Source organism: Rhinolophus hipposideros (assembly GCF_964194185.1).
Source record: "Rhinolophus hipposideros genome assembly, chromosome: 1".
In the NCBI taxonomy this organism is placed as follows: domain Eukaryota; kingdom Metazoa; phylum Chordata; class Mammalia; order Chiroptera; family Rhinolophidae; genus Rhinolophus; species Rhinolophus hipposideros.
The window spans coordinates 4,242,672-4,793,442 of record NC_138047.1 but is presented as its reverse complement, the minus strand read 5'-3'; the positions used below and the strand labels follow the sequence as shown (position 1 = coordinate 4,793,442).

Below are 550,771 nucleotides of genomic sequence, written 5' to 3'. Positions count from 1 at the left end.
TGTCTCTATAGAGAAATGCTTTCACATTTTTTGGGTAGATACCCAGGAGAGCAATTGCTGGGTCATATGGTAATTCTATTCGTAATTTCTTGAGAAACCTCCACACTGCTTTCCATAACGGCTGCACCAGTCTGCATTCCCACCAACAGTGTATGAGGGTTCCGTTTTCTCCACAGCCTCTCCAACACTTGTTACTATTTGTCTTATTGATGAAAGCCATTCTGACTGGGGTGAGGTGATATCTCATTGTGGTTTTCATTTGCATTTCTCTGATGATTAGTGATGTTGAACATTTTTTCATATGTCTATTTGCCATTTGTATGTCCTCTTTGGAGAAATGTCTCTTCAGGTCCTCTGTCCATTTTTCAATTGGGTTGTTTGTTTTTTTGTTGTTGAGTTTCATGAGTTCCTTGTATATTTTGGATATTAGCTCCTTATCAGAGGCACTGTTTGCAAAAATCTTCTCCCATTCAGTTGGTTGCCTCATTATTTTGTCAATAGTTTCTTTTGCTGTGCAGAAGCTTTTCAGTTTCATATAATCCCATTTGTTTATTTTAGTTTTTACTTCCATTGCCTTTGGAGTCAAATTCATACAATGCTCTTTGAACCCAAGGTCCATAAGTTTAGTACCTATGTTTTCTTCAATGCAGTTTATTGTGTCAGGTCTTATGCTTAAGTCTTTGATCCATTTTGAATTAATTTTGGTACATGGTGACAGATAGCAATCCAGTTTCATTCTTTTGCACGTAGCTATCCAATTCTGCCAGCACCATTTATTGAAGAGGCTGTCTTTCCTCCATTGTATGTTTTTAGCTTCTTTGTCAAAAATTATCTGTCCATATTTATGTGGTTTTATTTCTGGGTTCTCAATTCTATTCCATTGGTCTATGTGTCTGTTTTTCCGCCAATACCAAGCTGTTTTGATTATTGTAGCCCTGTAGTACAAGCAAAAATCAGGGAGTGTGATACCTCCACTATTGTTCTTTTTTTTTAATATTGCTTTGGCTATTCTGGGTCTTTTGTGGTTCCAGACAAATCTAATGATTTTTTGTTCTATTTCTTTAAAAAATGCCATTGGGATTTTAATGGGGATTGCATTAAATCTGTATATGGCTTTGAGTAATATGGCCATTTTAAGTATGTTGATTCTTCCAATCCATGAGCACGGAATGTCTTTCCATTTCTTTGTATCTTCTTCAATTTCTTTCAAAAATGTCTTATAGTTTTCAGCATATAAATCCTTCACGTCCTTGGTTAAGTTTATTCCTACGTATTTTATTCTTTTTGCTGCAATTGCAAAAGGAATTGTTTTTTCTATCTCTTTTTCTGAGATTTCATTGTTGGTATATAGGAAAGCAATGGACTTTTGTACGTTGATTTTGTAGCCAGCAACTTTACTGTATTCATTGATTGTTTCTAATAGCTTTTTGGTGGAGTCTTTAGGGTTTTCTATATATAGCATCATGTCATCTGCAAAGAGTGACAATTTAACTTCTTCATTCCCAATTTGGATGCCTTTTATTTCTTTCTCTTGCCTAATATCTCTGGCGAGGACTTCCAACACTATGTTGAAAAGCAGAGGTGATAGGGGACAACCTTGTCGTGTTCCTGAACGTAGAGCAAAGGGCTTCAGCTTTTCACCATTAATTATGAGATTAGCTGAGGGTTTGTCGTATATGGCCTTTATTATGTTGAGGTATTTTCCTTCTATACCAATTTTAGTAAGTGTTTTAATCATAAATGGATGTTGTATCTTATCAAATGCTTTTTCTGCATCAATTGATAGAATCATATGATTTTTGTCCTTTATTTTGTTTATGTGATGTATCACATTCATGGATTTGCGAATGTTGAACCATCCTTGTGCCCCGGGGATGAACCCCACTTGGTCGTGATGAATAATCTTTTTAATGCATTGTTGTATTCGATTTGCTAGAATTTTGTTTAGGATTTTAGCATCTGTATTCATCAGAGATATAGGTCTGTAGTTTCTTTTTTTGTGTTGTCCTTACCAGGTTTTGGTATCAGGGTAATGTTGGCCTCATAAAATGAGTTAGGGAGTACTGACTCTTCTTCAATTTTTTGGAAGAGTTTGAGCAGGATTGGTATTAGATCCTCTTTGAAGGTTTGGTAGAATTCACTGGTGGAGCCATCTGGTCCAGGACTTTTGATTTTGGGAAGGTTTTTGATGACTGATTCAATTTCGTTACTGGTGATCGGCCTGTTAAGATTTTCCAGTTCTTTATGATTCAGCCTTGGAAGGCTATATGTTTCTAAGAACTTGTCCATTTCTTCTAAGTTATTAAATTTGGTGGCATATAGTCCTTCATAGTATTCTTGGATAATCCTTTGTATTTCTGTGGTGTCCGTGATAACTTCCCCTTTTTCATTTCTGATTTTGTTAATTAGTGTCTTCTCTCTTTTTATCTTAGTGAGTCTAGCCAAGGGTTTGTCAGTTTTGTTAATCTTTTCAAAGAACCAGCTCTTTGTCACATTAATTTTTTCTATTGTCTTTTTGTTCTCTATTTCATTTAGTTCTGCTCTGATTTTTGTTATTTCCTTTCTTCTGCTGACCTTGGGTTTCGCTTGTTCTTCTTTTTCTAGTTTTTTAAGGTGTAACATGAGGTTATTTGTTTGGGATTTTTCTTGTTTCTTGAGATAGGCCTGTAATGATATAAATTTCCCTCTTAAAACTGCTTTCGCGGCATCCCAAAAATTTTGGTAGGATGTATTTTCATTGTCATTTGTTTCTATGTATCTTTTGAGCTCTCCTCTAATTTCTTCTTTGACCCAGTCGTTCTTTAAAAGTATGTTGTTTAATCTCCATGTATTTGTGTTTTGTCCTGCTTTCTTTTTGCAGTTGATATCCAATTTCAAAGCTTTGTGATCAGAGAATATGCTTGGTATGATTTCAATCTTCTTAAATTTGCTGAGGCTGATTTTGTGTCCCAATATATGGTCTATCCTTGAGAATGTTCCATGTACACTAGAAAAGAATGTATAGTCCACGAAATGTGGGACCACGAAAGAATTTCTAGTCTAATGCTTTTCTCTAAGGGTTTTTAGCTTCATTTTTAAATAGATAAGTTTCAACCAGAGGAAATTATTATTTTAATAAAAGAATTTTCAAAAAAAGTTGTTTTTTAAATAAAAGTAAGTATACATTCATCTCACACATTTGCATGTAAATAAAGCGATATTAAATACAGATAAATTAAATGAAGAAGTAACTGTCTTTGAAAGATTAATTTCATGTTTGTATTAACCAGGCTGATCTAGAGACATGACTTAGCCATTTTCAGACGTTTTAAGGACAGAATTTCTACTTAAATGTGATTTGTTTAGTCACACATTGGGTTAGCGCATGGGAAACAGTTTCAGTAAATACTCTGAGAAAATAATGGTGAACTCCCCACTTACACATAGTGTAGGTACATGATGTTTGCACATCAGCAAGAGGCTTGAGGAACAGGAATGCAGGACTAGTAACCACTAAGCAGCTAAAAGCGCCATGTTCCAGGCTTGGTCGGTGAGTCTGGCATTTATTACCTGGACAGAACGCATTCAAGTGTGTCTTTTTTTTTTTAATCAAAATAAAACAACACTTCTAAATACATATAAACTGTATGAAAAGTAACAGAAGTGGAACATTAAGGTAAGGATGTTGCCACAGTAACTCATTTATTCATCAAATATTTATTGGATGTAGGACAGCGTTAGGTGCTGAATGTCCGTGCCTTCACAGACCAACGATACAGCGCACCAGGATAAACAGTAAATGAAGAAATAGGAATTGTGATGAGTGGGTACAATAAAGACGAATGCAGTATGGATACAGACATCTTTGGTGAGAGAAGGAATTTCTGAGGAGGCGATATTTAAGCTGAGACCTGAGGATGAGGAGAAACCCGCCATGTGAAGAGGGGCAGGTGAGCCACACAGGAACAGGCACTTAAGACTGGCCTGAGGCGGGAAAAGCCGTGAATGGAGTTACAGCAAGTGGAAGATCATAATGGGTGAGGGGAGATGGGCAGGCTTGGACTACGCAGGGCCTTTTGCCCATGGTAAGGTGTTGGGATTTCATTCTCAGGTGAGGTGGGAAGCCATCGTGAGGTTTAAGCAAAGAAGAGAGACGTAATCTAATTCAGGGTTTGGAAGTGTTACTCTGGTTTCTCTGGAAAACAGATCAGTTAGGAGAACAGTGCTCGTCATGAGAATGGTGGCTTCCACCACAGGGCGACACTGAGATGAGATGAGGTGGAAGATTGGAGATGCAGTTGAGAGGAAGCAGTGACAGGATGGAGGATGTGAGGGAAAAGGAGGAAGGGGGACTGATGCCGGGCCGAACGTGATGCCGTTTTTCTCAGAATGGGAAAGACTACAAGAGGAACCAGTTAGGGAGGGAAATCAAGATTTTTGTCTTGGACATGAGGAATTTGAGGTTCCAGTGATGATGTCAAGAGACTGCATGGAGTTCTTTCAGAAGGTCGTTTGGGCTGGAAATGAAAACTGGGCACGTTAGCGTGTGTTAGTATTTAGTATCATTAGAATGGATGAGGAGAGGCCCAAGGCTTTTCTGGGGGGATCCAACCATTCGGACTTGTGTACAATGGTAGGAGCAGAACAGGGAGGCAAACGCGGAAGAAAACTAGGAGATGGTTCTGTGTCTAACTGGGATTACTGCTAAGAAGTTGTAATTACTGCTAATAAGGTAACATAAAAACTGTTCGTACATATGTTCATACATATTAGGAGTAGCAATCTTTTTAATTTGTTAAAAGACCTAATGTAGGTGTTCAATGTGAATTTAGATTGTTCTTATTGAGTTTTATTTATGAATTATAAATCTTTCCACACAATAGAAGTTAATAATATTGAGCAATATAATTATTTTGAGATTCTCTAATTCATCATTATTTAATTTTGTTAAAGCCTCAGTATGAACTAAAGATGACAAATTGTATTTCCTGTATCACTGGTTTTCATGAATTCTACGTTTAATGTGTAGAATTCTTAGGTGGATTATCACAGTATGCATTTATGGACTTTTAATCAAGTAAAGACTTAAACCGAGTTTCTCCCACTAATTAGTAGTGGCCTGACCCTCTTCTCAAAAACAAAAAATGAACACAAAGCCATCTATATAACGTCAGCAGTCATTTTGGAAGACAACGAGGGAGTCAACTGCCCAGTCACCGCGTATGTGCAATCAGTCGTTTGAGTATAAATAGCATAGTCATCTTCAAAATTCGCTACAGTGATTCTTAATGATTTGAGGAGAAATGGATTTCTTTGAGAATCTGGGGAAAGCTATGGGCTCTTCTCAGAAAAATGTTAAACAATTTCAGATTAAGAACACCCCCCACACACACCACCCCCAGGCTAAGGCCTCATAGGATCAGATCAGAAGCCAAGTCTTCTGCAGTTGTAAGAATGGAGCAATTTTATAGTTTATCCAAGAAGAGTAAAGGACACAGATTGAGTTTTACCTAAAATAGAATTCCTAGCAATGGTATTTGTGTAATTAATACATTTGTAGTACATCTCCCTCAGAATAATTTGTCAGCTCTCATAAACAGAGTAAATTGCGCATTATAATTCAGCCAGAGAAGGAGAACAAGTTTGAGATATATATGTATATACATATATATAAAGACACATATAAAATTTTAATATATATGCATACATGTAAGTGTGTGTTGTGTGTGTGTGTGTGTAAATATAGGGTTGATATATAATTGAAAGGTCTGGCTATGTAAGTTCAAAGTCTGGGGGGCAAGCTGGAACTGCATGGGCATGGGCCTGGAGGTCTTGTCCACAGGGAATTTCAGCTGGCAGGAATGCCTCAGCCCTGCTTTTAAAGCCTCCCAACTGATTAAGTCAGTCCCACCAGGATAATCTGCCTTAAAGCTAATCGACAGGGACTTTAATTACATCTGCAAAAATCCCTTCTCAGCAGGACCTAGGTGAGTGTGTGAATGACTGCGGACTGTATCCTAGCCAAGCGGACACATCGAAACCCTTCACAGATAAGGTCACATCGTATTTGTAGAAGCTAGTTTTGGTGATGGATTGTCACAGATGTATTTCAGGAGTATACTGTGTGATGGAAGTAATAATTCTGATGGCTTTAAAAGGAGCAAGCAGTTCACAGGAACGGGCGTTATCCTTGAAAGCCTGTGTTTTAGGACTATATACACTTACTTCTGTGATGCTGCCACCACTCCAAAACCTTCCCTTGAATCTTTTTGGAAGTTTCATTAGATCCAATTTATAAGCCACAGAAGAAAATTTATCTTAATACTTTATTCAATACCTTGTTTTTTTGACCAAAAGTGATATACGGTTCTGTATCACACGTCTTATTCATCAGACTTAGTTCAGAGTTTTTGCAAAATTCGGATGTCAGCTTCAAGGAGCCTTAATGCATTTGATGTACCGCTAAGATTTAATCCTTCTGACACCATTCCAGTCTCCCTAATGCTTAAAGCCTCACAGACGTTTCCCACTTGTCAAGTACAGTACAGACTCCTCAGATGGGCACTTAGAGCCCTGAGCAGGGTTGCCCCACCTGCCTCCGTGGCCTCCTTCCTTCTCACCAGCACATACTGTTCTCCAGCCAGCTCAGACAGCCCGAGAGCTGGCGGGGCCTCCCCCCTCCCACCCCCACTCACCCCCAGCCCAGTCCTCGGCTTATTATAAGCCAGCTTTCAAGGCCTGGCTCAAGTGGCATGTTCCTCAGGAAATGATCCAAAGAATCTGTGCCAGGATATCACACTTGGATATGACTGTCCCTTTACAACCCAGAAGCCGATCCAGTACTATGGGCCATAGGTGTCAACCCAGTAATACCAGTTGTGAAATCAGAGGGTGAGAATGGTGTCCGTGCTTTGTTTTCTCGCGGTGCTCGATGTTGCTCTGTCTTGGCCACATGGAATATGATGGGGCATCGTTGAAGCCATTCAGAATGAGTCCTCTAGACACTTTCCCCAACAGGAGGCTCACCAAAACGATGCATCACTCTCACGTTGAGTAGTGCCAGACTCAGTTCTGTGTGCTAATCTGCCTTCTGTAGTTATGTTATGGAACCACGACTCCAGAAGCTCGTTAACAAGCTCGGTCTTCCCTTAACTGACCCAGACCATCAAAACCCTATTGCTGATCTCCCATCTCACAGCACTCATGATGGAACATGTCCTGGCCTTGAACCTGTGAATAAATTCCAGGCTGGTAACTACTTCTGCCTGCTTGTTCTGAAAAAAAAGAAAATAGAATTCCAGTATGTTCTGTGACTGCTTTCCGTCCACCTTTTTAGACATTCCGCCTCTCCCACCCCCACTCCCAGCACTAAGTAGCCGTGTCTCAGCACGGGGCATGCGGACAACCGCAGCCACGGCCTGGGTATCTTGCCTTCCATAATGGAAAAATCCCGAATGATAGCCTCTGAGGAGGTAGTTCTGTCTGTGCTTTGTTTGTTGTGCATTTAAGTGGGAAGTTACGTTTCCGTGTGGTTGCTGCATGTCAGCACAGCCCAAGGATCCTCACGTGGATTCGAGAGCCTCACTGCCTGGGTTAAAACTGGCTCTGTCACCTGCTGACAGCACAATCCTGGGCAAGGTGCTGGATCTCCTGTGCCCTCCGTTTCCGAGTCTATGAAGTAGAGGTGGCAGGAGCAACTCCTCACAGGATTGTTGCCAGAAGTCAGTGGAGGAGAGTTCCTGGCATCACAGGAAGCACTCAGTAAACAGAAGCTCTTCTTTACTGCACCATATCATGATTGCTTGTGATTTCAGTGAGCTGTCCACCTCTGTACTAGAGTCCAATAAGATTCTCTGCTTTCTGCCTTCCTCTCTGTTTGTGGGAAGGCTTCTCATGGGAGATTGCTCTCTCTTTTCTCCATCCTACCTGCATACCCAGCCTTTTCCCTACAATAGCTTTGCCTGCCATGGAACCAACATTCACACAACTTCTCTAGACTCTCACTTCCTACATGAGGTACAGTGTGTGCATTTCCTCTTCACTTGACCTAGGTTGAGGAGGGAGTGGTATGGGGGAAACGTTTAGTTAAAAACAGAACAAATACATCAGGAATGCTTCAGATTCAATTATATTAAAGCAATGGATTGGGGACTGAAAAAGAATGCATCCATTCAGAAAACACAAGAAATGACCAACCTGGTAATAAAAAAGTCTAGGACAGAATGCCAAATACATCATGTACATTACCTACAGCTGTGTGAATTAATAATTTCCCCCCATTTTATAGAAGGTGAGTCTGCTCAGATAATCTGCTTTAGATAGAATTTACAGACAGGATTCAAACCCAGGTATGTGAAACTGCAAAGCTTACGCTCCTCAGCCAATATCATGCCACTTTGAAAACCAGAATAACCTGAAGTCTGCAGCTTTATACAGATTGTATGCAATCGATCTGTGGCCCTTTTAATTTTTCCCTACAAGCTTTCTCCAGAAATTCTAGTGGCCACTGACACAAGTGGTTCCTACTTTCATGAACCAGATACCAAGCACAGGAACAAATTTGGAAGCATACAAGATAAGACTTGGGATCTCCTTGCTCCTCTAAAACAGACTAATTTCATTTTTCTATTTTAAGAGTTGATTTTCTCACCATTCAAGTCACCAGCCACTTAAATCAGTCAATTCCTGTGGAATTGGAAGTGGAATTCCAAGAAGCCATCCTTTCCTCCCTCCTGCCAAGGAGATGGCCCTGCCCGAGAGCGTGTGCACTCTGCTCTGGCCTTCTAAAGCAGTCCAGTGACAATTCTCATGGTTTCACATGTGTATTTTTATCGTGTACTCTCAGGCTTTTGGCTCAGTGGGGTTCCTTCTTCTAAAGCAGCCATGGAACCACATGACTGGGCATCATGCCCTTGTGTTCTGGTCGAAGTGGATTCTCATCGAATAGATCACTCAACTTTCATTACATTGAGGAAAACACTGCAAACCTGGTGTGTGTGGGGGGAAACCCTGAGAAACTGAAAGCTCATGTGAATACTAGGCAGGTACACTTTTCCTGTCCTTCTCCACTACGGTGCGACCATAATGCATCTGTGTGTTTGCACCAGGAACAGCACACTACAGCATTTTCACTTGTTTCTGATTCTTAGGTTGCTATAGTTATTTTGTGTGATTTCTCTTTCTGCTTTCGTTTGGGTGTTTGAAAGCCCTGGACTGGTAGGAAGCAACAGTCCCTGACCTTGAGATTTATAGTCCAGTGGTGAAACAGGGACACCTGCAGATACAGAATGTCTAAGGAAAGATGTGAGTACGTATGTGTTAACAGCCAAATAGCAGTAAAGGAAGACGTGTCTTGATTTATAGTTGGTTTTATAAGGTGTAGAAAATGAAGTTTTATAAATTAAAAGGCTAGTTTAATTTATTGAGTTTATGAGAACAGGACTTCGTAGTAAAAAACTCCTCCCATTGTGTCCCATTATGCGAATACCTATCCACCAAATGATCAGTCCTAAGTATGGTTTGCTGCATGTCTGTTTTCTTCAATGCCACACAGCTCCATATGAGTATATACCAGTGTGACATTTGAGAAGTGAGAGAAGGGCTTGTTGAAAGGATTGCATTTTTTCTGTGGGATTTCCCTGACTGGGACATCAGTGACCATTGGTTGTGGTTGGCAGAAGGGACACAGAAGGATGCTTTGTGGATGAGTAAACCTTGAAACACAGGGTTCTGTAAAGAAGATACGTGTGTGTAAAGCCGTTGCCAGGCTCTGGCTTCTGCCTTCACACCGGCATTGATTTGCAGTTCCCAGGGTATATGACTCTTCAGAAGTCCAGCCAGCGATTTTCTCTGAGCAGGTGGAGGCTCGTCTCCTTTTTGATGGAATGATTTCTTCCGAAGGGGTAAGCCTGTCCTTAATCTCACTGAACTCTTTCCAGTCACATCACATCATTGCACAAGCCTGGGCTAATAGGAATGGCTCACTCATTATTTACCTCCCTCCCCAGCCCCCAGCCCCAGATAAAGGAGAGGGGAGCAATGGGGGCAGAAAGAGTCCAGATGTTAAGTGTGCATGTGTACGTATATACACACAATTTTTCATTTAAAATTGGTTTGCTTTGGTATGCCAGGCAACACCTGAATTTGGAACAAGGAAGTGGCCCAGTCACACAAAGGAGGAGTCATCGAAAGGCATACTGCCACAGCTTGAGGGACGTCTGGGAAGGATCTGATCTCTGGAAACTTCTCAGTATGTCATCATGTAGGATAAATGGAAGCAGGGCCAGGCCAGAAGACTGAAGGGTTTTTCTCCAAACTCATCCCAGACTCACAGTATTCACTAGATAAATGGTAGGTTTTTTCTTCTTTCTGACTCTTTATTCCACCACTTTCCCCCCTTTTTTCCTCATAAGACGTCATCTTGTTCAGCTGCAGTTTTACACAGGACCCATTGTTTAGGCCTGAGGAAGGAGACAGGATTATATCCAGCATTATACATTTATTCTTGCGGGAAGAACTGATGGCTTATTCTTTATTTAAGTCTACAAATTGCCTTGTAGATGAAAAGTGTTGCATAAATGGCAAGTAACAACATCTCTTTTAGGGGTTTGTGTCCAGTCTGGAAAAGGCGTTTATTTCTAAGGTCCCATGGAAGCCCATACTCCCACAGTCAGAGTTTATATGTTCCTCTCACAGATGAGAAGCAGAGCCTCCTGTATGCATATTGGGGACACTGCGAGCATTGTAATTCATAGTTATTTTTTAAAAAGTCACCCACAGAAAGGTGACACTGGGAAGGGACAGGAAGGAGGGGACGGAAGAGGCATGTCCTCAAATACTCTATAAAGGCATGTGACACTGATGGCAAGGGAATCGAGAACTGGAGAAACAAACGAAGTAGGAAGAGATGCAGCATTTTAAACGGACAAGTTAAAACAGTCCAGAGCGAAGGATTCCAGATACCCCTTTCCCTAAATGAGTGGGTATGAGAAGTGAAAGGCTCTCAGATGCTGCCTCCCATCACCATGGTCTTGAAGGTGTCTTCTTTGAAATCAAAACGAGAATTCCTGGAATAAACCTTAGAAGAGGAGAGATGAAAATTCCAGGATGTGATACTCCTGGACCTTGAATGCAAAATAAACCTGTGGCAAAATTTGAATAATGGGAAGAAATGTAGTGCGTGTGCTACGCAGCTTTAGTTGCAAGTGACAGAAACTAACTCTGGTTCACTGTAGAAAAGGGGGTGTATAGAAAGGGTATGAGATGCCTCAGAATTAACAACAAAGCAGAATAAGTGGGCCACGGAGAGAACAGGGACCCAAACAGTTTCAGAGATCCCGTGGGTAGTGAGTGCCGTCAGGATTCAGCCACCAAAGAGATTCTGGCTTGTGTGCTGCTGTCACTCTGCTCAAGAACTCAGAATCCCAGGAGATTGGGTGATTGGCACCCAGCTTAGGTCAGGGGGCAGTTATTGCTCATTGGGAAACGTGAACCATAGTTCTCTAGAAATTCAAAGGAAGAGGATGGAAAGTCCAGTGGTCCAGTAACGCCTTGGGAAGAGGAAAGGTTTAATTAACGCACACAGGAAGGGCTACAGTTTAAGTAGTGGTTCGAAACCCCAGCCAGAGAGAGGCAGGGCACTTTGAATGACAGTCCCAACAAGACTGCATGCACTGGGAGAGGGGAAGTTCTCCAAAGGAAAGGTGAGTCACCAGCAAAGGGAGTGGGGTGCAGGGTGAGGAAACAACAGATGTCCATTACCCCCAGGCAGGCAGTGGAGAAAAGATGCTGGATGGAGAGCATTGCACAGAGACTCTTACCAGTTACTATCTATCTTGTCCTTCGTAGAACATCACCCTGAGGGCTCTGCCATGCTCAAGGCCTCAATGCCCACTTATCTCTTAAATGTTAATTTTTCTGTCGTGTACACTTTCATACCTGGGCGTCCACTTAGGAGTTCCAGTTGTACCTCACCCAACTTTAGTCAATGAAAGTGTATTGAGCAGTTGATACATACAAGATGTCATGCTAGGTATGAATAAGTAAGTGTTATCCCTGACTTAAGAAGGTTAAAATCTCATGCAGAAGCTCACGATCTAGCCACATTCATGCTCTTTACTCCACACCAACAATTTATGTTACTTTAGTATATTCCCAGACCACCTAGCCTCGAAACTTTGCAATTATTTACAACTCAACTTTTTTCTTTTAGTATTATTTTTTAACAACTTTTTTCATAATCTCCCATATTTGTATCACTTATCAACTCACCCACGTAGCACGTCCCACGGAGTCTTCTTTCCTTATACCCATTCCTGCGTGTCTGTACCAGTGCCACCACTGGTCAAAGCCCTCACCATCCCCCCCCCCCCCATGTTCTGTAATAACCACTAGCTGTGCTTGCTAACTTGGTTTCTACCTTCCTCCTGTCTTTCCCATCTGTGCACAGGTGTCAGAAAACTTGCAGGAACTTCATTCCGACCTATGTAAACTTAGTTCCCACCACTAAATATATCCACAGCCCCAGGCCGCTCAAGTGTCTTACTGTCCTGTAAATACAACATGTTAGTCTTGCTTTCCTGCCCCTACTCATATTGTCCTTCCTGCTTCCCTGGAATGTATTCCTTTCTGTCATCCAACTATTTAAACTAGTAGTTCTCAGCCCTGGTTATACATTCTCACCACCTAGAGAGGGTCTTTCTTTTCTTCCTCCCTCCCTTCCTTCCTACCCCCTTTCCTTCCTAATGGGAAGGTCCCAGGTAGATCAATTAAGCTGAAATTTCTTGGGCCTCAGTATTTTATTGTTTTTAAACTTTTTTATTTTAAGTGTGTTTTTCCAGGACGCATCAGCTCCAAGTCAAGTAGTTGTTTCACTTTAATTGTGGAGGGTGCAGCTCACAGTGGCCCATTTGGGGATTGAACTGGTAACCTTGTTGTTCCTAAGAGCATCACTCTCTAACCAACTGAGCTAACCGTCCACCCCGGGCCTCAGCATTTTTGAAGCCTTTCCCGGGTAACTAAACTACCGCTGGAGTTTAGAATGACCATTTAAACATTAGGCCTCATACTTGTGTCCAGGTACCCACTCTGTTCCTGGGGGCCTCCTGGGCCACCACAGCCACGGCGCCTTCCACCCTGCCTTCTCAGAACTTTTAGAAGTTTATGTTCTGCTTTGTCCAAACCAGCAGCTAATTCCCCCCTTTACTGTATTATTTCTTAGTTGTCTCTGGTGTTTAGTTTATATTACAAGCTCCTTGAGGGCGGGAACAAAAGGCTTAAATGATTAGTAAGCTCCTCCAGATAACGAAATATAAAATAGATAGAGATAAATTGAAGAATGGTTCAAACGACTGTGAGTGGGCAATGAAGTGTTACGGGCTGAATTGTGTCCCCTCAAAATTCATTTGAGAATGGGGCCAAATTTGCAGAGCGTGCCTTGAAAGAGGTGATCAAGTTATTAAAAGGCCACTAGGGCGAGCCCTAACCCAATCTATCCGATCTCCTTAAGAGAAGGACATTTGGACACACAGGAAAGACCACGTGAAGACACATGGGAAGAACATGGGAAGCCAAGGAAAGAGGCCTCAGAAGAAACCAGATCCGCTGACACCTTGATCTTGGACTTCAGCCACCAGAACTCTGAGAAAAGTAATGTCCGGTTGTTTAAGCCCCTCAGGCTGTGACACTTTGTTATGGCAGCCCAGGCAGACTACAACAGGAAGCAAAGGTGTGGGCAAATTCAATTCATGAATTTAGGGATGATAATCTAATGATAAGCTCCGAGCAGTCAGACACCTAGTTAACAAAATCAGATACCACGGTAGGTTGAGCTCCCATGCAATAGCCTGATGGATTCGTTCCTAAATGCTGGGCCATCCTCACAAAGCATATTAGAAACACACGCACACACCCACACGTGAAGCAGAGAAAGGACTGCACCTGGGAGGCTATGCGTGCAGTCAGGTGAGCCCTTTAAAAGAAGGTGCCGGCCGTTCCTGATGTGCGAGACTCGAAGCAGCAGGACGTGTGTCCAATGCTGGCTTGGAGGACACAAGCCTCCGTGAGTTCCGGAGCCACAGCAACCACTTGGAAGCTTCCAGGTGAGAGCCCAGCCGAGCCGACACCTGGATTTCAGCCTCCCAAACCCTGAACGGAGAAGGCAGGTAGGCCCGCACTCTGACTTTCAGAAACGAAGCTACAACTGTGTGGTGTTTAAGCCATTCATTTGTGGCAGGTTTTTGCATAGCAATAGAAAACTAATAAAGAACTTACTAAATCCTGGAAGTTATAGCTCAAAGGAAATTAGTTTTCGAACTCCAAAAAGTTACCATGTCTTCATACACCAGAGAGCAAATTTAGGAACCTGTTATCCAAAGAACCAATGGAGTTTTTAAAACAAAAAAGGTTTTAGAAGAATTTCTGTGAAATCATGAATGATCTTTTTAGAAAATTAGGGCATTGTTTCCCAAAATGATTTGAGGTGACTTATAAGGTATGTTTGATGAGAAAGACAAATAGAAAATAATAAACTATGGAGAATGAGGAATGAACAATATCAAATGTTTTGGCTAAGCATTTCAGGAAGTTAGCTTTGAATTCCTTAGAAGTCAAGATATTATTGAAAGGGTGAAATGATAAAGTGTAGCAGGAGTACACAGTTCTAGGTGTACATCGGAATCCCCTAAAGAACTTTTAAAAAATCGTCAGTGTCTGAGTCCCATTCCCCAGGGTTCTGACTGCACTGGTACAGGGTAAGGCCTGAGCACAGGTATTAAAGCTGCCCAGGTTATTCTAATGGGCACTCTTGCCTGAGAACCACTGAACTATAACTTTTATTATCAAACAATAGTGCCCATACTAATTTATCAGGAAAGATATATTGTCTTTTGGGATTTATATTGTAAAATCGGTATAATGGAGAACGTCTTTATAGTTTAGCAGCTTTGCAGAAAGTGCAAAGCTATTCTTCATATGGCCATTTTTTATATCAATCTTTGACTATAAGGACATAGTGTCAATTTTTGAAGCGCTTTCTATGGAAGGCTTAAGTAAGTGAGTTTCTCATGATACAGTTAGATAGAGGAATTGGAATTTAAATTTTCTAGAAATGTGAATGGACAAATATGTCTTTTCAAATCAACTTTAAAACAACCATCTTGAAAAAGATCATGAAAGGACTGGTAACAAAAAGTTTAGATTGAGCTCTTCAGTGAGAACCTGTGATAAAAAATATTCTGTTTAGCTCAACGCAGGGACATAATTAAGCTTTAGGTGTCACACTTGCCACCTTGATATTCATTTGCAAAATCCTATATGTCAACTTACATTCTGTGGTACACCATTTACAACTGAGGTTTGATTTATTTAGAGAACATTCTTTTTTTTTTTTTTAATTTTTTTTAAATTTATTTATTGGGGTGACAATTGTTAATGAAATTGCATAATTTCAGGTGTACAATTCCGTATTACATCATCAATAAATCCCATTGTGTGTTCACCACCCAGAGTCAGTTCTCCTTCCATCACCATATATTTGATCCCCCTTACCCTCATCTCCCACCCCCACACCCCTTACCCTCTGGTAACCACTAAACTATTGTCTGTGTCTATGAGTTCTTGTTTCTCATTTGTTTGTCTTGTTTTTGGTTTATATACCACATATCAGTGAAATCATAGGGTTCTCTGCTTTTTCTGTCTGACTTATTTCGCTTAGCATTATATTCTCAAGATCCATCCATGTTGTCACAAATGTTCCTATATCATCTTTCCTTAACGCTGAATAGTATTCCATTGTGTATATATACCACAACTTCTTTATCCATTCATCTATTGAAGGACATTTTGGTTGTTTCCATGTCTTGGCCACCGTAAACAAAGCTGCAATGAACATTGGAGTACACGTGTCTCTATAGAGAAATGCTTTTATATTTTTGGGGTAGATACCCAGGAGAGCGATTGCTGGGTCATATGGTAATTCTATTCGTAATTTTTTGAGGAACCGCCACACTGCCTTCCATAGCGGCTGCACCAGTCTGCATTCCCACCAACAGTGTATGAGGGTTCCTTTTTCTCCACAGCCTCTCCAACACTTGTTGCTATTTGTCTTGTTGATGATAGCCATTCTGACTGGGGTGAGGTGATATCTCATTGTGGTTTTTATTTGCATTTCTCTGATGATTAGTGATGTTGAGCATTTTTTCATATGTCTATTTGCCATTTGTATGTCCTCTTTGGAGAAATGTCTCTTCAGGTACTCTGTCCATTTTTCAATTGGGTTGTTTGTTTTTTTGTTGTTGAGTTTCATGAGTTCTTTGTATATTTTGGATATTAGACCCTTATCGGAGGCACTGTTTGCAAAAATCTTCTCCCATTCAGTCGGTTGCCTCTTTATTTTGTCGATGGTTTCTTTTGCTGTGCAGAAACTTTTAAGTTTCATATAGTCCCATTTGTTTATTTTAGCTTTTACTTCCATTGCCTTTGGAGTCAAATTCATAAAATGCTCTTTGAACCCAAGGTCCATAAGTTTAGTACCTATGTTTTCTTCTATGCAGTTTATTGTGTCAGGTCTTATGCTTAAGTCTTTGATCCATTTTGAATTAATTTTGGTACATGGTGACAGATAACAGTCCAGTTTCATTCTTTTGCACATGGCTATCCAATTCTCCCAGCATCATTTGTTGAAGAGGCTGTCTTTTCTCCATTGTATGTTTTTAGCTTCTTTGTCAAAAATTATCTGTCCATATTTATGTGGTTTTATTTCTGGGTTCTCAATTCTATTCCATTGGTCCATGTGTCTGTTTTTCCTCCAATACCATGCTGTTTTGATTATTGTAGCCCTGTAGTACAAGCTAAAGTCAGGCAGTGTGATACCTCCAGCACTGTTCTTTTTTCTTAAGATTGCTTTGGTTATTCGGGGTCTTTTGTGGTTCCAAACAAATCTGATGATTTTTTGTTCTATTTCTTTAAAAAATGCCATTGGGATTTTGATAGGGATTGCATTAAATCTGTATATTGCTTTGGGTAATATGGCCATTTTAACTATGTTGATTCTTCCAAGCCATGAGCACGGAATGTCTTTCCATTTCTTTGTGTCATCTTCAATTTCTTTCAAAAATGTCTTATAGTTTTCAGCATATAAATCCTTCACATCCTTGGTTAAATTTATTCCTAGGTATTTTATTCTTTTTGCTGCGATTGCAAAGGGAATTGTTTTTTGTATTTCTTTTTGTGAGATTTCATTGTTAGTATATAGGAATGCAATGGACTTTTGTATGTTGATTTTGTAGCCAGCAACTTTACTGTATTCGTTGATTGTTTCTAACAGCTTTTAGGTGGAGTCTTTAGGGTTTTCTATATATAGTATAGAGAACATTCTTGATCACTCAGATTTTCAAAATATTTTGGGATGGATTCTGCAAAAACAGAAGTGTCACAGGATTTAATTTGAGATTACCCTAGTCCTCAGGTAATTGTTGGGTATGAAATCGAAGGCTGATGGGGCATATCAGCTAGTGCTGGAAAATTACTTCGGAATTTTTGAGCATTTCCAATAGTTCTTAACACACATAGTACTTACTACATGCTCAGCCCTGTTCTAATCACTCTCTATAGTAACTAATTTAATCTTCATGGCAATATGGAAGGTAAACACATTATCATCCCATTTCATGCATAAGAACACTGAAGCTCAAATTGGTTAAGTGACTGGCTCAAAGACACCCTGTTAGTAAGTGGCAGTTGCAGGATCTGAGTCAAGGCATTGTGGTTCCTGAGCTTTTGAACCCACCCATTGGGTCACACACACATTAGCAGGTACTGCAGGTGAATAAGAGAGTAATCAGTAAAACGTACTCTGACCTTGGAGAAATGCATCGCAGTGGAGAAACAGACATGCGCATGTACCTGGGAGAGAGAGGAACACTTGTGTGGATTGCACATGGGATCACCAACGTGAATTACGGTGACTCGGAGCCAGCCTTCTCTGTAGCTCTGCATTCATTCTTGAGGGGCTGAGTTTCCCTCTGGCACAATTTCCCTTTAGCCCAAAGAACTTCCTTAAATAGTTCTTTTAGAGCAGGTCTGCTTGTGGCGAATTCTCTAAGTTTTCTTATGTCTGAGGATGTTTTTATTTTGCCTTCATTCCTTAAGAATCTTTTCATGGGATACACAATTCTGGATTGAAAGTTCTTTTCTTCGAGAACTTTTCAGATGTTGTTCCACTGTCTTCTGTCCTCTATGGTTGCTGACCTGAACTCTGCCCTAATTTTAATTATGGTTCTCTGACAGGAAAGGCGTTCTTTACTAGCTGCTTTGGGAATTGTTTTTTAGCTGCTTTGGGGGTTGTTTTCTTTTTCTTGGCTTTCCACAGTTTGACTTTCATGTGTCTGTGCATGGCTTTATTTTGTTTGTTTGGGTTCTGCTGAGCTTCTTGAATCTACATGTTTATATTTTTCACCAAATTTGGGGAGTTTGGGGTCATTATTTTTTCAAACATATTTTCTGTACCAATCTCTCCTCTTCCTCTGGGATTCCAATAACATGAATATTAAATCTTCTGATATTATTCTACAGCTCCAATATTATTCTATAGCTTCATTTTAAAAAAAATATTTTTTCTCTATTCAGATTATCTATCTTTAATTCATTGACTCTTTACATTGTCATCTCCATTCTTAATCTTTCTCAAACATCTTTCTTTCATATCTGTGGACATTTGCATGAAAGGCATCTATAGATAGACCACTTTCATTGCCTATGCTCTCTCTTTGTAGTCCCATCTGCAACAGGACGTGTATTTCTATCAGGGTAGAGTTGGAGGGTGCAGGATAGGAAGTAGGGAGGCCAGAGAGGAGTAACTTCTCAAAGGATGCCCAGACCCAGTGCCTTGACTTCAAGATGGAGGGCGCCAGCCCTCCATCCCAAGAGGCTTTCTTGCCACCAGACCAGCAAGAAATGTTATACAAAGTGGGATGTGGGCAGCAGAGAAAGGAGCAACTGTCATCTCATGGAAAATTCTGTTCTTAGGAAACCCTTTGCATTGCTTCCGTTTTCCCTTTCTCATTCCTCTAAATTTGTTATTCAAAATGGCCCCATGATAATAAGCATTCTCTTTGGAGGGATGGAGGTGGAAGAGTAGGGAGCAGAATACTTATATTTTTCCTCATATGGAGTGTCATCTGTTCTACCTGCAGTTAACTCTACCTGGCACTGAGTTTGTGACAATCACGGACCTGAGGAAGAGGTCAGTGGCAGGGGTATTTGGAGATGGGACTCCTTAAAGCAGTGGGATTCACTCAAGGGTGTGGTGGTAGGCTCCCACCAGGAGCTCCGTGCCTGTCTGTTCTCGCCCACACTTTCTCACCGGGTTCCGGCTGTCATCCTCCTCTTCCAGGATGGTTTTGTAAGTTCTACTTTCAAGTCTTCCTTAGGGCCTTGCAACTATTTCTACTGCTTCTCCAAAGTCTGTTTTCCCTTCTCCAACTTGTCTCCCACTGCTTAATTATGCCTTGCATTTTTCCTTTTATCTTCTCTCCCCTTCATTCCAGGGCGGTATATCACAAACATGCCCCCAGAGTATTTTGGTAATGGAACAAGAAGGAAATGGACAACCAAAATCCACACTTTGTCACCACTGTACCCTCACTACTTTTAGTCATTTGTGTTAATTTTCTTTTCCTTCTAACATTTTCTGTTGGCTGCTAACACCAACAAAAATGAATGTTTCTCATTTTAGACCCATAATCTTACCCCTCCATAAAATGTTAGTGAGCAGAATCTGTGGGCAGGGTAGGAAGGGAGCTACAAAATCCTCAAACTCATTTATCTAGTTGATTTTTTACCAACATACTTTCCTCCTTTGTTCCACTTTAAGGTTCTCACCAAAAGAATTTCTGCTCTTGGGCTGCCTGTGGCTTCCTTGGTAGTCTGCTCTCCTTCAGAAGCTAATGGCTAACTTACAACCACATTGCTTTTGATGCCTCATTTTTTCCCCAACCACCTCCTTCCCAATCTCTCACCTGACCGATGGCATTGTCTAGGGCTCCCTGTCCCACCTTTTGAGCTCTGCCCAGTACCTCTTTTCCAGAGAGCCGAAGTCAATGCTCTCCTGGCCCTCAAACTCATTTCCAGGAACTTCCAAACCTACCCCCCAATTCCCTGAAAGCTAATTGTGATAGTTCTCGCCCCTCAGTGCTTATTGCTTTCAGTGGAGTGACTTCCCGTACAGAAGGATGGCGTCCATCAGCCAGACTGGCTGTACAAATTTAGCCACAAGTAAGAATATATGTGTGCCTGGAACATACCAGTGGCATTTAATAAATTAAGGTTGTTTAATCTTAATCTGATCAAAAGAACTCAGAGTTTGGGCAAGCAACAATTCCAATTGAAATTTTTTTAAAAAAGAATACAGTCAACCAGCTATTTATTTAATGTCCATTATGCCCATTGGGTTCTTCTGTGGTTCATTGTGATGAGATAATGTCATGAGTCAGCCAGTCAAGGACATTCACTGAGCACCTTCTGTCAACTTGATATTGTGGTATCACCTTTTGCAAGCTGGGGTACTTTACTGGTTGTTGGATCTGGAGGTCTGCTATAAGGCTAGGTTGGCAATACAAAATCCTGAGAGAAGCCTGGAACTTCTGTAGTCCCCAGCTGGATAGGGCTGGGCATCTAGCTCGGATGTCGTCCCATGAGCACCCAGCTGCAGATCCGCAGCTCTGATTTCATAGCCACACAAAACGCACAGCTTCATCCCCCTCCTAGCCAGCGTGGGTTCACTATCTAAGCTGAGCACTAGGCTCTACGGCAAAGACTGTGGGACGAGGAATTAGGAAACCTTCGTTTCAGTTCTCATTTTGCAGGTACCCAAACCAGTGTGTGAAGGTTTCATAAGTGAAAGGGATGCCCAACATCCTTTACGTGTAAGTTTCAGAGAGACCCCACTGGGAGACCCTTTCTCGAGGTAAGAAAAGAAAACAGACCCAGAGTCCATGTGCTCAGACCTTAAGCTCCTTCCAGGTGGTTTGAAATCCACCTATCAATGACTATCCCTTACCTTTTAAAACATTCAGACACGAGTACAACATAGTACAACATAGTCTACAGCCTGAACCTCTGACTGAAGTTCTCAAAGATAGGTAATTGTCATTGAAAAAAATTTTTTTCTCTGAAACAATCAAATTCCTTCCTCAGATTTTCTTCCTGGATTCTATGATTGCTAACTTCAGGATGGGGAAATCTCAATTGATATTTATCAACTCTTAGATCAATGGAAAATGTATCATAGACTCTATTTTGTTTTGTTTTAAATTAGGAAGTGGAAGCTCAAGCTGTTCTTTTTTTGCGGGGAGGAGGGGAACAGGAGTTCCCCTTTATTGGGGAACAGTGGGTACTTCCGGGACTTTTTCCAAGTCAAGTTGTTGTCCTTTCAGTCTTAGTTGTGGAGGGTGCAGCTCAGCTCCAGGGCCAGTTGCTGTTGTTAGTTGCAGGGGGCGCAGCCCACCATCCCTTGTGGGAGTCAAACCAGCAACCTTGTGTTTGAGAGGACGCGCTCCAACCAACTGAGCCATCTGGCATTGACCCATGTGGGAATCGAACTGGCAGCCTTCGGTGTTAGGAGCAGGGAGCTCCAACCACCTGAGCCACGGGGCCAGACCTCAAGCTGTTCTTAAACTGGTCAACAATAGTCTAAATACTGCACTACAGAAAATTTATAAAGTGGAACAAATTGGCCTTCTGTTTCTTTCAAATTGCTAAAGCATTCACCACAAGATGGCACTATGCAAGTGGTAGTTAATGAAAAGGCTTCGTAATGTGTATCTTACATTAGGCCTTTAAATCTAAGAGCATGACATATGGCACATCTGATAATGGTGTTTATATGGAGACAAACGTGTGTCTTGTTACATGGGTTTTCAGTGACTGATATCTTCCTCTTGTGTTCTTTATGTGTGCTTTACCTTTCAACCAAGCCTTTCTAGTAACACATTATCCACACCACACCAAGCCCATAGCTACTTACATGTTTTGACGTGAAGGTGGCTTAGCTAGGTTTGTCTCTGAAGGCATTTGCTAACTTTTCCCCTGAACTGCAGATGGAAAGTGCAGGAGGCTTACGTTCTGGGCCCTCCATGGTGTCCATCGTGATCTGTTGTTGTGGGTTTGTTTAAGTGTCCAACGCTTGGTTTCTTGAATTTATCTGTGGAAGGTCAGCAGCAGAACTAGAAACGTGTGGTGCTGGTGAGTCTCATTTATGAAAATGGAAGGATGAGTCCGAACTCCAAAGCCAAGCGACACCATTCACCTCACACATGAAAGCAAATCTTCAATATTTATTTTCTCCATTGGATGTGCAAATCCTGGAGAACTGGATGAATGAGAAATTAAAGGGGTCCAACATTCATATGGTTTAACACTTGGAAAGCTAGCCACAGGAAAGGATGTAGCCTTTTTTTCTGTGTGTGAAGAGATGAAGTGCAAGGCGTGTATCTTTGAAGTTAAATAGAACTTTAACTAGTACTGCCCTGTTGCCATGTAGCTAGGTAAATATTTGCCAAGTGCCTCCGGCTTCTCTGTATTTGGGGCACATGTCTACTGGGTATGAAACAATCTCTGGGGAAGTGAGCCTACCCAGTTCTTATCTCCTCCCTCTTGCGCAGAGTTCACTGACTATGACACAACCTTCAGAGGGAAGAGAGGCTTACCAGTTCCTTTCTTCCTCTCTCATCTAGAGTTGGGGTATTCTGATGGCCAAAACCAATGGGCTCACTTGCAGAAGCCCTGGAGATAAGAGTTATGCCCAGAGGTTCATCTTCTGAAGTTACATAACATTCTTGTATTGTCGTATTTCCTAAGAGCTCACGATCAAAAGTCACTGAGGGGTAGACTAGTTAGCTCTGGGGTCATTAGGCTCATCGATGTGTAAGGAGCATTAAAATAGCATGGACATGTAGCAAGATGGGAAAATCATATTTTTCAGAACTCTTCTGAGGTAGGATATTCTAAGGGGTAGGAAGAAATACTTTGATAAGTGGCTTAAGGTGAAAGTAAGTTTCCCTAACCTCCACCCTGCTCTACTCCTGAAGATGTGCTGGAGTCATAACAACAAGCTGCTCAATTGCCTTCCCACTGAAGAACTTTTTGCTAAGAGGGTTTCACAATGTGGGGCCTGGGCCAAAATTTTAGGGACAAAAGAACAGAGGCTGAGTTATCAGACACTGTCCTCTTCTCGGTCTCCCCGCCACACACACCCGCCCACCACAACAGTCTCTCATCTACATAATCATCAAACAAATCCCTAAAGACGCTGGATTTAAAGGAGTGCCCCGTTCTGAGCCTGTTAGAGCACCAGATGTCTTCACCCTCCCCTGGTGAGGCAGAGTCACCAGGAGGACTCCTCAAACAGAAGCACAACAAGAAGAGTTCATGTGAAAGGATTAGTATTCCAGTGCCCACTGGGCCAGGACCTCAGTGTTTCAAGCTGCCTTGTTGTTTCTCTCCCTCAGGCATCTTCGGACAATAATGGTAGCCAAATTTTCAAGAACTCTTTGGTTTTAAGTATTTTATCCATTTTGTTCAGATAAACCTATTCTAACTTGATGGTCAGTTATGTCCTGACTTTGGGGTCAGAAAATGAGTCACCACAGACTCAAGGACTTTGAATTCAAGCAGTTGTCTTTTTGTGGTGGGAAACCTCCTACACGATGATCAGAGATGGAGCCCTTGGAAACTGCCAGGCCAGGGGTGGAAATTGCTTTATCAACCCCAAAGGAACATTACTGTTGATGCTTATGTGAACAAGTCACTGTGGAAGAAGATGAGCTGGATCAAAGACTAGGCTCAGTGGAGATAAATATTTTTAGCAAGCTTGGAGTTTTTCAAGAAGAGCCCTTTCAAGTGTGAATGGACCTATCGAAACAAATTCAGTCTTCTGGCTCTAGAATTTGGCTGCTTGACAGAGAGCTCTCCAGATTGCCCAGCTTAATGGCACGTCTTCTGGGTCATATTTACCAGTCCTTCTTTCTTTTATCCCATTTCCTTCCCTTTCTTAAATTCCTCTTATGTTTTGCCAAAGTAGTTTCTCAAGTAATCTTTCCATGGTGGGTATATGGCAGTAAACCTTTGAGTTCTTGCATTCATGTCCATTTTTGTCCCTTTGCATTTGATTAATACTTCGAGTGGGTAGAGAACTTTACATTTGATTAATATTTTGAGTGGGCAGAGAACTCTAAAGTCAAAGCCATTTCCCATAAAAATTTTGACGACATTGCTTCATTGTCATCTAGCATAATTACTTTAAATTTAACAAACTTAAATAAGTGTTTTCTTTCCAGCCATTTCTTTCAGCCATCAAGGTTCTCCACCCCTATTTACTTCTGCTTCTTAGGCAAAGCATTTCCTCCTAAGAAGGGTGGGGTAGTAACTTTTGGTCAGAACTCCCTCTGAGAGTGTGTCTGCCTCAAGAAGATCAAACATTTATAGTCAAGATGAAAAGCCATGAATCTTCAGTGCCAGGGCCTGGAAGTTGGACCTTTGATGGAATTTGTGACTCATCGTCTAAGAACCTAAAAAATCAATTTTCTCCTGTTGGGCTCCTCAGTGCATGCGCTGAACATCAGCCAGCTGTCTAAAGTCTAGCACGCAGACACCATTTTAACTAACCCAGGAACTCCATCTATCTGGCTGGGTGCCAGAGTCCAGAACACCTGTTTGGGGAACTGTCAACTTCCACATCTAAAAACGTCTGCAACTTTTGTTGAGTCACTGGTAAGAGACAACTAGGACACCTGTGTGCCAGTACAAGGGGCAAGAATAATTTGCGTTCTTAACAAGAGATGATAGCTGATGATGGTTCCCTGAGCATAACTGATGAGTGGGAATTGTGAATTAACCCAAGAGAGAACTAGCTAACAGTCAGAGCCAACCCAAAGTGGAACCTGTGAGTTCCTTCTTAGAAGAGTTCTTCTTGATGGAGATATTGTAAATCAGATCCAAGAACCCATTGGGTGGTTAGAATACATGATTTTTAAGTTTTTTTCCCAACCATGAGAACTTGTTTGCAGTACTTAGCATAATGCCTGGTACACAGACATTACATATTCTAAATAAATGGTCTGGTGACTGCATTATGCCTCAGCTCCAAGATGAGTGGTGTGACTTTTTATTTGCTCTGATTCAAGTTTATACTAAAGCAGATTTGGATCACAACCGCCACTATCTACATATATTGAAAAATTAGAATCTTCTCTTCCTCAAGCAGTGGCTTGAATCGGGAAATCAAATTTGGTCCCAAGCACTTTACTGCTTCAAGTCATCTATCGGCACGACCACAAACTTGGGATTGTATAGACATAGCCAGCACACAGAGGGCACGAAGCAGTTAAACAGTAAAGTCCTACTTAATCAGCTGGCTTAGGCACAGATGGAAGGGCTTTTGAATAGGAAGGAGGCTTTCAGGCAACACTTGGCCTGGAAAATACAGCTTTTCTTGTCTGGGAGAATTGAAGAAGGTGGCTCCTTTGTGTACCTGCTTGTGCCCCGCTATTAGGGGACAGAATTAGGGTGGAGACAATAGAGACACAATCCATGTGCCCCTGAATTCAGTTAGAAAGCTTGAAAAGATGGAGCCTTTAGTCATCACTAAGAGGTGAGCGGCCTGCTGGCCCAACTGACGGTCAAGGGCGACAAGAAAGGAAGGCAACTGGGGGCCCAGGCACCCTGCCCCCACCTCTCCTGGCTTCTGAATCAAAAATGGGAACCCATTTTGCTGATAGAGGATGGTTCCTGCTTTGTGAATATATTTTTGTGTATGAAAATAATATAACAAGTTTATAGGAAGAAGCAAAAGAAAATAATTTATCCATAATCTTAATCGCCCTCACATACCTGTGTCAAGCTCATTGAATACCTCCAGGCTTCCTGCAAGTGACACCTAGTCTATTAGAGACAAATGCTTTATTACAATTGTAGCGCCAATACAATGTCTGTAATTGGAAATCTTTTCCTACTTAATATTTCATATGCATTTTGGTAACTATTTTCTCCCAACTTTTGTCTCATGCTTTTAGCTTCTCGTGGCTAAATGATACCTTGTCCAGCTGAGGAATAATAATCTTGAACATGCACGATGTTTCTCATATGTTAAGCTGATTACCGTGTGCTTTCCCGTGTTTATGTCATTTATGTCCCACAACTTCAGGATGGCAGGTGGCATTATTGACGTCCTTTATTTCAGATGAGGAATTTTGGAGAGCGTTAGTAGCACAGTCCCCAAGTAGCAGAGCTCGGTTCTGCCCGGGTTGATTCCAGGCTGAGCTTTTAACCAGGATGCCTAATCATTATTCCCTTTCTATCTGGACATTTCCAATGCCTCCTTTCTCCCTCCTTTTGTTATTGTAACTAACCCTACACCAAACATCTTTTTTCATAGGCCATCTGCAATGCATTGTTGTTGATTGTGAACAACAGTCAAAGAGTGTGAACATTTTGATGACTGTTGATACCTCATGCCAATGACTTTGAAAAGAATTATGCCAATTAGTAATATATAAGTGATGCATAATGATGTATCATCTCTTTTGCCATCTTTCTATAAACTACCTCTTTAGCATGTTATGGAAGTTTACAATTTTGTTTTGCTAATTTAGCAGCAAAATGAAAATTTAGTGTTTTAACTTCTTTTACTATTGGAACAATTGAACATTATTCCATATAATTGTCCACTGGCTGTAGTGCTTTGAATATTAGGTTTATGTCCTTTTCCCATTTATCCATTGGAGACATTTTAAAAAATCAGTTAATAAGGACTTTTTTCAGAGTGATAAAGAAATTATCCCCTTTTAAAGATTTGGTGCAAATATTTTTCCTGGTCTGTTTGCATTTTATTCATATTTCTCATTTTGACATATTTTCAGAAGTTCATGTAGTCAGAGATAACCATTTCTAACTTTTTAACTTAATCTGCTGTTTTAATAGACAAAGCTATTTCCTCCAAACTCTTCTCCAGATCGAAATTTCAAAATTATTTTAATTTATTTTCATGTAGGCTTTCAATACAATTTGAAATTTATAGAGTTTTTGGGTGTGATATATATGTATATATATGTGCCTAACATGCTCAAGGCTGTTTCATAACAAAAACAAAATCTATACCCCACACCCACTCTAGCTACTGCTCTTTCTCCATTTCTTCACCTCCCACTCACACCTCCACCCACTCAAACTTGGATTCCATCCCAATTACACCTACAAGACACCTCTGTCTCTCAGCTCGCCAGTGACCTATATTTTCACTTCTGTGGGGTAAATCCCTGGGAGTAGAATTTGTGGGTCATACGACAGGTGTACGTTTGACCTTATTACAAAACTCCTAAGCTGTTATCCAAAGTAGTTGTATCATTTTAAACTCCCACGAACACTGTAAGAAAATTCCAGTTGCTTCACTTTCTTTGCCAACATTTAATATTGTCAATTTTGTTAATTTTAATTGTTAATGGTTGTGAAATGGCACATCACTCTGGTTCTAATTTGCATTTCCCTAATGACTAATGATTTTGAGCTCCTTTCTATGTGCTTATTGTGATTTTTCTGTGTGATTTTTATATTGTCTCTTGTGAAATGCCTGTTAAAGTCTCTGTCCACTTAAAAATTGGGTGGTCTTTTTACATTTGACTTGTAGAAATACTTTAAATATTTTGGATAAGACCTCTGTCAGGTAAATGGATTACATATGTCTCCCAGCCTGTGGCTTGCCTTTTCAGTTTTCTCAATGTGTTCTTTGAACAGAATTGTTTTAAATGTGATTATTTCCAATTTATCAATCTTTTCTTTCATGGTTAGTACTTTTTTTGTCCTGCCTAAGAAATTGTTGCCTACCTCAAGGTTGTCAATATATTCCCCGATGTTTTGTTCTAAGAGCCTTATAGTTTTAGCTTTTATTTTTAGGTCTAAGATCCATTTAAAGTTTTTGCATGTGGTAGGAGATGTAGTGGTCAAGGTACATTCTTTTCCATATAGATAGTTAATAGTTCTAGCAGGACTTGTTAAAATGAATTTCCCCATTGAATTACCTGGGAACCTTTGTTGAAAAGCAACTGATTGTATTTTATGTGTGCACGCATGCGTGTGTGCACAATTTCTATACTGTCTATTCTGTCCCATTGATCTATTTGTCTATATTTGCACCAATACCACACTGTCCTGTAACTTAATAGTATGTCTTGAAGTCAGGTAGTATAACCCTTCCAAACTGGTACTTCCTTCAAGATCATTTTGACTTTTCTGAGTCTTCATATTTTAGAATCAACTTGCAAAATTCTGCAAAAAAGTCTGGAGGGATTTTGATTGGGATCATGTTGAATCTATGGATCACTTTGGGGAGAATTGACATCTTAACAAATTGAGTCTTCCTATTAATGAATACATAACATAGCTCTCCATTTATTTAGGCCTTGTAAAATTCTTCTCAACTGTGTCTTGAACTTTTTAAAGTAGAAATTTTGCACTTTTATGTATTTCTAAGTATTCCATAGTTTTGATGCTATTATAATAGTATTGTTTTTAAATTTTACTTATTGCTAGCATATAGAAATAGAAATGTAATTGATTTTTGTATACATGCATTGTATGATGTGGTCTTGCTAAATTCATTTATTCGCTGTTTTAGTGGGTTTTTTTTTGTCTCCCCACCCCCAGATTCCTTAGAATTTTCTCCATAGACAATTATGCCATGAACAAATAATGAGTTTTGCTTCTTCCTTTTCAAGTTCTTTACAATTCATTCATTCATTTATTCATTCATTCATTCATTCCTTTTTGCCTTATTGCATAAGCTAAGAACTCCAGTACAATGTTGAAGTATTCAAAGCAGACATCCTTGCCTTGTTCTCAATCTTAGAGAAAAATCTTAAGAAAAAAGAACAATACTGGAGGTATCGCACTCCCTGACTTTAGCTTGTACTACAGGGCTACAAAAATCAAAACAACATGGTATTGGCAGAAAAACAGACACATAGACCAATGGAATGGAATTGAGAACCCAGAAATAAAACCACATAAATATGGACAGATAGTTTTTGACAAAGAAGCTAAAAACATACAGTGGCAGAAAGACAGCCTCTTCAATAAATGGTGCTGGCAGAATTGGATAGCCACGCGCAGAAGAATGAAACTAGACTGCTATCTGTCACCATGTACCAAAATTAATTCAAAATGGATCAAAGACTTAAGCATAAGACCTGACACAATAAACTACATAGAAGAAAACATAGGTACCTTGGGTTCAAAAAGCATTTTATGAATTTGACTCCAAAGGCAATGAAGTAAAAGCTAAAATAAACGAATGGGACTATATGAAACTTAAAAGCTTCTGCACAGCAAAAGAAACCATCGACAAAATGAAGAGGCAACTGACCGAATGGGAGAAGATTTTTGCAAACAGTGCCTCCGATAAGGGGCTCACATCCAAAATATACAAGGAACTCATGAAGCTAAACAACAAAAAAACAAACAACCCAATTGAAAAATGGGCAGAGGATCTAAAGAGACATTTCTCCAAAGAGGACATACAAATGGCAAATAGACATATGAAAAAATGCTCAACATCACTAATCATCAGAGAAATGCAAATGAAAACCACAATGAGATATCACCTCACCCCAGTCAGAATGGCTATCATCAACAAAACAAATAGTAACAAGTGTTAGAGAGGCTGTGGAGAGAAAGGAACCCTCATACACTGTTGGTGGGAATGCAGACTGGTGCAGCCGTTATGGAAGGCAGTGTGCAGGTTCCTCAAAAAATTACGAACAGAATTACCATATGACCCAGCAATCCCTCTCCTGGGTATCTACCCCAAAAGTTTGAAAACATTTGTACATAAAGACACGTGTGCTCCAATGTTCATTGCAGCTTTGTTTACGGTGCCCAAGACATAGAAATAACCAAAATGTCCTTCGATAGATGAATGGATAAAGAAGTTGTGGTATATATACACAATGGAGTACTATTCGGCGGTAAGGAAAGATGACATAGGAACATTTGTGACAACATGGATGGATCTTGAGAGTATAATGCTAAGTGAAATAAGTCAGACAGAAAAAGCAGAGAACCCTATGTTTTCACTGATATGTGGTATATAAACCGAAAACAACAAAAGAACAAGACAAACAAATGAGAAACAAAAACTCATAGACACAGACAATAGTTTTTTGGTTAACAGAGGGTAAAGGGGGTGGGGGGAGGGAGATGAGGGTAAGGGGGATCAAATATATGGTGATGGAAGGAGAACTGACTCTGGGTGGTGAACACACAATGGGATTTATAGATGATGTAATACAGAATTGTACACCTGAAATTATGTAATTTCACTAACAATTGTCACCCCAATAAATAAATTAAAACTTTTTTAAAAATAAAAAAAAATAAGATAATACACTGAGAAAGAAAAGTGACCTTTAAATATACTATAAAGATACAGTGAGGCATTTAAAGGAGGACCTGTAAAGCTTGCACACAAAAATTCTTATTTAAATTAACAACAAATAAAAGAACTGCATTTCCTAATAAAAAAAATGCAGACAGCAAAAAAAGAAGCATTCAACTTGAAATCACATCATCCAGACATAACCAGTCTTAACATTTTACCAAATGCATTCTAATCTCTTCATCTATGATTGTATATATGAATATATATAAATTGGTAAACTTTTAAGAGTGGTGTCACAATAAACATTGCTACGAAGTTTTTCACTCATCAATATATTCTAATTAAATTTTCTCATAATTTATTTTTTACATCATTATTTTTAATGGTTAATAATAATTACTTTGGAGTTACCATAATGTTTTAACCATTTTTTCATTAATTGATATTTATAATTTTAAAAATTCTATAAATAAGGCTTCAACGAACATGCTTTACAGACGTCTTTGGATACTAGTCTGATGCTCTTACGATAAATCCTTATGAGAACACTTACTAGGTCAGAGTATGCATTCTTTTGATACTTTTCCTATACGTTGCCAAATGCTTTCCGTAAGTGTCCATTCTTCAGATTCTTGCCCACATTAGGCACTAGTCCTGTCTCTATTATTATACACACTCTTACTGACTTGATATAAACTAGAGTTTTTATAGCAGTAACAGCTAGGCCCAGTGTACAGAAGAGTCCACAATTCATTTGCAGTCCCAACCGAGAAAGCTGTGTCAGGGCCTTACCCCTGGTGGTTTAGGGTAAATGTCACAGAGCTGTGGGTCAATTAGTGCCTGATTTCTGCTTTTGAGCCCTAAAGACAAGCTCCCTGATAGGATAGGTTGTGGACATATTGAAGCTGGCAGCTACAGCCCAGCCTCCCAACTGTGCAGCTATTTTATTTCCTACAGTCCTTTCTTCTCCTCACTTTCTTCAGGTCCCAAACTCTTCTGCTGTCTACATCCTTTCCCTCCTATGCAAACCTGCACCCAGGAAAAGATCTGGTATCAGTCATTCCCACCTTGGTATGAATTTAAATCAATGAGCTTATTCTTCTAGCTGTTTTCATTTAAAATTTATCCCTAATACTGTGTTTCCCCGAAAATAAGACCTAGGTGGACAATCAGCTCTAATGCATCTTTTGGAGCAAAAATTAATATAATATAGTATAATATAATATATATAATATAATATAATATAAAATAATATAATACTGGGTCTCATCTGATATAATACAATATCATATCATATCATATCATATCATATCATATCATATCATATCATATCATATCACATCATATAATACAGGGTCTAATATAATATGTCATATATATCATCATCATATCATACTGGGTATAATATGATATAATATTATACCAGGTCATATTAATTTTTGTTCTAAAAGACGCATTAGAGCTGATTGTCTGGCTAGGTCTTATTTTTGGGGAAACACGGTAGTACAAAAAAGCATAGTTCTTAATGAAAGAAAGAGATTAGCTAAAGGGTTAAGATTATTTCTGTTTTTGTTTGTTTGTTTAGCAACCCTTACAAGTCAGCTACATGGAGCCTGTCTAAATAGTATTAAGATGCACTTGCCTACCTAGAGAGCCACGACCTTCCCCATAGACCCTACCCAAGCTAATGCTGGGCAAGGGACAAGAAAAAGTGTCCACGTGGGAAGGATGAGTGAGTGTCCTTGTCATGGTTTTCAGGAAGGTGACTGCTGTCTATGTTTTAGATCTGTTCCTCTATCTGCACCAGTGGTAAACCAGCTCTCCAAGGGGAAATACAAGCCCTGATTTGTAGCATTTGGTGATTTCCATGGTGTAAATACTCACACAGGGCAGATTTCAGGCCATTAACCATTTAACTGGCTCACTATATTTCTGATTAGTTCATGATCAGCTCTTTGGTCAAGACAGTAGTTGCTTTTACAATAGGAACTTCTTTTAAAGCTGGTGTCCAGAGACCACACCTGTCTTACCTGTTTAGTGTGAGGGCACACTGGAGGAATTACTTCTTAGTACTACACATATGTATTTTAGGCACCACATGCCATCATTTTGTAATCACGGCAGTGAACAACACCAATCTTTGAAATTATTGCTTCTGTACTTCATGGCACAGGACATGAGCTGTCAATACATGCTCATGAGAGGTTTTGGGGAGACACGTAGTTGTTTGTCAAGAAAAATTTGGTTCCTGCTTGGGAACGGGACCTTCCTTTGAGAAAGAGAGTATATATCAGACCCCTTAATTTTCACAACAGTTTGTCGATTCTGGTAGCTGGTGTCAGGTAACTAAAGAATAGGGAACTCTTTGTATTTAGCAATGCAGACAATAGGAAAGAATGTGTATGAGGCCCCACACACCTATCATTTTCTAGATGATGGTGTCTCAAGTTTAGTGGGCATCAGAATCACTGAGGGAGTTTCAAAAATGTAGGTTTCCAGCCCGTTCCTCCCAATATGCTGGTTCAGTAGGTCTGGGTTTACCCAAGAATCTACATTCTATCAGTAGTTAGGCTGAATGTGGTACAGCTTCTGGGGACATGGAGGGGGGACAGAATTGGAGAGGCCCGTGTTTCTCCTCTGACTCTCACCCTTGTATTAAACTTGGACATCAGATGTAAATATGTAAAGACCAGTAGGATCATCCTTGCTTGGACACAGATCAATATTCTATACCCTTGACTTTTATCAAAGGCCAGTACAAGAACAGCCACATGAAGTAAACGTACGTTTTCATTTTTGTTTAGATTTAATAATAAATTCCTTTTAGAATTTCATTTTGGTGTTAAAAAATAACTCTTATTATCTGAATAAGGAGTCATCCCTTTTTTTTTTCAGTCCTAAGGTGCTCAGAATAAACTTAATTTAGTGTTCAATAATAAATAATACTTGCCTAACTCTGGTTCCTGGTATACCTATGACTGCCTTTTTCTCCACAGTTTCTGATGTCTCAGCCTTTATTTTAAGGTGTCTTAAATTCTTTTTGAAAGTACACAATGTGTAACAAAGCAAAAAACAGATGAAACAGAGAAATCTATTAGATATCATTAGGTTAACAAAAGACGTAATTCACCTCTTGGTACATTCAAAGCTGTGGACTAGTAAAGGACTTCACAGTTTTCCCATACCACCTCGTCTGTCTTTTAATATCCAGTTCTCTTTCTTCCTTAGCATAGGGCTGACTGGATCTTCCATAAAGCCATCAGCGCAACTGTGGACGAAATGTTCACATTCCCCCAAATTCATACGTTGAACCCTCAATATGATAGTATTTGGAGAAGAAACCTTTGGGAGGTAATTAGACTAGGTCATGAAAGTGGGATAGTTTGGGTTAGAAGGAGGGTTAGAATTAGGCCATGAAAGTGGAGCCCTCATGATGCAATTAGTAGCCTTATAAGGAAGAAGAGTGAGAGAGGGAGAGAGAGAAGGAGAGAAGGAGAGATCTCCATGTGCACACACTGAGGAGAGGTCATATGAGGACATAGCAAGAAGGTAGCCATCTGCCAACGAGGAAGAGAGCTTGCAACCAGAATCTAAGTGACCCACACCTTGATGTTGTACTTCTCAGCCTCTAGAGATAAATCTCTGTTGTTTAAGCCACCCAGTCCATGGTATTTTGTTATGTCAGCCCGAGCTAAGACAACCAGCATTTATGGGCACCTGCTTTATATCCAGTGCTCTGTTTCAGCCACTTTTTTTTTTTTTTTTTTTTTTTTTATTAATTAATTTATTTATTAGTTTCAGGTGTACAAAACAAGGTAATACTTAGGCGTTCATCATTTATATCCCTCATACTGTGAACCCCTCTCCCCCCATCCACTATCCCTCCGACCTCACACTGAACCATCACATTATATATATAAAATTATAGTTGGCATTCATTAATGTTTAGCTTCTGATGTACAATGCCATGATCAGGTATCCACAGTATCCCTGAGGTGGTCTCCCAAATAGGACGCATGTCCATCGGATACCCAACAAAATCTTTACAACATTATAGAATACCTTCCCCAAATTAATTTTCAAAGAAAAACCCTGAGGCCATCTTGTGGTTACCAGCTGCTTCCAAATCCCTTCACCTTTCCCCTTATCCCCAACCCCCTCCCACACACCCATCTAACCACTCTCGGTTTTTTCTCTGCGTCCCCAAAACTGACTCTGATTAGTTCATTCACATAGTCTTTTCTTTAGATTCCATATATAAGTGAGATCATATGGTACTTGTCTTTCTCTTTCTGACTTATTTCACTTAACATAATGTTCTCTAGATCCATCCATGTTGCTGCAAATGATAAGATTTCTTTCTTCTTTATGGCTGCGTAATACTCCATTGTATAAATGTACCACAGCTTCTTAATCCAGTCATCTACCGATGGGCATTTTGGTTGTTTCCATATCTTGTCAGCCACTCTTTAAAACGGGACAAGCCTAACTGTTACATTCCCTACACACAGACGGACTGGTCTCTGTGGCTTTTCCTGACCAATGCAGCTTCTGGGAGAACGCTGTTCCAGCAGAAAGGGTGACCCTACCTTACACAAGAGGAGTTGAGCCACTAAATCCTGCCCATCTTCTGAGCTCTGCAGGCCCCTCTCCTCGCTCTCTCACGGTTGGAGATGAGCGCCTGTGTAGATCCCTAGCAAGATGACATGGCATGTCTGAGGTCCTCTGTGCAATGCTGCTCGCCTCACTGGCATTGACAAGGCTCTGAGCTTTCGTGCACTTAAGAGTTCTTTTTAACTTTGAGTCATCCAAGGTTTCTCAAACAATTTGACCATAGGAGCACTTCCTTTTCATTTTTGCTTTTGGGATAATGCCTATTAGTTAGCGGCAATCAAAGGACTGTGCTCAAGGCCTGGCTCTACCGTGCAGCAGCAAATGCCCTCTCCTCTCTGAGGTGGCTGGCTCAGCCTACACGCCAATGCCGGCATAACTGCCCTCAGTTTGCCCTGAAAGAGCGCTTTACCGCTGAAAGAAATGCTTGGGTGTTGTTTTTTAAAAGCAGAACAGAGATTATTTTAGAACTATAAGGCAGTTCTAATGAGGCCAATTATAATATCTAAAACAGGCTGAGTGGTTTACTGGTGGGAGATACTGTAAAGAACAAAATAGCTGGAAGGAAAGAATCGAGATTTAAAAGTCTGTGAAAGGGAGGAGTTGTTTAGTGGGTATAGGGTTTCAGTTGTGCAAGATGAAAAAGTTCTGGAGATCTGTACAACTGTGTGAAGATATCAAACACTACTCAACTGCACACTTAAAAATGGTTAAAATGGTAAATTTTGTGGTGTGCTTTATTTTTTATACCACAGTTTTAAAAAAAAAAGTCTGAGAAAGGTAATGGAGGAAAAACAGGGGAAGGAGTGCACACATGTCTGGAAAGCAAATGCTTAAAGGTATTGTAATGGAGATACCTGAATCCAGCATATAATCCACAACAAGAGCATAGTTCTCTCTCATTTGTATTTTCTCTTTCTGTCCCTTTTTTCTCCTATCATTTTGGTCTGCAGAATGTGTTGGAAGACTAGACAAAACTAAAGGGGCCAAATAGCAGTGAGGCCACAGGTCATTTTGGCCCCTCCTTTTTGAAGAGAGTGAGAGCTGCCTGTTTTATCTGCTGGTCCTCAAGGCATCTCTCAGAGCTTAAGAGTTCCTGATTCCTCCAGCGTAAGTCATTGCTTCAGGAACAAGGTCAATGGATGGGGGAAGGATTAATTCATTGATTAGTATGTTGGGTCAAAGCCAGGCCTTTGTTTATGCTGAATTGCATTTTGGACTTAGAAGTTCTGCCAAAAACCCCAAAACAGAACTGTGACAGTGCCATCCAGTGTGAGACTGGGACCATTAACTGGAAACAAGAGAAGCTGTAGATAATGTTTCTGGATGTTACCAGTGATCATGAGAGTGGCTCCTTCTCTTCATACGAAACTGAAAACACTGGGTGTCTGATGAGATTTGAGCCACGGGTATAGTAACCCACATTTTATGTCATGTGACATTTTACAAGCCGTTTTATCTAAATTGTCTCGTGGGGTCCTGACCAAAACTCCTGGAGATGGGTCTTAGCTTCCCCCCGTAAAGTTCAGAAAAAAGAAGTACTTGCGTAGAACACGTAGCTAGTATTTTGTCTGCAGTGGTAGCAGCAGCGATGGAGTTAGGATTTGAACACTGTGCTCTCGGCAACCTAAGACAGGAGGTGGCGTGGCCATCACAAATGCTGTAGAGATGTGTTGATAAGACCAAGAAGAATTTTGCCGATGGGAGGGACCTACAGATGAAACCCCACTTGAGTTCTGATGACTAAGCCATGATGCTCGTTCTCAAGGAACTTCCAAGGCCATGCGGACCACTAAATACAACGCAGTTGGTAGCATGGTTGGGGCCCTAAGGATTGGGGGATAAGTGCTGTAATTCTGATAAGCCTTCAGTCATTTTCCCAGCGTGAGGGCCAGCACAGCGCGAGTGGTTCTTTTTGGGCACAGCATAGTCATGCAGTGCATGCTGCCAGCTGCCCACTGAGAGGACCTCCCAGGTGCCAAGGTGGCAGACCAATGGTTAGACCATGTGGATGGGCTTTAATCTGTGAACTAACCTGTTACATGGGGGTCATGGCGAGAAGCAGCTGCATTTCCAGGCCATTGTGGTGGTGGAGCTGGGGTGTGTGTGAAGAAGGTTGTCCCAGGGGTCGTTCTGCTCTCTTTCTGCTGTGTCGGTCCAGCCGCAGGGACCAGGGGCAGTGATACGGCTGGTCACTAAAGACGTCACCTCTGAGGATTTACTCTTTCTTCATTCCTGCCCTAAGAGGAAGGAGAAAGGCAGGTTTCTTCTTCAAATCCTGTTCTTGTGAGAATGACCTTAGATGACGAGTATAATGACTGTGAACCTCAGTTTCCCCATTTGTTGTAGACATGTAATCCTTCCTAACACAGAGCCTTTCTGTCACCATCTTCTTTTTTGCTCTCATCTCCTGCAGCATCCCTAGTGCACATTATACATGGTCACAGTAAGCTGTATGTCTGTGTCTCCCACAAAATCTACGCGTTGAAACCCTAACCCCCAGTATGATGGTATGTGGAGCTGGGACCTTTGAGAGGTGATGAGGTCCTGAGGGTGGAGCCCTCATTGTGAGATTACTGCCCTTACGAAAGGGACCCAGAGAGCTCCCTCGTCCCTCCCTCCATGTGAGAGCACAGCAAGAAGATTGCCATCGAGGAACCAGGAAGAAGGCCCTTGCCAGACACCAAAACTGGCGTTGCCTTGATGTTGGACGTCCAGCTTCCAGGAACGTAAGAGGTAAATTTCTGTTAAGACATCCAGTCTATGGTATTCTGTTATAACAACAGATGTTTGAGGTTCCCCCCAATATCGTGCTCATTCTCATCTTTGTTTTTGTTCTTGATGTTCCTCTGCCTGAAATGTTGCACCCCCACCCCCACCCCCACCTATGGAATTTTTACTTCCCTTTTAAGGCCCCTTCAGAAGGTAATCACTCACTCCCTTGCCCTCCCACAGAACTTGTCATGTACTCATATTACAGAACTTATAAAAATGTCACCTGATGATTTTCCCGTCAGTCTCCCCCACTCTTAATCGGGGGCTTTGTATCTGCCAAATGCCTAGCACACTTCCTGCACACACTAGGTGCTCAATATTATCAGCGGCAGGGACTTGATAATATGCTGCTCAGAGCTTCAGATGGACGCTCCAGTGGGTGAATGGAACTGGAGAGGCCTCAGGGATGCACTGTAACCTAACTCATTCTCCAAGCAGGACCCACCTTTCACTGCCCTTGAAGAATAGTAAGTAGTCAACTTACTTTTAAGGGAGGGGATCCTCATAAGTACAATGTGTTCTGAAATGTTCCTTTGCTAACATTCAGTGACAGAGGACCGGGCACTGGGAAATGGAAAGCACTGGGCTGAACAGGGGCAGCTAGCCATCTCCATGAACAGGTCCAGGATAATTTTTTTTTTTTTTTAATTAAGGAGAGCGCAGCTCACAGTGGCCCATATGGGGATCGAACTGGCAATGTATTATTAGCACCACGCTCTAACCAGCTGAGCTAACCTGCTGCCCCTCCTGGTCCTTCAGGATATTTTTGCCTTCCAAAGGAACAACATGAATTTCCTCTTTGAAAAGTCACAAACTGCAGAATCTTAAACTTGGTCTGCATCAGACTTCATCACGTGGCGTTGGGTCTTCAGAGAAGGATTTCATTGAGTGGAAACACCAGCGGGAAAGTTGGAACTTTTAAAGGTAGAAATAGGACCAGCTCCTTTACGTAGGAAGAGGTTCTGTCAGAGAAAGCTGGAGAAAGCTGATAAGAAAGGAAATGGTCTCATTTCTGTCTCATCTCAGACACCGCGGCATCTTTCAGAGCCATGGTTGACTCTAAGGTGGGTAGAAGACAGACTGTCCTAACGTTATTCTATGTACTCCTGTTTCTACCCCCATTCTCATTACAAAGAAGGCTGCAACCCACCCATGGGAACAGGCCAGAGGATTACGTTTGCTGATAAGTTTTCACCACTCACTGTGGTGCCTGGCCTACAATAAATACTCAGTGAATGTGGAGTAGATGAATGGATGAATTGTCTACTCAATAATTCAACCAAACAAGATGCCCAGTGGGTCTATGTGGGCATCTGCTTGAAGGATCAAATCAAATATAATTTTTTAGCCAAAGAAGCCTCCTGTTTGTTTTATTTTTTATTTTTTTATTTTTATTTTTTTTTAAGATTTCTTATTGGGGAAGGGAAACAGGACTTTATTGGGGAACAGTGTGTACTTCCAGGACTTTTTTTTCCCCAAGTCTAGTTGTTGTCCTTTCAATGTTAGTTATAGAGGGTGCTGTTCAGCTTCAAGTTGTCCTTTCAGTCTTAGATGTGGAGGGCGCAGCTCAGCTCCAGGTCCAGTTGCCGTTTCTAGTTGCAGGGGGTGCAGCCCACCATCCCTTATGGGACTGGTAACCTTGTGGTGAGAGCCGGCGCTCCAACCAACTGAGCCATCCAGAAGGCAGCTCAGCTCAAGGTGCAGTGTTCAATGTTAGTTGCCCACCATCCCTTGCGGGACTCGAGGAGTTGAACCCGCAACCTTGTGGTTGAGAGCCCACTGGCCCATGTGGGAATCGAACCTGCAGCTTTCGGAGTTAGGAGCACGGAGCTCCAACTGCCTGAGCCAGTGGGCCGGAGCCACCGGTCCAGCCCCTTGTTTTATTAATAAGACTAATCCTAGGAAGTTTTTTATGAAGGTATATATTATTTTACTGTGTTCATTAGAATACTTTGGATCCCAAGTACAGAATGTAGACCCTTCAGGGCAAGGATGACACTTTTTTTTGTCCCCTCTTCACCTAAATGCCACGTGATGATGCTATGAGGAGATTTGATAGAGTAATCTTGATGTGTTAAATATTTAAATACAAATTTTCTTTAATAAAAGTTTTTTTCCATTTATTATATTACTGTTAATGTAGCTCACCAACAAAAATGCTAGGTACATGAACTGGGTACATATATGATCTGCTCTTTCTACTGAAAAGGAAAAGAATAAAAACTTTTGTTAGTATAATGCATAGAACTTCTGGTGCACTTATCCTGCAAAACTGGTTGCAGTTTTTGTAAAGTGTATCGAAGAATGGGAATTTCTTACTTAAAAAAAAAGAAACAGCCTTGCAAGAGGTAGAGATTTCATTGTAAAACATATGGTACTCTGCCTCCAGTTTATGAGGGGGTTCTGACTGGGTGCTTCCCTGACAACTGTTCTTATATTAGATAGGAAAAAGTTTCTTGACTGTAATTTGATTTGTAAAGATTTAAAGATGTTTTCTTTGCAACCATGGCAATGCACAAAACTGGAAACTGTTAAAAGGCAAATTAAACCCACGAGAAGGGTAATAATATATCCATTTGTCAACGTTTGAATTCCCTCAGAATCTTGAGACTTCAATCTCCACAGCAGAGGCTTTGACTTCTGAGAAACTGACTGGAGAGGAGAAGAACTTGAGTTGAACCAAGATGAGTTATTCTGGCCAGTGAACAAGATGTTTCAGTGAACAGCAGTGTTTACAGCTAATAAATTCTTGCACACACCCAGAGGGCTATTTTGCTAACTCAGGTAAACCAGGTGTCCTGTGTGACACCAGAAAGCTAGGATTTTTCACTTTCTTGACTTTTTGGATTCCAACCAACATTTTAGTCCTCAATGGATCTGCTTCTCCTCTGTCTTTATCTTCTTTCTCTGCTTTCTTTTCCCTTTCTTCCTTCCTTCCTTCCTTCCTTCCTTCCTTCCTTCCTTCCTTCCTTCCTTCCTTCCTTCCTTCCTTCCATCCATCTATCGATCCATCCATCTGTCTATTACAGTTGACATTCCATATTATTTTATATTAGTTTCAGGTGATTAGTGTCATAGTGATTAGACTTTTATACAATTTACAAAGTGATCCCCCTGATTAGTCTAGTACCCATCTGGCACTATACACAGTTATTACAATATTATTGACTATATATTCCCTATGCTTTGCTTTACATCCCCATGACTATTTTGTAACTACCAATTTGTACTTGTTAATCCCTTCACCCTTTTCACCTAGCTCCTTAGCTCCCTCCCACCTGGCAACTATCAATTTGTTCTCTGTATCTATAAGTCTATTTCTGTTTTGTTTAGTCATTTATTTTGTTCTTTAGATTCCATATGTAAGTGAAATCATAGGGTATTTGTCATTCTCTGTCTGACTTATTTCACTTTGCATAATACCCTCTAGGTCCATCTATGTTGTCGCAAATGGCAAGGTTTCATTTCTTTTTATGGTGGAATAATACTCCATTGTATAAATGTACCTCCTCTTCTTTGTGCAATCATCTATTGATGGGCACTTAAGTTGCTCTATATTTGGCTATTGTAAATCACACTGCCGTTTACATAGGGTTGCATATAGGTTTTCAAATTAATGTTTTGGATTTCCTCGGACAAATACCCAGAAGTGGAATTGCCGGTAGTTCTATTTTTAATTTTTTGAGGAACCTCCAGAGTTTGTTTTCTGTAGTGATAGCAACAATTTGTTTTCCACAGTGACTGCAACCCACCAACAGTGTATGACGGTTCCCTTTCTTCCACATCCTCACCAACACTTGTTGTTTGATGATTTATTGATGTCATTCTGACAGGTGTGAGGTGGTATCTCATTGTGGTTTTTATTTGCATTTCTCTGATGATTAGCGATGTTGAGCATCTTTTCATATGTCTATTTGCCATTTGTATGTCCTCTTTGGAGAAATGTCTATTCAGGTCCTCTGTCCATTTTTTAATTGGGTTGTTTTTTTTTGTTTGTTTGTTTTTTGTTTTTGTTTTTTGTGTGTGTTTGTGTGTGTGTGTGTTAAGTTGTACAACTTTTTCATAAATTTTGGATATTAACCTCTTATTGTATCATTTACAAATATCTTCTCCCATTCAGTAGGCTGTCTTTTCGTTTTGTTGATGGTTTCCTTTGCTATGCAAAAACTTTTTAGTTTGATGTAATCCTATTAGTTTATTTTTTCTCTTTTTTGCCTTGCCCAAGGAGATAGATCAGAAAAAAATATTACTAAGAACAATGCCAGAAGGCTTACTGCCTATGTTCTGTTCTAGGAGTTTTGTGGTTTCAGGTCTTACATTTAAGTCTTTAATCCATTTTGAGTTTATTCTTGTATATGGTGTAAGAAAGTGGTCTGGTTTCTCTCTCTCTCTCTCTCTCTCTCTTTTTCTTTTGCATGTATCTGTCTGGTTTTCCCAACACTGTTTATCGAAGAGACTGTCTTTACCCCATTGTGCATTCTTTTCTTTTTCTTTCTGTTTGATCAGTGAGATTCTTGCTGACACTAAACCCCCAAGGAGAGAGCTGAGGCTGCTCCTTCTACAGATGATGTGGCTGTCCCTTCACACTCAGATGGTCTTGCCCATCTCTCCACCCCGACTCCACTCAACTTTTTTTGGCTGAACTTCGCAACTCTTTTCTGTATAAAATCGTGGAGAACATCTACAGGTACCCCTTCCTTCTCTCTTCCCCTGGTGGTTCAGCACTTACCAGGCATATTTCTTGTTTCTTAGCATAGCAATGATTGATGACTATTCTCCTGAAAGCTTCTGTGCAATGACAGCTTCTTCCTTTCTGAATGGTCTTCAGAAGGAGAAGCCGACCCAATCTTTTACAGCTATTGGAAGTATTAGTGCCAATTCCCGTCAACACCACAGTGGTGACTCTACCTGTACTCCTGGCATAGTTGCCACAGCTTTTGCTCCTAGATATGGATCTGGGAACTATGGGATAGAGTAGCAGTGCACAGGGAATGTTCTAGAGAGCAGGTGGTGAAATAGACCCCTTTCCAGGAGGTGTTACCTAAATGCTCTGAGGAATAAACACTTCTTGGAGCGTGAGAGTGAGGGAAGGATTATCACTGGGGCTCTTTTCAAACTTTTTCTCTTGTGGTGTGAAGGTTTTTGGAATTTTTCTTGACATGTAAGTTACTGAGAAACATTCTGCTCATTGGGGCAACTCATATTATCGAGGCACAGACCCGAAGGGAGGCAACTGAAGAAATGTAATGGCAGAAAAAGGGAATGCAACCAGTGGTGTCAAATGAGTTCCTTTGCCTTTCTGAGTCCCAGTTAGTTTCCTCATGAACAAACTAGAGGAGATAGTTATTGCAATCGTAATTCCCTTAAAGCTTTGTTGAGAGGAGCAAGAGATGATGTATGTAAAGCTTTCAGCACTGTGCCTGGAACATACAAAGTGCTCAGTGTGAAGCCCCCTTCAGAGTCTGGTTCCCCCAAATGCTTCCTCTTTGCCACAGGGTTCCTGCGCAATTCCTTACTCTCCTTGGAGGCTACAAATCCTCGCCTGGGAATCCTGCTCTGTGACCTCATAGCCTTCATGATAAAGGTAACGACAGCTAATGTTTCTTGAGCACCTACCACATGCTAGACTCTATCTAAATGCTTTATATTCATTAACTCACTTAATCTTTGCTACTATGCAATGAGAAAGAAGTATTATTATGTCCAATTTAGACAGGAGGAATCTGACGCACAGGAACACTTTATTTTGCTGCCTAGCTGCTGCCACTAAAAGAGCAAGCCACTGGTCTCAGGGGTCAGACTCTGGGGTCAGACTCTGGGCTGCCCTTTGTCCACACCATTAACAATGGAGTCTTTTGTGGTCCTGAGCAGGAAAAAAAAAAATCTAACAACTGTTTGTAACATCTTTTTGAGGAAAGTGTGTTCTGAGTCTCCAAAGCCATCATGTCTGTGATCAGTGTTCCTCTGTCTGGGCTGCTGGTAATAGGGCGGGTAGAGGGGTTCCTGACTGTCTCTCGCCGAGCAGTGTCCTAAGGGAGTGAAGCCACTCCCACCCCACACAGAGCTGTAGCTGCAATGCTCGTCTTCCCTATGTCTGGGTGTCGTTCTTCCAAGTCAGTGGGCTGGCAGGTTCCAGAAATTACTTTATGCATTTGGACAATCCACGTGGACTGGCCTAGTTTCCAATGGCTTCCTACACATAATTCTCTGGAGAGAGCCGTGCTGTTTCAAGCGCTGGCTGCCATGTGGGAGGAGTAATTCATGGAATGGATGTTTGGGTTATCAAATACGGCTTTAACTATTACTTGTCCCTGGCTTGAAAGCATCTTCCAAGCTCTTTTCACATGTCAGCATCAGGGAAATGGAAAGGCAATTTCACCTTTTCTGTCCCTCCTTAATACAAAGGAAGCACTTAGGGCCTGCTTATAAGGAATTCTTTATTGCTGATGATTGTAATAACTCTTATTTAGTGAGTCTGTTCTGTGTCCTGGGCAGTGGCCCAAGGTCTTTATATACATTCTTACCAATTGCACAGATGAGGAAACTGAGGCACAGAAGAGTTCAACCATAGTTAGAGCTAAGATTGAAACCCAGTTCTGTGTAGTGTCAAAGCCTGATTTCCTAACCACGAGGCTCTCCTGCCTATAGCTGCCTTGTGATCTTCTACAGCGATAACGTGGGGGGTCTGTGGGGCTAGTCCAAACCACAGAAAAGTTAAAAAAAAAATCCTGTTTTGTTTTTCTTTGGAATCCGTTATTTATGGGACTTAATTATTTTCTTTTGTCTAATATTGAAATTAATTTGCCTTTTGTGAGTGTACAGCAGCTCAAGGTGTGGGGCGATAAAAGCTCAGCCTGGGAGCCTGGGAGTCAAAGGAAAAATCAGATTGAGGTTAAAAATTAGTCTCATAGAACCAACAAAATGATGGCTGCAGAAGCGGGTAACCAAGGTTAGCTACGTGACCACGTTTTATGGGAAATTATAAAATGATGAATTTCAGTCTTCAATACAGTTTTGTTAAGTTCAGACACTTCTAATTTTGGATTCACGGTGACCGAGTTGAAGCTTTTCTGTGTTTGCTTTGCAAAACAATTTCTTTCAAGATTGTACAAATGAATAACAGATAAGGACCTCGGCTGTGAAAGGTAAACTGATTTTGGTGAATTTTCAGTACTTTACATGATTGTCTTCCCAGATGAAAATAACTATCAGGTACCTATCTTACTCCCTGTTATCAAAGTTGCCCCACAGATTCCCTCTGTTAGGGAATATGACTCCCTTTTGAGGCAGCCTTCTGTTACCCGAGGTTGTCATCCTTTTCTAAAACATTCTGGGATTAAGATGGAATCAGATTGTGAACAGTCTTCCTTTTGATTTAATGAGGTTTGACTTGTGTCTGACATTTTCCATTTCTGTACCCAGAATACTTTGGTAATGGTCAATGTCTGGTGCACAGTGATATCATGTACATATTTACCGTTTATGTAGGGCAGTGAGGAAATCGCCACGAGTAGAGGAAAACCAACTAATCACAACAGAAACGAGTCCTGCTCACCACTCAGGACTGCCTTTTTCTCATGGCCATTTTTAGAAAACACGGGCTGTCCCGGATTCATACTAATTTGGGGCTAGAAGGGAGCTTAGATGTAGCCAATTCCCTCATTTGCAGACATTCCTCAGGAACATCCATTTCCTTGAAAACACAACCCAAAGAAAATGCAAGGAAATCAGATGCCCCATGGGTCTGTCTCCCCAGACCAGTGTTCATTTTTTTTTATTAAATTTATTGGGGTGACAATTGTTAGTAAATTTACATAGATTTCAGGTGTACAATTCTGTATTACATCGTCTATAAATCCCATTGTGTGTTCACCACCCAGAGTCAGTTCTCCTTCCATCACCATATATTTGATCCCCTTTACCCTCATCACCCACCCCCCACCCCCTTACCCTCTGGTAACCACTAAATTATTGTCTGTGTCTATGAGTTTTTGTTTCTCATTTGTTTGTCTTGTTCTTTTTGGTTTATATACCACATATCAGTGACAGTGTTCATTTTTAATAGCAGCATCTGCATAGCCGCTGCCACACGCAGACCCCTCTCTCCCCCTCATCCCATTCTTGTTTACTCACCTACAAAAAAAAAAAAGCCTCCTTCTCTAGCTCCAAGAAGATGAGGAAGTGATGCTGTTCACCACATATATCTTTTTTTAAATTAGTTTCAGGTGCACAAAACAACATAATGAATAGCTGTTTACACCCCTCACACAGTTACAACCCCGCCAAGTCTCCTACGCCTCTGACACTACAGAGCTGTTACAATACCATTGACTATATTCCCTGTGCTGTACTTTAGTTCCAGTGACTATATATATATATATATATATATATATATATATATACTCTTTCTCTCTCTATATATATATATATATTTTATATATATACACACACACCACATATATTTATACCATACATATATATATATATATATATATATATACACTAACCTCATGTATATAATATACATGAAGTTATAACAGTTAAGTTCATGAACTCATCCTAGAAAACGTGCTACATACCTTATTGCTGAATATCACTATGGTTGTCTTCAAAGTACTCCCCTTGGGAAGCTATGCACTGATGCCAGTGCCTAGTCCACCCTTCAAAGCAATTTTGGAACTCTTTTTCTACAATAGCCATCAGAGCTGTCATCGTATTACCCTTGATGTGCTGAATGTCATCAAAATGTCTTCTCTTCAATAATTCCTTTATCTTTGGGTAAAGAAAGAAGTCATTGGGGGCCAGGACAGGTGAGTAGGGAGGGTGTTCCAATACAGTTATTTGTGTACTGGCCAAAAACTCCCTCACAGACAGTGCCGTGTGAGCTTGTGCATTGTCGTGATGCAAGAGCTGTGAGTTATTGAAAATTTCAGGTCGTCTAACTTTTTCTTTTGTTTTTTTCTTTTTGTTTTCATTTTTATGTATTTTAATTCTTTGAGTTATTTTAGAGATTTATATTTTTCTATAAAATCATTCACTTAATCCACATATTCAGTTTATTAGCACAGTATTATCTATAGTAATATAAACTTAATATTTTCAAAATCTATGCTTCTAGTGCTTCGTTTCTTTTTTTTTAATTAAAGTTTATTGGGGAGACAATTGTTTGTAAAGTTACATAGATTTCAGGTGTACAATTCTGTATTACATCATCTATAAATCCCATTGTGTGTTCACCAACCAGAGTCAGTTCTCCTTTCATCACCATATATTTGATCCCCTTTACCCTCATCTACTACCTCTCTCCCCCTTTAACCTCTGGTAACCACTAAACGTCTAACTTTTTCATGCAACCTTTTCAGCACTTCCAAATAGTAAACTTGGTTAACTGTTTGTTCAGTTAGTACAAATTTATAATGAATAATCCTTCTGATATCAGAAAAGGTTTGCAACATCGTTGCAACAAATTTGCGAAATTAATTATCCAACCACATATATATTTAATTATAGTTGACATTCAGTGTTATTTTATATTAGTTTCAGATGTACAGCACAGTGGTTAGGCATTTATATTATCTATGAAGTGATCCCCCGATGAGTCCAGTACCCATCTGACACCCTACATAATTTTTACAAAATTATTGATTATATTCCCCATACTGTATTTCACATCCCCATGACTATTTTGTGACTAACAATTTGTACGTTCTAATACCATTACTTCTCCCCTATTGCCCAACCCACTCCCATCTAGCAACCATCAGTTTTTTTCTCTGTATCTCTGAGTCTATTTCTGTTTTGTTTGCTATTTTATTCTGTTCTTTAGATTTCACATGGAAGTGAGATCATATGGTATTTGTCTTTCTCAGTCTGACTTATTTCAGTTAACATAATATTCTCTATGTCCATCCAGTTGTTGCAAATGGTAAGATTTCATTCTTTTCTATGGCACAGTAATACTGCATTGTATAAATGTACCACAATTTCTGTATCCAATCATCTATTGATGGAGATTTCAGTTGTTTCCATGTCTTGGCTATTGTGAATAGTGCTTCAGTAAACATAAGGGTGCATATATATTTTTGAATTAGTTTTTTGGATTTTTTTTTTTTTTTTTTTTTAGAAATACCAGGGAATGGAACTGCTGGGTCATAAGGTAGTTCTATTTTTTATTTTTTGAGGACCCTCCATACTGTTGTCCATAGTGGCTGCACCAATTTGCAATCCCACCAACAGTGCATGCACCAACAGGGTCCCCTTTTCACCACATCCTCACCAACAATTGTTGTTTGGTGATTTATTGATGATACCCATTCTGACAGAAGTGAGGTGGTAGCTGATGGTGGTTTTTATTTGCATTTGTCTGATGATCAGTGACATTGAGCATCTTTTTATGTCTATTGGCCATTTGTATGGCCTTTTGGAGAAATGTTTCTTCAGGCCCATTTTTCAATTGGATTGTTTGGTTTTTGGTGTTGGGTTGTATGAGGTTTGTTTTTTTTTGTTGTTTTTTTTTACAAATTTTGGTTGTTAACTGCTTATCAGATATATTATTGGCAAATATCTTCTCCCATTCAGTTTTTTGTTTGGTTGATGGTTTTTGCTGTGCAAAAACTTTTTGTTTGGATGTAGTCCTATTTGTTTATTTTTTCTTTTGTTTATTTTGCTTGAGAGGATATGTCAGTAAACCTGTCACTAAGGGTAATGTCTGAGAGTTTACTTCCTATATTTTCTTCTAGGAGTTTTATGGTTTTGGGTCTTACATTTAAGTCTTCAATCCAATTTGAGTTTATTCTTATATATGGTGTAAGAAGGTGGTCCAGTTTCATTATTTTGCATGTATCTGTCCATTTTTCCAAACACCATTTATTAAATGGACTGTCTTTACCCCCAATGTAATTCTGCTTCCTTTGTCATAGATTAAATGACCATATAGGTATGGATTTATTTCTGGGCTCTCTATTCTGTTCCATTGATCTATATGTCTGTTTTTATGCCAATACCATGCTGTTTTGATCACTATAGACTTGTAGCATAATTTGATACCAGGAAGCATGATGCCTCCAGCTTTGTTCTTTTTTCTCAGGATTGAAGTCGCTATTTGGGGTCTTTTATGGTTTCATGTATATTTTAGGATTATTTGTTCTAGTTCCACAAAAAATGTCATTGGTATTTTGATAGGAATTGCATTGAATCCATATATTGCTTTGGGTAGTATGGACATTTTTACTATATTGATTCTTCCTATCCATGAGCATGGTATATGTTTCCATTTATTTGTATCTTCTTTAATTTCTCTCTTCAATGTCTTATAATTTTTTGAGTATGAGTCTTTTACACCCTTGGTTAAATTTATTCCTAAGTATATTTTTTTATGCACTTGTAAATGGGATTGTTTTCTTAGTTTCTCTTTCTGATAGTTTGTTATTTGTGTATAAAAATGCAACCAATTTCTGAATATTAATTTTGTATCCTGCTACTTTACTAAATTCATTTATCAGTTCTAATAGTTTTTTGGTGGAGTCTTTGGGGTTCTCTATATATAGTATCATGTCATCTGCAAATAAGGAGAACTTTACTTCCTTTTTTCCAATTTGGATGCCTTTTATTTCTTTTTCTTCTCTGATTGCTGTGGCTAGAATTTCCAGTACTGTGTTGAATGAAAATGGTGAAAGTGGGCATCCTTGTCTTGTTCCTGATGTTAAGGGGAAAATGCTTTTAGCTTTTCCCCATTGAGTAAGATGTTAGCTGTGGGTTTGTCATATATAGCCTTTATTAAGTTCAGATATGTTCCATCTATTCCCACTTTGCTGAGTTTTTTAAATCATAACTGGATGTTGGATTTTGTTAAATGCTTTTTCTGCATCATTAATATGGCCATATGATTTTTATTTTTCATTTTGTTATGTGGTGTATCACGTTAATTGATTTGCAGGTATTGAACCAACCTTGCATACCTGCAATGAATCCCGCTTGATCATGGTGTATGATCTTTTTAACGTATTGCTGAATTCGGTTTGCTAATATTTTGTTGAGGATTTTTGCATTGATGTTTATTAGGGATACCTGCCTATAATTTTGTTTATTTATTGTTTTGTAATGTCTTTGTTTGGTTTTGGGATCAGGGTAATGATGCCCTTGTAAAATGAGCTTGGGAGACTTCCCTCCTCCTGGATTTTTTGGAATAGTTTGAGGAGAATATGTGTTAATTCTTTTTTGCATGTTTTGTAAAATTCACCTGTGACGCCATCTGGTCCAGGATTTTTGTTTGTTGGGAGCTTGTTGATTACTGATTCAATTTCATCCATAGTAATCAGTCTATTCAGTTTCTATTTTTTCTTGATTCAGCCTTGAAAGATTGTATGCTTCTAGGAATTTATCCATTTCTTCAAGATTGTCTAATTTATTGGCATATAGTTACTCATAATATTTTCTTAAATTTTTTGTATTTAAGTGATGTCTGTTGTCATTTCTCTTTCATTTCTGATTTTATTATTTGGGTTCTCTCTTTTTTTTACTTGATGAGTCTGGTTAAAGGTTTGTCAATTTTGTTTATCTTTTAAAAAATCCCAGCTCTTGGCTTCATTGATCTTTTATATATTTTTTTGTCTCTATTTCATTTATTTCCACTCTGATCTTTATTATCTCCTTCCTTGTACTCCCTTTGGGCTTATTTTGCTGTTCTTTTTCCAGTTCCCTTAGGTGTAAAGATAGACTGTTGATTTGCGATATTTATTATTTCTTTAGGTAGACCTGCCTTATTATGAATTTTTCTCTCAGGACTGCTGAGAGAAAAATTGTTCCATAGATTTGGGGTCATTGTGTTTTCATTTTTGTTTGACTCAAGGTATCTTTTGATTTCTTCCTTGATCTCATTGTTGACCCATTCATTAATTAGTAGCATGTTATTTAGCTTCCATGTGTTTGTGTGTTTTTGTTTTTTTCTTGTAATTGATTTCTAGCTTCATACCACTATGGTCAGAGAAGATGCCTGATATTATTTCAATCTTCTTAAATGTACTGACATTTGTTTTGTGGCCTAACATGTGTCTATCTTGGAAAATGTTCCATGTGCGCTTGGAAAGAATATATATTCTGCTGCTTTTGGGTGAAATGCTCTAAAAATATCAAGTAAATCTATTTGATCTAATATGTCAGTTAAGGCCACTGTTTCCGTGTTGATTTTCTGTCTGGAGGATCTGTCCATTGGTGTCAGTGGGGTGTTAAAGTCCCCTACTATGATTGTGTTACTGTTGATTTCTGACTTTATATCTGTCAGTACCTGTTTTATATATTTAGGTGCACCTATGTTGGGTGCATAGATGTTTACTAGGGTTATATCCTCTTGTTGGATTGATTCCTTTATTATTAGGTTATGTCCTTCTTTGTCTTTTATTATAGTCTTTGTTTTAAAATCTATTTTTTCTGATATTGGTATTGCTATCCCAGCTTTTTTCTTGTTTTCATTTGCATGAAATATCTTTTTCCATCCTTTTACTTTGAGTCTGTGTGTGTCTTTTGATCTGAGGTCTGTCTCTTGTAGACTGCGTATGCTTGGGTCTAGTTTTTTTACCCACTCAGCTACCCTGTGTTTTTTGATTGGAGCATTTAATCCATTTACACTTAAAGTGATTATTTTTTGATAGGTACATAGTTATTTGCATTTTATTATTTATAGTTTTGATCTTCCTTAGTTTGTTTGTTTGTTTTTTCCTTTCTCCTGTGTAAAGAAGTCCTTTTAACATTTCCTGTAACACTAGCTTGGTGGTAATGAATTCCTTTAGCTTTTTCTTATATGGGAAGCTCTTTATCTCTCCTATATTAAATGATAGCCTCACTGGGCAAAGTAGTCTTGTTTGTAGGCCCTTGTTTTATTTTATTTTATAAGTTTGAATATTTTCTGCCACTCTCTTCTGGCCTCAAAGTTTCTGTTGAGAAATCAGCTGGTAGTCTTATGGGAGCTCCCTTGTGAGTAACTAGTTGTCTTTCTCTTGCTGCTTTTAGGATTCTCTCTTAGTCTTTAACCTTTGCCATTTTAACTATGATGTGTCTTGATGTGGGCCTGTTTGGACTCATCTTGTTTGGAACCCTCTGCACTTTCTGGGCTTGTATGTCTATTTCCTTCACCTGGTTAGGTAAGTTTTTGGTCATTATTTCTTTAAATAGGTTCTCAGTCCCTTGCTCCCTCTCTTCTCCTTCTGGTACTCCTAAATGTGAATGTTTTTATGCTTGATGTTGTTCCACAGGTCACTTAAACTATCTTCATTGTTTTTTATTCTTTTTTCTTTTTGTTGTTCTGAGTGGGTGTGTTCTGCTACTTTGTCTTCTGTATCACTGATTTGATCCTCTGCTTCATCGAATCTACTGTTGACTCCTTCTAGTATATTTTTCATTTCAGGTATTCTTTATTTCTGACTGGTTCTTTTTTATGGTTTCTATGTCCTGCTTTATGCTTTCTATCTCTTTGTTGAAATCCTCACTAAGTTTCTTAAGCATTCTTATAATCAGTGTTTTAAACTTTGTCTCTGGTAGGTTGGTCGCCTCCATTTCATTTAGTTTCATTTCTGGAGGTTGCTCCTGTTCTTTTATTTGGGACATGTTTCTTTGTTTCCTCACTCTGGCTGCCTCTCTGTATTTGCTTTTATGTGTTAGGTATATCTCCTATGTCTCTCAGTCTTTGCTGGGGAGCCTTAGGTATTATGTGTTCTGTGTGGTCCAATGGCTCGGTCTCCCTGATCTCCTGTGTGTGTGTTCCAGCAGTGTCCTTTGTGTGTTATGTGTGTTCTCCTGTTGTAGTTGAGCCTTGATTGCTTTTGGCATGTCACTGGGTGGGATTGACTCCCAGGCTGACTAACTGTGATGATTGGCTACACAAACAGTGTATGAGTTGCTGTGTGGGGGCTGACCCCTCAGAGGAGGCTTCACCCCTGTGGGCTCTTGTGCCTGATAAGACCCCCCTTTGGGCATGCTGCTTGTAAAGTGAACCAAGTAGTGCTCTGGTGTGGTCTGAAGCTGGCCTCTGGGTGTATTGTTTCTGGTGTCTCTTGGGAGGGGCTCCTGTGTAGGGTAATTTCAGCCTCGCTTGTGACCAGCCTGCAGCTACCCAGTAGGAGCCTCAAAGCTATATATGGTTGGATGCTGCCTGTGCTGGACCTGGAGTCATGTGAAGGTGGCCTTGCTGTGAACTGAGGCTGGCTGCCACCAATAGTGGGCCTGAGGCAGCTTAGCAAAAGGCCCAGGGCCCCCTAGGCCTATTGCCAACTGCAAGCTGTCCATAAGGCCCAGATATTGAAAGAGGCTCTTGGGTGCATGTGCCGGGCTGGTTGACCCAATGTTGAGAGTGCCCTCGGCGATGCAGCACTAGCTTGGCAGAACAGTCAACTCTATGGTAAATCTGCAGGAAAACAAGCCTCTTTATATACTCCTGATGAATGTGTAAATTGGTAAGATCTTTTTTTTTAAAGAAATTTTTAAAATATAAATTATGAGTCCTGAAAATACGTATACTCTTTACTCTAATAATATCACAAAGTAATCAGAGAGGGGCAGACCTATCTTTAGAGACTTGGGATGTTCATTGCAGTACTATTTATAATAATGGAAAATTGGAGGCAACTTAAATGTTCAACAGACAATAATCATTAATAGCATTATGGCACACCAAGAAAATGGAATATTGTTCAGCTAGGAAACATCATGTTTTAAAAAAATGTTTAATGATATGGGTGAAGTCTCATGATATGGTGTTTAGTGAAAATAGATACACTCATCCCATTTTTGAAAAAAAAATGTTGAGGAGTAAAACGGGAAGGAAATATGTCAAAATGTTAATAGTGGTTATTGCTGGTTGATAGAATTATAATTTTTATGTTTTGCTATCTTTCGGATTTTCAACAGTAAACCTGTATTGTATAATGCAGAGCATACGAAGTTGGACAATGAAGTTCACGAACTCATCCTAGAAAAAGTGCTACATACCTCACTGCTGAATATCACTACGGTCACCTTCCAAGTACTCCCCTTGGGAAGCTATGCACTGACGCCAGTGCCTAGTCCACCCTTCAAAGCAGTTTTGGAACTCTTTTTCTGGAATGGCCATCAGAGCTTTCATCATATTACCCTTGATGTTCTGAATGTCATCAAAATGTCTTCCTTTCAATATTTCCTTTATCTTCAGGTAAAGAAAGAAGTCTTTGGGGCCGAGATCAGGGGAGTAGGGAGGGTGTTCCAATACAGTTATTTGTTTCCTGGCTAAAACCTCCCTCACAGACAGTGCCGTGTGAGCTGGTGCATTGTCGTGATGCAAGAGCCATGAATTGTTGGCGAAAAGTTCAGGTCGTCTAACTTTTTCATGCAGCCTTTTCAGCACTTCCAAATAGTCAACTTGGTTAACTGTTTGTCCAGTTGGTACAAATTCATAATGAAGAATCCCTCTGATATCAAAAAAGCTTAACAACACCGTTGCAAAAAGTTCACAAACTTAAATGGTGGACCTCATAAGAATTAAATGGGACTAAGTCACAATGTTTGTTTTCAGTAAGCTAAAAAGCACTGCCTACACACAATTTTATGATATGTGTTGTCCTCTATCACTGAGTCAGACAATCCAGAGATTACCTAGAATTCAGGTTCCCCACCTACTTTTCTTGTTATTTCTCTTTGCTCCCTGTTCATCTTGTGGACCTGAAGACTCAGGCCTCCTGCTCCCCCAAACCCTCCTGCCCATCTGGAATTTCTTCAGTGCTGCTCCCTGCACATTCAGGACCCATAGGGTCACCTCTTTTCCGGAAATATTTTCCTAGTCCAGCTTATGAATTACTAAAGCCTTTTTGATACTTCCCTGCCATCTAACTGTCTCTGAGGTACCTGTTTCTGCAACTAGACTGCAAGTTCCCACAGGGCAGCCACTGTGCGCTGTGTGGTAAATATTGGGTGTATGGGAGGTAATATGAGTACACAGTAGGTGCTCAATAAGTACTGCTGACCAGACTTATGAGATATCATCCCTAATCTAATTGTAGCAATACCGTCCATCACCATTTGGAAAATATTTTCTTTGGCATGTGTCTCCTCTACCCAACCCCCTGGACAAAGGTCATTTGGAGACGATGGGCAATCTCAGTGAGCCAGTGAGCATCCCAGATGAAATAGAAGTTAGGCTGTAGACCTAGCAGACATTTAGTGTCCTCCCTGCCTTCTTTATGTGCTGTTCATAGATGTCTGCGCTGGTAAGGAATCACTTTCTGTATTAACTCCAGGCAGATGCTTGGACTCTCCTCTCCTTTTAACCTTGCAAAGGAGAGGGGATTGTAAAGCATAAAGACTTCTTTTCACTTCTCTTTTAAATAAATGAAGTCACCCTTCGTTTTAGTCACTGGAGTTTTAGGGCCAAGGCCCAGCTGTATTTATGCTGGAAATCAGGGCTGGAATGAAGAGGAATGGTGGCAGGGAACTGGTGGCCACAAGGTTAGACTAGAGGTCGCAGAGTCAGAGGCCTCCAAGGGCTGAGTGAGAGGGCAGCGCATGCAGGCACTGGGCTGGGATCAAGCCAGAGGCCAGAGGGGGGACTTGAGATGGATTGACTATGGCAGCTCATGACATAGAAGCTTCGAAACCCATCACTTGCTCAAGGGCCTTGGAGGAACCCTAACAATTTTATATTTATAATTGTGATTTATTTTTCTTGGAGAGATCGCCCCCAAGTTATGTAAGCTTCAGGTCCCACAAAGCTGGTTTTGCATCTGGTAGAACTCTGGAGCTCGGAGTGCCCTGTCCCAACAAGTAGGACTAGTCAGCTCCAAGTGATGACAGCTCATTAGAAATGTTGCTAGCGCTTCTGATTTTTCAAGAGCAGCAAGGAGTCCAGATGTTTGTATGAAATTGCCTACATTTAAATGTTGGCAACTTAAAACAAAAACAAAAACAAATCTCTCTGGCCAAAATAAGTCTTATCTGTAGGTTCAACTGAGCCCATAGGCTGTCGGACTGTGATTTCTGGTTATTTGAGCCTGTAGGAATTACAGAATTGCCAAATGTAAGCATGTCTCTGTGGAAGGTACAGCTGCCTTTCTTGTCCTTTGCCCATTAAAAACAGGTTTGGCCAGGTCTAAACCAGTGAGCCTTGCTCTTTTACATGGCTGCAGCCAACAGCCAGACATTCTCAAAGTGCCTGCCACTGGTCACAGGGAGGGAGCAGACCAAAGGTGTGAATGAATGAATTGGTGTAAATTCATCCTCACAATTGGTAAAGGCAACTGAAGCATGTGTGCCATGACCAGTGATGGAGCAGCAAAGCCACCCTGTCAGCATCTGAGGACAATGAGGGTGGCTACTGGGCTTCTCTGAAACACATTAGTCTTGAAGGGGGTAAGTGTTTTGTGCTCCCATGTAGGGCTGCAGCTAATGATTTCAGGAAATATTTATATAATTGCTTAAAGGGACAGCAAGTCACTTGTCTGTAACACCCAAATCCTCCAGAGGCCATGCAACCCACCATTTCATAACTGAGGCTTTCCACATATGAACACTCTTGAAAGACTATAGAGGGCCCCCAAAATGAAGGGAATTAGTTCTGGATACCATTTCACATGCAGAACATAAGCACGCTAATAAAAAGCTCCTGGTGTGACAGGGGACATCAGATGGGGCCACAGGCTGGAATTTGAGGCAGAACATGGCAATAAGGCCATGGGGGTGGGGAGAAAGAGAGAGAGAGAGAGAGAGAGAGAGAGAGAGAGAGAGAGAGAGAGGCTGTTGGGAACGAGGGATGGCTAGTGACAGCCCTGTGGGTGTCCCTCTGCTGTCAGCTCAGATTGATGATGAAGCCGCTTTGAGTGGCTGCGTTTTGATTGCTTATTAGCTTGCTGTGGGATCTGCTTTCCCACAGAGTGGCTTTGAGGGCTTTCAAATGTGGAGCCAGAGCCAGGGGGTCCTGTTGCCCAAACTTTGCTTCTCCAGTTCTGACAGAGGCAGAAACAGAAGTGGGGGAGAGGGGCATACGGAGGGTGTAAGGGACATCACAGAACATTTCGTTCTCCTGGGGACATTAGGGAACCATGCTCTTGTGCATGGGCTGCTTCTGGAAAAGGACTTGTCAGAATTTCCGGGGCTGTTTTGAATGGTACACCTGACTGCTGCCTAGAGATTTGACAGAACACGCCCACCCCCACTCACCCCCTCGCACCTCTCCACAGTGTACTCTCTTCTCAGCTCTTTATTTTGACCCTGAGGCACTGGGCCCGAGGGAGGGAGTGACCTGCTACAATGCCTGGGTGAAAGGAGGCAGGGCTGCACCTGGGCCATCTTGTCTAAACCTCGTCTCCTGACTTCTGGTCTAGTGCCCTTTCAATTATATCTTGCCCTTCCCGGGGGCAGGATGGTAGGGTTTCTATAGTTGGTTGGGGACAAGTGCCAGGGACCCCAGGAAGGCTGTTTTGGAGAAGAAAGGAGAGATGAGCCATTTCAGGGTCTGTGAATAGTCACAAATACTGTGACTATTTCAGGGTCAGGGTCATCTTTTTCGTGCCCCACAGGGCTGGCGCTTAGTACCAAGCACAAGACTGTACTTCTTGAGAGGACTCAGTACACTGCAATTACATATAAGTCCATTCCTACTCTCAATTAGAAAATCTTTATATTTTTAGAAATTGCAGTAGATAATGTGTGATGAGAGAAGATTAAATGTGAGGAAGACTTTTTCTTTTCCCTAGTGAGTTAGACAGTCTGTCTGTATGAAACCTTCCTGCTACTCAATATTCCTGATATGTACTTGGTAGAGTTTCTTCACTTTGTCTATGAATTCGCTCACTCACAAATTAATGTATAACTTTCCGTTGTCATTTATATTGTCCTAATCTTGTTTTCCTTTGATGCTTGTTGACTCGTTTGCTCTTCTGTGAGCTAAAACTCACTCTTCTTGGTCCACTAGTTTAAATAGTGTGTTTCATTCTTCTGATTACTACTAACTAGTTGTAGCATGTAGAAATGTTCTCAAAACCAGTGTTTCTGCTTATGTAAAAAGAGGGCCACGTAAAACTTGATGTTTGTTGTCACTCACCCAGGGAGAGCGAGGCAAGTGGCAGAATAATGAGGCAGTGCTCAGCCCTTGATGAAGTGGGAGGAGAGCGAAACTCAGCCTCATATGAGCTAGGCTCAAGGTTTCACTTTGTTTTTAGTATTCCTAGTTTCTTTACATTGGATCTAAGTGTGGATTTTTAAAAAAGTTCATGTTGTTTGGAATTTGTTGAGCTCTTGAAATTGTGAGCTGATGTCAGCCATCAGTTCTAGAATATTCTTGGTTATTATTTCATCAGATATTGCCTTTCTTTCAATATTTCTTTCCTCTCTGGATACCAATGAAATGTGTGTTAGACCTTTTCAATGTATTCTGTATTTTCTATTCTTTTGTTTTGTTTTATTTTGTTTTAAAGCTGAATTCTGGGTAGTTTTTTTCTGATCTGTCTTCCAGTTCACTAATTCTCACTTCAGTTGTGATAATCTGTTGTTAACCTAGTCACTGGGGTTTTTCTGTTTGTTTGTTTTTGTTTTTTAACTTCAATGATTGTATTTCCCCGTTTGAGAATTTCCATTTGGCTCTTTTAAAAATCGTTTACGTCATTTTCTGTAGTTTCCAGTTCCCTCTCAAATTTCCAAATGTAGTATTTTTCTGAATGTAGTAAGTAGAGTTGTTTTGTAGTCTGCACCTAAGAATTCCCATTTCTAAAGTCTTTGTGGGCCTGTTTCCACTCTCTGCTCTTTCTGCTATTCTTGCTCATAAGGTCCTGTTTTCTGGGGTGCTTCAATTCTCTTAGTAGGGATTAAACATTAAAAAATACACACACACATTAAGCATTAATATTTATAAACATACACATATGCACAGAGTCGTGTACTGCGTAACAACAGTTTGGTCAACAAGAGACCATGAATACATGACAGTGGTCCCATAAGATTATAATGGAGCTGAAAAATTCCTATTGCCTCCTGACGTAGCAGCCATCGTGCTCTCATAGCGTCATGCATTACTCACGTGTTTGTGTTGACGCTGGGGTAAACAAACCTACTGCCAATCATATAAAAGTGTAGCACATACAATTACATACAGTACATAATACTTGATGATATTAATTGACTATGTTACTGGTTTACATACTATACTTTTTATTGTTATTTTAGAGTATACGCTATAAAAAAAGTTTGCTGTAGAAGAGTATGCCATGTTATGCTGGCAGCAGTCTCATAAAGGTCATGTTTACTGCGTGCCTTGACTGCATCCTTTTCTCTTGTGCTTGATTTAATCTTGTGTTGCTTTGTATAGTAGCGTGCTACACAGACTTGTAGCCTGGGAGCAATAGACTATGCCATACGGCCTAGGTGAGCAGTAGGCTAGACCATCTAGGTTTGTGTAAGTACACTTGGTGATGTTCACATAACAATGAAATCGCCTAAGGATGCATTTCTCAGAACACATCTCATCATTAAGCAACTCATGACATGTATATATGTCTACATGTATGTGTATATGAATAATGGTAGAATCTTCTTTTGAGAGGCTTTTCACTTGTGTCTGCCAGGCGTTGAGGGTACTTCCCATCTAAAGCCACCTGAATCCAAGTTCAATGTGTAAGATTCCCTGAACTCAATGATGATGTGAACCTGTCTACAAGTCTGGGGGCTGCATATTTCCCTTCTCCCCTACCCTGGGGAACCCAGCTTAAAAAGGTGACTGGTTTATCTGGATCCCTCACTTTGGCAGGCTCTGAGCTTTAGTCTTGTGAGACTATCAAAACATGTTTTCAAAATTATTTGTTTCCCAGATTGACAAAGCCCTTTGCATAAAACCTTTATGGGTTGGCTAACCTCTCCAGGGTTTGTCCTCTCCTAGATGTTGGCTGGTGTTTCTTCACTACCTTATTATTACTTTGAGGGTTTTAAGAAAATTAAAAAATATATATTTAGTCCAGTTTTTTAAGTTGTCTTTGGTAGGAGGGTTGATCTAAATTTCTTAGCCTTCCATTGCCAGAAGTGGAAGTACCAGATGACCTAGGTTCAAATCCTGGGTCTGTCACTTACTAACTAGCTGATGTTGGCCAAGTTCATTCCCTTGTCTACCAGATGTGTTCATTAAACCCTAGTGCTTGATAGCATTGCTGTCAAATTTAAACATGAGAGTTTTTTGTAAGGTGATACAATAACATTTTTGTTTAATACCTCTTTCCCACACTAGAACACAAGTTCCATGAGGATGGCAGATTTATTTATTTTTCACTGTTATTTCCCCAACAATGCCCGGCTCATGGCAGACACTCAGTAAAAATTGACTAGGAGAAAGGGTTACTTTGTAAAGAAAACCAAGCACTTAATCTAAATGCATATATTCTCAAATAAAAACATTGGAAAAGTGTACTCTTGGGGGTCAAACTCAAATCTTCATGACAGCCTCCACTATTTAGAAGATCCTATTCCCTTTTATTATGTTATAACCTGGCTGTTAGATCAATACAATCATTGTTATTTTGTTTTAATTTCTCACTTGATATTATTTTGACCAGAATCTTCACCTTAAGTGTAAGTACTGTATTTCATTGCTTTGTGAAAACAAGGGCCAGACTTGTTGGATACTTGGGTTGGTTCCACTTTGCAGCTATTATAGATAATGCTGGCTTCTTTGTTTGCTGATGACAGTGGAAATTAAAAATGTATCTATTGTGAAGCCTTGTTCAGTCTCATTTCAGAAGGAGCAGGTCTGTTAGTCCTTGAAGTCTAGCATCTTCTATATATAAATAAAACAAACAAAAATGGATCCCTGAGTCTCCCAGAGTAAAACTCAAGCTGCTTCCAAAGCAGATCAAGGAAAGAGGTTGTGTGATGTGGGATTCAGGGTCATGTTGAATCCTAATCATTAACTTTCATATTTCCTTGGGTAAAAATTATTTTAATAAATGTTCTATCAGTCATTGTTGCCACAGATCCTTTTTTTTTTTTTTCAAACCAGGGGTGATTCAAAGATGGTAATGTAGTTTACCTTAAGCCATAGCAGCTGGGGTGCTTGATGACCTTATTTCATATTTTTCTGCAGCTTTTTAGAGAGACAACTAAAATAATTTTGTATTCAGAACAACTGAGTAGCCCAAGTATGCTTCTACTGAATGATCAAATGATTGGCTGAAAAAGTCATGGCAACCATAAGACCTACCATTTATTGACGGCCTTTGTATTAGATGCTTTACAGTTACTTTTAATTTTCTTAGAACAATCCAGCAAAATAAACACTACTATATTCCATGTTCCAGATAAGGAAGACAGGTCAGGCTGAGACTGAGACAAGTCAGGCAACTTGCTCAAGGCTAGACAGCTAGAGTGGCTGAGGCAGACCAGAGGTGCCAATTCCAGAGCCCAAGCTCTTTTCCCCGCTCACCGCCATCTGACCTCTCACTCCCGTTAGAAGATCTCCCCTACTGATGAGAGCTCTTCAAGCTGTCTTGCTTGAACCTACTCCGGCCCATGAGGTTTGGGTGTTCATTAAATCCAATAAGTGTTCCTTTCAGACCTGGTATTACTTGTCCCTAGGGCTGTGGGTTAGGTGACTTGGAAGGTGACAAGAGCTATAAGACATGACATCTGCCTTTTGGGGCTCAGTGAAGAGGTTAAATGTCTGTGAGCATAGAAATAAGCCACTTGAGTGGCTGATGAGGGGTATGACGAATAATTAGGATGGACATCCAAGGGTAGGAGGCGTGGGCATGCTGGCTAAGGGAGAGCAGCCCTGACCAAGCCATCTCTCAGGAGAGCAGAGTAGGATTTAAAAGCTCCATTTTATAGATCTGGAAGTGGAGCTAAAGCCTCCCCTGTCCACGAGGACATCAATTTGAATTGGCATCCGAAGCCAAATTTGATGCATTTAGTCTTTCCTGAGTGTACCGGGATAGCATAAACCTGGGAAGCAGGGTCAGAAAGCAAAAGATGTGAAACTCTCTTGGCTAGCACCCATCTGCCCCCTTCCCCTCCTACTTTCCATTTGTCATTTGCAGGGAAGGTTGTGGTGGGGGGAGAAGGTGATGGCAGATGGAGGAAATGAGCGCCCTGAAACCCTTCTTCCTCCTGATTCACTGCTGAATTGCACTTGAGCTCCTGCCCACTGAGTATCTATGACTATCCTCATTTCTGGTGGAAAAGCTGCCTACAGGGGTCAAATTAAAATTTTGGGCTTTCTGTGGGCACAGCAACAAGAAAGTTCCAGTGTCTTGTCCGAGGACACATGTCAAACCAGAAATAGAAGTCAGATCTCTGGCCTGCCAGTCTGGGCTGCTCTCATCTAATGTTCTGCATGAGTTACAGATTCATCCAGCACAGGGAGGCAGCTGAGGGGTTCAGCATCTCTTCATAAACCTCAGTAGCTGGGTTGAAGGAAAGAGCGAAGTTTTTGTTCATGAGCTCATTCCAATCAGAATGTGTCCAGACGCCCAAATATTTGATTTGAGCCTGGTTGCTAAGAGACCTCCCACTGGGACCCAGCTGCCTGCGGGCAGGAGGGTGGTGTTGGCATCGCTTCAGATTTCTACCGATTTATTTTGAAACCCGAAAACCTGGAACCCTGGCCTCCTCAAGGCAGCCATGGAAAGAGGAGATCTGAGTCAGCCAAGCACCAGGGGAAAGAAACCCCACTGACCTCCGGCCAGGGATCTGGAGGAGGGTTGGGGATAGAATTCTTACACAGAGATTGTTTACTTGGTGTCGGTATGGTAATGAAGTAGAAATTGGAGCTTTGTGTTTGGTCATGCAGGGGACATGTCAGACCCACCTCTGGGACTCTAGAACAGTGCCGAATTTCATAGTTTTAACTGGGCATCCGGAAGGCTGTCTTGATTCATTCATCAGAGTCACACACCCAGCTTCCAGGGTTTTAATTGCCTGGTGATTTAAACCTCCAAGGGGAGTGACAAGAGCAGAAGCGTCCCCGATAAGTGTGTGAGGGGTCAGCGCACAGGGGAGAGTTCTGGAAACTGTACTTTCTCAACAAAAGACAGACAGCTAAAGGGAACAGGCTTCCCTTCGTGACTGTCCCCAGGGAATAGCTGTTTCTGCTTCTCCATACTCGGTGGCAGAACAGAAACTCCTTGGCGGGACTCTGGTCCCAGTGCCATTCTCAGGACCAGGCAGGGGTCCATACAGGCCTTACACTTTTCCTCTGGGCATTTTGTTTCTGAATAGGGCTTTAGTACTTATTTATAAACAATTGTTTTTATGCGAGAAACATAGGTTTTACTGTCAGGAGTTTAGGATGAGTGTTGTCACTGAAATGTAAAGGTCATGATAGGCACCCTTGGCTTTGTATCCAAAGCCCTCCTTTCTATTAATTATTTGCCCAGAGGTGGTATTGCCTAGTGGGTTTTGCTTCTGGCTAAAGGGTACCGTGGGCTCCATTCTCTCCTGTGTAGACATATGCCCTTAGGCAAGTTCTGAGGCCTCCCGTTTCCTCATCTGTCCAAGCCATCCAGAAGGAAGTGTGTGTCAGGTTTGAGAAGAGAGGAAGTATTTTGGTGCTTGGGAGAAATCAATGGGGAAGAGAGGGAGCTTGAAATGAAATATGGAAACAGTGAAGGGATGGGGTTGGGCTAGCACCACGTTGGGGATGTGGAGACCAGTTTCTGTGTCATTCCTGTAGCCTCTGAGAGGCTGCAATCAGGTCTGCTTGCCTAAAAACAAAGATGAGAAAGGAGATGTGTGCCCAGTTCCATGCACAGAGGACCGGAATGAATAGTTTGGATGTAACGTAGAAGATAAAGGGGAGTCACAAATACATCACACAGCTGGGTCTCGTGGTTTGGGAAGGCATTAAATCATCAGAAGGCACCAGAACTTCCATCTTGCAGACCAGGGAAAAGACCCTCTGGAAATGGAATATAACTGAGTCCAGAGAGAAAGCCCTTCAGTAAAGCCAGGTTTTGCTGTTAAGTCTGTGTGCGGAAGAAATCTGCAAGAGGTGTTTGAATGTGTTCTCCCTGCCCCTACGGTAAATGTACCATGTCATCCGAGATACCAATGATTTGTTTCCATGAAACAAGCCCTGATGTCACCAGGACTGCATTATGATGTCATCACAGGATCCTTAGGCACTTGACCAAGCATCTCATTTTGAATACAGATATCCTTGCTAATCAGGGACATTGGCAGGGAGGAGGAGAAGGCCACTCCAAGAAAGACAAATGTGGCTGACGGAGGGCCAAATCACTCTGCTTGGAGATCTTGAATGTTCCACGGGGTAGTCAGCCAAAAGCTGTCTCTCAGTTTTTAAGTAATAATAAATGACAAAGCCTGGGGTAAAAATAAACCCACTTCCAGTGTTGATTCTGGCTGGTTCAGCGGGAAACAGCCTCGTTAACCTTGAGGGGGGCTGTGGAGCTGTCTGAGATTTGGAAGCTGGAAGGAGTGTTCCTGGGGAGGGAGAATGGCTCTTCTCGGGGCTCATTGTTTAAACATCTTTCCTCATGTGTCAGCTTAAGGCTAGTGGTTGCATTATGTAGAGGGTGTACATTTTGTCACGGGTGTAGTCAACACCCCAATAATCCCGCAGACTGGTTTCTGTCCATCTGGGGTGCAAACTCCACAGGTGCCTCCATTTGTGAACCCTGGAAAAAGCAGTTGGGAGGCACTTAACCTGATTTTTTTTTTTTTTTGCCCTGGTAACTTCTGTGTTGGTATTTTCCCCTCACCTTTCCTCTATTTTCAGAAACACTTGGAGAAACAGAACAACTATGGCGGCCCCCATAGTTGGCCATAGCATCCACCATAGTGGACAGGGATACCTTGTCCACTTGAAGGAGCACATCCTTTTGAAAAATTAAGCTACAGGGTATTTGCTTTTATGAAAACATCGGTTTCTCCTTGTAGGGCTATAGTTTAAATATATAGTTTAAATATAAACACTGCTGTATGTTTCTGGTTACAGATTTGTAAAGTGTAGTTTTGGAAGAGTTAATGCTCACAGTGCCAAGATACTCTGGGGGGGGGGGTCACATGTTAGCAGGATCTGCCTAATTGATAGGTTTGCTTTAGGCAGAAACCCCCTACCGGAAACAAGAGTCTTGTGACAGTCCAAGATTACTTACATCTCATATAAAATGAGACAATCTAGAGCAGGGGTGTCCCAGCTGCGGCCCGCAATCCATTGTTAATTGGCCCGCAGCAAATTCCAAAAATATATTTAGTTTACTTAAATAAACCAGGTGAGGCAATACGTACTTCACCTCGAGTGAGTGGCCCGGCTGTTTGTGTATTTTGCCGCACATGGCCCTTGGTGAAAAACGTTGAAAAAAGTTTGGAAACCCCTGATCTAGAGGAAGTCTTGTGGGTGGATGTGTTTTCGGTAGGATATTTTTCCTTTTTAAACCTTTCATTTTATAATCCAGGCAACCCCCAAAACAAAAAACAAACAAACAAAAAACAAAGAACCAGAGGTGGCAGCTGTTAAAAAAAAAGAAGCATACTATTAATACCTTACGTCTATTGACTGCTTTTCTTCTGAGAAGTCCATAGTGCTTTGCTGATGTTACCCATCCCAATATGTTATTCTCATTTGAAGAAAAGACTGGAAAATGCCTGAAGTTAAGGGAGTGTGTGAGATATCACACGAGAGCTGGGTTCTTGCATTTTGCACAAACCCTTGTCTTGTTTCTACTCTGTATTCAGTGCACCAGTACGAGAACTCGGAGAGATGCCTTTCAGCAAGCTGTGTTTTAAAAAGACCCCTCTATTGCACCTACTTATCATTGTTTTGCTGTTGCCCTAAGGCAAAAGCCTGAACAGGCAAACAGCTCTCACTAGACCTCCTGACAAACCCAGTTACTTGTTGGCTGTTTCCAGCGTCAGGCTGTTTGGAATGTCACTTTTGCATGGTGTACCCACCTGCTCACCAATAATGTGGTTCCAGGGCCACCGCTCTACTGGACTGGAGCTAACATTCAAGGAACTGCCCCTGACCATCTTGAGACGCCCCGGGAGCAGAGTGCATTTCAGAATCCTGGTTAACCCATCTGTCTTTGGCTTCACCCCAGACTTCCTTATGACTAGAAATTGAAACCTATTACTAACCATCAAAATAAGGAATGTCTAAAGTGATACCACAATTTTCTCTGGAGCTGCTGGTCTGAATTCCTTCACAGGTGTACAATATTCTCTTGAGGCCATGCTTGACCAGGATTAGAAAAGCAACCAGGAGCCCATACACTTTCTATGGGTAACAGAGCCATTTTGGACATTCTGGGGGGTGGGTTCAGGGTGGCAGGGGTGGGTTGCTATGTCTTTAACCCTTATTGTCACACTTGTTGAAACACTTAAATTTTTTATTTTGGGGCTCAAAGGAAGGACATTGAGGCCTTTCACAAACAGATCCTTCCGGCTTCCTCCAGCCTCATCTGTGTTCCCCTCTCTGCTCACTGCACTCCCACCCACATGCACAGCACCACTTTCTGAACACATCACCCTCTGTGGTACCTCCGGGTGGGTGGTCACCAGTGCTCTTGGCCAGATAGTTCTGGCTTTCCACCTTCCAGGCACATGATACCATTGCACTTCCTGGCCCCCTTGTGGTTGGCTGAGGCTGTAACTCACTGGCCAATAACTAGCAGTGAAAGTGATGTGTGTCAGTTCCAGGACAGAGCAATTAACTCCTGGCACAAGACCTGGCTTCATTTCCCTCTGCGGTAACGAGCAGTGAAGCTCAAAATGGCAGCTGCTCTGCCAGCAGGAAACAAACCTTTGTTATTACAAGCCCCTGAAATTTGGGGACTGTCACTGGACTATTCGGTGGATACACCTTTCTTTAACTTTTGTGCCTTGACCTGTGCTTTTCCTTCTGCTTGAAACATGCACCCTTCCTTCTCTGCTTGGCAAATTCTTCCAGATCCTTCCAGAACAAGCTGGAAAGTCCTCTTTTCTGTGAAGCCTCTCTGACACCTCCAGGAAGTTGGACCCCCTCTAATCTGTGCTTCCCTGTCACCCTCTGTGCAGAACTCCACCATAGCCTTGATCACATCTTATTCCTGCCATCTGTTTACATGTCTGTCTTCATCTCTCACACTTTGAACAGTGAGGGCAGGAAATGTGTTTCGTTCATACTTCCATCCTAAGTGTCTGTTTCAAAATAAAAGCTCAACAGTGTAATGAAGGCACTCAGGATGGTTCATGGGTATAATTAAGGTCAGCCCACTAGTGTTATAATTCATTATCCCCTTATCCTCACATGTACTAGAACTGCTAACTTACCAAATATTGGAAGACATTTCTTAAGACTGATTTCTCTCCTTGCTTCAACATTATTTAAGTAGCTGTTATATTTAAAAAATGTTTGTGGTTCAATTAGCTAAGAAGGAAAAAAGAACATCTTACAATCAGGCTCCCATCTTCTGATAATTACCCAGCTTTACAGGAAAATGTTTTTTTTTTTTTTTTAAAGATAAGAGGGTTTGGAGAAAATTAAACCTTCATGGACAATTTTTTTTTTTTTTTTGAGGCCATTGTGGTTTATTGCTTAGGCCTGCCTCTGCTTATATGAAACAGCATATTTGTTGATTCAATGCCCTCACTTTTCATAAATGCCTTTATGTACATCATCAAATATACCTCCCTCAGTCGTTTGGAATGTACCGCTAAGTTTAAATATAAGTTGATGAGATTTAATTTCAATATTTGTTGTAGATCCTCTCCTGGGTACAAAATCAGGGGAGACCCCAGTTTTACTTAGGTCTTGTTCTGCACAGGAGAGGCAGCATATTTACTGTGTTTAGCGTCTTTAATTTTATAAATGCACCTGTGCATGCTGCCAAATGTGCTTCCTTGAGTTAAGAATAGACTTTTCATTCTAACATGAACTGACAAGACTGTGTTTCAATGTTAGTTGTAGAAGCAGAAAATCTTGGTCTGAGAGAATGGCAGGAAAGGTCCCAATCCTGTTTCAGGTCTCAGGCAGAAAGATAAAGGTTAACGCCCACTAGGTAAAGATCCAAGGGGGGCATGTTTACTTGAAGTTTGAAAACATAAAACTCAAACAAACAAAAAGAACTCCAGGGAGATATATTTGTGAATTTGGCAGTCATTTGATTCTCCTATTTTGGTTTTGAACAACGATCAGTTCTCCTCTTTTCCTTTATTAAAAAGATGATTTATACATCATGGTGGACGTCTATCAAGTTTGCCAGCTGCAGGTCCATTCTCCCCCCTTCTAGTAACAGCTTCTCAGTGTTCATCAGTCGCCTATATTTGGGTAGCACTCTGACAAAGGATGACAGTGCAGTAGGTGCGAGCAGGGCTCTGGAGTCAGGCTGCTTGGCTCTGTTCACTCATGCTGTGTGACAAGGGGTGTGGGACTTACCCTTTCCAAATCTTGGTCTACTCCTCTATACAATGGGAATAATAATATTACCTACTTTATAGAATTGATGTGAGGATTAATAAATAAATACTGTAAAGCACTTAGAACAAGGCCTGATGCATAATACGAACTCAGTAAGTGTTAGCTATTATTTTAAAGTTCTTATATGAAAATTTAACTTCCTTAGGGAATTTGTAAGCATATCTTCTATCATTGACTAGGGCTATAGAAGTCTGTAACAGCCTGATCTATTTTTTTGTCCTAATACATGTGACTTGATTTTTCTTTTTCTCCTGAGAAAATCCAAGGACTGTTTCTTTGCAGATAAATTTTTACTAGGATGTGTCTTCATCACGATCATCTATATATTTTCTGGTACATGATGTGCCCCTTCAGTCAGTAGATTTAAGTCTTCATTTCTGGAATGTTTTCTTGTGTGACATCTTCAAATATTTTTTGTTCCATTATTTCAGTCTCTTCAGAAGGGATTTATGAATATAGGTAACCCCCGCGTAACACAGTTGTTCGGTTCCTTAAAAATGCCGTGTTATGCGAATCAGTGTTATACGAAACAAAGAACTAGTACAAAAAAGGGGGTTAGGTTCCAAAATTAAAAAAAAATACTATTACATTTTTATAATTAAGAGAAATATCTTTATTAAAGCAATTTTCACCAAAAGTATAACATATTAATGTGTATTAAATAATGTTTTCTTCATCATCACTACTAAGCACCATTAAATGAGGACATTTTCTTTTTGACAAGGTGTCTTCATCTTCTGAACTTAATACTCCATGAACAAAATGGATTTAAAATTCTAATAAATTTAAAAATTTTGCAGTCAAATCTGATACGACATCCACACGCAAATGAAAAATTTCAAATGATGTATCTTTTGCTCTTAAAAGCTTTTATTACGTTCTGTGTTATTCGGGGATTTCCCTAATTTCAAAAGAGATATCTTTTGCTCTTAAAAGCTCTTACTATGCTCCGTGTTGTTTGGGGATTTCTCCAATTCTCAAACCGTGTTAGAGTGAAACTGTCCTAGGATGTCGTGATGTACAAGGGTTTTCCCCAATTCTTGAACCGTTTTAGAGTGAAACCGTGTTATAGAAGTGCCGTGTTATACAGGGGTTACCTGTATATTAAACATCCTTTGTGTTTCATATACTTTTCTAGCAAATCTTTGTTCCATTTTATTTTCCCATTACAGTTGTCCCTTGGTATTCACAGGGGACACAAGGGATTGGTTCCAGGCCCTCCCGCGGATACCAATATCCGCAGATGCTCAAGTCCCCTATATGAAATGGTGTTGTACGTACACAATCCTCCTGTGTATTTTAAATCATCTCTAGATTACTTATAATACCTAATAGAGTGCAAACGCTATGTAAATAGTTGTTACATGGTACTGTTTAGGGAATAATGACAAGAAAAAATCCTCTGTACATGTTTAGTTCAGACGCACCATCACAGGCCTAACTAGGTAGTACATGTCAGCAATAGCATATAATTTTTTTTCAAATATTTTCCGTAGGAGGTTGGTTGAATCTGAGAATGCGGAATCCATGGAAACGAGGGCCAAGTGTACTTTTGATTTGTCCTCTGTATCCCTTAAAAGGGTTTCAGCTTATTTCCTTGTGCCATTTCTCTGTAGTCTTTATACCTGTGGTTGTTCTGTTTCCTGCTTCTTTCCTGAGCTCCCCCAGATCATGTTTTAATACCTTTTGTGGTCTTGCCCTGTGTTTCCTGAGCAAATGCGTCTTTGCAAGTTCTTGCTTTATACAAGTTTTTGTTTTTGTTTTGGAAATTATATATTTGAACATGAATTTTACCCATTCTGTAGCGAATTTTTTTCTTGTGTTGATTCTCCACTGCCATTTGCTTTTCCTATTTCTTCACACCTTTTATTTTAATTGTTGGAATTTTGGAAAGGTTTTGTGCTTGTTCCACCTTGACTTTTCATCATGTGAATTAGATGAGTTCTTCCATGAAGAGCTATTAGAGAGTGGGCCTTAGACACTTTTCCAGGTTAACTGGAATGTTCCTTGGATCATGGTCAGGTTCTTTATGACATAGGTTTGTGACTGAAGGTTCTTTTAGTCTTTATCTCTTCGAATAGAGATCTGACACAGCAATGTTGAGTGCCTCTTCTAAACCTTGCCTCCCCCACACCTGCGTTTTACAAAGGTGGTAGTTCTGTGTGATTCCTCATTCGGCTATGTTTTTCTTGTTGTAATGTACACTGTCAGTTACTTACGTTAATCATCAGTATGTGGGGAATATGATCAAGTAACTCTATTTTAACTCTTTCTAAGAACTAAGCACACAATTTAAGATGCCTGAAATTTTGTAGCCTTTGCATGAAGAGGCTTCGAACATTAAAGTGTTTCAAACAATCCATTTGATGGGGGACGTGATGCCCAACTTTTAATAAGGAAATGTTTTTCCCTGTAATATTTCTTACTGAATTTTAAACAATTTGTCATGTAGGATGTATCTATTTGAGGTCATTTAAAGTATTTTTGATTAATATATTTTTGGACCAAAGCATTCTTAAACTTTTCTGGAAAAGTTTCTCATCACATGAAAAACCCCCGCAATGATTTGTAAGTTCTAAAAATCATCAAGTTTACATATCATTCTTCTTCCTACGATCTGTGTTTTACAGGCTCAGGTAGGTAGAGTGTCCTATATGTAAACTTGGTGACAAACCTGGGACTCGAGTCTAGTTTTTCAGATTTCTAGTTCTTCCTACTACCCCAGCTTGCTTTCCTAACTTGTCACTTTAGGTATTAAAGGCGGAATAGAGTAATTTAGAAATTTTCAAATTTAATCACTACATTTGCTTTAGATAGTATTAATTTCCCCCACACCATCTGCTCAGTTCTGAACCTGGACCACACCAACCTGATCTTTGGCAGGAGGGCTGGTTGGTGAAGAGCTTGATGGGCATAGAATTAGTAATGCTTTCATGATGAGCTGTTAAAGGCATGCCTTCTTTGGGGCCTTTAATGACAATTTTAAGGGCTTTAAGGAAATAGAAATAGAAAGATTTAGGACTTAACCTTTAGTCATCCAGCATACCTACCAGAGCTTTCTGGGATGGAATTGTTGGCTGATGATAATAACTGATTGACAGTGAAGTTGGAGTGGAACGAAGGAACCTGTTTGCAGCCATCATCTGATCCCCTAGAAAAACATGCCAGGCTGAAGGAAATGGTCAGTTACTGGAGAAGAGTCCAAGCCAGGGCCCCGAAGTAAACAGAATTAGGTACTTTACAGGCTAAGGTTGAACCATTCTCAGGGAACGGTGCGTTTTGTTTTCTATTGCAATTTCCAGGGTCAAGATCTCTTATTTTACATGCCGTCTCTTGAGGGAGAAATGACCATATAAAGGCACACTAAATCTGTCTTTGGCCTTCTCACTTCCTTCTTTGGGCCACAGGACCCATTCTTCTCAACTCCCCATTAAACATTCGAGTCTTTTCTTCAGGACTTAGTCCAGCTGAGGACAATTTGATAATGCTGAATGAACATCATTACTTTGGAAAAGAAAGAAAACTTCCTACCATAGCATTTCCACCAGTACAACAAATACCGAATAGCTGTCCTAAGTCAATTTCATTTTTATCCATTCAACACACATTCATCGATCAGCTATTACGTTTAAGTCACCCTGCTGGTGCTGGAAATACAGTGGAAATACAAAAGTCAACATGTCTCTTGCCCTCATGGACCTTACTGCTTGCTAGGTGAAGTCGTGGCCACAGAGCCATATGCTTTGTCTTCCCTTGTGCTGCTCCTGCAAAACTGCCTCTCTTTGCTAGGGAGGAAGAAGAGATAGAGCATCAGCACGTCTTTAGTTCCGGGGACAAAATTGTTTTCATGAGCTCTGGAGGCTGATCCTTAGGCAAGGAGCAAAGAGGAAATAGGGAAGAAAGAACTGAATAAAAAGGAGAATGAGTGGGGAGAAGGGAAGGAGAAAAACACACAATATGCTTGTGGTGGGGCATGGGAGGATGCTGACTGGGATCTCAGTTGCGCCTGGTCCCTACTTTTCCTACCTACCCTTTGACCCAAACAAAAGATATAGTTCTCCAAATATATTTTGTATTGAGGGGAATGTTGTATACCTTGGATTTAGGTGATGTGTCCCAACTTTGAGAGAGGTTCCTTAGTAATCCATCTTGGAATTTGGGTTCGTCAATTCAGTGTGTGTTTTTAACAGCCAAGTAATCCCCTATTTGCTTTCCTCAGCGGGGAGAGCCTTAAGCTAAAAGCCTCTGAAAGACAAACCAGCAGGGGGTTATGGAGGGATGGGGCTGCCAGGTTACCTTCTGACCTCCTGAGGCTGGTGAGGAGGATGAGGGACCAGTGCGGGGTCCAGACTGCTTCAGGGGGAGACCAGTCAGCCTGCATCCAGGCTGTAAGAACCAGGCAGAAGGTGCTGGATGAAGTTTCCCTTTCAGGGAGATTTTTTTTTTTTCCTTTTACAGTGAAATTGGAACAGTCCTGGGAAAATGGGACAGGTGTCTCTAATCAAGAGTCAGGGCTGTTTACCCAGCTCAGCCTAGGAGCTGTAAGAGAGTGATAATCTTGATCCAGGGAAAACTATAATTTTCCGGAACAAGAGATAGTCCTTGCAGGTTGGGGCCGGGGATCCGCACGCACGTGGGTCGCCCTCTGACAGATGGACACGGAGGAGGGTAAGCAGTCAAAGTACACCTCTGAGAATGAGGTCAGAGGGGACTCTGGGTTCCTTTCCCCAGACTGTAGCAAACGATGTTTGAAGGCACATGCCCTGCCACCTGGGTACCCTACTAAGCCGGGTGGGGCTAAGGAGGGTGTGGATGAGGCAGATGTTCACTTTCCACTAAGTCTCTGGGTTTGCGAGGCCAGAGTGGCCAGAGGAGGGGGCGGAGGAAGAGAGAGGGAGAGGGGGAGGGGGGAAGGGGAAAGGGGAGAGGGAGGGGAGGGGGAAAGGGAGGGGAGGAGAGAGGGGAGAGAGGGGGAGAGGGGGAGAGGGAGGGAGAGAGAGAGAGAGAGAGAGAGAGAGAGAGAGAGAGGGACAGAGAGAGAGAGAGACCAGGAGGGGCCAAGCAGGAGCGAAGGCCGGCCCAGATTCGCTGACCGCTCCAGCCCCGGGCCGGGGCAATCCCAGGGGCGCGCGGAACCCGCGCCTGGCCAACCCCGAATCCACCCACCGCCCCACAGCCAAATAACCCTGGGCGTTTTGCTTCTAACGAGAAAACGAGGCAGCGCCCGGCGCGTCCTGCGCGTCCCCGGCCTGAGGCTCCCAGGCTTTCTCGTCGCCACGAGGCCCCCTCCCTTCGGCCACAATAGGGCGCCAGCGCCGGTTTGGTGCAATGCGAATCAGCTCCCGCGGCTGAGTCGGGAGGACTGGCAGGTTCGGGGAGCGCCGGCCACCGCACGGAGTCGACGCCCACCTCCGCCGGTATCCCGGTCCCCGCCTCCGGTCGCCATAACAACCGGCCCCCGCCCTCCGGGCCGAGCCGCGCGGCTTCGCCCGGGCTGGTGCCGGGGGTGCTCCCGGAGGGCGCCCCGCATCCCGGCGGCCAGGCGCCGCCGCCCCCACTCCGCCCGTGGCCGCCGGGAGCGACGCAGAGGCGCCCCCTCCCGCCGCCGCGCGGGAAAGCCCTCGCGCCGCGGAGACTTGACTTTGCAGAATTAATAAAGCACTTGGGGCTGGGCTCCTCCCGCGCGTGCCCAGCGCCCCGCACCTGCCCGGGTCCCCACACCTGCCCTCTCTCGGGCTCCAGGGCGCGAGCGGCGGCCAGGAGCCTGGCTGGGCGGTTGACGCCGCCGCCTCCGAGCCGGGGGCGCAGGACATCCCCGAAGGCGGCAGCGCCCGGGAGGCGGGAGGCGGGGCGGGCGGGGAGCCTGCGGGAGGAGGGGGAGGGGGAGGGGGAGGGGGAGGGCACAGGCGGGCGGCGGGGAGGCGCAGAAGGGAGGCAAGAAAGTAGCAGAAAGTGAGGCTGGCAGCCGGCTGCGAAGGAGCCGGGCGAGCAGCAGCGGCGGCAGGAAGTCTGTGCCCGAGAAGAGCAGAAATAAGAGCCAGGGAGGGACCGCGGCGGCGGCGAGAGTGAAAGAGGAAACTGCAGAAGAGGAAGCTGCGCCGCAGCACCGCGTCCCCGCGCCTCCCGCCGAGCATCCCCACGCCGCCCGCCCCCGCCCTCCGAGACCCTCAGCGCCCCTGCCACGGGGCGCCCCCTCCTCAGCGCGCCCGCCCCTGCCCCACGCGCGCGGCCACGCCGCCTCGCCGCCCTCGTCTGCCATGGCCCGGGAGAACGGCGAGAGCAGCTCCTCCTGGAAAAAGCAGGCGGAGGACATCAAGAAAATTTTCGAGTTCAAGGAGACCCTTGGCACGTAAGTGGGGATCGGGGAGAAGAGGGTGGAAGGGGCTGCGCCGCGGTGCTTGGGCGGTCCCGCTGCCAACGACGCCGCCTCGGCAGGAGCCGGCTGGTCGCCGCGTCCTCACGGTGGGTTCTCTGCTCTGCGGAACCCCCGCGCGCCCAAACGCGTGGGTGTGCGCCCCTGGGCGCGGGTGGGTACCGCTCCCGGGCGGGTGGGATCTGGGCTTTGGGAGGACAGTCCCCGCCGGCGAGAGACTTTCCACTTCCCCTGACACCGCCGCCCTCTCGACTTCTGTCTCCCTGCGCGTGACCCGGGGCCGAGATGGTGGATTTTCTGCCTACTGGCTGTGCGCGTTACTCACCGTGTGTAGGGGCGCACCGCGTGGACGAGAGATGTGGTCACGAGAAAATCGAGCTTCGGTCATTCCCATTTTTGCCCTTCCATCACCTATTCTCACGGAATTAACATCTGCACGTCCTAGGTGTAGGCAAGACTTTGGATGGCCGCGCGATTGTGGAAGGGAAGAATTTCGCAGTGTGCAGGGTCACGTGGGGATAGAGCCTCACCTGAACGTCTGTCCATTTCACGGAGCCTCAGCCGCACACGCCAGAGTGCGTGTCTCCCGGGGAGGGTCTGTGAGTGTCGCCGTCCCGGCGGCTTCTCTCCAGCGCTGTGTTTAGTCCGATGCTGACAGCTGCGTCTCAGGAAACCAGAAATAATCGGAAGGCGATGGCATAGATGCTGCAAGCGTGCGCCACTCCGCTCAGCGGCGGTTCCCTTTCTGTCCCTGAGTTGCTTTTGTTTGTTTTGTTTTGGGGCGCCTGAGAATAGGTGGGGAGGCTGATAGTGAAAGAGAAGCAGGCACTGCTGAATGAATCTGAAGTTCAAGTTATTTTCTCCCCCCATGTGATCAATGTCAGTTGTTGATCAGTATCTGTCAGTATATATATATTCACGCACCTGCTACAGGAACTGGACGTTTCGCAGGGGTTCATGGAGGTGTTGATTAGGCTGAGGAGAGAGAGGAGGTGTATCCTAGGTTAAAAGAGTATGTTCTTCTTTCCTTCCTCTTTTCCCTTTTACTTGTTTTTCTGGTTGGTTTGCTTTACCAGAACCATATTTTTAAACCCAGATTGTCTTCTGCACCACACTCAGGGTCCACTGCAGTTCTTTGGGTCGTTTTTCCTCACCCCCACTCCCATGTCTGCAGCAGCTTTCCTTCCCAGAGTGAATCTGTGAAGGTAGCCTTCCCAGCTTTGCTTCTCATGCACAGGAAAGCACACTTGCAGAGGTGGAGAATAGGGTCTCCCAGCTGTGGTGCGTTGCTTCACGGTGGGCACCTGTGGGTCTACGCTTTTTATCTCTATTGCAATGAAAACAGAAAAGACTTAGCCTTTTCATAAAGAGGGCTTGGGGGCTGCCTCTCAGCATGGCTAGTGAAGGGGTGAATTTTAGTGAAAAGTTTCGAAAATTGCCATTGAGGTATGTTCGGGTTTGGGATTGTGGCTGATGCAGCACCTAGCAGTGTGCCCTTGCCTGTGGTCCCTACACTGAAGATGTGGCTGTGGGTGAGGGGACGGAGTAAGTCCCATCTTGCTTGGCGGTGTGTCCCCACTGGGCCCCTCTACTTGTCCCTCTGCCTGCAGCCTCCAGGCAGACCGATGCAGTGGCCCCTTACGGTGTCCTGCTCCTGGGGAGAGCCCCACAGCCGCACCTCTGCAGTGGCAGCCTGCTGAGGCTCAGTGAGCTGTGGCTTCACTGAGTAGCTCCTGCTGTCGCAGGCGCTGCGTGGGGATGACTGCGGTGCTTTCCACCTCTGGGAAAGATGGGATTTGCCTCCTGGAGCCAGAGAGACTGTGGAGCTCTTTGCAGAACAACCTTGGACTCTAGCCACGTTCTTTGTGAACTTGGGTAGAGGTCTCTGTTGGGGGCCCAATGCTCTGCCCTAGAAAGAATTCTTTGCAAAGAAGCTTCCCGCCGTGGTCCTGTAGTGCTGGCAGGTGTTCTAGAAGAATGAAACACAAGCAATAAAATGATCAAAATGTTTTTACTCAATGACATAATGATAATAGTAATTGTAGGTGACTTTATTAAATGAATACTAAGTAGCAGGCATCATTCTAAGTGCTTACATGTATTTACTCACTTTACTTTCATAATAACCTCATGAGGTAGGTACTTACCATTCTCCCCAATTGGTAGATGGGAAAACTGAGGCAACAGAGAGTAAGTGACCTGCCAAACATGAGCTAGTTCTTAAGTGGTGGAGCCGATATTGCATTTAGGCAGAACAACTCGTGATTATCTGTATGGGGTTGAGCCACTTTGTGGATTATGTCATGACATATTTAATAACAATGTGACTTAGCTTTAGACTTGCAAAGCTAATCTGAATATTAATGTAAAGAGAACATAATTATGGAGTAACCTGTTATCTAAATCTGTAACATTTCAAAGCTTTAGGGTCATCAACATTCTTTTGTCTCCTGGGACTTTCCAGAGGTGGTCTGAAATTCAGGATGCCTGTTCACCCTGGGCCATGCCCAGCAGCCTTGGCCTGAGTCTCAATAGAGGAGGTGTCTTCCGGTCTTACCAGTATGGATATTGAGTGTGGGTTCTTGTTTGTAATGAAAACTGGTGTAAGTCAAAGTCATCAACGATTATGATTGGTATTCACTTCCAACGTGCTCTGCAGATCACTTTGTCACACCTTCACTATATGTCTTTAACATCCTAAGGCAAGAAAGCCCAGCCAGGAGCCAGACCATCAGCTTGCAGTGCTAAAACGTAAAAAAAAAAAAAAAAAAAAAAAAAAAAAAAAAAAAAAGAGAGAAAAAAAGAAAAAAGAAAACAAAGTATCGGAAAGGCCTGATGAACCCCGGGCCAAACTTTGTCATTTGATACTTGGCTGCCTGACCCAGGTGCCTTTCCTTGCAGAGCAGAACACTTACTGTTGAAGCTAAAGGGTCTGGCCATTTAGTCTGTGCGATCAAAGGGACCTTGCTGGAGGGTGGGGCCAGGAGAGTGAAGGCTGGCCTCAGAGGGTGGGAAAGAGGCTGAGGAAGCAAAGGACAGCTAGGGAAAGGAAGACTCTGTAGTTTGGGCCTGGGTGAGCTGACAATCTAAGTCAGCCCTCAGGACCAGCCTCTCCCCCTGGGGCCTGCAGTGGGGCTCCTTTGACAGGGAAACCTGGAGCCTAACCTTACTTTCCACTAAGGTAGTAAGACTTAATTGCTGTTTATTAATCAGTGACATGTTTTCAGATCCTTGGCACACTGTGAGAGCAGATAAATATTGTGTAACAGCAGATTAGGAGCAGTAAACATTTTTGTCCACGTATTTGCCGAGGCTTCTCAGGCAGTCTCTACTGTAGGTATCTTTCAATGACTTCTGAAACATGAAAATGAAAATATGCCATTTGGAGACATGTGTGGATGGGCAGAAAGCTTTGGCGTGGCGTCCAGGTGTACCCCAGACTCATGGAAGTTGCTTCTGTAATTTCCATGCCATGAAAGGCATCTAAATGGAGAAGGCCTTCATGCTTACTACACGATGCAGACGGATTCTCCCAGTAGCAGTCATTTCCCCTGGAGTATAAGAACCGGCATGTCCTAGAAAACAGACCTTCCTCTCTGCAGGGTATGAACACACGCTTTTCTTACAGACTGAACATTGTATGTGGAAGTAATTGCTGTCTGTAAGGGGCTGGAGGATACGAGCCTGGCTTCCAGGTCTGGTTCGGCCATGAATCGGGTCTGTGGCCTATAGGTTGATTGGTCATTGGTCCGGCTTCCTTATCTCTAAAATCACGGGTACCGGGAAGACGAGATCGTTTTCAAGTGCCCTGACAATGGTGAGATTTTATGGCTCGCCTTTCCCTGTGTCGACAGGTGCAGCTGACTGCTGTCTGGAGGGACAGTTTTATGCCCAGCTCGTGGCAAAGGAAAACAGCTCAGGACAGGATGTCAGCTTAATGTCAACAGCACAGTCCGCTCTCTTTTTCATTAAATGAGTGTCTATTGGGTGTTGCTTTAGGAAGGAGAGAAATACAAGTTTCTGTGGGGCAAACACTGACTTTTCCCCCTGGTATCACGCTTATGTTCCTTATGCTGACATTGTTCATTCTGTACACCTGTTGAGGATACAGAAGATTGATGTATCTGAAGGCCCAGGTGGAAAACAGGTTCAGTTGTTCTTTTCTTGTGGGTGTTTATGGAGCGGGGAGAAGGGCACTGCAAAGCTACTTGAGTTGGTTTGTGTATTTGACTGGCTGATTCAATAGTATTCACCTTGGGACTACTCAGAATTTTAGAGTCTGGGAGAAGCATTTGAAAGAATATCACCGAGAGGGTAATAGGGGTGGGAAGTCCTCACGTTTCTAGCCAGGAGTACCCCAGCTGCAATACTTGTCAGAAGCTTGCATTTCTCAGTCTTCTTTATTTGAAGCAATATCAATTCAGCCTCTGATACATTTAGAAATATCTATTGCATACCTGTTATATTCTAGGCACTGGATGGCTGGTGGGGGATAGATTGTGAGCAAACAGATAAAAATGCCTATTCTCCTGAAGCTTACATTCTGCTGAGATGCCCGAAAAAAAAAATGAAAAAGTAAAATGTGGAGTGTGTTATATTGTGTATGTGATAGGGAGAAAAATAAAGCAGGGAAATAAGTTTTTTTGGAGTGGGAGTGATTGTAGCTCGAGGCAGGCTAGCCAGGGATGGCCTCACTGAGAAGCTGATAATTTGAATAAAGATATGGTGGATCCATGGGGTTAGCTGAAGGAAGAATGTTTTAGTCCGAGGGGACAGCAGGGGCTGAGGGCCTGAGGGTTTCCATCATGGCTTTGGTTGCTGTGTTGAGGGACTGGCGGGCTCAAGGGCAGAAGCAGGGAGAGATGATGATGGGTTCGAGCTGGTGAGTTAGATCCAGTTGGATTTTGGATCTACAGTGGTACTTCGGTTTTTGAACATAATCCATTCCAGAAGCTGTTCGAGTTCTGAAACGTTCAAAAACCGAGGTGTGGTTTCCCCATAGAAAGTAATGCAAAATGGATTAATCTGTTTTAGATCTTTAAAATCAACCCCTAAAACTGCAAATTTAGCATGAATTTTACTATTTAATGATACCATACATCCATAAAATTTATGATGTTCGTAAACTGAAATGTTCGTCAACAGAGATGTTCGAAAACCGAGGTACCATTGTATTTGGAATGAGAGCCGATGGGAATTTCTGGTGGATTGGATATGGACTGTGAGATTCTCCAAGGGTTTGGGGTCGCAGGAACAGTGCCATTGGTGGTTTGGGTCAGTTTTTCCAAGGATTTTCTGAGCACCTATCCCTGGGAAGCTTTTTGGAACAACTTAGAGGGTAAGTTCACACCCTTTGAGCTTCTGGGCTCCCCTCGTGAGGGACTCCCATATTCTAAGGTGTATTTCCTTCCTTCCAAGGGCTTGTATCTGGAAAAGGCTTTTGAAATATTTCCTCTTCTGTCACGGAGGGAAAGTTGTGATAGGCTGGATATTTTTCAGCAGCTGGAGAAACTGCTTCACTTTCCATGAAAATGCTTGGTTTTGCCTTTAGAATTACCCATTTAGGTCACTTTGTGGGTGGGCCCAGACCTATAATTCTCCCACTTGCTTGGGGAACTTACAGCCCAAAAATACTGTGAAAAATAATAAACACGAGAACATTTGCTACTCCTTTCTTTGACAGCGTGTTTTGTATTGGAGAGGAAAAGCCAAAAGTTCTCATTGACTGAAAGATAACAAAATCTAGTTATACATTAGTGGGGTGGGATTTGGGAAATCTTTGGCTAGAGCTTGTCCCCAGAAGGTCTGATGAGGACTGTGTCTAACATAGAAATTTCTGGTTCAAATTTGGTAACTGAATGGACAGTAATCAGGTTTGGCAGGTGGACCTGTGTGTTCTCTCAGGGCAAGATTTTAGGGGTTAACTTGTTGAGTTTTTCTTTGGCTGGGTCTCCATAAATCCCTTAAATCTTTCCTTTCCCCAGATAAATCTTCTTAAATCCCCTCCAATCTTTCTCCTCCTCTCTTCTCTGGGAGATCTTAGGTTTTCGTCTAGCAGGGGATTGTCACATCATTGGTCAACTTGCACCCACAGTGGCACACCCCAGGACCCCAACCCTCCAATCCTTACCAGATTCCACAGGAGTCATCAGGGAGCAAACAGCCCCTAGGGTACACATTTCTTTAACTGAAGAAGGAATTGCTGATGGGTGGCCAGCATGAAGCCTGCTGCCTTAGTTAGTTGACCCATGTTTCTTTTCTGATTCAAGATGGTCAATCTAGTGCATACTGTATGTGGTGAAAACAGGAGGACATGTGGACTCTGGAGCGATGTCACCATGATCTTCTTTCTCAGTTCGTGTTGGTTACGCCCCCTTGGCTTACTATGGTGCAGGAGATCAGTCACTTTCTCCTTGGGCTAATGTTCTATTAGATCCCATTGGACTTTAAAAAAAATGTTCATTATGCAGTGTATGGGTTATTCAGGCTCCAACAAGACCCAGGGTAATCTTCAAATGGACGCCACAGGCCAAGTTCATTCTGTGGCAGACCAAGTTTGTTCCCATCCCCAGTGATCAGCTGTGTGTCTTATGCTGTTTTTCTGAGTATTTCAGCAGGATTCAGAAACAGAGAGATTCTGTGTTGAATAAACCAAATCTTGAGGAGAAGGCTTTAAGACAGCATATTGACTGAGGCTAGGTTAGGGAGGCATTGAGAGGCAATGAATAGAAATCACAGAAAGTGGGCCGGCCCGGTGGCTCAGGCGGTTAGAGCTCCATGCTCCTAATGTCAAAGGCTTCTGGCTCGATTCCCACATGGGGCAGTGGGCTCTCAATCACAAGGTTGATGGTTCGACTCCTCGACTCCTGCAAGGGATGGTGGGCTCCGCTCCCTGCAACTAGCAACGGCAACTGGACCTGGAGCTGAGCTGCGCCCTCCACAACTACGATTGAAAGCACAACAACTTGACTTGGAAAAAATCCTGGAAGAACACACTGTTTCCCTTCCCTAATAATCTTAAAAAAAAAAAAAAAATTCACAGAAAGGTAATTCCAGCATGGCCATTCATACAGGTTCCTTAATCTTTCTGAGTTAAAGTTGAGGTGGAAGTGCTGTCTTACGGGCTTCTTGTAAGGATGCAGTGATGTATATGAGGTGCCTGGGACATAATTGGGATTGAGCAAACAGTGACCGTCATCAGCTCTGGTTGCCCTCAGCCGCTGTGTTTGAAGCTGACTACCGACGGGTAGTCAGGCCCAGTACTGTGGGGAAGAACACGTCAGTATCTGTTGGAAATTGATTTTGGAAGCTCTTGTTGCAAGTATGCAGAATGATGCATATTTAACCTCTCCAAAACCTGAGGTGCAAAACCATCCCAGATCATCAGTCGGCCAGGGAGGGACAATTGCTGGGCATTCCCTGTAGCATAGTGGCGAGCAGCTGAGAATGTAGGCTCCAAGGCCAAGAGGATGTGGGTGCAAATCCTCGGTCCCCTGCTTCCTAGCTATATGGTTTGAGGCAAGTTATTTGGCCATTCTCAGCGTCACGTCCTCATCTGTAAGACAGGCTAAGACTGGTAGCTTACCTGAGGGTTGCAGTGAAAATGAAATGAGGGTGCATGGAAATGAGGGCGCGTGGAAGTGCAGTGCATGGCCCATGGATACGTCCTCCATAAATGCTAGTTCTCGCTCATTAGTCCCTGCGGTGCTGCAACACTGCTCCTCAGAGGCCATTTGCACAGATTTGGATGGTCCATTGAGCCACTCAACATTTGCTCCCTGCAGGAGGCTGTCCGGTTCATACAGTGCCAGCAGTAACCAAGGGACTCAGCCTGAGACATCCTCCAGGCCAGCTCGTGTGGTGGAGTAACTTAGTTTGCTATGTATCCCAGGCTCATTCTTTCCTCCAGTTATCCATCAGCTTTGTCTTCTGCACCCCGAGCTGGTGTGTGTGTGTGTGTGTGTGTGTGTGTGTGTGTTTTAACCTGTCCCTACCTACATCAGCCTGTGCAACACTCTTTTCTAACTGCATTTTCTGTCTTCTCAAATGGCACATAGGTCTTGGTACAACTGTGGCCTTCCTTCTGCTTCAGCATGCTTTTTCTCACACAAGCAATTCCCGGAGGATTGCTCCAGAGTTTCTGCTTTGTTTCTTACTGAAAACAGTGTTTTGATTTGAGAACTTAGGCAACTTTTTTTTAAACAATATCTTTACATCGTGGAGTTTTGTAGTTTACAATCTAGATGTACTGAATGTCTTTTAATATTAGAGGATTTAAAAATGGCAGTGTGTCACCTGAAACTAATATAATAAGAAATAAATACAAAAACAAAAATGGCCACAGGTGTATGCATATACCATATGAACACATGTAACTGTTTATTTGTCAACATCTTTATAGGGGATGGTGGATGGGGTGTCAGAAAAGATCTCAAAAGGTTAATTTCCCAGGTCCCAGGATGAACTGCTGTCCAAGTTGGGAGCTTTCCCTCATCTTGACCTGTCTATTCATTTTAGGCCTTTTGGTGGGCAAGCAAGGTCAGGGGTCACAACTTATTGGGACCTCTATGATGGGGTGAGCCGGGTACGAAGAGGCTTCCGAAATGAAAGTTGTCGACATTACACTGCTGGTTGAGAGGACCTCTCTGTCTTTCATGACCACAATATACATCCCTGAAATTGCTTTTCCACCGGCTGGATTTGGTGGTGTAAGTGGAACCCTAAAAGTATCATATTAAATCAAATCTCAGACAGTCCCTGATTTTCAGGTGACACTCCTTCCTGTCTCCTACACAATTCTGTCCTCTCCCACTAAGACCCACAGTGTTTTGAAGACAAAACAAAAGCTTTGCAGCTTTAGAAAATTTGTGGGTGGAGGGAAGAGAAGCTGAGCCGCGGGGAGGTCTGGTGGAGTGATGGAGGTGGCAGATACCCTAGGCAGGGCCAGTGTCCCCTTACCCCGGGTGTCTTCCCATTATGGGCTGATACTTCTTTAACCTTGATAAAACTGACTGCTTGAAATATACCTTACAACATTGGAAGATAGAAATAACTTGAAATAGGTTGAAGGAATAGTTATTTACAATGTAAGGGATTTTAAAGAAAAGTACATTGTCTCCAGCATGTAGCTGAAAAGAATTAGCATTTGAATGATAGACAGGAGGGAAAATAGGTAATTCTGGCCTTGCGACTTCCGGGAATCAAGGAGGCTTAAAGGGGTTGCAAACTGGAAGCTGAGGGTCGAGTGAGGCAGGCTGGGGAGAGGACCTCAGGCATCACAAAACTGGGTCCTGCTGGCCTGGGCCCTGGAAATGGAGGACATTGTGGTGCTGTCTCTGCGATCGCTCCCTCCTCTGCCTCCTCCCTAGCACAGGCCCTGCTCCCAGGACCAGCCCGGGATGTTAACACTGGCATTCAGCCATAGCCAGATTTCAAGGCCTGAGTAGGGTCTTGGCTACCATGAAAACTTTCACTTCTCTAAGAAAATATGCCTCTAACACCACCACCACCACCAACATGCTTGAAATGAACTTACAGCAGACCTTGTGTCAACGTTGGGGACAGCCTGTTTCTGGCAATAACGTACAAGAATGATACTCCTTGGTCAGTGAAACTGGAGTTTGTGGTTCTAGTAATGATTAAAAAACAATGTTGGCTTTTAGTGGTGCTTTTTTGGCTCCTTTGACAACTGGGATATAATAATAAGACCTCATTTGTGTGTGTGTCTGTGTGTGTTTAAATCGTGGTAAAAAATACATAACATAAAACTTACTATTGTAACCATTTTTCCGTTTTTAAGTGTACAGTTTCGTGGTTATTAACTACATTGTTGTGTAAGCATCACCTCCATCTGTCTCCAGAACTTTCCATCTTCCGACTGAAACTCCATACCCATTAAACACTAACTCCCCATTCTCCCTACCCCCAACCACAGGCACCCACCAACCCACTTTCTGCCTCTAGGAATTTGACTTATCCAGGAACCCCTCGTATGTAGACTCCTACAGTATTTGCCTTTTTGTGTCTGGCTTATTTGACCTCGCATAGTGTCCTCAAGGTTTATCCACAAAGTAGCAGGTGGCAGCATTGCCTTCCATTGTATGGATGGACCACAAGGTGTTTACCCATCATCTGTCCGTGGATACTGGGTCGCTTCCACCTTTTGGCTCTTGTGAATACTGCTGCCACACACACGGGTGTACACAATCTCATCGAGTCTCTGCTTCTGCTTTCAGTTCTTTTGGGTTATACGCAGAAGTGGAATTTCTGGATCATAGGTAATTCTAGGCTTATTTTATGCGGTGCCACCATACTATTTTCCACAACTGTGTGGTGTTTTGCAGCTTGTGAAATGTTTTTATATACGTGCATGATTCCTTCTGAGTCTGAGAACAGCTCTGTGAGTGGGCAGCTATCATTGTCCTTATTTTACAGATAAGAAAATGGGGGTTCAGGGAGGTTAAATGACTCAGGTGAAAGATTGCTAAGTGGCAGGTGGAGATGGAAGAGTCTTCGGGCTCCTAATTTGGTGCTCCTTCTGCCACGCCATCCTGCTACATGCTGGTTAATGGAGTCACTGGAAATAGAGAATACTGATGGATTAAAAAACCCTAAAAACCCATCTGTGAATGTGTTATGGTGTGGTAAGGAGACCAGCTCTATAAATCCTCCTGCCTGCAAGAATTTCAAGCAGCCTATGGTTTAACAACCTACTGCAAAATTCTTGAGTGAAGCTTTGAGTGGGTATAAGGTGACACGTGCACACCTGTGGAGGAAGCAGAGTCAGGCGAGCTGAGTTTAGTCCCAGCTCTGTCATTTAGAAACTGTGGAATCTTGGTCTTATCTTCTTTACCTCTTAATTACCTTGTTTGTTCAATGGGCATAATTATACCTGCTTACATTACAGACCTGTTTTAAGTCTTAAATGAGATAACTATGTGTAGTAAGGTCCTATACAAATCGAAGGTATTATTGTGTTATGAAGATTATAGCTTTAAAGGCATTCCTTTCTCATAAATGTTAGTATCATGCACTCTTTGAAACCTGGCTCTCATCCTTGGGGCAGGGTTCCCGTAGAAGCATCAACGCAAACCCCAACATTTCATAGTATATTATTCTGGCTCTATGCAGGTGTGTTGTTTTCCTTCTCGGTGTTTAAGTGATTGGTACCTGAAGAAACCCTTTTATAAAAGCAATGTGTCTTCTTACTGGAGGATTTGAAAAATGTGGAATTGTATAAGGAAGACAATAAGAATCGCTTAGCTGGCTGGCTGGCTGCTGGGTAACAGCCCCTCTAGGGGGACAGGGAAAATCTCAGGAGAGGTCCCAGAGGTCACCTGAGGGGACCTGTGAGAGTAGGGTGGGGCTGTAGTTATGAACTAATTGGTGTGAAGGTATTTCAGTACTTTACCACCTGATTTCATTGAACAGCTGTGTGTGGGTTGTAGACGTAGGGCTAGTGGCCTCTGTGGAGGGCCCTATCTGACTTTCTCCAGGGTGTCAGTATTTTACCTTACCTTGGTGGTGGTGACGATGGCATTGCTGGGATAATTGTCACGCTCACCATCTCTCCTGTCATTACCACCTCTAAACATGCACACTCAGCAGTGGGACAGAACCTGGTGCCAACAGGAGACGCTGCTCAGCTGATTTCCAGTGGGCTAATTATACATGTGGGAAGAAGGAGGTAAAAAATATTGATATCCAGATGGGGCTGATTCTCCTGATTGGGGCAAGACATAGGAACTTAGCTTCTCAGTCACTTCATGACATAATGTAAATATTGTTTCCCATGGACTGAATGTTTGTGTGTCCCCAAAATTCATATGCTGAAGCCCTAACCCCCAAGGTGATGGTAATTGGAGATAGGGCCTCTGGGAGGTGATGAGGTCCTGAGGGTGGAGCCCTCATGAGGATGAAGCCCTTATAAAAGGGACCCCACAGAGCTCCCTTGCCTCTTCCACCCTGTGAGACACAGTGAGAAGATGGCCCTCTACGAAGCAGGAGGGGATCCTTACCAGACACTAAATCTGCCAGGACCTTGACCTTGGACTTCCCAGCCTCTAGAACTACTGTGTTTCCCCGAAAATAAGACCTAGCCGGACAATTAACTCTAATGCATCTTTTGGAGCAAAAATTAATATAAGACCCAGTATTATATTATATTTATATATTATATATTATATTATATTATATTTATTATATTATATTATAATATATAAGACCCGGTCTTATAGTAAAATAAGACTAGGTCTTACATTAATTTTTGCTCCAAAAGATGCATTAGAGCTGATGGTTCGGCTAGGTCTTATTGTTGGGGAAACACAGTATGAGAGATATCTGTTGTTTAAAAGCCACCCAGTCTATAGTACTCGGTTATGGCAGCTGGAACAGGCTAAACACGTATAGGCGCAGTCCTATCTTCTGCCAGACTGCTCACCTGAAACCTTCAAGCTAATCTCTCTTCAGAACACAGTGTTCACAATCAACTAACTCATTCTTGGGATTAGGAGGTGAAGTCTTTCTACCTCACGAGGAGATTGGATGGCCAGCTCCCTCATCTTGTGGGCCATTAAACCGAGGTGCTTTGAGATTAAGTACTGTCATGGGGGAGACCCTGCTCGCTGTGCCATTTGTCTTGCAAGGCGTCCGGTGGGGTCTCTGGTCCTGCTCGCCACATAAGAACGCAGGATATGGCTAGGTCAAAATGGAACACCCACGGAGCCATAGGGAGGGGAGTCATACCACTATAGTCTCACTGGAGGCAGGAGCCACACGACCTACAACCTGCTGTCCGCTTCTCTACCTGCCAACCAACTGACTGACCAACCCACGCAGCCACGGCAGTTATACCAGTGGCTAATTGGCTAATTGGTTACAGCTGACGGTCAATTAGCTGCAGCTGATGGCCATCGACTACCCAAGTCAGCACCTTTCCACGTGAGGCCGAGAGCCTGGAAACTGCTCTCTGGGACTCTGTCCCCACAACTGGCCTGCCCGAGGTTCCACAGTTGCCCTTGGCTGGCTCAGCTCCCAGGCTGGGTCCTACTGAGGGCATGGACGTGGCAGCCTCGAATCTTCCGGACCAGTAACTAGTGGCCACTGCTTGCTTACCCTGTCCGAGGCTATTCCTGGTGGCCTCCTGTCTTGCAGAAATTCTTGGATGTCTGTCTCCTAGGTGTAACCTCATCCTGGGGTTGTGGGAATGGGGTTGTGGGCCATGAAGATTCAGGGACCTCCCGAAGGCTTGTTTAACTCTGAAGGTTATAAGCTGGGTGTCCTTCAGAAACTCTCCAGGAAGTTGGAGTTTTGGGGCTGCTGTGTAGGCTCCCAGCATGGCTGGGGGGCTATTGTCTATACAGACCCCACCCCTGTGGAAAATTCCTGGGTTCACTGAGCATGAGTAAACGGGGCCCCTCTTGACAAGACTGGAATGCCCCACAGGAATGAGGAACTTGAACTGCTCCCAGTGCTAGAAATCTTGAGTGGGTTTGTCTGGTCACAGCCGTCTGGAGGTGTGCCTTCATTTATTCCCCTCAGGCAGGCTTCAGATTAGACTTCTGAGAATTGTGAAACAGAATCCACGTTTTGTTTCCTTTTCTATAAAAAATTGAAAGGATTGTATAGATTGAGAATCTCCTCTGCGCCAGGCACTAAGGAAACGTTGGTTTAAAAAAAAAAAAAAAGAGGGGTTCCTGTCCCTAGGGAACATTCTGGGCAGAGAGACAAATAAATATGTAATTACAATTCAGTGTGATAGTGCTGCCATCAGGGTACATGATATGGAAGCTGAGAAGAGGGGCTCCTCACCAGAATTGGTCCAGGGACTGTGAACTGGGCTGCTGCGTAAGAAAGTCCTAGAAGTCAGAAATGAAACAGGGCATTCCTCAGTATTTAATGAGCTCTCCCTGTGTGCCACAGAGAACGCTGGCTTCTAAAAGACCAAGGAATATATAGTTTTAATAATAATAATAGCAAATATTTATTGAGCATTTACCAGGTACTAGACACTGTGCCAAGTACAGTATTTTACATGCATTTTTGTATTAAATCCACACAGTAGCCCGATAAAATAGATACAATGTTATCACTATTTTAGAGATAAGGAACCTGAGGCCCAGAGAGGTTAAGTAACTTGGCCAAGGTCACACAGGATTGGGATTTGACCTTAGGGTACCTGTCTGTGGCCAAAGCCAATGTCCTTAACCATCACCTTAAAGGGTCTTCCCTGCTCAGGTTGTTAAGTTTTGTCCCCTAAACATTTAGAGAAAATTGGATGTGTACCCATATACACACATGGTGATATAGACATAGTGCAAAGTGTTTTAGGGGTTCTCTGAGAAGGAAATAATTTTTAATAGAAATAATAGATGGAGATGAGTCATAAGAGCTGGTAATTGAGTTTTTTTTTTTCCCTAGGGTAGCTTGTCTAGTGACCCAGTGGTGGTCACATATTCATTTAAGACTGGTTGTTAGACTATATGTGGCTGATGCTCTACCAGCTGGGAATTCATGGCAAATGAGAGATGGGGTCCCCCCCCCACATCCTGCAGACACACTAAGACTCATTCCAGGCCCTGTGTCCTGCTTACGTATTATCTCCTGCTTCTGTTGCCTACCCAGCCATTCTCCAGGACTCCATTTAAGTCTGGTCTCCTCCACCACGTCTCCCAGACATACACAGCCCACTCAGGGTTCCTCTGCCTCTGTTCTTCCAGTGTCAGAATCACATACTGAGTCAGTTGTCCCAAGTTTTTTCCTTCATGACAGTTTATCTGATGCAACTGAAAGCTCCTTGAGCGTTGGAGGGCATTCTTGCAGAATACCTCCCATGCCAAGTAATAGGTGGAGAGTTTGTCTGGTTCAGTTTTAAAAACCCTGACTAATGAAATCGTCTCCATGGTCCTTAGGGAGCTAGCTTTTCTGAATGTTTTTATTACTGATAAGCTCTTCAGAATGTCCTGCCCATATTTTTTTGGTCTGGATTTTGTTGCTGTAAATTGTTACTGCTCTTCCATGTGTGGATTGCTCATTCCATGGATAAGCTGGGGTGAATTCGTAATGTGTGGGGCTTTACCGTACTTTCTCCCTCAGCTTGTTGGCAGTCTCTTTCTTTTGGCCACCATTGGGACTGTGCTCAGAAAGCAAAGCAGGTGTCAGTCTCCACAAAAGAGTCTCCCTCTGCAGGATGGCCCAACACCAAATGTAAACAACATTGGATTCTTACACCCTCTCTTAGTTGGGTAGCCACCGTTGGCCTGTGGTATCCTGCAAATACTAAAATTTTTCTCTTGTTTCCCTCCTTGAGATTTTGCCCCTCCAACATGGCTTGAGATTACTTTTGGAAGCAGTGTGTAGTCGGCTTTTTTCATCTTTTTCCTTGAAAATCAGGCCTTCCATGGTTTTATGATTTTTTTCTGCATGTCAGTATGTCTAAAACCCAAAGATGGTCACTGGGCTCTATTAATTTTCTTCAGAAGATGTGATCTGCACAATATACTGAAGACGGGAAAAGAAATTCCTGGCATGTCCAGTAGTATTTCCTGATGTTCTTTCCCTCAGAATTTCACAAACTTTGTCCCAGATTCATCGACTCTCAGGTAAAAGTTTTCCTTGCTGTCGGCACCTGGGCCAGAACTTATGAGGGAAAAAATATATAGTTTCCCCTTTGCCAGCGCTTACTTTCTGAAAGTCCTGGAATTTCCGAGGAGGCTGCCAGGCCTGACTTCAGTGGGAGGGTGGGAGGTGGTTTGAAAAGGAATAATAATGGCTACCAATATTTGAACTTCTGCCCTGCACTAGACGCTGGACCACTTGAAAGGTCATTTAATCTATCAACAACCCTGTGAATTAAGTACCATTTGACAGTTGTGGAGAACTGACTGGCCCCAGGGCACTTAAGTCACCGGACAGTGGTTTGATCCTAGATCTGTCTGAAGAAGCTTCTGGAAGGCTGTACCCAGCTCACAACAGTGTGGTCTGAGGTGCAGCAGGCTTCTCCAGGATGTGACCGGGCATCTGCACTCTGGCCTGGGGACGCAGGCAGAGAGATGTGTGTACTTGTGTGTTATGGCCGTTGTTACTGAGGCTCTAGAGCTTCACCCCTGCCAGTCTTCTCCTTAGGTGCCTCCGAGGTCTTGCGCTTGAGCCCGGAGCTGGAAAGTTGTGTTACACTCAGTCTGCGGGGGAGGACGCTGGAGCTTGGAGCCTATAACCTGGCTCACCTCTGTGCTGAGAGAGGAATGGGCCTAATAATTACTTTATAGGTCAAGGATACGTCTTGTTATTGAGTTGCTATTTTTCTCCTGGCAAAATGAAGAAAATCATTTAAAAAAAACCAACATCTGGAGAACCCTGAGATTTCGAATCAAACTATTAGTAAAAGCCAACAAAAAAAACAACAAAAAAACCCAGAGTGCTCACCCCAGGGACCTGGGAAACACAATGTCTGTTCTCTGGAACTTAATAAAAATACACATCATTTATAGCTTAGGTATCCATTAGCAAAAGGTCATGGAAAATGCAGGCGGATATCTATAAATTCAGACAAAGTCTGGTTTATTTCCTCAAATGGCCAAAATGTGTACAGGAGAATGGTTTCTGTCCCTGTTCCTCTTGTACGAGCTGCTGTCAGGGTGGTTATTTGCCTAGTGGCAGTTGAGCGACTAGGGGACAGATAGTCTCTGACTCTTATCTCAGTCTTCTCACTGAAGTGTTTTTTTAATTCCTGTTGTTCTGTTCACACTCCAATAATTTTCTCGTTACAATTGTGTTTTTCAAAAGTTTGTTAGATCACATGGATGGATCTTGAGAATATAATGCTAAGCGAAAAGTTTGTTAGATCAGATTTACTTTTTCTCAGGGTTTGATAATTAAAAACAATCATTATTAGTTGTGCAATAATCATATATTATTGGCTCATCATATATTATGTATCTCATGTGCTTTCTTTATATTTTCATTCATTGGAAAGCACCAGGAGTTAGCCAATAGGAATATTAAAAATTTTGAACACACACTCTATTAAGAAAGATATACTAGCATAATATGTAACATTACTCATTGTTTCTCTTTAGGGTATGTTTTGAAATCTCTTTTGCTAATGATATCTATGCAAGACGACCTTTCCCTGCTGTCACAGGCAACTTCTTAGCCTAAGAAGCAGTTGCAACTGTATCTCGTATTGAGTTCACATCCAGAGGTATCAGGAGCCAAACTGTTTAACATTCCAGTTTGAGATTCCAATTTGGCATGTGGTTAATTCTGGAGAAAGCCTCCGACACGTGCCGCTGAGCTCACGGGCCATTTCACAGCCTGGCAGGCCTCTGGAGTCCAGAGTGCCCTTGGGGGTCCTGGACTCATCCCTGCTGGGGCCAGCTTCCTGGGCGTGCCTTAGAACTTGCACAGAGACCCCTGCTCAAAGGTCACCTTGTTCATTTAATACACTTCTCCCTCTGTCTCAAGATTCTTAATATTTTTTGACTGAGAAGCCCCCACCCCATTTTTATTTTTCTGGGTTCTGTAAGTTATATAGTTGGTTGATCCCTTAAAGTTTTAAGCATGAAACTGTCTACTCCTTTCAGCCTGATATCAAAGGCATGTTACTAATTGATTCCACTTTTCTTAGGGTTAGTGGTTAAAAAAGGTTGTTGAGTACTAAAGTTTATGGCATACTTAGAAAAAAATCATTTTATATTGTGATATCTTGGGTGGCAAACACTACCCAGGTGTGGGCATACATTTTTTTGGTATATAAAAAAAGCCTCTGAGGCACTATTTTGCAAAAATTTGAGATGTTCCTAGAATGTGGTGGCCTGCAGACTTTCTCGGCATTACAGTGGATCTTATGAGTAGGGTGTGGTTTGTGGAGGGGGGTATAGTACTCCCCAGGCCTGAGTCCCAGTTGTCCTCACCAGCTCCATGTCTGTGTAATGCTGGGCCTCGATGTATAATTCATAAAATGGGGGTAATAATGGTAGACATGGTATAGATTTCTATGAGTTGTGTAAGTTATTGTTTTTGCATAATGTCTGGTATATATATTAAGCTCAATAAATGTTAGCTGAAATCACACTTGAGCCAATTTTTGCCACTCTGATTCATGGCCAAATGTGATACTTCTAACACCCAGGTAGGTATCTTTCAAAAATGTGTCATAAAGTGGATCGGTCAGTATAAATCCTTTAAGAGAACTTAAAAAAAAAAAAAGGAAGAGTTCATTTAGAGATATTATCCTTGGATATGAAAGGGGCAGGAATTGCCAAGTGTCCTGGTAACTGACAAGTCAAAGGGTAGCCAGAAATAATATCTGGTGTGTCAGAGTGGAAAGAGGGAAGAATATAGTCACACACACACACACACACACACACACACGCAGTGGTGCTATGTCATAGGCCCTATGGATACCAAAATGAAAGTCACAGCCTCTCCTCTCAAGGAGCAAACAGAAAGGACCCTTTCATGGTATTGACTACACGTCGGGCAGAGCTGGAGAAAAGGAGGCATTTGCTCATGTGCTTTCTTCTCTGATGTCACAGTTTCTGGGTCATGTACCTGCAGTGTCTTAGGGCTCTGGTTGCAGGGAATGCTGGGAGGAGGGGATAAGTGAGCAGAATGATGGATAATGATAAGTGGGGGTTGGATGGGAACAGCCAGAAGAGGAGGCAGCTCTGATGTCGTATCCCCTGAAGCTCTTTCTCTCTCAGGCCCGACTCCAGCAGAGCTCGTATTGTGACACTGTCTCAGCTTCCAATTAAGCAGACACATGATTTCAAATATGAGATAAAGGTTTGGAATGTAGCAAGGGCTCAGTCACACTTGTAGCCTATTTCATGTAGTAACTGCAGTTTGACAACAGAAAGGGGGCCAAAAAACTCCTTCCTTTTGTGAAGCAGATAACATAGTGGCACTTCTGTTTGCATGTGATTGTTGCCCTTATCAAACGGATTGATTTTTATCATGTGCCCCCAAATCAACACATTTTTAAAGAATACCCACAAATTTAAGGCTCGCATATTCAGTAATGATATAAGAGCTAGGTGGTCATTTATCCATCTCTTTTGGGTTAAAATGAATGGTTTCAGGTTCACATGAAAACAAAAGTATATACCTGTGTGAAGTAGGTAATGCGTTTTATGAATTTCTTCCATTTTGACTGAGTGGAAAGCCTTCCTCTTTCCTGTCGACTTAAAGAAATAGAAAAGAGGCGGGAGTGAAAAGATCTGCTGTGCCTTCTGAGCAGTTGTACAAGGAGGTCAGTTTTGAACATACATTGGGCACTAACAATGGGCGAGTCACCTTATAGAAAATTATAGGTAGAATTCAAGCACCTCCCTTCCTGGTGTGTGTACAGCGTGGTTTGGGCAAACGTGCTGAAAATCGGACTCCTTCCAAGAGAAAAGCGTAAAGGGGAGGGAAGAAGAACTACTAGAAAAATGCAGTGTTTTATTGGGAGATGTGTCATCTGTTGAGTTCCTCTGGTGACCAGGTCAGGCATGGGCTTGTGTCACACGGGCCTCACGTGGCCTTGAGCAGACGTGGGACGTTCAGATTTCCAAGCTTTAGAATGTTGACTCTGGAGAGGGGCCTTGTGAACTTCTTGTTCTTTGATCAGGTTGAGAAAACAGAGGTTTGGGGTGGCTGGGGACCTTCCCCAGGGCCACACCGCCCAAAGGGGCAGGTTCAGTGCAAACTCCCAGAGCTGTGGGGTGCAGAGCTCTCTCCTGATTGCACTGGTGCTGAAGATGCTAAATTTCTTTAGGGGATAGAAATACGCAGAGCTTCTCCTTTGAAAATGAGTAAAAATTACTTCCTTCTTCCTGTTCTTTTTTTTGGTCCTTTATAAAAATCTTAGGGTTGCCCAGGAGTGTAGTAGTCGGGTCCCCCGTCTCAGGCTATTGTGATAATTAAATGAACTAACGTGTGTAAAGTTCTTACTTAGCACAGCATCTGCCTCTGAGTAAGTGCTCAGTCGGTGTCTGCTCATACTGTCACCTGTCATAAGCTGCGTGACCTGAATACACAGTGCTGGCTGTGGGTTGGGCATTGTTTTCTGTGCTGTATTACCTGGTGGCCTTAGGTTGGCCTTAGCCTCTCGGTGCCAGGGGCCTGTCTTTCCTGCGTGAGGGGACTGCTTTCATTTCAGGAGACCATGTGTAGGAGGAGCCCCTATCTGCCATATTATTGTGGGATTTTTTTTTTCTGTTGTGGTTTGATGATTTTTTGTTGTTGATGAATAGCTTTCTGTGGCTGACATTGCTAGGTATGAACTGTATGTGTGCTATGTGCATATAATAGGCATTTGATGCTGGCTCAGTTAAGGTTTGCGATGTCTTCTGGAAAGTCTGGTTCAGCTGACTCCAGCCCTTGAACCGTGGGAGGCGTCCAGGCTGTGACTGTGGAATGAGTAGAAGTTAAGGAACCTAGCTCAGTTGTCTCAGTAACTGCTGCAATGTGGGCAGAACCCGCTCCCTTGGTTTTCCTCTGGCTTGCCAACGTGGTGCTAACCCCTGTTGAGACAGGAGCCCCTCTGTACAGTTTTCACAGTGAGGGAAATACACCATCTTGAGTCTCATTCTCAAGCCTTCCTAGGTAGACAGAGGAAACCTCTGAGAGTGGGTGAGCAGCATAGTCAGAGTTTTCTGAGGGCTGTGATGTGCTGCACAGAAGCCTCCAGAGTCACCGTGATGGTCAGTCTTCATTAGTTTGTTATTCAGACAATTTCAGATGTGCCAATTAGCCTGTGACAGGAGAATGCTAAAATGGGAGAAAGGAGTTTGGCAGTGCCATTGATAATTAATTTCAGTGTAGACATGGCTTCTCAGGAAACATGGGAATGTAAGATAAGACTCAGATTTTCAGTTCATTGGTTTTTCCCCCACCCCTTTGCTGCCCTTTCAAGGGAAACAGGCAAACAACAGTTGCACAAGCTCACATTTGGAATTTATTAATGAAGAGCATGTTTTAGAATGTGTGCCCAGTCACTCGTACCATGAGCCCCGTTTCCCGCACCTTCCACCTCCACAATATGTAAAATCCTTGTGGTACGTGTTATGCTCACTGGTAGCAGAAGCTCGTGCATGAGCCAAACTCGCCTTTTGGTAATTTGCATAGGATCTTGCACGTGAAATACTTAGAAAAGAAATGGAAGGTGTATCTGTCCACCAGAAGACAGAGACCCCCAAATAACTAAGATTATTTAGAAGGATTTTCAGCCACAAAAGTTTGAAAACCAGAATTATAATAGACCAGACTACTCCATTTTCTGAACAGTTTAGTTAAATCCTACTAGTAGTATTATGAGCACCTACAGTGCTCCGGGCACTTTATGAATAATATGTCATGTGATCTTCACAACATCCCAGCAAGGTTTGTTTGTTTGTTTGTTTTAAAACAATAGGCACAGAGAGGATAAGTAACTTGCCCAAAGAAGCACAGCTAGGAACGGAAAGGTCTGGGATTCGAAGCCAGGCCTTATAAAGTCCAGATGGTTTCCCCTGTCCCTCAGCAGATGTGTCTCACCTAACCAAGATGTTACTCTAATGTGATTTGCTTAGGGGTCAAACCGCTAATCCAGGTTTCAGGGTGTAGGTTTTAATGTGAAATATCTGGAGTGACTAAATAATCAGATTAAGTAACTGTCAAGTCCCTCTTTGTTCCAGGATTTACAGATTTAAATACAATTAGACTAGATCCCCCCAAATGTTTTTCTTTCTTTCTTTTTTTTTTTTTTAGGTATCGTAGACCCTTTAGAGCTAATTCTGGTGAGCATTAGTGGAGTGAGAGCCCAGCGAGCAGTCAAGCAGGAAAATCGACACAGAATTTCAGAACATGCTCAGAATAAAGTCTTCCTTTTCGCAGTGAATTGAGTAGTTGGATTCAGTGAACTCAGGGAAATGTCAGATTGACTTTAGCTTTAATGCCACCTGTTTGGGCTTTATTTGAGCAGGTGTTTATGTCGCCAGACTCAGGCATTTGATTTCATGAAATCTATTCATTTCAAGTCTTGTTGAACTTCAGAATTAGATCAGATTTGTTTTTTAATGTGTCACTATTTCTTTCCTACCTATTACAAATACAAAGAATGCTGAAATTGGGTTAGAGACATAATTTTTAAGGGAGTTGCACAATGGGAAATGGACGTATTTAGGATCCCCACTGAATGGGTATAATACTGAAATAACCTTTCTATCTCCCCACCACGAATACTTTTAAGAATTCTATTCCCAGAGCTAACATCATACTTAATGGTGAAAGAATGAACACTTTCCCCTCAGATCAGAAACAAGACAAGGATGTCTGCTCTTGCCACTTCTGTTCAACATAGTGCTAGAGGTTCCAGTGAGGACGGCTAGGCAAGAAAAACAAATAAAAGGAATTCAGATAGTAAAGGAAAAAGTAAAACTGTCTCTATTTGCAGGTGACATGATTTTGAAGAGAGAAAATCCTAAGGAAGCCGTTAAAAAATCTAGCAGCACTAATACTGGGGGTGCCAAAAAAATGTCTACAAGTGGACACTGTGGTCAACGTTGCTCAAGCAGTAGTTGGCTGTAATCAGAAGTGTCTGGACGCTGAGGGTAACCACTTTGAGCACCTCTTGTCATTGCAGAAGTCACACGTGACTTGTATTCATCTTTTGTTATCGGTATATATTAGTATTACAGTTTTAGTAGTTTTCCTTTCTTAAAACGTGTATACATCTTTGGGGCACCCTCTGTATATGGGTTTATCAAGGCTGTAGGATGCGACATCAATATACAAAAATCAGTTGCGTATCTAAACCCTTTTGTGCTGAGGCTATCATCGAGACAGTGAAAAGACAACCCACAGGATGGGAGGATTTTTGTTTGCAAAGTTGATAAGGGACTTATGTCTAAAATATGTTTAAAAATGCTTACAACTCAATAATTAAAAAGATAACCCAGTTAAAAATGGGTAAGGGATCTGAATAGACATTTCTCCAAAGAAGACATGCACCTGTAAGCATGTGAAAAGCCATCGGAGAAATGCTAATCAAAATCACAATGAGATATTACTTCATACCTACAAAATGAACCTAAACGTTCATCAACTGATGAATGGATGAACAAAATGTCATATATCCATAACATGGTCATAAAAGGAATGAAGTACTGATATATGCTACAATAAGGTTGAATCTTGAAAACAGTAGTCTAAATGAAAGAAACCAGGTACACAAAACTACATATTGTATGATCCCATTTATGTGCAATGTCCAGAATAGACAAATCCATAGATGCAGAAAGCAGGTAAGTGGTTGCTCAGAACTGGGGGTGTGCGGGCAGGAGGTAAAATGGAGAATGACTGCTAAAGGGTACAAGGTATTTTAGGGGGTATGATAAAAATGTTCTAAATTGATGGTGCTGATAATTGCACAGTTCTGTGAATATACGAAAACCATTGAATTGCACAATTTAAATGGCTGAATTGTGATTTACGTCTCAGTAATGCTTTTACAGAAAAGAAATGTGTTTATCTATCTATGCACTAGTATTTCCTATAGTAATTGATGGTTGGAAACAACTCATTTAATAATACAAATTTGATAAAATAAACTATGGCACGTCAATAGAATGTGACATTTTGCAGACTTTAACTCCTGATGAGGAATATTATTTAAGGGCATGGGTGAACCATATACTGTTTAATGTGAAAAACAAGGTATCAAATAACACGGTCCCAATTTGGGGAAGAACACTTGTAATTATAGCAATAGGGAGAGGGCCGGAAATACGGGAATCAATTATAATGATAGTCATCTCTGGGTGCTGAAAATGACAGATAACTTTAATTTTCTCCTCCCTGCCTTGCTGTATTTCCTAGACTTTCTATGCTAATCGTGTATAAGTTATCAGGAAAAGAAATGTTATGTACAACTTATATATAATAATAGACTGGTTTAATACTTTATAGAATAATAAGGAACTAAGGATAACTTTACCTTCACATATTTAATTTTCCAATGATTACTTACTCAGAATAATGACACACACAAACACACACTATGTACATAATATATAACAGCTAACTTTTATTGAGAGCTTGAAGTAAATATAATATATATAGACATTATAATTAAACGTTATATGTATGAATCTTACCATGTCATAATAAATGCTACCTTTATCTATTGGAATGTAAGTTCTGAGATATTTTCTTCATTTTTAAAAATTGGGCCATAAAACCAGCTTGCTACAAACCTGCCTCTCCCCTTTAGTAGCACATTGCTTTTGAGACAGGTTAGTTAACCTGTTGTTAGGTAGACAGAAAGGTCCCTGGTAGAATAAACAAAAAAGCAGCCATATCCTGAAACTCTAGGTTCTGAAGTAACTCATTCACTCCAGGACAAAAATGTAACAGTGCCTTGAAGTTAATAAATTATCTCATAAATCCCTTTTGTCCAGACAAACGGAACATATTTGATAGATTGGAATGGATTATTTCGTTAATCCCTTCAGGATGGGCAAAGAGAACAAACATGATAGACAAATTCCATTAGAAGGAATTTTTTGCCTTCTCCAAGTAGGCAAGGGAAGATATAAAAATAAGAGCTTTTGCCTAAGTCACGGGGCACCCCAGATGGGACCCCGCTCCCGCTTGGGAGATGTAACCCTTTGCTTTAATAAACTATCCTCTTTCACAATTCCACGCTTCTGCTTGGTCCGTGCTTCCATTTTTCGGTTTCATGAGACACGATCCCAGCACTCACAGAAATTTCCTACACCACTTTTACGAGTGAGAAGAAATGGAGCCTCTCGTGGGAGAGAGGAAACCTCAGTCTCCCTCCTGTCTGTAGGCACCAGCCACTTGGCATCTCACGTGTAGCTCACGGCAATTCCTGAAGCAGGCATTCCCAGGAGGTGTCCATTCCCCAGTGATGCCTGGCTCAGTGGCTCCTCCACCGATACCCTGGGAGACTGGGGCATTGGCTTGTTTTCTTACCCTCTGCTTTGGGGAGAAGGAGACCTCAAAGCCCTTGTCACTGTAGAATTTTTACCTGAGTCAGCCTGGAGCATTAAGAGTTTTCTCACTTTCAGCTTTCCCCCTAGTGTCTAGCTTCTAGGTCCTCTGCAAATAAATGGTGTCAAGTGAAGCTGGTTAAAAGCAAACCCCGGGATAGGCTGGTGTGCCTTCTTTATCCAGGAAATGTTTTGAGCAGTCTCCATATTTGTGTCTCTGTTGTGTGCTGCTCAGAGGCACAGGGAGAGTTACTGACCTGCCTATTGCAGAGGTTTTAGATGCGTCTTATCTAACGTGCCTCTTAAATTAATAGATTGTGGAAAATGCACAGTTGTGAAGTGTCTGAGGGCTCATAAGCAGCTCTGTGATTGCCTAGGGCTAGAGGTCCCAACAATTTTTTAGAAAACCTCTACCAGCACGGAGGTTTGTCTGCTATGAAAAGAACAACCTCACACCCTGAGGAGTCGAGCTGCGGCGTGCACGCGAGTGTGTTACCATGCTCCCGAGTCATGTTAGCGCTCTGTTTGGAAGCTCTGTTGTTGGAGGAAAATGCTTTAGGAGCCTTTGATCAAGGCAAAGCTTGCAATTTCAGTTGTGAGGAACCTTTTCATTAGGTCTGCATAATTTATGTCCCAGAGAGCAGCTTGGAGACACAAGCGCACTTCCCACGAGGTGCTTCTACTCTATAGGGCTTTATTCTGCAGGACCTGGAAGAGGTGGCAAATCATCTGCTTCAAGAAGGGGCTGATTATTCACCACATTAGCTTCTGTGTGAAGGATTGTGTCACACAATGGCTGGTGGTTTGGGTGGTTTGTGTGGGTGTCAGATAGCGAGGGGTTTGGGTGGGGGTCGTTGGCTGTCGCATGTGCTGGAGTGTGTGTGTGTGTGTGTGTGTGTGTGTGTGTATGTGAGATACCTGTGTCTTTCATGCTGTGTAAGCCCTGGGTGTGTGCTTAGAACTAGTGCTGTGTTCTGCCCAGTGCTCTTGGGGCACACTCTAGGACATCAAGGACTCTGGATGTGTCCCGACACTGCTCCCTTGGAGGGGTGGGGCCAGAGGTGCTTTCCTCGGGCCTCAGGGAATGAAGCTGACCACCCAGATGCTGGCCTGGAGCAGCTGAGTGGCTTTATCCAGGCCTAAGTGGGAATGTGACCCAATTATTGTATCTGCCAGGACATTGGCACAATAACCGGACCTTCCTCCTCTCCTCACAGCATGAATAATTCTCCCGAGTGACTTGGAGGCTGGAGGTCCAGTTTTAGTAACATGCCCTTTCCTGGCTGGCTCTCGTCCAGTCATTTCCAGTGAGTGTTAATGGTTGTAAGTTTGAAAGTTTTATTTAGAAGGAAACTGTCTGTCTTGACCCTGGTGTCCTTGTCAACTCTCATCTTTCTGAAGCTTTTTCCTTCTTGGGAAAGAGGCTGAGAGCAAAGTGGTCACCAAATCCATGGTTTTGGATTGCCACCTGTGATCTTCTGATTTTTTTTGATGCCTTCTGTGTGGTTTTAGACTGAGGGAGGGGGCAAAATAGCACAGCCTCTTGGAGTAGGTCTCCTGGAACCCCCCTGAGAGAAAGCCACTTTTCTTGTGCATCATTTTAGTACTAGCCATGGCACCCACCACCCCGTGGTGCGAGGTGGCTTTAACTTTGAGAGGTGACATCTCAGTCTTTTGACTGTAAGGGGAATAAAAGCAAGATTTTACTTTTGTTTTAAGTCAGACTTCTGTCTGGTATTCTCATTATAGAATCAACTCCTTTAATTTAAAGTAGTTGGGGCCCTGGGGACACGTTGTTGGTGCGTTTCCCTCTCATTAGATGGGAATCACTAGTATGTAAATGAGCTTCCCTGAGGATTGTCTCTGGGAATTCCTACGGCATCTTAGGGTTGGTGTGGCACATAAAGAAAACAGCAAGCAGTCAAGCTTAGACGCTTCTCTTCTATTCAAGGTTTCTGCAAGGCGGTGTCACCCCAGCTGGGATTACCGGATGCTCTGCACATTCAGAATTCTTTTGCCAATTTTCCAGATGCCTTTGGAAATTCATGCTGACTGTTTTTTTCTTTTTCATTCCATTTTGAATGCTGAATATTTTCCTGTCATTACTTAAACTGGCATGAATAAAGTATTCCTTTTCAGGATGATGATTTTCAAGCGTTTTTTAAAGAAAAACAAAACACCCAGTTGGTTAAATTTATGGGCCCGTTAAAACATCAGTGGGCGAATTTGGGAACAGGAACCTGACTTTCTGTAGTAAGTCACAGTGTCGATCACAGGGATTTCTGATAGAGGGAAACATAAAGGAACCAGCAGGAAATAAATAAATTTGAATGGATAAAACCATATCATTCAAGACTCAAAATAGAGTTTTTCCCTCAACCACCTGGATAGCTGTACTAAATTTGTGGGATAGCTACTTTCATTAACAACAATATAGGTTAACATGGGGAATGATTAAAAACAATATAAAGACTGAGTATAAAATATTCCATCCACCTAGTCATACATTTAATAAATTTTCTTTTAGCTCTTACAAAATGTAAGGCGTTGTGCTGGCTCCTTAGAGAAAAAGTGCTGCACTCAAAAACCTGAGTAGGAAGGTTTGGTAGGAAGAAAACTTTTATAGGCTTAAATCACCATGTTCAAATTTGAGAAGCGATACATTCTACAAGAGAGGAAAGGTGAAGAGAAGCTAAACCAGGCATTTTCCATATATCGTCGCCACTTATTCTCATAACCTCAGTGAGACAGGTTCAGAGATTTTCATTTTCCCACTCCAGGACCCTCAGCTAGTGAGTGGCAAAGTTGGGATTCAAAGTAGGCTCTGACAAGACATTTATTTCACTGCCTTCCCTAAGCAGAGGGAAATGCTACGTGAGTTTAGAAATAGAGACATGAAATTCCACCTGTGGGAGATGTGGTGGATGTGTTAGAACTTGAGCCAAACTTTGAAGCATGGGGGTGTGTGTCCACCTGTGGAGGTGGGAACAACAGGCAGGAAGCAGATGTTGGACTGGAAGCACCACCATGGGAGACGGGAGGGTTGCCATGAAGGGTGGGAGGTGGCTCACTTAGCTGGGTGTGAAGAACACATGAAGGAACCAGTAGGAAGTAGTAGGGTTAGGAAGGTAGGGGAGGTGTTACATCATGATGAGTTTGGGTTCTGGGTTAACATGTTTATAATTTTAGCAGGTGATACAAGCTATTAGAATATCCAGGTGATAAAGCTATTAGAATATAATAGTAGAATATTAGAAACCAATCTCAATGTTACGGGTAGGGGGCATTGGAGCTGGGAGGACCTGCAGACAGAGTTGCAAGGATGGCACAGTGGTCCCAGTGAGGGGGACCTGAACTAGCTTGGTCGGGGAGCACAGGAGAGGGGACGGTTGTGAGAGCTGCTGTGAGACCTCATTGGGACCTAGGGCTGGTTCACCCTGAAGAAGGGAGGAGCAGGGCTGGGTTTGGGGGCTGCCTCGGGTGAGTGTCCCATCACAACATGGTGCCCCTCCACTCTGATTGGGGTGTAATTTGTAGCTTGCTTTTGATGGTAGGTGAAACCGTTACATACTTAAACACACAGTGCTTTGTGTCAGATTTTGTTCTACGTGCTTTACAAGTACTCACCCTTTCACTCTTTGTGACGATCCTGTAAAGTAGGCTTTTGTTATTATTATTCCCATTTTACAGGTGAGAAAGTGAAGACTGGCTCTACAATCTATACTCTTAACCATTAAGCCCACCCCTCACTTTGGTGTTAATCATACATTTGAGATTCAACTTTTAAGGCATGTCCTTGAATTCCAACTCTCTTCTCTTCCACAAATAAAATGCTGTAGGGTCTGTCAAATACATAATGCACACAGTGGAAACATCCAAAATGAGATTCATCGTGGGGGTTTTACATGAAATTGGACTGAAATTACCAAAGCGGGAGAATGAGAGGATATTGGAGTGAGACGGACCACAGAGCATATTTAGTATACTAAATATACTAAAAGGAGAATGTAAACTTTACTTGGAAAGACATCCATTGAATTGGGGGCTTCTGACATTTCTCCATTGAGCAATGTTCTATTTTGTTGGGGGAAAACTTACTGAAGAACCATTGGGTTTTGAGTATTTGGTAGCCCACGTGCAGGGCTCCTTAAACTGGATTCCACAGTGTGCTGTTGTTGGGAAGGGGGGTGCTGGAGGCCAGTACCAGAGCCCAGGGGCTGTGTGACCTGGCAGGGGGACCCTTTCCTCCTCACACTGCTACTACCCTTTCTTCACTCTATGTCATTGTCTTCCTTCATTTCTCTTACGGAATTAAGAACTTTGGGAACTGTTGCCAAAATTGTTACTTTTCTGGTGAGTGCTGTCAAGGATTTTTCAATATCAGGGATTATGTCCACTGACAATGTGTTTAAATTCTGGGTTCCCCAAACCAGAATTTCCACGAGGGTCTCCTGCTTAATCTCCTTTTCGCTGTCGGTGAAAAACCAGCAGCACTCCATCGGAGAAAACCCCCTTTTGTTAGAGGTCCTCTGTGGAGTAGGGGCTACGCGGACAGTGTTTTCTCTCTTTTTCTGGTTTCTTTGTAATTTCTTCTTCTGCCCTAGGCCTGAGCTGGGCAGATCCTTGAAATCGTCTCAAACAGGCTCTGAAAGTCGCGCTGGAGTTCAGAGCAACAGTTACGTTCTTTGCTGCCTTTACTGGCTCCTCTGGGGGAAACCTGTCCTTTTTCTTCTGCAGCTGTTGCTGGCTTGGCTCAGTGATTCAGGGCCACACAGGATCCCTGCTGCACTGTCCACTGCCGGCCACAAGCTGTCCCTGAGGTTCAGGCGTTTAACTCAAGTGTCATCCGGAGGAATGGAATTGTGGGCCTAGGAGGAAGCAGATTGTATGCACCATCTCTGCGTTTTGGCCCGCAGCTGTGTTTTTGTGATCTTAAAACAATTTCTGTCTCATCTTAACTGCTGCTCCCTGGCTGGCCCCCTTATCTGCCGCCATCGGTAATCTCAATTTTAATTAATCTTTCGGAGAAACAGATTAAGATGATTGCTTCCAAGCTGAGTTTTGCAGTACGTACCTTTCAGCTGCCTTCCGGAAGTGATTAAAAGAAGAATTTTGAGAGGAGCTTTTATACCCAGTTAAGATTATTTTTGGATTTTGTCTCAATGGTTTATTTCCATCATGAGCCTGTTTTTAACACAAGAACTGAAGATGAGGAGCGGGGCTGAGCTGTGTCTCCCTATGGGTGTCCTTTGCTTCTGGACTGCCTTGCTGGCCCATCTCCCAAGGTGCCTTCCCTGGGGAGCCACCCCGAGTCACCAGCAATGGGTCACAGCTTGTGTTAGTTCTCAGGATGCTTCTAGTCCTGCCTTCTCTTCTGTCCCAAGATTTCACACGAAAACCATCTATCCCTGACCTACCCAAAGTCCTGTGGCCACCGCACCCAGGATGTGACTGTAGCACTGAATTTAATAGATGGTCTTGGAAAAGGTTGTCTGCTGGGTGGGGGCCTCCAAGGCTGTCCTCCCTGAGGGCAGCTGTTGTGCGTCCGCCACCTCTGTCCCCAGGGCCCAGGATATTGCCTGGCACACCAGGAGGTGTTCCGTGAGGGTTCTCCTTTCAGTGTAGGGAACAATTGACAGAGGGTGGTAAGTGTTGCTCAGAGTCAAGGCAGAAAAAATGTTGGCTCGTAGATGTGTTTTGCTTGGCCTGAATGCTGTGTAAAAAATTTCTGAACCAGCATATCAAAGAAAGGTAAATTATACATAGAAAATACAGATTTGCAGCTTCTCTTGCAAAATATGAAGGCCTGAACTATGCTGGAACTGAAGGGTGCGCCTCCCTTTGAGGGGCCTACACTCTGCCCTTTGCTCACCGATCCCTAAAATAATTTGGGAAAGCCATCTACCCCCCACACACTTGGAGTGGATAGCTAAAACTTTTTGTCATAATTTGAGTTGCAAAGGATGTGATTTCCAGTTTATTATAAATGTTGACATCTTTAAATAAAACTGTTATATCATTCTTTTAGCTATAACCAGTGGAACCTAAATACCACAGAGACCCGATACCCACGATTTAAAGAGTACTTAAATAAACTCTTCTTTAATCACTGGCATTTCTACCTCATTCTCTTTTTTTCTGTGTATTCGTATTTTATTCCCTCAGAATGTTATCCTAGGATATTATATTTGTTCTTGCAAAAACATATGTCTATACATTTAAATTAAATGTCCTGTGGCTTTAAGGGTCTAAATATTAAAAAGTTCCTGTATTTAGTCATTATGATTGATTACCATTAAACATTTGATCAATATATATATGACACATATATATGACATATATATAATTACAATGTTTGATAAATATACTAAAAGGAGAATGTAAACTTTACTTGGAAAGACATCTCCAATGAAACACATGGAGCTCTTTGTTTTGCAATTGTTTTCTGTATCCATGGATGAGTATTACTCATCGCTGGGATAAAAAGGTCCAGCATTAATTAGCCCATTCCAGTTTTTGTGTTTCAATAGATGGCAGCACAGAGAAACCGTATACAACTAAGTAACTAAGTAACTAACTAGCTAACATAGGTGGGTATAGGAGTTATGTCATAGGGGTCCTGCATTTTCTGTGAAGTCTTTCCGAGTTACACGCCCAGTGTTTATCCTACCTGCATCCTTAGTTAGTTGCTACCACTTGTTTCTTCCTCTGCAGCAGGCAGTTCTTGAGGGAGAAAGCACGCCCCCTGGGTGGTGCATTGGAACTGCCTGGGTCTGGGTGGGGCGCTGTCCAGCCGCGCCCGTGTCTCTTGGAGGCTTACCAGTTCATACTAGCAAGAGGGCAGTATGTGTGTGTCCCCAGGTACATTCAGGAGGACAAAAGATGAGGGTCGCGCTGGGCTGTAGCTCCCTCAGTCAGAAACCACACTGAGGCTTAGTTCCATGGGGCCCTCCCACAGCACCCGACCCAGTCTCAGTAACTTTACAAATGTAATCACCTGCTCACGGAAAGGTACTTGTCACCCCTAAGCAATACTGTCCACGCTTTTGCAGACATGAGCGAAAAATCTGAGTCTTCCCACGAGCAAATTCCCAGTTCAGGTTGAACAAAGCAGTGTGCCCTTCTCCTCATTTCAGCTCCCGCAGTGAACAAGTGTCCTTTGCATGCTCTATTTCATACAGTGTTTTTTGAGCCCTCCCCCCCTTTTATTGGTGATTTCGCTGTTTAAAGCGGCCCCGAGTGTGGTACGCAGTTCACTGTTAATGAATCAGCAACATAATGAGGTGTATTTAAACAGAAACACACGGAAGGCCAGGTGCTGTACCCTGTTTTCTGCAAAATAAGACCTAGTCGGACAATCAGCTCGAATGCGTCTTCTGCAGCAAAAATTAATATAAGACCCGGTCTTATATTATATTATGTAAGACCGGGTCTTATTTTTACTATACGTAAGTAAATTTACTAAAATTTTACTGATAGTAAAATAAGACCAGGTCTTATATTAATTTTTGCTCCAAAAGAGGCATTCGAGCTGATGGTCCGGCTGGGCCTTATTTTCGGGGAAACATGGTATCGGTCAGGTGATGAACTGCTGAGACAGGAGACTCGCAGGCACCTGGCCCTTATTTTCTCTGGGAGCAGTGGCTCAGGATGTGCTCCTGCGGTGTTTACGGTGACATTATGGGATGTAACTGCTGGGAACAATGAGAACCGGCCCTATGTAAGTTGCATGTGGATGTTGTGACTTTGGAAATTTAAGAAGAAATTTCAGGATAATGTCTGGTAGGCAGGGTTTTCACTCAGAATATGAAGGGAGTAACAAATGTTTGATTTCTACAAGATAGTCACTGAAAGGGGTTCCCTAACAGGTGTGCCATTCGTTAGTGAGCTTTGGAGTCCATCCAAAGGAGTAATGGTGGGACATGCCTTTGCTATTTAAACTTGACTGTGAACTTACTTCTCGCTGCGTACCTTAATTCTGAGAGTTGCACAGAGGACTGAGTAAGCAGAATAGCATCTGAGTTGCTCTTTTATTATTTGACCAAAGCTTCAGTCACCGGAAGATAAAAGACCTCAGAAAAGAAGCCTGGAGTTAGGAAACTGTGCCAACCTCCTAATTTACATTCATAATCTTTATTTATTTTGTGATCTCGCTTGGCTTATATGACACTTCACCCTTAACACAGGTTTGAACTGGGCGGGTCCACGTATATATGGATTTTTTTCAATAAATACTATAAATATATTTTCTCTGCTTTATGATTTTCTTAATAACATTTTCTTTTCTCTAGCTTACTTTATTGTCAGAATGCAGTATGTAATACATATAATGTATAAAATATGAGTTAATCGACTGTTTATGTTATTGGTGAGGCTTCGGGTCAACAGTAGTTATGTAAGGTTTCGGGGAGTCAAAAGTTGTAAGTGGATTTTCAAATGCATGGGGGTGGGGTCAGTGCCCCTAACCCCCATATTGTTCAAGGGTCAACTGTATTTTGTTTTTAATAGCTGCTAGTCCCACAACCACAATCTCTACTAAATAGTACATAAAATATAATTGTTATGGCTTTGAGAAATTTATATTCTGAGGCACAGAGTGTATTTTAAGATGTGACTTGATCCTTCTGGAATCCTTACTTGAGTGAGGGCTTCACGTTTCAGTGGACACAGACTCTCAGCCTTTGCCCAGAGATGACGTAGGCATTCAGGAAGGACGTGCTGCTTGCTTATTCTTCGCCTCCTTCTGGATAAATCTCTGCTCTAAGAATACCTTGCCTCTCCTCAACACTCTCTTTATAGAATGTTTTATAAGTTCAAATCAGATTCCAAGTCTGGTTCTCCCTCAATAAATTATAAAGCCAATGGTTTTCTTTCCTTTCCCTGTATGTTGTCGTTATTCATATTTATTTAATCAGTTGATGTTACTGAGCCCCTACTTTGTGCCGGGACGTGTGCTGGGTGGTGGGGGTACAGAGATGCCAGCCCCCGGCCCTGGGGGAAGGAGCCCACTTTCTGTGGGGGAGAACTCCTGTCACAGTGTGGAGAGGCTGGAGGGGACATTCCTGAGCCGAGTCTCAGAAGGATATGCTCAGGACATATCAGAGTTTGCCTGAGCATCAGGGAAGGCTTCACAGAAGAGGTGGTGCTAGGCCTGAGGCTTGAGGGCTGGGTAGGAGTTTACCAGATAAGCAAGGGAGAGAGGGCTTCCAGGCCGATGGCCCTGCTCTGGTCCTAAGACCCAAAGGATGGAAGAGCAGGAGTCTGTTTTGGGGCTCAGGCAAGAATAGGGGAGTGATGAGAGAGGAAGCTGGAAAGGGAGTGAGGGGCCATGGTTTCAGGGACTTTTTATGCCCCACTTAGTAGTTAGGAATTTATCCTGAAAGTGGGAGAATTGAAGAGGAGACATGATTAGCATTTTTGTGCCTTTGAAAGACCACGTTGGAACTATAGTTGGGACGTTCAAGACAGGTGTCAGGGAAACTGATTAAATTGATCTTGGATTCACGGAAGGGGGATGAGGGAAGAGATGAGTGACCAACTGGCAGTGGCCACGGAGACGTTGAATGGACAGAAGGTGTGCTGAGGTAGTCAAGTCCAGTTCTTTGGTATCATTTTGGATTTGGGGATATCAAAGAGAGAAGGACTAAGTTTCCATGCTTGGGCAATTGGGTAAAAGACGAGTCACTGTACTGGATACAGGAGCAGGTGTGAGTTCTGTATGCGCAGGATTGCATGGACCCAGGCGACTGCAGAATGGAGATGTCCGGTACCCAGATGAATAGATTCATCATTAGGGCGTAAATACAGCTGCAGGATCATATCCCGGAAGCAAGGTTTTGGTGTTTTTGGTCCTGTTTGTGCCGGCATTGTCTACTTGAGTAATTTATGTTGGTCTGTTGGTTGGCAGAAAAAGAATATGGAGCAAAATGTGTGAAAGTATCTGGGAGGAAAGAAAAATCTCTAATGATGTGGTTTGAAGACCCCTATGGGCACACAAAACCAGATGCAATGAAAAGCTGTGGGCTGTTTTTCCAAAGCGATTTAGGACAAGCCGTCAGCTGCTGGCCATCCTGTGTTCACAGCTGCCCTGTGGAAACCGCTTGGTGGTTAAGGACGCCGGTTCCGGTTTAAGGTGGACCTACTTCATCCCTTGGCTGGTGGGTCCATCCCTTGGGCAAGTCCTAACTCTGTGCCTAAACATCTTTCTTCCATAGTGGTGGTAATAGAACCTACTTTATTTGCGAGGCTTAAACGAGATAATTGATGGTGTTTCTTCGCCCAGTTCCTGGCATAATAAGCACACCAAAAATTTTGTATCTTGACATAATTACATGAATAGATCTCAGAAAGTGACTCTAAACTCATAACCAAATATAAAGCTGGGATTCAGGATTGGTTTTCTGAGAGAGATATATATTTTTTTTTATGTAGGAAAGGATGCACTTTAGAATTCTTTCCTATTAGTGCATTTAAAAATACTCGATTTCTAAAAATTTCGCATATTTTACAATCGCAGCCTATTATCAATCATCTAAATTATACTCACCTACATTAAATAATGCATTGAAGTTGTAATGTTTTCCCTCCTGCATTATCTCAATTGCTCCTGTATCACAGACCTCACTGTGGGGCCGACCTGGTGGTCCCGATTTTAACTGTTGGGGACACAGGCCAGGAAGCTTCAGGAATCCACTCAAGTGACAGCATTGGGGCCAATTGCAACCTTTCCTGTTGCTTTTGAAAGAAAAGGATAAAGAGAAAAAGAAAGAGCATCTAGCTTTTTGAGTTTTTTGAAGAGCAAGAAATTGCTAATTGAGCAAATCCAGACTTTTCCTTAATAGCTTCACAGCGTACACAGATGCATCTAATTCTAATTCTGTTTTGGAATTATGATACCCCTCCTAAATAAATACACTCTTAATTATTTGGAAAGACAGAAACAAGTGTAGGGAAGCTAAGAGAGAAAGCTATTAACAGTAGTTAATTACGTATTAGGGCTACACTAAGAATGGGTTACTCTTAGTATGAATAACTTCCTGTGAAAGTTAGAATCATAGAATTGTAGAGAAGAAGGGATCTTAAAGATCAACTTTTAACCACAAGGAAACTATTTTTGAAGCCCTAATTCATTTCCTTTGTATTTTTATTAATAAGAGACAGACCTAGCTGCCAGCAAGGGCTTCTGCTCCCGGTGCTGTCACCATGGCCACTGCACCTTGAGTTGACATAATTCTGGTCCAAAGAAAATATATTTTAGCCTGTGCCATCATATCGTGGGTAAATGTGTGGTTTCTGTTGGGTCTTTTGCAATACTGAAAACAGTCCTAGTGGTCCCATTACTCTCGTTGGGGACATCCACAGCTGTCTCCAGTGTAGCCAGCCCATTTCGCGACCTCAAGAGTTGCAGTCACTTGCCCATGGTCAGAAACAGAGGGACTTTGTAGGGTAATACATTGTATCTAGTGCAGACATGGTGCCCAGAAAACTGTGGGGCCAATCACTGATGTTCTTTGTAGAAAACACGATGATAGAGTCATAATGCACACCATTTTTATGTTTGGTGAGACGGCAGTCAGTGAACTGGCAGCACACCTTTATTGTTTGCTTTGAATGTCTGTGTATTGACTCACCTGCCCACAGTCCTGGGCAGCTATCTTAAAAAATTAGTCACAGTCTGTCAAATAGAAATTAACACCTGTAATTGTCTTGTTCTAGAAGTACCGCATACCAAAACCCCAGTGACACCTCACTTGTTGAGACCCCCATACATTTGGAATGCCAAGTGATAACCCACAGGGCTAAGCTGGAGCTTGAGCCATTATCGATGAAAAAGGAGTGAAGTTTGCTAAGCAAACATATGGGATCAACGGGAAGGTAGCCATGTTGTTTAACCACTTAGCATTAATATTTGCACATGTAGGTGAGTTTTATTACAAGCAGTTCTTACCAAGACCAACAAGACTCCTGCTTAGCAGTACTTTGCCAGGCCTTTAAAGTTGTTTATGAATTTCAAAGCATTTAAATTGCATTTCTCTTCGAACGTTTGAAGATCTTTGGGGGAAAGGCAGGTGAGAGTGTCTGACCTGTTTGCACCAGTGCTGACAAGAGTACCTGGCACAGAGGAGACGCTCAGAGCTGATTTGTTGAAAGTATAACCAAATGTGCAAATAAAGACAGTGACACTGGGATTGTGGGTTAACTCGTTGGAAAAAAATAACATGTTGTTTTTCAATGGGAATCTATTGGCACCGTGGCCCAGTTTGTTCTCTTTGCTGACACTGCCCAGGCATCTCTGGAAGCTCATGTCCCTGACATCGTCCACTAAACAGGACTGGCCACCCGACTGGGGACCAACCCCAATGCCCCGCTTGCTTCCACACAGCCCCCCAAGGATGGGGAGCAGTGCCATCCTTGTTAGGGACTACTCCTTCTCCCCAAACACCAAAATCAAGTCCAGACATTAGAAAGTTAACTGTAAAAAAGAAATATTAAAATAAGTAGAAAATAGCGGCTAATATCTGACACAAGAGTTCTGAAGAAAAAAGAAAATGAAGCCATTGGGTTCTCTGCACAGTCCTGCTTTCTCACTGCACCTGGGCCACTTCTGCTGCTCGATAAGTCGTTATCTGTGATTGTCTGTGAAATTTTCTCCTAGGCTCTTCCAGCCCTTTCCACAGTTCTTGTTCGATTTTTCTCTGCCTCTTTACAGAGGAGATGGAGGCCAGCCAGAGTGACGTGTTACAACTCCACTTCTCCTGACCTCAGCTTCCCTCCTTTCTTTCTAAGGAAGAATCCTTCTGCTGGGGCCTCACTGCCCTGCTTGCTGTTTCTTTAGCTACCCCCTCTCTCTAGCATTTCCCATTTTGCCTTCTCCTTTGTCTCTTTCCGTGCTACCTATAAACCTTTTTAGATGTCCTGGAATTCTAAAATAGATCTGGAGCATCTGTATTCAGGCACCAGCATTTACTAGTCTCTCTTGGTCCTCGTGCTCAGGATGGGTCCTGCCATCGGCAGCCCAGGGCAGAATCCAGCCTGTTGACTTGTCAGAGCCTGATGAGTAAAATGAGGATGGTGCTGCCTACCATGGAAGGACAGGCCACCGAGTGACAGCTCTGAAATGTAGGTGGGGTCATGTCACGCCCCAGATTAGAATCCTTTAGCAGCTTGTGGGACAGAACCTCAGCAAACCACAAAAGGCCCTGCTTCTTGTGCACATTTGTTTTGCTCACCACTCCCTCCCTCCAGCTTCAAATTTCAGTCCCACTAAGCTGTTTATGGAACCATCCCAGCCCGCGCTCCAGCCCCCAAGCCTGTCTGCTTTGCTTTCTCCTGTCTGGATCTTTTCTGACTAGCGCTCTGCTCTCCATTTCCCTTCTTCCCCATCATGGTTGACTCCTCCTCATTAGTTTCAAGTAACCCCTTCTTCTGGAAGTTTCCTGGAGACCCTTCCCCCCACTCTATCACTGTACAAGCTCATTCTATTATTATAATGTCTGTGGTGGTTCCAGGCTCTTCCCACCCCCGCCCGCCACCCCCAGCCTCCCTGTGAACTGCCTGAGGGCAGGGAGAAATGTGTTAGAGGATTGAGGAAGGAATGGCTGGTTGAATGGACATCCAGTCTGGGAGGGATTTGATCTCCCAGGTCCAGCTGTGATAAAAGTTGACAGACATCATCCTAACAGGTGATTGATTTGCTTGAGCATTTTGCAGCAGTTAACGGTTTACACGTCTTTCCCCAAACAAGTCTTCTGGGGAAAATAAAAACAGAATTCTCTCCTCAGGGACATAGGGACACTCTAATTTTCTCGTGCCCCGTTTGAAACACTCCACACAGAATTCCAGGTATGCTTATGGCACAGTCCATTTCCTTTGTGCATGAAGGTGTTCGAACCGAAGATAAGTGCCTTCTTAGATCTTTTTCCTGAGAATGGTTCCCACCCAAAGCAGACTGGCTTCACGTCCATGTGGGGATGTGGGAAAGCTTTGGTGATGCAGGAGCTCGGAAATGTAAACAGCTGTCCTTTCTCCACCTAAACATCACACTCAACATGGTCCACATGTTTGCCCATTCAATGGTCTTTTCCTGTACTCATCCTTTTTAAGTAGTATAGGTCCTTTTTCTTGTTTATGATGTTTGTCCCTTTCTTGCCTTTTCCATTACTCGTTTACTTCATTGACTCATTCTATCAGTGGTCCTCAGCACCGTCCCTGAGTAGGCACCAAGGTAGGAGCGGGAGTGTCAAATGCATAAAACACCCACGGTCCTGTGTTGGTGTATTTGGTGCCTATGCTCATGTGTTGGAGTGGAAGTGGAATGTAGACTGACTGTGTGCACCACTAAATAAAACAGCTCCACCTTATGATGAATGCTGTGGTAGAGAATAAGGGGAAAGAAGAGGGGTGCTATTGTACAGAAGCTTTCTTGTACTACTTGAAATCTTTTTTTTTTTAAATAACAGCTTTACTGGTGTATAAATTCAGAGACCATGCAACTCACATTTAAAGTGAACCATTCAGTGGTTTTTGATGTATTATTTCTTCTTTTTAAATTGTAAAAAGATAATATATATCATAGATTTGCCATTTTAACCATTTTTAAGTATACAATGCAGTGGCATTAAGTACATTTACATTGTTGTATAACTATCACCACTATGTATTTTCAAAACTTTTTCATGATCCCACACAGAAACTCTGTAGCCGTTAAGCAATAACTTCCATTGCCCCTGGTAACCTTCTGTCTCTATGAAGTTGCCTATTCTATGTACTTCTTAAAAGTGGAATCACACAACATGTGTCCTTTTGTGTCTAGATTAGCATAATGTCTTCCAGTTCATCCATGTTGCAGCATGTGTCCACATTTTTCTTCCTTTTCATGGCTGCATAATATTCCATTGTATGGACAGACCACATTTTATTTATCTATGTCACTTGAAATCTTGATATATTCTTTTTGTTTTCTTAGGGCATCCCCATAACCATAATTCTCATTGGATTACCTTGCCTGCCATATTACTAATAAATATATCCTCATCGATTGAATTTACCAACAATTTGAAACAAGATGATGGTAGTGAGAAGCCAGAAATGCCATTTCCTGGTGGGAGTGTTGTAACTTTGTGCATTTTCTTGAGTGTGTATATTTCTGTGTCTCTTATAAGTGAGGTCATCCAATTGGTAAACATGTCTGGAGAAGGTAATATGGGGGCAGGGGTGAAATTTCAAGGACTTGGGCAGTTCACCCTACCTCCAAGCTCCAAAGGTGTTTAAAGGAAAAGCCAGTTTTTTTTGAAGCTTAATATTGACCTGATTTATTGTGATAGTCTGCTCAAAACGTCCTTGTAATAAATGTGTCTTGCAGGGCTTAAGATGCATAGATAAAAAATAAGCATTTCTCTGGAGGGTTGCTCCCCAGGGAAAGCGAAATGATAAATCTTTTTGTTGTTGGTTCCACAAATTAAAGAAGACACATCAAGTATGATAAGGCAGTAGGGCAAATATGTAATGTGTTTGACAACAGAAATTTGTTCTCGCTAGCTGGAATGACACACATTTAATAGGCAGTGAGAGGCAGTGCAATTCTAGACTTTAGAGACAGCCTGGGGTCTAGCCTTTATTGAATCTCGGGTTTATCTGCAAAGATGGTCTTTCCTCGGCTTTCTTTTATTGATTATTTTCAACCCATTTCTGCAGATCGACTCAGTCCTTTCGCTTTTCTTGGGTTTGTCCTACTTGCCACCAGCTTCAGAACATAATGATTGGCTGTAGTGGTGAGTGTCTGTGACATTTCTGGAATGCTCATGGTGAACCTGTGTCCTCCCCTTCCTTATACACGCCGTCTCACATTGAAACATGTGCTCAGATAGCTAGCGTGTTCATTCATTTACTAAGCTTTGAGCCCCCCTCCTGGGCTCCCTTGGCACCCCCGCACTCAGCACTGACTCATGGACTTTTTATGTGGGCCGGTCTGGGTGCTGAGTAACCATCTCTGGGACGAGATGACCTGGGCTAGTCCTCCGTCTCCTGTTTTTCTTAATCCCATGGGTGTATCTAAGCCTTGGCAGTTTCTTTTTTGGTGGGGGGGCGGTGGGTGCATGTGGGGAGAATGCCAAGAACCTGAGAATTTCAACTTTACCTTCAAATTTTAGGCTTCCACGATGTGAATTTGTGTTGAAGTTCCCATCTTGTGCCATCTTGTAAAAGTAGCCCCCTGGTTGCTGTGCAGATTTGTGCAGCCAATGCCGTCACAGATGCCTCTCCGTGAGGGGCGAGGTGACATGGCTGCAGGAGATGCAGCCACACTCACCCTTCATTCTCCCTGTGCTTCTACACAGCGTTTTAGTAGAAGTATATGGTAAGCGCATTTTAGTTTATAGTGATATTCTACCTGGCTTCTTATGCCCATTGTTATGATAATTATAAAGCCAGGAACCAAAATCATGACTCCAAAACAAAGTCTAGAAGATCTGCTGATGTCTTTTGATCGGCCTTGTTTGAGGATTGAGTGTCCCCGAGTGGTCTGGTACCTCAGGTGACATCTGGAGAGAGAAGCAGAGTGGGAGACTGAAGGCTAGGGCTCTAGAAATCCAGATATGACCCCACCCCTCCTGTTTACAGCAAAAGGGACTTTTCTTTCATCATGACCCTCACCTCCTGGTGTGTCCTGGGACCCTACTGTGGAATGAGTGTGGCATTTGTGGCGCCAGCATGTTCACTGCGCCTCTTCATAGCCACTGAAGAAAGAAATGTGGAACGGTTGTCTATTAAAAGTGAAACCGATTGTGAGTTGTAGCAATTGGTTGCCTGGATTAAGTGTAATAGAAACAGGGCGGGGAATGGTGGGGGTGGTGGTAAAGTGGGGGTGTTCGGCACTGAATTTTCCAGCCACTTTTTTTAAATCTTTTTGGTCTTTCCCTTAGGTGAATCACTTGCTCATCTGTGTTTGGCCCTCTGGGGTTCTGTCTGTCCCTGGAAAGAATTCACGAACATCTTCCTACTGTCCTTTTCTACTTGACTCACCACAGGCCTCGCCTGCTCTGGGAGTCTGTAGAGGTGGTGCTCAGCCATATTCCCTGAGTGCAGCTTCTTAGAAGGCAGGCCCCCGTCCTTCCTCTGAGGGGCCTGGAATAATGCCCGCCTCTCTTGGCAGGTGGGGAGGCTTATCCAGGGTTTGGGGAGAAAGGGCCCATCTGCTTTGGCTGAGGTGAAGGCCGGCCTTGCTGAGGTATAGAGGAACCCAGGGAAATCTGAGGAAGTACACGATGGTCCCCAGGGATCCTAAGGGCAGGCCCTCAGGGGTCAGATAGCAGGTCACCTGGCCAGAGGCTCTGAGTGGAACGCCTCGCCCACCTGTGCTGGGCTAAGCTGAGACTGCTCGGGAGGCCTCCTGGGGAAGTGCTGAGAACCCTACAGCATTCTGTGTGCTGTATATCGGCACACAGACTGTCAGCATGCTTAGGAGCTTGTAAATGTGGGGAGTGCACCAGGGGAAGGAACCTTGTTCTGGATTCCAAGGGACAGAATGCAGGATCACTACTCTAAAAACAAAAACCTCCTGATGACAGCACATATTACAAGCTCAAGGTAGCTTTCTTGCCCTCACCAAGCCTCAACCTCTGCACCTGCCAAATGTGATGATAGTATCTGTTACTGCACCTACTTCACAGGGTCGCTGGGTTGATCAAAATACAAATGAAATTACAAGTTTGTCTTTCACGTATCATGTAGTATACGTGTTGTATGTGATGTGATTGTGATGGGGATGGTGGTGATGATGGTGGTGGTGGGGATGGTGGTGATGATGATAGCGATGGTGGTGAAATGGTGATGATGGTGGTGGTGATGGTGATGGTGATGAGTCCCAATGCAGAAGGACATGGAACTATGTGCTTGAAGGAGAAGTAGCTGGTCATTGGCTGGTATTTATGAATCTTGAATCCCTAAATATAGGATAGTTCTGATTTCAAATAATCTGTCCCATTTTGAAGCCATACATTTCAGGCTAAAATTGTGCCATTGTTTGTTTGAAAAAAAAAGTTATTTTCACAGAGTTTGCAGATGAGGAACCTGAGCCTGCTAGAGTTTAATCAGACTCTCTGGACTTCTTTCCTGGTTCTGAAATCCATATGCTCTATTCGAGTGGCCTTCAAACTTTTGCCTGCACCAGAATCACCTGGAGGGCTTGTTAAAACAAATTCTAGGGTTTAGCCCTCGAGTTGCTTGGAGCCTGAGAATCTTCGTTTCTGACAAGTTCCCAGGTGATTGCTGCTCGTCTGAGACCTACACTTTGAGAAGCGTGATGCTGTACCCTTTAGACCTCTTTTTCTTGTCGCTGGTTCATGAGAAAGTTTTTACTGGCATGCAAGAAAATGAGGAAAATAACGTACTAGGGTTTTTAGAAATCCAAATGTATGAAATAGAGAAAGGATTATCCTCTTTGTCTTTTGTCTTTCCTATTTTCTGATGAAAATGCCCTTTTTTTCATGAAATGATGGTAACAGTATCATAGTTTGAATATACTGATCTTGCTTGAAAAATTAAAAGTTGGCAACTCTAATCTAGTTCTTGATTTCTGGGAGAATCTTATAGTTCTCTGAAACTCAAAAGTCTGATGAATAGCATCTAATAAATGTGTAGTGTAGTTCCTTAATTTTAAAATTTTCTTTTTTTTATATATATATAGGTAGTAGGGGGAATGGGGTGGTGAAATGAGAGGCATATGTTTATTTGTTTGGCTAAGTTTTGGCGGTTTCATTTTTTGATAATTGAGGTAAACTTTTTTTGTTTTGCAAAGCCCCCGTCTCTTGCAAGAAACTCACTGTACAAAGAAGACAGTGGTCTGTGTCAAGGAGTATACGTTAGTTATAACATGTTTTATCTTTGAAATCATCTTTTCCATCTGGGGAGAGTGGTCAGCCATGAGGATGCTGGCTAGAGTTTTTGATCTGACGACTCATTTATTGTGCCTCATTATCTCATATTAGGTGGGAGATTAAGTTTTATACAGACATCTTGCGTTTTTCGAACTTTTTACAACTTTCTCAACCCTGGCTATTCAAATACATCTAACACTAATGCCTACTTGTAAGCCTTTTTCTGGAAGTGTTCTGATAAGCTTTCACCATTGTTTTGCAATATTTTAGGCAAAGTGTTGAAGAAAATTTCACAACTATTCCCCATTAATTTGAATTTGGATAGTTGCCTTGAAAAATCCTCTTTCTTAGTCAGTGTCCCAGCTTTTTGCCTCATACTGTTGGGTGATTGATGACCTTAATTCTCCATTTGGCTGTGCTGTGTAGATGTAGTCTTAGTTGAGGTTTTTCAGATCTTGCCTGATGGCCAAATTCTATTCAAATTCAGGAGGTAAATTATGGAGAGTCTGTTTCTCTTCTGTGCTCAAAAGGTTCCATTTAACATTCATTTTGAATTTCTACTAAAAAAAGAAATCTAGTTAATCCTCTTTGATTTTCCTTTGTAAATCTGCCTTGTTTCCCTGTCTGATCCTATAACCTTCCCACCTTTATAGATTTCTTCTGCCATTTTCATGTGCCCTATTTTTACAGTTAGGACCACCTTTCTTTTATGAACTTTCCCAAACTTTTCTAATTTATTCATATCACTTGAAATGTGTGTGATTTTATTTTTTAAAAAATGTAGTTACTTACTAAGTTACCTAGCCATTTCTTTTTGTATTCTAGAGTGTATGTTGGTACTATGCATTTATTCTGTCAGTATATATATTTTTAAAGAACTATTTCTTTCACGTGTTGTATGTCCATGAATATTTTTCAGGGTCTTTTACACATTTTGCTTCATTATTCTAAACTCAGTGCTAAGAAATCACTTCTTTGTTTGAAATAGATTGAAATCAGGGTTATTTTGTCTTCTTTAAAAAAAATAGGCATTTAATTGTGGGGCAAAAGTGCTTGTAAATATATGATTGTAGCTAAGACTTGTGCAATATAACAGAATAAAAGACAATATTTACAATTCATTTCTAAAATATTATCTTTTTGTTGTTGTTGTCTACATAGTTTTGTTCCTTAGGAAACATAGGATAGTCCCTTGGGAAAAAAAATCAGTGTTAAATATTTTAATGGAGAGGTCTCCGTAAATGTTATTTAAAATGGAAATATTTAGTTTGGATTTAACTTTATGGAATTATGCATGTAATGCCATTTGCATTTGCTGAGATTTTGTGTTATTAATAGAATAGACACATCAGCATTTTGTCGCTGTGTGTAAGACTCTTGTTTTTCCTGTCTTGATTGCTAGTTGCACATAATATTCAGAAAAGGAAAAAGAGTGTAGCACAGAGAGGAAGGGAGGTGGTAGAATGACTCAAGACTCCCAAAGTCCTGTCTCCACTTCTGTGACAGCCCTCTAGCTGGAAGCCTTTATTTCTGAACTGCTCAGGGGAGCATGATAATCCTAACCCAGAGGTGCCTAGTCATCCCACAGATCTCGTGTTGGGGGAGATACTGGAGGAGAAAAGACTTCCTTTACAGAGTGGTCTTCCCGTAAGGCAGGGATTTCTCCGGGTACCAGAGGGGAGGTTCTGACTCGTCCTTGGCAATGGAGAGAACCAGAAACTATTTGCCATACTCTGCCGTGGTTTGTCCAAGGGGAGTGAAATTCTTTTTGCTGGTGGATTCTGCTGCCATTGCAGTCCTGTTCCTTCCCGCTCCTTTCATTATTAGTTCAGCCCACTCCCAGCATTCCTAGATGCTTTGCCAGAAAGGAGCCTCATGGTGGGGATGTCCGAGGGGCTGGTTTGGGGGACTCCCTAAAAACCTCCCAGTGCCGGAGATGCCACCATAGGCTGCTGAGGCCGCTGCTAAGGCCCACGCACTTTTCGGTTGATGTAACAATGTTGGGGCTCTGGGGTCAGGCTGCTTGGGTCTGAGTCCCAGTTCAGTCTTGTGACTTTGGGCCAGTTTCTTAAGCTCTTGAAGCCTCTGTTTCTTAGTCTGTGAAATGGGGATGGTAACCGTACTCAGTCATAGGACAGTACATGGAAAGAATTCAGCATAGTGCTTGGCATATAGTAAGTTTTTGAAAAATAGTAGCAGTTATTATGGCCCAAACACAGGGTGATGTGCCATGACCTGAATTTTCTTTCATTCTGGGTGTGTGTATTGGGGATTGAGCGGGGGGGGGAGAGAGAGAGAGAGAGGGAGAGAGAGAGAGACACACACACACACACAAAAGATAGCGTTATCACTTTATGGACTGTGGGGGATGTTTGAACAGTTTCAATGTCATGTCTTTGAAGACAGCCAGGAATTTTGGGGTGCCCCTGTGCCAGAGAAAACAGGTTCCGGAGAAAGGAAACAGAAGCAAGACCCCTTGCAGAGCAGGAGGTGGCGACAAGTTGTTTAAAGTGGCATTCGGCCAGGGGAATTGGTGAGTGGTTCTGCAGAAGGTGGCCCTGGGGCCCAGGCTGGGGTGAGGGAGCACAGGGGTGGAGGCTTTTGCCTAGGCTGTGGGCTGCGGGAGGTGGGCTGGTATGTTGGCCTGGGAACCCGGGTTAGGCTGCTGTGAACTGCAAGCCTCTTGGTTCCTTCAGAAATGAGGCCTGGGCAGGCCCACAGCTGGCCACTCCTGGTATGTGCCTGAGGTGGGGGTGGGGCTCGGAGATCTTGGGTGTGGTGGCCCCACTCTAATGTTGGAATCAAATGGACACTGGGTGTATTTTCTTTCAAAGAAAACCTCTTCCTGCCGAATGGGTCCTCTATGCTCTCTGACACATAGTATGTTGAGGGAGAGTGAATAAGCCTCCCCAGGGTGGTGGAGTAGAATAAATTGCTTGGTAACCAATGTAAATGTTTAGACCAGTCTTTGCCCGAAGAGAGTTGCCAATCTAGTAGGTCAGACAAAGAAGACCATGTGTCATCAGAAGAAACCAATGATTATAATACTGGAATGCTACAAGGAGGGTGAAAGATTGGCCAGCTATTGACAGATCAGAGATGCAGACGGACCCACTTCATCACTAGAGACGAGCTTACTTCATTACTGACTTATTATAATTATTACTGTTCACCAGTCTAACACTCTATTAACTGAGTTATTTAGGTGAGCTTTCTTCTCATTGGCGAAATTTCATTTATCTAAGTTGGTGTCATACTTACTATGTAACTTTATACCTGAGTTTTTCCTTCCAACATTATATTTAGAGTAATTTACCATGAATTATATAGTTGTTTGCAAATATGTTTTTTAATAGCATCTGAATATCTCATTGAGTAGATGCGCCTTAATTTATTTATTCACTCCCTTGTTCAACATTTGGCTTATTTTCATTTTTTTAACTCTTTTGAATAACATATGCAAGGAACATACTTGTGCATAAATCTCCTCACAACCCTGATTAGTTTCATTATGTATCCTCCTGGTTTTGGTATTTTTTCATCTTTATTGAGGTATGATTGACAAATAATGTTGTAAGATACAGTGTACATTGTAGTGATTTGATGTACCTATACATTGTGGAAGGATCCCTCCCATCTAGTTAATTAACACATCCACCACCTCCCTTATTTACCTTTTCTTTTTCTTTCTTTCTTTTTTTTTTTTGTGAGACTATTTTTTAAGTTCTACTCTCTTTGCAAATTCCAATTATATAATACAATGTTGTTAACTATAGTCACACTGTATTACATTAGACCCTCAGAACTTCTCATAGCTGAAAGTTTGTACCCTTTTTTTTAACCAACCTCTCCCAATTCCCCTGCCCTGCAGCCCCTGGCAACCACTGTTCTACATTCTGAGTTTGCCTCTTTTTAGATTCCACATATAAGTGATACCTTGCAGTATTTGTCTTTTCCTGTCTGACTTATTTCACTTGGTGTAATGCCCTCAAGGTCCATCTATGTTGTTGCAAATGGCAGGATTTCCATCTTTCTCCTGGCTATATCATATTCCATTGTGTGTATGTACCATATCTTTTTTATCCATTCATATGTCGATGGACACTTAGGTTGTTTCCATGTGTTCGCTATTGTGAATAATACTGCACTGAAAATGGGCCTTGTGTCTATGGCCATATCACCCTGAACTTGCCCGATCTCGTCTGGTCTCAGAAGCTGAAGCAGGGTCGAGCCTGGTTAGTGCTTGGATGGGAAAATGGGTCTTGTGACCGTCTGTAAAGAAGAATTAAGTTAAATGAAATACATTTGTTTCAAGGACTTACCTAGTGCCCTAGTGACTCTTAGAAATAATTTTTTTACTAATTGACACTCCTACTAGTAACATATGAGCATATCTATCTTATCACGTCCTTGCCAGTGATTATCATTAATTGTTGTTTTTTCTTTTTGCTAACTTAAAAGTCTAAAATGAAATCTTTTTAAATAAAACTAATCAAGGCATTACAAGAACACACTAGATAGATGTTCAGTTGCGTGAAAGCCCCAGTTACTGTATTTCTCCAGGAGTTTCCGGTCCCCACCTGAGTGGGAGGTAGAGCACAACAGTTTACCTACCCCTGCTGAGGTGTCCCCAGGTTTACTATGGAAGACTGCCATTGAGTCTGGGATGTGGTGAAGGAATTTCTCTTAGGAAACTTTAGAACAGCTGTCAGTTTCCTTTTTGCTTGCCTTTCCTGAGTGAATGAACTTCTGTCTGTTTTTGACCTAAAATTTAGAAAGGTCTCTGCGAGGTCATCCATCTCAAATGAATGGAAATCCATCCTGCTTTTCAAAACTCCAGGGACAGGAGATTTCATAAGCATTAATGATTTTCCCGTGTATTTGCCTCAAAACTTAGTAGGCATGATCTCATAAATAAATATGCACGTCTCCCCGCTATCCCCCACTTTTTTTTTTTTTTTAATAAATCAAAGGCAAACTTGAAAAAACGAAGCCCAATGAAATGAGGTTGCTAGTCTAAGGCCACTTGCTGGAGGTTCCAAGAATAGAATGGGGCTATTCCGACACCCACTAATTTGGGGCAGGCACATTTTCCAAGTTGCTCTGAAAATGGGAAAATCCACTAGATGACCAAAGCCAATTCCTATTTCCTGCCTTTTCCACAGCTTTTGTTAACAGGACATATGTTAAAACGAATCAGACCCCTGGTTTTCCTAGGCATAAAGACTGCTCAAACAGCTGGCCCCCCACTGGGCCTCAATGGGGTCTGAATGAGCCAGAATGATTCAGCCTTAGATCAAAAGACACACACACACACCTGAACACAAAAAGAGTTCCTATTATTTCTAGGTTGCAGAAAATTCTAATATTGAAAGAACTGTCTTTTCAGCTTCTTAGGATGTCATTTTTTTAAATTAGTTTCAGGTGCACAAAACAAAGTAATACTTAGACGTTTATCATTTATATCCCTCACACTATGTGGACCCCCTCCCCCCATCCACTATCCCTCTGACATCGCACTGAGCCATTACATTTCCACTGTCTCTATTTCTAATGCTGTACTCCGTTTCTTGTAAGTATATACATATATATATATATATATATATATATATATATATATATATATATATATATATATAGTTGGCATTCTTTATTGTTTAGCTTCAGGTGTACAGTGCAGTGATCAGGCATCTGCATCTTCCCTGAGGTGGTCTCCCAAATGGGACACGTGTCCATCGGATACCCTACAAAATCTTTACAACATTATTGATTACGTTCCCCAAATTAATTTTCAAAACCCCGTGGCCATCTTGTGGTTACTGACTGTTTTCTAATCCCCTCACCTTCCCCCTTATCCCCCTCCCCCGCCCATCTAACAACCCTCAGTTTTTCCTCTTTGTCTCCAAAACTGTTTCTGATTAGTTCATTCACTTATTCTTTTCTTTAGATTCCACATATAAGTGAGATCATATGGTACTCTTTCTCTGTCTGACTTATTTCACTTGACATAATGTTCTCTAGGTCGATCCATGTTGTTGCAAATGGTAAGATTTATTTCTTCTTTATGGCTGCGTAATACTCCATTGTATAAATGTACCAGAGTTTCTTAATCCAGTCATCTACCGATCGGCATTTTGGTTGTTTCCATGTCTTGGCTATTGTGTATACTGCTGCAACAAACATAGGAGTGCATAAAGATTTTTGAATTGGAGTTTTGGATTTCTCCGGATAGATACCTAGGAGTGGAATTACTGGATCATAGGGTAGTTCCATTTTCAGAGTTTTGAGATACCTCCATACTGTTTTCCATAGTGGCGGCACCAATCTGCAATCCCACCAACAGTGCACAAGCGTTCCCTTTTCTCCACATCCAGGCCAGCACTTGTTGTTTGTTGATTTATTGATGATAGCGATTTTGACTGGGGTGAGGTGGTATCTCATTGTGGTTTTTATTTGCATTTCTCTGATGGTTAGTGAGGTTGAGCATTTCTTCATATGTCTGTTTGCCATCTGTGTGTCCTTTTTAGAAGAAAAATGTCTCTTCATGTCCTCTGCCCATTTTTTAATTGGGTTGTTTGTTTTTTGGGAGTTGAGTTGATAGAGTTTTTTTATAGATTTGTGATATTAACCCCTTATCACATATATCATTGGCAAATATCTTTTCCCATTCAGTAGGATGCCTTTTTGTTTTGTTGATGGTTTCCTTTGCTGTGAAAAAACGTTTTAGTTTGATGTAATCCCACATATTTAGTTTTTCTCTTACTTCCCTAGCATGAGGGGATATATCAGTAAAAATCTTACTCCAGGTAATGTCTGTGAAGTTTCTTCCTATAATTTCTTCTAGGTATTTTATGGTTTCAGATCTTACATTTAAGTCTTGAAGCCATTTTGAATTTATTTTTGTATATGGTGTAAGGAGGTGGTCCAGCTTCAATTTTTTGCATGTGTCTGTCCAGGTTTCCCAGACCATTTATTGAATAGACTGTCTTTACCCCACCGTACATTGTTGCTTCCATTGTCGTAGATTAAATGACCATATAGGCATGGATTTATTTCTGGACTCTCTATTCTGTTCCGTTGATCTATGTGTCTGTTTTTATGCCAGTACCATGCTGTTTTGATTACTGTAGCCTTGTAGTATAATTTGATGTCAGGTATTGTTATACCTCCCACTTTGTTCTTATTTCTCAAGATTGCTGAGGCTATCCGGGGTCTTTTATGGTCCCATATAAATTTTAGGATTCTATGTTCTATTTCTGTGAAAAACGTCGTTGATAGTTTGATAGGAATTGCGTTGAATATGTATATTGCTTTAGGCAGTATGGACATTTTAACTATAGTAATTCTTCCTATCCATGAACATGGTACGTGTTTCCATCTATTTATATCTTCTTTCATTTCTTTCTTCAGTCTCTTATAATTTTCTGAGTACAGATCTTTTACTTCTTTGGTTAAATTTATTCCCAGGTATTTTATAGTCTTTGGAGCAATTGTAAATGGGATTGTTTTTTTAATTTCTCCTTCTGGTGTTTTATTATTGGTATTTATTATTTATTATATACAAATGCAACTGATTTCTGAATATTAATTTTGTATCCTGCTACTTTACTAAAGTCATCTATCAGCTCTAATAGTTTTTTGGTGGAGTCTTTAGGGTTCTCTATATATAGTATCAGAGCATCTGCATGTAATGACAATTTTACTTCCTCCTTACCGATTTGGATGCCTTTTATTTCTTTTTCTTGTCTGATTGCTGTGGCTACAACTTCCAGCACTATGTTGAATAGAAGTGGAGATAGTGGGCAACCTTGCCTTGTTCCTTATCTTAGGGGGAATGGTTTTAGCTTTTCCCCATTCAGTGCGATGTTAGCTGTGGATTTGTCATATATGGCCTTTATTATGTTGAGATATGATCCCTCTATTCCCACTTTCTTAAAGATTTTTATCATAAATGGCTGTTGGATTTTATCAAATGCTTTTTCTGCATCTATTGATATGATCATGTGATTTTTATTTTTCATTTTGTTAATGTGGTGTATCACATTAATTGGTTTGCGGATGTTGAACCATCCTTGCATACCAGGGATGAATCCCACTTGATCATGGTGTATGATCTTTTTAATGTATTGCTGAATTCTGTTCACTAATATTTTGTTGAGGATTTTTGCATCTATGTTCATTAGAGATATCGGCCTGTAGTTTTCTTTTTTTTGTGGTGTCTTTGTCTGATTTTGGGATCAGGGTGATAGTGGCTTTGTAAAAAGTGTTTGGGAGTCTTCCCTCCTTCTGGATTTTTTGGAGGAGCTTGAGGAGAATAGGTGATAGTTCTTTTTTGAACGTTTTGTAAAATTCCCCTGTAAAGCCATCTGGCCCAGGGCTTTTGTTTGTTGGGAGATTGTTGATTACTGATTCAATTTACCTGATGGTAATCAGTCTATTCAGGTTTCGTGTTTCTTCTTGAGTTAGCCTTGGAAGGTTGTACGTCTCTAGAAAATTGTCCATTTCTTCCAGATTGTCAAATTTGTTGGCATATAGTTGCTCATAGTAATTTCTTAAAATTTTTTGTGTTTCTGCAGTGTCTGTTTTCACTTCTCCTCTTTCATTTCTGATTTTATTAATTTGGGTCCTCTCTCTCTTTGTTTAAATGAGTCTGGCTAAAGGTTTGTCAATTTTGTTTATCTTCTCTAAGAACCAACTCTTGGATTCATTGATCTTTTGTATTGTTTTTCTGGTTTCTATTCCATTTATTTCCGCTCTGATCTTTATTATTTCCTTCCTTGTGCTCCCTTTGGGCTTATTTTGCTGTTGTTTTTCCAATCCCTTAAGTGTGAAGATAAACTGTTGATTAGTGACGTTTCTTGTTTCTTTAGGTAGGCCTGCAATGCTATGAATTTCCCTCTTAGGACTGCTTTCGCGGCATCCCATAGATTTTGTGTCGTCTTGTTTTCATTTTCGTTTGTCTCGAGATATCTTTTGATTTCTTCCTTGATCTCCTGCTTGACCCATTCATTATTTAGTAATAAGTTATTCATCCTCCATGAATTGGTGTGTCTTCCAGTTTTTTTCCTGTAGTTCATTTCTAATTTCATAGTACTGTGATCAGAGAAGACAATTGGTATGATTGCAATTTTCTTAAATTTATCAAGACTTGTTTTGTGGCCTAACATATGATCTATCTTGGAAAATGTTCCATGTGCGCTTGAGAAAAACGTGTATTTTGCAGCATTGGGGTGAGATGTTCTGAAAATATCGATTAAATCCAAGTGGTCCAATGTATCATTTAAGGCTGTTGTTTCCGTATTGATTTTCTGTCTGGAAGACCTGTCCCTTGTTGTCAGAGGTGTGTTGAAGTCCCCTACTATGATAGTGTTACTGTTGATCTCTGTCTTTATGTCAGTCAGTATCTGTTTTATATATTTAGGTGCTCCTATGTTGGGTGCATAGATGTTTACTAGGGTTATGTCCTCTCGTCAGATCGATCGCTTTATTATTATATAGTGCCCATCTTTATCTTTTAATATGTTCTTCATTTTAAAGTCTGTTTTGTCAGATATAAGTATTGCAACTCCAGTTTTTTTTCATTTCCATTTGCATGAAATATCTTACTCCAACCTTTCACTTTCAGCTTGTGTGTGACTTTTGATCTGAGGTGAGTCTCTTGTATAAGCATATGCAAGGGGCTTGCTTTCTTATCCACTCAGCCACCCTATGTCTCTTTTTTTTTTCTTCATAATTTTGGTAAATTCTATTGTCTTAAATTTAGACAAACAAACAAACAAACAAACTAAAGGGAAACGCAATGAGGATAAATTATTTCTAATAACATATAACAGCAAACAACACTACAATAGCCTGATGATGATGACGACTGCTAACATTTATACAGCACTTCCTACGTACCAAGAACTGTTCAAAACCATGAATTGTTCCAAGTTCTTTACATAAATCAGTTCATACGTTCCTCAAAGTATGCTTAAGAATTTCCATTTTACTCAGGAGACATTTACCTATGTCTCTTGATTGGAGCATTTAACCCGTTTACATTTAAAGTGATTATTGATAGGTACATAGTTATTGCCGTTTTTAAATTTGTAGTTAGATTGTTTTCATCTTCTATTTACAGAAGTCCTTTTAGTATTTCTTGCAATGCTGGCTCGGTGGTAATAAATTCCTTTAGCTTATTCTTTTCTGGGAAGCTCTTTATCTCTTCATCAACTTTAAATGATAGCCTTGCTGGATAAAGCAATCTAGGTTGTAGGCCTTTGTTTTCCATCACTTTGAGTATCTCCTGCCACTCCCTCCTGGCCTTCAATGTTTCTGTAGAAAAGTCATTTGATAGCCTTATGGGAGTTCCGTTGTATGTAACCCTCTGTCTTTCTCTTGCTGCTTTTAGGATTCTCTCTTTATATTTAAGCTTTGCCATTTTAACTATAATGTTTCTTGGTGTGGACCTGTTTGGGTTTGTCCTGGTTGGAACTCTCTGCACTTCCTGGGCTTGTGTGTTGCTTTCCTTCATCAGGTTAGGGAAGTTTTCGGACATCATTACTTCAAATATGTTCTCAATCCCTTGCTTCCTCTCTTCACCTTCTGGTATTCCTATGATGAGCATGTTGTTGCGCTTGATGTTATCCCAGAGGTCTCTTAAACCATCTTCATTGTTTTTGATTCTTTTTTCTTTCTGTTGTTCTGTTTGGGTGATCTCTGCTAACTGGTCTTCCAAGTCGCTGATTCGATCCTCTCCTTTATCTAACCTGCTGGTAATTCCTTCAAGTGAGTTCTTAATTTTGGTAATTGTGTTCTTTAGTTCTAACTGGTTGTTCGTTATGATTTCTACATCCTTCTTTATGTCGTTTCTAAGCTCCTTAAACATTCTTATCATCAGTGTTCTGAACTCTGTCTCTGATAGGTTGGTTACCTCTGCTTCATTTGGTTCCAGTTGTGGAGGTTTCTTCTGTTCTTTTATTTGGGACATGTTTCTTTGTTTCCCCATTCTGGCTGACTCTCTGTGTTTGCTTCGATGTATTAGGTAGATCCCCTAGAGTTCTTAGTTCTTGCTGTGTTTTCTTATGTAGTATGTGCCCTTTATATCTGACTTGCACTACTTTGTTCTTCTCTTCTATGTGTGCTCCAAAGGTGACCTTGTGTTGTGTATATTATCCTGTTAAAGAAGATCTTTAATTGCTTTTCACTTGTGAGTAGGTGGGGTTAACTCCTACGCTGACTAGTTGTGAGACTTGGCTCTCCCCACCGCAGGGTGTTCTGCTGTGTGAGGGTTGACTGCTTGAATGTGGTTTGGCCTCTATGGGCTCTTGTGCCTGTAGAGAATTCCCTCTGGGTGTGTGACTTGTAGGTCAAACCCGGTAGTACTCTGATTTGGTCGAGGGTTGGCCTCTGGATATGTTGAATCTTGTGCCTCTTAAGCTGGGCCCTGGTAGGGCAATTTCAGAACAAAGCAAATCACCAAGCACAATAACAACAACAACAAAGAAAAAATCAAATACATTCACATGTAAAAACAACTGATAACCCCCACTCAACACAGGGAAAGATATCAAAGATATAAAGACAAAACAAATCGAAACAAAACAAAGCAAAACAACAAGCAGCGCCAGTCTTGGCTTAAGCCCACTAAGTAATCTCCAGGTTGTCCTCTGCTGTACCAAAGAGTCCTCTGCCTATAGTGCAGGCAGAGCCTGTCACTTGGTGCCCAGAGTGACTTTGGGACTGTAGATTTAAATGCGTGGGGCTGAGGGGTCTGGGTGGTAGTTTTTACAAAGTCAGTGAAGTTTCTGCCCTTGCTTCCACATATGCACACTGAGAGTAGCACCAGCAGCCCTGTGTCCAGTTCTCCTGAGTCTTAGGGCACTTCTTGTGTGTGTGTGTGTGTGTGTGTGTGTGTGTGTGTGTTTGTGTGTGGCGGGCGGGAGATTTCTGAGCTGCTGAAAGCCAGGAGCTGCGTATTTGGCTTACTGCTGATCCCTGGGAGTGCCACTGCAGTTGCACTTGCCCCGCCCTAGGCAGGACAGAAAGGGTGGGGTCTGGGGATGGAGGAGTCTCTTGTCTCCTAGCCCAGCCAAAATCACACTCTTCCCAGCCTCTTCCCTGGGTCAGAGCTGCCTGCCAGTCTTCCCAGACCCTGAGCACTATGGCTCCTCTGTAATCTAAAACTACTCCTCAGTTCAGGGGCCAGTTTAAGTTTCTGGAAGGGCAGGGATAGGATTGGAAGAGCGGGGGGAGGGGCCCAGGTATGGAGTCTGTGTTTTTTGTCTGCCCTAGGGCCCACCTAGCTACCCCCTAGGCGGGAGCGATCAGCTGTGGGACACAGGGAAAGAGCCCACCTCCTGACTTTTGTGTTCTCTGTTCCGCCCTGGGATCCCAGGCATCTCTGCAACTGCGGGTGCTGGCCGCATTTCCACCGCAGTGGGTGCAGACCGCATTTTCACAGCCGCAGATATGGGCCGTGTCCCCACAGCCACAGGTGCGGACCGCGTTTCCACCGCGTTTCCACCGCTGCAGATATGGACCGTGTTTCCACCGCCGCAGATGGGGCTGTGTCTCCCCTCTGCTCCCTTCCCTCTTCCCCTGATCGCCCAATTTGTGCACCTTCAAGTAATCCTTCCACACGTGTCTTAGCTGTTCTGCGTGATGAGCAAAGAGTTCTTTGATGGGTGATATGTCCTGTTTGTGATAAGATCTGGAGGAGAACTCAAAAAGTGCGTCCCGCGGCTACCATTCCTATGACGTCATTTTATGTCATTTTATGTATTGGGTTTTTAAAAGGAAGATTTTCTTTGGTAAAAAAGCGACTGCCACCAGAGCTGCTTTCTCTCGAGCATGACTCTGGATGGATCCTACTTTCATAGCAACTTCAATAACTAAATCGAGTTTACCAAATTTTTACTAAGCGATGAAAAAATTTGATATAATACTTGCCCCACCCAGCTTTAGTGAAAAATCACCTGTGCAATTTTTCAAAATATGGCATCTTCCTTTGTGACAGACTTGGTGGAAGCCCTTTTAATATTTTACCTTAATGACTTCAAATGAATGAAGATTGCATAATTCTTATTTTATTAGTGATAATATTTATTTTCATAACTCCAACAAGGCTTTACTGGCAATGGATTTTCTGGATTAGTATGATTTGGAGGTAACTGAGGCTTACTTTATTTAATTAAGCTTCTGTTTGTTTGGGGTTTTGGTGAAAATTTTAGTGAAATGTATTTCTTTCTTGAGTTGTCTAGACAAGTACAACATCCCAGACTGCATGGAGTTTGTGGTTATTTCTAACAGCCTGTTTCGTGCAAAGGGCTATTCTGTAATCTAGGGAGACTGAATATTTTAGGAGAAAATCAAGTGCGTAACAGCAGGACTGTTCCAGCCAATGCCAAGTCACTAACCTCCCTGAGAGTGACTCTGCTTTCTTCCTGTAAAATAAATTGTCAGGTGTATTTCCTTCCATGCCCAGAGGGCTGTCATCTTTCCTCGGCTCATGTTGGTATCTGGGACAACCGAGGAGTCTGGCCCTCAAAGGAGCAGGATGGCAGGTGCTAACAGATTCCTAAATGTCACTGCAGTGTCTGCTCTTTGAATCTGCCTCTTGCCTTCATCTAAAAAACAAACATATTGCTTTTCCTCTTGCCTCGACAGGTCCCTCTTACTGGTTTGAACTACCCACTCAGGGCCCTGCAGACTTCATGATAGTATCTGCTGCCTTGAAACCAGCCCACCACCTGCCTTTCTGGGTGAGGAAGTCTAAGACCAGGCAGGTACAGGCTCCAGGTGTCTGGCCCTGGTCTTCTTCCCACTTTCACATTCAAATGTAGGCAGAGCTTTCTCTCAAGCTTGAATCAGCCTGGCCTTTGCTCTGTGAGCTTAGTAAGAGGGGTAAAATCCTATTAATAAAGCACCAGGCTTATATGACTGATTCCGAAGGTCAAGCTCTGTGGGCAGAGCAGTGTCCACTGTGCTTTGCCCCAGGACTACAGGGAGCTTAAAACCCAGCGTTCCCGGCCAGCAATATAACCCAAGTATAATCAGCACAACCAAACTCTCACCTTCGGTTTCAGTTGGATTTGTGGCTTATTTCACTGTTCATTGTTCATGCTGGGCCACTTTGCCTGGATTCTTTTTGATGGCTCCCAGCCATGGCCTTGTGGTTTTATTTTTATTCTCTCGAGGCCAGGCATTCAGGAGTGATTTTTCATTGATATTTGGTAGTTACACCATATGAAAATTCTCACCTTGGTTCACCCACTAACAGATACTGGGGGGTAAACAAAGCTGTTGGTGATGAACCTTCAGTCAGGACGCTTCAGTTGCATGTAACAGGAGAGAATGGAGTCTTTCCTTTCTCTGGTTGTTCTTGATTTTCAGTGTGTGTTGGTAACGAGATAATTACACAGTGAGCAAATAGATACCTCACTGGCTCCGCCCAGGGTCCCATGTCCATTTCCATTACCATATCATAGCAGGTGTTACGAGGGGTTGCAACTCCCTGCATGGGAGTCACTGCTGTATTCAGGCTCCAGCAGGCCACTGGAACCGCCAGCCGACATGGAAGAGAGGCTGGGCGCTGTCCCCGGCCCCTTTCCCCCTGCCCAGTAAAAGACCTTAAGGATAAATAGAAATACAAAATAGTATTCTGGTACATATTTTACCAGTCAGAGCTCTCAATCATTATGTGGATAATGATTTTTGTAAAAATGTGTATACTGTTATTTATTTCTTTGAGGGAGTTGCTGAGGTACCAGGAGCCTATGCTTTTATCGAGAGAGCAAGGATAATTTAGGTACAGAATATGGAAGAAAGGGGGATATGTATCCTTCTTCCCTGTACTTCTAGGCATTTGAGAGTTTTCTCTTGTAATACCCACAGACCTCATCTAATATTAGAGTATCAAGAGAGGCCCCTTCCTCCTACCGTGTGAGAAGTAAATGATGTTACCTCTGGTCACATGTGAGATGCAGAGAAATGCCCAGGTGCATTTCTGGGCAAAAAACAAAAAACACACAGCACCTCTGGTGTCTGGAAGTGGCAGTGGCAGAAATGTAGTCTTTTCTCCAGTCAGACTGAAGCAGCTTGCAATGACAGCTGGGATGGCTCCGATTTGGAAATAAGAAATATTTCCCTTCAGGTTTGTTCAGATAGCCATGAATGTTTTATCCTGGCTAACATGGTTATTTTAGAGTTTGGTTTCTGTGGAGCTGAAATCAAGAAAAAGCCCCTGAATGATGTGTATTTGAATTTCGGTGACTGCACACGCCCTGTTTATGACATTTGCGGTCTATTTAGATGCATCTAGTACCTTCCTGCTTAAAGTCTTGATCTGTTTTGTTTAGTGTCCTTCAGCTCCCATCAGAGGACACCGACCAAGGCCAAATGTCTTGCCCAGTTTGCCTGTTTGTCCCTTCACTTCTCCACTCCATGCAACCTCTATGCCCCAAGCCTTCATGGAGACTTTTCTCCTCACGTTCGTGTCTAGCCATTCAGGGGCACTTTAGTTATCACATGTGTGCTGGTAAATCCCGAGTCCCACGTCCCGCCTAGGCCCTGTTTCTGAGCCTCTCTATCCAGCGGCTCCCTGGACCTCTCTGAATAATCGAGCCCAGTGAGTGAATCCTCCCTTAACCATCCCCGCCCCACCTGAGTCTTCCATCTCCCAGGGCCGATGTCCTCCGCTCCTTGCCCAGCCAGACAGTAAGGTAAGATTTGAGCTCCTCCCGCTGCCGTTCTTCTCTCCTCCAGCATCCATTTTTAATCCCTGACCCACATCTGAAATTTCAGTTGCAATCTTTTGAATTTATCTATGAAGATTGACGCTCCACCCCTGTACAGTGAGCCCACGCCATCTCTTTCCTGAATTTCTCCACTTTTCCGCTTTCATGTTCTGCAGTTTCGGCCCCTCTCCAGCTTTATTGTCCACGAAGAGCCCAGAGTGATTGTCCCAAAGCACAGATCTGAGCGTGTTACCCCTCGGCTCAAACCCTGGCAGGGACTTGCCCAGGCCCCTAATGTGTTAACTGGCTCACGTGCCGGGTAAGTGGAGTGACCATATGTCTGACATGTCTGGGACGGTCCCCGTTTACGTCTGTTTCCCCAGTGCAAAATGACACTCCGAACACAGCCTGCTTTGGACGATGGACTGTAGGGTTTCCCCAGTTATAAGCCTTTCAAACCCCAGCCTCCTTCCCTCCACCGTCCCTGTCACATTCTCCTTTTCCTGGGGCGGGGCTGTGCTTTGTCTTCCACTTCCAGCCTTTACACACGTGGGTCCCTCTGCCTCATGTCTGACCAACCGTCCCCTCTCTCAGGCTGGTCCTGCATGTCCCCTCGGCCTCTGCTTAGGTTGCATTTCATGCAGGGAACTGTCCTGGCTGTCTCGTCCTCACGAGACAAGATGCCCTCCTGCCACCCCCCCTCCATGCTCCCCAGGAGCTGCACCGAGCTCTGAGCACCACCGACAGCCTTGGATTTAATTGTGCGTGTTTCTGTGTCCCAGTCCTCAGAACTCGATCCTCGATCCCTTGAGGGCACAGGACTTTGTTGTGGTCACTGCTCTCTAAGGTTTGCACAGTACCGGCCAGTATCAGCAAATATTGGGCAGTATTTGTTAAGTTAAACAAATGAATAAATGGGCAAGATAAAAGTAGCATTCCTCCCAAATAAGAAATTGTATCAGTCATCCCAGTTTATATATGATGACAAGAAGACTTTAAAATCCTGCACCAGGGACATTTTTGAATGTGCCAGTAGAAGAACTGCGAAGAGAGACTGAAAACTCTCATCCTGTTACTAAATAATTCAGGCTCACTGTGACTGTACTGGAGAACAGGTCATGCCAGGTATATGTCACCTCACCTCTTTAACTTTAGCTAACGTTAGCTGATCCTGCATTATTTTACAATTTCCTCTTTAGCATACCGCTCATGAGAAGCTATTCTTTTGAGCACTGCAGTGATTCCAGGAATGAGACTTCCTTGAGCTCCTGAATGGTTGGGCTGGATGTGGAGTCAGCCCCCTGACAGCAGGAAGGCACATCCTTCGCTTACTGGGCTGAATGAGGCAACTGGATATTGCAAGGCGTCTCTAGGTTTTCAGGTGGGGTCCCAGCAAGAAATGGGGACTCACTCCAGATGGTTCCAATGAAGAGAATTTAATGGAGGGGCTCATGACAGAAGGGTGCAGGGGATCAGTGATAGCTATTCCCAAAGACTAGTGCCACTCCTCGGCAAAGGGACAGCGAGAGGAGCCACGGTGTCCATGGATAACAGGTGATGTTATTGTGGGACACAGCCGTTGCTGGAACCCTGGACTGAAGTGTGGCGGGAACAGGGAAGAAATCGCTGGAATCCCTCTCTTCTTGCCCTCTGGTCTTCTGACGTCACCCCAGCCCCCCTCCTCACTTGGCCACCTGAAGCCAGAGGGCCAGGGAGCCTGGGTGATGTTGTCAGTAAGTGTTGGCCTCCGGAACAGAGAATAGACACATGAGGCTAGAGGATGGACCTGGGAGAGCAAGGGGTAACCAGCCCTTGGCCTGTCCTTCCCCTGCCCATCTCGGAGGCCGAAATTCTGTTTCCTTTCATTTGGTTTTGTGCATTTCACTCCCGGAAATGTCACAGGGCTAGACACGCTTTTCTAGCTTTACCGAACTTACTATTTCTTGACAAAAAGTGCCTGATTGTTTCCGGATGCTGTGCACTTTGCTGGCTCCTCTCGCCCTCACGCCCAGCTGTCAATTTGTGAATTAGAAGGACAGTTTTTAGATCCTGCAAGTAAATGCTTGTGAAAGGCTCATACATGCAATTCTTTCTCACCACTTTTTCGTATCCAACTTTCAAAACTTGGTCTCATCTCATTTCTCAAACGTGCGCATTTCTCTTTATCTCTGCTACCACCACTATAGCCCGAGACCCTGCCTCCCTTTCTGAGGTGGGTGCAGTAGCTTTCCAGTGGTTTCTTCCTTTCATGTTGTCCTTCATTTAACCTCTCACAGGACACCCCTTGGAATCCTGGGAAACAGCTATCAGATCACGACATGTCCTGTTCCAAAGCTTCTTCTATTGCCTTGCACCATGTGCAGAATATACCCCAACTTCATTACCTTGGCTGAGAGGCCACATGTGGTGTGGCCTCTGTCCACTTCTCCACGCCCATCTCGTCCTCGCAGTCATGCCTCTCTCGCCACCCCTTCAGCCACATTGGCTTTTGTTGAGTTCTTCCAGCACCCAAGCCCTGTCCCACAGCAGGGCCTTAAGCCGCTTTTTCTTAACTCCTCCTCCCCCACCCCCCGCCCCTCTCCCTTTGCCTAGCTGCTGTCTGCTCATACTTCAGCAGCTTTCCTCAGCATCCTTTCCTGGCCACTGAATGTCAGAATGACCCTTCCCCCACCCATCGTCTCTCCCATGTCACCTGTGACTCTCCAGGTCTGTCTTTGTGCGCCTGGCACTTAGCACAGGGATTGGCAAGCAGTCTGCAGCAAGTTCAAGTTCAGGTCTGAGGAGCGTGTGACAGAGACTGCACAGGTGTATCTGAAAGAGAAAGACAGAGGAAGCTGTGCCTGCAGCTGCGTTCCCCCGAGGTTTCACTTCCTGTAAGTGCCTGGACTGTGCGTGCATGCCGCATGCCTTCATTTCATTTAATTTACTGGTTTAGTATCCTGTGGGCACACGGGCCGAAGGAACTCAGCTTGGAGAACAACACTTCACCCTCCCCCCTCCAGTGTGGAGTCATCTAGGTGGCTGCGGCCACCCACTCTTTCAGTTTTGTCTCCCATATTCTACTGTGCTTGTTTTCTCCTCTCGTCTTGTCCAGTCTTCTGACGTCCTAACCTCATGTTAATTGCTACGCACAACGGTGGAGACACACACACACCCCTGCTCTCTGTGGACAGAAACCAGCAGCCAGGATAACCATTGAGAACCTTTATCACCTCAGATCCCACTCTGGGAGTCCGTGAGCATTTGCATGGGACTATGCTGATGTCGACCTTTGTTCTTGCCATGAGAAGAGGGATTGCTCAGCAAAGCAAAGTGATAAACACATACTTGAGGGAAGCCATTGGCTCACTCTGAGCGTCTTGGAGCACATGACCTGGTTTGTAGGGGCTCACGTTGGTGCTACAGCTTGGCAGTGCCCTTGTTTGCCTCGAGTTCTTGCTTCTGATGAAAATGAAAGGGATCGATGTGCTTCTGAATATCTACAGCTTTCACTAAATCAAATTCGCCTTTACCCCAAGTCTTTTGAATTAACTATATGACTTTCTACTTGTCCTACTTGTGGCCACATGCTGTCGTCTGAGAATGAGGCAGTATGCTGACGATTTTGCAAAGGAAGAAACTGAGGCTGAGAGCAGCCCAGCCTGTGAGGGCCACACGCTGCCTTAGGGGCAGAGCTGGAATCTGTCTTGAGTGTTGGAGCTCTCCATTGCTTATCTCTGAAGTTTTCGGTCTTGGAGCTTTTGTGCCTAAATGTGATTAATACTTTTAAATGCTTTCATTGGATTTTTTTTTTTTAAAGATTTTATTTAAAGTACTTCCAGCACTTTTTTCCAAGTCAAGTTGTTGCCCTTTCATTCTTAATTGTGGAGGGTGCCGTTCAGCTTCAAGTTGTCCTTTCAGTCTTAGTTGTGGAGGGCGCAGCTCAGCTCCTGGTTCAGTTGCCATTGCTAGTTGCAGGGGGCACAGCCCACCATCCCTTGCGGGAGTCGAACCTGCAACCTTGTGGTTGAGAGGACGCGCTCCAACCAACTGAGCCATCTGGGAGCTCAGCAGCAGCTCAGCTCAAGTTGCTGCGTTCAATCTTAGTTGCAGGGGGTGCAGCCCACCATCCCTTGTGGGACTCGAGGAATTGAACCGGCAACCTTGTGGTTGAGAGCCCACTGGCCCATGTGGGAATCGAACCGGCAGCCTTTGGAGTTAGGAGCACGGAGCTCCAAGCACCTGAACCACCGGGCCATTCTGCTTTCATTGGGTTTTGAATAACAAATCAGAGATTCGCCTCAATTTTCTAATTTTTCAGAATTTATGCTTCCTCCCCCTTGTTCTTATTGCCTTGTTATTGTAGCAGAGAAAGGAAGAACAAATTAAAACAATAAAAAAGTGTTATAGGCAGCTTTGTGGGAACGTTAATCAAACACACGTCTTACCTCCATATATGCTGCTTGGAGCCCAGAGCTGTTTTTTCTTGGTCCCTAAGGGCACAAGTGGAAGCCTAGAGTAGCTCTTAGCTCATTCCTTCTTGAAGGTGAGGCAGGTCAGGGGCTAGAGGGAGCCAGGACATGTGGTTGTGACTGGAAGAACCTGGAGCTCTGACCGTTCAGTCACTGAGGTGAGAGGAAATAGAAACTGGGACTGAGAGATGGAGTGGGGTGCGGGACCCCAAGGGAATCAGTTAATCACATACACCTAGTCACATACCAAGAGGTAATGAATGACCCCCGCTTCCCCAAGGAATACTTTGCTTAAAAGATTCACTGATTGTCGATAAAGACCAGCGTGACTCTTCAGAGCGCCAGCCTGACTCCCGGGGAGGCTGGAATGACTTGTTCTCTCTGACTCCAGGGGCAAGGACATGGGGACATACATGTCCACGCTCTATAGGTCCCTTATCTTGCCCGTTTGACCACGTCTGACTTTTCCCTTTCTTTTCTGCTTCCTTGAAGGGATTGAAGGCAAGCTAGAAGTGATGGCTATTACCCATCTTTTCTATATTACATTTTAGGATTTATAACCTCACTTCCATTGAGGATTTGAAGATTTCTCTGCAACCTCTTGCAACTCCTGACTTTTTTTCTGCTGTCATACTACCCCTTAACCGTGACTTTCCTTTCAGCCATGATTCGGGGCCTGAGGAGTCAGGTCATTTCTAGGAAAAGACCACCGAGGAGGCTTGGCTGTGTCTCCTTGAGCTGAGCTGGCTGTGGCGACCCTTGGGGCCAGGCATTAGACTTCAGGAGGGAAGATTTGGGGTAAATCTGAGGAATAGTGGGTTCTGGAGTCTGCAGTCTTTTTGGGAACAGTGGGAAATATTTATTCTGGACACTGGGAGCAATACTTCACCTTTGGTGATGGGAAGAGAGAGAGAAAGAAAGAGAGAGACAGAGAGAGAGAGAGAGACAGAGAGACAGAGAGAAACTAGAGAGAGAGAGAGAGAGAGAGAGAGAGAGAGAGAGAGAGAGAAAGTGAGAGCTGTTTAGCCCCCAGAGGTAGACTGGAACTCGGTGGGGAGACAGCCCCAGGGAGTTTCCCAGTCCAGTGAGCCTGGAATTCTGTAGTCCTCTTCCATCAGCTCTCCTTTGTTTGCAGGCAGTTCCGTGGGTGATTCTGGGGCTTATTCATGTGCTGTCTGTGTTTATGTGTCTCTGGCAGGTCCAACTAAGGTGGGGCTGTGGCCAGGTTTGAAGCCTTTTGCTTTCCCTCCAAAATGGAAATGAATGAATGAATGAATGAATGAATGAATGAATGAATGAATGGTGAGGGCACCAGAACTGCCTCTGCTGCTGGAGATGTCAGGGTTGCCTTCTCCCTGACAACTCCCCATCATCCAGCTCCACGGTTTCCTTATCACGTGTGCTCTGCTGTGGTTGGGGCCATGATTGGGACCCCTTGAAGCCCGGATTTCAGCCAACTGCTCTCAAGATGGAGACGTGCTGGTGATGGCACCTCCTGCACAGCAAGGAGACACCCTTGGGGAGAGTCTTGCACAAGGTCTACAGAATTAAAGCAACTGCAAATGTTACGTAGTGATTGAATTCCTGAACGATCTCACTAGGCAACTGAAAAGAACCACAGACTGTACCCAGATGCATTCTGGGCCTGTAGACAGGTGGGACACAGATTACGTCATATTGCCAGGGAAAAACTGACAGACCACAAGCCAGGTGCTAAGTCAGATTTCATCTCAACCTGCCTCAAAATTGCCCTCTTTGTGTTGTTCTCCTTTTAGAGACTAGTGGGGCACGGAGATCTCCCTGTCTCCAGCTAAATGACTTTCCTCACCTCAGCTACTTTTATGCCTCACAGTTTCCTGGAGATTTGCGGATCATTCTCATCACTACTCAGTGGCTTTCTGCAGACCACAAGATTTCATTACCAGCGATTGACAGTTTTCCTTCAGCTCTCATTTCCTGCTCCTGGTTCATGGAGTTTTTTCCTTTCTCAGATTGAAGCGTTCAATTTCCTTTTATATTTGCTTTTTCAAACAAAATAATATAGGCTTTCTTTTGGTCCTCTTCCCCAATTTTGCTCAGTAATTTAGTCAACGTAAGGAGGATGAAACGGGGCCAAGGAAAGCAGAATCTGATAGTTCCAATGTATGGATTGCTTGTTTAGGATTCACTTGATTTGAGGAGGACCGGGACCATATTGTTGGTATCTCCCCCCAAATATCTCCTATTGGCTATTCAGGAAGCTGGAAGCTGGTGAATAGTCACTGAATGAAACCATAAAAAAAGAAGGAAAAACAAGGCCTTGGATTCAGAGCATTTTTGCAGTCATATGTTGTGATGGTTAATTTTATGTGTTAATTTGACTGGGCTAAGGGATAACCAGATCACTGGTAAAACACTGTTTTGGGGTGTGTCTGTGAGAGTATTTCTGGAAGAGATTAGATTTGACTCTGTAGACTGAGTGAAGAGGATCGCCCTCACCAATATGGGTGGGTGCCCTGCAGTCACTGAGGCCTGCAAAAGGCTGAGGAGGGCGAATATACTCTCACTCTCTTCTGGAGCTGGGATGTCCATCTTCTCCTGCCCTCAGACATTGGAGCTCCTGGTTCTCAGGCCTTTGGATTCTGACACTTACGCCATCAGCTCTCCGGGTTCTCAGGCCTTTGCACTCAGACTGAATTACACCACTGGCTTCCCTGGTTCCCCAGCTTGTAGATGGCAAATGGTAGGACTTCTTGGCCTCCATAACCCTTTGAGCCAAATCTTATAACACATCTCCCCTTACATATGTCCCTATGTAGCACCTATTGGTTTTGTTTCTCTGAAGAGCCCAGACTAATACACAGAGCGATGAACAGAACATCTACATGTTTGTAGTTCTGCTTCCTGACACCTCTCAGCAACGTGTCTTCAGGATGCTACCGGTTGGTCACACCTTACTTCACGAATGGCTGTATTGAGAATCCCAGCAAAAGTTGCAAGGATTTCAGACTCCCATGCTTCCTCCTGTCCAACCTTAGCTGGCTCTACATATGCCTATTCTGAAGTATGAGTGGTCCCTCTGAGTTTGAAGTCTCGTTACCGCCTTAGTCTAGTGGGATGAGAAAAGTGCCATCTTTGTCTACAAGGTGAAGGTCATGAGTATCTGTGGCATCAGAGCTTACTTGGGCAGTCACAAAGTAGGTATGAAGCCCTGTGTTGAGGATCCCCAAGACCACCTCCAGCTTTGGTGATCTGCTAGGAGGATTCACAGGACTCAGCATGCAGTTGTACTCATGCCTACGATGTATTCCAGTGAGAGGATGCAGAGCAAAATCAGCAAAAGGAAAAAGGGCATAGGGTGAAGTCTACAAGAGACCAGGCACAAGCTTCCAAGTCCTCTCCTAGTGGAGTCACACAGGACACGCTTAATTCCCCCAGCAATGACTTGTGAAAACACGTGCAAAATGATGTCTACCAGAGAAGCTCTTTAAAGCCTCAGTGGCCAGGGTTTCTATTGAGGCTGATCATGTAGGCGCCCTCTTCCTGGCATGAACCAAAATTCCAGACTCCCAGACGGAAAGCAATGTTTAGCATAAATCTTTCTCTCATCGTGGAAGACTTTGTAGGCAGGGTACAGATTTTTCCCTCAACTTGAGCAGAATGAGACACTTACATAGTTGTCCATCATAAGGGCAGCCGGCACCATGAATTTCAGTGACTTTTCCTTAAGTCCTTGGGGTCCGATGTGGGGCCATTCTTCTCACAGTGCCCTTAATATTTTCAAAGGCTTAGGGTAATGCTGAGTATTTTTGTATATACCCATAGAGAAGAATGCTCTTGCTTTTCTAATGCTGTCTTACCTTAAATATTTCTCTTCCAAACACTTAAAAAGTCTGTTGGAATATTTCTCAAATTGTACTTGGCCGTGTGGTCTAGAGTGTGTGGGATATGGAATTAGACAAACACCTTGACTTGTGATTTCTGACATATGGTTCTACCTTTCTGAATCTTATCTGCAAAATGGGAGAGTCCTTCAGTATTCGGGGTATTGCTCTGATGTGTGTGAAAGGTCTGGCGCTGGGCCCAGATCAAGGGTGTCCAGTGGAGGGACACTGTTGTAATGATCAGGGGCCAGGAACATGGCTGGATGCAGTCCAAATTGTAAAGTAGGCGGAGGTCCTGGCCTTATATTCCAGGCTGTTCTTCCACAAGTTATGAGCCCTCATTACTAGCCCAGAATTAACTGGTGGCTTTAGAGATAATCACATCTAACAGGTGTGATTCCAAAAATTTGAAGGACCAAACTGGTCAAATCTCTATCAATAATGGAAGAGTTTAAAAATTCCTTGTGATATTTGCAAACCTATATGCATAGTCAGGGTTCTCCAAAGAAATAGAAACAATAGGAGATGGATGGATGGATGGATGGGTGGGTGTGTGGGAGGGCGGATGGATGGATGGATGGATAGGGATTTATTATAAGGAATTGACTCATGCAGTTATGGAGGCCGAGAAGTCCCACAGTCTACAGTTGGTGAGATGGAGACCCAGGAGAGTCAGCGGTGTAGGTCGGTGTGAAGACAGGAGAAGGCCGATTTCCCAGCACTGCAGTCAGGCACAGGGTGAATTCTCCCTTTCCTTGACTTGTTCTATTTAGGCAGAAGTCACATTGATTGCATAAACACCATGCCACTCTTTTTCCTTTGATGGTGGGTGCCCGTTCAGGATCCAAGTTCCCAGATGCCAGCCAGGAATCATCCTTGTCAGCAGGCCTTAGGAGCATAGGAGTCAGGCCTGCTGTGCGGACTCTTTCCTGCACTCTGTGCCAGGCTTATCAGAGAGCGCTTCCGGGGCTGCGGTCCTTGTCCCCTGACCCTGACCATTGACCCTCATCCTCTTCACCTTTGATCACTGATCACAGGTCTGCCTTGGAAAAGAATCCTCATTCTGAGTAGCTCTTGGCGTCTTTTGTTCACCTCTGGCACTTTCCTTCACAGTAGGTAAATGAACTTGTTCATTCTCTGCCCTGATGGAATTCTGTATATGGCTGGTGTCCTGTCTGAATTGGGAGGATGAAAAGGCATAGCTCCCAGGACATTAATTCAGTTCTTTTCTTAAATGGCGTGTTGTCTTCTAAGAAAACCCTGTTTCTAAGCACAGGTTACACCATCACTAGAGGTCGCTGGGTATGTCTTTTCCCTGTGGTCACCTTCCCGTGTGTTGGGATGCCTTTTCTATTTATTTCATTGGTCTGGGAGTTAAACGTTGTAATAATGTTTGCTTGCTGCTGTTGACCTCTTACCCAGGGATAGTGGGTCTACATTTCTGGCATTGTGCTAGGGGTTATTAACCTCGAGATTGAAAATTCTCACCATAGCTTCTGAAATTTGAGGCATTGTGGTAGAGATGAAATCGATTTATTCTGCATGGCATCGAGGAAGCCAACCTCTTTCCTTCATGCCTGTCTCCATCCTACCACACAGTTAATAGTTTTGACTTGAGTTAAAAAAGCAAATAAGGAAATTTGCCTTTGGACGCTGAAGGTGACTCACACCCTTGAACAGCACCGTATTACTTTCATGTCTTAGAAAGACATAATACTTCTGTTGGCTTTTGGTTTTCCATGGAATTTTCCCGAGATCTCAGCTTTCGAGTGCAGGATTCTTCCCCATCTCTCCCTCCCACTTATTAAAACAGAGCCATGCAGCCCTCATGTGTAGGAGACCGATGTCGTGGTAGGACAGACGTCAGCCACTCTTGTCTGCGTCTACTGTGAGCTATTATCCCCAGATCCAGTGCCTATGTCGCTGAGGACTATTGTTCTGTATACCACAGGCTAAAATTATTTTTCGTTTCCACAACGTATTTTTGCAGTTATTGTGACAGGTGCTTTCTGTGGGTAAAAAGACTGCGTGAGTCTCAGAGACCAGAATGGTTTGTTGTGGTTTAATATTTATTGAAAGCACTTGTCTAAGGGGGTATTTACTGACTGGAGGCCGGGCCTCGAGAGCCACGTGTTTTCAAAATTATTCTGTGAATGTCCATCCTTTTTGACTTGCTCTATCCCCATTTAGAGAGCTATGGAGATTAAATTGATACGGCCGAAATGTTGTATATATTACTGTTTGCCTGCATTTGAAAGCATTGGTAATGATGACAGCTGTGGATTTTTGCTCTTACTGTTCACTCCCCACCTTCCATTAGTATTGCCAGGGTGAACATCTTTTGCATGAAAAGGCTGCACACCTGCGCTCCTGAGCAGTTTGCACTTGAACCTGAGGGTCCTGGGCTCCTGAGGGGGCGAGGATATATTTTGTTTCTTCTGCTGTGTCTTTGATATCAGACAAGCTAAGGGTTTGTTTTTCTCAACAAAATGGGAAGTAATTTAGTGGCCTGACTTGTCTTCCTTTTTAGCAGAAACTTCTCTTTAAATCTAATGGAAGCCGGAGATGGGGCTCCCCTGGCCTGGGGTTCATTCCTCCAACTCCTCATAAAATTCACTTTTCAACTATGTAGTAATTATGAAACAGTAGATATGTTGTTCCTTTTATTTCCTCCTGTCATTCCTGTTATAGTTTAGTCCTTTTGGATATATATTTTGTATTTTTAATTTGCTGTGACGAAAGCCAAACCCTCTTGTTCCCCTCTCAGTCTAAACTTAACTTTTCTTTATGTATTCTATTCACAGATGGGAAGTAAACCCCTCAAATAACTGGAGAAGCACTTGATAATAGTCAGTTTCAGTACAATCTCCAGAACATAGAATGGATTGGAAATTGTATAAAATGACTTTTCTGGCACTAAAAGGTGAAGAAAATGTAAATTCGCAATGTATTTTTAAAGTTGTAAAAGTTTGATGGCATAAAAATGCAGTTGTAATAATTCTTCAGGTCTTCTTAATGAATTAGAATGGACCAAAACGCAATAACATTTAAACCAGAGACTCTCAAAGAGTTGTTAAAGTAATTTTTACGAGCAATTTGCTTTTCCTAAAGCTTTAATTTCTCTTAAGCATTATACAAAAACAGAACTTCATTTTTACAAATGTTTTATTTCATATAGATCTGCAAGCCCTTCCATTCCCATTCACTGTTTTCAGTTTCATCCCAGACCTTGGACATTTACCTTTAGTCAGAGTCTGCGTAAGTTTAAAGTCTGATGATGTAACTTTTAGATCGCAAAAAGTTGTTATGTGGTATGTTTTTTCTTTTGTTTTCTTTTCTAACAAGGAAAAGATTCAACCAATGTGAGCATTTTGGGAAAAGTGAAAACCTGTTTCCTTATTTGTAAGGAGAAGCATGTGAAAAGGGAATATTCCTGGAGATGTCCAAAATTCCTCCAGGAGAGGAGGTGGTGATGACAGTCCTGGCAAAATTCTGAAGAAGGCAGTGTATTTCTTTACCGATTTCCCATCTTATCTTCTCATTTCCTTTGCTCTTTCTGCTTCTCCTCCCTCACTGTTTCTTTGCTTTCTAATCCTTCCCTTAGATTTTTGAGCCATTTTCTTTCACTTCTTTTATATATTAGCTCGCAGCAGTGACACCCCTCTCAGCGAGATCTATTTTGCTAAGGACTCTGGAAGACAGACCCAAAGAAATGAACCATCAATAGTGAAAGTTTTTTTCTTGAGTAGGAAGGATATTTATGAGCAGAAAGTGTTCTCAGATTGTCTCTATGACATTTATTCAGTATTTACGGAACAGAGATGATGGATGACAGGTGCATCAGACACTTTGGTCGAATATGCAGATGGATAAATGATGTCACCCTCATGTTGAGGATCTGCAGTGGCAGGAGAGGGGACAGACAAGCATATACATTAGTAGTTACAATACAGTATTGTAATTGTCTCCACGGAGGCTTGAACCACGTGTCGTGCTCATATAGTCAGGCATGAGAATGGCCCCGGAAATCTCCATTTCTCTGCTCACTGAGACTTTGGGGAGGAGAATATGCTCATTGAGTTCAAGTGAGAGCTCTGAAACAAAACCACCTCGGAACCTGTTTAAATACTGCACGGCTAGAGTTTAATTAGACTTAGCTTTGGTTCTGCCATTTTCGTTTTGGCTTCATTGGCAGGAGGGATGGACATGAGGCTCTTGTTACTTGGCTGGCCTTCATGTTAGCATTGCCAGTACAGACTGTGAGATATCTATGGGCCAGAAAGGGGAGGACACGACTGGGCTGCAGAGCAGACAGACTGTCCTTTGGGTATTCATAGTATGATCGTCGAGTAATGAATGGTAGCACACATTTTCAGACAGGAGTCAGTGCTCTGGCCTCTTCGTGACTTGCCTTTAGCTGTTATAATGATCACATTTGCACTGTTCGCAGTAATAAAAATGAAAAAAGTTTCCACACTTTTTAATGTAAAAGTCATAAACCGTCCCTTGACAACTGCAGGAAATTATGTCACTAATTTATTTTTGTTGTTAGTGTAACTTTTAGTTGCCTTCCTTGTCTTCGTGCCTGACGTTTTCTGGGACGACGTTAACAGTGTTTTGCAAGTCAGGTCAGAGGTGAACGAGGGATGCAGTGATGATAGAGACATAGATGTGGGCATTTGGTGAATGTCAAATACTGATTTTAACAATGAGAAATTTTAAGCAGGAATGAGAAGTTCCCAACCAGTAAAAAAAAGATACTCTGTGTGAGAGACTCTTGTTCTGTAGGGTACCACTGTTCATTTCTGTTGCAAATAGGAAATATGGCCTCTCTGCCCTAAATTTTACCTTCTTCACTCAGCCTGCTAATACTTGAGGAATCTCAGATTTTTCAAGTAGAATAGTAGCCATGATATAAAACCCCTCTCTTCTTGTAATCTAGGCCCCTTGCAGCAACGTGCAAGCTAGTGATCACTGAACCCTTTGGAGGTAGAACTGGTTGTTTTAGTTGCTGATGTGGTTTTTAGTCTCTCCTTCCCTCCGGGCCCTCAGATGCTACATAGGGTGTATCTTGGTGTGACTTTGACTTCCTTTGAGAATTCTGTGGCTTCTTCTAAGATTACATGAGATGCCTGTAATTTACTCCTGTTAGGAATAACTGGGCTCAGTCGGGGGAAGGGGCTCTGACTCAGGACTGGAGACCATTCCACCGTTGGTTTCCCCAGTTCTCCCCAAGACACCTCACCTTTTCCAGGACCAGTTGTTTGGATCTGATTTTTTTGGTTTTGTGTCTCATTTTGCGTTGAAGGTACAACTTTAAAGAAGTAATTTGATTCTAAGGATTCATTCAAAGTCTTTGCTAATACTGATGAAGTTATTGGAAGTTTGGCTACATCCTCTGTTATTTCGTGTGTGTGTGTGTGTGTGTGTGTGTGTGTGTGTGTGTGTGTACTTTTCTGCAGGACAAGAGGCTCAGTGGGCAGCCTCAGGCCCATCCAGAGGAGAATTTGCAGAGCTGCCTGGACTTCTCACCCAGGTTGGTTTGTAGGAGAGAGTTAAACTGCACTTGAACGATTTGAGTTTTCCACGAGAAACACCATGTGAAAGATTTTTCTGACAGCAAACATTTTGTTTTGGCCTATGAGGCAGATTTTATTTTTCTTTTTTACCTTTTGTTTTTATTCTGAACTATTTTAAAAGAGAGCAATGAGAAGGAATTACGCCTGGACTGTTTCTCCCAGTGAAAAACATTGGGTGTGATTATGCAGAAATGGAGTGTGGCCAGATGGAGAACTGAATGGCAGAGTCATCCAAAATGCTGACTCTGTCCCTTAGGGCTCTGTGGTCTTGGCAACTTGCTTAAACTCTCGGTGCCGTGCCGGTTACTTCCACTGTGTGCTAGAGACAGTAATCTTACTGGATGTGTTGGTGATGGACCAAGATCATTCTTGTAAAACACTAGAATGTGGTAAGCTTCATGGCTGCTATTGTGTGATTAAACACTAATTCTCTTAGGTCATGTTATCATGCCTTAGAAACTCGGAACAAATGTCCTCTCAGGCCAATGTTAGGTGAATTTTTGGCCATTATTTGGTCATTTGGATCAGAGAGGAAGGCCAATCTAGCAATGTGTTCTCTTTTTCAAAGCCCAGTTTGTCACACGCATTTGGATCATGCAGTTGCATGGGTGGGGCCCAAAAGCCCCCTGAAAGGCTGCAGTCACCTTGAGTAACTTCTCTGGTGCTGAGCATATAAACAATTGGAGGAATGATGCTTGGCTATTAAGCAGCTTCACCACTATCCCACTGAGTATACTGTGGACAGGCCAGCTATTCACTCATTCATTCATTCATGCTGAAGTATTTTAAAATAAATTAAAGGTATCTTATTGTAGCATATTCACAATAGCCAAGATATGGAAACAACCTTAGTGTCCATTGACAGATGAATAGATAAAGAAGATGTGGTGTATACATATACACAATGGAATATTATTCAACCACAAGAAAGAAGGAAATCCTGCCATTTGTGATAACATAGATGGGCCTTGAGGGCATTCTGCTAAGCGACAGAAGTCACAAAGACAAATACTGCATGATCTCACTTATATGTGGAATCTTAAAAACCCAAACTTGTCTTTGGTGGGTGCAAAAGTAATTGCAGTTTTTGCAATTATTTTTAACCTTCTAAACCTCAATTACTTTTGCACCAATCTAATAGAAACAGAGTGAAATCGTGGTTCCCAAGGGCTGGGTGTGTGCGTGTGTGGGGGGTGTAGATGGGGGAGATGTTGGTCAAAGGGTACAAACTTTTTTTTTTTTTAATTAATTTTATTGGGGTGACAATTGTTAGTAAATTTACATAGATTTCAGGTGTACAATTCTGTATTACATCGTCTATAAATCCCATTGCGTGTTCACCAAAGGGTACAAACTTTTAATGATAAGATGAGTAAGTTCTGGAGATGGTTAACAAGAATGTATTACATACCTGAAAGTTGCTAAGAGACTAGATCTAAGATGTTCTCATCACAAAAAAAAGATGATTATGTGGCGTGATGGAGGCATTAGCAAATGCTATGGTGGTGATAACATTGTAATACGTAAATATATCAAACCAACACATCGTATACCTTAAATTTACACAATGTTATATGTCAGTTATATCTTATGAAAAAAAATCTTGACATTCCAGCCCCAATGATACTTAACATGGATATCCACACCCCCACCCCTCCAAGGAAGGAAAGAAGTGTACCTATCTATATCTAACACTACCTACGTATAACATGATCACAGCACAATTAATAATACTTTTTAATGTTCTCCAATATCCAGTTCGTATTCAGGTTTTCCAGGTGAGGTCAGATCATATAGTGAGCCCACCTTATGTCACTGCAGTCGATAGAAACGCGGAGGCAGGACTGACTATACATGGTCTCCAAGGCTCATGGAAGCATGCGAGTTTTATGTTTACTGCCTTCAGGAGGAGCTGCTCTGATTTTGTTCCTTCATCCTTGTTCTTGGAGAAGGAGGGTTCAAAGATTATAGACATACTCATAAACTGTGGCTCTAGGCTCTATAGTAAGATGGGATGGAAATTAGGAAATTATTTGGTTCAAGAAATCAATCGAGACAGGTTTGCAGTTCCTGGCACCGGGCTTGACTCGTAGGTTGGGCCACCTCTGAGATCAGCACTGGTGAAATAAATTGTGCACTTGCCAGAGAGAACGAGCCAGCACATTAGCTCCAGGCCCAACAGGTTTTGGGCTTGTTTATATGCTCTGTAAATGTTCACAATGCCATTTAGAATTAAAAAGGAGGACTTTGATAGTCCTTTTGATTTTCTTTTGTTAGTTGAGACTCTGGTCTTTGATTCAGGGAGACTAAATGCTGGCTCTCTCAGGTGACCTGTCTAAGAAAACTCCCATTGTTCCAGAACAAAGGGAAAAAAAGTCCTGCCGTGACTGCCTAGGGGATATCAGATGCTCCCAGCCCAGAGGTCACCACTGATTGGCCTGTTCTCTGCATACAGCAGGTGCCCCTGTGAGGTCTTTTCACAGCTTCTTTGCCTTCCCAACCTGTCCGTGCCACCTTGTTCTGTGTGTGAAGAATGAGGCCCTAGCCCAAGTGAGCTCTGAACCAGCCGAGAAGTAGGGCTGAGAGATCAGACAGATGGAGACCAAAATGTTAACTTTATTCCTGATAAACATGGGAGGACTGTGGTATGTGGCAACAAAGGGTCCCCTAGTTCTGAACCTCTGAGTCAGGTGGTGTTGGCTTACCACAGGCCTCCTTTTCTGGTGGGCAGCAAAGGGGGAGAGGCAGTAGGCGGGCTTCCAGAAGGTTCCCAAGAGAAGGGACTGAGCTTCCAGTGCTCCTGGTCCTCCTGGCCAGCGAGGTAACTCCCTCTTCCCACCCTGGGGAGGAGGACGACAGAGGGTACACAGGGAGGTGCAGTCTCAGAGCAGGGGACATTAAGGGTATAAGGTAACTCTTCGCCCTTTACAGTTACCTTCCACTTAGGACCTGGCATTCCCCTGTGTCATGGCTGCCTGTGGTCTCCTCCCTTCTGGCTTAACTTCATAGACTCATTCATGTAGAGGGGTGAGAGAAATGAGATAAATTCTGATAATTTATCATTTCATACATATTGTCATTGATATGGTATGCACTCCTTGAATAATTTATTTTTTTAAAAATTCATCTTCAAAAGTTCCCCCAACTGAATGTGAAGATTTGTTAAATGAATGACTATATCCGTCACTTATTTGCATTTGGGGTCAGAGACTCGAGGATGGGTGTGTGTGCGTGTGTGTGTGTGTGTGTGTGTGTGTGTGTATTGTGAGTGGGGCAGAGAGGATGTGAGATGGAGAGCTAAGGCTTTCTGGAAGATTTACTACCTAGAGGAATTCTGGGCTTCTCTCAAGGGAAGCACATGCCCTGAGTGTCTTGGAGCTCAGCTCCTATGGCTGACAGACCTTCTGCCCCTCTGTCCTGGGATCCAAAACAAAGATGCTGGAGACTGGAGGCAGCGCTTGTTTTGGGAGCTTTCCCTCGTGGCCAATCATCTTTCTATCAAGGGAATGGGGATGAGCCATCCAGGTCCCATGAAGAAGTTGGTGAGAGGGAAGGAGGAGCCCAGGGGCTTGCAGAGCAGGTGGATTGGGCAGGCAGTGTTTGCTGATACCCTACAAAGTATAAAACCGTACTGTGTCTTCAGGTGTGTTCTGAGAGTGGAGTACGGAGCAGGACATGACTTTTGTTCAAATAAGTAGAGCAGAAGATTGCATTACATTTTTTCGTATTTAAAATTGTGGCAAAATATGACATTAGCCACTTTCAGGTGTACAGTTCAGTGGCATTAAATATATTCACATTGTACTACCATCATCCACCTCCAGAACTTTTTCATCTTCCTTAACTGAAACTCTGTCCCATTAACCACCCCCTAGGAACCAGCCCCTAGTCCCCCCATTCTACTAACTCTAGGTACCGTATCTGAGTGGGATCATCCAGTATTTGTCTTTTTGTAACTGGCTTATTTCACTCAGCATGATGTTGTCAAAGTTCATTCATATTGTAGCATGTGTCAGAATTTGCTTCCTTTTTAAGACTAAATAATATTCCATTGTATGGATGGGCCACATTGTGTTTATCCATCATATGTCCATGGACATTTGGGTGGCTTCCACTGTCGGCTCTAATGTTGACATGAGCATGGGTGTACACATATCTGTTTGCATCACACCTATTTAAAGTAAACTTTGTATTGAAATATAATATATGCGTTACATTTTTGGTGACCACGACACACGTCAGTTCAGTGTGGTGACTTACGTTGAACCTGAACTTGTTACCTAAAACCTCTAAAGTTTTAAATGCAACCACCATAACACATTTTATCATTTAGCCTTGCCTATTCTGTCCTGTGTTGTTAAGTTTTGTGCACCTAATTATACATTTAATCTTGTTAGTTCCAGTTCACTAAACCAGCCTGTTAAGATCTTTTAGAAATCTGAGTCTCTCATCTGGCTTAATTTTGAGTCGTCTTCAAATGTGATGATCATATCCTCTCTATCTCTATACAAGTCTCTAGGAGCTGTGGGTGCCATTGGAAAGCTCCCCACTGGTTAGCTTATTTCTTTGGGTCGTTCAGCTATCTAGCCAACTGTTCTCACCTCTAGCTCCATTCTTCATTTCGTTCACAGGACATCATAAGGGAACTTGTCATGTTGTGATATGTACGTCTGCATATTTCCATGCTAGAACAATCTGCAAACCTGTTGAGAAGTGAATTAAGCCAGATCAGTGATACACACTCTTAGTTTTTTTGGTCAGGAATGGTAGCCACCAAAACATTGTAGGTGAGTGAGGGTTAGCTATCTTCCCACAGCCTCACTACCAGCTTATAATGACGGCAAGATTCAGACCCGATTCAGACCCAATTCAGCAGCAGACACTTATTAAACAAATGTGCATTAGCAATCAGGCAGAATCCAGGCCATATGTTCTCTTCTGTTACCTGAAGCCCCAGCTCTGTGCCTGTTTCATGCTGTGACTACTGCGTGGGATGAAAACTTCCCTTGAGGCTCATTGCCAATATTCCAAGAGCAGGATTCTATTAGCATTATGGTAGGCAGCAGGCCACCAGAATTCCTACAAACACCTGGCTGGATCTTTTCTGGATCGAGTCTAAGGTACAGGCTAGGGGCCTTGTTGGATGGATTCTTAGATTCTGTCTGTTTAAGGACAGGGAGTATCTAAAATATTTTACCCCATTATTAACACTTATCACGTTAATTAACAACCCCTCATTTCATCAAGGAACAACCATTTCTGACATTCCTTCTGCTAGTTAGCAGACGATCTAGTATCACTCAGACATTGATAGTAAAAGTGCTTCTAGTTTCTACTCCTGGAGTAAGGACTTCTTGGTCAGGGTGCTGCTAGCCGACCAGCTCAGGACTTTGAGATATAACTTAACACATATTGTAGTAAAATGCACAAGTCTTTACATTTTTTAACCCATGTAATGACCACTTAGATCAAGATGTAAAACATTTCCAGCACCCTGGAAGGCTCCCTGTTACTCTTTCCCAGTCAAAACACCCCCCACCAAAGGTAATCATAGTCGGGCCTCACTAATTTACCATAGATTAGTTTTGCCTGATTAGAATTCTATATAAATGGAATCATACTTACATTTTGTGGGATTCGTTCATGTTGTTGCATGTATACATTGTTTTTTTTTAATCACACTGCTGTGTAGTATTCCATTACGTGAAATTTAGATAACCATTCTGCAGTGGGTGGACATTTTATGGTTTCCAGTTTGGGGCTATTATGAATAAAGCAGCTGACAACAATCCTTGTGGATGTCTTTGGTGGATGGAGTGTAAGTTATTGGTTAGGACAAATAACTGTTCCTAGAATTGAAGTTACATTCACTAGCACGTGGAGAATATCATATTGTCCATGCCAAATGGTTTTAAAGTAAATTGAAGGTGTTATACAAAAACTGTATCAAATGAAGAATGCATTTAGTCTACTATGACATATTTAGCAAAGCCATGCTGGTCCAAAGGCAGATCATTGCTTGTGTGCTCATTGACTATAATCAGTATTGTAAGCCAGAGGGTTAATTTCCCAAAAGAGATTCTCATGTGAAAGTATGTTGCTTTTTTCATGCTTTTTCAGAAGGGGTGGGAAAAGAACCTGTTCATTAATTCTGCAAATAGGCATCATTTTCTAATTGCAGATTCATATTGTGAAAAAAGTCATGAATTACTGAAAAGTCTGACAATGTAAAGTAGTTGTGTGTGTTTGGGGGGTGGTCCCCTGAATTGGAATGAACAAGGTTTTAAAATATTCATTTATATATTTCTTTCCATATCATTTTGGGTATGGTGATGAAAGAAATATTTGCTGCTAATTTAGAAATCCCTGAATACTCTTATAAAAATTTAATTCCACCCATATTAACTAGGCTGTCAAGGCATTTTTCAAGGGCCTGTTTTCCTCTAATAGATTAATTACTAGAGGGAAAGTCTGTTAGCCTACAGCATTGATGGATGAAAGTAGATTAGGGAAGCGGAACTCCGACCACCATTGCAGGATGCTGTGTTGATTTAAATTTTAAAAGAGCCTGTGTTTTATGAAAGTGAAGAATTAGGTTAGCACTCCCCTGACAAGAATGGAAAGAAATTCCATTCTGTGACTTGTACCACACACATGCATGTAAGATATCACCATGTCTTTAGAGCACCGAACAATAATTTTAACAACCCTAGAGGAAGGGAATCGAGCAGAGTGGACCAATGTTACAGGGCAGCAGTCTTGTTCTGGGGGACCTTTGAGATACATATACCTGCGTATGCAATGCAGTGCCATTTATATGAGGTTATCATTGAAGCTTTGTGTGTAACACTAGGACATCAGACACCAGCAAGTGTCACGCCATCAGTAAGGAAGTGGTTGAAGCTGGCGTGCACAGTGGAATGCTGAGACATCGTTGACAATGATGAAGGCCTGTGTTCCAATAAGGACCAATGTCCAGGGACATTGCCAAATGAAAGAGGCAAGGTGGAGAATAGTGTATAGAGTATGCTACTCTTTGTATAAGAAAGATGGAGATGTAGAAATATGTAGGTGAATTTGTTTATATTTGCATAAAGAAACACTGGAAGGATAAACAGGAAACTAATAAATGCATATCTATAGTGGGTAGAGGGGGATGGAGCGATTGCGAGTAGTTATGGGAACGACTCCTCTGCATGTGTCTTTTTATATAATGCTGACTTTCTGAATCATGCAGAAAACAACCAACCAATGAAAGTGAATATGGGTGGGCACCCCCGCTCACATTGAACTGGACCAAGAGTAGGTGGTGGAAAGTGAATCTTGAGTGCATCGTGAAAGGGTCAGGTCACCCACACCATTTCTTTTCTCAGAAGCCAAGTCAGTGCCGTTTAATCATTCATTCAGTCAGCAAATGCTCATGGAGTCAGTCCGCCCCTCCAAGGTGCTCTCGGTGGGAGCCTGAAGGCCCAGGCTTTCCTGGAGCTGGCATTCTTGAAGGGGCAAATAGACAACAAACAGATGATGAGCGAGGGAGAGAAGGTTCGTGCTGGAGGGAGGGGAGAAGAGTCCAGGCTGAGGTCAGAAGGGGAGGTTAATTGCTGATTACATTTCTATGTATTTGGGGTACATTTGTGGGTAATATTGTTGTACATAGGACTAAAAAGTGGAGTCAAGTCTCACTTTTAATTTTTTGCTACCCCAGTCAGGATTTCATTTTACAATAATATGGTTGTCACTTCAGTTTAGTTTCAAATAAGGAAAAACACATTATGGTAGGTCACTGTACTCCAGTCTATTACTGTGTTGGCAAAAGACTAAAATTTTGTTTAATAAATAAAAAGTTGATTTGACCATCATAATTTGTTTTCACAACAGTGGGGTTATATTGGGAATAATATTACCTATATGGTTTCTGACTATAACCATAGGTTATTAAATAGACAAGGTATTATTATGATAAGTCTATTTTTTCCATTCAAGGAGTAGTTAAACATAAATTACCCTTTAAGTTGACATATTAACTACAGAATTGAAACACACGTGCACACACACACACACACACAGACACACATACCCCTCCCTCACTTTTCATATCTCTTTATGCTAGTCGTCTGAAAATACTGTAGAATGTTTCCACAGTAGATGATGTAAACATGTGAAACACATTTCTCCTGTGTTTATTCAGTTTTTCTTATTCTGGTCTGTTACTGGCACATTTCTCTTTCATAGTCTCTGAATCAGATGAAAGATTAATATGGTCACTTTAAAGGTTCGATGACGAAATGATTTTTTAAAAGAGACTTTTCTCTGATTCTTTGGGTTCAATGAAATCTTAGTGAAACCTGAGAAACAAAGATCAAAGCCATAGAAAAATGTGATGGACAAAGTGTTTCTTGCATCTGCAAGTCTACAACAACTTAAGTCTTGCTGAGATAAGAAGGAATAACAACCCAGTCTATCGCCCAGACTTGGGAGAATGGAATTTTCCTGGCAACCAAAGTCTAAAATATAGGTCTATGTGGAGCCAGCATATTTAGTAGCAATACTAGGTTTGTGTTTTAGTTAAGAAACCACGAGAAACCAGATTCGTTTTAAGGGTTAATACAGATCCTTATTTCTTAATCGTGATAAACTCCTCTCTACAGAACAGTAAGGAGATACCCAGGAGTTCTAAGAATCTCCTGTCATCCTAGGAAATGCACAAAAAGGTGATGATGGGAGTGCGCCGTTGTTATCTCCCTGTTCTCTGTTGTGCATGAGTCTTGGGCCATTTTTGATGAGTGGGTATTTCAGAACTTTGTTGGATAAGTTCTGTTGGAATCCCGGTGAAGTCAGGAGGACCAGTAGACAAAGAAAAGGGGAGGCAGTCACTGCACGATTTTGTCCACTCTGCCACCTGCGCTGGCCTTACAGGAATGTTTGACCACATCCCTGGGCCTGGCCTGGGGAGTCACTAGAGCTAGTCTGGAATGGTGCGACTGTCCCATTCTCCATCATTAACACAGTGAGGCAACCTTGCAAAAGTGTTTGATGCGTAAGGATGAGGCAAGGGATCTGGGAACTGTGAGGATACACGTCCAGTGCTTGTTCAACTGCATCTCCTGTCTGAATTTAATTACCAGACGAGGAATAACAGCAACAGGAATACAGACGTAAGAAATGATGATGGGGAAATGCAGTGAAGGTGGGCTGGTTCTCTAATACCTCTTGCTGTTTGGGGTATCAGTTTAATGGGAGACATTTTTAAAGTAAGTGTGCCCTAGAGCGGTGCAATAGCCTGTGAAATCTTTCCCAGTTCCTTTTAGGCACTCTTCCTCGGTGATTGCAGCCCATGCATGCCCCTGAGGGAAGACTAACTCCTAAGCGTGGAGATTGTATTGTTTCACCCATAGCATCTTTTTTTTTTCCTTCATTTTAACAGTTTTTAATGAAAGCTGTATATAAGATTACTTTATTCCTGCATCTTCTCAATTGTTTCTTCCTTATATTTGCCCTTTTCCTTTCCTACTTGGCGAGATTTGGCTTTCTGTTCAAGGATCTTTTTGCGGTCTTTGTCCAGGCCAAAATGAAGTTCAACCCCTTTGTGACTTCTGACCGGAGCACCCATAGCATCTTTGCAGGAGCACGCTTGTTGCTCGTCACCTAAACCAAAGATTGCTTTTCTTGGGAGCAACTCTCTGTTTTCTAAATACACAGTAAAAGATCTTCTCTGGTATCCACTTCACCCAAATATTCCCAACCAGCACTTCTTCCAGCTGCACACAGCACTATCCTTAGCACTCTTGTGAGTAAACAAAAAAGATGAAGGTATGTTCACAGTAGTTTTAGTGTTTCATCAAAGCCCAAATTCGGATAATTTCATGAAAAATAAATGGATTCTTTCATGGGCATATTTTACTGAATAGACAATTTGTATTTCGGGCCTGGTAAGAGTTTTGTAAACTGCTGATAAGCATTTGACCATATTTATGAGAGTCTCAAGGCAGTCCGACAGAATGGGTGTAAAATATCATAGTAAGAAGGACAGCAGAAATAGAAAAAGCTGATATTTGTGCATTGCATTGGAGCTCACTGTACAAAACTTCTGTCATATGTGTCATTAAATACGAGAGGGGTCAAAGGACAAACAAAACAGGCTCAGTGGGCTGATTTGAGGCAGGGAGATTTTCTTTTCTTTTTTTTCTGATTGAGTTTATGTTGAATTTGTAGATCAATTTTAGGGGTATGAACTTTTTCAAAATTTTTTTGTGTGTTCTTGCATCTATGAACACACTTTCCCCCCACCATTTATTTTGTCTCTTTAATTTTTGTCAACTACGTTTTGTAGTTTTCAGTATATAGTTTTATATAACTTTTTACATATTTTTTCTTTTCACACATCCCTTCCCTCCCCTTTGGCAACCATCTGCTTGTTCTTTGTATCTATGGCTCTGTTTCTGTTTTGTTTTGTTTATTCGTTTGGTTTCTCAGAGTCCTCAGGGGGGGGCCAAAAAATGTACACATTTTAAGAGATGTCATCTATGTACTACTTTTCGAAGTTGAATTGAATTACGGTAGCAATGTGTAGTATGACGTTCACGCAAAAGATGGCGGTAATCAAATGAATGCTAGCGTCATTCACTGTATTATAATATTAACACAGTTTTTTCCTTTCTTAAAATGTGTGTACGTTTTTTGGTACCCTCTGTGCAAGCAAAATCATATGGTACTTGGCTTTTTCTGTCTGATTTATTTCACTTAGCATAATACCCTCTAGGTCCATCCATGTTGTTGCAGATGGTAAGACTTCATTCTTCTTTATGGTTGAGTAATACTCCATTGTGTGTGTGTGTGTGTGTGTGTGTGTGTGTGTGTACCCTTGTACATACAATATCTTCTTTATCCATTCGTCTATCAGTGGGCACCTAGGTTGCTTCTATGTCTTGGCTATTGTAAGGCTGCAGTGAACATAGGGGTGCAGATATCTTTTCGAATTAGTGTTTTTGTTTTCTTTGGATAAATACCCAGAAGTGGAATTACTAGGTCGTATGGTACCTCTATTTTTAATTTTTTGAGGAACCTCCATACTGTTTTTCATAGTAGTTGCACCAATTTGCAATCCCAACAACAGTATATGAAGATTTCCTTTTCTCCACATCCTTCCCAGGATGTGATGAGGGCTTTTGTTTCTAACCAGTTAAAGTAGTGGGGTCCCCTCATATAGGTAAGAATTGCTCAGAGGGCAGTGCTTTACAGCAGCATGGACAAGGAACATTCTCAGTGGGCTGGAAAGAAGAAATAAGCATTACACCAGAGAAGGGGCATCTCTTGGTGAAATTCTGTTGAGTGAACAGCAGCTGGAATTTGTGTCAGGAGCAAACATGTTTCCTATTTGGTTAGGGAATGAAAATAAGCCCCAAGAGTTAAAAATGTATATGTTATATATACAGAGGGTGCCAAAAAAAGGTATACACATTTTAAGATAACATCTCTTTAAATATTTTTTGCACCCCCGGTATATAATATATATATATAAAATACAAAATGTAAGATACAAAAAAAAAATAAATATATATGTATATATGTGTGTGTTTATGCACACACACACACACACACACACACATCATGTGTTGGTGCTTATTAGTACTTATTAGTAAATTTGGTCATTTGTTTATTTTATTTACTTATTTAATTTGGTCATTTGCTTCTATTCAAGCGTTGACCTTTTTGAGTAAACAACAAGAATTCATAACCCGCCTATAACAACGAATTTTCTCACGTCTGAGGTTGCCACTTCTGTGCTTTCACAACCCAGTTCCCGGTGCTTTTTCTCACGGAGGGGCGGTGACTTGAAAGATGTTATACAAACGCTGAGCTGGGCTCTGAGGCCTAGTTAAAAGTGTATCTCAAAACAACAATAAAAGTCACTGGCTGTTCCCCCTCTTCCACCATGATTGTTGAATGACCAGGTAAGAATGAATTGGGGTGTGGATGTGCACACATCTAGCGCAGGCCTTGGTGTGTGGCTGTCTCATAAAATGATGTTGCCCTCATCTTCGGTAGTGCTTTTCAGCCTTCCCCCCCCCCCACCAGTCCTGCCAAGTGCAGACAGCAGTGAACACAGCAGGGAGCGCAGGCATCTCTGGATGTCCCTGAGGGACACTGACCCTCCAGGGAGATGTGCCACTGTCATCCTGGGGCTTCACCTACCCCGGCACACTGACTCGTTTGGGAAGTTTAGCCATAGTGGCCAACACCCCAAATATATTTTGTCATTTTCATGTTCTTTGCAATTTGGCCACTCATATATGGTTCATCAGGCAATTCTCTTAAGCAGAAGGTTAGGTTGAGCAGCGCACTCATTCCCCAGCCTTTCTGGATATTGGGCAAGGATTAATTGTTGCTAGAGTCTGCATTTGCATGTGCCTCCCAAATTTGGAAATCTGATGAGAACACACCCATAAAGCATGAAGAGTTCTGTGGATTTTAGTGACATTCACAGCTTCTAATGGTGGGTTTCTAATTGAAGAAAAATGAGGCAGCATTTTTTTTCCCACCAACTCAGATAAAAATAAAAAAAAAAAATCCTCCTGCTCATCTAGGCACTTTTGTAGTGGTCATTAATTATAGACAATCCTCAGTTACCCATGAATTCAGGGGTTCTTCGAAATAACTCAAAGTTTCTGATAATCATCAAATTTCGCTTTCATTGTTAGTTCATGTTTCTCTTGCAGCACTTTTGACACAAGAGGTAACATTTTGAATAACCAGCACATGTTCTATCCAGGTTGTCACATTTAGTTTTCCCATTGGCCCCATGATGTGGGTGTTACCCCCATCTTACAGATGGAGAGACTGAGGTTCAAGGAGGCTTAATGCAAGGTCACCCCGTGAGTCATCGAGCGAGGCTGCAGCGTCACCTCTCTGACTCCTCTCTTCGACTCCTGCCTACCCACTGGTGAAAACACAGTAAAATGTTCTGAAAGATAGGAAGTCAGAAAAAGGCTAACTCAATCTCGAACCATCAATTTCTGAGTCACCAAGAATTGACAAATATTTGAGAGCGTTAGCTTCATTTTCTTCATATAAAAGTATTGATAGATACTGTATGGAGCAAATGAGATAGATAATGGATTAAAAATACTTTGATAAATACAATCAGCAATAAATGTGCCAAGGACAACTGTCAGTCGTTTAAACCTCTGCTCCTTGAGAAGAATCTGTGCCTGGATAGTGTCTGCGGCCCTTCTGAGTTATAGGAGGGTCGCCCCGGGCTGCGCAGGGCTGTTTACACAAGTTGAGAGCTACATCTGGTCTGGGCAGAGTAGCTGCCAAATGAAGCCCGTTTGTTGAAGGAGGACTGCCTTGGCCAGGAGCACATTTGCTTGTCTAAGATCTCTAGAACTTTCTGGCTGAAAGGAACACAGGTTTTGATGACTGATTTTGAAGCTGACCAAGTGTCATTGGTGGGGAGGTCTCCAGTAGGAGGAGGAGGTTTTCCTAGGGTGGCCTGGGGCTGAGAACAGTCAAGGACAGTGTGGCTGCTCAAAAGGCCAGGAGGGAGCATTGTTTTGCATTTTCCAGAGGCAAGCGGGCCCCCTGGTGGGTGCCCTTCCAGCCCGAGGCACCCGCTCCAGCCACAGCCCACGTGGTGGGAACCTGTGTGTGGTGGGAACCTGTGTGTGGTGGTGGTTTAGGCTTGCAGGGGCCCAAGTCTGGTTTACACCCAAATCCCAGACCACACCCTCCCCCTTCCGAACCAGAATTTCCAGAAGGTTTGAGCTTTGTCATCATTTCCTTTCATGTGGTTGTTTTCTTATTGGATTCAGGCAAGCAAATAATCAGGTATTGGAGGGCTGGGGGTGCCTGTTTTTATTCATTATGTGTCAGCCTCTTCCCCGTCCCAAATCTCCTCTGCCCTCAGCAACCCAGGGCAAGGTAGGTCATTAATGCCATGGAAATTAAGTCAACTTCTGTGGAGGGAGAGATTCCTAGGGCACGAACACCTGCAGCTCCCCTGAAACAGAGGAAAAGGAGTAAGGAGAGGAAGGTGTCCTGTGGGCAGGGAGTTCCTTCTATTCCTGGGACCCTTGAAGCCACTGCCCCACTCAGCCCAAGGGGATCCTCTGAAGTGGGAATGTGGTTTTGTTTCTATTTAGAGCAAGAAGACCCACCCAGCATTTTACTGCTCTTGAATGAAATCAAGCGTCCTAGGTGAGAAGATTGAGGTTTTCCCACCCTCCCCTTTTCATGCGTAGACTTAGAAAGTCTGGATTTCAGCCCGTAATTAGTAACTCACAGTTACCTCTTTTCTTCAAGCCAGGCCTTGGCTGTGGGTGCTTTCACTTAGGCCACGCCAAGTAAAGGCAGTATTTGAGTAATATCCCTGATTTGGTTTGCTACCCTCTGGCATAGGTTTGTAAAGAAAAGACACACCTTTCACAGGAATTGCTAGTCCTTAATCAAATACGCAACAAGAGCTTACTATGTGGGAACGCTGAGAACTTTTTTCCCAGGAAAAGCTAATATAATAAAATGATTTGGCAAAAGCGCTTGTAATCTAATATTATTTACTGAGTTTTTAAGAATCCGGTTTTTAAATTTGCAGCTTCTGGAGGAAATAATGTTATATTTTACTTGGAGAACAATTTAGTTGAAATGACCCTTTCAAGGGATTTGAAAATTCACGTTTTAAATTATTCTTTTAAGGCTTTGTGTATAATCGGTTCTCAAAGAAGCTGGTTATTCCTGGCAGGTTTGTTTTCCTCTTTCCTCACTTTTTTTGGTTTACTAGGTTGATCTGAAGTATTGAACATTTTCTTTTGTACATATTCTGATATTTAAGTAAATGAATGAATACCATAAAAATGGTTGGTGAATTTTCTGCTTGATTGCTGTGGATTTTTCTTTGATCCCAAGATTTATCTTAATAATTCCAAATGTTCACATGTTAGTAAACAACCAGATAATTAGGTTTTTCAGATTGTTTCAAATTGTCCAGTATTATATAAACATAGCTAGCCTTGAGGGCTGCGTTTGCTTCCCACATTTCATAATGATTTTCTCTAATGCTTTTGAAAACTTTTGACTTTCCATATAGTACATACAGGCTTGCTTTTGTAAATTAAGGAAAGTGTGCTTCCTTTCCACCGCCCTGTGTATGATATATAAAGACTTAAAGAAAAATGTAAACATCGGCTTTAATCCTGTGACTCAGAAATACCCAGTTAAATTTTTCATGTATTTTCCAGGCTTTTCCTGTGCATGTATAGTTAACACAATTACTTTCATGTTGTTTATTGTTTCTTCCGTTCCTCATTAAATGACATATCCCCGGCATTTTCTCAGTTTGCTAAATCTTTCCCCAAAATACTGTATGTACCTTTTGAATCCCAAGAAACCTAGTCCTAACAAAGTGTGCCTCACCGCGCAGGCGCTGCCACCTCTTTACTAAACAGTATGTGTGGGCGGGTCCATTAGCGCCCTCTCATTGTCCTCCTTCCTCCACTTGTGTTTTTCTACACGTTTATTTTTAGTCCTACTTTCTCGTTCGCCGGTCCAGCAGAAGTGGAGGCTGAGTGACATTCATTGCTCGCTGACTGTCCGCCTGTGCACATGCTCACTGCAGGCTGTGGGGAGCAGGCTTGCTCCTCCTGAAAAGTGGGCGTTAGTCCTTGTGTGCCCTGTCTCCGAACAAATGGGGTGGCTTCCTTTATGGTTGATTCTCTTTCATATTTACTTTGGGGCCGCCATCACATATTCTCAATGTTGACTTCTGTTAATAACTGGAAACAGCATCTCAATCAATGGGGCGAACCCATTTCTTAGTGGCTGGTGTGGGGCTGGCTTGGCCTATCCGTGACCACGTGAACTAGGTCCTAGGTCTTTGACTAGGGCTCAGCAACCAAAACCTGAGGGTTAAAGGTCAGGTGCTATCCTGGCTGCCATGGTGCTGGCTGAGGGCCCTTCAGCTCATAAGTTCCTGATAAGCAGGAAGGCAGGACTCGAGCACCCTGCACCCCCTTGCACACCTGGGTTCTCCACCCATCTGTCTTCCTGCTGAGTGGGTCTCAGATTTCTTCCTTTACTACTAGCACAATAATGAAAAAGCTGTGTTTCTGAGCTTGGCTGCATGTCGCCATTTAATCTGAGATGTCTCTGCCCTTATCCTTCTCCCCTGTCCAGCGCACAGCCCTTCTGGGCATATAAATCACTTTACTGAGGTGTGAGGGCATTCTCAGATACAGTTGACAGGCTATCCAAGCAGTTCCCCATCATTTGTCTCTGTTTATTCATGTCTAAATTGGTCATGTGCCTTGGTGTTGTGGGCCCTGGCAAGACCCATGAGCCTCAGACGTCACTGATTGCTCAGCCAGGTGTGGCCTTTCATCCTCTCCTTCTTGTGATTATAAACCTTGCTTCTCCTCCTCTCACTCAAGCACACCCCTTCTTCCTATATAGAGACCTGGTGCAACTTTATTGCAGCCTGTCTCATTCTTTCCTCCCCTTCATGCCTGGTCTCAGTCTCAGGCTTTTTATGTTCAGCATTCATTCATTCATTCACTCCATTCATTCATTCATTCAGTTTTAATATTGGATATCTTATATGTGGCAGGCCTTCTGCTTGACGCTGTGTGTACAGGGAGAAGCAGGATAGTCCCTGCCTTCCAGGGGTCCACTGCTCCTTACCTGGGGAGCCAAGTAAGTAGCTGTATGTCCAAGGTGGGGGTCGATCTAACAGTGAGCAAGGGCTAACAGAAACACAGAAGAAAGTGGGCATAAGTCTCTCTGGGAGTCAGGAAAGCCATCAGTGGTGAAGTGACACCCCTTAAAGAGTTTTCCAGGCCAGTGTGGGGCAGAGGGAAGACTGCAAGTAAGGACTAGCACATGTGGAAACTGGAGGCATAGACAGTGTGGCCCATTGGTGAAGGTCAACTAGCAAGATGAGCTGTGCAGAAATCGAGGATAGAAGTTGCACTTGGAAAAGTAGCCTGTGGCCACATGTTGAAGATTCTTTGTATATCAAAGTGACATCATTTGCTAACGTTTCCACGGTCCTTGTGTGCAGGACAACTCTGAGCGTTTTACAGATTATCAGTTCACTTAATCCTCACAACAGTTTAAGAGGTGGGAACTGTTATTGTCTCCATTTTACATGTGGAAAAGCTGAGACCAGAGAGGCTGCGATTTACAGGAGGTGGTTCAGACAGCAGGAGCTGGGATGCAAGCCAGGGAGTCTCCTCTGGGTAACCAGATGAGCCAGAGTCAGCTCTCCTGGTGGCCCAGCTTGCACTCATCATGCTGCAGAGCTGCATTTTCCACGGTCTGGAGGAGCCATGGAAAGGTGTTAAGGATCTGAAATTTGTACAGGAGATTCTTTATCCTTGGAGACAGGAAGACTGCTCAGCAGTCCCTGCCATTTTTGTGGGGGAATCTGGTGGGACAGCCTTGTCGACTTGTTTTCTCAGAATGATGTGCACTGCAAAGGCAATTCTGGAACCCACTTTTCAACCAACATTATTAGTCTACAACAAAGCATACCCTGGATGCTAATGGCATTTAATGGTTGCATTAAGAAATATGTTTATGTGATTTAAAGTATTTTGCTATATGTTAAAAGGAATTGTTTTTTATTAGTCAGTGTTCTTAAGTCCCTTTGGACCTTCCTTCCACTTCCAAGTCAATGGGAGGCTCCTTTGGGGAGTCAGTGGAGGAGAGGTGAGACGGCTAGTCTGTGACAGTGGCCCAAACTGGTACCTCTTCTATGAGTGTTGTTTGGTTTTTTACCATTTTAAAAATTGTAGTCAAATATACACAACATAAACTTTACCATTTTAGCCATTTTTAAGTATACACTTCTGTGGCATTAAGTACATTCACACTGTTTTTCAATCATCACAATTATCCATCTCCAGAACTCTTTTTATCTTCCCAAACTGAAACTTTGTCCCTCATTACACACTAACTCCCCATTCTCCCTCCCCTTCCCCAGCCCGTGGCATCCAGCATTCAACTTTCTGTCTATGAATTTGACTACTGTAGGTACCGTATTTCCCCCAAAATAAGACCTAGCCGGATAATTAGCTCTAATGCGTCTTTTGGAGCAAGAATTATTATAAGACCTGGTGTTATATTATATTATATTATATTATATTATATTATACCCAGTCTTATAGTAAAATAAGACCGGGTCTTATATTAATTTTTGTTCCAAATGACGCATTAGAGCTGATTGTCCGGCTAGGTCTTATTTTCTGGGAAACATGGTACCTAATATAAATGAAATCATACAGTGTTTGTCATATTGTGTCTGGTTTATTTCACTTCTAATGTCTTCAAGGTTCATCCATGTTATAGCATGTGACGGAATTTGCTGTATTTTCAAGGCTGAATAATACTCAACTATATAGACTACATTTTGTTTATCTATTCACCCATCCCTGGGCTCTTGGGTTGCTTCCATCTTCTACCTATTGTGAATAATGCTGCTGTGAACATGTAGCAGTTATCTGCTCAAGTTCCTGCTTTCAGTTCTCTTGCGAATATGAGGTTTGAACCCCTCCTAGATCTGTGTTTGGGAACTATAATATAGTTGTGTTCACGGACATGGAAGCTGCCTCCTTTTCCACCTTCCTATCCTACCATGTCAAATGAATCATACTTAATATAATATTGAGGTGGGTTTCAGAGGGGGTGTGTTAAAATCGGTTCCCCTTCCCACTTTTATGAAATAGGAAGCATAGTGGAAGCATTTACTGACAAATTCTAAGCAGGAGTTGACTGCCCCCCCCTGAGCTCTGGAAATGCCAGGGGAGATGGGAGAGGGGTGTGAGGGAGGGGCAGGGAGAGCAGTGCTGATCTGAGCACAGCCCAAGAAGTAGAAATTATTGGAACTCATGAGTTTGCATTTTTGGTGGTACATGGGGAAGAAAGAAGAGTCTAGAGTGAATCCCAGGTTTCTGCCCTGGGCGACTGGATGTCCCATTAACTAGAGGACTGGCAAATGGGAGGGTACTGAGAGATCACAGAGCACGCATCTATTTTGGGCCTCTCCAAAATAGGAGAAGAGGCTCCATGGGCCTGCTGATGATCTGCAGGGTAGGGATAATTACAACGTGACTGTATAATGGAACTGAAAAAGGAAATAAAGATACTGTATAATTAGTGTGAAGTTAGATTCTTATTCAAAGAAAATGGTTATATTTCTTTACAGAAATTTCTCTTATTGTGTCAAGATTTTTTATTTTGGGAATCTGCAGTGAAGGTTAATATTGTCTCGGTTTGTTTCAGAGGTGACAGATGAAACTAGGAGAGCAATTTGATATTAAATGTTATAGGTATTTCCACCTAAATTTCTGTACTTTACTTTGAACATGAATTTGGGGTGAGTCAGTACTTTACTCTTACTAGCACCTGAATTGTCTGGCTCTATAAACCTTTGTCAGTCGGTTTGCCAGTCGTCATTCCTAGCAAACCCAGCTGTTTAGTTTTTCTGCTCCAAGTCCCATTACTATAGAATTGGAGTGAAATATGCAGTGAGAGGAACAGATATTCTGGGAAGGATAATGCATTCACTTTCAGAGAACTTGGTCTCGAGATGCTCGTGGGACATCCAGGTGGAGGTTAAGTAAGTGGTTGGATATAAAGGCCTAGTCCTCAGGTGCGACCTGAGCCTGGAGATAACTGAGGAAGTCATTCCAGTGCCCCGGGGGGTGAGATTTACAGAGAGAAAAAAAGACACAAAAAGAGGAGAAGACTAGAGAGAAGACTGTGCTCTTTTTTGTCTGCTCCCATGGCCAATTTAGGTGACAAAGCAAGCGATAGGGCCAAGATTGAGAGATGACCTGGAGCTTTGTCCCATTCCACTGTCTTCATTTGCACCCTGCAGACTGCAGAGCAGGAAGAAGGAGGTTTCACTAGACAGGCTGGAGGCGATAGGATGAGGTGTAGCAGCCACGTGGGCCAGGGAAGAGGAGCCCACAGGGGAGACGGCAAAGGGATATCAGCGTGAACAAAGACAGATGTGTATTGGAAGTCGAAGGAAGGAAGGTGAGGCTGGTGGGAGTGATGGATTCTGAGATGCGGAGGGGACAAGGTGATTGACAGGTGTCCACTGCATTTGACTGCTAGGAGGCCCTCATGGCCTCTACCAGAATTGCTTCAGGTAATGATGGTGTATAATCCAAGATGGGGTTCTTCCAATGTGCTTGCTCCTTAGCTGTAAAATTCTAGACAACTCTGTCAGTCTGAACATGATGCTTCTTATCACTGTTCCTTGCTAAAAATACCTTTCAGCAATTCAGGAGACTTCCATTATACATTTTAAATACCAGTATTTGAATTCAGACACTTCTAGTCCTCTCTCTGGAGGCATCTCCTCAAAACTCACTATCCTTATTTTAACAATAAAATGGGATATGCTTTTATTTGCTGGGATTCCCAACCCCCAAGGTGCTGGCTGAGCCCGAGTTTGTGGGAATCTCCATGGGTCACAGGTAGCATGGCTTAGGGACCCAGTGACACTGGAGGACCTTGGGCAGAGTACAGTTGTCATGCAGGGGACCCTGCTAGCTGTGCCATTAGTCACGTAGGGTCTCTGGTCCCACTCCCCACACAAGAACACGGATGTGGCCAGGCCAAAAAGGAACCCCCACGGAGCCATAGGTAGGGGAGTCACACCACTGTAGTCTCAATGGAGGCTGGAGTCACATGATGTGCACCTGCTGTCCGCTTTTCTGCCAACCGACCGACTCAACTCTCCTCGACTCAACTCCCCAGCTCAGCTGCTGCAGTTATGCTGGTGGCCAATGGCTCACTGGTTACAGCTGATGGCCAACCAGCCACAGCTGACGGCCATCCACTACCCGAGCCAGCACCCCTCCATGTGAGGCCAAGAGCCTGGAAACTGCTCTCTGGGGCTCTGTCGCCACAACAGTATTATCAGTTGGTTCCCCTTAGCTTCTCTCCTTGGACTGTCCTTTAAACCATGTCTGTGAAAATAAGGCGTGTCATGGATTCTAACCTTACTCTTGCTGCTTCTGAGTTACTGCTGTTCTGTGACTCTGTTTCACAGACACTGGTACCGTAGGTACCCACCATGTTTGAGGCACTGTATCACATGCTTGACATGTATTGTCTCATTTAATTCTTATGTTATAGCTTTAGGAAGTGAGTGATAGAAGAACCCCCTCTGCTGCATGAGGAAACTGTGACAGACAAATTTAAGAAACGTCCTTGAAGCTGGTGGTTTTCAAACTTGAGCAGGCGTCAGAATCCCCTGGAAGATTTGTTAAAACACAGGCTCCCCGGCTCCCAGGGTTTCTGATTCAGTAGGTCTGCAATGGAGCTGGAGAAGTGGCCTTTCCAATAAGTTCCCAGGTGGTGCTGCTATTGCTGCTGGTGGTGTAGGGATGGCACTTTGGGAACCACCGCTGTTAGCCACTCAGCTAAGCCGGGATCAGGGGTTCACACCTGGGCCTGGCTGACAGCAGGTACACTCATTGCTTTATGGGAAATACACCTTGGGAACCCACAATGGAGGGAAGCCTGCTCACTGTCCAGGATGGACTAAGGGCTTCCTAGTAGAAAATTCAGGTGAGCAGCTGTTTCTCTTTCAGGTGAGATCCTGGCATGCTCGGGTGCAAAGGGAAGGCAAAGGGAAGGGTTGGCAGCAGGAACGAAGAGGGGCCATTGCCCATACAGTTGCCTAAACAATCATAACATTGACAAAAATCGATTTATTATCACTATGTGCCAGCAATTCTGAACAATATCTGTGATAAAAATACTCTCTCCCCAATCCCTTTATATGCCACTGCCTAGCAGCTAAAGATAAAAACGCTTAAATACTGCATTTTTGGGTCTCCAAATTCAGGGACCTCATCTTCTATTTCTCTGTTTGTTTTACCCGCATGGCTAAGTGCTCAGTCAACATCTAATTGGTAAATCCTTCCTTCTTCATTTTGATTTTAATGTTAAAATAACCTAACTTAAAATACTCCAGGAATAAATAACACATTATAGAGCCATGCATTTCCTGGGTGAGTTTCATAGAACTTTTTAGGTTGGTGCAAAAAAAAAGTAATTGCGGTTTAAAAGGTTTTAGGGGTTACCAGAGGATAAAGGGGGAGGGGGAGTGGGACTCTAGAAGAGGGTAAACTGGGTCTAATATATGGTGATGGAAAGAGAACTGACTCTGGGTGATGAACACACAATGTGAGATATAGATAATGTATTACAGAATTGCACACCTGAAATCTATGTAACTTGACTAACAATTTTGTCGCCCCAGTAAACTTTAATTTAAAGGAAAAAAAAATTGCAAAAACCACAATTACTTTTGCACCAACTTAATAGAATCAGAAAGTGTCTGCTACTCACATGTGTATCGGAGAGTGATTTCATCACCGGACACAGATGAACCTGTTGAATGCTCTCAGTGACCTTGTGAGGCGAGTTCTGTGATCACCCCACTGTGTTACAAGTGAGGAAGTGGAAGCGCACAGAGGTGAGGTGACTTTCCAAGGTCAGACAGCTAGTGAGGGGGCAGAGCCAGGATTCCCACCAAGCAGCCTGGCTCCAGAGCTCATGTACTTAACCACTACTCTCTACTGCCCCTCAGGCAGACAGTCCGAGCTGAATACATGCATACTGGGTGGAAGTCCGTGGGCATATTAGATGCCAGCAGTCCCTGCAACTCCAGTCTCCAAGTGTAGCGGGCTGCTGAGTGGGTCACTCTAGTCATGGTTAGGCTGGGTGTGGTTCGGCGCTCAGAAGTTCCCTCCACAACACATCACGCCTTTCTTGCAGGCCGCTGCCCCGCTTACCTCCACTGTAATGCAATGTGGTTTCCCGTGAGGGGGCAGTGATTGGCATTTATAGAGCATCTTACAGCCAAGAGCTCCAGAAGCAATGATTGCCTCTTTAATCCTCTTAGCATCTCTCTGGGAAGAGGGAAGTTAACTGGGTAGCCTGCTCTGCTCCCTCTCCTTGCATTTCCACTCCTGCCATGAACAGAATGCACACAGGGCAAGGTGGGAGGAGGAGAGGGGCTGGCAGGGGAGTAAATCATTTCTTTTAAGTCACCTTCAGAGCTACGTGGAAGTGAAGGGCCTCTTGGGTCCTCAAGGTCAGCTCACCTGCATTCCCCATATACTACCTGGTAACTCAGTGGAGAAATAACCTTTTTTCTCCTAAGGAACTCTCACCAGCCACTGTTACTATTCACCTTGTGCTCAAGGAAAGAAAGTTAGAATAAAATACTTTCTTTTTCTCAAGCAATGAATTCTTCTGTCTTGGCAGCTACAGTGTTCAAGACAAGCTATTCAGAGAAATAGAGAAAAGGGAAAGGGATGCGGCCTGGGAAACTTCGTTAGTGTTTTTCTTGCATATGCATGTGTATATTACACATTTCATCTGTGCAGCAGCCCTTGGCTGTGTTGTCTTTTGTTATGCAGATTTTATTGAATGCAGTAACAGCACCTGGAGATACACTTCCAGGAAATAAGGCCCGTTTTGGTCATCTGAACTCCCCAATGGGATGGTGCATGACGGTACCGGAGGGTTCCTTGTTTATGTTAATGGTTTCTGTTACTAAGGGCAGCATTAAGCCTAGATAAATAAGATCTGCTATTGCTGGGTGTAGGGAAAATAGAGTTGATCAGGCTTCCCTCCCCCCCGGCCAGCTGCTGACCCTGACCAGCTCGCCAGTCCGATAAGATGAAATGCTGCGCAGGCGCCTTCCATCCTGACGTATTAATGTAAATATCCTTATGTAAGCACCTTTGGCTGTGTGCCGCCTTTGTCTCTGTAGGATATGAAAGGGTCCGGCCCTGTTACGGGGGGCAGCTCGGCTGGGCGGCTGCTGTGGGCTGCTGAGAAACAGGCTGCTGTAAGTTGTGGGGCTGCTGTTGGCTGCAGGTTGTAACCTGAGAATGTCCAGCTGTGTGCAGCAGTGAGAAACCCCTGGCTGTGTCCCAGGAGGCCTGTAAATAAAGTATGTCTACTTTGCCTTCAGCTCCACACATCTTCCAGCTCCCCAAGTGACAGACATCGTACTCCCGGGACTCAGCCCACTTGAACACTGGGGTTCAGGACATTTTCAGATTTGAGGAACTCCTATATCAGTGTTGCTAATAATCATTTTCATGGCCAGATCTCAGTGCTAGAGCTAAGTGTGCAAAAGAGATAATACAGTTAGAGAAAGACTCTTAGTTTCCTGCTGCTTTTTGCCCCATGGTCATTTAAGATAAGGTCTGGCTGGATTAGCTTCCTGCTTCCTGCCATTAAACCACCTCTGCCGGCTACTTCCTGAATGTGTGGAGCTGGTGAAGCCCTTGAATTTCAGACTTTGGGAGACTCCAGTCTGTCTTTGTTGAGGGTGATCATTCAGCCTCATGGTTTTGTTTTAAAATTTTAAAATATTTTTAATGAGCTTATTTTACAGCCAGGGAACAGTGGTCCCAAGTTCAGGCTGGTGCAATAGCCAGGGTTCTGAGATCTGAAAAAGGCAAGATGGGAGGATTTGGCATTCTGAATGGTTCACTCTGTGGGCCTCATATGTCTGTCACCCATGAGCTTTGCAATGGGAAAGACATAAATATTGCACCAGCTGGGTTCTGAGCTCTGGCTTCCCCTGGATCCTACTTTCTCCCTGTTCTGGCTCCAGCACTGTGGACCCTTCTTTTCTCCCCTCCTTGAGAACCTACTTCGAGCCAAGAGCCCCAGTTACTGTTTCCCTTCATGTTTCACCTCCAGATAGAGGAAAGTTCAATATGTGTAGGGAGATAAAAAGGCCAATCAAGTGATACTGAGATAAAATAGGAAGAAGGGAGCATGAATGGAGGCCTTTGAAAATTGTTCATACATTGCTTCTACCTCTTTCCTTCCAGGAAGGCAGAGATCAGAGCAGGAGAACTGGCATTGTCCTGCACATGATTGTAGAAGAGAACCAAAGTTCTGGGAAGTGCCAGGAAAGCCAGGGAGCTCTTCCAAGATGGCCGTGGGAAGCCAGCAGGGACGTCAGCTCGGGGGAAAATGAGCTCATAGGAGGGGACCCTGTGCAGTGGAAATAATGACTTCCCGCCTCAGACGTGGAAAACAGCTTCTAGGGGATGGCTTGGGGAATTAAGCCTGGTTTGTGGCTTTCTTCAGATGATCTCTAGGTTTCTGACACGTATCATGTGGCTTCAGTGGAGAGGCCATTCTGCAGCTGCTTCTGTGATGGCAGTGACTCTGGGGCTGGGCCTGGGCGTGTGCCCATTGAGGGCAGGTATGAGAAGAAGGAAACTTGGAGTTCCACGGTATGCCCAACTAAATCTGTTTCCTGATTGGCTTCTTGCTTTCTTCTCCAGCCTCAACCTTTTTCTTTTTTATCACCAATTACCATCCAGCTTGGAAAGATTTGCTTTTCAGATTTCTGTGCTGAGCACAACAGAGCAGAGAGGAACCTACCTGAAGGAAATGCTATAACATTCTGCATGCTTTCACTGCTACCCGTATGGGCATTTCTAAGTAAGAATGCAAACAGACCTGAAATAGAATGCATTAGTAAGTGTAGCAGAGAAGTGAAGTGTATTTTTAGCAAATATGGCTGAAGCAGATTATTGTGGTGAGTGAGTGAGCTGAAAGAAGGCAACAGAAGGGCAGAAGGCTGGGGATGAGGATCGTGGCTGCCTCTAGTTGTCCCGGGGCCTGAAAGACTGGTGGGGCCTGAGGACGCCTGGGCCGGGTGGCTGCTGGAAGACTGAGGACTTCTTGAGACTACTGTGCTGGTTTTATAGCCGCTTGTGCTCCCACTTTTGCCTGTCGTGAGGGAGTAAGGAGAGACAGGCAGCGAACTGTGGTGAAGCCAGTGGATGAAGTTAAGAAAGGCCTGAGGCAGTGAACCCACCAGGTTGGGTGGAGAGCCTTCCCCACCTTCGGCCTGGCTGCCGCCCGCCACCTCTGCGGGTGGAGGACAGGGTGGCCCGGTCAGATGAAGCCATGTGAGCTAGAGGCAGTCAAGGCACGTGCAGCTGTGAGCACTGCAGGAATCCTGGGAGGGAAGGCGGGGACGCAGATAGTGCGGCCAGTTTGGGGAGCCTAGGCCACATTACCCAAACTCTCTATAGTTCAGTTTCTTATCTGTGAACAGAGTGTTAGTACTTTCTTAGGGAGCCATGAGTCCAAACAAGGTCATAGAAAAGGGAAGGTTGAAACTTTCAGAAGGAAATTACTCAAAATTTCATCCCCACTCCCCACTGCAGATTAGCTGGCGTTTAACATCGGATAGCAATAGGAATGTGTGACTGCCTCTTACAATGGCACTATTCACAGTAGAACAGAGTTCAAGCCCAGGCAGGTCCTTCTGGGGCTCTGGCTACCAGATTGCCCACAGGGCCTGATACTAGGTAGTTTCCGCATCCCAGGGTCCCATGGCTGGGCTGCAACTCTGCCGTCCGGCCAAGTTCTCTCTGGGATCCTCAGCTTCATGGAGGTCCTGGACACCTGCTCCTGTAGTCTCCTGTGCAGAAAAAGGCCGTCACGATTGTAATGGTTAATTTTGTGTTATCAACTTGACTGGGTGCCCAGACGTTTTCTCATACATTATTCTGGGTGCTTCTGTGAGGATGTTTTTGGATGAGATTAACATTTAAATTAGTAGAATGAGTAAAGCAGACTGCCCTCTCCAGTGTGGCATGGGCCTCATTCAGTCAGTTGAAGGCCTGCATAGAGCAAAAGGCTGACTGTCTCCCAAATAAGGGGGAATTCCTTCTGCCTGACTGCCTTCGAACTGTGACATTGACTTTTTCCTGTCTTTGGATTCAAGTCAAAACATCAGCTCTTCCTGTGTGTGGAGCCTGCTGGCCTTCGGACCGAAACTTACTCCTGGGTCTTCAGCTTACTGATTCTCCCTGCAGGTCTTGGGACTTGTCAGCCTCCAACCATGTGTGCCATTTTCTTACAACAATTCTCTTTATTAATTGGTTCTGCTTCTCTGGAGAACCCTGACCGAGGATACAATCATCTGCCAAGTTAAATCGTGCTTTGTGGCCCACCCAAAATGCCGCCTTTTCTATTACACGGTTTCACGAGCAGGCCATGAGTGAGCAGAGCAGTAGAATGTGGGGTCTCTCACTGTTTCGTCTTTATGTAACGGGAGTGGGGTCACATTGGGTCACAGTAGAGCCATGGAGGCGCCGCTTTTAGAAAATTCAAGGCATAGAAATTTAAACCTATGCAAAAGGAGAAATTAGGAGCTATTTTTTTTCACATGAAAATAGGATTCTTTACAAGGTTGTTTTAATTAACAAGTTTCCTCTTTTATGTGGAAAATTTTGATTTGCACCAACCCTTTCAGGAACACATGGATTACCTCAAATGAACTGCTCTTCTGCCAGCCTAACGGCATAACATTGAGTGACCTGATTGAGCAACTCACCAGGCTGACAATCTGAGGACTTATTTCACAGACCGTTTTCTAACAACTGACGTGGACCTGGGAGTTGCCTTGTGGCAGAAGGAGCTTTTTGTTTTTGTTTTGCTTGATTTGTACCTTGGGTTTGATTTTATTCAGTCAACTCTGAGTCAGTCCTGGAGTCCCTTTCTAATCATTCGGTGCCTGCAGCGAGCCTCAGCTCACTGTTGTAATGAGGTGTATCCTAGAAGAAGGCACCAGGTAATTATAGTCATTTCTGATGGGTCCTACAAGGGACTTATTCTCAGAAGATGGTATCAGGCTCCAGAGAATTCTGAAGAATCCGTGAGACTGAAATTTTTCTCTGTTCTGACAGAAGGATGCTGTGTCCTACACAGACCCTTGGCAGTATTCAGCAAACATCAATATTATCTGAAATGGAAAGTGTAAAAATACCTATTCATTTAGGTTTGTTAAGTGATAAGCATAGCTTATGGGTTCATGGCTCTTCCAGTCTTGTTTTAACAACCTGGGCATTTTAGAATCTCAATCGGGCGACCTGTTGGTCAGCACAAGCCTGAGAATACCCTCTCCTAGAGCCCAGGAAATCTCTTTCCCGTGCTCCCCTCCTTCCACAGACATCATCTTGTCTAATTCTCACGACATCATTCACTCTAAGGTGGCAGGGCCTGGAAATAACTTAGTTTTATGCAGGAATTGCAAGTCTGATGTAGTTTCCCATGTTAACTATTTAAAGGGTGCAGATTTTTTTCCTCTCCGAGAATGGAGGCCTCCCAAGCTCCTTGAAGTCCCAGAGGTGGGTGCCCAAATCAGGCATGTGATGGTGGGTACGTTCACCTGGTGATTCTTCCATATGCCCTGGTGAATATACTATGAACATGACTTTATCTTTAGAGTCTCATGCCAAGCTCCAAAATGAAGGGTTATCTTAACTTATCAGACCATGACGTAAGCAATGACTCTTCTATGATGCAGGTATCAGAATAGATGTTTTTAGTATAGACCGTCTGCATGACATAAACGGATGGAATGCTTTCCACACTTCCCTTTCTTGGTAGTTACTGGGGTCTATGACTGCTCATGCTTTTTACACCCTCCATTTAATCTCCACCACTCTCATTCCAAGCGATTATCTCGAGCTCACACATACGCTCGCCTGAGCTTGACCGCTGGCATGGCGGCTGTTCACAGGCGGAGGCCAGCTCTGCAGATAGCCGTGTGCTGCCAGGAGCTCAGACACCTTGGAAGCTGCATTCCAGCCTTCAGGGGGACGTGTTGCCGGACACGATGTTCCCTGCTCTGTATAGCATGGGACAGCTGTGAACGGGCAACCACACTTGTGAGTCCGGGTGCTAAAGGTGTTGGTGACACCTGGCCAGGGCATGGAGAGGACGAGTCCAGCAACATACTGGAGCATGTCCAGGTTCTTCTGGGTGCAATATTTCACGCCCCTGAGTGACAGGAGCACTCCCTGTACAGCACAGCCCTGGCCTCTGCTGTTAAGTCTTAATTGGGCCCGGGAAACCACTGGAGGGTTGTCCCTTCCCTGCCTAAGGCTCAAGAGACATTGTCCTGAAATTAATTAGTGTGTGATAAGTATTGTGAAACAGCAGTGCTGCCCTCGGAACTGTCATCAAAGCCAGCTGCTTGCAGGGCTCTGGGACACTCAGACTTGCTAGCTTCTTCTGCCACCCGGGGCTGTTACGTTCCTGTGGTGTGGACAGGGAATTTGGGGGCCTGCCTCAGCTTAACCTGAAGACAGGGAAGTGATAGAGAGGGGAAGAGGTTTTTAGACAGCAGAAAGAAACAGGACGGTGTTGAAGACAAATATCAGAATGCCAGCCCCTCTGCCCCTCAGTTTTTACTCTCTTAGAATAAGGATGTTAGGCCAGGCTCACCTGCTTCATTGTCTACGTAAGGAAAAGGCCAATAATGCTGTGCAGACATTGGGGATTTGATACCTTATTGAGTTGGCCACAGTTGGATTTCCATGGCTCATGTCCATGCCTGTCACAGAATTATCCCACCCCAAGCACATTTGATTGTAATTATGGGTCACTGGAGGGTATGAGTGTGTGTACTATTGACTGAAAGTTTGCGTCCCCCTAAAATGCACATGTCAAGACCTAACTCCCAAGGTGATGATAGTATTAGTAGTTGGGGTCTTTAGGAGGTGATGAGGGTGGAGCCCTCATGAATGGGATTAGGGCCCTTCTGCCGTATGAGGTCACAGCGAGAAGTCTGCCATCTGTGAACCAGTAAGTGGTCTCTCCAGACACAGAATGTGCTGCCAGCTTGATCTTGGACTTCCAGCTTCCAGAACTGTGAGAAATAAATTTCTGTTGTTGATAAGCCACCCAGTCTGCTGTATTCTGTTACAGTCGTCTGCACAGATTAAGACAGTGTATCGGAAATCGGAAGACAGAAGAATCTCAGGCTTTGGTAGCATGTGCTGGGACTGTCTGGCCTGCGCTGTTCTGGTCTGACTGATAGCGGTTCATTTAGCTCGTCAAGGTGAACGAAGTAGCCACCAAACTAAGGGCAGAGGTTAAATCAGGTGATACGGCTTTTGTCAGGAACACTTTTATGTGTAAACTTGTGTTTTATTATAAAATTCATGCAGCATCAGGAAGAAAGATCATTAAACTTACTCTTTACGTTGATGGAAAAATAAAGAGATGTATATTTTTTTCTGAGTCTGGAGAGGCAAATGCTTACATCTAACAGAAAATTGCACCAGAATAAAAGGTCCCCAGAGGCCACTGTCGCAGGCTGAGTAGCCGCTGGGCTCTGGCTTCAGAGGGAAGCAGGCCTGAGGGAGTCCCCGTTCTGCTGCTTACCAGCTGTGCGACCTGGCATGCTGTAAGGCACGAAGAGACGAATCACTGAGATAATACACGGTATTTCACACAGAGCCCGGCACAGAGAGGACGCTCACTCATTGTTGATTGTTAAAAATCACTAAGAAGAGCCTTGTAGAGATGATTCTCAATCATCTTCAGTTTAATACATTTTTAACTGGAGGTTTAATTTTTTTAATTTTATATATAGCCTTTTTGAGAAGGACCATTAAGGGACAGCATTGACTGTGGAGTCCGTGCCTACAAGGCCCCGGGACCTGTGTCCCCCATCTGGGGCTGTTCTCCAAGGTGGGGAGATTTGTAGCAGAGCCTAGGCCACCATCACAGTGGGTCCCACTAGGAAGCTGGAGTAACAAAACCTCCCACACAGCCACCGTCATGTACAACCATCATGGTTGTGCAAGGGCCATATGGCGAGAGGGGCCCTCCTGATGCAGGGAGCTGGCTGCCTGTCCCCGCCCCCGCCCCATTGTGGGCTCCCATCGTGACTACCTGGCAGGTGTCAGCGGCCCAGCACAGACAGGAGGTCCCGGCTGCTCCTATCTCTGCAGTTGGCCCCAGATGCTTCATCCTCCTGAGGTGGTTTTACAGTCCCACTTCCACCCGTCTCTGGCTGATCCCAGATTTGCAGCTTCCATAGCTCCAGTTCTGTGCTTCTCGGAGGACCAGCTTTAGCAGGTTCAATGTGGTTTTATTAATGGATGAAACCCTTGAACGCTTGCTTTATACATTCTTGTTAATAATAGGGCATTGTGATGTGTTTATTGACACATCTAGGCAAATCCTTTCATGACACAATTCTGTAAACAACCCTTGTGCAGTCTTCAGTCTGTCCCTCGGGCTATCCTGAGAACAGATCTTGCTGATATTTCCTAGAAGCAAGTGGCAGCGGGGCCAGCAAAGTGATTCTGTTAGGGTTGAGGAGCCCAGGCTGACGTCTGGAGGGGCGCCTTTGGGGTGTGCATTGTGGCCCTGGCAAAGCTGTGGTAGCACCCACAGCGTACCCACCTTACAACGTATTAGGGCAGGAAGGAACCTTCCAAAATTCCTGGTGTAAGCCCTTACGCTTTTTTACATGCTCTAAAACATCTTCTTTAAGCTGTGTATCTTTTCACAAGAAAAATGCACGTGTGCACACACCCCTGAAATTTTGCAGACAATTTCAGGAGTTCGCTGACTGCCTGCAATAAATTTGTGGACGACAGGTAAGGGACCCCTGAACCAGTGTACTCTGAATCCCCTTTATGCTCAAGTCACTGGTGAAAACACTCATTTCTGACTGCCTCGCTCGTTGGTGGCAAAGCCAGGACTAGGAGCTCGCTGAACTGGCCTACGCTCTCCACCCAGAGCTCCTTTCACAGCTCTGCACTGCTCTCACCTGAACTTCCCCTCCCTCACTGCTCTCAGTGACATCCACACGGAAGTTGTCTGAGTTCATCTCAGTGTAGGTGGTTTATTCCATCTGCTTTCCAAGCCCAGCCAAGGAGAGGGGCACCCCTCGCATCCCAGTCTGTGGGTTTAAAGCTAGTTCTGGGATGACAAAGAAGGAACGAGAGTTTGTGACCTCATTGTTGACCGCAGGGGCTCACTTTGCTTGATGTTCCCGTTAGTAAGTTGTAGTTTGGGTATAGAGTATAAGGTCATTTTGGAACAGAAAGTATTTCAGTTTATAAGGACTGTCACGATGAAAGACCACAAACGCAGTGGCTTTGATACAGGTTAGCTAGCATGTCCCTAGGTAGACAGGGAGGTCCCTGGTGGAATAAACGGAGACAGTCATATCCTAAAACTTCAGGTTTTGAAATCACTCCTTCGCTCCAGGACATAATGTAACAAGGCCTTGAGGTTAATCATACAATTCATTTTGGCCTGACAAACGGAGCAGATCTGATAGATAAGAGAGAGTTACTTTGCTGATTCCTTTAGGATGGGCAAGCAGAACAAACCTGGTAGACGAATTTCATTAGAGGGCACCAGTTCCTTTCTTCAAACAAGTTCCCTTCTTTAAACAGCTCCCCTTCCCCAAACAGACAAAGAGAAGGCGTAAAAGTAAGAGCTTTTACCTCAGTCATGGGGCACCTCCCATTCGCCTCAGTCACAGACCCCCGCCTGCTCGGGAGCTGCAACCTCTTCTCCTGCCTCTACTAAACTATCCTCTTTTTAAAACTCTTTGCCTCTCCCTGGTCCGTGTGTGCATTCTTCGGCTTCACGAGACACGATCCCGGCCCACGCTCAGAAACTGCCGGCAGATCCAACATCACCTACATCAGCTTCAGTAACAGAGATTTGTTTTGTCAACATTTTGGAGGCTGGAAGTCCCAAATCAAGGTGCCAGCAGGGTGGGTTTCTCCTGAGGCTGCTGTCCTTGGCTTGAGATGGCTGTCTTCTCCCTGGGTCACTTCACATCGTCTTCCCTCCTCGTGTGTCTCTGCCCGAATGTCCCCTTTTTTATACAAACACCAGTCATGTTGGATTAGGGCTCACTTTAACGACCTCACTTTAACTTGATTAAGACCCTGTCTCCAAAAGAGGTTACATTCTGAAGTACTGGGGGTTGGGACATCAACATAGGAATTTTAAAGGACCCAGTTTAAGTTGTAACAGAAGGCGTGTTCTGATTGTCAGGTCTCCGAGAAGCCAAGCTTGACCTGGTCCAATGCACTCTCCGTAACACGACACTGTCTGATTCATGGAGACTCCATTAGTTACATTTCCTATAAAAAGTGACAAGACACATCTTTGGAATGTTGGAGAAAAGTCTTGATTTTTCTGGGACATTTGGCAAGTATGCTGAGCACCTACCTGAGCAAATAAAGTTTGCTTGAGGGTCAGGTGGAGGGAAGTAAACACATTTATAGGGCAGTTATGATTTGCATGCTTGAGCCAACGAGGCTGGGTTCTGGAAGAATCTCACATCTTTGTTTTTAAGTGTCTGACAGCTCAGACCCAAACCAGTTGTGGTGTGGTTGTTGAAAATGAATTTTCCATTGGAATTACATTTTTGTAAGTGGTGTGGATTTTGTTTCTTTGGTGGTGGAGAAATTACTCTCAAAGAAAGAATGCAGAAGCAGATTGAAGACACCACCACCAACATAGAGTAATTCAGAAGCACATTCGATTTCTTGTGGAGGAAAACTTAATTGTGTCTTTTAGCCTAGAGCAAAGCCTGTGACACCAACCTACCATTCATTTTGTGTGGGGTTGGGTCAGTGAATTGAAGATTAACTGCTACCGTGAGGTCACACTTGTTTTCTGGTGGAAGCTCTCCCCTCACCTGAGCTTCAGAAGGACAAATGGACATGCATGATGTTTTCAGGTGTGGGAGTTGCAGTTTGGGGATGGTGAAGGGAAATCCTGTGTGAACGTAACTGAAGGAATATTAGAAGAGTTGTCTCTGGTCTTCAGGCTCGAGTTCACGTCATGAACATCTCTTTAGCACAATGCTTGTGGACGGGGAAATGCTGGCCCTGCCAATGGTCTCTAAGGGGAAGATGTGAATTGCAGAGCAAGACGGTGTGTCTCAGGACCGGCAGGTGTCATGTCATGCCAGTACCAACAAGAAAAATCCTAGCTATTCATGGGACTACATCAGATGAAGGTAAATACAAGAAGCAGCTTAAATTCAGTTATAGAACCAGATTATCTAGGGTGGATTATCTATGGAAAATGTTGAATCCCAGCCTAGCTTCACTTTGTATATTTTTGGCATGCAGCTTACTTCTGAGCCATTTTTACTTCTCAGCTGGTGTGTGCTTAGGAAATGCTTGCTAATTTTTAACAGTTTTACACACACACACACACAGACAATATTAGAAAGTCATATGCGGAAAGGAAGACCTGCTGCCTCGTTGCTGTCCACCCCCACCTCCACAATTCCACCTAGTGTGTCAAAGCCTGATATTTTTGTATTCACTGTGGTTTTGGATTTTCTTGTCACTTGTCACCTTCATTGGTGTGGTTAATTAAAGAGCTGACTGTCTCATTGTTTTGAATTTGAGATCTAGTAATAAAAGGGATTCTGAATGTAAAGTAGAAATCAGTGGGGTAAGAGTGGCTCGAGCAAGTACTGAAGTGTACTGGGGGTTAGAGGTGGAATTTCTATTTTGGGTGAAAATCTTCTTTTACAATGAAAAGCACAACTGTCAGAATCCTTCAATTACAAAAAAAAATGTAAACTGTGAACTTGTGGGCTGAAAACTTAGATTCTGGTTAATTCCAAAGCAAGCACATTTTTTTCACTCTTGTGACTTGCTGCCCCAGTTAAATCTCATGCCATTTATGAAAAAGAAAAATGCCTTCCACTTTTTTATTGCCTAAAAACTTCCCAGGTGCAGACAAATATGTATTTCTTCTAACTGCCATATATACACATGACCTTATAATAACGCAGGACGTAACAATGACATCAATTTTAGTGACTGCTTAGAATGAGCTAAATATCATCAAGGAATATTTCAAATTAGTTTGAACAATGATATGCCTTTTCCAGTGATACAAGGCACTTCCCTTTATATGGACCAGTTTTTTCCAGTTTTTAAAAGTTATCTTAATTTTTTAAATAGGAGACTTTTTTTCCAGTTAAGGATATAAAATGTTTAGCAGTCCAGGAAATGAAGACTGCCGGAAGGGTTCATTTGGGTGTATTGCTCATGGAAGGTTTTGTGTCCTCCGCAAAACATGTAGTCAATTTTGAAAGGATGAAATACCCCAATATGTTACACAATTAGAATACAGAAAACAAGAATATACAAGACGTTTATTGTTGTTTGTCAAGGATTTAGTGATGCGAAATATTAAACAAACTGGATTATATTCACTTGCTATAGGAAAAAATTCTTTTTCCTTAAATGTTCTTTTAAATATGTGTGTTTTCTTATATGTTCCTTTGTTCTGCAAAGGATGTGGACAAGGGTCTTAGTAAATTACCTTCATTGTTATTGACTTTATGAAGTTCATGTTCAGTTTGAAAACTGGAGACTCTTTAATGACTCTATTATTCAGGATGAAATTGACTGCAAGTCACAGAAAATTACAGGTAACTGAGTAAAACAGGGTGGGACTGTTTCTGTCTTGTACAAGTCCTGATAAGTGGTCCAAGGCTGGTGTAGTTCTTTGTGATGGCAGCGACCCAGGCTTCTTCTCGCTTGATACCCTGCCTGTGTGGCCTTGATTTCTTGGTGTGAAATGGAAGCACCCATAGCCCAGAGAAAAAGGGGCAAAGGGCACGTGTGAACTGGCTCGAACTTAGATGCTCATGCCTAACTGTAAGGGAGGGTGGGAAATAGAGTGTCCATTCTGAGTTGTATGGGTCCAGCTGGAAAGCAGGGGCTTTCGCCCCAGAGAGAGAGATAGCCAATGGAGAAGAGCTAGCAGTCTCTGCTACAGTAACAAACTTTAGCTATAAATACAATACAAACAGTCCATTCATAATCTTTAAAAACAAGTTGAATTTCTTTTTATGGTTGTTATGGACTTAAATTCTATTAGCTTTCAGATTTGGAATGCTCCCATATATCCAGACCTGAAGTAAACATAGTTTAAAATTATGAAATGCAGTTATTCAAACTCTAATAAGGTTTATTTAAATTTTCATATCTGTTTCCCAAATGACTGGGGTTGAAAAGTACACTGTAATTTCACAAAAGCCTGGTTTATGAAAATTGACTGAACTAAAGCGTAGGAAGAGGCAAGAAAGTGCGAATTAGGTCATTAGACTAGAAGGTATCTAGGCTGGAGCACAAGATGAAGGATGAGGTGGGAATATATTTATTTAAGCGGGTGGGGAAGGGTGGAAGGAAAGGGAAAACAGGGATAAGAGAAGAATGTGAGAATGCTTAGAACTCAAAGCAATGGAGACTGTTGTGATGACCGGGATCCCTCGACCTGAGTTCCGAGGCTATACCTGAGCCAGACTGGAGGAGCTGATTTGTCCTGTGGCCAAGATCTTAAAGTGAGCACCTGGTATCAGCAGAACAAAGGAGGAGACGACTTCCGGGTTATCCAGGACGAGAAGGCCTTAGGCCAGGATAGGTGTGTTTGGTAACAAAGAGAAGTACCCAGGAACTCTTTGCCTAAGATAAATTCCATATCCACGATGTGCCGTTTCCAATTTGTATGAAACCTGGATTCTGGAGAAATCCAGGAACACATCAGGAAGCGTTGAGTTAATTTCCATTACCGGATGTTTTCAGAGAGAGGTTGGGAGACAGCTGCTGGGTGAATGGGGATGAAACAGAGTAGATTCTGGCTTCCAGATTGGAGATGGGTGGTCGGGAGTGGTAGGGAAGATGAGTTTTCACAGTACAATTTAGGTAGCAGATATTCATCAACAATTTTATAATTTTATCTGATTTTTCTTTTTCCTTTTGAATTAAAATATAGTTAATATGCAATATTATATTCATTTCCGGTGTGTAGCATAGTTACTCACCATTTATATACCTAACGAAGTGATCACCATGATAAATCTAATACCCGTCTGACACCGTACAAGGTGATTACGATATTATTGATGATATTCCTTATGCTATGCTTTACATCCCTATGACTTATTGATTTTAAAACTAGAAATTTATACTTATTATTGCCCTTCACCCTTTTTTGCCCAATTTCCTACCCCGCTCCCCTCTGACAACCATCATTTTATTTCATCAATCTGTTTCTGTTTTGTTTTGTTTTTTAGATTCCACATATAAGACAAATCATATGGTATTTGTCCTTCTCTGACATATTTCACCTAGCATAATACCCTCTACCTGGGTCCATCCATATCACAAATGGCAAGATTGCATTCTTTTTTATGGCCGAGTAATATTCCATCGTATATATGTACTACCTCTTGTTTATCCATTCGTCTATTGACAGACACTTAGGTTGCTTCCATATCTTGGCTATTGTAAATAATGCTGCAGTGAACATAGGGGTGCATATATCTTTTTGAATTAGTGTTTTTATTTTCTTTGGCTAGATACCCAAAAGTGTTATTGCTGGGTCATCATGCACAATTTTAGCAGTGTATAAATTAAGGCATTGATTGTAAATGACTTGCCTTGGGTCATACCCGAAGTCTACTTTCTTGGCTTCTACATCAGCATCTCTGTTTCGCATCCATATCAAACATCGTGCTTTATTATCATTTATGTTATGTGTTGATTAATAGGCTAGCTGTAAGAGAGATGGAAAAGGGATAGGGTAAGTGTCTTTTTATCAATCTTAGTACTTAGAGCTGAACTGATGAGGTTACTTAGGGTGACCTTGGCTAAACAGATGGATGGCTCTGCGTCTTGTTTCATTGCTAGGAGACTATACCTCTTTTCTCAATCTGGTAAGAACCATTCTACTTTATCTTTGCTGCCCACAATCCATATCTGCATGCATATTTCATGATTTTCTTACCTTCCAGGTGCTTCTGAAAAAAAAAGATGAAAAAAGAAAGACACGTCAGAGCTGAAAGCACAAATGAACACTTTCATGTAGCTTGCCCTGAGGCATTAGCATTGATTTTACCCCAAATCTGAGTCTCTCACTCTGCCTAGGGGGTCACACACATGGGGTTTTATGATAGGATTTGGCTGGAACACCAAAGAACGGTGATTTTTCCACCTTCTACAATAGGTAGGTTTGAAATTGGGGTGGGCAGGTTCACCTTAGAGCAGACCCAGGAGAATAGAACCTAGAATAGCAGGCGGGCTGTCTGCCCTTTAGCTGCTTGGTTTTGAGGAAACTTTCAGGGGGCACTGATGGGCGATAACAGCCCCGTTATCTAACAGGGTGTCCTTGCCAAAGCCTTGCATACAGTTCCAGAACCCTCACCAGACACTCCAGGACAGACCGACACTGTCCGTGGTCTGTTTGAGGAGAAGGAATTACAGGAGTAGGCACCGTCCTCGGGTCATTAGTGAGACCGTGGCAACGTCAGGATGCTCAGAGAGGGTGTGGTGTTTGGCTCCATGGAGACCTGAGAGGGAGAAGAACGCTGCGTGACTACCTGCCTTCTCTGCTGGAGCAGAATCACTCACTGTGCACCTGTGTGGACCCGGACTCTCTTGCTTTTTGACTTCATTGAGGACAGAGGCAGAGGCCCAGCCTCGCCCAGTGGGAATCCAGTCTGGCTGGGACAGGCCACCAGCTGCGGGAGCCTTTTCCCTGTGGGATTGGAGGAGTCCTTGCTGTCACTGCTAGTGTGGAGACCTGCCGTATTAGTGACTGAGAATATATTCAGTACAAAGCAGCAAAGACCAGGCTTTGAAGGCCGGCACCACCGTTTGCATTGTGACTATGGGCACGTTACGTTACCTTCCGGACCTCCATTTAGAGAGAGTTACCTGTCCAAAGTGGCTTGGGAGGCACATTCTGCCAATTGTCATCTAGTCAGTCTTTCCTTTAGAAGACACCAAGATATGGATTCTTTGTGAGGGACTTAGCAGTGAAGTATAGTAGTCCCCCCTTATCCATGGGGGATATGTTCCAAGACCCCCAGTGGATATCAGGGAAGCAGCTTGAGTAGGTCGAGACTCAGAGACAGGCATGAGTGTGGAGTAAGCAAGATGGAGGGAGGACTGGCCTGTGAAACGCAGAGGCTTTGTGGGGAGCTTGGACTGTCAGGGAAGGGGGTGCAGCGTAGAGTAACGCTGTGGTGACACAGGTTTTAGGAAGGTTCCTCTGACAGTGGTGGATGAGACTCGTGGGAGAAAGGCTGGGCTGAAGGACGGACACTCCAAAAGGGAGAAGGGGGGCACGTTGTAGCAGATGGAAGATCAGAGGGTAATGCATTGTGAAAGCGGAAGGGACATTGGTGCTCACTGACCTGCGCTCAGTTTACTCATAAGAGAATTTGGGTGCAGGTAGAGTCGTGTCTGTTCCCTGGCTTAGTGGAGGTCAGGCAGGGCCTGGGAAACGGAACCCAGCCTTCGCTGGGTGGGTCCTGTGCTAAGCACATGTGGGGAATCGCATTGTACTCACACACAGTGTGGGAGCTGTCTTTACCACATTTTACAGAGGAGGAGGTGGAAATGGAGAAGCTCCATAGCTTGCCTGAGGTCCCGTTGAGGCAGAGGCAGAGCAGGCTTTGACCCGAGCAGGTTGACACCAGAGCACTTGCTCTTAACTGGTACACTTGGCCTCGCTCCCAAACTGTGGCAGCTCACGTTCCAGGAGGCCATCCTGCCTGACCCTGCTGCTGGCAGGAGGGATGAGAAGGGGTGATTCAGAGGGCAGTGTGAAGGAGAACTCGATGCCTGGCCACCACCTACAGATCTGTGCGCCTGAGGTCCCGTGAGGACTGTTCATTTGCCAGGTCCATCCTTTTCTCCTTTGGAGCTCATCTTTCCTGCAAGAGGGTATTGGCTTTGCTGGCTCAATGTGCTTTCATAATGTTGGCATCTCCACACTCTGCTCCTTGGCATAGCTGCCTCAGTGCTGCACAGTTGCCCATTCAGTGTATTTGTGTGTGTGCATGCACGTGTGTGCATGTGTGTACATGTGTGTGCATGTGTATGTGTATATGTGGGTGTATGCATGTATATGAGGTTTGATAAAAATATGGTAAATGTTTAAATTAAAAAAATTATTACAGTAAAAGACACACTGCCACTAATCTCCCTCAAAAGACTCCCCCTCGCTTCAAACACACTTATCCCATCGTTCTCGCCACTTTCTAAAGCAGTTCTGGAAGTCCTCTTTCGTGAGTGTCTTTAGTTGTGCTGTCCTGGCTGCCTCCATGTCCTGAATCATTTTGACTTTGGGAAAGAGCCAGAAGTCTCTCGGTGCCAGATCCAGTAAATAAGGTGGATCAGGATACACCGTACTCTTTTTATTTGACAGAAATTGCCATTTACCAGAAGTGGTGTGTGACATGGAGCCTTCTGTTGTGATCACAAAATACAGTGAATGCTGCTGCCGAGTGCCATCCAATGGAAGGCAGGGATCTTCAATACAGGAAACGGCACATCAAACCTTAGTAACAGGGTTTTTTGTGCAGCCATGGCCAAGATTAAGGCCCGACACCTTCGCGGCAAGAAGAAGGAGGAGCTGCTGAAACAGCTGGACGACCTGAAGGTGGAACTGTCCCAGCTACGCGTCGCCAAAGTGACTGGTGGCGCAGCCTCCAAGCTCTCCAAGATCCGAGTTGTTCGTAAATCCATCGCCCGTGTTCTCACCGTCATTAACCAGACTCAGAAAGAGAACCTCAGGAAATTCTACAAGGGCAAGAAGTATAAGCCCTTGGATCTTCGGCCCAAGAAAACGCGTGCCATGCGCCGCCGGCTCAACAAACACGAAGAGAACCTGAAGACCAAGAAGCAGCAGCGGAAGGAGCGGCTGTACCCACTGCGGAAGTATGCGGTCAAGGCCTGAGCATCACAGCATCAATAAAGCACAAACTGGCTGAAAAAACAAACAAACAAAAAAACCTTAGTAACAGTGTGTGACATGTTTTGTTTAACTGTGCAGTCAGTCGGGTGTGAGCTATGGTTGAGAGAAGGTGTGTTTTAAAGTGTGCCATAAATCATCCTCCACCATGACAACGCTCCTTGTCACATATTGCTTCTGGTATACGGCAGTTTCTGTCAAATCAAAACATTACGGTATCTGATGGACACGTGTCCCATTTGGGAGACCACCTCAGGGATGATGTAGATGCCTGATCACTGCACTGTACACCTAAAGCTGAACAATAATGAATGCCAACTATAATTATATATATATGTATATATGTATGTATATACTTACAAGAGGCGGAGTACAGCATTAGGAATAGAGACAGTAGAAATGTGATGGCTCAGTGCGATGTCCGAGAGATAATGGATGGGGGAGGGGGGTTCACACAGTGTGAGGGATATAAATGATAAACGTCTAAGTATTACTTTGTCTTGTGCACCTGAAACTAAAAAGAACAGTACCAAAAAAAAAAACATTACGGGTGTCCTCATCTACCTCGTTCACTGGATCTGGCACCGTGCGACTTCTGGCTCTTCTCCAAAGTCAAAATGATTCAGGACATCGTACATATATATGTGTATATATGTATGTGCACACATGTATGCATGTGTGTATGCTGCTGGTATCCAGGGAGGAGTGCTTGCTTCTCTCCCCACCCACTCAGCCAGGTGGCTGCATATAATGTATTTAAATACATGCAATGAGATGCGTGAACCAAAAACAACTCTGGGAGTTGTGTTACAGCCCAGGAGCAGGTTCCTCCTCAGGCGTGTGTCACAGCTGTCTGGCAGCCAGGGCTACCTTGAACAAGGAAAGGCAGCTAGGCAGAAGGGCGGGAAGGAGAGAAAGGAGGCATTGGCAAACATGAAAGAAAGAGCAGGCTGGTGGGGAAAGGGGGAAACATGTGGGAGTAGAGATCTTATCACAAGACAGAAAATTCAAGTTAGGCCGCCTTTAGCTGGGCTGGCTCCACCCTTTGTGGATAAGTGCGTTTGATGGACGATCAACTGACAGTGATGACTTAGTCCTGATATGTGTGTTGTGTTTCCGAACAAAACAGTCTTTTCTCCTTTCCTTTGTTGTTTGGGCCAGTTTTCAGAGTTAGGGCTTTGGACTCCTGCAGAGTAGTCTGTAGGGTGGGACATCATATGTGAATGTTTTTTTCTTGAAGTCCTGCTTTGTAGTGATGTCCAAGCCACAGTGTTGAAAGTCCAAGTTCCTAAGCAGGCCGTCTGGCCTTAGGATGGTAGGCATTGTCCTAGGAGACTTGGAGTTCCTGTGTGAGGATATCGGGCTGGCTTTGACTCAGCATGGAGCCTCCAAGGGTCCTGCTTTCCTGCATGAGCTGAGGCATGGCCCTCAGGGAGAGACCCTGAGCATATTACCCAGTCAGAAAGGCTAGATTTGTGATCCTCTGGGAACATGTCCTATCAGAGACACTGATGGTCACTTTGTCCCTTTTTCTTGTCTCCCCAGCTCCACAGGAGGTGGCTGCTCACCCAGGTCTCCTCGAGTTCTGCAGTGCACAACCTGGGGTCATCTGACCCTGCCCTCTGGCCACATGCCCTGTGATCTCTCCTGAGGGTCGGCTTCAAAGGGAAGGCAGAGTAGTCAGGGACCATTGTCACCTTGGTTTTAGTGTTTTTTTTTTAAATTGCTGTTTATTTTTGAGGAGCTTTGTGGTCATTATTAGTCCCATCATATCCTGATTGGTGCAAAAGCAGTGAGAATGGGGGAAGTCTCGGTGATCAGAGGTGTGTGATTGTAGTGGAGCGAAAGTGGAACTTGGTGGCGAGGCTGGCCACTGGCATCGCTTTGGACATGAGAACAGATGAACTCCCAAGAGCTTTCAAAAATTGAACTTATAAGCAGAGAGCTTCTGGACCTCTTTTCTCTCAAGAGTGCCAAGGAAGTGAACGTTCTTCTGTAACACCCAGAGTGGGGCAAAAATACAGAGCTCATTAGGCTGGCTCTGTAATTTTTAAGGCAATAAAACTGTGGTGTGGATAGCTTCTCAAAGGTGGATCAAAGGCTTCCAAATGTTCTGGTGTCAGGAAGACTGGTCTCTGCTTTCCGGAGGGAACTTTTCCTGGCCCAGTGGTCCATCTGGCGACTCCCTGGCCCACAGGAAGTAAATTTTGCTCTTCACAAGCAGTGTCTGCCCCTTATGGCTTACTCAGCACGCCTGCACAACAAAGAATACCAAATAGTGAAAGCAAGTGGGCCAGCACTCGTGTCTGTTTTACGAGCATTTAATTACACTTCCCAAGGTGAGGTTGGGTCTCTTCTTTGCTTTGTGGCTTTATCACCGTTTGGCTTTCATAAAGGCCAGGACTACATGCTGTGGCGTGCACCAGATACTAACAAAACAGAGCAGAGAAGGGCTGATCCCACAGAACAAGTGGTTTTGGACAGCTGCCTCCCTTTCCTCCTCCTCCCCCATTCCAGCCCTCTTCATGTCATATGTATATGAAAATCTACCATGTCCCCCAAAAGAAGGGGTATCCTAGAATTCATTCTTTTGTACGAGAGTCAGAGATTGAAAGAAAGGGAAATCTAGGTTGATTCCTGGCTCCACCACATGCTAAATGTGTGAGGATTGCCAAGCTACCTAACTTCTCAAGTCTTTATCTTCTAATAATGGGTGTATTTTGCTGATCTAGCTTGCTTCTGGGGTTGCTGTGAAGATCAGAAGAGATAAGGTATGAGCAAGTGATTGGGAAGTTTAAGATTCTCTGCACACTGTAAAGGAGTCAGTGGAAGGATCCAGGTCCTCTGTCTCATGCTCAGATATCAGTCAGGTAGGGTGGTACCTGACTATTTTGCGTAACATTGTATTCTTAGTTCCTAGCACACTGCTCGATAAATGTTTGTGGAATTATTGGAAGGGGACAAGAAAACAGTCTTTTGCTAGTCCCCCATATAACTGCAGACCTGAGAACATTTTTCAAATTAACTATACTAATTAATAGACGAAATGATTTATTAGATTGTATGTTACAATGATGAATGCCTCATTAAAAAATGTAAGGATAGCAAAAGAGTTGAAATCAAGAGCTGCTCCCCCATGTTCGCTGGAGCATTATTCACAATGGCCATGACATGGAAACTATCCAACTGTCCATTGACAGATGAATGGATAAGACAACGTGGCATATTTATAAATGGAACATTATTCAGCCTTAAAGAAGGAGACCCTGCCATTTGTAACAACATGGATGAACATGGAGAACATCAGACTAAGTGAAATAAGCCAGTTCCAAAAGGAGAAATACTGCATGATTCCACTTACATAAAATATCTAGAATAATCAATCTTATAGATTCAGAGAACAGAATGGTGGTTGCCAGACGCTGGGGAGAGGAGGAAACGGGGAGTTAGTTTTCAGTGGATATAAAGCTTTAGTAATGCAAGATAAATAAGTCCTAGAGATCGCTATACAACTTAGTTCCTTTGGTTAAAAATATGATGCCCTTTAAAACACTTTAAGAGGATAGATCTCATATTAAGTCGGCTTACTGAAAGAACAACAGACAAACAAACAAACAAACCCAAAGACTCAAGGGGGAAAAAAAATCTTTCCACCATATCTACCTGACTCAATAATGTGATGCTAAGTATATATACTGCTTATAGTGTTTGTTTTTTTAAAAAATTTGTTTAAAAAGAAAAACAGTTTTTAAAGATAGTTGATGACATTTCTGAAAGATTTTGAAAACTTCGCCGCTGCTCTTGGTGCCTTACGGTCTACAGGAAGCACAACCTGGACTTTTCTGGCAGCCCTTCTTATGATTCATTGCTCCGATGGGTAGTGTGTGGAATTCATCCCTCCAGCTGATGCACACAGTGGAGAAAAACCTAGAGGCTAAGAAAACCATGGAAGCCCTGGACCAGAGGAAACAGGGTTTCCTCTGTCCTGAGAAACGAGAGGCACCCAGTACCCCTTCTCCTTTTAGTTTCTGTTAATCAGGTGGGGGAAGGCTTACCCTCAGCAAGATGAAGCTCTTTGTGCCTAAAAGGGACCTCACCTGCTGGTTTCCCCTCATCTCCCACTAAAATCAGGAAATCCTACTGATTCTTTTCCAGGAATGACAGGAGGAGTGGGTGGTGTAGGAGAATAAGCCCAGCAGCCGCTTGCTGGCCAGGGGGCACCCAGAGGAAAGGAAGCTTTTTCAGAATTGCAGAGGCACTCTATATGGGCTAATGGCACCTGAGATTGCAGTTTCTCGAGAACTCCCTGCCAGGTCCCCCTTAATTCATGCTGTTTACCCTCATCTAGGCCCCTATTGATATTCCTGATTCTTTTATTTATCTCTTATTGATTTCCTGCTGTATCTCCACATAAGCAATTTGTCTTTCCTGCCTCCAGTGGTGGCTCATTTTGATCCTTCCTATAAATGTAGATACTTTTCAAGACTCTTCTAGTGATGCCCCTCTTTTCTCTATAGACAGTCTTCCTCATTCACCTCATCTGTGCCTCCAGCCTCTCCCATCCTGATGAGTCCAAACTGTTCTCACACATCAGAATCTCGGGAGATTGTAAAAGACAGTCCTGGGTCCAGTTCCCAGCATGGTTCTGTAAAGCCTGGGGTAGGATCGAGACATTGGAATTTTTAACAAGCATCCCAAGTCACTTTAAGAAACTCTTGTTGACCTTTAATGAATAGCCAGATATTTCTCCAGCAAAAATGGGTTTATGGTGGTGGGGGGTGAGGGAGAGGACAAAGAATCGCAATTCAGGGCACGTGGTCTGAGGGCAAACCACACACAAGCCCAGAGAAACTAAGGAGAGGAAGGCTCTTTTGTGGACTTGGGAGGGGCTGTTGTAAACGAAGAGTCCTTTGGAGGAAACTGGAAGTTCAAAATATAGAGGCTTCTCGTTGGCTGAGTCATGGCGGTCTCCCATTGGCTGAGCTGTTACTGGGTGAAGAGGATCTTTTCTCTTCCCGCTGAGGCAATGAAATAGTGTCACTTCCTGTCAGGGATGCAGGTAAGTGTCTTCCACTTGGGGTGAGTGGTGTGCAGGGAGTGACAGGTGCGTGAGAATTCTCTCTTCTATAGCTCCTGACTCCACTTCAAATGAGGTTTCTGTGTATTAATGTTCACAAACTCCAGGATGGTAATTCCCAAATCCCAATCTAGTTTGCTGCCTGCCCTCAGTGAGAAATTCTCATTTCCAACTCTGTGCTATTTCATGCCGTATGTTTTTCTGGTACCTCAGATGAATCTTTCCCAATGTAAACCCGTCATTACTTACAATAGTTAAAAGGTGGAAACAACTCAAACATCCATTGACTGGAAGGGAGTGGGGATGGGGAGTTAGTGTTTAACGTGGGACAGAATTTCAGTTTTGTAAGGTGAAGTGTTCTGGAAGTGGACGGTGGTGATGGTGGCGTTACCATGTGAATGTACTTAGTGCCACTGAATTGCACACTTAGAAATGGTTACAATGGTACATTTTATGTTATATATATTCTACCACAATTTTAAAAAAGCAAACACATTTCTCTCCCCCACCCCCAACTAATCTTCCTCTCTTGAAGTCCATGTTTAGTTGATATAACCCCTGATGGAGCTGGAAGGAACCCACCTAACTTAGTTTCTGCATTTACACCAGCGTGATAATTGAAAAAAGGAATGTCCTTTGTCTTTAGACTCTCTAAGAATAATAAAGGAAAGTGAGCTCATCAGAAATAGTAACATTTCGGGAAGGTTGTTACCCCCATCCCCTGCGCCCCACCACCTTGCCCAATCTGGATGCCTGAGTTGGCAGTTCATCTTTGAAGAGGGGTGGGGGCACATAGGCTGTGACCATTCACATCTTGTTATTTTCTGAGTTGCACGAAGGCATCTCAGAAGAGGAAGCAGCATGAGCCATGTCTTGAGGGGTCTCCTGCGGGGTCTCTGCTCCCGCTCCCCACATAAGAATGCAGGATGTGGCTAGGCCAAAAAGGAACACCCACGGAGCCATAGGGAGGGAAGTCATACCACTGTGGTCTCACTGGAGGCTGGGCTTACACGACGTGCGACCTGCTGTCTGCTTTGCTGCCAACCGACCAACTCTCCTCGACTCTCCTTCACTCTCCTCCACTCTCCTCGGCTTCCCTCCATAGCCGCGGCAGTTATATCAGTGGCCAATGGCTCAAGGGTTACAACTGATGGCCAACTAGCCACAGCTGATAGCCATGGCTATCTAATAACCGAGCCAGCACCTTTCCACGTGAGGCTGAGAGCCTGGAAACTACTCTTTTGGGCTCTGTCCCCACACTCCACCCCTACAGGGTCTCGCCTCATAATCTACGCGACAAGCGTCTTCCGCAAGGGTTCCTCTGCCATATTAGCCTAACAGCACCTTATTTAACTCCCTATAGTCCACAGTCATTCGCCAGGTCCCATCTGGTTTCTTGACAGGCCATACTGCGGAGTTAAAGGGACTGTGAGTTGGCCTCAAGTATGTGCCTTCTCCAATTCCAATATTGTACGACCAATCTCCTCCTGCCCTCCTGGCAGGCGGTACTGTCACACTGTAACCATGCGCCAGGGCTGTGGCAACACTTGAGGAGGGTGGTGAGCATGCCCACGTGTCACTGCTTTCACCACCGGATCTGGAGACGGAACTCTCCTATCAACATCTGTAAGCTGAGGCCATGTAGCACGTCCACCCCTAGAATATACTCCGGAACGGGGGAGACATAAACCTTGTACGTACGAGGGGGAAGCCTTCCTATACCCAGTGGTAAGGAAACAGCTTTTACAGTCACAGTCTTTCCCCCATAGCCATCAATGCAGATTGCTGGTCCGGGGAACAGTTCTGGGTTCCCATAAATGAGACTGCAGTCTGCGCCAGTGTCAACTAGGGCCAAAACTCTCTGCACATTAGAAGGGGACCAATGTATGGACAGTTCCACATGGGGCCTCCGGTCCCTGCTCGTCCCCTCTGACCGGGTACCTTGGCCCCGCCCTTAATCAAGCTGAAAGGAGTCTGCCTCAAGCGGAGGCATAAAGTCCTGGAGGGACACGGGTCGTGCTTTCCCAGACTTCTCCTTTTGGCTTCGGAATTGCTGTTCCGGACGCAACTGTTTCCAAAGTTCCAGCAGCAGTGCATTGGGTTGTCGGTCTATTTTCTCTTGATCAACCCCTGCCGCCACGAGATCACTCCACATCTGTGCGTGTGTTACTCTCTGAGGCCCGTGACCTGGCCCCTTTACCTTTGGTTTGGGCTTCCAGGTCTCAACTGCGCGGACCTCCTGTCTTAACTTTCTTCGCCTCCGGCTTTCAACATCCCCTAGGGTGGCCATGGCAGTTGTAACTTCATGGATCTGTCGCCCTACATAAAGTGTTAGGATCCAAAAGCACTCACAGGTGCAGTATCCAAAACCAGATCTCTCATGCTGGCTGTAAAAAGCTCGTCATCCGGCCCCTGCATATTAGGGTTGAAAATAGCATGTCTCATACCCATTTCACGGATGATTTGCATGAATTCTGTATATGACTGCCATTGACTCACAGTGTCTGGCAGCTCGCCAGCCTGTCCCCATACGTGCGTACCACAGCAGTGAGCCACTCCATTGGAGAGTGGTTGCCCTGGTCCTGGGTCAACCTATGGCTGTTCTATAACCTTTGTCGCAGGGATAGATGCACTGTCACAAAGGCTAGCTTTTCCATCTCGCCTGGGGAGCAGAGAATGTTGTCTGCTCCCTCATCCCATAAACGTAGCAGCCAAGCCGAGACTGGCTCTCCAGGGCGCTGTCGGTACCGCCTCCCCAGCTCCTGCAACTCAGTGGGAGTGTAAGGGGTGTAGGTTGTGAACTCAGTCACAGCCTGGTTACCGGCAGCAACGCCCCCGTGGCCCAAAGGTTGCTCACGTTTTACCCTTTGCTTCAAAATTGGCCGGGCTTGGGGGTTGGGAGCCACATTGTCTCCACTCTCTTCCTCTGCCTCTACCTCAGAGTCTCCATTGTGGGGCCCCTCTTCTAGCAGGCGGACCCGAGCTTCCAGCGCTTCCCACCGGGACACCTAGTCCAGCACCTGGGCCATTTCATTAAGCGCATTTTCCATGTTGAGACTCAAGGCCGTGAGGAACATCCAGCCCACGCGGCCGGCTGTAGCCTTCTCCTCCTCTGGCAACCGCTCAGCCAGAGCCTGCAGGGCCCTCTCCACGCTGGCCGGAGAGCCATCCATGTCCTCCCACCCCACCTTGGGGGTCCAGCTCCTGAGAACAGTGGCCACCGGACATCACACACTGTGTGGAGGCCACACGTCCTCCTGCCCAGAGTCAGACTCCATTCCTACCTGGTCGAAATCCTGCTCACAGTGCCAGGTGTCTGAGTGGGTGGAGGCCTCCACGGAAGATATCCACAAGCCTCGGAGCCTAAGGCCGCAGCAGATCACCAAAATAAGGGCAACGCCTTCCATGGCCAAGAAGGTGGTGTGCCAGCTGGAGGCTTGAGTCTCCCAGGCAGACCGCGCCTCCCGTTCCCGGTGTCGCTCCTCATGGGCCTCCCGAAGCTGGGCTCTCACACGCACAAACCGCTCCACCATGCTTCCGTAGGTTTTGGCCGGCACCATACCCTGCTTTCGAAACTGAGCTTTTATACGTGTAAACTGCTCCAGTACATTCCTTAGAGTTTCGGCCGACACCATACCCTGCTCGCTGCGCCATTTGTCGTGCGGGGTCTCCTGTGGGGTCTCTGCTCCCGCTCCCCACATAAGAACGCAGGACATGGTGAGGCCAAAAAGGAACACCCACGGAGCCATAGGTAGGGAAGTTATACCACTATGGTCTCACTGGAGGCTGGGTTTACACGACGTGCGACCTGCTGTCCGCTTTGCTGTCAACTGACCGACTCTCCTCCACTCTCCTTGGCTTCCCTCCGTAGCCACAGCAGTTATATCAGTGGCCAATGGCTCAATGGTTACAGCTGATGGCCAACCAGCCACAGCTGACGGCCGTCTACTACCCGAGCCAGCACCTTTCCATGTGAGGCCAAGAGCCTGAAACGCTCTTTTGGGCTCTGTTCCCACAAGCCAAAATTCAGAGGCTGGAGACAGCCTTCATTTGGGGCATTGGTACTCTTTCTATTCAGCTACTGCTCCTGGAAAGAGCCCGGGGCCAGAGGCATCACCTGCCTTTGGTGAGGGTGCCCATGCTACTACCTTGAGCGCAGCACACAACACAGCCATTTCCTGACCAGGAATCCCACTGTTGGAGGGAAAGGATTGGAGACCCGTATTTGACCAAACCAGTGTGGTTTTATCATTATATGAGGGAACATGGGTTGTCAGCTTCCTTTGGATGTGAATTTGCATGTCTTCATGCAGATGGGGCAATGGCAATGTATTCTTCCAGAACTTTGAGGTTTTAGAATGTGACTCCCAAATGACTATTGTCTAAAAACTGACTCTAGCAAAGCCTGGCCACTGCACTAATCACACTGTAGTTTTTCCTCCATTCACCCCGGACTTTGTCACTCTTGGTGGTTCAGAAGTAGCCACTGGGCACCGGCTGAATTCCCCCAAGGCCCGGGTTACACAGACCAGCCCTCCAGGCTCTCTGGCTGGATGCGTATTTTCATTTGGGAGTTGGGATTGTGAAAATTACCTTCTGTGTTGTTGCCTGCTTCCCTAATTGTAGGAAGGAAATGCCCTTAGACTTTCAAACAGAAATTGTATAATAGGTAGATAAAATCTGAATATGAACCCCAACTCTAGCTTTTAGCATAAACATGTCTTGTCGACTTGAGCTCAGAGAGCCACAGTGCTCAGTTCAAGATGGTTTGGGAAGCTGTGAGTGCTTTTTGAAGCCATCTCCAAATCTGTCATAAGATCTCATTTAATCATTTCCTATTATCTACCATAAAAGTGCTCCTTCATCAACAAGTACATCTGAGACTTGAGTGTGTTTTTACTAAGGTGGCTACACACGAGTGAAGCAGAACGGGACCACTTGCCAGGAGGAGGGTGGCCCTGGTTTTTACACCAGTTGCCAGTGCAGCCTCTGGGACCACTCATTAATTCAGTCTTTCCCTAGAGTCACCAATGGCCTGAGATGGCAATCTGGCCACCCCTGAATGAATTAGAGGATGCTGGATGCAGTCGGGACACAAACGTACAAGCTTGGCATTTTCTATGCATCTATTCTGCTGGGAAGACAGTGGAAATGAATGCAAATGAATGCAGACTGACAATCCTGACAAGCTGTGAGAAGCCTTAATTCAGCAGTGTGCACACAATTGATTTCTCATTCCTTAGAGGTGATCCCTGCTCTCTGCTAGGAAATGGAGACCGAAGGAGGGAAAGGCTTTGCAAAAGACCCGGTTTCTGAAGCAGGATGGTTTGACCTTCACGTTTCAGCCCCTCAGCACTTACACAGTGCGCATGATTTTAATGTGCATTTGGTGGTCTGCTTTGTCATAAATAAGCTCCAGCTTTTCTTTACTGGCACAGTCGTCCTCCCTGACCTGCGATTTCAGTGACCCACAGTCATCCATGTTCTGAAAATATTAAATAGAAAATTCCAGAAGTAAACAATTCATGAGTTTTAAATTGTGTGCTATTCTGAGTTGCATGATGAAATCTTGTGGCATCCCGCTCTGTCTTAGCCATATATACCAGTATATGAACCATCCCTTTGTCCAGCATTTCCACACTGCACATGCTCCTCACGCATTAGTCACTCAGGAACCATCTCGGTTATCAGATGGACATCACGGTGCTGGTGTTCAAGTCACTCTTATTTTACTTAGTAATGACCCCAAAGCTCAAGAGGAGTGATGCTGGCAATGCAGATATGCCAAAGAGAAGCATAAACCCCTTTTAGAAAGGATATGTATGCATAAGAAAAAACAGAGGGTGCAAAAAATGTATACATGTTTTAAGAAAGGAAAAAACTGTATTAAAATTGTAATCCTCAGTATATACCAATAACAAAAGATGACTACAATCACGTTGGACTCCTGCAATTACAAGAGGTGCTCAAAGTGGTTCCCATCAGCGTCCAGACACGTCTGATTATGGTGAACTACTGCTTGAGCAACGTTGACCAAAGTGTCCACTTGTGTACATTTTTTTGGCATTCTCTGTCTCTCTCTCTCTGTCTCTCTGTCTCTCTCTATCTCTCTGCATCTATCCATCCATATATCTATATCTATATATCTATATCTATATCTATATCTATATCGTCTATCTATCTATCTATCTATCTATCTATCTATCTATCTATCTATCTATCTATTGGGATTGCCAAAAAATATATACACATGACTTGTATTCATCTTTTGTTATTGGTATATAGTATTACAATTTTAATACATTTTTTTCTTAAAATGTGTATACTTTTTTTGCGATATATATACGTATATATATGGTTTGGTGCTCCCCGTGGTTTCAGTCATCCAGTGGACCCCAGCTGTGGTGTTGGAATATGTACCCTGTGGATAAGGAGTGGCTAAGGTATATGTAGGTGGCAGTGAATCTAGGTTTTGGAATTGAACATCTCCCTTTCTCAGCCTTAATGGACTCTCACTGAAATGCTCTAGTCAGTTTAGTTATTAATACCTGGTAGGGCTTAGAGGCTAGTGGTTTTCATCTGTCGGTACAAATTAGAATCTCCTAGGGGAGTTTTAAAAATGACATGTACCTGGGCCCTATTCCAAGCCAGTTGGATCAGAATCTCTGGGTGGTTCCCAGAATTGGTATTTTAAAAAAATCAACTCCTTGGGTGATAGGAGTTGATTTTTGTGTAATAGTACAGAGAACCCTAGGGTTACACAGAAGGATCCATATTTCTGGATTGGCACAGTGACATGTTTCCACCGTGTGATGTGGATCATAAGAATGGGCTGTCTACAGGTTCTCACCAAGCCAGCAGCATCTCTGAGCAGTGTGTGGTGTGGCGATCCCTGGATCTGTGCTATTAAGGAGCTGCCTGAGTTCACTCGCGGTTTGTGTGTTGTCTCTCAGTATCCTTATCTGTGAAATGGGGACAATGATACCTATCCTGTGTCCTCACTGTGCTATTGGACAAGAACTAACGAACTCCTACAGGCATGGGAAAGCACACTAGAAAATACGATAAAGTGCTGTGGTAAAGGAAGCTGTCATTATTCTCTGGCTCCGCAGGTTTAATAAAAGACTAGTACATTGTAACTCTGTCCAACGCCTTGGCTTATGCCTTGAGAGCACAATTAAGTATCAAAATGTGTCGACTCACGAGACTATGTATAAAACCCTTTCCAAAAGAGGGACACAGATGAATGGAACTGGATACCTTTGGGACTCAGTTGGAATCAATCAAGACCCAAGAAAGCGCTGCCTTAAGCTGCCTCTGGTTGCAGACACCTTTAAGTTTCCAGTGCCTGCTCCACCAAAAGCCCATTTTTTTTGCGCTTTCCCATAGGTAGATTTGGGGCTCCTTACTGGAGCTGTGAATAAATGCAGCACGTCTTTATTTTAGTAGATAGGCTTCATTTTGGCTTTCAGGATTTAGATCCCTTGGTTGCCACTGTCGTGTCTTCTCATTTCCTCTTGCCCCTTTGTAGATGTCTTTGAGACTGGAAGTAGGTGTGCTGCAGTGGACAGACCATCCGTGTGTTTTGTTAAACCTAGGGGAAAGGTTGTGCTCATAAAAGCTCACTGAAGCTCATATGGGTGTTTGCTTATTTCTGAGGCAAAAGTGTCCTGGTCCAGGTGACTTCAGTGTGTTCAGAGAGTTCAAGGGGAAAAACAAGCAGACCGTGTGGGGCTCATGTTGACAGTTCCCGTAGCACAGGGACCAGCTCGAACATGCTTTGTTTAACTTTGCTTCGGCTGTTTTCCTTTCCTGAACAGAAATCAACAGTGCAGACCTCAAAGAATACAGTCAGGGTCGTGTGTCATCCCATCATGCGTATCAAGGGCTTGGAGTTACTGCCCAGGTTAGGCCCCGAAGAGGAACTTCAAATGGGAATGCATGATTGTCAGTTCCCCAAACAAGTGTTTCTGGCTGCAGCCACCTAGCTGGGGGTTTTGTTGGCTTTATTTGCTGGGCTTTTATTTTTCTGCCTCTTGGAGGTTTTTTTCTTGTGAATGCTCTCCACAAAGAGGTGTTAGGCTAGCCGGTGGAATAACTGGATTCAGCGGCCATGGGGAAGTCGTCATGCCAGGCTGTGAGTTCTTGGGATGGGACATAAATCATGAGTGCCTGTGCAGAAGAAGGCAAGGTTACTGCTTGGATTTCTGTGCTAATTGCTAGTTAACTAAGTCATGTGACGGATGGCAGACCCACAAAGGAAGGCCTGTTAGGACTATGTGAGCTTCTTGAAGGCAGGGCCTGTGGCTTCTTCATAAAAAGTGCTTAATGAATGTTTGCTGAACTGATGACGCATTATTCTCCATTCAAAGTGAAACCTCAAAGTAGTGAAACCTCAAATGATGGATGTGGTTGTATTTCCTTGTTTGTCGTCAGTGTTTAAATCTAACATTTGTTCATCTCTTTGTCTGCCTGACTGCAGTGGTGGGCTGTGCTTGATGCTAATCGCCTGATCAATTATGCCGTCTCCACACAGGCGTTTGTCACTGTGCTGTCCTGGAGAGAACAGAGTTTCCCTGGGTTGTTATCGTGAGGTAATGACATAATGGATCCGAAAGTGCTTTTCAGCTGGAGAGCAGTACGGAAATATTATGGTTTTGTTAATGCTAATACTAATCCCAATTAGTTGTTTCATCAGGCTGCTCTCATTATGAGGCAAGGGGGAGATAGGACACATTTTGGATTGTCAGCACCAGGGTAACCCTGCATGCTCATATACTGCTTATATTCAGCACACTATTCATTATTATGCAAATTTGGCCGCAGTTTCGGTCTACCTTGGATCACATCTGGAGTGTTTGCATCAATAAACAAAAATTTATCGTGATGGAAATAATAATGTCTGTTGAGTTCTAGTCTACCATGTGCTAGCTGCTGCACTGTGTGTTCACGTTATGTAACCAATTCCCACAGGATACAGTGAAGGCGGAGTGTTACTTGCTTTTTACAGATAAGAAAACTGAAGTTGTCTCAAGTCGTAAAGGAAGTACTATGTGGGGCCGGCAGGATTTCAACTCATCGGTCTGTCTGCCTTGCTTGGAAGCCTATATTATTCATGATAATGTAATAATGTTAACAGTTTAGCCCAGTTGGCTCTCTGGCATGGCTTTAACAAAGAGCGTTAGACTACCATCAGCTTCAGTCAAAGCCGGCTTCAGCTTGAGGGGAGAAGCTATTATTCACTTTTCCTACTCAGTAAGAAATGCCTAACAGTGCCTGGTACCGAGCTAATGCCCGGTGTTTATTGGAATGTGTTTATATCCCCCTCTTACAAAATGCTTTTAAAGTCATCTATAGTAAAAATCACTCCTTTGGTGTACCGTTTATGAGTTCCGCCCAATACCTTGAGTCATGTAACCAGCACCACAGTCAAGATATGGAACATTTCTTTCACCTGCTTTGGAGTCAGACCGTCCCTCCAGCCCTAATCCTTGGCAACCTTTCCTGATAGTTCACTTTCCCTGCAGTTTTTCTCTCCAGAGTAGAACATACATGGAATCATACAGTATGTAGCCTTCTTTCGTTGAGCACAATCCTTGTCATTATGTGTATCAGTTGTTTGCACCTGTTTATTTCTGAGGATTGTGCCATCATATGATATCCTACAGTTTGAGCCATGCACCAGTTTGAAGGGCTTTGGGGTTGTTTCCAGTTTGGGTGATTATGAATATAGTTGTTATAAGCATTTGCATATAGGTTTCTGTGTAAACATGTTTTCATTTATGTTGGGTAAGTGCCCAAAAGTGGGATTGCTGGGTACTATGGTAAATGTATGTTTAACTTTATCAGAAACTGCTAAGCTGTTTTTCAAAGTGTCTATATTTTATATGCCCATTAGCAGTGTATGATGGTTCCAATTGTTCTACATTCTTGCTACCTCTTGGTATTGTTAAGTTTTTAAAAAACTGTTTTAGCCATACTGATATGTATTAGCCATACTAATATGACATACAGACATGTCTCACTGTATGTTTAATTTGCAGTACCCTAGGACCAAATGATTTTGAGCATCTTTTCGTGCTTATTTACCATCTGTATATCTTTGGTGGCATGTTTGTTCATATCTTTGAGATAGTATTTTATCACTTGAATACAATTTAAAAGCCTTACACCAAAAGATTCCCTTACTGTCTCCTCTTTATATTATAGTTATATGTATTATATCTACATATATTAAAAACCCCATTTAATTGTTGCTTTTGCTAGTCATTCTAACTACAAAGAACTTAAGCAGATAAATAAGCTGTCATATTATCCAGATATTTACCATTTCTTTAGCGTTCTTTTCATTCTTGAAGTTCCAAGGTAGAGCACATCTTCTGGTATTGAATTCTCTTTATTTTTCCTTCACTGAGAATGTCTTCATTCTTCCTTTATTCCTAGATATGGATATGGATATGGATATGGAATTTAGAATTCTTTCAAGATGTTTTACTGCTGTCTTCACCTTTCATTATTTCTGTTGAGAAATTTGTGTTCATTCTAATTGCTGTTTTCCTCTATATGTGATATATTGATTTTCTCTGGCTGCTTCCAAATTTTTTGCTTTATCTTTGGTTTTCAGCAATTTGATTATTATAATTTATTTTGTTTGTGGTTTGATGAGCTTCTTGAATCTATAAATTTATGTCTTTAACCATATTTAGTAAGTCTTCTGCCATTCTTTCTTTAGACATTTTTTGTGAACCAGTCTTTTTTTTCTCATTTTGGGACTGTAGTAACATGAATATTAGACCTTTTGATATTGTCCCATAAGTTCCTAAGACTCTGTTTATTTTTTCTTAATCTTTTTTCTCTGTCCTTCAGATTCAATAATTTTGATCAGTCTTTCTTCACGTTTATTGACTCTTTTCTCTGTCATTTACCTCCTGTTATTTCATGAATCGAGTGAAGTAAAAAATTCAATTATTGTGTTTTTCAAGTCTAAAATGTCCTTTTAGTAATTTTTGCTTTTCTCTGAGAACGTCTCTTTTACTATTAATTTCAACAGTGTTCACACTTATTCATGAAGCATGACCATAACAACTGCTTTAAAGTTTTTGTCTGATAATTTCAACATCTGGGTCATCGAGGGTTGGACCTATTGATTGTGTTGCCCCCACCTCCCTTTTTTTTGTTACATCAAATCATTTTATATTATCTTCTGGATATTTTGAATATTATGTTGTGAGACTCTAGGTCCTATTAAAATTTGCTGGAGAATGATTTCTTTCTTTATTATCTTCTTCCACTGTACAGTGTCTTGATTTGACCCACCTTTGGATCACAGCCAAGAGTTAAATGAGGAAAATTTTATCCAGGAAATTCACCAATGTATGTTTCTTCATGTTTCCTCATGCCTCTCAATCTATCTGATATTGTTTGCTTTTCAGAGTCCTTGAGAAGTTGGATTTTGTATTCTGTGCAGAGATTTTACTTGTAGTTAGCGGGAGACAGGCTTTTGTAGTCTTACTGCTGTCTCCTGGGCCATTCCCACACCTAACAGCAGCACACTGTTTGACATTTGATTTCTTTTCTTAATAATTTATCGTGGAGGTAATAGTAATGCTATTAATAGTGACAATAAAACAGCAGTTATTGAATGTTCTAAGTGCCAGGCACTGTTCTTAGTATTATACATATATTTCCCCTGTTAGGTAGTATTACTGACATTTTTCAGATGATGGTACTGCATTAGAGAAATCACATAACTCACCCAAGGTCACACAGCTACTCCATGGAGGGGCTTCTGAGGTTGTCTGGTTCAAAAGTCCTTACACATAACTACTATTATATAATGACAATGACAAGCTAGAAAACTGCTATAGAGATAAATGTACAAATCACCTTCAGAATGAAGCACATCACATTTAGATGCTAAGTTAACAGATATATTCATTCTGTGTGTAGGAAATCTGGGGAAAGTCAGGTGACTTGCCGGAGAGGAGGCATAAGATTCTCTAGTACAGACACGGGGTGTTTTCAATGACAACAGCTGTGTCCTCCAGAAAGTAGAGTGCATTTCTAGCCAGTGAATCTTGGAATGATAGAATCATAGGAGATTAGAGCAGGAAGAGACTCACAAGGTCTAATTTCCCTTCCTGATTTTATAAATCATACATCATGATGTATCAGAAAGCGTCACATAAAAGGTAAAAAGATACATGAATGCCAGTGTTCTCCATAATGAAACAGTTCTAGAGAGCTAAAGGGATGAAATCCTCATCTTCATTACCATCATCATCGCTGCATTTATATGGCAGAAATGTCCGAGGCTCTTTGCAGAGCACATCTCTGATGCTTTAAATAACCTTGCAAATTAGGTATTATAGTCCCCATTTTTTTTCATATGAACAAACAAATTGGCAGAAATAATGGGTCACTTGCCCAACCAAGGTCACACACTTGGGTCAAGGTTCATTCACGCTTCTTTACTGAGTACTTCCTACTTGTGAGTATTTGCCAGATACTAATCATATGTGTAATTACCATGTAATGTATTGTCCCAATTTGGACACTTTTTCCCTGAGTGAAAGGGAGTCTAGCAGTAATTATACTGGGACTGTCCTAGGCAAACTGGGACAAAGTGTCACCTTTGCGACACTTTGAGCCTTTATTCCCAGATTGCATAACTTACATTTGCCATTGTTTGTTTGATTTAGATGATATAAAATGCTGTAGAGGGCCGGTGTCCATGAATGTGTGTTACTGGATCTGTCGGTCTTTTTTCTAAGGCTGTTGGAGATGAAACAAACAGAGCTGGGCATTTCTTTATGCAGGGACTTACAAATTTTGCTTATTATTGCTAAGCAAGAAAGGCCATCCTTTAAGCAAATATAATTTTAAAAAATATGAGTGCTGTGAAAAGTCATGAAGAAAGCCCTTAAGACTATATATATATATATATATATATATATATATATATATATATATATGTGTGTGTATATATATATACACATCTATATATATACACGCATATATATGTAGTGGTACCTGGGTTTCCGAACGTAATCTGTTCTGGAAGACCGTTCGAGTTCTGAAACGTTTGAAAACAGCCGACAGCTAGGCCTCAGGATCTTGCACTTAGTGGAAGCCGTGTGACATGTTCAACTTCCGAGGAGTGTTGGAAAACCAAAGCATTTACTTCCAGGCTTACGGCATTCATAAACTGAAATATTTGTCAATGGAGATGTTTGAAAACTGAGGTACTGCTGTATTTTAAAGACTTCTCTAGAGCAAGGTCTACATTAACTTTCAGGATGAATATGATTAAATATGGAAGAGAACAGACAAGATATCATTCCCCCTATATTGTACTGAGGTGAAGGAAGATCCATTGTCACGTGTTTCATTGAGGTAAGGCTTTGGAAACGCAAATAATTAAATGTAGAATTTTCTCTTATGTACTCATGAAGAAGATATTTAGCCAACTGGTCATGATGTATCCAGCTGAGTAATGTGCCTTATACACATAAGCACATAGTGCTTATTGCAGTCTTAGGGAAAGTAATTGTAGGTGTCCCTGTTGTGTGTATGGGGAAAGAGAAGCTCTGGGTGGTTAAGTGACTGCCCCAAAATGTCACGGCTCAGAAGTGCTGGTGTGGGGACTTAGATCAAGGGCTGGCTGGCTCCAGAGGCTGTGTGCTTCTGCGCACAGCTCCATAATGAACTGGGAGGTGGCTGGCACCTGCACAAGGAACAGCATTAAGGCCCTCCCTTCACACCGTGGGTGGGAGATTGGGCAGGTCCGTCTCCCAGGTGACCGTGAATGTCTTATTGGGGGAAAGTGCTGGACTGAATTATCCCAGTGTTGTGAATGCCTGGACCTTGCGCAAGTTGCTCTAGCTTTCTTGACCTCCATTTCCTTTTCTGGGAAATGAGGGGATTGAACTTGATGATCTCTGTGGCTCTTTTGAGTCTAATAGTTTGTGATCTAAAATTGATTGCAGGCTCCATTCAGCATGGTAGACATTCTGGTGGGAAAATACTGCTCACTGATTTGAATGCTTATAGTTTAAGTTTGTGCAACTTAACATATGGAGAAGCACAAAAGTCTTGCTGTGATTTTTTTACAGGACTAGGGATGATTAACAGGGATTCTTGTGGGGAGACGGTAGTTCTCATGTGCTTTTTGCCAAGAACCATTTTTGTGTATTCATTTTGTGCCCCCCTTCCACCTTTCTGCCTTGCAATCCCAAATTTCCTTCCTTCTCTTCCATCATTAGTCTGGAGACTGAGGTGATCAGAAGTCTGAGGCTGTCCAGGATGAAATAATTAGAGTAGTAGCTTAAAGGATCCTAAATGGGAGCTACCCCAGCATTCTTGCTTTGGACATCGGTGGTGAGACCATCACAAATTGATGATGAACGACCGCTACTGGTTTTTCTTCAGAAGTCTGTGGTGTATATTAGAGACTCAGTCAGGCAAAAAGCAAGGCTCCCCTCAGCAACCTGCCCAGGGTGCATTCATTTTCCTTTCTGCCACGTGCTGAAATGAGATAACGGTTGCCAGGGATGCATGGAAATTATTGACACCAGAAGGTTCCCTGCCCTGGGTCTTCCTTATCTGTATGCATCACATTTGCTTAAACATATTGTCTGTGGGTAAAGTCCAATTATTTGGAACCAAGTTACTAATGATAAACAGAATGAGTACAGTGTCTGCCTTTGTGAGTCCTTGTGGAGCAGGGGAGACTCCAGGGAATCGTCAGAATGGAAGAAATAAAAGGAAACATTTTGTATAGAATAGCATGCTGGGGCATTCTTTAAAGACATCTTCCATGTTCAAATGATAAATTATAGAATGCAGAGTAATTATAACTGAGAAATAAGGCTTAAAATTGCTGTCACTTGACATTGCTTTCTCTCTCTTTGGTTCCTAGAAATAATATTTTCATAATATTAGCTGGGTCGCTCACAAACTGAAAAGTGACTTTTACTGGTGTTTCTCATGGAGTGGCTGATGTGGCAAATAATTGCTAAGTGATGAGTGGGAATAGTAACTGAGACCAGGGAACTGATGATGAGGCAAAGGAGATATTCTGTCTCCAATTACAAAGATTTAGAATCTAGGAGTCAGGGAACTCTGTCATACTGTGTTTCCCTGAAAATAAGACCTAGCTAGACAATCAGCTCTAATGCGTCTTTTGGAGCAAAAATTAATATAAGACCCGGTCTTATAGTAAAATAAGACCGGGTCTTATGATATGATATGATATGATATGGTATATACCAGGTCTTATATTAATTTTTGCTCCAAAAGACGCATTAGAGCTGATTGTCCAGCTAGGTCTTATTTTCGGGGAAACACAGTAGTTCATTTCTACAAGGTCGTAATCCAGCTCTGCCCAGTAAAGGATATTTAATACACTCCACATCGGGGAGCTTTGGCCAGGTTAGTCCTTTATTTCCACTTGATAACACCCTCCCTTTGTAGATTATTGAGCAATTAAATCATCCCTAGAATAGAAACAAATTTAATTTTTTCCTTTCATAACTGGGTTTCTTTTTCTTAATCTGAGAGAGCACCTTGCCCTTTTCCTTCTGTGTTGTTTAGGTTTTGTAAAAATATGCTGTCCTTATTCATTCGTTCAACAGATATATATTGATCACTTGGCCAAAAGAGCCATATTTAATTCTTTGCATTTTATTTTTAAGACTGACTTTTCTGAGTGCATCTCTGTTTGTTGGCTGTGGTTGGTATTTCCCCACTCTGCTACCTCTCTCTTGCATTATCTGGTGGTGAGATCATTGGCATGGAAGGAAGGATGTCATATACCTTGTTCCCTGAAAATGCGGCCTAGTCGGACAATCAGCTCTAATGCATCTGTTGGAGCAAAAATTAATATAAGACCCGGTATTATATTACATTACATTATATTATATTGTATTATATTAAAGACCTGTCTTATGTTGTAGTAAAATAAGACCGGGTCTTATATTAATTTTTGCTCCAAAAGATGCATTAGAACTGATGGTCTGACTAGGTCTGATTTTGGGGGAAACATAGTACCCTTCCGGATATCATCTCCTGGTCATTATTTCTTAGTAAGATGCAATGCTCCTTCACAGAAAGATCAGTCATGAGTTTATCCTTTTAAAAGCCTGATTTTCAGGCACTGAATTTCCAACTGTATTTTATATACCATCACAATGTACTTATTTGAGCTCTGCTGTTTAGATAAAGTTTTCCATGCTTCTTCAGTCCTCACTGCCATGATTTTAATGGCTCTGTATTGTTGCATTGATCCACCTTTCCTCTCACTGGTCTTCAACATGACAGAGATGCTCCACACTCATTGCATAGTTCTTAGGGCCATTTTATTTGTAAAGTCATGAATTTGGCAGATAGTAACAGAAATCCTGTTGACATGCTTGGTGTGAACAGATTGTGTCTCATGTAAAATAAACTTTTAAAATAGGGAATCCAGGGCTAGCATGGTGGCTCTATGAAGTCACAAGGAACCTAGGACCTTTGTGGTTTTTGATTCTATCACTAGTAGCAAGAACTTCTATCCTCAGGGTCACAAGTTGACCACTAGAGATCCAGCCATCATGTTCTTATTCTAGAAGGAAAGGAAGGGCAAGGGACAAAACAATGATTTGATTTGATTTGATTATGTCAAATCAACCCCTTCTAAAGACCTTTTCTTTAAATGTCATACAATGACTTTCGTTCAAATCTCATTGGCCACCTGTAGCTGAAAGGAAAGTTGGGAATTGTATAATCATTTTGCAGCTTGGTATATTAGAGTAATGTTAGCTGCTTGAACAAGTAAACCTCCAAATTTTAGTGGCTTAACACCATGGCCTTAATTTTACTCTCCTCAGAGTCTAGTACAGATGTCCCTGGTTGGAGGTAGGTCTTCCACCCAATGTTATGGTTACAGGATACATTTATGGATACACATCCCATTCCTTTTCCTTCCCAGAGACAACCTGTGTTTGAAGCTTGTGTGCATTCTTACTGTGTGTCTACATATTAAATACTTTTACTACATATGTATATACTACATGTCCCAACAATGTAGGGCTTCGTGTTATTGTTGTGTATGTTTTACAGAGTGACATCAACGGAATCAATACTATAGGTATCTTTTAATAATCTACTTTTTCTCACCCATTGTTATATTTTCAAGATTTATCCCTGTTAATACATATAGATGTCATCATTTAATTTACGAGGTGTAATAAAAAAATATGGTGAATGTTTAAATTTTAAAAGATTTATAACAGTAAAAGACACATTGCCATTAATCCCCCTTAAAATACTCCCCCTCGCTTTAGAACACACTTATCTCATCATTTTTGCCACTTTCTAAAGCAGTTCTGGAAGTCCTCTTTTGTGAGTGTTGTTACTTCATCTTCCGTCATAACAGTGCTTTGTGTCACACATTGCTTCTGGGATATGGCAATTTATGTCAAATAAAAACATTACAGCGTGTCCTCATCTACCTTAGTCACCGAATCTGGCACCGTGTGACTTCTGGCTCTTCCCCAAAGTCAGAATGATTCAGAACGTCGAGGCAGCCATAATAGCACAACTAAAGACACTCACAAAAGAGGACTTCCAGAATTGCTTCAGAAAGTGGCAAGAATGGTGGGATAACTGTGTTTGAAGCAAGGGGAATATTTTGAGAGGGATTAATGGCAATGTATCTTTTATTGTAATAAATTTTTAAAAATTTAGACATTCACGATATTTTCTTTATCACACCTTGTACTCCACAGTATTCCACTGAATGACTCTATCACAGCTTACTTTTCTTGTTTGGGTTATTTATATCCCTCTAGATCAATTGGGTTATTACATCCTTTCGGATGAATACACACAGCTCTAATTCATTCTTTTCAGTACCTGTGGAATAGTCCATGGTAGGTATACATTCCATTATTACTGGGAATTTATGTTGTTCTCATTATCTTCCATCTCTTACAGTGTGCAGTGGGAATCTTTGTACACATACCCTTGTATAATGCTTTTATTTCTATAGGATATAGATTTCTTAAAATGAAATTTGACAGGGATAACCAGATGTGTTTTCAAAAATGCTGTAGCAATTTCCCGGCAGTGACCTTCCCATATAAATTGGTGTTTCCCCAACCCGGTAAGAAGAAAGAAGTCCTGTTGAGGTTTTATTAATATTTCTGGACAAGAAGTGGAGCATCGGTTACTATGTTCATTGGCCATTCTGTGAATTGCGTGCTTTTATCCTTGCCCACATCGATTTGCAGGATGACAGCATCTCTGCTGGGCATGGCTTCTGTGCACAGTGCCCCCTGGAGTTGTGCGTGTGGCAGCCTTAGCGGGAAGCCCTTGGTGTCACAGGATATTATCTCTTTGTCTCATGGGTTACAATGATTCGTCCACCTCCACCCCAGCCTAACCTTTTCCCAATTTTACTTTGCTTACAGTATCTTTTGCTATGCCCCAATGTTTTATTTGTAAGACTTGAGTATTTTCTCTTTTCCAATATTATTCTGGGGTTTTGTGTCTTGCTTATGGAGGCTAACTTACACATACCTTCTAATTCTTTTCTCATGAAATGTTTCCAACGTTTTGTTGTATTTTTTACTTGGAAATTTAAGCAACATCTTTAAAGAGGCCATGTTTTCTACGAGGTCTGACAATTAAGTTTGCAAAGTCATCCTAGAAAAAGTGCTACATACCTCATTGCTGACTATGACTACGGTCACCTTTGAAGTACTCCCCGTGGGAAGCTATGCACTGACGCCAGTGCCTAGTTCACCCTTCAAAGCAATTTTGGAACTCATTTTCTGGAATGGCCATCAGAGCTGTCATTGTAGTACCGTTAATGTCCTGAATGTCATCAAAATGTCTTCCCTTCAATATTTCCTTTATTTTTGAATAAAGAAAGAAGTCATTGGGGGCCAGAGCAGGTAAATAGGGAGGGTGTTCCAATACAAATCTTTGTTTCCTGGCTAAAAACTCCTTCACAGACAGTGCCGTGTGAGCTGGTGCATTGTCGTGATGCAAGAGCCATGAATCGTTGGCGAAAAGTTCAGAACGTTTTCCTCTAACTTTTTCATGCAGCCTTATCAGCACTTCCAAATAGTAAACTTGGTTAATTGTTTGTCCAGTTGGTACAAATTCATAATGAATAATCCCTCTGATATCAAAAAAGATTAGCAACATCGTTGCAACAAGTTCTCAAACTTAATTGTCAGACCTCGTATATTATTCTAGCACAGCTAAGGTATTGGAACTCAATTACTAAATATCATTTACTTGGATGCTGTATCAGACATTCTGCTGATTAACAGTGACGTGACATGTGTTCTCATCTTTTCCTGTTTAAAATTTACACTTTGATCTTTTCTGTTCGAATAAGGCGAAGTTTATGGAATGAAAAAGGCTCAGCCAGCCAATGGCGGTGCCCTCTTGAAAGGGAGACCTGGACTAGTGTTTTTGTTTAAAAATCAAGCAAAGAAACAAAATCATTATAATTGTCCCTGATATTTATCCCTGGGAAAGGTGCCAGCACTGCAGCACCCTGGGGACTGACAGCCCATCTGTTTGGTTCTGCAGTCCTGTCATTTATGAGGGCTGATCCCTAGTGACTTGTTCCTGGAGGAGAACGGAAGGCAGTAGTGACTGGAGAAAACGAGTTCATTGTGCTTCCTGCTGCTTGTGAGGTGGATCTGACTTAACTGTGAAAACTGTCTGTGGATCCAGTTTCTATCTTTAAGCCTACTTTTCAGAAGCATTAAAAAATGTGGCAAACGAAACAAAGTTAAATCATTTTAGTGTTACGTGTGTGTGGTTTAGATAAACTTCTGTAACCTTCTTTTGTCACTGAAGTGACTTCTGCCACTATGAGGGTGAAGTGCCACTTGCAGGCAGGGCCTGAGGAGGTGCAGGCCAGTGGCTCGATGTCAGCAGATTCGTGATGAGAGGCAGAATCATACGCAGCCAGCACCCAAGACATGCATGTGACAGTGTGGGAGTCGGAGCTGGCCAATGCGAGGGTTCGAGCCTGTGCTCATGTAGGGTCTGAGAGCAGGCCTGGAGCTCTCACCTCTGCACCTCCTACTGGAAAAGACGGAGCTTCTTCTCCATCTTGCAGGTGACAAAACTGAGGCAAACAGAGGCTGAGTTTCAGCAGCTTCTTGGGATCATTCAGGGAAGAACACAAGCCCCCTTACTACTTCATGAGGACTTCTCTTTGTTTCAGTTATAGTTGTCATTCAGTATTATATTAATTCAGGTGTACAGTATAGTGGTTGGACATTTATGTAACTTACAAAGTGGTCCCCCCATAAGTCTCGTATGCTTTGTGAGGAACTTTGACTAAATAGTGTCAATTCTACTTTTCAGGGAGTGTGAGAGTGATTAGTTATTTTACCTAGAATGATGGCGTTTGTGCAGCCAATGCTGGGCTTGACTCTCCATGCTTTTCCTTAGCTCTCACACAGAAGAAAATAGTGTCCTACAACCAACGGATTTCAGAAAAAACAAAACACCACCAAACCTTAGCCATGGCCGTGGGCCTTAGTTCTCTATCTGGATTTCTTGGACCCGTGTGCTGTGGGTACTTCACACGGGGTACTTCGGCGTGTGGGTACTCCGGCGCTGCGTGTACTGTGGCGCCCTGCTGCTTTCCTACCAAGCCAGAGCCCTCACCCGCCCCAAAGCCTTTCATTTGTAACCGTTTGTTTCCTCCTGAAAAAGTCTCCCAGACATGCTCATTGCTTTCTTCCTTGTTCCACTCAATTCTCAGCAAAAAGGCCAACTTCGGCCACCCACCTATGAGTGTACGTGCCTGTCCCCTTCTCCCTGCGTTTCCTTGTTTCTAGTTCTTACCAACCCACGACACACGTACAGATGGGGCCAAAAAATGTATACACATTTTAAGAAAGGAAAACTGTATTAAAATTGTAATACTCAATATATACCGATAACAAAAGATGAATACAAGTCACGTTTGACTTCTGCAATGACAAGAGGTGCTCAAAGTGGTTCCCTTCAGTGTCCAGACACTTCTGATAACGGTGAACTACTGCTTGAGCAACGTTGACCAAAGTGTCCACTTGTGTACATGTTTTTGGCAGCGTCGGTATTTGTTTATAGTCTCTCTTTCTCGTCACCACCTGGGAGCTCTCTGGGGCAGAAGATCTGTTCCCTTCACGTCTGTGTCCTCAGGACCCAGCATGGAAGAGTGCTCCCTGCCCCTTTGCTGACAGATGTGTGGCGCTTGCACTGAGGCAGCAGCAAGGCAAGGGACGTGTGCCTCTCACTGTCCCTCACCACCTCCAGGAAGCAGTGCAAAGCAAATGTGCACGGAGAGGGGTCCTGTGACAACTTGTAGTTCAGTTTTCTTTGGGTGTACAGTTCATCATCGCAGGGCCAGATCTAACTGAAGTTTACACTGTGGATCGTTTTCGGTGTCATTCAGGACTTGCCACGTGGCATACTCCTGGGAGTTACACTTGTGTTTCAGAGGAGATGTCGGTAGGTATGTCTCTGAACCCAAACAAGTGGTTCAAGCACGTTAAGGGGCCAATGTGGGGAGATGTTTTGGGCAGGCAAGCCTTTTGGAACGCCTCAGATTACTCTACCTTGGGGAGTCTCACTGTATTGGGGTTTCACTCTGCTTTAACTTTCCTAAATTTCAGAGTGGCCTGTCCCTGAATACTGCAGAATCAAGGGGAGAAGCACAGAGTTTCTCACGGATGCATGCTGCTTTGCACTGGGAGAGACAGATGTGTAGCTGAGCCCACAATGCATTTCTCTGCCAGGTTGGGAGAAGCCCGGAGCCTGTGCGTGCATGTGTGTGTGTGTGTATGTGTAGCGAGGGGGGGGGGCCTCTGTGGGACTCAGAGCACTCAGGTCATTGTTCCTGTCTCTGGAGACTGGGGAGGGCTGTTAGAGGCCTCACATTCATTTCTGTCTCTGTGATGGTGAAGTCATGGAGGGAAGAAGCCAGCAGACGGTATCCCCATGCCCCTGGGCTTTGTTGATAGGCAGCCCCAGGCAGACTTACTCTTATTTTTGGCTAGAAATAATGTTGTAATCAGCACTTCACAACACATTGATTAGTCAGTTGTATATGTATGATTTGGATGAGGAGTAAAGCTTTACCTCGAGTCAGGACACTAGTGCCCGGGGACCACTCCTTCCCTTCCAGCTGAGACAATGTGCGTGTGATTATGCAATAGGACATGGAGAACTTTCAATTGCTCGCGGAGGTCACATCGCCTCTGTTAATCAGGAAATGAATAATGAGATGTGTAGGTAGTTTAGAAAGAGAAGGAATTAGCAGATGGGGCAGCAGAAGGGTCAGTCTTAAGTCTACTGAGGTTTTCTACAGTTGAAAAGAGTGAAAGTTATATGTAGAGTTTTGAGATATAAAGGCAATAAGGAGGGGGCCCGTTTGGAGTGCCATGTAAGGAGTGGCTTAGGAACACGAACAGAAAGTCCACATTAAAAATCCTTCCATTCTCCTTTAACGGAGGAGGTGGGTTCTGGAAGGAGGAGGGAAGAGAACCTTCTGCCTTCAGCCCTTGGGTTTGAAGTGGGCAGGCGCTGTCAGAAACTGAGGGGGGAGCCCAGGTTATGGGGGCTCCATTCACTGGTTCTCTGGGTAAGAAAGTTTCTGTGAATTTCTCCCAGATTGCCACTGACATGAACAGTTTTTTTGGGGGGGGGGGAAATACAGTGTGAAACACCTATGCACCTCACCCACTCTTCTTCTTCCTAAATTACGGAATTAAGTGCACCTGGAGAGGTGGCGTCATTTAAAAATGGAAACGCATGACTTGGGCATCAAACTTAGATTACAATGTCAGTTGATTACCTTGTTAACAAAGTTTGAACCTCTTTGAATTTCCGTTTTCTCAGTTGTAAAATGGGAATAATGTGATCATGCCAGCATTATTGGTAGAATTAGAAAATGCTTGGCAAATATTTTTTAAATAAACTTCTAATAGGTTTTAATAAGCAGTATAGATGATGGTGAAGGTAGTGCTGTTATCTAGGGCAAGGAAGCTTCATTGTTTGCCAATAACCTGCCTTCCTGGGCAAAGGAATATTTTTCTCTACATAGAAGGAAGTGCAGAATAGTTGCATCTTGACCAACTTCTGTCTACAGCCTTATGTATGAAAGTGTCCAGAGTGTAGCTCAATGATGAAAAGACGTGCAAGGCATTCCATCTGGTTAGCGTCGGGTGACTCAGCCAGTTACAAAGCAAATACTAACGTAGAAAGAAAGAAGGGAATTTTCAAGGTGCAAATCCGGAAAGTGTCTTTTATATCACTCTGTAGCGTAAGAAGGAAAAACATTTGCCATAAATGAACTTCCGGCATGCCAAAGCTGTGTCACTTTGGCAGGAAGCACGCTGACCTGTAGAAGAACACGAGGAATCACCCACGGTACATTTGATCAGATTAGAATCACTCTTAGTAACCAGCTCTGTTCATTTGTCTCATTTGTTCACAACCTCATCCCTTCTTACCGCCTGCAGCACTAAGGGACAGTCTTGCGTCTGGTGTGCACTGCGGCCCCAGTGGGACCCCAACTACTCCTCCTGGGGCAGCATTGCCTCAACCCCTTACATCTGGGTTTGGATCCAGCACCTCTAGGCACTGGCTTTGAGAATTGGACAAGTTCTTGAACGTTGATGAGGTCAGTTTCCTCATCTGTAAGCTAGGCACGAATACTAATAATACAGGTTTGTGTTGCTTGGTTCTTGCTGCGGTAACAGTTACCACACACTTGGTAGATTGAGGCAGCACAGACTTAGTATCTTATGGCTCTGGTCAGAAGTCCACAAGCGGCTCTGACTGGGCCAAAATCAGGATGCTTGCAGGGCTGTGTTCTTTCTGAGGCTCCAAGGAGAACCTGTTCGTTCTTTGCCTCTTCAAGCTTCCAGAGGCTGTCTGCCTTCCTGAGCTCATGGTCCCCCTCCAGCAATGGCATCCCGCTGACCACTGCTTCTGGGGTCCCATGTCCTCTCTGACTCTGGCCCTCCTGCCTCCCTCTCATAAATACCCTCGTGGTTACTTTGGGCCCACCTGAATAATCCAGGATACTCTCCCAATAGTATGACCCTTAACCTAATCACAGCCCTGAAGGCCCTTTTGCCATGTAAACGAACATTCACAGCTTCCAGGAATGTTCAGGAATTGGGACAATAATATCTTTAGGGGCTCATTATTCTGTCTGCCACAGGATGGTACAGTGTTGTGAGTATAAGGATGTTTCATAGTCTCTGTCTCTCTCTATCTCTCTGTCTCTCTGTCTCTCTGTCTCTCTCTCTGTCTCTCTCTCTGTCTCTCTCTCTCACACACACACACACACACACACACACACACACACCACGTCCTCAGCATTGTGCTCTGTGTAATAAAGCATTGCCGCTCTCCTACACTCCGCTCACATGTATGTCAGACCCCTATTCAGACAGGGCTTGGTTCTGGAACAGGTTCTGCTTTTGTCAGTTTATCTTTCTTGACTTCCTTCTGCATTCCCTGTTGTTTTTGTCTGTTGACATACTCATCCATTTCAAGTTCCCACTTCTCCATGAATGATTTCTTTCCATGGTGTTATTTATAAGTGATCTCTATGAAGAAAAGGTTTTCTTCCAAAAGCTTTTGAATTTCCTTATTGGTGAATGTGAGAGGGCTGGACCACCAGTCCACACCAGTCCTATTTGGATGGGTTTCCAGACAGCACACGGGTGAGCTGGCTGTGTAATGGGAATCTGAATGACAGTTGATCAATAGAGTATAGCTAGTTGCTTCATCCAGCTGGAACATCTAATACAAGGCATTAATTAGCTAGATGGTCATTTTGCATGGATGATTATTCTCTCTCTTTTTCTAATTTTCCCCCACTTCATTAAATAGCTTTTAATGGAAAAAACAGTGCAAGTATATAGTAAAATGGGTAAAATTAAGTCTCCCAGCCAGCTTCATTCTCAGGCTTCTCTCTGGTGGCAACAGTGTTACTTGCTTCTTGTTTTTGCAGAGACTCTATGTGTGTGTGGTGTGTGTATGTGTGTGTGTGTGTGTGTGTGTGTGTGTGAGTGAGATGCAAGTGGGAACACTGTAGGCACTTTGCTCTGCACCTTTATTTTTTCACATATTAGCACACATAAATCTACTAAATTATATCAAATGGCTGCATAGTTATCCATTGCATTTTCAGATTGTAATTAATGTAATCAGTCAAGTTGATGCATATTTAGGATATTTCCAGTCTTGCTATTTCAAACTTTCATTGATTTAAAAAATTTTTTTAAACCAGATTATGATAACTCTTCTGTTTTCTCTAAGTAGATACAGCTAAGTGTCCCTTTAATGTAGGGATTATTGTACCAATAATGACTTCTTTTATGAGAGAGCTTGAGAGACTAATTAAAGGGTACATTGATGTGTGAGTTTGGTTTTTATGGAGCTTAAAAGCATTTTCTTTCAAGTTACCTGTTGCTACAGCTGCCTTGAACGAGAATTAGAATAAGCTTAAAAGAGTGCTTAAGGGGCAGCTGGTTAGCTCAGTTGGTTAAGTGAATGCTTTTAAAAACAAGGTTGGCAGTTTGATCCCCACATGGGCCAATGAGCTGCGCCCTCCACAACTACCGTGTTTCTTCCAAAATAAGACCGGTTCTTATATTAATTCTTGCTCCAAAAGACACATTAGTGCTTATGTTCAGGGGATGTCATCCTGAAAAAATCATACTAGGGCTTATTTTCTGGTTAGGTCTTGTTTTCGGGGAAACACAGTAGATTGAAACCGGTGACTGGAGTGGGAGCTGAGCTGCGCCCTCCACGATTAGATTGAAGGACAGGACTTGACTCGGAGCTGATGGGTCCTGGAAAAAACACATTGTTACTCAATAAAAAATTTTTTTTAAAAGTGCTTAAAATGAGAGCCCTGCAGAGGCTCCTGGTGGGTGGGCGTGGCCGCTGAGGGATGCCCACTGCAGTTAATCATAAATATCCACCCAGCTGTTTGGCCACCATGGACGATGTCCATCAGCGCTTCCAAAGGCTGTAGATTTGGCATTAGGAGGACACTGGGTCTTCATCAGTCATAGGAGAAGGGGACATGAGCATCTGCTTGGTCTGGTTTCCCTGCCATAAGGGGTGGGAGTGAGAAAGAGGAGTGTCGTTCAAAAGAGCCACCCGTGAAGGGAGAATCTTCGTCAAACAGGAAATCTGTGAAGACCGCATTTGGGAAGTACCACCTAGAACAGGGGTATCCAAACTTTTTTCAACGTTTTTTACCAAGGGCTATATGCGGTAAAATACACAAACAGCCGGGCCACTCACTTGAGGTGAAGTACATATTGCCTCACCTGGTTTATTTAAGTAAACTAAATATATTTTTGGAAGTTGCTGCGGGCCAATTAACAATGGATTGTGGACCGCAGTTTGGACACCCTTGACCTAGAAGGTCAACATAGTCAGTGCAGAAAGCTGGAGAATGCACTGGGATTGCCAATTTCACCTGAGTCATTACCTCTACCATCCACATAAAATATAGCCTCACAACAAATACTTATATGACCCACACGGACACTTGATGTGCCTTTTAGTGTAACTAGCCTTTTAGCTGTGGCTGCAAGGAGACTTTGTAATTCTAGGAGAACCGAATCTTTTATCCTGCCACCACCTCCCAAAACCAGGCTTTTATTATAATGCTCCCTGTCGATGTGCTATGAAAAACAGACTGACTCACTGAGGTTCCCTATCAACCTTTCACAAGTGAATGGAGAACAGCAGAGATGAAATATGGGGCGCTTTCAGGGAAGTGGGGGGGGAAACGTGTTGGTCAATGAAGTGTGCTCTCTAAAATGTGGCTGTTTGCATTCATTTGGAGTTTATTTGTCTTCTGCATTTGCATCAGTGAAGCAATTTACAGTAAAGATTCAGTGCCACGGAAAACTCGTAGAAAACCACAGATGTCACGTGCAATGGCTGTGCTGCTGTTTTGAAGCCTTCCTATGTGACAAGCATTGTTATAACCCGAACCTGTTCCAGTGGTTTTAGATGCAGGGATGGACTCGGAATGAGAATTATCTGCGCAAAAATCAGGCTAATTGTATCACTATTTAAGAAGATCTCGTCATGGTTCTTGAAGCTTTTATGCAAGGTTGCTAGTCATTGTGGAATTTACCAGTTGAAAAGGAGCATGGGATTTTTTGAGTGACAAATAATAGCTATTTTTAGTAGGAACTCTCCCTGTCCCAATGCATAGCTTGCTAAAGTTGAGGCTATGTCTCTAATTTGAACTGGTTGGTGAGGTAAGGGTTCAAATTAATAATAGCCTGAGTTACAGGTTATTTTTAAGAAATGAAATTTTAAAACTTTTAGCATGAACGAACATATGGCTTATATTGTGATTTCCAAGTAGATGGTTTTTAGAAGACACACTCAAATGAATAGATGTTATATTTAAATGGGATACAAATTTTCATGCACTCTTATTTGTTCTTGAAAGATGTGAAACTAAGAATTTTCTTTTTGCTTTGTTTGCTTGGCAGAGCATTATTTTTCCTGTTGGGTATGGCTTTCTTTAGGTCAGTGGGCTGAATTAGCACTGCAAGATGTTATTAATGGTATGTGAATTAGTAAAGATTTTAAACTGAAAATTCTACAAGGAAGACTGGTTGCCACTTCTAAAGTCACCCAATGTCTGCGTGGAGGGTTGTTTAGACATAGAGACTCTTTGAATCCACTATTGCTATTGTCTGTTCGTATTCTCTGGGGTCAGTAAGACTATTGCTAAGGTTAGCAGACAGGCTCTCCTATTTTAAGAATTGATTCTGCTCTGGAACAATAGGTCTAAAAGACATCTGTCCATTTCTTTATTGTCTAAAGCCAAATATCACCAACTTCATTTTTCACTCATTAGGGTTTTTCCACCAGGCCTTTATTAGTGGCCTGGCCGGACACTGGGGAAAATAGGATGCTTAGTAGAAAGGAACATTTTAATTTATGGTCCGACAACTGGGGGTAATGTTTGTCAGCCCCATTGCATGGTGTAGTAAAGGTGATAGACTAGAAGCAGGCTGTTAATAAAATTAATAAGACAATCAACCTGATTTGTATGTAGAATGACTGAAAAGCTCAAAAAGGCAACGATCTAGTAATAGTTAATAGGGCAGATCATTTCAACACCGTCTGATTATTTTTTGGTTTAATTTGGGATGGACATAATTTTACTGAGCAATTGGCTAAGTGTACCATCATTAATCTAAAAGATAGCTCTGGAATTCCTGATTCTTGTTGAAAATCAGGGGTGTCTTTTTAAGATTTTGTCAGTTCAATTGGCTGGACATTTTGGAGCACCTAAAATGTACACGTCAAAGTAAGTTGTCGGAGGCTAAAAGCTTGTCCATTTCGAGATTAAATTGCTCTTGTATGAGAAATGAATTTATTTTTAAGTTATGTGTGCTTAGAGGAGCCAACCCATGTACTACTTGTCTTAAATACATTTTTCTTAACAACTTCAGGTTAAAGATCATGAGAAATTGGGAAAGCACAATCCATAGATTCTTGTTTTTGCTCTTTATGATAATTGATAATGAATAGGTGGGTTAGTCTGCATATCCCTGGGCTTGGCTTAACTCTGAGTTCTGATCTCAATATACAGTAGCAGCTCTGGAGGTAAGGTGAATAACTCTAGGAATTTTTTAGGAACTGGAAGGTAAATGTCTGTTTTTAGTTCTAAAACTCTTTAATGTCTGTTTTTAGCCATAGCACATGGATTTTGTACTGCTTACTCAAGGAACTAGGAAATAAAAGGAATTCCCAGAGCGTAGCCCTACTTCTTTTCTTTGTCGTCCCATTGGTCATTTGGAGCGGGATCATTTCACTCAGAGAGGACCGAGCAGTTACCTAGTCTCAGGGTGGGCATGGATGGCCTGCCAGTTCAATACCAGGGTTCTGTTCGAAAACTGACTAGATAAAGCAAAACAGGACAACTTTCCCCCCCCAGAGCCATCATGTATGAAGTTAAAAAAAGAAAAAGTAGATGTTTAACATTCTTTAGTCAACAAGAAAATGTGCCCATTTTCCTCAAGTCTTGGAAATTTAGCTCTCAAAAGATTATTCCCTCCTGGGTACCTGGCTTGCAGTCAGAGTAAGCTGCCTTCCAGGTGATGATTTGATTTTCTTTGAAATGTGGAAGAAAAAGGGGAGGGATTCAACTTCTATAATTTGTACAGCTTATCTTCAGGAGCCAAAAATATTTAGCATTTCAAGAATAACTTTTTGTTTGACCTTTTCAGTAATTTATCATGGAGATTTAATTTAGATGGAAACTTGGTGTGTTTTTAAAAATAGAATAATAGTTTACTTTAAAAATCAAATACCATGTCACAACTTGAAAAAATATAATTTTCAAAACCCTAGGATTTTATTTCTCTCATGATTATGTATTTTCTAAAGTCTACATAAAAATCTGACTTGTCCTCTTTCCTACCAAATTTTACTTCTTTCAGGAGGATGAAGGTTTTTAGGGAGAAATGTCATGTCGTAAATCCACAAGTTTAATATTTTTATCAGTCAAAAGTGATATCCATTAGGCTGACCAAACAGTGGATGATTGTGGGTAAATGGAACCGCAGAAAATGAAACCAGACAAGGGAGGGCCACTGTTGTTTATTTTATGGATCTTTGTAGCCCAGGGTAAATGTAGAAAGCTAGATGGAGAATCAGAGGAGACCCCAAAGAATGGTGAGCGTCAGAACTGCTTTGGGTCCCAGTTGATGCAAGTGTTGTTAGGATTGGAGATTTGGAAAAGAATGATTTAGGGTTCCCGCTGTCATACCAGGCAACCCCATAAAAGATCACAGTGGAATGTGTAAGTGGGGGACACATAGATGTAAACCAAGCGTGTGAGCCTCAGAAAGAGGGCCTCATTTTGTCTGACTGGGAGACAGTTGAGAAAGCCTTCAAAGAGAAGGAAATATACCAGCGGGGGCCCTTTAACATATAAATGGAATTGTGCCAAACAGAAAGAAAAAGGAATGGCATTCAAGGAGGAGGTGGTGGTGTTGGGGCATGGGCAGGATTTGAACCAAAGCCAGTGGTGTGACAGGGGAATGTTAGGGAAACTGTCAGTTGACTGCTGAGTTGGGTGGAGATGTGTGTGGTGGCACGTGTTTGTGTTGGGGAGGATAGCTCCAGAGTTAGATGAGATGAGCCCTCAAAATTGGGGCCAGATTGGGAAGAGTTTTGAATGCCATGGATAACTTGCAAAGGAGTTCAAACTTTATTTTGCGTAGAGGGGAAACCTCAAAGTTTTAAGTAGGGTAGTGACATAATCAGATCTTTGCTTTAGAGAAGGAATTCCAGTAGCAGATAGGAGATAGCAGGTGGGAGGTGGGCTAACTGGGGCTAAAGGGGTCAGGAGAGAGCCCTGGAAGCAGTCCAGAGTGAAATAACTGGACCTTGAACCAGAACGGTGGTGTAGGGATAGAATAGATGGGCATTTGAGAGTCTTTTTAGCAGAAGACCTGAATATACTTGATGATGGAAATGAGAAGGAGAGGGGAGGAAACAGGGTTTTAGGCTGTGTTACTGGATCAGAGAGAACAGAGGAGAGAAGTTTTTGGATGAAGATACTGTTTTTTACTTTGGTTATGGTGTTCTTGAGAGGCTGGTCAGGAGATTCAGCTAGAAAGCCCTCACAGGCAGCTGGAAAGATGAGATTTGCACATGAGAGAGATTAAAATTTTGATAAAGGTTAGAGGAGCTAGGTGGTGGAAACCCGGAAGCAACAGACTTTCCAGGGAGGGTGGAGAATAGGTTGAAGGGATGGCTGAGGAGGAAACTTTGGCAATAACTGCCATGAGACAGGAGGGAGAGGAGCTGGTGGACACGGAGAGAAAGTGGATGTAAAAGAGAAAGGAAAAATCTACGTTGTAGAGCCAAGAAAAGGGAGTTTTAGGAAGGAAGCTGAGACCTTCAGATGCCACAGGGAAAACCAATAGGATGGGCAGTGGGAAGAAGCCATTGGATGGAGCAGTTGGCAGACACCCTGCTGGGGAGTGCTCTCCTCCTGATTCCAGCCAGGTGGTGGTGGGGGAGAAGCCAGATATCTGAGAACAGGGGGCTTGGGGACCAGGCCGGAGCAGCCATCCACTGACAGCCATTTCAAGATGTGAGTGCAGTTTCGTATAGCATTGAGTTTTACATGCATGGTGCGTGTATTTCATAAATGACACAGTGCAACCTGCTGTGACCTCTTCGTACTTTTAAAACTTTGTAACTCTCTGTCCCTGCTTGTGTTCCTAGGAATTTATTTCCTTGGGTTGTCTGAAGGCTTTGTGAACTATTGGATCATTTTTCTTTCTGTCTTTTTTTCTGCCACCAGTCCCCTCCCAGCCTGCATCCGTCTCCCTCTCTTTCTCCCCTCCCTTCTCCTTACCCACACATACAGACACACAGACACACTGACACACACGTCACTTTGTTGTGTAATTACATTGAAAGTGCCCAAACTATTCATGAGTTTCTTCTTCTGATGTTTTTAATTAGCTTTCCTTGAACAGGGAGGTATCTTGAAGTGATTTCTATTTATTGCAAGAGCAATAATAATGTATGCTAATGTCATACCCCTGAGAAGACCAGAGCTTTGTCTTTGGAGAGCTTGAAGAAGGCAAGTGAATAGTGTTTGGCTCAATGAGGAAGCAGGTGGCCCCCCACAGGCAGGGTCCCATCCTGTCTTTGTCACCTTCTGTGCCACGAGGCAGGCTCCCAGCCAGCAGCCAGCATCCGCCCAGCACAGTGCATTTACAGGACCTCGGAGGGCTCCACACTCTGGCTAGGGACTGAACATCCCCAAGGCTCTGAAACAAAAACAGGCTCCTCCACTGTCCGCTCCAGATCCCAGTAACGGGGATCTGTGCTCGTGGGCCAAGGAAAAGCACAACCCACTGAGTTGTTCTCTATTCCTAGACTTTCAGGAGCAATTCTTAATTCTTCAGAGAGGCACTGAATGTGGCTTCTACACGCTTATAATGAGAGACAATCCCTCCTGCATCAAAAGAAACCACTGGGAGGAGCAGTGTCATCCCAGTACATGCCCTGGGGTCTTCATTCTTCAGTCAACACCAAAGAGACGCCTGAGAACGAGAACAACTTGACTCTCCTTCTCCTCCTCATCTGACAAAGATATGCATCTGTCACGGACCAAAGGAAGACAAAAAAGATATTTTTAAAATCCTTTCCAGCGAGAGGAATTCACTCCACTTAGTGAGAGGAATTCACTGCAATTAACGGAGTGCTTGGGACTGCATTCCTATTGGAACATTAACTTCCATGAGAGAAGTCTCTGTCGTCAGGGTCTGTATGTGATTATATAAACTTGAGGGAAGAACGTAGGCATTCCACAAGAAAACCAAATGGACAATGAGAGGAAAGGTCTTCTGCCCAAATCCACAAATTGTCGGCCAAGTAGGGTTCTCCCCTCATAGTACCATGTTCCTCTCACAGAACCAGCCAGAAGAGCAATTATGAAATATAAATCCAGAAAACCTACGCCAGATTCATCACAGTGATGTATGGAATCAGGGCCTCCCAGTGACACTTCAGGAAGTCCCCCAACCGAGGAGCTGTCCCTCCCCCTGCCCAAGTGTGGCACCCAGGCCCTTCCTGCTGGCAAGTACAGGAGGTCACAGGGAGAGGGGACGAGGTGGCCACTGACTGGCTTTGGGGCTCCTTGGCCACAGGGAGAAATGGGCTTTCTGGCCCCCCACATCCTGGTTACAGTCTCAGGTTGTGGCTCTGCCCTCACAGAGTTAAATTTGTATTTCCAGGCAGGAAAGTCTCCCCCGCATAGGGCACCATGTGTGTTTTTGTTGGTTTGGTTTAAAAAAGAAACAAACTGCTATTGAAGACTTCCATGCCCCTACCAATTAATTAACCCCATGTCAATACCACGTTTTGCACCAACTCACACTTTAATTACATCCTCACCTATTTGCGAGAATTAATTAAATGTTTGTGAAGTGCTCTGAAGTTTTCTTGAGATGAACGGGCCTGTGAGGAATCTAGAAATTTTCCTGTGACTTTCTCCTCTGCTTGGGGGTGTGGATACTGACAGCTTCAGATGGACCTCATCTTTCTCTATGGGAACCGTTCTGGAAGCCTCCCCGTTTGCTCCCACGTGATGGCTACATTGTTGTTGCACAGGGTGGCAGGTGGCCCTGGGACCCAGCCAACCCCACGCGGACATCCATGTGCCCCTTTGCATGAGGGCTCATTTGTGTGTGTCTACTTCTTTGCACAGAGACATTTGTTCGAGAGGGTAACCATCATGAAGGGGGTCATCACTGCTCAGACTTCGGTGGAGGTATTGGAGGAGACATGTGGAATCCCAGAGGCCTGAATCTAAACCCCTTCCTTTTCTCCCTCTTTGTTCACAGCGGGGCCTTTTCTGAAGTGGTCTTAGCCGAGGAGAAAGCAACTGGAAAACTGTTTGCGGTGAAGTGCATCCCTAAGAAGGCGCTGAAGGGCAAGGAAAGCAGCATCGAGAATGAGATAGCCGTTCTGAGAAAGTAAGTGCCAGGAGGGGGAGGGCCTCCTCCCCCAACAGCCTTGGAATTACTGGGCCCCTAATCCCAGGGAGGGACAAGGCTGCCGCACTGGCCTCCCAGAGGTCAGTGAGGGCGAGGGGATGGCTGGCAAGCAAGGAGCCGGTGGGCTGTGTTCACGGGACTGATGCTCACGGCCTGAGTTTAGAGCACTTTTCACCTCCGTGAATCATGTCTGGTAACATTCGCAGCAGTCTCTGAGGTCGTTATTCTTTCCAGAGGTCTCAGCAGGCAAGTGGACTTGGTTTTGAACTGAGGCCTTGACATTCACTCTAGCTGGGTGGCCTTGGGCCAGTTACTGAGCTCTGAGCCTCTCCGTAAACTGCAGTTAATACCGTTTCCCTACATGTGGTCTCAGGATTAAGTGAGATGGTGCTTAACAAGTGTTTGTAAGGCGCTTTCAGCTGCAGCTGCTACACAGTAGGTGCTCGATAAAGGCTAGCTGCCACTGCTACTAGGATTATTGTTGTTGTTGTTGCTTTATTTTATGATAAGGAGATGAAGCTCAGAGAATAAAGTCACTTGTCCAATGCATTGCAGCCCATATCTGGCAGAGCCTGGAATGCCAACCCCACCAGTGTCATTTCTACACTCTGGATGGGTCTCCCATTCTGCCACACACATAGCACCTGGCACCCAGCAGGTCTCATAGAGTCCACTGTTTAAATGCTGCACCTCTTCATTGGGTTTTGTTTTTGCTCCCCAAGTGTGATAGAACCAAATGAGAATCTGACCTGCGGCATAATGGCATACACAGAACCTTTCTGATGTGGCTGGAGTCCCCCCAAATGACCTCTTATTAATTTGGTGGCCGTCATGGTCAGGCCATCCCCCTGTGTCTCACAAGGTTTGGGGGAACAAACCCTTATATGGTACCTGCTTTTGCCAGTCTGGAGGATGTCTGAGCACTGCTATGTAATTTTTAAGAGCTTCTATTAATAAAAGATGTTAGAAATATCCTTGAAATTTTTGGGGTTTGGAACAAATGCAGACCAAGAGTCCTGTCCAGATAAGCAAAACAGAATGGGAACAAGCCTTGTAGGGCCTCAAAACAGAATGTTACACCCCCACATTCTTCCTGAACATCCCTCCCCTCCCACCTCTGTCTCGGGGACCCACAGTGACCACTGAATGACGCTTTGCTGCCAGCAGTACAAATCCAGCCCCTCTGAGGGGGTCGGGAGAGTGTGTCCTGTTCTGCAACATAGGTGATGTGTGTTCCAGAACAAATGGGCCTGTATAGCTCTTCAGTGGAAGGGTTTTTGCTTGTTTGTTTGGTTGTTTGGATGGTTTCTATGTTCCCTGGAGTACCTGTTAGGGACTCAAAGAGTTTCACATTGGCCTGTGGAGGATTGCATGAAATGACTCGATGGACCAGAACTGCGGAAAACAAATTACTCGATTAGCATCAAGCAGGAAAACAGTATGTTAATGAAACATTTGTTTAAATCACTCACTTTCCAATATGAAATCAGCACTTGGAGGAGAGGGCATTTACTGGGTGTTAAGTTCTAGCCACGTGGCAGATACTCGCCATTTTAGATGGAATTCTGGGTGAGCCCAGAGCCTTCTAGAGGTTCTGCCTGGGGCACGGGGGCTGCCCACTGCTGAACTGAGAATACTGCCTTTATTTTTAATGTGACTCCCTCGTGGGCTTAGAAGCCACAAAGCCTGGGAAGTCAGTTTTTGTTCTGTGCATTTTTCCATCTCTGTGGGCAGGGGGCAGGGATGCAGACTTCATACGCCATCTTGGTTTATGGCATGGTCATTCTGCTTTAATTAGTGTCTCCACTCTGTGCCTCATGCCGATAATCCTCATGTTCAAGGAGAGGGCACTTAAAACAGGGAGGGCCAGGGCCTGGGAATAACTCATCTTGATATTAGTTTCATGTTATCAGCTGCTGGAATGCCTTGAAGCGTGACCCTTCATTCAGGAATAAAGAACAAAGAAATGATTTCTCAGGGGATAAGAACGGGATCTACCTCCTGTACTGATTTATTTTTTTTGGCCTCTGCAAATGACTTCGAACTGGAATAAAAGGCAGCTCCACATCATAAGTAGCCAAAGCAAAATATCTGAGTTGTAAAAAAAATAGTTTTGGAACCACAGTTTAAATGCCGTCATTGAAACATTCATTCACTTAACTACCGTGTGTCCCTGAAAATAAGACCAGGTCTTATATTAATTTTTGCTCCAAAAGACGCCTTAGGGCTTACGTTCAGGGGATGTCCTCCTGAAAAATCACGCTAGGGCTTACTTTCCAGTTAGGTCTGATTTTCGGGAAACACGTAATATCTATTAAATTCCTGTGCATAAGGCAGCACTTTTAGGTATTTAGATTGAAAAGAGAAGATGCAGTTCTTGCCCTCCAGGAGCACACAGTGGTTTGACTAAATCATGACAGGTAGGTCTTGTGAGAGAAGCCTGCCCAGGGGCTCTAGGGCAAGGCTGCCCAGATTTTTCTTTGGGGTGAGGCATGAGAAAAGGTTTTGTGGAGCAGGTGGATCCAGACAATGAGAGTATCTTGCCGGGGCCAGACAGGCGGAGGAAAATTCAACCAGAAGGAATAGCGCACAAGCAGAGGTAAGGAGGTGGAAGGCTGGTTGGTGTGCAGGGAACCATGGGACTGGGGTCTAGGGTTGAAGGTGAGACAAAGGAGACCTGAGGTTGGAGAGGCTGGATTGTGGGGGATTGAATACCTGCTTTGGCCTGTAGACAGTAGGGAGCTATTGAAGGGTTTGAATAAGAGGAACAACATGATAAGGATTATTTCATAAAGATCATTGTGGCAGAACTTAGAAGGATAGATGGGAGGGGTGAGACTCAGTACAGATGGAACATTCAGGAGAGATCTCTGGAGGAGCTTGGGAGGCAACACATTAAAACAGAAGCTCTGGGTTGGGATGAAAGAGACAAATAGAAGCGTGTGAGCGTGGTGTCTCTGGGACGTAGGGCTCTGGAAGGAGTGGCAAGAGGGTTGAGGGGAGTAAGGGTTCTAGGCTAACTACGAGGTTTCTGATTGGATAACTAGGTGGATAACAATCTCATTAACTGAGATTTAAAAAACCCAAACAGAACAGGAGGGCCGGTGATGAGTTCTGATGCAAACATGCTGAGTTTTAGGGTCTTGCAGATGACCATGTGGAAAAGACCAGCTTTGACTGTGAAGGTCTGGAACTCAGCTGTGATCGAGGCTTGCTGGATGTCAAAGTTTTCTGAAACACAAATAAAAAAATATCTTTGGTACTTTTCATAAGTAAATCATTGTAGACAGGGTCCCAAAGAGACCTGATTTATTCCAAATTCTGCCATAGTCCCTGGTCATTCGTCTATGTCCATGCTATTTTTCATCCAAATAGGCCCATCTGAGAGACTGCTTGACCTCATACGTGCTGAATTTATTGCAGGGTAGAGATTTGTGTATTTCATTGGATTGAAGTAATATATCTAGTATATCTTTCAGGATGTCTTTATACTTGCTCTAAAAATAGTTCCGAAATGAGCCTTCTACTTGATAAGTAGATATTAAATGAAACTCAGAGGGAATAAAAAGTGGCGAGCATGACAGTGTCAGACGCGGTGCCACAGAGAGCTGCTGGGCTGACTTTGGTATCCAGGGGGCAGGATCTGTACGATTCCGCATGAGCATGCCCCCGCGGAATGGTTAGCTTCGGTCCCAGGCACAGAGCAGTTTATGCATTACGGAATAGCCCATCATCAGCATTACACACCCTGCCTACATTATAGAGTTTATCGTTTCTGTGCTGTTACTTACTGAGAGGGAAGACACTGCACAAATCTAATTTCAGGGCAATACATAAAGCATTTTTGGAAAAGGAGAAAGACAAATGTATAAGCAGTCTGCATTTAAATGAGAGATGAACAGAGGAGGAGATGCAGAAAGCTGGAAAATGGGAGACGAGAGAAGCAAAACGAATGAATCTGGAGTAGCTGTTTTCTTGACAGTTGGGGAAGCCAAGGGTGAGGCTGGTTAAAGAGGCACTCTCTGAATGAAACATGGCACCAGAACTCGACATGCTGTTCTAATGGTTCCTTGGTAGGCTGCAGAGATTACCTTGCTCAGGAAGGGGGCCTGGGTAGGAACTGCTTTTAAATTCTGTGTTCTCTTCCATCTGGGTACACTAGGGAGACTGCCCTTTTCTCTCTGTCAGTGGTTCTCAGCCCTGGTTGCACATTAAAATAACCTGGGATACTTTTCAGAACATCCTGATGCCCAGGCCCCATCCTAGAGCAGTTGAGGTAGAGCTGAAAGCTTACAAAGCACACTCTCCCCCAGTGACTCTAATACATAACCAGCTCCATGTTGAGAACAGCTGCTCTAGCGCCCATGTCTCCTGGTCTCACCTCCCAGGGGTGAAGTTACTCTTTATGTATCTAGGAGTGTGGAAAGACGTACACACACACACTCACACACACACACACACACACACCACACCACCACCACCACCCCGTCCGCCCCCGACCCAGACAGGTTTCCTTTAGGTGAGAGTTTCCACTAAGAGGAGCTGGATTTCATTATCAAAGAGAGGAACTGACGTGAGCCCACCGTCCCATCAGTGGGGAGGAGGAGCAGGCACCAGGCACTGGCTGGGTTCAAGACCAAGAATCTGGCTCTTTCTTTCTTTTTTTTTCTTTTTAATTATTTATTTTTTTATTTTTTATTATTTTTTTATTTATTAGTTTCAGGTGTACAAGACAAGGTAATACTTAGACGTTTATCATTTATATCCCTCACACTGGGAACCCCCCTCCCTCCATCCATTATTCCTCCGACCTCACACCGAGCCATCACATTATATATATAAAATTATAGTTGGCATTCATTAATGTTTAGCTTCTGGTGTACAATGCCATGATCAGGCATCCACATTATCTCTGAGGTGGTCTCCCAAATAGGACACATGTCCATCGGATACCCAACAAAATCTTTACAGCATTATTGAATACCTTCCTCAAATGAATTTTCAGAAAACCCTGAGGCCATCTTGTGGTTACAGCTGCTTCCTAATCCCTTCACCTTTCCCCTTATCCCCAACCACCCCACCCCCGCCCCCACCCATCTAACAACTCTCGGTTTTTTCTTTGTGTCCTCAAAACTGTCTCTGATCAGTTCATTCACATGTTCTTTTCTTTAGATTCCGCATATAAGCGCGATCATATGGTACTTGTCTTTCTCTTTCTGACTTATTTCACTTAACATAATGTTCTCTAGATCCATCCATGTTGTTGCAAATGATAAGATTTCTTTCTTCTTTCTGGCTGCGTAAGAACCTGGCTCTTTGAGGCTGAGGTCAAGGTTGGTCAAATCGGTACGACTTGGCACCAAGCACCCTATCAGAAAGCGGGCAGGGCTGCTGAGGGCAGTTGGCGCCAGAGCCCAGCATTCCCTGTGGCGAAGGCCAAGGACAGGTTGGATGGTGGAAAGTGTGATGGGCTGGGCCCTCTGGAGGGAGAGTGAGTGAGTCAGCACGCTGGACGCCTGGACCCTCCTGCTGCAGCGTGGTTCTCTGGTTCTCTTGGACCAGACACACTCTTCTCAGTGCAGATTAATCCGAGGGAAAGCGGCTTGAGCACCCACCCAAAAGAGAGGACAGCTGGTTTTGCATTAAGTAACAGCCTTCTGGGAAGTCTTCTCTGTAGACTAACTCATTTAGATGTGGCTTGCTCCTGCTCCCACGGCTTTGTTCTGATGGCAGGCTGGCCCTGTTCACGTGTTGAAACCACTGCCAATTTATTGTGTGTGTTAGAGAAACATACGCTTCAGTAGGAATTCATCAATTCAAGGTGAACAAAACCACTTTTCCAATGACTAAAAATGGCTAAGTGGTAAAGCTGATACGTGAGTTTCTCAGGCCCCAGCACAGCTTTTTAAGGATCTGTCTGTTCTGCCCAGAAGAGGACGATCTAATATAGAGATACCTTTTTTTTTGGAAAAGTTAGTTTTGGAATCAAGGACGCAGGCAGGAAGTGTGAAGAGTAACGATCAAAATGCCATAAGATAACAAATAGGGAGGCAGGTATATATTTTATGATCCTAGAACCCTTGGCTGTCCTGGAAAATCCTTGCTGGAAGTTCCTTTCATTTCAGAAAACAAAACAAAACAAAACAAAACAAAACACACAATTCAAGTAAAACGGGATGAGAGATGCACTTATTTGGTGGTGGTTATTGTCATGTTATGTGTGTGACTGAAGTCACAGCCTTGCACGTGTGGGCGTGTCTACTGGAGGACCCCGGGGCCACTGCAAAGCTGCCACAACCCATCCTGGACCTGTTCAGATGAGGCCCTGATGGGAAAGCCTGGAATCATAGAGAAGGGCTGGCACTCTTCCCTGCGGCCCTCCCAGACACCTGACCTCAGGACCTTGCCTGATTTGGTGTACGTCCCCTCTGTAGCTCTGTACCTCAACTTCTCTATTTCTGGGAGCCCTGCTTACGTGACTCCGGAGCAAGGAGCCTCTTCCTCCTAAGCAGACAGTAAACTCAGCTCCGTTCGGACCCCCGTTTGGTGGTCAGTGTTTATTTTATTCTAACTGTGTGTGTGTATACAAGAGACAAAATTGGTCTGATGCCAATGCAGCCTTACAGCCCAGAAAGGATGCATTTGGTTCTTCCAAGGAGTCTTCACAAGGTGCTCTGTCCATAGCAGATAATCCAGGAACATTTTTGGTTTGATTTGAGATTTAGAATTATTGCATTTTTTTATTCGTTCTGTCAGTTGCTTGAGTGTTACAGAGCTCCAAGAATGGGAGGAAAATAGAATTGGTAGTAGCCCTTCCTACAAAACAGGATGTTCAAACTAGCTTGAGCAGGCCTTTGGGTTTATCTGTCTTCTGACCATGAACTTCTAGGGCCTGTCTCTGTCTATGGTTTCTGCTTCCCAAATCATGTGTTAAGTGTGGCTCTCATGGAACCTTTTGTCTCCCTGTCTTCAGTCCTTGCTCCAAAACACGACACAAATGAGAGTTTAAATGCATGTCTGATGTTAACCCTCTTCGCCTGAATTGCACAAAGTTACCTGCTTGGTGGAATCCAAGCTCCTTTGTAAACAACAAGCCCCTGCTTTGTGATCTTGGTGTCTAGTGATCACCCCCCCCCCAACCCCCCAACCCTTGTTTCAGTTTTGTTCTCTTGAAAAGAACAGGTGATTCCTGAACAGACGAGTCAGGTCCTGCTTCTCCCGCCCTCTCCTTCCTGCTTCAGCAGGCTAAGCCCCAGTTGGAGACGCCCCCTCCTTCAGGATACCTCCCTTGATTGTCCTTGCCTAAGTGGGCCCCTCCCTCTGAGATCCCATGGCACCAGGTTTACCTCTATCCCTCCTGTCTCTGACTGAGAGGTCTGCTTTTTGAGATTTCTGTGGATTTCCTGAATCCAGTCCTAGACGAAAGGCATGATGAGAATGATGAGATGGGTGGGGGGATCAAGTGATCGTGAGGAGGTCAGAAACACTGGGCTTCGGCACTAAGAAAAGAGGCATTGGAGTCAAGAAGAAATCTATGGTGATTTCCAGTTCTCTCACTGGTGACTCAGAGGATGGCAGGTCCATCAGCCAATATGGGGCATTCTAGAAGAGGAGGCAGATATGAGGGGAAGATGATTTTCCTATGGCAACAGAGCAGACTTAAATCTAGTCTGGCTGTTCCTGCCACTTTTCATACTATATATATATATATGTCTCTGCAGATATTTAGGGTAGTTGAAGAAACAGTGTGTTTTATCACACTTTTAGAAAGAGTGTCAGTTATTTGTGTTCTTAATTCCATATACTAACTCCCTGTCGTCTGATCTGCCTGGATGCTTGGGGAGTTCAGCCCTTGTGGGGATTAGCTGGTAGTTTAAATTCTTCTAATAATACATCTTGGCAAATGTTTTCCACTTCTCCTGCAAATTTACTTAGCTAATGATTTATACAAGTTGCTCTTAAATGATTTCAATAGAAGTGTATTTATATCTTATAGCCTGATATTCCTAAAAAGTCACTAACTTAGACTGGAGGGTCACACAACATGAAAGATTAGGAATAGGGAGTCCTGAGATGGACTGGGTTGGGCAATAACAGAAAAAGAAATAAAGATACATCAAAAGTTTCTTTTCTGTTCAGTTGTGTTGATTCTGTTTTCTACATGGTTTTGGCATTATTTATATGGGTAGATAAATGATTTCAGTGAAGTTGTATTTATGACTCATTATCTAGTTTAAATTATATATAATTTGGTGAATAAATTTTATTTTACATACTTGAAGTCCAGGGTTATCATTTGGGTAGTTGAACAGTTACTGTTTTAAAACTTTCCCCCTCAAAATGAGGCCAGAGTCTGAGGTGACTGGTTTGAAGTTTTTAGGAAATACACAATCAAAGGGATCATTTCTAACATAGTAGCTGCATGGCATTTGATAAATGGGATCCATTTTTAGATATTTGCATTTTTCTTTCATAAATATATTTTTTAAAATTTTTATTGGGAAACAGTGTGTTTTTCTAGGTCTCATCAGATCCATGTCAAGTCACTGTTTTCAATCTATTTGTGGAGGGTGCAGCTCACTGGCCAATATGGGATTTGAACCAGCGACCTTGGTGTTATGAGCACTGCACTCTAACCACTGAACCAACCGGCCACCCATAAATATTTAAAAAATAGTGTTGACTATATGATTCAGACATGTGTTAGGTATCACTGGGGACCTAGACACACGTAAGGATATTTGTAAACAAATAGCGTGGTGTGATAGATGTGGTGTTTTCTTTCTTGTAGGCTACAGAACTGGTATGCTAAATTCATGTATATATGCATGTGTATATGCATATATATGCACAGTGTGTGTATACACGTATATACATATACATACATACATACATACATACATACGTATATACACATTTTAATTTTTTTTAATGTCTTTCCACTGAAGAGCGAAAAATTCTTTTTGCCTTATTTAGTAAATATGCTGTCATGGCTGTGAAAACCTGCTAATTACTTAAATAAGTTAATAAGGCATATGAGAAACCTTTTTCAACTTTAAAATGTTCAAGGGTTAAGAATTATGCAAATGTTAGGCATTACCACTCTCATCGTATTATGCTAAGTAAGAGCTCAGAATATCTCTGTGCGAGCAGTAAGGACAGAAACTGTGGTCTCCATTTCATGGAAGGAGAAAGTGAATGCTGAGTGTGCTTGGGTGAGTGATGGAGACAGTGGGAGCTTCTCACTTGCAGAGCTATTCTCCACCTCTGAGGGTGGACCCAACCTTCCCTTCTGTTAGCAAACCGCTGTTGGAATTTTGGGCACTCTAGGATAAATTGATAGGAATCTGAAATCTTATGATTCCCAAAGAATAATAAGAAATAGATGTCAACAGGTTTCAGTAGATACTTGATATCAATAGATTAATAGAAATAGGTATCAATTAATTAAATTAATAGCCTGATAACTCTAAAATCAAAAGTCAGCTTGTTGTCCCAACTTAGTCCCTGGAAATCTAGAGCAATTTTTATCTATCCTTTGAGATTTTAAATACGGATAGTCTCATTTTGTCATAATTTAGAAACTAGCTGGGACTTCTACACGCATTGTTTTATGTAATGTCTACAATAAAACTATGAAGTAGATACAATTATCCACATTTTACAGATGAGGAACTGAGACTTATGTAAGACATTTCCAGAGACCACATAAGCAGTTACAGGTACAGCAGGAAGTCAGACCAGGTCTGTTTGTCCCATTGTGACTTGCCTCTCTGTGTCTCCATGCTGTCCCTTTAAGACAGGGCGATAGTCTTCTTGGAGTCCACAGCCCGCTGCATGGCGGGGGTGCCCGTTAAAGGTGAGAGAACAAATGCCTAATTGCCTGTCTTATACTGCCGTCAGGGCGATGGCCTACAACACTGGTGAAGACACGAGAAGCAGCCGACTTAAGTCTTCATCCAACTACGTCCCGTACAAGCTGTGTGACCGTGGACAGATTATTTCAACGCTGTGCCTTCATTGTCAAGAACATGGGATGATATTAGTACTTGCCTCATGTATTTGTAGGAATTAAAGATCCAATGCATGCCTGGCACTTAGAACAGTGCGTGGCACACAGTGTGGGTTCTCCAAGGGTTTGCTATTTGTGTTGTTACCCCGTGTACGGAGGACATCCTGTCAGACACTGGGGATGGGGAGAAGCTGCCTTCTCAGAAGTCAGTCATACAGCCCCATGTGGGGTGCCCTTCTCTGGGGCCTGGGAAGCCCTGCTGGTGGAGGAAGCTGTGCCAGCAGCAGGGAAGTAGGTGGCGGGCCTCACCCAGTGGAGAGGGAACTGCGGTTGTCATCCCCAGTCTAGCTGCAGAGTTGGCAAGAAGATGTCGGTTCGACTGTTTTCCTTGCTGAAAAAAACTATGACAGCTGCTGCTCTCCTTGTCTCTCCTACTGCCTGCCATCTCTAACATTCGTCACAGAGCATTAGAACAGGACAAGGAATTTGGAGAGCTTGGTCCAGTCTTTTGACTTCCAGATGAAGAACCACATCCAGAGAGGTTAAGTGACTGGCCCAAGGTCAGAGGTAATTTTGGCAGATGTGCAGCCATAATGAGGTTTCTGGCCTCCTAATTTAGAGCTCTTTCCACATAACCACACTAGCTCTCTCGTACAGCATTCCACAGGAGAATGCAGGAAAAGAACTCTTCCTCATGTTTGCAAGATCCTTAGTATGCATGGCAGGGAGTAAAGGCTTTGCCCGGGTAGTTGGCCAGATTCCAGGATGGGATAGCAAATCTGGTTTCCGAATTCCCCTGGCGATTTCAATGAGATGTGCTGTTCTTTCCTCCGCCTGCCTTCTGGGGATGCAGTGTTGCTGTAGGCTGTAATTGCTATCGTGTTCTGCCCCATGCTTCCCCTGTTCTCTGCAATTCACCACAAAGGAGCTCAGAGGCCAGCCTCACTCAAAGTCTGTGTTAAAGATGAAACATTGGGAATGCTCATTCCCATTTCAGGTGTGTTTGATGATATTGGTCCTTGTGCAAGTTTCTTGTCAATAGAATGGATATACCACTTCTCAGAGGTACAGTAGGAAGAAGCCAGCTAAGGACCGTGGACTAATGTGGAAATATGGTAAGTGCTACTCTGGGGAGAGGCCGTAATCCAGGGAGACATTCTCCATTCTACCCGAGCAGCTGCAGACCAGGGAGGCGTGCTGAATACCCAAGCCCTTCCTGTTCTTTCTTAGTCCTGTTTGATCCTCTGCCCTCGCTGCAGCTTTCTAGAAACAAAGGGAGGGCTGCCTTCTCACATACTGTCAGGGACATCAGAGTGGGTTTGGGGGACAGTGGTCATCCTGAGGGTGGCCAGGGCGGGGAAGCCCCTGAGCAGTTAACCACTGAGGAAAGGTACCATTTATGGAATAAATCCACCTGTACAAGAGGACACGGAATTGTCTTCAGTGCCAAATTTGTATTCCTGTAGTATGTAAGTTTTTCTGAGTATAAAAGTAAACTTACAGAAAGAAGTTTTCACTCAAGGATTAGACATTCTTTCTAGTGAATCTCCATGCTGAGGAGCAAAGGGATAATGCAGCCATTTTAAAAACATGAATGCTTCCCTGGGTGGAGTTCAGTTGGCTTGCTTGAGTTGTGTTTCCACAAATCCAAGCCCCATTACCCAGCTGCGAGTGCCTGGTGTGTTGTTGTGTGTGTTTGTTTGATCCTGGTAGGATCTGTCTGGGACAGAGCCACTTGAGGCAGCCCCGGGAGGGTGGCCTTGAGGGTTGCAGAGTTCACATTTAGTGGAGCGAGTGCCTCAGGGCTTGGGTCCGCTGTCAGCGAGCTCCCATGTGACATCACAACTTCGGAGGCAAATCCATCTGTGGGTGCGTCTTGCTATTTAACTGCATAAAGGATCCGTTTTCTGTTGAATTCAGAACACATTGTAGGTGGGCCCTGGTAACTTCCCCACCTGCTTTTACTCAGGTTATCTTAAAAAATGTCAATAGAATGGAGGAAACTTTGATTGACTTGTTCTTGGGCCCAGAGTTCCTTTCTTTCCCCTCTCTCCTTCCTTTTCTCCCTCCCACCCTCTTTCTTTCCCTCTTTTCTCCCCATCTTTTTCTTTCTTTATTTCTTGGAGTTCTTCATTCCTTAAAACCTTGCAGAAGATTGTAGGAATAGGTCAGTAAGCTAAATTTGACCCATGAAGAGTATCTCAGCTTATTATTACTCATACCTCAATAAAGCAGAAAAAAAGGTTGCTTGTTAATATCATTTCCTGGAGGGCTGTGGCAAGGAGTTTTTACTTTCCAAAACATAGTCGTTTAATTAAGTGTCACAGTATTTCCTTATGCAGACATTATGCTATAGCTCATTCCAGCAGTTTGGGGACAACCACTGTTGAGTTATTATTAAGTCTATTACTATTATTATTAATTATTATTCAGTCATTGTAACTTCCAAAACAATAATAGCCCTCTTGAAAAAATAATTTAGAATGACTGTTTTTTTCTTTATAATGATAACAGTGTCAAGCAGTATAGTACAAACTTCTGAATGAAACTTTGTTCTGAAGAAACTACTTATGCAAGAAATATGCCTGAATATTCACAATATTGTTGCTGAGTTAGGTGAACAGATGGCAACGAGACTTTTCAGAATGTATATTTCAGACTCCCGTATTCTCTGTACTCAAGAGTTCAGTTAGTGTGGACATTTAATTTCCTTTTGCAGTAATGAGCTACATTAAATTACTTGCCTAAAGCATAATTAAAGAATGAAATAACCCATAATATCAATATATTTGATTTTTTTCATTGTATCTTTTTTGAATGGTACCTACCATATTTATCATATAAAATCTAGTTGTACAAATCTAGTTGAAATTGATTTTTTCTTTCTTTCTTTCTTTAAATTAAAGTTTATTGGGGGCAACAATTGTTAATCAAGTTACATAGATTTCAGACGTACAATTCTGTAATACATTATCTATATCTCACATTGTGTGTTCACCACCCAGAGTCAGTTCTCTTTCAACCACCATATATTAGACCCCATTTGTCCTCTTCTAGAGTCCCCCTCCTCCCTTACCCTCTGGTAACCACTAAACTATTGTCTATGTCTGAGTTTTTGTTCTTTCAGTTTGTCTTGTTCTTTTGTTGTTTGCGGTTTATATACCACATATCAGTGAAATCATATGGCTCTCTCCTTTTTCTGTCTGACTTATTTCGCTTAGCATTATAATCTCAAGAGCCATCCATGTTGTCACAAATGGTCCTATTTCATCTTTTCTTACCGCCGTATAGTATTCCATTGTGTATGTATACCACAACTTCTTTATCCATTCATCTATCGAAGGACATTTTGGTTGTTTCCATGTCTTGGCCACTGTAAATAAAGCTGCAATGAATATTGGAGCACACGTGTCTTTATGTATAAATGTTTTCAGATTTTTTTGGTAGATATCCAGGAGAGGGATTGCTGGGTCATATGGTAATTCTATTTGTAATTTTTTGAGGAACCTCCACACTGCCTTCCATAATGGTTGCACCAGTCTGCATTCCCACCAACAGTGTATGAGGGTTCCTTTTTCTCCACAGCCTCTCCAACACTTGTTGCTATTTGTCTTGTTGATGATAGCCATTCTGACTGGGGTGAGGTGATATCTCATTGTGGTTTTATTTGCATTTCTCTGATGATTAGTGATGTTGAGCATTTTTTCATATGTCTATTTGCCATTTGTATGTCCTCTTTGGAGAAATGTCTCTTTAGATCCTCTGCCCATTTTTCAATTGGGTTGTTTGTTTTTTTGTTGTTGAGCTTCATGAGTTCTTGGTATATTTTGGATATTAGCCCCTTATCAGAGGCACTGTTTGCAAAAATCTTCTTCCATTCAGTCGGTTGCCTCTTTATTTTGTTGATGGTTTCTTTTGCTGTGCAGAAGCTTTTAAGTTTCATATAGTCCCATTTGTTTATTTTAGCTTTTACTTCCATTGCCTTTGGAGTCAAACTCAAAAAATGCTCTTTGAACCCAAGGTCCATAAGTTTAGTACCTATGTTTTCTTCAATGCAGTTTATTGTGTCAGGTCTTATGCTTAAGTCTTTGATCCATTTTGAATTAATTTTGGTACATGGTGACAGATAGCGGTCCAGTTTCATTCTTTTGCACGTAGCTATCCAATTCTCCCAGCACCATTTATTGAAGAGGCTTTCTTTCCTCCAATGTATGTTTTTAGCTTCTTTGTCAAAAATTATCTGTCCATATTTATGTGGCTTTATTTCTGGGTTCTCAATTCTATTCCATTGGTTTATGTGTCTGTTTTTCTGCCAATACCATGCTGTTTTGAATATTGTTGTCCTGTAGTACAAGCTGAAGTCAGGGAGTGCGATACCTCCAGTATTGTTCTTTTTTCTTAAGATTGCTTTGGCTATTCGGGGTCTTTTGTGGTTTCAAACAAATCTGATGAAAAAATTGATCTTTTCTAGTGCTCTTAAACACTGTGTGGTGAGCATACAATGAAATAGAAAACACTTATGAAGGAATTATAAAATTTACCTAGGAAAATGAATACTTTAAAGTTCTTGAAACCAGTGTGCTAAATGTTGGTAGTAATTTTACCTTTTCACCTAAGTAGATGTGACAGCAACCCAGGGTCGCTGAAGGTTTAAGATTCTACAAGTACTTGAAATATCTCCCATTTAAAAATATTTCCTAGCTGAGACTTTTGAATAATTTAGACTTGTCATCTTCTAATTACTCTGAAGTCTACTTCAGAGGGATGCGTCGTTCTTCCAAGATTGTTGATATTTTCCTAGCCTTTAATTCGTTTTCGCCTCCCTTCATTTACCCCTTTAAGATACATGAGGAAAGGAGCGAGTAGCATTGTGGGCTTCCTCTGGCCACATCCACATCATCTCCTCTGCCTGGATGCACTTCCTCAGCACTGGTCTGGCCTCATGGGGCGTCCAGTCTCCTGGGCCCTTGGTGCTCAGTGTGGTCCACAGACCACAGCATCAACATCTGCAGGGAGCCTGTGAGAAATGCAGACTCTTGGGTCGGACCCGCTGAATAAGGATGTGCAGCCCGAACCCCCTGGTGATTTGTGCGCACACTTACCTTTGAGAAGCCCTGATCTAGGAAACTTTCTTTTGGAAACTAAGATGACACAGCTGCCCCTTCTGTGCGCCCAGGCAGCATCTGGTAGTTTCTCTCTTGTAACACTTATCACAATAGAGAGTAATTGCACATTGCTTTGTCTTTATTCCCACTGCATAGGAAACTCCTGGAGGAGAGGGATGGTATTTGAGCTCCATATGTATTTCTAGCACCTGGCAAAATCCCTGCTATATAGTAGGTGCTTCATACGAGTATGTTTTTGTTGAATTTTACCAAGTTCACAACAGGGAAGTTTGAGGAAAAATATGTATTTTTGTCCCTCTTAATAAATATGAAAATACTTTATTTCCACGACTGAATAGAATCTTCAAATGTTTTGAAAACATAAGTACATGTATCCTAAGAAAAATGTTTTGAAAGTGGCAAATTTGTTTTCATTTCAAAGATGAAAATCGGTACTAAAAATACTAAAAACTTAAAAAAAGTTGTTTCAATGTAATATGTTAAATCTCTGTTGGAATTGGCCCAGAATTTCCAGTTTTGTTGTCAGTTCTTCTTGGATGGGACATGTAATACTCTCTTTAAAATGTAGACTGCAGAGGGAAATGTGTGAATGATATCCCACAGACATTCCCCTATTGTTTTAAAAAAAATTCTGCTTGAGGTGCTTTGTCTCTCAGTTTTACAGCTTCTCTACAGAATTTTAAATATGAAAAAACACTATTAATGTCTCTCAAGGTTCAGTGACTCAACTGCCTGGTGGGAAGACACTGGCAGTATTTTGAACTGAATTCACAGATTTATTTGTTGAACCTTATTGATCACTGTACACTTTCAAAATGAACAAAATCCTGTCCACATCTCAAGTGCTGGTGGTTGGGACAGGGAGCCTCCCCAGAACCCACCACGTGAGCATAATGGTGGCCCGAGCCCTTATAGGAGGGACCGAGGCTTGGCTGAAGGCTTCAGAGAAGGAGCCAAACTAGGCACTTGGTGAGTCAGAAGGTGGCTTTGAAGTGACCTTGAAGGATGGGCGGGCTTTTCCTGGGTGGGGATGGACAAACACCTCAGTGGATGGAACAGCTGGAATTTATAGACAGAAAAGGGATGAAAAGGGGAGGTTGAGTTCAGATGTGTGGCTGGAGTGGGTGAGAAGACACAGTGAGAAGGAGCGGGGAAGATGCTCAGAGCACAGAGCTGCTTACTTGCTAGGCTTTACTTCATCTGCGAGGCCGGATGCTTCATAGAGGGGGTGGGGCAGGAGTGATGGGAAGATGAGGGTCAGCTGCTGAGGTGGCTGCTGGGTGAAGGTGGATCAGAGCCATGCCAGAATAGAGACTGAGACCGCCTGGGGTATGACTACATCCTGGTCGGAGGGGAGGGGCCCTCACAACCCTGCGGACCTCACCTGAGACACCGAAGAGGAAGATACATTGAATCTCTGCAAGTTCTGGGTGGTAAGGATTGACATTTCAAGTCTAGTGACGGGAAAAGTGCTGGGACCATTGACAGAAATAGAGTGAGGATAGTGGCGGGACACAGTGCTGTTCATGGGACAGCTTTCTTTCCTCCGACAGGATAGCTAATGACGGAGTTAATGGATGTGCCCCCAGAGGCCTGAGGGAAACTAGGCCAGGACTGAAAGCTATCAGGTCTGCTGTACTGGAAGGGAAAATGGCACTTGTTTGAATTAGCGATGCCTACAGCTGAGCAATGTGCTGAGGTGGGGACGGTGGCAGAGAGGCGCGAGGGCGTGGTGGGAATGGATAGGTTGGACCGACCATTCCCCAGGGCTGGTTTACGTAGACACACATGAATATTATGATGGTATGTTATGGTTAGCAGCATCGCGATACATTACACTCATTAGGACAAAAATTTGGGCCTCTGAGGTAGGTCTTAATTATAGTCCGGGTTTTTAAGATGGATGAAATGAAGCAAACACTTAATATGTTTAGCAGTATATTTTCTCAAGTTCTGACTTCTAGAATAGTGGCTTTCACGCTATAGATTTTGATGATTTCAGAATGCCCCTTATTTTCTCCTTCCTTTTCTTCTTCCCCTTTTCTTCCTCTTGCCTTCTTTCGCTACTAAACTTCTTTAAATAGTGTTTCTACATCTATTGCTGTACCTCCTCACTTATCAACTCCTTCATCACCCCTTTACAGCGCAGCTTCTGCCCAGCCGTCGTACTGATGCTGTTTCCTCTAAAACCATCAGTTAATTTTGAGAGGCCAAATGTCATAGCCTTTTCAAAGGATCAATTTCCATTGATTAAGAAAAGATGGACTCTCGATCTCTCCGTGTACTTGTATTTATCCCTCTCTCCATCCTTCCCATAAATCTTGATTGAATGCTAATAGCAGTATTAGTCTGTACTTACTGAGCAGCTCCCATGGCCAACGCCTCCCTATTTGTGCCTTGTCCTGTACCAGCACAGAAGCACCGAGAAGGCGCTGTGCTCCTCCATAGTTAATGCATGAGAACCCGGAACATCACAGAGTTCGGGTAACGTTCACAAGGCCATCTAGGTAGTAAGTGCAAAGACGGCATGTGAACCAGTTCAGTCCCACGGTCGAGACCAGAATTCAGACCACTACATGCTACTGACATCGTGCTTCAGTGACATACACACTTTGTGAATGTGGGAGCTACAAAGTCGAGTAAGACAGGAGCCTTACATTTGCAGCCCAGGGGGGAGCTGAGCGGCATAAATGGAAGACCACAGTTCTTTGGGAAGTGGCAGATGCTTGGAGACCACAAGAAGGGGTCCCAGCCCAGGGAAAGGGACTTGACTGTCTTGTGAACCAAGTCCTGAAGAACAAGCAGAAGTCGGCCAGGTGTGTGTGGTAGCGAGGAGTCCCCGGAAGAGCGGAGCAGCCTGAGGGGGGGAGAGCACGGTGTGCCCAAGGGTTAAGCTCTAGGAGAGAGACTCCTCACCGGGCTCCACCTCCTATGTCCGTGACTGTACGGCTCTGCGCAATCTCTCCTGTGTCTTTCTCTTCCTTTCCTGCTTTCCTCATCATCGTATCCCTGGACAGTTGCAGCAGCCTTCACTCTCTGCCTTTTCTCATCTATCATGTATCACGAAGGCCAGCTAACCTTATAGCTCTCTTTGATCATCTCACTCTCTCGGTGAAAGAATGGCTCGCCACTGGTCAAACCATTTGGTCTGCCTTCATATTTGATGTCCATATTTGGGAGTCAGTCTGTTTCCTGTTATGTCTTTCATGACACGTCCACCTCTTCCCCCTGGAGCAAACAAGCACTCTTGTCTGCTCTCAGTCTACTATGCTTCCCCTTTGCTCAGGTTGAAGCATTTGAAAAGGTGTCTGCTCTCTGCTTTTTCTCTATGTCTCCTTGGCTATTTTCCTTTGAGCAGAAAATCCAGTGAGCCTATATTTTCGGAGGAGGCAAAGATTGCCCCTAAAGCCTTCGAGGGTCTGTTGGCAGAGCCAGCACTCCTCAGTGAGGGGGGTTATCCCGAAGGTTTAGCCATCCAAACCTGGCTGCATGAGCCTGGCTTCTCCTGTCTCTAGAGAATTCTTAAGGCTACAACTTGCTCATCACTGTGATGTTAAGTAATTTCACTAACAGATGTTTCTGAATTGGAAATCTAGGCTGTAGCAATGTAGTCAAACTGTATATATAAATGTGTATATGCGTATATATTATATATGTACATTACAATGTATATATATTGTGTGTGTGTGTGTATGTGGTGTGTGTGTGTGTGTATGTGGTGTGTGTGTGTCTGTCTGTCTGTCTGTCTGTCTGTCTGTCTGTCTGTATAGCTTCAGTGAAAGACTAGAGCCTGCTGGGGCTGGCAGCTTGTCTTCCATGTCACAGTACTTGGTATATAAAGCTAGTGACTCTGAAAGTGTCGAATTAGCTACAGATTAACTCCTCTGAGAACTTTGTTTCAAATGTCGGTGGGAGACGTACTTTGTATATAGAAGCCTTACTTTCAAACAGGTCTTGTTAACTAGGTCAAGTGTTACTCTGTACATGAAAAATAGAATATAAATCATAATGAAATGACTGTGGAAAGACAGAGTAGCCCTGCTAGAAAGACAGAGAAAGGCGAGGCACGGACTACCGTGTCCTGTTGTCCCGGTACCAGCCTGAAAAGCACGCGAGAGTGCTTGGAGAAGGTTCCCTGCAGGGCCACAAGAATGGCCAAAGGTTGGAAATTAAGTTCTGGGAGGAGAGCCAGAAGCAACGGGTATTATTTTACCTGGAGAAATTTGACCACTGGCATTCGTTAACATATGTTTATTATTGTATTTGAGTGGCCGGCCTTCTGTGGGGGAACTGTGCTTTTTCTTTTCAAGCCCTTGAAGATTTAGAATCATAATACATAGACGCAGTAATTTTACATTGAACATAATGAGTGTCAGAGAAATTAAACAACCATAGTTCACCACTTGTCTTGGCTGGGCGAGGATCAGGACGTGGGGCTTGAGGACACAGAAGTGTAGCGAGACTACTTTTTCTTTTACCCTCTTAGGGTTTTTTTTGGGCCTGACAGTGAAATTGATGTAAGATGGATCAACAGGAGACAAGCATACAAATCTAGTTAATGCAAGTTTTATGCCACACAGCAGGCTTCCTAAGGAACGAAGACCCAAAGAAATGCTGAAACTTGCTTGCTTTCCTATTAGGTTGAACAAAGAGAGGCCCAGGTCTGTTTGCATAGAAATCTCTTGGTCTCATCTTCTTGTCCTTGATGATAAGAATGTTATTTTCCTTCTGGTATCAGAGGACGTCTTTCACATGGGAATTTCACCTCCCGCTTTTAAGAAAAAGAGGGTAGGTCGGAATGTTTTTCTTGTATTTGGTGTTTTTAACTCATAATATTGAATATGTCCGTAACTCAAAGTATTCAGTATGTTAGAATGATGTGTTTTGTGGCAGCATGTTCTGAACTCTCTCAGAAGTCACAGATGAAATTGAAGTTGGATAAAAACAATTTATTGTCAGGAAAAGGCTGTCTATTATTGGAATGAGGGCATGTAGTATCTTGTCTGGAGACGTCAGAACATACAGTCCACACTGGGACATTGTAGAGTGGGGGGGATGGGCTATTTCTCAGTGGCTCTGTAATATGATGGCTCCGATGAGGAGTTGGAGTTGGTATTTCCTTTGCATGTAATGTAAGATAAATTGTTCTGGCAAGCATGTGGTTTCATACTTACCATTGTTAAAATAGCTTACCCCATTTCTAATCAGATGTGTTTGAAATAACCAGCCAAGGTGAGGCTGTTTCCCAGCAGGGACTTTGGTGCTGTCAGCAGCCGAACGGTCTGAGTGTCTCTGTTCCTGAGGGACTTCATGCTGTGGGCGTTCTCATTCAGGGAGCGTTTCCACTTGAGTTTTCAATCTTTTCAAGGACCACCTGAGCCTGATGATACTAACCAGAGTTAGAGTGATCCGAACATTACAATGGAAAGTGCCTGTCACTACTCAGGCACAGTTTTCACCAGAAACACCTTCTGCTGTTGTTTCTCTAATGTGGTGACTAAATGCAGAACCTGTGAGGACCCTGGCGGTCAGCCTGTACCGCCACAGCCGGTCATCAGTGACCTGCCACCTGGGTCATTCTGAGGCCTGCCCGAGGCTTCAGGGCAACAGCCTGTGTGCTGCTCTGAGGACGTCTCCTCTTCAGCTCAGAGCCACACCCGGCATGAGTCCTCACTGAGGGCCAGCTGTGGCAGGTGAGCCACCAGCACCATCGGCTTCTTCCAGCCTTTGATGCGAGGGGGTTTTCCCAGGGCCACTGCTCTGACAGGTGGGCTCGTGGATGTAGCACTTCAGAACCTGAGCCTCCGTGAGTACTGATAGACGCCAACATCGTGGAAGGCCTACATGGATGATGGGCTCTCTCCCCCAAAACCTATATGAAGACTCTCACCACATTGTGATAAATCTTTTAAATATCTTTTAAATTGCTTCTACTCCGATTTTTAATAGTAGCAGCTTAACACAAACCTGAAGTATTTCTGTATTAGCAAAAAAAAAAACAAAAACGAACTCCAGTTGGCTTAAGCGAAAACTGTTTATTGGGAGAATAGTGGTTTATCTTAGCCAAGCAAAGGAAAAAAAACAAAATGAGGCAAACAGTTTTGTTCCCAGAATGTCATCTTAGGAATTCACGATCTTCTATCTAGGGTGTAAGTCTCATCCCTCTCATATATCTGTCTGTCTGTCTCTACTTTTTCAAAGTGCCGATTCCTGGGACAGCATAGACCTGTCTTGGGTCAGGAGTTACTCTTGGATGGAGCAGATGTGGTCAGGCTCACATGGCATAACTGTAGCCCTTGGGGGCCCATCTCGGTGTTTCAGGAGCTGTGCCTGGAAAGTGGGGCATGCTTGTGAACCCAGCACCCCTCCAGGGTTGTGTGCCACATGTGGGAGCCAGAATTAAAAGTGCACAATCTTATCCCTCTGGAGAGGAATGTTTCTGTCACCACAGCAGAGGCCTCTGGACTTGGTCCTGCTTGCAGTTCAAATTCTCAAGTCCCTGTTCCCTGAGGAGGAGGGCCTTGTAAGGAGAACCTCAGCCCTTGGAGAGGTGCAGCACACCCTGGTGGCTGTGCTTCATTGGTAGCTTAGTTTGTAACGCTTTGTGAAATGCTCAGATTGTTTTGAACCCACAGGAGTGAAATGCACACCTAAACATGTGACAGTTGCGTGAACACTCTGTCATTGACACTTCTCCCTGAAGTTTGGTCCTCCCTGAGTTGTCTGGTGCTGAACTGTGCAGGGGCTCCCTTCCTCCCTTGTCTCACAGAGCGCTCACTTTCCATGTGGTTCCTAACGCCCTTGGAGCCAGAGGCCTCCTCGGTGCTCGAGGCTGTCTCTGTCTAAGAAAGCCATCGTCCAGGTCCCTATGTCCCAGGGGAGGGAAATTGTGGGACAGGACCAGGGGAAGCTGGAGTCCCCCCCAGTGGGTGCCATCTTCAGGGACTCCAAGTGGAAGACAAAAGAGCCCAAGGCGATGAAACTAAGACTAACTATATATTTGACAGTCAGGATATATGTAAAATAACGAAGGAAGTCTCTGAAAGAAAGGATGCAGTAAAAGTTTGCTTCAGATGGTTCGGAAGTCTGACTCTCTTATTAAAGATAATACCCGCTCTCCAAAGCTACTTCCAAGAGAAGACCCCACTACAGAGAGGGTGCCTGACCACAACTGCCCCTGCATCTCTGGGTCTCGTGCTGAGGGGCACGACCCTCTCTTGCTGCCCCTTTACATGCAGGCCCAGACACAGGCAAACAGTGTTCTTTGGTCTCTCCTCCTTTGCTTACCTGTGGTACTTTTGAGAATACCAAAAGCTCGGGTATTACAAGGAAAACAATTAGATACAGAGAGTTCCGTGCATCAAGATATCTCTGTCCTTCAAGGGGCATATTTTGCTATTAGTAGCCCAGGGGTCTGTCCAGTCCATGTGGGTCCAACTGTGAATCTGTCTTCCTGGTTCCCACATTGCTGATACTGTCTCTCACCCACCATCTGCAAGCAAAATGCCGGGGACACAGACCCCTTAACATCTAGGCCAAGAGAGAATGGTCCGGTTTCCTCTGTTGTTTTCCCTGTTCTCTCCCACTCTCTCACTTTTTCCTGTCTCTGGAGGGCCCATCCCATGCACCAGGTGATGCCCCCCCCCCTTTACTTTTCAGGCGAGATCTCGTTTACCTCGGCCCCTTTCTTCCTGATCTTCAATAGATGTATCTCTGTCAGAACACACAGGGGAGCAAACGCATCGATAGAGCAAGAGATACACACGTGTAGTGGGAAGGAGTGTTTTCCCCCTTTACTCGCCTTCACAATGGCCTAAGTTTGACTCACTGATCCAACACAATCCATTGAAACATATTGTGGATAAAGCAAGGGTATCCCTCTTCTTTGATATACTAACCGGTGGCTGGTTGCCAAAGGGCATTAGCTTTGCTCCTTCTGGTTAGAAGATGGGTTCATTGCCTCACACAGGATGCAGTTATTTATGTGTACAAGAACTTTCACTTCAGTTCAGGAAGTGTGCAAACCATTCAGGAAATGTTTATTGAGCAGCTATTTTGTATACACATATCCAAACCAACAAAATCTATTGTGAAAATCACTCCACAAAAGAAAGAAATACATTTATTAGGTTGGTGCAAAAGTCATTGCTGTTTAAAAGGTTAAAAATAATTGCAAACACCAGTTACTTTTGCACGAACCTAATAACATCATCAAAAATACAGGAAAGATGCTGTATCAAAATAAAGTCTTTTAATCAAAAAATAAAAACAAACCCCCAAACCCGCCCTTTCCCCTCGTACTTATTTTTCTGATTCCATCCCTGATAGGTGAGAACTTGTGGATACTGGCACAGAGAGCAGCATCTGAAAACTACTGTTCTAAGTCACTTTTCTTATTTTACTGATAAGGAGCATGAGTCATCGGGAGGCTCCTAGCGAGATAGCTACCTGCCAGCAGAGGTTGGTATTAAGCCCACCGCCTACCAGAAAATCTGGAGTGTGGTTCAGTGTTCTTGGTTCCCTCTCACTTGGACCATCTTACCTGTGGCTTTTTTCATGTTATTCACTCCTGGCTGTAGTGTCCTCCTCTGTAAATCGTCTAATTGGACATGATCTCTGAGTACCATGCTCTGATTTGATGGTTTCCTTTTAAAGGAAAACAGACTTCTGTGCAACATTGACAGAGGTTGTGATGGTAAATAACCTAAAATGAATAAGGAACAACTGAAGAGAGTAGCCAGCCCATGACCGCTTTCCTAAAATACACACAGACTTCCAAAATAAGCAGGCACAAACAACAGTTTGGAGCCCCTCTAATAATATCCTGCATGCAAAATTCCGGTAGATTTGGAGCTAGCAGCATATTTGCTTTTTAGTTGTCTGCATGCACGCAAGGCTAGGTGATGGATGAAGGTAACGTATTGGCTTTGATTACAGTCTGTGGTCCTAGACTCTGGCTGTATATGAAAACCGCCAGGGCCTATTCCACATCAGTTAGATCAGAATCTCTGGGACTGAGGTCCAGACATGAATATTAAAAAAAAAAAAAAGGCTCCCAGGGATGAGACCCCAGGAGGGCAAGAGTGGTGAGGGCCCCGTGGGAACGTGCCAGTGGCATGCCTTGTGTAGGCTGCTTTGGAATTCATTTTCTTCTTGTAATACCACAATTCATCTTTACAGAGCATTTTATTTATTTATTTTTTTCATAGCATTTTAGAAAAGTATTTTCACCCTCCTTATTTGATGCTCAAGAGAAGATATTTGGGTTTGCCTTAGCATCTCTAGACTTTTTTGTAGATAGATATATGGCCCTGTCATCAATAAACACGGACTCAATGGGGCATGGTTATGCTGTAGAAAGGACATACAGTTTACCATGAACAACCTGGGGGCTGCGGGCACTGACCCTTTGAAAAATACTCGTATAACTTTTTTTAAAAAAGATTTTATTGGGGAAGGGGAACAGGACTTTATTGGGGAACAGTGTGTACTTCCAGGCCTTTTTTCCAAGTCAAGTTGTTGTCCTTTCAATCTTAGCTGTGGAGGGTGCTGTTCAGCTTTAAGTTGTTGTCCTTTCAGTCTTAGTTGTGGAGGGCGCAGCTCAGCTCCAGGTCCAGTTGCCGTTTCTAGTTGTAGGGGACACTGCCCACCATCCCTTGGGGGAGTCGAACCGGCAACCTTGTGCTTGAGAGGACACACTCCAACCAACTGAGCCATACAGGAGCTCAGCGGCAGCTCAGCTCAAGTTACTGTGTTCAATCTTAGTTGCAGGGAGCACTGCCCACCATCCGTTGCGGGACTCGAGGAATTGAACCGGCAACCTTGTGGTTGAGAGCCCACTGGCCCATGTGGGAATCGAACCGGCAGCCTTCGGAGTTAGGAGCACGGAGCTCCAACCGCCTGAGCCACAGGGCCGACCCCTCGTATAACTTTTAACACCCCTAAAACTTCTCTAATAGCCTACTATTAACCAGAAGCCTTACTGATAACATAAAAAACAGTCAATTAACAAATATTTTGTATGTTACATGTATTACATACTGTATTCTTACACTAGAGTGAGCTAGAAAAAGGAAGATGTTATTAACAAAATCATACAGAAGAGAAAATATGTTTACAATATTTATTGAAAAACAGTTGTGTATCAGTGGACCCATGCTGTTCAAACCTGTGTCGTTCAAGGATAAATTGTGCTGACTTATTGAAGATTTTGGCTTCAGGCTTTTTCAACAGTGACTTTCTTAGTTGTTGTTTTCCAAAGGATATATTTACATGCAGCTTTGCAGGAGAACATGAATATTAAGGAAAGGAGCTTACGTCTAAGTAGTGTTGAAATGAGTTTATGTATAAAGTATGTGAATATTCCAAAGGGAATGAAAAAATGTGGGTAGTTCAGTACTGACTGCAATTGGCAGCGTATTTGGGGATCTCAGCTGCCCTTTGGGCCTGTGCGTCTCATATATGGGTGACAGCTTGCAAGGCATGAATGAGGTCTGCTGACGTGTAAGAGTCCCAGAGCTGGTGTGGCCACCTGAAGATGGTGAGTGTGATAAGAATAATGATCAGGCGCCCTGGCTGCCTACTAAGCACCCTCCCCAAGGGCGGTTAGTCACAGCATTTAAATAGGAGGCACACCCAGGAGAGTGTGCAGAAAAACAAAGAGAAACCCTGCTCTCAAAAAGTGCCTGCTAATTGTTTAGGGATTTATGGATAATTATGGTAAATATCAGGTGGGACCTCCAAATTCCTCCTCAGAGTTAGTAAATATTGAGTCAGTATTTGGGTGCTTGTTTTTGGTAATTGACAAACCGGGGGCCATTGGTCTCCCAGAACTTCCTGTTTCCAGTGTGCAGCCTCCCCCCACACCCCCACCCCTCATGCACCTGCAAAACCCTCTTTTTCACCCCAGAGAGGAAGTAATAGAAAAAGAAAGCCTTTCCATTGAGCTGGGCATCCCCACAAAAGACAATTTGTCATTCTCAATTGCTGTTCAAGAAGTAACTCATGCTCTGCATTAAACTTGAAAGAGTTGTATCAATTTAAAATGTCTTTTTTTGTACCTGTTTTTTTCCTAGGGAACAGAATGTAAAATGTAAGCCAGAATTGTTTGGTCTTTAAGAGGGGCTGACCTGTTTACTGGGGTCTAGAGGCAGTTTGCAAAGCGCAGGCACTGGCTGTGCTTCCTGGGTAGAAAGCACACTGTGTTTTGTGATTTTCATGTTTCTCTTAATTGGAGAAAATGGAAGCGTTTTCGAATGGCGGCCACAGCGGTGCAAACATTAAAGATCAGGCTTCCCTAACCAGGAAGGGGCAAGTGAAAAATCTCCCCTAGGCCCTCCTTGACAGTGAGGGGTGAAAACGTGAGGCATTCTAGTGTTATGAGATTGCGTCTTTTAAAATCCTCTCTTCCAGCACTGTGAGTAGCTTCAGATGGGGGTGGAGGGCAGCAGGAAATGGCAATTTTCAGCATTTACCACTTCCTAGGAACGGGGACTTTTAAAGCAAATCAGCCTCATGGAACATTTGTATCCGATCATTGAAGTTATTCAGTAATTTCTGAGACTGGGTTTCTCTGGCCAGAACATCCTGTAAAATGTAGAGTTGCCAGTCTTCTGGCATAAACCCTCCTTTTAAGTGCCCTTGGCAGTGGAAATGTGATGGTATAACTCTGATGTGCTAAACTCCAAAGCCACAGGGGAAAAGGAATGGGAGCACACGAAACTTAAAGCAAATGAAAATTCTTTGCAAATTGCAACATGGTAAAAAATATAACTGCTAGCTGATCATTCTTTTTACAACCTTTAGCGAAGCCATTGGTTCAGAGTATCTAGAGTAATTGTCATTTTCTGTAGTACTTTCTGTATCATTTTAGGGCACTGAATATTATGTTTCTGCTCAATTGTGTGTGTATTGTTACTTCTCAACAATAGTCCTTTAGCTCTAGGTCTCTTTTCTCTTTGTTTCTCCCATGGCTACTAGGAAAGTGTTTTAGTCATATTGTTACATAATTATTGTTTAATGAATGCACTTTTACTGAACATGGGTATGATTTGTTTTGTGTTTCAAATTCAGCTCCTAATGAATTAATATATCCAACTGGGCCCACGTAAAGCTGTTGCATGGAGAATAAAAGACCAGAATCACAGAGCTGTGAAATTTTACAACCATATAGGACCTGAGAGATTTTAATTCAACCTATTTATTTTACAGCAGTTACAGCTGATGGAGATCAAGTAGCTTGTCCGAGGTCGATGAATCAGCCATCCACCTTACTCATGCATTGATTAGTCAGACATAAACTAGCATCGCTGACAATTGTTTTAGCTAACTAGTACAGTACATTCAAATTTCATCAGTCTTCATGCCCCTGATTGTCCTTGGGGAAGATATTTAAAAAATAATTGATTTTTAGTGTTATCACCTCTCAATTTGGGGCTACTTAATTGCTTGTTTTTCTGTTTATTTCCTAAAATTTCTTCATTCCTCTTTCAAAGAAAGCGACCTGAACAGTCTGTGTATTCCCTCACGTTGGATACAGAGCGGTGGTGGGTGGGAGGTTGGTGATCAGCTGTAACACTAGAACCCTAACCCTTAGTCTCAGAAGCCAGACAGTAACCCTTGTGACAGCTGGACCCAATGGCCAGGACTTGATCAATTACTGACACTTCCCCACTTTTTGTCTTTGTTTCCAACTTTGGACCAGCCTGAGAAGGCCCAATACGCTCCTCCAAACCAATCACAGAGGATGCGCGCTTCCTGTCAGCTCACCGACAAGGGCCAAGGGCATCCAGTCAGGGCATCCCTGAAGTCCTCCCTCCCCTACTCTTTTTCTACAAGGCTTTCCCACCCTTGTCTGCTTTGAGTTTCTGTCAAATGCCAGCGATGATGGCTGGCTGCCTTGGTCTCGCCAGCTCCCAGTGAATCACCTTTCCTTTTCTCTGTGGGGTGGGTGGTGCTCACACACAGTATACCTCACAAAGAAGACGGGCTCTGCCAACTTCAGCGTTCTCTCTGGTTAGGATTGTTCAGACAGCTATACTTCTACATAATAGGCGTTTTTAAAAGCCCATTTGTCTCTCCTTTATCAAAAGAATGTGTGAAAAAGTGTCGGTCGATACCTTGGCTGAAATCATGAGGCATTCTTCTGACCTGTCACCCCGTTCACCCTGCCAAGACGGGACAGGTGGTTGGCATGGCTCCCAGTCGGCACCTCAGTGTTCTCAGAGCGTTCGTAAAACTTCCCTTTAATAACATCTTTAGAATGTCGCAAGGAGGGAAACGTCCTTTTCTTTTCTGGAATCCTTCCTTTTCTCTTGTTTTGAAAATCAGGATTTTCTTATTCTGCAGTATTTTTCTCAGTATAGATTTAAGGCCTGCAATCAAACGGGATTCATAATTTACCAGCTGGGGGTATCTTTCTTTTGAAGGTCAGTATGTAATTAACTGGAGGAGGTGAAATTACCTTGTTTTGGGACCACCTTGTCTGTCAGTTCCCTCTGCTCCGTGACAGTGACAAAGCCGTGCTTGAGGGGTGGGGAGACAGGCATTGGGACTTCTCAAGAGTCTCTCGGCCCAGCCCCACTTCTCAATTCTCTGATGTGACCAGTTGACATTTCCTCAATCTTAAGTGAAGTGCTGCGCAAATGCAGTTGCAAGCCCCTCATTTCCAAACATGGGACCTATAAGGCCCTTTAAGAAATAGAGTTAATGTGTGTATGGTGCTGAGAACACAGCCTGGCCCATGGTGACCACTCGGGGTCCGCTGGCTGCTGCTCTCACGCCTGCGCGGCTGCTGCTATGATAGGTGGAAATCCTGGGGCCACCACTGCAAAGCTTAGTTAGTAGTGTGTGCTTCCCCCCTCGCAGTCCTTGAACATGCCAAGCTCTTGTCCAGCTCTGGCCTTCACCCACACAGAGCCCTTTCGCTCTTCTTTCTGCCTGGCTCATTTCTCCTTATCTTTCAGATGCCTCTTAAATGTCACTTCCTCCAGGAAGCTTTCCAAAACTCTAGTCGAAATTAGGACTCCCATTTTATTCTCTTAGACTGGGTGGAGGGGAAGAATCAGTAAACGTTTTCTGAAAAGCGCCCAGTAGTAAATGTTTTAGTCTTTGTAGGCCATACAGGTGACTACTCAAGTCTGTTGTGGTGATGTGGGGGCAGCCATAGACAATATGTAAGTGAGTGGGTGGGCTGAGTGCCAATAAAACTTTATTTGCAAAAACAAGTGGAGGGCCTCTGGCTGTAGTTTACCAACCCAGTTTAGAGCACCATGTAATTTTTCCGCACAATAGGATCATGTGATTATGATCTCTCTCCCTCTGAGCTGAAACTTGTTCATTCCAGGCCTGATTGGTGTCCATTTGGCATCTGCAGGACAGGCATAGTGCTGGGCATATAGCAGGCACTTAATAATCATTTGTTGAATAAATGAATGAATAAAAAAGGCGGACATGCAATAGGCATTGAGGTCTGCCTTCTACCACTGTCCTCAGTCTGTTTGCCAAACCTTTTCTTCATCTTCTAGCTCTGAATATTTCTTTGAAATATAATCCCCAGGGGTCTTTGGCCCTGAGCCCCTCCTTCCCCCAAATCTGCATCCTCCAGGATTTTTGTCTTCCCAAGCTTGGGCCACTCAATCGGTAATTACTTTAGTTAGGCAGTTGTGCCAGATGGGAATTTGTGATCCCTTCTTCTCTAATTAAAACATGGGAGTGAAGTGATGTGTGTGTCATTATGAGAGATGAGCTCATGTTAAGAGCCTGATGGCATTCGTATTACAGGGAGGAACACTTGGCCATGTCCAATTGTCATTAATGTGATTTGGGGAAAGGCAAACAAACAAAATAACCCACCAGCCACCACCTAGCAACCCTATCCAAGTATTTCAAGATGTAGTAATTTCTTTTATAACCAAACAAGTTTATTTTGCTCAACCACACTTTATAGGTGTGATCCTTATTTTTATAGGCAACTGATTTTGAGGTGACATTTTGGGACCTGCTGATCTCAGCTGTATTCTTCCTGCCTTATGACTGCCTTGCAGTTGAGGCTGCCAGCACTCCTCAGTCTGTAGAGCCCAGAACTGGAGGAGACCTGGAACCACCCACCAGCGGAGTCAGGGATGATGGACTCTGTATCTTCTGCCCTTCTCATTCCCTTTGGTAAATTGTCCGGGAGTCAGTGAACGCAGGCATTTCCCAGCATCTCAGATGTAAACATATTCCCATGATTGGGAGGTTAAAGGCTAGTTTAGGTTTCAGGCACTTTGTCTTCTAGGGAAATGTATAGTTTTTTCAGACACTTGCTTTCCTGGTAAGAAACCTATTTCCAGGAGGATGAACCTGTAGCTCTCGTCTGCTCCAACCTGCTGCTCAAGAGGTCCCAGGCCGTGGGTGACTTACGCAGGGCAGCAATGCTAGAGCCATGCCTGGGGGCCCGGAACCCAGGGCTGGGGAGGAAAATAGGTACATCAGGCCATGAATGTGTCCTTGAAAGTCGTTTTGTTCAACGTTGTTTCATTATAGTGTCGATGACAAAATTTCAATTCCCAGCCGAGGCCACTGTCTGTGGAGTTGGCACATTCTCTGTGTCTGCGTGGGTTTTTGCTGGGTGCTCCAGTTTCATCTCGCACCCTGAGGACGTGCATGTCAGCTGAATTGTCATGTCTCAGCTGTCCCCATCTGAGTGAGTGTGGGGTGTGATGGAGGGGCGTCCTGTCAAGGGCGGGGCCCTGCCTTGTGCCGCGACTGCTGGGACAGGCTGTGGCCACCTGTGACCCTGAATTTGAATAAGTGGGGTGGAAAATCATTCCTACTTGTTTTTATTCATCTTTCTTAAATGTATGTAGGACTCACATTTATTTCAGTGTTTACTGTTAGAAGTGTTTTGGGTCTTTATTTAGAAGTTTTGTGACCAGAAATATGCCCTAGGAACTTAACTCTTGTTTATATCAGCCTGTGGTAAAATTGGTTTTGTTATATGTCGTTTTGCTTAAAGTCACAGTTTGCAACAACCTACTGACTAAGTTAAGTGAGGACTTATTGCATACTGGTCAGGGTTCGGTTGCAAAAAGCAGAAACTCCCGTTTAAGCACAAAGGGACTAATACAGGGTGTCTTAGTCAGCTGGGGCTGCTTTAAAATACCATAGAATGGGAGCCTTTAAAAACAGACATTTATTTCTCATGGTTCTGGAGGCTGGAAATCCAAGAGCAAGATGCGAGCAGATTCAGTGTCTGGTGAGGATGTTCCTCTGGCTGCAGGTGACAACCCAGTGGTCCTCCCATGGTGGGGAGGGCGAGCTCTCGGCTCCTCCTCTTCCTATAAAAACACTGATCTCATCCTGGGGGCTCCACTCTCATGACCTCATCTCACCCTAATCCCCTCCCAAAGGCCCCACCTCCAAAGGCCATCACTGCAGTTGTTAGGGCTTCACCTCTTTTGGGGGATACACACAGTCAGCCCATAACAGAGGCATTCAGTCGTTGGAAGGACTGGAGCAGCAGCTGAATTTCTGTGAATGATTCTGGAAACCATCCCAGGGAGATCCCCCTTTTGCCACAGTCAGGTGGTGGAGAAGGATCGGGAACACGGAGCATGATCAGATCTGGGGAGTCACTGACATGCTGCTGGCTGTGCAGTCTGCCCTGCTCCCTGCTTCTAGGCTCGCGGAGTAGGCTTGTTCCCCAGGACCTCTGCAGCCGTGGTGGCTGAGAAATCCAGGACTGTCTTGAAATTCTTAATCATTTTATCTTTGTATTTGTCTTGCAAGTCAGGTTGCATGAATGTACTCTGGGGGTTTGTTCCCTTGGCTCATATGAGGTTCTGTCCCGTCCACCTGACTACCTCCCTTCTGCCCCCTTCCAGCAATCCTCCTACCTGGTGCTGGCCTGGGTACATGCGTGGGGACATTTGGGGACTGGGGAGAGGGTGGAGGGAGGTGCTGACCCTGTGCCTTGTGTCCAAGGGAGTGTGACATTAAATAGAAAATAAAAAGTGCCATGACAGGCTGAGAAAGACTGCGGAAGCAAGGAGAAAAATTTCTCCCCGCTTTTGAACAAGGGCCCTGCATTTTAATTTTGCACTGGACTCTGTAAATTACGTAGCTGGCCCTGGACAAATGTAGTACCTCCATGATGGGGTGTAGCCTCACTTCTGCTTCTCCGGCTCTCCCTTGGCTCCATACCTGCTGTGGGAGAACCAGCCGTGGGGGAGTCTAGTCTGTGTAGGGCTCCATCCTGACCCATAGGCATAAGATGCCCTATGAGGGGCCACAGATGAGGGAGGGAGTCAGCAGTCCTAAGAAATGGAGATGACCCAGTAAGACCCAAGAAAAGGGGAACAGGGAGTGAGGAGAGTGTGGGGAAATTTAGGGGAAGGGTCGAATTTATCTCTAAAGCTTCTGGTTTGAGCTACTCCAGGCAGCTCTTCCTACGTACAGCTTCCCTCTGTGGCCTGTGGATGAGTGTTGCTCAAACTTAGGAAGCAAGAGGGGAGTGTGTTTAAAACTGAAGATGTACGGATCCTTACCCTCAAAGATTCTGATGCTGAAATACCGCAGTGATGTCCAAAAGTTAAATCAGGAGGTTCTCTGGAGACCCCAAGATACATTTCAGATCCATCGCTGGTATCCCATTCTCCATGCCCTCCACGCCACCTGTCCCACCCACATTTTTTTCAGACCTAGCATTTTTGTTTTCCTTTTCTGCAATTTTTCTTGTGGCTGTTTTATCTGTCTCTCTTAACTTGCCCATTGGTAGAGGAAAGCAGAGTATTTTATTCTTTTTCTGTGAGTACTATAGTAAGCCTAGGATGTTAAAGATAAATGCTTAGATGAGGTTATTTGTTGTGTTTGGGTTGAGTTCATTCAACATTTATTGGGCCCCTGCAATGTTCCCGTCAGCGGGGATAGTGAATGATAAATACACAGCTCCTGCCCTGTAGGAATTCACAGCCTCATGGGGAAGCTTAGCACTTCTCCCCTTGCTAAATTCAAGCAGTGGGAAGAATGGTGTCCATTCGACAAAAAAGCATGTTTGCAGATCACACTTGGGTTCTGTGGTGACTGCTTTTAATTTCCTGAGTGCAGGGTGTTTAGCTGAGGTCTGTAAGGCCCTCCACAGTTGGCGGAACCTCTGCACCCCCTTGAGAACTGAACTCAGCTGTGAGGTTCCAGATCTGTTCCGGCTAAGGAAACTTGACTTTGAACTTCCAGGAACCGAGGCCAGGGCATTCACCAGGCGCAGTGTCCTGCAGTTCACAGCTTTGCTTACTCAATGCCATTGGCCTTCTGGGTTGAAAGTCTCCTCCCACAGATGTGTTTACCATCTGGAGGGAATAGAATTTCCCTTTCTGGGAGGTTCTTCAGTGAATGAGGGGGTGGCTCTGAAGTAGCTGCCACAGAAGGGGGAGATTTGTGACCTCCACCCCAAGCAAGGACAGGTATCTTTCTTCTGACAGCGACGCATGTCTGTGGTCTAGGTGTTCCCCAAGTGATGGTGTGGGAGACAGCCAGCGCCTTCCTGTAAACAGTAGCCATTCAGCTTCAGATTGTTGCTTTATCATAGCCTTGCCAGTTCTCCTGCGCTGCCCGGAGCACTGCATTCACTATCTGCCATCAGCTGCTCCCTCTGCCCAAAGATGAAGGAAGCTTGTTATTTGCTGATGCGAGCTGGGTAGCTTTATCTGTGCCCTAATCAGACACCTAGAAGGTGTGTTTTACTCTGCAAACACGGGACAGTTACCTGGACATAATGTCGATATTGACATCATTTTCAAATAGCAACACCAAAATTTGCTAGCGCCATGTGCATATGTTACTGTGCTGTAGAAGACAAAGCCACGCTCACAGTCCAGTCATTGAAGAGCTTCCATCAGGATAGACAACACTGTCAAACCCCCAGGTGTGTAAGTTACAGACGTCTTCTTGTACAAGCACTCTAGTCACGTTTCTTTGGTGAAGACTAATCACTGATGAGCTTCCGAAGGACCTCGTTCATGCCTTGATATTCAGTGTCGCCCCGTGAGAGCAGTAACTGAACCTGGGCCCCTGCTGTGAAAATGAAAATACTTAAGCGTATTTGATTCGTTTCCGTGATTCATGTGCCTCAGAGTTAGGCCCTCATGCTCGTGAGTGTGTTCAAAGCATGTAAGCACGTGTGGACTCCCACTTCAGCCTGGGGTTGTTTTATTCCCTACAGCTGCTCTCTTGTGTGATAAAAGGTGAAGGACGCAGGTATTTTGTCCATAAAGAGCTCCCAAGATAACACTAATTTGTGCTTTGTCTAAACAGGACCAACGAGAACAAAGGACCCAGAGATTCAGTCGTTTTAACTAATATTTACTGAGTTCCCTACTATGTGCCAGGCATCTTTTACATGTCACAGGAAGCAAATTTGTTTCCCAACGACACAGAATATATTTTATTTGGGCTAGTCTACTTCCTGTAGACTTAAAACACCCTACTGAGAAATTAAATCCCTGGGTACGCGTCCTTAATTTGCGACAATCTGATAAGTGCATATTGTCATGGCACAACCCTGAATCACAGGACCTATGTAATACCTTCTGGGCTGTAGGAATGAAGGCAAGATGGAAGGTCTGAGGAGAAGGATGTGTACTGATGGGCTCCTGACTCTTTGCATTCAGGGCGTCTGCTGAAACTCTAGTCCCGAGACCGCCTCGGCCTGGCTGGAAGCAGAATGACACCAAGGCACGTCAGCCATTTAACGAGTGGCTTGTAAATGAGCCATCAGCTATAGGTGTGATGGCTGGATAGGGCAAATCTGTTTGCTTTAGGTCTACAAAGACCCAACTGTCTCGGTACACATGCTGGCTGCATTTGGGATGGGAGCTGAGTGAGGAGGCGGTGGACAGGACAGCTCCCTTGGGATCAGCAGAAACGTAACCTACACAATTCCTGGGTAGTCATCACAACAACACACAGCTATTCATAGAACTGAGAAAGGGGATGCAGTCTCCTCATAAATGAGGGAAGGCGATATAGATAGTTGTGTCTGGGAATTGTCTGGGTCCAAATACTCTCCCAAAGATGGTAATAAAGGCTTATCATCATTATGTATTGAGCAGTCATGGTGACTTAGTATTTTTTTTTGGATCCCATGGGCCAGGCATTGTGTTTTCTTGAGTTGTAAAAGCATGGGTCAGATGTTGGGTGAGAGGGTTGGAAACAGAAGAGTCTCCCTACCCTTATTCTATTTTGAGGGTGATGGGGAAATTCAGTTGACTCACGAAAGGTGCTGCTGCCTCTAGGTTCTTGTGAGTAACGGTCTCCCTGGGAGCTGCAGGGGGTGCTGTGGGGTGTAGAGAAGACACAGGCAACTGTTTTACTGGATCCTGGAAGATTTCATGACTTCATTGCACTTTGTTGGCATCGCGGGACTAGGTTATGGTTGCCTCAAAACTGAGGTCATCTTGACCAAGGCATATATACAAAGTGAGAAGAAAAGACCCGACCTTTCTGCCCTGCAGCCCTTCTGTGTTCTCTCCCTACCGAGGCCCTGTCAGGACAAGCCCATCACCTGCTAAAGACAGGAACAAGATTGGAAGCAGTGGGAAGCCCGCCCGCCACTCTGGCTGTGTGTGCCAGTTAAGAGATAGTAGTGCTTTTATCAGCACTTGTGAGCTCTTGGCATTTAAGATATGGTGCCCCTGCCCACGAGTATTAACACAGATTCCAGATGGGTGCCTGGGGAGTGCATGGGGCTTCCCCATTGTCAGCCCCCGGAGTCAGATGAATGCCCAAATAGTGTAAATCCCTTACTATCAAGTAGAGGGTGCACACATTAAGTAAGAAAAGCCTATTATCAATAAGTGGACTTAATTTGTAAGAAAATATAAAACTATAGAAGACTGTAAAAATACTCAATCTAGAAGAAAAAGAGGAGGAGAAATACAAAGTAGATTTGACTCAGTTTCCTGCTGCTTAAGTGGGAAGCTGGGGAGGCGCCTCCTGTTCTGATTAAATATTCCCTTTGAGACCTCCTCAGCTCAGGGCGATTTCAGAAATGATGGACCCTAAATTTTAACTCAAATGCTGTATGTATCTCAAGACAAAACTTAGAAAGTCCCCATTGTGAAATCCACTCACATTTAAAAAATATATATGCTCGTGTGTGTATGTACACACACACACACACTCACACACACACACACACACACACACACACACTCATATGAGAGGTAAATGAACCTGTGTTTTGATTCCAAGGAAATTCCAAGATTCTTTGTTTAGCATGTGTTTGACCTGGTGAAATGTAGTCTCGCCCTTTCAGCTACCAAAATGTCTGATAATAAAGAAATTTTCCCTCTCATTTACTGAACTTTATAAGTTATTTGCTCACAGTTCTTTAAATTCTTTGTCAGTCTTTTGTGGCATGAATTTCAAGCCACAAGCATTTTATGTCCTATAAATAGTGTGAACAAGATTTTCTTTTATGACAAATTGTGTTCTATTCAGTTCTATTTCTTATCCGAATAGACACGGAAGTGACACATGCTCTGTCATTCTCTAAATCTCATATGGGTCCCTGACATGGCGTCTGGAGTGACATGGAAGTCTCAATCCCATGTCCTCAAAGATACAGGTTGTACGTACAACTTTAGGTCATTAGAGGGGCTTTCATCTCACTCACAGAATTACCCTGACCTTGTTATCTCACTTCCACTCACCTGGGTGCATTAGATACCTGTGGACCGAGAGCTCAGCTCTTGGGACAGAACAGGAAGAAGTCCCCTACCCGTGATAGTGAGTGGGATCCATGGCAAGGGCCCATCCTGAGACCCATTCTGAGACCATTCATGGCAGGTGGAATTCCAGAATCTTCCAGAATGAGGGGAATGCCTGTCTCATGATATACAAAATTTTCCCTGATGATTCTGGCTGCTTTTTCATATTCCCTTGCAACTACTATTTGTTTGTTTTGATCATTTCTCATCCAAAGCAAAGTCTGATTACACTAAAATAATTTATTGTGAGATCATTTGTCACCTCCATCCACAATCTCTTGTTTACTTCATTTTCATAGGCAGTCCACTGATTATGGGAATCTCTTAAACCAGTTACTTTCCCAACCCAGAAAAGTTGTAAAAACATCCCCAATGAAAAAAAAAATTCCTGGACAACAGGAATTCTTGATGTGAGGTCAGAGAGGGTGACCTTTCTGACAGAGTGGAGGATCATGGTAGCGCTGAGTGAGGCGATGAGGCGGCAGCTTCTGTGCTGCTGGTTAGTGGGTCCATGTTGTGTTATGAATTCCCGGAATGCCAGATACACCTCTATTTAAATGTGAGTCAAAAAAAGAGTGATGCATTTATTCTGAACACTTAGTAAACATTTGTGGCGTACCTGCGTCCCCTGTGTCAGGCTGTGTGTGGGCACTGGGCGAACTTGTGCAGAGCCTGCAAACTGGCACTCCCTGCCTGTCCATGCGGACTTGACATCGGCACACAGACCAGCACGCAGCTCCAGCCCCGATCTCGCCTGGAAGCCACACACTCATTCCTACCTGCTCATTTGATTACGTTTCCTGTAGTTCCCGTAAGCTCAGCATGTCCTTTTCCCCCACTCAATCAGGCTTTTCCTGCCACGTACTCATCGCCGTTCGTGGGGACACCAGTTGTACAGTCGATGAAGCTAGAGACCTGGGGGTCTCATTTGACCCTTTCAAGGGAAAATGTCTCTCCTGTGCCCCTCACCCCACCATTGTACTCCTTTCCTTGATTGTTAGATCATCTCGCTCCTGAATTGTATCTTAAGTCTGTCATCTCACTCACCACGTCCAATGCCACCATCATTTCGAACGATTGAAATAGTTCTAAATGGCCTCCTTGGCTTCCCTCCTCCAATTCATACTTCACATTTTCACCCACGTAGAATGTTCTCTGAGAACGGTGCTGCTGGATGGGTTAGTGTCTGTCTGAGCTCATTCTCATATCTTTTCCACTTGATTCTTTCCTCAGACACAGCCCTGATCATGCTACTCCCTTCTACACAGATACCAAACTCTCCGCACACCAAACCAGTCAGAACTATCTTTCCAGTCTCATCGTTCACCCCTCCAGCCCTTCAACACACATTCTCTCTGCGACTCACTCGCACTTACTGTTCCCCGAAAGCACGAGTCATGGGTAGAGGGGTCTGGGACTTTGCAGTGCCTTCCTGTGCCCCTCCCACCCGAAACTCCCATTTCTGCGTCACCCCCAGCCACTGTGGCTGTTTGGCGCTGCTGGCCCCAAGTCTGCAGGCAAAGCCAGTGGATCCTTCCCTGGACCCTCACCTTCCCCAGCCCACGTGTCTGTACGTACCTTCATCACAGTGGCCCTGGTCCCTTCCCATCATACATACTTCCTATCTGCCTTCTCAGGTGGAAGGTGAACCTCCTGAGATTGGTCATTTCTCATGTATCTTTGAATTCTTAGCACCCAACCCAGCCAATTGTCTATATAGAATCGTTTCTCAGGGTGAACAGACAATGTGACGCAATGGGTGTTGTACAAGCAATTCAGGTGAAAATCCTGGCGTTGGTGGAAGTTGGTTGGGCACAGGAAATCATACAACTGCCAGCATCTTGCAAGGTGACAGGCATTAATAAGTAATCAAATCAAATATGTAACATACAGTAAATCTTTGGTTATGTTGACAAAAGTGTCTGGCAATGTTGGCATACGGGAGACTGAATTGCTCTCTCACCCCAGATGTAGTCAGTGTGCTTAGCTTCTCTGGGGAACTGTCCAGAGTGCTTATTGGATGCTATTCAAAGAGTCTCAGGAATTTGAGGGTCAGTCTTACCTATCTCCAGTTGACACGTTCCTGAGAATAGTAATTTATCACCTGTAACTAGGGATTGCTGTAAATGTTTCGGGTTCCAGGAAACTGTCACAATGTGCATTGTTCATCTGTGACGTATCTAAGGGTACAGAAAAGGCAAAGGGTATGATTCCTAGTTGTAACATGGATTTCCAAGATTGGGAGATGGGGTGCCAGTGCTGGCAGTGCCAGGCGATTGTTTCCAAATCGTGTTAATCACAGAATCCTTTTTCCTGGACACTAGGGTACCCTAAAACCACACTTTGGGAAATACTGATGCAGGGCAATATTTGTGTTTTGCAGAGTAAAAAACTGAGGCCTGGAAAGATGAAGGGCGTAAGTCTAGAAGGTGATAGAGCTGGAACTAGAACCAGGTCTCCCGGCTCCTAGGTCAGGGTCCCTTCCTCTGAGCCACGTGGCTTTAATGCAGGGTGAGAGGGCAGGAAGAACGTGCGTGCGTGCGCGTGTGTGTGCGTGTGTGTGTGTGTGTGTGTGTGTGTGTGTAAGAGAGGCAGGCACACGTTGACCAGACTGGCCCTGGGCAGTAGGTAATGTTTGCATCAGTGTCTGCTCACGAGTCAGCAGGGTTTCCCCCAGGCGGCTCTCGCCTTCCCAGAACCTGATGGTTCCAGGCCACTCCGGGGTCCACCCTGACCCCCAGGGCTCTTGTCCATCCCCTATTCTGTGTCCCAGCCAAAACTTCTACACTGTAATTCCTGTTCACTGCCTTCAGAGGAACAATTCAAAAGAAGAGCCTTCTCAGGAGTGAGCTGGTGAGGGTAGGCCTGAGGGAGGGGCTGGCAGATGTGCCATGACCGGCCCTCAGAGCCCAAGCCTGTGTGGCCCGCACTTCTGCCTCCGCCCCGGGCTGCCCTTGAACATGGCCATTTGTGGCCGCTTCCTCCCTCTCCCTTTGGCAGGGACCTCTTGGAAACAGGAGTTATTGGGGAACCAAAAGTAAACAGCCCAGCCTCTCCCTGGGGCCAGGTCCTGGAGGAGCGGGTGCCAGCAGCTGTGCTCAGCAGTCTGCGGGGCTCTGAAGGGGAGCCGGGGGCAGGAGCCTCAGGGCAGAACTGGGCATTATGTGGGTCACTGGTGTCCTCACTGCTGGGGGCAGATTGGAGTCAGAGAAAAGGGCAAATGGAAACGTTCTCCGTTGGTGTCTCCGCCACCCAACTTGGAGTGGAAAGTAACCAGAATAAATCTTTCCTCTGAACAAAAGCAGGTGTTTTATCCTCATTTCACAGCTGAGCAGAGAGGTTGCGGTTGACCAGTGTCCTGCAGGGGAGGGGCCACTGGATCTCAGGCGCAGATCGTCTGCCCCACACACTTTCTCTCCACTCCATGGCCGCTCACAGTAGAACCACAGCCAGGGACAGGAAATTGAGGTCCCAGGGAGAGCAGGACACCGGCTATTTCAGAGAACAGGTGTCTCCTCTACGCTCCTCCACTGTCCTCTACGCTATTGGAACCCTGCTCATTCCTCGGTGCTCCGCTGAGCTTGCACTGAGGTTCCTAAGACAGAAGACTCAGCTCCCAGAGCGGCTGGGTAGTTGTAGAAAGCCTGGGCAGTCCTCGTGGGGCAAGGCTCTGCACAAGGCAGAGACTTTAACTGTGGCTTCCTGATGATTCTGAGTGTGAGAAACATCCTCCCCTGTCAGGTCCCTCTACTCCTAGACCCACCCAGCCCAGAGTACACACACTTGTTTCACCCCTGCAGTGGTTTCTGTGATAACAGTCCCCCTTTGCTGATACCCTGTTAGCTCTTTTAATCACTGTAAGGATGCTGGGAGTTAGGTGCTAGCGTACTCTTTTCAGATGAGGGACCTGAGGCTCATCTTGCCTGTGATCCCCAGCAAGGAAGTGGCAAATATTGAAATACTGTCTGTCCCTGTAGCCCAGACTCATACCTGTGTTCCCAGAGAACAAATGCCCGTTTCTTCTGACGATGGCCCAGTTCTCTGTTATTTCCAGCTTTATTGAGGTATAATTGACATAACGTTGTGTAAGTTGAAAGCGTACAACCTGACGATGTGACACATATATATATTGTGAAATGATTACAATAGGTTAGTTCATACAGGCTTTTCCTCACATAGCTCACATTTTGTTGTTATGGAGAGAACATGAAAGCTCTGCTCTCTTAGCAACTTTCAAGTACACGGTACAGTGTTTTTAACTATAGTCACCCTGTGATACATTAGATAAAATTCCTTCTTCTAAATGGAATTTTGTAAGCTTTGACCCCCTTTTCACTCCCCAGCCCCTGGCAATCACCATTCTAGTCACTGTTTCTATGAGTTCGGCTTTCTTAGATTCCACATGTAAGTGAGATCATACAGTATTTCTCTTTCTCTGACTGAATTATTTCACTTTGCATAATGCCCTCTAGGTCCATCCATGCTGTTGCAAATGGCAGGATTTTCTTCATTTTTTATGGCTGAGTAATATTCCATTGTAAAATACATGACATCTTTATCCATTCCTCCACTGACAGATACTTAGATTGTTTCCATGTCTTAGCTGTTATGTGAATAACACTTTGAGATCCTGATTTCAATTCCTTTGGATAGATATCCAGAAATAGGGTTGCGGGATCATAAGGTAGCTCTATTTTTAAATTTTTGAGGAACTGTCATACTGTTTTTCATGGCAGCTGCAGTCCCACCAACAGTGCACAAGGGTTCCCTTTCTCCACAGCCTCCCAGCACTTGTTCTCTCTCATCTCTTTGATAACGCCTATTGTGAAGGGTGGGACGTGCTATCTCGTGGTTTTCACTTGTGCTTCTTTGGTGATTAATGATGTCGAGGACCTCTTCACATACCTGTTGGAAGAGCCAGTTCTTGATTTTCTAGCTGACCACCGACTAAGGGGAGAAGAAATATCTGAAACACACCAATAAAGTAGAACCTTGCTCTCACTCCCCGAGTAGAGAAAATGAATTTACATTTTGCCCCCTCTCCTTTCCTGGAAGAAAAGGGGAAGAAAGCCTTTAGGGAGGAGGTTATATTCCCATTTAAAGCCTGGCAGTGCCCGTATCTGGTGGTTGGCCGACGTAACATGGTGGTCACGGGCTGGCCTGCGGCCTGCCTGGGTGCACATTCAAGCTTCAAAATACTCACGAACTGAGTGATCAGATTAATTTATGTCTCTGTGCCTCAGTTTTCATCATTTGTACAAAGAGGCTAATAGCAGTGCTTATCTTGAAGATTAGTGTGAAATTAAATAAATTAATACCCATGAAGCATCAGCATAGAGCTTGACTCAAGGTGTGTGCTCAGTAGTGTTACCTGTTTGTAGTACTTGGTGTTTTCTGAACATTTCTTATTTGTTTGTTTTCTCCTTCCATGTTTCCGCTGTCAAATATTTCTCTAAATGGTTCCAGAAAATCAGCAGCTCTTCTGGTAACCTCATATACCGATGGGGCCAGCCACGTGCAATCTCGTGAACTGATGATCTTAGCAGAGGCGTTTACAGTGAGGAATCTGAAGGCTTTGTGGTGTAGTTGGACCTCTTCAACTTTTGTTCTCCCAGATAACTCTGACCTCTGACCTCTGTGCTAGAGTATATACATAGAGGTTGTAGATAGCTATTTGGAATGGTTTCCAAAGCCAGCAGAACCATTCTGCAAATGAAGTCATTAATGATACAACCAAGGTTCGTTTTTCTCCTTGGATGGTAGAGGGTTAGAGAAATGATGCTCTTCATTCTGTGTGATTGATCTGAAAAATAGCACCATATTTAGTCTTTCCCTTCTATTACCGATGTGCTGTGTTTGGCCAACTCATTCAATAGCCATGGCCTGTTTTGCCGCTGGGGCAGTGCTGGCAGCACGTCGGTGGGGGTCCTCGTCTTGTTTCTGTTTTCGCCCGGCTGACCTTGCACTGCGGCCCCACTGCTCTAGGCCTCATTTTTCTATCAGTAGTAAAATGGGGTCTGAAAGTCCTACGTCATAGAGTCTTTGTGAGGACGGTGTGAGAAAATGTATTTGCAATAGAACCACATCCCTCCCTTGTGCCAGGAGGAGCCGCTTAGCGGCGGAGAGCCGGGGACGAGGTTCTGAGCTCAGCCTCAAAGGGGCCTCTTGCTTCCGTGAGGTAGCTGCCTGCCCAGTAAGTACATTCCATCCCCCTACAGCTGTCCTTCTGGGCCGGGGGTCCGCAGGCTGGGCTACCAAATTCTGGGGTCGGATATAAAGCCAAGTTCTCCAGTTGGCTTATCAGGAGAACAACTCATATTTTCATCTCCAGTCTCATTGTGTATCTCTCTGACTTATGTTTCTGTTGTTTCTAAACTCAGCAGGTAAAAAAAAGGGACCTGACATATTGACTCCCTAAGCCTAGGAGGGCTGAGGGAGCACTTGACATGTAGTAACAAACAATCGTGACAGAAGAGTGATCTAGCAATCAGAGAATCTGATTCTTAGAGCTGCCGTCCATGCAAGACACAGTCTCTGTCGTGTCACAAACAGGACATCTGAGACTCAGTGCTCCTCATCTGTGTAATGCAGGAACTTGAACTGCCCATGACGAGGTCTTGCCAGTCAGACGGGAGAGCAGACAAGCCTCCGCTCTCAGTGTTGTGCCGTGAAGGAATTCACTGAAATGCAGTGGTAATGAGTGAGAAAATGTGTATGCAGTCATTGTCTTCTTAAAAGAGGGGAATGTAGTCAAATCTTGGTGAATTACACTTTGGGGATCATTTTAGGGATCTCATTCTGGGGCTCCCAAAGCAAGACTGGTGTGGGAAGGTCTTCAGACTGGGCAGAACTGATGTTTCCAGTATTTCTCTCTGTCTCTCTCTCTCTGTCTCTCTCTGTCTCTGTCTGTCTCTGTCTCTGTCTCTCTCTCTTTCTCTCTCTCTCTCTCTCTCTGTCTCTCTCCTTCCCTCCCTCCCTTCTGGGTTGTAAAGCCAAGTGTGCATGTCTCATTTCCTTATTATTGAGGGTAATCCAAGCTGACTGTACAAGAGTCTTCTAATAAGCGATCCCACAGCATCCCCGTAAAGGCTAAATTACTCGTGAGAAGCGCCGTGGGTTTTGTAACGAGAGGAATTTGGAAAACCTCCCAAGCCGTTTAATGACATGTTCATTTCCCAGGTACATCTCCCCTGCACTTTCATGTCCCCTCAGTGTCCCTGAGTACACGCAGCCTCTGCCACAGACGCAGATATTCAACCTTTGAGCAAATGCCTGGCACCTTAATTCCCCTGTGGACCCGAAGCCAACAACTGTGCAGATTGCCCCAATGGGTCATGGTGCTTTCCTACCCAAACACAAGATACTCTGCTTTCAACTAACAGGAGTCCAAACCCAGAGGGCGCCTGTCATTTTACACTTCAGGAGCATGAGTGTCAATAACAAAACAAAACAGATCCTCTAAAGAAAATAGAGAGACCCGTGGAACTAATAACAGATTTCCATGGGTTAAAAAACGTTTTGCTATTTGTGCGGTGAGATTCAAGATTGTCAGGTTTTGAGAATTTTTCCTTCCTTGCCGCACTGATGCTGTCACTAGGCAGTGATGGGGAGAGCCACCACGTGTGTTTTATAATACAAAACCCAGCCCCATGGACCTGAAAAAGGCCAGTTTTGAAGAGCCACCACTATAAATCAGAGAGTTCTTAAGAGTCAGTTGGAGTTAGGAGCTATTTCATTTAGTCAACAAATGTAAGAAACGAGAATTTATATTGAGATTGAAGAACACCTACTTTTACAAGATTGCCCTGCCTCTCCCCTCCGTTTTTCCTCAAACATGTGTTGAATCAAATTCTTGGGGTACACCAACTAGAAAAGGCATTGTGGGGCCATGGTTGGATGCACTGGCTTCAATGTTTGCCTTTCCAGGTTCATACCGGTCGGTGTGATCTTAGGCGAGTTATTTCAACTCTGCAAGTGTCTCATGGGAGAAATTGTAGGGTTGGTGTAAAGAGTAGGTGGCATAATCCTTGCAAAGTTCTCGGGACAGTGCCTGGTAGAGTGGAAGTGCCAGTTACAGCTGTTTGTCTTTAGTGCTTTTGTTGTTGTTGCTCTAACTCCAAGTCCTGGTCTTCCCTCTCCTTGCCCTCTAGCAAAGGGGCGCATATGTGGATAGACATTCACCTGTGAGGGAGATGAGGGCAGGAGGGTTCTTGACATGGGCGTAACCCCGACCAGGTGGGTGAGGGGTGTCACCCAGGAGGCAGCAGTGACCCAGCTGTGTCTTAAAGGATGCATTGCCATGATCAGGGAGGGAACTGTGGGGAACACCAACGTTTCAGGGCCTGGTGTGGGAAGGGGACCTTGTAGAGCCTGAGAAAATGTGCTTAGAAACAGAAGAGTCAGCAGAGAGGCCCAGAAGCTAGGATAAGAGGAGGCTCCAGAAGGTGGAAATGACCAAGTGTCAATACTCTGGAGAGTTCAAGAAAAGTAAAGCCCAGACGGTGTTCATTGGATTTCGCAAGAGTGAAGTCATTTGTGCTTCCAAAAGGGCCATTTCAGTGAGACACTGGGACAGCAGCCAGGTGGTGTGCTGCTAAATGTTAACAACTGGTTCTCTTGTAGCATCTACCTTTTTCTGTGGTGTAAGTCTCCCAACATGGCTGATTTAAAGCCACCAACTTGAGGTCGCTGAATCCAGATTGGGAAGAGATGCTCACAGGCCTGAACTCAGCAGTCATGACAGAGTGGCCAGGTGACAAAGCGGAGAAGGTCAAATGGCTTCAATTCCAAGTTCATAAACTTTCCACAGCATCTATGGAAACAATGTGGTGACACATATGCTGTCCTCAGTGCAGCTGCCCTCAGCTGATCTGGGTGCAGGCATTAGACCTGACTCCTTCTCTGGGACCACCCCCACTCTAGGTGCTCTCTCCTTCCCATTATCACCCTCTTCTGTCATCTGCCTCTCGAAAAACATATGCTGTCTCATTGTGAATACGCTGAAACCAGCCTTTCCCAATACCAAGCATAATAATGGAATATGAAAAAGAGGGCGTTTGACCATACAGAGCTGGTGGGTCTGTCTCTAACACATTTCACTGCAGAGCGTGTCCTGACCACCCAACAAGTATTCAGGTACACCTGGCAGGGATCGTCTCGGGAAGGCAATGGTGACTCAGTTTTTCTTTGCTTGACCACCCAGATGGATGATCTGATTTTGGCCTCAGAAAGCAACCTTTTGATCTTAACCTGGTTTCTCAAGTAGACTTCTCTTACTTGAATGAAAATATACTAGTCGACTCACTTGACTTTTCCCATCTACTTGCTAATTATAAGTCTCAGTTCAAAATTATGCCGACTTTCTGGCTAGTACATCAGTTACCTGTGAGTTTGGTTAATAGGATGCAAGACCATAAAATTGCTAAGGGAAATGATAATAAGAACAATGCTTATATAGCACATAATATATACATGGCACTCTTATGAGCAATTTATGTGTTAATCCAAATGACAGCCCTATAGGTCTCCATTTTACTGATGGGGAAACTGAGGCACAGAGATATTTAGTAATTGGTCCAGAGTCATAACAAGTGAGGGTCAGAATCAGGAGTTGAATGTAGGCATTTGGTGTCCGGTGTCCAAACCACCACCATATACTAACTGGTAAATTCCAGATCTGCGAATGAGACCCTGGACCTTGGACCCAACTAAGTGCAGAGAACCTGGAAGATTCCATCTAAACTAACCACAGTCTCTCTGAGCGTCCCCAGGGTCTCAGAGGCTATCCTAGGGCCTTCCAACTTTGAAGTTCTGCTGTTTCCGCTCCTGGAGCTCTCTGACCTCCCTGCTTTCCCCTGTTTTTGGAGGCAAATCTGGGAGTATTCCAGCCCCAGATGTCTGCTTCCAGGTGAAGAGGCTCAGCCAGGGCCCTGAGAACACACGGCCAGCTACCTGCCCAACTAAAGGACCCTTCATGGATACTTCAGGACAATGTCTTTTGAGTTTCCTTTTGCCCCAGATTATCCTGATAATGCCTTCTTTTCCCACTATCACTGGACACTTCTTGTCTGAGGCTGGACCATTATAAGACTAATAAAAAATGAGCTCCTTGGAGGCAGTAGCTAAAATAAAACGTTATTTCTCTTAAGACTCCCCTCCTCGCCTCTTCCACACTTCCTCAGTCCTCAGAGGGCTGCTCCGTGAGCTGCTCTCAGGGAGCTTCCATATCAAACCTCGGAGCTGGAAAAAAGATGGCACGTCACCTTCCAGGGTTACAGAGAGGCCCCACTGAAGAACAGCAGTAACTTCTGAGGCAGAGGGAACGTTTGATGTCCCCCGGCATGGGCATATGTCTGTTGCCTCAGGTTGGCTTTCCATACTCCTGGCTGTATTGCAAAGTTCCCTAGATCAGCAGCAAGAGGCAGCTGGATTCCCCACATCGTGCTAGAGAGAGAGCTGCTTCTCCTGTGAAAGGTGTGGCAGTAGCCCATCCCCTCCTGGTGTAGCCTGGGCAGCTCCCTCTGGTTCTTCGAGCAGCAGTGTCATTATTATGAAAGGCCTACGGGGCTTCATTGTTTCCAAAACACCTCAAATTTCCATGATTTTGCTGACACTGGAGAATTGCTATAGAGACTTTTCATTGTTCGGATTATTGCACTTCAAAAAAAAAACAACCCTCAAACTATGGAGTTTAGTCTTGACACATGAGTCCTTTAAGGTGAATACACAACAGCAATTCACTTTGGGAGATGGTATCTTTAGAGGACATGATGTCTAAATACAATGAGTGTCTGCAGTTCTGTCCCAAGACCTGACTAAAGAGCCTGAGGCATGGATGCCTCTGTCCTTGATGGTTGGCAGGAATCAAGATGGGTTAACACCAATAGCCAAACATCCACTTTTCCCTACAGTTCACGGATATGTAATGCCAGCTTTCAAGGACTCAATTGGCAGCATCCTTAAGCCATGGCTCTAGCAACCTCAAAGCTTCGGGAAGCTTAACAAAGAAAAGCTGTTTCCACAAACAAAAGTTTGGGAATCTGTCTGCCCTCCAAGTTGCCATCTAAGGGATCGATGGTTCCCTGACATGGGCAGCTGGCATTCCTGACAGCCCGCTTGGTAGTAACGTCAAGCCATCGCCGTGACGCGACAAGAAAAGCCATGAAGAACACAGGGCAGTGATATTCAGAATCCTGTTTGTGTTTTCAGCATCTAAAATGTGTAAAATGGCCTTGTAAATGGCAACCTTTTTGATTCTGAAACTTCGGAATCCTGTTCAGCACTTCAACCCTGTGGTTGCTGAGGGTCAGGGGAAATTTTTCTTGTCGGTATTGACCACCTAGTTTTATTAACTCTTATTCTTCCAAATTGACTGGCTGTGTCTTGATTATAAAAAAATATAAAAAATAAAAGTTAAAGTAAAAAAAAAGATTAAAACCATGGTAAGATTTAAGGGCCTCTTGCCTGAATGAAACTGAAGCTGAAGGCATAAATTTTACTGATTTTATTCCTCTGTTGTTTCTATTTTTGTATTGGATACGTGCCCCTGCTTGTGATGCCGTGGAGTCGTTGGTTCATAAAAATATCGGAGGAAAGGGTCCCAGACCACCCACTGGCAGCACCTCCAATGGGGAGATGTTATCTGTCAAATCCTGGGCAGGACCAGCAGCAATGGAGAGGCTACTACGCTGTAAGGCAGCATCCTCTGTTTAGGACATTTTTAACTGCAGGCAGAACTCGCTTTTTATTGCGCTTCACAGATGTTTCGTTTTTTTACAAATCAAACTAAAGACCCTCCACCAGCATCATAACCATGACTCGCATTATTGCGATGCGCGCTTTGTCGCGGTGGTTCGGAGCCAAACCTGCCGTTTATCCCAGGAGTGGGACACGTACCTTAGGAAAGTCTTGCTTATGTTGGGATCTCTTGCTTTGTAAAGTTCTCCCATTGGTACTATGTAATGATGTTGACTGTGAGGAATCGTTTCATTGAGTCCTTACGATAGGTCACGTACTATGCCTAGGACTTGATGTATCATCTCATTTCATCTTGGCAAAACTTTTTCAAGGTAAACAATAATATCCCTGTTTCACTGTGAAGAGAACCGATAGATGAACAGAGAATGTGCACCCACGTCACATTTTTGCCCTAGGTTGAATTTGTTTCCAAATTCCGTATGCTCCCCCTGTCCCATGCACAGAATCTCTGCCAATTTACAGCCGCTCCAAACTCTACTTTTTTACTTTATTATTTTTTAATGCGAAGGAGGCAGTGTAGGGCGTGGTCAAGAGGAGCCAGACTGCCTCGATTTCTCCACTTAGCACCTATGTCACCTTGGCAATTTACTTGACCTATCTGTGCCTCAGTTTTATCTCTAAGATGGCATAATAGTGCTCACCTCATTGGGCTGTGAAAACCTAATCCCTTAGTGCTTGTAAGCACTTCACACAGAGCTTAGTGTGCAGCAAGGGTTTAATACGTGTTGTTATGCCCCAGCTTCATTGTTGCTGGTACATACAAACTGGATCCAGATGATGGACAAAAATATTAAACTGTGGGTCCACACTTAACTAAGGCAAATTCAACCACATGCATCTCTCTTCTGTGTGATTAAAAATACTGTAAAGTTATATTTTGCCTGTAGTGTTCTCTCTGTTATGCAATATCCATAGTTTTATACATTACAAAGTTCTCAATTTGTGTTACTGTATTGGGTTGATTACATAAAAATGTGTGCTATATTTTATGCAACTTGAAAGAATTTTCAAGGGAAATGGTGACTACCTTCTACATAATTTTGCCTTTTTGGCGGACGTTAGAGCCTAGCCTCTGTTAAGTTTTCACTGAGCCTATGTAGAGAGGTCTGTGGCAAACCGCTGGAACCCTCCATCCCGCCCTCCTGCCCCCCACAGAGCCCATGCTGCAGAAGCCGACACAGAATGCAGTAGGACCACTAGCTGTTCTGTACAGGATGACAGACGTGTCTCATGTTCTCTGGTTCTCTGAGTGCCAGCCATGCCCCTGTTGTGTTAGAAACTGCTGAGCAGGAAGAATCAGCCGAAAGAAAGGCCTGTGCCCCAATAATTAGAACACTGTGCAGGGAGGTAAACGCATTCCCGACTAACCTTCAATGCGCTGGGCTGGGCTCCCACACGTGGCCATCCCAGGCCAGGCTACGGGAGCGGGGAGGTGTTGGAAGGGGGTGATGAGGGTTGGTGGAAGCAGCTGAGAGGGTGTTCTGAGAAGGAATGGCATGCAGCAGGCCTGAGAGCCCAGAAGGGTGTTTGGGGTGAGCGAAGGGTCTCATGGGAAGATGGGACGGAAGAGGCAGACTGGGGCAGGGTGAGGTTCTGTCAGGCCAATGATTGGGGGACATACGCAGTTTCAAACAGAAGGAACTCAGCTCATTGTTTTTGAGTCTTGATCGAGGTTCTTCAGGTTTTGTATTCTGTTTCAATCTAAATATGGAAATATATTGACTAATTAGTTCTCTCAAGTATAGTTTCCAAAAGAAATTGTTCAAGTTTTTTTGCCCCTGATTGTAAATGGGAATGTCTGAGGAAAAGAGTGAGTGTGTGAGTGTGTGTGTGTGTGTGTGTGTGTGTGTGTGTGTGTGCATAAGGTATAGTTAAACGTTGTTACGGAAATATGAAGAAATGAAATTAGTTTTCATGTTAGGGAAGTTCAGCAAACTGAAATGTTTAAGTTAAGCACACTTCAATATTGTATTTCTTACATAATGCTTCAAAATTGAGTGAATAACAAGACTTTAATTATCTTGGTAAGTAATTTCAGGAGCTACGCTTTAATGATGCTTCTAGTTCTCCAGACACTATTCTAAACCCTTTACACACATTAGCTTATTTAATCTGCACACTGGCCTCTCAAATAACCACGATTTTTAACCCCCCTTCACAGAAAAAACCCAAAGGACAGAAGTCAGCTCTCTTGATGGAGGCTCCACAGGGAGGGAGTGGAGGAAGAGGTGGCAGCCCAGGCGTGTGCCCCAGTCCTCAGGCATAGCCACGGAGTCATGAGACACCCACTTCAGTGGTATTTGTTAAGTGAATAGGCTGTGTGCGGGGGTGGGGGTGGGGGTGGGCGGGGGAGGTCATGGCAGGAAGTTTAGCTCTGGCATTGCTTTCTCTGTATTTGCTTCCTACTAGTCTAGTTGTCTTTACTATGGGCGGCACATAAGCAATGTGTGGTAGATGTTTTTTTCTCTCTAGGACACACTTGGCCAATGGGACTTGGAATAAAATTATTAGTGGAAAATGCATTTATGCTTTGCAGTAAAATTACTAGCGCACCAAAAGAAACATGATTTTTAAGCCTTCTAACTGATTAACTGGTGCTGTTATGCTATTTGGAAATGTTTTGTTTGTTTCACAATGGCCAAAGCAATATGTATTCAGAGAAGACAGATTAGAAAAAGTATATAAACAAAAAGAAGAAAAACACTCAGAATCCCACATTCCAGAAATCCCCATCCTTCACGTTGACATTGTTTTTTTTAAAATATTACCAGCCATCTTTCTTTTTTTCCCAGAATATATTAATTGGCATTAACCTTTTACTGGAATGGGAGAATAAGCCACTAGTGTGATCGGCAGATGGGGGTGCTATCATGGCCAGAAAATGAGCCCCACAGCTTGGCAATTTATATTTCCTGTTTCTAGGAGAGCTGTTCATTAACTTCAAAGAAAGAAGTAATTTTCTATCCCACCTGCGTCTGGGTTCTGACCCTGGGGACCAAATATCAGGGGCCTTGAGTGGCGCACACGTACTTCCTTCAGCTTTTCTAGATGCTGAGGTATCTGCTGCGTTATTTCACTCCTCTGATTGACCAGGGATTAAAAATATTGAACAGAGAGACAGAAACGAGACAAAAATACTAGTGTCACTGAAATGCTGTTCCCCACTGGCAAATCCTTGATATCCTATAGCGCTTTTGCGAAATGGAACATGAAGTCATACGTGCTTTGCAATCCATTAATTTTGTTGCATGACATCAGTAATTGGATTAGAGCAGTTCATCTGTATTTATTTTGAAATGACAATTCCAACTTTTCTTTTTAACTCCTACCTCTCCACCAAGGTCTTGGATTGCCTGACCCTAATGGATTTGATATCTCTTTGAATATACGGGCATCCTCCCCAAATTTGTCACTGAGAGAGAGAGAGAGAGAGAGAGAGAGAGAGAGAGAGAGAGAGAGAGAGAGAGAGAGAGAGAGAGATTCTTCTATAGATTCCATTGTATTTGTTACCATTTTCAGTTCATACTCTTTCTAACACCTCGCCATGCTGCTATATTTCATTTTAGTTCATCGTTTTTCGTTGCGTCCACACCATTTTACTCTTCATCTCCCTGGTGTTGGATATCTGGGGGCTCTGCTCTCTTGCCTCCATGAACACCCCTGTACGAACTCCTTCATGGATGGGGTGGCGGAGTTTCTGGGGCCTGATATTAAGGAGACAGTACATGTACCCTTAATCTCATTAAGGACGGCCAGGTTGTTCCATTTGTTAGTAACTTATTTATTGAGCGGTCTCTATGTGCATCACATTCTGCTTGGTGTTGAGAAGGATTTATGAGGCAAAAAACAGAGGACTGTTCTCAAGAAGTGTAAAGTTCATGTGGGAAGAAAATAACAATAAAGACTGTACATGAGTAGTAATAAGAATAGTTATCATTTGTTGGTAATTTGCTATGTGCCAGGAACTTACATGTATCATCTTTGTCCTCATAACCCTGTGAGGGCATATTATTCACTCCATTTTACTGTGAAAGAAAAGGCAGTTCAGAGTGGTTAAGTAAATCGCCCAAGGGTGCACAGTGAAGATGCTGGCAGTGCCGGGGTTTAAATCCAGGTCTCTCTTAGTGCAGTCTGCTCTCATTACTATTAGTACTACTTCACAGGGTGACATTTTCTTTTTAAAAGAAGCTATTGAGTCTTGGCATACATCAGGTGCTCAGTAAATGCTTCTGAATCATTAATTGAATGAATAATAGCTAATTTTTCTGAGTAATATCTGCTAAGCTTTGTTTAAGTATTTAATGTCTAGTAAACTCTTCAATCTTACAATAATTTTAGGAGATTGATGTTATTACTATTATATGTATTTTGCTCCCAAGGAAACTGAGGCATAGAGAGGATAAACAACTTGACCTAATCCACACAGAGCTGGATTGAAAAAGAAATTAAACATTTTATTTTGAGATGATTATAGATTCATTTGCGATTGTAAGAAATAATACAGAGAGATCCAAGGAACTCCTTACCCTGTTTCCCCCAATGGTAGCATCTTGCAAAACTGCAGTAAATATCATAAGCAGGATACTGACATTGATACAGAGAAACTACAGAAGGTGTCACTTCTCTCTGCTCCCATCTTCTCCTTCATGCCTGGCAACACCGAATCTGTTCTCCATTTCTATAGTTTTATCATGTCAAGGATGTTATATAAATTGTACATGTAATTAACATGTATTTATACATACAAATTAACATTATAATGTGACACATACATCTGTAACCTTTGGGATTTTCTTTGTCACTCAACATTCTCTAGAGATTCTTCTATGTTGTCACATACGAAGGTCTGACAATTAAGTTCGCAAACTTGTTGAAATGATGTTAACCTTTTTTGACAGCAGAGCGATTATTCATTATGAATTTGTACTAACTAGACAAACAGTTAACAAAGTTGACTATTTGGAAGTGCTGAAAAGGCTGCATCAAAAAGTTAGACGACCTGAACTTTTCTCCAACAATTCATGGCTCTTGCATCACGACAATGCACCAGCTCACACGGCACTGTCTGTGAGGGAGTTTTTAGCCAGGAAACAAAGATTTGTATTGGAACACCCTCCCTACTCACCTGATCTGGCCCCCAATGACTTCTTTCTTTACTCAAAAATAAAGGAAATATTGAAGGGAAGACATTTTGATGACATTCAGGACATCCAGTGTAATACGACAACAGCTCTGATGGCCATTCCAGGAAAAGAGTTCCAAAATTGCTTTGAAGGGTGGACTAGGCGCTGGTGTTGGTGCATAGCTTCCCAAGGGGAGGACTTTGAAGGTGACCATAGTGATATTCAGCAATGAGGTATGTAGCACTTTTTCTAGGATGAGTTTGCTAACTTAATTGTCAGACCTCGTGTATCAACAATTCGTGCCATTTTATTACTGAGAATTATTCCACGGTATGAGTGTACCACAGTTTCTTTAACCATTCATCAGTTAAAAGGGCATCTGGGTTATTTCCAATTTTTAACTATTAAAAATAAAGCTACTATGCACATCTGTGTACAGGTTTTTGAATGAACATAAAATTTTATTTGGGATACCCAGGAATTCAATTGTTGGATTTTATGATGGTTACATGTTTAGTTTTTTAAAAGAAACTGCCAAACTGTTGCCCAGAGTAGCTGTGCCATTTTGTATTCCCACCAGCAATGTGTGGGTGACCTAGTTTCTCTGCATCGTTACCAGCATTTGGTATTGTTACCATTTTGTTTTCTTATTTTAGCCATTCTGATAGGTGTGTAGTAATATCTTCTGTAGGTTTAATTTGCATTTCTTTAGTGGCCAGTATTTTTGAACATCTCTTCATGTGTTTATTTGCCATCTGTTTATCTTCTTTGGTGAAATGTTTCTTCCTGCCCATGTTCTAGTTGGATTGGTTGCTTTGCTACTGTTGAATTTTGAAAGTTTTTTTATATAGTCCAAGTATATAGTCCAAATATAGTAGTCCTTTGTTGGATATGGCGTTTTCAAATATTTTCTCTCTCTGTAGCTTGTCTTTTCATCCTCTTAACAGGGTTTTTCACAAAGCAAAAGTTTTTATTTTTGATGATGTCTAATTTATCTGTTCTTTTTTTTTGGTTAATAGATCATGCTTTTGGTGTCAAGTCTAAGATCTCTTTGCCTAGATTTAGAGCCTGAAGATTTTCTCTGATGTGTTTTCCTCCTTAAAGCTTTATAATGTTAACTTTTCCTTTTAACTCCATGATCCATTTTGTGTTAATTTTCATATAAGGTTGAGACGTAGGACAAGGTTTTTTTGTTTGTTTGTTTGTTTTTTGCATTTTATTTTTTGTTTTTATTTTTATTTTTTTTAAATTTATTGGGGTGACAATTGTTAATAAATTACATAATTTCAGGTGTACAATTCTGTATTACATCATCTATAAATCCCATTGTGTGTTCACCACCCAGAGTCAGTTCTCCTTCCATCACCATATATTTGATCCTCCTTACCCTCATCTCCCTCCCCCCACCCCCCTTACCCTCTGGTAACCACTAAACTATTGTCTGTGTCTATGAGTTTGTGTTTCTCATTTGTTTGTCTTGTTCTTCTGTTGTTTTTGGTTTATATACCACATATCAGTGAAATCATAGGGTTCTCTGCTTTTTCTGTCTGACTTATTTCACTTAGCATTATACTCTCAAGATCCATCCATGTTGTCACAAATGTTCCTATATCATCTTTCCTTAATGTCGAATAGTATTCCATTGTGTATATATACCACAACTTCTTTATCCATTCATCTATCGAGGGACATTTTGGTTGTTGCCATGTCTTGGCCACCGTAAACAAAGCTGCAATGAACATTGGAGCACACGTGTCTTTATGTATAAATGATTTCAAATTCTTTGGGTAGATACCCAGGAGAGGGATTGCTGGGTCACATGGTAATTCTATTTGTAATTTTTTGAGGAACCTCCACACTGCAGGACAAGGCTTTTTTGTTGTTGTTGCTTGTTGCTTCCGTTTTTTTTTCTTTTTGCTCCAATTGCTCCAGCACTGTGTGTTTAAAAGGCTATCTTTCTCCACTGAACTGCTTTTGCACTTTTATCAGAAATCAGTTGGGCATGTATGTGTGGATTTGTTTCTGCATTGTCTATTCTGTTTCATTGATCTATGTGTCCATCGACCTCACAGTACCTAGATACTGTTTTGATTGCTGTAACTAGATGTTAAGTCTTCAAGTCAAGAAGTATTATTCCTCCTGCTTTATTCTTTTTCAATTATTTTAGTTAAATTCTAATTTCTTTGCTGCCTTGCATAGAAATTGTAGACTGATCTTGTTTATATCTATAAAAAAAATCTTGCTGTGATTTTGATAGGCACTGTGTTAACTTGTATATAAATTTTGGGAGAATTGACGTCTGTGCTAGTTGAGTTTGCCTATCCATGAACATGGTATGTCTCTCCATTCCTTTAATCAGAATTATGTGGTTTTCATAATAGAAGTCCTGCAGATGTTTTGTTAAATTTACACCTAAGTATTTCTTTTTTTTGTAGGGGTGTAAATAGTATATTTTAAATATTGATGCTATTGTGCTCACTGCTAGTATATAGGACTGCAGCTGATTTTTGCAAATTTTTCTTATATCCTGAGACCATGCTGAACTCACTTATTAGTTCCAGAAGTTTGTTTGTTTTTAACTGGACATCTTTTGTATTGTTTTTAAGAGACTCTGGATCTCACTTCAGTCTTTTATTTTAGATGGCTTTGCTGACATTACTTTAGCAGGACAAAGGAATAGATGTTGCCTAATTCCTGCCAGGTGGAGGGAGGAGTTTGGGTTCCCCGCTAGGTCTCCTTTGACACCTGGGGGATGGCTGCACTTACTGCCAGGCAGGGGGAGAAGTGTGGTCTTCACTGACACCATGGGGGTCCGGGGGGTGGTCCGGCGGGGTAAAAGTTTCAGCTTCCTGTAGGCCCCTCTTTGACATGCCTGGTGCAGTATGCAGACACCTTGCAAAGGTGGAAGTCCAGGCTCCCCACTTGGCCTTTGAGAGTGTGGGTGACAATAGGCCATAATTTTTTCTGTGCTGTTTGGCTGGAGCCGAGTGGTTACTGTCTAAAAGTTTTGTCTTGCTAGCTTGCCCCTTTCCTGGTCCTTTGGATAGAGAGAAAGCAAGCTTCCGTTGGGATATTTTTTGTGTGCACCCATTAGCATTTCCAGGTTGTCACCTTTCCAGCTCCAAATGTGGGATATGTGAGGCATAAAGAAAAACCAGGGAACTCACCACCACGTTATTCCTTGGATCCTAAGGTGCCTAACTAGTCTGCCTTCTTCCCTCCACCTTACAGCATCTTCTCACGTTTGCTTTACATCTACTGTCCAGGGTATTCTGTTGTACTGAGCAGGAAGGACAGGGAAGTGTACGTCTACCCCTTCTTCCTGCAAGTGGAGGTGGCGAATGGATTTTGAACCCCAGCAGTTTGGTACCCAGGCACTTGTACTTAACTAGCCTCCTCGAAGTGCTCCAGAAGGAGAGACAAAGGGCTGGTCAGGGAGACATTTGTAAAATTAGTCAAACTTGACTTGGTCAGAACACTTAGGTGTTGAAAAGCTAAGAAAGAAGGGCGTTTTTTTTTCTTCCTGAAATAGGTGAAGTTGAGGGGAGGAAGTAGGAGTAGGGTGTGAGTGAAAGAACAGGAAGGATCCTGGCCCACAGCAGAGAGGGGTGTGGGAAACAAGCATCATCGGGATGTTCCATCAGGCTGGAATCTTCCTCGCATTTGGGATGAGGAACCCAAAATGGGAGTGGCCAAAATGTCCCTTCCTCCCCCACTTTTATACAAGAGGGGCTATCTTACCTAGCAAACCAAAGCTGTTCTTGATTGACCTATGAGGCCTATGGAGCTGTTAGTGAATAAATCCTGCTGAGAGGAGAGAGTGACAGAGAGGGTTCCTTCCCGTTTATTGTGAATTCCTTTAAGCCTTAATTTCTCCATCATACTCCTTTTATGGTTGTGAAATTAAATGGCATACCAGGTAAAGTATCCAGGACCATGCCTGCTACACATGCACACTGTCGGTGGATGCCAGAACATACTTTCCCTTCTCCCTGTGTCTCCCTGTGTGCTTGTGTATGCTCTGCCTCAACTCTCTGGTTCTCGCCTCGTGGAAATCTGGGAAGGACTTGCTTTTTAAATGCTCATTTGTGGTCAGTGAGATTATAGGAGACTCCATAGATGTCTTCACTTGAGGTTTTAAAAGATTGGCCAAGATTACATGTGGGCATGTCTGGGACAAATGCCACATTATACTAAATCATGGAAGCTGGGCTCGTCGTAGAGGTTAGGCAGGAGCCATGCATTTACACCACATTTGACCTGTAGGAACCTTGGATATCATCCACTTTAATCCCGTGTTCAATTTTTGCTGTTGTGTTGATTTTTTAATAGGATAATTAATATGTATTCATTATATGTCAAGTGACCCAGGAATGTAAGTAGAAAAAGTTAATAATCTTGTACATCACCTCTATAATCTTAAGTTTCTCCCCTATGAGGTAATGTTAAATTTTGTTCATCATTCTTCACTTTTATTTATACTTATAAATTCATATACATATATGGTTAGTTTTTTTTTTATTTTTTATTTTCAATGAGAGCCGTGTCATCCTCCTGTTACACCAAAAGTACCTTTCTACACTTAGCAATATATTGTGAACATTCTTGTGGATCTCTTTAAAAAATGTAACTACTTTTATCAAAACAAGATACTTGTACGTAGTTTTAAAAATCAAATAGTAGGACTATACTTAAATGAATACAGCAGTCATTTGCCTCACTCCTCCCTGACTCTGATTCTCTCCCTAAAGATATGTACTTTGAACTCCTTAAACTCTTTCTTCTGGTATTTATTACCAAATTTCTCAGCAACATGTTTTTCTACTACTACTCCTGGATATATCTGTTTTAGAACACCATCTATTGACATTGCCTATTGCCTAACAGGAGGATTTAGCTTTTTAATCTACACACACACACACACACACACACACACACACACACACACACACACACACGTCTAACTGATGAAATCAAACATCAGTGCTTACACTATGTGACTATGTAAATAATATTCACAGCAAATTCGTAGGGTATATTAGGATTTTCTTTCTGGTGCCTTTTTGTTTTCCTTGGATTCAGTAATTATCTTATTTACCTTTTGAATTTTAATGACCTCTATTGGAGTTTAATGTATATATAATAAAATGCATCCATTTAAAGTATATGGTTCTATGAGGTTTTGACCAGTGTGTACATCCAGATAATCACCAGACCAATCCAGATATAGAACATTTTCATAGGCTCAAAAATTTCCCAATGTCCCTTCCCAGTTAATTCCCTCTACCCTCTATTTCAGGCAACCCTTGATCTGATTTTTTCCCCCCTAAAATTATGTTTGCCTGTTCTAGAACTTCATGTAATTGGAATCATACATCATGTACTCCTTTTGTTGGCATCTTTTGTTGGTATTTTCAGTTTGGGGCTATTATGTTGAAGCTGTTATAAATATTTGTATTCAAGTCTTTGGGTAGACGTATGTTTTCATTTCTCTTGGGTAAATATCTAGGAGGGGCGTTGCTGGATAATTTGGTAGGTGGTGTGTTTAACTGTTTTCCAAAGTGGTTGGACCATTTTCATTCCCTCCAGGGATATAAGAGAATGATAGTTGCTCTTCGATAATTGGGGTTGTCAGTATTTTTAATTTTAGCCCTTTTAGTGCATTTGTAGTCATGGCTCATTGTAGATATTTTTTTAAATTAACTTTCCCTCCCTCCCTTCCTTTATTCCTTTTTCTTTCTTTCTTTTAGCAGGTTTAGGTTTTCAGGAAAAATGAGTGCAAAGTATAGGAGAGTTCCCACACCCCCTCACCCTCAATGTCCCTGTTACTACATCTTGCATTAGTGTGATACCTTTGTTACAACTGGGTCGATATTGAGACACTATTATTAGCTGAAGTTCATAGTTTACATTAGGGCTCACTCTTTGTCTTGTACACTCTGTGGATTTTAACAGACGTGTAATGATGTCTGTCCACCTTCACAGTATCACGCAGGATTATTTCACTGCCCTGAAAATCTCCTGTGCTCCTCCCCTAGATCTCTTCCTCCCTCCCTTCGTCCTTCCTACCCTGGGCAACCACCAATCTTTTTACTGTCTCCATAGTTTTGCCTTCTCCAGAAGGTCATATAGTTGGACTCATATAGCATCCAGCCTTTCCAGACTGGCTTCTTTCTCTTAGCAATATGCATTAAGATTCCTCCTTGTCTTTTTGTGGCTTATAGCTCATTTCTTTGGAATAATATGTACCACAGTTTATTTATCTATCCAGGCTGTCTGGCTTCAGAGTCCATGCCCTTCGTTACTGTGCTTTGCTGCTTGATATCAGTCTCTGTACAGTCAAAAATGTTGGGTAGCTATATACTTGTTAATTGTGAGATGTTTAGATCCTTGGCCCCGGCATTCAGAGCCCTTCAGAATTGTTCCCCAGTTTACATTTTCCTGTCTTATGTCCAGGAAAATAGCCTTCTGTGCTGCCCTTTTAGCCCTTTGTACCTTAAACACCAATTATGGAGTATGAGGTTTGCATCTCCATGTTCCTCTTACATGTCTGCTGTGGGCCACGTGCCGTGGACTATTAAGCATGTATTACTGTGCACTGTTCTCACCACCCATCGCTAAAGAGCTAGACTGAGGCACAAGCCCTGGGCAGCTTTTATTGGAAGAAATGAAGCACAGGTTAGCTAGTGTGGACTCATCTAGACCACGGTCCCACACGGTCCCAGTCTCCTCCTTCTTTCTGTGAGTCTGGGCTCTTTCATCCCCTTTGGAGTTAAATGATCTTTTCTGTTCTGAAAAGAGAGCTTCACATACAAAATCATGTGCTGATATCTTTCCAGGAATATTAGAATGTTTTCATATTTTGCGTTGTCTTCATAGAACTTCTAAAATAATTTCTTTGTCTTGAGCAATACTTCTTGCATCGGGTAGGTATACCTGATGCAAATTGCAGGCTCTCTTGCAGAGATTCAAGCCCCACCCCCCCCAGGGTGGGGACCTGAAACTTGTGTTTGTGGCAGCTCTCTATTCGATGCTGATGCAGTCCCCCATTTGAGCGCCACTGGTGTTAGGCTGTTGCTCTGAAATGCACTTAACCTTGGTAAAGGTAATATGTTAAGTATCATACTCAGGGGTTCAACACACTCTCCTGATCTCAGGAGATACCTTACATTGAATTTATTCCATTTAGTGTTATAGAGCCAAGGTAAAATAATGGGGCAAGAAAGGTCTGCGCTTGAAAGAAGGAGAATGTTTTCAGTAGATGCTGAGTTCTTGTTTGTTATCTTTAAAAAAGGATACAACAAATACTACTTTTCTGTGTCATTTACCCGGGGATGTATTGTATTCTGGTTTCCGAAACTATAACTTTATGCAATAAACTCTGCGCTCCATTTGATGTTGTGAAAACATCTTGTTCCAAGGCATTGAAAGCCCAGGGTGGTAATAAACACATCTCCATACAAATACAAAGAAAAACAAATACAGAAAAGAGCTCAAGCGTTGTCCTTTCTTCCCCAACTTTTGTGTGCTATATCCCGCTGGAGGTTGTCATGTGGAGCAGCGTTAGAGGCCTTTTGGGTGGCTGTTACATGAAGGGCTCGTTGTGTGGAAAAAGCTTGATTATAGTCATTATAGATGGGCATATATTCTCCAGCTCCCGTTCCATTTCAGCCTCCACCCTATTTTCCACAAAAGTGCTAAATGATACCTTTTACAAGATCCAAACTTTTTTTTTTTTTTAAATATGTTAGTGTTCCTGATTTTGTTATGATGTCCCATTTCTCTGGGCTAGAACCAGAGAAATGTTGCTGGTAGCGTGATCTAATGCATTGACTCTGGGTCCAAAGGAAGTGGACGTCCACAGAGAGGGTTATGAGTTCACAGCATGGATGACAGAAGGAGGTGGTCAGAGGCAGGGCTGTGTCACCTGTACCGGTGACCTGCTCCTCAGACAGTGAGCTCGGGACTCGGGGCAGAAGGGCATTCAGGCGCCTCCAGTGGGCTTTGATCTTGCTTTCTGGATATAGTTTAGACTAAATGACCTCTGAAGTTCTTGCCAACCCTAAAGATGTAGCATTCTAACAAATAAGCCGAAATTCCCCACCTTGATATTTGAAGCCATTTATCACCTGGGTACCTCTTACAAATGAGCTCCTTTCTAGCAAGCTCATTTCTGCCTCTGGAGCTTCTCTTGCTTTTCCCCTTGTGAACCCTTGCCACTCCCTGCCCGACGTCACATCCACCAGGACCACGTCAGACCCTTTCCTCCTTTTCTTCATTTATCAATGAGCTTTCCCTGATGACCTGAGCATTCCTCTGTATCTCTCTTCTTTGAGACCCACTTCTTGCATGACACAATATAGCACTTCATAAAGGCTATTATTAGGGTGAGAAGCAATAAAGTCTTCAGAGGTTATACCTAAGGATCAGTGGATGATGGAGGGGGAACCAAAAAGACGCAATACTGGGGATGAATCAGGGTCCCCGTAGGCTCCCATCAAAGTGAAATTTCCTTGAGAGGAAAAAAACCTTGTAATCCTCAGGATTCCTTCTCAGTACTAGATGATTCATTATCTTACAAGATAAACAAAACCAGGGAGGGGGACTGTTCTGAGTGTGCAGCCAAGACCTTGTTTCGAAAGTATGTAGTGATTTGTCTCCAGAGACCAGCACAGACCCTCTGATACCATGTCCTGCCATTTGCACAGCGATTTTTGGGCGTGCATGACATTGGTCATTAAATCTGGTAGAGGACCTGGGAGTAGATTCTTTAAGAAGGGTGGTGAGTCTTAGGAAAAAAGGTTTCCATCTACTGAGTGTGGCCTTGAAAAATGGAGACCTTTTTCATCATTGTTCAGGGACAATCACTCTGAATCAGGAACAATTCAAATTGTGTGCTATGAAGAAAATAGTGATATGACAGGATAGAGTGGCTTGAAGTTGTGCATTTGCCACTCTGAAAGTTTATCCAGGAGGATACAAACACCCCGAAAGCAGAAACTGTTTCAGTCTCTATCCCAACCCCAGCAGGCAGGAGGTGCTCAGTATATACGTACTGAATGAGCGAGTAAATGAATAAAAGCTCTAAAGCACTATATCATGGTTGGTTGTTGCCAAGCTAGCTAAACTGGCCCTTCACTGTCCTGGGTGATGCCCCTGAACTTCTGGTTGACAGATGAGGTCTCCAATTGGTCAAGGTCACACTGAACTCTATTTCATGCTTCTCTGTGGTTTGTAGACTTTGTAGCTAAGATTCACCTCCCTCCTGAAAGTACCTTTTCCCCAGTTCCTTCCCCATTTTGCATGTCACTATTTTAGATAGGGGATTAGAGAATGTTACATTTTTGAGCAGAAACAGAAAGTACGATGAGCCGGCCATACAGAATCTGGGGATGAGACTTTACGCAATAGGAAAAATAGGAATGTGGAAGCCCCAAGGAGGGAACAACCTTGGGACTATTGGAGAGGAACAGGAAGACCCAAGTGGCTGGAGCACAGTGAGTGTGGAGAGGCCGGAAAGGCTGGTAGGACCAGATCCTGTGGGGCCTTGCAGGCCAGGCAGGAGACTGGATTGTATCCTAATTGCTCAGAGAGGCTATTGAGGGCTAGTACCTGATTTAAGTGCTTCCCCATATATATTCAAACCTCACAGCAACCTGCACTGAGTCAATCAGATGTAGTTATTCCCATATTAGAGATGAAGGAAATGAAACTCTGATTGATTTGGAAGCTGGAACCCAGACCTTCTGATGGCCATTGGGCTGTCTCATGCTTGACCTAACAGGTGTGGTGTCTCCCAATTTGTGAGTCCCCCCTAGTATGGCCCCAAAAGCCTGTCCCATAGAGAGTCAGCTGTGCCCTGCTCTGACATGTAAAAAAGGCAGTAACATACATGTTAGGAGCTGAGCATGAGCTCAGAAGCCCTTCCTTTATTTTTGTGATTGGTCCCATCCCTGGAATGGCATATTCAGTTTGGCTGCCATACTTTGGGAGAGAGTGGGGGAAATTGGAGAGGTACCAAAGAGGAACAAGAAAATAGGTAAAAGAATGCATTGGTGGTCTTATGGGAGAAGGTTAATGGAATTGAGTGGTTTGTAATTTTTTGTTTCCATGAGAAGCAACCGCAAAAGGTGAGGCAACAGCTGGTCCTCAAATAATTGAGATTTCTGGCTAGTGACTTGCATCTCCACAGAAGATTATGCCGGAGAAGGTCAACTTCAATTGTATAAGACCATCATAGAGCAATAGGTGTAATGAGCTCACGAACACTAAGCAGCATTGGATTCCCAATCAGAGCCACTCAGGGTGATTGTAGAAGGACCGTGTGAAAATCCAAGTGTTATTCTTCTGAAAAGGTTAGGCACCGGCTTTCATCGGGGACGCTGTCACCTGTGACAGTCACTTGACTTTCTGAGCCCACGGTCTGGGTAAGTTTGAAGTCTTCACAGTAAGAATACTTCTCAGGTTTGGGAGAGCATGACCTTAGGCAGAGGCTGCCTTCTGGGCTCTCAGTGGTGCTGTAGAACTGGGGAAGCTGGGCACACTAGTGACAGTGTTGGGTGGTTCTGATACCCACTCAGAGGACTGTTCTGTTTGTTTCTTGAAGAACGATTTTCAACCCCATCATGGTGGGACACAGTTGTTTTCCATGTAGTGCGAGTAATTCCTTGTCAGGTCCTTGTGCATTGGCAACCCCCTTTGTCACTGACACCTTATTCTTCTCAAGCCGCACAGCATAGAATGTGCAGTGTTTCATTTGGGAGAGAAAAAGCAAAACATAACCAAGAAAACCCATCTGCCGTGTCAGGAAACACCTCCAAACAGACAGATGCCCCATGTATCCCCCAGCAGCTGTTTTCAGCCATAGGACAGCCCCCTGTGACGATCCTATTGCCCTACCACTGGGCACTGGTCTACAGGGACAGACATGGAGTGGGAGATTTCAAGGCTCATCACAGCTCATGGTGTGGGGACCGAGGATCTCTTCTCCCCGTCCCGCTGGTGCAGCCAATCCCTTTTCTTCTGTAGCTTCTGTACAGGAGACACTGCCTGGCCCTTCAGTGCCACCACAGCCACCTTCCCACTGAGTGTCACCATGATCCTTGACTTTTTTGCAATGCTGTTTTGTGTCCAACTAGTGTCTGGTGCCATTGTTCTTCCTATCAGCCCATGCCCTGTCACTTTCCCTGCTGCTGGGAGGCAGCATGTCAGGGTTCCCCGGGGAAGTCCCCATCATAACACGAGTCAGACATTTCAAGGTCATGATGGTGGCCAGGGTTCTGTCCATGTTCAGTGGGGCATCGACAGCATAAGCAGGGGATTAGGATTTGTTTTGTTCAATTGTTTCTTCATTCATTTCTTCATTCATTCAATCATTCATTCCTTCAGCACATACCACATGCTGTGCTAGGAGATAGGACATAATAGTAACAGACCCTGTCTCCATTTTGATGGAGTTTACATTAGAGGGGGAGGTGTGGGGGAAATAGATACTAAACCAGATAATTTCAGAAGTTGATACCCTCTGTGAAGGATATAAGATAGGGTAGGATGGCATGAGGGTGAGTGACAGAGGAGTTAGGTTTGGGGATGGGGGAGGCCTCTCTGTGGATTGTACACTAGAGCCTGCACGTCCTAGCTCTGCACGTCTTGACTGGTCGGGCATGGTGTGGTCTGGCTGTGGTGGGCAGCGACACTGAGGACCATGATCTGCGACTTCCAGCCCAGCTAACGTGTTCCCTTTCCACTTCCTTTCACAAAACTCACAGCCCCGATAAGTTGTTTGTTTTAATAAGTATAATCAATGAAACATCTGAGTGAGTGCAAAACTGTTCAAATTGCAGCATTTGGGGTAGATATAAATGTAAAGTTGTATGTAATCACCAGTGGTTTATTGAGTGCCCTCTGAGCCCATGGCATCTTGCAGGAGCATGGGGAGGAGGTCCTGCCCATGAGGGCTCCTGTCTGCAGGTGGTTGGAGGGAGAAATGCGGCTGAAAGAGAGGAGAGCCCAGGAGATCTTCTCAGGGGTGAAAGAGGCCTGCTGCATTTCCCATCTATTGGTATGTGGTCCTGCAAATGTCCATCATCAGTAGAAATGAGACCTCCATATTTTAATGTGGCAAAACTGATTTATTTATTAACATTAAAACTAAGTTGAAAAATGCAGGAGCAGTAATCTGTAGAATTAAGGCTTTTATCTTACAATGATTAATTCTTTTCTTCCTTCTCTTCTAAAATGTGTGATTCCTGATAAAAAAACAGTGTTTCATTTTATATTTAAAGGATGCTGCACTGGACATTTTATTAGTAACAGTTCGCTAGTGAAAAGGCACATTTCAGTAATGAGAAACAATCCACCAGGCTTGAAACTAATCTATTCTTGATTGCTAGTTCTCCATCCAGACATTTCAAATGCTTTCCAAATAGTCCTTGAAATATATTTTATAATTGTGGTAAAGTACACATGACATGAAATTTGCCATCTTAACCATGTTTAAGTGTAAAATTCAGTGGCATTAAGTACATTACATTGTTGTACAACCATCACCACCATCTCCAGAATTCTTTTCATCTTGCAAAAAGACCTAGGAGTTTTTAGAGCTTCTCTTGCTAACAGGTATGTTTTCTTTAGCCAAGACACTATACTAAGTATTTTACATATGCTATATGTAAAAATTATAATGTATATTTGATATGTAATGAAATTTGGATCGGATTTAGTTCTCAACATAATCTTATAAGGGGAATATTATATACACAGTTTTTACTGACAAGAAACCAGGCTGAGAGGGCTAAGTTTAAAGTTATGTGCCAATAGGTGTTGGAATAAGAATTTGTACCCAGCTTCCTCCAAAGCCAGGGTTGTCTCTGTTGTTGCACAGTGATGTTCAGTTCAAAATCTTGATTTTAGCATCATGCCTTCCTTCTGTCAGTCACTGTTTTCAGCACCCATCAGAGCACAGATCACTTTTTCTCAGGATACTGGGCATGGTTCCTAATCAGTACATAGGACGAGGGCAGACAATTAAGTTTGTGAACTTGTTACAACGATATTGCTAACTTTTTTTGATATTAGAGGGATTATTCATTATGAATTTGTACCAACTAGACAGTTAACAAAGTTTACTATTTGGAAGTGCTGAAAAAGCTGCGTGAAAAAGTTAGACGACCTAAACTTTTTGCCAACAATTCATGGCCCTTGCATCAGGGCAATGCACCGGCTCACAGGCATTGTCTGTGAGGGAGTTTTTAGCCAGTAAACAAATAACTATTGGAACACCCTCCCCACTCACCTGATCTGGCCCCCAGTGATTTCTGTCTTACCCCAAAGATAAAGGAAATATTGAAAGGAAGACATTTTGATGACATTCAGGACATCAAGGGTAATATGACAACAGCTCTAGTCACCATTACAGAAAAAGAGTTCCAAAATGGCTTTGAAGGATGGACTAGGTGCTGGCGTAGGTGTTTGGCTTCCCAAGGGGAGTATTTCGAAGGTGACCATAGTGATATTCAGCAATGAGGTATGTAGCACGTTTTCTAGGATGAGTTCACGAACATAATTGACCTCATATGAGCGCCAACACAAGAGGCATCTGAAAAGCAGCTAATAAGGATCAACACCGTACTTTGTTTTCAAAGAGGATTTGGAGACTGACATCTCTAAAATGAGACATCTGTATGTACCTCTGTTTAGAATGCTTTTCCCTCTACAAAGTCATGTGTTGGTTTTTAACTCTAAAAGGAGGAAGTGAATCTCCTCACTGTTACATGTCCCTTCCTGCCCGTTGACGATGGCACTTGCATCTCTCATTTATGAAAACACATGGACATAAGCTTCCTTCTTAATGTCACCACTGGCCAGCCCAGGTGGGGGGAGGGAGTGACAATGTTAACCCTGCAGAAGGTGCAGGGAACATCCCAATGTTGGTGCGACTGGAGTTGCTGATGTACAGGTGCCCTCGTTTGGGGAGGTACGTCAGTGGCATAAAATCGTGCAAATGTTAGCAATCTTTTTTATTCTTGGAAGAAACAGTCTGTGAGGCAATGTGGTTAGGAGTTAGCAGTCAAGCATCCCGCTCTTTTCCCCTTTCTGAGCCGTTGTGCTATATTAAGGCATATCACTCAGATGGGAACACCAAACATATGGTAGAAGAGGGAAGCAAACATGTTCTTTCTCTAGTTTGACATGCAAATAAGAGGGAAAACATAGCAGAGGCACAAGGTGGCTTCTAATCTTACAGAGCTGAGGAAGGCCACTCCAGCACCATAACCTGGTAACCTCATACTGTCCCCCCACCTCTCCACTGCCACCCCTCCTCCCAGTCTGTGCCCTGGTGACGAGAGGCAGCAGACTGGTGGTTGTTGGGGGTGGTGGTGGGCGGGTTCCAGAAGTTCTTGTGGTGAGAAGGGCCTCAGGGAGGGGAAGACCATGTTACTGGGTTTGCAGTGGCCACTGTCTTCCTCAAGTCTCTCCACCTCTGCATCTGCCCCATCTCTTCTCTCCTCCTCCCCCTCCCCCTCCCCTACACACACACACACACACACACACACACACACACACACACACGCCTTCCCTCATTAACTGACTGGAAGTTCACTGCAAAGGGGTCGGAACTGATGAAGAGTGAGTTCCCAGCCAGTTATTTAGTTTATCTCAGTGGCAGATCCAAAGCTTTCATCAGATGACCCTCCACAGACTCACTTTTAATAGCCCTGCACGGCCATACTGCCATGTGGGTAACATCTGAGCCCCTGGCCTGCCTTTTGCCCCTGATCTAGCCCTCTTCTTGCCTTTGTTCCCCCACATTCCCCCAGCCTTCCCTACCCCTACCCCCCACTTTATAACCCCGCCACCCCACGCTGTGGCTGTGCGTAGTGCTTGTGTGAAGGCGCTCCTCTCTGCCTGGAGGATTCCTTCCCCCTTGTTCCCCACCTTCACCCCATTTTACTTGAATAAATGCTCCTTGTAGATCATTTGCCTGATTCATTTTCTTCAGGAAATCTCTGAGCTCCTAAACCTGGTCAGGTTCCCCTCTTGGGCTATCACATGACCACATGTAAACATGGGACACACAACGACATAGCTTGCTTCCTGGAGTCTCCCCAGGAAACCTCAGGGCTTTGCTCACAGTGCTGTCCTCAGAGCTCAGTAAATGTCTGCCAGAGAACGGGGAGCTCAGCCCACGCTTCTGTGCAGCCCTCCTGGCCTGCGCTTCACTGGGACCACCAGATCTGTGTGTGTGGAAGGAGAGGAGGAGGGAGGAAGGCGGGATCTGCCTGCCCTCTGCTGCAGGAGAGCAAGCCACCTCAGGGATGCCTGCTCCGGCCACTGCCACCTCCATTCCTATCCCTCTTGTCCCACCGCTTTCCTCCCAGTGTTTTTTAACAGCCAGAACCGATCTCACCTGTCTGTTGTCCTTCTCCATCTTCTCTGCACTGTCCTCTTCATGAGGGCAGGGACCTCACTCCGCTGGTTCCCTCCTTAGCTCTGACACAGCTGCTCCCAGCGACACACAAGGTGTTCAATCTCTATTTGCCGAATATACACTTTAATTAATTCACATGGCAGTGATATGTAAGACTTCCAGCATGAGAAATAGGAAAATATCTCTCCCTCTCCTGTCTCCCCCTCCTTTTCTTCCTCCCCCTCCCCCTCCCTCACAAATGGAGAAAAAGCTTTTCAAGAGGTTGGATCAGAACAGGAAAGGGCTCAAGGGGTTAGTGCATCCAGCTCATCCCCCTCCCCCAGGGAAACCCAGGAGAATTTTCATCTCCATTTTCCTTAGGACACATTCATGTGAAATCTTGTTTTAAAGATCTAATGTGTATTTACTTTTTAATTAACATTTTGTTTTTCAGTGTCCATCAGTTTATTTGTTTAGTTACACTGATTTGCATACGGTTACTCATTACCGGTTGGTTTGAGCCCTTAGGTATTTCTCACTACAGTGCTCCCTGGAAAAGGATTATTATTTAACAATCAAATGACCTTATTTGGAGATTCTGTCCATGTCCCTGATGTTCAGTTGGAGACTCTGTACACCTGAAATTTTACGTGAAAACTCTCCTGGTGGGTCTGCTGGAGTAACTGATGACTTCAGATAGCACTGGTACCTCACACTCTGCTCCTTTAATGAGAGGGAAAACAGAACAACCTGCAATAGAATGTTCTGCGAAACTCCCCTTTTGGATGACAGAAACCGACAGATGTCCTTATTATTATTCTGCAGAACAGCTCCTGCCTCTCCCCGAGAAGAATCTGTGTTCCTAGACCCAGCATTTCTACTCCTAGAAAACCCTCATTTGCTTTGCTCCTGACGATGTTTCTCCCAATTTGGGATTTTGTTTGCTGTCAGCTTGCCTCCCTCCATTTAGTTATGCAAGGCTTTTTCTGTGTTACAGGTTTTACCAGCAGAGTGGTGGAAAGTAAAAGGGATTTTAGAATCAGAAAAACTCAGCTCTTGGGCAGCTTAATGAGCCAGTCAGCTTCCCTCACTGTAGAAGAGGGAACTGGATGCTCTGTCTCATGTGAGCTAGCACAGAGCTTTCCCCATAGTAGTTCTCCGTAAATGCATGTTGTACCAACTGTGCCTCTTTTGGGGATCTTATTATTTGCAAGACTGTTGGATAAATCAGCTACAAAATTTCAGAAACAAGTGGTACTTTATTTTCTCTGTGGAAACCATGAGGATTTGAGACATGGATAAACAGATTTAAAATGTCTTTTTGTGTGTGACATCAAATCAGGCTATTTGCATTTCTCTAATTTGTGAAAAGAACATTTTGCACATTTTTGGAGAATATTCCTGACCAAAGCTTTCCCATGTGCTGTGCTGTGTGTCATGTTGTACTTGAGTTTGCTGTGGGTGGTCTATCAGTCTTGACTCTACAAATATTGTTTTCTCAGTGTGTGGTGATATGAAGAAGAATGGGAATCTCTGTTCTAAACATATATTCTAGGTAAATACTTTCTTTCAAAGTGATATGAAGAAATAATTTATCTGTCATCATAGGTATCCTTGGGCTTAAAATACAGTTTTGATAAACTCTTTAGACCTTTAGAAAAGTAAGTGATTATTTAAATAATGGAAATATTTAAACCTATGACTATAAAGTATCAGTTACTTCTGGACAGAGTCTAAAATGTATCACAGAAGAGATGGGTTATGAACACCTTAAAAAAAGGAAGCAGGAATCACTTTGAGCCAGCATTGAATTTTAAGTGAAATTTTCACACCAATGAAATTTCCTGAGCTTCAAGGTGCTGCACCTCTCTCACTGTGTGTAGTTATTTACTGGCCGGACTAGACTGTAACTTCCTGGGGGCCAGGGCTGAGCCTCATTTAGTTCAGCACTTTCACGGCTTGGCACACACTAAGTGTTCAATAAATAATTGTTGAATGAATTAATGAGTATTCTAGTAGGTGAGATGGAAAAGAAATATGTGTGTAATACCACACTTAAATGGTAGATGATCGGCTGAGAAGCCATGCCCAGAGGCTGTTGATCCATGGATCTGTAAAAACCTGAAGGGAAATTTCTGGGAATTTTCCTCGGGGCTGGCACAGAGTATATTCTTTCTAATATTGCAGGAAGAAAAAAACAAAGTTGGATGAAGACAAGATGGAAGGCATGCTTACTAAAGTTACATATGGCCAGAAGCTAGGTTTAAAAATAATTCTGCCAATAATGAAGGAGACAATAAATTAAATTTACCCTAACACTGGTTTCCTTCGTTTCTCTCATGACTTTTATGCCTTTAATTTAATTTTACCATGAACCGTTTTCAGTTTATTTTAAGGTTTCTAGTTATAATTCGATCTTGACATACAGAAGAATGTTCTATAGTCATTTCCAGTGACTGTAGGGAAGTATTTTATGAAAAAACTTAAGAGTGTTTCCTGGTATACTTGAGGTAAGATACACAAAAACATGACGAGTCAAAAGTAGTCTTAGAAGTGTACATCACGTAACGCCCCCCCCCCCCCAAATGACTATAAAAACTAGAAGTAGTTCATTTATTCTCCTGGCCAAACTACATAGTCTTCTTATGCAGTCTGTGGGAGCTAGCCTTCTTGTGGGGTGTAAAAGTCCCCCCCCCCCCGTCTGCCTCTCACTCAGTTGTCCCTTCCCCTAGAGCTGCCTGAGTAAAACAAACAGGACAGAGTTACCTCTTTGAATTTCCTGACAAAAATAAATGTCTCTTTTTCCATTAGTGTGAGTCAAAAAATAAATACAAGCCAAACCAAGGATTGTGCCAAGTGACTAAATCTTTGACACCAAAATTCAATTTCTTTAACTTTTGTGACATATTAGATAACTCAACATCTTAATATGCCATCAAGTTTCCTTACCCAAAGCGTTTGCCCCGTTACTGGAAATCTTCATGACCTTTCTCCTCAGCTGGCTTGCCTCGTTCCCCTCCTTGGTGATGGCTCCCGCCTCAGTGCCTAGTTTCTGGCACCTTTCCCTCAGAGTTCCTGGCTCTTCTCAGACATCGGGGCTTTGGAGCTTCCCCTGGAATTTGGAGGCTTCCCTCTGATTCTGAAGGGGCTCCAGGCCTTTTGTACTAAATTATACATTTTCATTACTGGCAGTGATAGCTCTGATTCATGTCTTGTGGTAACTCCACAGAGAAATGACTTCCTACATTATTTTTTCATAAGTCATTACAAGTTAATATTAATTTCACGTTAATATTCCTATAAAGCTGCATTCAATGGATCTCTTCTTTATCTCTGAAGAAAGAGGAAACGTGTGTCAAATTGCTTGTATAGAAATTTCATATGTGAGGATTAGAGTTCTAATATGCAGAAATCTAAGTGGGACTGTATGAAGGTTAGATAATCTTCACATATAATTTAAATTCATCACTTTTCTTCTGCAAATTTGTCATTTTCTTAGCATCTGACCTTTACCATGTCTCTCAGATCTCTCAGAATCATTCCACAGTTTGTACCTTCCTCGATCTTTTTACATTTTAAGTGAAGTATATGAGAAGTAGTTAACATCTTCCCACACTTTGTTTGTATCTAACAGGAGCCATCATCTATCCCCTACTATTTTTTGTTCTTATTAATAATTATTGAGCTAACACTATCATCTTCAAATTTATTTCTAACCCTTGATATGAAATATATCTCTCTTTTTATTTATACTGTGGAACAACTTAGAAACATATGAAGTTTTTCATTTATTGGACTATCTGTATCAATTCAATTAGGAAGCATTTGACTGTACGCAACAGAAAACAAAGCTCAAATTGACTTAAACAATCAAGGGGTCAAATTGGTTGATGTGTCTCAATGTCAAAAGATAGGGTAGACTTATATTTGGTTTGATTCAGCAAAAAACACTAAGATCGAGGCCTTGGTTTCTGCCCATTTTTTTGCTCTGCTCTCCACAATTTCATTCTATGTTAGCTCCTTCTTGTGGTCACAAGATGGCTGCCAGCAACTTCTAGAACAGTTGCTTCCTTGTTCATGGCCTTTGCCAAGTGTCCCAGTCTTACTGTCAGGGGTAGAGTTAACTTTCTCCAAATCACCAGCTGTGTGTGAGTGATGTGGACCAAGTGAAAATCAGGAACTTAAGGAAGGAAGGGGGTCTCATGGCTGTTGAGAAGCAATCTTGTAAATCTGGTATCCACCACACCATCTGAGGGTCTAAAAAATAACTTATGAGCATTTCATCTAAAAAAATGCTACCTATGTTGTAAATGTTCTAAGGAAATGTTAATTTGCCCTTTTTTTCATCATGAAGCTATTTGACATTATTTAAATTATTTTTACACTACTTGAAGAATTTCTATAATTTCTCACACATGCCTAGTTTTTATATATTTTTTTAAAGTAATTGAAACATTGTAAATAGCTTCTGTTTAGTATCTTCCACTGAGCAAAAAATAAATTTCTGTGCAAAGAATTAACTAGACAAAAACTCGAATCTTAGTATTTTCGAAATCTAAAGCATTCTTATAATTGATTTTAAAAGTTTTTTTCCAGAGATATTAGGATAGTAATTTCGTGAAATATCAGTGAAAATTTTTAATATTCTTTTGTTTTAGCAGTTAATAATTTCTCCCTGTCCGACTTGTGTAGCTCTAGAGAAACTTCTGAAAGAGAAATTTAAAAAATCTTGTTATATAACTGTTACATAAATAGTAAATTTCTCTTTCTCTGTAAAAAAAATTATTTATCTTAAAGAAATAGGAGAAATACATCATGCTTTCATTTCAAAGGCAGTTACTATAGTAGAAATCGGATTCTGCGATGTACTGAGGAATGAGACAGTTGTGGGTTTGAATTCAGGATGTGCCACATAACCAATTTTGGGCCAATTACCTAACCCCCTTGAATCTCAGTTTCCTTTCCTGTAAAAGAAGGATAATAGGCCCTTCCCCTAATGCTTTTTAGTTATTCAAATAAGGTATTGAAATGAAATATGATTGTTCCAGTGTTTGGACATAGAAATCTCTAAGTAAATGATAGTTATTACAAAAAATATGGGACTGAACAAGAAAAAAAATCTCAACATCCAACCTAATTGTGGGATATTATTCTATTACCTTCATATTATAAAAATTATCCTTTGTCATGTTGGATTTTTACTTTAGAAACATAGGACAGTTTCCTTTACAATTTGCTATATGCCAATGCTTAGTAGAAAAGCTATCTCTGTAAAAACGTATATACATATCTGGACATATGAATATATATGGAGAGGGAAGGAGACTGACTTTCATTGTGGCAGGTTCTGTCCTTCACAAGCAGTTCCTTCTGAACCTGGGCACAAGAAACCCCTGGTTCACAGGATTCCATTCTAGCCCAGTGCCCTTCTCATGGGGTGAGGTGTCTGCAGGGTCAAGAACACAAAGCCACAGAAATGTCCCTATCCAGTGTGAATGCCCTCCACTTTGACCTCAGAAAGTCTTCCCATGCCACTATCATGAGAGGAATCCGAGAATTCAAAATTCAAACCTAGTAGGAGGTAGAACATATTTTATTTAAAAGTTTGTTGTTTTGACTTATTGACCTTTAACAAATAGACAGTCTATTTAACAAATAGATATTTCCCCAGTAAAATGGGTCAATTCATGGCATGTGATTTGAAGACAAACCACGCACAAATCCAGAGAAACAATGGAGAGGAAGGCTCTTTTAGGGACTTGGAATGGGCTGTTGTAAAGGAAGAGTCCATTGGAGGAAACTGGAAGTTCAAAGTATAGAGGCTTCTCATTGGCTGAGTCATGGCAGTCTCCCATTGGCTGAACTGTTACTGGGCTAGGAGGAATCTTTTCTTCCTCCCGCTGAGGTAGTGAAGTAGTGTCACTTCCTGTCAGGGATGCAGGTAAGTTTCTTCCTGTTGGGGTCAGTGGTGTGTGCGGACTGACAGGTGCCTGAGAATTCTCTTCTAGCTTCCGACCCCACTTTAAATGAGGTTTCTATTTAATTTTCAAAGACTTATTAACTTCATCTATATAAAAGTTGTTTCTTCATAGAAGCTAAAGAAACTAGATTCCGTGACATACTGTTTTATAACTGGCTGAGAGTTTGTAGGTAGTCAGTCACTTAATTTCACTTAAATTTCTTATCTGTAAATGGAGGCCTAGCTAGAACATTAGTTCCCAAATTTGACTAATCATCAGAATTGCCAAGAACTTTTAAAAACATACGTGGTTGCCAGGTTCCACCGGCCTAGCAATGGTGTTTTAGGAGGATTGGGAAAGAGCTGGCAATGTGCATGTGTTAAATATGGCACGGGGGTCTCGATGATCAGTTGGCTTTTACTACCTCTACACTAGATCGACTTTAGCATTATTCTCTATATTTAATTTCTACTTCAAAGAGTCTTTCCCGAAACATCTGGAGGGGCTAGTGCCCTTGGGAGACACTTTGTCTATTCAGTACTTCTTCAGATCTCTGCTCTGCCGAGTTTGAACAGGCACTGATAAAGGGGGGCAGATGTGAAGTCCACTTCCCTGGCTTTCATTCTGTGTTAGTATTAGGTACTGAGTTTGAATGACAGTTAAGAAGAAGAGAGGGAGCAAATAGAAATGTTTCTGAAAGGAAAGTGAGGCCAGACCGACAAATGGCCAGAGGCTATGTGCTAATAGCCTGTGGAAATCTGCGTGGATTTCTGCATCATCAGAAATTCCAGCTGATTGACGTCATCAAAATGGCAGCGTGATGTGAGGCTCTGTAAAGCTCCCCTGGAATTTACAACTAATCGAACAACAATAACTCCACAAAGGACTCCCTGCACAGCACACAGGCGAGATGAAGAGGCCCACTACTGAATTCACCTAAAGGTGGGAGAATCTGGCGAGCTGGGAGGGGAGGTGGGAGGGGACAAGTGCGGAGAAGGAGCCGCGGGGGCGCAGGATGCAGACCTAGCTCAGTGCTCCGAGCTCGCTGCATCCCGGAACTACCGCAGCTGCGTGAGAGGGAAGAACTAGGACTGCTAGGGCTCCGCTTACATCCCACAGGGCTGAGGGGGCAGCATATAACACGGCTGATCCCAACGCTTACGGCAGAGACCTTGGAGAAAAGACTGAGGGAAGAAGGCTGAAAAAAGTGGTTTAAGCCCTCACTGTCGAGCAGAGAATGGAAGCCTTAGGCAGAGACTAGCTGCCCCCTCCCTACCCTCCCAGAGCTCGCCCCGCCCCCACCTGCCCAGGCTAGAGACGGAACATAGCAGTGTCAGATCAAAAGAACAGAATATTTGCTGTTCTGAGAACGGTGGACCTCAGACACAGATTCGCCGCCCAACTAGTTCCGGCTGTGGTGGTGCTTGCCGCCATTGCTCTGGGCCACCACTCAAACTCACCCCGCCCCTGGCCCCACCTATCAGGGCGGGTCCCTGCAGGAGTAAACAGAACTGCTGAAACATACTGGCTGTGAATCTAGTGTAGGAAGAGCTTTGGAACTTCAAAAGCTCTCCACATACCCACACGGAAGCCATCTTCCAGGGAATCCTCCCATTGTGTGAGAAGCTGGAATAGTGCAGAAAAACATACTACTACCGTGTAAGAGAGAAAACAAGGAGAGAAAAGTCGGAGAGAAAATAAAACATTCTACCAACAAGTACTGGAAAACAAAAGAAAGACCTCTTCCTATCAAGCTGTTGCAGAAGCCACTCCTGTAGATGTCTAGGAAGAGAAATAATAAATTAGTAATTGCCATGAATAACCAAGGCAACAAGACAGCTCAGAGAATTCAAGATTGCAGTTCTGAAAAAACTCAACCAGATGCAAGAAAACACAGAAAGGCAGTTTAATGAAATCAGAAACACAATCAAAGAACAACATGAGCATTTTATAAAAAAGATTGAAATTTTAAAAAAAGCCAAATAGAATTTCTGGAGATTAAGAACTCAATAGAAGAAAGTAAGAATGAAATAGCCAGCTTAGGTAGTAGAGGTGACCAGATGGAGGAAAGAATCAGTGACATCAAAGATAGACCTGAAAAAAAAAAAAAAGATAGAAACCTGGAAATGACATGGATGGAAGGAGAAAGAGACTTGAGACTTAAAAGAAATGAAAGAACTCTACGAGAACTTTCTGACTCCATCAGAAAGAGTAATGTAAGAATAATGGGCATACCAGAAGGACAAGAAAGAGAGAAGGGAACAGACAATATATTCAAACAAATTGTCGATGAGAACTCCCCAAACTTGTGGAAAGAACTGGATCCTCGAATCCAAGCAGCAAATAGAACACCTAATTACCTCAATCCCAACAGGCCTTCTCCAATGCACATTGCATTGAAGCTGTCTAAAATCAACAAAGAAAGAACCTTCAAGGCAGCCAGGGAAAAGAAGACAGTAACCTACAAAAGAAGCCCATTAGATTAACATCAGATTTTTAAGCAGAAACTCTACAAGCCAGGAGGGAGTGGAACCAAATATTCAAACTATTGAAAGAGAGAAATTCTGAGCCAGAATAATATATCTAGCAAAGATATTCTTTATATCTGGAGGAGGAATAAAGACCTTTCCAGACATACAGAAGCTGAGGGGATTTTCTAATACATGACCTGCACTACAAGAAATACTAAAGGAGGCTATTCGACCACAATCAACAGGGACAATTTGTGGCAACCGAAACATAAAAAGGGGGAGAGTAAGGCCTGAACCGGAATATGGGAATGGAGAAAGTAAGTGTGCTGAAGAAAATGGAATACTCTAAATATCAAACTTTCTTTTACATAAACTTAAGGGTAACACTCAAAAAAAAAACCAGAACTGAAATATATACTGTAATAAAAGAAGAAACAGAGGGAAACATCATAGAATACCACCACACAGAAATAATAGACAGCAACAAAAAGGCAAAGAAACAATGGAGACACAGACTTACCAGAAAACTAAAGATAGAATGACAGGAATTCCTCACATATCAATAATCACCCTAAATGTAAATGGACTGAACTCACCAATAAAGAGACACAGAGTAGCAGATTGGATCAAAAAACTAAACCCAACCATATGCTGTCTCCAAGAGACACATCTCAGCTACAAGGACAAGCATAGACTCAAAGTGAAAGGGTGGAAATTGACACTCCAAGCAAATGGTACCCAGAGAAAATCAGGTGGAGCCATAATGATATCAGATGAAACGGACTTCAGGGTGAAAAAGATAACAAGAGACAAAGATGGACATTTCATAATGGTAAAGGGGACTATTCAACAAGAAGACATAAAAGTCATCAATATTTATGCCCCCAATCAGGGAGCACACAAATATACCAAACAACTACTAACAGAACAAAATGGAGAAATTGACCAAAAGAAAATTATACTAGGAGACTTAAATACATCATTGACAGCTATGGATAGATCATCCAAACAGAAAATAAATAACGAATTAGCAGCCCTAAATGACACATTAGATGAAATGGACATAATTGACATATATAGAGCACTTCATCCTAAAACATCAGACTATACATTCTTTTCTAGTGTACATGGAACATTCTCAAGGATAGACCATATATTGGGACACAAAATCAGCCTCAGCAAATTTAAGAAGATTGAAATCATACCAAGCATATTCTCTGATCACAAGGCTTTGAAATTGGATATCAACTGCAAAAAGAAAGTAGGAAAAAACACAAATACATGGAGATTAAACAACATACTTTTAAGAACGACCAGGTCAAGGAAGAAATTAGAGGAGAGATCAAAAGATTCATAGAAACAAATGACAATGAAAATACATCCTACCAAAATTTTTGGGATGCAGCGAAAGCAGTTTTAAGAGGGAAATTTATATCATTACAGGCCTGTCTCAAGAAACAAGAAAAATCCCAAGTAAATAACCTCATGTTACACCTTAAAGAACTAGAAAGAGAAGAACAAGTGAAACCCAAGGTCAACAGAAGAAAGGAAATAACAAAAATCAGAGCAGAACTAAATGAAATAGAGAAAAAATAGACAATAGAAAAAAATTAATGTGACATAAGCTGGTTCTTTGAAAAGATTAACAAAATTGACAAACCCTTGGCTAGACTGACTAAGGTATAAAGAGAGAAGACACTAATTACCAAAATCAGAAACGAAAAAGGGGAAGTTATCACGGACACCACAGATATACAAAGGATCATCCAAGAATACTATGAAGCATTATATGCCACCAAATTCAATAACCTAGAAGAAATGGACAAGTTCTTAGAAACATATAGCCTTCCAAGGCTGAACAATAAAGAATTGGAAAATCTAAATAAACTGATCACCAGTAATGAAATTGAATCAGTCATCCACAACCTTCCCAAAAGTAAAAGTCTGGGACCAGATGGCTTTACTAGAGAATTCTACCAAACCTTTAAAGAGGATCTCATACCAATCCTGCTCAAACTCTTCCAAAAAAATTGAAGAGAGACAGTCCTCCAATCTCATGTTATGAGGCCAACATTACCCTGATACCAAAACCTGGTAAGGACAATACAAAAAAAGAAAACTACAGACCAATATCTCTGATGAATACAGATGCAAAACTCCTAAACAAAATCCTAGCAAATCGAATACAACAATGCATTAAAGAGATCATTCAGCACAACCAAGTTGGGTTCATCCAATTGGCACGAGGATCATTGAAGATATGCAAATCCATGAATGTGATACATCACATAAACAAAATAATCATATGATTATACCAATAGATGCAGAAAAGGAATTTGACAAGATACACCATCTATTTCTGATTAAACACTTAATAAAATAGGTATAGAAGGAAAATACTTTAACGTAATAAACACCATATATGACAAGCCCTCAGCTAATCTCATAATTAATGGTGAAAAACTGAAGCCCTTTGCTCTATGTTCAGGAACACGACAGGGCTGTCCCCTATCACCTTTGCTTTTCAACATAGTGTTGGAAATCCTTGACAGAACAATCAGGCAAGAGAAAGAAATAAAAGTCATCCAAATTGGGAATGAAGAAGTTAAATTATCACTTTTGCAGATGACATGATCCTATATATAGAAAATTCTAAAGACTCCATCAAAAAGCTGTTAGAAACAATTAATGAATACAATAAAGTTGCCGGCTACAAAATCAACGTGCAAAAGTCCATTGCATTTCTATATACTAACAATAAAATCTCAGAAAAAGAAATACAAAAACAATTCTCTTTGCAATTGCAGCAAAAAGAATAAAATACCTAGGAATAAACAACCAAGGATGTGAAGGACCTATATGCTGAAAACTATAAGACATTTTTGAAAGAAATTGAAGAAGACACAAAGAAATGGAAAGACATTCCGTGCTCATGGATTGGGAGAATCAACATAGTTAAAATGGCCATATAACCCAAAGCAATATACAGATTTAATGCAATCCCCATCAAAGTGTCAATGGCATTTTTTAAAGAAATAGAACAAAAAATCATCAGATTTGTCTGGAATCACAAAAGACCCCAAATATCCAAAGCAATCTTAAGAAAAAAGAACAATACTGGATGTATCACACTCCCTGACTTTAGCTTGTACTACAGGGCTACAATAATCAAAACAGCATGGTATTGGCAGAGAAACAGACACATAGACCAATGGAATAGAATTGAGAACCCAGAAATAAAACCACATAAATATGGACAGATAATTTTTGACAAAGAAGCTAAAAACAAACAATGGAGAAAAGACAGCCTCTTCAATAAATGGTGCCGGGAGAATTGGATAGCCACGTGCAGAAGAATGAAACTGGACTGCTATCTGTTACCATGTACCAAAATTAATTCAAAATGGATCAAAGACTTAAGCATAAGACCTGAAACAATAAACTGCATAGAGGAAAATATAGGTACTAAACTTTGGACCTTGGGTTCAAAGAGCATTTTATGAATTTGACTCCAAAGGCAAGGGAAGTAAAAGCTAAAATAAACGAATGGGACTATATGAAACTTAAAAGCTTCTGCACAGCAAAAGAAACCATCTACAAAATGAAGAAGAAACAAACTGAATGGGAGAGATTTTTGCAAACAGTGCCTCTGATAAGTAGCTAATGTCCAAAATATACAAGGAACTCATGAAACTCAACAACAGAAAACAAACAACCCAATTGAATAATGGGCAGAGGACCTGAAGAGACATTTCTCCAAAGAGGACATACAAATGGCAAAGAGACATATGAAAAAATGCTCAACATCACTAATCATCAGAGAAATGCAAATGAAAACCATAATGAGATATCACCTCACCCCAGTCAGAATGGCTATCATCAACAAGACAAATAGTAACAAGTGTTGGAGAAGCTGTGGAGAAAAAGGAACCCTCATACACTGTTGGTGGGAATGCAGACTGGTGCAGCCATTATGGAAGGCAGTGTGGAGGTTCTTCAAAAAATTACGAATAGAATTACCACATGACCCAGCAATCCCTCTCCTGGGTATCTACCCAAAGGTCTGAAAACATGTATTTATAAAGACATGTGTGCTCCAATATTCATTGCAGCTTTGTTTACGGTGGCCAAGATGTGGAAACAACCAAAATGTCCTTCAATAGATGAATGGATAAAGAAGTTGTGGTATATATACACAATGGAATACTATTCGGCAGTAAGAAAAGATGATATAGGAATATTTATGACAACATGGATGGATCTTAAGAGTAAGCTGGTAGGCAAAATAAGTCAGACAGAAAAAGCAGAGAACCATGTGATTTCACTGATGTGTGATATATAAACCAAAAACAACAAAAGAACAAGGCAAACAAATGAGAAACAAAAACTCATAGACACAGACAATAGTTTAGTGGTTACCAGAAGGTAAGGGGGGAGGGAAGGTGGTAGATGAGGGTAAGGGGGATCAAATATATGGTGATGGAAGGAGAACTGACTCTAGATGGTGAACACAAAATGTGATATATAGATGATGTAATACAGAATTGTACACCTGAAATCTATGTAATTTTACTAACAATTGTCACCCAATACATTAAAAAAAACAGAGAGAGAAAAAAAGAAATTCCATCAAATAGCTGGCACTTTCTCTACCCAGACTGAGGTTAATGATTAGAAGACCTTTCCAATATGTACAGTGTATTTTCTGATGACAAGAAGAAATAGTCAATGGCATCCAACTGTGAAGATGTAGGAAAACTCTGAAGAACAAAACCCCAGAAAATGAGAGATTGTTTTCCTTCTCACAATCCCCTGTTTCTTTAGAGGGAAATAACTAGTGGAGTCATGGACATGACATCTTTCCACCACTTCCTATTAAGACCTCTTGAATTAGTCTCAATCTCCGGGGACCCCTAGACATGTACACTGGGGTTAGATTGACTTTTTCTGCTTGTTCATGATGCAAGACAAGAGTGCATATGAACTTTTCTCTTGAGAAATTAAAAATTGTAGTAAAGTGAAATTTCATGTTTAAAGTTAGACCATTAGTAGGAGAGAGAGGGTTAGGGACCTCAAGCGTGATTTGTAAAGAACTACTTCACATCGCTTAATTCAAATATCCCTGCAAAACAAAATAGTCCATTTACTTTTTTGGAGCTGGATTTTAACACTTTCATACTGCTTCTTAGTTCCGTTAGCATATGACCCACACTGTTGGACTTGGCCACAAAGCCTATCATAATATCCCCCAATCTACCCTCATTGATTTGTTTCCCAGGATCCCCATACATCTGAGGATTCTATGTCCCAACACAGCACACCTCACTGTCCTGTATCTTTGTAAATGCTATTCCTTCCCTCCGTCATGCTCTTCCTATGTCTGGCAAACTTGCCAACACCCAGATTGCGTGTCACCTCCTGGGTGCAGCCCTTCCGAGTACCCAGGGAGAGTAGAAGCCCGAGTTCGCTGTGCTTCCAGAGCTCATGTCTGGTTCCCCGGCAGGATGTGGGTTGTGCTGTGTCATGATGTTCACACACCCAGCTGCCTTCCGACACTGGCCAGGGGCCGCTTGGTTTCAGGGACTGTTTGATTCATCTTTATATCCCCGTGCTTGGCCTCATGTCTGGCACTCCTAGGTACTCTCTCCATGTTTTATGAAGTTGATGTCTGTGAGTTTGATGCAGCTCTCTGAAAATAATGTGCCACGATGCCCCTCCAAGGGCACTTGTATGCAGTAAACTTTGAAAAAGAGCGGTGGTGACAGTATGAGGCCATGCTTTTCCCTTCTCTCCCTTTCTGCCCCCACCTGCTGTGGTCTGCAGTGCAGTGGGTGGCATTCCTGTGCGACGCTCCATCGTGATGACGTCGTACGGGCTGTCTTAGGAAGCAGAACTTGGGTTCCTTCATCAGCAAACCACATTAAACCTGTAGATCTAAGTCCACCACCAGCCTCATCCCTCACCTCCCAAGAAAAAGGAGAGGGAAGGAAAAAGATGAAAGAGGAAAAACCAGCAGATGGTTCATCTAATGCCATACCCTTACTGCAGTTCCTAGAACTGCCAGTCTCCATTTCCACATCAGAGTTTGTTTCCTCCAAGCTCTCGAATTAACCAGCATACATCCACACAGAGACTTCCGCTGCCTTCTGATTTTGCATCATGAGATTGGGAAGTAATCCTGGCTGTTTTGTGCATGCTCTCAGGAGGCACCACACTTTGCGCCTTCCTCCACCTAGGCCCTATCCTTTGTGTTTCTTTGCTGCAAATATTCTTGGCATCCTCTCCCTGAGATAAATCATTCTGCCAGGCCCCTGTCTGTGGATGTGTTACACAGCACTGGCTGCCCCCAGGCTCTGCTGAAATAACAGCTCTAACACTGGGGACCCAGCAACTGCGTGTCGTTAGACTGGGCTTAAGGAGAGTGGCCCCCAAATTTTATGTACGTGTGTGTGTATGTATATGTGTATGTGCATGTGTGTATGTATGTGTGTGTATGTTTTTGTGTATGCATTTGTCTCCTCACCCCTCCACCTGCCTCTATTGTTGCATTGTTGACTTCTTCCTGATTTTGGCATAATTAAAAAAATAGCTCTAAATAGAGGCCATAGATTCAGGAAGAAGTACATTAGCACCTTCGGGAATAACTTTCTGAGGACAGGTCTTCCCTTTGTACGTGAAAATATATTAATAATAACCATCTTCTCTAGGAGTAGGGAAGAAACCTTTTCACTTAGTTCTGTATTGCTTATTTCACTAGTTTCCCTTTTCCTTCCCTTTTTCTGTTTCTTGTTTTCTTTTTTTTTTAGTAGCAGAATCCTTAAAAAAAATAAGTTCTTATATAGAACCTCAATACATACACAGGTAAGAAAGATAGTATTTTATCAGAGTGAATTTTTAAGTTTAATTTTATAACATTTATTACAAACCCTATGAATGAGCGAACACCAGTGGGTATGTGGTGATCTCCACTGTGATTTCACATTTGATATCTATTGCAGCTGGGCTTGTGCAGTTGTATTTCATGAATGTTTCCAAAATATTTATTGAGACCCTGCAGGATTTGGGGGAAACTAGATTGAAAACCTCTGGTCAAAAGTGACCTCAAAGAAGTCTAGGAGAAAAGTCTCTGTGCCGTGCAGAGTCACCTAAAACGCCCCCAGCGGCCTGTGTACGACCTCCGCCTGGTCCGTCCTTCCCCACATTTTGGTTTGCAGACTGTGGCTACCAACCTGGGCACGTCAGTTGCTTTGCTTGAGCTTAGGAGCACAGCCGCTGCCACCCTCCTTCCCTGGCTAACTCTGGGGTAGTTGTCAGAGACCAGCTGTGTGCTCGGATTTCTTTTAGTTCCCCATCCCTCATCGCTCACGGCACAATTGCATCCCTAATTTCCTTTTAAATTAGGGATTAGAAAACTGCGTGAATAGCAACTGGTTTATAAACTGCAGTCTGTTAGGAGTATCATTCCTACAAATTTGCACATGGCTCTGGAGCTCATCCTGAGAGTTTCTTAAGAGTTAACATTCCTTGTGTGATTGTAATCGTACCATATTTATTAGCAGGACATGATAAAACTATCCACTGTGAACGGCCTCAGCATTTAACACCCATCTACATAAAACTGCAGTTTGGAGAGCTGTTGTGTATCTCACACACTTCTTCTACAACTCACTGACAAAGAACCACAGCTGTTCTTCCCAGGCATAGCTCCAGTCTGCCTCAGTTAGGAAGAAACTTGCTCGTGCTTTCTCAAGAAAGAATGCAGAGTTGTCCTTACTATACATACGTGGGGAGATTGTCTCTGTGTTTTAAAAATTATGTATACCTGGCGCCTCACCAACCACAAACACCCTTATGAATTCCCAACATGTACATGCTTGAAAACTATTTCCTTCCTTTTGAATGTGCCTGATTTTCTGAAGCCTGGGTCTGACCTGAACAGACTGTGTGACAGCATTAATTACTGATGTGCAAAAACTAAAGAATGCTCGATTCTGCACCATTATCTGTGAACGCTGTTACTTTCCTGGAACAGCGAGGAATGTTTACAGTGCCAGTCCAACCTTCTTAAGTCTGAAAATGAACTGATAGGAGACAGTGCTGCAAAGCAGACTTGCCTCCTTTTCTGCTTTGCTTCTTACTCGTTTTACACCCCATTCTTTTCTTTTGCAATTTGCTTCCCGCTTTATAAACAAATGGCACAATATTCCAGCAGATTTAGGAGCTGCCTGGCCCCAGATGCCTCCTTATCTAGAAGGAGCGTGGGCAGGAGGCCTCTGCCTCTTCTTTCCTCACCAGTGCTCCAGGGCCTCTGTGTCTGTGCCAGGGCCTTGCAGCTGAGCCTGCCATTCATGGTTTGGCGTGGTCATGGGTTCAAGGATACTTACTGTGGGTGGAACACAGAGAAAGCTTTCATGGTAGGAAAGAAAAGGGAAATGATGCCTTTCCCCCAGATTCTGGTGCATTGGTTTGGTCCCCTTTCCTTTATGTCCACATAAATGCAAATATTCAGAGCTAGAAGTCTCTGAGATGCTTCCTGAATCCAAGCCCAGTGTCTTCAATCTGGGAGCAGAGTGTTTGTCATGAAGCTGCAAGGTGCAGGCCAGCCCGTCGCACCTGGCTCTGCGTGCCCACCAGGCTTTCTACAGCCATGGCTTCTGAGTTCCCAGTGTAATGATCTGCAGTGACCCTGGAACAAACTGGCGGAGATTTCCCTTTTCAGGTGCCTTTGGACGCTGTATTTTCATACAGGAGGAGCTAGTGCATCAGTTACAAGACTTCATCTCTGTGCCAAGGCGGTGAGTGCCTTGATGTTCTTCAAGACTCCAGGCATCTATTCTCACGTGAAAACATCCACCATTGACAAAAAGTTATCAAAACATCCAGAGAAGGAAATGACAACATTTTCTTGACTGTGTTAGTGTTTCAAGGCCTTACTAGGGAACATTAGAAGCTAATGCTACAGTTAACCCATTGAAATTTGTCAATTTTTCATACCCTTTCTCTAATGTGTTGGCCAAGTCGCCTTGAACCTTCAGCCTCCAGACACCCTGACTATTACCTTTAAGTCAGACCTATTACAAAGTACATCTATTCAGCTAAGATAAATTTTAAATGGAACGAAAACTATAGAATTACCAACTCCCAAGTATCTCAAAGTGAAACTTTCTCAGCATCTAAGGTATTTATTAACTCAGTAACTTACCAGGGGTTCTCAAACTTCCTGTTTGAATCACTTGGGAGGATTGAAAAAAATTCCAATGCCCAGGCTACATTCCAGGCCAATTAAATCGTAACCCCCAGGGCTGGGCCCCGGAATCAGTATATTTTTAGAGCTCCTTGGTCATTCTGTCATATAGCTGAGTTTGAGACCCACCAGTAATTCATCCTAGGTGGTAACAGGAGTAGGAAAGAAATATACAGGGTGAAATCTTCTAACTTTTTTTGACTCAGGTATCCAGCTTTTGAGTGTCTTTGGTCTGTAAGGCTTTAGAAAGGCCAGAATTAATTGTTCATTCTTTTATTCATTCATTCTTCTACAACATTCACTGAGTGTTGGTGTGTGCCAAGCACTGGGTTTTTCACATGGATTTGGACCCACCTTATTTCTCTTTTTGAGTAAAGACAACCAGGTCTTGCTGGATCTTCTGGAGCTATTCTAGTCAAGAACAAATTACTGAGTCATTTCTCTATTGGTCCAGGAGACTGTACAAGCTAAGTGTAGAAGAGAAAGTATTTCATATAAATGTTTTCCTGTCTCAAGAAATTCTATTCCGTGTCTAAATGACAAACTTACCCAGGCACAAGAAGAGCCTGTTGAAGCATCAGTGGGAATCCAGGCTTCTGTGTAGGAAGCACCCTCCTAGAGAACACTGATTATTGGCTCAGACCAAGCTTTGTAGGCCCATATGTACTCCAATACCCTTTGCCTCATTATAATTTTAGATTCATTGATTGTTAGAGTTCGAAAGGACCCCAGAGAGTATCTTGTTTGACTAGTTAATTTCTAGATGAAGAAACTGAGACCCTGGGAAGTGGTGTGACCAGCATACTGTCCCAAAGTGACAGAGCCAGCCTGCTTGATGCCCCACCAATAATACACTTGCAGGCTGTGTATTATTGCTGGCCAGGCTCCCACCCTGTGTGTCCTGTGTTGTACTAAAGATGCCTATGATACTTGTTTGAAAATATGGTTGGCTGCACTGGAGGGTTTTGCTTATTGTTTTTAAGGATTCAAAGCAAAACTCATTTTACAATGGAAAAGTATCACATGTGGTACTTAATCCTTAAAAATCAACAAAACTGGCTTGCATACTTATGAAGTAGTTGATTTGGGTACCATGGTCTGTCTACTCCTTAGGCTGATGTTATTTATAGCTCCATCTGCTGGCTGCAGAGAGATGATTAGAAGCTTTGGATTTTGAATTCTGATCATTCCTGGGGTGGTGGCCTATATTCTTAATAGACAAGATCTCTCTCTATATATATGTAATATGATACATACATGTCTGTATATATTTTACCTCTATACACACACACACACACATCTGTGTGTGTGTGTGTATACAAGTATATAGGTAATGAGAGCACCTATTTTAATGTTCATTTAACAAATGAAATGCGGTCAGAAAGTATTTAATGACTTGTCCAAATCTTGCAGTTAGATGTGTCAGAGCTGAGACACAGCCTCATCTCCCAATCGCTTGAGCAGTTAAACAAGTCAACATGCATTTATTTGTGTCCAGCATTGTGGAGATCCTTTGGTGAACCGTGTGTTAATGATTTTGATCAAGAACTTTTAAAAAGTTCCTCTTTGTGAAAGTTTGGTAATGCAGCAGTCTAGCAACCTTTCTCTCCTTGGGTTCAGTGAGAGAACCAAGCCCTAATGCCCTAAGGCATTCACTGAATACGCTGAATTAACTTCCTCTCTTATGAAGCTAGGATGGGGCATTCCTTGAGAGAAATGAGAAAATAATCACTTGAATTGTTTTCCTCTCTTCTGTGGTTCCAATGAAGAACCCTAGTTCAGAAAAACTGGAAGGTGGAAATTCCCTCCCACCTTAGCACGCTTTCCGAGGTAACTAGTTACCAGTTTGATATGTAACTTTCCAGACTAATTAATCTGCATATGAAATCATTGAAATATGTACACACGTATGCATATACACTTGGGATGTAACACGTGTGTACAACAGGCTGATAAAAGAAGTGGGGTGGCCCAGAGGCGAGGGGATCAGTCCTGTGAGAGGTAAGGAATAGCAAAGGGATCTCAGTGGAGGTGATTTGGAAGGGGTCTCAGAGGAGTAGTTTAGTAAGAAGATGGGAGAGAGGTGAGCATACATGTAATGGCCAGAGAATGTGTGCACAGGTGTGAGAGAGCTGCCCCGGTTTAGTATAGTTTCGGTGTGGGGCAGCAGTGGGAGGTGAGATGGGACGGACAGGTGAGGACTTGTCATCAAGGGGCCTTGTATGTCATGTGAAGCCGTTTGGATTTTATTCTGGACTACAGGGAGCCATTGGAGGATTTCAAGCTAAGAAGTTTGATCAATTCTATGTTGTGGAATGACAGCTCAAAAGACAACATGGAAAATGGTTAGCAAGAGAGAAAGACCAGAGGAAGCTAGGGAGGGCAATTAAGTGGTTATAAACCTGGAGTGATCATTTATAAAGCAGAACTAATAATGCCTTCTTTATAGAGTTCTTGTGAGAATGAAATCAGATAACATCTGTGAATGCGCCTGTTAGGTTATAAAAAGGAAAGGTATTATTTTTTAATACCATCTGGCAAATATTTCAACTCTATCACTTCCCTTGTGACTGACAATATCCTGATTTTCTCAGCATTATTTCCTGTACTGCTTATAGGGAAGAAGAAAAACAATCTGACCCAAGAAAGGAGAAAATGATTTTTGTTATTTGAAAAAAACAGAAAACATAGTGTTTACTTAGACAAACAGGAGTGTTCGCTAAGACATCAGAATATTATTCAAATATTTTTAAGGTAATTTGCCATGTCAGAAAACCGTAACATCTTTTTGTGTGAATAAAATTTAAATTCTCTGGGCTGTTTAGAAGAAGAGTGTGGTGGGTGGTGAAAGACCTAGTTCTTTATGGTCTTGGCTGCAGAGGAGTCTGCTTTTCGCCTGAGAGAGGCCTTTCCATGACTGGACAGTTAACTTGGAAGAGCCTGAGAAGAGGACAGGAAGCTGGTCATGGCTCCTGGTCATTACTTCCATCCTGCGCTCCTGTGGGGAGATCTGTTACTCCACCACCCTTGTTTTGACATCACTAATAATCACCTTGCCTCCTATCTGTCCCTTCTGATTATATTTCCTCCTACCTCTTATCCTGCAATGGCTTCTTTAACCCGAGTTGACAAGTGACCATTTGCAAAGAATGCCAACACTCAGGAAATGTGTTTTGTTGCCTTTTCCTTCTTCTGATAATTTTGAAAATTGTTGCCACAATTTCTCCCCTCCAGATCAGTGAACTACGGTAAGATGAGAAAAATGAAAAATGCTGAACTTTTCTTTCTCTTCTCTTTTGAATTTTTCTGTCTTTTCTCATTTTACGTGGAGTTCAAAATTCATGGATCCTTGAACTGTGGACAGTTAGACTGGAGGGAGAAATGATGCAGATATCATTTCATAGAAGTGTGTATACTCAATACAATGCCTGTCCTTTGGGTTCTGATGTTCCCTCTAGCTTGGGGGCTTTGGAATGGGGCCTACTTGTGCATTTAGCACTGATTTTTTTTTTTTTTTTGCATGAATTAACTTTAAATAGTTTCCTGGCTTTTCCTGGGATTTTCTGGCATGGCTGTCAGTTACCATGCAGGCAGGATTTGCATCAATGCCCATGTGCTGTTTTTCATTCAGTTTCTCTCTTTCCCTCTTTCCCTTGCTCCTTCGCTTCCTTTCTTCCTCTCTCCCGCTCTTCCTCTCTGCCTAGGCCCACTTCTCTCTATCTACCTCTTCTGTCCATTTTGGGGGGGATAATAGAGACTTTAGTGTAGATTACCATATCAACCATTTACACTCTGGACATAGACGTATCAGTTAATGTTTACTTTGAGCCTGGTAAATGGTAATTCATTAAAATTAAGTGAGGTTCTTTTTACCACCTCAGGTTGCTTTTAGTGACATTATTCCTTTGAATTATGTACATTTTAGGAAGGCTTACTTTTAAGCAGGTGAAAATTCCTTGTTTATAAAGGTCCTCTTGGCCATGTTTTGAAAAGACTGACCACCGACCTATAGGGATTTAGCTATCAAGCTATGCAAGCTTAACAGAACCTTGGTTTTCCATTTGCTTTTAGCTGACATCCCTGCCTCTTTTCTCTGTCCACTTTCATTCTCCCTTTTGATGACACAAGCAGATCTGGGCTGATGACGAAAGTCTCTTTCTAATTATAATTTCTGGACTCGTAACAATTCCTTCTGCTTCTGAGTGTCTCTTCCTCTGGTTCACTTTGAACTGTGACCTACTGGGATTTCATCTGTCAATCAGGGTGTTTACAACCAAATGTCTTGAGAGTTTTCACTAGGTTTCAGGGTGGCTCAACAGATTTCCCCCTGACCCCTGAAGTGGATATTATATTGTTAATTATGAAATTTAATATATTGACTTTAGGTTTTATACTTTTATACAAATAACTGAATTTATACAAGCTCTTCTATTTTTTATTATAACTTAGTTAATATTACGTTATAGCATAAGTGCTTGATCATGGGCTTAGGAGTTAGAATCTCAACAATTCCAATTACTAGTTGTCTGACTTTGGAATAGTTACTTAATCTCTTGGATTCTTAGTTGCCCTCTTTTTAAAATGGGAAGAATGGTGTGTATGTGGTAGGATTATTGTATTAAATGAAATCATTAAAAATACTTAGTATAGCTTGACACATATTAACACTCAATAATGAGATATATATACATATATTAATATATAAAACATCTATGTAAGTAAGGCCTAAAAAACATTATAAAATTAGTTTATCACTGGATTTAGATGTATTATATCCCACAGGACTGAGTAAATTACGCTTAACAGAAAAGAGTCAGAGTTGAAATATTTGAGAAAACAATATAAGAGATGTTCGTAAATTTTCCAGACATAAAAGAAGTTTGGAATATGAAATCTATAGACTGGGGAGTTGACTTCAATGCACAGCAAAATCCTGGAACAGTAGCTCAAGCAGAATGTTTGTGATCATTTAATAAAGACTGTAGTAGTTGCTAGAAGCTACTATGGGTTTACTAAGAACAAATCTTTTCAAGCGTCCATTTCCCTTTTAAATAGTATTATGTGGTGTGTAAAACTGAGGAATGGCCTTTTAAAAATATAATTGTATTCTTAACGATAGGATTGTAAATTATGGACTAGATGATAGCACTGCTGGGTTTGCAACTCCACAACGATTGAATCCCACCTATTAATGTCTTGGTTATCTTGATGTAGGCTTCTGGTAGCATACCTTGGAGAGTGCTGACGTATAACCTTCCCACTTAAGACTTTAGCTAGGAATTTGGATAAAGGTAAATGTGATGCATGTGCACCAACCAAATATGCAGTTGGCCCGAAGTTGAGAGGGACAGTAAATATAATAGACGAGAGAATAAAAATTCAGAATATTCCTGATCATCTGAAGCATTGCGTGGAACTCCCAAAAATTGAATTTAATGAAGATGAAAACTTTAAGCTCAAAAGATCAAGCCTGAGTAAGAAAGGAGATATTGTTTGGTAAAAGTTCAGGTAAAAATGATCTCGTCATTTAATTGACCCTAAGCTTAATTTTCTTTTTCTTTCTTTCTTTCTTTCTTTCTTTCTTTCTTTCTTTCTTTCTTTCTTTCTTTCTTTCTTTCTTTCTTTCTTTCTTTCTTTCTTTCTTTCTTTCTTTCTTTCTTTCTTTCTTTCTTTCTCTCTCTCTCTCTCTCTCTCTCTCTCTCTCTCTCTCTCTCTCTCTCTCTCCCTCCCTCCCTCCCTCCCTCCCTCCCTCCCTCCCCCCTCCCTCCCCCCTCCCTACCTCCCTCCCTCCCCCCTCCCTCCCTCCCTCCCTCCTTCCTTCCACTTATTCATTCTTTTGACATATATGTATTGAAAGTACTACCCACCACGCACTTTTCTTGACACTGGGGAGACAGCAGCGAGCAAAATAGTAAAAAATCCCCACCCACATGGATTTTATACGAGGTTAGACAATTAAGTTCATGAACTCATCTTAGAAAAAGTGCTACATACCTCATTGCTGAATATCACTTTGGTCACCTTCGAAGTACTCCCCTTGGGAAGCTATGCACTCACGCCAGCACCTAGTCCACCCTTCAAAGCAGTTTTGGAACTCTTTTTCTGGAATGGCCATCAGAGTTGTCGTTGTATTACACTGGATGTCCTAAATGTCATCAAAATGTCTTCCTTTCACTATTTCCTTTATCTTCAGGGAAAGAAAGAAGTCACTGGGGGCCAGAGCAGGTGAGTGGGGAGGGTGTTCCAATACAGTTATTTGTTTACTGACTAAAAACTCCCTCACAGACAGTGCCGAGTGAGCTGGTGCATTGTCGTGATGCAAGAGCCATGAATTGTTGGCGAAAAGTTCAGGTCGTCTAACTCTTTCATGCAGACTTTTCAGCACTTCCAAATAGTAAATTTGGTTAACTGTCCAGTTGGCACAAATTCATAATGAATAATCCCACTGATATCAAAGAAAGTTAGCAACATTGTTGCAACAAGTTCATGAACTTAATTGTCAGGCTTCATATTCTTTACAGGCCAGCAGCTGTGCAGCCGCCTTACGAAAATGAACCTAATGCCAGGTTTTATTTGCAAGTGTAATATCTATCCCCTGATGATTAATAGTTCTACTTTTTTATTTACTACCCTATTCTTGGTGCTATATTTTACACTGAGATCATTGCTTCCAGCTCTGAATAGCAGTCTCGTCCGACAAGAGAGACAATGAAATGATGAGAGGCATGTAAACCATGTGGGAGGAGGATTGGTCGATGATAAGAGAAGACTAAGCAGGGACATTGTATCTGTCAAATATTTGTAGGCTATAGGAGAAGAGGGTATAAACGTGTTCTGTGTTGTTTCCAAGAGCCCATGCTAGTTATAAGGTGGCTCGTTTCTGGTAAATATAAGAAAGATTGCCTATGAAGTGTCCTAACTGCAGCCAGGTGCCCCCTGTGTAGCCTCTATGAGGCTGAGATGTCACTCCTGTACTTCCTAGTATCGTGCCTGGTACGTGGTAGGTGCACAGACATGTGTGGATAGGTATTCATATGGCATTTTGTGGAGATAACGTAGGTACTATAATAAAATAATGTTAAAATTTGAAGTTCAGTATTTGTATATGTTAGGGAATCTGAAGATGGTATAAAGTACCTGAGAATAGCTGTGGGAGGCCATAATGTTCTAACATATACAAATTAATTAAACCATTTTTCTTAGGAGACATTTAAGAGGTCATTTTAGGGTTTCTCTGAAATTTCTGAAGAGTGCCTATTCAAACATTACCCAACCCAGCTGAACTCCCGTCCCTTTCTTGAGGCCTTCACCGTAATTCTGACCCAGACAGGGCCTTACTTTCTCTGAACGTAGTGGCAGTTCTACAGAGTTTAGCATTTTACTGTTTCCTAATTGCGTCATGGGTCTCTCCATCTAAGTGATTAGGTTTTAGAGGGCAAAGCCTTATTTTATTTATTTATTTTTTTATATTCTCCCAGACACATAGCGGAAAATCACTAAATGACAATTGCTTGATTCATTAAGAGGAATAGTCAGTAGAACTATCATTGCAGCCACTGTAAGCATTCATGGAAGACATAGTAGGGTAAATAGCTTTTAATTCCTCCATCTCCTGCATCCAAAGTAGAGATTATAGTCTTAATTTATTAGAGGCTCCGACTTTCGCTGTGCAAGTGCTTTGTACATAGTTGATTCTTTGTATACAGTTGAATCTGTATTCATAGCTGTACTCTGAGGCTCAAACTGCCTTCTTGGCTCAGCCTCTGAGACCAGCAGGGACAAATCTCTAAGGCATGGCGGCTCATCGGCTGTGATTCATGTAAGTAGGATGGCCAGAGTCAGTACCTGAAAACGCAGGCACACTTAATTTCACCCCAGGCACACTTAATTTCAGATAAACAGCAATGCAATATTTGGGATATACTTATACTTAAGAAGCATTCATTGTTTATCCAGAATTAAATGTAACTGGGTGCCCTGCATGTTATCTGGCAACCCTACATATAAACCCATCCCTTTCATTTTCCCATCAGCCTGAGCTCTTAATTAACCCCCAAATTATAATAACTCAACTGGAAGAAAATATTTGTGCCCATGTGATTGATTCCAATGGCACATTTTACAACATTAATAAAAGGGAAAACCCATATGCTTATGCTTTTTGTTGTCATGTTCTTTCAGGTATATCCAATAATGATAGTTCCACAAACATTTAGGATGTTGGAAGTCCCAAATTAACCTGTCTTGCTTACTTTGGTGGCATATGGTTTACTTGGTTCATGTAATATATTGCTGATATTATTTTGCTCAGATATCACAGTGACCACTGCTGACAAATAATTAGGCTTACTCATTGGAATTAGGTGAAATGTGAATTTAGTATAATCTATCATCTCAGCTACTACAAACAACTGCATTGTCTAGTAAGAGCTGAAAGAATCAAAGCAAAGCATTGCTACTCTCGGTTATTTGTTTTGTTCCCTTCTTTCATCAGCTCAAAGGCAAGATAATATTCTGGTTTGTTCCACCTTATAAACTTCTTTTTGAGGTGCAAACATCTCATACTTAGGAAAATTGCCTCCATTTTCCCCAACTAAATAACGATTCCTGCTGTTTAATAGCAATAACCTTTAAATTCCATTCACGCACGAAACATTTATTAAGCAGATTGATGGAGGTACGAGGGGAAAACACGATGGATAAGACGTAGTCCCTGCTTATAAGGGTTCACAAAGAATCTGCTCATTAAATGCTGGCTCTTAGGTGCTTCAGCAATCATTTTGGTGAAAAGTTTGCAGTAAGAGCTAATTAGCCCGTGGAGTAATGAAATGATTCTCCTCCAATGACTTAAATAAATCTCAAATCTTACATTCTGAGCAGAAACTGCGCTTAATGAGGAGTCCCAGGGACCAGCATTAGGCCTTGATTAGTCCCAGGGACTAGCTGGTCCTTGATTCTGCTGGTGGAGTGTGATCCCCAGACCAGAGCATCACACCACACCACAGCATCAGCAGCTCCGGGTATGTGTTAGAAATGCAGACCCTCCCGCCCTGCCCTGGACCAGCTGAATCAGGACGTGCAAGCCAGAACCCCAGGTGATTCGTATGCACCCTGAAATTTGAGAAGCATTGGCTACTGCAGAATTTCTCCAGCTCTGCTTGGTGGTATACAGATCATATGAGACTTTTATTAAAACAGATTCTTGGACACTTCCCTCAGAGATTCTAATTCTGGCTGACAGGGGTAGGCCCCTGAGAATTTGCATTTCTAATAAGCTCCCAGGAGACGCCGGTGCTGCCTGTTTGAGAACCACACTTTGAGCGGTAACCCTCTAGTTCACTTGGGGTGCTGAACTGACATTTGGTGGTGGTGATGCTTAGACGCCCAGCCTCCACTGGAGTCATGAGCATGACAAGGAAATTGTCCCCTGGAACATGGAGCCTGTTATGGTGATGGATTTGCATACAGTGAATTGTTCATGCTGGTCTGTGATGCCATTGTGAGACTATAGTGAGGGAGAATTAAATTCTCCATGGGGACCCAGCCAATTGAATTGGGCCCTACAAGATATTAACAGGTTGGTGACAGGTCTGGCCTATTCCTGGGATTATATGAATAAATGCAAGAAGGCTGGGCTATACATGAAACAGCAGGAGTTAATCCAGTATTGCTGCATTGGAGAGCATAGAGCCTTGGGAATGACGGAGAGTGGAGAGTAGGCAAGGGATATTGGGAAATAGGTCTGGAAAAATGGGGACAAGATTGTGAAGAGTCTTAAATGTCACCTTAACGAGTTTGGATTCTCTTATGTTAAATAACATAAATTCAACTGAGTAAATTTTAAAGAGCTAAATGGCTTTATTGAACAATTAGTGAATCAGACAGCATCCCATGTCGGAGATAGAAAGGAGCTCCAAGGAGGTGTGCAAAATTGAAGGCTTTTATAGGCAGAAGGGAAAAAGGGTGGATTGTTTCAGGCCTATGTAATCTATTTATGGAGACAGAAGGGGGGCTATGTAGCAGATTTCCTCCTGTGTCAACCAGAAAATTCCAGACTGACCAGTTAGGGTTATATTGCTGGGGGAGGTTGTAACTGCTGTTCGATTAGGTAGTAAGTCTCGGGCTTACTTGCTGATGTGGGGCTTAGCACAGGTGATTTCATTTTGGGCCTGTTTTTCTTTTTTAACGCTTAATGACATCAGTTTTCAAAAGTTTTCATGTCTCACTGTACTTATTATTCTCTGTGTGTGTGTTTTGTTTTTTCTTTCAGGATTAAGCATGAAAACATTGTTGCCCTGGAAGACATTTATGAGAGCCCAAATCACTTGTACCTGGTCATGCAACTGTAAGTACCTTTTTCAACCACTGAGTGTTGCGAACTCCAATGCCGAAGGGCCAGGTAGTAAAATGAACTAATGTGGTGGGCCAGGTAAGACAATAAGGAGTGGTGGGGGCTGTGAGACATTGGACAGGCAAGGATCCAACCGAAGACAGCCGGCTGAGCACAGGCGTCTGCTGCTGGGCCAGACCGCATTCAGGATGCGAAGTGTCCTGGCAGGGTGCTCACATTTCAGGATGGCTGTCCTGCTTTGTAATGTGTGAAGTCCCAGTGCCGCTTCCTGCAGATACTTCTGTGGGCTCATGGTGAAGTATGCCCTGCTCTTGTCTTTGCGAGGAACTCCCTCCCATGTCTTCATTTCTAGGGCGGCTGGGGGAGGTGGCAGCAGATGGCAGCTGTGTGCTCGGTCCCTTCCCTTGACTCTCCCACTGGCAGATACATGCACATATCGTGTGACTGAACAGGAGTCCATGCCTGAACAGGAAAAGTATAACTTGACATTATCAGCCCCAGTTGATTCTGTCTGCATTCTAGTCACACTGGAGATTACCAGAAGAGGGAGGAAATAAGAAAGCTGAGACTTGAACTTGTAGTTTTTAAAATGTGAAATGTTTGCCTTTCCACTCACACAGATGCTTCACTCTAAGCGATATCATTCCTAGGAGTAGCCCAGGACTAGGTTTATTAGAACTAAGTGCTGGAAACTGAGTGTTGTTTCCTCAGTAAAGCACAGTGTTGTGCTTTAGCTGTGACCTGAGTAAATAAATTCTGAAATGTTGTACTATTGAGCTGAGTAACTGAAGAGGACTTTTGTTGAAAGTCAGCATATATACTTAAATTTCCTTACTTACTGATGATTTCCAGACTTTGGTTGCCAGAGATGTGTAGAAGAATGGAGGGTTAGACTCACAATTTTTTAAAATCGGTTTTGTTTTTCTTCATGCATGTTTAAATCACACATTAACTGGGGATCCTGTTCAGATGCAAATGAGTGTTCCTTAATGCGTTTTTTAAATCTTTCATTATCTTCAAAATAGTTTTAGTAGGTTCTGACACTTCTGTATAAACATTAAAAAAAGTCTCCAGACTGCAAGCTTATAGATGGTTGTTCTCTGGCAAATGACAGTCCCAGGTGGTGAAGCAGCAGTTTTATTGGTGTGTATTGTCACCCATGGGCCTGGCACTTGAAGCAATTTTGACTGCTGGTTCCATGGTAACACCTAACTCCCCAAGTGTCGTCTTTCCTAGTTCCTTGCTGTTCTGTTCGTTTTACAGTGTGCCACATTTCTAGTTCTTCCTAGAGAGTGGTAGTTCTCCCCAGTGGGGGGACACTCCCTAGAGGCGCATGTGACTTTGTTTTATATACAGTTGTCTCTTAAAGAAGCAGGTGAATCAATTTCCCATAAATATCGACTGCTTAATAGGAAGAATATGACATATTGGTGACAAGAAAAAGCCCCACAAAATGTCAGTAGTGTATTTAAATGTGTGCTTTTTTATTGCTGATGCAAAAAAAAAAGTATTAATACTTGAATCCCAAGCTGTATGTATTCACCTGCTTTAGTTTTCTGTTTATGGAACTGTCACTAAAGAAATCAGTTTAAAGTCCCTCAAATATGTAAATCTCAGCCCTGCCTCTTACTAGCTAGGTGAAATTTGGCAGATAACTGGGCCTCTCTGTTAGTTTCCTTAATGGAAAAAATTGGGGATTATAGTCATTTACATTAGAGGGCTATAGTGAGTATTGAATGAGAAAAACGTGTGGGAAATGGTCTGCCAGAAATAGTAGGTCCTCAGTACAGACTGGTTTGTTTATTTGCATCTATATCATTTCATCAGTATGTTTGTGCAGATAAAGTCGTAACTTGAACTCACGTAGGTTGGGGACCATCCCTGTACCTACCGGCAGAAGTTTATGTAAAGACTGTTTGGTATGAGGACATAAAAGTGTTTAGAACAGAACGAATCTTAGAGCAAAGTTTGGACGTTGTACCATCTGCCCAGCTGTCCCCACCCCTCACTGAGTTTTTTGATCATGGCTTTCCCCTTTTTTGCCTTAATCCTAAAACCTCCATTGTATAAACCACACTTATTCAGAATTTGTATTAATGTAGAGAGGAGTTGGGCTGGAATGAGCTTTTGGGGGACACTATATAAAGTTTGTTGGGCAAATTAATCACAGAATCCGGATCTAGAGGCAATGAGTGTTTGAAGTACCTCAAGAAAAAACTATTTAAGTGTACTGTTAAGCAGTTTAGAGACACTATTCACACAAACACTGAATATGCTAATTACACAAACTGGTAACTTGTATTAACTGTTTTTTCATTGGTTCTCATTACTTTTTAATGTCAACTTTATGGAGGTATCATTTACATACAGTTAACTGCGTCTATTTATCTGAATAATTTGGCGATGGATGTGAGAGAATTATACCAGGGAAGCCACCACCACAATCAGGAACAGAAAATTTCTATCCCTCCAAAAGATTTCCTGGTGGCCATTTGACGTCCTGCCTTCCTCGCCGCTGACCCCAATCAGTGGTCCACTTTCACTCAGTAGAGATTCTTTGGCATTTTCTGAAGTATTATACAAGTGGAATTACATAGTATGCACACTTTTGTATGTGGCTTCTTTCCCTTATCATAATCATTGACATTCATCCGTGTAGTAGCGTGGATCAGTCGTTCGTTTCTCCTCATGGCCAAGTATTATAGCATTTCGTTATTCTGGATAGCCCACATATTATCCACTTCCTGTTGATAAGCATTTAGCTTGTTTCCAGTTTGGGGGCTATTATAAATAAAGCTGCTGGGAAACTCATGTAAAGTCCTTGGTCTGGATGCATGTTTTGCTGAAGACCTAGGAGTAGGAAGAGTGTGTCGTAAAGGAGGTGGTATGTTGAACTTTTTAAGAAACTGCAGACAGTTTTCCAAAGGGGTTTTACCATGTTACCTTTTGGCCCACAGTGAATGTAAGTTCCTATTCTCTGCATTCTTACCAACACTTGATGCTTTCAGTCTTTTCAATTTTAGCCGTTTTAATGGGAGTGTAGTGGTAGATCATAGTGGTTTAATTTGTATTTTCCTGATGGTTAATGATATCAATCTTTTTTTATGTTCTGCTGAGCCCTTAGTATATCTTCTTTGGTAAAGTATCCATCAGATCTTCTACTCAGTTTTTATTGGATTGTTTGTCGTCATATTATGCATTGGAAGTGTTCTTTATATATCCTATCCTTTATCAGAGATATGTAATATGAATATTAGCTTCCATTCTGTAGCTTGCTTTTTTGGTTTTCTTTATGGTGCCCTTTTAAAAACAGCTTTATTGTGATATAATTCACAATACCATACAATTTACCCATTTAAAATGTACAACTCGGTGATTTTTATTAGTCACAAGATTGTAAAATCATCACACAATCTAATTTCGGAACATTTTTATCCCCATAAAAGAAACCCTGTAACCATTAGTAGTCACTCAATTCTTCCCACCCCCAGCCCCTGGTAGCCACTTACTTTCTGTGGCTATGGATTCGCCTGTTCCAGACATTTCATATAAATGGATCATCGAACGTATGTTCCTTTGTGACCGGCTTCTTTCACTTAGCATAATGTTCTCAAGGTTCATCCATGTTGGAACATAATCAGTACTTCATTCCTTCTTATTGCCAAATAATATTCCATTATATGGATATATCACATTTTATTTATTCATCCATCAGTGATGGACATTTAGGGTGTTTCCATTTTTTGGCTATTAATGATGCTAGGCTTATTCACGTATAAATTTTTCTGTGAACATACGTTTTCATTTGCCTGGGTATATACCTAGGAGTGGAATTTCTGGGTCAAACGGTAACTCCATGTTTAACATTTTCAGCAACTTCCAAACTCTGTTCTAAAGTGACTATACCATTGTACAAGCTCGTGAACAGTGTGAAAGGATTCCAATGTCTCTACATCCTCTCTAATACTTGTTTTATCTGTCTTTTTGTTGATAGCCATTCTTGAGTGTGAAGTATTATCTCCTTGGGGTTTGATTTGCATTTTCAGCCCATTTATTGGGAAGACTTCTTTTCCCAATTAGCTGCCTTGGCATCTTTGTCAAAATTCAATTGACCGTATGTGGCTGGATCCGTTTCTGGACTCATTATTCTATATCTCTGTCTTTTTGTCAATACCACACTGTAGCTTTCTTGTAAGTCTTAAAATCAGGCAGTTATCCTCTAACTTTGTTATACTTTTCTTAAAATTGCCTTGGGTATTATAGATTATTTGCATTTTTATATAATTTTTAAAATCAGCTTATCATTTTCCCCCAAAAAGAAATGCTTGTGGGAATTTTGTTTTGGATTGCATTGAATCTGTCTAACCATTTGGGAACAATCGAAAACTTAAAAAGTTGAGCTTTCTAATCCATAAACATGATTAATATCTTCACTTACTTAGATCTTTCATTTCTCTTAATGCTCTGTATTTTTCAGTGTGTAGTGATCCATATCTTTGTTGAATTTATTCTGCACTATTTTTTTTATTATAAATGGGTTTTTATTTTATTTTCCTGTGGCCTGCTGCTATTATATAAAAATGCAGCTGATTTTTGCGCATTAACCTATGGCCTTGCTAAATTCACTTGTTAGTTACAGTAATTGGTCTGTGGATTTCTTAGCATTTTCTATATAAACAATCATGTCATCTGCAATGTACAATAATTCTGGGTGGTTCCCAAAAGAAATCTATTTGGTAAAACTTTGATAGTTTAGTTCTAAATATTATGTGTATTTTGATATCATTCATCATTGTATTTCTTTAACATGTTTCATATCAGATATTTTGAAAATTCAAATTGACCTGTCTCTTATTCCTTCCTCTCCTCTGTTGGTTATATAAATCAGTGAAATTCTTAAGAGGCAATGGCAAAAAAAGAAAAGAAAACGCAATAACAGGAAGCCCTTGATGTATCAGAATATAATACTGGTGAAATATTTGCTTTGGTTGGAGGGTTTTATGGACTTGGTTGTTACTTTTGTGATTGGGCTTTTGGCTTTTGTTGGCAAGTATTAATAGTTTTTATTTGTGAGATCCCCATGTAGCTTTTCTGTTTGGTCAGTGGAAAGTGCTTTTTTTTTGAAGAGCTTAGATTTGAAGAGCTATTGATTTCTAAATAGTTGGGGAAGATCTTAAACATAACATTTGGAGGGACTGTATTCTACAATATTTGTGCCTGGGAGGTTTTGGTTTCCTGGGAAACATCATCTTGGGCACTGATGCTCAAATATAATAGGGGATATTCAGTACCCTAATTTTATTACTTAGCTAATTGCTATTTGGATTCTGAGGCCTGTGGCATATTTGTTCCTCTTTTGCTGCAGCAAAAGAGACTTGATTGTTTATAGAGGTCTATGTTTAAATTTTATTTGGGTTTTTGGACAAATACATATTTTTTCAGAATGCATTTTTTGGAAACCTTCTTTAGATAATGTGAGGCGATATGACATTGAGTAAAGTTACAGATGAGAAGTCAATTTGTTTAGAGTTTATTTCCCATCTGACTTTGCTTGTGGAATATCAGCTCGTATATTTGGAGACGATAAAGAACATGCCCTCATCTCTTCCCTTTTTGCATCTTACATCAACTAAGGATGTAAAATATACTTCAGGCTGACACAATTCAAAGGACATATAAGAATTACTTTTTTTTCCAAGAAGGAGATTATATTGCCTATTGAATTATATCATATTTTCAGTAAGACTTAAATTTCTATATGTGGTAATTCCTGAATTTATATCATCAGCCTGGACCCCCCCCCCCACCCCACCCACCTCAAATCCAGGCTTGTATAATATTATATATCTGTCTGCTCCTAGCTCCACTTGGCTGTGTAATAAACATTGCTTACTTATCAGATCCGAAAGAAACCCCTGAATTTCCCACACAATCTTCTTCTCCTTCTGTCTGTCTTATCTTAGCGAACGGTAGCTCCATTCTTCCAATGGCTCTAGCCAGAACCCCACTTAACTCATCTTTTTCTCTTAGGTCCTACAATCCCATACACTGGCACATCCTGTGGCCACCATCTTGAGATTACACCCAGAATCCAACCATTTTCTTATTATCTCAACAGCTACCAGCCTGTCCAAGACACCATCGTATATAAAAGTCATCGTGCTTCCCCCAGCTTTCCCCCACTGCACTGTTCTTTCTCAGTATATTAGCCAGACCTTGTCATGCTTTTTTTGAACACTCCCATTGGCTTTCCATCTCCATTGGCTCAGTCTGTGGAGGGGTCCTGTCTGGGAGGGTTTCGATTTGTAGGGAGTCCAGTCTGTGAGGGTTTCAGTTTTGGGGGAGGTTTAATCTGCGAGGGGTTCCATGTAGCACTTCATGGCCAGACCCCCTGGTAACCTGCCTGGCCTGATCCCCCATGCCTCTCACTGTTTCATTCAGTTGCAGCCAGACTGGCCTCCTTGCTGTTCCTCAAACACACAAAGCCTGCACTCCCATGGCCTGTGTTCCTGCTCTCCTTCCTGCCTGGAACACTTTCTCTGAGATAACTTTATGCTCTCATGGAATGAAAGGAATTTAGAGTTTCTGCCAAAAGTCACCATTTTGTTGAGGTAATCCCCAGGTCCCCTGTATGAGATAGCAGCTCTCCCTACCACCACCCGCCACACACGTTCATTCTCTTTTCCCTTCCCCAACTTGATTTTTCTCTGTAACAGTTGTCACCATCATAAAATTTATCTCTGCTTTGTTCTCTGCTAGAATGGCACATACATGTTACGATAGACACAATAAATATTTGTTCAATTAATATGATTACATATACAGGGAATAATGGTTAATACATTTACTCATTCATTTAATTCTTACAACAAACTTAGCAGTGACTATCATTTCAATTTTACATAAAGAACTCCAGCAGAAAGGTTGGATCATTTACCCAAGCCAGCGAGTGACCCAGTGGATACGCTTAGCTGGCATAATGTGATACACTGATGACATTTTCTAGGAAAACATCTTGTAGAGAATATTAACGTGAATGATTTGGCTTACCTGGAAAAATGTGTCACTTATGATTCAATAAGGATTTGAAAAGCTTAAAAACTAGAAACTGGAAGCTAGAAAATGCCCTGTAGTTTTTAGTGGTTTGTGAGGGAAAAAATGTTTACTAAATAATATCACAGGAAACCATGAAAACAGTCTCAGTTCATCATGGCTGTGATCATGTTCCTTTCCTAAATAATTGTTTTAATTAATGAAGGAATGGATGAGTGTGTTTTACCAATATTGTGATTTGTTTCGTTGTGAGGTTCAAATACTTCTACAGTTCCTTTTATTCCATGATAGTATTAAGATATGTACATCTGGTTAACTGCAGAGCTTGAAAAACTCATGACTAAACTTACCCTTTCTTTAAAGAATAGTAGTTTGATTTCCTGAGTAATCCAAGACATGAACATATTCACAGCTTCCAAGAGAAAATACAGTTTATCTACTCTCTTGGCTAGTGTATGAAGCTGTTAGAACGTTTCCCTGGTTGTGAGGATTACCAGTGTTAGCTTCATATGGGTATTGTATTCATAATTCATACAGTGTGTTCCTATAAACAGTTGTAATTAGAACACAAATTATTACTCCCAATCCAAAGTCTTTGGTAAGTAGCCAAGCATAATAATGAAGAAAAAGTGTTTCTGACTATGACACCTTAATAGATTTACATATAAATTACCCAAATCTTGTCTGTTCACAGGAGACACTAATTGAGAGCCTAGAGAATCTGTGACATTTGTTCAGTGTTGGGTGGGTGGGAGGGGGTTGGGGACACACAAGACACAGTGAGTGCTCTCCAGTGGCTCTCTTTATAGAGGGGCCATCGTAACCACAACTACTGTGTCCCTTGAGCTTTGTGCAAGGGGCTCTGGGTCACAGGGAGGGCCCTGGTGGAGGGGGCACCCTTGGGTGGAGGGTAATTTGGATTTAGCCAGATAGGTGTGCTGGGTGTGGGGGCTGTGCTCCAGACGGAAGGGCTGGTACAAGGAGAGGCGTTAAGGGGCCTGACTGGAGATGTGAGACTGTGGAGTTCAGTCTGTGGGGGTTTCAGTCTTGGGGGAAGTTCATCTGTGAGGCATCCCAAGTGCAAGTGGCCCAGTCTGTTGGGATCCACCTTTGGGTGTTCAGTCTGTTTAGGGTTTTGTCGTGGGGGGGGTTCAGTATGGTTGGGATGGGGGACTGTGTGACACCTTGGTGGGAGATATGGCTGGAGATGCTGGCAGAGGCAAACTCAATACTTTTGGCTGCTGCTGCTGCTTCAGGCTAATTATTTAATGTGTCCCCCCTACCCCTGAAAAACCTGCTGAATATAAAGGACTTAGAGAGTTAAGAAGATAAAGAAAAAAGAAAAGCCAAGGTCCAATATAATCATGAACCAATTTTACCAGGTTCAACCAAATGAAATTGCAAATATACAGTCATTTTTTTTGAGATCTTCTCTTTTGATGAAAGCTTTTATAACTATAAATTTTCCTCTTAGCACTGCTTTTGCTGCATTCCTTAAGTTTGGTATGCTGTGTTTTTATTTTCATTTGTCTCAAGATATTTTCTAATTTCCCTTGTGATTTCTTCTTTGACCCATTGGCTGTTTATGAGTATGTTGTTTAATTACTACATATTTGTGAATTTTCTAGTTTATCTTCTGTTGTTAATTTTTAGTCCCCTTCCATTGGGAGTGGAAAAGGTACTAAGGTACTTTGTATGCTTTCAGTCTTTTAAAATTTGTTGATCCTTGTTTTGTTGCCTAATGTATTCTGGAGAATGTTCCATGTGAAGTAGATAAAAATGTGTATTCAGCTGTTGTTGGATGGCATATTCTGTATATCTCTGTTAGGTTTAATTGGTCTGTAGTATTGTTCAAGTCTTCTATTTTCTTATTGATCTTGTTTCGTTGTTCCATCTATTATGGAAAGTGAGTTACTGAAGTCTGTTACTATTTTTTATAGAGCTATCTGTTTCTCCCTTCAGTTCTGTCAATGTTTGCTTCATGTACTTTGGAGCTCTGATGTTTGGCACATATTTTGGGCATGTCTTCTTGGTGAATTGACTCTTTATCAACACATAATGTCCTTTCTTTTTTGTAAAAGTTTTGACTTTTTATAACCATGTTTTTAATACAATCATTTTTGACTTAATGATTTTTATAATATTTTTTAAAAATATCATCTTACCAGTTTTATCCAATTTAAATGAAATTTAACATCTTTCATTAAATTTCTAATGAGTTCTTTAAAGTATGCACAATTTGAAAACCCCATACATTATAGAACAATTGTAAAATTTTAATAAGTAACATCTGGTTACTAATACTCAAATTTGACAATCCATAAAAAGTACATAAAGAGTAGAGTCATGCTGAGAATATGGAAAGATCAATTTCAGAAATTATCCATTTATTAACTTATAAATATTTATTTGCTATAAGGATAATGTAATACCCTAAAGTCAGCAAGCTGAGGCTTGTACAAAAAAACAAAAAATAGAAAATATTACCATAGACTTTGTTGCTTCCAGTTCCCTAGTAGATAAAAACTTGGGCTTATAAAAAGCATGCCTCTGCAGTAATGAATTTCTAAATAGATTAGAATTTGGGTTTGAGATGCTCCTGAATTGCAATTCTATTTGATGATTTGTTAAAAGAAACAAGCTCTCTGCTCCAGCCAAACCAATTTCCTCATGCGGTGCAAACAGAATGTGGATGTACCCACCTTGGGTTTCCTCTCATGTCTTTCCAGTTTCTTTAATGCTCTTTCTGCTCTTGTCAGGCATCTAGACCCTCTTTTTTCTTTTCAAGCACCAGACTGAACCCTTGGCGTCCCACCCAGGTTCCCTAATGTCTCTCTTTGTCCCAGCCCTTCAGACTGGAGTAGAGCCCCCACCCCACCCCATGGCCTGCATATCCATCTGGCTAAGTCCTAATCACCCTCCCCACCCAAGGGTGTTCTCTGTGATCCAGGGTTCTCTGCACAAATGTCACAGAAAGCAACCCTTGTGGGTTGTAATTGTTCTTCTCTAAAATATGAGCTGCACACCCTCTGTGATCCCAGGGGCCCTAGACCATGGAGAACTCAGTCTTTCCTGAAATTCTGTGACCTTTTCAAATCTCCACTTGTCATGAATCTCATGATAATCATTCATTCATTTACCCAAGAAGTTCTTGTGGCGCCACTACCATGTGGCATTAGTAGCCAGTGGGGACACAGTAAGGAATACAATGAACTTCTTCGTCTCTAGAGCTTACATTGCAGCAGAAGGGAGAGACAGCAGACAAACCATTGACGTAATAAACAAGTAAGAATACATAAGTTGTAATAAAGTCTATTGAGAAGACTCAAAGAAAGTGAGGGGTATGGAAGGCTGGAAGGTGGCCAGGTGGCTTGCTGTTTTATACAGAATGGTTAGAGAGACCTCTATGATAAGGAGACATGTGAGCAGAGATCTGATAAGCCCCATGGCCAGGTCTGACTTCAGGGGTGTCTGACCACTGCAGTCACAAGAGCCCTGCACTCAGAGGGCCCTACAATTGGGGTTTATGCTTTGCACTTGCCATCTTAAAATTCTTAATAATTTAATCTTTGAATTTGTGTTTGGTAAGTGAAAGGGGCTTAGAGCCTCTGCTTATATCAGATTCCACCTCCTGTCACCTTCCTTGGACAGAATCTCGGCCGCCCACTCTCCTGTTCCCACCTGGTGGGGACCTGGGCACAAGTGTAGGCATGTTTGGGTCAGATGCATGAACCCAACATACCAATGTGGTCTGGAACCCCAGATGCCATGGGCGTTTGCTCTCACCCCATAGGTGAGTATCCCCACGACTGAGGGAGTGTGACATTAAATAACAGATTAAAAAACCACCATGACAGGTTGAGTGAGAGATGATAGAAGAAAGGGGAACATTTTTCTGGCATGGAACGTCCCTTTTTGTTTTGCACTGGCCCAGCATGTGGTTGTCAGAGGAAGAGGGTCCTGGCAGTAGAGCAGGTGCAAGATGGGAAGGGTTCCCGTGGAGCAGGAAGACCAGGGATCCTTTGAGAGATCTGATAAGCCCCATGGCCAGGTCTGACTTCAGGGGTGTCTGACCACTGCAGTCACAAGAGCCCTGCACTCAGAGGGCCCTACAATTGGGGTTTATGCTTTGCACTTGCCATCTTAAAATTCTTAATAATTTAATCTTTGAATTTGTGTTTGGTAAGTGAAAGGAGGAGAGCCGGTGAGCAGATGAGTGGGTGCAGCAGGGGGGCTCTGACAGCAGTGGGAGGGCCGTGTCAATGGGGCCTGGCTTTGGGAGGGAGACTGGGGGTCGCAGGGAAGAGGTCTGTGGGGGAGCTCTAGAATTCCCCAAAGTGTACTTATGTCAGGGTGAAGTTACTTTTTAGTTATTATATCCTGGCTTGTCAATTTAAATCTAAGTTCCTAGAGGGCAGGGACCATTGAGTCATGAGGTATAGCCCAAGGTGACTGACCTTGGACATAATCCAATCCAACCCCAACTTGTGTCATTTTGAGGGAATCACTGTCTCTTCGTTGTAACTGTGGAAATCCCAATGGTTTTTCAGACTATTTTATGGGAATAGTTGAGGCTATTAGGTATAAACTCCCTTACGTTCCCATCTGGGAGATTTTGTCAGGCATCTGGAAGGGGTTTGGGGGTGTCTCACAGGCCCGAAGAGATTTATTTCAGAATGTTATAAATGGACAGACTGGAGTCAGGGGTGTGGATTCCAGGCTGCTTCTGCCTCTGCTGAGCTCTGTGATAGCCCAGCGCCTGGCCCTCTGGGACTGTCTATACACGGAAGGGTTCTTTTTGTGGGTGCCGGCTTCATTGTTTTATACAAGCCTAAGGGCTCAGGTCTAAAATTCTATGGTCTCCTGTGACTGTTATGGTCCCCATTTTCTCAGTGTTAATCTCCATGAAACCAGCGTAGACATTAGAAATCCAGTTGCTGGGTTTTCTGTGTCTGCTGAGCAAGTCTCTCCATTTCCCGAGATGGTATTTCTCAAACCATCTTATGTCTTTGAATCCATGGGGCCATATAACTAAGGCATGCTGGCGATGTGCTGGCTTGGCAGCCCTGATGGATGTATGAAATTTGATGTTTTACACGAGGGCAGGGAGGTAGGAGTGACTGGGATGATAGAGAGGTTCTCCGGTTCCTGTTTGGAGCAGGCACTTAGAATTCTGCTGGATCCCCCCTTGTCACAGCTGGGTGATTAATTCTACACCTTGAAGTGAAAATGCTTGCTCCTTTGTAGCTCAGCTCTCAAACTCTGTCCCTGCAGCCTTCCTCGTTTCTGCCCGCTCCCGCTCCTCTTTCCTGCATTGAAGACTGTTTCCTGACATATAGATTTCTGCCCCAATTCCCATGACCAGGATGGCCAGTATGGTTCCTTTAGTGTTGCTGTGGACAACCCACACGACAGCCTGCAGTGTTCCTCAGCCAGCTCCAAGCCTATGGCCACTCTCTCAAGTGGTGTTCCCAGACCTCTGTGATCTTAATCTCCCCCACTTCAAGTCTGTCTCCAGCCTCGCTCACAACAATTCCTCAGTGTTTTATTTCCTGCCTGTTCTTTGACATTATTGAGAAGTTCCCCCCACCCCGCCTCCCTTCTTGGGCTTTCCTACCCAGCCTGACCCCTTCATGTATACCCACCGTCACTGCCCTGCCAGCATCGTCTCTTCTGTGCCTGCTGCACCCACCCTGCAGATGAAAAACTAAACATTCGTCCATCCTCTCCCCCTACACTGGGGCTGCTGGGTCCTGTTGGGGGGGTCTCATGCAGTCGGCTGGCTTGGAGCTGCTGAAAATTAAATGCTCTCCTGTGTCCGCCTGGTCCCCAGGCCCGCTCAGCGGTCCTCTCACTTGTCCTGCTTGGGCTGCGTTTCTGTCCTGGTGTACTCCTCTTATTCCAGGTGTTTATTGTTCTTGCTTAGCTTACCTGCCCCATCATCAGCTGGGTCTTACAATTAGATGAGCCTTTAAAGGAGCTACTTTGTAAATCCATGTAAGTGCACTAAAAGGGCATCGAAGTGCTTTGCAAACAAATCTCCCATATGTTGGTTGCATTGGTTAAAAACCAGTTGGAAATCTTAATCAAATTATTCAAAATGTTAGTGCGATAAACAGCAGCTTTTGAAGTTTTTAAATATTGTAATTATTGGAAACAAAACTCGAAACAATCCCTACAACAGGAAGAAAGAAACCGGACCAATTAAGTGATGAAAGCTCAAATAAGGTATAAGAGTTAGTTTTGAAATTCTGTAATTGTGCTTTGGAATAACTCAGTCTGTAGGAAGACTCTTGGTGGAGCTCCTGTTTTTAATTGTTTTTTTTTGTATCCACGCTGTAATGGAATGAGATTGGGAAGGCTGATTATATGGCAGCATCCAAATTTGGAGAAACATTAGAAAAATCATTAATAGAGACAATTTATTTCGCAAGGTTTGTATTTTACAAGTATTTATCAAAGAAAGGTAGTATTTGTCAGGAAAACGTAGGAAAATGGCAGTACCTATACAACTATCAAGGCTGAAATATTTATATATGTTGATTAAAAAATTACAGTGAGAATTTTTCCATTTAGCAGGATTTGCTTTGAATTTATTAGATATTGCAGCATTTGTAGAAGGAGTATTTTCCAAGTTAAAAATATGATTGTTAATGAGGAAGATTCAATTGAAGGTGCTGACAGTGTCAAACTTAGTTGTCATAAAATGCAGTGTTGAAGAAGATTATAAGCAGTTTTATGAAGAAAATGAAAATAATAAATCCACCTTGGAAAAAAATGAATTATTCATATGCGGATATGCATAAAATTGATTCAGTTATTTGAATATGTTCCAAGACTAATTATTCTGCTTATAATATTTTCTGATATTCAAGCAGTCAACAGAAAGAAGTTTAATTTTTTTTTAAATTAAATTTATTGGGGTGACAATTGTTAGTAAATTTACATAGATTTCAGGTGTACAATTCTGTATTACATCATCTATAAATCCCATTGTGTGTTCACCACCCAGAGTCAGTTCTCCTTCCATCACCATGTATTTGATCCCCCTTACCCTCATCTCCCTCCCCACACCCTTACCCTCTGGTAACCACTAAGTTATTGTCTGTGTCTATGAGTTTTTGTTTCTCATTTGTTTGTCTTGTTCTTTTGTTGTTTTTGGTTTATATACCACATATCAGTGAAATCATAGGGTTCTCTGCTTTTTCTGTCTGACTTATTTCACTTAGCATTATACTCTCAAGATCCATCCATGTTGTCACAAATGCTCCTATATCATCTTTTCTTACTGCCGAATAGTATTCCATTGTGTATATATACCACAACTTCTTTATCCATTCATCTATCGAAGGACATTTTGGTTGTTTCCATGTCTTGGCCACCGTAAACAAAGCTGCAATGAACATTGGCGTACACGTGTCTCTACAGAGAAATGCTTTCAGATTTTTTGGGTAGATACCCAGGAGAGTGATTGCTGGGTCATATGGTAATTCTATTCGTAATTTCTTGAGGAACCTCCACACTGCCTTCCATAGCGGCTGCACCAGTCTGCATTCCCACCAACAGTGTATGAGGGTTCCTTTTTCTCCACAGCCTCTCCAACACTTGTTATACTATTTGTCTTGTTGTTGATAGCCATTCTGACTGGGGTGAGGTGATATCTCATTGTGGTTTTCATTTGCATTTCTCTGGTGATTAGCGATGTTGAGCATTTTTTCATATGTCTATTTGCCATTTGTATATCCTCTTTGGAGAAATGTCTCTTCAGGTCCTCTGTCCATTTTTCAATTGGGTTGTTTGTTTTTTTGTTGTTGAGTTTCATGAGTTCCTTGTATATTTTGGATATTAGCCCCTTATCAGAGGCACTGTTTGTGAAAATCTTCTCCCATTAAGTTGGTTGCCTCATTATTTTGTCAATAGTTTCTTTTGATGTGCAGAAGCTTTTCAGTTTCATATAATCCCATTTGTTTATTTTAGTTTTTACTTCCATTGCCTTTGGAGTCAAATTCATAAAATGCTCTTTGAACCCAAGGTCCATAAGTTTAGTACCTATGTTTTCTTCAATGCAGTTTATTGTGTCAGGTCTTATGCTTAAGTCTTTGATCCATTTTGAATTAATTTTGGTACATGGTGACAGATAGCAGTCCAGTTTCATTCTTTTGCACGTAGCTATCCAATTCTGCCAGCACCATTTATTGAAGAGGCTGTCTTTCCTCCATTGTATGTTTTTAGCTTCTTTGTCAAAAATTATCTGTCCATATTTATGTGGTTTTATTTCTGGGTTCTCAATTCTATTCCATTGGTCTATGTGTCTGTTTTTCCGCCAATACCAAGCTGTTTTGATTATTGTAGCCCTGTAGTACAAGGAAAAATCAGGGAGTGTGATACCTCCAGTATTGTTCTTTTTTTTTAATATTGCTTTGGCTATTCGGGGTCTTTTGTGGTTCCAAACAAATCTGATGATTTTTTGTTCTATTTCTTTAAAAAATGCCATTGGGATTTTAATGGGGATTGCATTAAATCTGTATATGGCTTTGGGTAATATGGCCATTTTAACTATGTTGATTCTTCCAATCCATGAGCACGGAATGTCTTTCCATTTCTTTGTGTCTTCTTCAATTTCTTTCAAAAATGTCTTATAGTTTTCAGCATATAAATCCTTCACATCCTTGGTTAAGTTTATTCCTAGGTATTTTATTCTTTTTGCTGCAATTGCAAAAGGAATTGTTTTTTGTGTTTCCTCTTCTGAAATTTCATTGTTGGTATATAGGAAAGCAATGGACTTTTGTACGTTGATTTTGTAGGCAGCAACTTTACTGTATTCATTGATTGTTTCTAATAGCTTTTTGGTGGAGTCTTTAGGGTTTTCTATATATAGCATCATGTCATCTGCAAAGAGTGACAATTTAACTTCTTCATTCCCAATTTGGATGCCTTTTATTTCTTTCTCTTGCCTGATTGCTCTGGCAAGGACTTCCAACACTATGTTGAAAAGCAGAGGTGATAGGGGACAACCTTGTCGTGTTCCTGAACGTAGAGCAAAGGGCTTCAGCTTTTCACCATTAATTATGAGATTAGCTGAGGGCTTGTCATATATGGCCTTTACTATGTTGAGGTATTTTCCTTCTATACCTATTTTATTAAGTGTTTTAATCATATATGGATGTTGTATCTTATCAAATGCTTTTCTGCATCAATTGATAGAATCATATGGTTTTTGTCCTTTATTTTGTTTATGTGATGTATCACATTGATGGATTTGCGGATGTTGAACCATCCTTGTGCCCTGGGGATGAATCCCACTTGGTCGTGATGAATAATCTTTTTAATGCATTGTTGTATTTGATTTGCTAGAATTTTGTTTAGGATTTTAGCATCTGTATTCATCAGAGATATAGGTATGTAGTTTTCTTTTTTTGTCCTTACCAGGTTTTGGTATCAGGGTAATGTTGGCCTCATAAAATGAGGTAGGGAGTATTGACTCTTTTTCAATTTTTTGGAAGAGTTTGAGCAGGATTGGTATTAGATCCTCTTTGAAGGTTTGGTAGAATTCACTGGTGAAGCCATGTGGTCCAGGACTTTTGATTTTGGGAAGGTTTTGGATGACTGATTCAATTTTGTTACTGGTGATCGGCCTGTTTAGATTTTCCAGTTCTTCATGATTCAGCCTTGGAAGGCTATATGTTTCTAAGAACTTGTCCATTTCTTCTAAGTTATTGAATTTGGTGGCATATAGTCCTTCATAGTATTCTTGGATAATCCTTTGTATTTCTGTGGTGTCCCTGATAACTTCCCCTTTTTCATTTCTGATTTTGTTAATTAGTGTCTTCTCTCTTTTTATCTTAGTGAGTCTAGCAAAGGGTTTGTCAATTTTGTTAATCTTTTCAAAGAACCAGCTCTTTGTCACATTAATTTTTTCTATTGTGTTTTTGTTCTCTATTTCATTTAGTTCTGCTCTGATTTTTGTTATTTCCTTTCTTCTGCTGACCTTGGGTTTCACTTGTTTTCTTTCTAGTTCTTTAAGGTGTAACATGAGGTTATTTATTTGGGATTTTTCTTGTTTCTTGAGATAGGCCTGTAATGATATAAATTTCCCTCTTAAAACTGCCTTTGCGGCATCTCAAAAATTTTGGTAGGATGTATTTTCATTGTCATTTGTTTCTATGTATCTTTTGATCTCTCCTCTAATTTCTTCTTGACCCAGTCATTCTTTAAAAGTATGTTGTTTAATCTCCATGTATTTGTGTTTTTTCCTTATTTCTTTTTGCTGTTGATATCCAATTTCAACGCCTTGTGATCAGAGAATATGCTTGGTATGATTTCAGTCTTCTTAAATTTGCTGAGGTTGATTTTGTGTCCCAATATATGGTCTATCCTTGAGAATGTTCCATGTACACTAGAAAAGAATGTATAGTCTGATGTTTTAGGATGAAGTGCTCTTTATATGTCAATTATGTCCATTTCATCTAATGTGTCATTTAGGGCTGCTATTTCGTTATTTATCTTCTGTTTGGATGATCTATCCATACCTGTCAATGATGTATTTAACTCCCCTAGTATAATTGTGTTTTGGTCAATTTCTCCCTTTAGTTCTGTTAGTAGTTGTTTGGTATATTTGTGTGCTCCCTGATTGGGGGCATAAATATTGATGACTGCTATGTCTTCTTGTTATATAGTCCCCTTTACCATTATGAAATGTCCATCTTTGTCTCTTGTTATCTTTGTCACCCTGAAGTCTGTTTCATCGGAAATGATATGGCTACACCTGATTTTCTCTGGGTACCATTAGCTTGGAGTGTCAATTTCCACCCTTTCACTTTTAGTCTATGCTTGTCCTTGTAGCTGAGATGTGTCTCTTGGAGACAGCATATGTTTGGGTTTAGTTTTTTGATCCATCTGCTACTCTGTGTCTCTTTATTGGTTAGTTCAGTCCATTTACATTTAGGGTGATTATTGATATGTGAGGATTTCCTGTCATTCTATCTTTAGTTTTCTGGTAAAGCTGTGTCTCTATTGTTTCTTTGCCTCTTTGTTGTCTATTATTTCTGTGTGGTGGTACTTTATGATGTTTCCCTCTGTTTCTTCTTTTATTACAGTATATTTCAGTTCTGGATGTTTTTTGAGTGGTTACCCTTAAGTTTATGTAAAAGTTTGATATTTAGAGTATTCCAGTTTCTTCAGTACGCTTACTTTGTCTATTCCCATATTCCAGTTCAGGCCTTTACTCTCCCCCTTTTTATGTTTTGGTTGCCACAAGTTGTCCCTGTTGATGGTGGTCTAATAGCCTCCTTTAGTATTTCTTGTAGTGCAGGTCATATATTAGAAAATTCCCTCAGCTTCTGTATGTCTGGAAAGGTCTTTATTCCTCCTTCATATCTAAAGGAGATCTTTGCTGGATATATTATTCTTGACTCATAATTTCTCTCTTTCAATAGTTTGAATATTTGGTTCCATTCCCTCCTAGCTTGTAGAGTGTCTGCTGAAAAATCTGATGATAATCTAATGGGTTTTCCTTTGTAAGTTACAGTCTTCTTTTCCCTGGCTGCCTTGAGGATTCTTTCTTTGTCATTGATTTTAGACAGCTTCAATACAATGTGGCTTGCTGAAGGCCTGTTGGGATTGAGGTAATTAGGTGTTCTATTTGCTTCTTGGATTCAAGGATCCAGCTCTTTCCACAAGTTTGGGAAGTTCTCATCGACGATTTGTTTGAATATATTCTCCGTTCCCTTCCCTCTTTCTTCTCCTTCTGGTATGCCCATTATTCTTATATTGCTCTTTCTGATGGAGTCAGAAAGTTCTTGTAGAGTTCTTTCATTTCTTTTAAGTCTCAAGTCTCTTTCTTCTTCCATCTGTGTAAATTCCAGGTTCCTATCTTCGATGTCACTGATTCTTTCCTCCATCTGGTCAACTCTACTACCTAAGCTGGATATTTTATTGTTAATTTCTTCTATTGAGTTCTTAACCTCCAGAAATTGTATTTGGTTCTCTTTCAAAATTTCAATCTCTTTTGTAAAATGCTCATGTTGTTCTTTGATTGTGTTTCTGAGTTCATTAAATTGCCTTTCTGTGTTTTCTTGCATCTCGTTCAGTTTTTTCAGAATTGCTATCTTGAATTCTCTGTCATTTAAATCACATATTTTCATATCTCTAAATTCCTTTTCTGGAGAGTTTTCACTTTCTTTCTGAGCTATCTTGTTGCCTTGTTTATTCATGGCAATCACTGATTTACTATTTCTCTTCCTACACATCTACAGGAGTGGCTTCTGCAACAGGTTGATAGGTATGCGAAGAGCTTTTGAAGTTCCAAAGCTCTTTCTGCACCAGATTCAGAGTTTGTATGTTTCAGCAGTTCTGTTTACTGCTGCAGGGATCCGCCCTGATAGGTGTGGCCAGGGGCGATTTGCGTTGTGAGAGGTGGCCCAGAGCAAAGGTGAGGACCACCACTACAGCCAGTCCTGCTTCCACAGCTCCCTCCCCTTTGCCGGAACTAGTTGAGCTGCGAATCTGTGTCTGCGGTCCACAGTTCTCAGAGCAGGAATATTCTGTCCTTTGATCTGACACTGCTACTTTATGGTTTCTAGCACTGGGCAGGTGGGGGCGGGGCGAGCTCTGGGAGGGTAGGGAGGGGGCGGCTAGTCTCCGTGCCTAAAGCTTCTGTTCTCCGCTTGGCAGTGAGGGCTCAAACCACCGATTTCAGCCCTCCTCCCTCAGTCTTCGCTCCGAGCTCTGCCGTGAGCGAGCGTTGCGTTCAGCCGTGCTATATGCTGCCCCTCAGCCCTGTGGGCCGTAAGCGGAGCCCTAGCAGTCTGAGTCCTTCCCTCTCCCGCAGCTGCGGAAGATTCGGGAGCAGCGGGCTCCGAGTACTGAGCTAGGTCTGCGTCCTGCGCCCGCGTGGCTCCATCTCCGCACTTCTCCTCTCCCTCCTCCCCTGCTCGCGCGATTCACCCACCTGGAGGTGAATTCACTAGTGGGCCTCTTCGTCTTGCCTGTCTGCTGTGCATGGAGTCCTTTGTGGAATTATTGTTTTTCAATTAGTTGTAAATTCCAGGGGAGCTTTATAGAGGCTCACCTCACGCTGCCATTTTTCCCCCTCTAATTTTTTTTAACATACATGGATATGTCATTTTAAGGTTTTGGAAATAATTTTGTTTTAAAAAATAGTTATTATACAGAGTTCTCCTTATCGGCCTACCAAGGTGATAAAACAATTTGTCAGCCCATAAATAACAATTTTAGACATTATGTGATTTTATTAGTCGATAGCTCCTTTTACTCTGAAAAGTGGACTGGTTTGATACTAAATTATACAGTAGTTCTGTCTGTGGTACTGTTTTTAACCTGTCTTCTCTCTGGTAATTAAACCAGGTCTTCCCGTCTTACCATGTTCTTTTTGTTCTGACTTGCTCATACATCTGTCTCTTCTGAAAGTCTATGCTACTTGAGAACAGGATTATTGTCTTATTATTTTTGTATCATGAAGCACAGTACCTGGAACATAACAGGTCCAAGATAATGATGAGTAAGCTAATCAATTTAGGAATCTAGATGGTTGTTTCTATTTTTTTAAGAATGCCTTATTCTTTTAAGTAAACATTTGTATTCAACACCATTCCTTTCTTTTCATCCCTCTTCTGACAGCCATTTATTCAGACCCCTAATGACTAAGCCAGTGACATTGAAAACACTGCAGAGCAGCCGAACACGGCGTTTTCACTCATAATGGGTGCACAGGTGTGCTCTAAATGGGACACGGCTGCGTTGCATACAGATGTGTCATCTGATGCCTTTAAAACAAACAAGACATAGGAAGACACAACATTAAGGGAGGAGAGTTTCTTGTCTGGGAGTGCCATGTCCACAGAAGTCATTGACACACACACCACAGAGCCCATCGGCCAGTTTGTATGGCATGTGACACGTCTCCTGCATGGGGAGTCGGTCAAAGGAGGAAGTGCTTTCTGTCATCTTGGTGTTGTAAGCGATTATTCTCCCTGCAGGAGTCGGCAGGGACTTTCAATGGATCAGCCACATCGAGAGTCAGATGGGATGGGGGGAAGAAGTGAAAGTTCTGGGTCAGACGTGGTCGTGCCTTAGGAAGTAAGTGTCTCAGATGCCGTCCCAACCAGGACGTTTCCTCCTGATTTATGTGAAGAAAGGACTCTAGCTGTTTTAGGTTGTTACAAGCCCTTGGTAAGAGTCCTCAAAGGAGGTCGCTGGATTTTTAAAAGACATTCCCTGTGTGTAAATGTTAGAAACACATGCACGTAATGGGATTTTTTTCTAAAATAATTTTTAAATGACTGTTGATCTTAAAAATCATGTCACTGTATGGACTGACCAAGTTCCTGTAGCCATGTGAGCTGTCAGTTTCTTGTGTAAGTATGTATTACATATCCCCATGGGTAATCCTTATAGTGAAAAGAAAAACTAAGAATATATTCAGAAAATGTTGGGGGTTGAGCAACATTTTTTTCAATCACTGTGTTTCTCATTTACTTATTTTTCTCTTTGGTATTAAAATCTCCGAACTCTGAGAATAGAGTTAACCCAGAATAAGTTCTCCTTTCCTCCATAAATGAGCAAACGTTTATCTAGGTGGTTAATCTATAATACTCCAGATAGAAATGGGAGCAGGGTAGCTGCCTCCTGACATCTAACCAGGTCTGGCCTGTAGCTGAGTAATGTTTTCCAAAGACTCCTGCAGAGTTAAGCCTTGTCTTCCACAGGTTACCTAAAAACAGTCATTACTGATGCCACTGTCCCGGGACCTGACCTGCAGTGTGGGTATGTGTGAGAGCTAGTGGGAAACCCCAGGCAGGCCTGAGTTTTAGCATCTTTTACAAGGACTCAAGGACTCGAAGCGGTTGTCCCTTTCACCTTTGGAAGGGCCACCTGAAATCAATAACAGCTACAGTATTAACTTTGCTCAGGCATCTGCCTTCCCAAGAAGTATCTTTTGCTTAACTGATAGTAAATTGACCTAGGCCCCTTACAAGGAGTGAGTTGTTCATTATCTGTTCCCAGGAATAGTTCTCCAGCCACTGAATTATGCATATTTTTATTCAGAAAAATCACTCCAAGGCTCCCTCAGCGGTGACTCATGGTCTCCCTGTTCTCAATCATCCCGGACTTGATAGAGAGAGAGAGAGAGGGGAGAGAGAGAGAGAGAGAGAGAGAGAGAGAGAGAGAGAGAGGGAGGGAGGGAGGGAGGGAGGGAGGGAGGGAGGGAGAGGGAGAGGGAGAGGGAGAGGGAGAGAGAGAGAGAGAGAGAGAGAGAGAGAGAGAGAGAGAGATGGAGCTGCAGAGGCTGTCTGTCACCTTGAGGACGGATGGGTGGCCAGTAACGGGAACTTTAGACTCTTCAGGAAAGTGTTGCAGGAGAACATGAGGGCAACATTTCTGCCTTGCCTGCTTCTACCCTTCACATGCTCCTTACTTTGTTCCCTCTGTCTTTGCTTATGTCTTGGGAGCTGAAACGGTTTTGTGGATTTGAGTAACAATGGCAACTGTGACGCCCAGGAAACAGCAACTGCAAGTTGGAACTGCAATAGTTCCACAGGGATGGTGTGCCCGGTTCAGCCTAGTTAGAGGTCAACATTGTTCCCACACTGAAAGTCCTATCATTTATGCCACATACATACATGCAAATACTATGCCCTGACGAGGTCCCTGTGTGTGTGAGTTCATAGGAGATGCGTGCGAAGATATGATGTTACTGAATAAGCACCGTGAGTCACGTTGTGTGGCGTGTACTGTTACTTGTTTTTCAACATTTGTGCGTATAAACACAGGTACGCTTTTCTGTACAGGAAGCATCTGGAGGAATATTTAGAAAACTGCTAGGTGTTCATTCTTGGAGGAAAGATAGGGTGTTCAGAGTAGGACTTTTTACTATATATCATTTTGTGCTATTTGAATTTCCTTTTTTACCATATTTAAAAAAAAAATTAAGAGGCCCCATGTGTACTTACTCCCAAGGCTTTTAGACTTGTAGAAATCACCGACCAGATCTTTGAGAACCTCTGGTTCCTTCAGCAGACTGGGTCTTTCACTACCAACCTCGAATAGTAATTATTTTGCTGCCACCCATAATTCTCACGGCAGTAAGCATCACTTGTCAATGTGACAAAAGGTTTCATTTTGCTGCCACAATCAGAGCCTAAATCTTTCTCCATGAAGATGTGATTGAGAGAGGGAGGTGGTTACATGGATGGGTAGCATCCAGCTCCAAGTGGGAAAGGTCTGATGAGGTGCATTTTCAGAGCTGATGCATTTTTAATATCAGCCTTTGTACCGAGCCCTTCATGATTTGGGTCCTTAATTATCTCACTGAGCAGTTCATGTTGATTCAGGATCAGTTGTTCTGTTTGATTTATTGATTCTATGCTCAGAAAAAAATACCACTCGGGATGTTTTGACAAAGAGCCTTTTAACACAGTGCTTCCTGTACTGTGTCCCTGAAATCGTGAGCCAGGAGTTTTTATCTCTGTTCTCTCCCTACTGGGTTTTACAGCTAGTGGAGATTAAAGATGCTGTTTAATTTCCATTATGACTTTAATGCATGATTTTGGAGTCTTTGTGAATTTATGAGCTACTGATTTTTTTGTAATGTGAAATGGCTGATGGAGAATCATGAATGGTGCCTAGATCCTAACATCCTAACAAAATTATACTTTCTCATGATCAAATCATTAAACGAAACCAAAGGCCTCTGTGTGTGCACAGGAGAGGGGAGTCCAAACCAAAGGGTACAAGCATCAGGCTTGAACAGGAATCACCATCTGCCACAGGGCAAGTGAAAGAGCCATTGACTGAAATAAAGGCCGCGTCTCCCAATTCTGGGGTAATTGCAAAAGGGGGGAGTGCTAGTCCTAGCGGCTAAGGGCTGTAATAGCAGGAGAGCTTGCCATTCCCGTTGAAGAGCTGTATGGCTGGAAGGAATTGTGCTTCCCTGTCAGTCATCCCCCGTCCTTCTCTCACAACTGGCACGAACGTCTCAGCCTGGAAGTCCAGGGACAACGTGTTTCCATTTTTGTGATGGAAAGACTTTGAGCACGGCTATAAATACAGTCGATTAGTAACCTAGATATGCAGGTCTCTAATTTAACTGTTAAAATTAGTTAAAAACAAAGAACCCCTGTTCACCAGAAATGGACATGATGAAAAGCAGCAAGAGATTAAGGTGTATGAAATACCATTTGAATTCAGACTCTGCTCAGAAAGTGTCTTCATGTTCTAATTTTGTTTTGTATGGTTAGGAAATGCCACTGTGACGTGTGTCCTCTCATTTTCCAGAGTGCCCCCAGGGGCTGTTTTGTTCCTTTTAGGTCTGACATTTCTCCTGGCCACCAGGTGAATGAGTGGGTTATGATTACACCTGGGTGGGTCGGTTAACAAAAGTCTTGTATGAATAACTGAATCGTAGTGGCAACACAGGCCTGCTTTCATTTTTAAAAGAATTATTTACCGAAATAAGACTAAATACAAACCCATCACTGATTACTAACCTCTGTTTAGCTTCTCAAAGAAGGTGAATAATGAAGATTTAAAGAATTATAAACAGCTCACTAGAGTTTGGTGCCTTAACATAACCATTTCGTTATAATAGTGGCAGTTTTTTTCCTGCCTTATTTGGGGAGAAAATTCTGCTTGAATCCTTTCGATCCACAGTCAGCAAGGGGGTGTACATCCTTCAATGGCCTAAATTCCTTTTAATTTCCAACACACTTATACCTTTAGCTTGTCCTCAGGTGTTTCTATAAAGAGTTATATTCTTTCGGATTTTTTAAGAAGGCTGTTTATACATCTGAGAAAGGAAGCAGTAAGTTCCCTTCTTAGCAGTCCCATAAAATGCATTCGGAGAAGGAGATTGGTGTTCCACCCCATTACCTTCCTGCTTCCTACAACTCGGATTAAACTGAAAGAAGAGAGATTATGACCACACTATGGGGCAGCTGTATTTTTTCACTTAGAAGGTTTCCATAGCAACTAGCTTTAATAACTTGCTCTGTTCTCTCCTCCTACCCACCCCTCCCCTTTCTATCAAAGCTTAATCTCTATTAATTGGTTGAGTATACTTATTAACTAAACAAAATATACTCTTTATAACCTATTTCTCCTATTTGCCAACCTGCTTTATAAAGAGGTTTTGCTTCTCTCTCACCTATCACCCAAAATTTAAAATACATTTTAACAGAAAACACAGTTAAAAGCATATTTAAAGTGGTTTTCTCACAAAAGTGTAGCTATTAGAAATTGGTTTGAACTGAACCTGCTATTACAGCTTAAAATGTCCTTATAGTCAGTTGATTATTAAGCAGAAAACAAAATGAGGTTTATATTTGGCCCGCTTACATTTTTATGGTTCATTCTGATTTGGAGTTCACAATTTCATTGAAGGGTTTACACCAAGTAAATCAGACATGAACCTATCGAGAACGTTCTAATGTGCAGAGATGGTGGGTGCTGACAGATATTTATATTGTTTTAGGATTTGGTCTTGACCGTTGTGGAATCCTGTTATCTGAGTACCAGTCCCGTGCACTGAGGACTGGAGGGTTCTCTCTGATCTCCTTATGGCCCTGCTAGCTTCACTCAAGCTTTGCAATGACCACATGTGTTACATCACTATAGACTAGATGGCAGTTAGGGAAAACTGGCTAAAATATGCAAGAGCTACTATTTATTGAGCTACTTGCAAAAAATATGCAAGAGCTACTATTTATTACTATTCACTTACTGTGCCAGCCACTGTTCCCCACACTATTTGTATACTGACCCTTTTAATACTTCAGTGCCTGGTAAAGTCAACTCAAGTCTTATCTTCTGCTGACAATGGGTCAGCACCATTGTTTCATAATGCAAATGGTCACACATGTAGGGCTGAACCACCGATCCCTGAAACAACAAAGAGGGTGCCTGGAAACTTTCTCTTCCTTCCCCCCAAATTCTTGAAGACTGTCTTTCAAGTGATGCTTGAAACGGAAGGGCTAGGGTAAGTAGGGCCTTCCAGAAATTGGGCTGACACATAAAATAGCAGAGTGTTGAAGTAGAGAAGTTAAATGAATAGGAAAGCAGTCCAGTATGATGGGGTCTTATGTGTGGGGAGGCAAAAACTATGGACAAAAGAGGTTAGATATCTGGCATAGGGCTCAATGTCTCTATATTTTAATATGTAATATATGTAGTAATCTGTTCTGTGAATAAATGAAGAGGAAGAGGAGGCCTTCTCTAACCAAACCAACACTTATATCCCGTTTCTGTGAAGTATTAGAGGGATTGAACATTTGTACAATCTCTGTGGAGGACAATTTGCTATGTCACTCAGGATTTTAAATGCATATACTCTTGGACCCAGCACTTCCAAGTCTAGAAATTTATCCAACAAATAGATTTACATTATTTATTATAGCAAAATGAAATGAACAACAGTGGAAACAAACTGTTAATAGGAGATATTGATTAAATAAATTATAGTACATTAATACAGTGTAGCCCCACCCAGATAGATTGATATGGACTGATATGGAAAATTGTCCGACTTTATTATTTATATGTAATACTTACTTAAATATACGACGTGTGACAATTAAGTTCATGAACTCATCCTACAAAAAGCGCTACATACCTCATTGCTGATATCACTACAGTTACCTTAGAAGTACATTCCTTGGAAAGCTATGCACTGACGCCAGTGCCTACTCCACCTTTCAAAGCAATTTTGGAACTCTTTTTCTGGAATGGCTATTAGAGCTGCCATCGTATTACACTTGATGTCCTGAATGTCATCACAATGTCTTCCTTTCAATATTTCCTTTACCTTCGGGTAAAGAAAGAAGTCATTGGGGGCCAGATCAGGTGCATAGGGAGGATGTTCCAATACAGTTATTTGTTTACTGGCTAAAACCTCCCTCACAGACAGTGCCGTGTGAGCAGGTGCATTGTCGTGATGCAAGAGCCATGAATTGTTGGTGAAAAGTTCAGGTCATCTAAATTTTTCACGCAGCCTTTTGAGCACTTCCAAATAGTTAACTTGGTTGACTGTGCAGTTGGTACAAATTCGTAATGCATAATCGCTTTGATAGATATCAAAAAAGGTTAGCAACATTGTTGCAACAAGTTCACAAACTTAATTGTCAGACCTCGTATATTTATTATTCATATATACATTCATATGCCCTTTGTAGGGGAAAGAGGACATATTTTGATTATGTATATTTTTGATTTCGTATCATTTTCAGAATGGACACATAGTAAATTTTAGAACAGACAGACAAGAAATATCTGGTTAATTATAGGGCGTGGGATTGGAGGATGGGAGGAAAACTGTCATTTTTCATTTTAGTCCATTCGGTACTAGTTGCATTTGGAAGCCACAAGGATGTATTGTTTTCATAATTTGCAAAACAGATCTCCCTTGAAACAGCAGTGAGATGCCCACCTGTTAAAGTGACGGAAACTCAAAAACTAACAGTTGCTGGCAGGAACTCTCTGTCACTGCTGATGGGAATGTAAAATTCTACACCCACTTTGGAAGACAGTTTGGTGGTTTCTTACAAAACTAAATATAGTCTCAGCGTATGATCTAATAGTCATATTCCTAAGTCTTCACCTAGTGGAACTGAAGACGTGTGTCCACACAGAAACTTGCACAGGAATGTTTGTGGCAGCTTAATTCATAATTGCCCAACACTCAAGCAAGCAAGATGTCCTTTAGTAGATGAGTGGGTAAACAGACTGTGGTCCATCCAGATAATGGAATAGTATTCGGCAACAAAATGGAATGCGCTCAAGCTTTCAAAACACTGGCAGGTTTTAAATTATATGTAGTGCTAATTGAAAGAAGCCAGTCTGAAAAGGCTACATACTATAAGATCCCTGTTGTTGTCCATTCTGGAAAAAGCAAAACTATGGAGGCGGTAAACACATCATTGGTGTGGTGGGAGGTTCAATAGGTGACACCTGGTATTTCTTAGAGCAGTGAAGCTAGGACCCTGTGCTGCTGTCGTGTGGGTGTGTGAAAGACACGGTGCATTTCCTTGCTCTGTCGGCTGGTAGCCTGAAAGCAGTGACACCCAGTAGCAGTGAGCATACCTAGCGCCCAGATCCTTGTTTCTAATGCTTTTCTCCAACAGTAGGGAGCAGGGCTCTTTGGAGACATGGCTAATTCAAAGACTGAAGCAGGAAATATATAAGATGAACCTGGAGTGTCTTTTAGTGCCAGAAAGTGCACACGGCTGAGGGTGTATCAAAAAGACATGGGGACCGACTGAAAGAGCTCCCAGTGGCTTAACCTGGCACAATTTGAACAAGAAATAAAGTCATCTTGAGTTGTAACTCAAGTATGAAATACATATCCGTGAGTTCATACTGATATAAATGAATAAATGAACGAATGAATGAAGAATAAATAATATGCAAATCTCAGAGGAATTCCAAATAATTTATGTAGATACCCGACTCTGTAGGAGGGAGGTATATCTCCCCACTCCTCAAGTATGGGGCTGCCCATGGTGACTTCCTTCCAAAGAGTGGTATGGAAAGGGGGAGAAGAAAAGTAGCTTTATAGTGGGGGAAAGCTGACAGACACTGTCTCAGCCAGGTCACCAATGTCAGTGTGAACAGCGACAAGCCACGTTAATAGCATGTATCCTTCATACTATGATCAGAATAGTACTTTACCTCTGTGGTCTTCCTCTCCAAAACTCATAACTGCAGTCTTAGCAAGAGAAAAAGGACAGACAAATCCCAATTGAGGGACATTCTACCTGCCCAGTCCTCAAAACTGTCAATGTCATCACAAACAGGGAAAGTGAGAAGCTGTCACAGCCAAGCAGAGCCTGAGAAGACATGACCACCAAATATAATATACTGACCTGAATACAATCCTGGAGCAGAAAAAGGACATTAGGTAAAATAAATAAGGAAATATCAATAAAGCGTAGGCCTTACTTAATAGTTTATCAATATTGGTTTATTAATTGTGACAAATATCCCATATTACTGTAAGACATTAGTAACAGGGGAACCTGGGTGTAGGGTGTATGGGAATTTGCTGTACTATCTTTGCAGTTTTTCTGGAAATATAAAATTCTTTTAAAATAAAGGTTATTTAAAAAAATAGATCTATGCTCCAAATTTTGAATGTATATAAATTAAAGCATCAACAGGGGTTATCATATGACAGTGGGATAATAGGTGATTTATTTCCTTCTCTATATATTTATCTACATTTGTATATGATCACCATGTGATATGTAACTTTTAAAACTATTTAAGAGTTTTTAAAGTGTTGGGCAGGCTGAACTAAACATACGGTTAGTGTATTCTAGACTTTCCCTTCCTCTCCCTGCTCCCTTCCCCCTGAATTTATTTGCCTTCTTCAAAATGCCAGAGGGCTAATGTTTTCTCTTTGAAAAAGAGAGTTTTGTCTTCAGTACTCATTCAGGTACAAGTATTAGTGACGCAACTCACACTGGCTTAAGCAAAAATCTATTGTTGCAAAACTAGAGGTCAACGGGTAAAACTGGCTTCTGACATGGTTGGATCCCATTCCCAACCTGTTTCCATTTTTCATTTCTGCTTCCTCTTGGGTTCTTTATTTTTAGGCAGGTGTTCTGGCTGACAGCTCTAGGCTTACCCCCTCATCCTGCAGAAAGAACTCTTTTTTTCCCCACAAGTCTCGACAGGACAGCGTAGTTACTCCGTGCCTGGTTGTCCCTTAGCGGCCCTCTGGGGCTCCCCATCCCCTTGGCCAGGGACTGGGACAGGGCAGCCGCCATGATCTCCTCTGGTACCATGCCATCCTTTTTGGAACTAGGGACCTGACACAAACGTGCCATGTCTTCGCCAGATGTCTCTTCCTAGAGACTCGGCCATAACCCTGCCCCAGTCACTAGCTAAGGTTCTGTTCCCGCTGGGTGGGGTCCCTAACGTCCCCAGACGTCAGGCCCCTTGGTACAGATGTCAGCCTGATTCTGCCTGTCTCACCCACTGCCTTAGACACTGGCGTTCAGACGGCTGGCTTCTGTGTTCGTTTCCTGTTGCTACTATAACAAATAACCACAAAATGGTGGCTTACAAAACAAACGCACTTACAGTGCTGGAGGTGTATCCAACATGGGGCTCACTGGGTAAAGTAAGGGTGTGTGCAGGGCTGTGCTCCTCCTGGAGGCTTCAGGGGAGAATCTGTGTCCTTGCCTTTTCCAACCTCTAGAGACCACCTGCATTTCTTGGTGCGTAGACTCTTCCTCCATCTTCAAAGTCGTCAGCATAATAACATCCTCTCTCTCTTCTGTCATTGTAGTTCCTTCTCTGGCTCTTTTGAGGACCCTTGTGATTACCTGGGTCCACCTGGTTAATCCACGATAGTCTTCCCATCTCAAGATCCTTGACTTAACCACATCTTAACCACAAAAGTCCCTTTTGCCTCTGACGCTAGCACTCTCACAGGTCGTGGGCATGAGGATGTGGACACCTTTGAGGAGCTGCTGTTCTAGTACCCTGGCCCTTGTCCTCAAGGCCTGCCCTCACAGGCCCAGTTCCTTTCGCTTCAGTTGCCCATCCCAGCTCCTTCCCCTGTCCTTGGTGGCCCTGTGGCCACTACACTGTTGACTATGACACTGTTAATTATTTTATGTTAATTATTTCACATCAGAGAGAAGGGTCCAGTGCTTTAGTGACTGTGGAGTGTGCCCTGACATGCGAAGGGCTTACAGGCCACTCGACAGGTGTGCTTTAGTCTGTTCCCTTTGTGTTACTTATGACACTTTGATTTCCGCCCCAGCCCCCACTGAGGCACTGAGGTCCCATCCAGCTCTAAAATTTAAGGGTTCCGTGATATAATCCATGTAACAGTGTAGTCGAGTAAGAAAAATAAGGGAATGATTCACCTCTCTGGAAATCCTGCCATGCTTTTGACTTATAAAAGACATGCAGAGCTTGAATGTTTTCCAGATTTTTTCAATAATTGTCCTGGGTGAAAAAATTTTGAAAATTGCTTTAAAATTATCCCAGGAGTCTCAATGCCTGAAGAACTATCCATCTACTTAAGTGATATACTCATAGTTATGTTCAACAGTAATTGTCTTAATAGATGAAAATGTCATTCTCTAAATGCTATCATTTACTGACTAAATTCTACTTGTAATTCTTGATGTTTTTCTTTTTTTTCTTTTCTTTTTTATTTATTTATTTTGTTTTAAAAAAATATTGGGGTGACATTTGTTATTAAAATTACATAGATTTCAGGTGTACAATTCTGTATTACATCATCTATAAATCCCATTGTGTGTTCACCACCCAGAATCAGTTCTCCTTCTATCACCATATATTTGATCCCTCTTACCCTCATCTTCCACCCCCCACCCCCGCCTTACCCTCTGGTAATCATTAAACTATTGTCTGTGTCTATGAGTTTTTGTTTCTGATTTGTTTGTCTTGTTCTTTTGTTGTTTTTGGTTTATATACCACATATCAGTGAAATCATAGGGTTCTCTGCTTTTTCTGTCTGACTTATTTCACTTAGCATTACACTTTCAAGATCCATCCATGTTGTCACAAATGCTCCTATATCATCTTTTCTTACTGCCGAATAGTATTCCATTGTGTATATATACCACAACTTCTTTATTCATTTCATCTATCGAAGGACATTTTGGTTGTTTCCATGTCTTGGCCACCGTAAATAAAGCTGCAGTGAACATTGGATCACACTTGTCTTTATGGATAAATGTTTTCAGATTTTTTGGGTAGATACCCAGGAGAGGGATTGCTGGGTCATATGGTAATTCTATTAGTATTTTTTTCAGGACGGCTGCACCAGTCTGCATTCCCACCAACAGTGTATGAGGGTTCCTTTTTCTCCACAGCCTCTCCAGCACTTGTTACTATTTGTCTTGTTGATGATAGCCATTCTGACTGGGGTGAAGTGATATCTCATTGTGGTTTTCATTTGCATTTCTCTGATGATTAGTGATGTTGAGCATTTTTTTCATACATCTATTTGCCATTTGTATGTCCTCTTTGGAGAAATGTCTCTTCAGGTCCTCTGCCCATTTTTCAATTGGGTTTTTTGTTTTTTTGTTGTTGAGTTTCATGAGTTCCTTGTATATTTTGGATATTACCCTTTATCGGAGGCACTATTTGCAGAAATCTTCTCCCATTCAGTTGGTTGTCTCTTTATTTTGTCAATGGTTTCTTTTGCTGTGCAGAAGCTTTTAAATTTTATATAGTCCCATTTGTTTATTTTAGCTTTTACTTCCATTGCCTTTGGAGTCAAATTCATAAAATGCTCTTTGAACCCAAGGTCCATAAGTTTAGTACCTATGTTTTCTTCTATGCAGTTTATTGTAGCAGGTCTTATGCTTAAGTCTTTGATCCATTTTGAATTAATTTTGGTACATGGTGACAGATAGCAGTCCAGTTTTATTCTTTTGCACATGGCTATCCAATTCTCCCAGCACCATTTATTGAAGAGGCTGTCTTTCCTCCATTGTATATTTTTAGCTTCTTTGTCAAAAATCATCTGTCCATATTTGTGTGATTTTATTTCTGTGTTTTCAATTCTGTTCCATTGGTCTATGTGTCTGTTTTTCTGCCAATACCAAGCTGTTTTGATTATTGTAGCCCTGTAGTACAAGCGAAAGTCAGGGAGAGTGATACCTCCAGTATTGTTCTTTTTTCTTAAGATTGCTTTGGCTATTCGGGGTCTTTTGTGGTTCCAAACAAATCTGATGATTTTTTGTTCTATTTCTTTAAAAAATGCCATTGGGATTTTTATGGGGCTTGCATTAAATCTGTATATTGCTTTGGGTAATATGGCCATTGTAATTATGTAGATTCTTCCAATCCCATGAGCATGGAATGTCTTTCCATTTCTTTGTATCTTCAATTTCTTTCAAAAATGTCTTACAGTTTCAGCATATAGGTCCTTCACATCCTTGGTTAAGTTTATTCCTAGTAATTTTATTCTTTTTTGCTGCAATTGCAAAAGGAATTGTTTTTTGTATTTCTTTTTCCGAGATTTTATTGTTAGTATATAGGAATGCAATGGACTTTTGCACGTTGATTTTGTAGCCAGCAACTTTACTGTATTCATTGATTGTTACTAACAGATTTTGGTGGAGTCTTTAGGGTTTTCTATATATAGCATCATGCCATCTGCAAAGAGTGATAATTATACTTCTTCATTCCCAATTTGAATGCCTTTTATTTCTTTCTCTTGACTGATGGCTCTGGCAAGGACTTCCAACACTATGTTGAAATACAGAGGTGATAGGGGACAGCCCTTTCGTGTTCCTGACCGTAGAGCAAAGGGCTTCAGTTTTTCACCACTAATTATGAGATTAGCTGGGGGCTTGTCATATATGACCTTTATTATGTTAAGGTATTTTCCTTCTATACCTATTTTATTAAGTGTTTTAATCATAAATGGATGTTGCATCTTGTCAAATGCTTTTTCTGCATCAATTGATGTAATCATATGATTTTTGTCCTATATTTTGTTTATGTGATGTATCACATTGATGGATTTGCGGATGTTGAACCATCCTTGTGCCCTGGGGAGGAACCCCACTTGGTTGTGGTGAGTAATCTTTCTGATGCATTGTTGTATTCGATTTGCTAGAATTTTGTTTAGGATTTTTGCATCTATATTCATCAGAGATATTGGTCTGTGATTTTCTTACTTTGTGTTGTCCTTACCAGGTTTTGGTATCAGGGTAATGTTGGCCTCATAAAATGTCTTTCCGTTTCATAAAATGAGTTAGGAAGTACTGTCTCTACTTCAATTTTTTGGAAGAGTTTGAGCAGGATTGGTATTAGATCCTGTTTGAAGGTTTGGTAGTATTCACTATTGAAGCCATCTGGTCCAGGACTTTTGCTTTTGGGAAGGTTTTGGATGACTGATTCAATTTTGTTACTGGTGATTGGTCTGTTTAGGTTTTCCAGTTCTTCATGGTTCAGCCTTGGAAGGCTATCTGTTTCTAAGAACTTGTCCATTTCTTCTAGGTTATTGAATTTGGTGGCATATAGTGCTTCATAGTATTCTTGGATGATCCTTTCTATTTCTGTGGTGTCGGTGATAACTTCCCCTTTTTCATTTCTGATTTTGTTAATTAGTGTCTTCTCTCTTATCTTAGTGAGTCTAGCCAAGGGTTTGTCAATTTTGTTAATCTTTTCAAAGAACCAGCTCTTTGTCACATTAATTTTTTCTATTGCGTTTTTGTTCTTTAATTCATTTAGTTCTGCTCTGATTTTTGTTATTTCCTTTTGTCTGCTGACCTTGGGTTTTACTTGTTCTTCTCTTTCTAGTTCTTTAAGGTGTAACATGAGGTTATTTATTTGGGATTTTTCTTGTTTCTTGAGATAGGCCTGTAAATATATAAATTTCTCTCTTAAAACTGCTTTCTCTGCATGAAACATTTAAGTAGGATGTATTTTCATTTTCAATTGTTTCTATGTATCTTTTGATCTCTCCTCTAATTTCTTCTTTGACCCAGTCGTTCTTTAAAAGTATGTTGTTTAATCTCCATGTATTTGTGTTTTTTCCTGCTTTCTTTTCGCAGTTGATATCCAATTTCAAAGCCTTGTGATTAGAGAATATGCTTGGTATGATTTCAACCTTCTTAAATTTGCTGAGGCTGATTTTATATCGCAATATGTGGTCTATCCTTGAGAATGTTCCGTGTACACTAGAAAAGAATGTGTAGTCTGATGTTTAGGTTGAAGTGCTCTATATTAGTCAATTATGTCCATTTCATGTAATGTGTCATTTAGGGCTGCTATTTTGTTATTTATCTTCTGTTTGGATGATCTGTCTATAGCTGTCAATGATGTATTTAAGTCCCTTAATATAATTGTGTTTCGGTCAATTTCTCCCTTTAGTTCTGTTAGTAGTTGCTTGGTATATTTCGGTGCTCCCTGATTGGGGGCATAAATATTGATGATTGTTTAGCCTTCTTGTTGTATAGTCCCCTTTACTATTATGAAATGTCCATGTTTGTCTCTTGTTATCTTTTTCACCCTGAAGTCTGTTTCATCTGATATCATTATGGCTCCACCTGATTTTCTCTGGGTACCATTTGCTTGGAGTGTCAATTTCCACCCTTTCACTTTGAGTCTATGCTTGTCCTTGTAGCTGAGATGTGTCTCTTGGAGACAGCATATGGTTGGGTTTAGTTTTTTGATCCAATCTGCTACTCTGTGCCTTTTTATTGGTGAGTTCAGTCCATTTACATTTAGGGTGATTATTGATACGTGAGAATTTCCTGTCACTCTATCTTTAGTTTTCTGGGAAGGCTGTGTCTCCATTGTTTCTTTGCCATTTTGTTGCTGTCTATTATTTCTGTGTTGTGGTATTCTATGATGTTTCCCTCTGTTTCTTCTTTTATTACGGTATATATTTCAGTTTTGGATTTTTTTTGAGTGGTTACCCTTAAGTTTATGTAAAAGAAAGTTTGATGTTTAGAGTTAGAAAATGGATGTTTATTCCATTTTTTTCAGCACGCTTACTTTCTCCATTCCCATATTCCGGTTCAGGCCTTTACTCTCCCCCTTTTTATGTTGCCACAAGTTGTCCCTGTTGATGGTGGTCGAATAGCCTCCTTTAGTATTTCCTGTAGTGCAGGTCGTGTATTGGAAAATTCCCTCAGCTTTTGTATGTCTGGAAAAAAAATATGTCTTTATTTCTCCTTCATATCTAAAGGATATCTTTGCTGGATGTATTATTCTTGGCTCATAGTTTCTCTGTTTCAGTAGTTTGAATATTTGGTTCCATTCCCTTCTGGCTTGTAGAGTTTCTGCTGAAAAATCTGATGGTAATCTAATGGGCTGTCTTTTATAGGTTACGTCTTCTTTTCCCTGGCTGCCTTGAGGATTCTTTCTTTGTCATTGATTTTAGACAGCTTCAATACAATGTGCCTTGGAGAAGGCCTGTTGTGATTGAGGTAATTAGGTGTTCTATTTGCTTCTTGGATTCGAGGATCCAGTTCTGTCCACAAGTTTGGGAAGTTCTCATCAACAATTTGTTTGCATATATTCTATGTTAGCTTCTCTCTTTCTTCTCCTTCTGGTATGCCCATTATTCTTACATTGCCCTTTCTGATAGAGTGAGAAAGTTCTGGTAGTGTTCTTTCATTTAAGTCTCAAGTCTCTTTCTTCTTCCATCTGTGTAATTTCCAGGTTTCTATCTTCGATGTCACTGATTCTTTCCTCCATCTGGTCAACTCTACTAATAAGCTGGTTATTTCATTCTTAATTTCTTCTGTTGAGTTCTTAATCTCCAGAAATTCCATTTTGTTCTTTTTAAAAATTTCAATCTCTTTCGTAAAATGCTCACGTTGTTCTTTGATTGCGTTTCTGAGTTCATTAAATTGCCTTTCTGTGTTTTCTTGCCTCTCGTTGAGTTTTTTCAGAACTGCAATCTTGAATTCTCTGTCATTTAAGTCACATATTTCTGTATCTTTAAGTTGCTTTCCTGGAGACTTTTCACTTTCTTTCTGAGGTGTCTTTTTGCCTTGGTTATTCATGGCAATTACTGATTTATTATTTCTCTTCCTAGACATCTGTAGGAGTGGCTTCTGCAATAGCTTGATAGGAAGAGGTCTTTCTTTTGTTTTCCAGTACTTGTTGGTAGAATGTTTTATTTTCTCTCCGACTGCAGCCTTTTTTTTCCTCTCTCACACAGTAGTGCTATGTTTTCTCTGCACTATGCCAGCTTCTCACACAATGGGGGGATTCCTTAGGAGATGGGCTTCTCCTATGTTAACAGTTCGCCTGAGTCATAGGGCGCTATGTCCCTATGGGGATGTAGAGAGCTTTTGAAGTTCCAAAGCTCTTCCTGCACCAGATTCAGAGCCCGTATGTTTCAGCAGTTTTCTTTACTCTTGCAGGGATCCGCCCAGATAGGTGGAGCCAGGGGTGGGGTGAATTGTGAGAGGTGGCCCAGAGCAATGGCGGCGACCACCACCACAGCCTGTCGGCTTACACAGCTCCCTCCCCTTTGCCGGAACTAGTTGGGCTGCGAATCTGTGTCTGTGGTCCACAGTTCTCAGAGCAGCAAATATTCTGTCCTTTGATCTGACACTGCTACTGTTCCGCTTCTAGCACCCGGCAGGTGGGGGCGGGGCGAGCTCTGGGAGGGTAGTGAGGGGGCGGCTAGTCTCCTTGCCTAAGGCTTCCGTTCTCTGCTCGGCAGTGAGGGCTTAAACCACCGTTTTCAGCCTTCTTCCCTCAGTCTTTCCTCCGAGGTCTCTGCCGTGAGCGTTGGGTTCAGCCATGTTATATGCTGCCCCCTCAGCCCTGTGGGCCGTAAGCGGAGCCCTAGCAGTCCGAGTCCTTCCCTCACCCGCAGCTGCGGAAGATCCGGATGCAGCGAGCTGGGAGCACTGAGCTAGGTCTGCGTCCTGCGCCCCGCGGGGCTCCGTCTCCGCACTTCTCCCTTCCCTCCTCCCCCGCTCGCGCGATTCTCCCACCTTTAGGTCAGTTCACTAGTGGGCCTCCTCGTCTTGCGTGTCTGCTGTGCAGGGAGTCCTTTGTGGAGTTATTGTTGTTCGATTAGTTGTAAATTCTAGGGGAGCTTTACAGAGGCTCACCTCACGCCACCATTTTTTGATGTTTTTCATTATATTTGGAAACATAAGAATTTTCTCCTCCAAACAAGTAGTTGTAGTAATAAATTTCAAATTCTTGCTATCATAGGAAAATGGGACTTTGAAAGAAAGAGGCTTGTAAAACTGTCAGTTTTAAATTTGGGGTTAGAAACAGCTTCATCTTGTCAGATTTGGTTCATAATTTAGGATAATTATCGGCCTGAATCCTTTCAAAGTGTATTAAAGTTCTCAGATAATCAGTTTGTTTGCTATTGCACTAATGTTACTTTTCACTGAACTCAGAAAGAAAATAAAAAGATAGTGCATTCAGTATAATTTACAGTAAAAAGCAGTCTACCTTAGAGGTAATGTAAACTCCAACTCAAAACAGGGTATAAGAATAATATGCAGATTCACCCAGGTTTTAGTGGAAATGATGCAATCAGATTTGGGTTAAATAGTTCTAAAATCACTCAAAACGTTTTTACCTTTCATATATCCAAGAACCAAAATTAGAACCAGAACTAGAATGTGGGATTCTCTAGGGACCAGAAATTGTTTCTCTACTTTTAACTCCTGGCTTGCTGCTCTGTTGCTAAATGTAGAGCAACAGAGATTAAGAATAGGAATCTGGGTTCAACTTCAGCAGTGTTTTGGAGTTTGTTGAGAATGCAACGGTGGTTTACAAATCAAGGTCAAGGTTGAGACTCTTGACACAGGCGCACTTCCTGCATTTCCACTGACGTTACTGAGCCTCTGGCTCCGGTCTGGCCTTTGGCCAGGCATTACGTGGGATTTGCAGTGGAGGCGGTGGGCTGTGCTCGTTTTGGTAGCCAAGTGCTTTGAAAGGTCAGGCAGGAGGCTTTGCAGGCAATCCACAGGAAACGGCTCTGGTAGTTTCCCAAACGACTAACTCTCGCGAAGTCCGTTCAGTTTACTTAGCAAGAATTGTTCTTTTAATAGGAAAGCTTGTATGGCTTTGACATGACAGCTATTTACTGAAATAGTGACACTAGTTTTCTCGAGGTAGTGGCTTTGTAAATGCTGCTGTATGGTCAGGCTTGGTACAGTTTTTAAATGTTCCTAAAGTGCAGAAACATGTTTGTGGAAAAGTTTAGCATGATGTTTAATACATTATAGATGCTCCCGAAATGTATCCCCTGGAATCCTTAGATGTGTAAAGTCTACAGAACACCGAACGAGCAAACCCTGAGCTACTGCTCCTGGGAACAGCAGGGTTAGGTGCCTGCCAGCCTCTGGTCACAACTTTTTCATCAACCCATCGATACATCACCTTGGTTTATGTGTATTTCTGTTTAAAGACACCTCATTTAATATATACTGTTGGTTCGTTAACATCGAACTCACAGCCAACAGGGCTGTAACTCATGCTGAAGGAAACTTACCTAACAGATGTGTTGTCTCCATCAGGCACATCCCAGCCTTCTTATTCTTAGGCACACTAGACGGCTCTTCAGCACTAAGCTTGGGGGCCGCTTTAATCAGCTAAATTGCCAACAGTAGCCACTAAAGAGGCTCTCAAAAGGACACTTGTTTATAGTATGAGAACTGAGACAACAAGGCAGGGCATTGCCTCGGTCGACCTGGTGTGAGGTGGGACTCAGATTTTCTCCCCTTTGCTCAGGTCTGCCAGTGGCCCCAAAAGAGGCACAGTATTGATTTAGAGGTTACAAAGAAATGTTAGCAAGGAGGTGAATTTGCAAATATGGAATTTACCAATATGAGGATTGGCTGTATTGTATTTTAATTTTCTTTACTGAATACCTTTTTCTACCAATGAATGAAACACATAAATTAGGTATTTTCCCCCAATACTGACCAAATCCAGACCAGAGGCAGACGCATAGTAACATCAGTGGAAATGCAGGAAGTGCGCTTGTGTCAAGACTCTCAACCTTGACCTTGATTTGTAAACCACCATCGCATTCTCAACGAACTCACCAACGCTGCTGAAGGTGAACCCAGATTCCTATTCATCTCTGTTGCTCTACATTTAGCAACAGAGCAGCAAGCCAGGAGTTAAAAGTAGAGAAACATTTTCTGGTCCCTAGAGAATCCCCCGTTCTAGTTCTGGCTCTAGTTTTGGTTCTTGGACATAGGAAAGGTAAACACATTTTGAGAGATTTTAGGACTATTTAACCCAACTCTTGATTTCATCATATTCTCTAAATTCTGGGTGAATCTGTGTATTATTCCTACAGCTTTGGGCTTTACCTTACATTGTCCTTAAGGTAGCCTGTGTTTGTTATAAATTACACTGAGTTCAGTATCATTTTTCCCCTCCTCTTGGGTATGATTGAAAATACACTGTTGTTTAAAGTTGACATTTTCACTCTTAATTGCCTATAGCCTATACTTCATTTTCAATGAATTTTCCCTTCCAGTGGTTTAGTCACTGGAATTATAATCTAAAGCAATTTGCCAAAACAAACAAACAAAAAACAGAAAACAAAATCCTGCGCAAAGATTTCTAAGACTTTAATTAATAAATTAATTAAATTTTAATGATTAATTTTAATCATTTTTGTGGTTTTAAGCACATCCCTGTAGGGAACTCCGACTTCCTCCAATAAGAGCTGGGTGAGGCTGGGGAGGAGAACAATTCTCTCTGGCTGGCTAGATTGCCTCTTCTCTTTCAGTTCAATTTTGTTTAAAGTAATATGGCTTCTTAAGTGACATCTCAGTGATAAACTACTGTGTGCTTTTCACTGCACACTGTTTCTTAAATCTCCATCTTCCGACAAACTTCAGGTCATTTGCCAGGATTCTCTGTAGGAGCCTGATATAAATCAAGGCAGTTTTATTTTTCGAGAAACATATGGTGCAATACTCCCCTGCCGCTAGAAAGGAAATCTGGATTTCTTGCCGCTAGAGCAGATCAATCCTAGACATTAGGGGCTCCACGTGATGGAGTCTTAGTTCTTCTTTATGTGATACCCAGTTGGGCATCAACCCAGTGGTTGGGCACTGGAACACAAATGTGGTGTCATCCCTGTTGGACCAGCCACAGAATCAGGCAGGCAAGAGATGTGGGGACCGCAGTTGCCCTTTCACAGGCTGCAAATGCATGTGGCCCAAGGGCTCAGGACAGCCCGTTTGGAAGCCACCACACCTACGGTTGTGGGAGTCCAGCCCGCCCCGCAGTTGTTTTGTCTCCTGGTGACTTTAGTCATCTGACAACACTGAGAGAAAGGTTCTTCCATAGTGGGACTCGGAAATGATCCATATTAACTGCCACGTCAAGCAGAAGCCTTTCAGACGTCGCCCAGATACTTTTTAAGATGTGTTCAAGTTCACTAAACAAGTGAAATGCTGTTGCAAAGTAAACTCTGATATTTATTCAAAGGTATAAATTCTATAGATGATCATCCAGGGTTTAATATGTGATTCACTCTTCTTGGTCAGCCAAGGTAGATCAATATTGTGTGTGTGTGTGTGTATGTATGTATGAGTGTACACGCACGCGTATGTTTGTGGGATAAATGATTGAACTGCAGTAGCTCTTACTGCAGATATATTTACAGCTGTGCTATCTTCATCCTCTTTTTCATCCTTTCAAATATAATTGTTAAGACGTAGCCTCATTAGGCAAGGTTAAAAAATAGGACATTGTTTATGTACAACTCTCTGCTGTTATCAGTATTTCATGTAAAGGTAGTTGATGGTAGTCAGTGATTCCCCACCATTGCTGGAATATAAATATGAGTTCATTATAACCATTACCTTTGTTTTGTATGAAACACCGAAGGAACTTGACTAGGGACAAATGAAAATGTGGACATGACATAGTCCTCAGACCCTGTATGCGGCCATTGGCATTTTGACTTGAGACCTTGTCCAACATCACCAGTCTTCCCAGAAGTTGTCACATTTTCAAGAATCTCTTATTTTCTGTATCTAAGGTGGTAACACTCAAAAGAAGAGAGAGTTCTCCATGAATGAGTCATCAATTACTGAGGCTCAGGTGAGGTACATATTCTGGATAATTGACAATTTATAATATGACAACTGGGAATATAGTGGGTTCTATAAAACTTTGTGGGTAGAGGGTGGGATAGGACTTGGAGATCATCAGGTGGTGAACAATTTTTTGTGCGATTCCTTTAAATGTTTGCTGGCATTCATTTTACATGTCTTCCATGCAAAGTTTTCTTTAGTGTATCACACGAGTTAAATGTCACTTATGTTTCTTTTTGTTCTGGTAAATTATTCCCTTGCAATGGTGGTGTTGGTAGTAATATTGGTTTTTGGAGCATGGAATAAGACCTGGTAGAAGTTGTTGGCAGAATCAAAATATAGAGGCACTGAATATGCTGTCTCTATTGGTGATTATTCGTGATCAGCAAGGGATAAGTTAGGGCAGCTGACGTATGCAGTGCTTAATTGGGGGTTTTTTTCATTTTTTTTTTCATATTCAAGTCTTGACTCACCATAAGATACTGAATCAATTTGGTGAGTTATAGATGGCTTTTAAAAAACAAAGAGAATAGGATAGAAAATAATAGCATACAATACGTAGTAAGAGTATGAAAAGATCGTTTTATGCAACTTTTGTTTCACTTCCATGAACATGGGTGTGTACAATATATGCTGGTTTAGGAAGACCAGCCTGGTCTTTGATTGTGACTGTGGCTGTCCATTCCCATTTGTTCAGCCACCTCTAATCAAGACAAATGAACAAAGATCGTTGCACGTAACTGGGATTTAGGCCAAAATTGCGTTGTTTAGGGGTTGAGACATGCTTTCTGTCAGTCTCATCAAAATAGGATATATGGTCTGGGCTGCCCTTGGAACAGCAGTTTGTCCCTTAGCTGGAGTGAGATGTGTAAAGTTATCCAGGATTTTAAGGAAGGAGGAGTAACTGTGCAGTTTGGGAAGACATTACCTACCCATCACCCAATCTTCGGAATAAAATTTGGACAAATAAGAGTTTTCTGGCTGGAGAAAGATACATAGGAGTTGGGGGGTAGGGGGTGGAAGACATATCCCAACTCCAGAACACAGCCTGGAACTTGTTTCAGTCAGCACTTGATGAGCTTTGAACTTCTGTTGCTTCTTTCTCTTCAAACTTGAATTCAGAAAAAAATAATTGTAGTTATTCAGAGTACCAATTAGTGGAGGTCTGGCTATTTAAGTTTACACTAAGGATTGTAATCATGTGTTTTTGTTTTTATTATATTGAGAGAGATTTTTTTGGCTTTTGTTTATTTATTTTGGCGAGGGTCTAAATTGATCTGTGTCATTTTGATTTCTAGTTCTTCCTTAGAAATCCAATTTGGCATCTCCTATCCTTTTTCCAACAAGGATTTGAAGTGTTTATAGGGGGTCAAATAAAGCATGGGTAGCAGGGAAGGTAGCCAAAGCCTCCAGAGGGAGACGGGAAGTGTCTGCCAGAGCATGTTAGGCAGCGGAAGTGGATTGGGGCACAGTCAGAAAATAGAGATGGTGTAGGGTGACTTGCTGGGCATCAGAAATTCCAGAACGTAGAGGGCGAAGGTCAGTACAGCTCCTGCAGCATCACGGTTCCCTTTCACCTGTCCCTCCCGAGTGTGAGGAGCACAGGTCAGTATTCTGAGGAAAGACAACATAGCACAAAGGGCAGCATTCGTGTTGACCTGCTTTCAGAGTCCAGGTCTAGGACTTCGTGAGCCTCGTGCCTTAGCTGTAAAATCAGCCACGAAGCAACTCCCTTCAAGCCAGCATTTTGCAAGGATTCCTAAGGATTTGTATCGCTTAGCACAAAGTCTGCGGCACCAGGAGACGCTCAGTAAACGGTTTTCCTCTCGCCTTCCCTCTCACCCCACATGTAAGCCTATGGGAGTCTTTGACTAGAAATTATCGAGGTGACATTGTCATTGCAATGCCTAGTACTTCGTTTATCCTTTTCTCTCCAAAATCCAGAACATGTTTCTACAATAGAGTAAAAGTTTAGTGTAGCACAAATAGTGCAGTCGTTTTGGCTGTGATCTGCATGGTCCACCCCACAGCTGCATGTGTGTGCTACCTGCATGCTGCCACCTGTGATGCGGGGCTGACATCCCAAGCTGGCAGTGCCCTCCCAGTGGGCTCCTGGAGGTTCTTACTGTTCTAGTGGCAGTGAGTGTGTTTACATGTTCTGCTGTTGAAAATACGGGTGCGGGGGTGGGGCAGGGAGGTAAGGAGTAGGGTGAAGCGATTTGACTCCATCTGGAGATCAAAAAGGTGTCGGGAGGATGACAGATGTACTCTGTGTATCTTCTTTCCGTCTTTTCTGCCTGATTCCTGATTCCAGTTACACTCAACTTAGAAAAATAAAACGATCAAAGCAGCATAAATGGAATTTGGCTTTTTGTTAAACCTTCTAATATACTTTTGGTACTGGTTTCTCTCAAGTCTTTAGATGACGTCGGCCAAACACTTGGCGATCTTTTCCTTTGCCTGTCATTTGAGAGAATTTGCATGTCTCCGAATCTCCAACAGCACCAGTTTCCTCAACTCGTTTTATAGATATTACCTTCCAAGACAGTGTTATCATAACAGCCCTGCTATGGTAGGCTGTTTGCGTTTTGTTTTTGTTATGTAGTGAGTTTACGTATGATCTTAGTAATCTAGAGTATTACTGGGTAATTAATATGGATGACTTGTTTGATGTACTGGAGCTCATTTTAAACAGCCCTAATTATACTGGGGGTGCCAAAACACTCTACACATTTTACAAGATGTTACTATGTATTACCTTTCAAAGTTGAATTGAATTAAGGTAGCAATGTGTAGTATGGCATTTATTCAAAAGATGGCGTTAATCAAATGAATGCCAGCATCATTGATTGTATTATAAGTTTAATACAGTTTTCTCCTTTGTTAAAATGTGTACACATTTTTGGGGCACCATCTGTATGTTAGGGTCCTGAGGTTCTCCGGTCACACACTAAGGAAGAAGCCGATCTGGAACTGGAATCCGTGCTCCACTCTTCAAAGTAAGTTCCTGCTCTCCCCCCGACACTCCCCCGCATGCTGCCCCCCCCCACATACACACACTCCTGTGGGAGCTTCTTAGGCAGTATTAACCCACCGAACATTTGAGTTTTGGAAATACATGACCCAGACAACTACATTCTACATACCCTACATACAGTGGCACGTTCTTTCAAAGCCCTATGCGATCAATTAAAGGGAGTCGGGCCTTGATGTCCAGTTGAGATGCTGATTGTGGGAAAGGCTTATTCAGTTGCATGGGGAGAAGTCATTGGTTTATTGCTCTAGGATATTATGAAATTCTTAGAGTGAATTTCTCTCTCCCCTTAAGTCCTGAAGCAAACTCAACACCCACACAGGCAGATGGTGAGTAACAACTTGAGTCACGTAATTAGTTTAGAATATTACAGTAAAAAAAAAAATCTTTGAAGGCAGAGCTAGATGGGTCTCTGGGCCTCTCTCTGTGGCCACTCAGGCCACCCAATGGCTGGACACACCGAAGTCTTTGAGTGACTTCTCTGGCTAATCTGTGGCATTTCCTTTATTGCCATTTATGAGCGTAATGAGCTAATTAAAAAACCTAGGGGATGATTAATTTTGAAACCTATTTGCAATGTTGAAGCGATTCTCAAAAACCCTAGACAGTATGAAAATAGTATGGAACTTTAGGAGTAAAGATCAAATCTTTGCATTTTAGTAGCTGTGGCCCCTTGCACAAGTTACTCAGCTGCTGAGTGGAGGTTTCCACTGCTTTAAATCAGTTAGCGCCTGTCTTGCCTGGTGCAAGTGCTGTCCGAAGCCCAGGAACTAACGGACGTGCACTCGCTTCACATGTAACATGGAATACCTGGGCACTCAGGTGCGCAAACATTGCCAGGCTCCGGTGGTCCCGGCGTCACAGAACCGCAGGATAAGATCAGGTGGGAGTGGAGGCTGCCGACACCGAGCTGCCTAGGGGACCGGGATGGATATCACTGTCAGCACTGCCTACCTCAGTGTGCTGTGGGGCGATGCTTACGTCACAGGTGCCCTGGAGATCAGGTCCAGGTTGCTTTGTCAGTAAGGTCTCTGAAAGCCAGAAGGAGCCTTACAGGACTGAAGCCAGGAGGGTCCCTGAGAGCTGCAGAGACGACTGCTGGGCACTGTGAGCCGTGGGACAGCAGCCGGGGAGGACGTGCCACTCTCAGCAGCCTCCCAGCTGGCAGCATTGCCGAGAGAGGCCCTGACTCTTGGGGGCTTAAACTGTGGTGGGAGAGAGGTGGGGAGGGCGGCACTGGGACAAGGTGGGAGCCCGGCGCGGCCTCACTCACTGTGAGACTTTCCTCCTGGGTGAGTCACCCTGTCTGGGCAGCGGGTGTGAACCTGATGGCGGAGGCTCTGGGAAAACCCACATGAAGCTGTAGCCTCCACAGTGATATAAATGGAAGTTAAAAAAAAAGACACTGAGGGTTTGTAAAGACGGAATACATTATAGCTGAGAAAATTCTTGTCTGAGAAAATATGGGGAGAGTGCTAAGACTGTTGTTGGAGGGGCTTTTTTTGTTGTTTTCCTTGGTAAAAGGCGATGGGGACAAAGAGGGGAGCAGCTGTCCCCAGTCCTTTGCAGTTATGGAAACAAACAAAGTGAAAGGAAGATTGCCATGCAATGAAGAATCTGGGGAGGGAAAGTAAAGTATGGGGAATATAAGGAATTGAATGCATTCTCAAATCGTGGGGGGATAACAATATGTAGAACGGGAGCTGCAGCCTGAAGCTAAGAGTCTGCTAACTCAGAAACAGCAACAAGTACCTCCCTCCGTAGCTGCAGGACTGGGTGGTTTCTTTCCTCCCTGGAGCAGCATCTGTGAAAATATCTATTGACTCAGTGCCTTGGGACAACGTTAAGAGAATTTATGATTCAATCAGTTTCAAAATATTTCTACAGAGTGTTGTCACTTTGTTATATGTAATTTAATTATTTAGCAGCTGACAGACTTTAGGCACGTTTAACAGGGCGTTTCGAAGGAAAGGTTACTTTGGGTAGGAAGCCAGTAGGAGAGGAATTAAAGAAAGTGGACTAGATGCCCAGAATTTCTTGTTTTAAGTTCTGGTGACCATATTTATATTTGTGGAATTTGTTTTTGTGTTTAAGCCTATCATACTTAGATAGAGACCACTTAGGGCACTGCCAAAATATACAACAAAAGCACTCATCATCTGTTGAGGAAAGTGAAGGGCAGGGCCTCGTACTGACTCAGGTGTAAGGTAAGCGCCAGCTGACACGGTGATCCTTTCTGAGACTGTTCATTAATGAATCATTTTGGACACACAGATGATTTCGCCTCGTTACCGAATGAAGAAAACGCTGCCTGATGGGTAGCATTTACATGGTGGCTGGGGTTTTCAACATTTTTCGATCTGTTTACATGATCACATGACTATCTGTGAGGCTAGTCAAACTGTCTTACTAACTTTTGTTGCTTTTGCTTCCCCATCTGTGAAACCATTGGCCCCCCAATTACAGGGACATTGATGGTCTGGGGTCTCATCCAAATGCAAAAGCACATACCTTTATTATATGATTTAATAAAATTTGGAACAAAATTTCCACTTTGAAAATTGAAAATGAAAATGTTATAGGCTTCTACATTTTGGATTTACATCAGCAGTACTTTGTATTCGTAGAGTCCTTTTGCTTTCCCAAATAGCTTACCCTCCTGTTATTCTATAGCCAGTTTATAGCCTCTCCCCTGCCCAGACTGTCTATCCCTCTCTGTGAGACAGACCGGGAAATATCATTCTCATTTTCAAATGTAAATTATTCAAGGCCTACAAATCTTTAGCTATTTAGCAAAAAGACAAATTCTAATCCCCACACCGCTTGGTTCTTATCAAGGATTTATGCCATTAAACCTGGCCTACTGCATCTACTCTCTGCAGGGTTTTAGTTCACTTTCATTTTATCAATAACTCAAGGGCAAGGGGATAGCTCCTCATCTGATTTCAGTGTCTTCTTGTGAAAACCCAACATGGCTTTAAGAGTACTTCCGTATATTACAAAATGGCCTCCCTCCCTTCCTTGCTTCCTTCTTTATTCCTTCCTTCCTTCCTTCCTTCCTTCCACAACAATTTGTTAAATACCTCTGCCAACCACCATGAAAGGTGTTGAAGATAAATACTATAGTACTGTCAATTGCCCTTCTTATAATCTGAAAGGAAAAAAATAGAAATAAATTAGTGCAATGACATTCTGCCTTCTGGAATGAGGATACATGTATCCTTTAAAAGATAAATCCTGTAAGGTAACTAACTCATTATAAAGGCTTACAAAGAATTGCAGTGCCTTAGTCAAATTTCTTTGCTGCCTTTTATTGTTAATCACTCTATATCCAATTTTAGACATGGGCTAATTTGGGATCCTACTTCCTCCATCACTTGATTTGGTTGGTTAGAAGGCAGTGGTGGCAGGGGCAAAGATATAATCTCAATGTGAGGATTTCTGGTAGAGGTGGTGTGAAGTCATCTATTTTCTGCAGTGGATGGTGGCATAGGAACAGTCGTCTGGTGGTTGGTCCTCTGGCTTGTGAGCGTCCCTGAGCATAAGCCCTGAGAAGACTCAAGTGTTATATAGAAAGGTGGTCTGCTTACAGGATCAGACACATTCATCTGTCAGTGTTCATTCGACAAGCATTTATCCTTAGAAAAGGGACTCCTCGGGGTCCTAGAATTGCTATTAATTGGAAAAACACTGCTGTCGAGGTAATTATAGAAATACTTATTCCTGGGATAACAGCACAGAGTTATCAGTCTGTCCATAGCTCTTTCCAATAGCTGACTTGGCTTCTGAACAGTAGTTTTAAACTTGTCCCCAGTGTCCTAAGGTAAGCCAGGAGCCTGGGGTCAAGAGAGGGGATAAGGGAGGGGCCCAGTGGGTAGGTGCTCATCCTTATCATTACTTCCACCAAAATAGGTTCACCGTTTTGTGATTTCTGACACCATTGGCAGTTTTGCCTCTGTGCCATCTATCACTTGTGGGAACAGTACCATCAAAGGACAATATTAAAACCGGGGGGCAACTGAGTCTGGGGCTTGTGCTGCCCGCACTGCTCAGCCAATAGACAGACTCAGGAGTTGAGTTATTGGATAAGCGTTTATTGTCAGAGCATCGGTGGTCTGAAAAGGCAGCAGGTTAACATCTCCAAAAACTGCCTTCACATTCTCAGACCAGCCTGGCATATTTAAGGGAAAGTCTGGGCGTTCCTCCAGAGGCTACCTGATGGTTCCAGGGGTCTGTTCTGCTTCATGGATCCTTCTCTCTGGCAGCGTGGTTCTCGGGTGGCATCAGCAGCTCAGGAACAATGATGGTATTAGCCTGGAAAGAATACTAGACCATAGAGATTGTGATCAATAAGCCTAAGGGTATTAATCATAAGTTCCAGGGTAATTTTCTAAAACAGGGCCCTGGGTGGACAGGGGACATTCCGAGCTCAAGCTGCAGGGGATGAGCTATTGCTAAGCTATAAGTAGGTCAAGGAAAGGGGAGTCCAGGGGTGTGGAGAGGCCCTTACTGCGGGGATCCCAGCCGGGCCCTGCGTCAGTATGAGACACTGGTTATGTTCACTCCAACGGTAACATAGAAACAGAAGGTAGTAACTGCTGGGTACAGCATCCTAATGCCTGCCCAGCCATAACTGATATGCTGTTGAAGACGCTCAGCAGTGGTCTCCTGGCGTGGAGGAAAACATATTAGAAAGTAAGAAGCACTAAGTTCTCACTTACACAAGCCCCTCATGTACCGCACATATCCTGTCTGGAGAGGGATGGTGAAAACCAGCATTGATCTATTTACGTAAAACGAAGAACATAAAATCTCGAATGTCATGGTTCTCTCCCTTAAAAAACAAAGAATACTTGATGTACTGAAATACTGTAGAGTTTGAAATTCTTTTATCGATCACACCTTCTGTTAATTCTAAGATTATCCTGTGTGGCAGAGGCTGGCAAGCTATTTTTCAATCCCATTTCCTTTTTTTCCTGGGTGCAGTGCTAAGTGGTGTTTTCCAGTTAATCCTGCAGCTAGATTCAGCCACATGACTATGTTCTGGCCACTGGAATGTGAGTGGAAGTGACATGGGCCACTTTTAAGCTCAGTCCATCAGAACCTCCCGCGCAAAGTCCTTTGTGCTGTTTCTCCTTCCCCTGGATTGACCGAGGTGTGCACCCTTCCTGTTGGAGGAGATGGACCAACGGGAAGGAAGGGGCTTGGCTCCAGGAGAGACTCCTGGGAGGAGAGCAATGACTTCGAACCCAGGAACTTGTGTGCACAAGAAATAAATTTTCCTGCATTGTAGCTGTTGTACAGTTTTGGATTTTTTTGTCCCAATAGAGCTTGTCATCATAATTTCATCCTAAGTAGAGAATAGGATCTCCAAGAAGCACTGGAAAATTCCAAGAGCAACAGAAGTTGTGAATTGAAGGGCTGGAAACTTCCCTTCATAGTGACGTATGTGTAGGAGTATCACGGATGATCGGCTGCTGACGAGTTTGAGTAAAGCCACATGTGCAGTGGCCTTCCTCCTCCACCCCCTACCTCCCAGCAAGGAATTACTGGTAGTAGTATGGGTGCTACTTCAGGCTTTCCATTAAGAGGTTCGGAGACACCCCCACAGTACAGGGAGGAGGATGGTGGTGATTCAGAAATAGCTCTGAGTCAGACTGCATGGCTTTGGACCCTCTGCAACTGCACTGTGTGACTTTGAGCAAATCACTTGACTTCTTTGTACCTTAGTTTCCTCTCTTTAAAATGTGCTATTAATAGTACTTATCTCACAGATTGTTGTGAGGATGAAAGGAGATACTATATAAGTGTTTAGGACAGTATCACATATTTTTCAAAGAAATATTAACTATTGTTATTTGTAACTAACCGATTCAAAGACACTGAGATTCTCCTTTACAACCCAAGGTATATTTCTGCAAAATATACCCAGGCACGATCACTGGGTCCAGAGGGAATGACATCAGTTTATATTATAAATAGCAGTACTCTGCCACCTCCACCAGAATATTTTGGACAACCTATTGACATCTTTCTGTCGTTGGGCTGTACCCATCGTTCATTCCATACATGTTTGTTGAGCACCTGTTATGTACTAAGAAGTCCACTAGCTATGGAGGACATCAAGGTGGAAAAGAGCTGGTGGACTAGTGGGAGAGACAAAGAAACAAACAGGCACTTCTGACAGTGTGATAGCTCTTAATTTTGTACATGAACGCTGTTAGTTCTCCAGACAATGACTGGGGGAAGAAGGGACTCAGGTTTTCAGGGCCCAGATCCTGCAAGTTGTGAGGTGGAGGCTGGAACGATGTGTGGCCGGCAATGCTTGGACTCACCCACCTGCTGCTGCCCAGAGCAGTCTCCAACCTTAGCCAGTGAAAATGTAGTGTAGGCAGAGGGGGAGCTTGGAAAGAACAGCACCTTGTCCCACGAAGAGCATGTCGCAATCGCACAGCACTACCTCTAGTACAAAAGAGACCCACTGAGGCATCCATGAGCACGCCCAGCATACAGAAATTATACCAGTCCCTGCGTGTTTGCCATGTGAGCAATCATAGTGGGAGTGCCCATCAACTTATTCCGATTGTCACATGGATTTCTGTTTGATAGACTATGCTTGAGTATGTATTGCTTGTCTGATCCATCATGAAATCAAAATGTCTCCCACATAAACCTGCTGGACAGAACTCCCAGTCGTGAAAGCCCATGCTCTTTTTTATTCTCTGCCTCTTTGTATTCATGTCAGCTCAGTAAAATCTAATGGCCTTTTGACTCCCGGAACAGTTGGTTTCTGGCTAAAAGCAAAACCGCCTGTTTTAGTCACATAAGGTGAGGCGGCAAGCACTTGCTTCTGAGGAATCCAGACCTATTTACAGCTGAGTAGTCAGAGGGCACTGGAACAGAGGCGCCACCTGCAGGGCTGAGGGAGAAAAACACGCGGTTGAGTAAATCGAAACTTTGCTTTATAGGAAAAGACAGGAAACGAAAAAGGAAGAAAGGCAGTCAATACAGGATATTATAGAACGCAAAGAATGCAGCAGGATCACTTGTAGATACATATGCATGAGTTCATCCATGCAAGAGTTCTGACAGATTCCTTTCAATCCTGCCGTTTGGAGTTTCAGAAGGTTGTATTTTTTATTTTTCCTTTTTCAGAGTGTGGAGAGCCTAAACTTTTCCCACAGAGCTCTTGCTGTTTAATGCTACCACTGGCCGATCTTTTAATACCAAGCAATGCCATGTGAAGCATTGTGTGATAAGATGAAGTGAATGTCACAGTGTACTGTTTATAGGACGTTTCCTTTGACCCGCAGCCTTCCCACTGTTTGGGCGTCTGTGCTTTCCAGCAGATCTAAGTATCTTGTCCACCTGCAGGCACCCACCTATTCCTGCAGAAACAACAGTGGTGGTCTAGAATTAAAGGAACGTTGACAACAAAGATGATCAGACATTAGGTTTTCTATATACCATCAGAAATAAGTTGGTCCAGAATAAAGTTCTACCAGACTTGTTCTGTTTTAACGTTTATTTCCCGTAAAGGTAACACGTTTTTCTTAGACAGACCTGATTTCAAATATCCCGTGTGCCATGCTATCTGGTCATGTGTCCCGTAGGCTCCATCACAGATCTGCTGTGTTGTTTAGCTTTGTTTCTTGTTGTTTTTAAAGGGCAAAGTGGGGTTTGTTTGCTGATTTATGCATTTTGTCGGTACCTATCTGTGCCAGGAACAGGGGACACAGAAGGTGTAGAAGGTAGTGTGCAGAATTTCCCCGTGAAACTCAGGAGCCAGAATTTATTGCATCCTAAGAAACACCTCATTCTTCTCCACCTGAAGCTGCTCAGAGCCAACAGAAACTGGTGTTTCTTGAAGCATCACATTGCAGCTGGTTCAGGGATGTTAAGATGTAGCTTTTTGTTTCTAGAGTACTTAGAGTCAAGTGGAGGACAGGGGTGAGGACAGGCAGGCACATAAATATAAGTCAAACTCAGCGGCAACAAAGAAATGCTATGAACAGAGGTCCACGGGACAAAAGGGGAGTAAACCTCTTCCTGTGACAGGAGCAAAGCTTAATCACGTGAAAAAATACATTTCTGTATGGAAAACATCCTTTGGAAATTCCTGGAAGCATTGAACCTATTTCAGATTTCCTTAGGGCTTCTGTTAAGTGGGTGACTCCTTTCACAAATCCAATGGTGGAGACTTGGGGGACACATCACAGGTTTCTCGTGGGTCTTGTTTTGGTGTGCCTTTTACCCAGAGGTGACTGAATGTGGCATTAGACTAACTGTTCTCAAGAATTCCAGGTGTGCCCATGGCTAATAGCTTTTCACAGCAGTGACATTTAAGGACTGGATGTTCTCTGTTGGCACAGCAGATACACATGTACCTGCTTCTTTTTGTTTAAAAATAATACCCGTGGAGGGAATAGATACTTTGAGCAATGTTTATGGAAACCAGAGTAGAGAGAAAGGAAGAGAGGATGATGGGGCCATGCCCATGCTTGAAATTCATTCAGCCACAGATGCTTATTGGATTGGTGAAGACCAGGGATGGTCAGCTGCACACGTAAGAGAGGCCTTGACCTGGATGGATGAATTAATGCCCCATAGTTCATGGTCTAGACCTCAACTGATTTCTCAACACACCGAGAGTCTATCTTTTGATCAGAACAGAATCCCATAAAAAAACAGAAGGAGAATACTAATTTTATTAATTTATAGTAAAATACATAATTGTGCATTAGGCTCATGTTTGCTAAGCAGCATATTTTTTCCTTTTAGGCAAAAATCCTTGAAAAGGCAAACTATAATCAGAAGATTGCATGGATGTAGGCAATCAGAGCAAGAGACGGAGGGAGATTCTTTTAATGGCTGCTGCCATCAAGCTGTGATAGCTAGTCTGACATCTTCGCCTCCACGGCAGGCACAGTCCTGCCACAGGCCATGGTCATGGTCAGTTGCCCAGGACTCGGCATCCCCTGACAGTGCTGGGAGGTGCTGCTGGCCCTGGCAGAAGTTTGCCTCTCTGACCCTTTTCTCTAGGTTTCCCTTGCTGACCAGGCCCCATTCTCACCCCCCAAGGCGTCTTCCCTCTTTAGAATATTAATACAGACAGCCTTCCTACATAGTGTATTCCCCCAAACATGCATTCATACACAAAACTTAATACACTTACCTGTTTCTAATTCTAAACATGAAAAACAAAACTTCAGCCTTTTGGAAGAAAATGTAAAGTATTTTTGTAACCTCAGTATAGAAAAGAATTTCTCAAACAAAATGCAAAAACAAAACAAAACAAAAAAAAAGGCCTAAGAATAGATTGATATGTCTGCATCAAAATGGAAAACTTCTGTACACTATAAAACAGAATAAATAAAATTAAATGAGGGTGGCCAGATGGCTCAGTTGGTTAGAGCGCGAGCTCTGAACAACAGGGTTGCCGGTTTGATTCCCACATGGGCCAGTGAGCTGCGCCCTCCACAACTAGATTGAACACAAGGAGCTACTGCTGAGCTGCCAGAGGGGCAGCCGGAGGGCTCAGTTGGTTAGAGCGTGAGCTCTCAACAACAAGGTTGCTGGTTCAGTTCCCACATGGGATGGTGAGCTGTGCCCCCTGCAACTCAAGATTGAAAACGGCAACTGGACTTGGAGCTGAGCTGCGCCCTCCACAACTAGATTGAAGGACAACGACTTGGAGCTGATGGGCCCTGGAGAAACACACTGTTCCCCAATATTCCCCAATAAAAAAAATTAAATGATAAGCCATAGACTAGGGAAAATATTTGTAATGCAATGTAACCAACTAGTAATCAATTTACAAATTATATAAAGAAATCCTAGAAGTGAAAGGAGAAGTGACCCAATAAAAATAATAAAAATATAGACAAAGGATATGAACAGGCAATTCACAGAACTGTAAACAAATGGTCAATGGATAAAAGAGTGGATTAAAAACCGTGACCCGTCAGACAATGGCACACTATAAAAATTAAAAGAAATCAGTACTAGATACATATGTATCAACGTGGAAGGATCTCAAAATGTTGAATGAAAAATGCAAGATGCAGTATTAGAAAGCAGCTGTGCGTAAAAGATGAAGAAATGCTATATATTATTTCTGGATACATATGTGTATTAAAAAATTAAACACATGAACTGAAAAATTACCATGTTCATCATAATGTTTGCTTCTAGGCAGAAGGAGAATAAGACTGAGTCTAAGAATAGGATTGAAGGGAGGAGCAAAGGGACTTGAGTTTCATCTGTCATGTTCTAGTTCTTTCATTAGAAGGAAATATGGAAAAATGTTAAATTTGTTAAAACAGTGGTGAATACTAGGATGCTCATTATAATATTTTCTAGATCTTCTAAACTTTTAAAATTAAAGTAATAAACAATAAAGTCTTTTTTGACCATATTTTGAAAACATTTTAAAAGTAAGGAATTTAATCAGAAAGAAGAAGTTGCAGACTTAACACAGAAATAAAGGACGCCTTCAGTTCTGCTGTAATAAATCATATGTATTTCTAAGACTCACTGTGCTGTGCAAAATCATGCACTGGGTGCTGGTAGCGACCGACCTTCCTCACCCCCCAGTAATGACAGCAACGTCTCTAGATATTGTCAGATGTCTCCTGGGGGTAAAATTGGTCAGATTTAGAAATGACCCAGTGTTTCTCACAGACAAAATTACATAAAAGCAAATGGGGAATTTTGTGATATTTTGTTCCCTAATGTATCAATCACATTGGAATATTTTCAAAGCAAGTGTAATAGCAAAAATGATTCTATTTCATTAAACTTAAAAAAATGAGTGCTTTACTGAAATGTGAGGGAGTCTAAACTAAGTTTTATATTTAATACAACAAGAGACGAATATAAATTAAAAATAAAAGCTGAAATGAGATATAATTTAATACCCATAGAAAACAAACACACGTAGCAATAACAATTGGAGTTAAAACTGATTTAAAGAAAACAATTCAATAAAAGGTGGAACATACACTTAATATAGAGTATTTTAAACTAGCAAACACACTGGGGGTGCCAAAAAATGTATACAGTTTTTCTTTCTTAAAATATGTATATATTTTTTGGCACTCTCGGTATGATTTACATACTTCTAGTTACGAATCTCAGAAAGTGTTGAAGTTATCCAAGACAACCACAATAATAAGTAAGCAAAAATGTTAAGCAATAAAAAAAATACCCATCAATTTAGAGAAAGTCCAATGACAATGTACTTTTCGTGGTAGTCTAATATTATATTTGGTTTAAATTATAGTTTAGGAGACATACCTTTTTTCCCCCCCCCCGTAAGTAGTCTTTGTATTGGTTTTGTAAGTAATTTGAAAAATTAGATTTTGCATTTCAACATTTGTGGCAACTTTCTGTTACATTTTTGCAGCCATTATTTTACTTTGATAATTAATGTATAGGCAATAATGTGGAACTCTTAACTGTTTATTCCTCATGCTTGCCAGCCAAATTGATATAATTAGGCTTTCATGTAAGGAACTGAGCTTTTCTCGTGCAAACAAACAAACAAACAAAAAAACAAACAAAAAAAACTAAAATCACTTCTAGTAACTTATTTGGGGCTGGGCAATTTGGAATAATGGAAGCTTTAGAAGAAAAGTTAATTGCCTTCTTTTTCAAGGCAATTATCTGAAATTTTGAAGTGATCTTTCCTCCTTCCTACTGAGAGTAATAATATACATTTTAACATAAAAAATTTTTATTATAGAGAAGGACATTTTCAATATTTGAAAAAATAGACACTGCACTGAAACCATTAACAATTTCAGTGTGACATTTTAGACCTGAAAGAAAGAGTGTATTATTTTTATCGATAATGCTCAGGATTTGAATTTTTCAAATATTTCTGAGCAGGAACTGTCTTTCCACCCTTCTTTGCTGCTTCTGTTACAATGTAGAAGGAAGATGTAAAGCTAATGAAACTCTGCATCATTTCAGCAAACCATTGGTTTGTTTTTCTAGTTTTGTAACTATTGAATTGTTTTCGTATTGTTTATGAAAAATGCAGTCGTGAAACAGAGTTCAAAACACAACTTTTTCTTATTCATAGCCATTGTTTGGTGTCTTTTTCAGAGCAGGTAGGGAAAATAATAGCAGAATTACTCTTGAGCGTCCTGCCCACCCCTTCATTTTGAGTTGGTTGTGTCTCAATTACACTCTGGCTTTTATACAGCATGGAAATGCGTTTTGTCAACTCTGGTTTGTCTTGTGCCATTTGCTCCAATGATAGTGCCCATAGGGCAGCAAGCTTGTGCCAGGAGTTTAATTAGTAGGCACACGAGCCACCAGATGGCTCTCTAAGGTTTTTAAATCTCTACTTGGATAAATAAATTGACTTTCCCTGAAAAAATTCCTTGACTAAATCTTAAATAATGCCCTAAAGTCACAATCTGAGCAGGTCTTCATAGTTTTAAGCTGAATTTATAGGTTTCGAGCTGTCGTGGGTTACGAGTTTACACAAGACCCTCAGGATGGTTGTACTACCTGCATCATGACTTATCTTCGCTGGCTTTCCTTTGTAATCGTTCTTATTCAAAGTTGAAATGCCTCATCCCTTGTTTCTTTTCCTCCCTTCTAGCCTTTATCTGTGGAATCTGTGATGCGTAGGAGTTTCACAGCTGTGCCCGACCCTCCCAATGAGAGTAGTTGGGGTTCGCACACACAGCAGAATGGAGAAGTTATGTGTTGGTCCACTTGAAGTCAGTAATCTCTGCCAGCCTTGCCTGCCTGCTGCCCATTGTCTCACTATGGGGCACTTTCATATTTGCAAAGTACTCTGAAACCCAATGGGATAGATTCTTTAATCAAAAGGAAACAGAGAAAAGGGATTATGGGATTGTTTTTCATTGTAGTAACATTTAACGTGGGATCTACCCTTTCAGTACATTTTTAAGTGCAGTATTTTAAAATACAGTATTGCTACCCTAGGCAGATCTTCAGCTGAATGAGTTCTAGCCTTTTTGATAATAGCCTTTCTAACAAGTGTGAGATGATAAATTACTGTGGTTTTGATTTGCATTTTCCTGATGATTAGTCATGTTAAGCACATTTTCATATACCTGTTGACCATCCGTATGTCTTCTTTGAAACAATGTCTATTCAAGTCTTTTGCCTATTTTTTAATCTGATTACTTTTTTATTAAGTTGCAGGAGTTTCTCATATATTTTGTATATTAGCCCCTCGCCAGATATATAGTTGCAAATACTTAATCCCATTGTCTTTTCGTTCTGTTGATTGTTTCCTTTGCCATGCAGAATTTTAGTTTGATGCGGTCAAACTAAACTATTTTTGCTTTTGTCACCTGAACTTCTGGTGTCATATCCAAGAAATCATTGCCAGGACCAATGGCAAAGAGCATCCTCCCTATCTTTTCTCTGAGAAGTTTTACAGTCTCAGGCCTTCAGTTTAAGTCTTTCATTTTATGATGATTTCTGTGTAGTTTTGCTATAGTGACAGTGCCCACAGGGGACCAATTTTCCAAACACCATTTGTTGAAGAGACTATCCTTTCCCCATTGTGTGTTCTTGGCATGCTTGTGGACGATCAATTGCCATTTATGTGTGAGTTTATTTCTGGTCTCTTGCTTCTGTTTTCATTGGTCTATATATCTGCCTTTATGCCAGTACCATACTGTTAATTACTGTAGCTTTGTAATATAGTTTGAAATCAGCAAAATGTGATGCATTCAGCTTTGTTGTTCTTTCTCAGGATTGCTTTTACTATTTGGGTCTATCGTGGTTTTGTGTGACTTTTAGGGTTGGCTTTTCTATATCTGTAACAAACAAACAAAAAAACAAATGCAATTGATATTTTGATGGGAATTGCTTTGAATCTATAGATGGCTTTGGGTATTATGGATATTTTAATACTAGTAAACCTTCCAGTGCATAAACACAGCAAGTGTTGAACCTCTGCCTCTTCTGTCAGTTGTACTATTTCTCCTTCAGTGAACGGTTTATCTAGCAAGTCTCTTTTGCAGTTCTTCTAAGGCAAAACCTGTGTTTTACTATCTGGTAGCAGTTGTAGGAGCCAGAAAGTAATTGCTCATTCCAGCCTTTCGATGCCCCTTCACTGGGAAGCGTAGCTGAGAAATCTACATAGGAGAGAGATTTAGAACAGATCTCAAATTTTAGCACACATACGAATCACCTGGAGAGTTTGTTAAAGAAAGGTTCCTGGGCCCCACCTCCAGAGATTCTGATTCATAGCTCTGGTTGGGGAAAGGGGCATGGAGTTCCACTGCAATAAGTTCCAGGCAATGCTGTTGCTGATGATGCAAGGACTAGTTTTTGAGTAGCAAGACCTTCCAGAACATGCTTCTTGTAGTTGTCTCCTCTCGGGAGGAGTGCCTTTGTAGGTGAACAGCAAAGTGATGCCACATCAAACCATTTGCCATCTGAACCGCACATGATTTTATGTGATTTGAGACTATGACTTCAATTAGGGTGTAAAGAAACCCAGCTTGGTCCATGTCCAGAACTCCTAGCAAATAGTGACTTTGGGGGTATCAATGAGAGAAGGAAAAGGCATTGGAACGTCTCCTAGATAATGCACCTACAGGTTTTATGTCTTCATTTATATCTAGAAGGAGATGATTGAGACACATATCAAGACATTACCCCATTAATAACACAGAAGAATGGATGCTTTTTGTTGAACGTGGAGAGATGTGATGAGTGATGAGAAATGTGGCGAGTCTGTGACCAGCCTCCTCCAACAAGTCACATCAAGGCATTCTTACTGATCTTTCAACCCAACCATTGCTTCAGGGCCGTGAGACCCAAAGGTGGCATCTTAAATAAGATGACTGCTGACAAATTCCCTAATCTCAGCTAAAGTAAACACAGACCCATTGTCCCAAACCAGTGGCTGGCAGAAAGCCCTGATTCTCTTAACAGAGGTTTGAGATGGAAATAGGAGTCTTTTCAAGCCTTTTTTGAGAATGAAACTGCTGTAGTGGAGAAAAGATGTTTTTCTCTTGAATGGCCCTGAAGAATCAATAAGAATTCATATCTCAGGCTTCCCAAATCCACGGAAAGGGCTTGTGCTGGTAGGTGAAGCTGGAGGCCTCCTGTGTGGGCTAGCGTCCTTTAGTCTTTGCAGCTTTAGGATTAACTGCAGCCCAAAGACGTGCATCGAACCCTGAGTGTCATTTCTCAGGAGCCAGCAATAGCACACCGATCTCCTAGAATTTATTAATTCATTCAACAGAGACCTTTGGTGTGAGATGATATAAGCCCTGATTCATGGGGTTCAGTGTTTTGGGGTGAGGTGTAGATGTGTGTAGACAGGTAACTAAAGACTGGTTAAATTACACCGTGTGGGTAGCAGATGGTGCTCCATCCCCAGTAGGCTTGGGAAGCGTCAGTAATGGAGGGATGGGTATTGTTGGGAGGTGCAGGTGAGTACAGCCTGGAGGAAGCAGGACAAATTTGCCAGACACAGCTGGGATCTTCACAACCACGGGACAAGTGCACGGGACAGCATGGACACAGACAGCGGGGCGGGGAGCAGGGTGCCGCTCGTGGTCCCAGCGCCTACCCCAGGTTCTGGCACACTGAAGTCACTCAGTAGGTAATCTGAGATCCATCACAACACATTTTCTCATCCCGGGTGAGAGTGAGCAGTTTCTCTGTGTCTGGCTCCCTCCACAGCCAGGCTACGAACACACCTTCTAGAACACCACAGAGGGCAGAAACGAATTTCACCAGAAGAGATGTATGAGGGAGATCAGCCGATTTGGCACTATTGGTAGCAGGTCAAAATCTTGGATCCATGGTTTTGGGTGATTCAGAGCTTCCAATTCAGCGTTGCTTCCTTTGGCCACTATTCATTCATCCAAAACCTATTTCCTGGGCATTTACTAGGTGACAGGCCCTTTCCAGGTTCCAGGAATATAGGCAGCATTGGACAAAACAGGCAAAGACTGTTGGACCCACAGAGCTCATTATGTAGTAGAGGAAAAACCACAATAACAGGTAAACACAAATCTGTGATCCAGGTACTTCCAGACTGTGATAAGCTTGTGAAGATTTGATGGAACTGACTCGGGGGAAATGGTAGGTTCGGGGTCAGGGGCCTGCCTCCTGCAATGCTGCATTCTAGGTGTCAGAATTCCCAGTGTAGACCTGATGTTCTGGGACGGTAGTTTTTTGTAGTTCTTTAAACCCCTCTCTTGTTTCTCAGTGTGGTGGGCCCCGTAACTGGGGGGCCTCTGTCTTACTGATCTCCAGGGCTCCTTAGGGAATGCAAGTAGAGAAGCGGTTGCTGGGTGAGTAGCTTGCTCTGTGCAGCAGGGGGTGAGAAATGGGTGAGATCCAGGAGAGAAAAACCTGGAGCCTGGCGGGCTGAGAGCGGGAGGAGCCGGGGAAGACAAAAACCTTTGCTGAGAGGCTGGGCGAGGGAAGACTTTGGAGCGAGACAGCATCTCCGTTGTCATCTGTGCAAAGTGAGAGGTGGGCGCCCTCCTCTGTGTCCTTCAAAACCTCTGCTGAGTCTGCATGGCTCATTCATGATCTTTTGTGGCTGGGTTCTTTTTGGTCAGTCCAATGAACGGCTGAGTGCTGTGTCCAGGCCGGCGTGGGGAATAAGAAAGTCTGATCGGGGGACACGGGACCTGGAAGCTCAGTCCACACTAGGGTTGCTCTTGAACATAATCCCACAGAGGTTTACTTTATAAAGTCACCCTGGCAGTACTGGAAACCTGTCTTGCAGCGTCTTTGTCTGGAAGGTGGAGAGAACTGTTCTTCGTACAGGTGTTGTGAGGAGTCTGTAGCTGAGCGCTTGGAACACGGTAGCTGGTCTGGCCTAGATGTGTGTATGTCCCTGAAATGCAAGTTCAAATCCTAACCCCTGAGGCGATCACTTTAGGAGGTGGGCCCTTTGCAAGGTATTTAGTCATGAGGTTGGAGCCGGTGCCCTTCTAAGAAGAGACACGTGAGCGCTCGCTTCTGTCTGCTTGCCACCATGTGAGGGCACAGCAAGAGGATGCCGTCTGAAAACCAGAAAGCAGGGCTCACTAGGCCTCCGGTGTGCCAGCACCGTGATGTTGGACCTACAGAAACAAGTGTGTTGTTTCAGTCACCCAGTCTGTGGTATCTTGTTAGAACAGCCTGCACGGACTAAGAGAGTAGCCGTTCTGTTCGACAAATGTGGGTTCCTCCCCACTGCCTACCACGGGAGTGGGACCAGGTGAACTCTGAGGGTCTTAGCATTTAAAATTGGTGAAGCTCTAGGATAAAAATCCCTGTTGTCACCGAGTTTCCAGTATTCTGGCAGAAACAAAAGAAATGTCATCAATGAAATGAACGAATCAGGGACTCCTTGAAAGAAGAGTGAAAAATGAGAAAATAGAATAAACAGGTAACAAAGATTACTTAATAAATAAGTGACAGACTATTGAAAGTCTTAATTAGCACTTCTGTAGTGGCGGTACAGCGGGGGCCCTTGAGGCAGGTGGGAAGCCGTGTGGGTTGGAACTTGAGTAGGGTGTGGATGGAGAAAAGGGAGAAAGAAGAGTGTTCTAGGGTTTATGGTGGGAGAAAATAAACATAAGCACAAGCCTGGAGACAGGAATACATGTGTATATTAAGAGGCTAGTATTACTAATAATACACGTGTATATTAAGCGATGTTGAGATTTGCACATGTATGAGCCCACACATCTTCTTATCAAACAATCTCATTATTGAGTCACTCTTAACTAATTTAGAATTTGTAATTATTTAGAAAGAAATAACCTACAGTTTGGGAGAACAAAGTTTTATTATGTATTTGAACAGTCTGCGCAGGAGAATTGTGGAATTTTAATCCTAAAAGGAAAAGGTGAGGTACATACAGCTCAGAGAGGTTAAGTAGCTTCCCTTACTTTACACAGCTGATCAATGACAGACCTAGAATTAATTAAAGCCTATGTTTCCTGGCATCATTTTCAGAGCATTCTTATCTTAGAAAGAAAGGGAAGTTTATCTACTTAAGGAAACAAACTACTGGCAATAGCACAGAAGTATAATTTTATAAAAGCATGCCAGGCACAGGTAAACATGCATCTTTTGCTACTGTTTCTTTAAGTTCATCACTAATCAGCCTATATTTTTATGAAAGCAAGACCTCCACACAGCAGCACAGTTATTATATAAACTGAAAGTAAATTGTTTCTATTAAAATACGAGGTATAATCAAAATATACAGTGAATGTTTAAATTTAAAAAAAAATTATTACAGTAAGAGACACGTTGCCATTAATCCTCCTCAGAATACTCCCTCTCATTTTGAACACACTGTCCCATTGTTCTTGCGACTTTCTGAAGCAGTTCTGGAAGTCCTCCTTTGTGTCTTTAGTTGCATTGTCCTGGCTGCCTCCATGTCCTGAATCATTTTGACTTTGGGGAAGAGCCAGAAGTCACACGGTGCCAAATCTGGTGCATAAGGTAGATGAGGACACACCATAATGTTTTTATTTGACAGAAATTGCTGTACCAGCAGCGATGAATGACATGGAGCCTTTCTGTTGTGATCATAAAATATGGTGAATGCTGCTGTCGGGTGCCATCCAACAGAAAGGCAGGGATCTTCAATATGGGAAGGGCACGTCGAACCTTAGTAATAGTGTGTGACAAGTTTCAATTTGTTTGGTGCAGTCAATTGGGTGTGAGCTACGGTTGAAAGGAGGTGTGTTTTAAAGTGTGCCACAAATCATCCTCCATCATGGCAATGCTTTGTGTCACACATTGCTTCTGGTATATGGCAATTTCTGTCAAATAAAAACATTGTGGTGTGTCCTCATCCACCTTATTCACCGGATCTGGCACCGTGCAACCTCTGGCTCTTCCCCAAAGTCAAAATGATTCAGGACATCGAGGCAGCCACGGCAGCACAACTGAAGACACTCACGAAAGAGGACTTCCAGAACTGCTTCAGAAAGTGGAAAGAACGATGGGATAAGTGTGTTTGAAGCGAGGGGGAGTATTTTGAGGGGGGTTAATGGCAATGTATCTTTTCCTGTAATATTTTTTTTTAAATTTGAACATTCATTGTATTGTTTGATCATATCTCATACACAGAAAATTACCATGTTTATGTCCTTGCAGCAGTTTTAATATACATGAGACGGTTTTAAAAATTTATTTCTGGGCTGGTATCTTTTGATCTTTGGTTGTCTTAAAAATGTAAGGAAAATGGCAGGAGTCTCTATGGAGAAGGGCCCGTGTGGTTCAGTGTTTGTGTTCTGGGGCTTTCCGAGTCCCTGAAAGTGTTCTGGAGTAACACAAGGTAGGAAGTATCACTTCTAGCTGTCGCTTCCTCCGAGCTCTCGTCTGTGAGATGAGATTCATTACACATATAACTCAGCATCTTCCGTGTAAGAATAATGGAATGTGATTGCTGGACAAAGATATAACTTTGTAAGTCCACGTAAAGAAGGCAGTTGATTACATCCTATTGTCACAGACATTGAGTCGTTCTTATGCTGAAAGGCTATTTGGGGAAGGGTTAATGTTTTAAAGAGCTTGACACCAGGCAACCTGCTGCCTGGGATGGATTTAAATGTAAAGAGATGTTTTTTCTGCCTTGAAAGGAAACAAAACCCTGTCCAGCTTTATTTCTCTGGGCTTGCAATCAGATCGAACCAGGTGACATAATGTGCTCCACCTGTGTCCCAGCTTCGGCCACCTGAGATGTTTGATGTAACCATGGAAGTATTAAAGGCACATTTCCCTCCACTACTACTTTTTGAAAAGTTAAACATCTCATATAATAATTAAGCACTTTTGTCAGGCAGTTTGCAGCAGTATGTTCCTATGTGTGAATATATTTCAAAGCTCTTTTACATCTAAACTCAAAAATAAGATGTTTTCTTCCTAAACAAGAAGGACATAAAAGTAGTCATTTTAAAGGAGAATAAAATGTACCTCAACTTCGATATAGTCATCCAAACATGATATCAAAGTTTTTTTGCAAAGACTATTCAGCCAGAATAGTTAGTAATCACACAACCTTTCACAGCTCCCGTAAAAAGTCGTAAGTACCCACTGGCAGTGTCAACTGATACAGTTTATTTTCTCGACATTTGTCTTCTCTCATGTTGGAATCTGGCAGGTAGGAGTAATTTTGTAAGACACGTCTACACTGCTCCTGAGGGGAAGGAGTGCAAAGGCTCCCCAAAGAGTCATGTTTTCCCAGCGTACTCGACACCGCTGCATAGTGTGGCGTTTGACTATATGGACGATTTCCCTTTTTAGGGAGTTGTTCTAAATGACTCATGTTCAGGGTCCAAACACTTTTAATTTTGTCAGAAATTTTAATTTTGTTTAAATCAGTGTCAGAGCCATATCCTCAAAATGACATTTGTTCTGGAGGCGTTCCAATTTTGTTCCACAGTCAGGGACCACAGCACAATGACATTTGGGTATTGGATGTTGCATGTATTTAAAATTGATGTTCCCCCCTCAGAAAGAACATGTTATCATTTGTTTCCCTTCAAATCCCATTGTTTACATAATGGATTTACAGGCAGCACTTTAATTTTTCTAAATAAAATAAGTACTAATTTTTCTGCTGTCCCCACACATGGCAAACACATTGGAAAGGCATTCTCCTGGCAGAACATTTCATTATTTCCTCCCTGTGCACATGCCATATGCTTTTTCTAGCTAATAAATAGTTCATCAGGATTTTTACTTAGCCCATAAAATAGAATCGATGACATGTAATGTTATAAAGGGAATACTGAAGTCAAATAGAAAACAGACTTGTGTATTGTCAACTTTAATTCGACCCAGGTCTGCAGCAGAATGGGAACCATGTCGCAGAAAACGATTCTACAGAAGCCACAATCAGGACGTTGATAACTATTGTTATTCGTCATTAGCAACTTTTAGGCTCTAACGTACAGAGCAAAGCTGTATTGAACACCAAATTATTCTTTAAGCATCCGTTCTGTGATGACTGAGGAAGCAGAGACTTGGAGAGATCAGTACTGTCCTGAGTGATGGATGGAGCTTGGGTTTGTTCCCATGTCTCCCAATTTCTAAGTGTTACCTCTGACCACGGTAGTTCTCAAAAACAGGGTAGGGTTTTGAGCCCACACCTTTGCTTCCACCAGAATAACTCTCTCTCTTTTTAAATTCTTTGCACTTGTTTGTGCATCTGGATAAAAGTTCGCTGGAACCAAGTTCCCTCTGCCCTGCTCTCTGGCTGCCCAGGACCACAGTGAGGAGCAGGTGTGTCAAGCCCATGCGTCTGCCAGCCGTGCAGTGACCACATCCAGACCCACCGTCTGTGCGGTCCTCAGGCTGCTCTGCCCAGGTGTTCTGTAGCCTGCATGGGGCGGGTGGGTTGTGGGGCCAACAGGCCAGCAGCCGGGGCTTTACTGTTTTGTAAAAGCTCATTACCCAAGTAAGGGAAGCAAAAATAACGCTTATTGCGATTGCTGTAGGCTACAACAGAAAGCCTTCTGCAGACTTTTTAAAACAATCCCTTTCAAGCCCAGAATAGTTAGCAAGGTTATAACTCAAAAATAGCAAGCCGGAATGTATTTGTGACCTGACGTTAAACAATCACGGAGGACAACGCAGCTACCCTGAGTCTGTTTGGCCAATGATTTAGTCAGTCATGCATGTGTGATAAAGCCTCCATAAAACCCCAAAAGGATGGGGTTTGGAGAGCTTCTGGGTCATGGACACAGGGAGCCTCGGGGTGGAGGGTGTGAAGCGGACCTGGAGAGGGCAGGGAGCTTTGTGCCCTTCCCCGTGCCTGGCCCTGGGCATCTGTCACACCTGGCTTTTCCTGAGTTACGTCCTTTTACAACTAACCAGTGATCTTCTAAATGTTTCTTCAGTTCTGAGCTGCTCTAGCAAATTAATTAGAACCAAAGAGGGGGTGTGGGGCTCTCTGATTTAGAGCCATTGGGACAGCCTTGGACTTGCAATTGGCATTTGAAGTGGGGGAGGCAGTCTTGTAGGGCTGAGTCCTTAACCTGTGGCATCTGACACTGTTTCCAGGCAGATGGTGTCAGAACTGAGTTAAATTGTAGGACACCAAGCTGGTACCTAGCCATGCTTAGCCGTGTGGAAGAAACACATTGTAGAGCTGGGCACTCACATTTCTGAGAGGCACCACACCTCTCAATACACCTGTTTGGTCCAGGTCACCAAACCCCGTGTTGAATGCCTTGCTCTGACCTTGGAGCTGGGAACAGTAGCTGAGATGTGGGGCTGGCAGTCTGGCAAGTTCTAATCCCAACAGAATTATGGGGTGGCACAGTCAGTGGTTTTTTTGTTTTGTTTTTTTAAAGCAACAAAGAAATGAAAAAGCTGCTCTTGAAAAGACATGGAGGAAACTTAAATGCAAATTCAGTGAAAGAAGCCAATCTGAAAAGGCTATGTACTGTAGGATTCCAATGATATGACATTCTGGGAAAGGCCACACAATGGAGACAGTACAAAGAGCAGTGGTTGCCAGGAGTTGTGGGGAGGGAGGGATGAACAGGCAGAGCACAGAGGATTTTTAGGGCAGTGAGAGTTCTCTGTATGATGTCATACTGGTGGACACATGTCCTTATATGTGTGTCCAAACCCATACGGTGAACAGCACAAGAATGAACCCTAGTGTAAACTGTCATTCTGGGAGATGCTGACGTATCAGTGTATGCTCCTCAGTTGTTAACAAATGTCCCCTCTGGTGGGGACAGTGATGGTGGGGGAGCTGTGCACGTGTCAGGGCAGAGAAGATGTGGGAAATCGCTTTGGCGAATCACTGCTCGATTTTGCTGTGAACCTAAAACTGCTCTAAAAATTAAAGTCTATTAAAAAAAAAAAAAGCTGCACTCCTCGTACCCTCCCCCTGCCCCCCGTACTCCATTGCTGTGAGGTTGAGAGATGGCTGGCAGCATGCTCAGATTGCAAGGGGAAAAGAAGGATAAGCTGATTTTGATTGGAATTCCACTGTAGGCATGTTGAGGAATTTTAAAGATGCGCCGAGCCAGTGAGCTGTGGGTTTCTTTTGTTTAGATTTGGCACTGGCTGAACGGCTCTGCTGCCAGAGGGGGCTCATATGGAGGACAGCCAGGTCTGCAGAGACCTGCACCCTGTCCTTTCACATCCAAAGATTTCCATCATGGCGCCAAATGCCAAGACTTCTCTGGAGCATCTGTGGCTCCAAGCAGCCCTCAGGTTTCATCCACGATGAGGAGAACCGTGCTTTCCCTTTTCTCCTCTCCTCCTTTCTTTCCCCTTTGTTATGGCCTCAGCCTTGTCCCTGTGCTCTTTCTCGGGCTACCGACTCCCCCTTTGTGTCCCCATGAAGTGGTTATAAGAGGAGCACATGCTGTTAGTGGCCTCGACCCAAGAGACTTGGGTCTCTAACTGTCGAATAGAGAAAGTTCGTTTTAAACTGGATAGTTTTATTTATTCACTTCCAAATTCTTATAAAACTTGTACTGGCAATTCCTTGATTTTTTTTCAAGCAATTCATTTTGAGAAACACAAAGCAACTTGTAGCATTAAAAGTGTTCCGACATAAGGATTTGTATTTTACCATTTTGAGAAGTATTTTACTACAAAACCCAACAAAGACGATATGAAAAATCAATAGTAAAAAAGCCAATTCTATAATGTGCTTATGTATCAGTGCCAACTGTATGTTTTAACTTGGGTATGTCTACATGCTCTAATTCCAAACTTTCTTTTCCCTCTTAAAACATTTTATTCCTCCTGTATCACTTCGCTCGATTCCTGGCATATCATCAAGCTGGTTGCCCACGCCGACAGCCAGCATGACATTTGTGTTCAGTCACGACTCCTTTGGTTATGAGTGAGAGAAGCTCAGAGCAGAGCTGAGCTCCAGGAGCTGTTGTTTCTCGTGTTCATCTCCTCTGTCTTCTGATCTCTTTGGGGATTTCTTCTCTCACGTTCTCTCTGTATGTTGGTTCATTTTCTGCTGCCATGGCCGAGTTCAGTCGCTGTAGGGACCACGGCCACAGGTGTCTCGGGTTTCAATCATTCCAGCTAAGTGACCTGAGAACAGTGAGCATGCCCGGGCCACCTTCAGGACATGGACCTGTGGGGAGGACCGGCGTTGGCCTAGCCTGAGTCATAGGGATACGTGCGCACGCACGCGTGCACACACACACAGTTAAGTTTGCATTTCTCTAATTACTAGTGAGTTTGGACATTTGAAATGTGTATTAGCCACTTTGAATTCATCTTTGTGACTCTTTGTATCTCTTGTTTCTGATTGTGTAAGGTTACAGTGTTTCATTATTGGTGGAAAGGGTGCTACACACACACACACACACACACACACACACATCACTCTCTAAAACACTCTCCACATCCTGTGTCCTCCCCTCTCCCCAACATCCAGTCAACCACGATGTCTGACAATCCCCTTTCCCAGTAATCTCTCAAATTCCTTTCTTCCTTTCCCTTCCTATTGGTCCTTTGGGTAACTTTGCTCACCTTTCTGCTGGCCTATCCTGGTAACGTTTTGATGGTTTCCACGCCTCCATTATTTTTCCCCCTCATCTAGTCTCTGCACCAGATGCTCATCCTAAAACATAACAACCAAACATGGAATTTCTCTACTGAGTGCTGTATCTCTGCTATCAGTTGAATAAAGTCTCATCAGGGCCCTCCATGAAAGTACCTAAGATAACAGATAAGAAATATCACCACATGGGGTTCACTGAACTCATGTGCCAGGTAAAACAAGACGGCACCACACATAAATTCTAGACAGATTAAGTAGTTAATGTAAATAGCAAATCGAACCACAAGATCTCTAGGAAGAAATATTTTTTTTTAATCATTGGGATGACAATTGTAGGTGAAATTACATACATTTCAGGTGTACAATTCTGTATTACATCATCTATAAATCCCATTGTGTGTTCACCACCCAGAGTCAGTTCTCCTTCCATCACCATATATTTGATCCCCCTTACCCTCATTTCCCTCCCCCCACCCTCCTTACCCTCTGGTAACCACTAAACTATTGTCTGTGTCTATGAGTTTTTGTTTCTCATTTGTTAGTCTTTTTCTTTTGTTGTTTTTGGTTTATATACCACATATCAGTGAAATCATAGGGTTCTCTGCTTTTTCTGTCTGACTTATTTCGCTTAGAATTATACTCTCAAGATCCATCCATGTTGTCATAAATGTTCCTATATCATCTTTTCTTACTGCCGAATAGTATTCCATTGTGTATGTATACCACAACTTCTTTATCCATTCATCTATCAAAGGACATTTTGGTTGTTTCCATGTCTAGGCCACCGTAATCAAAGCTGCAATGAACAATGGAGCACACGTGTCTTTATGTATAAATGTTTACAAATTTTTTGGGTAGATAACCAGGAGCGGGATTGACGGGTCATGTGGTAATACTATTCGTAATTTTTTGAAACCTCCACACTGCCTTCCATAACGGCTGCACCAGTCTGCATTCCCACCAACAGTATATGAGGGTTCCTTTTTCTCCACAGCCTCTCCAACACTTGTTGCTATTTGTCTTGTTGATGATAGCCTTTCTGATTGGGGTGAGGTGATATGTCATTGTGGTTTTTATTTGCATTTCTCTGATGATTAGTGAGGTTGAGCATTTTTTCATATGTCTATTTGCCATTTGTATGTCCTCTTTGGAGAAATGTCTCTTCAGATCCTCTGCCCATTTTTCAATTGGGTTGTTTGTTTTTTTGTTGTTGAGCTTCATGAGTTCCTTGTATATTTTGGATATTAGCCCCTTATCGGAGGCACTGTTTGCAAAAATCTTCTCCCATTCAGTTGGTTGTCTCTTTATTTTGTCGATGGTTTCTTTTGCTGTGCAGAAGCTTTTAAGTTTCATATAGTCCCATTTGTTTATCTTAGTTAGCTTTTACTTCCATTGCCTTTGGAGTCAAATTCATAAAATGCTCTTTGAACCCAAGGTCCATAAGTTTAGTACCTATGTTTTCTTCTATGCAGTTTATTGTGTCAGGTCTTATGCTTAAGTCTTTGATCCATTTTGAATTAATTTTGGTACATGGTGACAGATAGCAGTCCAATTTCATTCTTTTGCACATGGCTATCCAATTCTCCCAGCACCATTTATCAAAGAGGCTGTCTTTCCTCCATTGTATGTTTTTAGCTTCTTTGTCAAAAATTATCTGTCCATATTTATGTGGTTTTATTTCTGGGTTCTCAATTCTATTCTATTGGTCTATGTGTCTGATTTCTGCCAATACCATGCTGTGTTGATTATTGTAGCCCTGTAGTACAAGCTAAAGTCAGGGAGTGCGATACATCCACTAATGTTCTTTTTTCTTAAGATTGCTTTGGCTATTCGGGGTCTTTTGTGGTTCCAAACAAATCTGATGATTTTTTGTTCTATTTCTTTAAAAAATGCCATTGGGATTTTGATGGGGATTGCATTAAATCTGTATATTGCTTTGGGTAGTATGGCCATTTTAACTATGTTGATTCTTCCAATCCATGAGCATGGAATGTCTTTCCATTTCTTTGTGTCTTCTTCAATTTTTTTCAAAAATGTCTTATAGTTTTCAGCATATAGGTCCTTCACATCCTTGGTTAAGTTTATTTCTAGGTATTTTATTCTTTTTGCTGCAGTTACAAAGGGAATTGTTTTTTGTATTTCGTTTTCTGAAATTTCATAGTTAGTATATAGGAATGCAATGGACTTTTGTACGTTGATTTTGTAACCGGCAACTTTACTGTATTCGTTGATTGTTTCTAATAGCTTTTTGGTGGAGTCTTTAGGGTTTTCTATGTATAGCATCATGTCATCTGCAAAGAGTGATAATTCAACTTCTTCATTCCGAACTTGGATGCCTTTTATTTCTTTCTCTTTCCTGATTGCTCTGGCAAGGACTTCCAACAGTGTCTTGAAAAGCAGAGGTGATAAGGGACAGCACTGTCGTGTTCCTGAACATAGAGCAAAGGGCTTCAGTTTTTCACCATTAATTATGAGATTAGCTGAGTGCTTGTCATATATGGCCTTTATTATGTTAAAGTATTTTACCTATATACCTATTTTATTAAGTGTTTTAATCATAAATCGATGTTGCATCTTGTCAAATGTTTTCTGCATCAATTGATACAATCATATGATTTTTGTCCTTTGTTTTGTTTATGTGATGTGTCATATTGATGGATTTGCGGATGTTGAACCATCCTTGTGTCCCGTGGATGAACCCCACTTGGTCGTGATCAATAATCTTTTTAATGCATTGTTGTATTCGATTTGCTAGAATTTTGTTTAGGATTTTAGCATCTGTATTCATCAGAGATATAGGTCTGTAGTTTTCTTTTTTTGTGTTGTCCTTACCAGGTTTTGGTATCAGGGTAATGTTGGCCTCATAAAATGAGTTAGGGAGTAGTGTCTCTTCTTCAATTTTTTGGAACAATTTGAGCAGGATTGGTATTAGATCCTGTTTGAAGGTTTGGTAGAATTCACTAGTGAAGCCATCTGGTCTAGGACTTTTGATTTTGGGAAGTTTTGGATGACTGATTCAATTTGGTCACTTGTGATCTGTCTGTTTAGATTTTCCAGTTCTTCATGGTTCAGCCTTGGAAGGCTATATGTTGCTAAGAACTTGTTTATTTCTTCTAGGTTATTGAATTTGGTGGTATATAGTCGTTCATAGTGTTCTTGCATGATCCTTTGTATTTCTGTGGTGTCCATGATAACCTCCCCTTTTTCACTTCTGAATTAGTGTCTTCTCTCTTTTATCTTAGTGAGTCTAGCCAAGGGTTTGTCAATTTTCTTAATCTTTTCAAAGAACCAGCTCTTCGTCACATTAATTTTTCTATTGTGTTTTTGTTCTCTATTTCATTTAGTTCTGCTCTGATTTTTGTTATTTCCTTTCTTCTACTGACTTTGGGTTTCACTTGTTCTTCTCTTTCTAGTTCTTTAAGGTGTAACATGAGGTTATTTATTTGGGATTTTTCTTGTTTCTTGAGATAGGCCTGTAATTATATAAATTTCCCTCTTAAAACTGCTTTTGCTGCATCTCAAAAATTTTGGTAGGATGTATTTTCATTGTCATTTGTTTCTATGTATCTTTTGATCTCTCCTCTATTTCTTCTTTGACCCAGTCGTTCTTTAAAAGTATGTTGTTTAATCTCCATGTATTTCTGTTTTTTCCTACTTTCTTTTTGCAGTTGATATCCAATTTCAAAGCCTTGTGATCAGAGAATATGCTTGGTATGATTTCAATCTTCTTAAATTTGCTGAGGCTGATTTTATATTGCAATATATGGTCTATCCTTGATAATGTTCCATGTACACTAGAAAGAATGTATAGTCTGATGGTTCAGGATGAAGTGCTCTATATATGTCAATTATGTCCATTTCTTCTAATGTGTCATTTAGGGCTGCTATTTCGTTACCTATTTTCTGTTTGGATGATCTATCCATAGCTGTCAATGATGTATTTAAGTCCCCTAGTATAATTGTGTTTTGGTCAATTTCTCCCTTTAGTTCTGTTAGTATTTGCTTGGTATGTTTCCGTGCTCCCTGATTAGGGGCATAAATATTGATGACTGTTATGTCTTCTTGTTGTATAGTCCCCTTTACCATTATGAAATGTCCATCTTTGTCTCTTGTTACCTTTTTCACCCTGAAGTCTGTTTCATCTGATATCATTATGGCTCCACCTGATTTTCCCTGGGTACCATTTGCTTGGAGTGTCAATTTCCACCCTTTCATTTTGAGTCTATGCTTGTCCTTATAGCTGAGATGTGTCTCTTGGAGACAGCATATGGTTGGGTTTAGTTTTTTGATCCAATCTGCTACTCTGTGCCTTTTTATTGGTGAGTTCAGTCCATTTACATTTAGGGTGATTATTGATATGTGAAAATTTCCTGTCATTCTATCCTTAATATTCTGGTAAGGGTGTATCTCCATTGTTTCTTTGCCTTTTTGTTGTTGTCTGTTATTTCTGTGTGGTGGTAGTCTATGATGTTTCCCTCTGTTTCTTCTTTTATTATAGTGTATATTTCAGTTCTTGATTTGTTTTTTGATTGGTTACCTTTAAGTTTATGTAAAAGAAAGTTTGATACTTAGAGTATTCTATTTTCTTCAGCATGCTTACTTTCTCCATTTCTATATTCCGGTTCAGGCCTTTACTCTCCCCCTTTTTGTGTTTTGGTTGCCACAAATTGTCCCTGTTGATGGTGGTCGAATAGCCTCCTTTAGTATTTCTTTTAGTGCACGTCGTGTATTAGAAAATTCCCTCAGCTTCTGTATGTCTGGAAAGGTCTTTATTTCTCCTTCATATCTAAAGGATATCTTTGCTGGATATATTATTCTTGGCTCATAATTTCTCTCTTTCAATAGTTTGAATATTTGGTTCCACTCCCTCCTGACTTGTAGAGTTTCTGCTGAAAAATCAGACGACAGTCTAAGGGGCTTTCCTTTGTAGGTTACCGTCTTCTTTTCCCTGGCTGCCCTGAGGATTCTTTCTTTGTCGTTGATTTTAGACAGCTTCAATACAATGTGCTTTGGAGAAGGCCTGTTGGGATTGAGGTAATTAGGTGTTCTATTTGCTTCTTGGATTCGAGGATCCAGTTCTTTCCACAAGTTTGGGAAGTTCTGATCAACAATTTGTTTGCATATATTCTTTGTTCCCTTCTCTCTTTCTTCTTCTGGTATGCCCAATATTCTTACATTGCTCTTTCTGATAGAGTCAGAAAGTTTTGGTGGAGTTCTTTCATTTCTTTTAAGTCTCAAGTCTCTTTCTTCTTCCATCTGTGTAATTTCCAGGTTTCTATCTTCGATGTCACTGATTCATTCCTCCATCTGGTCAGCTCTACTAATAAGCTGGTTATTTCATTCTTAATTTCTTCTATTGAGTACTTAATCTCCAGAAATTCCTTTTGGTTCTTTTTTAAAATTTCTATCTCTTTCCTAAAATGCTCATGCTGTTCTTTGATTGCATTTCTGAGTTCATTAAATTGCCTTTCTGTGTTTTCTTGCCTCTCGTTGAGTTTTTCAGAACTGCAATCTTGAATTCTCTGTCATTTAAGTCACATATTTCCATATCTTTAAGTTCCTTTTCTGGAAACTGTTCACTTTCTTTTTGAGCTGTCTTGTTGCCTTGGTTAATCATGGCAATTACTGATTTATTATTTCTCTTCCTAGACATCTACAGGATTTGCTTCTGTAACAGCTTGATAGGAAGAGGTCTTTCTTTTGTTTTCCAGTACTTGTTGGTAGAATGTTTTATTTTCTCTCCGACTGCACCCTTTTTTTTCCTCTCTCACACAGTAGTTCTATGTTTTCTCTGCACTCTTCCAGCTTCTCACACAGTGGGGGGATTCCCTGGGAGACGGGCTTCTCCTCTGTTAACATTCTCTTGGGTAATAGGGCGCCACGTCCCTGTGGGGGTGCAGAGAGCTTTTGAAGTTCCAAAGCTCTTTTCTGCACCAGATTCAGAGTCCGTATGTTTCTGTTTACTCCTGCAAAGTTCCGCCCAGATAGGTGGGGCCAGTGGTGAGATGAGTTGTGAGAGGTGGCCCGGAGCAATGTCGGCGACCACCACCACAGCGGTCCTGCTTCCACAGCTCCCTCCCTTTTGCCGGAACTAGTTGGGCTGCGAATGTGTGTGTGCGGTCCACAGTTCTCAGAACAGAAAATATTGTGTCCTTTTGATCTGACACTGCTACTGTTCTGCTTCTAGCACCGGGCAGGTGGGGGCGGGGTGAGCTCTGGGAGGGTAGGGAGGGGGCGGCCAGTCTCAGTGCCTAAGGCTTCCGTTCTCTGCTCAGCAGTGAGGGCTTAAACCACCGTTTTCAGTCTTCTTCCCTCAGTCTTTTCTCCTAGGTCTCTGCCGTGAGCGTTGGGTTCAGCCGCGTTATATGCTGCCCCCTCAGCCCTGTGGGCCATACGCGGAGCCCTAGCAGTCCGAGTCCTTCCCTCTCCCACAGCTGCGGTAGTTTTGGGATGCAGCGAGCTCTGAGCACTGAGCTAGGTCTGTGTCCTGCACCCCCGCGGCTCTGTCCCCGCACTTCTCCTCTCCCTCCTCCCCCGCTCGCGCGATTCACCCACCTGGAGGTGAATTCAGTAGTCGGCCTCTTCGTCTTGCCTGTCTGCTGTGCAGGGAGTCCTTTGTGGAGTTATTGTTGTTCAGTTAGTTATAAATTCCAGGGGTGATTTACAGAGGCTCACCTCATTCCGCCATTTTAATGATGTCACCCAGTAAGAAATATTTGTGAGAACTTCAGGAGAGAGAGGCCTTTCTTCAATAAAAGAAATAATGAAAAAATATGTGGACAGATTTAGCTATCTAATAAAATAGAAACAGCTATAAGTAACAGAGCAAGGAGAATAAAATTTAAAGACGAATGTCAAAGGGTGAAAAACATTTCCAAAATTATGCCTGTACCCTTACCTTTCTACCAATAAGAAATCCCTGGAACCTCATGTCATTAGTGAACTAGGGATATAAAGTCACAGAGATGAATTAGAAATCGCTAATAAACATTTTCAATGGTCAAACTCACTTTTAAAGAAATGCAGATTAGGGCAGCATACCTGTGTGTTGGGGGTGAGGTATAAAATGAGTGAAAATGTAAATAAAGCTGATCCTGGCAAGTATGGAGAGAGCCAGGCATCTGTATGAGACTATCAATGGGAGTGAGAATGAGCACTTTCTTTGCTCCCAGTGTCTTGTCCAGTGCTATGATTCTCTTTCTAGGGATTATACCCAAAGGCATAATCCAAAATATAAAAAAGATAGGTACATCGAGTTGTTCTCATTTTTATTTACAATAACAAAAACATCCCCAAGGAGTATATTGTTAAGATAAATTATTCTATAATCATACTTAACATTATGCAAACATCAAAATTATTTTATGTAGTATCTTTATTCGTATTGGGAAACATTTGCAATATAATATTAGTTGAAAAGCTCAATACAAAATGATATATATAATTTGATTTCAATAAAAGGTAGAAAAAAGATTGAGAGGTTAAAGGCAAAATGTTGATTGTGGTAGTTTTGGGTGATTCTTTAAAGTTTTGTACGCTTTGTGTACATTCCATATTGTCTATACTGAGCATGTTATTGTTTGTAGTCAGAAAATTTAAAAGGCCTATAATTGTACACTCTCAGACTTAGTGTTCCTTTCAGTTGAACTACTAATCAACCAAAACATTTATTCTTTCTGTAACCTGATTATCTTATCCTTAAAACAAGGCTAATAATAGCTTGCCTTGTGAGAAGCAAATGAAATTCATACAGTTGCACAAATGTTTTTCCCCCCAGCTTTATTGAGATATAATTAACGTATAACATTGTGTAAATTTAAGGTATACGATGAGATTATTTAATACATGAATATGTTGTGTAAAAAACACTATAATAAGGTCAGTTAACACATCCTTAACCTCACATAATTATGTGTGTGTGTGTGTGTGTGTGTGTGTGTGTGTTGAGAATATTTAAGATTTACTCTCTTAGGAACTTTCAAGTATACAACACAGTATTGTTAACTAGTCATCCTGCTGTACATTAGATTCCTATAAATTATTCATCTATTTTTTTAAATTAAAGTTTATTGGGGTGACAGTGGTCAGTAAAGTTACATAGGTTTCAGGTGTGCAATTCTTTAATACATCACCTATATATCACATGTGTCTTCACCACCCACAGCCAATTCTCTTTCCATCACCATTATTTGACCCCCTTTACCCATATCTACCACCCCCGCCCCGCTACCCTCTGGTGAAATTATTCATGTTATTGTTGGAAGTTAGTAATCTTTGACCAAATTCTTCCCATTTTCCCCATCCCACCATCCCCTAGAAACTATTCTAAACCATTCTATTCTCTGTTTCTATGTGTTTGGCTTTTTTTAGAGTCCACATATAAGTGAAATCATACAGTAGCTGTCTTTCTCTGATTGACTTATCTCACTTAGCATTATGTCCTCTAGGTCCATCCCCGTTGTCACAAATGGCAGGATAATTTCAATATAATGATTTCATTTCCTTCAGATATATACCAGAAGTGGGATTCCTGCATTGTATGGTATTTCTATTTTTAATTTTTTTAGGAACCCTTTATACTGTTTTCCATAGTGGCTGCACCAATTTGCATTCCCCACTGACAATGTCGCAGCCTTCCAGGGGCTCCACATCCTCACCTGTATTTGTTCTCTCTTGTCTTTTTGATGACAGCCATCCTAACAGATGTGAGGTGATACTTCACTGTGGTTTTGATTTGCATTTCCCTGATGAGTAGTGATGTTGAACATCTTTTCATGTACCTGTTAGTCATTTGTAGGTGTTCTTTGGAAAAATGTTAAAATCCTCTGCCCATTTTTTTTTATCAGGTTACTTGGGTTGTTTTTGCTGTTAAGTAATATGAGTGCCTTATATATTTTTTATATTAACCCTTTATAAGATACTATAGTTTACAGATATTTTTTCCCATTCCAAAGATTGCCTTTCATTTCATTGTTTTCTTTCTTGTGCAGAAGTTTTTTAATGTGATGTAGTTCCACTTATTTCCTTCTGTTGCTTCTGCTTTAGGGGTCATAGCCAAAAAGCTGTTGCCAAGAACAATGTCAAGAAGTTTTTCCCTTTGTTTTTCAGCCACACAAAAAAACCAAGCCTTCCCCACATATTGTCTTTTAGAGTTTTATAGTTTCACGTCTCAGATTTAAGTCTCTAATCTATTTTGAGTTATTTTTTGTGAATGGTGTAAGATATAGATCTAATTTCATTCATTTCCACATGAATGTTCAGTTTTCCCTACACCATTTATTGAAGAGACTGTCCTTTCCCCATTGAGTATTCTTGGTTCTCTTGTCAACTATTTGTTGATTGTATATGCATAGATGTATTTCTGGGCTCTCAAATCGGTTCCATTGGTCTATGTGTCTGTTTTTATGCCAGTACCATAATTGTTTCAATTACTGTAGCTTTGTAATATAGTTCAAAGTCAGGAAGTGTGATGCTTCCAGCTTTGTTCTTTCTCATGATTGCTTTGGCTGTTTGGGGTCTTTTATGGCTCTATACAAATTTGGATTGTTTTTTCTATTTTTTTGAAAATTTTCATTAGAATTTTTTGGGAAATGGCATTGTATCTATAGATGCTTTGGGTAGTATGGACATTTTATCAATATTAGTTCATCTGATTCATGAACATAGGATATATTTCCATTTATATGTATCATCTTCAATTTCTTCAATTTCTTTCATCAATGGCTTACTGTTTTCAGTATATAGGTATTTCACCTTCTTGGTTAAATTTATTCCTAAGTATTTTACTTTTTTATGATGGTGTTATAAATGGGAATATTTTGTTAATTTCATTTTTTGGATAGTTCACTGTTAGTATACAGAAACGCAAGTGACTTTTGTATGTGAATTTTGTACCTTTAACTTTACTGAATTCCTTTATTCAAAAAAAATTGGGGTGGAATCTTTAGTTTTCGCTCTATGAGATCATATCATCTGCAAACAGAGACAATCTTACTTTCTCCTTTCCTATTTGGATGTCTTTTTTATTTCTATTTCTTGCCTGAATGCTGGGGCTAGGACTTTTAGTACTATGTTGAGTAGAAGTGGTGGGAATGAGCACCCTTGTGTTTCTCTTGATCTTGAAGGAAAGCTTTCAACCTTTTACTGTTGAGTATGTTGTTACTGTGGGCTTGTCATATATGGCCTTTATTATGTTGAGGTATGCTCCTTCTGTGCCCAATTTGTTGAGAGTTTTTATCATGAAGGATGCTGAAATTGTCAAATGGTTTTTCTACATCTGTTGAGATGATGTTATGGCAATTATTTATTATTCTGTTAATGTGGTGTATCACATTTATTGATATGTATATGCTGAATCATCCTTGCATTCCATGGATAAATTCCACTTGATCATGGTGTATGACCCTTTAAATGTACTGTTGAAATTGGTTTGCTAGTATTTTGTTGAAAAATTTGGCATCTGTGTTCATCAGGGATGTTACCTGTAGTTTACTGTATGGTCCTTGGCTGGCCTTGGTATTAGATTAACGCTGGCCTCATAAACGGAGTTTGATAGTGACCCTCCTCTTCAATTTTTAGGAGAGTTTAAGAAGGATTGGCATTAATTCTTCTTTGAATGTTTGGTAGAACTCACCAGGGAAATGATCTACCGTGGGCTTTTCTTTGTTGGGAGGTTTGTGATGACTAATTTAATCTCCTTAGTTGTAAATTGGCCTGTTTAGATTTTCTATTTCAGCATGAATCAGTCTTGTTAGCTTGTATGTTTCAGAAATGTATCTGCTTCTTCTAGGTTATCCAATTTGTTGGTGCATAATTGTTTATAGTACGTAGTCTCTTTTTATTTCTTTTGTAACAGTTGTAATATCTCCTCTTTAGAGCATGCTGACTTTGTGTTTTCTCTCCTTGTTTCAGTCTACGTTTGTCAGTTTTGTTTATCTTTTCACAAAACTAGGTCATGTTTTTATTGATCTTATCTATTGTTTTTCTGGTCTCTTTCATTTATTTCTGCTCTGATATTTGTTCTATCATCCCATTCTCCACTGCAAGGTGTCTGCTGAGAAACCCCCTGATAGTCTTATGGGAGTTTGCCTGTATGAGAGTAATTGATTTCTCTTGCTGCTTTTTTTTTAATGAATTTTAATTGGGGAATATTGGGGGACAGGGCCCATCGGCTCCAAGTCGTTGTCCTTCAATCTAGTTGTGGAGGGCACAGCTCAGCTCCAAGTCCAGTTGCGGTTTTCAATCTTTAGTTGCAGGAGGCGCAGCCCACCACCCCATGGGGGAATCGAGCCGGCAACCCTGTTGTTGAGAGCTCGCGCTTCTAACCAGCTAAGCCATTCAGCTGCCCCTTTTGCTGCTTTTTAAATGCTATGTTTGTCTTTGATTTTATATAGTTGTATTATAATATACCTCGGAGAATATCATTTTGGGTTAAAATTTTTGGAGGACTTCTGAACTTCGTGTATTGGATGTCCAAATTTCTCCCCAGATTTGGGAGGTTCCCCACCATTGTTTATTTAAAGAAGCTTTCTACCCTTTTCTCCCTCTTCTCCTTGTGGATGTCTAGTAATACATAGATTGTTTCTCTCAATGGTATTCTGTAGTTTACATAGGCTTTCTTCACTCTTTTTTATCATTTTTTTGTTTGTCCTCTTCTAATTGCAGCATTTCAAATGACCTGTGTTCTGCTTCACAGATTCTTTCTTCTGCTTCATCCAGTTTGATGGTGACACTCTGTTGCATTTTGCATTTCATTCGTTGTATTTCTCAGGCCCAGAATTTGTGTTTGTTTCTCTTTTTAATTTCTATCTCTGTTAAACTTTTCATTTTGTTCATGTATTGTTTTCCTGATTTAGTTGAATTGTCTATGTTTTCTTGTAGCTCACTGAGCTTCCTCAAAACAACTACTTTGAATTCTTTATCAGGCAAATCACAGGTCTTCATTTCTTTGGGGTCGGTTGTTGTAAAATTATTGCGTTCCTTTGACGATGTCATGTTTCCTTTATTTTTTTATATTCCCTAAAATCTTGTATTTCTGTCTTCACCTTTGACAAAGCAGTCACCCCCTTCAGTCTTTGCTAACTGGCTTCAGGCGAGAAATACTTTCCATGAGCCATGTTAGGGATTTTGAGGTTTTCTCAGACTTTTTCTATCTTTATGCCTTCTCTACACTCTTGTTCCCTGTCTGGGGGGAATACATAAGATTGTGTGTCTTCTCCCAATGCTGCAAAGTCATGTCATGTGCTGACAGCATCCCATTAGCTTGCCTTCCCTAGGGTGGTGCTGAATGTCAGGTTGGTGTGCTCTCTCCCAACCTCACAAAGTTGAGCCAGATTACTGCACATGCCCAGTAGCCATCTGCAAAGACTTGCTCTTGCCACCCTCAGGGATGTGCACAGAGAGCCACCTGCAGGGTTTGTTGTGTGGGTGAAGTGCATAGAAGGTTGGTGGAGCCAACTACAAGTTAGGGGCCTCTGCAGGCAAGGTGTTGCCAGCAGCTCATGGATGAGTTTCGTGATGGAAGTTAGTAGGATCTGTGTCTATTTGATGCCCTCAGAGAGTCCTGGCTATTATTCTTCCAGCCTCTCCTTGGCTTACGTTTGTGTAGCTCCACAGTTTTCTGGATAGGGTGAGAAAGACGTGGATCTCTTTGGCGGTGTCCTGCACAGCTGTGGAAACTGAGCACTTACCCACACACTCTTACTTCCCCCCCGTGGGGGAAATCACAGTCTGAGAGGGTCTCTCGTGGCCCTGAACTGTGCCACCTTTGGGGAGGTTGACACAGGTAAAGTGAAACTGCTCCCCTTACCCTTTTCAATAGGTCCAGTCTCAGATTTTATTTTGCCCCAGTGGTGTACTGGAAGGAACATCTTCTCTGGCATCCGGACTCCCATGGATGATTCTGAAAATCTGTGTTTCTTGGGGGAAAAACTACAGAAAACTCCTATATTACCATTTTGATTGCGCAAATACTTTTAAAAAGTAAAAGATTGGTAACAGGTAGAGTTGAAATGTGTTGTTTAGGCCAAGTGTTTTTCCTAACTCGTAATATTCCGTAAGAGTTAGCATGGTAATGGAGCATTTGGGCAGTGCCTCCTGACCCTCCTGGTTCCCCAAGGGGAATGCATGCACAGAGGCCAGCCTTCAAGGGAAATACACACGTAGGATAAGATTTTGTGTTGTAAGTGAAGGATGCATTCTTGGAGGTACCAAGTCAGGGTTGGGTGATGGCTGGGGGAGACAAGATCAGAAGCTGGATTTGGAACCAGAAAAGTAGGCAGGGTGAATTGATGAATATAGGTAGGCTCAAACTGGAGGAGCTAAGAAGATACTGAACAAGGCACAAATAGGTAAACCAAGACAGTTCTGGAGAAATCAGAAGAATTTGGAAGGCAGTGCCACTGTTGCAGGATTTAGTTTTTGCGTGGGACAACACACTCCATAGTGCTGGGTACTGAGCTGGACTCACCATAACAAAATCAATATCGGACATCTCTTTGGTTGAGAACATTTAGTATAGTAACAGCATTCATATAATGAGCCAATGGCAATTAATAATGGGACGTTAACGGGAGATTTCTAAAAATATTTGGGATTTTTTTTTTAAGCAAACCAATTTCAAATAATTGGTGGTTTCTGTAATCTCTAAGGAAATGGGGTTTTCCAGATCATCCTTCTGATATAACAGATGAAATATATGGAATGTCCTCTAAAATGCTACTGTCAGTGACTTTAAATAATTTAATCACCAAAATCTTATCCTTCTGTGTGCAGATTTTCTAGCATAGCGTGCAATTATGTTAAGTGTAGGAAAGAAATGGACTTTAAATTGAAGTGTGGATACAGACTTTCCTGGAGTCTCATTGCCTTTTTGGGGGTCTTATGACTCTCAGATTTCCTTGTCTTCCTTTCTTCATGCTTGGCTGGGACCACACATTCTTGAAACTATTGCAGACAGGGTAAGAAGAGACCTTCTGAGTTCAGCAGCCCATCTACACAGACATGTAAATGCATCTCAGAGTCCTTATGAAAGAACAGGGAAAAAGTATCACTCGTGAGGCCAGGCTTCTGACTTAGAATTCATGGAACGACAAATTTAGTATCCACTACAGTATGTATCAGATATGTTTTTCCTAGAGTTTGTGGTATTTTAGTTTGGGGAACTTTGAGGGTTTTTATCCTTCTTCGTATGAAAAATGTTAAACATTTACAAACAGAGGGGATACGTGCTGAGCCTCTGTCTTAGGTCTGGTTCCCTGGAAAGAACCTCTGAAGAAGCAGTGGGGCTGCCACTGGTTTTCTGGGGAGAGCTGTCAGGATCAGAATCGGCCTGGAGTGAAGGAAGCAGGCGGGGCCAAGGGGCCAAGTCAGCTGCAAGACGCTGTCACCAAAGCCTCAGTCAATCCCGGGAAGTCTGGACCTGGGCTGTGCCAGGGCTTCTTGTGCCTCAAACCAAGTGTGGGGAGGTGGACATTGCCATCCTCTCATTATCTAGTCCTTGGATGTGGGCTGTCCCCAGGGTGGGGGCTATGGCCTTGGACAAACAGCACTCTTATGCTAAGGGAAAAGCCTTAGAGGGACTCAGCTGAGAGCCATCAGCCACCACTCCCTGGATTTAGGGTGGCCTGAGGGGTGTGCTCGGCACCACACAGCGGTATCTACCCATCACTCTTGTCAACCGAAGGCCCATCTTGCTTTCCCTCTACCCCCACCCACTGCTCCCCCTCTCTCTCCCTGGCTTGCTTGCTTATTTATTTACTTACTTACTTATTTACTTATTTATTCGTTTGACAATTTTATTGAAGTACCTTTTATATACCATAAAACTCACTCATTTTAAGTGTATAATTCAATGATTTTAATAAATTTACCAAGTTATGCAACCATCACCCTAATCCAATTTTAGAATATGTTCATCGCCTTAATAGCATCTTCCCTTTTGAAAATTATTGCTGGAATATTTTGTAGCCAATCACTTTGGTGAGGTTTTAGTGCAATGACGTTCTTAGCCGACAGGCATCTATTGATAGGAATAAGAAACGACTCACATCTGTGTATGAGTGAGTGAGGTGCCATTTCAGTTATTTGAGGTCACACAATGTAAGACTTTGGGAGATGTAACTAAATGAAGGCTGTTTCAGAGAAAGTGACTTCAACTCTCTTTGTTAAGTGGTTTATTCCCAGAGGTCATCTAAGAATATCACATCTGACAAAGGCTCTGTACTTTATGGTTCTTCTACTTTATTCCTCAAGAGAGGAACCTACGTTAGAGACAGGGTTCGTTATTTAAGTAGGTCTAGGTGTGCGCAAGCCAGCAGGCAGTAAAAGAGGAGGGTTGTTTAAAAAAGGAAACGGTAGCTCCAATGAGAGACCATCTTTGTATGTCATCAGAAGGGAGAGAAAGAGTAGGTCTAGAGAAGATGCAAATGGTCTATCAATTTCTAACAATAGATCTCTTCGGCTAAGAAAAAACAAGACAAAGGGGGAAATTCCATTTGTTAGATGGTCAAGGCAGAAAGCAAGGCTATTTCTAGGGTCCTTAGCACATTTGTCTTTCTGTTGATAAAAATAATGGGTCTAGGAAAAGAAAAGGGAATTTAAAAAAAAATTGAGATAAAATTCACATACCATAAATTCACCCCTTTTAAGGTATATTTACAATTCAGTGGTTTTTAGTATATTCGCAAGGTTACACACACAACCATCACCACTATATAATTCCAGAACATATCATCACCCCCAAAATAAACTGTGTACCCATTAACCGTCACTCCCCATTCCATCTTCCCCCCGCCTCTGGCAACCACCAATCTACTTTCTGTCTCTACAGATTTGCTTGTCTTGGACATTTTATGTAAATGGAATCATACAATATGTGGCCTTTTGTGTCTGGTTTCTTTCTCTTAGCATAATGTTTTCAGTATGTTTGCAGTGTTGTAGCATTTACCAGAACTGCATTCCTTTTTGTGACTGAATAATATTCCACGCATGAATTATATGGCAAGACCAAATGTTGTTTGTCCATTCATTAATTGATGGCCATTTTGGTTGTTTCTGCTTTTTTGGTATCATAAATAATTTTGCTATGAGCAGTCATATATAAGTTTTTATATGAACATATATTTTCAATTCATGTAGGAATGAAATTGCTGGGTGATATTATAACTCTATTTTTAATTTTTTTTTTGAGGAACCACCAAACTTTTTCCCACAGCAGCTGCACCATTTTAATTCCCACCAGCAGTGTATGAGGGTTCCAATTTCTCCACATTCTCACCAACACTTGTTATTTCTGTTTTTTTGTTTTGTTTTGTTTTATTTGTTTTTAAATTATAGCTTTCCAAGTGTGCATGAAGCAGAAAGGAAGGCACATTTTAAAAGACACAAAGAAAAGTGAACATTAAAAACAAAAGTCAAGTTCTATGCTTGGGACTCTCAGTTCTGTGCCCACAAAGCTTCGTTCTCTGTGCTCAGTGAGTAGGTTTGGTGGCCGTTGCTCCCGAGATCCCTGTCACTCACAGGGCTGTGAGCATGCCCATTCCGGCCTCACCCATTGAACAGGGTCTCCTCTATCTTGTGGAACCCAGACTGACCAAAGCTCATACGTGTAGTTATTTTCAAATAAGCATAAATGTGTCTGTGAGCATGCACACGTGCACACACGCGTGCTCATGTACACACACATGTGCGGCACCCCCTCCCCCCCATGCGAAAACACTAGAAACAGACTGTGCTGAAGAGAAAAGCAGAGGTAAATAATTCTGCTGGCACTGAAGAAGGTGTGTCTTGGTATACCTAAGGCGATTTCTGTGGGTTTTTAAAATGTTGCTGTATATGGATTTTTGTTTTTTCAAATAAAAGAAAAGATAGTCTGAGAAAGAACTTTCTTCTAGCAAATCACAAGTCAAGGACAGCAACTTTGTTGAAAGTATGTTCTAGGGCTCTGTTGGCACTTAGATGGCATTTTAGACTTCTAATTTTCCTTGCAGTGTTTTGTTATCAATGAAACATTTAATATTTGGCTTGAATCCTATTGTTACCTATAAAAGTAAAAACACAAGTTACTGAATCTCATATCTGTCCACTGGCAGCTCACGAATCTTAGAAAAAGCTTGCCAGAAATTGTGGGGGAAGTTGGAACGGTGGGTGAACTGCTTGTAAATGTGAATTTTCCATGCTGTATCTTCCCGCTCTTGCTCAGGAGAATGTCTGAGGGAATCTCCGAATGGACAGACAGCTCCGAGAACACTCTCCCTTGTTTTCCTCAGCATGCCTCCTCTACGATTCTCCTCTTCTTCACTTCCTATTCTTATTCCACCTTGTTTCTTTATTATATGTACATGATATTTCATTCCATTATATATATGGAGAGGGAGAGGATGGATGGACAGACAGACACTTGGTGCTCATGACTATCAAGGCTGACAAGTCCCAAGATCTCTAGGGTGAGTCGGCAACCTGAGATCCAGGAGAGCCGATGGTATGGTTCCAGTCCAGAGGCCAGCTGGCTCCAGACCCAGGAAAAGCCAGTATTTCGGTTCCAGTCTGAAGGCAGGAAAAAACACAGTGTCTCAGCTAGAAAGCAGTTCTCCCTTCCTAAGCATTTTTGTTCTAGCCAGGCCTGCAACTGATTGGACGAGGTCCACCCACACTAGAGAGCCATCTGCTTTCTCAGTCTACCGATTCAAATGCGTATCTCTTCCAGAAACACCCTCCCAGGCACACCCACAATTATGTTTGACCAAATATCTGGGCACGCCATATTCCAGTCAAGTTCACACATGAAATCAACCGTCACAGTCCCAGTCAGAGATACAGGGAAGAGAAGTTTCGGAATGATCCTGGCAGCTGGTCTGATCCAGAACAATGCAATTGTATTCCTCTCTTCACCCCTCACTGATGATGATATTTAAACTTTTCCCATTCTTATTTGTTAAAAAAATATTTTTTACTGGTTCCAAAGCAGCCATGCTTAGTGTGTCTTTCAGAATAACCTTCAGTAAGAAGGAACTCTGACAAATGTCTGCTGTAGAGCTCAGTAATGCAGAGCCATCCTGTGCTGGGATTGAGAGGAAACGGAAGGCCACGGGAAGCCCACATGAGCCCAGGGCCGTGGGCTCTGGGGGGTGGCTGGTTGTTGGGAACACAGCCAGGTAGGCAGGTGTGTGACCCGAGCTCTCCTTCGGGACAGCTTTAAACCTTGGACAGGGGAAGAAAGGAGTTTCTGGAAAGGAGTTTTTCTTTGGAACCTGAAAATCACTGGTGGTTGCTGCAAGCTGCTGGTTTGGAAGTCATGGGCAAACCAGCGTGATGTACGAAATGTGTTCTAGAAGCTTCCATGAGTGGAAGTTTTGTTATATTCTCAGACTTGCAGCAATTTGAGCTGAGTGATAAAGAGCAAGCCCGATTACCTGGAATGTCTGGTGCCTGGTCTGTTTTGTTATCTTCATTTAAAAAGAACACATTCATTGCAGACATTTCAGAGCATAATGTGTATTTGTACAACTACAAGGGACTGCTTTAAAATAGTTTTCCATCAAAATACAGAAATGACAACAAACTACCATGGCCTAACTTCTTTCATTCTGCAGATTACTCTGGTCTGTGTAGATCTGCGCCATCCAGTTCATGTGGCACTGACTGGGCCGTGTCACTGCCCACCAGTCACATATACCCTGGGGGTCACTCTGTCCCCGCCCCAGCCTGGAGGCTGGGCTGTATCGCTCGCTAACTTACCCTTTAGCACATCATCCTAAACGGTTTCTTGACATGGCTTTTTTTAAATGGGTGATGATATAAATATGCTGGAGGGTTGTCTTATTTAGATGTTGTGACATTCGGTTGAGGAGGAGTCTGCTGAGGGTCCCTGGGCAAAGCCAGGACCAGCCAAGAGGAAGCGCCATTCACTGGATTGGCTGGGGGCTCTAGAACATTCTTCAGAGTGTGGAGTGCCTACTCCCAGCAGAAAAGCAAACCCCAGAGATATGATTGGTGAGACAAAAATATAGCATGCAAACCAGTAGCAAGTTTAGAGAGTCAAGGATACATGGATGAATGGACGGAGGGACGGAAGGACGGATGGACGGATGGACAGGCGGATGAGGGTAGAGATAGAGAGAAAATTGGCTCAGCTGCTCACCTGCTAAACAGAGTGGGTTTCAGAACACTGTGTTATATACTCCATGGCACATGCTTGAGGACTTGCATGATGGCTTAAGGATGCCATGCCCATCTCGACCCAGACCCCACTCGCTATGCGTCTATTGTACAGTCCCTTTCTTTATTCAACGTAGCTTGAGTTAGCTTTTCCTCTCTGCCGGGTCCATGCTAAACCCTGGGTAAAACAGTTTCAGCAGAGGCTGACATGACCTCAGTTTTTATGGAGGTCACACCCCTGGAGAGGAGAAGCACCACACAGACAAGTGTGACAACAATGAATTCTAACTGGTGAGTGCTGTGCAGAAATACAGCTGCTAAGAGAGAATGTAATGGGGGTAATCTCATCCGGGGGGTCAGAAAAGGCTTTTCTGAAGTAGTGACATTCAAGTTAGAATCTAAATGATGAGTAGGAATTAGATGTGAGGGTTCAACAAGGACCAAGGTGGCCCAGCGCCAGGGATTCCTGCAGTGCGCAGCTGTGATTGTGCACGTTGGTCGATGCTATTGATAGAAGGTAAACCCAGGAACTCTGGAGGCTTCATCAACAAAGGCGTTGGGCATTTTGCAAGTCTAAACAATAGTCAGGAAATTTCCATTTTGTTTCTGCTGTTTGAAGGCATTATTAGACCTTTCTCAGAAGACCTAAATGCTCGTGCCCTGTCACACATCTGCCACAGGATTTTCAGTAGAGATCCCCCTTGGCTGAGAAACACTAGAATGAATATAAATACATATGAGGTGTGATCAAAACATACAGTGAATGTTTAAATAAAAAAAATGATTACAGTAAAATACACATTGTCATTAATCCCCCCTCAAAATACTCCCCCTCACTTTGAACATTATCCCATCATTCTTGCCACTTTATAAAGCAAGTTCTGGAAGTCCTCTTTCGTGAGTTCTTTAGTTGAGTTCTCGTGGCTGCCTTGATGTCCTGAATGGATTCAAAACGTTTACCTTTCATGGTCATTTTCACTTTGGGGAAGAGCCAGAAGTCACATGGTGCCAGATCCAGGTGAATAAGGTAGATGAGGACACACCGTAAGTTTTTTATTTGACAGAAATTGCCGTATCAGAAGCGATGTGTGACATGGAGTATTGTCATGATAGAGGATGAAGTAAAGACACTCATGAAAGAGGACTTCCAGAACTGCTTCAGAAAGTGGCAAGAATGATGGGATAAGTGTGTTCAAAGAGAGGAGAAGTATTTTGAGGGGGGTTCATGGCAATGTATATTTTACTGTAATAATTTTTTTATTTATTTAAACATTCACCGCATCTTTTGATCACACCTCATATAATGAACTTCTGTTAAAGCTGGACAAACAAAAAGGAGTTAGAAAGCATTTTTTAGACTTGTCATAAAATTGGGGCTCTATCAAGTTGTCTTCAGATCCTGAATCTCTGAGCATATGTGAAATTGCATAATTGTCCTCCATCAGTTTTGAACATAGTCACTTACCCAAGATAGACAAAGACGTGCTTCCAGCCCACTGGCAATTCCCCACATGGGAGTTACCAATTTAGTGGACTATCTGTAACCAAGCTGTTTTCCTAGACCTGTTCCAGAGCCATCTCCAACCTCTTTCCATTGTTACTACTCCAGGAATGCAAAATTATTTTAATATTAGGAAAATTGTAATAGAAAAATAATTGTTTTGCCAAGTAAAACCTTTCCAACTTGATCTAATTGGGAGAGAGCTGATATGTGACAGTTTATGACAGAATACTACCAAAAATTATACTTAATACATTCAAGAACATCTGTCAACACAAAACTCACGTTCTTTAGAGCTCTGGCATGTCAAAGTACTTCATTAACCTGGAACAAGTCAGGAAACGGGCCTCACTAGCCAGGTTAGAAGCATCCTGAACTTCACTGCAAGTCCTCCTTTTATAAGGTTATAGGAAGATATCTACTGAATGCAGAAGTCGCAATATTAAATTGTACAATTACGTGATAAGGCTGCAGTCTTCACAGATTTCCATCCTAACTACATGTGTGGATATCTCCATAGAACCCCAGCCTGTCTGTGGGGTGGGGGGCTCTCCTGTCTCAAGAAACAGAGCCCTGTGTCTCCCTCCTCTCCTTGCAACGCCCCGTTCCTAGCAGCTCCTTCCCACTGATCCCTTGTCAGTCAGTGGTTTGCTCCTGCCCCTGAGTTTCCCAGCGGAGAAGGCGGGAGGGAACTGACATTTACAGAAAACTAAAGCATGCCAAAAGGCTGCCTAGCGATTTTCCTTTCATTGTCTCACGTAATTCTTAAGGCAGGTATAATTTCCCCTTTCATAGATGAGAAAAATAGGTCAGATTGCTGAGTCCTGGGCACCCTTCTCTTCTTTGTACTCAGACATCTCTACTGCCAAGGTCGAGATGCCATCTCGTATGCCAGTGACTCTCGGATCTCTGCCTCTGGCCCTGCCCATTATCTTGGCAAATATGATGGACCTTTCTCTGTCCTCATCTTATCTGATCTCTCAGCTGTGTTTGTCGGGGTTGACCACGCCCCTGTGGTGTCCATGGCACCACGCTCTCCTTTGCTTCCTGCCTCTCTGTCTAGTCCTCTGCGGGCCCTTCCTTGTCTGAGGGTTGGAGTTCCCAGCACTTAGATGCCTTTCTCTTACCCAGCTACCCTCTCTCACTGGTTGACCATGTCTAGTCTCTTGGCTATGAAGACCATCTACAGGCTGGTGACTTGCTTGTTTTGAACTCTAGCCCTGATCTTTCCCCCGAACTTCAGACTTCTATGTATGGCTACTGCTTAATGTCTCCACCCAATAAGCATCTCAAACTGCACCTGTCCTAACCGTGACTCTAAATCTATGCTGTCTCTTGTGGTAGTGCCGTGTGGCTACTTACATTACTTAAAACTAAATAAAGTTATAAGGCCAGGTCTTCAGTTGTACCAGCCACGTTTCAAATGCACAGTAGCCCCCTGTGACTAGTGGCTGCCACATCAGACACCGCAGATAAAGAGCATTGTCATCATGGCAGGAAGTTCTGTGGTCAATGCTGGCCTACTTGTTTTTATCCTTCCAAACCTGTTCTTTCACCAGGGTCCCTAATTTCAAATAATGGCACTGCCAAGTACCTGTTCCTCAAGTGAAAACTCTAGGAGACAATCTTGATCCCCCTTCCTCTGTGCCCCATGTCAGCTTCACCAGTGAGTCTTGGCTCCTGCGTCTCCAAAACATAACGTGTCTGTTCATTTCTGTCTGACTCCGGCGCCCCCAGGCTGAGCCCCCATCCTCTGTTACCCATCTCACGTCTGCGTGCTCCACGCTGCTGCCTCTACAACCATTTCTCACACAGCGGCTACAGTGACCTTTAATGAACGTCATTCAGTTCACTTGTCCTCTGGCTGAAACCCTCCACGGTTTCTTTTCTTGTTTTAGTAGTTTCGGGTGTACAGAACAATGTAATAGTTAGACATCTACAATGATTTCTTATCAAATAGAGAATAAACCCGTGTTAGGATCTTAGTTTACATGACACCTGTGTCTATTTGGGCTGTCAAAACAAAGTACCATAAGTCGGGGGGCTTGTAAACAGCATAAATTTATTTTTCACAGCTCTGGAGCCTGGAAGTCCCAAATCAGGGTGCCAGTATGGTCGTGTTCTGGGGAGAGCTCTCTTCCTGGTTGTAGACTGCCAGCTTCTCATTGTTTCCTCACATGGCAGAAATAGGGCAAGTTGGCTCTTTGACCTCTTCTTATAAGGGCACTAGTCCTACCAGTGAGGACCCCACCCTCGTGACCTAATTATCCGCAAGGCCCCGCCTCCAAAAACCATCCATTTGGGGTGATATTTCTATATATGAATTTGGGGAGAACACAAACATTCATTCCCTAGCTCCTGCCATGCGTGAGCTGGGCCTTCCTTTCTCGGCCATTCCACCATTGCCGGGCACACTCCAGTCATCCTGACCTTCTGGGTCCCAAATACCCTAAGTTCTGTGCTGTCCTCAGGGTCTTAGGACAAGCTGTTCCCTTTGTCACGTGGCTGGCTGTCTCCTGCCATCCAGAGGGGCTGTGCTCTTCTCAGGCTTGTTCAGGTTCTCTGCACTGCACTTTGAACTCTCTGACAGTTTCACATTTATCTGTTTGTTCATCTATTTATTGATTTCTCTTTCTCACTCACCAGAATATAAAAGTCATAGATATTGGGGATGCTATATGAATAAGATATGTTTTGCCCTCTTGGAAAACAAAAAACTAAAAATGATTTGTAATTAACTTATCTTTTTTGGGGCGGGGGCTCTGAAGAGGTGCTTTGAATTAAAAGAGATTAGCTATTTTCTCTTGGACTCTTGATCATGTTAGTCATTTCTTTACACATCCTTTAGCCCTTTTCTCATGAGTAGAATTTCAGTATCAGCATGTCAGCAATCAAGTTTCCAAAACAAAATTAAAGCACCGTTAGTTCTTTCTTATCCATCATTTTGGCTATGAGCATACTTTTCCTGGCCAGCCTTGGGACAGCTGGTTAGGGACTGACGAGGCATAGTTGGAAAGGAGGAGAAACAAATGATTCCAAAGAATCATTGAGGTTCCACCCAAAGCAATGAAGGATGGTGCTTGGATAGATGAAAATCAGTGCACATCACAGAGCTGGCCAACCTGGTTGTGGTGGAATGGATTTGCTCTCTGAGCACACCTAAGGGCAGCAGGAAGTCTGCACAACTGAGAATATGAAAGCAGTGGGATGGCAACTACAAACCTTTGCTGGAAGACACACACCCCCCTGGAAATGACCCCTGTCCCGAGATGCCTGTCATGCCACACCCAAACACACCAATGGCAACACGCTCAGTGGCCTCTTTCAGAAATGGGCTACCTTTGATCCCAAGCAGCTTAGAATGAACAGCCCAGCCAGGCTCCACTGCTCGGTTTTCAGAATCCTTCAGGCTCTGCCTTCATCCACACCAGTTGCATTTTTCAGATAAGTCGGGTTTCTTTGCCTACCATATTCATTCCTGCCTCACCGTCTTTTCCCAGCTTGTCATGTCCTTCCTCGTGTCTCTCACGTTTCGCCTTCCTTCAGGACCCACCTGACATTTTTCTGCAATCTGATGAGTATTCTGCTAGACTCCGGAAGCACAGAGGAAGTTAAGACGCCTCTTTCAGGAAGCCTTTTCTAGCCACCAATTTCTCCCTTCTTCAGTGCCCTGTGGTCTTCCCGTTGGGGTCACAGTTTGGCAAGTCTTAGCCACTGGTGGTCTTGATTGTCAACTTGAGCCTCTTTTGTTGCCCCCAAATACAGACTAACACTGCCTGCCAGGGTGGGCTGATGGAAAGAAGGTGCTCACACAACACCTCTTTCAGGACTGCATTTCTCTGAAGAGTCAATTCACCAAAAACTCTTTTCGTGATCATTCAGATGATCAACTGTTACTTACCATCGCTTTGCTCCACTTGACTAATAGTCAAGTTCCACTTGACTATTCCTCCTTCGAGACAACTCAGACTCCCTTTCTCCTGCCCTGTCCCCTGGGCCCCTTCCTGGTGTCCTGTGTGATCTTCCAAAGCACCTTCATCACCCCACTCCTAATCGGAACCACCTGCACAGTGTTCAACTTACCTGTGTGTCTTAGAACCCCACCACCACCCCCAGCTGTGAGTCCCTTGGAAACACAGACAACATATTGTCTGGCTTGATCCAGGATTATTTGATGATTTGGTAAATTTAAAAAAGCATATAATGCATATAAAGTCCCCCAAAAAGGGTTTTCCTCCAATAAACTTCAAAAAATATATATGAAGACAATGTACATTCAAATATATGCTGCATGAATATGAAAGGTCCTTTATGTTGCCCAGTGTATTTGTTTGCTAGGGTGGTCAAAACAAAATACCGCACACTGGAGGGCTTAAACAACAGACGTTTATTTTCTCACCGTTCTGGAGGCTGGAAGTCCAACCTCAAGGAGTCAGCAGGGTTGGTTTCTTCTGAGACGTCTCTCCTGGCTTGTAGACGGCTGCCTTCTCTCCGAGTCCTCACACGGTCTTCCCTCCATGTGCGTGTATCCCTGCTATGGCTCCCCTCTGCCGCCCTCTCTCCCTCATGCAGATACCCGTCATATGGGAGCCATATGACCTTGTTTAACCTTAAGCACCACTCTAAAGGCCCTGTCTCCAAATACAGTCATGTTCTGAGGTGTACTGGGGGTGGGGGGGTTTAGGATTTCAACATATAAACTAGAGAGGGGGCACAATTCAGTCCTAACACCCCAGACGTTAAGAAGGCAAAATAACCAAAATCAAAGTGTAAAGGAACACAAGGGGTTAAATTGATCTGGTCCGTGAAATGGAGAGACATGTGTTTGTGTTTTGGAAATTTCTGAACAGATTGAGGCCTGAAAGATATTGTGAAACTGAATTCTAAGAATAAAGATATTTTTATTCAAGTAGGATTTATTGAAGGAGGAAAATATTGAGGGCAGAGGTTGCATGAAGTAAAGCCTTAATCTTCCTGGAGAGGATGAGAGCCCCCCCCACCCCCACCCCCGCCAGGAGCTGAGTGTACAGGTGCCACCGCCAAATGAAGCAGTGAGGATTAAGAGTGGGAGCCTGGGAGACGGGGCGGCTGCCCTGTGTGGGAGGAGGGAGACCCCAGGGGCTGCCGAGTTGGGACTTGATTCAGGGAAAGACTGAGAAGATAGATGCTTTCTTTCTCCTGGCTGGGTAAAAAAATACTTCTGTCTGCCCTCTGGGCCTAGGGGTTTCACAGTTGAAAAGTGCTTTGCTTGTAGCCTCTTTTAATCACAACCTGCATTTTTTAAGTGTACTTCCCCTTTAGGACTAAATGTAAATAGGCGAGATGGTTCTTAACAAATGCACATTTATAAGCAGCCTAGCTCTGGGGTACATTGAGACCACATTGTTCTTGTAGCTGTGTCACCCAGTTTTTTTCTTCTTTTGCTGCCTACTTCTGTGACAGCCCTTGTGAATTTCAAGGCATATTTGTTGCTACACTGCTTTTTTATTATCCCAGCATCATCGCTAATATTTCTCAGACTACTGTGTCTGAAATTAATAGCACAGCTCTATGCTATTTGGCCTTGAAGGGGAGGAAAACATTTTCCACAACCCTCTTAGGATACCTGGCTGTGTCTGAAAATTAAACTGACAAAGACATGCACAGGAGAAAAGCGTATGTACTATACTGAATTTTTCCGTGTACATGAGAGTCTTCACAAGAGAATGAAGAACCTAAAGAAGCGACCAGAGCGGGAAGCTTGTTTACCTTTTAGACAAATAATAAATTTATGGAGAACTGACAAGACAAAGAGATTTGGGCTAGGGGTGATAACTGGTGAAGGAGGAACTAGGAACATAAGGGTGAGGTTTGTTTACAGAATTCTCTGGGCTGGTAGAAGTCTGTCTCCATTGAAATAGACAATTTGTTTCTTGCCTTTAGCCAGAAAAGGGGGAGCTTTTTCTACTTTTACTGCTTCTTAATTGCTTTCAGCTCAAAATAATTTTTATGTCAAAGAGGCATATTTTGGGGTCACATATTCTGGTTTCCTCCAGCCTTCTTCACTTTATTTTATCATCTCCAATTTCTAGAGTGATAGATTTTTGGAGCCCAGTTTTCCTTATGAGCACAAGTAGTATCTTTTAGTGTGTATGATATTGTTATAAGGCATAAAGCATTTTAAGTTATAAAAATTGGCATTAAATTTTTAAAATAAGAGGATAATATCTATCAAAATTAGATGGGGAAGTTCAAGTGCATGCAGAGAACAGTGGGGTTTGCCCAGTACTGACAGTATGCATGATATACTGACAAGTTATATTGCATTATAGAATACCATAGTGGAATCAGAGCTTACAGCTTACTCGATCCGGTAACTTTGAAATTATGCTTCTTGACAATTATTTTTGAATTTGAAAGGATTTGCATTACTTAAAATTTTTCAAGTAAGCTGAAATTTTACTGATATTATTACATCAAACTATTTCACATTTGCATATTTAAACTTCTCATACTCTATGATAGCAGTACTCTGTAATAGGCAAGGGTGATCAGAGACCGAGCAACCCAGCTTCCAGGCAAAGACAGATTGTTCTAAATCAATGTCAAAGTTTGAATTGCAAAGAACAGAATTTTTGAACCATCTTTCAGTCTTCTCCTTTAATCTTTTATCTTTCCATATCTGCACCCCCCACAGCTAAGTCTCTCTCCCAGTAGTCTCTCTCCCTAATCATTTGATTTCTTGATCTACTATTATGGTTCTACTTCTTTTCCCCAGTCACTGGACCTCCGATGCTTCTAACTGCATCCTGATGCTTTGAATTATTTAATTGGGAAACTGTGCACATAGGAAGTTTGCCATAGGAGGATATTGACTCAAGAGGGCAACGTGTCAGATCAGCAGCCAACCACCCAACCTAACCATGGTCTGCAGGCCTGAAAGTGAGACACACCCATTGCCACGATTCAAAACTTATTTCCTCATTAGTGATTCTGGGATTTTGGTTATTCATAAGTGGTTTTAAAAATGAGTAGGTATCTTAGCTTAGGCTGCTATAACAAAATGCCAGAGACGGGGTGCCTTAAACAATGGAAATGTATTTGTCACATTTCTGAAGTCTGGGAAGGCCAAGATCAAGGTGCCAGTAGATTTGATTCCTGTTAAGGGCTCTCTTCCTGGCTGGCAAGCAGTCGCCTTCTCACTGAGTCCTCACGTAGTACAGAGAGAGCCTGGTTGGTCCATCTTCCTCTGCATATGAGGGCACTGATCCCATCAGGGGGGCCCCACCATTATGGCCTCATCTAAATCTAGTCACCTCCCAAAGGCCCCACCGGCAAATATCATCACATTAAGAATTAGGGTTTCCACATAGGAATGTGGTGGTGGGGTGGGGTGAGTGCATATAAACATCCAGGCCTTTGAAATGTGCACTTAAGAAGATTTTTGAAAAGCATGAAGTGATTTGCAAATCTGAGATATTTTTATTAGTAGTGTTACGTTTTTTTTATTGGCAAGTTTTTAAACATTTCCCCTGTGCCTTGGTTTCTAAGGAAACCAAATTCATTCTGAGCACTGTTCAGGAAAATACAGCCCTGGTACAATTTGAAATTTAAGAAGAGAGATATTCAATGTGCTGAGAATTTGGACTCTGACAATATGTACTACAGCAGTGTTGTACACTTCAGCTCTGGTGCTTCGATTCAATAGAATCAACTACCACCGTATAGATCACAGAGCCGAAAAGAGGACTTTGAGAGAATGGGAAGCAGGAAAGAGCAGTTTTGAGGGAAGGAGAGGGTCTGGCAAAGTTTGGGTCGTGCGGGGTACTGGAGTGGTGGGAGGTGGAGTGGGGCTGGGGAGGGGTAAGCACCCTTGCCTGAGGTCCTCCAGCAGCTCACCGAGCAGAGGACATGAGTAGCAGGCCAACCCCTGGTAAGAAGGCACTGGAACACTACTAGTAATGCGAGGCAATGTTGGAAGATAGGTTGATGGCCGAGGATGATGAGGGGCACAATCAAAACAGCATTTCCTCCTTCTAACTAGTGCTGCATGACTGACACCGGCCGTGCAGTGCACAGTAGCTGGCCCGGAACTGGCCCCCAGTAAATGTTGAAGGAGTGGTAGAATAAGGTAGAATAAATGACCAAGTCAAGTGAAGGCCCCCACGTCCCCCTGCCCCTGGCAGCTGTACATCTGTCCTAAATCCTCAAGCTCTGCAAAGTTTCAGACATTGAAATTCATTGGAAGAAGGCTCTAGAAAAATGAAGAATGGCGAGGTCTTGGTGTCAGTTGCTGAGAGGGGATGTTTGGGGATTTGGGTTTACCTACAGGGATCATTTAGATGACTTGGTCGTTAAAATGGTTTCAGTTTCTTTTTCCTCTTTGAATTGCTTTTTATTTCTCCTGAGCGTCTTTCCTTTCTTATCTAGATTGCTCAGTTTGCTTTGGAAACAAGACATTATCCAAGCACTGTATCCCTTGGAATAACTATAGGTAACACAGAGGCCTTTTATAGCTGCAGTTGTGTTTTCTTTATTGGTTTTTTAAAAAGAAGCATCAGAGGTTCAGTTATTGCACATTAATTGCCATGACTTGCAGAAAATAAGTCATAGCTCTGTGTGTGTGGTGTGTGTATGTGTGTGTAAGTGTATGTGTGTGTGTGTGTCTGTGTGTGTGTGTGTTTTCTGCCAGGGCGTGCCTTTTACTCTGTTAAAGCTGTAAAAGTTGTTTATGAAACTGTTTTATGCTTTTAATATTTCAAATAAATCTCTTTTTCGTTTTGTTTTTGGAAAATTTGTTTCTTTTTTATAGAAAAAAATAGTTTTAACATATCCCTTGAAGCTAATTTCCAAGATGGCTTAATTATTTGACAGAAGCACTGTTTTCTTAAGGAAGTGTATGTTCTAAGAATCGGGAAGCTGAGGTGTTAGTTGTTTCCGTTCAGAATTGTGCAGTACTGTCACTGTTAAACTCAGAACAGCATTGAATATCAAAATGAAAGGGTCTGTAGAGGTTGTTCACCAGGGCTTTTTGACCTTTGCCAAAAAAGCCTTTTTTTTGCCGAAGCCTCTTTGCAATAAATAAATAAATAAAAATTTAATGCATTTTTAAATTCAGAGAAAATTAAAATTAAATATTGTCACCAAAAACCAAAGCAATGCAATGTGGCAGAGTGTCATTTTTCTTTTGTTTTTTGTAAATCATGTGGCTTTCAGGTTCTGCTGCCTCCGAGGGTCTCCCCCTACCCTCTGTTTGACGTGGTTGACTAGATTAACTCCCTCGTTTTACAGATAAAAGATGGAAGTTCAAAGACTCCAGGGCTGCTCACACACTCAGCTTACACACACATAGGAGATGCAGAACTCAGTCAAAACCCCAGACTTCCTGTTGGCTGCTCGGTGCTTTGCCCACAGCTCCCCAAACCCCGGGTTCTTTAAAGATACTCTCTTGTACAAAGGAGAAATCATGTCCTGCAGCGTCTCTCTATATCTGATGATGCTTCTGGAAGGTTGTAGGACTTTACATTGTCTCAGCAACGTGAGGCAGAGGCCAGGAGAGGCTTGTCAAGCCTGGATAGTCCGTGGGTCCTGGCTTATTTTTATTCCCTTTATTTTAGTCTGGAAATTTGTACCACAGTGAAGTAGAAACACCTCGCAGGTGTCAGCTTCTTGGGAATAGGTGGGGCAAAATCTGACTTTGAAAATGATTTCGTTTTTGAAATAAAATTTGGGTCTTTTATCATGTTGAAAGCTCTGATTGACGGTTTTCCCTGAATGATTCAATAGATCCTCTCAGACTTCTAATTTTTTCGTGTTTTTTTTTTTGTCAACAGTGTATCTGGTGGAGAGCTGTTTGATCGGATCGTGGAGAAAGGATTTTACACAGAGAAAGACGCCAGCACTCTGATCCGCCAGGTCTTGGACGCTGTCTACTATCTCCATAGAATGGGCATCGTCCATAGGGACCTCAAGGTGAGGCCGTCGCTTAGCAACATCCTCCGGCTGCTCTCCAACCCACAATGCACCTCTCCAAGAGGACTGGCTCCAGAGGAGGGGTGGGGTTGCCTTGATGTAGACATGGGTGGAATAAGTGGGCATTGGTGTCCTGTTAATCGTCAGGGCCTTTGGGACCCAGACGTAGCTTGAAAGAAGACGCAGATCAGTGGGGCGGGCCATTCTCTGGTTATTTTATAACCATTAGCTGCCAAGGGGCCACCAAGAGGTAGGTTATGTATTGATTCAAGCCTGTCTAAAAGGTAATTTTGTTCAAGACGTACAGGTCCCCAACACCCTTCTCCCAGTGCAATTCTTCAGTCCTCTCCCAATTCTAACCCTGTTTCAGCATAACACATTTTATGAAAGAAAGGGAGCAAGTGGGTAGAGGGCATGAAATAAGAGAGAAGGGAAATGGAAGATTATCAGGACTAATGAGCTGCAATTACAACTTTCTCCAATGTCCTGGAGGTTTCTTTCTTACCTTTCCTCGTGAGGTTTTGGCATCCTGACCCTTCACCCAGTAGCACTGAAGGATCTGGGCTGTATGTGGGCCCCTTGGCAATACATTTCCCTCTGGGTCTATTTAGGTTTCAGACATACCAATTTGAGGAATAACACAATGAGCATTGCTAACCCAAAGCTGTAACGTGGCTTCATTCTACCGCAGTCACAGGTCCAGCCCCAGAGCTCACTGCACCAGTCAAGGTAGAAATTCCACCCCAGCACACGTACCCTCTACTTGTATCATAAACACAGGGATTATATTGTACTGAAGCCACGCTATGCACGACTACGGGGAGTCTAAATCCATTTAAAGAATAAACCCTAAACATTAGTGAAAATGGAATTTCAGCATCTTCCCATTATGTGGGAGTCAAGGTATGAGATGGTGTAGCTTTCTTTTAATAAGGGTTCACTGTAAAGGTTTCTCTCATTCTCTCTATGTTATCAGTTTCCATTGACAAGGGCAGTGGCTCCCAAATGTTAGCCTACATCAGAATTGTCTGGAGGACTCGTACAAACAGATGGTTGTCCCCACCCGAGATGTTCTGATTCTGTAGGTCTGCAGGGGGCCCGGGAACTTGCATTTCTCAAGGGTTTGCAAATGATGCCGGTATTGGCCTGGGAACCACTCCTGGAGAACTGCTGGACGAGAGGATTTGGGAATGTTGATCAAGTCCTTAGCCTTTGTCCTTTGCTGGCTCCTTGACAGATGAAAGGGGCTGTGAGCACACTTAGCTAGTTTTCAGGCCTGGAGGTCCTTCCGAGGGCGGGGTGAGGCTAAGCCAACCTGCCTGGCACAGGCAGCGGTGCCTTCTCTGCTCTCTTGTGCCCTCCCTGATGCCACTTGTGTGATTCCAGCGCACAGCAGGCAGCTCTCTCGAAACAAGTTAGTGTGCTAAACAGAGATGTGATGTGGTGGGCTGGTTATCCTTATTAGAAATCATTTCTAAGCAGATAAACCATTTCCTAGAGGCCCAATGTTTGTTTCCCCTGTAGGAGTGCTGATTGGCTGGACGGGAGATACTGTTTTCTACCCCCATGTAACGCTTTGGGAGAAATACGTGCAGATCCCAGCCTGTGGAGCTTTAAAATCACCCACCAGGCTTGTAGTTGTGGAAAGAACATTGCCGTTTTAGGACCTTTCTGTGATCTCTTTTCAGAGGCACAAAGGAGTTTGATCTATGTGGAGGAAGTTGATACTCAATTTTCATAAACATCAAAGAAAATGAAAACAAACTGTATGAGCTAGGCCTGAGCAATGGAGAACATAGTTGTGTTCATTTAAAATGAGGGCACAATCTGGGATACTGTCCCACCCCCACATGTAAATATACTTCCTTCTTCCTCCAGGAAGGTATTCTTGTGTCTTATTGCCCCAGGAAGCTACTAGAGCCAATCAGTGGTCCTTTTTTCAAAACAAGGGATTGAGACAGGAAATGTCCACTACTGCCTGAGATCAGAGTACGGCTTCTCCGCCGGGCACGAGTGCCCCTTGGGCTGGGTCAGTCTTTGTGGGGGACTGTCCTGTGCATTGTAGGAAGTTTAGCAGCACCCCTGGCCTCCACCCACCAGATGCCAGTACCACTCCTAGCGTTGGGCCAACCAAAAATGCCTGTAGGCATCGCCGACTGCCCTCTGGGGGGCGCAACTGCCCCCAGTTGAGAATCACTGGATTGGGGTGATTATGACAACATGACCTTTATGGGAAATGTTGATTGACATCTTTTACAGGCTTGTTATGGGACTATTAAAGGGTAGGGATTGACATTTCAACTCAGGTATTGGCCACCCATTGTCTTGTAAAAGTGACATAAATACAGAAAGTCGATTTTCCAGGTGAGTCCTGGGCCTCCTAGGACCCCAGGCAGAATTGCAAGATCCCCTGCCCCACTCCCACAGGCCTCCTATTTCCACCTGGGGCCTCCATCCTGACCTCCCTGAGCCTGCCCTCTCTCCACTTTCCTCCCTGCCGCTCCCCCCCCAGCCCCCCCCCCCCCCCCCCCGCAAACAAAAACCCTGCCTTCTTTACTAGTCTTGAGGCAATTAAAAGTATTGGTCTAAACTGTGAATGACCAGTCCACCAAACCCTCTTTAGGGGTAATTGTTCTTCAAAAGAGCGCTTTATTGACCGGGTAAGTCTCCTGTAGGAGGAATGTGTACGAAGGGATCAGGGGCCCTTTGGCAATCTCTTGCCTGGACAAAGCCTGGTTCAGGATCATGAGATCACTGGCTTTACAGATGTGCAAACACTGGGACAAGCAAGACTAAAAATCAGAAGCTTAAACAAAAAGGCCTCTCTCCGCACCCACCGCGATCCTTACTGTTCATCAAAGGGCAGCCCGGAAACATTCCGAGAAAACAAGAGCCACATGCGCTTTTTGGTTAGATCCTCCCCCTCCCCCACTTTCTAAGCATTATTCGTATTTCAATTGATTGGCCCATTTGATCCTCTTAAAACTCATTGAAAACATCCTCAAGCATACATTGATTTTCTTTTGATCTTATGCTTCGTCCACAGAATTAATGTCATAGTGACTGTTAAATGCCATTCCTTTTTGTGTTATTTGTGACGGATAGTGGGTTCCCTCACCCCCTCCCCTTTGGGTTCTGTTAAAGAAAAATAATTCTGACCTTTGTTAAAATCGGAAGGAAGACCTTATTCCAGACGGCTGCAAGAGGGGTATTGCAACAGCGGGGACAATCAAGTTCAACTCCCACTTCAGCAAGGACACTGGGGATTTATAGCCACTGAGAAGAGTGAGGGGTCATGGATGGAAAGTTAGTAAGAGGAGAGGGTAAGGGTAGGGGCTTCTTGCTAAAGGCAGGCCGAGGACTGAGACATTGACAGACAGAGGAGACTGACCAAACGTGACTTGGGCCCCCTCAACCTTCTTTCCGACTGACCTTTGGCTTGTCCTGAGTCTACTGACTGCCCACTTAGTCCCATCTTAGCGAGAGCCCTGCTGACTTAGTTTATCAGATTCCTTGTCCCCCAACCTCCCGCAAAACTCCCGTGATTATATGGATATCTAATCACCCTGACCTGCCTTCCGCAAAACTCCTGTCAAGTTAGTATATCCAGAATGTCCCTTAGCCTTGATACCCCCTTAGTCATTTTCCACCCACTGACACCCTCCCCCTTCCCCCACCCCCCCCCACCCCGTGCTGTGCCTATAACCTTCCTCTGTCCTTGCCGTGTTCAGAGTTGAGTCAGGTCTCCCCCGACTGCAAACCCTGTTTTAGTACTCCCCCTGAATGAAGTTTTCATCACTGTCTGTAACAAGTGTCTGAATATTTTTTAACAACATCAAAGGTGGGGAGTGAAGAGCCTGACCAGAGAACCAGAATAATTCTCTCTAACCTGACTTAGCAGGATTCTTGCAAAGACTGGGCTCTGCAGGCCCGGCAAGGGCAAGAGGGCACAGAAAGCCAAGGTCACGGTCTAGCCGAGGAGAAGACTTCTCTGAGGGCGTCCGGGTCACTTCTCACAGTTTCTCTGCAGTGGTGGCTGCACCTCAGAACCCCCTTGGAGTTCTAACACCCAAAGGCCTGCCCCCAGGCCCAAGTCTACTGGAGAACAACATCTACAGACAGTTCCCTCACAGCTGATTCTGCTCCACAGCTAGACCCAGAACCTCTTTTCTAAACACGTCTAGTCACTCTGCATAGAAATAGTTCCTAAAATGCCATGCTTAGGCACCAAAGATTCACCATAAGGCACTGACAAGACAGAAGATTGCTTAGCTCTTGGGGTCAGGACGAGAGCCAGACAGAAAATGGTGCCGGCAAATGAGCTCCGCAATTCGGATTCTTCTTCCTGTTGCATTTCCTGTAAAGTTTGGTGTAAACAAGAGGCTCACTTTTCACTTGGTCACTCTTCAGAATTCTCTTGGTGGGGGAACGCCGACAGCAGAGGCGTCAGTCCTCGACTTTCTCTCCCTCAGTGACAGCATCATTAATTAAGCAACTCTTCAAAAACAGATTTAAGAAAAAATGTGCATGTGTCTGTGTTCAGGTTCTCGACTTGATGGTGCAGGGGCAGCTCTGAGGCTGTGACTCCTCCCTCGGGCTGCATAAGCCCTGCCCCATTCTCTGTGGGAAACAGTGAGAGTCTCCAGTTTTACATAAAAGACTGTAACAATGGAGCTTCACTGTGTGCTCCTCAGCCCCTCGGGTACAGGGGCGCTGCTGTGCAGAGCTGTCCCGGAGAGTGACCAGTGGCCAGACCTGGGCTAGGTGAGGGGCCTTACTGCTGCCTGAGCCCTGCCCCATTCTGTCCAGGGAGGCAGAAGAGGAGCCATCGCAATTCATGTTTTACAGCAAGGCAAACAGAAACTCGATCCTTAAGGATACGTGGCTGGAAGATGCTGGATCTTCCAACTCCGATTCATTCCCTGATGACATCGGGTGCTTCCCAGGAAGCAGGGCGAGCAGGTGTCAGCGGGCTCAGGAGAGGGGAAAGTGTGGGCAGGAATTACAGGCGGTGTGACTGAGGGCAGAGGGACAGGCCTTTGGAGTAGAGAAAGCTGCTAACGAGGGTCAGAAAAAAGGAAGGAAACAGCACCTGCAAAAGTAATGTTATTTCTGGGACTCCCCTTCTCCCTAACCCAAGAAATGAATCAACAAGTCCGAGAGGTACCATCTTTCTAGTGCTCACCTAAAAATAAAAAGACCTTTCAAAGTGAGAGGCAACAACCGTTTCAGACCAACAAGAATAGCTGACTATTGGGGTATCGTTCAGTCAGGCAGAAGCCCCAATAATGTTCCGATTAGGAGACAAAGGCAGTGGGTATTTACGAGAAAGGGAAAGGGAACAATTACATCCATAGAAGGAAGGCATTTTTATCAGTGCAGGTAACATAATGATGTTAATTCTAAATAATGTTTTTAATTTTTAATCCAGTAGTAATCAGTCCAGTCATCATATAACCGCTTTCTTGTTACTTTTGTGAACAGTTATTATTATTATTATTATTATTATTATTATTATTATTATTATTAGGAAACGATGTTGCCCTAAGCCCAGTCCAAAGGTTGTTTTGCCCTGTTTGTAACATTCCAAGGTTTGAGGTATAAAACACGCAAGAACACAAAAAGGGTCGTTCCTCTGACATGGCAACTCCCGCTCCATTTTAAAGTGGCTCCGTTTATATTATAGTTGACACTCGATTGCCTCCAAATATGGTTAATTTTTTTTTTTAAGTAGACAAAATACTGATAATGGGAAAGGGACTAACAACAGTAAGTGCCCTCTGCTGTGCAGGGCCCCCTATGGAGCTTTATTAAACACTGCTTTTCTTAATGTGTTTGCTTTGTCTAAAGGTCAAGTATATTCTTGAGTAGTGGGTAGATTTCTGTGGTTTGGTGAGTTTGCCACAATTAACCAGCTGTAAACATAGTTTGCAAATCTTTTTAATTTTTTCTTCCTAGCCCGAAAACCTGTTGTACTACAGTCAAGATGAGGAATCCAAAATAATGATCAGTGACTTTGGATTGTCCAAAATGGAGGGTAAAGGGGATGTGATGTCCACAGCCTGTGGGACTCCTGGCTATGTCGGTAAGGACGGTGTGTGTGTGTCCCTGCGTGTCAGCTTCATCGGGCTCCTTAAGCCTTTGACCTGGCACATGTTCACAACTGCCTTCGTTTCCCTTGAGGGAAGAATGAAAAAACTGAGAGACACTGGGGCGAGTTAGAAGGGAAATTATTTCCCTTGAAAGCTTCTAAGAGTTGGGTAGGAATCCTGTTTGATTTTAGTGTTGGCCTGACTAAAGGCGGGGAGTTGATTTGGGTGAATTCCTGGGTTCTAACACCAGAAACATTGCATGTATATTTTTTCAGGTGGTTTACAGTGAGGCGCTGAGGTGACCATGAGGTGCAGACAGAGATAGGACATTCAGTATGTGGAGATAGAAGCAGCCAGAAAGAAAATGTTGGCGGGAAGACTCTGGTTCAAACCTTGACAAAGTCACTCTCTTGAATTAGCCAATCCTGATATGTACTGGAGAAGCCAAGAACGAGAGTTTTCCCTAAAGTCAGAAACCCATATTTTTTTGTACTAACCAGACAGAAGGCAGAGAAGGCTACTGACAGATCCCGATATGTAGATGCTGAGATTCATCTTCTGTCTTCTGGGACCTGGAGAAGGGCTGCCTGAAGTGTTTGTGAAGTTTTTGAGACTTTTAATTACACGAATATATTCATTCATTCATCAACTGTGTATTAAAGTGCCTACTATGTGCCCAATGCTGTTTCAGGCACTGGGGTGACAGCAGTGAATGAGACAGACAGGGCACCTTCCCTCGTGGAGCTTACATTTTAGTTGCGAGAGACAAACAATAAACAAAGAAACAAATCAATGAAAGTGTTGTTTGAGATCATGGTAAGTGGTACAAATAAAAGAAAATGGGGGCATGTGCTAGAGTAACAAGGGGCGCAGAGGGATGGGGCCTGGGTTCAGGGGACAGGGGGAAAGCTAGAGGGTTCCAGGTAGAGGCATCGCTTGTACAAAAGCCCTAAGTGGGAAAAAGCCTGGGGGGAGGGTCGAGGCTAGGAATGTCTGGGAACAGGGTTAAAACTGAGCTTGGAAAAGTTTTAGGAAATGGACACCAAGGCTGAATTCTCATCATACAAACCATGATGGCCTTTCTTAGTGGAAACAGGAAGCCTGCCCTGGAAGAGAAGGGGGAGTGTTATCATCCTTGTTTGTCTTTGGGTACAATTTGGCTGTCTTCCCCGGCTGGTTGAAGAAAGTAGGACACACACTACATGGGCCTGGGGGCCCAGAGCATTGTGGGAAACTCCAAGTGACCTGTGAAGCTCTTCACAGCCTTTCAAGTGTGTGGATAATAATGGGTGTTCTGTCACAGCTGTTTCATTTCTAAGGAACTCAAAGGAGAGGAGGGAAGAGCAGGCTGCGGGAAATACAGAATAGCATGAGAGAAAAGGAGGTTTAAACGGAGGAGATAAAGCTGGTGCAGATGTGGCAGGGTATGAGGATGTGATCTGCGCCGGAGGGGATTGTGTCCCTGGGTTGTGTGCATGCTCCAGACAGAGAAGGAGAGATTGTTCTGATGATGTTTCAGAGGCAGCGCAGCCTTGATGGGGATAAGGGCATGTGAGCAATCTCCGTTCTGGGAGAGCAAAGTGGTGGTTGTGGGAATAGGCTGGACCCCGTCAGGCACACTTAGCATCAGGGCTGGGACACACGTGTGGATGCATGTGTGTGCCTGGTGGGTGGGGGTCGGGGGTGGGCGGAGATGTGAGCATGTGAAGGGGGTACGTGTGCAGTGTCTCCAGCTCAGTCCCAACCATTAGGCAAGCGACACATCAAAACAAAGGGACAAGCTTATTCTCATTTCTTTTAAAAGATGGGCAAGAGAAAGCCTGTTCTAGCCACCGACATTAGAAAATGAGAAGACCTATGAGGTTGTGGTGTCCGATGTTTTTGCTGGGGTGGCTCTGCTTTTGTAGCAGTCTAGTGCCCAGGCCACCCCGGGCTAAGAAGAGTAGGAGGGCGCGGTGGCCGAACAGTGTCCTGCTTCAGAAGGAAACCCGCTCTCAGGCTGCGATGTAATGTGCTGACAAAGAATGTCCATATTTACATACGCATCACACTCTTCTCATACTTGGCTCTAATGTTGGAAAGCTCTAGCACTTTCTAAATTGATTTTTACTTCTTTGTGCCTTGGCAGAGCGCACAAAATGGCAGTTTCTCTGGGTTTTTAAGTGGCTGCCATTTAGGGATCTGGTTATGTTTAGATGTTAGATGCTAATGAGTCTGGGAACTGGGAAAAATGTTTAGAGGTGGCCCTTGCTCTCACTACCCTAAGTAGCGGCCAGTGGAGCCATTGGGTAATCCTGTTGTCAGATACTGAGTTTCCTATGAGTGGGGAGAGGGAAAGAAGGACTGTGGGAATATAGAAATTCTGTTTGTTCATGTGTCTTGGGCACTGAGACTCTTGGAAGACTTTAGAAGCAGGAAGGAGCCATCTTGGGATCTTACATCTACATAGACATAGCTCGGGTGGTGGTCTGTGTTTCCTCCCCTACAGTCTACATTGCAAACTCCTATTCAGCCATCAAAGCCCAGCTTACATGTAACCCCCTTTTTGATTGCCTTTTTTTCTTTAAACCTTTTATTAATTTATTTTTTTACTTATTGGGGTGACAATTGTTAATGAAATTACATATTTCAGGTGTACAAGTCTGTATTACATCATCTATAAATCCCATTGTGTGTTCACCACACAGAGTCAGTTCTCCTTCCATCACCATATATTTAATTCCCCTTACTCTCATCTCCCTCCCCCCACCCTCCTTACCCTCTAGTAACCACTAAACTATTGTCTGTGTCTATGAGTTTTTGTTTCTCATTTGTTTGTCTTTTTCTTTTGTTGTTTTTGGTTTATATACCACATATCAGTGAAATCATAGGGTTCTCTGCTTTTTCTGTCTGACTTATTTCACTTAGAATTATACTCTCAAGATCCATCCATGTTGTCACAAATGCTCCTATATCATCTATCCTTAGCGCCGAATAGTATTCCATTGTGTATATGTACCACAACTTCTTTATCCATTCATCTATCGAAGGACATTTTGGTTGTTTCCATGTCTTGGCCACCGTAAATAAAGCTGCAATGAACATTAGAGCACATGTGTCTTTATGTATAAATGTTTTCAAATTCTTTGGGTAGATACCCAGGAGAGAGATTACTGGGTCATATGGTAATTCTGTTCGTAATTTTTTGAGGAACCTCCACACTGCCTTCCATAGCGGCTGCACCAGTCTGCATTCCCACCAACAGTGTATGAGGGTTCCTTTTTCTCCACAGCCTCTCCAACACTTGTTGCTATTTGTCTTGTTGATGATAGCCACTCTGACTGGGGTGAGGTGATATCTCATTGTGGTTTTTATTTGCATTTCTCTGATGATTAGTGATGTTGAGCATTTTTTCATATGTCTATTTGCCATTTGTATGTCCTCTTTGGAGAAATGTCTCTTCAGGTCCTCTGCCCATTTTTCAATTGGGTTGTTTGGTTTTTTGTTAAGCTTCTTGAGTTTCTTGTTTATTTTGGATATTAGCCCCTCATCGGAGGCACTGTTTACAAAAATCTTCTCCCACTCATTTGGTTGCCTCTTTATTTTGTCAATGGTTTCTGTTGCTGTGCAGAAGCTTTTAAGTTTCATATAGTCCCATTTGTTTATTTTAGCTTTTACTTCCATTGCCTTTGGAGTCAAATTCATAAAATGCTCTTTGAACCCAAGGTCCATAAGTTTAGTACCTTTGTTTTCTTCTATGTGATTTATTGTGTCAGGTCTTATGCTTCAGTCTTTGATCCATTTTGAATTAATTTTGGTACATGGTGACAGATAGCAGTCCAGTTTCATTCTTTTGCACGTGGGTATTCAGTTCTCTCCCAGCACCATTTATTGAAGAGCCTGTCTTTTCTCCATTGTTTGTTTTTAGCTTCTTTGTCAAAAATTATCTGTCCATATTTATGTGGTTTTATTTCTGGGTTCTCAATTCTATTCCATTGGTCTGTGTGTCCGTTTTTCTGCCAATACCATGCTGTTTTGATTATTGTAGCTCTGTAGTACAGCTAAAGTCAGGGAGTGCGATACCTCCAGTATTGTTCTTTTTCCTTAAGATTGCTTTGGCTATTCGGGGTCCTTTGTGGTTCCAAACAAATCTGATGATTTTTGTTCTATTTCTTTAAAAAATGCCATTGAGATTTTGATGGGGATTGCATTAAATCTGTATATGGCTTTGGGTAATATGGCCATTTTAACTATGTTGATTCTTCCAATCCATGAGCATGGAATGTCTTTCCATTTCTTTATGTCTTCTTCAAATTCTTTCAAAAATGTCTTATAGTTTTCAGCATATAAATCCTTCACATCCTTGGTTAAGTTTATTCCTAGGTATTTTATTCTTTTTGCTGCAATTGCAAAGGGAATTTTTTTTTCTATTTCTTTTTCTGAGATTTCATTGTTAGTATATAGGAATGCAATGGACTTTTGTATGTTGATTTTGTAGCCAGCAACTTGACTGTATTTGTTGATTGTTTCTAACAGCTTTTTGGTGGAGTCTTTAGGGTTTTCTATGTATAGCATCATGTCATCTGCAAAGAGTGATATTTTAACTTCTTCATTCCAAATTTGGATGCCTTTTATTTCTTTCTCTTGCCTAATGGCTCTGACAAGTACTTCCAATACTATGTTGAAAAGCAGAGGTGATAGGGGCGGCCCTGTCGTGTTCCTGAAGAAAGAGCAAAGGGCTTCAGTTTTTCACCATTAATTATGAGATTAGCTGAGGGCTTTTCATAGAGGGCCTTTATATGTTAAGGTATTTTCCCTCTATACCTATTTCATAAGGGTTTTAAACAGAAATGGATGTTGTATCTTGTCAAATTCTTTTTCTGCATCAATTGATGTAATCATATGATTTTTGTCCTTTATTTTGTTTATGTGATGTATCACATTGATGGATTTGCAGATGTCGATCCATCCTTGTGCCCTGGGGATGAACCCTACTTGGCCGTAATGAATAATCTTTTTAATGCATTGTTGTATTCGATTTGCTAAACTTTGGTTTAGGATTTTTGCATCAGTATTCATCAGAGATGTAGGTCTGTAGTTTTCTTTTCTTGTGTTGTCCTTACCAGGTTTTGGTATCAGGGTAATGTTGGCCTCATAAAATGAGTTAGGGAGTACTGACTCTTCTTCAATTTTTTGGAAGAGTTTGAGCAGGATTGGTATTAGATCCTCTTTGAAATTTTGGTAGAATTCACTAGTGAAGCCATCTGGTCCCGGACTTTTGCTTTTGGGAAGGTTTTGGATGACTGATTCAATTTCTTTACTGGTGATCGGTCTCTTTAGATTTTCCAGTTCTTCATGGTTCAGCCTTGGAAGGCTATATGTTTCTAAGAACTTGTCCATTTTTTCTAGGTTATTGAATTTGGTGGTATATAGTCCTTCATAGTATTCTTGGATAATTCTTTGTATTTCTGTGGTGTCCGTGATAACTTCCCCTTTTTCATTTCTGATTTTGTTAAGTAGTGTCTTCTCTTTTTTTATCTTAGTGAGTCTGGCCAAGGGTTTGTCGATTTTATTAATTTTTTCAAAGAACCATCTCTTTGTCACATTGATTTTTTCTATTGTCTTTTTCTTCTCTTTTTCATTGAGCTCTGCTCTGATTTTTGTTATTTCCTTTCTTCTGCTGACCTTGGGTTTCACTTGTTCTTCTCTTTCTAGTTCTTTAAGATGTAACATGAGGTTATTTATTTGGGATTTTTCTTGTTTCTTGAGTTAGGCCTGTAAATATATAAATTTCTCTCTTAAAACTGCTTTCGCTGCATGCCTAAAATTTTGGTAGGATGTATTTTCATTGTCGTTTGTTTCTATGTATCTTTTGATCTCTCCTCTAATTTCTTCTTTGACCCAGTCGTTCTTTAAAAGTATGTTGTTTAATCTGCATGTATTTCTGTTTTTTTCCTGCTTTTTTTTTTTTTGCAGTTGATATCCAATTTCAAAGCCTTGTGATCAGAGAATATGCTTGGTATGATTTCAATCTTCTTAAATTTGCTGAGGCTGATTTTATGTCCCAATATATGGTCTATCTTTGAGAATGTTCCATGTACACTAGAAAAGAATGTATAGTCTGATGTTTTAGGATGAAGTGCTCTATATATGTCAATTATGTCCATTTCATCTAATGTGTCATTTAGGGCTGCTATTTTGTTATCTATTTTCTGTTTGGATGATCTATCCATAGCTGTCAATGATGTATTTAAGTCCCCTAGTATAATTGTGGTTTGGTCAATTTCTCCCTTTAGTTCTGTTAGTAGTTGCTTGGTATATTTCGGTGCTCCCTGATTAGGGGCATAAATATTGATGACTGTTATGTCTTCTTGTTGTATAGTCCCCTTTACCATTATGAAAGGTCCATCTTTGTCTCTTGTTATCTTTTTCACCCTGAAGTCCGTTTCATCTGATATCATTATGGCTCCACTTGATTTTCTCTAGGTACCATTTGCTTAGAGTGTCAATTTCCACCCTTTCACTTTGAGTCTGTGCTTGTCCTTGTAGCTGAGATGTGTCTCTTGGAGACAGCATATGGTTGGGTTTAGTTTTTTGATCCAATCTGCTACTCTGTGCCTTTTTATTGGTGAGTTCAGTCCATTTACATTTAGAGTGATTATTGATACGTGAGGATTTCCTGTCATTCTATCTTTAGTTTTCTGGTAAAGCTGTGTCTCCATTGTTTCTTTGTCTTTTTGTTGTTGTCTATTATTTCTATGTGGTGGTATTCTATGATGTTTCCCTCTGCTGCTTCTTTTATTACAGTATATATTTCAGTTCTGGATGTTTTTTTGAGTGGTTACCCTTAAGTTTATGTAAAAGAAAGTTTGATATTTAGAGTATTCCAGTTTTTTCAGCACGCTTTCTTTCTCCATTCCCATATTCCGGTTCAGGCCTTTACTCTCCCCTTTTTATGCTTTGTTTGCCACATATTGTCCTTGTTGATCGTCGTTGAATAGCCTCGTTTAGTATTTCTTGTAGTGCATGTCATGTATTAGAAAATTCCCTCAGCTTCTGTATGTCTGGATAGGTCTTTATTCCTCCTTCATATCTAAAGGATATCTTTGCTGGATATATTATTCTTGGCTCATAATTTCTCTCTTTCAATAGTTTGAATGTTTGATTCCACTCCCTCCTGGCTTGTAGAGTTTCTGCTGAAAAATCTGATGATAACCTAATGGGCTTTCCTTTGTAGGTTACCGTCTTCTTTTCCCTGGCTGCCTTGAGGATTCTTTCTTTGTTGTTCATTTTAGACAGCTTCAATACAATATGCCTTGGAGAAGACTTTGTGATTGAGGTAATTAGGTGTTCTATTTGCTTCTTGGATTCGAGGTTCCAGTTTTGTCCACAAGTTTGGAAAGTTCTCATCGACGCTTTGTTTGAATATATTCTCTGTTCCCTTCTCGCTTTCTTCTTCTTCTGGTATGCCCATTATTCTTATATTGCTCGTTCTGATGGAGTCAGAAAATTCTTGTAGAGTTCTTTCATTTCTTTTGAGTCTCAAGTCTCTTTCTTCTTCCATCTGTGTAATTTCCAGGTTTCTATCTTCGATGTCTCTGATTCTTTCCTCCATCTGGTCAACTCTACTACCTAAGCTGGCTATTTCATTCTTAATTTCTTCTATTGAGTTCTTAATCTCCAGAAATTCTATTTGGTTCTTTTTTAAAATTTGAATCTCTATGTAAAATGCTCATGTTGTTCTTTGATTGTGTTTCTGAGTTCATTAAACTGCCTTTCTATGTTTTCTTGCATCTCATTGAATTTTTCAGAACTGCAATCTTGAGTTCTCTGTCATTTAAATCACATTATTTCCATATCTTTAAGTTTCTTTTCTGGAGACTTTTCACTTTCTTTCTGAGCTGTCTTGTTGCCTTGGTTATTCATGGCAATTACTGATTTATTATTTCTCTTCCTAGACATCTACAGGAGTGGCTTCTGCAACAGGTTGATAGGAAGAGGTCTTTCTTTTGTTTTCCAGTACTTTTTGGTAGAATGTTTTATTTTTTCTCTCACTGAAGCCTTTTTTCTCTCTCTCACGGTAGTGCTATGTTTTCTCTGTACTATTCCAACTTCTCACACAGTGGGTGGATTCCCTGGGAGATGGGCTTCTCCTCTGTTAATAGTTCTCCTGGGTCACAGAGCGCAGTGTCTTTGAGGGTATGCAGAGAGCTTTTGAAGTTCCAAAGCTCTTTCTGCACCAGATTCAGAGCCCGTATGTTTCGGCAGTTCTGTTTACTCCTGCAGGGATCTGCCCAGATAGGTTGGGCCAGGGGCGAGGTGAGTTGTGAGTGGTGGCCCAGAGCAATGGCGGTGACCACCACCACAGCCGGTCCTGCTTCCACAGCTCCCTCCCCTTTGCCGGAACTAGTTGGTCTGCAATCTGTGTCTGTGGTCCACAGTTCTCAGAACAGTATATATTCTTTTTTTTTTCATTTTTTTAAATTAATATTTACATGGTTTAATATTTTTCCCCTTTCACTTTCTTTTTTTTTTAATTTAAATTTATTTATTGGGGTGACAATTGTTAATGAAATTACATAATTTCAGGTGTACAATTCTGTATTACATCAACTATAAATCCCATTGTGTGTTCACCACCCAGAGTCAGTTCTCCTTCCATCGCCATATATTTGATCCCCCTTACTCTCATCTCCCTCCCCCCACCCCCTTTACCCTCTGGTAACCACTAAACTATTGTCTGTGTCTATGAGTTTTTGTTTCTCATTTGTTTGTCTTCTTTTTGGTTTATATACCACATATCAGTGAAATCATAGGGTTCTCTGCTTTTTCTGTCTGACTTATTTCACTTAGCATTATACTCTCAAGATCCATCCATGTTGTCACAAATGTTCCTATGTCATCTTTCCTTAATGCTGAATAGTATTCCATTGTGTATATATACCACAACTTCTTTATCCATTCATCTATCGAAGGAAATTTTGCTTGTTTCCATGTCTTGGCCACCGTAAACAAAGCTGCAATGAACATTGGAGTACACGTGTCTCTATAGAGGAATGCTTTCAGATTTTTTGGGTAGATACCCAGGAGAGCGATTGCTGGGTCATATGGTAATTCTATTCGTAATTTCTTGAGGAACCTCCACACTGCCTTCCATAGCGGCTGCACCAGTCTGCATTCCCACCAGCAGTGTATGAGGAGAACAGTATATATTCTGTTCTTTTGATCTGACACTGCTACTGTTCTGCTTCTAGCCCAGGCATGTGGGGGCGGGGTGAGCTAGTCTGAGGGATGGGGCGGCTAGTCTCAGTGCCTAAGGCTTCCGTTCTCTGCTCAGCATTGAGGGCATAAACCGCTGTTTTCAGCCTTCTTTCCTCAGTCTTTGCTCCAAGGTCTCTGCCATGAGTGTTGGGTTCAGCTGTGTTATATACTGCCCCCTCAGCCCTGTGGGCCATAAGCAGAGCCCTAGCAGTTCGAGTTCTTCCCTCTCCCGCAGCTGCGGTAGTTCTGGGATGCAGTGAGCTCGGAGCACGGAGCTAGGTCTGTGTCCTGTGCCCCTGTGACTCCATCTCCTCACCTCTCCCTTCATTCCTCCCCAGCTCGCGCGATTCTCCCACCTGTAGGTGAATTCAGTAGTGGGCCTCTTCATCTTGCCTGTCTGCTGTGCAGGGAGTCCTTTGTGGAGTTATTGTTGTTCAATTAGTTGTAAATTCCAGGGGAGCTTTACAGAGGCTCCCCTCACGCTGCCGTTTTGATGACGTCTATGGGCGTTGCAGTTTTAAACATGGTGATCAGGGCTGCCCTCACTTAGAAGGAGTCGCGATGGGGTAAGGGTCTGATGAAAGTGAAGGAACTCGCCGTGCTGTTATTTTAAGGAAGAGCTTTCCCAGGATGCTGCGACGGCCCCAAGGCAGGAGTGAGTGGGCTGCCAGACAGCAGGGTCACAGCAGATAAACTCAGCAGAGAAGTAGCAGGCAGGGCATGTTGACACCCGCCGCAAGCCATTGTGAAGACTGTGGCTTTTACTGAGGGCGACAGAAAACCATTGGAAGGTTCTGAGCTAACTCATGTCATAATCTGACTTTTACCAGAATCCTTCTAGTGCAGAGGCTGGAATAAGGAGAAATGGCCGCGGCTGGGCCAGGCTGGTGGAGCCGAAGTGGTGAGCAGCTGTCAGGTTCCAGATATGATTGGAAGGTACTGTCATCAAGATTTTCTGAAAAATTGAAAGACAAATCAAGGATAATTGCATGCTCTTTTCGCCTGAGCACCTGGAAGTGTGCAGCTGCCTTTCATCGAGGTGCCTGTGGGAGGAGCAAGTTGTAGAAACATCACCAGGTGTTGGAGTTATGATTTGTTAGACTTCACAAGGTCAGGGAGGCGACTGGAAGATGAGTCTATGGTTCTGTAGAGAGAGCCAGTCTGGAGCAGTGCTGTCGGTTCTCGGTATACGTGGTCGTTATGCCCTGTAAAGTCACCACGGACACTGAATTAGTGACTCCTGGGCCACTGCTCCAGGGGAAATGCAAGATTAGGTGCCTGCCGGCCTCTGATCACAGCGTTCTCAGCAGCTGATGACACAGAATCTTGTTTTAGGTGTGTTTCTCTTCAACGACACCTCATTCAACATTATTGTTGATTCACTGACATTGACCTCGTGGCCAACAGCGCTGTCACCACGCCTGAACGAGGCTGGTCAAACATGTATTTTCTCCATAAGGTACATCCCGGCCTCCTGCACTAGAACCCCACACAGCACCTCCGCGCACACTCAGGGGCTGCTATAAACAGTAAAATCAGCAAAACACACAACCATGAGAAAACGGGGCCCCAACGGACTATGAAAATGATACTCACAGTATGAGAATGGAAACGAGGGGAGGGTGGTGCCGCGTTTGACCTCCCCTGGGATGTGTACCTCTGGGCGACTCGAAGCTTTGGCCACTGTGCTTATGTCCACACATGACCTCGAAAGCATCACAAGTACTGATGTAGATGCTACAAATAAATGTTAGCGAGTAGGCAAATTAAACAGTACGGAATCTGTGACCGATGAGGACGGACTGTATTCGGGAGCTGATGGCCTGTAGACTCATCTTAAAGCCAGGAGCTGGGGTGAGATTGCCAGCGAGTGGGTGTTGATGGAGGAGAGGATAGCCCCCCAGGCTGAGTCCTGGGGACCCAGGAGACGAGGAGGCAGCAGCAGGTAAAATAGGAAGAGTAGCAGGGGAGTAGGGTGTCTTGAAAGTGCTTCGAGGAGGAGAAAGTACCACTTGTCAGTTGTTGTTACTACTTACTCAGGTAAGATGAAAACTGAGTGAGTGCTGACCACTGGTTTAGGGGACCTTATGACTTAATTGGGCAATTAATTATGTCTGTGAGAGGCTGGCTGTCAGAGTCATGCTGGAAGAAGGTGAAACAGGTCTTTGTAAGAGGACCCCACATGCTATCAGCTCTGGGGTGGTCATAGCCAACTCCACATGTCCCGTGCAGTAGCTGCAAGGTGGGAACACTATTTGGGATCTGGACAAAGAGGCCACAGCCTCCTTCCTGAGGGGCAGCTTCCCACTTGAACAGGGCAGAACCCAGCCACATTCGGCATCTGTGAGGGAGAAGGGAGTGCGTGCTGGTCTCCTGCTCTGATTCCAGGGTGACGCCGTCACACAGCCCAAGCCAGGAGCAGAGGGTCACTGTCTGCTTTCACCTTATTTCATACTCCTTCTGGGTTCAAGTGTTGGTTTCAATGCGTGAATGCTGTTGCTTTGTTGTTATTACCTAAATGACCATTCAGCTGAATACTTAATTTTGCCAACATTAAGATTATTGCTTCATTTTAAATCAGCTCTCTAATAATGAAGAAATAATGCAAAAAGGATTGTGTATCCCAAGTATCCCAATGCACATGGTGCTGTAGAAGAAGACAAAGGAACCCAGCACTTTGAACTTCACTCTTGACCCTTAACTGCTGCCCAGCTCGTACAGGCCCCTTAAAAGGAGCCAAGGCCTTGCAGAGTGTGATATCACTGATAGCAGCACGTGTAGGCATGTAGCCATTCATGTGTGTCGCACGGCCACAGGCCGTGCAGAGGCTCCTGCAGTCAAGTGTGGCTGGCGGGCGACACAGGTCCCCATGAGGTGGCATGTTCCCGTATGAAGTCACCGACACGTTTCAGAAGCAACAGCACGAGTACAGGTGAGACAGATCAGCAAGGGGAGAACGACCAAGAGAAAACTGTGGAGGAGGCAGGATTTGAAGGAAGGGTGGGAGTCAGGGGAAGCTGAGGAGAGTGACAGACTCAGGGAAGCAGGAGATCAAAGGTCCACAAGCATGAAGTGCTTCTGGAACGTTCTGGGGAAATGAACAGACTCACTTTGCTTAGAGAGGGGCCATGCGTGAATAAGTACTTGGAGGCAATTTAGGAGAAATTATGGGGCCACCTGGTAGGAATCAGCTCACCAGGATCACAGGATGACTGTCATTATGGCCTGGACCTGCATTTGGACCGATTTAAATAAGTCAGGTAGAACCCCCCTGTGGTGTCACCAACAAGAGAGAAAAACAGAGCTAGAAAGTGAGGCACATTGCTTACGTGACCTGCTCTGCAGCTCCAATGAAAACATCCAAACGGGCTCTCCTGATTCACTGGATAGAAACAGGAAGTCACAGAAGCAACCATTTCAGTCGGGTACTTGAGAAGAGACTAAAGACGACAAATCTACTCCTAGTTCGTAGAGAAAAGCTTGTTGTTTTATTTCTTTCTCTTGCTATTTGCACACCGGTGCAATTTCTCAGATTCTGTGGGTCTAGTTCCCCTGGCTTCACAGAGAAAATGAAAAGATATTAAAAGAACCTCAAACTTTTGTCTGTAGAGTAAGTGACTAAGTGTCTTGCCAGAGGACGGCAAGCACGTGCTCTCTTGCTCGTAAGGAGTAGGAGTGCCAAACTGCTCTTGAGGAAGGACAAGAAGCCTGGGTGGGAGACGCTTCCCGTGCTCTGTGAAGTGTCCAAGTTAAATGAGACTCTCTTTTGTCATTGAGCCTCATTGAGTGATGGCCAACCCCTTTGCCAGATTCCATGTAGATTGCACACCAGCAACCACGCTTTTTCATTGTTTGATGCTACTCAGAAATAGGAAGGAGATTTCCACCTGATCCATCGTGTTCGTAAGCAGAATTTTGTAATGGTTCTGTAGATGGAGGCCTATTGTTATGATCCTTAAGCTGTGGGAAAGAGCCCTTCTGGTTTTGTCCATAACTTAGTTGGAGTGTTGCCTGCACAGCCACAGCGTAAGGCTTTGGTCCAGCTCTGGCTTCACTTACTTAAAATAGTTTTCGTAAGTTTCGTTGTGCTCTCTTCTACGAAATGGAAATGGAAAAGAATTGGTCAACATTCCTGGCATATGTTTTTCGCACAGTTGGAGGAATGCTCTTAATTCATGGGATCATTGCATTTTTAGAGCTTGATGTGGGACCTGAGGTCACGATGAGGTTTTAGAAACCAGTGGTTCCAGCCAGCGTTGTGTTGGGAGGAGGACCTTGTTGTGAAAACCACCCAGCCTGTAGTTGGTGGCAGCCACAGCAGTGGGGCTTGAATGCCAGTGTCCTGTAGCATATCTCTGTCATTAGTTAGATCTGAGGGAGGCCCGAGCCTTTCACGTCAACATTTGGGTTCTCAGTTTCTCGTATGTCAGATCAACGGGCTGGACCAACTGACCGACATGATTTTTTCTGCTTCTACTATTAGGTATTTCTATAGCTATGTGACTTAGTATCCTTCAAGTATATAAATATCCACGTGTCAAGGATATTGACTGTCATTTTCCCCCATTTTCACTTAGAACAGACGAAAAACAGTTGGATGAAATTGATTGACATCATTCATTTCTGTCCTCTTCAGCAACCTAAGTCACAGCAGTTCCTTTCATCTTTCCTCCTCATCCGTCTGTTCCCAGCCCTTCAATCGTCACTCTTCTGTGTGGTTCTGTTCCCCCAGAGAGCTTGGTTTTCATTTGTTGTTCACTTCAATATCCCATTCGTGTTGAAACAGGATTTTATATAACTAACAGGTTGGCATTCAGGGCACAAGAGTGGGCAGAGCACTCAGAGAAGAATTTTCTCTTTCCTTCTCTCTCAGCAGCTACTTGGTGACAATGAGCCTTGAGCATTTCATCACACTGGGTGTTGCAGCCAGACCCCCTTTGTTAGAGAGGACAGGGCTCTCTAAGTGGGGAGATGTGTGGGGCCGTCTCCTTTTACTATCTGTGACACAGTGAAGATGGACTGCGACAAAAGCTCAGTTTCAGAATGTGGGCAAAGTAAACCCAGCCCTGCCTGGGGGCGGGGGGCACTCCACATGTCCTGTCCCACTGACTCGCTCCTCACACTTTGCAAAGCACTTTTCATCCTTCTGGAATTTCTTAATGGCTCCTGTCAAAATCCTTGATACTGGGAGGGAGTTGCAATTTCTGGTACTATTTTGTTGGGTAGAGAGGGGGGAAAGCAGTATTCTGTAACTTACTCTTTTTTTTTAATGATTAAAAAACAAGACATTGGAATGACTTTACCTGTCTTCTCAATTTTGAGGTGTAGCTTTTTGTCAGATTTCAGGAGGAAGGACAGGCTTAAGTGCAAAGTAGCCATCCCACTGCGGTCAGAACCGGTTAGGGTACAGCCTGACTCTTGGGACAACCTATCAGGGACGCATCAGGCTTATTTGTTGCCACAGTGATCTGAAATACCTCACTCAAAACATTCTCCTTCCTCGTCCCACTGGATTCCAGGTCTCTCCCACATTTACACCACCAGCCGCCCTCCCGTTTTCCACTCCCTTCCCATTCCTTAACCTCATCCTCCACCCACCAGCTACATTTTGGCTTTGGTAGCGTTTGAATAGTCATCCGATTCAGATCAGATGGTAATTTTAAACCAGGATGGTGCTTAAATGGGGATTTTTCATGCCTGTGGTAAAATTTAAGAGGCTACTAGGAAAATCAGAGTGAGCTGCTGTTTTGCGGTGCTTTTTTAGTAACTCTTATGGAAGGATAAGAAAGAGCGAAAGAGCGGAGCTGTCCCAGGAAACTTCTACTCCTCTTACCTTTGGGTTGAAGACAAACCACAGGCAAGGAATGGTTCTGCAGTTCAGCTGTATTTTTACATGCCAATTACCCAGATTGCTGTGCTCTACGTCTAGGTGAAGCAAGACCTGTTTATTCACATGCTCACAGTAAAGCCCTGTCTTAATCCAGTTTTTTTCCTCTTTGAATGCCCCTGCTGCTGAAAATCCTCCTATTGACTGGAAGCAGATCTGGCTATTTAATTTCACCTCTTGTTGTAACGCAGTTCTTACTGAGGCCCGGTTCTCGGAAACGTCTGTCTGAATTTTATTTTCCTTGATCTTACAAATTCCATGCATCATTTCTGAACAAGCCATGCTGGGTGGAGCTGTCTTCTTTCTCCCCAGCTGTGGACACTCCTCAGGGACAGGAAGACGGTCTAGGATCCGGGTATCTAGACCCGAACACAGATCTCTAGGGGCATTCCTTAAAGTGGGGGGGTCCCACACACGGCTCTTCAGTTGAGCTCAAGTTCTTTTCCATGAAGGCCTAACTCCCAAGACAAAGTACAGATGCCCTTCCAATCAGGAAACTGAGGCACAGAACATGATGAGTTCCCTCTGAGTCAGTGTGAGATGATAGTGCCACTCTCTGTGTGTACGAGCTCGTTGTTTTTAAAGCACTCTCATAGAATTTCAGTGCTCTCCCATCGGGCCACCGACTTCCCTGCTAGGCTGCTTTCTATTAAGACCCCATCACGATGCCTGTGTGGCAGAGGAGAATTTGAATCCAGTGCCTCTGACCCCCCAGGTTCCGTGATCTGTTTTCATGAGGCATTTGGGAGAAACCGTGATGCAAAAGGAGTCTTCACTGCCTCTGACGATGACTGACATTGTTTCGGGTCTTTCCTTCCCCACTGTGACATGCATGAAGTTCAAGTCAAATGCATTTCTCCTCGGCCTCCTCAGGGCGGGGAGGCCAGTCATCAAGAGAAACACATGAATCTTAGACTAAGCCGTGAGCCCACAGGACGCCCCTCTGCCAGCCTCTTCTTGCTGACGTCATAGGATACGTGGCAGGTTGGACGTTTCAAACCCATTTTCAAAGACAGGCTCTTTCAAAGACAAGGAAAGCTGCTGCCAAATCTTAGTGTTTGTTTCAGCTGTGTCTCAGCAGGTCAGGGAGATGGCAGGAGTTTTCTACCTCCAAAGAATTACAGAAAAAATGAGGACATGCCCATTTTTATAAGCAGTCTTCTGGAACAATTTTTTCTAACCTCCCTTTCCAAAGAATTCTAACTGGCGCCAATGAAAACAAGAGTTGGTTAAAGCTGGGCATTGCATCCTGATAGCTACTTAAAGGATGGGAGAGAGCGCAGGGTGATGGAGAGGGTAGTCTTGACGGCCCCTGGCCTGGAGGTGGGAGAGGGTAGGAAGCAGGGTGGAGAGGAAGACAGAGGGCCAGGGAGAACATGGAAGGAACACAGTCTCTCTTTCCCCCCATAACGGCAGAGCCATGAGGTGCCTTGGTGAGCCAGGGTCCTCAGCCATCACAGGAATCTCTAATATTACGACAAAATGTCCTTGTTTCTGTAGCACTATCTGTCAGCAATGGTGACCAGGCAGTTCCTGGGTTAGAGGATGGTGCCTGGATAGAGTGGGGCTGTATAAATGTGTTGGTGATTATGTGAGCAAAAGGATCAATAACTAAGTAAACAAAGGACCCATTGGGTGAGAGGTCAGTATAGGGGGGCGTTACGGCTCCTTACAACTCCAAGATTCAAGTTCTCATGACTTGCCCTTCATCACACGTGCGCCCAGCTCAATCCTGACTTCTGAAGGTTTTCATCAAAATGAATCATTATAAGTGATTCATGTATGAATCATTTCCATTATGTTAAGCTGAAATCAAGGGAAAATACCAAATGATATCAAGGATTTGTGCATCCTTATTTCTAGGAACTAATAAAACCTGAGTTCTGTTTTTGCTCTGATGGCTTTACCAACTTTTCTTCCTTACATAATTACTACTAATTATATCTGTAACTTATGTGCTTAGTATCTGCTTTAAGCCTAATAACAATCCTGACAGTTGTGCTCTATTCATGTTCCCATTTTACACATGAGCAAAATGGAGGCCTTTTACCACTGCTACTGTTTCATCTTTATACCTATTCCTTTCCTCTTAGAACACAAAATATACTTTCAGCACCGCTGGCCGCAGCGATTTCTTCTCCTCTCCGTGTCTTGCCCATTCTTTCTATTTGTACTGTCTCCATCATTTGTCTGTTGGAGGTAATGTATTCTTTTCCTGAATATCTTCAGATTTTTATTTTGAGTAAGTTTAGTAATTTCAGAGTTTTATTTAGAGTGAGTGAAACTTAATAATCAATACCACCTCCCCCATCTTGCCACCATCTTGTCCGTCTTGGCCCAATCGTTGTCCTTGGGAAGGTAGCTAAGGCTGTGTTACTTCTGTGGTTTGTGTCTATAGTCAGTGCTCTGAACAGTGTGCCGGGAGTGCATAGGTCAGGTCTACCTTCCTCACCCCATAAAGCCAGTGCCTCAAATGCAACCCAACCCATTAGATGATCGAATAGGGGGAGAAAACTAGGTCCCATTGTTCTAGACCAGTGATTTTTATTTTCTAGCATCGAGGGCTGCTTCTGCCACCCCAGGATGCCCCCTCCTGATTGTATCCCTGCCCTTCACCCACTGGAAGTGGTATCTTCGAAGTACTGGGAGCATCCATAGAGGAGAACAAAACTCCTTGAACATGAGCTTAGTAACAGGGTAAGATCTCTGTAATCGCATCTGTCTCAGCAGAAAATGCTCCTTAGCGCACCCTGAGAGTACAGGAATAGGGAAAATTCTTTTTCTACTTTAGAAGAGCATGAGGGTTCAGGACCATGGCCCCACCTCCACCCCTACAAGACAGCCAGTCTGGTTTCCAATTACACTTGGTTGAGCCTTTTTCTTCTCTCTCTTTCAGTAAGGAAAATGGGCAACTTGATTGTTTTAAAGAAACAAGATGAAAAGTTTCTAACATGTTTTTCTTTTCTTTTAGAAATCTCTGGAGTCCTTCCCTTTACCAGGAACCCTCTAAACCCTCTAAATCACTTAATATAGCTTGGTTTATAGAAGACGTTTCCCATCAAGTGGAATTTTCCACCGTGGATTGGTAGTGAGTCTCACAGCAGTAAATTCAATTATTTTAAATTTTAAACCTACTGCTTTCTCTAAAGAGTGTAAGTAAAGCCTGGAGCTGAGAAAGACCGCATCTGACCACAGATATCTCCAAGAGCTTTCAGGGTGCTCTGCTGAGGCTGTATGGTTTCCATGGAGATTCACTTGTATTTACTGGTATAAACTAAACAAGCCAATGAGACGCTGTTTTTGTGAGGAATAGCCAAGAAAACTGAATTAACAGCCCTCAAGATCCGAGCAGGAAGGAGGTTCTGAGGGATCATTTAGCAGAATCACTTTTCTGCCCTTTAGCCCTAAAATTAGAAATTCTGAAATCTCTTTGAGACAAGCTTTTAAAAGGAAAGCAGCATGAATGGCGAACATATCCACACATAGAGAATGAGGGCTAATTCTGCCTCTTTCAGCCCCCCAATTTTTTTTACTTTATTAAATTTATTGGGGTGACAATTGTTAGTAAATTTACATAGATTTCAGGTGTACATTTCTGTATTACGTCATCTATAAAACCCATTGTGTGTTCACCACCCAGAGTCAATTCTCCATCCATCACCATATATTTGATCCCCCTTATCCTCATCACCCACCGCCCACCCCCTTACCGTCTGGTAACCACTAAATTATTCTCTGTGTCTATGAGTTTTTCTTTCTCATTTGTTTGTCTTGTTCCTTTGTTGTTTTTGGTTTATATACCACATATCAGTGAAATCATAAGGTTCTCTGCTTTTTCTGTCTGACTTATTTCACTTAGCATTATACTCTCAATATCCATCCATGTTGTCACAAATGCTCCTATATCATCTTTCCTTAAAGCCGAATAATATTCCATTGTGTATATATACTAAAACTTCTTTATCCATTCATCTATCGAAGGAAATTTTGCTTGTTTCCATGTCTTGGACACTGTAAACAAAGCTGCAATGAACATTGGAGTACACGTGTCTTTATAGAGAAATGTTTTCAGATTTTTTGGGTAGATACCCAGGAGAGGGATTGCTGGGTCATATGGTAATTCTATTCGTAATTTCTTGAGGAACCTCCACACTGCCTTCCTTAGCGGCTGCACCAGTCTGCATTCCCACCAACAGTGTATGAGAGTTTCTTTTTCTCCACAGCCTCTCCAACACTTGTTACTATTTGTCTCGTTGATGAAAGCCATTCTGACTGGGGTGAGGTGATATCTCATTGTGGTTTTCATTTGCATTTCTCTGATGATTAGCGATGTTGAGCATTTTTTCATATGTCTATTTGCCATTTGTATATCCTTCTTGGAGAAATGTCTCTTCAGGTCCTCTGTCCATTTTTCAATTGGGTTGTTTGTTTTGTTGTTGTTGAGTTTCATGAGTTCCTTGTATATTTTGGATATTAGATTCTTATCGGAGGCACTGTTTGCAAAAATCTTCTCCCATTCAGTTGGTTGCCTCTTTATTTTGTCGATGGTTTCTGTTGCTGTGCAGAAGCTTTTAAGTTTCATATAGTCCCATTCGTTTATTTTAGCTTTTACTTCCATTGCCTTTGGAGTCAAACTCATAAAATGCTCTTTGAACCCAAGGTCCATAAGTTTAGTACCTATGTTTTCTTCTATGCAGTTTATTGTGTCAGGTCTTATGCTTAAGTCTTTGATCCATTTTGAACTAATTTTGGTACATGGAGACAGATAGCAGTCCAGTTTCATTCTTTTGCACATGGCTATCCAAATCTCCCAGCACCATTTATTGAAGAGGCTGTCTTTTCTCCATTGTATGTTTTTAGCTTCTTTGTCAAAAATTATCTGTCCATATTTATGTGGTTTTATTTCTGGGTTCTCAGTTCTATTCCATTGGTCTATGTGTCTGTTTTTCCGCCAATACCAAGCTGTTTTGATTATTGTAGCCCTGTAGTACAAGCAAAAATCAGGGAGTGTGATACCTCCAGTATTGTTCTTTTTTTTGAGTATTGCTTTGGCTATTCGGGGTCCTTTGTGGTTCCAAACAAATCTGATGATTTTTTTGTTCTATTTCTTTAAAAAATGCCATTGGGATTTCAATGGGGATTGCATTAAATTTGTATATGGCTTTGGGTAATATGGCCATTTTAACTATGTTGATTCTTCCAATCCATGAGCATGGAATGTCTTTCCATTTCTTTGTGTCTTCTTCAATTTCTTTCAGAAATGTCTTATAGTTTTCAGCATTTAAATCCTTCACATCCTTGGTTAAGTATATTCCTAGGTATTTTATTCTTTTTGCTGCAATTGTAAAAGGCATTGTTTTTTCTATTTCTTTTTCTGAGATTTCATTGTTGGTATATAGGAAAGCAGTGGACTTTTGTATGCTGATTTTGTAGCCAGCAACTTTACTGTATTCATTGATTGTTTCTAATAGCTTTTTGGTGGAGTCTTTAGGGTTTTCTACATATAGCATGTCATCTGCAAAGAGTGACAATTTAACTTCTTCATTCCCAATTTGGATGCCTTTTATTTCTTTCTCTTGCCTGATGGCTCTGGCAAGAACTTCCAACACTATGTTGAAAAGCAGAGGTGATAGGGGACAACCTTGTCGTGTTTCTGAACGTAGAGCAAAGGGCTTCAGCTTTTCATTATTAATTATGAGATTAGCTGAGGGCTTGTCATATATGGCCTTTATTATGTTGAGGTATTTTCCTTCTATACCAATTTTATTAAGTGTTTTAATCATAAATGGATGTTGTATCCTATCAAATGCTTTTTCTGCATCAATTGATAGAATCATATGATTTTTGTCCTTCATTTTATTTATCTGATGTATCACATTGACGGATTTGCAAATGTTGAACCATCCTTGTGTCCCGGGGATGAACCCCACTTGGTCGTGATGAATAATCTTTTTAATGCATTGTTGTATTCTATTTGCTAGAATTTTGTTTAGGATTTTAGCATCTGTATTCATCAGAGATATAGGTCTGTAGTTTTTTTTTGTGTGTGTTGTCCTTACCAGGTTTTGGTATCAGGGTAATGTTGGCCTCATAAAATGAGTTAGGCAGTACTGACTCTTCTTCAATTTTTTGGAAGAGTTTGAGCAGGATTGGTATTAGATCCTCTTTGAAGTTTTGGTAGAATTCACTAGTGAAGCCATCTGGTCCAGGACTTTGGTTTTGGGAAGGTTTTTGATGACTGATTCAATTTCGTTACTGGTGATCAGCCTGTTTATATTTTCCAGTTCTTCATGGTTCAGCCTTGGAAGGCTATATGTTTCTAAGAACTTGTCCATTTCTTCTAAGTTATTGAATTTGGTGGCATATAGTCCTTCATAGTATTCTTGGATAATTCTTTGTATTTCTGTGCTGTCCGTGATAACTTCCCCTTTTTCATTTCTGATTTTGTTAATTAGTGTCTTCTCTTTTTTTATCTTAGTGAGTCTAGCCAAGGGTTTGTCCATTTTGTTAATCTTTTCAAAGAACCAGCTCTTTGTCACATTTATTTTTTCTATTGTCTTTTTGTTCTCTATTTCATTGAGCTCTGCTCTGATTTTTGTTATCTCCTTTCTTCTGCTGACCTTGGGTTTTCCTTGTTCTTCTTTTTCTAGTCTTTAAGGTGTAACATGAGGTTATTTATTTGGGATTTTTCTTGTTTCTTGAGATAGGCCTGTAATGATATAAATTTCCCTCTTAAAACTGCTTTTGCATAAATTTCCCTCTTTAAACTGCTTTCGCGGCATCCCAAAAATTTTGGTAGGATGTATTTTCATTGTCATTTGTTTCTATATATCGTCAAATCTCTCCTCTAATTTCTTCTTTGACCCAGTCATTCTTTAAAAGTATGTTGTTTAATCTCCATGTATTTGTGTTTTTTCCTGCTTTCTTTTTGCAGTTGATATCCAATTTCAAAGCCTTATGATCAGAGAATATTCTTGGTATGATTTCAATATTCTTAAATTTGCTGAGGCTGATTTTATGTCCCAATATATGGTCTATCCTTGAGAATGTTCCGTGTACACTAGAAAAGAATGTATAGTCTGATGTTTTAGGATGAAGTGCTCTATATATGTCAATTATGTCCATTTCATCTAATGTGTCATTTAGGGCTGCTGTTTCGTTTTTTATCTTCTGTTTGATCTATCCATAGCTGTTAATGATGTATTTAAGTCCCCTAGTATAATTGTGTTTTGGTCAATTTCTCCCTTTAGTTCTGTTAGAAGTTGCTTGGTATATTTCGGTGCTCCCTGATTGGGGGCATAAATATTGATGACTGTTATGTCTTCTTCTTGTATAGTCCCCTTTACCTTTATGAAACGTCCATCTTTGTCTCTTGTTATCTTTGTCACCCTGAAGTCTGTTTCATCAGAAATCATTATGGCTACACCTGATTTTCTCTGGGTACCATTTGCTTGGAGTGTCAATTGCCACCCTTTCACTTTGAGTCTATGCTTGTCCTTGTAGCTGAGATGTGTCTCTTGGAGACAGCATATGGTTGGGTTTATTTTTTTTGATGCAATCTGCTACTCTGTGTCTCTTTATTGGTGAGTTCAGTCCATTTACATTTAGGGTGATTATTGATATGTGAGGATTTCCTGTCATTCTATCTTTAGTTTTCTGGTAAAGCTGTGTCTCCATTGTTTCTTTGCCTTTTTGTTGTTGTCTATTATTTCTGTGTGGTTGTATTCTATGATGTTTCCCTCTGTTTCTTTTTTTATTACAGTTTATGTTTCAGTTCTGGATGTTTTATGAGTGGTTACCCTTAAGTTTATGTAAAAGAAAGTTTGATATTTAGAGTATTCCAGTTTCTTCAGCACGCTTACTTTCTCTATTCCCATATTCCAGTTCAGGCCTTTACGCTCCCCCTTTTTATGTTTTGGTTGCCACAAGTTGTCCCTGTTGATGGTGGTCTAATAGCCTCCTTTAGTATTTCTTGTAGTACAGGTCGTGTATTAGAAAATTCCCTCAGCTTTTGGATGTCTGGAAAGGTCTTTATTCCTCCTTCATATCTAAAGGAGATCTTTGCTGGATATATTATTCTTGGCTCATAATTTCTCTCTTTCAATAGTTTGAATATTTGATTCCATTTCCTCCTAGCTTGTAGAGTTTCTGCTGAAAAATCTGATGATAATTTAATGGGCTTTCCTTTGTAAGTTACCGTCTTCTTTTCCCTGGCTGCCTTGAGGATTCTGTCTTTGTCATTGATTTTAGACAGCTTCAATACAATGTGCCTTGGTGAAGGCCTGTTGGGATTGAGGTAATTAGGTGTTCTATTTGCTTCTTGGATTCGAGGATCCAGTTCTTTCCACAAGTTTGGGAAATTCTCATCGACGATTTGTTTGAATATATTCTCTGTTCCCTTCCCTCTTTCTTCTCCTTCTGGTATGCCCATTATTCTTATATTGCTCTTTCTGATGGAGTCAGAAAGTTCTTGTAGAGTTCTTTCATTTAAGTCTCAAGTCTCTTTCTTCTTCCATCTGTGTAAATTCCAGGTTCCTATCTTCGATGTCACTGATTCTTTCCTCCATCTGGTCAACTCTACTACCAAAGCTGGATATTTTATTGTTAATTTCTTCTATTGAGTTCTTAATCTCCAGAAATTCTATTTGGTTCTTTTTCAAAATTTCAATCTGTTTTGTAAAATGCTCATGGTTTTCTTTGATTGTGTTTCTGAGTTCATTAAACTGCCTTTCTGTGTTTTCTTGCATCTCGTTCAGTTTTTTCATAATTGTAATCTTGAATTCTCTGTCATTTAAATCACATATTTCCATATCTCTAAGTTCCTTTTCTGGAGACTTTTCACTTCCTTTCTGAGCTGTCTTGTTGCCTTGGTGATTCATGGCAATCACTGATTTACTATTTCTCTTCCTAGACATCTACAGGAGTGGCTTCTGCAACAGGTTGATAGGTATGCGAAGAGCTTTTGAAGTTCCAAAGCTCTTTCTGCACCAGATTCAGATCCCGAATGTTTCAGCAGTTCTGTTTACTCCTGCAGGGATCCGCCCAGAGAGGTGGGGCTAGGGGTGGGGTGAGTTGTGAGAGGTGGCCCAGAGCAATGGCGGCGACCACCACCACAGCCAGTACTGCTTCCACAGCTCCCTCCCCTTTGCCAGAACTAGTTGAGCTGCGAATCTGTGTCTGCGGTCCACAGTTCTCAGAGCAGCAATATTCTGTCCTTTGATCTGACACTGCTACTTTATCGCTTCTAGCACCGGGCAGGTGGGGGCGGGGCGACTCTTGAAGGGTGGGAGGGGGCGGCTAGTCTCCGTGCGTGCCCAAGGCTTCCGTTCTCCACTCGGCAGTGAGGCCTCAAACCACCGATTTCAGCCCTCTTCCCTCAGTCTTTGCTCCGAGATCTGCCGTGAGCGAGCGTTTTGTTCAGCCGTGTTATATGCTGCCCCTTCAGCCCTGTGGGCCGTAAGCGGAGCCCTAGCAGTCCGAGTCCTTCCCACTCCCGCAGCTGCGGTAGTTCCGGGATGCAGCGAGCTCTGAGCACTGAGCTGGGTCTGCGTCCTGCGCCCGTCTCCACACTTCTCCTCTCCCTCCTCCCCCGCTCGTGCGATTCACCCACCTGGAGGTGAATTCAGTAGTGGGCCTCTTCGTCTTGCCTGTCTGCTGTGCATGGAGTCCTTTGTGGAGTTATTGTTTTTCAATTAGTTGTAAATTCCAGGGGAGCGCTACAGAGGCTCACCTCACGCCGCCATTTTTTTTTTTAATCTAGCCCCAAAATTCATGCCAGAAATCATTTGCTTAAGAACAGGTATTCGGTGACCAATCTTACTTGTACCTAATTCAGGTACTTCTCAACTGATGATTTAATTTCAGAATTCATTCGTTGCTCTCTCTCTCTGTTTCATTCCCTTTTGGTCCTGTACCTACTCACCAGAAATAGTTCAGGCAGTCGTATGGAGCTTAGAAAACGTTTTCTATTTACTATTTGTAAATCAGTCGTATGGAGCTTAGAAAATGTTTTCTTACAGAAATAATGATATGTGTGCTGAGCAGGTTGGGTTCAGCCAAATAACCATTTGTTGAACAACCAGCATGTGCTACGCCCTGAAGGTACTAGAGATATATCCCTGTTGTCCAGCAGCAAGAAGTCTGGTATTTGACAATGGCATTCACACAGCAGAGAAGGAATGCAGAAGTGGGCTGTGCCTGAAAAGGCACTCCAAGGTGTGTGCCCCTCCACTTGAACCTTTTCCTTCTGTCCTGGATATGCCAGGAGACCAAGTCCTTCCTGTTCTGCCTATGGGCTGATGGCATCACACACCAGCCTTTTAATGACTACTGTCTTTGTCAGTAGCTCCAATTAAGTTCTTTCAATTCCAAGCCTCCTCTATTAGAAGGTGTGGGGGTGACTCGAGTCAGTACCACCCTCCTACTGCACAGGAATTGTGCTGGGTACAATGAAAAAATTACTTCTCCTTGATTAAGAAGTTCTTTGGCACCTGCAGGCGGTGTTGTGGGAGGCGGCATTGTGGTGGCATGACTCAGAGAACCCTTACCATCTTCCAGGGTTCCACATGGACTGTGCTCTGGGCCACCTAGGCCTGGAAGCGCATTTATCTTCTGAAAGATTGTAAATTGGGTGCTGTGGCTTTTTAGAATTATAGCAGAATTCTTGCCAGTGGTACAAGATTGATAACACAATCAATACGAGGGAGAGTGGCTGGTTCTCAAAGTAAAAGGTGGTCTTTAAAAAAGTATCAGTGAGAAGTGGACTCTTCCAGCATGACTTGCTATGCAAAGGGATCAAGGAAATGGTAGGATATTGGCCCCAGACCAGGCGAATTAACTATGTGGTGAAATAACAGAGCTAACTGCAGAACACAAAGCAGGAGAGAAAATACCGCCGCTCATCTCAGGGGTTCATCATGATTTGGTCACCATATCAGATTGTAGGAGGGTTTTGAATACTGTCTGAGAGTACATTTTTTGAAGAATTACTATGAGATGAAAAGTAGCTATTTAAAGTGGCGTAGGTAGGCTTGTTCAAACAATGTCCCAAAGAACATTGGGTTCCAGGAATCACATCACACGTGAAATTAGAATTAAGGCCATTAGTTTTGTGTGCCGCTATACAATGTTTAACTATCTTAAGCTGGTGAGAATGTTATTTCCAAATGGGTGCCTTTGTCTTTTTTATCACTATATTACACTTCCTGCTTCATCCTCTGTGTTTCCAGTGCAATCAAGAACCTCACCAGAAGGGTAAATGATTCACCTGTCTCCAATTGGTTAAAAATATTTATATTTCATTGAAGGTATAACCCAGATAGGACACAACCCCCAAAAGAAGAACTGTTTGGCACAAATATATACTTTCACCCCCAGTATTGTGACCCTCATGTTTACTTGTTAATCTTTTAGGACTTTTCCCCTAATATTCATGTGCTGATCCTGCCTGGCGTCTTTTTGGTCATTGGACCCTTTTGTCAGTTGCCATAATCGAAGCATCTGAAAAAGACCTAGAAAAAAATTTTTAAATATACATAATATATATTACATATATATATTATATATTATGTATATTTATTTATTTTTAATTTTATTGGGGAACAGTGGTTTTCTCCAGCGCCTGTCAGCTCCAAGTCATTGTCCTTTAATCTAGTTGTGGAGGGCGCAGCTCAGCTCCAAGTCCAGGTACCCTTTTCAATCTTAGTTGCAGGGGGCGCAGCTCGCCATCCCATTCGGGAATCGAATCAGCAACCTTGTTGTTGAGAGCTCACGCTCTAACCAACTGAGCCATCCAGCCGCCCTTTTTTTTTTCTTAAACCACATACTTGATGGTATAAACTTTACCATTTAAACAAAATCCCGTATTTTAAAACTGATGTGTCATCGGTGGCTCCAAGGATTTTAACATTTGAAGTAACATCCAAGCTCCAAGTTGCATAAAAATCAGCCCTTTGCTTTTCATGTCTGTGCCGTGCTTTGCACAGTTCCCCAAAATGGTGACTTTGGCAGCAGGAAGGGGAAAGACTTCATGTGCAGGTGCCCCCTGGTGTGCAGCCTCCTGGAGAAAACTGTGACCTTTTTCTTGTTTGGTTTCTGAACAATGGATGGTGGCCAGAGCTTTCCTCTTTCTAACTGGTGATGACAAGTGGGAGGATATTCTTTTAAAGATTCGTGCCCCCCACATCACAGTGCTGGTTCGGGGGAACTGTGAGGGTGGAGCACGTACGGGAACACAGTGTCAACTCCTCTTCGGTGAGAAACCTGCTTTAGAGGAGCCGCGTCTCTTTCCCCCTTTGCACATCATTGGCTCGGGGGATGGGCCCAGGATTTGCTCGTAAACTGTGGAACCAGCTTCCCTCTCGGTGCTCCTTCCCCACACATCTGTCGCCTGTGGTACCTGTTGCATGACACGAGCAAAACGCCCGTGCAGAATTCCTGGTGCCTATGTGCTGTTTGACATCTGGTTCCATAGAGAGTCTCGGCCAGGCCGGCTCTCCTCTCCCCACAGAGCCCTGCAGACACCGTGACATGGAGGCCAGGGTGTCTGCCCACCAACCTGGCTCTGTGCTCGTGAGATCTGCCGTCAGCTCTTCTGGGAGTCTTCTCTGCCTCTTTTGAACTTTCCATCGGGACACGAGGTTGGCCCTGGAGTCTCAGAAGTGTGCTCCTTCCTACCATCTGTACCCGTGTGGCCACTGAGGCCAGAACATCAGCTCAGAGAGCACATACCTCCTATATCAGCAAGACATTTACTGGGGTAAAGGGCTCCCTTGTGTCAATTGCCATAATAGAAACATCTGAGAAATATGCTCTTAGCAGTTACGGGTGCAGCCCGCTCCCAGTTATCCAAGGGTCACTTCTCCAGTTTGCAAGTTTCTGGCTTTGTAGTTCTCTCTTCTGCTACTATAATCAAGATGAACATAGCAAGGGAAATATGTACACATTCATTTATTTTGCTGTTGTTAAAAAAATAAAATAAAGTGCGATTGGAAGTTTGGAGGGATTGGGGCTGAAACCGAAAATTAGACTTGGGGACTGTATTTCTTGCCATCATAACTAGAAACGCTCAACAATAGTTTGTATACTTCCCTATTCTTGCTGCAAAAGATTTACCTTCAACAGAATGAAAGAGAGGATTTCGCTGTAAGTTTTTCTGCACATGGACTTTCCTTACAGACTGAAGAAACTCTCATCTTAACACAATATATTCCCACTACAAAGAGCCAGGATAAGAGTGAGACTGACCTGAGTTCAAATCCCAACTGGTTCATATCTACTGTGTGGAGTTGGAAAAGAAACTTCTCTAAGGCTCGTTTTCTCTCTCTGTCAGGTTCAGATAAGAGTAATTGTCAAAGCTGTTGACAGGATTACAGCAGAAGATGTTTATGTGTTACTAGCATAAGACCCAGATCATGGCGGCCTCTTAGTTAGGGATAGGTCGCTCTGCGAGGAAGGTGGTGTAGAGGCCACGTTCCAGCTGGCTCACTTTGGGCTCAGTCCCTCTGCGCCCTCCCCTGTAACTTGGGGGTAATGATGATAAAGATGATTCAGCCCTTCCCCCCACAGATGGCTGGGGCCAGTGCCGTGATGCATCCTGTCAGCTAAAGAAAGCTGCTTTTAGTTTCTGTACCCTCTTAAGTTTTCTGGAAACGCTGGGTAAGCAGGAGATTTTGTTTGTGAAGAAGACTTATGATCTTGTCACGTATTTATTTGCACAGATATGTATGGCAGACACTGCTGGGTGCCAGAACTGGGGATGGTCCAACACTGATTTGCCTGTCACCACAAGGCCGGGAACGGGAAGTCTGGGGACAGCACCAAATAAGCCCAAAGCCCCAGGATGGATGACTCTTAATGAATAGTGGGTTGAACCAAGGAAGTGAGGTTAAATAGCACTTTTTCTGTTTCACTGGTGAGAAAATGAAATGACAGTACCGACAGATAACCCACCCCAAACCTTAGAGGGTGAACTAAGAGCAGGCCTGATGCAGGGTCCCTAAAACACAGATGTTACGTCTAACCTCTACTCGATTGTAAGCCCCCTGGAGGCAGAAGGAGGGGCTTCACCTCAGTGTCCTCCCAGCACCCAGAAGGGCCTGCACAGGGACCAAAAGTGCTTCCTTGGATTGATTTGGGTGAAGTCACACCCCAAGTCCCAAACTGAATATACCTTTCTCTGACTCACTCTGGTCTAAGCTATAGTGCTCAGCATAATAGCTCTGCCATAAAATAGTCACCGTCAAATATTTGCTAATTGATAGATTGAATTTGATTGATATTCTCTAGTTACACGCACACACACACACACACACACACACACACACACACCATTTTTTTTTCTAGTTAGAAAAGCCAACAAATAAAACAGGTCATATATCTCTACTCAGTTTTTTGTATCACAGATACTTTTGCACAAGTAGCAGACTGAAAAAGCAAAAGCAAGACAAAACAACAACAACAAAAAAACACCCAAAAAAACAACAACACTGAGAAATGTTTTATTTTTTTTTATTATTTATTAGTTTCAGGTGTACAAGACAAGGTAATACTTAGACGTTCGTCATTTATATCCCTCACACTGTGAACCCCCCTCCCCCCATCCACTATCCCTCCGACCTCACACTGAACCATCACGTTACATATATAAAATTATAGTTGGCATTCATTAATGTTTAGCTTCTGGTGTACAATGCCATGATCAGGTATCCACAGTATCCCTGAGGTGGTCTCCCAAATAGGACGCATGTCCATCGGATACCCAACAAAATCTTTACAACGTTATTGAATACCTTCCCCAAATTAATTTTCAAAAAAGCCCTAAGGCCATCTTGTGGTTACCAGCTGCTTCCAAATCCCTTCACCTTTCCCCTTATCCCCAACCCCCCCCCCACACCCATCTAACAACTCTCAGTTTTTTCTTTGTGTCCCCAAAACTGTTTCTGATTAGTTCATTCACATAGTCTTTTCTTTAGATTCCATATATAAGTGAGATCATATGGTACTTGTCTTTCTCTGTCTGACTTATTTCACTTAACATAATGCTCTCTAGATCCATCCATGTTGCTGCAAATGATAAGGTTTCTTTCTTCTTTATGGCTGCGTACTACTCCATTGTATAAATGTACCACAGCTTCTTAATCCAGTCATCTACCGATGGGCATTTCGGTTGTTTCCATATCTTGGCTATTGTGTAAAGTGCTGCAATAAACATAGGAGTGCATACAGATTTTTGAATTGGAGTTTTGGATTTCTCCGGGTAGATGCCTAGGAGTGGAATTACTGGATCATAGGGTAGTTCCATTTTCAGATTCCTGAGATACCTCCATACTGTTTTCCATAGTGGCTGCACTAATCTGCAATCCCACCAACAGTGCACTAGCGTTCCCTTTTCTCCACATCCACGCCAGCATTTGTTGTTTGTTGATTTATTGATGATAGCCATTTTGACTGGAGTTGAGAAATGTTTTATGTCAGGCATTTAAATCGTCAGGCCTGTGTCCTTTGTCATTTCACAGCTCCTGAGGTCCTCGCCCAGAAACCTTACAGCAAAGCTGTTGACTGCTGGTCCATCGGGGTGATTGCCTATATCTTGTAAGTATTGCTTGCCACCTTGGCTTCTTTCTTCCCTTTTACAAATTGTGGCAAAATATGCATAACACAAAATTTACCGCTTTAACCATTTTTAAGAATACATTTTGGCGGTCTTAAGTACATTCACATTATTGTACAACCATCACCCATCCATCAGCAGAACTTTCTCATCTTCCCATACTGAACCTCTGTTCTCATTAACACTACCCCCCATCCCCCTTCCCCAGCCCCGGTACCCACCATTTTACTTTCTGTCTATGTGAATTTTACTGCTCTAGGACCTCATATAAGTGGAGTCATATAATATTTGTCCTTTTGTGTCTGACTTACTTAGCCTAATATCCTCAAGTTTCATCCATGTTATAGCGTGTGTCAAAATTTCGTTTTTTTTAAGGCTGAATAATATTCCATTTTGCATATGTACTATATTTTGTTTATCCATTAATGGATACTTGCGTGGTTTCTACTTTTGACTATTGCTATAATGCTGTTATGAACACAGGTATACAAAGGTCTGTGCAAGTCCTACTTTCAGTACCTTTGGGAGTATACCCAGAAGTGGGATTGCTGGGTCATATGGTGATTCTATGCTTAACTTTTTGAGGAACCTCCACACTGTTTTCCAAAGCAGCACCACCATTTTACATTGCCAGCAGCAGTGTACAAGGGTCCAATTCCTCCACACCATTGCCAGCACTCGTTATTTTCCACTTTTTGATAATAGCCTCCCTCATAGGTGTGCAGTGGTATCTCATTGTGGGTTTGATTTGCATTTTTCTTATGGCTAGTGATATTGAGCGTATTTTTGTGTGCCTCTTTGGCTTTTCTGGGGATATAAACAATGATGAAAATATTAGGACTCTAAAAGAAATCACAATAAGAAAAAAATGTGATGGAAATCAAAATTTAGCCTTTGGATTCCTCATTTCTTCTCAGGTGGCTTATGTCCACTACCCAGGCAGCTTAATCATAGGTCATAGGCTTGTTGCAATTATTTCAGAATGATCAATTTTGGTTTTTGTTGTTATGTTCTATTTTGCTTAAGTCCACAATAAAGCTATTTTTAAGTTACAATTTCTTTTTGCAATGATGCTTTCCAACACTTACTACCAAACATAATTTTAGGGTGGGTTTAGGCTGACTAGTTTCTATAATTGATAGGAAATGAATTTCTCCTCCTCATTGTCTCCAATGGAGGGATTGTTTTTTAGTAGACAGCGCCGACTGCACACAATGAAAAACTGGGGTGGACTGTGATCAGAGAAAGATCTGACAGTACGTGGCATCCTCAGGGAATGCTGGGAACATACCCCACCACCACCCCATTCCTCTGGCCCCCTATTGGCTTTGTCTCATTACCTGAGAAGCGGATGATCTTTCTATAGCATACATTCAACTGGGCAGTTTTTGTGGGTAAATTCAGAAAAAGAATAGGGGGTGATGGAGGAACAAGTTTAGGGGGATGGGTGAGATCAAGAATTTCATATCGGGCATATGAAACTCGAGAGCCCTTTGAGATATCTGTGAAATAGTGTATGCGAATGTGAAGGTCAGAAGTCGGGGGTAGAGAAACTGCCATATGGATCTGGATATGATTTGAACACAATACAGTATTTGGCTGGGTTCAAGTACAGTATTAAGTAAAGAAATGCGGACATCTTTACTTCTGTTTTAAGTATGAACTTGATAGTTAGTTGGTCACCACTAGCTTTGCTCCAGGACTTCATCTCAGGTTGATTTCATGACTGTGTCAGACTTCAAAATGGCAGCCTGGGCTTCTGTTTGCCTTGGTGTTGTCCAGAGCTCTGAGAGTCTCAAGCAGAGAATGAATGGACTTTGAACCTCTCAGTTGTACCTCCCAAGGTGTTCAGATCCTTGAGTGATTGGCCAGATATAACTTTAATTTGCTACGTCATGTGGCTATGCGTGGAGAACCACTGGTCGCACATTCATCATTACCAGTGTCAGCAGCTAGCATTTCTTGAGTCCCTCCTATATTCCAGGTACTGTGCTAGGCGCTAAAGATATCACGATGACAAGGACATGGTGCCTCTCATCAGAGTACTGACAAGGTGTATGGCAGGACAAGAAGGTTCGTGAGTAGATTAAATGACATGCAGAGAGGCTTGTGGACAGTTGTAGGAGTCCCTGGCATGATGCACTGCTGAGGCCGGGCATTCGGAAGGAGGAGACACCATTCCAGGTGTGTCTAGAAGGCTGGAGAAGACTAACATACGCAGAGAGGAAAAGAGAGCATCCCAACCTCGGAGGGATGCAGACATAGGAAGAGGTGCCTGAAGCATGTTTGAGGCTTGGAAACATTCTGTGAAAGGCCTATGGCCCGGATCGGTGTTCTTGGCACAAGGCTGACTCGGGGTTGAACTAGCGTTGGAAGTTAGAACTCAGATCTCAGTCTCAGATTCTTGCTTCTCCCCACTGACCCATTGCGCCTGGCCTCCCCATTCCCGTCTTTCCTCCGCACACAGACGAGCAAGGCCGCTGAGCCACCCGTGACCAGCACCCGGCCCCGAGGGGCAGCCAGCCACCCCTTGGGAATCCGTGCAGAGCTTCTCGTTCTTCACGTCACCTGTAATGGAAAAGCAGTTAGCCTCTGCAGTTTTTTGGAGAACAGCATTGTTATTTGCATTTGAAAATCTGTCACTCTGAGGTATCAGACTGCAGCAGAGGAGGCTGTGACAGGCCACAGCACCCAATTTTCTCCTTTCCTCGTGCTATGCAAGCATTCCTCATTTTGTGGGTGCAGTTACTTGATGAATTGGTTCTCTGTGCATCTCCACACTCATTTCTATGTTATCCATCATTTGGAAGGAGAAATCATTTTTCCTATCAAGGATCCTCATTTCTTAAAACACATGTGATGGGTCCTGCCAGGAATCTTTCTGTGGGGATCAGGGCTTGCAAAAACCATCTTTGCCTGCAAAGCTCAGGCTGCTGCGAAGAAGCGAGAATAGAGTTTGCGACACACCTGAGGAGCACATTGGTGTCCAGTGGACAGGGTTGGCTCAGCCAAGACAGCACAAGGTCCGAGGAAAGAAATTTCTCCACTCAAGATGAGAATCAGCATTTCATTGACCAAACTCAATGTTGTGATCGCACGTAGGCTGCCTTTCTTCTGCTAACTTCAAGGAGATAATTTAATGATCACCTGCCTAAATGATACTCAGAGATGCGACATGCTGTGGATAAAAACAGTAGATGTTTGTTGATATGAAAAATGAGGAAGCTCTTAAGGAGATTAGGCATTAGAGCGTTCGGGCAGCTGCATGGCTGGGGTGCACTGACCATGGACGGTGAGGACACTGACCCACTCTGTGACCTCTGACCTCTCTACTTAGGTAATCCCCTTAGTTTTTGGCTGGCCTCCTATTTTGTTCAGTTCTTAAAGCTAGGTCACATAAATATTGATTAGCCGATGCACACAGAATAATTAGTTTTGTATGAGTGAAACAGAATGCCTAATCTGCGTGCTACATCCATTTTCTGAGACAAAGGATCATCTTCACCAAGGCAGTCACCATGCTTTACAACAGTGACAGCTGCCTCTTTATAGATCGTGTCCCAGGGGAGAGTGTGAACCCAGCTTCAGTAGGAGAGAATGGGGTCTCCTTACCGAGCCCCAGGGAAGCAGGCGAGCCTGAGTATTGTTACTCCCTCCGCATAAGGAGTGTTAACACTAGTGACAATAATTAACGGGCATTGCCAGCAGGCAGCAGCCATCTTATTATGTTCACAGGCTTTGCGAAGTGGGACTTGTTCAGGCTGCCATGGGTCTGCAGTCTGGACTTCGGTTTTAGACGTTTAGAAACTAAATTAGGTGTTTATTCATCTTGCTCAGATGATCCCAGTGAATTTATTCATACTTGCCAGACTCAAAAGAGGTTAAAAAAAAAAAAACACCAATAAAACAAAAAAGAACCAAACTGGAGTATCAGTTCAGTAAATCATAATGAGATTTGGGTCCCCCAAGGTAACGAGAGGCATGTCATCACACGAGCGTGTTCTCTCCCCAACAGGAAGTGCTGTGGGAGAAAGCAAGTCAAAGCCAGAAGTTTCCTTTATGAACAAGGAATCAGAGCAGTAGAGTCAGATGGCCTTAGCTGTTTTCACAAAACCTATAGTAGTCTCCGAGTCCCCGTTCCCAGCAAAGGGTGTTGTAGTCCAGCGGCACAGCTATTCCTACGGGCTTCTGGGAGTGGCCTCGGGGCCGTCAGTTCTCACACCTTCCTCTCATTCCTCCTGCCTTTGGGACCAACCACCACCCTGCTCTTTCCTGATTGTAGCATCAATGTTTTTATCTCAGCAGGCATTGATTGATTATTGTCATTCTAGCTTTACTGATTTTATTTTGCTGAGTGCATTTCAGTGTGGCTGATTTCCAAGGGTTTTCTGAAAGGTTCCTAACCTCCTCTCCATAGTCTGTACTGGGTGGACCCTGGGGGTGGCTATATGCCTGTTTTTTAGCTTTAGTCTCAGACATAAGTGCTGCCAGATTTCCACTTCTTTGTTTATGGGGCTGTGATTTTTTTCTCCACTGCCTTGGGGGAAAGACTTTATTCATTGTCTGTTGACAGTGGTTCACCTCTAACCCCTTAGGAAATAGTCACACGTAAAATACTCTCTGGTTTCCAAAAATAGGTGCAGGATTGTGCACAATGGTGATGGGGGGAATTTTACAAGCAGTGCAATTGAAATAAAGAAATTTTGTATTGTCGATAGTGGTGGGAGCCACTTCCTGCCAGTGACTTCAGGGAAGGTGGAATCCATCCATACCTGTGCCTTTCTCTTTGCAAAGGCCCTGAGATAGAGAGGGACCTGGAAGGAGAAGAAGGAAATAGTCTCATCTACTGTGTTTCCATGAAGTTAAAACCTAGCCAGACCATCAGCTCTAATGTCTTTTGGAGCAAAAATTAATATGACCTGGTATTATGTTATATTATATTATATTAGGCTGGGTCTTATATTATAGTAAAATAAGACCAGGTCTTATATTAATTTTTTTCTCCAAAAGACGCACTATAGCTGATGGTCTGGCTAGGTCTTATTTTCGGGGAATCACCGTACACCACTTTCATACTCTGAATGGTGTAACCCTAGGCTCTATGGAAAAACATTTCACCCATTCTGCTCTCTTCTGTTCATCTCAGCATCATGACCTGGAAACTGTTATTTAAGGAGCAACTAAATGCTTAGGGGTATTTAGCCTGGAGAAGGGGAGGCATAGGACTGACATTCATTCACTGAGCTAACAGTCATTGAGCCTAATGTGTGTCAGGCAGTATGATGGAGCTGCAGAGATGGATTCATTACCTCCCCGGCCTTGGAGGCTCTTATTGTCTGCTGGAGGCGACAGTCAGTAAACATAAATTCCAACCCAATCTTGCTGGCTGTCACCGAGATGGGAGGGAGGGGCTGTGGGAGTTCCAGAGCAGACCAGTGACCCCTGCTGGCCTCGAGTCAGGCTGCAGAAGATGAGTGACAGTGATCTGAGTGTTGTAGGACTGTCTTCAGAGGACTGTCACGCAGGGAGATCGATGGTTTCTCCTTCAAGACCCAGTTACCCAAGGATATGATGTGCTTGTTGTGTTTGAGAAAAGATGTACCAATCAATCTAAAACATGATTTTAAAAATATAACTTGAAAGATTTGATCCACCTTTGAACATTTAATATCTAAAACTTGGCAGTGGGGAAAATATAATCTCTGAACTATCAGGATTGTTCATTTACCTAGCGCCATACTGAGCCAAGGAAAGAATCAGTAGAGGCCTTACTAAGTTTTAAAATGTTTACCATCTGTACCACAGTGGCATGGAAGGAGCAAACAGGCAGTGTGTAAGCATGAAAAGACCCAAAAGCACACAGAGAAGGAAGTGGCCAGCCGTATGTGCAGTAGCAAGCCCTGAATTCAGACCACTTACTCTGAGTTGGGTTTGTGACTAGAAGGATCAGAGGCGCGGACAGGAAAAGGAGAAGTTTCACTTCACACCAGCAAGTCAGGAAATGCTTATGGAGGTGGTGGGAGAATTAAGGAAGTGTGGGCCGGAGGCCTGTGACTCTGCACCCAACAGCACCGTGCGTGGCGGCTAGACAGCACTGGAGACCACTTTCTCTGGCTTCAGAAATCTTGGCCGTGCTTCAAGGGCTTGTCTTCTGGTCATCCTCACAAGTGCAGTGTGAGACTAAATGGAGGCCAGGAGACAAATGAAAAGTGAAATCAAAGACCAAGGTCAACAAGGTGGTGGTACCAAGGGGATGGAGGTAACAAGGCATTTCCCAAATGCAGGTGTTAGTCTACACAGACTCAGAACTGCTTACCAGTCAGACTGTGTGTGTGTTCGTGTGTGTGTGTGTGTGTGTGTGTGTGTGTGTGAGAGAGAGAGAGAGAGAGAGAGAGAGAAAGAGAGAGAGAGAGAGAGAGAGAGAGAGAGAGAGAGAGAGAGAGAGAAAGGGAGAAGCTGAAGGGAGGGAATAGGAGCCCAACAACCAAGCAAGCAATATCTAGATGCGAAAGTTGAATTGGAAATCTGGCCAGTTCCCAATCATCAGTTAGCTTGTGTTAATCACCTCCAGACTGGATGTCTGCACCCCTCGGGGCTTCAGTATGCAATTCATTACTCCTGAGAACTAATTTTAGCTTGCTGAAAGTTTTGCTGTGTTTTTCCTGATGCAACATTCCTGGCAGTTGGAAGCCCACCTCACTCATCCTCCCCCTCCCCGCCATGCCCTCTGTGCCACTGGTAGCATGAGCTGAGCTGGAAGAGGTTTTGTCTGAACTTCCTTCAGTCATGTGTCACCCCAAAGGAGGAGGCACAGCACCTCTGTGCTCATCCCCCAACTCCCCTAAGGTACTGTCCATTTGGTTAATGCAAGAATCAAACAGTTACACACTTGGAAGTGAGTCACATATAGAAACTTTGGACATGTCCTGTCTAGTCCAAGCCTGTACTGTGTGCAGAACTGGTTTTGAACTATTTTACTCTAAATGGCGTATGCTGCTAAGTTCTCACGCTTGGGGAACTGTTTGGTCTTCTTCCCCTCCCTTCTTGGCTCCCAGTCTTAGCTCTAGTTGTGTATAAACTTTCTAAGGAATGTGTTTCCTTTTCATCCTCCAATATTCCTTTCCTTTCTCCCCTAGATCTTTCCCGATCTGCTTACTTGTTCTCAGTTTTCAGGGCACTATCCAGGTCCCAGGGGTTGACATGGAACATTTATCCATTGCATTCTCATCAGTAGTACTCTGCTGATGTCCGCCTGCACGTGGTTCTCATATGGGAACCATTCCTAGTTTCTCCAGCCTGCTCTCTTGTGAGTTTGCAAGGAGAACACTCTGGAGTGAACATAATCAAATTTGTGGTTGCTGAAGTGATTGGATGACCTTTTCTTAATGATTTGGGTTTCATTGGTCATTCCAGTCTATACATTCAGTAATATGCTAAAGCCTGTTTTGCTCACTAAGTGGGCCTTGCTGCTCAGTCCAAGAGATTTATCAGCTTCAAAAGCTTTGCTTCGGTTTATTATTTTTTAAAGTCTGTCATGTGAACCAGAATAAGATGACTAAAACTCAGATTCCTTAGCACAGGCCCCAGACATTCATTCAGTTAACACTTGAGGACCTATTAAGTGCTAAGATGGAAAGGCAGATAGTGCTGCCCAGAGCCATCTATCGAGTAGACTCTGGTTTCCTAAGGAGAGACCCAGAGGGTGCCCAGGTCTAACTGCATAAAACTGACTCCTTTTTCACAGACGTGCCTTTGAGTAAATGCTCTCGGGAAATCTGGAGCTGTTCCTAGAGCTGAAGGCTTCTGGGCTAAATGCTTGGGAATATTGGTTCATAGAGATCACCACTTAAGTGCTGGCCTCTGGTACATCCTGTCCTCGTACTCACAGCAGTGGGCAGGCCCGAGGCAGCACGCTCTTTCTCCCTTCTCTAGCAGTTTAGAAGTTCAGGCCAGGATGTGTCGGCATGAGGGGATGATTCTGAGACTTTGCACAAAATTTAAATATATGCTGCTTCATTCTCACGTTTAGAATCGGGGAGTTTGGACTGAGTCCCTCGGGGCTCCCCTGCTCCTATGTCCCCCTCATATCACTCTTCCTGATGGGGAGCAGTGTCCCACTTCAGAATGTTTCAGCTGAAGGAACCTGAACAGGATTCGATGGAGCTGTAGGATGGATAAGTGTGAAGGAGCTGGAATCTAATGATTGTTATGTGACAGGTGCTGTCATGTGTCACACCTTTCACCTATACATCTTTCCATCCATCTCTCTATGCATGTGTGTTTTATATATAATATACATTGTTGGACAGCATATGTTATATATGTTATAACGTTCCTCTATGAGGTGGGCATTATTACCCGCATTTCAAAAAAGAAACAGACGCAGACAGGATAGTTTCCCCAAGGCCACTCAACCGGTGCTTGTTGGAGCCCAGATTTGAGACTGTGTCTTTGTTTCTCGAAAGCCCAGGCTGAGGAGACGACACCACGAAACCTCTCTGAAATAAAGTCTGTGTTAGCACTCAGACAAAAAGCCTTTCCTTAGAAAATCACTTCTCCTTCAGAGCGCTGTCATCCAATTAGACTAAAATGGCAAATTCTGGGTTGCCATTTTCTGATGATTATTCAGTTATCAGCACTGTTGCACTGAAATGCTCTTTATATAAAATATTTAAAGTAAGTTTTGGCACTTAAGAAGCACATTTCAGGTGCTTAGAAAATTTGTGTGTGTACGAGGTGTGATCACAAAATATAGTGAATGCTGCTGCCGAGTGCCATCCCATGGAAAGGCAGGGGTCTTCAATACGGGAAGCAGTGCGTCAAACCTTAGTAACAGTGTGTGACATGTTTCAACTTGTTTGGTGCAGTCAGTTGGGTGTGAGCTACGGTTGAGAGAAGATGTGTTTTAAAATGTGCCGTAAATCGTGGATCATGATTAATGTATTAAAATGCAATTTTGCTTCAAACTGCAACAAAATGCTAAAGAAACACACAAAATGTTAAAATTAGTTTATGGTGATGCTGCAGTGACCATGAAGATGGTTTACAAGTGATTCACACTACTTCATAATGTTTGTGAATTGATTGAAGACAGGGAGAGATCAGCATCAAAACCCAAGAGCATCAAAACCCTTCAGCATCAAAAACCCAAGAGAATGTTGAAAGAGTAAGCAAAATGATTCGATCAAACAAGGGGTTGACTATTAGGGAAATTTCTGAGGATCTGAATGTCTCTTATGGTTCTGTTCAAAGCATTTTAATAACAGTTTTGGACATGAGGCCAGTGAGTGTGAAATTTGTTCTGCGCCTTTTGACTGTTGAACGAAAACAACGGTGTTTGTCAATTTTGTTGGAGTCATGCGATTGTGCTGCTTAAGGTTCCAGCTTTTTAAGATATGTCATCGCAGGAGATGAAGCGTGGGTCTATGGTTATGATCCTGAGACCAAGGTTCAGAGTTCTCAATGGAAATCATCCAGTTCTCCCTCTTCGGTGAAAAAAGCTCTTCAATCAAGATCTGACATCAAGGTGATTTTATTGTGTGTTTTGACCTTGATGGAATTGTGTGAGCTGAGTGTGTACCCAGAACACTACAGTGAACTCTGAATATTATAAGGGCTTATTAAAGCATTTAAAAAATGATGTGCATAAAAAACAGCTAGAAAAATGGGCAAACAGTTTCATCCTCCATCATGACAATGCTCCGTGTCACACATCACTTCTGGTATACGGCAATTTCTGTCACATAAAAACATCATGGTGTGTCCTCATCCATCTTATTCACCAGATCTGGCATCACATGACTTATGGCTCTTCCCTGAAGTCAAAATGACCATGAAAGGTAAACGTTTTGAATCAATTCAGGACATCGAGGCGGCCACGACAGCACAACTAAAGACACTCAGGAAAGAGGACTTCCAGACCTGCTTCAGAAAGTGGCAAGAACAATGGGATAAGTGTGTTCAAAGCGAGGGGGAGTATTTTGAGGGGGGTTAATGGCAATGTGTCTTTTACTGTAATAATTTTTTCTATTTAAACATTCACCATGTTTTGATCACACCTTGTGTATTACTTGATTTCCCAGTTACTCTGGGTTAGTGAGGCATGCTTAAACTTTTGCTCAGTTCTGCAGATTTTCACCAGGTCTTGATGAAGATTTCCTATCCTTTATGTCCCCTCACACCTCTGTGTGGGAATGGAGTGCCGATCGAAGGCTCCTGGATGTGATTGTATTGGAATTTGGTTCAGTACAGACTCAGGTTCATTTTTTTCCCCATCCCTCTCTCCCACAGATGGGGTCACAATGGTCCTGGCTGGAAAGGAGGCCGTGTAAACATTAGGTGTTGATTTCCTAACTTCAAGGACTTGAGCTGTTCTTTATTTCTTTGGCAGGTCTTATAGCCTTATTTCTGGCTTCGTTTCCAAACATACAATATATGAAAACACAACACCATACCGTGACTTCAGAAGCAGATTTAGGAAGAGAACATGTGTGGTGTTTCTCCATCTTTGCAGTGACATATCTGAATGTAGTGCTTAAAGGTTAATATGACTTGGTTCTGGGGTTGGCTGAGGAAAATGAAAATTCTGCTCTGCCCCTTAGATGTGGGCAAGTTGCCTAATCTCTCATGCATTTCCTCATCTGGAAATAGAAGACTGGAATCCTTACCTCATAAGAGCACATTCCATGAGACAATATGTGTAAGTTGCATAGCCAGTGCCTGGCACACAGTAAATGCTCAACAGATGGTGGCTGTTGTCATTAACTTTCAGGGGACACGTACAATATAATTAGTTTCTGTAGAAAAGTCAGCTTTCCATTGTCGTATTCAAATATGGCTGGCCTCTGAACTCTGAGGAGGAAGAACAAGGGCTGTCTTCTTCTCTGTTACATGGTCAGCATTCGGCATTGGTGCTAAATAATTACCCATAGAATTGGATTGAAATGGCTTTTGTGGCTCTGCGCCAGAGCCTTTGGCAGATAGACGCCCAGATCTGCATTAGCTGTGGCCCTGAGGCCGTCTCTTTCTCTCTCTGGGACTCACTTTCCCAGCCTCCCAAATGAGGGCTTGGACCCGATGGTGACTTCCAGACCCCAGAATAGAACTCTGTGATTCTGTGCAAATCCCCCTTCTACACAAAATTCATCAAACATACTTTTCATGTATGGTTTAATCCTGGTTTGAGGATTCGGGCGGGGATGGGGAGATGATGTTAGTTGTGTCATCACACGGACATCTGCTGGCTGGAGAGACTTCAGGGCAGGGAGATGGACAGGTGAGGAAACCATCAAGGCTTGGGGCAAATGTGAGCACAGAGAATGCTTGAAGATTTGTTGCACTTGTTCCGTCTGCTCTGAGGATGTCACTTATGGCCGATGCTATGAACTGTTCAGCTTCACTGCAGACATAACTGAAAAACTATAACACCTGGGAAAGTTTAGTTGAATTCAGTTTTCCACAGTAAATAGCCATTATTAGAGTGTTCAACCCTGCTTAATAAGTCGACTTTCATGTGTGCTGTTGCACGTGCATGTGCACACACGCACACATAAATGCTCATGTAAATATTTCCCGTTTATCAAAGAACAGTCATCCAACAAATATTATGGAATACTGTCAAATGCTAATGGAAACTAAAAAGCAATACAGTATATGACATGGTCTTTTTCCTCTGGGAATTCAGGATTAAGGTGGGAAGATAAATGTAATAAGCATGAAATAATTCTTTTTTACATATTTTGAGAGGACCCAAGACAGAGGTGGCATGGAGGTGGAGTGCTCGGGGTAGGATGAGTGGGGTGGAGGTGGCAGTCCTGGAACGCTGACGCACGGACAGACTCATTCATCAGGCAGGCTTTTGCTGAGCGTGTACTGGGCTGAGTACGGGGACTGCACAAATGAATGTGGCCTCCCTCAGGGGGTTCAGCGTCTAACAGAGGGGATCATGGGACACGGATATAAACCAACTTGGGCGCCATAACAGCGGTACCAGGACAGCTGGGGAACACAGAGGAGGGTGCCTGCCCTGGCCAGGGTGGGGTCAGGAGAGGCATCACGGAACAAGGGCCCCACTCGCGGAGCTTGGGAGCCCCACGTGGTGGACATGGCGGAGAAGGGCAGTGTATGGGAAGGAGTATTCTCCGTGGAGGAGGAAATGCAGTGGCTTTCCATGACCGCATTATCATTCCTGTCTATTTTTGTATTTCTTGTTTATTTTGAAGTTTCATGTTGAGTGTCTCCCGTCCCGTCCCCCCCCCCAAATAGAATATAAGTGACATGAGGATAGGATTTCGATGGTCTCATTCAATGCTGTATCCCCTGGCCTGGGACACATTTGAGTGCAGCCAGAAGACTGCCTGACGGGCAGTTTTCTATCCCCTGTCCTCAGTGGGGACCTGAGGGGCCTGCTCAGGGAAAGCCGTTGTGACCCAGAGCAGCTGGGGGCGGTGGCCACAGGGCTGCACTCACTGTGGATCAGAAGGCAGAATAGAGTGGTCAGCTGATGTTCGATGGAAACCTCAGAGGGAAAAATCAGGCACATTCCCCTTGAAGAAGGATCATTTCTGTTCATGCTGGGGGCTCGCTGGCACTCGCAAGGAAACAAACTAGCTGTTCTTATGCAGCCATACAGTCAATGCTAAATTTCCAGAGAATTGGAATTCTAGTGTCCCACATATACATACATATGTGTATATGCCAAAAAAATTTCTCTAAAGCACTCACAGGAAATTAATAGCAGGCATGGGAATGTGAGTCAGGAAGGAAGTTTTCCCTCTATACTCTTCTGTATTTGAACTTTGTAACTATGGGCATGAATTACCTGTTAAGTTTTGGTTTTGTTTTAAGGACAAAAGTAAAGATACTTGGGCCCTGACCTTACAGATTTAGATGCATTCTGTTTGGGATCGTCTTAAGTTTTTACCAGCTTCCCAGGTGATTCTGATGGGCACCACCCTGGAATCACGGCACAGGTCACACCTCCTCCCAGGAGCTTTCCCTGATTACCCAAGTCATGCTTCCGACTCTCCTCTGAATTCCTGCAGCAGTTGCCAAGGAGGAAATCACACAGGCAGACACACGCACACACACCACCTCGGGCACCTGGGCTGTGGAGCCTGGCCAGCAGGGCTCACTGCTTATGTGGCTCCTGTAGCCAGAAGCATCTGACTCAGTGCTCTGGCCCCTCCGCCCCTTTCAAGTTGCCTTCTCCAGACCCCCATCCTTGGCCTCTGACTTGAGGTCACCAACTGACGGTGTGGAGGGCCACAGCGGAAGTGACGTAAAGGTGTGATCCGCTGAGTGTGTAATAGGGAATAGTGGGGACTGTGGTGAATTGGCCGGATTAACACAGTCCACGGCGTTCAAAGTCACGTCATTCCAGTCCCTGCTGAGCAACACACATCTGTGGGCCAGATGAAGTCTGTGGAGGCTCTGTCTGCAGCTCCTGCGTCGGCAGCTTCTCGCCGAGTGATCTCAGCCCCTTTCCCAGTTTTCATGCAAATGCCGACGGTTTTGACGTAGCGTCCCCAGGCCAGACCAAGTCCCTGGCTTCAGGCTCATGTCCCCAGCTGCCTGCTGGCTGCATTCGCACGCACCTGGGCCAGCTCACCACAGCCTGAACAGAAATGCTCATCTTATCCTCTGCGGGATGTTGACGATTTTAGTTGCAAGGAACAGATTCTTTCCAATTACCTTAAGGAAAAGGGATTTGTTGCCTGGGTTTGTGTGGACTGAACAGAAGCCCCCCACACTATTATATCCCCAGACACTGGCCCCTCTCACGGGCTCACCCCTGAGCTGGCCTTCCCCCGTCGTGCGGGGCGGCCTGCGGGGTCTCAGCTCCCGCTCCCTGTACAAGAACACAGGATGTGGAGAGGCCAAAAAGGAACACCCACGGAGCCCTAGGTGGGGGAGTCATACCACGATAGTCTCACTGGAGGCTGGGTTCACACGACATGCGACCTGCTCGCACGCATTGCCAACCAACTGACTCCCTCTTGCCAGTGTAACCACGGCAGTTATATTAGTGGCCAGTGGCTCACTGGTTACAGCTGATGGCCAATCACAGTTGATGGCCATTTACTACCTGAGCCAGCACCTTCCCACGTGAGGCCGAGAGCCTGGAAACTGCTCTCCTGGCCCTGTCCCCACACACTCCCCTCTCCCCCGGCATCTCTGCTTCTCACCCCATGTTTGTATCATCGGCTCCCTCTCTTTCCAGCCTCTCTTAGTCTTCAGACCAAACCTAGCCGAGACCCAGTGTGATTAGTAGAACTAATTACCACTGATGTCGTGCTGCCTTATGGGTACCCTCCTTGGTGGGTCAGGCTCTGCCACACACACACACACACACACACACACACAACTGCACACAGCTGCTTTCCTGAGTGGGGCCATGTCCACTGAAAGGAGAAATTGGAAGTGCCAGCTGCTGTGGTGACATGTTAAGACCAGCCCCGGACCCACTCTCTCTCCTGTGTTCTCTACCACAGATGACGGCAGCTCTAGTTGTGCTTGCTGGAGAGCTGAGTGTCATCCTGGCCTTCACTCACCACCCTGGAAGACTCCAGACCCTCCCGGTGTTCTCTGATCTCCTTGTGGAATCTTTCTGTTCCCCTGATCCAACGACTACCACTCGCAGCTTTCTGTCTTTCCTTTATCTGCTATAGCTGCTAACTTGTCTTCCTGCCTCCAACCCACCCTCCCCACAGCAGCAGAGCTGTTTGCTCATGACCTCCTCCGTCTACACCTTTTGGGGCTTCCTGTTACCCGAGGATAGACTGTCTACTTTGGTAGGGGAACACAGCCTCTCTGGTCTTAGCACTGCCCATTTCACCAGCCTCGTCTCTCACTATCTGCTGACTTATATTTTATATTGAAGCAGCAGCAAATTGCTCTTAGGTCCTTGCATAAACTGTGATCTTTATGCCTCCGTGCCTTTATTCCCAGCTAGCCATGCCCACCTGTGGCCCCCGTCTTCTGTAAAACTCCTGCTCATCCTCCGAGACATAGCGTAGACGTCTGCTGCTTCCACCCCTCCCCCCACAAACTGTTTGGGTTCAGTGTCCATGCTCTTCCTAGTCCTGACAGCCTCTGTGTACCTCCATCATTGTTCCTACCTGTGCTTTGATTACCTGTTTGTGTCTTCCTCTGTCATGGGACTGAGCTGCTGAAGGCAGGAACTCATTCTTACTTATCACCGTATCTCCAGTATCAAACTCAGTACCTGATATATAGTGTGTACAAACTAGAAGTATTTGATGAATAAATGAATGCTATACCTAAGGTATCCATAAGACACACATATCCATAAGTAAATATGTGTGTGTTGTCTGTTTAAAAATGATGACCATGAGGTATTATGAGATCCATGTGGAAATACTTTTTATAAGTCACTACCTGATGATGGCCCTCCTGACAAGTGTGAGGTGATACCTTCTTGTAGTTTTGATTTGCATTTCCCTGATGTTTAGTGATACTGAACATTTTTTCATGTACCTGTTGGCCATGTGAATGTCATCTTTCGAGAAATTTTAGAAAAAGACAGCGTGGGTCAGGATGTAGAGAAATTGGAATTCTTGCACAAGGTTGCTGAAATGCAAAACGGTGCAGCCATTATGGAAAACAGTATGGTGGTTCCTCAAAAAATTAAAAATAGGCCTAGCATATGATCCAGCAATCCCATTTCAGAGTATTTTTCCAAAAGAATTGAAATCAGGATCTAAAGAGATATTAGCACTCCTATGTCCATTATTCATAATAGCCAAAATATGGAAACAACCTAAATGTCTATCGACAGATGAATGGATAAAGAAAATGTGGTGTATATTTACAATGCAATATTATTCAGCTTTTAAAAAGAAGGGAATCCCTGGTGGCTCCGTTGGTTAGAGTGAGCTCTCGACAACAAGGTGGCCGGTTCAATTCCTGCATGGGATGGTGGGCTGTGCCCCCTGCCACTAAAGGTTGGAAATGGCAACTGGACTTGGAGCTGAGCTGCGCCCTCCACAACTACATTGAAGGACAACAACATGACTTGGAGATTATGGGCCCTGGAGAAACACACTGTTCTCCAATAGTCCCCAATTAAAAAAAAGAAAAAATGGGAATCCTGCCATTTGCAGTGACATGGATGAATCTTGAGGGCATGATACTAAGTGAAACAAGTCAGTTATAAAAAAACTGATTCCACTTATATGAGGTTATCTAAAATAGTCAAATTTATAGAATTAAAGAGTGGAATGGTGTTTGCCAGGGGCTAGGTGGAGGGGAAATGGGGAGATACTAATCAATGGCATAAAGTGTTAGTTATGCAAGATGAATGACTTCTAGAGGTCTGCTGTACGCCAGCGTGCCAGCAAGCAATACATTTAAAAACTTCTAAATCTCATGTTAAGTTTTCTTACCACAATAAAACATTTCTTAAAAGTCACGTACTGATGTTGAACATGGCTGGCATTTTCTCTACCACCACTTTTTTCTTTAATAAAAATTGTATATACAACATGATAATTTGGTGTGTATATATATGTATATTATTACAGCTGAGCCAATTAATATATCTTCTTATATTGTTACTATTTTTTTGTATGATGAGAGCATCTGAAATCTACTTTCTTAGCAAACTTCCAAGATGTAATACAATATTAGTAACTTTAGTCCTCATGCTGTCCATTACATCTCCACATTTATTCATCCTACGTAACTTCAACTTAGTACCCTTTGACCAACTGCTCCCTATTCCCTCTGCCTCCCGACCCCTAGTAACCACCATTCTACTCTCTGCTTCTATGTATTAAACATTTTTAGATTCCACATATAAGTGAGATCATGCAGTTTTTTTCTTTCTGTGTCTGGCTGATTTCACTTAGCCTAATGTCGTATTGTTGCAATGGCAAGACCTTTTTCTTTTTTAAGGATGAGTAATATTGCATTATATAATATATATCACAATTTCTTTATCCATTCATCCATCAGTAGACACTGAGGTTGCTTCCATGTCTTGACTATTATATATAATGCTGCAATGAACATTGGAGCACATATATCTCTTTGAGGTACTGATTTTATTCCCTTTGTATATATACCCAGAATAGGACTTGTGGGTTCATATAGTACTTCCAGTTTTAATTTTTTGAGGAACCACCATAGTGTTTTCAGCAGTGGTTGCACCATTTTGCATTCCCACCAACAGTGTACAAGGGTTCCCTTTTCTCCACGTCCTCACCAACACTTATATTTTATTTTGTGTTTCTTTTTATAATAGCCATTCTAACAAGTGTGAGATGATATCTCATTTCCTACCACCATTCTGATGTCAGTTCCCTCTTGTCCTTTCTGTGTCTGTCTCTGGTACCAAAAGCTATAAGGAAAAATAGAATCTTAATTCTATAATTCAGAGGTCTAAGAAATAGGCAAGAACATAGAAGGTTGAGGTGATTTATGGAAATAAAAGTACGTAAAATGGGAAAGAGCATGGGATCATTATTTGGAAATCCTTTCAGCAGACTTCCATTTTCACAGGGATGAAAACCCATGGCCAAGGGCAAGCAAACAAGAAGCACATGACTTCCTGTAGCATAATTACTGTGGTAAACAACTCGGCTCTCAGGCTATTGTCTCATTTTAGTTTCTAAGAAATACTGTGCACTTCCAGGTCAGCGATGGTGCCCATTGTCGAATTTCACATTCATTTATGTTAAAAGCTTTCTCCTTCATGGAAAACCTTCTCTTTTATGGGACGTGTCCATGCCCTGGCGTGGCATTTTACAAAGTGGCGTTGCTTCTCTTTACAAAGACAGGCCAGGTTGCTATCAACACCAGGCCTTGCACACTGGGTTCTTCTGGAAAGTCTGTCAGTGCCGTCCGTGGAGCATTGCTTTTCTACCAGCTCCCATTGGCTAGTGCGCAGGAGGGATGAGTCAGGGTAGGTGGGATCTTGAGGGTTCCCTGGGCTGGGGCAGCAGTGGGCTCTCCTGCACCCTAGATTTTTATCTGTTTCAGAACCCAGCCAGGGTGCTCAACAACCAACAATGAAGCCTCTTCTTGCAGAATTTGTTCACTTACCCAAGCATTTATTGAGCATCTTCTGTGGGCAGACCCTAGGCTGGACACTGAGAATGCAAAGACAAGAGTAAGATATAAGAGGTGGTGCTGTTTTAAGGAACTCAGAGACAGGTCAGGGCAGCATGCAATGTAGAAAGTGTCACCTTGGAGCTCTGACCACTGACATGAGATCACAGAGCAGGACACCCAGCAGAAAGGAGACAGGTCTTCCTTATAACACCCCAGCTAATTTTTAAGGGTACATCGGAGTCGGGGGAAGGGGCAAAGCACAGGCACCCTGGGTGCTAGATGAGAAGGACCAGGGCAACACATACCCATCCCAACTCCTCCTTCCTCACCGTCTCCACTGGGGTCCCCACTGGCTGACCCACTATCTGATGTCAGAGTTCAATCCTCATGCAGCTGTTCACACAGGTCAGCCTTCCAGGGACAAGCAGAGTGGACAGCTACTCTAAAGGGCAAAGGGAGGTGTCAGGGACACCACCTCCTGGGGGGGGGATGTTAAGTGAGGTAATACAGTAAAGGTTTCATGGAGTCTTGACCCCAAGTAAGTGCTCAGTCAAGGCTAAACTAGAACCTAATAGTACATTTGCATAAGTGTGCCCTAGGTAGGTAAGATGGCAAACTACGTGGCCAAAGTGAATGCTCTCCCTGGATGCCTGTCCGGAGGCCCGGGTGGACGTGATGGAACAGGCCCATGAAGGTGTGCTGCCTAGACTGCGTGTGACCATCGGTCATTGCATTGGCAAGGTTAGGGTTCTTCTGAACCATGAACTTCAGGCCTAGAACAATTGCGAATGGCTTTATTGCCATGGTACCCATGGTGAGATAATTTGTAGATTATTTAAATGGTTAAATTATGTACAATAATCACACAGATTACATATGCAAAAAGGCAGGCCCAGGACCACAGATGTCAGCGGTCTGTGTATGGAGATAAACAACCCAAAACCTTTATTTCTCCTATTTGGGCCTGACACACAAACTTCTTAATGAAATAGCCTGCCAGGGAGCTCTGCGAAGGAAGGTTTTACAGCTTCTATCTGCCCTTCTCTTCTTTTACAATCCATATGTTAAAATCCTCTTCCTTTCTTTGAATTTATTTAGTCTCCAAGCTAGATCTATTTCCTTTACTTCCATCCTGAGCACAGCCACATAAATGGAATATTCCATTACCCACCCCCAAGAAAAGAGCTAAAACCAGAAGCAATTGGGATATACATTAAGAAAATTGGCACACAAAGAATAAATGGTTCTTGGAATTTTCTTAAAGATTGTTTTTCCTTGAAAAGAAAGCCAAACTGTGAAGTAAAACACTCTCTGCTGTTAATAAACAAAAACTTCACATATATAAAATTTAGTTATTTTCTAATACAAAACTCACATTTTGCTCAGTCTGCTTTTCCTAATATGCACATTTCTTTTAGCCCAAATCCTCATTAGGGGACACATTTACATATCCATCTTGTGGCTCTAGGCTTTCCCAGGCCACCGGTGAAATATGTGTTTGGTGGTTTCAGAAGCACTGGCTCTTACTCATTTTGCCAAAAGCAGCAAATCTTTAAAAAGGGAATTTTCCAGGCAGTTGGCCCCTAAGTCAGCCTTGTGGGGATAGATGATTTAGAATCTTATCAGACCACAGAAGGTCTCACAGCCTTTAAAAATGGCGTCAGCCAGTCCCCTGTGCAGCCTGGCTGGCAATGCTGCACATTGTGGCAGGAGCTGCTGAACAACGACTGTACCCAGGCCATTTCAAACCTTTATTAAATTTTTAATTTGCTGAAAAGCCTCATCCCTCGCAAGCCTAGAACCTGTTGATTCCTGTGAATTTGTTCTCAATAAGCTGGTCTCTAGGCTGTAGCTGTGTTTTGAACAAAGTTTGGCTATGTGGGCAGACTCAGGGCTCCTGTGAGGGCAGAATCCCATGGTGGCCGACACCCTCTAGGTTGTGTCGGATGAGTTCTGTGCCATCCAGCTGTGCACTTGGACTTCTGTACTGTCCATCACTCAATCCTACCCCTTCCCAGCTGTACAGCCCCATCCTGGACCTGTCCCTGCCCCACGAGGGCCTCAAGCACAGGCCAGCCAAGCAGATTGGGAAGGGAGTCGTAGAACTACAGCGTTGTAAAGCCAGGAAGAATATTTGGAATTTTCCAGTCTGTCCTCTTTGTGTTCAGATAAGAAAATTTGGATCCAGAGATGGCGCCAATGACCTACTAATGATGAAGGCCACAATGGAGGCGATAGCGGAACTGGAGTGAGGACCCATGATTTTGTGGAACTAATTTTATCTGGGATGTTTAATAAAAATGTGTAGTCCTATTATGTTTGTCAGATGACTGTTGGTATCACCAGAACTACGTGATACCGGCATCAACATCCCAACATCCCCATTTAAAAATCAACTTCGAAAGGGTTCAGTGGAAAACAGGGATCGTATTCCACGTGTGCCCGCTTCTGCTTATACTTACTGCCTATTAGTGGGCAAGATGTCAGCTTCCCAATAGCCAGTCTGGGCAGGGTAGGGTGACTTGTGACAACTTGGTCCTCAAGCTTGTAACATTTCCTTTTCTTCCTATGATGATTTGTTAAACAAAATGAACTTGGAGGGCCCTAAAATGTATATTAAACGCATATTTTTTTCTACCAACCCATCATCTGTTAGAGACAATATTACAGACAATAACATCAATAAATGATATTCATACTCAGAGTGCTCTCTGGTAGGTTTTTAGGGTGTACGGGACTCTGTTGAATAATATGCAAAGAGTTAAGGTGGACTTGTGTATGTATTTACCTTCGATTATCACCTGAGTTTACCTTCTTTGGTATTTATTAAATCACAAATTTACTTCGGTGCCACCTGTGCCCACAGAACGTGTGATTTCTTGGCTGAGACTGTGTTTGCAGCACACACCGTGCAGGTTTTCTCAGCTCCAGTGAAAATGGCTCTTCCTTTCAGGCAAGGTTTCTGGCCGCCACCCTGAGACACAGCGTCTCAGCTCCTTACTCCCTCTTATCTTCCAGGCTCTGTGGCTACCCTCCTTTTTATGATGAAAATGATTCCAAGCTCTTTGAACAGATCCTCAAGGCCGAATATGAGTTTGACTCGCCCTACTGGGATGACATCTCCGATTCTGGTAGGTGCCCTGCTCCGTGGGGCGGCCCTGGGAGTTTACGCCCAGACCACAGACCCTGACAGGCCCCGGGGCCTTGGGATGAGCCCGAGCCTCCCATGGAAGCTTCAGGAGCTACATTCTTGCCAAGCAGAAGACAGGCTGGGACACTGGTCCTCACAGGCCGTGGGACAGGGTGAACGAAGGCACGCCACTCCTAGCCTTGCCCTGATCTGGTGCTCTGGGGCCGAAGCAATTGTTAGCTAACACTTACTGTGCCGAGCGCTGTAAGCTGTGTGCACGTGCCAACTCGCTCCATCTTCAGGACCACCTGTCAGATGGTGTTAACTATTATCCCCAGTGACAGGAAGGTGAATGAACTTGACCGAAGTCACACAGCGAGTAAGTGGCAGAGCTGAATTTGAACCATGTCCTAGCTACTGTGCCACACTGACACATTCCCAGGAAAGTTCACCATTTTATTTCTCAGGGATAAAGATCAAAAGTAAGCCCCATGGAAACTAATGAAATTTCTCAAGATTGTTTCCTCACCAATATGATGAGGATAGCATTAGGTTGGTGCAAAAGTAATTGTGGTTTTTGCAATTATTTTTAACCTTTTAAACTGCAGTTACTTTTGCACCAACCTAATAGTAATACTCTCTACCATGGAGGGTGGTACAAGGATCAAAGGAAATAATAAATGGAACAGAGCTCAGTACTCAGTGATGAGCTATCCAAATATTGTATTTCATTATTGTATTATTTCCTCCTAACTGGAAACATCCTGCTTTCTTCCCCAATCTTTCAAAACCTGAGTACAGTTCTCCAAGGCTTGCAGGAAGGAGACTCACAGGGAGTATTTTACTTTCAAACCCAAGCCTATGAGGCTGCAGATTTCCGGCCTGGTCCCTGGCTGTCATCTTCTGATTCTGTGACCTGGTCCCTGGTCCAGACTCGCCCTGGACCTCCCGCACTCTCCACTTCCCATAAGGTCGCGTCCCATTTGTTCCCTGGTCCAAGTGCTCTGGGGATTTTGTTGAATCCGTGACATCTAACAGATGGAGAGGACATCAACAAAACAGCTCCCTACAACAGCAGGGAGCTGAATGAAAGGCTTATGATGACAAAGATATTTTATCTCTGAACCAAAGGTGTCACGAGCTGCTGGAGGGAAAAAACTTAGAGCTGGGAAGGCGGGGTCTCAGGCCTGGTGGCTGCCTCTTCATTGACTCAGAGTCCCAAACCTTGGCTTCCTTTTCCCCCAAATACTGGTACCTGTGTCCAAACTACTGTCGGGTACACGGAGGGCTGGTCTCGTACTTTCCATGCCCCATGACGCTGCCAGAGACCCAGTGGTGTCATGTCATCACCCCTAGAGCCACACACTCATTCCTTCCCTTGTGCTTTCTTTTTCAACAGCAAAAGATTTCATTCGGAATCTGATGGAGAAAGATCCAAATAAAAGATACACATGTGAGCAGGCCGCTCGGCACCCATGGTAAGGAAGATCTCCCACTGGAGAGATGTACCTGACGTCTTCCCAGGCCTGACTCCTGCTAATGGCCGCTGGCTCTGAAAGCCAGTGGCCTTAGTCCTCTCCCCAAGCCAACACTTGCAATCTCTTGTTCCCTCAGGACGCAGGCACTTATGATAAGTGTGCGAAAGAAAGCTATAGCTTTTTCACTGCGTGAAACGTTTTTAGGATCACTTTTATTGAAGGTAATTGTCCATCGAAGCATGAAGCTGGGAGTTTTATTCCTTGAGTTTATCACTCAGTAGTGAAATGAATTGAAGTTAGAGAGATTTTTTTTTTCCTTTGAAGATACTTTTCAAGTTAGTGTTTCTTCAGCTGAAGTGGGACTAATTGATAGTTTGTGGCATTCTGTATACGACGTTTTCAGCTGTGCCCTTAAGGCCACCATGCTTTTGAGCCACTTACAGGTTTGAGCCGAGCTTCACTATCTAGCTGTGACTTTGGGTTTATACATTAATTTTTCTGCCCCAATTTTCTCATCTTTAAAATGAGAGTGGTGATACCTGGTTTAAAGGGTTGGCATAAGAAATCATCGAGAGAATGATGTAAAGGGTTTAGCATAATGTCTGGCCTGTTGTAGCTGCTTCATTAAGCTATTATTAATAAAGCACCATGAGCATACATTTTGAAATAAAGTCAGGGGAAGCAAAATAGGCAATACGATGAAAATAAATGGACAGAACCTTGAGTTCAGGAGAAATTCCCCCTAGGAAGCACTCTAGAAAACTGTCCCCTTGTTTATTCCACCATCTCCTCTAGCATTTCCTCCAGAGTCTCACATACTGGTTAACCTCCCAAAGGGGACCTGCTTACAGTAGTGTCATGACCCAGTTTCACAGTCTTTTAATTTATAATAACAGCTGTCATTTATTGAGCGCCTATTATGTTCTATAGACTGTGTTTTAATTCCATTAAAATATCATCTCATTTTTTTTCTTTATAATAACCCTGTAAGGTAGGCTTTATCGCCATGTCAGGGAGAAGGAAATGGATTTAAAAACAAGATAAAGTAACTTAGCCAAGATGATATAAGTAGCTAATGGCAAAGCCAGAACTGTTTCCTGTCAGCACTATTGGGTTGGAAAATGCATGCTCTTCAGTACTTTGCAGATAAGAGACGTAAAAGGGAAGGAAAGAATAGGCTGGAGAGGGGAGTAAAGAATTTTCTTCATAAGGAGGCAGTTTGGGTTATACATCATCTTAATCATCTTTAATAAGTCACTTTGGACAATAGGTCAAAATATGTGACCAAAGAGATAGTAAAGTTTCTTTATAAACAATAGGACTTTAAAGCTATATAGACTTTTTTTTCTCTCAGTTTCATTGAGATATAATTGACACATGACACTTTGTAAGTTTAAGGTGTACAGCAGAATGATTGGCATACGTATATATTGCGAAATGCTAACCACAATAAGTGGAGTTAGTATCCATCACCTTGTATAGTTACTAAACATTGTTTTCTCCTTGCTCGTGATGAGAACCTGTCGCATATGCCATACAGTGTGTCAACTATCATCACTCTGTTGTACATTACATCCCCAGGACTTGTTTATCTTCCGTGCATGAGACTTCGGGGATCATCTTAGACAGGAGGAACGTGACCTTAAAAGAAGGGAAGTGATTTGCTCCCTTGTACTTGGTCACTGATCCAGCCTCACTCCATGGAAAGCAGGAAAAAGGCCAGTTAAAACCCAGTCTCTCCTTCACCAGCCAGTTTTGAAAAACCGAAGAAGGGAGAGGTCATTTTTATTGGGGGGCCTGGCAGAGGGGACAGGATGGGGTCAGCAGAATCAAGTAGGACTTCATGGCGATGCTGAGCCCCGCACTACGAGGCGGTTCCCACCAGGTCATCCAGGATGGGGGTGGATTTCAGGCCCGGCCAGGGACCTGGCCGTGCATGGGGACGTACACCGCACATCCACCCTGAGTACCACAGCACCTGGTATTCCTGGAGAAGGGGGGACAAAGGAGCGAGGCCAGAGATGAGACTGGAAAGGCAGGCGGAGCTGGTGGGATTCTGGCACGAGTCCTGGAGGAGTCCGCTGAAGTTCAAGTCCTGACTTCACCACTTACACCGTGTGGACAAGCTCCTTAACTCTTTGGCCCTCCCCTGTGGAACTGAGATCATAAATAATAGCGGTGCGTACCCCATCGGACTCTTCTAGCGATTAAATAACATAATATATACAAAAACAGAAGGAGATACCTAGTACCTAATAAATCTCCAGTCTGTATGAGTGGCCATTATTTTATTATTGTACTAAGGAATTCATACTTTTCCCTCTGCGCAGTGGAAGCCCCGGACAGGTTTGCAGTGGGATCATCAGATGTGCACTTCGGAAAGCTCAACCTGGTTGCAGGACAGAGGATGAGCAGTGCAGACGGGGCGTGGAGGGGGTGGGTGACAGGGAGGTGCAGGTGGCAGGTGGAGAGAAGGCTGGACCAGAGAGGGGTCACCTGCCCAGCACTGCAGAGATGGGCATGGATCGAGAAGGCAATGAGAGAGGCTCCAGGGATGAGCAAGCTACAGGAGAACCGGTGGGTGGGGTGAGACAAACGCAGGGGCCTGAGGTTATTCCCAACTTTCCAGTTTAAGGGACTGGGAGAGCAAGCGGGCTGTGTGAAAGAGAATGAGGAAGGTGCCGGGGTCATGTAGATGGATACCTGTGGAGGGCGCTTTGCTGAATGAGTCTGGAGCTCAGGGAGGGGTCGAGCTGCAGATGAAAACCTCGCAGCCTCAGCCTGGTCACATTAAGATGTGTTAGCATGTGAGCTGCACACATAAATACCTTCTTACTTCAGAGCTATTTTTCTAAGTGCTTATAATTTTTAATATTCATTTCAGAAGTCCCAGTCAAACACTGGTAAATGATGTAAAAAAAAACACAAAGAATGCATTCAACTCAGTCATCATTGCAATACCCTGCTTGCCTGCATGTACGATACTTATTTCTTACATGTAAAATTGCCTGGGCCAAGGGGAGCACGGCTTCAGCTGAGAGCTGCAGTGTGGAGTGACTTTCCCAGTGTTGCATGGTTTTATCAACCTCACCCTTCTGGAAGCTGCGGTCTCAGCTTTCAAGGGCATCACCTGTCTCCAGAGGGCACTGTCTCTTATTCTTCACTTGCTCTTCCATTTCATCAGGGCCACCCAGGGCTAGGAGAGGCCTCTGCGAGTCCCAGATGGCTCTCCTTATGGAGGGCAGTCAGCCCATCTCAACAGATGTTTCCTGAGCCCCTCGCCTGAGGCTTTGCCTTTCTCTCAGTGGTGCGTGTAAGGAACCGATAGGCAGCTGGCGAGCAGCCTAAGATGAGGGAATGGCAGGCGGCATGTGAGACCCAGTCCTGGCTCAGGGATATACCTTGGCAGAGTTCATGTATCTGGTTCAGGTTGTTCAGAGCCTCAATCTCCAGTCTCAGTGACAAGCAAACCAGAGTGACAATCCTGGGCGTCTGCACCCCAGGTGACACGGTACCCCATTTCAGCAGTGTGCCCACCTCTGGGATCTGGTTTGTTGGCCGGGCCAGAGTGGCACCAGCAGGTCTCTTCTCAGTGTGCACAGGGGCTTCTCCTTCTGGCTTCAGCCAGCTGAGCTAGAATTAGGAATTCGGACCCAGCCCCAGAGTCTGGGGCCATACAGGCATCACCACGCCTGTCCGGAGCCAGTGGCTAGAAAAGTGCGAAATCAGAGCCATGGGGGCAGAGCAGCCTGCGTACAAAACACAACAACACCCAAAGGCCAGGAGAGAGGAGTTTGGTGCTCTGTGTGTGGAGGAGGACAAAGTGTGGTTTACATAAACGCCATCTGCAGTGTTGGAATGCACGGCAAAACTGGAAAGCAGGGAGAGTGGGAGACCTGAGTGAAATGTGGGTGCCCATAGCTGTACGGGAGTGTGTGTTTCGGATATATAAGGAAGTTCTGGGTCAGAGGCATTGTTCAATTCCTAGGACAACTGAGGTGACCACGGAGGCCCCTTCCAGGTCTAAGATTCCATGCCTCCAGTTTTGTCGATGAGTAATGCTGAAGCTAGCAGTACACGCATCATGAGTGTCACACATTGTCACTGTAACCTTCCTGGCTCCTGGTGAATAGCAGCAATGGTTTGCTTCACAGAGTCCATTGGGGAAAGACCTTCTGCTGTCAGGGCCCAGGGTGGCTGTACCCCCAGGAAGACTGCCCGCCAGGGCAGCCGGAGGCTGCCCTGCTAGCTTCTTTCCCAGCTGCAGCACAGCCTGGGGCTGTGGAAAGTAAGCGCGGAACATTCCTGAAATAATTGGAAGCGTGCGTTTCCCTTCCATGCCAGCCCATGCTCACCCACAGAGAAGGGGGCCTCCCTGCCCGCTCGCAGGTCTGTTTGGTTTGGAGTGCGGTTCTGCCCGGCAGGCAAGCTCAGCCCCAGGAATCCCGTACTTCCTACCACTTCCGTGTGCTGTTTCCAAGTAAGAGCTGGAGCGGTGAGTTGGAGCGGCCTCCTTTTCTGAGGATATAGCTTTTGTAAATAGTGCAAAGGGAAACACACTCACATGAGCTGTCCAGGAGAAAAAGCCTAATAAAGATGTCTACAGCCCCTACCTCCTTGTTCCTCTGGTTCTGGGCCGGTTGCCTGCCCAGATATTCGATTTCTCTTCACTGTGTGTGTCTGGGGAAAGGGGGAGCTGCACAGTTGTTGGAAATGGAAGCCTGGTTCACCTCGGTTATTTTCTGAGCACCCTCTTGGCTAAGTGTGTTCAGTCCTGCTGGCTACAGAGAGGACTCTATGTGGAAGGGCGCGGTGGGGGGGGGGGCTGCTGCTTTTAGCAGGAATATCAGACTGTATCCCAAACTGGCCCAGCCTGGCCCGGACTTCATGGCCAGTCCATCAACCATGTTTCCAGTTCTAAAGTGAAAGGCTGGGTGGTCAGGAATATGTTTTTTTATTCAAGGATGATTTCTTGTCTGAATAAGCCCTCGACTTCTTGCTTTCATTTCCCAAAACATTTGGAGATAATAGTCTGGCATCCAGGCTGTTTTGTGTCCAGGGCCTTCTGGTTCTGAGAGACGACAGGTTTCCTCACTTTCCAGTCACCTCCCAGCCAGAAACCGTGGTCAGTGTACCCGGTATCTTCTGCCCCTTAACTTTTCCAAGATACAAGAAATTATTTTTTAGGCATCAGATATCAACCTCCAGTTTTGTAGTTTGGTATAAAAGAAAGGGAGGATGGAAGGATCCAAGCCCAGAAGAGTGAGGGCAAAACACAGCTTCCTCTGAAAGTGGGAGGAAGGCCAGGGGTTGAATGCAGAGGGAGGATAGTATGAGGTGAGAAGGGACGTGCAGGAGAAAAATGGCTCTGAGCGACCTCCAGGTGATTATTACGGCTGGAGGTTGTAAGGAGAGAGAGAGAGAGAGAGAGAGAGAGAAAGAGAGAGAGAGAGAGGTGCTGAGGGAGGAAGTCACAGGATGAGGGGGTAATTTAAGGATAGGAAGTAAAGAGAAACCTACCTTCTCTAATAGAAGGCTAAGGAACAAGTAAGAAGTAATGCCCAATAAGATGAAGGACCCAACTGAATGTAGAGTAGATGTGCTCCTGGCATGTGTGAGAACTCACCAAATTCAGGAGTAGAAGATGTGCCAACCAGGGCTGAGCTAAGCCTGGGGACCCTCTTGGTGAGCCCAGAAAAGGGGAGGGGCGGCCAGTGTGGCTGTGGACGAGCAGAAAGTTGCAGAGCTTATTTCAGCTGGGATGGAACCAGAAGGGAGCTGTGGGCCCAGGGATGTGAGCGGGTCTATGGGAAAGAGGGCCCAGAGAAGGCAGGGAGGGGCTGTGGGGGAGTAGGGGGAGGAAGCTGGGAAGGCATCCCTGAGTAGGGATCTGGTGGTCAGACTGGACAGGGAACAGACTGGACAGGAGATGGTGGCGGCAAAGCCCTGCAGGCAGAAAGCTGGCAGGAGGGAGGGAAGGGGAGGGAGAAGGATGGAAACTGAGCTCAGCTTGCATTATCATTGGGGATTCTTAAGTTGCGGCCATGGAGGTCCAAAAAGGACAAAGTGAGAGCCAGGCAGAGAGGTCAACCACGGACATGCTGAGCAGCCCCTCACCTTCCAGGGTGCAGACTGTAGAAGTGGGCCGAACTTGGAGTGCGGTGGTAGCCGACTGTGCGTTCAGACCAGAGCCATCAGCAGCCTGGAACAGAGGGCAGAGCTAGGCTCCCAGGGAGCCTCGGGGCAGGGCCAGGTGGCGGCTTCCCAGGGAAAGCAGTGTCAGTGCCGGAGCCCCTTAAAACCCTTTTGAAGAAGCATCTTTGCCTCTGTTTCAGGATTGCAGGTGACACTGCCCTCAACAAAAACATCCACGAGTCTGTCAGCGCCCAGATCAGGAAGAATTTCGCCAAGAGCAAATGGAGAGTAAGTGTCATGTCCGTCAGATCCCCGTGAGTGTGACGCTCCTGTGAACGTGTCCTGCAGGCAGAGCATTTGTGGTTCCTAAACGTCACATCACCCACGCTTGATGAGCCTCCCCCCAGTCATTTTGCTGATTTTAACAGATAACGATGAAGGCTTGACGGGAGTAGCATGGCGTGAGAGGGACAAAATCTGTGCTGTAATGTTTCCCCTCTGGGAGTCAAAAATAGCAATAGTGCCAGCTGTGCCTCATTTGCTGGGTCTTACAAACGTAATCCTTGTGGTCTTTCTCCACTTTGCTGCAACTTTGAATAGTCGACTTGTATTAAAGTGACATGAAAGAAAAAACACCCAGGAAATCTGAGTTGAACTCATCGATATTTTCTGATAAAAATGTGATGGACTTAAACCAACATTTTTGTATTCAGCCACTGATTACCTAAACCCTAAGTGCTAATCAGTGTGGGTAATTAAGAACCAATAGTGAGAGACCATACAGAAACAAAATGAACAACACTGACCTCTTTTATTCAAAGGAAATGCTATTATTTGGAACAAAAGCACCAATAATAGGAATATAAAAACTATTTTAAAACATTGTTTTAAGGTACAATATTATTATAGTATGCCTTGTATTCTAAGACTCACTTTTCAAGTTGTAGAGAATTGGTTTACATTTATTCCATATGTTTATTACATTGAAAGAAAAATGTTTTTAAATCTTCAAAATATTTTGATGGAGGGAGGGATCAAACACATTAGTGTACTTTTGGAAACGGGCAAAATTAATTTCCTTTCTAGAATATCACGACAACATTTTCAGAAGTTTGAGGTGCTTAGGGTAACAAGAAATAATAGGAGACAGTCTGCATCTTTTTAATTCACTGGAATATTTTGTCTGCTTTTTGCCTTTCTGAAATTTCAGCAAGCATTTAACGCCACAGCCGTCGTGAGGCATATGAGAAAACTCCACCTTGGCAGCAGCCTGGACAGTTCAAATGCAAGCGTTTCAAGCAACCTCAGTCTGGCCAGCCAAAAAGATTGTGCGTATGTAGCAAAAACAGAACTTTTCAACTGGCATTTAAGATAAATCTGGGGTGGAGAGGGGAGCATTGCCGTTTGCTGCGTACCTGCTGTGTGTCAGACACTTGCAATAATTTATCCCATTTAGTATTCCCAACAACTTTGCAAATGATTTAATTTTTTAAATTATTTTCTTCTTTTAAATTACATTTATTGGGGTAACGTTGGTTAGTAACATTACATCAGTTTGAAGTGTATGTCTTTATAATATGACACCTCTACACTTTAATGTGTGCTCACCACCTAAAGCTTAGCCTCCTTTTGTCACCATATATTTGACCCCTTTTACCTTCCCCATCCTCCTGTCACCCCCCTTCCCCTCTGGTACCCACCATTCTGTTGTCTGGGTCTACGAGTTTCTTTGTTTCTTTGTTGCTTTCTGTTTTATATCCCACATATGAGTGAAGTCATACGGTTCTTCTCCTTTCCATCTGACTTATTTCACTTGGCATGAAGCGCTCAAGAGTATCCAATGGTAGTATTTCATCCTTCCTTGTGGCCAAGTAACATTCCACTGTGGACATGCACCACATCTTCTTTACCCAAGCATCTATCGGAGGACACTTAGCTTGTTTCCATGTCTTAGCCATTCTGAATAATGCTGTAATGAAGATGGGGGTACATATATCTTTACGAATAAGTATTTTCAAAATTTTGGGTAGATACGCAGATTGCTGGGTCATATGGTAGCTCCATTCTTAATTTTTTTGAGGAGTCTCCACACTGTTTTAAATAGTGGCTGCACCAATTTACATTCCAAAAATTAATTATTTAATAGTCACACAACCCTACATGTTATTATTTCCATTTATTATGAGAAATCTGTGGCTTCAGTCCCATACAGCCATGTCTGTCTGGACAAAAGCCCAGATACTTTCTGATCTATTTCCTTGCCCTCTGTTTGCTTGTCATTGGGAGTCACTCTTAGAATTTGAGCAGGGGGTGGCAGAGACTCATGACAGCCTGATCTCAGTGACTTTTCACATGTATATTTTTGATGACAATGATGATAATTGGAGCTGATTTACATGAAATGCATTGGCTTTGCAATCAAAGTAATAGTAGTATTTCATTGTCCTTCATCTTTGCGTGGGATGTTGTGTCATCGAGGGCATAACTACTCTCCTTGTTTCTCTCTTCCACTTCCCCCTCTGTATATTTATCTTCTTCTCATGTCAGGCTGTACCAATGGCTCCTCTCTACCTCAGAGCAGTTGCTTTCATGTTTCCCATCAATCTGCATCTCCCTAACCATCGAGTACTCTTCAGCTTGGCCTCACTCTGGGCGTCACATTTCTTCCCATTAACCTTGGAAAAGGGTTCCCTTCCTCTCTTGCTCTCCAAATAGTACCCCCATCTCATTCTAGACTGTCCAGCCCTTAAATTTTCCCAAGACTTCTCCATGAGCGTCCCCTGAACCAATTGCACACTACTGTTGACCCACATTTATATTTTAGCAGAGATCCTTTCTACCCTCTGGTCAAGGGGAACCCCACAATAGATTGTTTCTTTGAATAGTCGTACAATGGCTCTGACAAGGAAGCCATCTTAATCATTTATTTTATGGATCCTCCTATGTCTGAGCCTACAAAGTTCAAGAGGGGAAATACACTACCGGAGCTAAGCTGTAGTGGATTGATCCCACATCCAGACCTTTTGTTGCTAACACATCTGCTTATGGAGTATTGTAGTGCAGCCTGTGAGGAATTTTTCTAGACCAGGGGTGTTGCTGAGTTCACACAGGAAGAGGTAAACAGCCCCATTTCAATGTGTTCTGTGTTACAAATGCTTCTTAGCCAAGAGTACAGACCACACACCAAGCAGAGGGCAGAAGGGGATATCACATTCTTTCTTCATTCTTAAAATCCCTAGTTCATGGAGTTGTAATAAACAGTTCTCATAATGCTAATGTTTATTCAACACTTAACCTGACGCATAGTACATAGAAAGTGTTCAGTAAATGGAACCTGTAATACTAGTATGGCCAAACCATGTCGTATTCAAATACAAAACAGTTATAATGAAAAGGGGAGGATGAATTGGGGTTAAGAAGAAAGCATTTTGGACACATTGCAAATGTTTAACTATGGGTACGTAAAAGTTTAGAATCGAGTGCATAAAAGTTTGACCCCAGCTGCCAACAAATCCTTGCAGGGGGAAGGGAAGCAAGTATTTCCTTCTGAAGCTTTGAACCCTTGTGTTTACTGTTGCCTGCAGGTCTGGCACCCTCCACGCTTTGTAGTTTCATTTCCTCTTCATCAGGGGTCTCAGGAGTGGGAGCGGAGCGGAGACCGAGGCCCACCACTGTGACGACAGCGCACTCTGGAAGCAAGTGACTGGCTCTGGAGGTGGGGCCCAGGGGGCGGGGCCTCAGGTGGGGCTGGGCAGGGGGCCCCTGGGGGCCTCCAGCGCCACCAACTATGCCAGAGTGATCCCACCTTGCATGGTGCGCCTTTCTGCACAGGACTGGAAGACAGAAGTTTTTTTATGGCCATATTTTATACTGCAATTCTGAAATGTTCATTTCTCACAAACTGTACTGACTCAAGGGAGCTGATTTAATAGGATCTGGTGCTGTATATATGAATCTTGCAAAGCTCTAAAGGAATGGACTCTTTATCCTCTCCCCAACTCCTGTCATTTCCGCTCTTCTCAGTATAGGTAACCATCTATGTTGTATTTTTTTTAATTAATGACAAAAACGGTTTCAACTGGATTATTTAAGTATTGGTAAATATTGTGCATTAGGGTTTCATTTTTTTCTTTTTAAGAAATATGTCCTTGCAATCTATACTTCTTTGTTACATGACCTATATCTTTTGCTTGTCAGTATGAGTTTATGTTAACCTTTAAGCGATTTTTTTTCTCCAAGGTGAATTTAAAGGTATTTTTTAAAATTCTAATAAGAGGGTCGAGAATCTGTCTCCAAGGCAAAGAGTGCACTTTACTTCTCTTCCTTCTCTTTCTGTCCGGAGGGGCAGCTCTCTAAAAAGACAGTTCAACAGTTCTGCAGGGCTGTCTCCCCTCCGGGTCGCTTTGGGAGGGAACCTGCAGAAAACCTTTCCCGGTAACTCCTTTGACAAACCCCTCACCAACCAGAGACGCCAGGGCCCCTTGCCATCAGTGGTCAGAAATTAAGAAGCCTGCTCCCCAGAGACTAAAGGCTGAACTTCAGAGGCTGGACTTGCTATGAAGGAGATGCCCACCCAGCAGATATTTAAGGATTTCCCTCACAAAAGGAACAAGATGCCATTTTGTTTCAAGTGAACCTTCCAGGCAGCTCTCATTTTTCATAAGGGTCGCCCACGAAAGCGTTGCTCTCAGCTATGCAGTTTTCAAATTAATCTCTCTCTGCTTCTTAAAAATGCATTTCTAAGCTTACACTTAAAATGGCCTCCAACTCACTTAAGTTGTTTCTGCACATTTTTACCCTATTCTTGTACGAATGTTACCTGGAGGAGGAAAGGGAAATGGCCTAGGTAAAGAGTCTGTTTATCTGGGATAGTGAGGAGAGGTGACCTGCCAATTAAGCAGGACACTGGCCACTGCAGTGATGGCCAGACCCCACCTCAGCTAGGCCCAGACAGCACATGAAGCTGCCCCTCTGACCAGGGCAATCTGAAAACTAGACCTGTGGTGGTGGCGTCACCCAAGGTCCCAGTTTCCCCAGGACTGAAGGATTTCCCGGGGTGTAGGACTTGCAGTGCTAACACCGTCAGTGACCCAGGGAAACAGCCACGTTGTTCAGCCACATGGTCGGTCGGTGTGCAGGACACAGCAGTCAGGGGGTAAAACCCAGGGCAAACCGCTTCTCAAGGAGCCTGCAGGGATGCTGTCTGGTAGAGGCAAGCAGGTGACTCCTAACGCCAGCTTTGCAAAAGCCGTCCCTCAGCCCAGCGACCATGGGAGTCTGCATCCCACAATCAGCTCCAGCCGGCGTGTGTCCCTGAGGTCCGCCTAAGGGTCTAGTGACATTCCCGGCTGTTGTCCTCATGCCCTTCTCCTGCAGCTGGCCAAACGTGGCAGGTCCTATTGGTCAGGGTTCTCCTTCACTTCCACACCTTTGCCTATGGCCAGGCCAAACGTTTATGGATAGCTGCCCACAACACACACACACACACACACACACACACACACACACACACACACAGTGTTAGGAGATTCAGTGGCTTAATTCTGCCTCCTTTAGGACAGCAGTGCCGGCATTCATAAGAATAGCTGGAAAGACAGGCAGCCGGTTCCGCTGTTCCCACAAACAACGTAGGCACGCAGCCCCTGGTCAGGAATCATGCTTGGTGGCGGCCACACTAGCATCCAGAGTGAAATCAGTCTGTCACTCTTCAGAATCTGTAGAAAGCCTGGGAAAGTCTATAAAATGACAACAGACCCAGTTAGAAAAGAAGCAGCCCCTGAGCTGGATAGGCGTCCACGCCCACAATCAGGACTACAGCACGAGTCTCGTCAAGGGAACCTGAGGAAACAGAGGCATCTCTCCGGGGGATTCAGTAGGATGTCACCTACTAACACGTGTAACGGAACATTTCAGTTTCTACAGTGTAAGAAAACCAGTAATTAGATGTCTCCTTAGCCTGAATTGGGTACCTGTAGTGTGTGCCTGCGTAGTCGTCAGCTTTTTGTACTGTGTGCGATATGCAGGCAGTTGTGTTGGGAAAGCAGCATTTGAAGCCAAAGTCCATTATTGGTGATTACATGATTTTCTGGAGCGGCTAGGTGACGCGCATGTTATATCCAAGTACTTTGAAAGTATGTTCTACCTGAAAAGTGCAGCTGAAAGATGGGCCCTACCGCAGGTGTCCTCTTTGCAGTTTGGGTCAGCTCTCAGCATGCTTGGCCTGGAACACATCAGGTCTCAGTAACGTACGTAGTGGGAGGGGGAGACGGTGACTGGTTACAGCCCAAAGGTTGAACTTGACATCGCGCAAGTCCATACTGCCTCGATGCCGCCAGACTTAGGTTATTTCCTATTGTTTTAGGAAGAGGAGAACATGGCCATATGGAAGAACTTTTGCCCTTTTGAGAGAGCTTGAGTTGTTTAGGGATAGAGGTTCTCTTTCAGCTGGATTTGGTATTACTTACGATCACTACGACACTGGAAGAGAACGTAGAATGTACCTTTTGTTAAGACCTGTTGAGTGGGGTAGCAAAGTCCTAGCACTCTCACCGATGCCAAATTCCATCAGCACTAGCTGAGCTTTCATGTGTACACTGCTCTCCGAGCCAGTGTGTGTGGACCCAGCCCCATCACAGGCTTCCTTTCAGCCCCAACTCTCCCGCCCCCCATCTTCCCCTCACCTCCTCAGAGCAAGTGGATTTTCTTACGTTTTGAAATGTGTCCTCAAATTGTCTTTCCCTCAGCTGCCTGTCTGTCCCTCCCTCACTTCCCTGTCCCCCTTCGCTTCATCTCATCAGTGAGCCCATAGTAGAAGCCGGCATTTCCCTTCAACCAGCAGTGAGTTCATGCCCACGTGCAGGTCCCCAACAGAGCGGCAGCTTATTGCTCTTCACCAGTCCCTGGAGTCTGGACTGCTCACTGCCCTCCCTCAGCGGGCACTCTGTGGTCTGGAGTGTCGGCTTGCAGTGGGGAAGAGGACCTGGAGCTGAGAAGGGAGGGCCTGCCAACGTGAAGTGCACATGACCGTGGAAAACCCTCGCGCAGCGAAAGTGCCCAGATGGACCAACAGCAGTGCCAGGGATGATGCTGACCATTGCGGTGGGCAGTTCCCACCACCTCTTACTGCCCCCGGCTCCACAGGAGAATAGAAAGGACATGTCGCCCTTCATGTTCCCTTTTTGTTGTTGTTGTTTACAAAAAGAACTATGCAGAAAGCATGCCCCCCCCCCAAGAGCAGGCGTGGCTTCGTGTTCTTGACTATGGCAGTGATTTATTTTAGTCCCTTCTAAAGCCTCATGCAAGAACAGGGAGCAGCTCCCCCTGGCGCAGGAGCTTGTGACCTTTGACAAGGTCCCACTCTCCAGGTAGCTCTTAGCATAGTGTCCAAGGTACTCAGCATTCCATCTTGGGTCAAAAGAAGACACGTTTGGCTGAAGAGGCCGGGCCTGAGCCATCTGATGAAAGGGATTACTCGTAGGACCCTCAGACTCAGTTTACCTGCCCAGCACTAGTATCATCCTGTTCACTTGTCTACGTTGGTGTCCACCATGTCCTGGATGGACTATGGGTAGAAGAGGGGGACTCTCCTGCAGAACGAAGGTCAAGGACACCAGGGACAAAGGGGATGGAGCCCAAGGGACCCCCTCCTGAAAGGGGGCTGACCTGCGATCTCAAAGAGTGACAGCTTAATCCAATTAACCCACTGGGGCTTGATGTCTCGTGAGCAATTTCAAACAAAGAACAGACCACGGCTCAGTGGAGATATCTCAGTGTGTTAAGGCTTTGGCCACCATGGCCCGGTGGCCCACCCAGAGTCTTGGCACTGCTGGTCTTCACACTGGAGAGGCTACACTGGCACCATCATCGCTCCAGGCTTGAAGACAGAAGGGCTGGGGTCCCTGGTTCTGAGCTCAGGCCAGCAACAGCCCCTACTGTGTGATTTCTATGGCACAGCGGCACTGCAGGGTTTCCTTGGGATCTGAGAAAGGAAGGCAACCGCCGGCAAAGGGCCACTCCTCCGGCTTCCATACACAGAAATAAGATGCACTCTTTCCCAGGGGCACACAGTCACTTCTGGCAAGGGAGACGGAGGTCCTCGGACTCATCCCAATGCACGGAGCTCCCGCATGTTCCCTAAAACGATGCCCCCTCCCCCTCTTGTCGACTCGCCCTGCAAAGTTTGCCTTGTCCTTAAACACATTCCAGACCAAACACTGTTCTGTCTCCAAAAACTAGTATCTACCTGTATGTAACCCACCACTCTTGGGGGCACCAGGTCCTAGGTTGAGACTGCAAGTCTACCTGACATTTGCAAACAAGCGTTGCAATCTTTTGGTTTTCAGAATTGAAGATGTTAAGATAATCTAGAAAAGGTAAAGCATGCGAACAGATTGCTGAAAGGAGGGTGACTTATTTCCTGAAAACTAGTCTGCAGATGAGTTAGCATGAACAGCTATACCGTGGACAGCAGACTGGGGGCAGTGAGAGGAGGACAGAGGCCCAAGCCCCCTTTAGCCCGATCCTTCATTGAGGTCCTGTGTGCCGAGCTGTGCAGCCTGGGTGTGGGCACAGGAGCCCAGCCCCACTGTGAAATCAGCCTGCATGCCAGCCAAGGCCTGGCCCGCGGGAAGGCACCTCAGCCGGCAGCCTGCACAGCTCAGCCTGTGGCTCTGGGGGCAGGGCGGGGTGCGGGGTGCACTCCTAAGTACCCAAAGCCTGTGCATTCGGCAGCCAAACCCGCAGCATGTGGCTGCCAGGGCTGGTTGTGTGGTCAAAGCAAAGTGTGGAATGGCTTCTCTGTATCTTTCTACACCAAAGGGACAAACTATTGCGTTCACCCTTTGTACCAATGCCGCTTCTGCATTCGCCATACCTGTTTTTAACCTTTTGGTCTCCAGGAACTTCTTCTACGATGATTATGACTTCTTATTATTTACTGATTCCTTTATTTACTGATTCCTTTTACTTAGAGGTGATTTTATTTTCTTATGGATAGGAAAAAAGAAAATGAGAGGAGTGTTTGAGGATTTAGTCATAGTGATGAGACGTCACGAGGGACTCGAATGCCCCCAAACACTAGATAAATTACTTCTCAAAGGAAAACCTTAATCTGGACAGAGTGAGGTTCCGGTGCCCTCAGGGCAGGCCTTCACTTTGGGGAAGGAGCGGGGTGCTGGGGCAGCTCTTTACAGCCAGGCTTGCAAAGGAGGGACAGACAGACAGAGAGAAGGAAGAGGACATTTGTGCTCTTCTTCCCAGGAGCACTTGGCCTTCAGAACGGTGTGAAATACTGTCCAAATGGCTCAGATGCTTTGTTTTCAAAGATGGGGCCACTTGTTTCAGAGAGCGTTTATGTCAGTCCCATGTTCAGGTTGGGAGACATGAAAGGTACGTTCTGTCCAGAATCAAAATTTGGAACAATTTCACACAATTGGCTTTAGTCCCTAAACACAATGTCATCAACCTTCTTGCAGCTCTCCCAACACTAAGCATGTTTTCCAAAAGCTTCTGATGTCAAACCCAGGAATGTCCCCTGTCTGTTATTACCAGGCTTGTGATTGGTTCTTTTTTTCCATAAAAACATGCTTATCCAAAAGAAGGGGAACTGTGCGTTTATTCCATGCATGTAATAAACTCTGCAAGAAGTTTAGCCCATATCAGTTTGCAGCTCTGCAAAATTGTGAATGGGCCTATGTAGCAAGTGAATCTCTGCCTTGACAATCATGTACACGTATCCAGATGTCTTTCATAATGACGAGACTGATGACTTCTTGTTTTCCTTCAATAAAGACAATTAATCACCTTTGGATGTATGTGGTTTGTTTCCTCAACACGGAGCAGGAAATAGGTGTTTCAGCAGCTCTCTATTTCCTCCTTTCTCTGAACTTTGGATTTGAAGGAAGGCATTTGAATTGAGCCTCTGGAAACATACAAGGTTCCCTAAATATTTCATATCTCCAGTCTAATGATCAGGAAGTGCCAGGGAGGGGGCAGGGCAAGTTTGGGGCTTTGGTTTGGGGGTTTGTGGAGGGTGTCCAGGTTGAACACCCCGCTAGACAGGAAAGTTCCCCCTTTTCCTTGCTGCTGCACAGGTGTCTGGAGGTGGGCCTGGACTCCACAATCATAATAACTAGATAGCTGTGAGTTGTTTGGAGAATAAGCGAATGTTGATTTGCAGAAAGCTCCCTCTCAGTAGGGGTTCAGGGCACACACATGCACGTCATGCAGCATAGTCTTGGAGTTCTCGATGCCCAAAGGAAGATTCTTTTCTGAGAAGAAGGCAGGCAGATAGCTTTTTCTTTTTTTTTTTTGGGGGGGGGGGCTGTTGGGAGGACTTACAGTTCATAGGTCATCAAAGATATCATGGAGATTGAGTCTGACGACCGTACAACTTCTTCAAAGCAAATAATAAGTGGTTGTGTGTGTGTATGTGTGTGTATGTGTGGTGGGGGGGAATGAATGGACGTATGTTACAGAAATGGAGAATGAACACTGTCCCACACAGCCAGTATCAAGTGATTACAGACGGGCCTGCATAGAAATAAGTGAGCCCCAAAGACATACAGGTGTACCTCATTTTATTGCACTTTGCAGATACTGCGTTTTTTACAAGATCCTGCACCAGCAAAAGATTATGACTTGCTGAAGGCTCAGATGATAGTGAGCAGTTTTTAACCGTAAGAGGTTTTAAAATTAAGGTGTGTACATTGTTTTTTTAGACATGCTATTGCACGTGTGATAGCATAACATAACTTTTATGTGCACCGGGAAACCAAAAATGCATGTGACTCGCTTTATTGTAATATACGCTCTGTTGCAGGGGGCTGGAACGGAACTTGCGACCTCTCCCAGGTCTGCCTGTATAGTACAGTGCACACCATCTGACAGCTAGTCCTTTCTTAGTTGAGCATGGCTTCCCTTAGCCCAGACTCTAATTATGAGGTATGTCAACACAAGGGGTCATTCAGTGGGTGCATAGGTGACATTGTGAATGCAGATTTTATGGAACAAAAGAACTTTGATAACCTCACGACTTTTGAAAACTGTTCATAAGGATTTATTAAAGAGAGTGTTCACCAACTGTGACTGAAAATTTAGCTGAAGCAAATGCACATTTCCGCTGCACGTCTAGTGTGCATCTAAAACTGCTCCCAACAGCAGGTCGGTACTTCTTAGGGCCTTCGAGGTGAAGTGTTGGAGGTGAAGCCTGCTCTTTGCTTGGCTCCAGTCACATCGAGTGGGCCGGCACCTCTGTCCTTCCAACACTCACCTGGCCTCCCTTTGCTCAAAGCTCTCTGTTGCACTAAAATTCAACCCACAATATCTGTATCTTTCAGATAAAACTCGGTCTGGAACTTCTTGTGAATATCTATCATTGACCATGCACGTAGGGGCCAACAATGTAAGCGGTAAATAGTGCAGCATTACAGGATTGTCCATCCAGGAAACAGCTGGGTCTGGTCATAGCAGGCAGCAGCTTAATGGCAAAACGAGGTACCAATCACGTACACCCAAATGACCCTAGCCCTCCATGCCCTCAAGGAGGACAAGAACAAAACTCTATCGCATGGAGAAAGGGTCTGAAAACAGAATGCTTCAATTCACATTCAGCCCAAGCCAGTCGGCTGCGCTACCTGCGTTCGCAGGGATATGTGCATACTTGGCTGTGCCAGCACTCTCCAGTTCGAGGAAGATCTAGGAAGAAGAGGAGGTGTGCTTAGCTCTGTTCTTCTTTGTACATATTTGGTTGCAAAACCTGTGCTGAGCCCCTAGAATGAGCAATCTCCAAAAGAGCACTCTTAATACATTGTCTCTTTCTAAGAGAGAGAATGTGTCTGTGCGTGTGTGTATGCGTGCGTGTGCACATGCAGACCCACCACTCAAGGGCTTCCAGCTAGGGGCTTGTGGCGGGGACTGCTTTCCAGCCCACACCCTCCATGGCAAGCCATGCACCGGGAGCAGGGGAAAGAGTCCTTATTTATCCACCCAATTCATATGAAATTGCCATATAGAGACCTGCCGGCTTGTGTGTGCCCAGCAGACCTTGCAGCTTTACACTGTGACATGTGAGACAACTGGAACTTTTATCAGGTTTCAAGGCTGGAGAAAGCTGCTAAGTGAGAGGTTAGAATCAAGGCCCAGTCTCCGGGGGGAGTTTGGCCTGTTTTGTTCAGGGATGTGAGAAGAGGAGAGACGCATTAATTAGCCTTCAAGAGACTATCTCTAAGGGTTGCGACATGAAAAAGCACTTTACAGATCTCATTTGGTATCACAGCCGTAGAAAAATGTGTTGGCTTTCTTTTCACACACACAAGAAACCCAAGGAGAGTTTGCATTTCATTCAGGTCTGTTGGCAGAAAGGAAATTAGACCTCAGAGTGCTCAGAGCCCACCAACCCTCCCTGATCTATCCCCCTAACAGTTCCTATCAATGCCTTGCAGGTGGACCCTGTCATCAGCTTGCTTTCTTTTGTTCATTTATTCAACATTTTTTGAGCACCTACTATGTCAAGGGTTTTCATTCATTCTGAGAAAATCCAGGTGGCTCTGACTTGGACCCTACCCTCAAAGACTGCGTGAAAGAGGGAGCCCTTCCTTCCTGGCCTGAAAGGAAGGGTAGAGTTTGGACAGGAAAAATTGGTAGGAACAGAGTGAGAGACTATGGAGGCTAGAAACTGTGCAGATGGAATTGGCCCTATTTCCTTGAGAGAGAGGCAGGCTGGAGGAGCCTTGTATTATCATCATCAACAATAAGTAATAATAATAATAATAATAATAATAACGACATGTATTAACCATTTACTGTGCTAAGTGCATTTCATTGAATCATCAGCCCAAGAGGGAAGGTGCTCTTATTACCAGATGGATTCAGAAAGGTTCAGTGATTTTTCCCGAGGTCAGCAGACTTTCAAACTCAGCTGGGGCTGACACCGAAGGTCATTCTGTTGTACTGCCTCTCCTGACTTTGTGCAGGTCATTGAATTCTAAACTATGAAATCTGGACTTTATTTAGTAGGTACTGGGGGCCACTGGCAATTATTGAGTTGTCGAATAACATGATCAAATCAGTTAACATTTTGGAACCTCACCAATGCCGGGGTTCATTCTGTAGCTCCGTGATGAAGTTACGTTTTTTTAATCACACAGGCCAGACCATTCAGTCCAATAGATGAGGAACCGCAGAGAGCATAGGCCTGACTGTGTAACCAGCCCATATGCGTTCTGCTGTTCTGTTGTCCCATTTCTCCGCTGAAATGTCACAAAGGTGGATTTCATCTAGAATTGGAGATGTGGACAGTAATTATAACATGGCTGGGGTTTTGTTGCTTTGTTTGTGAAGTGAGTCAGTTCTCTGATTAATATCTCTGGAAAATTCTGTTCATACATACAGAGTTTCATTCCTAACATGCAGGCTTCCCTGTCATCTGGTATTCTCCTCCAAACTGTCTTCAGAGCCGCTGATTTATTTTCAAGAAAGTGTCTCAACTCTCTTGTTTTCTTCCAGCCTGCCCTGAGAGGAGCTGTATTCAGTATGAGCTCATCTTCCTACTATGTTTCCATCATCAAGCACGGACTCTTTCCAGAAAGACACAATGGGCCAGGAAAACACAGTTTTTGGTCAACTTTTTTCCCCCCGTTTATTTATTTTTATTATTGGGGAATATTGGGGAACAGTGTGTTTTTCCAGGCAGTCAAGTCATTGTTTTTTTTTTATCTAGTTGTGGGGGACACAGCTCAGCTCCAAGTCAAGTCATTGTTTTCAGTCTAGTTGTGGAGGGTGCAGCTCACTGGCCCATGTGGAACTCGAACCGGCGACCTTGGTGGTATGAGCACCGTGCTCTAATCACTGAGCCAACCAGTTGCCCACTGACAGCTCAGCTTCAAGCTCAAGCCATTGTCTTCAATCTAGTTGTGGAGGGCGCAGTTCACTAGCCCATGTGGGAATCGAACTGGCAACCTTGTTGTTAAGAGCTTGAGCTCTAACCAACTGAGCCATCCGGCCACCCTTTTGGTCAACTTTTTACCATTTTCCTCTTGCCTACCTCTTTGCTCATCTCTTTTCCTCCCTATAACTTTTTTTTTTTTTAGCTTCAAATTACATTTTATTTTTTATTTTTTTTATTTTTTTAGAACCAATACCAAAGACCATCCTTTATTACAATGTTAGTTTATGTTAATACATGGAAATTTCAGGAGGAAATGTTTCCAGCTTAAAGAATTCAGACCCTTGCCCAATCTAACAGATTTATACATTAAAATGTACATTACATACAGGAGCTCCTTTTTGAGCAAGGGATAATACTAGGAAGCTCATGAATTTAATGACACCAGAAGTGCCAGTCCTAGAAAAGGTTGCCATATTTCTTTCTCAGCTCTATGTTGGTAAGAATGGCCTGTTGATACTCAGCACAAGGTGAGCATGTTTCTACACCAAAAATTGAAGCCTTGGTTTTCAGAGTCCAAGTTGATGGTGACTACTGGTCCTTGGGATTTGTAATTCTGCCCCTGTGGCAGCACAGCTGAGCATTCTCTGGGAAATTAGCCTCTTTTCTCAGGGTGAGCAGCCGCTGCCACCACCAACTTTGAAACGGCACCGATCATCCTTCAGCAATCAAAACCTCTCAGAAGGCCAATGCGCCCCACTCCAACACTCAGCTGTTGAATGGTTGCCTGTCCCTCACTCAAAACTTGCGACCCCGTTTTCTTGGGTTTGCTCACTCCTAACGGCGAGCCCAGGGAAAGGGGTCCCGGCCTTCGGGTTCCTCGGGCTCCAGCGGGGGCAGCGGGCCTCCATAACAGCTTTAATGAAAAGCACATTTTATTTTTGAGCACATCAAGATTTATTTCCATGGGCCTCACTGGGTCAGGCTGTTTCTGTCAGCTTATGGAGAAAAGCTCACTGCGGTGCAGAATCCTCAGAGCAACCTGGCTGTAATTGCAGAAGAGCACATGGACCAACCCTTGTAGTGAGGCCAGGTGTTCCTCAGCCCGACATGGAAACAGCTGGGTCTTGCACTCAGCTAGCCCAAGGTGCTGGTCACATGCCCCCTTGGGGGAGAAGAGAAAGCTTACTCACTCAGGGGTAAGTCTTTAAAATTAATTTTCTTGTATCTGGATGGTAATCCCCACAGTGAAGGAGTGTGTCAAGAGCCAGCGAAAGGGAAGGATTTCCCATCACCTCTGGCTCAGGTGATCAGCCAACCCTGGAGGACAGGCCCCCTCCTCAGTGGTACTCCTGGCAGAAGACCCCAGGCTGCCATTGCTCAAACTGCTGCACCCCAGGGTGTCTCACTTCATCTTAGGGGATCTTACTAAAATGCAAATTCTGATTCAACAGATGGTGCCTTGGATCCCTTGACCCCACTTTGAGTAGCAAGTGTCTCGAAGGAGTGTCTTCTGCTGGTTCTGGAAACTGCCTGCACATTGAGGTCACCTTGGGGACGTTTCACAAATGCTAATGGCCTGGCCAACTGAACCAGGATTTCTGGTGAAAAGGTGCCCTCGGTGATTCTCAAGTGCAGAACCATGGTGGCCTAGCCATCACATCACCTTAATCTAAAACACACCACAGCGTCCAGTGAAACAAATCTAGTCTGTAAGTGTAAGTGATAACCCATCTTCCTCTAAGAGTCCGGGATGAAGTCTAGCCCAAGCCTCCCTTCCAGGTGTGGCTCCCACCAGTGTATGATGGTGCCTCCTCTTGTCTCACTCATCTGTCCTTTAAAACTCCCTAAACCCTCCCACTGTGCTCTCAGAAACACATTAACTGTCACTAGCACTGTGTGCCTACCACTGTTTTAAACCCTCTTTGAACATTAACTCCTTCAATCCTTATAACAACCCTATTATATCAGTACAATTATATTTCAATTTTATACATAAGGAAACTGAGGCACAGAGATGCTAAGTGACTTCTCTCAGTCACACCACTTAGAAGTGGTTGTTATGGGATAGTGTGTCCTCCCCAAAATTCGTCTGTTGAAGTACTAACCCTCAGTATCTCAAAATGTGACCCTTTTTGGAAATAGGGTCTTTAGGGTTGGCCCTTATCCAATATGATTGGGGTCCTTATAAAAAGAAGGGAGGGGGTGGAATTTGAACCGAGACAGACACAGCCATGTGAAGACAAAGACAGAGATCTACAAGGCAAGGGTGCAAAAGATCTCCAGAGTATTGCCAGAAGCCAGCCAAGAGGTATGGAACAGAGTCTCCCTCACAACCCGCAGAAGGAACCAACCCTGCCGACACCTGGATCTCAACTTCTTGCCTCCAGAACTGGATACAATGAATTCTGTTGTTGACGCCCCCTAGTGTGTGTTACTTGGTTAAGGCACCGGAGAAACTAATACCATGACAGAGCTAGGATTCAATTCCCAAGCTCTTACCACTCTGCTATGTGGGTGTTGGTGGTGTCCTTTCCTGCTCAGAGACACCCACTCTTCATCTCTCCTTCTTCACTCCTCTCTCTCTTTCCCTCTCCCCTTTATTTTCTTCAACTCTATCGTTTCCACTTTTTCTCAACTCTTTCCATCCATATTAGTTATCGATTAGCTATGTAGAAAAATACTTAAAACTAAGACTTCAAACAACAAACATTGACTATGTCACAGTTTCTGTGGGTCAGGAATTGGGGTGTGGCTTTGCTGGGTGTCTCTGGCTCTAGGTTGCTTATGAGATTGCAGTCCAGCCTTGGCTGGGGCTGGGGCACCCCAACTAGGCTGAGACTGAAGGATCTGCTTGCAAATTCACTCATATGGTTATTGGAAGCCTTGACTGCTTGTGGAATGTTAGATTGAGGGTCTCTTTCTCAGCCATATATGTGGGCCTCTTCATAGGGTGGCTCACAATGTGAGTGATGAGAGAGAGAGAGAGAGAGGGGGAGAGAGAGAGAGAGAACAAACTCAGGATGGCAACCACAGTCTTTTTATAAACTCACCTTGGAAATGACACCCCACAGCATCTGCCATATTCTGTTGGTTAGAAATGAGGATTACCCAAGAGTGTGAATACCAGGATGTGGGGCTCACGGGGGGCCCTCTAGGAGGATGCTTCCATACCAACCTCCCTCTGGCTGTGCGTTCATGACTGCTCAGCCACCCTTGCTGACCTGAGAGCAGAGATGGGGCCTGGGCTGTGACCTGTGGTCCAAATACATTCAGTGTGGGAGAGGCATCATGGGAACAGAACCACTGATGCCGGAAAGAACCAAGCTGTTCTCAAATCTACATACATTCAATTAATGTTTTTAAAATCTTTGATTTGCTGTAAGAATATAGTGTAGAGTTCCAAAGCACAAGCAAACTGCCTTAAGGGAGTTTCAAGCTTCAAGACACAGCATTTTCTCTGTGTCCTGAGAAGGAGAAAAAATAAACTTTGGCTGAATGCCTCAAATCCACAGGCACACCCCATCTACCAAACGGAGTCGACTCGTTCATTTTTACATCACTGGAGAAAGCTGATGCTTTCTCCCGCCAGTGGAGACGGGAAATGAGGTCAGGCCCCACAGAAGCTGGTCCTATAATTTCGGTTAAACGCGTACATGCAGACTGGGTGGAAAAGGCTTTGCTCTGGGGTGAGTCATAATGGTTCTTCTGAGCAGGAACAAGCTCAGGAATCCACCAAGGGCCTGAGTACACGTGGCCCCAGCTCTCTAATGCCACCACACCCGTGCAGGGGATTCAGTGTCTGTAGCACTTCGCTGTGAATTATCATTCAGTCCTCCCAGCAGCTCGTGAGGTAACTGCAAACCACAGACATCATTTCTGCCTCATACACGAGGAAACTGAGTCTCAGAGACAGGAAGTGACCTGTGTGAGGGCCAGAGGCAGGCCTGAGCAGGCCTGGAGTGCAGACCTGCTCTCCACGGAGCCTAGTGTGGTCTCTCTGTCCCACTACCGAGCAAATCAGGGAAGGACAGTGGTCACCCAACTAAGTGGAGGGTAGTAAGTGGAATTATTTCACGGCTTTGGAAGAAAAATATAAGTGAGTGTTGACTGAGGCCTCTTGGTTCAGCAGTAAATATAAGAGCAGGTGACAGCACAAGACAGGAGGCCGACTGGGATGCTTCTCTGGTCCTTCCTGATCTACTCTGTTGGTTGGACTTCCAGCTCTCAACTCTGGCCACCCAGATGCCCAGTATGATTGAAAGAAGGTTGAAAACTCATCTCTCTTCTACCTTCCCAGGTAAGGCCTTTTTCATTGAACAAAATTGTTCTGAGTGCCTTTTATGTGGCAGACTCTGTTCTAGGCACTGAGAATACAGCTGTGAGCAAGACACACATGCCTCTGCCCTAGCAGAGGTTCCAGTCTCCTCCCTCCTTGCATTTCAAGTCTCCCCTGCCCTTCAGTGTGTGCTGGAGCTGTAGGCATGACCAGGGAGAAAGATTTGCAAGTCCATCAGCCAGGGGTGAAGGAGCAGCAAGTAAGCTTCCTACTCTGCAGAGGCAGGGCTGTGCGAAGCAGTCTTTCCCAGGTGGGTGGACTTCGAGAGCTCCTTGTGCTGGAGTCCACACAGACACACAGAGCCAGCATGCACTGTAACATACTGTCTGGGATCGTTGAGCACCAGACATTATCTGGTCTTGTCTCATCCTAAGCCAAGAATTCTCCATGTCCCCCCCCCCCCACATCAGCCCCAAGGGGACATAAGAGAGTCGGAGAGTCCAAGTGGAATCCAAAGACTTGGTCATGGTCCCAGATGTGCCACAATGAGCTGTATCATGTTGGGTGAGTCACTCTGTGTCCTCATTTATGCAATGACGGATTTGACAAGAAGATCCCTAGGGTAGCATGTAGCTCTAGAACTTTCTGGCTCTCAGACACCACGGCATCCCCATGTTACCACGGCGCTGTGTCCCCGTGCCTCTCTTTGGGTTTTCTTCTTTGTCTGGAGAAGGCTGTCACCACATCAACCTGTTTGTTTTCTCAGAAACAAGTAGAAGAGTCTCAGTTGAACCTGTGAATTTCGGGCTTTTCCAAATGTGGATCCCAGCCCAGAGGCAAGAAAGGCATGAGGGAGAATTGTTATAGCTGCTCTGAAACCCACATTTCCTGTTGTTTCTTTCCAAGTCTGGTGTTAAATTAACAAGCTCAAATATGAATGTTAACAAGGATGACTCAGGCCTAGAGAATGTGGTAGCATGTCACTGGCTTTAAATAATGGCAATAAAAGGAATTTTCTGATCTATTTGTTGACAAAAGACAGCAAAAGATCATTAATCTAGTTCAGTGATCTCTAAACAGTTTTCATTGTGTATCCTTATGATAAAATGTTTCTGAGCATGTAATCACCCCTAATATATCAATATTTACATACTTGGAAATTATAGGCATGTAGTGCTATACTTACCTACGAACACACAAAACATACACAAAAGAGAAAATTTAAAGGACAAGACTGAAACAAAGAAACTCTTTAAACAGAACAAAGCTTTTATCTTTGTGATTTACTAGTAGGTGGTTATTTTTGTAACACAGCAATTTGAAAGTCTGATTCCAAATCTAGTTTATCTAAATTCTTGGTTTCTAAGCACTGTTGTAACTGAAAAAGTTGTAGTGCAAAACTATGTAGCTCTAAATGGCAGCAATCTATTGTTGGGGTACTTGTAATTGAGGACTTGAGCAAATGCATATTGGAAACTTCCTACAAGACTGAGGTTGTGACATTATAGGCCTTTCCCTCTTTCTAATCCCCTTCTACCTGCCCTTCCTGCCAACGCTCCTTGTACCCTCTAAATCATGTTACACAGACGTAGCACTATAATCCAGGTACAAACAGATCCTGGGCATCTTGTTAAACTGCAGGTTATGATTCAACACACCTGGGATGGGACCTGAGATTCTGCAAGTCTAACAAGCTCCCAAGAGACACAGGTGACACTTTGGTTCTTTCCATGTCTTGGCCACCATAAACAAAGTTTCGATAGATGATTGGATAAAGAAGATATGGCATATACACACAACGGAATACTACTCTGCAGTAAGAAAAGATGAAATAGTGCCATTTGTGAAAATGTGGATGGATCTTGAGATTATTATGTTAAGCGAAATAAGTCACACAGAAAATGTCGAGAACCGTGTGATTTCACTGAAATGTGGATAAAGAGTATGGGGTGGAGTATAAAACTGAAAACAACAAAGAAACAAAACAAAAAAGAAACAAAAACTCATAGACACAGACAATAGTTTAATGGTTACCAGAGGGTAAAGGGGGCTTGGAGGGTGATAAATGAGGGTAACTGGGGTTAAATATATAGTGATGGAAGAACTGATTCTGGATGTTGGACACACAATGTGATATATGGATGATGTGTTACAGAATTGTATACTTGAAACCTATGTAATTTTACTAACCATTGTCACCCCAATACATTTTAATTGAAAAACAAAACAAAACAAACAACAAAGAGAGAGAGATGCAGGTGAGGCTCGTCTAAGACCATACCCCAAGTAACAAGGCCCTAGCATGTATGTGTCTTCAACAGGGTAGTCCAGTCTTTCTTGAGCTTATCTCGATTTGCTGGCAGCAGCCAACACGTTTGGAATGCAGTAAAGGCAGGCATTGGTGAGCTACATAAACAGCGCAGAAGCTACAGGTAGTAACTACTTACCAGGAGCATCGTTGCCCCCCCCACCCCCCCCCACACACACACTATTACTTCCTCACTATTCCAGCCAAATTAGATGGCACCTTTGGGTTAAACTCCTTTCAATTCAATTTTCAGTCCCTTGGACTAGCGGATGTAGCAGTCAGGCCAGAGGAGCCCACCTGGTGGGCACCACAGCCCCCCCCTGCTGGCAAGAGGGATCTCCAGCGGGAGCCGAGGCGCTTTTTTAGGAAGTGGCCGCAGCTGAGTGGGCAAGACGAGGGCTCGAGGTTGATGAAGTGGGGCGACGTCTCTGCTCAGACTATGAGCACAAACCCTTCCACTGGAGCTCTTCATAGAAAGTCCCCCGGTGACCTGAGCCACCAGCATGACAGCTCCGGAAGGAATAAGCGGCTCTGGGGCTCTGGGCAGGACTGCTCCACACCCCGCACCTGGAAGGTAAGACCCCAGGACCGCAGAGGCAGCCATTTCTTTTTCTCCAGCCCACTGAGGCTCTTTTTCTGTGGGAAGCTACCCTCTGCGATTCCAAGGTCATGCCCGGCCCTTACACTAATGTGAAGTGGCTGGCAACTTCTACGTAGTGTCCTTAAAAAGAGCAGAGAGAAAAGATTCCTCTGCACCCTGGTCTCCCCTGCACAGCAGCAAGAAAAACGGTTAAAACTCGGTAAAGCCCCACCACCAAGGGTAAATGTGTGCAGTCCTGTTCTTCCCAGAGGAAATGAGGTGGTGTGGGAAAATTTCCCTAAAGTGGTTACGAATTGGTTTGCGATGCTCTTAAAAACATCCACTCACTGAGAGCAGACTTGCCTGTGAATCACCTTAGGTGGCTGCTGAGTTAATTCCCCCCTTAGGGTGGGCTGCAGGAGCCTCTGGCTTCCCCTCACCGACCCCAGCTGTTTTGTTACAAATGAAATCCTGGAGGGTGGATATGAATGACAAGAGGACAAGTTCCTCAACTAGTTTGCTCCTCTTCTCACCTACAGTACTCTGGTCAGCACTAAATAGCTATTTGCTGGACAGATTAATGAATTGCCCAATTACTGGGTCAGTAAATGGAACAGCTGTGGTGGCTTTTAGCTGGCCAGGATGAACATATGTGACCCTGCAATGCCGCTCACCTCGGGCGTTTCTCCCCAGAGCCCGGTGTTTGGACACTGGCTGTCTCAGCTGTGGTGGATCATTTTCTCTCTGTCCAAGCTCTGCCCTCTGGCCATTAGTCTGCTAGATTTCGGGCCCCCTTAGGAACAGCCTGAGCACTTCTGTGCTTCCCTGTTTACAGATGGCAGGTAGGAAGAGCCTTGTCAAGGAGACCTCACCACCATGTTGTCACCAGCTTCACTGTGTTGTGTTTCCATTAACCAGCTTGTGGGACCATGAGAGGCAGCGTTCCCAACAGGTAGGGCTCTGATCTTGAGGGCCAGCTGGAAGAGAGTTCAAAATCCTCCTTCTACGGCCTTATCCCCTTTCCTCTTGCGTCCAGGCAGAGGAGATTTTAAACTTGAGAAGGTATTGGTTTGGAACTGAGCATCTCAGCCTAACATGTAAAGGCAGCGGTGGGACCCACTTGGCACCACTGGGGACACGAGTTCACCAGCCTGCCCTGGACCTCGCCTTAGTGTCAGATTAGTGCCATCCCACCACTAGGATGGATGTTCACCCAGTCTTCAGGTTTGTTTTCCTCCAGTTTTGAGACATAATTGCCATAAAGCATTGTGTGAGTTTCAGGTGTACAGCATAAAGGTTTGACGCATTAGAAAATAATTACCTGGTCTTCAGTTTTAACCGTGCGCATTCCACTAGTGATATTCAGAACAGCTGGAAGGGGTAGTGTTCCAAATCAATTTGATCAGAGACATGTTTCCTTTCACTTGGCTGATTGTGTGTATCTGATGCCTTCAGGACGCCTAGGAAAATGCCAGGAGTTTTGAGGACATAATCAACAATACACATGGTTAGGCAGTGGTTCTAGTAGTTTGTGGGGAGGTAGGAATGAATAGGGGAGCACAGGATTTTTAGGGCAGTGAAACTACCCTGTATGATACTCTGATGGTGGCTACATGTCATTAGACATTTGTCAAGACCCATAGAATGTACAACACAGAGAGTGAGCCCTGATGTCAACTATGGACTTTGGGTAATGATGATGTGTCGGTGTAGGTACAGCAGTTGTAATAAATGTGCCATGCTGGTGGGCGAAGGTGAGAGTGGGGGAGGCTCTGGGGGGACAGGGAAATACGGGAGATTGCTGTACCTTCCTCTCGGTTTTGCTGTGAACCTGACACTGCTTAACAACATGGTGTCCTCCCTCAGGGTGGTGGTTTGTGCTGCGGCAGAGATTGTGTTGGCAGGCTGAAGAATGGATGAGGCAGATTGAGGCTGGGTGAGGCATCTGGGTTGCCTCGTTGGTATTTTGAGGCTCTGAGGAAGGTCTGCTGCTCTGGGAATGCAGTCCAGGAGTAGAAAGCTGGGAGTTAGGACCCGGAGACAGGGATGTGCTCCAGCAGCCCTTGACCTGAGGGGTGGGCTGTCTGCACACAGTGAGGGCAGGAAAGGAAGGCCGTTTTTGGTTATTACAGAAACTCATGTAGGGCCCTCCCTCCTTCCCCCTCAGCGCACTAACCCAGTTTACCTTGGCTCTGGGAACGTGCACTGAGCTGTGTGCAGGCATGAAACTCACACTCTCTCTGCCAGATGCTTTGTTGTTTCTGGACTATGAGATAGGATGGGGCTCCCCGTCTGCTTCCCTGAGGCCCAAACACCACTGGCCAAATGGCCACACATGGACAAGCCGGCAATGAAGGCCCAACGCCATAGAGTCCCAGCTGTCGGCAGCTGGTGGACTCACTCCCATCTGGGGGTGATTTGCTCATTCCTGGTAACTGCTGGGAGGGTGGACATGAGCTTGGGATGACCTTTCTCTCTTTTTGTTTGGCTGAATCTTCTTCAGGGCCCAGCTCAGTGGGTCTCGCCCATGGCTGCAGATGGCAGTCACCAGTGTAAGTCTTTGCGGGTTCTGAAGTAATTGGTCTGTGTGTGGGAGGTTTCAAAGCTGCCTCAGATGGTTCTAGCGTATGAAGAAAGAGGGACTCATGGCCCAGTTGAAGCATTCCTGGGACTGATGAGGATGAAGTAGCCTGATCCTGGAGCTCCTGACAGCCCTCGACTGCTTTATACAAAACAGGGATGACTGGGGCAGGAAGAATCCACTGGGATGCTGCAGTCGGGGGTTCCTTAGAGATGCTCCTCATTTGTCTCCAGGTTCTTTAAGATCCTTCAAGGTCTATAAGACTCACCCCATTCTGACTTGCAGTGTGAATTTTCTGTTCTTGTGTCTCAGGTTTGAGTTCTCGACTGTTCCACTGGAGTTTCCATCAAATCTACCAGGTGACCGAGCTCTTCTCATTGAAACAAAGGATCTAAAAACACTTTTGACACAAATTACATATCCCAGAGAGGGTTGACAGATAAAATACAGAAAGCCCAGTTAAATTAGAATTTCACAAAACAATGAATTTTTTAATTTTTATTTTATTTATTTATTTATTTTTTAGTTTAAGTGCATCTCATGCAATATTTGGGATACATGAGGTCTGACAGTTCAGTTCATGAACTCTTCCTAGAAAAAGTGCTACATACCTCATTGCTGAATATCACTATAGTCACCTTCGAGGGACTCCCCTTGGGAAGCTATGCACCCACACCAGCACCTAGTCCACCCTTCAAGGCAATTTTGGAACTCTTTTTCTGCAATGGCCATCAGAGCTGTCATCGTGTTACCCTTGATGTCCTGAATGTCACCAAAATGTCTTCCTTTCAATATTTCCTTTATCTTTGGGTAAAGAAAGAAGTCATTGGGGGCCAGATCAGGGGAGTAGGGAGGGTGTTCCAATACAGTTATTTGTTTATTGGCTAAAAACTCCCTCACAGACAGTGCTGTGTGAGCTGGTGCATTGTCGTGATGCAAGAGCCATGAATTAATTGTTGGCGAAAAGTTCAGGTCATCTAACTTTTTCAGGCAGCCTTATCAGCACTTCCAAATAGTAAACTTGGTTAACTATTTATCCAGTTGGTATAAATTCATAATGAATAATCCCTCTGTTATCAAAAAAGGTTAGCAACATCATTGTAACAAGTTTGTGAACTTAATTGTCAGACCTCATACATATACCAAGAAATTATTCAAATTCAATTGGGCATCTGTATTTTTAATTGATAAATCTAGTGACTTAATAGGTATATTAATCAGAACTCTCTTTGTTAGATGATAAAATCCAAAGTCAAATTAATTCAGCAAGAACAAAAAGGAAATTAATGGGTTTACATAGCTGAAAAGCCCATGTATTGGGTTATATTTATGTGTATTTAGGGCACTCTCTCTCCATATTTCTTAGCTCTTCTTTTCTCTATCCCAGTCTTTCTAAAAAGGGAAAGAGGCCCCAGGTAGAGGGATTTGGTCACTCCCCACCCTCATCACCTGGGCTGATCAGTTTTACAATAGACCAGGGTGTTTGTGCGTTTCCAAGGGAAAGGATTTTGAGCAAACATACATCTACTCCATCCAAAGAGGAAATGTGCTTCCTGCTCATCCCAAACATGTGAGCATATGTGGCCTAAGGAAGGGAGAATCTAAATTAGGACGACTGTGATGTCAGAAGAGTGGGAGATGCCCTGAGGGTCTCTAAATGAACGGCACAGCTGTTCAGCAGTTCTAACATGGACAACACAACATTGGGCCTTGCCCTCTGCCATCCAGCTGGGCTTCTGCCTGTAGAAGAGACCAAGGTCTTTAGTGTGTCATTTGGGGAGGGCTACGGGGCCAGTGCTGCCCTCAGAGGGGGCATCCTTCTTCCAGCTCTGTACCCTCTGGCTATGAGTGGGAACCTCTCCGTCTGCTGTGGTTAGACACTCACTCCGGATGCCTGAATGACTCGTCCACAGCATGCTTGTACACTGGTGACCTCATGGAGATGACTCCTGAAAGTTCTCTGGCTCTGGGGGTGGGTGGTTGATTATGCTCCCAAGGGAACAGGAGAGTAGGGGTTGTCCTGTTCAGCTTTGTGTTGTGAACTTTCTGTTCATGTGTCTTATATTTGAGTTCCCAACTGTCCCACCAGACCACTAGCTTCTTGAAGGCTGGGGTTCTCACTTCTGTTCTTTCATAGGGTATAGCATGGAGCTTTGATGAATGTTTTAAGTTACTAGAAGGATAGGGAACAAGGCTCCATTATCCTGTTGTCCCCAGTTCTTGTAAATCAGCATTTTTCACATACCTCCCCATCAGGAAGCACATATCAGAATCAACTTTTTAAAACAAAGTTGCCTATCTCATACTTTAAGAGATTCTGACTGGGAAGATTGGGATGTTGGGTTGGATTGAAATGTATATTTTGGTATTTGAAGAGCTCCACCGATAATTCTGGAAAAAAAAATGGCTGTCTTCCCATAAACCACCTTAAACTGAAGATCGTTCTGAAATAATTCTCTTCTATTGCTTGGAATATCAGAACAAAGTCTGGAGTAACAATGCCTGTGGTTTGATTTCAACATACCCCCATGCTATGGTGTACCATGATTGTGTTGGAAATAATTTAGTAGAAATGTCAGACAACCTAAAGTTGCCTGCTGCTAACCAATTCTAGTCTTACATTTAGAAGCACTTTTGTGCAAGCACAAAAAGGAGATTTCTAGAAAAAGAGGTTCCTTACTAGGGGACATGGTTCCCCTTCTTCTGATGACTTAGTTCTCACAGTGGGGGTGGTGGAACTCACAGTTCTTTCTCCTCTGACTCCTGGAAGTCATGTGGAGACCGTAATCTCCAGGATATCTTGGGGTGGAACTGCCTTTGGCAGCACAAATATTAAATATGGTGATGAATGATTGTTCTGTGTGTTTTACCTTGTGTTACAATGAATCGATCAAATCCTGTCCAATAATATCCAGAACAATTCAGAAAGCATATGGCCAAGCAATAGCAGTGAGATGGACTCAGTGTGGGATTGTCAGGCCAGTAGAATAGGAGAGGAAAGTGGTGGGTGAGAGCTTGGAGGACAGATACTCACCACCTGAGGCTCTGACTCATCTGTAATGTCAATTCCACCTGTGGACTCAACTTATTCCAGTGTTCCAACTATCAGCAGCCATCGAAGAGCTTCCCCATGTGAAGTCACTGCTGTCCCCTACCGTCCTTTGCCCACTCAACTCAAGGTAAACTGCTCCTTTCAAGAACCAGTGGGAAAATACAAAACTCTGTGGTTATCTTTGATGTCCCAGTACATAGGTCTTAAATGAAAACAAATGAATCAAAAGCATTCAAAAAGTAAAAGACCCCTCCCACCTCTAGTCCTCACACCTATAATTAAAGTTTTCACCATTGTGTTCCTTCCCTAAGAGCAGAAACCTTTCCATTGAAGTATGGCAGATGCCCCACCACAATGGGATCTGAGCTCATTGTCTGAAGAAGTCTTTCACAAACCCAAAATTTCCCTGCTGATTTATGATTTACCTTGAAAACTACTGAAATGTTTCTTATTCTACATCAAAATAGATCTGGGCTTATTTTACTGTGAAATAAGATTTTTAAATCATTTACTATTAGGAAACCTGAAATATACCATATAACCCTGTATTAGAGTTATAAAATTTTAAGAATATAAACTCGTGAAGATAACGAGTGTTCTTTTATTGATTTATAAGCTATGACAGGTAATTAGTAAGAAAAGCTGCCCAGAATATTGCTAGAGAGTTGGTATAGTATAATGTTTTGGGCCACTTTGGGTATAAATTTACTGAGACAGTGAAGTTGAATGGTAGACCGAGTTTCCAGTCCATTAGACCTTTTACCGTCTTGCAAAGTATTTATCAAGAACATTGTCTGTAAGGAAAGATGATGGTCCTGAGGTAAGGCCCTTCATTTTACCATCAGTGTCATGATATTTATTATACATGAAGTAATTAGAGTCTCAAACATTTCATAGTTCTCCCAACCCATTCTCTTTATCTAACTCTCAAGCCTTCTTTTATTGCAAGGATCTTGTCATGTTTTGTTGTGTTTTTTTTTAATGTAGTTTTGCCTTGGCATTGTTGAGCATATTCAGCCTTGAAAAAAAATCTGCCTCGATAAGCCAATTTTGAGGTCATATTTTTTAAAAATGTGTTGTTATAGTTAACCAGTGGTGTGCTGGTAAATCAGTTCTCCAAAAAAAAAAAGTCCCGATTTATTGTGTATTTGCCAGTTACAGTGGCACTCCTACCAAGGCTGATTTCAAGCTGTCAGTCAGTATGTCACTAAATATGGAGCTGGAGGAGACAGCACGACTGGCTCTCACAAACTGGTATGAGCCAGGACCAGCAGTCTGCAGAACAGCACTGACGTTAACCTACGCACATACGGGTGCAGACCGTCTGCATATCTATCTTATATACTTGCAAAGACAATACCCGTACAGCTCCACCAAGCTCAGGAAATAGAACTTTGCCAGTGCCCCAGAAGTCCATCACATGTTTTTTCCCATTTATAATCCTTCTCTTCCCAGTAGGGCTAACCGTATCCTCTCCGCTGCTAGTGACACTTTTGTACCTAAGTATGCATCCCTAAAAAGTCTGATTTAATTTGGCCAATTTTGAACTTGATATAAAGGGAATCACACTCTACGTATTCTTTTGTGATTTGTTTATTCAACATTATATTTGTGAGCTGTGTCCATGTTGCTGTGTGTATCTATGATTCATTCATTTTTGTTGCTGTGTAGTAGTCCAGCATATGAATTGACTCGATGTGCTGGAACTGGCTTGTACTGCCTCAGAAGAGCTGATTATGAAATGTTCTGGAATTTTACAAGCTGGCTGACATTATGTTGGGAGCCAGAAACTAGCCACAGTGGGAGTATTTACATCGTGGAAATAGGCACATGCTGCCAACCAGGGCTCCTCCACCCCTTGTTAAACATCTGCCAGCATGCCATTGACTATACTATAGTGTATTTATCCATTATTCTGCAGGAAATGGGCCTTTGGTTTGTGTCCAGTTTTTCCCTGTGAAATTCTCTTACATGTGTACTGGTAGCTATACACTCACACTTCTGGAAAGCTTACCCCCCAGGAGGGAAATTGTTAGGTCATAGGGTATGTATATGTTCAGATTTAATTAATGATGTCAAATAATGCTCCAAAGTATTTGTTACAATTTACACAGAACTCCAGCAACTTTGAGAAGTCCCATTTCTTAGTATCTTTGCCATTTCTTGCTAGTGTGACTTTTAAATTTTTGCCAAAATAATGGTTATATATTTACATATCGTTATGATTTTAAGCTGCATTTTCCTGATCACTCATAAGGTCAAGCACCTTTCTTTACATTATTTGGCCCATTTGAATTTTTTCCTTTGTGAAGTACTTGTTCACATCTTTTGCCAATTTTGTTTGCTGTCTTTTTGTTATTGATTTTCTTTATATATTCTGAATCGTCTAATACAAGCGTCTAATGTTATAAACTTTCGTCCTTATATCTTTTAGCTGAAGTTTGTTAGCATAGTTGCTATGCTACTAACAAAAATATCTTGTTTATGGTTAATGGGCAGATTTGTACAGACTTTTGTGTGTGTGAATTTTCCTTGACATCATTTAACCTTCTCTGGAATCACTTCATTTCTCTTCATCCTGAGCAGTAATTTAAAGATGGAGTATAGAGATTCATTTAATTTCTCTGGGATCAAAGAGGCAGGTAGAACAGAGGGAAAATTCTGCTTGGGTTGTGCGTGGGGGCCTGTGCTCTACTCTCCTGCCTCAGATACTTTTTTTTTTTTATTAATTTTATTGGGGTGACAATTGTTAGTAAATTTACATAGATTTCAGGTGTACAATTCTGTATTACATCGTCTATAAATCCCATTGTGTGTTCACCACCCAGAGTCAGTTCTCCTTCCATCACCATATATTTGATCCCCCTTACCCTCATCACCCTCCCCCCACCCCCTTACCCTCTGGTAACCACTAAATTATTGTCTGTGTCTATGAGTTTTTGTTTCTCATTTGTTTGTCTTGTTCTTTTTGGTTTATATACCACATATCAGTGAAATCATAGGGTTCTCTGCTTTTTCTGTCTGACTTATTTCACTTAATTATTGACAAAATAATGAGGCAACCAACTGAATGGGAGAAGATTTTCGCAAACAGTTCCTCTGATAAGGGGCTAATATCCAAAATATACAAGGAACTCATGAAACTCAACAACAAAAAAACAAACAACCCAATTGAAAAATGGACAGAGGACCTGAAGAGACATTTCTCCAAAGAGGACATACAAATGGCAAATAGACATATGAAAAAATGCTCAACATCGCTAATCATCAGAGAAATGCAAATGAAAACCACAATGAGATATCACCTCACCCCAGTCAGAATGGCTTTCATCAACAAAACAAATAGTAACAAGTGTTGGAGAGGCTGTGGAGAAAAAGGAACTCTCATACACTGTTGGTGGGAATGCAGACTGGTGCAGCCGCTATGGAAGGCAGTGTGGAGGTTCCTCAAGAAATTACGAATAGAATTACCATATGACCCAGCAATCGCTCTCCTGGGTATCTACCCCAAAAATATAAAAGCATTTCTCTATAGAGACACGTGTACGCCAATGTTCATTGCAGCTTTGTTTACGGTGGCCAAGACATGGAAACAACCAAAATGTCCTTCGATAGATGAATGGATAAAGAAGTTGTGGTACATATACACAATGGAATACTATTCGGCGTTAAGGAAAGATGATATAGGAGCATTTGTGACAACATGGATGGATCTCGAGAGAATAATGCTAAGTGAAATAAGTCAGATACTTTTAAATGTCCACTCAGTCTAGCCAGTGTATTCATTCTCTTGGATTCTGGAAACTTCTTGCAACCCAGCACAGTGTCTGGGAAGATGGCAAGTCTCAAAAACCCTTTTCACATCTTCTGAGGTTCCATTGAAGGCTAATGATAAAGAGAAAGAAAGAAGCAAAAGATTATCATATAATCGAGACATGTGTCTTTGTTCAAGATGGTAAAACAAATTACCATAGGCTGGGTAGCTTATAAACAACAGACATTTATTTCTCATAGTTCTGGGGGTGGCAAAGTCCAAGATCAAGGCACTGGTAAATTCAGTGTCTGGTCAGGGCCTGCTTCATAGACAGCTGTTTTCTTTCTGTGTCCTCACATGGCAGAAGGGACAAGAGAGCTTTCTAGGGTCTGTTTTATATGGGCACCAATCCTATCCTGTTGCTCTACCTTCCCACTAACTCTCTCTCTACCTGCATGGTCAGGAAGAGATCAACCCCGTGGAAGTGCCCAACCAGAACTGCATACATCACTTGCACTCATCCCATTGAACAGAACTTAGACATATGGTCCCACCTTCTTGCAGGGAAGGCTGGGAATTGTAGTCTTTAGATGAGGAGCTAAAACTTGGGGGGTTCTGTGGGTTCTAGTAATAAAAGTGCCAGGTCTCAGAGCACTTGAGAATGGGACACAGACATTTTTAAAGGGATGCAAGTCAATGAACAGGGCAGTAGAACACCGTTGAGGCAGCAAGACCTGGGTGTCCAGTGACATTGGTGATGGTACAGTGGGAGGCCATTAGGCACCGAGAGAGAAGTGAGGCAGCGTCATTTCTACTCCACAATTTAGGGCATCATTGGCCTGACGTCACTGTGTGTAACAGGATGCTGTGGTAGGACGTTCCTATTCTCTCAAAAGTTCAGCTGAGGTCCAAAGGTTAAACAAAAGGCTTTAAGTAAGTACCCCCACCTTCGACAGAGAGTTGCCAAGGAAAGGCACCCACACTCGAAGTGTGGAGACAAAATGCCACTCCACCCCTTTCACCCCTGTCTTGTCACCATCAAAAGAGGGATGAAAAGGGAAGAAGTGGAAATTGTGATTAACTTGGTGGGGAATGCCATCATGATGGTGGACTGCCTATAGGGATAAAGAGGGCTGAGTTCTCTTCGTAGAAGCCAAGTGGCAAAGATTTGGGTGGCAGCAAGAAAGGGAGACTAGCATTTTCATTCTCTAGTTGGGCTCGTCTTCCCAGGGAAGGACACGTCCTCGTTAACCATGCAGAAGAGTGACTGCCCCCAAACCATAATGCCTAACTGCACTGGCTTCCTTTAGTATGAGGGGTGCCTAGGACAGCTTTTTGCTTTTTCTCCCAGATTTGGCCTTTAACTGAAATTTGGGACAGGAAAAGTCTCCATTAACATTTCTTGACACTGGTCCACACCCCCACACCCTGCAGTGGCCACTGGTTCCAATAACTCCCCTTTCCCACTTGGGCAGTATGAGGGAAGCAGAGCCTAAAGTGAGCTGGAAGGCCATCCTGAGGGCTGGCACAAATGATGCCATACGTCCAAACAGGCAGCCAAGTACAAAGTGGGTACAGGGCTTATAACAGGGAAGATGGCTGAGTCAGCGAGCCCGGGTGCATGGCGGGAATGGCTGAGTGCCTGGTGGGCTTTGGGGAATAGAGACATTTCATGGCCAGCTTGGAGCTGAGACCCCAGAGAAGACCCCCAAGCCCTTAATGTCTGCTGAACTTGGCCAGTACTCAGTGCTTCTGGCAGGCCTACGTGGAAATCTGTTCACCCAGAGGAACAAAGCATCAGATAACCTTTGTGTGGAAGACAGCCATGATTCTCAGTCAAAATTTTGCAATTAGCAGGAGACACAGAGCTGATCTGATGGAACTTGAGGCTGGTGAAGCTCTAGTGAATCTGAGGCAGAAATTTGGGTCTGGAGTGAAACCTTGTTTAGTTTATAGAGAAGTGATCCCAGGGGAAAGCAGTTTGTGGCTGGAGTTTTAGAGAAATCAGGGTTGACTCAGAATTAGACCACAGACCTAAGAATTTGGTATTTTTTGCTTTTCTTCCCCGATTTTTTTTCTTTTGGATTTTAGTTAAGTAGACTGTTTAGTAAAAGACCTATAAATAGGCAAATTCTTTTTTTTAAATTCAGCAGTATACATTTCACTATGAGAAGAGGGTAACTAAGAAGTGAGCATTGTGATTTTTATGAATATATTACTCAGAAAAATAGAACCGATAGGGTGGATGGATGGATGGATGGATGGATGAATGGATGGATGGATGGATGTGTAGATGGACAGATAGATATAGAGCTACAGTGATAATGTAACTATGTCTATCACTCTAGACACATAAAAAGATTTAAGGTATTGGCTCGATTATGCACAGTAGCCCCCCAATCTGCCTTTTGCAACATGGAGACTCAGGGTAGCTGCTGGTGGAGTGTGAAAGCCAGAGAGCATGTGGTGAAAATTCCGGTCCAAGTCTGAAGGCCTGAGAAGCAGGAGTGCTGAGGGCACGAGAATATCAATGTCCCAGCTCAACAGTCAGGCAGAGAGCAAGTTCAACCTTCCTCCACCTTTCTGTTCTGGTCTGGCCCTCAGTGGACTGGAAGAGGCCCACTCACATGGGGGAGGGCCATCATCTTTACTGAGTCCACCAATTCAAATGCTAATCTATTCCAGAAACACTGTCACAGAGACACCTAGATATAAATGTTTAACCAGCTATCTGGTCACTCATGTCTCAGTCACGTTGACACATAAAATTAACCATCACAATGAGTAATGTTATTGGGAGACACATTCTGATAAACCAGCTCTCTGTGGGGGCAAAAATAGCTCTGGTTTGTATTCCTACTATGACAATTTTAAGATACCGACGCTAAGTCACCTAGCTTGGAAGATAACACACAAACAGTCGGCCTTTGCAAGTCTGTTTGATCTGGCTCCAACACACCATTTGAGACCAAACAAAAGACTTTTAGGCAAGCTATATTCACCACTCCTGTAGAATGTAGAGGAAGGACTAATTTGGGGAGAAGGGGTCTTTATTCTTTGTGGTAGGTGTTTTGGAATGCTTTTTAAAACTAAGCCACCCAACCTGGTTCTAATACTAGTGCCGTCTCTGATTGGGATTTGGGGAATTCACTCACACCTCTCATGTGAAAATTTATGTTAAATCAAATACTCCTCGGGCTGGAGAAAATCTTATGGGGCTTCTGTCCCAACCCATTCATTTCAAGATGAAGAAACTAAGGCTCAAAATGGTGAAGTGACTCGTCCACAAATCCAGGGAATGTTCACGAAGATGCTAAAACTAGAGTCTATTTAGCCAGACTGCGTGTGTGTGTGTGTGTGTGTGTGTGTTTCTGACTACAATTTGCCGCTCCTGAAAGATAGAGCTAGTGAAGATGGAAACAGAGTTCCTGGCCCTGGCTCTGGATGACACAAGAAACAAGGGCTCAGAATGGATTGTTCTGGATGGTTTAGGAGTGGACATCAGCCTACTGATGTAGAATACATCATTATCCCTCTTCGTTTTTGCTGTGGTAGAAGGGCAGGAAGAACCAGGCTGGGAAGAAGAGACATTAAGTTCTGACCACAAAACTGCAGCATTTGCCTCAAAACCTGATTGAACAAACACTGACAGAGCTTAACTCCAAAGCACGGAGTGTAAGTTCTGTGGATCCAAGGAATACCTTTCCTGAAACCAAACACTGGAAGAGGCAGAATTGCATGACACTTTATAAAACTGTAGGGGTTTTTATTTGTTTGTCTTAGTTGGGAGGTGGTGGCAGAATAGGCTGTAACAGTGGTGGTGAAAAACAGCAAGTGAATGGAAGGAAGAGAAGGAAGCCGTGCAGTTCCTCCCCAGACACAGAGGGTGCTTTGGCCCAAACATCCATTACCAGGAGAGAGAACCCCCGGAAAAGGCCTGTCTCTGGCTCTTGCTTTTGAGCCAAAGTTCAGAACAATTGAAGGATGAGAGGGGATAAATGGCTGTTGTTTAAAACTGTGGACATTCAAGTAAAGATTTTCCTCCTTTGCATTTTTACAGAAAGCTAAGAAAGGTCATAGTGGATTTTGAATCCTAGGATTGTCAAAGATGGAAACTAAATTATCGCAGTCTGGACAGCCTCCCCACTGCTCTACTCACCCAATTTCTTCTGTTCTTTAAAATACCAACAACATTTTTGCCCTGTAGGGAGGTTCTTCTCTGGAAAGGCAACTGTTTCCTGTCCGCAATCACTCAGCTCAGCACAGCCCTCACCATCTCTAAGCAGTGGAATTGCTATCTATGGACCTTCCCAAGGAGCTGGGCATGGGCATGGGCTGTGTGGGGCTCACATGGTAACTTTACATGATTACAATGCAGTGCTGCTGGCGTTCTCATAGGGAGACGCCATGTTGTGTACATGCTCAAGTGAAGAATGGCGTGATGGTAAAACCAAGTCCTCGTTACATGGCGGACTTCAGCCTTAGCTTCCCTCTTCCTCAAGGTTCTGCTCTGCCCAGTGCACATAGCAAAAATGTGGACATCAGCTTCCGTCTCTCCCGAGAGGACTCTTGGCAACTCCTGGAGTCTCAGAGCTCTCCCGTCCCTCTGGGACCCCGCTCTCCTGCCAGCAACGATAGGATGTCATTCCCTGCCTCTGGGTCCCAGGGGAGGAGGGATGTCGGGACAGTCACAGTTCCCTTCCCTGTCCCATCACATTAGAGTCCACACCAGCACCACCCAAAACTGAAGTCTCCACCTCTTTAGATCTGACATGACAATATGGGAGAAGACTGTTCAATAAGACTCCCTCACACTTGATTGGAAAAGCACCCCAAAACTTAACTCTCCATGGACAATAAAGTACCTGCTTTAAGAATGGGGTATTTCTTTATGTACTGAAGTGGAGCACTCATATATATATATATATATATATATATATATATATATATATATATATATATATATCTCAAGGGGGTCAAAAAGCTGTATACAAGTGGACACTTTGGTCAACGTTGCTCAAGCAGTAGTTCGCCATAATCAGAAGTGTCTGGCCGCTGATGGTAACCACTTTGAGCACCTCTTGTAATTGCAGAAGTCAAATGTGACTTGTTATTGGTATATATTGAGTATTATAATTTTAATAGTTTTTTTCCTTTCTTAAAATGTACATTTTTCTAGTACCCTCTGTGTGTGTGCGTGTGTATTTATATTTTTATATTTTTATATTTATATATAAATTTAACAAAATAAGGAAAATGCAAAATAGTACAGTGTGTGTGTGAAATATATACAAGAAACTGATCATTTGATTGGTTCTGGAGAGGAAACCAGATGGCTGGGGGATTCGGGTAGGAATTTTCAATGTACATGCTTTGCTACCTTTTGGGATTCTGTGAACATATTATTAATTCAAATAGTAAAACTAAAGTTCTCAGTTTTTGTTTAACATAGTTTGAGTTGGGTTTTCTATCTTTCGCAACCAAGGACTCCTGACTGAGAGATCTTTACTGCTATATGTATATTGCGTTTCTATGAATGAGGCAAGTAGCTGTTTCTCACATATGAAATTCTGAAAGTTATTTATTTATTTTCACTTCCTTAGTGAGTTCTGTATGAATTTCTGTTTCCATCTGCTCCCTGATGCCCTTTACTAAATAAAGGGTTTGGGTAATTAAGTGGAATTTCATCGAGGGGCTAGGGAGCACCTTATAGTTTTGTGCTAAATATGACTTTGACCTCAGAGTCCAAGAGGGAAGTAGTTAAGATGTGAAGCCTTCCCAGAAGACCCCTTCAGTGGCATATCACAGTCCCTGCCCATTTCCCAAGGTGTTTCACCTCTACAGTCTTCCCACAGGTGGGAATCTCCATTGCAATACCGTAGCACCTGGGGAGGGCTCCCAAAATATAACCTCTCATTAGTGTCCCTAATCATCAGTTAGCTTGATGGCTACCAGAATCCCAGGGAGGCACATAGCTCAGAGTTCACAAGCCTCGCTCCATCACTTACTGGCTATGGGAGTGAGAGGAAGTTAGCTTTTCTGGCCCTGTTTTCTTCATCTGTAAAATGGGGCTCCGTATTATGTTCGTATAGTCCTTGTTCCAGGATGGTTGAGTGTATCCAGTGAGGTAACTCAGGAATGGCACTTAACCCAGAGCCTGGTGCAGAGTAACTAACTGCCCAGCAGCTCACATGGGTCACAAGCCATTAGGCATAGTTCTGTACTCATACAACAGCTGTCTGCCACTCAGAGTGCAACTCTTCAATGTTGCTAACATCTTTTTAAATAATGCACTGCTTAGTCCAGCCTTCACTTTCGCCATCTCACAGTACCCTTCTACAGAAAGAACTGCTCTGCCAGCTGCCATAAATTAAGATATTCAGCATTTAATTTAGTTCTACATAAAAAGGACTGAATGTCTCCCAAGAGCCCTCTGATATTTGGAAAAGAATTTTTCTTTGATAAGTGCACCATTTTGTTCTCTGAATGCCCAACATTGCCTATTCATGAAGTGTTGCATTTTCTGATTCAATAATTGAAATATAGGTTCTATTTCAATGGTTGGAAAAAAGGCTTCCTATACCTTCTCTCTTTTTTTAATTGGGATACAATCAACATAACTTTGTATTAGTTTTAGGTGTACAACATAGTGATTTGATACATGAGTTGTAATAAAAAAGTATGGTGAATGTTTAAATTAAAAAATCACTGTAAAAGACACATTGCCATTAATCCCCCTTAAAATATTACCCCTCACTTCGAACATAATTGTCCCATCATTCTTGCCATTTTCTGAAGCAGTTCTGCAAGTCCTCTTTATGAGAGTCTTTAGTTGCACTGTCGTGGCTACCTCAATGTCCAGAATCAATTAGAAACGTTTACCTTTCATGGTCGTTTTGACTTTGGGGAAGAGCCAGAAGTCGCACGGTGCCAGATCCAGTGAATAAGGTGGATGAGGACACACTGTGATTTTTTTTTATTTGACAGAAAGTGCCATATCCCAGAAGCAATGTATGACATGGATCGTTGTCATGATGGAGGATGAACTAGAGATACTCACGAAAGAGGACTTCCAGAACTGCTTCAGAAAGTGGCAAGAAGGATGGGATGAGTATGTTCGAAGTGAGGGGAATTAATGGCAATGTGTCTTTTACTGTAATAAATGTTTTTATTTAAATATTCACCATATTTATTGATTAGACTTCATGTTTATATTGTGAAATGATCACTATAGTAAGTTTAGTTTACATTCAAACCACACATAGGTACAAATGTTGTATATTGTGATAAGAATTTTAGAAATCTTAGCAACTTTCAAACATACGATAAAGTGTTATTAACTATAGTCACCATGTTGCACATCACATCCCCAGGACTTCTTCATCTTATAATTGAAAGCTTGTACCTTTTAACCACCTTCACCCATTTTGTCCACTCCCCTCCACCTGCCTCTGGCTACCACCAATCTGTTCTGTGATTGTATAAGTTCAGGATGGTTTTGAGATCCCACATACAAATGAGGTCATATAGTACAGTCGTGCATCACTTAATGACAGGGTTTTATTCTGAGAAATGCATCGTTAGGTGATTTTGTCATTGGGCAAACATCATACAGTGCACATCTAGAAACCTAGATGGTACAGCCTCCTGCACAGCTAGGCTGTATGGTACAACCTATTGCTCCCACTTTACAAGCCTGTATAGCATGTTACTTTAATGGATACTGTAGGCAATTGTAGTGCATTGTACTACCATGATACAATGGCTTCGCCGTCTCTAGGCCATAGGGATTTTTCAGCTCTGTTACAGTCTTAAGGGACCACCATCATATATGAGGTCCATCATTGACCTAAATGTTATGCAGTATGTAACTGTATTGGTCTTTCTCATTTTGACTTATTTCACTTAATGTAATACTCTCAGGGTCCACCCACATTGTTGCAAAATGGCAGGGTTTCCTTCTTTTTATGGCTGAATAATATTCCATTGTGTGTGTATGCATATACAGAGGGTGCCATGATTTTAAGAGATGTTATCTATGTAGCAGTACTTTGCCATAATCAGAAGTGTCTGGATGCTGATGGTAACCACCTTGAACACCTCTTGTAATTGCAGAAGTCAAACGTGACTATATATCGAGTATTACATTTTAATACAGTATTTTCCTTTCTTAAAATATGTATACATATTTTTGGCACTGTGTGTGTGTGTGTGTGTCTGTGTATGCCACATTTTATTTATCCATTTATTCATTGATGCTCACTTATGTTGTTTCTATGTCTTGGCTACTGTGACTAATGTACAATGAACATGGGGGTACAAATACCTTTTCAAAATAGTGATTTACTTTCCTTCGGATAAATATCCAGAGGAGGAATCACTGGGTCACATGATAATTCTATTTTTAATTGTTTGAGGGACCTCCATACTGTTTTCTATAGTGACTGAACCAATTTATATTCCCTCCAACGGAGCATAATTGTTCCTGTTTGTCCACAGCCTCACCACTTGTTATCTCTTATCTTTTTGATAACAGACATCCTAACAGGTGTGAGGCGATATCTCACTGTGGTTTTGATTTGCATTTCCCTGACAAGTAGTGATGTTGAGCACTTTTTCATGTACCTGTTGGCAATTTGTATGTATGTTTTGGAAAATGTCTATTCAGTTCCTCTGCCCATTTTTAAATCGGATTGTTGTCTTTCCTTTTGGTGTCAAATCCAAAAAGTCATTGCCAAGACTGATGTTAAAGAGCTTACATTACACCGTATTGTTTTTCTAAGAGTTTTGTGATTTCAGGTCTCTTGTTCTATTTTGAACTGATTTTTATGTAAGGTGTAGGATAGTGATCCAGTTTCATTCTTTTTCATTTGACTTCCAGTTTTCTCAGCACCATTTATTGAAGAGACTATCCTTTGTCCATTATGTATTCTTGGCTCTTTTGTTGTAAATTAACCATGTATGTGGATTTATATCTGAAATTCCTGTTCTGTTGATTTATGTGTCTGTTTTTATGCCAATACCAAACTCTTTTGATTACTATAGCTGTATAATATAGCTTGAAGTTAGGAAGTGTGATGTTTCCAACTTTGCTCTACTTTCCTTTTCTTCTCCGCAGACTTCCAGGGCCATGACATTGCTTGAATACTGGGAATTGCAAACTGATTGAGGCATGGAAAGTCCGTGAGCTAAATTTTTGGCTCTGTGCATCCTCCAGAAATAGAATCCCCAATATCAAGAGCCTTGTGGGGGTTTTTTCCTATGCTTCCTTTGTCTGCATAGCACCATTCAATTCATTTTTTTTTAATTTCAATTAACTTTAGTTTTTATACATTAACATTTTTTTCCTCTTAAAAATTTTTATTCCTACCCACCCGCCTCCCCTTTGGTAGCCATCAGCTTATTCTCCATATCTATGTGTCGGTTTCTATTTTGTTTATTCATTTTTTTTTTTTAGATTCCACATATAAGTGAAATCAGATGGTATTTGTCTCTGTCTGCAATGCTCATTTAGCATAATACTCTCTAGGTCCATCCATGTTGTCAGAAATGGTAAGATTTCGTTCCTTTTTATTGCTTACTATTGCATTATGTATATGTGTGAATATATATATATATATATATACGTATATATACATATACATATATATATATATACATACCATCTTTATGCATTAATCTATTGATGGACATTTAGGTCATTTAGGTTGCTTCCATATCTCGTCTATTACTAGTAATGCTGCAGTGAACTTAGGGGGAGCATATTTTTTCAAATTAGTGTTTTTGTTTTCTTTGGATAAGCACTCAAAAGTGGAATTGCTGGACCATATGGCAATTCTATTTTTAAGTTTTTGAGGAATCTCCATACTGTTCTGCATAGTGGCTGTACTAATTTAAAATCCCACCAACAGTGCATGAGAGTTTCCTTTTCTCCACATCCTCGTCAGCACTTTTTATTTGTTGATTTATTGATGATAGCCATTGTGACAGGTGTGAGGTGATAGCTCTTTCTGGTTTTAATTTTCATTTCCCTGATGTTCAGTGATGTTGAGCATCTTTTCGTATGTCTATTGGCTATCTGTATATCCTCCTTGGAGAAATGTCTATTCAGATTCTCTGCCCATTTAATTTAGATTGTTTGTTTTTTGGTGTCATATATATAATATTAACCTCTTATTGGATGTGTCGCTGGCAAATATCCTCTTCCATTCAGAACATTGTCTTTTCATTTTGTTGATGGTTTCCTTTGCTGTGCAAAAGCTTTAACTTGGCGTAGTCCCATTTTTTTCTTTTGTTTCCCTTGCCCAAGGAGACTTAGCCAAAAAGATATTGCTAATAGATATCTGAAAGAGTTTACTGCCTATGTTTTCTTCTAGGAGTTGTATGGTTTCAGTTCTTACATTTAAGTCTTTAACCCATTTGGAGTTTATTCTTGTACATGGTGTAAGAAAGTGGTCTAGTTTCGTTTTTTGCATGTATCTGTTCAGTTTTGCCAACACCATTTATTAAAGAGACTGTCTTTACCCCATTGTATATGCTTGCCTCTTTTGTCATAGATTAATTGACCATATAAGCAAAGATATATTTCTAGGCTCTCTATTATATTCTGTTGATCTGTGTGTCTGTGTTTATGCCAGTACCATTCTGTTTTGATTACTGTAGCTTTGTAGTATAATTGGATACCAGGAGCATACTTCCCAGTTTGTTATTCCTCAAGATTTCTTTGGCTATTTGGTCTCTTTTGTGTTTCATATTAATTTTAGGATTAGTTCTAATTCTGAGAAGAATGCCATGTATATTTTAATAGGGATTGCATTGAATCTGTATATTTGCTTGAGGTAGTAAGGACCTTTTAACAATAGTAATCCTTCCACTCCATGAGCAAGGTATATCCTTCCATTTATTTGTGTCTTCCTCCATTTGTTTCTTCAGTGTTTGATAGTTTTCAGAGTATTGGTCTTTCACCTCTTTGATTAAATTTATTCCCAGATATTTTGTTTTTTTAAATTAGTTTCAGGTGTACAAGACAAAGTAATACTTAGACGTTTATCATTTATAACCCTCACACTGTGTGGACCCCCCGCCCCCCATCCACTATCCCTCTGACATCGCACCAAGCCATTACATTGACACTGTCTATATTCCTAATGCTGTACTCCACTTCTTGTAAGTATATACATACATATATATATACATATATATACACATATATATGTATATATATGTATATATATACATATATATATATAATTATAGTTGGCATTCATTATTGTTCAGCTTCAGGTGTACAGTGCAGTGATCAGGCATCTACATCATCCCTGGGGTGGTCTCCCAAATGAGACACGTGTCCATCGGATACCCTACAAAATCTTTACAACATTATTGATTACATTCCCAAAATTAATTTTCAAAACCCCGTGGCCATCTTGTGGTTACCGACTTTTTTCTAATCCCCTCACCTTCCCCCTTATCCCCACTTGCACGCCCATCTAGCAACCCTCAATTTTTACTCTTCATCTCCAAAACTGTTTCTGGTTAGTTCATTCACTTATTCTTTCTTTAGATTCCGCATATAAGTGAGATCATGTGATATTTGTCTTTCTCTGTCTGACTTATTTCACTTAACATAATGTTCTCTAGGTCCATCCATGTTGTTGCAAATGGTAAGATTTCTTTCTTGTTTACGGCTGTGTAATACTCCATTGTATAAATGTACCACAGCTTCTTAATCCAGTCATCTACCGATAGGCATTTCAGTTGTTTCCATATCTTGCCTATTGTGTAGAGTGCTGCAATAAACATAGGAGTGCATACTGATTTTTGAATTGGAGTTTTGGATTTCTCCAGGTAGATGCCTAGGAGTGGAATTACTGGATCATAAGGCAGTTCCATTTTCAGATTCCTGAGATACCTCCATGTTGTTTTCCATAGTGGCTGCACTAATCTGCAATCCCACCAACAGTGCACTAGCGTTCCCTTTTCTCCACATCCGCGCCAGCATTTGTTGTTTGTTGATTTATTGATGATAGCCATTTTGACTGGAGTGAGGTGGTATCTCATTGTGGTTTTTATTTGCATTTCTCTGATGGTTAGTGAGGTTGAGCATTTCTTCATATGTCTTCTTGCCTTCTGTATGTCCTTTTTAGAAAAATGTCTCCTCAAGTCCTCTGCCCATTTTTTAATTGGATTGTTTGTTTTTTTGGAGTTGAGTTGAGTAAGTTTTTTTTATAGATTTGTGATATTAATCCCTTATCAGATATATCATTGGCAAATATCTTTTCCCATTCAGTAGGATCCCTTTTTGTTTTATTGATGGTTTCCTTTGCTGTGAAAAAACTTTTTAGTTTGATGTAATCCCACATGTTTATTTTTTCTCTTACTTCCCTCACGCGAGGGGATATATCAGTGAAAATCTTACTCCGGGTAATGTCCATGAAGTTTCTTCCTATATTTTCTTCTAGATATTTTATGGTTTCAGATCTTACATTTAAGTCTTTAAGCCATTTTGAATTTATTTTTGTATATGGTGTAAGGAGGTGGTCCAGCTTCATTTTCTTGCATGTGTCTGCCCAGGTTTCCCAGAACCATTTATTGAATAGACTGTCTTTACCCCATCATACATTCTTGCTTCCATTGGCATAGATTAAATGGCCATATAGGCATGGATTTATTTCTGGACTCTCTATTCTGTTCCATTGATCTATGTGTCTGTTTTTTATGCCAGTACCATGCTGTTTTGATTACTGTAGCCTTGTAGTATAATTTGATATCAGGTATTATTATACCTCCCACTTTGTTCTTATTTCTCAAGATTGCTGAGGCTATCCGGGGTCTTTTATGGTCCCATATAAATTTTAGGATTATATGTTCTATTTCTGTGAAAAACGTCATTGGTAGTTTCATAGGAATTGTGTTGAATATGTATATTGCCTTAGGCAGTATGGACATTTTAACTATATTAATTCTTCCTATCCATGAACATGGTATGTGTTTCCATCTATTTATATCTTCCTTCATTTCTTTCTTCAGTGTCTTAAAATTTTCTGAGTACAGATCTTTTACTTCCTTGGTTAAATTTATTCCCAGGTATTTTATAGTCTTTGGAGCAATTGTAAATGGGATTGCTTTTTAAATTTCTCCTTCTGATGTTTTATTATTGGTATGTACAAATGCAACGGATTTCTGAATATTTTGTATCCTGCTACTTTACTAAATTCATCTATCAGCTCTAATAGTTTCTTGGTGGAGTATTTAGGGTTCTCTATATATAGTATCATATCATCTGTATATAATGATAATTTTACTTCCTCCTTACCAATTTGGAGGCCTTTTATTTCTTTCTCTTGTCTGATTGCTGTGGCTAGAACTTCCAGCACTATGTTGAATAGAAGTGGAGATAGTGGGTAACCTATCTTGTTCCTGATCTTAAGGGGAATGATTTTAGCTTTTCCCCATTGAGTGTGATGTTAGCTGTGGGTTTATCATATATGGCCTTTATTATGTTGAGATATGATCCCTCTATTCCCACTTTCTTAAGGGTTTTTATCATAAATGGCTGCTGGATTTTATCAAATGCTTTTTCTGTATCTATTGATATGATCATGTGATTTTTATTTTTATTTTTGTTAATGTGGTGTATCACATTAATTGATTTGCGGATGTTGAACCATCCTTGCATACCAGGGATGAATCCCACTTGATCATGGTGTATGATCTTTTTAATGTATTGCTGAATTCTGTTCACTAATATTTTGTTGAGGATTTTGGCATCTATGTTCATTAAAGATATCGGCCTGTAGTTTTCTTTTTTTGTAGTGTCTTTGTCTGATTTTGGGATCAGGGTGATAGTGGCTTCGTAAAAAGTGTTTGGCAGTCTTCCCACCTTCTGGATTTTTTGGACGAGCTTGAGGAGAATAGGTGATAATTCTTTTCTGAACGTTTTATAAAATTCACCTGTAAAGCCATCTGGTCCAGGGTTTTTGTTTGTTGTGAGATTGTTGATTATTGATTCAATTTCCCTGGTGGTAATCAGTCTATTCAGGTTTGCTGTTTCTTCTTGAATTAGCCTTGGAAGGTTGTACGCCTCTAGAAAATTGTCCATTTCTTCCAGATTGTCAATTTTGTTGGCATATAGTTGCTCATAGTAATTTCTTAAAATGTTTTGTATTTCTGCGGTGTCTGTTGTTGTAAGAGTAGGTTAGCATAAGAAAGGAAGCCATTTTCTGGATGACCTTAACAGGGTGTGGACCAGATGCCCTGTTTGAAAAGAGCTTATCTTGTTAACTGCCGACTGGGTGGGGTACAAGCCAGCTTATCTTGTCAAATCCCCAGAATGTGGAACAAGCCCATGATATGTATACTCTTTGAAGCTATGGAAAATTACTGGATGCTTTAAAGATGCTATATAAACCCTTGGCTTTGAGTGCTCGGGGTCCTTGTTGAAACCTGCTGCGTCGGGCAGATACTTGGACCCCAGCTAGCTGGAAATAAACCTCGCTGTGTGACTTGCATTATCGCGTGTGTCCTCTGTCCAATTGAGGGGAGGTGGATTCTAGACCTTAACAGATTAGTGATGTTTCTTGTTTCTTTAGGTAGGCCTGCAATGCTATGAATTTCCCTCTTAGGACTGCTTTCACGGCATCCCATAGATTTTGGGTCGTCGTGTTTTCATTTTCGTTTTTCTCGAGATAGCTTTTGATTTCTTCCTTGATCTCCTGCTTGACACATTCATTATTTAGTAATAAGTTATTCAGCCTCCATGACTTGGTGTGTCTTCCAGTTTTTTTCCTGTAGTTCATTTCTAATTTCATAGCACTGTGGTCAGACAAGACAATTGGTATGATTTCAATTTTCTTAAATTTATCAAGACTTGTTTTGTGGCCTAACATATGGTCTATCTTCGAAAATGTTCCATGTGCTCTTGAGAAAAAAGTGTATTTTGCAGAATTGGGGTGAAATGCTCTGAAAATATCGATTAAATCCAAGTGGTCCAATGTATCATTTAAGGCTGTTGTTTCCATATTGATTGTCTGTCTGGAAGACCTGTCCCTTGTTGTCAGAGGTGTGTTGAAGTCCCCTACTATGATAGTCTTATTGTTGATCTCTGTCTTTATGTCAGTCAGTACCTGTTTTATATATTTAGGTGCGCCTATGTTAGGTGCATAGATGTTTACTAGGGTTATGTCCTCTTGTCGGATTGATCCCTTTATTATTATATAGTGCCCATCTTTGTCTTTTAATATGTTCTTCATTTTAAAGTCTATTTTGTCAGATATAAGTATTGCAACTCCAGCTTTTTCCTCGCTTCCATTTGCATGAAATATCTTACTCCAACCTTTCACTTTCAGCCTGTGTGTGTCTTTTGATTTGAGATGAGTCTCTTGTATACAGCATATACAAGGGTCTTGCTTTCTTATCCACTCAGCCACCCTATGTCTCTTGATTAGAGCATTTAATTCATTTACATTTAAAGTGATTATTGATAGGTACATAGTTATTGCCATTTTTAAATTTGTAGTTAGATTGTTTTCATCTTTCTTCTATTTACAGAAGTCCTTTTAGTATTTCTTGCAATGCTGGCTTGGTGGTAATAAATTCCTTTAGCTTATTCTTTTCCGGTAAGCTCTTTATCTCTCCATCAACTTTAAATGATAGCCTTGCTGGATAAAGCAATCCAGGTTGTAGGCCTCTGTTTTCCATCACTTTGAGTATCTCCTGCCACTCCCTCCTGGCCTTCAATGTTTCTGTAGAAAAGTCATTTGATAGTCTTATGGGAGTTCCCTTGTATGTAACCCTCTGTCTTTCTCTTGCTGCTTTTAGGATTATCTCTTTGTCTTTAACCTTTGCCAGTTTAACTACCATGTGTCTTGGTATGGACTGGTTTCGGTTTATCGTGGTTGGAACTCTCTGCACTTCCTGGGCTTGTATGTTGGTTTCCTTCATCAGGTTAGGGAAGTTTTCAGACATCATTACTTCAAATATGTTCTCAATCCCTTGCTTCCTCTCTTTACCTTCTGGTATTCCTATGATGTGCATGTTGTTGCGCTTGATGTTATCCCAGAGGTTTCTTAAACCATCTTCATTGTTTTCTATTCTTTTTTCTTTCTGTTGTTCTGTTTGGGTAATCTCTGCTAACTTGTCTTCTAAGTCGCTGATTAGATCCTCTGCTTCATCTAACCTGCTGGTAATTCCTTCAAGTGAGTTCTTTATTTCAGTAATTGTGTTCTTTAGTTCTAACTGGTTGTTCGTTATGATTTCTACATCCTTCTTTATGTCGTCTCTAAGCTCCTTAAACATTCTTATCACCAATGTTCTGAACTCTGTCTCTGATAGGTTGGTTACCTCGGTTTCATTTGGTTCCACTTCTGGAGGTTTCTTCTGTTCTTTTATTTGGGACATGTTTTTTTGTTTCCCCATTCTGGCTGACTATCTGTGTTTGTTCGATGTATTAGGTAGTTCCACTAGAGTTCTTAGTTCTTCCTGGGTTATCTTATGTAGTATGTGTCCTTTATATTTGACTTGCACTACTTCGTTCTTTTCCTCTGTGTATTCTCCAAAGGTGACTCTTGTGTATGTTGTCCTGTTAAAGAAGATCTTTAATTGCTTTTTGCTTGTGAGTAGGTGGGGTTAACTCCTAGGCCGACTAGTTGTGAGACTTGGCTCTGCCTACCGCAGAGTGTTCTGCTGCGTGAGGGTTGACTGCTTAAATGTGGTTTGGCCTCTATGGGCTCTTGTGCCTGTAGAGAATTCCCTCTGGGTGTGTGACTTGTAGGTCCAACCCGGTAGGACTCTGATTTGGTCCGGAGTTGGCCTCTGGATATGTTGAATCTTGTGCCTCTTAAGCTGGGCCCTGGTAGGGCAATATCAGAACAAAGCAAATCACCAAGCACAACAACAACAACAACAAAGAAAAAATCAAATACATCCACATATAGAAACAACCGACAACCCCCACTCAACACAGGGAAAGATATCAAAGATATAAAGAAAAAACAAAACAAAGCAAAACAAAAAGGAGCACCAGTCTTGGCTTCAGCCCACCAAGTAATCTCCAGGTTGTCCTCTGCTGTACCAAAGAGTCCTTTGCCTGTTGTGCAGGCAGAGCCGGTCACCTGGTGCCCAGAGTGACTTTGGGACTTTAGATTTAGATGCGTGGGGCTGAGGGGTCTGGATGGTAGTTTTTACAAAGTCAGTGCAGTTTCTGCCCTTGCCTGCACAGATGCACACTGAGAGTAGCACCACCAGCCCTGTGTCCAGTTCTCCTGAGTCTTAGGGCACTTCTTATGTGTGTGTGTGGCGGGCAGGAGATTTCTGAGCTGCTGAAAGCCGGAAACTGCGTCTGCTGCTTACTGCTGATCTCTGGGAGTGCCTCTGCAGTTGTAATTGCCCTGCCCTAGAAAGGCCAGAAGGCAGCGGGGAGGGCTGGGGATGGAAGGGTCTTCTCTCTCCCATCCCAGCCGTGTCACACTCTTCCTGCAGTCCAGAAAAGGTGGTGGCTGGGGGTGGAGGAGTCTCTTCTCTCCTAGCCCAGCAAAAATCACACTCTTCCCAGCCTCTTCCCTGGGTCAGAGCTGCCTGCCAGTCCGCAGAGCTTGAGCACTAGGCCCCTCTGTAATCTGACACTACTCCTCAGTTCAGGGGCCACTTTAAGTCTCTGAAAGGGCGGGGGTAGGATTGGAAGAGTGGTGGGGGAGGGGCCCAGGTATGGAGTCTGTGTTCTTTGTCCACCCTAGGGCCCACCTAGCTACCCCCTGGGGGGGGCGCGATCAGCTGTGGGACGCAGGGAAAGAGCCCACCTGCTGGCTTTTGTGTTCTCTGTTCCGCCCTGGGATCCCCTGCGTCTCTGCAGCTGCGGGTGCCGGCCGCATTTCCACCTCTGCTAATGTGGGCCGCGTCTCCACTCCGCTCCCTTCCCGCTTCCCCTGCTTGCCCAATTTGCGCACCTTCAAGTAATCCTTCAACGAGACTCATCTACTTTGCTGTCTTTACTTCCTCGTCCTTCATTTGGTGGTCTCCAGCCTGAGAAACCCGAGTCCAGCTGGGGAGCCTCTGCGGCTCAGGCTCCTCGGGAGCGCGCCCAGCCTGCACCTCAAGCCCTGCATCCAGGGCGCGTCAACCTGATTCTCCGAACGCAGGGAGGAAAAGTTTGAGAGGAAAAGTTTGGACGTACAGATGGTGAATGAAACATCTGAAGAGAATCTTCCCCCCCGCCGCATGTCCTATTTTATGTTTTTAAATGTTTTAAATGTAGATGGGATTGTTTTCTTAATTTCTCCTTCTGATCATTCATTATTGGTGTATAGAAATACAACAGGTTTCTGTATATTGATTCTGTATCCTGCAAGTTTACTGAATTTATTTATTAGTTCTAATAGTCTTGTGATGGAGTTCTGAGGGTTTTCTATATGTAGTATCATGTTATCTGCCAATAAAGAGAGTTTTACTTCTTTTTGATTTGCATGTCTTTTATTTGTTTTTCTTGTCTGATGGCTGTAGGTAAACCTTCCAATATTATGTTGAATAGAAGTGGTGAGAGTGGGCATCCTTGTCTTGTTCCTGATCTTAGAGGAAAAGCTTTCAGTTTTTCTTCATTGAGTATAATATTAGCTGTGGGATTGTCATATATGGCCTTTATTATTATATGTTGAGATATGTTCCTTCTATACCCACTTTGTTGAGAGTTTTATCATAAAAGGATGTTGAATTTTGTCAGATACTTTTTCTGCATCTATTGAGATGATCATACGGTTTTTATCCTTTATTTTCTTAATGTGATATATCATGTTGATTGATTTATTGATGTTGAACCATCCTTGTATTCCTGGGATGAATCCCACCTGATCCTGGTGCATGATCCTTTTAATATGTTGTTGAAGTTGTTTTGCTAATATTTTGTTGAGAATTTTTACATCTATGTTCATCAAGGATATTGGCCTGTGATTTTCTTTTTTTTGTAATGTCTGTCTACTTTTGGTATTAGGGTAATACTGGCTTTGTAGAATGAATTTGGAAGTGTTCCTTTCTCTTCAATTTTTAAAAATAGTTTAGGGAAAATAGGTGTTAATTCTTCTTAAAATGTTTGGTGGAATTCACCTGTGAAGCCATCTAATCCTGGACTTTTATTTGTTGGGAGATGATTGATTACTAATTCAATTTTATCACCAGTAATTCATCTATTTACATTTTTGTATTTCTTCCTGGTTCAGTATTGGAAGGTTATATAAATCTAGGAATTTATCTGTTTCTACTAGATTGTCAAATATGTTGGCATTTAATTATTCATAGTATTCTTAAATGATCATTTGTATTTTTGTGGTGTCAGTTGTAACTTCTCTTTTATTTATGACTTTATTCATTTGGGCTCTTTCTTTCTTAATTGATGAGTTTGGCTAAAAGTTTGTCAATTTTGTTTATTTTTTCAAAGAACCAGCTCTTAGTTTTATTGATCTTTTCTATTTTTTTTTTTTTAAATTTCTATTTGGTTTGGTTTATTTTCACTCTGATCTTATCTATTTTCTTCTTTTAGTTTACTTTGGGTTTTGTTTCTTCCTTTTCTGGTTCCTTTAGGTGCAGAGTTAGATTGCTTATTTGGGATTTTTCTTGTTTTCTTGAGATCTGCCTGTATAGCTATGAACTTTTAACTGTATTTGCTGCATCCCATAAATTTTGAAAAGTTGTGCTTTCATTTCCATTTGTTTCAAAGTAGTTATTTTTTAAATTTCCTGTTTGATTTCCTCTTTGATCCATTGCTTGTTTAGAGGCATGTTGTTTAGTTTCCATATATTTGTGGCTTTTGCAGTTTTCTTCCTGTAGTTGATTTCTAGTTTCATCCCATTGTGGTCAGAAAGGATGCTTGATATTTCAGTCTTTTTGAATATATTGAGACTTGTTTTGTGGCCTAATATGTGATCTATCCTGGAGAATGTTTCGTGTACACTTTAAAAAATGTGTATTCTGCTGTTTGGGGATGCAATATTATAAAAATATTTATTAAGTCGATCTGGTCCAATGCGACATTTAAGGCCATTATTTCCTTATTATTCTGTCTGGATGACCTATCCATTGTTGTGAGTGGGGTATTAAAATCCTCTACTATTATTGTATTACTGTGGATTTCACCATTTATGTCCATTGATAATTGCTTTATATATTTAGATGCTCCTATTTTGGATGTGTATATATTTACGATTGTTATGTCCTCCTCTTGGATCGACCCCTTTATAATTATGTAATGTCTTTCTTTGTCTTTTTTTACATTTTTTTGTTTTGAAATCTATTTTGTCTGATATAAGTATTGCTACACCAGCATTATTTTCATTTTTATTTGCGTGGCAATTTTTTTTCCATCTTTTTACTTTCAGTCTGTATGTGTCTTGATTCAAAGCCAGTCTCTTATTAGCAGCTTATAGATGAGTCATGTTTTTTTAAGCCATTCAGTTACCCTCTGTTTTTTGATTGGGGCATTTAATCCATTTACATGTAAAGTAATTTTTTTTAAAACGGGGGATATTGGGGAACAATGTGTTTCTCCAGGGCCCATCAGCTCCAAGTCGTTGTCCTTCAAACTAATTGTGGAGGGTGCAGCTCAGTTCCAAGTCCAGTTGCTGGTTTCAATCTTAGTTGCATGGGGCGCAGCCCACTACCCCATGTGGGAATTGAAATGGCAGCCTTGTAGTTAAGAGCGCGCACTCTAACCAACTGAGCGATCTGGCCGCGCCTCTGGAAGCTCAGTGACAGCTCGTCTTCAATCTAATTGTGGAGGGCACAGCTCACTGGCCCATCTGGGAATTAAACCAGCATCCCTGTTGTTCAGAGCTCATGCTCTAACCAACTGAGCTATCCGACTGCCCCTAAAGTAGTTATTGATAAGTATGTACTTATTGCCATTTTGTTAATTGTTTTTTTGGTTGTTTTTATAGTTCTTCTCTTTTCCTTTCTTCTCTTGATCTCCTCCCTTGTAATTTGCTGGTTTTCTTTAGTGTTTTGTTTGGATTCCTTTCTCTTTATTCTTTGTGTATCTTTTGTAGGTGTTTGGTTTGTGATTACTAGGAGTTTTGTATGTATCATTCTATATCTATAGAAATGTATTTTAAGCTAATAGGCATTTATAAGTTTGAATATATTCTATAAAGACTACACCCCCTCTCCACGCTTTGTTATTAATGTCATTTTTTAGATATTTTTCTGTTGTGTATTTCCCAACTACTTATTGTAGTTTAAGGTGAGTTTGATACTTTTTCCTTTTGACCTCATAGTAGTTTTTCAAATGTCTAATTTGTTGTATTTATTAAATATTTGGCTTTAGGTGTGAGATATTTTTCCTTTCTCATATTTTTTCTTATTTCTGGTTATGACCTTAAGCTTTCATGCTTAAAGGAAATACTTTAACATTTCTTGTAAAGCGGGTTTAATGGTGATGAATTCCTTTAGTTTTCACTTGTCCAGGAAACTCTTTAACTCTTCTTCAATTCTGAATGATGCCCTTGCTGGGTAAATTAGTTTAGGTTGTATGTTCCTTTCTTTCAGCACTTTAAAGATGTCCTGCCACTCCCTTCTGACCTGTGAAGTTGATGCTGAGAAATCATGTTCTTCTTAAGATTGCTTTTGCCATTCAGAGCTTTAGTTTTGTTTTGATTTAATTTTTGTTTTTTTGTAGTTCCATACATTTTTTTTTAATTAAAGTTTATTGGGATGACAATTGTTAGTAAAGTTACATAGGTTTTGGATGTAAAATTCTGTAGTACATCATTTATGTATCACATTGTGTGTTCAGTACAAATTTTGTGATTATTTTTTATTACTGTGAAAAATCCCATTGAAATTTTGATAGGTATTGTATTGAATCTGTATATCGCTTTGGGCAGTGTGAATATTTTAACCATATTCTTCTAATGCATGAGCATGAGATATCTTTCCACTTATTTGAGTCCCCTTCAATTTCTTTAATCAATGTAATAGTTTTCAGTGTACAAGTCTTTCACTCTCTTGGTTAAATTTATTCCTAAGTATTTTACTATTTTTTGATGCAATTGTAAATAGAATTGTTTTTTAATATTTTTCAGATAGTTTCTTGTTAGTGTGTAGAAATACAACTGTTAATGTTGATTTTTGTATTTTGCAACTTTATTGAATTCATTTATTAGTTTTGACAGTTTTTGTGTGGAGCCTTTAGGGATATATAAGTTTTTCTGTATATAAGATTACATCATCTGTAAACAGACTGTTTTACTTTGTTGTTTCCTATTTGGATACCTTTTATATTTTCCTGCCTAACACCTGGGTCTTCCAGTGCCAAGTTAAATAAAGGTGGTGAGCATGGACATCCTTGTCTTGTTTCTGATCTTACAGGAATACCTTTTAGCTTTTCACTGTTGAGAGTGATGTGAACTCTGGGCTTGTCATACATGGCCTTTATTATATCGAGGTACATTCCCTCTATACCCACTTTGTTGGGAGTTTTTATCACGAAGAAAGGATAAATTTTTCAAATGCTTTTTCCGCATCTATTGAGATGATCATATGATTTTTGTCCGTCATTTTGTTAACGTGGTTTATCACATTGATAGATTTGCAGATGTTGAACCATCCTTGCACCCCTGGAATAAATCCCACTTGATTGTAGTATATGATTTTTTAAATGAGTTATTGACTACATTAGAACCATGGGCTGAGCACCTACTAAGAATCAAGCATGTAGGAGGTTCTTTACCTATATGACTTCATGGTCCCTTGATGCAGTGCTATGGTTAGCTATCATTATCTTCATTTCGTAGATTCCATTCCAGGGCTGTCTGACCCCAAAGCTTCCTAGTAACCCTTTCTACTACTCTAGTCTGCCTCCCCTCTGAAATTGAGATGAGACAACCACCATGCAGGTTTAGTGGGAAAGTCACCATTTCTGCAAAAAAAAATTTCACATCTTCCCATTATCCCTATAAATATCATTCTAATGGCTTTGGTAAAAAGGGAGGAAGACTAGAGTAAAGGAATGAGAAAGCCCCTAGGGGTTCTGGCGGTAATTCTTGGCTCAGAAATTTACTATTTGTGTAATTGCATGATGATTGTACCTGCTATGGACTGAATTTTGTAACCCCCAAATTCACTTGTTGAAGCTCTAACCCCCAATATGATGGTAGTTAGAAATGGGGCCTTTGATTACAGTCAAACGAGGTCATGAAGGCGGGGACCTAATCTGATGGAACTGGTGTCCTAATAAAAGGAAGAGATACCATAGAGCTCTCTCCCTCCCACACTGTCTGCACACACCCAGAAGAGTGACCGTGTGAGGACACAGCGTGGAGCTGGCTATCTATCAGCCAGGAAGAGTGCGTACACCAGAACACAAATCTGTTGGCACCTTGATGCGGGACTCATAGCCTCCAGAACTGTGAGAAAATAAATTTCTGTAGTTATGCCACCTAGTCTGTGATACCTTTTGATAGCCCAAGCAGAATAATACGGATTTTGGCACCAAAAAAGTGGAGTGCTGCCGTAACAAATACCTAAAAATGTGGAAGTGGCTTTGGAACTGGATAATAGGTGAGGCTGGATTGCTTTAAAGAGACTATTGATGGAAAAATGAACACTGTAAGTGATTCTGCTGAAGTCTCAGTTGGAAATTAGGAACATATTACTGAAAACTGGAGGAAACATGATTCTTGTGATAAGACAGCAAAGAATTTGGCTGAATTGTGTTCTAGTGTTTTGTAGAAGGTAGAACTTCAGAGTGATGAAATTGGATATTTAGCTGAGGTATTTTTTAAAAACTTTCAGCTTTACTAAGGTATAAATGAAATAGCTGAGAAGATTTTTAAGCAAAGTGTTGGAGTGTCTTAGTCTCTCCTTATTCCTTATTGAAAAACGTGAAAGCAGGGAGATAAATTGAAGGACTTGTTAGGCAAAAAGGAACCAGAATTTGAAGATTTAGAAAATTCTCAGCCTATCCACATTGCAAAAAAAAAAAAAAAAAAAAAAGACAGAAAGAGAGAAAAAAAGAGCGTGCACTCTGAAGAGAACACCAAGGATGTAGATAGAAAATCATTTGATGAAGAGGTTATGGATGTGAGCCATGGATTTAATCAGCCATCTCAGCAGAATCCAGGAATAGTAATGAGGTTACATCAGCAGAGGCTGCCATTTAGGATCAAAGGGAAGAGAACAGGACAATAGAGCCATTTGACTGTGAACATCTTTTATCTTTTAAGAAAAGGGAAGAAGGACCCCAAAGGTGGGCCTTGCACCAGCCCCTGGTATAAGGCTGTTTTCTCCTTAGTTTCATAGTTTTCAGAGGACAGGCCGCCCTCCTTGGTGTCAGCATGTCAGGCCACCCCTTCCTAATACCTGAGGGGCAAGGCCACCACAAAGAGCTGAGGGGACGGGGCTGCTGCCACCTCAGTGGACGTGGAGAGCAGAAGATACAGCAAAAGAGGGCTGTTCTTGAATCATAAGATCTGGTCTTGCTAGATTGTGTCTTGCTAGATTGTGAACTTGCGTGGGACCTGTCATCCCTTCCTTCTTTCCAATTTCTCTCTCTTGGAATAGAAATGTCTATCCTATGCCTGTACCACCATTGTATTTTGGAAGCACATAACTTGTCTAGTTGTGCACATTTATAAGTGGAAAGGAATTTTGCTGCAGGATGAAACTTACCATATTTTGCTGTGTATAATGCGCACTTTTTTGCCCAAATTTGTGAGGGAAAAATAAGGATGTGCATTATACATGGGTAGTACTAATTCTGTATCTATATAAATGTTTTTAATTATTTTATTTATGCTTATGAGTTAAAAGTGTAACTCTAGAAATCAATAACGATATCCATATGTAAAGTAATACCCTGGAATACGATAATCAGTTTTCTAGAACTTACAACGAACTTGCAAAGTCAAAGAGTTCTTGGCCTTCTATGATACATAAATATCGTAAATTTGTTACTGGTACATAGCATTTCTTGTACCTCGTATCTATTCTTGTGTTTTGTAATTTGTTACATAAAATTTCTTGTACCGTAATATGTTAAAAAATGCTGAAATTCCTTTATAATACAAAAACCAAGTAGCTAAACGTAAACAAATACAAACTTGAATTAAAAAATTAAAACAAAAGATTTTTTCCCCCGAAAGTTTTGGCCAAAAACGTGGGTGTGCATCATACACAGGAGTACATTATACACGGTAAAATGCGATACCTCATATTTCCTCCACACCTGATTTTGATTCATATTTAGATGAGACTTTGGACTGGTGATGGATGCTGGAATAAGGTAAGGTTTTGGGGGCTGTTTTGATGGGATGAATATAGGTGTTTTGTATGTGAGAAGGACATGAATTTTGGAGGTCTAAGGGAGCGAACTGAATTGTGTTCCCCTCAAATTCCTATACTGAAGCCCTAACTCCCAATGCAATCATTTTTCCCGGTAGGGCCTTCAGGAGATAACTAGGGTCAAATAGGGTCATAAGGATGGGGACTTAATCCAATGGGAGTAGTGCCCTTTTATAAGGAGGAGGAGGAGGTGTGCGTGTACAGAGGGAAGGCCATATGAGGACACAGTAAGAAGGCGGCTATCTACACCAGAAAATGAATCCTTGCCCCTTGATCTGGGACTTGTAGCCTCCAGAATAATGAGAAAATAAATTTATGTTGTATTAGTCACTCATTTTATGGTATTTTATGTCAATCCAAGCACAATAGCTAACATGATTATAAGCACTTTATATACATGAACTATGCTAATGTATACCTATGAGGAAGATACTACATTATTATCATCTACATTTTATAAATGAGAAGCCTGAACTTAGAAAAGCCATATACCCATATACCTTAGTGGGGGAAAAGTAGTTCAGGCACAAAAAAGAAAAAATAATACAGGCACAGGTGGAAAGAAGATCATAGTTTCCTAATGCCCGGACGATGGGCACTGACTGAAGAGGGGCACAGGGAAACTTTACAGGGGGGTACAAATATTCCATATCTTGTTTTATATCATGGTGGTTCCATGGGAATGTATATTTGTCAAACTTACTGAACTATATACTTAAAATGGGTACATTTTATTATATGTAACTTATAACTCAATGAAGATGACTGAAATTTTTTTAAGAAAAATAAAACAATCTCACTGTTAAAAAGAAAAAAATGTAGCTAGAGTCAGACCACTGGGTCTGAATCCCAGCTTCATTGCAGATTAACTGCATGATTTTGATCAAGTTACTTAATCTCTTTAGGTCTCTCAGCCTCCATTTCCTCATCTATAAAATGAGGGTAAGAATGTTTTCTTAACATATATTTTAAGACTGTCATGAAGGTATTTTAGCTATATTTTATTCATTTTTGGATTCATCCAATAAATATATAATAGCACCTACTCTGTGTCAGGCCCCATTGTGGGTAGGAAGGATGGAGCCACCATTCTGGGCAGTGTGGCTATAAACAAAGCACACAGTATTCCTATGTCCATGGAGCTAAGTTTCTAATGAGGGTAGGGGAGACCGTAGGTGAATAAAAAATAACCTAATTGCAGATAGAAATATATGTTATGAATGAGATTTTAAAAAGTAGTGCAGTCAGGGAATACATTAGAGAGCCTGCTCGGGGAAAGGCCTCCTGAGGGGTGACCGAACCAAGGTGAGGAGGAGCGGGGGACTTGTGCGAAGATCTGAAGGGCAAGGGCTCCAGGCAGAATGAATGATATGTGCAAAGGCCTCGAAGCTGGAATGAGCTTGGACAAGCAAGGAAGAAAAGGCTTAATTACTGGAGAGTAGTGAGCACAGTTGACAGGAGCAAGGAGAACGATCTGAGATGAGTCTGGTGGGTAATGCCTGGATCAGTGGTTTTTCCGGGATTACAAAGGCAGTGAGAAGCCCTGGGATGATTTATAAAGGGATTAAAATGATCTGATGTTATATTACAGTGATCACTCTGGCTTGCTGTAAAGGAGACAATTACAGAAGCCAGGAAGCTTGTGAGAGGCTATTGCAACAGTACAGACACCAGCGGCTTGGACCATGGTGGTAGCCTTGAAGGAGGAGAGAAATGGGTGAATTCTGGATATGTTTTGGTGATAGAGTCATCAGATGAGGAAAAGAAAAGAATCAAGAATGACTGGTGTTTTTGGCTTGTGCTACTCTGTAGATGCTGAAGCCATTTGCTGAGGTAAGGGAGTCTCGGCAGAAAATCAAGAGTTCTGTTTTAGACCTGCTGAGTTTGAGGTGTGCATTAGACAACCAGATGGAGATGTCATGCTTGTCACTGGATATGAGAGTCTGGAGCTCAGGGGCAAGATCGAGGCTAAAGGTAAAAGAAAATGTCCCTAGCAATGTCACGTGTGTTGTTATTACCTCTCCTTGCAACTGCAGGGGACACCATTTCTCCTGTCTCCCTCTAAGGTGTATTTCAGTCTCCCTAGAGGCCTCCAGGGGTGAGGATGGATCAGAAGTGTAGGGGCAGGAAGGAGAGGCAGCACATAGGTGGTTCTCGATAGACACTGATAGCCAGTCTCCACATTCCAATGACTGTTTCCCTTTCCTGAGGGACCATATACACTATTTGCAGACTCCTAGCTCCTCAGTTTTCAGGTCTCATGTTTAAGCTCCCCTTCACAGAAAGACTGCTTAATCCTTCTATCTAAAATAGATCTCCTGTCTTGATTTCCATCCCCACTGCAGCGTTTCCTCATCCAACACACCGTTAAATCATTCATTTATAATGATTCGTTTATGGTTTTTTTGTTTCTCTTTGCCATTGCAGAGAGAATTAGACCCATGGCGGAAGGGGACCTGCCTGTCTTGGTCGCAGTCAGCCAGAACTAGCACAATGTCTGGTACATAGTAGGTGCTCCATAAATATTTGTTGAAGAAGTGAATGAGCCACTCCTGCCTGAGACATCATGAGTGGATTCACTACACTATAAGCATGGGCTGGAGTATAAACTTTTAGTTATGCTAGATGAAGGAGGTCTAAGGAATTGGTTTTTAAAGTCGGCACAGGGAATAGTTATCAGGGAACGTAAAGGGAGACAACATGGCAGATTTCCAAGGCTCACGGGCCCTGGGTACCACCACATCCCTCACTGAGCACCGTGGCGTATTCACCCTTATTATAAGCAGGATCATGGCCCCGAGATGGATGGATCCACTCCAACTCCCTGCAAAGCTCATGTGAGCTTTTTGAGTTGTTCTTATGAGATGTCAGGGCCAGGAGGCTGAAAAACTATGTGGCTATTTGCCAACTGCCTGGTTGAAAATCTAGTCCCTTCCATGGAAAATGAGACTGAGAAAGTATTTTAAGATTTCTAATCAGGATGTGTCCCCTGCAGGGAAGAAAGCTATTTTTATGTTGGATCCCAACACACTGGAGTGTTCTGGGAATACAGCACGTATCCAGCTTCTCTCAGAAAGCCTGGAAGGAGCAGCTGAGTGCTAGTTCTCCTCAGGAGAAAGGCTAAAACAACACAGGGGTCTCTTTCTATTCATGGTCTATCCTCCAGCTCTCTTGAGAGACAGAGAGGGACACAGTAGGTCCAATTAAGAAAGTAAACAATGACGGGGCAGAAAAATTACAAAGGGGAAGTTGAAAAGATGAAGGCTTTTGTTAATCTGAACAAAGGGCCTTGTTCTGTTCTGTAGAATATCAATTTATGCATGTGAATTAGCCAAGAGGGAGGCATGAAAGGCCATGGGAAAATCTGGCAAAATTTCCATCGTTCTAGAAGAGGTCAAAGTTCACGGGTTGAGAGAAGTCGTGACTGTTGCAGGGAGATGTTAGAATTTGTTTTGCTTTTGAAATATTGTTTATGCCTCATTTTAGTCTGATGAAAAAGCTGTCTCTTCCTCACTAATGGTTCGTGTGATAGTTGTGGAAGCATCTGTATCTATCAATCCCAGTATTTTGGAAGGGCACAGCAGAAAAAGGGGAGGGCTTAAATCTGTGCAGCCAGTGTCTCCGGGAAAGAGAGGCTGGTGACCCTGCCAGCTAAAACCTTGCTGATATTTGATTATTTGAGAGTAGAAAATGGGAAGTGCTTGTGTACAACCTGTTGGCTCTTTGGCACTTGGTGTCTGGCACCAAAATAGTAAACATGAGTCGAGAATAGTCTTTTTCTCAGGGATATAAGAACAGTTCTTCATGAAATATTGTGTACTTTTTGTGTGTTCTGCTTTGTGGGTTATAATGTTCACTTTTACCACCACCCTCCTCCAAAAATTAAAGGGCAATAATCCAGTCCTTGAGAGTTCCAGTGCAAAAATAAAATGAAAAAGTGACCAATGGGTTGAAAATGTGTAACTATGACCGACATACAGTTTTTAAAGAAGAAATAGGTTCTATGGGATGGGAGTTAAATGGTGGGAAGGGAGGGCCCTCTCATTCTTCCCGCCTCTTCCTGAGCTACAAACCAGTTGTAGCTTCCCCACTCCCAATGCCTCCCACCCCCCACATCCTGACCCTGCTGCATGCCACTGGTGGCCCATCTGTCATGGTGTGCAGACAAAGGAAGACACAGCCTCAGACTATTTGCTGGAGTGAGTGATGGATAGGATGAAAATTCTAGTGATGGCAGGAAAAATATTCTACTCATCATCACTGATGCTCACAATCAAAATGAGAAAAACATAATAGAAATTTTTAAAAATCATGTCTGTCAAACTCATATATTTCTTTGATCTCTGAAGTCCTCGGGGTGCGTAGTTCTTGGCAAGCAGGCAGACTGGGTGGATCTGAAAGGCTTGTACCTGGAGGGGAGCTGTGGGAGGGTTAGGCTGGCCCCTCCCTCCAGTTGGTGCTTAGAAAAACTTTCCACTTGGCCTTGGATTGGGTAACCCAGAGATTTGCAGCAGCCTCCTCCCTCTTCCAAACTAAACACTTGGGTCTGTGTTATTAACTCCAAGTAAAGAGACTGCCTTGAGCAAAATCTCACTGAACAAAGAAAATGAGTTCTAAGCACTTGCCTGTGGATAAGGTGGGGTGGAGCGAAAGTGGCTCTTTGGAAAAGATTAAAAAAACAAAACAAAATAAACAACAAACAAAATCCACGCACTTGAGTGAGTATAAAAAAGAAATCAATCCTTTTGACTTTTAGGAAAATAGGAAAATCAATTCTATTTTCAGATGCCATGTTGAAAAGCAAATATAGATATAAAGATGATAGATAAATGGATTGGTTGATTTTAAATTTACTGTTGAGAAACCAATACAGAGAAGCTCAATCATCTCCACATCATAGAGAAAACATTTCCAAGAAACAAGGATAAAACTCAGCCCTGCGTGTTTGCCTCTCACAGCGATGGCCTGTGGCTTGGGAAGCTTCCTTTCCATGATTGGAAGTTTTCCCATGGGTCTTTGACTGCCATCCTTAACAGAGAGAGAGTGCTATAGA

At 42.8% G+C, this 550,771-nt stretch overlaps 2 protein-coding genes across 5 annotated transcripts; both read left to right on the top strand.

Annotated features, from left to right (window-relative positions):
• Nucleotides 1-74,086: 74,086 nt before the first annotated feature.
• On the top strand, nt 74,087-499,764 carry CAMK1D (calcium/calmodulin dependent protein kinase ID). 4 transcript variants are annotated; one of them, XM_081055871.1, is made up of 11 exons: nt 74,087-74,547; nt 227,176-227,307; nt 324,447-324,521; nt 424,177-424,315; nt 430,274-430,400; nt 461,050-461,125; nt 482,238-482,350; nt 483,749-483,827; nt 490,163-490,250; nt 491,173-491,247; nt 493,547-499,764. In XM_081055871.1, exons 1-11 carry the CDS (start codon nt 74,456-74,458, stop codon nt 493,637-493,639), a joined length of 1,089 nt encoding a protein of 362 aa, XP_080911997.1. In that variant the 5' UTR covers nt 74,087-74,455; the 3' UTR covers nt 493,640-499,764. The 4 variants fall into 4 exon arrangements, with proteins under 4 accessions (XP_080911997.1, XP_080911994.1, XP_080911995.1 ...); XM_081055868.1 differs by having other exon boundaries at nt 491,173-491,290; XM_081055869.1 differs by having other exon boundaries at nt 491,173-491,294.
• Nucleotides 188,270-188,671, top strand: LOC308498795 (large ribosomal subunit protein uL29-like). Its single transcript, XM_081051436.1, has one exon. The coding sequence runs from the start codon at nt 188,275-188,277 to the stop codon at nt 188,644-188,646; it is 372 nt and encodes a 123-aa protein (XP_080907562.1). The 5' UTR covers nt 188,270-188,274; the 3' UTR covers nt 188,647-188,671.
• Nucleotides 499,765-550,771: the final 51,007 nt, after the last annotated feature.

Excerpts from the sequence above, each read along its gene's own strand:
- CAMK1D (XM_081055868.1), top strand. The coding sequence starts at position 74,456 with ATGGCCCGGGAGAACGGCGAGAGCAGCTCCTCCTGGAAAAAGCAGGCG. Across the intron at positions 227,308-324,446 it reads GAGATAGCCGTTCTGAGAAA|GATTAAGCATGAAAACATTG; the intron begins GTAAGTGCCAGG and ends TTTTTCTTTCAG. Across the intron at positions 430,401-461,049 it reads TGGGACTCCTGGCTATGTCG|CTCCTGAGGTCCTCGCCCAG; the intron begins GTAAGGACGGTG and ends GTCATTTCACAG.
- LOC308498795 (XM_081051436.1), top strand. The coding sequence starts at position 188,275 with ATGGCCAAGATTAAGGCCCGACACCTTCGCGGCAAGAAGAAGGAGGAG.